Below are 497153 nucleotides of genomic sequence, written 5' to 3'. Positions count from 1 at the left end.
AGCAAGGAGCACCATCTGTGGAGGCACAGGCACAGTTCAATGACTTTTGGTGCCATTTAAACATTTTGGGTAACAACTTCCTTAATCCTATGCCTCTGATTTAAATGGGGTTGCTAAGAATTAAGGCCAAAGCTGAAACAGGATGACACCCAGGTTAGCTTAATCCTGTGAAAGATTGTGCACAAATATAAGCAAAATGCTTTTGGAAAAAGTGTAGTTCCACCAAATAAAGTGGGAATCCTTTCCCATGATTTCCTCTCAAACATTTATGCCACAAAACAGTACTTTTAGATTAAAGATATTCATATGACAGTTTTGCTAATGGATCAAAAAAAGGATCCTAAAGTTAAATTGGATTTAGAGACTATTTTTTTTTGTCTTTTAATGACCCCGTAATCCCTTGTGGGATGGAGTCAAGGCAACTGAATGGAGCTGAGTGTTTACTGGCTGGAGGCCCTTCCTGTCGCCAATGTGGAGTTTGCAGCAGATGCAGAGGTGGTATTCAGCAGGTTCTGACCAGTTCTGGAGAACCAGTAGCAGAAATTTTGAGTAGTTCGGAGAACCGGCAAATCCCACCTCTGACTGGAGATTTTATAGTATCCTTCCCCTGCCATGCCCATCAAGCCACACCCACAGAACCGGTAGTAAAAAAATTTGAATCCCACCACTGAGCAGATGTATTCTCATTTTGCCCAGAGAAACAAATATCTGCCTTTACCTAGGATTGCACCCACAGCCTCCTGATTGTGAGGCAAGAGCTCCATCTCTAGGCCACTGTCCCATTCTCTTAGACACTAAATATTTCTGTTAATAATAAATCGGTAGCAAAGCAAAGGAAAAGTTATCTCATGATGTATTTTGATAGTAAGAATAACACATGGTAAGCACTCAAAGACCTTTCATATACCAGAATTCAGAGTACAGTAAACCTGACAGGAAAAATGATTGTAGAAAAAACATGGACCACAAAGTTATAAAAACAGTAGCTTTTGAAGCCTACAAGTTGTTTCTGTAATGATAAGTTATCTAAGAGATTGTTATGTAGCTCTGTAGTATTTTAGAAATAACACACACAACAAACTTATATAAAGAGAATTTAACACTACTTTTTATTCAAATGTTCTACTAAACTACCTAGTTTAGTATTTGTCTATTGATGCTCATTAGATGGTGCTTTTTGGAAGTTTTGTAAAAATATGGTCATAATCTCTATATTTGTACCTTTGGCCTAGAAATTCTAGGCTAGGTCAACTGTAAAGCTGATTACAGTTTAAAATTTAAAAAGTAAAAGTATCTCTTATTTTGCAGGTACAGCTCCAAACTCTCCAATCAGTATGCCAGAATCCCCTCTTTCCTCTTCCATCTCAGGATCTTGGAATGATGAGTGTACTATCTGCTATGAGAATATGGTGGACACTGTGATTTACTCCTGTGGACATATGTGCCTGTGTTATACATGTGGGCTAAAACTCAAGAAGATGGCTAATGCCTGTTGTCCTATCTGTAGACGTGCCATCAAGGACATAATCAAAACCTATCGCAGCACTTAAAATCTCATGGCAGAAGGATAGGAACTAGGAAGAGGATCTCTATAACACTTAACCAGGACAAGGAAGGTGGGAGGAAGTGGTTCCCTTCTTTAAATATGTAGCTAATTTTGAATGTGGATAACTGTGGGCACAGCCTCCTCCCACCTGAAATTTGAGGACTAAGAATGTCTTCTTTCCTTGGCATCTAACAAAGCGTCCCTGTGAACATTTAATATGTGTAGGCAGCAGGAAAGGCTGGTTTTCATGTCTACTTTCCTTGGCTCTCCATTGCTTTTTCCGTCTCCTTTCTTCCTAGTTGAATGTTACAAGGATCAAAGGAGAAAATGATGTGAAATAAGCAGATTTTCATGTTACGTTAAGTGAGCTAAATGAATACAAGAGTAGAATAAGGACAAATCAATTCACTACTAGAACTACATTGATGGGCAAGAATCACATAGGATTTCTCCCTAGTTTTCCTAATCTCATCAGTGGCTGTCATAGTCTACAAATAATTATAATGCAGCACATGCTGCTACTAAGGAAAACTATGCTTGGATTGGTTTATCTATGCTGTGCTGTGCACAGAGGGCCAAAAGCTGACTTTGATTCTACTTTCTGTAGCAGTCCTCTTCTACTTTTTCAAGGCAGCAGCTATTCATATCTCAGAAGCATGATATCAATTCCTTCTTTAATCACTTTCCTCTTTTACTGTTATTTCCAAAGTTCATTACACTAGAAAATGGTGCTTTGGGAAAATGATGGCATATGATGTCAAAGCCATAAGAATGAAAGTTGGCAAAGATTTATTTTTAACTTGTTGTTGGGACATTCATTATCTATCCCAGGTTTGAAAGGAAAGAAAATAACCAGTTGTATAATCTTTTGCCAAAATGAATGTGTGTTACGGAGATGGATTTATATTGTGTGAAGGAAAAGAAATCAGGACCAAAATGAGTTTTATTTATTTATTATTTGCCTCTTTGATTTAATGAAGGATTCATATGAGAAGAACATGTGAAGAACATGTTAATTTTACTTACTCATAGAACCATATGTATCTTTGGCATAATTGAATTCTTGGAATTTTTTCTGTCTCTGGTCACAAGTAATCATGTCATATTTTATATTTCATTTTCAATAGTCCATTGTTTTCTTGTTTTTAGCTGTTCCACTTAAAAAATCTTAAATCAGAAATTGCATTTCACAATTAATATATTCCAAGTGAGCTAACTATGTTTGAGATGGTTGAATGAAAAACAACAATCTCGTACCCTAGCTCACAATTTCAGTTCCTCAATATGGACAATCCAGGTTTAGAGAATGAATAGTTAAATTAAAATAGAAACCTAAGAAAAAAATGATTGACATGCCATTTTTCATCCAGTCCAAATAATAGTGTTTGTGCTGAACACTTCTAGTACATATTTTACAGTACAGACATTTTGCTGTACTGTGTGGTTGACCTCTTTTATAATTAAGGTGATGCTTCAGACCACCTCACTCCATTTTATATGACAAATTGGACTTCAGGATTCAAGAAGCTGCATTCGCTGCACATTTGATATCTCAATAATTAGAGATACTGCCATTTGGTTGTTTTTCATCTACTATGATTGTGGAGGACTACCCAAATCCTCAATTAGTTTTGTCTATCTTTGGGCTTCTTCAAATTACAATAGCCATGTGGTATTTAGCAGAAATTCTCGACTCGTACTATGTTAGTCCTATACCCCACTGTATGAAATTAATGCAAGTGCTGGACAGTTGTTACAAAAATCACCTTGAATGGTTACAAGTATTCAATTACTTAATATTGTAGTCTGGGAACCAGTAAGGATCTTGTAAATATCAATACCAATTAGAGCTAGATAATTGGTGCCCTACAGATGTTTTAGATTTTGATTTTCACCAATTCTACCAAGAATGGCCCAAAACAAGCAGCTGTAGCAACTGCAGCCCCAAATATCTGGAGGAGATCAGCTTGCATCTTTGGCCATCCTTATAAAGGGAACTAATGTACAACCAAATAAGTTTCATGCTACAGTTCAAATACTGTGTAGATTGAAAACTGGTTCAATGAGGTGAGAAATGTGCCACCCCAGATATTACCAAAGCACAATTACTAGCAGCCTTTGGCCAGCATGACTTATGGTATTGGGTGATGGAAGTTCTTAGTAGCTTGTTCAGGGTTCTAGGTTCTTCTCTCCTATGTTGCCATGCAAAAAACTTGTTGCTAGACTAGTTGCAATTCTAAAATGGAATAATTAGTTGTAAAGTGTTTGCTTGTTCTAGGAAATTCTGAAAGGATTGTGTGCCAGTTTTTTTTAAAAAAATAATCTCAGAAAGCACTAGATTATTTAATGTCAAGTGGACATTAAATTTATATCATTCATCTCAGGAACTCCACCTTGCTGTGATATTACAAAGTCATTTGAACCAGGAGTTTTTGTTCCAGTGATCTGAGTAATACAGCTGACAATATTGCTTTCAATGAAAAGGTCTAAATAAAGAATTCTAAGTTTAGATTGGAATCCACTTGAATTTGACAGTGTTTCTGCTGAAAGCAGTGAGACTTAGTTCTATATTAATATTTTTAGGACTAGATTATATGTTTCCTGCAAAATTCATAAAGAAACCAACATCTTATGTATATTTGTACAATCCTACAAATACAAAATAATGTTTGAGTTGATGATTAGGTAATGAAATTTTTTTAAAAGACATAATCCATTTTCTGAGCTAGAGTTAAAAATGGCATAAGATTTCATGCAGAGCAAATTTGAACTAATGAAATTTCTTTAAAGGAACATGCTACATTACCACTCACAATATTTTCAGTTATGTTAATGGAGAAAGCAGATCTTCAGACTTTTACCTGAAAAAGGCAGCAAAAAGGATTTTCTGGGCATCAATATTTATAGATTTTTGGATATAATTGTGGATTTGAGAAATAAGGCAACAAAGCAGCAAAGGCCAATCCAGGTAACATTTGGAGATTATACATAATGTCCATTTCATAGGTAAAACTCTTTTTTTGCCACAAAGATATTTAGGCTAGCATGTTAACAACTTGTAACATTATTTACTTTTCTCTTTTTTATGGAATGCTGTTTTGATAGCGTATGTTTGGAGAAACTTAACTATAGGCTTTGTGCTTAGCAATTACTTAATATATTATGTATAGAGTACTGGTACTGTGCATGGGGAAATATTGGCTTCATTAAAAATGCTAGGAATTTACTAATTAGGACTGTACAGCATTTTTGATTCAAAGTGGGAAAGGATACTTAGAAGCACATTTAGGAAGTCAAATATCATGTGTGACCAAATCTTTAAAATAGCTGGATTTCACATTTGCAATCCAATTTATTTTGTCCTTCATTTGTTTGAATTACATTGATTTCTTTCTCCATCGAGTCTAATAGAATATTAAAGTAGTATTCTGACTCTTATAATGGTCATGGATATTAATTAAGTTATGAATATATGAGAGAGACCTCCCAGAATTAGGTCAAAATAATGGTCTTTGCTTTACATATTACAGTAATTTTTTTAAAAATGCACAAGCGCAGCCTGAATGACATCAAAATTAAAAATGCATCTTTGCACACTAACAATTTCTCTGCATTCTTTCTCATCATGTTATTTGATATTTCTATAAATTATGCACTACATTATTCCTCCAACCCTTTTCTAAGTGCAAAAGTAATGCTTATCAAACTAAGCAGTTCAAAAAAGTTTAATAATTTTTTTTTATTGGTGCACTTTCATTCATTCAAATTCCTATTTCTTCGTATCACAGACATGAATGAATGGGGCATGTAGATAAGGTGGGTTTTTTTTATATCTCTAAACGCCAAACAGCTAAATACATATTTTTTTCTGTAGCACAGAGTAACTTTAACCCTTAATTCAAAATTGTGCATGTGTAAGTAAAGTCTCTTTTGAGTTCATGTTGTCCCCTGGTGTCTTCATCAATCTTGCATACAGATTATTTTGGTTACAGTGTGGAAGTGGTTTTCCACTGCTGTCTTTCTAGATTTTTTTAAAAATAGTCTAGTTTACATCCTAATGCTATCTATTAACTTAGTATATAAGTTTCTGAGCCCAGAAAAGATTGGTCAGATGCTGCCATCAGTAAGAATAACATACTTTTCAAACTGTTTGGTTGCAAACAGTAACCAAAAATCAGAAAGAATTAATCATGTAAAGTTTTTGCCTTATAATAAAATGTGTTAGTCTTAACAGATGTATCAAACTCTTTAATGATTTTTGCCCACTATTGCTTGTCTCTTTTTTAGAAAGTGGAATGTTAGTAACATAGGACTATCCAAATAATTTGACACCAAGGGAAAGAAAACTTGATTTAATTAATTTTGTTCTCTCAGTTCCCAAGACCTGCACTTGTCTACTAAGCTGCTTTTACTCCACCTTCCCTTCTTCAGCCGCATCATTTTTGCACATGCAAACCAAAATATATATTTTCATGGGAGAAAACTAGCTCAGGATGGTAACTTGGGAGTGAACAGAAAGAAGTACTAGAATTAAGGGACTCTTCTATCACTATTATAAGGGTAGAAGTTTATATACTGATGACCAAAGTTGGAACAGGCTAAGAGGAGCCAAAAAGGAAGATGAAGCAAAGGCTTTTCGTGCAGGAGAGGAGCATTACTCGAGAATAGAAGTAAGCTCGGAGTTTGATTTCTTTTTCTCTGTGTCCCTATGTAAAATCTAAAATAATTCCTTTGATTCAATGTCATTTGCAAGAACATTTCAACTTTTAAATGCTTTATTTATTTGTATGTATGCGTTTTCAAGACAGATATAGAAATCTGTTCTATTCAGTGTGACAACTGCATAGCTTTAAATAAAGTTGATTTAGATAATCTGTGGAATTGCAGATGTGGGCTGCTTGTGGTGTACAAGGTAAGTAAGTGTGATGGGATGAGTCTATGAGCACAGAGAGCTCTATGTAATCAGTTATCTGGTCATAGGTACAGGTTTTTGCCTGCATGGGTATCACATCACACAATTTCAAGGAGCTGAAAATTATCCCTACTGTCTAGTCACTTCCTGATTCCATGCACCTGTATTTGCATTTTTTTTCTGAAAGGCCCATGAAGTATTGAACTAAAAACTGGTTGCTATGTCTATTGGCCACACACTTTCAGAAAAATAAGAAGGCACACAGAGTAAATTGTGAAGCGCTGGTGGGGTCTATGCTGCTTGGAGCCCTTGAATTGCCATTCATTGGATAAGGATTTTCAGGTGACAGTACAATACAGAGGCTTTTTAAAAAAATGAAACTCCCATTTTCAATTAATTTACTTCCAAGGCATAAAGATTTATTTTTATTGTAACTATTACATTTTTGGACGTTTTGCTTTTTAACAAGATAATGCTTCTAGTAGAACAACATATTTGTGGCAGCATTTTGATTATTTTCTACATATCTAAATTTCATCGACTAACACTTTTATTATCACTCTGACAAATTAGTGCAGGTATTTTAACCTGCACTGAGTTGTCTGATGTACGGATTGTACTGATTTGCAGGTATGGTTTGGTAGAAATTGATATGATATTGATAAATAGTATCTATACATGAGGAAGTCTGTGTATAGATGTCTAGGGTAAAGTTTCATTTTTATTTGTTTTATAAATGTATTTCCTTTCAGAACTAATCCTAGCTAAGTTGCTTTGAGGATCTGAACATCCTCTGGTTTGTGGCCTTCTGGAGCAAAACTAAGATATCCCACTGATATTCCCTTCCTCTATTATATAATGTAAGACAGCATGTTTTGAGCTCCTAGATGGTTTTCCAGCCATGCATGAACAAGATTAGCATTTCCTTTAACAAAGTTGCTGCAACATGCAGTTAGACAACATGCTGTTAAGAATATCTCAGTATTGCTCTTCTCTAATACCTCATGTCCAAGACCCTGTTGACTTATCTGATTGTGCACTTTATTTGAGATTACAATCAGTTGTGAGTTTTTGATATCCTCCCCATGCTTATCTGGTTTCTTTAAAATTCCTGCCACATATTTTTGCTTCATGCATAAAACCTACAGAACAGACAAGAAATAACAATGCAAACATTAATGTTGAATCACTACCATCTAGTGGTTACTTTAATGATTGGCACGTGATATTCAGAATTACTGATAAAAATGTTTGAAAATGAAGGGACAAACTATTACATGTAGAATATGTGGCATTTATCTTGATTTTTTTCTCAAAGAAAAACATATGGAAGGAAATGATAAACTGTTGGTTCGTTTCTCCTAAAGGGATTCCCACTAAAACCTATATTGTCCCTTCTCTTTCCATAATATGCTAGTTTACTTCAAACATATCCAGTATTACAAGTTTGGAGTAGTAGCTTGCACATTTTAAAAAATTATTACTGTTACATTTTTATACCGCAAATCATCAGAACTGCATGGCAGATTGCAATTAAACCAATTTAACCTAATTGAAAAAAATGGCTTTTGGGTGAAATCTGATGCATGATATGCAGTAGGTAATTTACTCTTAAATAATTGGGAATTACATTTGTGCTATTAAAATTTTCATGTGTTAACTATCACTTACTGAACAAAGAAAATCTTTGTTGTTGCATATTTGTAACGCATAAATAGGCTAGGTGAGAACTACAGAACGTTTCCATGAATAAAAATTTTTAGGCAGATAGTTGATCTTCAAGATGCTACAACACTCTGAATTGAATCAGGCATTTAAATTAGTCATGTGTACATTATTTTTAGTGGATTTACCTAAGCATGACTAAACCTGGATGTACAATTTTATTTATTTGTTAAATTGTTTTTGTTTTGATAAAGATGTACTTTCGTGGACTAAGATTGCAGTATGCATCATCTGAAGTGAAGATTGCATCCAAAAAACCCTATGACATAAAAAATCTATATGAATATTTAAGATGCCAGGAGAAAGCTGATTTCCCACCATATGTGATCAGAAGTGAACTGACTTTTCTCATACTTCACCAATGACTGACAATGTTAAAACTTTATTTTGGAAAATGTTTTGGGTTGTTGACAATGTATATATAAAGAACACATCTGCTTTCATTGGTATACATACCTTTTTGGTGGGATCTTAGACAATCCTTTTTAGTGAAAATACTTTACTCTTCATATGTCAGTATATAAATAATTGGCAGCACCAGAGGTGGTATTCATCAGGTTCTGACCAGTTCTGGAGAACCGGTAGTGGAAATTTTAAGTAGCATGGAGAACCGGCAAATACCACCTCTGACTGGAGATTTTACAGCATTCTTCCCCTGCTAAACCCATCAAGCCACGGCCACAGAAGCAGTAGTATAAAAATGTTTTGAATCCCATCACTGGGCAGCACCATACAATGCATGCTTCAAAAATTAATTTGAAGCCATGTAAGCATATTCATTCATTGAATTCTATGGTATTCATTAAAGCAGTCTTATTTTTTTTTAATAAAAATGCCAGTAATGTATTTATTAAAAGCAATACAACTTTTACAGAAGTACTACTGATTTTTATTTTAAACTGAAAAAATGAAGGACTGCTTTAAACAATAATTCTCAGAATTTTGAAATGTGTACAGCCAATGAGCCACACTATACACAAAAATGTCTTATATTTTACTGTTCTACAGTACCAAGTTTGTTCAAATAGATCAGGAATTAATTTGAGCCTGTGGATATTCTTGTTTCTAGTCGACCTCAATAGCATCCTGGGAGAGGCAGGTATAGCTAGAGATTAGCCATTAATCCTAACCCTAACGTGTGAAATGTAGGGAATAAATGTTTCACCCAGAGTGCCACAATCCTGTATTAAATTTCATGGGATTTAATATAATTACTTGAATTTTTCAAAACCAACATTGATCCCTAAACTTTAAAATGTACCCTTAGATACATCACACCTTGCAGATACAGGTGGTCATAATTTTATTTCTGCCTTTGGTGAGGGATAACTTAAAACCTTCGGAAACATACAAATTACACCTGCAAAGAAAAATAAGTTTCCCCAAATCTTCAGATATGCTAGAAAAAATACCACGTTCGTCAGAGTTAGATGAATCATTAAAAGCGAAAAGGTAGCTTCCTATATTCCTACCATTGCCTCATGTATTTAATGCCACTAAGAAAATAAAGAATTCTGAATTATTTTTAAAAATGTTGCTTTTGAAGATTTCTAAAAATTCTTTCCATGCACACTGCCTTCTTCAAGATTCCCCATGTCATGATAATCCCACACAAAAGTTGTACCTGCTATGAATGACTTATGTAATATAGGGGAAATATTTTCAAGTCAAGCTTGATTCTTGGGGGCTTCATGAACTCAATAATGTGTTTTGGGGAACAGATGAAAAATGATTCTTCTAGGAGGATTTTTAAAAATGTTTTATTCCCTCAAGTAATGCCTTTAAATACTCCCTGGTATTTGAATCTCAAATGAAAGTTTTCACTAGTACTAACCTTGTTTAGCTTCTGAGCCCAAAAGTTATCTAGGTGTCACTTGAAGCATTTAAAAAAAGTTTTGTGAATTAACAATTTTAGGTGATGTTGATAATTCATTAAGAAATCACTTGATGTTAAAGTGAAGATATTAAGAAATTTTTGTAACAAGTTTATAGTTTTTTTAATGCTAGAAGAAATGAGTTGACTAATAACCGGAACAGAGCTGAAAGAATAAAAACTTTAACCCTTCTGACACAGGAAACAATGTAAATAATTGGAAATAATAAAAATACAGTTTGCAATCATTTGAAGGATATGCTTTATTCCTCCCTTTTTTTTTAGAAAAAAAAAGTATGGCCAGTTAAAACACACAGTAATGTTTAAATTGCAAATAACTTTTATGGGTTTCAAAGAATCTTTTTCCAAGGGTAAAATCTTTTTTAGTTGAACAGGACATTATGTCTTTTATTTTAAAAACAAATATACACACAGGTAAAAGTCAACAACAAAAAACATAAATATCAAAATTAAAGTTCATATTAGCACCACCTTTGGTCCAAGCAATGAGTAAACTGGGAGATCACTGTGAGGTATAGTTAGTTATCAAGTTTTGCCTTGTGAGACATTTAATATTGTACTGTGGTTTTACATTGCAAGAACCTGGGAATAAAACAAGAGAGGCTGCAGACTAGATTCTCTTGGCAGTGCCTTTAAATGATTAAATGTATGAATGTAAAAGCTGCAGTGTAAGCACTGCATATGATCTGAGGGCTGGATAGTAAACGATGCTGGCTGCAGTTCAGTTTATCTTTAGCTGCGTATGACCTGGTTAAGATATAGCAAGGGATCTTGAATGCACATCTCTAACTTTACCTATTTCTCAAGTACCTCTAAGGGCTTTCCTGGATTCTTGTCCAGCTGGCACCTTACTGTTTTTTTAAAAAAAGTTGCATGTATGTAGTGTTTTTATTGTACAGAAGCTTGCATAACACAAATTTTATCCAGCTCAGATACCCTGATGGGCACAAGACTACATTTCATGCTTTGCAACATCATTTCCACAATTACTCTACCATGACATTCCTGCAAATTCCAATGGAACACCCTGAAAAGATGAAACATAAATCATTAAAAGATAGAAAGTTGGGCCAAACATGTTCCCAAATGCCTAGTTTTCAATGACTAAAACTGACAAATCAACCCAACTGCCAAACAATATCAATGCCAGGTGTCTACTAGAAAAAAAATTCTTTACATATTTCAATAATAATCAAGTATCTAGATGCCAATGAATATTGCAGCACAAAACTGTAAAAAGATGCAATGTTTTTGGTTGAAACTGCACTCCTATCCAAATTCCATCTTTGGAAATTAAAGACTGACACTGTTCTTAGAAAGGAGCATTTGACCTTTAGGTATGATTAATCTATATTCAAACTGACTAATACAATTTAATCTTACACCTTTAATGCCAATTAGCAGTCTAAATATAGACATTATCTTTTGCTTCCAGTTTGTTTTATATAGGTTAATATAATAAATTTATGGTTGACCAACACCTTTGTACAGAATTAATGACTAGTTTGCACTCATATAAATTGTTCCCCCAAATGGCTCTTACCAATGTGACCAACAGTTTTGTAGAAAAAAGAATAATATGTAAGGATCTAATATTCTTCATCTTAACAATCTATTTTCTTCCACTTTTGAAAACAATGAATACCTTTGGGCTCTTTTTTTCTTGTTCACAAGTGCACTCCAATTAGATTCCATTCTGGTTCCTTCCTTAATGCAAACAACTCAAAACACCTCAGCCTTCACTATAAACCAATATCTATTCTAACCTCAAGAAATGATCTTTCTTAGGAAATTAAACAAACAACATTAAACACATCCTCCACCATCCATCTCGATCACACAGCTCAAGGACCAGCCATACATCCTTCATCATCTCCTTGTCAACGTACTCTTCCCAAACTTCTATTAATTACATTCTCTTTATTCTAGCTAACAACAATCACAATAAGCCCATTAGAAATATAGCACAGGTTTGTATTAATTCATTGGAAGTCATATGCTGAACCATATGACAGAAAAATTCCAATGATTTACTTCATGCTAAAAAACAGCTTCAGTTCATTTTAGTATTTTATATTAAAGAGAATAAAATTTGTTTTCTTCAAGCTTTTAGATCCTTACATATCTTACTATTCTCTTAATTTTAGAACTTTTTAAACAAGTAAGATGGTAATTGTTTTGCACATTTTGGCTTTATACAATTGAATATATAACTGCAGTTTTGAAAAGCAAGTTTTAAAATGCTACGAAATGTGAGGGCAACAGCTGGCTTTATCTTTCATTTTTAATTATTCACTTCTTTTGAACAATGCAATGTCCCTTAGTCTAAACACTAAGGTTATGATCATGCCATTTTCAAATCATTTCATTTTTTCCTCCAAACGTAAAAGACATTATTTCTTCCAATTATAGGCATTCATTAACTAGTGTATCACGCCACAATATAGAAATATCACATTTGACAATACAGTTAGTCCTCAATTTACAACTATTCATTTATTGATCAAAGTTACAATGGCACTGAAAAGTGACATGAGCTTTTTCACTTAGGACTGTTGTAGCATCCCTTTAGTCATGTGATTAAAATTTAAATGATTGGCAGTTGGCAGGTATTCATGACATCTGCAGTATGCCAGGGTCACGTGTTCACCTTTTGACAAGCAAAGGCAACAGGGAAGCCAGAGGGACTTAATTACCATTACTAACTTAACAACTGCAGTGTTTCACTTAACAACTGTGGCAAGAAACGTTGTAAATAGGGTCAAAACTCACTTAACAAATGTCTCATGTAACAATGGAAATTTTGGGTGCAATTGTAGTCATAAGTTGAGGAGTACCTGTATGGGGAAAAATAGCCTAACATACAGAAGTATCACACAAATACAGATGTAAGGAACTCATGAAATCAAACATTTGGAGGCGGAGAAAATGATGTATATATGTATATTAACTCATTTTTGGATCTATTTTTTCTTTATTCCAATCAGCCTTTCTTCAGTCACAATCCAGTTATTTCTGACCATTAAAGAAAACTACATCTATCCTCCAATTTGGTGTCATAATAAACAGGTGTCTCAACACAGGGCAGTAGTGGCTGTTGTGTTGGATGTGGAACATTTAGAAAAACACCCTCAACAGTGTGAAACTTTCTGTTCATTTTTTTCCTGAAACAGTGCACTCTACAAACAACTTAAACACTTCATGGGGCTAGCCAATCTAACAAATTTAAAGGCACAGATGAATTTCCTCTGTCCCTGCTAGGCCTAAATGATTTTATAACCTTGAAAACAGTCAAATCTTTCTGCCCCCAAAGCGAGGATCTGAATTCAGTGAAACACTGAACTGACATTTTAACTTAACACAATTTATACAAGCCCCTCGCAAAAACTGAGGGTTCTCTTATCTGGTGTCCTAAAAACCAAGTGGAGACTGAGGAATATCAATTAAAGGAACTGGACAAATTCATAGACTTCCAAGGATACTTGAAAAAGTCACTTGATTCCTAAGTCCTTGATTTAGAATTTACAATTAACTAAATAGATGAACGACATACCAGCAGTAATCTTACAAGTCTAGAAGGCAATTTTGGAACCTGATAAGTTTTTCATGTACTTTCCACTAATCTGTACACATTTGCAAAAAACATAAAGACTATTTCTCCATAATCCTCCTGAAAAAATATTTACAAAACTTATGCTCCACCAATTTGTACCTGTTAAAGATTTAAGATTATGTAAAGTACCCCTGATTTAGCCATAAAATATATGGCTGGTTTTTCTGATTTTGACAATTTAGCATCAAACTATGGTTGATATTAAAGGTATTGTTAAAGTCACAAATTTTCTTTGCATGTGCAGACTCTGTATTTTATCAGACTAAAAAATACGACCCTTAACAAGAATATTCTAAAAGCAAATCTGACTGGAGTCCGTTGCACTCAAGTAATCAATGAGAATATAAAAACAAGAAAATAAGTGGTGTTCCTGTTAGCAAGACACTGATAGCATGAAGAAAGGCATCCTTGCTATCACTTCCCTAATTTAGAAAAGCAATTCTAGAGAGGTTATTTTGTTAAGCTATGTATTCCTATGTTAAAATAAGATGTCCAGTACTGGCTAAATTGTAAGACTATTTTCTGCTTATTCATATTCCATTAAAAAGCTTGTGTTGTTTTATAGACATGTATTTAAGAAAAGCATGTTTTATTAAAAATTTCAATAAAATTATTTATATATTAAAAATGATTTTTAAATGGGAAAAGGACTTTCTTTGGAGAGAAAAAAAAATCACTGAGTAGTGAAATTCAGACTTGAGTTTGATTTTCTAATTTCAAGAAGTATATATATGTCCCAGTTTCTGAAAACTACCGCTTCTAGAAAGGTTGACTTATATATGCATATTTGACATTTCACTCAGTTCAGTGTGATGTATTAGGTAAATGGTTAAGATAATTTCCATGAAGTCAAGTAAGTGTCAAGCATCTGAACATAAGCATTTTACTTTACAATAAAGTCATAAATACTTTTATCCAGACACTTTATTTATATGCTACTTTAGTGATGATGAGTTAATAAAGTTTTGAATCTTTTCTTTTAAGAAAGGAGAGATCAAACCACAACTTCACAGAAGTTTCCGTTGTTAAACAGTCTAATTCTGGAACAGACTGAGTATTAAGATACCATTCAATACAGACTATTTCAAGCATTTACTTCTTGTGTTTCCTGCAGACTTAAAGAGTAAGGGCCCTTTGTCAACATGCTTTCAGTGTGACAACTTCTGTTCTAGCCTCCAGGATCTATTTCATGCTTCTATAGCAGGGGTCTTCAAACTTGATAGCTTTAAGACTTGTGGACTTCAACTCCCAGAATTCCTCTCCAGTCATGTTAGCTCAGGGATTCTGGGAATTGAAGTCCACAAGTCTTAAACTTGCCAAGTTTGAAGACCCTTGTTCTATAGCATGATAAATTCAGTCTATCTATATGTATAAATAAATACATATCAATTTAGTCTGACATCAATGCAAATCAAGATAAAAATTTGGAACTTCTGCTTAGGTTAAAGAGTGCACATGGCTACAAAAAAAGATGGAACATGAACATTGCGAAGAAAAGGGACAGCTGAGTAGCCAGTGAACTATCAAGATGTCATACTATTTGAATGTGATAAACTTCTACTGCCAATATCAAAGTTACACAGCCGTTTCCACCCCAAAACTTTTCTTCCTCCACTTCCTGCTTACTTCTGCTGTTATTCAGCTTTCCTCAATCCTAATGTTTTTTTTTCCCCCTTAAGAGTGCATGATAAAAAAATGACAGAAGTTTAAAATCACACTGTGCATCCACTTCAAATCCTGAATGAGGGACCTGTTTTTGCCCTTTCAATATTGCACTGATCCTCTATTTGGATACTATACTGAGAATGCAAATATTGATAAAATATAACAATAATTAAGAAATATATACGGAACAAATTACTCAAGATGATCTAAACTTAAATATTACTATAGCTATAGTAATGCTAGTAAATGCTAATAATAATGAAATAATTTCCCTTCCACTTTTTGATAAATGACAAAAAGCAGTAACAATTTTGTTTATAATTGGAGAGAAGCAATAAGCATAACTTTAAATTAAAATAAGCTATTCTAATATTCAAAAGTAGTTCTGAAAAGCACAATTCTATAATGCCATCGTCAAAATGTTCAGTGTTGCTTCTGAAAGGAAGACTTTGGAACCAGTTCATTGGAACAAAAGTAGTTGCTACCGCAGTATAAATGCATGTGCAGTTGTTAATTTGTTTCAACTTCTATCAATGGGACACAAATCTGTTAAAAAAAATTAAAGAACCTATTTTTTCAGAAAAGTAGATTTCAGTAGGGGCCTAAATAGCTAAAGCACCATTGTTCAAATATGGCAACTTTAAGAAGTGTGAATTTCAATTCCCAGAATTCCCCAGTCAGTGCTGACTAGGAAATTTTGGGAGTTAAAATCTACGCAAATGTTAAAGTTGTCAATTTTCTAAAACACTGCTCTAGAAAGTCAAAGAATTGTGAAACTAATTCAGTGAACCCAAGGAATATTTAGACTGATTTTTCTCAGTCTAAACCTCTGTTCCCTTGCTGAATAAATGGATTCAGAAATATAGAACCATTTCAAATTTGTAAAAAAACCTGTGGTTTATTACCACATTATTACAAGTCTAATTTATATTACTTGGGTATTAAAATATATGTACTTAAAAAGGAATAAGCTTTAAACTTAACTTACTAAAATGTAGAAATTAAGAAAAAAAAGCAAGAGTATTTTTTTCAGGCATTATATAAATCCGCAATAACAAATTCAGAAGTGCTCATTATTATTAAAGTTGCAGTATACAGCAGAAAAAAAGTTTTGTTTGGGTTTTGTCAAAATATCAACCTGCATTTTGAATTGTTCTTGTTAAAAACCAAGGCAATTTAAAGAACCCAGAAATGATCAGAATCCACTCTTCTCTAAGAGTGCAAACTTTGGCTTAATATTCAGTTAGACTCCAGAATATTTAAAAATTGAGATCTAGATCATTTTGAAAGTACTATATAATGGTTTTTTTAAAAAAAAATCAGGCTTATGATCAAAATAATTTTAGAATTAGCAGATATTTTGATGGGGAAAGCTACAGCCTCATGACCAGGATTTCAGTGTATTTCTTTGTGCATTGGCTTAGCACTGACATTTGAATTATCCAATCCCTAAAAATATACCTAATATTTACAAGGGCAAGTTATAGATTACATGTGAGAAACAGTGAAACTGACTAAATTAAGAAGGTGCTTGATAGTGCCCTTTATTTATCCTTCTCCCTGTATTTGAACCTATACTTCCATATACTATAAAATCAGCTACAATTTCCCTTACATAAAGCTTCTAGAAATGTGACACATACATATATTTAAAATAACAAATGATAAATTGGTTTAGCCCAGAAAACTACCTATCCAACTATATTTATGTAATTTTTTATATTATTGGGGCAGTTTTATAGGACAAATCAAGGCTCACATTTGTAATGCATAAAATGCAAATTGATAAGCAAATTGATTTATTGTCTGATAACTGTTCTAATTGTAAAGAAACCAGTCCTTACATGTGCCAATTCAATACTGCTGATGTATAAAAAAATGCAGCTATGACAGAGAACAGTATGGAAAGCTATTCTCCTTACTAAAAATATGGGCAATTCATATTTACATGAATTTTCTCTTAAGAATTTGCAGAACTTAATTTTTTCTTAAAAATTTCATTTTAGTCTCAAAATGAACTCAGTGACTTTTTTGGCCCGAAAAACAGCACTAAGCACCAAGAAATGTAATTAATAGAAAAGTAATAAAATTTATTTTTAAAAAACCCTGCAGATGCAACAACAGGACTGGCTGAAGGCTGGGTAGTACTAAAGAGAAAGGGATAAATCACTAATGCCAAATGTGGCTGGGATAACCCTTTTAGGAAATCTGTAAAAAATATTTTCAAAATCTCTTGATCCTTTTTGTATCAATTCTGTACACATAACTCCCCAGTGCTGAGATAATCAAGAACCAATTTGGAATATTACAAACCAATTTGCTTCTATACAGCAAGGAATACTGATCCCTTCTTGGGCAAAAATTGGACTCTGGCTACCTGAATCTCCTGTATTTGAAAAGTCTTGATGGCTCAGTGCAGGATTTTTGGGAGCTGCACTTTTAGCTTTCCCAAGAGATGATGGCATCTTTGGAGCAAAACTGTATAGTACAAATTTTAAATAATCATAAATTATTTTAATAAATAGATGTTCTTAAAATGACAATTTATACTGCATCTTTAAATAATGCACTTGATTTTCCTGCATTTTGGTTTAAAATGGTTAAAGTGCATTAATTCAAAAATAATGAACCACTTCATCATCATTATTGTTTTTTTTAAATCATAAACATTAATACGTGTTGCTAAATCACTAATATTAGTACTGCAATCTAGCAGATTACTTGATGATTTTGCTCTATTTAATACTGTCCAGCAGAAGAAAATAATACTATTTTAAAATCAAGCAGCTTTGGAAGTCTCTTAAATTGCTGCTCACTTTATAACAAAACATACATTTGAGGAAACACGTGAGATGTAAAACCTCATAGAAAGGAGCTTTGGGCAAAACTACACCATTTTCAAATGCACTGTGGTGTAGAAACCTGTTTTCTCCTAATGAATTTATTATTATTGATCTTACAGAGACCTGTTAGGTTTCCTCTTCATCTCCAGGCCTCTTCTTCCATGCTATTTCACTGTAGAAGCATGGAGAGTAGCAGTGATGATGCACTGTTAAAGATCAACTTGAAAGGCATCAATCACACAACGCGTGGAAATCAATCCCTCAAGTTATTTTTATAATGTAATGTATGTAACACACCACAAAAAAATAAAAGAGGCAAGAATCAAGTGATAATTATGTAATTTTCAGAAAGCTAACACATTTCAAAATATACTTAATTTTTAATTGTTCAGAAAAAAATGAGTTGGACCTTATTAAAAATCTTCCAATTCTTTCATCTTCTAGTGATAGAATGTAAGACAGTGGCTGGAGAATTATTTATCATTTTCTCCCTAAAACCCCCCAGTCTTTTCTTCATTTTCCATATAAAATATTGGGCTTCAAAATGGTGATAAATCTGTTGTCTGATTTCCATATTGTTTAAATAAAGGCCTTCTGGTGTGTTGTTGCTGTTGTTTACCAATTACAAAGTTCACTGAAAGGCTATAAATGAAAATGCATCAAAATATAAACACACTCTGAACCGAAAGCCTTTGCACAAACCCCAGTGGTTTTAATGTTTATGCTTCCCCACCAAATCTCATTTTTAAAAAAAGCATCTGAAATCATAAATAAAAAGGCAAAAGAGGATACATGAGTACAGAATTCCTGCTTTGTAACATTCCCAGTCTAATGGTGCTCTGTTCAATCACTCTTTGACAATATCGATAGGTACAAAACTAATCTCCAACTGAGAAGAACAAAATAATTTGTATTGTTGTTCTTTAAAAAAGACTTGTTCAGAAGTCTGGTGTTTACTAATAAAAATCTCTCCTTTCTTCTCATATATAAACTAAAGCAAAGTATGCCGTTGGTAACATCCATGGCTTTTGCTCATTTCCATTCTGACTTTGATAACATAGATGCTTCTCTGCCAGGTAAGGATCGGCATTGGCCGGACATGAAACGAAGAGAAACTTGATGAACCATCAACATTCAGATGTGCACACAAAGCACCTCTTTTGATACTCTTTTTATTGCAACATGAAACTAATTCTGGGTGGCCTGCGTTCTTCTCAGTGAAGTACTCAAAGAAGAAAATAAATAATTTTTCACAAACATACAGCCTGCTGGATTGGGAAACTGCCTCCTTACATGAAGTGATTTTCATGCTCTTGCCTGTTCATACTCATTGGTGATATAAATGTTGAAAACATGCCAAACCCTTCCCTTCATAACAAAAGAAGCCAGACAATGGCCCGTGGTGTGGAAGCAAATTTTGTTGGTTGTTTTCAGTGTGGCATGCATAGTCAGCTCAACTCAGCTCTGCCATTTTTATTTTTCTCTTTATGATGGTAATGCTAATTGCCATGATCTGTTCAGGAAAGTTCTATTGATTTGAACTGTCCTCTTTCACATAATGGACATGGTGAAGAGTCACACACAGACCCCGCAGAATTGGTTCTGACCGTAGTACAGTGAGAGGAGAAGCATCACCTGCAGGGTTTCTCTGATGGATCCTCCTCCCTCTCCTCCCTCCAGGACTACAAGAGCAGGGAGTCCTGCAGGGCTTGAGATAAAGAGCAGCACAGCAAGACCAATGTCCTGGTGAAAGCAGGGTATGTGCAACCCAATGCAACTCTGCCACGGCTGAAAGGTAGAGCCTGAGAAGATGAGAAGAAGCAGATGTTTGAGAAAGGCGTTCCCCTCCCTTAGAAAGCTAGCCTAGCCAAGCCAAGCCATAACAGGCCATAACCCAACAAAAAGAGAAGCAGGTTGCATTACAGGTCTTCCTCTTTTCATCCTTGGATTTAGATGAAACTTGATTAATTCTTAGTTGATATCTGAAACTCTGAATAACTTGAGTTGTCTGGCAAGTACTCTCAAAATAATTGCAGTACATAGTATTCAGAAGGCCACAAAAGGAAAATATTAAAGTTGAAACTAATGTGCAGAAGAGATTGTGTGCAACTCATAGTTTTAGCGTGTTTACAAACATTAGGGAACCACATAAAACTGGATTACACTTCAAAGTCCACCTATAACTTTTTAAAAAATACCTCTCCCCATTTCTGACCCAGCTGACAAGTAAGGGATACGAGAAAAGAAAAAACTAAGGTACTGGAGGAAGCAGAACAATAAGTGATTCAAATTCAGTACCAGAAATGGAAGGAAAAAAAAAACGTTTCAGATCTTCAATCTAGAGACCAGAATGCAATAGTTGAGTGATGGTTTCTTGAAAATTTTTTCCACTTGCTCTTTTTCCCATACATCTTGGGTGAAGTGGGGATCAACCAAATACCATTTATGGCCACATCTCATGGGAGAAATGTTTAAGCAGAGTTTTTTATAAAACATGTTTGGATTTGGCATCAAACTCCCAATCAATCCCAAGTAAACCCATAATTCCAAACTAGAATGTAAAAGGCACACATTTGTTTCTGAGTATTAAAATCAGGAGATAGGATAATGTACCCTGATGCACATCTTTGTGGGGAGGAAAAAGAAAATAAAAGGGCAATAATTCCAGCTGTATTTTCTTGATGCTTGCAGAATTAGAGTATTCCTTCAAAACTTCCTAAAAGATGGCAGACTTTCTGGGCCACAAGCAAAACTGAATTGTCCTGTGTATGTACAATAGTGTAAAGGAAATAGATCTTTCTATCTTTTTCCTTCTTCCAAATGTACACCATAGGGTAGTATAAATTAGTGAATTTAAATACATTGCAATACTATTTCTTTTTTTCCAAATAATTTGAGGGCACCCAGCCTTTAAATGGTTTCCCACTGTCCATGATCTGGCAGTACCACCAGCCATTTGGGTTTTTTTCCAATACCTCCATGCAGACACCTTCTTGAAACCCAGCAGTTTCTTCATCTCCCTCATAATCTGCAATGGAGATATAAATATCCTTAAGGTTATTATGAATGAACTGGGATTTTTCAATGGGCTTGGGCCTGACAGTGGACACTGGAATTCCATTACGATCAGTTGGTATGTAGGAGGCATTATCTGACCCTTCAGAACCCAATCGACCATCATGTTTTACTTTAGACTCATTCATTTGGGATTGGGCAGCACTGAAAGATGAATTACGACGTACGGCCCTCAAATGATCTGTGGCAGAAAGAGACTCATTCCTACGAAGGGAACAAGGCAGATTATTATCCTTGGGTGGTGGAGAAACAAACACTGACTGTGGTCTCACTGCTAGCTGTCTAACTCCATTTCGCAATTTAACAGGTCCGGATGTTTTGGAGAAGCCACCAGGTGGCTTATTAGGAATAGGGGGTGTTCTTTTGTTCTGGTTGATAGTATTCAGTGCCTGGACCTTCTTCTCTATTTTCTCCAAGCTATTGGATTTGCTTTCATTTCTTCTGTTTCTTGCCTGTGATATGTTGGATGTGGGATCTCCTCCACTGGAGGTGTTTTCTTGTTGCTGGTTATCAAAAGGTATCAGATAATGAGAAGGAGCCCACCCTTCTATTTCTCCGTATTTCAAATACCACCATCCACTTGACTGCTTTTCCAATACTTCCACTTCTATTCCAGCAGGGAAACTAATTTCAGAATCTTGAACTTTTTGATAAGAATCACTGGTTATATACAGACATTTTGAGGGATTGCTTTCATTCTCTGTTTTGGCTAGCTGGCTGGCGTAAAATAAGGTATGGGAAGGAGATGTAATGAATTCTGCAGAATTTCTTCTGAAAGACTCCTCTGAGTTTCCAGACATTGTCTGAGGTGGACTTTCAGACTCCTCACTTCTTGAACCTTTAAGTCCACCTCTGAGTTGCCTAGTTGGTCTCAGATGATTACGTAAAGTACTGATGTTCATAATTTCTTGACTCTGCGAATCTGCTTTGTTCAGAAATGGTTTTGGCCTCACCATTGGTTTTGCTCTGCTAGACATGAGCTCTCCAGTATCCCTTTTTGTGCTTGATTTGGGTATACTACTTAGGCCAGCATCTGAGGCTGATCTTGGCTTTGTCTCCTCGTTGTGACTGTAATGAGACTTCCCAAAGTTTGTTTGAATACTTTTAGGTTTCAGAAGGGAGGATTTAGGAGAAAGTGAACGTGGAGAATTTCTTTGGATCAAAGATAGTGAGGAAGTTCTAGAATCAGAATCTCCACTAGATTCCTTGCTTGACAGTGCATCTTCTATGTAAGATCTAAAGCCTTCATTTTCATAGATTGTTTCCTCTTCATGAGTCACATCATCAGAAGACTCTCCAACTTGAAATTTTGCTCTTTGGAGAGATGATCCAGGGGAAGGTTTTGGAAGGTGGAAAGAGCTTCTCTCTGAGTTACCATCTTCTCCCTGGCTCAGTTCAGATTCTGAGTCATGACCAAAGGCAGGCACATCATATTCTGGTTCCTCATATCTCTGCTTGTATGGGGAATCTTGGCCATCTCCTGTAGCTGTGGTACTAGCAGCTGTTACTTCTTCAGAATCTTTTACTTTATTAGGAGGAGCAGGAGGAGGAACTTTGGGCCTGGTCAGAGTACTTGTTCGCCTATTTAAATTAGGTTTCTTCCTTTTATCAATATATGATGCTGGAGCCCAGCCTTCTTTTTCTCCGATCTGGACATACCACCAGCCCCCAGAATTCTTGTCAATAACCTAGAGAAGGATTAAATCATAAATTAATTATGGATGGAAAACACTAATACATTTTTAAATCCAAGCTTCTCTTTGATTTTTGCTCACTATATGACAACTATCCATCATTGACTCATTTCCTATTTTAATCTTACCTCTGCCTTTTGTCCTCCATGAAAGCTTATTCCATCAGCTATACAAGACTGGAATTCTGCAATAGTGTAATATTCAACTTCCACTGATGGTGGCTCAGGAGGCTTAGGTAGTTGAAAGCCCTGTGGCAATAAATAGTGACATAGAGATTAATTAAACATGCCAAAGAACAAGGGAAGAGGACATCTAAAATCAAATTATTAGAAATCTAATAATGGATATAAATTGTGGCTGCTGAAACTCCCTAAGCAAGAAAATCAAACTGATATCAGTAGTGGCATATCCAATCAAAACCAGAATTGGACCACTCACTGTGGCCAACTCACCCCGGCTGACTCACCCTGGCTGCTCTCTGCAGCCAACTCACTGTGGGACAACTTGCCATGGGACAATTCAATGTGGGATAACTCAAAGGACAAGTAGAATTGCAGCTCACTCCAGCCTTTGGAACCTCTAACCTGAGAAGGTTCAAACCTAAAGCTAGACAAGGCACACTGCAAATTAACTTGTCACACTCTTAAGTTATTCTGCGTTGAATCATCTCGTGGCAAGATGTCCCGTGGCAAGTTGGCCAGGGTGTCCTAGACCCATCTAAAAGTCCTATTGGTCAAAATTAGAAATATTGGTAGTTGTATAGCAAACACCGAAAAACACTGTACTGAGAAAGGCTATCTTAAATTCTCTTAACTCTGATATGTACTAAATTGCCATACTTTTGAATAAAGAACACACAGTAGAATCTCCACAAAATTTATGGCTATGAAGCTGGAGCTTCACTTTAGCACTTTGGCTGAAAGATTCAAAATAAGGTTGACTAATACTCTAATAATACTCTTATGTATTTCACCTCATATAAAAACATTAGCAACACCTTAGTGATAAAACTTTATAGAGATCTACCTAACTACCATTATGAATGAATTCAGTCATCCAGATGATAATACTTTCTCTTACGATTTAAAAAAACCTTAACCTAGTGTTTCCCTAATTGCTCAGTGGAGAAACCAAGGGCTGGTTTCCTGTACTTAAGCTCTAAATATTAGGCAACATGTAATACTAAATATTTAGTGATTTAAATATAAAAACAAAATCACTACTTACCAAACTAGATTCTCTTCTTGGAGGAGGTTTCATACGCAGATTTGGAGAACCTTCACAAAAAAGGAATATTTCCAATTATTGTCAGTAAAATTGTAAGTAAGAGTAAAAAGTGATTTACTAAGATGTTTATTAACTCTAAGTTCAGAGGGTTTTTTTTCCAATCAAAAATATTCTAATAGCCACAGTATTTAAAAAACCTGAGCAGATGAAAAGAATCTGCTCTACAGGACATTCCAGAACAGACCATAATAATATATTTCTTGTACTGTTTTACTTGGATTTCTAGACCTGAAGAAACAGCTTTTTCAACAATTCTAATATTCTTACATGTTCCAGTAATTACAGGCAATTCTCATATTTAAGCTTGAATCAGCATGTCAGTATTATTATTTCAAACTTGTAAAGCAAATATGGTTTCACCATTTTAAGTTATCAAACTAATTCTTATATTTTGCATCAAGGAAAATTTCAAAAAATAAATCTGTATGCAACATATTACTTTAACTTAAGAGGCTTATTATAAGAGAGGAATAATCATGATCAGGTTCTCTAACAAGAAGGGAATTACTACCAGATATACTACCAGACGCAAAGAACCTTTCCATATGCTACTGGGGATGACAAAGATGGGTACAAAAATGTATAAAAATGTAGGTAGTCTTCAATTTACGACCACAATTGAACCAAAATTGCAGTTGCTAAGCAATGCCATTAAGAGAGTTATCATGTAACCAGGCTAAATTTTATGATCATTTTTACCATTGCTGTGGAAAAATTGCATGGCTTAACACAACTATTAAGTGAATCTGGCTTTCCTAATTGCTTATTGGAAGCTAGTAGAGAAGACTGCCAGTCATAATCACATGTCTGCAAGACACTGCAACCATCAAAATTGAAAGCTGGTTGCCAAATGCCTGTATTGTGATCATCTGACCATGGGACAGTTTTAACTTTGAGGATGGGTCAAACCCACTTTTCCTGAGACAGTCATATCTTTGAACTATCATTAAATGATCGTAATTCTGTACCTCAGGATTCAGATCTGTGGACCAATGTACAGACTGTTCCAAAAAGACAAAACACCATATCTAAAATCAAATGAATAATGCCTTGTATCTATCTGGACTGAAGTTTGATTAAGTAGTCTCCATTCCATACATATAAAAAGAAAAATGTTTATTAATATAGTGATTACACCATACTTTATAGTTGTGCATGATCTTATGAGCTCCATGCAGCTGTAGAATAATGTCTCAGGTCAAAATTTAACTTGTGTATCAAATACTGTAAAGTAATGGGTCACTAGTCTCCAAATATCATTTTCCAGAACATGGTTATCAAAACAGAAGCAGAATGACTCAAATGCAATGATTGCTGCTAAACTACCAGAAGTACACAAGCCCAGAAATATGATTGATTGCCAAAATCTGCTAATAGTTTTTAATAAATTAAAATGCTGGTATACTACTTCTCTTTGGACAAACAATTGAAAACCATAAACTCGACTGAAATGGCTACAATAATTTCAATTATTTACTTACTAATTACATTTATATAGCCACCTAGGTCACCCAAGGCAACTCTGGGCAGCACACAACAATAGATAAAAATAATATTAAAATAGCAAATATAAATATAAAATACCATAATAATAAATATCCTAAAAATGAAAAAATATACAGTCCTTTCAACATACAAATAATCCCAAGACTACTAATATGGATTTCAGCTCTGTTTCAAGTTGTTTCCAATACTGTAGGTTTGGGAGGGTTTAGGATTGGGTGGAGATAAAATCATATGGATTGTTTCTGATTTCAGTGTGTGTGTGTGTGTATACGCGTGTGCATGCACCCACATACTTACATATGTGCAGATTATTCCTCACTGTGGAAAGATGTGCAAAAATCAATAGTCCTGGCAGATGAAAAAGTTGCAGCTTTTTTACTGTAGACTTACAGATTACTCTTTTTAGACAAGTTTTATATGGAATGGTGCTACCTATTACGTCCATTGTGTCCATTTATTCAAGGATTAGATTCATGGATTGACTATATGACAAATCTATGTGCTTTGTGCTTATATATATCTTACACAGAAACAGGCTAGGAAACTGGATATTAAGAAGCAGTATTCTGGCTGATCAGAAGGGGCTATTATGAGCCTTTTCAAGAAACAATAATTACTCTTATACACCCAAACCCTTCAGTCTATCATAGATCTTGGAGGTAATAGATGTAGGATGAATACTGAGGTAGACTGTAGGATGGCAACCTACAGTCCACAGTCTAGGCAGTTTCTTAGCAATATATCACTTTAGCCTGAAATAACTAGTATTTGTGTGTATGTGTATTTGTGTGTGTGGTTTTTTTTCATTTGTGCATGGGTGGGTGTATCTGTAGAAGAAAGAGAGCAAAAGCATGAGTAACTAGCAATTTTAAAGCTACTCTCAAATTCAAGTGTACACAGTTCTAGGGACAAAAAAAACAATGGGCAAAAACTAATGGCTGTTTAAGCATAGAATGAACAACTAATGGCTATTTAATTCATGTAGCAGCATAGGCAAACCAGTTTAGGAAGGTAATCAATAGTTCTATCACACACTATTGCCAGTCACAGCGTGTAGTTTATTACTGTCTTATCTGAATGTTAAGAACTCTAGAATTTGGACTGTAGCTACAGAATGTTCCAAGGAATGATAAAAGAGAACATTATTGAAGAGCTATAGGATTAAAGCTACAATCTTGCACTAATTTAGCAGAGAATTAAACAGGCCTTCTTCTGAGTAACTGCACATTCATATGCAGAACAATATGCATATCTCAGCTTCATATAAACTTGGGATGCAGATTCCCATATAAGGTATATGTAATCTTACACATGCCAAAAAATAATTGCATGCAAAGGACCAGTATTGCCCAAACTAACTCATTTTTGTGTAAATGTTTATAAGATTTTAAACTCATGAAGAAATGAAATGAAAAGAACTAAATTAAATTTGAAAAAATTTAACAGCTGAGAAATATCAAAATGGACAGATGTGTTCAAGAAGCAGCAAAATGTTTAAATTGTAAGCCCTCTAACTTCTCAATTTACAGTCCCATTTCATCTGTGTTTCTAAGTCAAGAGCTTTGGGAGTGGGAAAGCTAGAAGATCATTGTGGTCTTACTTATCTGAGCTCTTTGTGGGGCAATCCGTGCTATGGCAGGAGATCCCTGCACCTGCTTTGAAATCTGCTTGTCTTGGGTCATCATGAAATTGCCATTGGAGTCATTGCATAAGATGGGCAAGCTTATTTCTTTCTTGGCAATATGTGATTCCGTCGTTTCAATTTCTGACTGAGTTTCTTTGTCACTGGAAGATTTCTTGTTCAGCAAATTGCTGATCTCCATGATGTTTCCTATAATTTCCACTGGTCCTGTAAGATTCTTTTTCCGAGAGGGAAGCTCATCTTTTGCTTTCCTCAGATATGATGCTGGGGCCCAGCCTTCTTTGTCTAAATATCTGAAAATACCAAAAATGATTGCAGTTTAGCTGCTTACACCATTATTACATGATGTGGTGCAGAAACTAAATTAGCATTAATTCATATAGCCATGCACTATAAAGCAGTCTGCTGCTCCTTCCATGTCAGCTCAGGAAATGGCTGTGCAAGTACTCTTCTGGTGGTCCTGTAGGCAACAGAATTCTTGTTAGGATTAAAGCACTCTAGCTGTGACAAAATCAAAGAGAAAGATCCAACCTAGAAACCCAAAACTTCAAAGTGCTATATCTTCCTTGTCTGCACAATTTAAAAACCTCCAAGTCTACATGATGGATGGTAGAGCAATGGCATGCAGTTACTCCCCCAAAGCAGCTTTCTTGATATCTTTCCAATAAATGGCATTGAACACAATCCACCTCTTTTTTATTAAACATGTGATCTTATTGGACAAATTAGTCATTAGTTTTCATAGCTCGCTTTTATGGAAAACTTCTGGTATATGTTAATGCAACAATTATTAGCCAATTTTCTGAAAAAGTATAGAAAAGAAAAAAAATGAGAGAAAAGAGGATTTTCTTGTTCTGAAAGTAGAATACCATCAAGACTGCAATAAGGTAGAGCAGCAAAAGGGGAATAATTAGGTTTCTATCCAAAAATCCACTGATGTTTTAATGCTCTTTGAGGGTAGAACTCAATATTTGAACTATAATACTAAAGGAAAAGGCAAATGGTCAAAATCGCCTCTGTTTGAGAATTTTCTTTCCCTTTTAAAACATCTGCTTTCCAGCTCCAGAACACTGGAATTATTCCAGAGGGAAACCAGGAAGGGAGTGGAAGGGGGAGAAAAATGAAAATCAGCATTTTGTATTTATATTTAAGGAGGAGAAGGTTAAGAGTTTAAGGTGGAACTTGCTACACCATTATTTGTACTGGTTCCTCCTGTGACACCTAACTCACCATTATAAAAAACTTTCTTACAAGTACTGTTTATAGCAATTACCTACGTAGTTGGCACAAATTCTCCTACGGATCATCAGTTTTCAAAACTACTTAGGATGCCACAATGTATGTCCTTTTCTGTGTTGTTTTTATCCCTAGCAACATTTCATGTAATCTTTTATGAATCTTTGTAATTATGTTTAATGGATGAAGGAAAGCACAGCAGAGGATTGGAAGGAATACAGAGCCACAAGAAAAGAGAACTAAGAATGCAAGAACTTCAGTATTTCTGACTCTACCTGATATAAGAAATGTATAATGAATACAATGAAATATTCATATCCTTTGTATTTACATTTGGGTATATCTGGCATTTGTTTTGGTACTACTTTTAGAAGGCATCACATTTATAATCTAAATAGAAAACTGCTATCCTTGATTAACCTACAAAAAAAATCTAATTAATTCGATTATGACACTAGAGGAAGAAGAGAATAGGAATAATTTAAAGAATTAGTTCTCATTACTGAGCACTAACAAAAAGCACATTCCTCTCAGCTGTTCACAAAGTTTATTATATTTGGGTAGCAATGGAGTCTGAGCTGCTGGTCATATCCATTGCCCTGGGGCAAACCTCTTTAATTGGCTAACATTATGCAAAGGAAAGAGGTTGGATTAAGAAGACCCTATGGAGATCTAATTTCTACATAAATTAATTCTAGATAGGCTTTTCCTATCCTATTATTATAGTCCAAGACACAAAGTATACATCTTCAAGTCTCGAATAATATGAGCAGTTTCAACAAACCTTTCAAGTTTTGACAGCCAGGACCAATAACAGGTTAACTTAAATCTCAGAAATTGTGTGTGAATAAAAAAATATTTTTGTTATATTAGTAAAGTGGACTTTAAGCCATAGCAGAGGCAACAAACTTTGGCAGAGTGCTATTTGGGGAATGGCTTATTTAGACTTTCTCCACCTTCCACCCTCAATTTAGTGATTATATAAACATAACAATCTCTGTTGGAAAAAAGTCTGAATGTAAAATTACCAACATGATACCATTTCATTTCATCATGGGAGTTTTTAATAAAATAGAATAGCAGCAAAAATATTGGTGTTATCTTTTTCTTTATCTTCTTTGTAAGAACAATATCCTCCTTTAATAACAGTTTCCCGTAAAAGCAAGCTCTGTCTTCCACCCTTCAACCACCATACACACACACACACACACACACACAAACACACAAATACACACAGACACAGACACACACAAACACACAGAGGTACCTTGATACTTGATTGCTTTAAAAGTTGTAAAATTTCTTTACTAAAAAAATGGACAGGGCAAGCTAGAAATTTAATTCATTTTGTGCATATAGGATATAGCGTTGCAGCTATATTAGTAGCTAAGAGAGCAGGATACAAAATGACATTCTCAAGGTTGGTATAATAAAAAGACAAACATGGCTTATTTTTAGACTGCAATGTGAGCAGAGTGGATGAAAATTCTAATTATAATATAGAAGTTCCTATAGTGTAGTCATCTTAAGTGAAAATGCTGAATACTTTGAAGCTCTGTTTGGTTTAAGATAAAATAAAATTTGCTAGTTCAAAATCAATCTTTAAAAACAAAAAGGGAATTTCAAAAGTAAAATCAGGGAGAGTTGATGACATTGTTTTTCCTCCTGCAAATGCTGTGCACTCTGCTCCTGCACCCTTGGCTTTGGATTAAAGTCCAGAGAATGATTTAAAGAGAGAAGAATGCAGAGCTGACACAAGGCCAACCATTCTCTGCTCACAGTGTTAAGAGTCTACTCCCACTCTATCTGCTTTCCTTTATTATTGATGGAAAAGTTAGTACTGAAGATGTTAGTGTCACTATATTTATAGAATATATAGATCTCAGTATGTTTCCGTTATTCAAACCATAGGTGTTGTAAGATAGTCAAGCTACAAAAGCAAATGACAAACTGTGAAACGTATCTATTTTATATACAAAGTAAAATGAACAGAAAATAATCCACAGAACCCGGGGTGGTGGTGAAATGGGTCACCTTGAAGAAAGTTCTGCAATAAAGGCAACCCTTTACTACAGGTCTACTTAAAGTCAGGTATTCAGGCTTCTTAATCAAGCACATTCTTTTTTCCATTTGAATTATAGTGATTTTACTTAATAGTTGAACTGCAAGGCTGCAATCTTTATCATTCTTTGGGAAAAGACCCAGCTAAATTCTGTAGGATACTTCAAAGAAAGGAAAGAAGCAAAAGTATTAGGATCAGTTTGAAACCTGGCTGTTATGGTTAACAATTTTATATTTTTGAGTGTTTTTGATCTTTATTGCATTACCCAGAAAAAGTGTATTGTGCTGAGCACAGCAAACGCCTACGTGGCATTTAATGTATCTAGAACTATGTCATTAAAAATAAGCCCTGGGTTTCTGCATGGAACTAATCATTTAAAGCTACCAGAAGGGAAGTGTTTGAATTACAGCCAAGATTACCTCTTCCTTGCAAAAATTCAACACATATGCTAGCAGATCATGCTGCTCTTTAAAAATCTTCTGTTATAGCTGAGTGAAAATTACATACATGTATACACACAAACAAGAGCGCTAAAAGCTTCCCATAGTTTAAAATATTATATTACAAACCTATGGAACACTGCTTTAATTGAAAAAACTAGGAAAATCCATAGAAAATTTTCTTGGAAAACCCACTTAACCACCCACCCTTCTTAAATGCAAGAACAGCTATACTTGGTTTTAATTTGTAAGACAGAAGTCTTCTATTCTCTCCCTAGTGGAAGAAATCTACAAACTGTAAATCTTATTTTACATACATTATCCAATCAGTTTAACTGGTTTTCATAACATTATTAGCATTTCTATATATTTGAAACATTTTTGGATCCTATCTTTGATAGAAATATATAGGATTTTGTTGGAAGCAAAAGGCTTGCACATGCCAAAATGATATTACCTTATGTACCACCATCCTTCCAGGTTCTTTTGAATGACGTCCACAGTGACTCCCTTGTCGAAACTAATTTCATCCTTCCCCTGGCTGGTATATGACTGAATTGTGACATATTTCTCTTCTAGCAAAGAGAGAGAAGACAACATCAGTTAAGATCAAACAGCTGTTTTCTCTTCTCTCATTGTGATTTCAAATTATTTTGCAGGCAATTAAAATCCTTGAGCATTGCAGAGGTGGAGTCTTGCTTGTGAGATCATACACCTATTAATTATCATACTGTAAGCATGCCTGTGTCAGCACCATCACCACCGCCCAGCTCTTTCCATGCCAACAAATGAGACAGGGTGTCTAGAGAAGGGGCTCCCCTGCATTATACATATGGTATTAACAAAAATCAAACAAGCTGCCAAAGAAGCAAAGCAGTACTGAAGGAACCTTCTCCAGCTGGCTCCATTTAGCACACACATGATTATAGTAACCCTGCATTACTGGAATCTGTACAGTGAAGCTGGAGCATGACCAAAACCTCTTCAACCCCGAGGAACAGACGGAACTATCCTTTTCACACTCCGACAAACAATATCACATTTCAGGACAAAGCAGCCACAGTTGGCTTTTGTTGATTAGATCATATTCTGCTTTCCAGGTCATCTCTACTCATAAAAGAAGAGCAAGTGTATCTTTTTAGCCTTTTTTAAAAATAAAAATTGCTAATTCATTGTTAACCACCTGGATTACTCACTGCAGATAAACACTTGCACCATCAGGAAAACTCATCCCACACTTTAACCAGGTTCACAGGACCACTAATCCTTTTAAGCCAGCACTGATTATATAGAGGGAAGGATTTTACATCGATAATAAGTTGTGGGACTGAATTTGAACCTTCCATACAGAAGGCATGTACATTGTCTACCTCTGAGGTATAGTCCTGTTAACCCAGGAATCAATATTGTCTGGTATTTCTCACAGGCCCTGATTTTTAAAAAAGTAAGACATGATCCTGTGAATCCAGAAACACTCCTTCTGATATTGTTTCTGGATTATCAGGACAATTTCTGTCCATACTTTAATACTTAAAGTGCAAGATCCTTATTTATTATTTGTATACCCTGTTTTCTTCCCAAGGAACTTGAGAATAGCTACATAATATATTTTCCCAATTCTATTGTTCTTATAAGAATTGAGAGAAGAAGAATAAGCCAAGGCTATAGATAACCTGACTGTCTTTACAAATAAGATTTGAGGCAGAACTCTTTCACCTTAACTGGAGATGCACTTAGTTGGTCTGGCAGAAGTGGTTGTCCTTCCCTATTCCATAAACAGCTTTCAAGAGATGCTGCACAAATAGTGGAAAGGAGCAGAGGTGGTATTTAGCAGGTTCTGACCAGTTCTGGAGAACTGGTAGCAGAAATTTTGAGTAGTTTGGAGAACCAGCAAATACCACCTCTGACTGGAAATTTTACAGTATTCTTCCCATGCCATGCACACCAAGCCATGCCCACAGAACTGGTAGTAAAAAAAATGTGAATCCCACCACTGGAAGGGATTCTACTGTATATGATTATTTTTCTCCTAAGACCTCAAAGAGACACATTTGGAGGTCTCCTTTCTTAACAACAATTCTATAAGGAAAGTTGGCTAATCAGCCCAAAGTCACCTAGCCTGTTTTATGACTAAGTAAGGATTTGAACATAGGCATTATTTCTTAGAAATAACTATATCTTGCATTTAAAACTATGTTAGGAGGTAGACCAAGTGACTCAAATCTCTTATCAGAAGAAGCATAAATTGTGAAAATTGTATACTGGTTTGCTGTTGCCTATTTCTAGAACATGTGTCCTAAAAGAAGTTATAGAAACAAAATATCCCCACATTAATGTAAGTAATGCATCTGGATATGGTTGAACATTGTCAATAAGGAAAAGTGTAATTGCAGTAGACAAAAGAAGATTTCTTATGTAAAGTATTTTTAAAGAAATGAGGGATATTGTTCCAGAGGAAAATAAAGAATTTTAATAGTAGATAGTATGATCTCAACTGGATTATTTGGAACTGCAGACATTTGCACACAACAAATTAAATAGGAGAATCACCCCAAGGGAAAGGGGTTTGCTATTAGAGCCAATAAAGGCGGATAAAAGCGATCTCATAAAAAAGATCATAAATGGAAGGGATGGGGAAGATTATGAATATCTGGAGTAGATTAGTCTCAGTTGTCTTAAGATTGAAGGATGGTGTGTAGGACATAATTAGATATAGTGTAGTTTGCCAGGAGTCATGAGATTCCGGCCAATTCACATAACTTAAGGGTTTATTGTGGATGCTTAATCCACCAATACTGCTATAAGGATTTCTCATTTTCAGCCATGGAATTGAAACTGGGTTAACTTCTTTTGTAACTTGCACATCAGCAAATCTGGACTATAGTCAGTAGAATTGGTTGAGCCTAGGTGCTTGGCATAGTTTGAAGAGTCTTGATATTCTTATTGACCAGCTGTGAGGTGTTAAATATTGCTAATAAGAGGACAGGAGATAACAGCAATGCAGGCAGATTACTCTTGCTTTACAGACACTTTTAACATGTTGTTTTCAGCATAGCTTGTGAATCAGCTATTTTCTGTTGCTGGTTAAAAACAAGGAAAACTTGAAAGCCTATGTGAACAGAATCAGTGTTAATTCTTTCCTTTCTGACAATGCTGGCAATGCATTTTAATGAACGGACAACCACGACCCATTAGAATGGCCACTTTTGATTTTATATTACAACGAAGGAACTATAGTTACAAGTCAGGGGTAGGATTCTCCTGGCTCTGAACTGGTTTACTCCAATGAGCATATGAGTCCACCCACCCGCCCCTATTCTTTCCTGTGCTTATGTCTTTTTGTTAGAGCACAGCTGATTTGCGCAGCAGTGCAGTTTGACACGCCTCAGCTGTTATCTTCAGCCACAATTGAAGGTAAGTATTAGCTTTTTAAAATGTGGTGCATGTGCGCAGAGCATGCATTTGGCGCTCACTTGCTCATTTGCTCACCGAACCGGTTGTTACACTGGTTGAATCACACCCCTGTTACAAATAGCAAAATAGATAGCATAGCTCTGCCTTTTCAAAATATGTACTGTAAACCTCTCATAAACCTTATAAACCTCTGGCTTTATAAAATTTAGTAAACACATAGGTCTTTCTCATATTTTATTTATTGAATTTAGAAATTACCCATCTCCCTCACAGAGATGGTATACAAATAAACATAAAATCTATATGTAAATATTATGATAAAATAGTTAAAAACAACAAAACATAAAATAAAAAGGCAAAGCAGGGTTTCAGGGCACTATCATCTCTAGATATATTTGGTATCATGATTGACCATACTAACTGGAGATGAAGAAGTGTTATATTCTAATATAATTCAGAAGATTCCACTATAGGGGAAACCTGATAGATATTTCAAATGCAGCCATGTGTTATAAAGATCATTCCTGTACTAGATCATTCCTCATGACACTAGTGCCCATAGTGGAGTAGTATCAATCTGATTTTCAGAAGCAAATGAGTTTATGCAACAAATATAATGATCATATAACTTATATATGTTCCATCCTCTTCAAATGAACTACTGGCATTAGGGCATTAATACTTCATACAGAGTAAACTGTTTTTCATTATACATCTTTTGGTGGAAAAAGGAAAGAAAAATTAATTCAAAACCACTCTTCATGCACAGCCGATTTTGAAAAGTGTGATATAAAACATAAGCACTGTTGATGAATAATGAGGTGTCAGCTTATCTGTCAAGTGCTCATTTAAATAAAAATATAGTTTCCAACAAAGGATTCAGCAGCATTTTAGAGGAGCTACTACAGCTGTTTTAAAGTTCAGAGTAAACCAGTTAAATATTACAATGTTTTATGTGACTTGTGTATAATAACATTTTGCCTGCTTTCTAAGCCTCAGTACTTAAGCATAAGGAATCGTCTGATTTTGTAGAGGATATAGGAGTATATACATCATCTGTCTACTCTATGTTGACAGGGAAAGATTTGAAGAAAAGCTTCTATGCTATTCAGCTAAATGGGATACAGTCAGGGATGGGATCCGACTGGTATAACTACCGGTTCTGTCACTCTGTGTCGCATGCACAAGTCGCGCGAGTCGTGCGAGTGCAATTTACGACTTGCTGAGCTGCCCAGACAGCTGAGCAGCACTGCGTGCAAGCGTGCAGCAGTTGGAAAAGCCCTTGTTTCCTGCTTTTTCAACTGCAGCTGTGTCACGCAAAGCAGCTGCGGTTGGAAAAAGCAGGAAATAAGGCTCAGGTAAGAGCTCGGGTGGGCAAGTGGGCCAAAACAGCAGCAGATATAGAACTGGTTCTATGTCTGCTGCTCTTCAGAACTACCAGTTCTACAGAGGTGGACAGAACCGGTAGAATCCCACCTTTGGATACAGTGCTATATTAAGTATTCTACCAAACTTCTATTTTTGTAATACACTATCACACTGAGAAGAGCTGAGTGATCTGTGGTCTCTAGACTCAACCTGTGTATCTCCAGATTCTCATATTGTCTGATTATTAGCCTTGGAGATATGGACTTGGAATGTAAGATTTTGAGGGTTAATAAATTTCCCAACTTCTCTTGTCTTGTGCCTAATGGTGCATGTCAAAACTGCAATATTAAAAAAGAGGGAGATGCCAGGACCAAAGAGAATAATTTTATATAAGTCTTAGCAGAAATATTGGAGTGGCCATTTACACCCTTAAATCCAATGTTCTGCTCATAGCAAGACTCCCAAATCAAAGCTTTCCAGCTGTATTGTCTCCACTTAAGCATGTCAGCTTTCCAGCCCATTGTCTCTCACTGTGGTTAGTTCCATTGTTCATCTACTGTTAAATGTTTGTTCCCTCTAAAAAACATAATCTACCTTTCTGTAACTTAAATCCATATTTATATGTATTGAACTTTTGGACTAGAAAGCAAAAAGGTTCTGATTCCATGTGACATCCTTTCTACATCTGAATAGTCCTTCCATATTCTTCAATTATCCTCCAGCTGAAATGTATCTTGCACTTTCAATGTCTCTTCCCAAGGCATAGTTTCTAGACATCCAACAGGGCTCTTTTCTGGATCTGTTCCAATTTCTCGACATCTGGTGGATAAAGTCTCTCTGGTTTGCTCTGAGCTGGACTCTATCTAGTCAACTGTATGCAGATGATTCCTACAGAGATGACTGAAATGAATTTTGGGATGAGTTCAAGCCTTTCAGTCTCAAGGAAGTATATAGAGTTTTTGGAGTTGCAAGTACAACCACTTGGATATTAGATATATTTTTATCAATCAAAAACTACTATATATACACAGTAAGTTTTATGATAAATACACCCACAGTTGAAATAAATCATATTGCTACAAATAGCTGACTAAGAGCAAACCTTGTTTTAGAAGAAGATTCAGATAGTTCAAATAAGGTTTGGGCTTGAAATCAAATATGCAACTGCTAAACAGCTGAAATTTGCCCATCAACAAGTCTGGTTTCCAAAGATTCATTTTCTCTGGAAAAAAGCCATTCAAAATTGAATGTGAATTCTGAAACATTTTCTTTGTTTATTTAAGAAAAGGAAAAGCAAGGCAGAAAAAGACTAAAAGATAAGAGGATGAAATGCTTATAAACTGGTGTAAAATATTAAATTTCTATAGATATTAGAGCTTCATTTATGCTATGGTTATGGTGGCTATGGTGTTTTATTTTTAAGCATTCTAATCTGGAACAGGAAGCTATCATTAAAGTTTCTGTTTGCAAAATGATTTTGCAGCAAAATTCTATAACATTTCCCAAATTACATCTATTTGATTTCTTGCTGTGATGGAAAAGAAAAGCCCACAAACACACATATAAATGAGATTTAGGCACTGAATTTTGATTATTGGTCTCCTTGTAAAACCTCAAAGCAAGTTGGGATAATCCTACCTCAAGGCTAATCATGAAAAATTATAATATCAAATATATGGAAGTTTGCATTATGGGAAAAAGCAACAAAATATCATTCAGAAGAATGACTGCTTTATTATTCAAAAGAACTAACCAAAGAAGTTTAAGCAATTCTGAATATGACAATGCTTAATTTAGTATGTTTACTTTTTTTCCAAATAAAACTAAAGCCAACAATATGGTCTTCATTGTTCTTAGTTAAGTGATCTACTTCTGAGAGATTGTGTGTATGTGTATAAAATGCTTTTATGAATAATTATTCATCTCTTATTTTAAGACAATTTATATTTAAAGGAACGATGCTTTTAGCTTCTCCCAAGTAGTACTTTTTTCACTTATTTTCAGACATAATTCCTTTTTTGTGTCTAACTTGCTTGTTTTGCTTCCTTGCCTGTTTCAGACTATATTAACTATGTACTGTACAGACAGGGAGCTTGCTAGGATCCTCATTAGCTTCTGTGAATTCTCGAACTGAATTATCTGAAATATAAGATTTGCTAAAAACATGGAGATCCAAATAAATTGCTGAAAATCTAAGAAATGTTACTTTCTTTCTTCAAACAAACGTTGGATAAGGTTCCTCACTTCTCTCACTCACTTTTTAAGGTAAGTGAACATCATGTTGATACGCATATTACACTTCTATAATACAGTATTTAGCCTCTTTTAGATTTTCTGAATTTTTGCATATCTTTGCCACTAATACTAGGTCCCTTTATCACAGTCAAGTTCTTACCAGGCTTCTCATAGGAGCCTGTCATACCCTGCTCACAATAACATTTTGAACTTCTGTGCTTAATTATAGATACTAAACAGTGTAGAAAAGATTACAAAACAATTTCTAACACTTGGTTTTTTTTTTCACCCATTCACAAATCCTGAAATGGAGAAGGGGTATGACAATAGCGAGTGTCCTTAAAAATGACCATCATATCAAATTTGCTCAAATAGCACAGCATGACATCTCAAAGAAGACAAGAATATAACTTGCTTTGGCCTCCCATCAGAAAAACACTGGCTCAGAATAGAAAAATAGTGAAGTGGAAGCAGAAGCTCATTAAGAAAAACTGATGCTCACTTCAAATTTGCCCACAAGTAATTTTCTTCCTATACCACAAACAAACTAACCAAGAAATAAATCTACGCTACAGATTGGATATAAACGTTCAGCAAATCTAGCCATTTCATCTACTCTGATACTTCCTGTTTAAAAAAAGTAATGCTGGATATTGAAGAGCTGACACAAGGAAAAGTATCCACTTGTTTAATTTGTGATGCTGTATCAGTAATGGAACATCACTATAGGATCTGAGAATGTCTGGAAAGGTTGGAAGAAAAGGCATGCACTCTAGAGAAGATCATCTAATTAAGGTTCCTAAGCAAAATGCAATAGTTCAAGTTCTGTTTTTCAAACCACAAAATAATTCTCCTTAAACACATTTTCCTCTCAGTCAGCAGACCTTTCACTCTAGTTATTCTTCTTTCTTTAAATCAGCTCATTTAGGCCAAGTTTCTGTATCTAAGAATTGTTCTTCAATAATGACCTAATAGCAATGTTTTAGAACATTTATGGCCAGAACAGATATTCCTCTAATGCAGGGGTGTCAAACTCGTGTCATCACAAACTCGTATCATCACAGCGTCATCAGGTGATGTATCATGACTTTTCCTCCTTTGCTAAACCAGGCGTGGGTGTGGCCACTGCATGACCCATCTGGCCCATGGGCCATGAGTTTGACAGCCCTGCTCAAATGGCATCTTTGTGGGGATGTGTCCTTTTAACAAACACATGTCTTCAAATGGCATTCAATCAGGCTTCAAATACATGCAGTAACTATCATGTCTCTTTCTTAAATGACTGTGGCACAACCAGGGACAACAAATTTAATGATTGTAAAACTTTAGGGATTTTTTTAAACATAAGTCATAATCTTTTCTCAAAAAAAAGCAAAAGCATTATATGAGAGAAGTTTATTACTGTATTGTTCTAACCATTGCTGATAAATTATAAAAATATAAATTTCATACAATATGTTTACATGTAATGCTAAACATAGAAAGCTGATTTGATTTGTACTGATTCAGTTATTTAGAAACATTTTGGAGTCTAAGATTATTTGATGCAAAAGAGTTTAATCACATAGCATGCAAAAGCTGATTCCAAAGTTTATGTTCAAGACTTTATAGGTTATTTAAGAGACAATCTAAATACCTTTTAAAAATGTTTTTGACATTCTCTTATTCAACTTTTTCAGGCACTTAAATCTGCCTACTGTCTTACAGGCAAATACAACTTACCCAAATACCAGCACTTCAGAAATTCACCTTCAACAATATTTTTAATTTATTAAGTAAATTTTATATGTTTATTAAATCAATTTAAATATCAGACAATATGGAACTATTAGGGGAAATATTCAATAATGTTTGGGAACTCATGAGAAGAAAAAAATTGCTTTTCTTCTCTACCAGAAAAAGGAGAATTAATAAAAAATAAATCAGTTCTTGATGAACCTAGGGCATTGTTGAGATATAATGTTAAATTGTCACAGACTTTGTTTTTACAGTGTGACACATAGTTTGTTATATACTGTGACTTTTTTCTGTTTTGTAATAGGTTCACGTGTTACAATAAGCCATTCTGTGGAGTATATGTGAACTACATTTTGTAGTTCACATATACTCACTTTACAATGTTGCTTTCCCTCTCTTCTCTGGAAAGTTTTTAAAAAGTTAATATAAGCTATTAACTGAGGATTTGGAAACATTTTCTTTTTAATCCAAATGCCAAATGTGGTAGTTAACTCATTTTTAAAAACAATTTCAAAGTGAATTCTAGCTTCGTACAAATTTCAGTTCCAAATGGGGAAGAAGAAACTGACTTCCCCAATCAAATTTGTTTCAGTAATTTATCAAAGACAGGACTTTTCCTTATGAGTAACAGCAATGCTTCTAGTAACAAAAACTGAACTGGAAGAAGTAACTCTTGATGTCTTAGAATATCCCTAGGGAAGCAAGGAAGGTCAAGGAGGCTACAGATCACAGGAAAGATGATTCCTGTTCAGTAAAAGACTGATCATTCATTTTATAATTGTAAAATTGCCATTTTATAATTGTAATTGTAAAATACCTCTTGAGAACATTTCCAAAATGTACATTTAGAAGAAGTCTTAGTGTAATTTTTAACCAAATTTTTAAAAAGTAGAAAAAAGGTAAGTATATCTTTCTGCATGAAGCTAGAATAAACATACCTTTGAATAAATACAGAAAAAGATTCTCAATGATCCCAGGTTTCACTACCGACTAGACTACCAGAACAACTGTTTGTAAAACACAAGTGTCTCTAATATCTTTAATCGACTCCTATGTTGAAATGTTATCAGCAGATAACATTACAATACCCTCTATCTTCACTGCAAACAGACTTCTTTCTGCTGCAGGAAAACAAGGCCCTATCAAAGCTTACGCAGCTGCCAGCCATTCTTAGCAGCATCAGATAGCAAGAGAAGCAGCAGCAACCAAGCATGTGCATCTTTCAAGGGACCACATCCCAGAAAAATGTTCACCTCGACTCTGCTGCCTGTTGACCATCCCTCCCAGTGTCCATCGCCGATCCAAGCGTCTCAGGTGAGCCTTGCGTCTCTTAGAAACTATTTTGGAAAAATGGATGAAAACATAAAACAAGGAAAGGAATATAAAATGTGATGGATGGAGAACACAAACTGAACAAAAAACAATGATCATTGCATAGCTTCACCCTGCATTAACAAGAATGTGATGTGATAAATAATGTAATGAGATTACTTTACAACATGCCATTAAGCAAGGACCTCACATGACCATAGCGTTTGACTTCCTGCTGGCTTCCTCATTGACTTTGTTTGTGGGAAGTCCAGAAGAGAATGTCACAAACTGCAATAATGTGACCCTGGAATGTTGCAACAACTATCTTGTTGTAACTACCATTGTTAGTAGCTGAATGAAAGATTGCTGAATGAATGGTCATTACATGAGAACCTCCTGTAATTCTAAGAGGCTGAACATTTTTGGATCTCTTGGAAGCAAATCAGCTTTAAAACAATGAATATCCAAACCGGTTCTTTATTTAGGTTTGAAACATTTTGAAAAATATTTTTTTAAACCTAGTAAATTGGAAGTTAGGTCCTGGAAACAGGCGACATCATGGGGGTGTGAGCAGGATGAGGAAGGAACACCCCTGATCTATTCCCAAGACAGATAACTAAATTATGTTAGGTAATTATGAAAGAATAGTGTAAATAATCTGAAGAAGACCTGAACCAAGCCAAAGTTTGGAAGAGTTAGCATACACAATTTCTATCTTGAGACCAGCTTTCTGATTCTTTAAAAATGACATTTAGAGAGATCCAAGGCAATTATATGTGCTATCAGATATGACAATATCATCTGTTCAATATGCAGAGACTCACTTGTGTATAAAAAGAAAGAATTCTTTGTGACAGTGTAATTGTTAAAATAGCTGAACACAGAGGACATTTCATTGTTGCTTTTTTTCCAGGAAGCAACATGTTTCTTGCATTCATAACTGAATATTTTGAACTTCAATGTACAAAGAGAAAGAAATAAATCTACCAGTTTTAGTCTTGAGTAAAAAAAAATTAAAGAATTCCTGTGAGGAAAAATATGTAACCTGCATTAACAGCTCCAGCTAAATTTGATTATGTTTATTACTTTATTTTTAATTATTTTTTTTTATCCAATTATGTTCCTCCTCCTATTTTTCCCACAACAGCAACCTGTGAGGTGGGCTGAGTTGAGATTGATAGGCCCAAACTCACCCAGATGGCTTCCATGGCAAGGTAGGACTTGAACTCACTGTCTCCCACTTTATAGCTTGGTGCCTTAACACTGGACCAAACTGGCTCTTTGTAGATTACCCATCTACAACTGATTCCTGAATTTCCTAGTCTACTAATCAAACATCATTTTGCCATACTATTGTCTACCATCCAGCATCCTCTAATACCACTATGTCGGCTGAATCTTTCTACTTGCATAGATTTTTTCTTCAACTGGCCAAAGACCATTGTGCTCTGCTCTCCAAAAGACAAATGCTGATGAATTACAGAAAACTTGCTTTCTGCACTCCACAACATTTTCACTTCCATTTAAACATAGCTGGCTTGAAATTGGAGTATGAAGTATGGACTATTAGCTACCTATACTCCATTATTTTGCTGTAGTAATATATTTTGTTTTTTGTTTTTTATCTCTAGGCATTGTTAAGTGGAATATAATCAGACTGTTACTGTACTGGGATCATTATTAAAACTTAATGACAAGTGTCCTCTGTGCCCAGTTATTCAGGATTTAAATGATGAACAACTTATATAGGAATGCAATAATGAGAATAATATATGCTAAAATGGAGCAAATACATGGGAATAAGTGGATTCAGTTAGCACCATCCAAAGGAGGTTAGCTAAGAGCACTTTTTGGAGAATGGGTATTTGCCAGATCAGACAAAAATGCATGTGATATAGAACAAAAGTACAATAACCTTTACATGGCAATATCTGCATATGATTAAGCATCTATTTCATTTTAAAAATATTTTAAAATTGAGAATTTTAAAGACATTACACATAGACTCCCCCAACTATGAGAAATTAAAGAGAAAATTGGAATAAGAAGTTACTGTATCCTCTCTTGCCAATTAATAGGCATATATTACCAATATACATCACTGTTATAATTATTCCAGCTAACTGCTAGAAGTTTTGCATTATTATCATACAGAATATTTATGTTGAATACTTTTATTACACTTTCTAATTTTTCTGTATAATTGAAAAAAAGAATATTTCTTATATTCCTTATGGATTCCATTCTTATAATCAAGAAGCTCTGGATCACAGGAATAATTTTTTACACTTCCTTGGTTCTCCATTTTTTCATCTGCACTATATTTGAATATAGAAAAGTGCCTGTAAATGCATCAGGTTTTCTTACCTTCTCCTCTTTTGGACATGTTAATTTCAGAATCATCTCTAATTCCACTTTGGGATTCCAAATAAGTTGCAGGGACCCAGCCTTGCTCTTCTGAAGTACTTACAAACCACCAACCTGTAAGGATACAGCAAAAGTGTTGTTATAGACAAGCAAGTGCTTAGAAACCGTCATGGGCTAAAACTAATAATAGAGGAAAATATAGAAGCCAAATAGCTGTCATAGAGCCTGCTGCAAACTATTTTTGTGTATTCACTTTTAGGGATTTACAGAGATATTTTTTTAAAAAAAGGTGGGTGGTGTTTGTTCCTCTCCAGAAGTATTGCTGGAAGCCTTCCTGAGATTCCTTGCTGGCATCACTTGAGACTTTCAAGAAGAGATTGGACTGCCATTTGTCAGAAATGGTGTAGGGCCTCCCGCTTGGACTAGATGACAAACAAGGTCCAACTCTGATTATCTGTTATCTGTTATCATATGAAGGGTTGGAGAAATTGTGTTTGAGACAAACTGTTAATCTGGAATTCAAATATTTAATAGACATATGAGGAGGAGAAGGGAATCTGGAAAGTGACAGCTTGCCTTTAGTATGTGACAAATTTATAATTGAATATTTTCTATAGCTCACATGCTGCAGCTGAGAAGGAGAGAGAATAAGTTGCCAGGAATGAATATAGCAGAATCCATACGCATTTTTCAATATTAAGCTGCTATATGCATGTTGAGAAATCAGTTTAGCCCAAATTAATTGTATCTGTGAATGTTTAAATACTGTTGAAGTGCTTGAAAGTTCAAATACATAGGTTCAAGTACATAAGGAAGGCTGAGCACCAAGGAATTGAGGCCTTTGAACTATGGTGCTGGAGAAGACCCCTGTGAGTCCCTTGGACTGTAAGGTGATCAAAACTGTCAGTCCTAGAGGAGATCAACTCTGCCTGCTCTTTAGAAGGTCAGATCCTGAAAATGAAACTCAAATACTTTGGCCACCTAATGAGAAGGAAGGACTCACTGGAGAAGAGCCTAATGCTGGGAAAGATTGAAGGCAAAAGAAGAACGGGACAGTAGAGAATGAGGTGGCTGGATGGAGTCACTGAAGTAGTCAGTGTGAGCTTAAATGGACTTCAGGGGATGGTTGAAGACAGGAAGGCCTGGAGGAATGTTGTCCATGGGGTCGTGATGGGTCAGACAGGACTTTGCGACTAACAACAACACATAAATAAAATGGAGATGAAGGTACTCTATACTATTTACTAAGTGTTATTTTGATATTCTGTATTTCATGGAATTCAGAACTACCAGGAGACTGTGAATTCTAGTCCCATCTTATTTCATGGAATTCTAACCCCATCTTATTTCATGGAATTCAGAACTACCAGGAGACTGAATTCTAGTCCCATCTTAGGCACAGTATCAGCTGGGTGACTTTGGGCTCATCACAATCTCTCAACCTTAGGAAAAAGGCAATGGCATTTCTGAAAATCTTGCAAAGAAAACTGCAGGGACTAGTCCAGTCAGTTGCTAGGAGTCAAGACTGATTCAAGACATATATGCACACACACATATACACCAGAGGTGGTATTCAGCAGGTTCTGACCAGTTCTGGAGAACCAGTAGTGGAAATTTTGAGTAGTTTGGAGGACCGGCAAATACCACCTCTGACTGGAGATTTTACAGTATCCTTCCCCTGCCACGCCCACAGAACCAATAGTAAAAATATTGAATCCCATCACTGACACACACATAAAACAAATTTTGTGGAATTAGATATTTTTCCATTCCTAAAAGTAGATGCTTATTCTCTAAAATGAACTAATATTTATCTAGGAAACTGATTTCCACTTTAGCTGACTAAAATCCATTCAAATACAATTTATAATCCTTCTTACACTCCAGTGTTAAAAGCAGTTTTTAACTTTTGGCAGATTCTTTCTGCTTCATTCACCATTAAATATAAAGAAAAGTAGTATTGAGAAGTAAAATATATCATTTGATTACTTTGTTTTATATATATATATATATATATATATATATATATATATATATATATATATATATATATATATATATATTTTATATTTGTTGTTGGTTGTTTTCTCACGCGTAAGATTCAAAGTATCTAGGCAGCGTTTCGATGAAGTCTCATTCATCATCATCAGGCCTCTGTCTTTGGCTCTTGCTTTTCAGAGTGATGTGAGGTTGCAGCTGCTTTTTCTTTCTAACTGTCAGTGGGGTGGGATTTGAATGGGTGGGGGCTTGGCTGTGTTCAAATCCCACCCCACTGACAGTTAGAAAGAAAAAGCAGCTGCAACCTCACATCACTCTGAAAAGCAAGAGCCAAAGACAGAGGCCTGATGATGATGAATGAGACTTCATCGAAACGTTGCCTAGATACTTTGAATCTTACGCGGGAGAAAACCCGAACAACCAAAGATCCACATACAAATACCCATGAGAACCTCAGAAAACAAATATATATATATATATATATATATATATATATATATATATATATATATATATATATATATATATATATATAGAGATCAGTAATTTGTGAACTGGGAATTGGACAGTATTTGCTGTTACAGTTATTCAATTGAGAGATGAGGAATAATATGGACCTTCTCTTTTAAAATTCCCTCCTTTCACAAACACATTTCCCAATGCTAGCTCTTTATGATTATGGGCCAAGACCATCCAATTTCAAATTAAGTCTTAGAAATGAATGCAAAGATCTATTATTTATTATCTGATTTATCTTCCACCTTTTCATCTAGGAATAGAAACAATTTGCCCATAAATGAAGAGAAGCAGTTGGGACATAGTTGGAAAACAAGGCCTGGATAATTGTGAGAAATACTTCATGTATCTTCTTTCATTGTATGTAGTGGTCCCTATAATAAATACATGGTGTGAGGAGGAGAAAAAGTTGGTTCTGCAGATAAACAGCAATTCTTATTCAAAAACAGTTGGATATAGTCAGAAGCAAACAATTATTTAACTTAATAATTTCGCCTGTAGATTCACTACCTGACTGATTTTGGCACTACCGTGCTTTAGCATTCCTTCACTATGAAACTCAGAGAATAGTTTCCAGCTGGTATAAATAAAACGCAGAGCATAAGAGTGCATGCCTTTAAATTTATAATAATCTGCTACATCTGTCTGATTATCAGCATTTTTAATCCACTTTTTCTGCTTGCAACACATTTGAGTTTGGATTGTTCTGGCTCTACGCTGTATTCTATGCCCCACTGCTACACTGAGTGACTCTACCTTCACTCCCACTTATCAGCTCCATTCCTTTTTTTCCCCCAGTTAGACAGATCCTACGGTTTTCCATTCTATTTCTAAGGCTTTCCATTTCTTTCCTCTCCCTAGAGATCAGCAGAATAAACTTTTTGTTAAGACAAAGAGAACTATTTGTATAAAGTGTCATCAATAAATGTTGGAGTAACATCAAGACTCTCTGCCACTGCAGGTAAGGAAGTTGAAATCTTTGTTGAAATCGCAGGAGTAACAAAAAAACAGACTGTGGTCTCTTAAATCTAAGAGAGGCCTTGCACTCTGAGATTGTCTACCTTCAACCATTTTGAAAAGAACTGGATATATGAAATCTATCTTGGAGTTTAGCCAGAATGATTTCTGAAACTATTTCTAATGTCCCTGGCTGTTATAAAAACACTGAAATAATGCATGTAGATATCTTTGTGTCCCCCTGCCTCTTCATTATTTTTCCATTGTTGCCATACTTTTTAAAATCATAAGCATTGTTATATTGATTTTTATTATTAAATTCAATTTCACACTTCTCAATTGTTCAAAAAGAATAAAAACATACACTACATATTATACCATAACCACTTCCCCAAGAAGCAAAGTTTTCCAAAACTTAATCTGTTTTTCTCAGTTGTAGAATTTAAATTTAATTAAATTGTTACACAATAGGGAAGAGATTCTGTCAATATGATATTCACCCATGGTAGCTGTCTATACAAAATAACACTAAAAAGATAATTGACATAGCTACTTCATTTCAAAACAGTTTCACATAGTTTGCTGCTCAAAATGAGGATTTTTTTAGTGATACAAAAGGACAAGAGGTACAGTGAGTTGAACATACATTTGTAATTATAACACAGAAATAAATAGACCAGAAGCTGATGTACATCTGATCCTAATTAGACGGAAATGGTCCTATGAATTATTCTTCATAAGCAAATGTTGGATGAGTGAAGTCTGTGCTATAGTTAGCAACTGAAAACCCATAAACTTTAAGTCTTTCATTTTATTCCACATTTTGGTTTTTTATATATTTATCAAATGCACCAAACAAATAAAGCTAAAAGCCAGTTTCAACTCATATCAAAACCATACTGATTTTCAGGAAAGCAGAGCACTCTTGGGAGACAAAATATTTCTGACCTATAGGAAAAATCCTTTCCTTTCCACCCTATTGTAAGAGTACTTTGGAAGTCCAGAGGAAAGGAAAGGGAAAGAATTAGTAATCTTCATGATTTAGAACTCAGTAACAAAGTCAGTCTCTAAAGATATGCAATTACACTGGGATTACATTCATATATAGCAGCAAGCTCTGTGCAATCTTGCTTTACTCCAACAGCTTTTTCTATTGTGAGGATGCCCTTTGAATTTCTGCTTCCTGATATGACAATTGGATTGTGGGTCTTGGACTCACTCAGCCACACAACTGCAGATACAAACTTGCTAACAGACATATCAGTATTACTAAAATTTTCCTCATCCAAATTAGAATGATGTCAAGAAATAATCATGAGGCTGATTAAAAGAAAGCATAATTGGGATTTGGAATAAACCTTAGGATGAATTCTCTTAGAACTTCATCAAGTGGTTGGCCATAGAAATCAAGGCAGAAAGATCTAATTTACATTAGTACAAGGAGAACATCTAGACACGCTTTTTAAAAGCAGCACATAATTAAAAGGATTAATGCTAAAGTGGGGAACTTGATGGGTCTATGTCCAAACAGAGTATTATTAGCATTTACAACTTCAGGAAGTATATTGAAGTCAGATTTCTTATCAAATAAACTCAAAAGAATTACTTTTAAAAATAATCAATTAAATATTCATATACTACAAAATACAAGATGCTTTTTTTAAAAATACAGAACTAATGTCTGGGATATGTTGAGAAGCACTTGTGTGTGTGCAACCGATTAAAGACAAAACCAGTTGAAGCTAAACTCAAAACCAAATGCTGAACAGAGGGACAAATAATCTGAAATTTATGGTGATAATTTTATAAACCACTCAACATAAGTAAATTGATGGGAACCAAATTAATCTTATACATTTAACAGAGCACAAAAATCCAGCCTAAATGGATACATACTGCAAACATCTGCCTTGAAGGTTGACTTCCAATTGCCCCAATAAATACACAAGTAGCCATCACATTTTCTTTGTTCAAAAGAAAGGCACTGTTATTGAAGCTGTGAAATGCTATTCATCATTTTTAACACTTTGAAATGAACTGCTTGCAACTGAAAACTTTTGAGATCAGATTTAGCTTTCTTGATAATGCTGAAATCTAACTCCAGCAGTACTAATATCTATATCACCTCAAAATCTTCTACAAGTTATACGTGCATCTCTGTTCTGAAGCTTTTTCCTCTTTCATAGTTATGTGAGATCTATGGCCTTGCATCCCTTACTAAAAGCCATAGTTCTTCCCACCAATGGCATGATGGCTAAGGCTGCTATGAATTGTAGTTCTGCAAGACTTTAATACTTTTATTTTTCCTATCCCCGAACTACTGAAGAACAATTAGGGGCATACATAAAAAGAAGTGTTGTTTAAATTACAGCTTCCCATACGCATGTTCTTATGTACCACAAATTCTTATTGCCTATGCCCTGATTGGAACCATATGCCACAATTAGCTACATACCACACAGTAGTTATGCTTGGACCATTTTGCTTGTCTACAACACTGCATCTCCCTCAGAGAAAACTTTCTCAATAAATAAACATCAGGTGAACTGCCTGGTCCTTCCATCTTTCCCAAATTGTGTAGCCATTTAAGCAAAATTCTCTATCTATGAAGCAAGGATTTAATTTGTCAGAAACCAAAATATTTTGTAGGCTAACTGTTCTTTTTCTCTCATTCTTTCTCCACCCTTTACATCTGCATGCAGGACCTGAGGGAAAAAAACCCAGCTGCAGGGGATTCTATAAACTTTTTTCTGCATAGGTGAAATTAATTATGGAGCTCATTCCTGCTTTTCTGCTGATGAACAGCCACTGAAGATAAATATCATCAATTAGGTTAAGTACATATCTCTGCCATCAGTTCTATTTTCTTCTTTTAATTACAGAATTAGACAATTTAAAATTATAATGAAGGTCCGCATTCCAAATCCACACACATTCAAAATCAAATGGCTTCACTCTTGGCTTCACAAATTGCTTACCTAGTCTAGCAGCCTTCTACAGCTATTCAGCCAGATCGTCACTAGATTATACAAGAGTTTGGTGGGGAAAACATTCTTCTTAAAGAACAATGACAGACAATCAGTTCTTAAAAATAAATCAATTTGTTGAGCCTTGTCCAAGAGAAAGTTCTTCTACTCCAAGTTCACCCTTCTTTCCCTTTTCCTTTCTGATGCAAGGGACACATTTTTCATTTTGGATGCATTCAGGAAACACACAAAATTTCAAACAACAGTAATTTCACATAATGGATCTATTTACATTTCAGAGTAATTCTTTTTGTCCGTCATTCAAAGAAAGTTTAATACTTGTCCAAAATTTAAGGGCTGACTAGAGAACATGTTATCTTTTTTAGAGGAAGGTTTAAACTGTTTCTTACATTTTGGGCAATAGATCAATAATCAAATCTAGCATATCTAACAATTGGTCTTTTGGGGGATTTATGCCAGTCATTCTGTTATGTGTGCTTTAGGTCAAATACCTGTTACAAATGTTTCCATACTTCTATCAGTAATTGCTAAAACTTACTATAATAGTAATTGCTCTATTCCCTATACCGTGTTTCTCATAAAATAAGGCTGGGCCTTATTTTTTTTGAGCTCCCAAAAATGGCTCGGCCATCTTTTTGGGGGTGACTTAATTCTCTCCCTTGCATCCTTGCCTAGAGCGCCCTGTGGGCAGCCATACCTCGCCACCAGCCACTCCTAACAGGCAATCATGGTGGAGTGCGGAGAGCTCCCTACTCCTCCCAAGCACCTTTGCTGCAGACCCGAGACCTTTGGCGCCCGCTGCTGCTGCTTCTTCCACCACCGTTACTTTCCCTTTTACCCATGCTGCCGCATTTGGATCTGCCGCTTCTGCGTTTGGAGCTGCCACTGCATTTGGAGCAGTGGTGGCGGTGCTCCAAATGTGGTGGCAGCCCCAAACATGGAAGCGGCAGCTCCAAACACAGCGGCGGCATGGGTAGATGGGAAAGCAACAGCAGTGGAGGAAGCAGCAGCGGCAGGCGCTGAAGGTCTTGGTTCTGCAGCAAAGGTGCTTGGCGGGAGTAGGGAGCTCTCCGTGCTGCGCCCTGATTGCCCATTAGGAGCAGCTGGTGGCGAGGCATGGCTGCCCGCGGTGCGTTCCTAACAGCAAGTCCCTCCCCCCATTCCCCCCCATTTTGCATGTTTTAAAATAGGCCTAAATTTGGGGGGAGGGGCTTAATTTCATTTTATGCCTAGAAAACATGCTGGGTCTTCCTATTGGGGGGTATATTGTTGGAGAAACACAGTAGTTTAGAAAGAGAATAAGAGAAATGAAATAGAACAATATTGTAAGAATTTGGTATAGACTGTTATTTCTAAATATTACTAGTTATGTGTTTATTAACATATTTGCTCTCCTCCGCTTTTAACTTTTATATTTCAAAACAACACTGCACAAATAGTGTTCAGATATCTGAACTTTTTTGAAGTATCTACTTGCATTTTATCGTAACACACATGGTGGATGATTCAGAAACTGCACCCTTGAAAAAATAACATTACACTGCACCTGAATGTTAAGTTCACATCAGAATTAACCCATTTTAAGCCGTTAGTTCTCTTGCATGAGGAAAACATGCATGTTATGAAAACAAAGTTATTAATGTAAGATACTCAATCATTTATTTCTAGCTAAGTAATTTTGGCAAATGGTCAGAACAGCTGCAAAGTGTATCACATTGCTGCTTTCTTTTTCTGAACAAAGTTTAATTCTCTGTAGCTATCAAATCAACACACTTAAGACAGCAAAACTTTATACAGTACATATAGCTGAGAGATAGAAAAAAGGATCAGTTGCTATTGTAACTATTAAATCCCACCTTTCTTCTAAAAGTAAAGGCTATGTACACTGTACAGCTAATTTCTTCCCAAAACAATAGTCCTGTTGGACAGCATCAGCTAAGAAAATACAAACTTTCATGGCTGAGAGAAACTGGCTCTTTCCAGTCCTTTTCTAACATCTTAACAGTGGTGGAATTCAAAATGTTTTTACTACCAGTTCTGTGGCGTGGCTTGGTGGGTGTGGCTAGGTGAGCATGGCCACGTGACTGGGTGGATGTGGCTTTTTTTGGAGCCACTCCCCACCCATTTTGGGGCCTTCTGGGCCTCAGAGGAGCCTCTGGGGGTTTTTTGCTCCCAGAAGGCTCCTCTGGGGCTCAGGAAGAAAAAAAACAGCGCATGGGAGGGCATGCAGAACCCCTTCACGCTCTGTTTTGGGACCTTCCTGGCCTCCGAAGAGCTCTAGGGAGGTGTTTTTGCTCCCAGAAGGCTCTGGGGCTAAGGAAAGCAAAAAATGGAGGGGGGGGCCCTGAGCCGCTCCCTCCATTTTTGCCTTCCTGGAACTCAGCAAGGGGAATCCCAGCACAGCTAATTGTATGAACAGCTGATTGTCAGGAGGGAAAAAAAGAAAGAAATACCTTAAGGGGCAAGCGTTAGGCCGGGTGAACGACCATTGGACGGGTGAGGCAAGGGAGCCAGCAGCAACCAGGTGACTGCATCACGGCATGGCCAGCCAGAACTAACTACCGGTTCGTCGACCCATGCCAAATCCTTGCTATCGGTTTGCCATATCCGGTGCGAACTGGCTGAATACCACCATTGATCCTGTAGCATAATATCTCACTCTTCTATTGACAATATTGAAAACAATAGGCAACATAACATAAAATGCAACTACTGAAAAAAAAAACCTAACATTAATTCTAAATGAAATAAAATATAGGAAAGGAACACTTAGCAACCACAATATAATTCTAAACAGTAATAAAATACGTGGCATGGTATAACAGAAAAATAAACTTAGTCTAAATATCTATAAGGTAGCAAAATAGGAGTTTTTTTCAGAACAATGTCACATGAGCATTTAAATGGATTTCATTTGGGAGGATGTCCAGAATTACAAAATGGCTTGCAACGGAATTAAGAGCAATCCTCCAATATGGATATTTAATCTCAAGACCACTATATATAAGCAGCCTTCCAGGTTTCAGGCTATTGTGACACATATATACAACAACCATCACTCTACCTTGTCATTTTGACAACTATGTTTTTCAGTTCTGGCAAATGTCTCTCTTTTCCTCTGAGTGGTTTGGCACAAATTGAAGCGCTTTGAATCAGAAAATATGAAGGCAGTGAAGACATCATTGAACTAGTATCACACATTACCAACTTGAAAATGTTTGGCCTCTATGTTTTAAACCAGGGACATCAAACTCACGTTGTCATGGCATTATCACGTGACATATCGTGAATTTTTCCACCTTTGCTAAACCAGGTGTGGGCATGGCCAACACGGGAAGCACCTGGGACAATGATGACCAACAGCTCTTCAATTGTTCTTTGGGAACTTTCTGTTCTCTTGAAGGAAAGAACTACATGCCTTAAACAGGACATAAGTCTTGTGAATTTAAGTATCTCATTGCCAGCCTTTGAGGCAGATCAGACAACAATGCTAATACAACTTTTATTTATTTATTTATTTTATTTATTTGATTTGATTTGTAAACGCTTACAAGATAATAGGTATAAGTATATACATAGTTATGAATACATGAAATGGATACATATAAAAAAAATAAAAAGAAACAATAGGACAAGGACAGTAGGCACATTGGTGCGCTTATGCACTCTCCCTACAGACCTCTTAGGAAAGGGGTGAGGTCAATAGTAAACAGTCTAAGGTTAAAGTTTTTGGGGTTTGGGGAAGAAACCACAGAGTCAGACAGAGTATTCCAGACACTGTTGCTGAAGTCGTATTTCCTGCAATCAAGTTTGGTGTGGTTAACCTTGAGTTTGTAGCTGTTGTCTCTTGTATTGTTATGGTTGAAGCTGAAGTATTCATTGACAGATAGGACATTACAATGTATGACTTTATATACTATACTTAGATCGGATTGAAGGCGGCATAGTTCAAGGTTTTCTAGGTCTAGAATTTTGAGTCTGGTGGCATAAGGTATTCTGCAATGAGTGGAGAACTCTTCTTGTGAAATATTTCTGAATTTTCTCAACTGTGTTAATATCAGATACGTAATGTGGGTTCCAGACTGATGAGCTGTGTTCGAGTATTGGTCTAGCAAATGTTTTGTGTGCTCTAGTTAGTAGTGTGATATTACCAGAGAAAAAGCTATGTAGGATTAGGTTAACAACTCTTAATGACTTTTTGGCTATGTAGTTACAGTGCGCTCTAGCACTTGGATCATTAGAGATGAATACTCCAAGGTCCTTGACAGAGTATGGATCATCAACAAGGTCTTAACTATTCAGCTTGTATTTTATTTTCTGATTTTTTTTGCCAATATGTAAGACAGAGCATTTATTTGTTGATATTTGAAGTTGCCACTTGTTTGACCATTCTGATACATAGTTGAGGTCTTTTTGAAGGGTAGCAGTATTGTCTGTGATGTTGAATAGCTTTACATCATCAGCGAAGAGAACACAGTTGCTCTTAATATGACCACAGAGGTAATTTATGTAGAGTATGAAGAGAATTGGTCCTAGAACACTGCTTTGGGGGACACCACTGTTGACAGGTACAGAATTTGATAGGACGCTCCCAATTTTGACCATTTGTTGTCTGTTTGACAGGAATGCTTCTATCCAGTTATGCAGGTGTCCAGAGATACCATAAGATTTTAGTTTTAGGAGTAGTTTGTCATGTACCACTGAATCAAAGGCTTTACAGAAGTCTATGTAGATTGCATCCATTGCTTTGCCCTGATCGAGTTGTGTAGTTGTAATAGTATAGTAACAGTATATTGCAATAATATAGTAACAGAATCTTACAGGACTGAATGCATCTCCCCGTCCCTTTATCCTAATAAGAACTAGAGACTGTCATGTCTAAAATTCTTTCTCAAATTATATTGCTGCCTCAAGTTCAGGTTTTATTTACTTGACTATTGCCTTAGTGGTGATTCTTCCTCCTATTTCTTAAGATTATTCCTACTGTCTATTATTCACTTGACATAAAAGAGGTATGCTAGTTGATCAGCAAAATAAAATAAACATGTAACAACTTTCCTACCAATTGCTTTGGTCTTTGATATTGAATAAATGAGGATAATGTGTACCCTTTTTGTAAAGCATCTTGGGATAGCTCTATTACTGACATAACTATCGTACTAACTTGGTAGGATAAGTCATTGATGGTGATAGTGGTAGTTGTGAAAAATAGATATAGCAGAAACTCTGTCAGGGTTCTGACTGATGCCCTAATTAAATCATGTGGATAACTTACTTACTCATGGAACTTGGACAACTCATACCCTTAGTAGATTTATCTATGTGTGAAGCAGAAAAAATAACATTATTTGATGTTTTTTAAAAGTATTTTCTACCTTGCACAGACATTCACAAAGCATTCTAATCTTAACAGATCACAAAAAGAAATGCTAATTTGTCAGACAGGATGATCACTCCAATGTCAAAAGGCAGGAAATTAAAGATACCATCATATAGTAAAAGGAATAAAAGGAAGTCAGAAGTGGAAAGGGAGCTATGTACTGGCTTTAGTCATGAAGCAAACATCTTCAGTCCTGACAAATCATGGGCCATTCATTAGTCAAGCATGCTTTTGTGGGTGAGCAAAATGCCTTTAGGCTTCTTCCATGTACAATTGTATGAGACCAGATTTATTTGCAAGAAATGGCTTCCTTAAATAGGCAGTTCAAAGCTATTTTCCCTCCAATGACATTTTCAGTTATGCTTTCTGTTCTTCCTGGAGATTTTTCCATGCAACCAAATTCAAATGGGAGTGCATTTTTCAGTTGGTGTTATATTGATTTTTGCTGCATCCAAAATGAGGAGGTTATAAAAAAACAAATCTATTTGAATTATTCACAAATCAGGCAACGATACCAAAGATTAGCTTTTTGATTACATTTTAGTTGTTTCATAACATATTTACATGTTTAAATAAAAAAATGTTTCTATCTTTAGCCTTATGAAGTAGGAATGAAAGCATGCAGAAAATTTTACAGTCATAGAGCAGAAACAGTTTATTTTGCTCAGATGGCAGTTTCTGTTCCTTCCTTTCTGTTCTGTTCCTGCAATTCTAAAACTGTCATTCTCATAAAACTATTTCTTAATTTGGACATAGTACTATCTAACAGTCCACTTAATAGAGGCATATCTATAACAACACAAATATTATTCTATTTCAAAGGCAACCACATTATTAGGGGGTTCCACTATTTAACATGACCAAGGAACATTGAGAAACCAGGCATGTTCAACAATCTGTCCTGGGTCTTTTTGTCCATATTTATTACCATTCCAAAATTGCTTTAAATTCAGATGTTTACCTGTCTACTCACTTCACTATGTAAACAGTTTTGCAAAAAGTTCAGATTCAGCCAGGGAGTGTTCATGTACTTGAATGTACTTTGCAGCCAACACCTACCAGAAAAAAATGTAACAATAGCTCCATGTGCCATCTCACCAACACTGTAGCAGAAAATTCCTTTGTTTCTGCTGATCAAAACTACAGGCAAAACTTCATATACTTGGGATTAATTTTGAGAGAACTAGTGAACTGATACATGAAAGATAAAACTACCCCCCCCCCAAAAAAATGTTATTAGTAGTGCCTGCTTAACCAGTGCTAGATTTGGTTCACAAAGTTATTAAGTTGTTGGTTGATATCCTACTTTTGTTTCTAAAGTGAGGCTTTAATCTTAGTAATTTAGGATTAATTTAGTACCTTCATATCTTAATAACCTAAGATAAAAATTCTAAAAAACTGGCAAGTTATGTCACTTGGAGATTTTTGTCAATACAGTAAAAATGAATGAAAATCAAACTTAATTATAAAATCTGCAAAAACATAGTAAGCAATTAATACTTTACAGCCCCAAAGAATCCAAATGTACAGTTCAAACAGTTCACATATATTTAATACTAGATCCATATGACAACCCCATAAGTAGTGCCACATGTTTTCTACAAGCAAAACTCCATTATGAGCCAGTTTGCTAATTTCTTTAGCAATCATACTAAAACACAATTTACTCTATGGGCAAGTTATCAGGAAACCTGCAGAGTCCCATCAGCATTATTTTACACAGTTGCATCCAACCCCTTCTCTCAACACTGAAATAGCAGAAAGAAGAGCAGAATACAGCCTACCAAACTGCCGACACCACTTCTTGAAGCAGCCAGGAGCTCCTTGAACATCCCCCATTCACACACCTCTGCCTCACCTCTATTTTTGGCCAGCAAGCTCAGAGAAGAAGATGGAAGCAGTATCTTACAAAGCTAAACCTGCTCTCTCCCTCCCTCCCTCTCTCTCGTTTGCTTTCAATTTTTCTTTCAGGATTGGCTCCTTAAGTTTATTCAAACAACTTCTCTGGTTTTGAAGCCACGCCTCGAGTAACGGAAACAACAGTCAACCATTTGGAAATGTTTCTTATAAATGAGAAACCCACAGAGAAGTCAGCACATCTTGCAAACTGCCAATTAACCAAGAAAGCTGCATTGCACAGAGAAATAAACTGGACGATCAGAGATAGCCACTCCCAAAAGCAAGACAGTAATCTGAATCCACATTTGCTTCCAAGAATGTCCTATTTTTCTAGCCTGATGATTATAGCTGGTAAAACACACAACTAAAACACACCATTATAGAGCATCTACAAATATATAGAGGATAAGGATACAAAAATGCTTAAATAAGAATGCAAATCTTATTTAAAAAAATAGTTTTATGTTATGCAAATCTCTTTTCAAACAACTAAAAATTCTGATCCTGAGCTGGTTGTTCATATATGCGGCACTGGTAATACAACATAGGATTCTCTTTTTGGAAATGTTTTTATATCCTAGACTACAACTACATTCACTTATTTTCATAATTCTACTACAGATTCATGGTTTTACCTTTTCAGATATTTACTGTCCTTTTAATGCTATCTTACATGAACTGAAAGTAGCTAGATCTTGGATATAGTCATAGTGATTAATCCTACCCTTTTATTTATCCATCCATCTCTGCAACATCTATCAGTATTATCAAAGCTCACTTTCTCCAACCTGACAACCTTTCAGATGCCTTGAAACTAGAGAATTCAGTTCTACCAGAGAAGCAGAAGCAGCTGCCAGGATGGTGAACTCAGAAAAAAAAAGGGCTCCAAACATTTACAGGACAAGTCACAAGAAGCACTAGAAAGGGGGAGGGCTCATATGTTACACCAGTTACCCTCTTGAAATGAGTTGGGGTCAGAGGTGATATTCAGCAAGTTCTGACCAGTTCTGGAGCGGAAATTTTGAGTAGTTCAGAGAACCGGCAAATCCCACCTCTGACTTGCCCCACTCCCATCTATTCTCTGCCTCCAAAGTCCCAGCTGATCAGCTGGATCTTCTTTTGTTGCCCTGCACAGGAGAATGGAGCAGGAAAGCAGGTTAGTGGGGTGGGGAGGGAATGGGATTTTGCAGTAACCTTCCCCTGTTTAACACTGTTTAAGTTCTCAGGGAAAATCAAGCCCTTTAAATAGGAATTGTGCAATTAATTAGAAAGACCAAAACTGAGTTTGCCTACATTCCAGAGATATGGGTGCCAGGAACTGATAGGAACTGAATTAGAATAGAACAGAATAGAATAGAATAATACAACAGAACAGAATAAAGCTTTATTGTCACTTTAAATGTACATTAACCAGCACACATTAAAATGAACTTTAGTTGCATTCAGTTCTCAAAAGATAACCATCATGCATGTACACACATATATGACACATACATATTGAATGTATACATATACATGGAGAGAAAAACAAAGAATCCTGCAAATTTACAAGATGGAAAGCATAAGGAACAAAACTGTTAGATTTAAATTAGACTCTTAAGCCTCTATTTTGCAGCCCTCAGAACTCCACTGACATATTATTGCTGAAACTATGCCAGTTTATAGTAAGGAATGAAATACATGCTCAAAGAAGTAAAAATAGCTGTGTACATTTATTATCATGCTGATACAACAAGGAACGATACACTCAAGAATTAGTAGCAGATAAATGAATATAAATGAACACAAATGTAAATGACACTAAGTGTATAAGAAATAGGGGATGCAGAAAAAATGAGTTAGGGTTGAGTCACAAAACAAATAAATGAAGAATGTCTGAACTTGTTGAGGAGGGAAACATGCAGAAAGTTGGAGTTGGGTAGAAATAATGACAACCCCAGAAAGACAAAGGCGAAGCATTGTTTGCAAGGATTGAATTGTATGTAAGGTATTGTGAATGGTGTTCAATTTAAATTAGATATAGTTTAATTTAGCTGTACTTTGTATCCCCTCATTTTATCTCTTTAATGTATTTTGCTTATGAGTGTTTATTGTTTTCTACACTTTGGATAAAGTTGTTTACTCCTAAAAGGAATAATAAGATGCATGCATGTATGGTTCAGTTCCATATGGTCGGGACTTTAAAGAGGAGCCAGGAAAAAAGAAAAAAGTTTTATACAAGTTGTTTAAATCTGACTTAGGGGCACATAGTGTCTATGTGGCAATTCATAGTAAATAGAAAATAAGTGATCTTATGCATCTCCAGAACATTCAAAACACAAGACAAGATAATTGTTGGTCTATGGTCTGAAGTACGGATGAATCAACAATGGGGTATTTGATCCAATTTTAATTTTTGGTTCTTGCTGCCAGATTTGCCTGCATTTTCTCCTCAAGTACACCTCTGTCTGCCAGTGCTTATTTGTTCCCCAACTCAGCTTTCAAATAGTCTGAGACCAAGCCAATAAAGTGTAATTGTTTTTGCAGATTATGTGTTTTGAAGTTAACTCTGCAGATACTGAAAAGAAAAGTAGAAAGGGGCTCTTTTTCCTGAGAAGATAGCTGCAAAATACAATTCAACATTTTAAGGGATGGATCTTAAAGGATCCATCTTAAAGGATGAATTAATACAATCAACTGGTAAATTGGTTGTCAGTCAAAAAGACTAATAAGTGGAGGATGGACAAGAAGTCCTTTCCCCAACCATAAGCAGAAATAACTCCATTGATATTTTTTTTAAAAAGAACTAGTTTTAGGAAGATCATATTTATATGTTTGAGATCATCTCATTTTCTTCTCCTTCAACAAGGTCATTGTACTGAAATTTTATTTGTGAAAATAATCTCATGCAAAATCCCTAGCATCCATCTTTTCATATGCACTTTTATCTTACATATGCAGAATGAATCACATTTATGTTATTTTCTAATTGCTTAATTAACATAAAGTACTCTAGTAGAAATATGATTTTTCTTGCATGCTGACATATGCATAGCTGACATCTTGTCTTAAGCAAGACTTCTTCTCTATGTGTGTCCTGAGGGATGAGATAAACTATACCAGATATTACTAATATTTTTGCAAGAATAGTTCTGCCTTGGCCTTCTCCAAAGCGGGAAGCTACTGCAATATGGTCCTGCTCTCAAAAGCAACTCTTCCCAAAACTGGATGACAAAACAAGGGTATGGCTTGAATTAGAATCATAGTGAATTGTCTGGTTACCACAACTGAACAGCAAGCTATTTAAAAATTGAAAAATTAATATTATAGTTTTAAGCTATGTTTCTTTGTGATTTTTTTTCTGCCAAATTTTTTAAAATCCCCCTTCTTCTGTTTTCAATATTATTGTGACCTGATCCTGACTGCTCAGTGTTATAGGTCCTTCCATTAAAGGTCCTTCTTCCATTATATTAAAATCAACAAGATAGAAAAATGAAGTGCGATCTTGGCTGAAGAAAAACAAATTAAATGAACCAAAAGCCATGTAAAGTGACGCCTGCACAGCAAACTAAGAACATTCAGCTCGTTGTACAAGAATTTGAAATTAGCAAAAGGAGAATAATTAAAGCTACAAGCTCACATATCAAAAATTCAAAATGCAGAGGGAGAGATTTGAAGTGGCCTCTATTCTCCAGAAAATAAAATTAGAGGTTCTTCCAGTGTTTATGCTCATTCCATGGACAGTAGAAGAACATACATTTCCACTGTATAGGCTTATAGCAAATGTACACAATCTCTGATGTCTATGTAAGGGCCATAAATCATACACCATTCACTTTGGAAGAAAATATGTCTAGAAGAAATGGCTTATGAAAAAATACTACAGGGTATAATGAATCACTCTTTAGTAATTTAATTACAGAACTCACCAGTCTGTAATAGTGACCCTTTTGAAACACAGACAAAAAGAATTGATGTCACAGTCTGAACTATTGTGCTGGGCTCTGATTTAGTCTACCATGAAGATTCATTCTGGTCATAATAGCAAGTTGAGAATCCCACAGATAATGTGAAGTGGATGCTTAATACTGCATTTTTCAAACTGAACAAAAGAGATAGAATGTACTGTAACTTTAAGGAAAAATGAAATCAGTTGGGCTTCTTTTCTAATCTTGGATGTCTTTCCCTTTAATATTATTTTGTCACAATGGTTTCCTGCTGCCAAGACACACTCCAGTTTTAAGCAGGAGTAACTCTATCCAAGCCAAAACAAATGCAGAGCTCAGATGATACTTATTCCAAAAGATTAGGTTGACTAAAAAAAATACACGTAGTGCTCTTGGGAAAACACACTTTTCCTCTTTCTGTTTATCAATATTTGCTGGTCATCTATCTACCCAAACTATCTCCTAAATCAGGGAGTATTTTATTTTACTTAGGAGATTTATTTACTAAATTTAAATGTTGCTCACTTCCACAATAGTATGACTGTGGGAGATGAGTCATCATGAACCAAATCAGGGGTCTTCAAATTTGACAGCTGTAAGACTTGTGGACTTCAACTCCCAGAATTCCTCCTCCAGTCTTGTTAGCTCAGGAATTCTGGGAGTTGAAGTCCACAAGTCTTAAGCTTGCCAAGTGTGAAGACCCTTGAACCAAATACTGGCAAGAATGCAGAGAAGATAAGCTGAGACAAAGAAAGGAAAGTTACTCTTAGGCTTTGTTGTCTACACTCCAGAAAGATACATGTATGCAAAAAGAAGGAACACTGAACCACTTAATTATGGAACTGTTAAAAACATGCTAAGTCAATCAGAATCTCCTGATGGTGGAGATGTTTAATTTGTCTGAGAAATAACCATCTTATTTCCCTACTAAACATATAGGAAAAAAATAACAACATGTTTTTGGTACCTGACTTATACTATCAAGTCAAGATTTTTTCCCATTCTGCAGTTCATTCCAATCTGCATGTATTCCAAAATCTTTTGGTTAGAAGGCAGCATAGAGTTCATTTTGAGTGAACTTATTGCCATTATTTGTATATTCATTTGCACTTCTTGGCTGGATTCCCAGGCTGAATTAAAACATGGTTATAAACTACAATGAATTGGCTTTACAAAGAACATTATGTGAAAAACAGAGACATCACATTATAACTTAGTCTGATATGTCTAACGGATTATGCCTGAGGTAACTTGAAGGCTTCTTATCAAATCTATTTCTTTCCAAAAATATTATACCTTTCAATAAAGTTTTCTTTAAAGTTAACAAATATATCAGCTAAGAGAACCACCCCTTTCAAAATAGATTTGCAAAAGTGCAAGTGCCAACCATCTCTTTGAAGGATTTCCCAAATAGTTGTATTTAAAAAATTGATTATTTTGCAGCAATGTACTTATTTGCATTTAAGGAACAAAATAGATGCTGTAAGTTCTCAGAGCACTCTTTTCATCCATTAAAAGGCCTCAACCTCCCTCCCAAAATTTTTGCAATATGCCATTCACAATATACCCATTCCTTCATCCAGATTGGTTTATTAACTGATGGAATGGTAAGCCACCGCAATTAGCCATTCTAGGATATGAGATATTCATATTTTGCCAGTACATAAGATTCATAATTTTTGCTACCCTGGGCCAGCACTGCTCACTGTATGCAGTCCCATAAATGAAAAGATAAAAGATTCCTTAGCAAACCCATCCTTTTGGAGTCAGTCAATTCAGAATTCTACTTAGGATTTTAGTTAATACACTTTTTTCTAGCTTCATTTTCTTTCCTCAGGTGATAGTTCCTGTAACCAATATGCAAGAGAAAGCCTCAAACTAAATGTATACTAGAGAATTTAATTTCTTTTAAGCTTTTACACGTCATCCATCATTATGTTTTTCCCTCCTCTGATGACTCTCAGGCTTATAGCAAGACTGGATATTGCTCCAGTCTTGAAATACAAGAAAATGAAAGGAGGGAAGGCAGGAATTTAGTGGTAGTATAAACATGTATAATACTACCCTAATCCACAGAGTGCTAGACTATTCTTGAAAATTGCTGATGTTCTCTAAAAATAAAGATACTGGATAACATATGGAGGAAACTTTCGACTTTTTACAGAACTCTCAACTTGGCATATTGATGTATTTAGAATGAGGTACAGAAAAGAATCAGACTTCTGCTCAAACAAGATAGACAATGTTGGTTGCATGAGGGTTCACCAGTTTGAGAAAGAAGGCTAAAATGAGCAACAACAATACTATCAGTTCAGTGATAATATGTACAACTATCTTTACTGAAGAGGTAGATGTCTTTCCAAACTGTAAAACTACTTGGCAAAAGAGAGAAAGTCAGACTACACAAACGAATGAGCAATCCCCTTTCCAGAAGTCTTGGTCCTCTTTCTAGGAGCCTTTCTCATGAGGCAATTCTGTTTTCTAGAACTCCTTAATCTCCTTCTATTGTGAAACCACATTCCTTCCATAGTCTAAGGACTGCAACATTGAAAGGCAGTTTAGCAGCCCATGAAAATCAAAGCTATACAGCTAAATGTGTAAGGATTTCCAGTTTCCCCATTTTCTAATCCAGGTCTCACAGCAAAAAATTCATACAGAAATATAAGAAAATGCCCCCTAGTGGAAGTATTTTAGAAATATAATCTAAGTAGATAACATTTCGCATCTTTTTTTAAAAAAAGGAATTCTGTATGGAAAAAGACTATTATGTTATTGTTACCATAATAATTTATTACCTAAAAACTAAGGTAGGAAGAGGCATAAAACATTTCTAGCCTTTGCAGTGTTTTCATATGCTTATTAATCAGCCAGTTCCATGATGTGTTTGTATTTTTATCCATTAAAAAATAGTATCCAAACCCATGATTTTTCATAAATACTTCTAGACATACTTTTATTTCAAAACATGCATTTCAAAATGTAGGCTCAAAGTTAATTTTTGGGTGCAACTTGTTTAATTTTCTGAAAATAAGAGTAATATTTCAAGATTCAGAGAAATGCAAAAAGGTAACAGTATGCATATTCATGCCACACATTGGCAAATGAAGTTAATTTGCTTTAAAATGAAAAAAAATGGAGACAGATCTTTGAACATAATTACCTGCAACATAGCTTTTTATCCGTGAGTGACTTCAGAAAATCTTCTTATTTAGAATTAAAATTTAAAAGCCCTTTGAAATCTGTTAACTGATGCACATCTTTAAACCACATCCATGGTCATCAATTTAAATTCAACCAATAGTTCTCTCAAATACATGACATTTGAAAAGCCTTAGTAATATTAAAAGTATCCATACCTTCTTATTTCTGAGTCAGTGCAAGACAATACTTCATTCATGAACAAAGTTCTGCCACCAATAATTTCCTAAGGAGATCCAGTTAATCCCAAAGGAATTGCTCTGAATAAGTATGGAAAATGATGATTTTAAGTTTCATGGCAAATTCTCCCAGCATATGTAGGTTGCGAATTACGAAGACTGTTATCATGTCAAATGTAATTCTCCTGATATGGCTTCCCTGCAATTGCTTTTCAATTTTTTAAAAATGATTGGATATGTTAATTGGAACAGAATAAGTGGTATGAGAAAGATAGTAATTTCTCTGCTGGCACAGTGCCAATACAAAACTATGAAAAGATGCTCTAATATGCAGGATTTTAGCTAAGATAGATTAAAAATAGTGATGGAAAACAAACTTAATGATCTTCTATGAGTATAAATATTCATGACCAGATGGATTACATCTATCTAAGACAATAAATAATTTTTGCTGATATTCTAGCAGAATTTATATCCATTATCTCCTAGAAAGTATTTAAAAGAAGACATGACAGAGAAAAAAAGATAAAATTTATAATTGCAACCAACCAGCAGCAAAAAAATGAATGTTTTGTCAATTATCCACAGGCCTCCTAGGCACTGAAAATTGGTTAAGTAACTGATGATCAGAGGAAGTGAATATTGTGCCATGATTCAGACTGGGAAAGAGGAACCAGGAAACTAAAGACAAGTCAGTCTGACATTGTCCCTGGAAAAACACTCAAGCAGCTTCTACAATGACAGATGCATGTAAACCTCATGAAAATAATAATCCCTAGAAGTAACCATAGATTTCTCAGGTGCAACACTTCTCAATCTATTATTTCTTTCTTTCTTTTCTTTTTGAACAGATAATAATACCTCATTAGAATGTGAGAAAAATATAGACATAATTATATACACTTTCAGCAAAGAATCACCATGAGACATGACATTCTGACAGCAAGCTAGTTAAGTCTGACATATTTATCAGGTGGCTGTGCAGCTGCTTGAAAACTACTCCAAAGTGTAATTCTCACCTAACTGGAGTGAGATAAGACATAAGAACTAAGCTTTGATTACAGGCCTGGTTTTGGTCAATATTTTTATTAAATAAGATAAAGAAGTTGAAGGAATACTTATCACAACTAAAGACACACAACTGGGTGCGATAAATATACTTTAGAACAGGATCCCTAAACTCTTTAGTTCAGTGACCCCTTCATGAAGCTTCAAATTATTCATCAACCCACAGACATTTATAATATAAATACTATTTCATAAATACTAACTTAACTAATACTATAATAATAATAATTTAAAACAAACTGTCCCATTGTTCCTTGGACGTCGATACTGACCATTTTGGAGAACCTTACTTTAGAAGATAGAAACAACATTCAGAATCACTACCATAGATTACAGAAACTAAGTCGTCAATCCTGAAGCTGGTCTGGTCGAAGCCATCTTGGAGCTCCAGTGTTGCTACACTGGAGCAAGGAATAGGAAGAGGGGATTAGAGATAGCTGGGGTTGTATAGTCAAAATAAAATTCTTTCTCTTGGGAACCAAGGATGTTGTCGCACCTGGTCCGGAGAAAGGAGGAGTGATGTCACTAGACTGATTGTTTTGGGTTGAGAGAAAAACTTGTACTTTTAATTAGGTGGAAAACTGCGGGACTTTTCAGAATCATTTTTCACCACATATGTGCCAATATAATATTTCCAATAAAGTTATTGAAGAATCTACTTGCTTGAAATGGATTTATTACTTGGAACCCTGACATAAGTAATACAATAATATATATTATACATAAATTAAAAGTAATTCAAAAGAAATGAAATACATAGTATAGTATGGAATATTGGTTTAATAATAGGAATTTGGGATTTTAATTGAACACAGTCTGAATACAAATCAACAACATTCTAACAGGTGCTAAAAAACAAATGTACATTTTTGGATGAATCAACATAATTTCCAAATTATATACTGGTAGATTTCAACTACATATTGCATTGGTCAAACCCGCTACAGTTCTGGACACCACATTCTAAAAGAAATTCTAAAAAACTGAAGTAGTTGAAGAAGCTGTGAGTTTTAATCTCACTTTAGGCATGAAGACAGCTGGGTGACTTTAGGCCACTCATTCTCTCTCAGCTGTAGGAAAAAGGCAATGACAAACCACTTCTGAAACCTTTCCAAGAAAACTGCATGGATTAGCTCAGGGAATTCCCAGGAGTCAACAATGACTAGAAAGCACAGGCACACATGCATAGACATACAAAGTTATATAGGAAGACAGATTGCAGCTGAATGTAAAAAAAAAAAGTATTTAGGTAAAAGCAAAGCAACAATTAAATCTATTACCAAGATGGAAATGAATTTCTGGATTTATCACTGGATCTATCAAAGCTATAGGAGCAATAATTTCTGAACTGACATAAAACCTTATCATTTTAGTTCCTGTTCTGGTACTGCCTCAAACCAATATCTTGAATCATATGGTAAAAATAAAAACAAATAAACCAACTTCTAAAAAGGTTCTCTTCTGTTTGTATTCACTCCTAGGAATAGGTTAAAAACAGGCATCTTATTGTTTGGATTAAAAGCTGAACACCACCTTATGTACACTTTACTTCCCTTAATTTAAGATTTAATTCACTTGAAGATGTCACCTTTTTGAAAAACTGTCATTGCTCAATTTATTTATCTTGTACAGCATGAGAGATACTTCAGCGAATAAATTAAAGACAGTTGCTAAATTTATGAGATAGCTAATACTGTACCACTTTCCCAATCCTTGTTATTAGTATGTAACATCCAACAACATTGTAGTATTCTGTCAATTATACATACAGGCTCGTTTCACTACTAAAAGATGGGCAAGTAAGATTATCATCAAATGGAACAGTTCTAATGCTATAGGCACAATGAATTTCCTAGATTGGTTCTGGAGATATCATAGCCCATCCTTGATACCATAGACCAGGGGTCTTCAAACTTGACAGCTTTAAGACTTGCAGACTTCAACTCCCAGAATTCGTCCTCCAGTCATGTTAGCTCAGGAATTCTGGGAGTTGAAGTCCACATGTCTTAAACTTGCCAAGTTTGTAGACCCTTGCAACAGACCCTTCTGATCTTAATGCTGAAGAGTGACTTTTTTGTTTTTGAAAGACTATTTACTCCATCTCCCCATTTTCACGGGTTTATATAGCATGAAAAAAATTAGGACTATGCAATTATTTGAAAGAGCATGTGAAGACAACTGAAAGAAGCTTTTGAAGCAGTGCCATGAGGCTTAGCAAATGACATGATTGGATCTAACAGTTGAAAAAGAGATGTTTTGAATAGGTTTCTCTTTGTTGTCAAACACTAATTCTTCAATGGCCAATTTGTCTCATATATAAATTTGTCTCAATTTGTCTCATATATAATGGCATAATTCAGGACTTGATTATTCAATAATGGCAGGAATAGGAAATATTCCCTACTGAAGTGGGAATGGGGTCAATCTCACTTCAAGAGACAGGATGTTCCATAGGATAGAGGCAATGGCAGAGAAGGTTCACTCTCTGGATCTAGCCACTCAATATTTTCAGCTGGCAAGATCCTTCAAATTCTTTTCTGCCAGATTGGGTGGGATGGGTCAATGTAATTGGCATGAGATGGTTGCTCAACTAACCTCTTGCTTTGCTTCTGGTGCATATGTGAAACAATACACCCAAAATGCAAAATATGCACACATTTTACGCAGTCTTTTAAAAACCAAGCTATCTGAAATAAAATTGCAATAGAATTAACCTGGGTTTACAAGTGATAAATTCATACAACCCTATTTGTCTATTCTCTTCCAGACCAATGAATAATTTTTACTACTGCAGCTGACTTTAATCTCCTGGCTTCAATCAAACTTGGTTTGCTAGTCAGAAAGTAATCTTTACAGCTCTTTTTTTTCACATACTTATCAAGACTACAGTTAGACCAAAAGGCCTTGTTCAACCAAGTTCCTGAACTGTACTCAGGTAAGAACCACATCCAACACTTTTTTTCTGAAGAAGCACAGGCTTGGAATGGCCACTCCATAAAAGCCAGTTTGACTTCATATCATTCATGTTGAGAAATGCAAAAATCCAATTTCTAATCTACAAAGTTACTTATTTCTAGCATGAGCCAAGATTAAAAACATAGAATTCAGTAACTGAGACATTCGAAAAGTTTGTTACAATAGAACAGATTTATTCCCTTTGGAAACTGGGGGAGAGGTGGTTTCTGAAGACATTGCAGCTTTAGCCATGTGTAGGAAATCTTTGCTGGAGAAGCTATGTCTGAAAAGGAGGCAGTCAAGGCACTGGGCTCAAAAGGAAAAAAAAAGTTGGTGCAGGGAACCAGAAGAGAAAGTAAGTGGGCGAATGAACGCTTGCTGAGGCTTCCCAGAGCTACGCAGTTCTAAGGCTGATTGCCTCCCTTGCAAGGCCAGATACAGGGAAGTCAAAAGGACAGAGATGCAGGTGCGGGAGTAGTAAGGTGTAAGAAATTGAAGTGCCCCTGAGGTCTTAAGAGTGGGCATGCTGCCAAGTGTCTGAATTTTAATCACAGGATTGCAGAGGTGTAACAAAGATCATAATTTTGGACACACATTGTAAGTCTATTGCTGAATGGTCGAACAGTCATAAGTTACCATAAGTTACAGGGTTACCTGTAGTCACTAAACAAAGATTACCTATTTATAGCATAACTGAGATATCAGAATCATATTATTTTTGAGATGAAAATGAAACCTCAAAAGTGTACTATTCTAGGGTTCACTGTCAGTTGCAAAAGAGCTTCTCCTTCTAATTCATGAAGGGGAAAAAATTCTAAGGAGTTCAACGGAGATGGATAGGTGTTTCATGGGATGAAAGCCCCTTCTGTCAATTTTGCAGAGGGGAATGTGTACAGATTTGGCCTTAAATTCTTCACTACAGAGATGAGCTCGGGGCCCAACAGTTCAAAGCAACTAGAAAAAGGTTTTTAAAAGTTGTAAAGGAGCAATATAATTTGATCACACCTTAATATGCCAGAAATGATAGAACCAAAAATATAAATCTATGGAATGATTCGAATAAGAACCAAATTGTTATTCCAGTTCTGGGGCTGTGAATATTGCTCTCTTTTCCTCACTAATCCCCTCCCCTTATAAAGCCAAAACACTTTTCTGACTTATAATTTATATCTTCCCAAACAAAGGCAAACTTGGCTCTCAGTTGGAAAAGAGATTATAGGTTCACTAAATAATCTCACATGTATTTGTGCTTTTTTAAAGATTAGTTTGATATTTAAAAATAATCTAAGATCCTAGCCACTTTGAACATATTATATCAATTTATACAGCATTAAACCACTCATCCACCATATTCTCCTGTATTGAACAGGATAAATCCCACCCCAAAAGAGCAAAGAAAAAAATAAACCTGACCTGTTAATTTAAATGGGCAGGCATATCATAGTACACAAAGATCAAATTTTGAGACCACACACACAAACACACTCCCTTTAGAAGGTAAGACGATTCAGAACTGTCTGTGTTCTGAAGTCTGTGCAGACTTCTACCCCATTTATTAAATGACTTGAAGATACATCCTAAACACAGCAAATCTTTTCCTGTTCTGTTTGTCATATATCCTATGTACCAGCTTTAGTTTTGGGAAACTACTTCCTCCATTGTGTCTCCACTGCAAATTCTGCCCAAGGGAATGGAACAAGGGGGAGAAGAGAGAAAGATAGAATGAATAATTCTGGTTGCAATCATAACCACTCTTAAAATTATTGCAACTTCTACGCATATTAAAGCTTTACTGAAACTTCTTATTTGCTGTGCAGCTCAGGGGATAATAAAATCAACTTTCCATGCTTTATTATTCTTGTCCTCATCTGACATAAAAATCATCATCAGTTTTTTGTTTGATATTTTCAGAGCAATTTGTCAAAAAGAAATTATGCTGAAAAGTCATTAATCATTTCCTGTGATTAAACAGAAGGATTGAAAATGAATTGATATATGTTTAACCCACACCAAAAACTTTTAGATAATTTTAAAAGTGTTCTTTGGAAAAAAAACATAAACATGCATGCACACACAGTTTTATGATGTAACAAGAGCTTGTTGAAACAATAGCTTTTTTTGTAGCTGTACACCCTAGAAATCAAAACCATAAGGTAATTACCAAAGGGAATGGGAATCCTTTGTAATATCCCTCAGATCTTTCCGGTTATTGCTCTCTCAACAAGACTGCTGAGCTAGTGACCTATTTGGCAGATATAGAAACCCAAGCATTATAACATTGGAGTACTCTAATATAGAAAGCAGATTTTTCCTGGGGAGGTTTCAAGGTCCCTAAGCTGGCAATAGCTCTATAAACAGAGGGGAAAATGTGTAAAGGGGCCTGATGGGGAGGAGGGGAAAAGGTCCAGCATATATTTTTTTTCCCCTTTTGAATTGCCAACCTGAGTAGTTAGGGAATTTTACTTCTCCGTGGGAAGTAGGAAGAATGAGCCAAAAAGCTTGACAATTGGAAAGGGCCAGGACTGAAAATGAAGGCAGAAATTAAAACCAAGTAATGAAGTTTCCAGTTAGCCCTTTCCAACTCAAATCTGGAAGGTAAAGAGGAAAAATGATAATGAGCTGCCACATTATATAGAAAAGGTTTCAAGTTCTACACAAAACTGATCTTGAATTGCATCTGTCTTTCTTTAAATGAGAGTCAAACCTTTGTTTGTTTTGGAGATAGACAAAGATATGGAGATAGATAAAATTTTCTGTTTATGGAAATAAATTTAAAAAGATGTGAATCATAGTTATGTAGAATTGATCCAGGAATCTTTCTTAGTCCTACTTAGAAATGCTAGAATTGAATAGAAATTTTTGCATGTACAGCATATGCCAATATTTTTGTTAGATTGTAGGCAGTTCAAAAATACAATTACATTTTGCTTTCAGAGTGCACAACACTGCTAATTTGCCAATCCTAATAATGATTGTATGGACAAAGTGCTCCCAGCCCTCAATTTCATAATAGCTTACCATGTTTTATTTTAATTCATTCCAATTCATTCTCAATGCTACATGAAGAGGCTGGATTAATACTCCATTATTTAAAACTGATAATTTTAATGAATATATTGTATATTGCTTACATTTATATAATGTCTTGTATTTTTTTCCAGGAAGGAAACTACAAATTTTCATAACTAGAAATTCATACGAAGACAAGGAGTAATGTGTCCTGTTTATCATACTAAACTGAAAGGGTCAGGTAGCTAAATCACATTTACTTTATGATCATGATTGCAGTGATAGAAAGCAGGAGATTTAATATGTTATTTGCAAAAAGGACAATTTCAAATGCCTAAGCTGATATATATTAATTTGATGAGACATTTAGTCACAGTCTAAAGCTGTTATCCAAATGCATCGGTATATAAATAGCATAAAACAAAATTCCAGTATATCTTTTCATGAATATGCTTAAAGAGACAAGATCACCAATTGTATTGAACTTATTGTATTGAATAAGTACCCAGCATTGCAAAATAGAGACATTATTAGCAATTAATTGGCAGGGCAAAATACCTGCCTGTTTATGTTCAGAAAGATTGATCAAATCCGTTCTGTCCATGTTTGAAATAAGATTTTCTCTTGAACCAGTTCTAGATAAAAAGAATTGATGAAATATAGTGTTATGTTAATATATATAATACATTTCTCTCTATATAAAAAGCTTTAACCTCCTTGCACTTAAAAAATCATTTTTGGTCATAGGAATTCTCTTCCCGCTGACAGTTATATAATGCCTTTTAAGTACTGTACTTTAGTACGTTAAATACTGACCAAAATAAATTCCCTACTACTTAGCTGGCATTGAGATAAGGTGGGACTCTGGTCTAGAATCATGGGCCTCAATAACTTATATGTTTTCATCTTATTGAATCTCTGTCATGTGCATATTTCAACATCCTTCCATGTTCTTCTGAATTCCACTAAGAATCAGAAACATCACAACATTGCAGTATGAGACATTTAAATATGGTCTATCTTGCTTAAATTTTGACTTTACAATGTGATAACACAGGATTATGGTCCAGGTAAGATACACAGAGTAGAATTTCAAGATTCTGAGATTTATCTTTGTTTAGAGGGGGTTAGCAAAACCAGAAGTGCTACTGCACAGAGAGCAATAAAGTGTGAACAAGTATTTTAACTCCACAGAACCATGAAGACATAAAGCTTCATGTAAATGCACACTCCTTAGAATGGATGCAATGATAATGATTATTGAATTCTACCACATATACCCCCCCAATAAAAGAGAATATGAATATAGAACACTCCTCCCCATAGGAAGATTACATGAAAGAAATCTTATATGCAGCCTTCTCTAATGCTGTAGCTTATCTATCAGCTAGAGTTTCTACCAATTGTAGAAATCCTGCTGTAATTTATATATATATATATATATATATATATATATATATATATATATATATATATATATATATATACATATATATATATGAAGGGTGCCCATAGACATGTGTATACCCACAAAGACAATAGGCCAGAGGCCACAGTTCAAAAAAAGGGCAAAGCTAGAACAAAAGGAATAGAAATGTTTAGCCTCTCCCCTCCCCTTATGTTTACAGAAAGGATGGATTCAGAAAAGATTTTGTGCTGGGCTGCAAGCCCAAGAATTCATTGGATGTGTTCAAGCAGAGGCCAAAGAGCCATCTGTCTCAGATGCTTGAATCTGGATTCTTTCACTAAACAGGGGTTTGGACCAGGGGTGGGATTCTACCAGTTCATACCTATTTGCTAGAACTGGTTGTTAACATTCTAAGCAGTTCGGAGAACTGGTTGTTAGAAGAAATTACTGGCCTAATCCTGTAAGGAAGGCAGGAAGGAAACATTCTGGTGTTGCTTACAGAAACTGCCTCTCCATTAACCCTTATTACATTCTTGGCAGGACTAGACTTGCGGTCTCAGGATCTTCTCTGGAGTTTTTTTCCCCTCCTTTGCTGGAATTTTGCTTGTGTGGAGTGACCATTCAAAGTTACAATGGCACTTAAAAAAGTGACTTATGACCATTTTTCACACTTACGACTGTTGCAGCATCCCCATAGTCATGAGAGGCCTGGCGAGAAGATGCGTGCCTCAATGTGAGTGATATTGAGTTGGCCACACCCAGCCAATAACATGACCACCAAGCCATGTCCACCCAGTCACATGACCACCAAGCCATGCCCACCACCTAAGCCATGCCCACAGAACCAGTTGTTAAAAATTTTGAATCCCACCCCTGGTTTGGACTCAATGGTCCCTTCCAATTCTATAATTCTAGTCTGCATTATATGGTAAATATGATGAGAATTTCTCTTTACTACATTTTAAATAATGTATAGATTATTTTACATTCAATGAAATCACAATTAATCCTGTCAGGCAGCAGGCTGGTTTTCATGTATCCCTCATTCTTCTCTTGTTATAAAGGAGTAATGTCTATAATGCAGCACCTCTCCATATATGAGTCCTCAGGGACTGAGAACTCAGATTTTCCAAAGCCCTTATTTGTATAGAGTACCTTTACAGATAAGAAGTTCTCCTCAGGAATACTTTGGTTCTATATCTGGAGGAAAATGAGATGACAGTAGGACTAGCATGTTTAAGACTTAGGAGAAAACTTATATCTCATTTAGATAAATGCGGCATATTGTTTTAAAATAATATCACAAAATAAGTTAATTCCAAGGGATCAAATATTCAACAATATTCCCCCAGTAGTAATACCTAGCATTGGCTGTAGGAATTAGCAAGCCAACAAGGAAGGAAATCTATGCAAAATTAGTACAGTTTTATTTTAGTGCAGTGATATGGCACAGAAATATCAACAGATTGGTATTAAAATATTATTTTTTGTACCGTAATATCATTTATTTGTTTAGGGTAGACAATGTAAGACATTAAACATGATATAGCAAGTATGGCAATCTTTTCTAGTGTAGGAAGCAAACTTATGGTTGCAGAACCCTTGAACATAGGTTGGGAAGATCAGAACATTTCTATTCCTGTTAATTCCTCATGCAATGGGTGATAAATTTCAATATTTCTTTTCCTTCAGAGACCACAAGACTTTTATGCTGCTTTTTAGCTATAATAAATTATTATTTTCCTATACTCCAACTAAGCACTGAGGGAAGTGCAGATGTTTTTTAGAACTTGTTTAGAACTCAATGGCACTGGATAATCCACTCAAGATTTGAAAGTGAAAAGACAAGTCAGATGGATGTTGAAAAAATTATTCCTTCCTAGTCCCTGTGTCTATCTGTATGTCTGTGTGTATCTATGTGTGTCTATTTCTCTCTCTCTCTCTCTCTCTCTCCCTATCTCTCTCTCTCCCCCATCTCTCTCTCTCTCTCTCCCTCTCTCTCTGTGTGTGTGAGAGAAAGAGAGACAGAGAGAGAGATATTCTCAATGTAAAAATGTCTCTTTCACACACACACACACACACACACACAGTATTTCAAGTGGTTATTTATAACATATAAGCACCTAAAATCAATTGTATGACTTATGAATTAGTTTTCACAACTAATTTCATCTTAAAGAACAATCCTTTAGGATCATACTGTAATTTATAACCAATATATGATCTGCTATCTTTATACAATTGTATTAAATCATTAATCTTATATTCACGCTCTCACACCCATTATTGACTAATTTTACCATTAAATAATTGATAAAACATTAACAAAGTACATGCTTAGAGATTTACATTCTTCCATCTATGCAGTATATTTTGTTGGTCAAAGATGGGTGAAAAAAAATAAAACTACTGATATGAAATAAAAATAATATCTCCTTGAGGTTAAGCTCATCTTCTAATACCTTTGGGCATGTCAGACAGTTTTCTTGGCAACAGCACAGACTACTTTGCCAGTGAAACCACTGATATTATTGCTAGCCTTTAAGATTTTTTTCTGTCATACTAAGATAGTCAGATAGTCACTTTTTAATAGCTTATCAAGTTGCATGGCTGCACAAAGGACAAGGAATGAATAAGTGATGCATGGCAGCTCATGATGCTCTTAAGTTACAATACACAGTCTGTTTTCAATTAAATAACCCCTTTTCTACTTCTTAACACAGAAGAATACCTACAGAAAAATTGTTTACTGAAATATTTGGTAATGCATCAGTCACTGTAATGTGGTTTAAGACATAACTGAAATCATCTTTATGGTATTATGACATCCATCTCTCTCCCTCTCAATATGACAGAGAAAGAATACCATGGACAGAAATGAAAGAGTTAATTTGTACTGTCTATTCCTAATGTGCATGTAAAGAGTCTTTAAAAAGCAAGTGCTTTGGAACAATATCAGCAGGGGTGGGATTCTACTGGGTTCAGCTCAGTTCGGGCGAACCCGTAGCTCTGAGGATCATCTGGGAGAAAACCAGTTTGTCTTGCTCTGACAATCAGCTGTTGGGACCACCTGTTGCCTGGGCTCTAGGCTGTGCTTTATATCCTGTTTTTCAAGCTCAGCTGATTGGCACAGCGGATTACCACATGTCAGCTGTTTAACACACAGGGATTGCTGGAGGTCAGTAGCAAATGTTCTGTGTGTGCACGAAGCGTGTGCAAACCAAACCGGTTGTTACACCGGTTGAATCACATCCCTGAATATAAGACATCTTTACACATTGATCTATTGGAACCTTCCCCATCTAATTTCAGCAGGAAAGATGTGAGATGATATTTAGCAAATGGTTCCAAATGAAATGTATCCTATTGGAATCCCTGCTGCCAGAAAAAAAAAAGCAATCAAAAGAGAAAACACTGAGGTGGCCTAAATCTTTCCAAAAGTTAAGTCTGAAATATCAACATTCTAACTAAATAGATTTTAACTAACTTGAACAATGAGGTAGAAAAATCACCAATGATTATATATTGAAAGTTAGAGATTTCAGCTAGGTCAAGAGTTTATTACATAGTTTGTTACATCAATCACAATTTTACAAATATGACATAAGAAAAGCTTAGGCATATTAGTACTTCAGTTTAAAGTTTTTGTAATCACTGTATATTCACAAGATGTTAGATATGCATAAGACAAAGTATATACAATAAAACTGATACAATTCTGATTTGAGGAGTCAGCAGTATTTATCATCAACTAATTTACAGGAATAGATGCTCCTGGCAGAATAAATGAGATATTAAAGAATAGTTATGGAGACCCATGACAAGAGGATCATTGGAAAGGAAGTCTATTTTTACAATAGTAAATATTTTTAAAAGGAGACAGCTCATATTAAATAAGCATAGGTCAATTTAACAAGGTGCTATAAGCCTAAGAAACAGTGAAACAAATAGAGACAGAGTTCTATTTGGTCTTGGCATGTCTACTTGTTAAACATATGTAGCCTGAATAAATAAATAAATACAATATCAGTAGATCTAACAATAAACATGCAAATATATATTAATTTAATTAATACTTCAGTAGGAGCCAGTTTGATGTAGTGGTTAAGGCATCAGGCTAGAAAATAGAAGACAAAAAATTCCAGTACTACTTTAGGAACAAAGCCAACTGGGTGATCTTGAGCCAGTCACTCTTTCTGCCCTAAGAAGCAAGCAATGGGCAAACCACTTCTGAAATCTGGCCAAGAAGGCTACACAGACATGTGCAGGCGGTCACTAGGAGCCAACAATGACTCAAAGGCATACACAAAAAGAATGAATAGGCATAATGTAAAAAATTATCATAAACCATTCTAAAATTGGGGTGGGGTGGAGGTGAGGGAGGAATGAAAAAATTGAAAGCTACAGTCCTCTTATCATCTCTACCCTCTCCTCTCCTTTCATGCAAAAACCTCTCAAAAGCTGATTAACCTACTTTGGATTTAATAAATTTATTTGCTCTTTTTGCAGTACATTTTAAGGAAAACAATGACTTGGCTACTGAAAAAAACTACCAATCCAAATGCGCTTTAACCCCATCAAGAGAAAATCTCAGTTGGAGATTTTCTTTTTTTAAATTTAAATATTTATTTATTTATTAAACATTTATTTGACATACATTTAAAACAAACAAAACACACACACACACACACACACACACACACACAATATATATATATATATATATATATATATATATATATATATATATATATATATATATATATATATATAATTCAGCTTTGTTCGGGTATTTTCCCACGTCATTGTAGTTGTGCTTTTAAAGTTGTAGCAACGTTTCAGCAGAATCTCATCTGCCATCATCAGGCTTCTGTATAGTGTTCATCAGATGAACTACAATGATGTGGGAAAATACCCGAACAAAGCTGAATGCCATACATGTAAGTACCCGCGAAAACTTAAGAAAATCTATCTATCTATCTATCTATCTATCTATCTATCTATCTATCTATCTATCTATCTATTTTCTTAAGTTTTCACGGGTACTTACATGTATGACATTCGGCTTTGCTCAGGTATTTTCCCACGTCATAGTAGCTGTGCTTTTAAAGTTGTACTTTAAAGAAGCCTGATGATGGCAGATGAGATTCTGCTGAAACGTCGCTACAACTTTAAAAGCACAGCTATGACATGGGAAAATACCCGAGCAAAGCGAATATATATATATATATATATATATATATATATATATATATATATATATACACACACACACACACACACACACACACACACATACATACACACACACACACATACATACACCCCCACCCCCACATTTTACAGCATATATTGAGCAATGGTTAATTTTTTTTTCTTTATCTTTATCATTGACGTGATCTGCCTTGTTACAATAACTCCTTCATTCTTTTAATGTTTGAATTTCTCTATATAGTTTATAATTAAATGCACGTCTTCTGTCATTTCCATAATTTATCCAAATATCAAATATTACCTTTTCCTTAACCAATCATACCAAATGTTCCATATTTCATAATAGTCACTATCTTGTTTATTTTTTAATAATTTGGTTATCCATCTCAGCACATTCATGTATTTTTTAAATTACCATATCCTCTGAAGGAATGAAAGACAATTTCCAGTTTTGTGCATAGGTTATTCTGGCCACAGTTTTGATGTGAAAAATTAAATATTGATATTTTTTCTCCATGTTTAAATCTATCATACTTAGCAGAAATGTTTCGGGTTCAAGTTTTAAATTTTGTTTTGTTATATTTAAAATCCGATTTCTAATATTTCTCCAAAACTTCTGAGCACATGGGCAAGTCCACCACATGTGAAAATATGTTCCTTGTATGTAGTTACATTTCCAACTGTTGGGTGGTAGGTTGGGGAACATCTTAGCCAGTCTCGCAGGAGGTAGGTGCCATGAACCATTTTATATAGGTTTTCTTTATACGAGACTGACATGGTTAATTTGTAATTTGTTTACCAGATGTGTTCCCACTTATCTAATTCAATACTATGACATATGTTTTTAGCCCAAATTATCATAGATTCTGTGACTGTTTCTTCTTTTAATTTGTAATCCAAAAGATATTTATATGTTTTACTAATTGTCTGAAACAGGAACAACAGTTTTGGCAAAATATTCATTTTTACTGTCGAAATATGTCCCAATAATGATAACTGCGGTTTGGCCGAATTATCTAAATCTTTAACTATTTGCATTATTAACTTATCATAGTTATCTTTTTTAATTGACGAACATCTAGCAGTCAACCAGATCCCTAAGAAACGAGCCGTATACTACTAAGAGAAATAGAAGAATATGGAAAGGTGGCAGGGTTAAAAATTAACAAAGAAAAAACAAGTGTTAACAAAAAACTGTACAAAGGAACAGAAGGAAGAACTAGCAAATAAATTAGGTATGCAGGTGGTAAATAAAGTAAAATACTCAGTTGGAGATTTTCTGAAGAAACCATTCAGAGCCCACCCACCAAGATTTTGTTAGCATTTCTATTATAAATTATTTCATAACTTGATAATTCTGGTGTAGATCCATGTAGATTTGGCAAAGTCACTGATTTCTCTCCATCTTTTTCTTTAAAAGTTTCAATTGTATATAATAAAAAGGCTGCAAAGTAGGGAAAACTGTTCTAAAAACATTTAAGAATTAAAAAGGAGCTTTTCAAATGATATTCAATATACAAAGCTCTCCACTCATTTGTCTCTGCAACTATCCCCCAGATGTAATTTTTGAGAAACCATATTGCCTTGAATAGAGAGGAGACAACAGTTCAGTAAACTGACACTTCCCTTGTCTTAACAGCAGACCCTCTTTTTCCCAATTGCAACCAGGATTGTTTTTCAGCTTTTTCTCAAGGAAATAGAAACAACTTCAGTTTAATCTCAAGAATGGAATGAAATGAAAAATAGGAGCAGAAACAGACTAGCCCAGACAGAGAACAGAGTTCAATCTTTCATGTAATTGGAAAGAAGTCTTATTTCAAAAACTAAAGCAAATCTCATCCTCAAGATATTTCTCATCTTGCCTCCTTAATCTTTTATTTTATTAATCTTTTATTAACCTCTTACATCTTTTATTTTGTAAATCTGAGGGCAAGACCCTATTGTTTAGGGATGGGGATGTAGACACAATAGGAGTTTCTTTGATTTTAGAGTGAAGTACAAAAGTTTTGAATTAAAAAGTATGCATAAGACTCCAAAGCAGAATCACACTATATGTCAAATGTGGCTATACACCTCTTAGATGTATATTATCAACTCTAAAGAAGCAACAACAAAAACAACAATGAATAACTTCAAACTTATTTTCTTTGTCTTTTAAGCAAAAGTACAGAACTAGTATGTACTCTTCGCAAAAAATGTTTCACAAAAGATACAGCAAATTATAAAAGATGCAACAGAAGTACTTAAATAACTGTTCGATGATGTTTAATTTCTTTTAGTCTGTGGCAAGATCATATGAGAATGCTGTAAATGCAGAAAAAAAATCTACACCCATTTTTTATCTCCCATAAGGAACTTACAAGTAATCATATATGTTTCAGCAACAGTAGTAGTACATCTATTGATTTATGGGAAATCACATAAGAAATTACACTGCTTTCAAAAGCCAGGCATGTGTATATACCACTAGAATTTAGGTAGCAAATTTCCAAGAAACAAACAATAAAAAATGGTATGTAAGCCTTTGTTTGGTTTAATACAGTATACCAAAAATGTTCAATTATTGCTCCCAAACCAAAGGAAAACAAAATTCCAACTCTATACTCTTCAATGACATTATTTCATCTTCCAAATTATTTTTAAAAGTGTGATTCTGAACTGCTAGGGTTCAAAACTCGGGTTGTGTTATTTCGAATTCTGGACCTCCCAATTCTTGTTATGTCTGAAGGTAAATAATCAATACAGGAAGGCAGAAGAGAAAAAGACAAGGAAGTTTCTGAAAATGCCCAGTTGGCTGCCAGATGTCCACTCTAATGGAATGCCTGTTGTTTTCCTGGCTATATTCATCTGCTCTTCATCATGAGTCCTTCCATGAATATCACATTATTCTCCTTCAATTTACTGTCCCACCCACTCAGCTGGCTCCCTGTCCTTCAATTGGTACCTAAATTATATACATGTAAAGAATTTCTATGTTTTCTCTTGCTTCTCTTTTTATATTTTTGTTTTTTTTTAATTATGACCAACCTTATCTCACTTTCACTTAAGCCTTTTTGACATGCTTTTCTCAGTGAATGGACTAGTGTTGATTTATCAATCTTAAATTCTTCTGTATCTTCTCACTACCTTTGAGCCACAAATCATAAATCTATTAGTTAAGAACTTATAAACTTCCTAGTCCTTTGATTCACAAGTAGTAATTGGAGCCATGGTTTTTTTCTGAAAATAGCTCCCCAAAATAATTAATTTAAATAATTATTTATTTCTATTTCAAAGCATTCCATATTCTTGACAAGAATTCCAGCTGAGAAATATTCTATGGGAATCTATCATTCCATGATATACTCCTGAACAAGGGGCACCTCAGAAGCCATAGTCCTATTTCTTTTCTTACTCCTGAAAGCTACGTATTCAGCTGACAGTCTCATTTAGCCTTTTCACAGTAATCCGATGAAAGAAAAAGTATAAGGCTATCCAATGTGTCTGCATTTACATCACATCATCCAATGAAAAGTATAGAAATAAGGGGTTCATGAACTTTTTGTCCATAATAAAGGATTCTCAAAGGATGATATAGAATATTTGGATCAGTGAAAATGCAATTTACCAGACATTCTATAACCACTTCAGTTTTTGTACTACTTCCATAAATAATAGAATTATTGGCATTCATGAACAGTTTATTTAAGTCTTTTGAGTATGTAGTTTTCTCAAGTGGCTAAGATTACGTTTCTTCATATGAAACTTAAGCTGAACCCACAAAATATAGGACAGCACCTTCAATCAAACTATGGTATAAATATATTCCAATTTAGAAAGATAATTGTAGAAGATTCTAAATTGTCTCATATAATGATCCAATCCCTTGGGGTTGTAAAAGCCACATGGAAAACTAAACACATGCCTACCCCCAAATCTATATATATATGGGTCTTATCTATTTTGAACTTTGATCAGATAGCATTATTCATCACAGAGTAGAAGGATGTGCTCTAATCAGACCTGTCTCTTGTTAAAATGATTCAATTTGAATTGTACTTAACATTAAAGATCAGTCTTCCCCAACTTGATGCTCTCCAGATGTTTGACCTGCAACTCCTATCACTGCTAAACAATATATCAAGTTGCTTTTTCAATTCATTCCGACATAAAATAATTATTTAATGAAGATAAATGCTCTTTGCTAATTAGTATACAGATTGTATTACTTTACTATGAATTATATTAAGAACATCACAATAAACAGCTCCTAAAAAGTATTTTAGATCTTTCATGTCACATAATCTATAACACTCCCCCCCCCCCAGCTCTGTGATTGACAAAGGTGGAGTTACCATGCAAAATTTTCACCCCTAGAGTGAATTGTTTTAAAGTAGTTCATACAATATATCTTTGAAAACAGTGGGAAGAAATAGAAATGGTGACATTTTCTCCAATAGAGCAACTATATAATACTAATAAATACTAATGGATTCTCTTCTTCCCCACATCCCCAAAGTTTTCCATTAAAGTACATCAAGTAATTAATGAAAAGCTGAGGAGAGGTTCTAAGAATAGAAAATCTGGCCGTAGCCCAAATCAAATGGTGCAGGAGAGAGAAATCTACATACAATGCAGAAAAATTCACAAGACTGATGAGACAATGGATAAGAGAGATGGTTAAGAAAGAGAAATAGGTATTTTCCAAAAAATAGCATCTTACCACTTTCATTCTTCTCTATTACATCCACCACTTCGCCGGCCTGCAGGCTGATCTCCGAGTTCTCCTGTTTCTCATAGTTAGATACCACCACATATTGCTCCAGGATCATAGGTTCAGAGCTAGCGTCAGCACCTGGAGAAGGGAAAAAGCAAGCTGTGAGCCAGCTTCCAGCCATGACTCCTTGAGAGTCACCTCTGTCCATCTGACTCAGGATAGGCTGACTTGTCACCAAGGCCAAGCCAATCAGAACAGAACTTTGGCTCACAGCGTATCCCCAAATGGCTGGCCATAAAGGAGTAGTTTCCTCTGGCCCACAGCTCAATAGAACAGAGGAACATTGGAGAGTGACTGAGGGAGGCACTAAAAACAAAGCAAAGCAAAACAAAAACCCACGCTCAAGTGTTTAACACAACAGCATAATGCAGACATTAAAATGCAGGATGGAGTTTGAAAATAAACCTCTTTCCAACATGGTTCCACACCATACTCATTCCCATTCAGAGAGAAAAATCCATCCCAATCACAGCCACCTTAAAAGGACAGAAAAAAAGGAAAGCCAGGGCTGCTCCGATAAAATGGGGTAAAAAAACAGAACAGTCTAGTCCGCAATTTCTTCCCCTTATAGACTGAGCTCCCGGTTGCTTTTTACGGAGGCTTGAGACAGGCAAAAGAGGGTTGTGGACGCCAATCATATTTGCCTCTCACTGCAGCCCTTAAATAGAAAACACATGAGCAATGTTGAAAAAGGGAGGAGGGAATGGAGGAAGGGAAGAGGGGAGGGTGCAATGGTCTGTTTACTTGAAACAGAAGAGTTATAGCACAGAATCCTGCTTACACAGCCCCTCTCCTGCTCCACTGTTCACCTTTTTCTAAACACAACTCAAAAGAAGTGTCCCTTTAAAGTAAACTGCACAGAAAATCTCTTGCTACAACTCTAGCATTGCAAAGTGCTGGCAAAACCTGCTCCCTTATTTTTCCACCACCTCCTCCCTACGTCTCCTTCTCTTTAATTCATTATTTTATTATGCATCATTTTTGCTACATTTTCCACAAGTTGATTATATGAAACAGAAATAATAAACATATTCTGCTACTATGGACAGTTTTTTTTTTTAAAAAAAATTGCTTTCCACAGCAAGTTGCAGCAGAAACATGCATGCCCTTTGCTCATCAGTCACTCAGAACATAAACAAGGGCTTAGCCCGCCCACTTATGAACACCCACAGGAAAATCGACTCTTATACACTGCCCTTTGGCGCCTGCAAGGAAGAAATATGTGCTACAAAAGCATTTTTTTAAAACCAGTAAGTTTTTCCCCCCTTTTGAACTCTTACCCCACTTCACAGCATACGGCATACTTAGGAATAAGCATACTTAGGAACAAAAGACTGAAAAACCCAAAAGAAGCCAAGAATTTATTTTTTAAAAAAAACTTGAAATACTTAAAGTTTGAGAGATGTTGACTAACATATTCTATGAATCTAATTGTGCATATCACCCTACCTACCCACCCAGTCCTACAGCACAATGGCATCCTTTTGTCCTTGTGTATTCTTGCCTACATATTCAAAGCCATGCTTCTGTATTTCATTTCCCCCCCCCCCACTTTCAAGCGTGGTACAGATGACCATATTTATATTACAGGTAGTCCTCAAATTACAACAGTTTATTTAGTGACCGTTTAACATCTGCAATTATTTCATTTAACAACTGTAGTGAGAAAGGTTGTAAAATGGGGCAAACCTCACTTAACAAAGATCTCACTTAGCAGCATAAATTTTGGGCTCAATTGTGGTCATATGTTGGGGACCACCTGCATTCATCTAAGGTAGCATTCCAACATGCAAGCAGATCCTGTTTTATAATCAATATTCCTGCATTTAGAGCTTGGTGTTGTTGTTTTTTAATTTTTATTTAAAGTATCACAACAGTAAAAGTGAAATCAGTGCTTTAATTATCTTATAAAACCTGTATTTTGAATGCTTCAGAGTTCTTTCAATGCCGAAACACAGAGAGTATAAAGTATGTGACATGGATTTTTCAAGTATTTATGGGTAGGGAATTATCCTACCCATAATTTTATCCCATCCATGAGATACTAACTAGAAATCTATCATCATTCCCATGAAGCACTCTATCCCTGATTACAAAGGGACATTAAAAGGCTCTTGAGGAAAAATAACCTGTCATTTGATGCCCTAGCTAGCAGATGCATTTTCTTCCAATTAAAAAATCCTTGGGGTGGAATTGTAGTGAAAAAAGAAACATATGCACAATGCCAGACAGCCACTTAGGAAGAATCTATTATAGGACATACATTAGAAAAACCTTGACACTCAGTGTTTATTACTGTACTGCAAACAGCTCTAATCTAAAACCATTCAAGCAAACTATAACAGTACTGTACTGGCCAGTAATGCTTCCCTTTCACAACTTTCACAGCCCAAGGTAGCCACAAGCATGCAACATACAAACACAGATTCTCCATAACACCCAAATGTCAACTCTCTTCTATACCTTCTATGCCTAATAATGTCATCAACAACCTCAAGGATATTTCAACATCATTCTATGTAAATGGGTTTACCTGTTATTAGGATGTCTCTTATCAACATTAGCTCATGAACAACCATTTAAAAAAAATGGGCAGGATTGCTTTGATTAAGATGAATATTCTGCCAAAATTTCTATATTTATTCCAGACAATTCCAATCAAACTAAATAAAAATTTTTTTATGGAACTAAACAAGATAACATTGAATTTCATTTGGCAGGGGAAAAAAGCTAGGATTAACGTAAAAGCCCTACAAGATTTGAAAAGCAGAGGAGGGTTAGCCTTTCCAAACTGGGAAATATACCATACGGCAGCCACCTTACTATGGATAAAGGATTGGGTAAACCTAACCAACAAAAGAACACTAGTATTAGAAGGCCACGATATGCAGAAAGGATGGCATGCCTTTCTGTGGGAATCAGGAAACCCAGGCAATCATATTTCCATAGGCATCTTATTAGGGACGCTTTATTAACTAATTGGAAAAAAGTACGTAAAAAACTTTATCTAAAAATACCGATTTGGCTGTCTCCAATGGAAGCGATAGTACACCCTAATAATTTGGATATAACCAAAATGATTAAGTATGAAAATTTATTAGACCTACAAGGAAAGTTAAAAACACGACAAGAATTACAAGAACGAGGATTTATAATTGATCAGTGGGTGTACCTTCAAATTCATAGTAAATACAAACAAGACATTAAAGAATTTGGAATCTACAATAAATTACAGACTCTAGACAAAATTCTATTAGGACCAAGTAAAAAAATATATCTAAATTTTACAAATATTTATTAGAAACAGAACTGGAACAAGAAATTGTCAAGGGAAATATGATTGCGTGGAGCAGAAATGTGGGTCGGAGCATTACCCTAGCAGAATGGGAAAAGGTCTGGAACAGGAACATTAAGATCACGAAATCAGCAGCTTATAAAGAAAACTTATATAAAATGTTTTATAGATGGCACCTGCCTCCTTCGAGATTGGCCAAGATGCACCCCAACACGAGCCCCAAGTGTTGGAAATGTCAAAACACAGAAGGTACCTTCTTCCACATGTGGTGGTCATGCAAGGAAACCCAGAAGTATTGGCAAAAATTAGGCACTGGCTAGAGGAAATAACCATGGAACAGATTGAGTACAAACCGGAGTCCTTCCTTCTAGGAATTTTTGATAAACGAATATCCAAAAAATCAAAGTATATTACAATCCATATCTTAACCGCGCCAGACTGGCATTTGCCCAGTGCTGGAAACTACCTTCCATCCCCACTGAACTTATGGTCATTCAGAAAATTTTACAATGTGCAGAAATGGACAATCTAACCCAAGCATTAAAAAATAAAGAATCTTCAATTTATTCTAGCAATTGGAATCCTTTGTATATTTGGCTTAATCAAAGATAGTTCACCGCTAAGAAGACTAAGGCCGACGATAGCTTTGAAGAAGAAAAGACCTTACTGACAGTCACAAAATATGGTTTTATTATAATTGTCTTTCCTACCTTTGTTTTCCCCACTTTTCCCCCTTCTCTTCCCTTTCCCTCTTTCCTCTCTCAAACTTTCCTTTCTTTCCCTCTTGGCTTACGCCAAGACTGGTGCGTCTCTTTGTTGTATATAATTTATAGCTGTGTTGTTGTCTTTTTTTAAAAAAAGTAAAATTAATAAAGTTTATTTAAAAAAAAAAATGGCTGGCTTCACCTATTGTTTTAATCACATTACTTAAACATGATACATTGAATTGATATAAACATGATAAACACAATAAACCTGAGGCAATGCTTGGATTCAAATAATACTCTAAATCAAAGCACACCCTTATAATGGCATAGTATACATATACTGTATTGAGAGCCACATTAAGGCATCAGTCTAAAACTAGGAAATTATGAATTCTGATCCTGTTCTTTGGCACAAGACAGCTGGGCGACTTTGAGCCAGTCACTTTTCCTGGGCCAAGGAAGCAGGTAATGGCAAATCACTTCCCCAAAAAACATTACCAAGGGAATTGCAGGAACTAGTCCAAGTAATTGCCAAGAGCTAGGTTAAAGACTCAAGTATGCTATAGTCATAATAGATACTGTATATAATTTTTGAAAACTCCAGTAAGACTTTTTAAACAATTGTGAGAATATCTAAGAAATTATATGGAGGTTTTTTTGACTGCATTACATATTCTGTTAAAAAACAGTATGGAATAGAACATGCACACAAAGGGAAGCAGAACTATATGATCAATCCCAAAAATATGAATATTGCAAATGTACAACATAGTCAAGGAGAAGTAGAAATAGCTTTGACAGAACCTGTGACTAGGAACAAAGTAGAGTAATCCATATATTATGACCATATGTTCCAAATATAACTAAATATTGATACATACTTAAATTTATCTATACTAAATATCATCTTTCTTAGCCAGGAAGATGAAAGACACAGGTTTATCTTAAAAAAATGCAAATTATTTTACTATACTATTTTTTTTCAAGGGTAAAAATAATTTATCTTCAAAATAAAAGGTATTCAGAAGTATTTGGAATAATAGCGACATTAAATTGTGATTTAATTATTACAAAATAAAAGGCTTCCTACCATCATTAATTACACCAATGAAATTAAAAAATCCCTTTCAGTAATCTTAAAGAGGAGAATAGCTATCTTTTCAGCCAGTGTTCCCTAAGTCATATTATGTTCACTCTTTTAAGAGATTATATTTATGAAATGGAAAGGTTTTTAAAACATAAGTTGCTCCACACACTCATTCAAACATCCTAAACACTCATCTATTTGAGTTCTTTCTTACACTTAGGGACAGATCATCAGGAAACATTGTGACTCCAAAATTCTCCCATTACATTAATGGTGAAAGGAGGGAGGTTATTTATTTAATTTTTTTTTGCCCTACTCATTAGCCTAAAAACACTTCCAGAGTAGCCTACAAAAATAAGTTGTTTTCTGCTCTCAGAACTGTAATATTAAAGAAGGGCAATAATGATAATGGTAACTTTGGAAGCAGTAGCTATATTAATGGAAAAACTAAAAGATTGTGTGCTGTTATCCGGTTTTAAAATTAATAATCAAAAAGTGAAGATGTTAACAATATGAAAATGAGAATTTATATAAAAATGGTTTTAAGATTGTGAAAAAAGTGAACTATGTATGTATTACCATGAGTCTTTAATTGTACATTGTATGATAATAATTATGTTAAGACATGAAATGAAACCAGGAAGGAATGTTAATATAGGAGAAATTACAACTGATGTTGTTGGGGAGAATTTCTGTGAAAAAGTCACTTTTGCCAAGAATGATGTTTTTAAATGATATCTATTATGACAACTGGGGTATCTTTTAAGCAATGGCAGAAAGTTATATCCAATATACAGTATATGGCAAGGAGGGAAAATCCAAGAGTTACATATAAAATACTTAAGTTGCAAAGGAACGGAAATTGGCAACACTTGATTTGAAACAGCATTTTGCAGCCTGCTACTCAGTCTAAATAAAAGAGTGGGTTTTGCTGATAAATAAGAGAATTTTAGAATTAGAATAAAATGGATCTGCGATTCAGATGGCATGGTTTTCTATGTTACAAGCAAAGTTAAGTAAGGTGCATGAAGATTTTCAGAATCATAATATTAGAAATGCTATATTGAGACTATGGAATAAAGGTATAAGATATAAAGCCAGATTTACCTGAAAATACCTGTATGTGTCTTGGAGCAAGAAATATTTTATAGGAAGGAAACAGTAAGTAAAGAAAAATGGTTAACTTTTCAGAAGTTGTTAGAATGGAAAAATGGGTAATATAAGATGAAATCAAAAAAGAATTGCTTGCAGCGGGATTTAGTTTTTGAACTTATTGTAATATACAATACAAATAAAAATAAAATTCAGAAGGACAGGAGAAAGAAGTATAAGAAAGGAAAATTAAAAAAGCAGTAACTCCTATTTTCAATGCAATAAAATATAAGATACAGTTACAATCTCAACTGTTTGCTTTACATTTCTGATATATACAAACCATTTCTATAACAACAAAGTTAATCTAATATCAAACCTAAGATCAAATATTCATTTGTGTGTTGTGTGTGTTTCAAGCATAAAGTCCAAAAGCAGTTTCCAAGAAGAAACAAAATGGAAAAGTTAGTTCTTCTCTCTAATTAAAATATATAGCGTTGCCATTTCCATCACTTTTTCCATCAATTTTTCCAAATTCTGAAATCTATTAATGTGGTCTGGGGGATTTACTTTCCAATGGTTTGGGCATAGTTAAGACAAAAAAAAAAAAAGATACTGTAAATAATAGGATATTTGGAATTGAAAAGCAGAAGACAGAATGTGACTACATACAAACATGTAATTGCTAAAATGTATAAACTTTTATTGAAATTTGAAATGGAAGAACAAATGAAAGAATGTAATAAAATGGGATTAGACACAATATACTGACAAAACAGTGTGAAAATGTGTGGTTGAAAGGACTGAAATTTACTTTAGAACTTAAAAGAGAATCCAGTGTTTATGATGTTTGGATGATTTGTACAAAGTGATGTACCACGGGTTTAGGATTTCAGAGAAATTGTCTAGAATGAATAAAGTACTTCAAATTTATGCTGGAAATGTGCATAACATAAATGGTTCATTTTATCATGCCTAATATACTTGTAAAAAGCCAGAAATTTCTGAGTTCAAATACATATAACGATACATAGAATTTTATAGATCAACATTCAGCTGAAATCAGAAATTTTCTTGTTGGGATTAATGGACAGTCAATTAGAAAAAAGCCATAGAAGATAATTGTTGATGTAATTCCCTGTTAGGAAAATGAGTGCACACAGGGAGACATAGTGAGAGTGATGTTGAATAACACACAACCAGCACACAGATACACTGAATAGTAAAATGTAGGTTTTACTTCCAGTAAATACATAACTTCCATTCGGATTCTGCTTGGTACATTCTTAAAATACACACTATATTCTTAAAAAAAAAAGATTATAAATATACATAGTTAAAACGACACATTCCATTCCAATTCAATTCTATCATTAATGTTAATATTCATTAAAATCTTAACTTCTTTAATATTACTTTTCAATTAAATATCATACTTCTATGGGAACAGTTATAAGCTTTCCATAATTAATTCCCCCCCTCCTCTTCACTTATATTTTATAGAACATTAACTAATTAAAGTGTTCCTGTCCCTTCCTAATTCAATTCTCTCATTTATTTTATTTCATTTATTTTATTAACAAACATTTCACTAGATTACAGTAACTATTTTATCCCTCATTTTAATCATACATTGTTTCCAATTTTCTAAAATTATTTCTATTACTAATATAACAACACAATCTTATGTACCTTTACAGAATCCCTTTTTCAGTTAAATTTTTTCCTTATCCATAGCTTCCTGCCAAGCAACCTGATCCTTAGCAGGACACAGTTTCAGGTCATTATAGTTACCAGGAACTGTATTCACTTGGCATACAACACTAGCCTGATATCTATCGGGTGGTCATGTTACTCGGGTTGAACGTCTAGGTAATACAGGGCTTACTGGTGGATTCTCCTGTTCCACCTGCTTCTGTTCTTCTACCTCCTCCTGTGCTTGTTCTCCTACTTCCTCCTGTGCCTGTTCTTCCTCTTTAATGGCTACTGATGGTTTAATTATTTCATCTTTAGGGACTACTTGGGTGTCAATTACAACATCATTGTTGTATTCCTGTTCCAGTTTATTCCACCCAACGTGCTCAAGAAATTTAGCGCTAGCGCTACAGTAAATGTTAGCTGTACCTTGATCCCAAAATCTAAATGATCTATGGTTGGCCTCGTAACTATGAAAAATAATCTCCTAGCTCCATGTTGCCCTTTCAGTCTTACTTGTGAGGGAATATGCACCCATGCTGGAGTTCCAAATGTATGTAGATAACTTAAATTTGGTTTTCTGCCATGCCACCGAGTGAATGGCAATTCTCCAGTTGTTGTATTCACTACATTGTTCAACACATGGTTGCTACACATTATGGCTTCACCCCACAGTGATTCAGGCAAACCTGAATTAGATAACATAGTGTGAGCCATGGCTTGTAATGTTTGCCCTTTTCATTCTACAAATGAGTTATGTTGTGGCCTGTAAGGTGCAGAACGTTTATGCTCGACACCAGCCAATTTTAACATAGTTTGGAATCTATTGTTAATAAACTCAGTCCCATTATCGGTAACTAAAGTAATTACCCTATGTTTCATTTTTCTCTCTGCAAACCTTAGCCAATTAAAGAAATGTTGGAATGTTTCTGTTTTGTTTTTCATTAGATAGCAGAAACTGTACCGTAAAGATCCATTATACTCAAAACATAGCAGGCACCTCCCAAACTGGGTTTCTTAGGACCAATTATGTCAGCAAACACAACCTCTAAAGGTTTTTTGGTCTTAAACCCATTCAGTCTGTTTGCTGGAGTAACCTTGCTTTTTTCCTGACTACAGGCATTACAATTTAAATACTTGCTACATGGTTTTAATTTTACTCCCTCTGACAATTCAACAGTTTGTTTGAGCATTTTGAAATTAATGTCCCCCAGACATCTATGCAGTAAATGTATACATTCGTCATGTGACTTAACATTATTATAAACCGAGTTAGCCATCTGCAACTGGTCATCATGTATCACATATAAATCATTCTCTAAAGTAGCAGTAACACTTTTACCCTCTTTCTCTATTATACAGTTATCTTCCCTAAAGGTTACTACATAATCAATATTAACTAAAGCCTTTACTGATAACAAATTAAATTTCAGTTTAGGTACATATAACATCTAGCCCTTCTGCATATTGATATCCACCAATCTTATTTCTGTTTTCCATGGCCTCGTTTATGAGCAGAACTCTAAGCTGCAACAAATGCTTCAATGGAGACTTCAAGTTGGTAACAGCAATGCCTCAAATCCATGGTTAAATATTAATAGCTATCTATTACGGCTGTTTCGAGCATCAGAAAGAATTGCACATAAAGTATATCAGCCCAAATGAAGAACCTTGCTTGAAAGCAACTACATACTTTGTAAGTCTTATGCAGCTGCCTTTGATTGTCTGTTCATGTGCATGCACATACATGCTTCCTACTGGGATTACCAGCAAAGCAAAGAAACTGTTCGTGCATTTACATATAGAGACTTTCTAAAGCACCCTTCAAGTGTCCTAAAGACATGGCTGTTTTAATGCTTCAAAGACAGCTTTCTCACTTGCACTTCCACATGACCAAAGTGCCTCTTTTGCATTTTTTGCACAGCTCTGGTTTTGCAGATATTCTGTGGTCATGCAACATCTGATCTGCCTTCTGTACATATCTTCAAATAAAATCTAGTCATGGCCACAATTTGCTAGAATACCAGCCACTACCAGACCGATTTTTTACAGTATGTTTGCTAATCTTAAAAAATAATCCAGACAAGACAAAGTTGAGACAAAGGAAAGGGTGAAGTCAGACTTCTTTCCCCAACCACCTCAATTTTGTGGAAAATTGGCTCAAGCTCTACAGAATTTAATCAACTGCATTGCAAGTTTTTTTTAAAGCAACAGCATTCCACATACAGATTTGTGAAACCATTTGGAAGTTATCCAAGAAACTGCCAGCAAAGTTCTCCAGCAATCGAAAAGCACCTAAGTACTTTGCCATTTGATCCATTTCAACTGGCTATAACAATTGTAGATTTTTTAGCTTCTTTAGAGCTTGATTATTTGAGAGAAGGAAAGTCAAAAGACATTTCTATGAAGCATAAGTTTGGCTTACAGAAGTTAAAAAGAATAAAACAATTAGACCAGGTGTTCCCTCTTCAGTTCAATCCAGAGCAAAATTATGCAGTTTGGCAGCTACACAACTCTTCAATCATTTTTACAGAGTCCACAAATATTGGTCCATTTGTTTAATCCTAGGTTTAGTTATTTATTCTTCTCTACAATTGCTTCACTATTTAGCAAACTGCAGACAAAGAGATATAACGCAAAAGTACAGAGGATATATACAAAGGAACAGTATTTGCTAATCAATATTTCCACACACCCCCATACATTAGTATTACAGGAAAAAACATGAATAGAGCCAGAATTCCAGTTTAAAAGCCAAAAATCGCCTTTCATAAGCTGCACCTCACTTCTACCCATGCTTAGAGTAACTAAACTGAGTCAGGAATTAAAATGGTACAAAGGGAGTCAAAGGGAAAGACAGACTGGTTATGCAGGTTGCAGGGGAAACAGATTATGAGTACCTTTTCAATTAACAATTGCAATATTAAACCCATTGTTATTTTTAAAAAGATTATATCAGATGGTTCCGATTTTTGCTACCATAGACAAATAGAGTCTTCCTCTTGCAAAGTTTAGCTTAATGTAAGGCAATCAAATAGCCAAGCTCCTTTCTGAAAGCAGCTGAAAGTGAGCTTTTCTGAAGGGCATCTGGCCCATCACATTTTAGTATCTTGGGGGTGGTTTATGGATTCCTGATTGCTGGTGTTTCTTACGTTTTACAAGTGTATATTGTATGTTTTAATTTTGCCCTAAACTTGAATAATTTATTACTTCATATCTGTGAACTGTTGGAAGTCCTTTGAGATTATGTAATAAATAATAAAATCAGCTAGCACTGATGAAGTTACCTAGTTTGTAATGAAATATCTGCAAGAAAACAACAAAGCTCAGGGAACATCAAGGAGTCCAAAATAAAATAAATAAGGAATAATTTTGAATAATGCAGAAGAAAGTAAGAAATTCTTCAATGCATACATAATACAAGTCTTAACTTCCCAAGTAACGTATATCTACATACATTATTTGTATACAGTATTACAAAAATATAAATCTGCCATATTTTAGAATGTAATCTGGTGGTTGTGGGGAGGAATCAAGATTATACTATTTGGACAATACGGATATACTCAATGTCTCTATGTTAAATAAACACACTCAATTTTGTATGGACCAATTTAGGTCTTATTGTTCACCAAATTAATTCAATGTGTGCTACAAACCTACATATCAGAAAGTGGGGAGAATGTAAGATGAAAAAAATGGCATAAAGAACCAATTATGATCTATCAACATTAAAAACAGAAGAAGAATAAAGCTGATGTATTTTTCCTGGAAAATAATTTCTCCCATATTTCAAAAATGTATTATAAAGGAGTTTTTGTGGAGAAATATTTCAGTGGATTTTGCTGAAGATTCAACTGCTTAAAGTTGTCCCAAACATCTAGCCAGCTAAAATTGAGCAGGACCAAAAAATAATTTTAGTTAAACTTCTGCACATTTGAGAAGAAGAATATCAGTACCTTAGTCTGTGAATTTCTGACTTAAGTTGTATAGATGTCTCCCCATCAATACATAGAGAAAAGGTGGGTTACAAATTAGGTGTGTTTTAAAAGTGGAAACAAAGTGTAAGAATAAAGGGATAATCTTCCCAATACCGGGAAGTAAGAAATAGAATCCTTTCAAGGTCTGTTTTGGAATTGGTGTTTTTTGACTCATTTATAAATTGCATTGATTTAAGGATCAGCAGTGAGTTAGCCAAGTTTATAAAGAGCAGAATGCTAAAAATCAAAAATGATTGTGAAGAGTTCCAGAAGCATCTGCTTTGGCTAGGTGAATGGTTATTTAAAACAGGTGCAGAGTGCAGAGGGCACTCTGCAGTTCTTGGCACCCCTAAAATGGCCATATTACACCATTGATCCACAAGCTGCACTGGCTGCTGGTTGGCTTCTGGTTGCAATTCAATGTATTGGTTATTACCTTTAAAGCCTTGCATTGCATAGGTTGCCAGAATCCTGACAGAACTGTGTCATACTGCTTTCCCCACCTGTGCCGGCAGAGCAGATATGCTGCGGGCCCCATCAGTCAAGGAATTCCAGCTGGCAGGATCCAGGAGAAGGGCCTTTTCTTCTGTAGGGGCCTGAAGACCTGACTCTGCCAGACAACTTGGGCCCCAATGGGGAACCATCACATTGGAGGTGGTTGATGAATTAAGAGGCAATCCCTGCCCCCATGTACACTCTTTCCCCCATCTTTTAACTATAATTCTATTCTTGATTGTAATTTACAAATATTTATATTTTATAATTTTAATGCTTTTAATGCTATAAGCCACTCATAGTCACTTTGAAATAAGACACATGGCAAATAAATTTAGTAAGTAAATAAAAAGGCAAATACAGATTTATTTAAATAAATGTGAAATGATGCACATTGAAGTAAACCACTCAACTTCATTTATATACTGATTATATTTGGCTCTCTATAACTAATAAGTAAAATGTTCCTTGGATCATATGGATAAGACAATGAAGATGTCTTTTTTATTAAAACTTTTAAACAAGAAGATAAAAACTTATTGCTCTTCAATAAAAACAACAGACAAATGGCCAGATGTTTGAGACAACTAAGCAGTTGAATCTTCAGTAAAACAATTCTTTTTAAGGAATAGCCAGGATTGCATGGAACAGTTTTATGATGCAAAGATCAACCCCTGGCCTAGTCAGTGTCAAATATACTCCCAATAGTTACAGAAGTGGTTACAAAAGTTGGTTGTTGGTTGGGGAAGGAGTAAGTACAGAAGAATCAGAAGGAGAATTAAGCAGAAAGTGAATCTAGGAAGGACAGACAAAACCTGCAAGGCCATAAAAAAGTCTGCTTATTAGCAGTTTTATAAGTGAAATTGTCTGGTTTGATAATGTAAGCATTTTTATTTATAGCCATCCACATTTGTGTACAAATAAACAACTACAGAAATGGAAATAAACAAATATGTCTTTTTATAATAAATTTCTCAATTATGTACTTTGCTGAAGACTAATGTATATCATATGTATGTGAAAGGAAGACTACTTTACTTTTAGAAGCCCCTGGAAAAGTAAGATAAAAAATATGTGGAAGGCTAAACTTCTCTATCTTATCAATCTAGTGTTGCCTATACTAGTCAGAGATTTCCTCCAGCAGCTTTTGAGGAGAAGTGTCTTTGTATATGCATGTGGGTGCACGTAGGTGGATATGCCAGAAACAACACACCAAAAACAATAGGACCAAGGCAAAATATTACTAGTACTAGTAGAATTAAAAACTAGTGATTTACTTTTAACTCTATATCAGCCTCTATATAACCTATAGCAACCATTCTCTGTCTCAACTGCACGTAAAGCACTTTCAGAATGAGATATATTCTCCTCCCTTCTACACCTCAAAGCAGCAAAACATGAGGGGAATAAAGAAGAATAGTGGTAGGGTGAGGGTAAGGTAGCTGCAATGAGAAGGGAAAGGAAGTGTATAGCAGGGCAAAATTGCATGAAAATGAGATAGGCACAATGTAACTCAATAGTGGTAGAAAGTAAAGAAAAACAAACCCTTTTTCTTCTTTTCATATAATGGGACAAATGTAGCAAGTAGACAACCCGTTCCAGGAACATTTTAATCTTCAAAGACATCAACATATTTCAGCAGAGAGATTGTCATTTGTACCTCCAATCATTCGTATATTTTCCACAACATGAAAATCTTTTCATTCTCTGTTCAGTTGAATATTTAGGAGAAATGAGAGGTGGGGTCAAGGGAGAGGGAGACAAGTGTTGAGCAACAATCAGAGAGAAAGCATACAGGATGTAAGAGGAATAATTGGGAAATAATAGATGGTAGCTAAGCTATTAACTAGTCTGTTCATTAATTTAAGGAGGAAAAGTCCAGTGAGGGGAGGAAAAACTCTTTATATGCAAGAAGTTTCTGTATACAAGTAGTTTCTGTGTTTCGCAAGCCCCAATTTATATAAACTCAAATTTACATTTTCATAGGGTGCAAAAATGTGACTGCCATTTGCAGATGGACATGATTTGATACATGGAAGAATGTGTACGAATTCCTGCAACAGAATTCTTGTTACCTGGGACTGCCTGTATTTGATACTAAGAAACACTGGATAGGGTTGGGAAAATGAGCAAGTCCTAGCACAGCCTAAACTGAAATATTAAGCAATAACAATTTTACAAGAAGAAAATGAATCATTTGATAATATTATAAATAACATTGGAGTCAACATAGCAGATCACTTTGTTCCTGACTAAAGAACATTATTAGAATTTGTTCAACATATTCCAGTTACTACATCTTGATTCAGAGAAGTAGTCTTCCAAATTATAAATTATTTATTTCATTTCCCTCCCCCCTAATTTTCAGCTGTGTATTTTGCAAAATTATACAACTTTATTTTATTTGTGTGATCTAGAGATACAAGTGGCATTCAGCCATGCAAGGCTGAGCAATAAGAGTTCTGTAGTTGCTTTAGAGTTGGTGAAACAATTTGCCTGGAATAATCTCTAGAGATAGACTCAATAATTAACACTAGTATTACTAAACTTTGCACAGACAATGGAAGAGTTCTTGTCCTTTTATGATTGTAAAACAGGGGTCCCCAAACGTGACCACTTTAAGACTTGTGGACTTCAATTCCCAGAATTCTCCAACCAGCCATAGCTCAAGTCTTGTCCTCAAGTCTTAAAGTCACTAAGTTTGGAGACCTCTGTTGTAAAGGAATGGAACTAAGCACTGGCTGGAAAAACAAGCTCTTTCTCTTGCCAGTGCAAATTGTTCTCTTCCCCAATTCTCCTATACTTCTAAAACTGTAGCGACTTGTCCAGGAAATTGCCAGGAGTCAACAATGACTTGAAGATGTGTATGTGCACAAACAGGGTCTTAATTTCCCTTACAATGAAGAATTCTAGCATTTGTCTCCTCTTCTCCATGTTTCTGCTATTTTCATTTTGTCTACTAAGTCTTCCCTATTAGTTACAATCAAGTCAAGGGTAGCTGATTCTGTGTGCCTTCTTTACTATCTGAAGAAAATTTTGAAGTCAAGTCATGTGATTTCTTAAAAGTACCATGCTTGGCAGAATTGCCTCCTAACATATATTGCAATAATTCATAGCTCCAATTACAACCATTTTATATATTTTTAAAAGATCTGCTATTTTCTTTTCTTTTTTAAATTAGCTACATGTTCCTTTGGCTATGTGATTGGCAGTGGACAGTTTCCAGCAAATGTTTCACAAGAAGGTGTATTTAAAAACAACACAGTACAATTATTGGTTTTCACAGTCACCTTTATATAAAAGAGAGGTTATTATGATAATAATTTTCCATGTCTATAACAAAGATTAAACAGGAAAAACAAATATCTGTTTCTTCTGCTGTATGTTTAGTGAATTTAAGAAATCCCCACTTTTAGTTTTAAAGGCAGACTACAAGTAACCCTCGACTTACAACACAATTGAGCCCAAAATATCTGTTGCTAAGCAAGACAGTTGTTCAGTGAGTTTTGCCCCATTTTACAACTCTTCTTGCCATAGTTGTAAAATGACTTGCAGTTGTTAAGTAAGTAACACAGGTGTTAAGTGAATTTGGTTCCCCATTGACTGTGCTTGTCAGAAGGGTCCAAAAAGTGATCATACAACCCAGGGACACTGCAACTATCATAAATACATGTGACTTGCGAAGCATCCAAATTTTGATCATGTGACCATAGGGTACTACAATGGTTGTATGTGTGAAAATGGTCATAAGTCAGTTTTTTTCAGTGTTGTAACTTCAAATGGTCACTATAAGAATGGTTGTAAGTCAAGGACTATCTGTAGTATTTTCCTTATTATGATTGTAACTACTGTTAGGCAAACACAGCTAATGATGATTATTAAATGTAATGCCTACATATAATCTTGCTAGAATGTACCTACAACCATCACTTAATTTTCTTTTGCGTCGTTGTAACATTCCCAGAAAGAGCAAACACAATTTTACACACAAAAATAATGCAATACCTGCTATAGCCTTCTTTGGAGAATCAGATAGGCTTGACATCCAAACTTCAGAGCCAAGAAAAGAAGCAGCAGAGAAACAAGAAAAGCAAAAGAGGGATTAGAGATAGAGAGAAGCTGTTTTGTAACCATGCAAATAAAGAATAGTTTTAATTCTACATTTATTTGAACACATACAGAGAAATTGTCTGCATTAAACTCCCAGGAGGCAAACAATAAAATACATTGCTAAAGGAGAACATCAGATGATACAAAGGTGTTCTCATGGTAGTTTTGCAAACAACAGATGTGTTTATTTTGTATAAGCCTTAGATATTTCTCTTAGTCAGAAGGTTTGCCTTACAACAATGAAATCATTCACATTTGTGGCAATACCTTGAAACCGTTCAGACTGCCATTTTTATAAAGTAAAGCCTGGGTGTTTTACCACAAGGCCAGACATTTATTCTGTTTTACAACAAGAACAGACACTAATCCATGAGTTTAGTGAATCATTTCAACCCACTTCATCGTAAACTAATGCTAGAGCTGTCAATTTATACAGCAGTTCTGAAAGAATTGAGTGATTTTATTTTGAGATAATTGGAAATATCAAGATTTTATTTCTATTTATTTAACAAAGAATCACCTGACAATGAGATGGGTGGCATAGGCTCTCAGAACCACAAAGTCTAAAAAAAAAAAAAATCATTTTTGCAACTTTACTAACAAAACTTGATATATATGACTTTCCACTTCAATTTATTGATGAAATCTAGCTATCATACAGTAGATAAAATGCTGAAAAATCTATATAGCTATAAGTACACAATTTATAATCTACATATGGTCCATAAGGACATCTTGATGTGGCTCTTAAAGGACCTCATCAAATCTCTGCCTAGTCTCCATGCCAGCTTTTTTGGGTGGTGGAATAGCAGTACAAATAGAAAAGTAATAATGCAACTTTTAACTATTATGTTAGCATGTATGGTTTGAAAATTGAGCTGTGAAGAAATCACATATAACTTCTACAGACATTTCCAGAGTCTTCAAAGCATAAATCACTTGTAGTAACATGATTCAAACTAATGCCACACAGGGCCTTTCTGGCAAGTGCAAAGCAGGACTCAAGTAGGAATCATGAACTCCATTAGAAGGATTCCCTTTCAGTGCTTCATTTCTGGTGGAACAGAAATATCACAATCCTGTTTTTCAGAATTTCCATCTTCCAAGCAACCAAAAACCTTACTAAAAGGACTGAACATTTCCCCAAGTACATGTTTTTTTTAAAAAAACCTTTGAACTTCTTTGGTTAAGAATTATAGAACTGAAACATTCTGTCTAGAGTAGTGATGGCAACACTATGACACATGTGTCAAATGTCACATGCCACATTTTTGATGACACAGCAGTGTTTATAAATGTCTGACAATTATTCTCAAAATAATGTTCCATTCTTGTGTGTGGTGGGTTTTTTTTTTTTTTTTTTTTTTGAGGCTGTGGTGACCACGCAAAAATGGGATATACTCTCCCACAGCCTCTGGACCATCTGCAAACCACATGAGAGTACCAGGCTTTCTGGAGGCCTCCTGAGCCTCCAAAAATTACATGAGAATGGGAAGGGCCTTCATGAGGTTTTCAAAGGCTGCAGAAGCTGAGGAAAGGCATTCTCTGAAGCAACTTCAAGAACAAAGGCCTCACCAGACTTAGAGTAGTCCCAGTAGGTCATCAGGGCCAGCCAATAGATAAGCCACTGTCTGAAGATAAGAAGCAGGTGGCAGGTCCTTCAGAGCACTGGGCTGTGATGCCAAGGCTCATACCTTGGGGAATAGTGTGAGGGGGCCTTTTTGAGTGGCAGAAGTGGTGCTAGGGCTGCAGTGTGGCCTAGATGCAAGGTGGTTGTTGTTTGGCTTTTGTGTGTGTGTTGGCGGGGTGGGGGGAGCATGGTAGCATTTTCTGAATACAGTCCCTAATACAGAAGAATGTATCTTTTTTCAGTCCAAGAATCATACTTGGTCTTTGATTGCAGATCAGAGGCCACATTTCCAAAATTGTAAAAGACCAGAATAAGATTAAATCTAATTAAATTTATAATTTATTTACGCTAAAATACAATTACATACAATTATACGATATACTTTCTATGTGTTAGATCATTTTCCCCTTCTGTCTCCTTAAAAATTAGAAAGAAATTTTTGGAAGTTTCTGAAAACCACACTTAAAACTTGAGTGCTGCATGTAATCTTATGTTCATAGGTTGCAAACATTTTTGTTATAAGGTGTTCTTGGTTTAATTTGCACTCCTCAAATAAAGTATAACCTAAAGGAATCTAATCAGGTGCTTCATCATTCAATATGTTCTCTTTGATCTTGTCCTGAGTAGGAGTTAGTATTGCTTCTACAACCATGTCTTAACAGCCATTTAAGAAATTATCTATCATCCATCCATCCTTTCTTCCATCCATCTCCTTCATAGACGGGTTATTATAAGGTGAAATAATGCACTTTTTTCTTGGAAATTACTGGTTTGCTCACAAAATTGAGTATTTAGTTAAAAGACAAATTTTTGAACAGACATCTATTCCACTGGAAAGCTTTGACCATACTCTTAGATGTACAAAGCTAGACTTGGAAGGAATTCATGAAGAGCAGTTAAAACACTAAACCCAACAGCACATTCTGTGTTGTGCTTTTGGGATTTGTCTGGATAAAGAGAAACTGGGGTGACAATATAATGAAATAAAGCCACAAAATAATTGCAAGGGGGGGGGGTGGAATTCAGTACTCTCCACCTACCCCTAACAGAGTTTGTATTACCTCTGCCAAAACAATAATGAAAAAACCAAAAAACTGGCACTGATGAAAAATATCTGAAATAAGAAAATGCCTAAGGCTTTGGCTATATTGGAACCATATGCTCTTGCAGTGGCACAACATGTAGTTTTTAAAATAGTATGCAACTGACCTACTTCAGACAGAGAATTTAGAGAAGAAGAAAAGGAAACTTTTAACCTTGAACTGCATTTTGCAAGAACAGCTGAAGTGTAAACAAGTTTTTCACACAATTGCCATTTAATCAGATTGCCCTGAATGCTAACTAGTTGTAAATTTTTAAATGAAGCATCTTTCTCCTTTTGCATATGCTCCATCAATAGTAACTGAAGCAAAACAATACAAACAGCTCCCAACACAAGACATTAGGAACTGAGAAGTGAGTATCTGGCAGAATACATTGTAGATTTCCAGTGAAAAGATACATTTGCTTCTGGTAAATTTAGCAGCCCATCTCCCCTCCCCAAACTCATCTGATAGCACTACCAGAAACAAGAGTTAAAAAAATAAGAGTGCTTCTGAAGAGGGAAGACAGCTCGTACATTTCAGCTTGAAGCATCTGTTTAACATTACTTCAAAGGATTTCGTTTTTTAAAAATAGCATGACAATCATACATATTCTAATTGTTCTGAATCCCTAAAACAGAGATGGGCACCCTGCAGGTAGCACTCTGCTTATTTCATTGGAATAGAAAGAACCCAGGAGGAGAAGTGGAAGAATAGTTTCAGAACTTGCTAAAAGTAATTTGTTATTTTCTTAGCAGCCTGCTGGTCAGAAAAGGAAGAGAATACAGAGAGCTACAAGGAAGGAAAGGACGAGAAAGAATGATGAAATATGATCTGCAATGATACAAATTCTGTGATCCATGGCTTTGCAACACAATTGCGAAAAAAACTGAGTTTCTGCTGTAATATCATGAGATGTTGAATCACTTTCATGTCATTTATTTTTTTTATTTTGCCTTTATTATAGTTTATAATAATTCAAAGTAGTGAACATACTTAATACTTCTTTTTTCTCCTATTTTCCCAACAATCTTGTGAGATAACTTGGGCAGAGTGACTGACCCAAAATCCCCCAACCAGCTTTCATGCCTAAAGTAGGATAAGAATTCACAGCTTCTTGATTTCTAGACAAGCACCTTAACCACTAGACCAAACTGGTCTAGTTTTGCAGTTTATACTGTGAACAGTTTATATAGTGTTATTTAATAATGGATGATCATGAAAAGAATGAAATGAAAATGAAGCCACCATTCAACAATTAGCCCAAAAGGGACTTGACTTCTTTACTTAGGTTCTAATCTGGATTTAAAAAAACACACACACACACACACACACAGAGAGAGAGAGAGAGAGAGAGAGAGAGAGAGAGAGAGAGAGAGAGAGAGAGAGAGAGAGTTTGAAAATATTTGCATTTTGTATTTATGTGACTGAATGGTACTTCAGAACTGAACATATGAACTGCAAAATGGGGAGAGGGAAACAAGAAAAAATATCTCAGGAATGTCTCATTTTTCTTTTTCCAGAAGTACCATCTTTCCAGACTGTAATTTAAGAGAAGGGTTGCACACTCTTCGCATAAATAAGGTATATTCTGCATTATTAAAATTGCTTTTCAGGCATATCATTCCTTCATGGTAAACAGAGCCTCCTAGGAAATTAAGGTTGAAAATTACCACAGATATGTTTTTGTAAAACATAATATATTTGCCCCTAATCCTCCAGAGGAGGGGAAGGGGACCCACCTGATCTTATTTAAGACACCAGGCATCTATAGGATTATTTTGTTTTGTCTGGGGGAGGCTAGTCTAGATCTGGGGAAGGCTGGTTTAGGGAGCCAAGACAGACTACAACCCCCAGCTACCTACCCCCCTACCTACCCCTCTTCATATGGCTGCTATATTAAGACAACACACATTCAAATTTCAAGGAGCTGTAACACCACTATTTTAAAGGTCTAAGTGCTACAGCTGTATGCTGCAGAGTCTGGATAACTTCACTGCCATCAATAACATTTACAACTATGCAGGCTAGAAGGAAAATGCAGGAACTTTGGCAAGAATTAAATGTCTGCTAAGGGGGAGGGGGTGGAGGCAGGAGAGACGTTGGCTTATAACCAGACAGTATCACTTAGCTGATTGGAGTCTTTGCAAATATACCTTACTAATATATAGATTGCTAAGATACCACATTCTTGGCTGGGCCAACAAAATCCAGCTTCTTAGGCTGTTATTTAATAAAGTATGCATGTGCTTATTTCTGTTCTGGCAGCTGCACTGGTCAATCTGATCATGTGCAGCATTTTGCTTCCCAAATTTCCACTAGCTGAAGGACAGTTTTCCCCTAATTTAAACTAGTCCAATTCCCTTTTAGAGTGTAGTTAAGAAGCGTCTGTTCTCACAGAGGGGCCATCCTTGTATTTCTACAAAAATAATCTTCCAAGCACATCTTGTCTGAGAGGTAAGCTGGTATAAGAACCATCTGACAAATCCCATCATTCCAGTTTACCAATTGGAAGTGACATTTATAAAGGCCCCTGAAAAATCTCTCTTTAAAACAAAAACAAAAAACACCCTAAGAGTTGGCCATGACTTCTGGAATAGTAATTTGCCTCCTTAGGATCTCAAAGTCTTTTCTTTTTTTGAGGAAATGAAAGATTATCAATGCATTTGATTTATTAAAATGTTAATCAAGCACAGGACGGAACCAATGAATATTGCGAACTACGTCAATTCACCTATTGAAGTTATTCTTCTACATATTCACTCCACAGCCAATTAGGACTGGTGAGGGATCCAAACAAAGGTTTTGCAATGTCGTTCTTCTTAAGAAATTGGACCCTAACACTTTAATTGAGACCAGATTTCAAAGAGGAGAGTTTATACATTTTTTAGTGAGGACAGATGAAATACAGTTTTGCAAGCACCCTCTCCTTTGTTCCAATTGTATATCCTACCTTTTTAAAGGCCTACAAGAAAATTGCATCAATCATTATTCAGAAAGTCTCCTGGGGACTCCATATTTAGGCAACATTAATATTTATTATTGCATTTCAGAGTTAACACGCTCCTCCTTGGAATAAGATGAAGCATCCTGTCTTGAAGCTATTATTAAACTGCCTGCAAACTATGGAGCATTTGTCTAAACTTAACTAGTGAAGTTGGAAGCTCCTTGGCAAAGAAAAACTTTAGCAGGATTTGAACAGTTCACAACAGTACTGTGAAGAGTTAGTTGGCATTAGCGGAATTGCCAGTAAGGTCTGAACCTTGCAAAAATCATATCATGCACTGACAGTTCATAAAAATAAATTAAGATTTTCAAATGATGCAAGCCAGATTTAAGAAAAATCACACAGAAAGGAAAATATTTCAGAAGAGAAGACTTCCAAAAAGAATTTCAGCTGTCAGATCTTTGCAGAAAGCACATACCTTCTTCCAATCCACCCCAATCCTGCCTTCCAGCATGCTGCACTGCAGTCATTTCAAATGAAGCTGAGATTTCTCAGAGAAGTGCACAAAGCAAAAAGATCACTTTTGTTTAATTTCTTCTAATTTGTTCTGGTGTTTTACTCTACTGTTGACTGCAGTGGTTTCAATTTACATGGCTGCTCTTCACTTTATCTGGAAACAAAAAAACCCCACTATATTCTAGGAAGCAACAACTGAAGCAGCCACACAATGCAAGGTATGAGTACAGGTTCAAAGTATTAGTCCTAAATGAGTCCCTCTGATTAATCATATCACCCAGGAGGCTCCTAACCTATATAGTACAGATAATCCTTGATTTATGACCAGTCGATCATTCAAAGTTACAATGGACTTTCCCAAGGTGGCTAATGACCTGGATTCAAAGTTCTGAGGGTTGCTCCCCCACTCCCCGCCATGTTATTATATTTTAGGCACTCACAACTATCCCATATATGGTCATTTTCAGTATACCATGATCATGTGACTATATTTTTGTCTGAAACCAACATTTACTTCTGGTTTCCAGCAAAAAATGCTCAATGCAGACCAAGAGTTCACCTAACAACTGTCATGTTCACTTAATGTCTGTTGCATAAAAACATAATAAAATTGGTCTTGGTCATGTGGAGACCTGCTTAATAACCAGCATGATTTATGATGCAAATTCTGGATTCAATTATGGTTGTAAGTCAAGGACTACCTGTAGGGTTGTCAGTGCTTCAAAAATGGTTCAGAAGAAATGCTTCAGAACTTTCAGCAGCTAATTCACTTCTCCGGCTTTCATTAAAACAATCCAATTTTTTTCCAGGCTTTCATATTGGCCTGAAAAAAAACATATGCCTACTTTATGAATTGAATTATATTTTATGAATTGATTCCTTGAAGCAGCAGCAATATTTTTCAGGACCTTTGGTAGCCTGAAATGTGACAGGCTGCTTTAATATTTCACAGAGATGCTACATTCAGAAGTCTAAAGTATTTCTTCTGAACATTTGAAGTATTATAGTTAGACAGCATTTTTCCAATTTACAGACCAGTTTAGAGTTCATAAACAGTCATTCTCACTTGTGAACAGAAGCTTTCTGAAAAACTCTTAACCTATAAAAGTAACCTACTCCATCCCTCCCTCCCTCCCTCCATGTATATAAAATACATATTTGATATGTATCCTCCTCCTGATCCAGTTTAAGCTTTTGCTTTCTTGAAGGAACTATATGTGAAGGATGTTTTCAGTTGGATCCTTTTTTCACATCCCATCCCCTTACTGTTCAAAACAAACACAGGTGTACCAGTTTATGTATATGTAAATGAGGAAGAGAAATTCCAGCTGTTTTACTGCCTACACCAGGGGTGTCAAACTGGTGGCACTTGGGCCAGATGTGTCATGTGCAGGCCACGTATACCCCAGCTCCACGAAGGAAAAAAATGTTGCAAAACATCACGTGATGCCAACATAACACCGTAGGTTTGACACTTGTGGCCTAAACCAGTGGTCGCCAACTGGTGGGCCGTGGTCCACAAGTGGGCTGTGAAAAATTTTGGGTGGGCCGCAGAGAAATGTCCCCAATGCACCCCCCAAAGTAATTAATCCAGGTGGGAACACAAGGCTGCACCTCCCAAATGGCCTGCCCCCCCGCTGGCCCCCACCCTTTGGCCGAGCACAAACATGCAAAAAGCAGCACAGCCCTCACTGGCCAGGATGAGGTAACAGTGCTGTTGCAGCAAGAGGGGGCTGGCAGCACAGGCGGACTGAAGTGGCAATGGAGATGGCTGGAAGGTGTAGGAGCACCGCGCTATTTGCATTTGCACGGCACTCCCACACCCTCCAGCTTGCCTCTCCTGGCCTGGGCTCTTCCTCAATGGCCACGGGCTTTAGGGATGGCCCAGAACAGGAAAAGTACTGGCTGGTGGTGATGGGAGGGGGCAGAGTAAGCAAGTCTGTGCTCACTATCCAGTTCAGAGGTCCGGAATGGGGTGGCGGGGATGTCAATTTTCTCATCCCTGTTGGCGGTCTGTTCTGCTGCCCACCCCACGGCCCCAGCCATCGCTGTCAGGGAAAGCACAGGAAAAGCAAGCAGAAACTTAGCTCTCACTGGGGTGAAAGAGCTGAGGTCAAGGAAGGCACAGACAAGAGAAGACGGAAGCTGCCATCTTTGAAAAGTGCCACTTTCTGTTGCCTATGCCTTCTGATCTCCGCTCTTTTGCCCAAGCGAGAGCTATGTTTCTGATCTCTTTCTTTTCCTGGGGGGGAAGGCAGCAGAGATGTCAGGGCTGCTCTCCCCCCTCAGCAAGCCAGGCCTGGAGAAACGTGAAGAATTGCGGGCGAGCCCCGGAGAAATGCGTGTTGGAAATGACAACACATGTTTTCAGCACTCACTCCTCTGTCCTGAAGTAGGATTGAGTGGGGGGAAGGGAGGAGAGGGAAGGGGAGGAGGGAAGGAGAAGCCTGGCTGGCTTTCCTTTGGCATGGGGCTGGGGGAGACCAAATGCCCAGACCAAAAAAGCACCAAGGAAGACAGGCTCTTAATAACCAAACAGGCAAGAGCTCCAGCTTTTTGGGGTTCAATACCCCCCTTCAGCCTCCACATAGAGAGGGACCCTTCTCTGCTTGGAAGCAGCGGGAGCTTAGCCTCAGGGAGTCCTTTTCTTATGTGGAGGCCAAAGGGGAGGGGTGCTAACTGGTTATTAGAAGCCCATCTTCCTTGGTGCTTCCAGCCTGGTTCTCCTTCCCTCCCCCAACTCTAGGCAGCCACATCTGGCTTGGGGAGGTATGAGATGACAGGAGACCAGATTGGGGGGGGGTCTGCTTTTCTTCCGTTTGAGGGGGAGCTGGTTCCTCCTCGTCTTCCCAGCCTCCAGGCCCCATGTGGCTTCTTTTGACTCCCCAAAGCATTAAATCCTCTTTCTCCCCCAAGGATGAGAGAGGCCCCTCCTTTCCCTTTGCTCTGTCCCATAGTTATGATTAAGCATTTATGATTTTGTTATAATTAAATAAGCATTTTATATATATATATATATATATATATATATATATATATATATATATATATATATATATATATATATATATATATATATGGATCTTTGGTTGTTCGGGTTTTCTCCCGCGTAAGATTCAAGTATATAGGCAACGTTTGATGAAGTCTCATTCATCATCTTCAGGCTTTTGTCTCCCGCTCTGTGCTTCTCAGAGTAATGGAGATTGCAGCTGCTTCCTCCTTTTAACTGCCAGTGGGGTGGGACTTGATTGGGTGGGGGCTTGGCTGTGTTCTGATTGGGTGGGGGTGTGTTCTCATTGGTAGGGGTTTGGCTGTGTACTGATTGGTTGGGGGTTAGCCGTGTTCTGATTGGTTGGAGGCGTGTTCTGTTCAGGTGGGGGCTTGGTTGTGCTCAGGTTAGTCTTAGTTGCTGGGGATTTGAGCTGGAGAGTTGTGATCTTGCTGTTTGGCTTCTAGTTCGTGGTCCTGCTGCATCTTCATAGTGGGTGTCGGTTTGCTTCATGTATGGCTCAGAGGGGTTTGAAGTGGGTAGTGATGCAGCTGCAGTGCAGTTTCTGGTCCATGGTCGTTTCTCATTTTCTGAATGGGTGGGAGTCTGTTTTCTACATGGAAATGTGGTGGTGGCATCTTGTGTGGCTCTCATGGGTGTGGGTCCGGTGTCCTTTTTCATGTTAGGTACTCGTCTGTTCATGAGGGCGGGTTTCCAAATGGCTGGAAGGCGGGAGGTGTCATCTCGTTTGTTCATGCTGTGTGGGCGTTTTTCTATCTCTATGGCTTCTCTGATTATTCTGCTGTTGAAGTGTTCGGTTTTGGCGATAGTTCTGGTATTTTTAAAATCAATTTCATGTCCTGTGGCTTTGAGGTGTTGGACCAGGGAAGAGGTCGTTTCTTCTTTTTGATTGAGTTCTTATGTTCTTCAATGCGTGCACTTATTCTTCTGTTAGTTTGTCCAATGTATGTGGTAGGGCAGGCAGTGCAGGGGATTTCGTATACTCCTTGGTTTTCTAATTCGATTTTGTCTTTGGGGTTTCTTAGGATGGTGGATATTTTTCTGTTTGTGCAGAATGCTGTTTTGATGTTGTGTTTTTGGAGGATCTTGCTAATTTTGTCTGTAGTGCCTTTTATATATGGGAGGAGGGCTTTGCCGTTTTCTTGTTCTCTGTCTTGGATTTTGGTTGGGGTTTCTTTTTGGATTAGGTGGGTAATCTTCTTTCTTTGGAATCCATTGGCTGTAAGTACGTTGGTGAGAGTGTGTAGTTCGGTTTTTGGTGTTGTTCATCGGCTAAGCATTTTGTTCTGGAGATGAGTGTCTTGGCTACGGAATTGATCTGTGCTGGGTGGTGGTGTGAGAGTGCATGTAGATAGCGGTTAGTATGTGTTTTCTTCTGGTAGATGGTGTGTCCTAGGGAGCCATTGGATCTTTTGTATACCAAGACATCTAGGAAGGAAGTTGATTGTTGGCTTCTGTTTCCATGGTGAATTGTATTTTGGGGTGTAGGCTGTTGAGGTATGTGAGGAAGTTGTTCAGTTTTTCTTTCCCGTGTGGCCAGATTATGAAGGTGTCATCTACGTATCTGAGCCAGAGTTTGGGTTTGTGGTCGTATTTTTCTAGAGCTTGTGTTTCAAAGTGTTCCATGTAGAGGTTTGCGATGACAGGTGAGAGGGTGATCCCATGGGTGCTCCTTCTATTTGTTTGTATTTTTGTCCATTGTAGGTGAAGTAAGTATTGGATAGGCAGTGGTTGGTTAGATCTAGGATGTGCTTGGGGGTTGTATTTGTTTTGGATGGCTGTCAAGGCTTCTTTTATTGGCACTTGGGTGAAGAGGGATATGACATCGAAGCTTACTAGTAGGTCGCTAGGTTGTAAGTTTTGTTTCTTTATGATCTCGATGAACTGGAATGAGTTTCTTACGTGTGAGTTGATGGATTCTGCATAGGGTTGTAGTTGTTTGGCGAGAAATTTGGCCAGGTTTTGTAGAGGTGAGCCTATGGAGCTGACTATTGGTCTGAGTGGGGTTCCTTCTTTGTGTATTTTGGGAGACCATAAAGCTTGGGGCATCTGGATGATTTTTCTCTGGGTATGATTCCTTGCTGGATTTCTTCACTGATGGGGAGGCTTTTATTTTGGATTTGGTAGTTTTTCTAGGTAGGTGGTGGGGTCTGTCTTTAGGGGTTTGTATGTGGGGTCTTGGAGTAGGTTGGTTAACTTGGTTTGGTAGTCAGATGTGTTCATTACCACTGTCGCGTTGCCCTTGTCTGCTGGTAGGATTATTATGCTGGTGTCTTCTTTCAGGTTAAGTAGTGCAGTTTGTTCTTCTTTGGATAAGTTGCTTTTGGGTGGTTTGGTAGTGCAGAGGATGTTGGTGATTTCGAGTCTGATTTTGTTAGCATCATCAGGGTTGGTTTTGGTCAGGCTGGTTTCAACTCCGCATATGATGGTTTCTGTGGGGATGTGTTTGGGAGCGACAGCAAAGTTGAATCCTTTTGAAAGGATCTTGGTTTCAGCTTCAGTGAGGATCTTGTCTGAGATGTTGTGCACTGTTTGTTTCATGTGTGGCTGTGAGGGGGGAGGAGTTGGTATATATGTGTGTGTGTGTGTGTGTGTGTGTTTTCTGAGGTTCTCGCGGGTATTAGTATGTGGATCTTTGGTTATTCGGGTTTTCTCCCGCGTAAGATTGGAAGTATCTAGGCAACGTTTCGATGAAGTCTCATTCATCATCTTCAGGCTTCTGTCTTTGGCTCTGTGCTTCTCAGAGTGATGTTGATATATATATATCTCATCATATATATATCACATCATTTTATATATATATATATATATATATATATATATATATATATATATGTATGTATGTATATGTATATATATATATATATATATATATATATGTATATATATAATTATTTTTAAATATTAAAATTATATTTAATATAAAAGTAACATTTTTATATTAAATATACTATCTTTTTTTTAAAAAAAAATCATATTAGTGGTCCTTGGGATTTAAAAATATGAGTTTGGTGGTCCCTGAGGTCCAAAAGGCTGGTGACCCTGACCTAGACCAAAGCAGAAGCAGGTAACTTTTTGTTGGCAAGGACCACATTTAACCTTTTTTTTTGTCCAAATTTTTGTACATATGTGTGCAAATACGGTTTCAAATGACATGGTGGCAGCCATATGTGGATCAAACTACTAATATTATTTTCCTGTTATGTATGTGCATCCATCCATTTCCTTCAATAGAGGAAAGGAAAGATGAAAGATATAAAAACAGTATTAAAAAAGCATTGCTCAATAGCAGAATAAATTTTTAAAAGATGAAATGAATCTCAAGGAGGCAGATCAAGACTCAAGTATACTGAGACTAGATTTTATAGATTAGACTCCATGAAATTCCTAGTCTCCTGCAGATGATATGCCACTACAAAGAAAAAAGCCTATGAAACTTTTACAATACAGATAAGAAAAATAAAGAATTAGGCAATTTTGAGCATATTCTCTTCTCAATGTGAATTTCAATGTAGCTATACACTGAAAGATATATATTCTGTTGTACATGCAAACATCTCCTTTCATCACTATAATCCAAAAATTACATGGCTGCTTCGAGTTTGTTGGGAAAAATGAATTCACAACCTTTGCTACTAGCACACCATTACATAATACCATAACGTCTAGTAGGGTGAGGGAAGCAGAGATGATGCATTAATATAACATCATGTGAAAATATTACTTAAAACTCTATTAATCAAGTTCCTACTGCTGGATCATCCATGAAAACTCCCAATAGCTTTACCTATCCTGGTGATCTCCAACTGAGTCCTATTGGCGAGAACCATTGAAAATGGAGGGAAAAAAAGATAATGTACAATGTGTGATCTCAGATGTTTTACAAGAAGTAGATCTGCATTAGAATCTCTGAATTGTTTCACTTAGGGTTTCTTTAGCAAGGAAGGAACATAGAAAAGAATCATTAACTAGTTTGAGACATCAGTCTATAATTCTAAGGTTTTTGTTTAAATCTTAAATTGAATTTGGACAAAATAGATAATTTATAGCTAACTCTCATTTTTTTTGTTTCTGGAAAGATAAGAGACTAAGCTACCAAAAGTAGGTTGCTGTGGCTTTTAAATGTCATCAGTATTTCTAAAAGTATTTCAGATTTTTCCATCTTCTAATGATATCTTTGGCTCTGTTAGACCACCATTTGTTTTTTTCTAAAATAAAACTCAATGTCTTTTTTAAAGTGTTGGCTAGCCATACATTGCAAATTGTAGGAAAACCAACCACACCAACCATTGTTGGCTATGGTCTGTTGTGCCACCTGTTTATTTTTGCCACCGATATACAAGTTGCTGTCCCATTGTTACTGCCAGATTGTAATATAACACATTTTATGGCTTAACCATAGCTTATTGGATAAATCATAATTTGTTATGCATATATATACCATACTAAACCATAAAATCCAATCTACAAGCCCTCACAATCATACAACTCATTAAGCTTTAAAAGCATGGTATGATCCCTCATGGAAAAAAGAACTTAGATGGATTTTGTTTTTATAGAAAGGTAGGTAATTCTCATTATGTGATCATTTTATACTGCACTGAATTTTAAGTATGGCACAGAAAGTTTTGGGATTAAATAAAGAAGCAACTCGGGTCTGTATTTGCCATGAAGAGGTTCTTCTCACTGTGTCCTGAATAAATCACTTTGTGACATGCATTTCAGGGTTAAATACTGTTTTTGGTTCTTGCATAAGCATCTATATGACTGCTTCAAGATTTCTAGGAAAAGAAAAAATCCAATTTCAACAGTTAGGTTTATACCACATGGTAAACTACAAATAGTGTGATTTGAGCCACATTTGAACTTAGCTTCTATGATTCATGCTTGATATAGGCTAATCAAACTCAGAGAACTAGATTACTTGAACCACAATTGAATTAATCCTGAAAGCTATAAGAACACATCAGATAAAGTGATTTACTGCCCTTTCATATTCAAATGATATACTTAATTGGATCAGAAGGATGCATGTTTTGCTCTTGAGATGTAAATCTAATCAAGTTGGCTAAAAAAGAACACTCCCTGGAGTCTTAAAGACTAAGACAATGCTTCCTCAATCATATGATACAAACTATTTTTCAGGATTACATTATCTGCCTCTTTCTGAGGCAAAGTGATAGAGTGGCTCCCAAATGGGCCTTCTGTAAATATTTCTCTACTATGCCCATTTCTTTCCCTATGGCATAAGAGGGACAATTAAAAAATAAGCTCCAACATTATTTATCAGCTTATGATTATATTTCTGATTTATTTATTTACTCCACTTTGGGGAAAGCCAATTTCATAGCTTCCTTGAGGTTGAGAGAACTCGGAAAACAATAATTTCCCACTGACAAAGCCATCCATAGTTATATCTTGTTGATCACTGCACAAGGAAAAGTCAAATGAATTCTGGGGAATGAATAACTGGGTTGTCTCAACATAAGTATGAGTTATATGAGGTGTATATAAATTATAACAAGCCATGCCCCCAAAATATAAGCAAGCATTTATATCTAAGCTCCAGTTTGGATTTTGTCTCTACTTATGAGTGCACTCAATATAACTCAAAATCAAATTACATTATTATTCTGATACATGTGTGAATGCAGTCTATGGGAGAAATCTATTAGTACACATTTCTCTATGGTTGAATTTCTAAATTAAGCTGCATCTGCGATTTGCTGTCTGCCATGTAGCTATTTAAAAAGAAAATTCCAAAGCAGAATTTACTTCACACATAATCTTGGCAGAGGCATCAGGAATAACTATATTTGCAAATGGACTATACATATTATTCAGAAAGAAATCCCAATAATTCAGTATGGCCTCCTCAGAAACAAGTTTTGTATGGTGACTCCCTATAAGAAGGTTAGATTCCCTATAAGGATGTAACAGCAATACTCAACTGCTTAGCTATGTCTTCTCATCCTTTTTACAACTGCATAGCTATTTCTCCCAATCGTATTGGTTCTCTAAAGTATGTAAAGACATATGAAGCATTCTTGGTTTCTCCACGGATCCCTTAAACAAATCAAGTTCAATCTTTAAATTGGAGTAGGATCAATCAATCTAATCAACATATTTCAAGTGTCACAATAGAATAACTAATAATTATTATGGTTATCATTATAAGAAGACAAACATTTAGGGGGTGTGGTGGTTCTGGTTTGTTTGCCAAAAATTATTTAGCTGCATATTATTAATTAACCTCTGCAGTGCTTTAGTACCTACTTCAAAACTCAATTGTGTCAGGATATTTTGGCCCAGTTCTGTTCAGAAAAGAAGAATACCTGATAGTAGCACGTGAACTTGTTTCATTCAGTTAATAAATCCACAGCAAACTATTTCAATTTGTAGGGTTGGGCCAGGATATATGAGCTTTGGGAGAGAAGATTAGATTATCTTGCTTTCAAACAAGAGTCTAGTGTAAGCAAATTTACAACATGCAAAGTCAAATATCAAACAATTCTTTGATGAATTAGCTGAAGTATAATATGCTTTATACAATACAATATCAGTTCAATAAGTTGGAAATAGGGAGATTTATATATGGAACAGGAAACATCTATTTAACTACAAATTTTAGTAACTCCTTTCCCCAATGCAGCAAGTCCATTTCAAACAGCATTTTTTTTTGAAAAAACAGCTTGATTATATCCCACTTCCCATTCAAAAACAAATAATTTATGTGTAAAATAAAATAGGCTCTCCTACCTGATTTCCTTTTTGAGGATCCATAATCCCTGAAAAAAAGGCAACAACAGATAGACATGGTTAGATTCTGGAGCATAGGGAGGAAAAAGGTGAGATCCCAGGCTCCTATCGGCTTATTCAGAGATACATTGTGGTATCCTGTTTTAAATTGGAGCTGGGGACCATAAGGCATTGACACACTTAAACAGCCGCGATATAGTTTCCTAGATCAGCAGCAGCAGCTGCTGGCGCTCTTGCAGCAATTGAGTATAAGAAAGCCCATGTGATCTATCTATCAGAGAGACCAGACCATCCAGGCAAAGGAAGGGGGAGAGAGAGGATATAAATTCTTTCTTCTCTTTAAATCAAGCTGTTCTAAAATTCTGGTAGAGCTGTTGCCGATTCTTAACTCCTTATTGTTCTCCTCTGACTCAGAGACACAAGCCTGCTGGCTATTCTCTGTGAAGTTCCTACATTTTGCTTTAGGCAGAATTTTGTGATGCTCAGGGTCTTTGGTTTCAAAAGCTGTTTGCCATCTGCATTGCCAGCAGCTCCTTCTAGTTATCTCGCCTAACACTTGCCTGTATAAAGAGAAAAAAACCTCTCTGGCTTCTTTCACATAAGAACAAATACTGGGGATGATTTTCTTTCCTCATTGGCAAAATGAATGCTAGAGCAAGCCAGTTGTTTTGACAAGGCGCCTTTTAGGAAAGAAATCACGCTTATCAGGATATCACATGCTGCAGAACAGCATGGCTACTCCTTAAGAAGAATCTCTTGTATTTCTAGTAGAGCAAATTACTTTTTTAAATAGCACAATCCCATGTCTGATTCTTTCAGTAAAAGTTGCTAGTTTTTGTGTAACCATGACAAGAGATTCAGGGGTACAATTTTTAACATTTTAAGTTTTTAAAAATTAATGCATATCTTTATCAAGGGCTTCTACAAAGTCCTTTTCCACAAGATATAAATATGGCCTTTAAAAATGTTTGCTAGTGTTTCTTTTTTGTCCCTGCCAGTTATTGGCTTTTCAGATGGATCTAGGTATATTTTTCAACACTGAATTAAATATGTGTAAATGACTCACAGCCTCTGAAAACAATGTGAACTTGATATGAATGTTAATGTTAGTAATAATATTTGAAAATTAATTATTCCATTCCAGTAAGTGTGATGGTTTTATTCACCATATTACAAAAAGTAATGTGGAATGAGAAAAAATGTGAGCTATAGTTAAATTAAAGCCATCCAAATATAATCCTGTATTAATATATTCAGTTTAAAGTTCCATTGGGTTTAAGTAGGCTTATGCATAAGCAATACAATCTGAAACAGAGTAACCTCCATTTTTAAATGCAATGCTATACATTCTTACATATTGAGTGTCATTTATATATATTGACATTTAATTTTAGGTAAAGCAAAGGAGTTGTGGGGAAGCAGTGTTTGGAATACAGTATTGTAGGCTGCTTCTCTGCAGTTTGATCCTAACCAGCTCAAGATTGACTCGCTTTCCATCCTTCTGAGGTCAGTAAAATGAGGACCCAGATTGTTGGGGGGAAATATGACATTTTAAATCGCTTACAGAGTGCTGTAAAGCACTATGGAGTGGTATATAAGTGCTATTGCTATTTATATATTTATATATTTTATTGGAGGAAATGAGAATGCTTTTTCTCTTTGCCTATATACTAGTAAAATTCTTTTTTTTTGTAATATTTAACTTGCGAAACTAAAAGTTGTTGGACAACAATATTTGTTCCAAGGTACCTCAAATGAGCTAACTTACAGAATGCATCCAAAATATGAGACTGAAATTTTGCAAATTTGTGCAGTGCTGCCACCAGTTCAGTATACTGATGCTGTCCTAGCTTTCCAGAGGCCAGATACACTGGCCCCTACTATGGCCACTATATATCAGGTAGACCTGTCCTGACTCTTTTGGTCCCATCACTGGCTGCCAGAGAATGGTTAGTTGTGGTCAAGCTGGCAGGAAGTTGGAAGTTGCTCCCATTCCCATTGCTTTTTTGCCCATTCTATTTCTGTTTATGTAAGGAAATATCTCTGAAATATGTTACGGATTGTCTAGTTTTTATTAACATTCAGATTCATTAAGACTACAATTGTAGAAGTCCATATGATCTATAATATCTCTACAAGCTGGAAAGGAGAATCAATGTATAACACAAACTATAGCTGTTTCTATTCAAAGCTCATGACTCATCTGTATGAAACAGCTGTAGAAGATGATTATGAAGATTATTCAAAGAAAGGTATAGGTGAGCAATGTTAAATGTAATGGCTTATAGATTATTTCTATTTATGATTTTTTATTCTATTTATTTATGTTTATGATTAACTGACTCCCAGATGTAAAATGATATATAAGCAATTCATAGATGGAGGAGATAACATTTAACATGTAGTGTGTGAAGTGACTTGTATGTGAACCGTGTATTTTCATTGCACTGGAGCCTTAATGAGATATTATTCAGGCAGGCCAGGAGGGTACCATGCTTTAGGGTTATATACATATCCTTCTCCTAATGAAAAGTTTTCGTTCTGCACTTTCTGAAATAAACAGAGAGGACCTCAAAATATGCTGTCTGCTTCATGTGTTCCTTTTGCTCCAGGCAAGGAATTTGGAGCTCTTGGGCCTAATATACCATACAATGGGAACCATTCTGAATCTAAGGAAAAACTCAACTCAGATTGTGAAGGGACATATTGAAGAGGGTCCACAATGCAGCAATTTAGATCAGGAAATGAATAGAATATTTCTTCCTTCAATTTCATTGGTTTGCCTTGGAAAACAAAGGAATAGATCAGAAGTATACACTGCAGCAGGCTCTAGTCTACACAGTCAGCTGTATTCATCTACTCTGGTATATAACCATGTTTCTACAAATATATATATAAACAAGAGCCAAATAACCTTTTGCTTAAAACTCCCAACCAAAATGCCTAACATCAGTGGCCTAATAAATAGTCTGGATGTTGCAGTGCGTGAACTTCAGCCATATGTTATGCGGTACCTTACTGTTCATAAACAGGCATTTGTTTCCATGTGCACTAGAAGAAAGATGCCCTAATGGGAAAGTGCATCTTCTGAATGCAAAAGGTTTAATCCCTAGTGTTTACACATAGAGATAATAGCAATCTTAAGTCCATGCATGTATGTATGTCTCCCACTATGCTGCCCCAGGACTCTTACTCAAAGCAGAGAAATAGAACTTAGTAGTTAGGAGCAATATACAAGGGATAAACAAATAAATAAAGCAATAGTACTTGCCAAACAACTAGGTTTTCACTGTCTACAAATAAATTCAACAGGTTATAATTGGATTTAGATCTGTGTAAGTATAATAGAATCTGGTCTTATGAATATTTACTTAGAAATAAGCTCTACTCTGTTCAGAACTAATTTGTATCAGATGGTAGCATATCCTCTGAATCTAATTTTTGTTCCATGTGAAAAGTTTTCAGTCATTGTTTAATTATGAAAAGTGTTAAATAGGTGAAACAATTAAAATACACAAAAGGAAAGGAACATAGTCCTCAACTTACAGCCATTTGTTTAGTGCCCAGGTGAAGTTACAACAGCATTAATAAAAGTGAATACAACCAGTCCTCAAGCCTACAACCATTTCACATTCCTATGGTCACATGATCAAAATTTAGATGCTTGGCACAAGCTTGTATTTAGGGTGGTTGCAGTGCCCAGGGTCACGTAACTGCCATTTGCATCCTTTATAGTCATCTTCTGGCAAGCAAAGACAATGGGAGAAGCAGGATCTGTTCAGCTCACTACCCAGTTCACTTAGCGATTGCAGTGATTTGCTTAACAAGTATGGCAAAAAGGGCCATAAAATTGGGCCCAACTCACTTAATCACTTTGTTTAACAAGTGAAATTCAGGTGTTAATTACAAGAGTAAATCAAGAACTACCTGTAATACAGAGAATACAAAATGGATCACAACCAAAATTCCATATGAGTAAAAGTGAGAAACTATTTTGTTATGGAGGGGGAAAAGGATGCTGACACACACAAGATACTTCAATGAAAGCTGACTGGGGAATTCTGAGAGTTGAAGTCCACAAATCTTAAAGTTGCCAAGGTTGGAAATCCCTGCTGTAAAATATATCTGAGGCTACACATTTATGCTGATTTCTTTTTCATCTTTGGAACTGTATTACTTTTCTACTTGAGGGCTTTACTGGTTTTTTTACATTAGACTATTGTATATGATACCTTATATACACACTTCACACACACACACACACACACACACACACACACACACACGGCTCCATGTCTCTTGGAGAAAGCAAGGACTAGGAAGAAGCAAAACAGAAGGCTTTGGAAGACCATGATGATCAATTAAAAGCATATGACTTCCTCCTGAAAAGGTCATCCAACATTGGGATATGCAACATTGATGTTTACTGCCAGCTTTTTCTTGGAAAGATGAAGCAACAAAATGCAGCAGAAGAAAAAGACAATCTTAATTAAGAATTGTATCTTCCATCTGGTTTAGTTTTGCTTTGTTTATCCTCTTGGTTTGTACTTTTTACATGCAAAGAGAAATTGATTTTTTATTAATCTCATGAAAGACAGTTCCTAAAGAAAAATCTATTTTGCAAAGACATTTTTGTAATTATGGCTTTCGTAAGAGTGTGCATACATGTGCTTACTCTGATGCCTCCTATGGCTTTTCTTGAACATAGTTTTCATTGAATGTAAATAATCACCCCCCCAAAAGACAAAAGCATAATCCTACACTGTTTTCTTGATTTTTATTGTTTGAAATATAATTGTGAACAATATAATATTTATGTATAATAAAAAAGGTTTGCTAAATTTAAACTTTAAATGAATGTTTCTAATATAAATGGGTTTTCATAACTGTTAGAAATATCTACTGACAAATTTAAACTTCTGAGAAAGTAATTCCTGAAATAGTTGCTAGCTCCTGACTCATTAAATAAATACATGTGGTTAATTTCAGCCTGGATTAACTGTTATGGAAAATAAACTTATGCTTACTTCCCCAATAGAAGGAGGGCACCATGGAGTTATTTTTTTCACCTAGCTATCATGCTCTTAACTAATTCACAGTTGACTTTATTTGAATTTATCTGCCATGTTTGACATTGATCTGCTTTGTTAAAAAGTGTTTTCTTTGGCATAGTGAATGATTAAAACTTTAAAAATTGGTTTGAAAGGGTCATTATGATAGGCATCACATTTATTTCCCTTCTCATGGCAGAGACCTTTGCTTCCATTGAGGGGCTTGTACTTAGGGCAGGGGTGTCAAACTCGCAGCCTGCGGATTGGATGCGTCATGTGCTGGTCATGCCCACCCTAAGTTTAGCAAAGGGAAAAAAGTCGCGATACATCATGTGACAACAACATGACATCACGAGCTTGACATCCCCAACATAGGGTATCATTTAGCCCTAATCCAGCTCTGGGTAATTGGCATATAACACTAAAATCTACTGATTTATGTGTTCACCCCCAAACCTTTAATAAAAACCAAACAAGTCATTTATTGCTAGTTGTGCCATATGAACTAAAGTTTAAAGTATTTTCATTACTTTTCAAAATGTTTTTGTGATTCAAAGTATGTAGTTTTACACCACCCACAGAAATACTGTTTCTAACAACATCTGACTAGTATTATAAGTATTCAATTAGACAATATTAATTAATTAATTAATATTAATATTAATGTTCCTCTTGTTCATCATTTGAAAGTAGTTTTTAATTTATCAGGCTTCCTGGTTCTGCAAGACAAACAGCCCATTTTTAACTGAAATGACACCATGTTTTGTTTCTAACACACACACACGCACATACACATGCACACACAATATATGAGAATCAGAATTACTGCCACTATCGGATACCTCATTGGATGTTGGTAAACAATCAGCAAGGTTTGCAGTCTTCATTATTCTTCTCACATATCTATATACTGTGGGTATTTACTTTTCTATGCATCAAAAATACATTTAGGCCAACTCTTTCATCATGACACATGACAAAGGGCTGGAGCTTATACTATAGCACAGCTTTCATCTTTTGCCCCATGACACATACAGATCCACCTCTGATCAAGATTTTTGTGCTCTTATCATTTTTGTAAAAACCAACAAACCCTGTTGATATAATTTACATAATTAAAAATGTTGATTAAGAATAATAAAAATAAAATCCCCAAAGATTGGACATTACTATAACATACATTTTTGCATCGCAGGTTTTGTGTCCATTTACTGCAATATTCTTTCTCAATCTGCTTTCTTCAATTCAATCACCAATAAAAACTTAGCAAAAGAATTGTTGTTCTTGGGTTCTTTTAGACCAAAGACATGAACAGTCTGTAGGCTTCAGGTTAATGAAAAAACATGTTTCCAGAAAATAATATAAACAATAATATATTTCTAGATGTAAAGCAACCAGAATTTCTCCATATATGTTCTCAATTGGAATTATGATTAATATCAATTATGTTTTGGAAAAAAAGCCAGGATAAGAAGTCAGTAGTTTCTTTATTGATCTACTGACTGAAGTCATCCTTTGAATGCGATACGCACTTTAAAACTGAAGCAGATTCTTCCAATTGCCTCACAGCTACAGAACAGAGAAGGAAGAAGTGCAGAAGTTTAAAATTCACCATTACTTATTCTTATAGTATAAGACCTGGTATCCTTTCTTTTTTCTTTTTACTTCTGTTTAGGGCTACGTTTCCTTAGACGGACTGATTTGTTCTTAAATTCTTCTGATTCTTCCATTCTTCTGATTCTTCCATTCTTCTGATTCCCATGCAGCAAAGGGCAAGTAGACATCTCTGCCTAGAGACCCAAACTCTTGCAGAAGATAAGGTTGGCGTACTGAAACAATGTCCTACTCTTTTCTGTGGCAATCCAGAGTTATTATCTAAGTTAAGAGTCACTTTCATGCATCCATAACAGCACTGGGAGTAAAGAAACATTTGTTAGCACTGGTTCCTTTGCTTATTTCTCCTCATCACTTATTGTAAAAGGTCTGTGCTGTTAGCTCTAGATAAAATATTAGAAAATATTCTTTAGTGTTAGAATGCTTTGGTTAAATCATACCAACAAAAATTGCATCCAGGAATGTTTCAGATGTTTTTATGTGGCTCGTGGCTCATCATAAATCACCATAATATAAGAGTACATACACTAGATCATCAATTGAGAGAATAATACACCACACACAAAATGAATAGACCTACATACTGCTAAAAAATCCCACCTAGGGACAAACAATAAGGCAGATAACTATAATAAAAATGACCAACATAAGACTTTGCAAAAAAAAAAAAAGAACAGCCCCATGAAAAATGAAAAACCCCCCACAAAGATGGACTTATTAAGTTAGGACTAATTGACAGATGGAAAAAAACGAGAAGTGAAATTACCTATTGTTAAGTTCTAACAAAATTTAAGACTAACAAATAACAAGAACAATATATGGGATTTAGGATTTATCTAGAACAATAAAGATCTCTTGGAATTATTTAAAAAAATCCAGAAGTTAAACAAAGTACAAACAACTGGTGTTTTGAAACAAACTAATTAAGTTATATGATAATACATATCCTTCCTCAGCTCTGTAATTGCAGAAGTTCCAGTAACATTTTCTGCAATTAGAAGTCATTCAGCTTCTCTCCTTTTATTGTCCATTTCCCAGAAAATGAAAACAGTGGCTTTACCAGACACAGTGGTTGGCTCAAACACTGTACTAGTCTATGGTTTACTTAATTGCAATATTTTAAGTAAGCCCCAATGAATGAATTTGTGTATTATTACTGTAAATAATCCATCATCCATATTTTACATATCTGGACTGTAAAAAAGCTAGACTATCATTAGAGGCACATCAAACTAAACCCCCTTCTTACATCTATTGGTTACCTGCATTTCTGCAGATCAAAAAAGGCAGACTTAAGAGCAGACTATAAGACATTGATCAAAAGTAAACAAACTTCCAGATAGTATTGGATTCCATCTGTATCCTCAGTGTCATCAATAATCAAGAATGACAGAAATAGTAGCTCAAGATCATATCTTATTACAGATACTGTGTATATCCCTTTTCAAGATCAATCCATCTACTAAATGGACCAGGATTGCAATTTCCAGAATTCCCAACTACAATGCCAACCCATTCAGAAGATGCCAAGTGGAGAAAGACTTTATAGGCTCTATATTGATCCAAAGAAAATGGCTCTTAGGAGCAACTAAAATATGTAAAGAATACCAATTAAATTTCTGGAGTTTTTGTTTTTAATATCCCTGAGCAAGGGCCAATATCCCCCCATGTAAATGTTTGAGACACATAAATTACCACCATCCCGAGCTGGATCTTGACTTCCCTTGTGTATTTTAGTTCAGCATTTCAGGCTCCAAGCTGTCTTCTGGATAGTGATTTAGAATGGAAAAGCTTTTATCTAATTGTAAGACAGGATTTTTGCCAGACACCACTAATGGATGAGACACACAGCAAAGCCGGCTGCCTGGTCATTGCTCTATTTTCTCCCGTTTTGTAAAACGGAGGAGTAAGACTATTCTCTGCACAGCTTTGCTGACTTTGCTTTTCACCACATGGTAAATGACCCTCACGTAATGATCTTAGTGGTTTGGGATTTGACATAATTATGTATGATAAGAAGCACATACTTGCATATAAATTGTTACTGAGTGTGCATCAGGTTCTTTTCTGCAGCAAACTCTGAGGTGAAACAAATAGATTAGAGTCCAGCTGCTCTAATTGCATCTAAACAATAAAACAAAGATTGTCCACCAAATAGGTAAGGATTAAGCCTCATCTTTGTTCAATGTGCCTTGAGGACAATTCAGGGTTTTTCACACTTACAGTTTATTAAAGCAGTTCTTGTTTCTATCAGCTTGTAGTATAAATGTCAAAGGCAATCTGTGTAAAAATGAAATCTCCAGATAGACACAAAGATACCAGGAGAGAGAGTTCTTTTTTCATTCTTATTCACAACATAATCATTTGCAAGGCTCATTAAATGCTATTTATTCTGAGTGTGGAAAGTTTAGGATTTGATTTTGAAAGGGTATTTTGAAGTGCACTAGAAGATGAATGCAGCATAAGTCAGAGGCTTACTTAAACCAGACATGTTAAGGATTATGCAACTGTTTAGAAAAACAAGTATTTGTGCTCTCTGCATATTTTTAAACAACTTTTTGCAGTCAAATTGAAAGAATTGCATGGTCTTCCTTTCCACATTTTACAGGACTGTTTAAAAATGTGCAATTCCTACAACAAATGGCCATATCAGACCAAGGATCCATCCCTTTTAAAGTGAGGGAGGCATAAAGACATTTTTCCTAAGTGCAAATAATCTTTTTTTCAACAGTGCAGACTGAATAGATCACTTAATCAACCAGGAAGTGGGCTTTTTCTGAATCATTTCTTATTTCACAGACAGGCTTAACAGACTGTAACTCGCTGAAGTTTTAGTTCTTGAAGAAGTAAAAAATAATAATTATGATTGCCCATGTGACTGCAATGGAGGATGAAACAAAAAAGATGCAGATGAGAGAAATGCCAATTTTTGTGATGTTTCTTGAGGACCTTTTTTTGAAAGTGGGAAGAGAAAGATATTCCTTCGGGAAAGTAGTTCTGCAACATGCTTGTCTGGGGGAGTTAATTTATTTCCACTTAATTAGGGCTGCTTTTGGATAAAACTAAATCTTCTGCATTAGTTGTTTTAGTTAATTAAGTACCACACAATAATTCCTTCTATCCTAATTACATGTGTTTTGCAAACAGGGCCAATGCATGGCTAACACTGGTTTTAAGACTAAGACTAAGGCTCCATGGTCTTAATCCAAGTCAGGAGTTAAATTATTGATGGTTCTTGCACTGTTACCATTTCGTGTATGCCTGTCATGGCCCTGGTGGAGACTGACTCTGAGGAAGAGGAGGAACAGCCAACAGGGAGTGGGAGTGTGGCTCCAGAGGTGGTGGAGGAGGCTGGGGAAGGGCAGAGGCCAGCTGAGCAATCAGAAGAGGATCCAGGCCCATCCCCTATCCATCCTAGGGCACGCAGAGAGGAGAGGATCAGGGAAAAGTGAGGTCTACTCAGGAGGAGATTACCATGATCCTCTTCGTGGCTTGCAGCTGGGAGCTATGTATAGTATATAAGTTTGTAACTGCATAGTCGGAATTGCTGGAGTCAAAGTTTAGTGTTTCCTTTGAAAGAGATTTATCTTTGTTGGCGTTCTTCCCATGGACTCTCCCCGTTATCTTCCTGGAATGGCTTGCTTCGGAACTCTCGTCAATGAGGTTTGTTTTGGTTTCCTTTTGCCTCATTATTTACTTTTGTGACTTTAAACTGTGCCTAATAAAACAGTGAAGTTAAGTTGAAGGCATTACCGGACTTTAATGTATGTTTTGGGTTTTGGATTATTTTGAGAGACTACGGGTCATCACAATGCCCAAGAATACAGGTAGAGTCAGTTTGGTCTAAGCATGGTTAGGGCACCATGCTAAAAAGCAGGAAATCATGAGTTCTAATCTCTCTCAGCCCGACTCACCTCACAGAGTTGTTGTTAGGGGGAAATCAGAAAGAGGAAACATGTTGGGATATGTTTTCAGCCTTGAGTTATTTGTAGAATCAATAAAGGTAGGATATAAAGAAATTAAATTAGATAAATTAATTAAATAAATAGCATCAAGACTAAACTTCGGGGGCTGCATCCAATCCAGTAGTGATTTTTTTGAGTATTGCTATCAGGAAGGATACCTATCAGTGGTAGGATTCAAAAAGTTTTACTACTGTTTCTGTGGGCATGGCTTGGTGGGGATGGCAGGGGAAGGATACTGTAAAATCTCCAGTCAGAGGCAGTATTTTCCAGTTCTCCTAACTACTCAAAATTTCCACTACCAGTTCTCCAGAACTGGTCAGAATCTGCTGAATACCACTTCTGATACCTATACTTTATCAATGGAGCTCTTTTATTATCTTCTAAACAAAATAGCCCCTTGGTCTGACACAATTTATATCTAGGGCAGCTCCTGAGTTTGAACAAACTATCTTATACATCTATTCATTGTGTTGTCTAATGTCTGATTCTGTTGCTCTTTGTTGTTGTATGGCATGACATTTCCCCACCAGCCACCATCTGTCTTACTACCTATGCAAGCTTGTCGAGGAGGTTAACTGAGAAGGAACAGATTGAATCTGCTGTGCTTTGTTATCCTCGGCCTGTAAAACTAATATAATGCCATATTCTATGTCTACAGGGGTTGATTAGTATAAGGATATGTATCGGGATGGACTCATATTGGAAATAGCTGCATTTGGTTCTCATATACCAAAATACAAATGGAGAACTAAAAACTCAAACGTGCCAATAGTGTGGTGTGATTTTATACAGTGGGTCCATGTTGATTCTATGCTTCCATGCTGTCTGGTCTTCAAGAATTCAAAAACTGGTAAATGCCTGTTAGAATATAGACTAGCTGGAGGCTTGTGTTATGGGAGAAATATTGTTTTTCATATGGCTCTTCTCTTGCGTTTCTTATTCTTCCCTGAGATGGAATGAACTGAAATGTTTTAGTGGCATATTTTCCAGACTCCATTCAAGGAAGTAACAATAGCTTGCTTTGTGAATAACTGGAGGCTGGGAGATAATATATTGCAAAGGGCAGCAGTAAATAAGACAAAAATCTCTTTTTATGATAAAAACTGAAGGTGCAGGATGTAAAGGAAATCAAAAGTTTTGTTCACAGCTTACTTTTGCACATGTATCTACTGAGATAACCCGAGGCAAGAAAATATCTCTAAAATTTGAACAATGAGGTAAAATTTATGTGCTGTGTGAACAAAAGATGACAGGAAGATGCAGGATGATTTTGTTTAAAAGTGTGTGTGATATTAGATTCTTGAGACAATAGAATAAATTATTCAAACCTGTAGAAATTGCAGGTATCCAAGCAGAGGGTAGAGATTTCTTTCCTCAACAAGGTTTGGAACTAAACTAGAATATTTACAAATCATTTAGTTTAGTTCCAAACCTTGTTGAAGAACGAAATCAAGTTCCATATCTAAAAAAACCCTTCAATTGCCCTTTCAGAGACAGTTGCATGAAATACATATCTTGAATAAATTTGATTCTTTCTCCTAGTCATAATTATTCAAATTTAACACAACTGTAAATTAAATTATTCTGTCTAATATTAATGAAAAAGTATGCACTGCATCTTCTATTCTGCAAAGTTCGTTTAACCAGGATATCATATCCAATTATTGATGGTTTCAAATTCTAGACTGCTCCAAGATGATCTGGCATATTTAAGCATAAGGAAGTTGCCACTTGAGATTAAGTATGTGCTGGTAAAAGGTGGAAGTATATAATTCCAAAACCAAAGTGTTAAAAGTGTTCACATAAGGCTACTCAAGACAGATATGAAATGTTCTGGAAATCAGAAAAGCTTTGATCTTTGCTAGTTCACAAGAGAAACCATAAAAGGAAATTGATGAACACTGTAATTCTGAATTGCCACAAGTCTCAGATTGTTCAGACCAAAAATTATTCCCACAAAAGATGAACTGCAGCCAGCGTCAATGAGTCAACTGCTAAGGCATTTGCCGTCTAAGGTAATCACCAAGTACTCTGATGCCCTCTGCTGGAACGCCTTGAGCCATGATGGTCAACAACTAGTTTATATCTTTCATGCTTGGGCCTGATATTGTGTTGCTGAAAGAATCCTTTGTGGCTTCAGTAAGGGACATAAGAAATATATAATGTATCAGCAAGAATAATGGATTAAAAGCAAAACCACAAAAGCAATCAAGGCATTTCAATGAGCTGCTTGTAAATCAATGAATGGGGGATGCTTCCACAATAAATTCTGGGCTTTTACCCTCTTCTCCTTCCCATTTAGTAGGGCAGGCCATAGCAGTTGAATATGCCAATGCAAAAACAGACTTGAATTTTAAATTTGCAAATGAACAGGGAAACAGAAATATCCCTTTAAAAGCCTCCATTTAACAAAAAAAAAACCTAGTCTTTGTTTTGGGTAAATTCAGTCAAGTCAGGTGAGGAAAAAATGCAGAATAGGTTTTAGTCAAGAGAGAACAAACCCTACCTTGTATTCCCCTCTCAAACAATTCCCTTCCTTCCTTTTTTTTATCAACACAGAATGTATGCCTCAATTAGACAAAATCATCTTTGATCATCTGATTGCCCGCTTTTGGAACACTAAAAAATTATTTTCTGAGATGAGAAATGTAATTCCACAATACCCTGTTTGAGATGCAGTGACTAGATTTGTCTAGAGAATCCAAAAATGTGCAAATGTTTATAATCAATATAATCTTAAACATCATCTGATTTATAGAACTATAAAAATATAGTTTTTGATATCACTTATACTTCATGAGCTCTCATTAATAGTAGTAGTCTGTAAACTAATTGAATGCAAATTTCCAAAAATTTTAAGACCATCTTTCTAAGAAAGTTGATTTGCGTTTTTTTTTTCATTCTCTCTGTGATGAATGAAATCAATGTTCCATTAAATATTCCTTATGTTTGTGGGTGGGTGCTTTCCTGATAGTGGAACGACTATCACAAACCACCTCCTACCACCCAGCTCTTAGCTAACATTTCATTCAGTTCTGCTGGGAAACAAACAGACCTGGAATGCAGTTTTGTTGGCATACTATTCTCCTAGGATTTACTTTCAAGCAATACTACAAGCATTCAGTTCACAGGTCTCACTAGAATTTTGCTTTCAAAAAATTTGCTCTGTGATCCTGATATTGTACTATGGTAAACAAAAGGCTGTTTCAAAATAAGCTTTTTCTGCAGTCTATTGGGAGCAGTATTATGCAAACCAGACAAATATGCATGTGGACCAATCAATACATACATGAGGATATTGTGTCCAGAGAAGGAAGAAACATATATGTTTCTCTGGCCATGAAGCAAGCAAGGAAGAAAAGCTATTTTTTAAATACTATAAAATCTTTACCTTGTGACTGACCAGTTTCAAAAAAAGAAAGAGTAAATAATGACTTGCTGGTATTCTCTGCATCTAATGGCTACCTTGGACTGAGTAATGACTAACAGATGGTGCTCCCATGTTCCAAATTAATAAGCATACAAAGAGCACAATGTTGAAATTATTGGGGATCTGCAGATGATGAAGATAATAGAGGAATTGTGGGTGCATTGAAAATAATTTGCAAATGGAAAGTCTCATAGTATAATTTTAGGATGACAGACTCAGTCAACTCTCATTTTGAGCATAGTAGTTTGTAATTTTTGGGATTAGAGCAACAGTATTTAGAAACTGCATGGGATTACACAGAAAAGTCAAAAATTAATTAAGTGTCATCAATGATTGTTAATACTAAGTGACATGTTCAAATTTTGCTTGGGGGAAAAGCTGGGTAATGTCAAGATATAAAGAGGTCAGATAAAATGGCTCAAATGTTATTCCACTGGGCCAAGGAAAAAAATAGGTAAATGAGCAGAAGAAACATAAATCTGCAGCAACCTATACATTTTCATCTGTCTGTCTGTCTGTCTATCTATCTATCTATCTATCTATCTATCTATCTATCTATCTATCTATCCATCCATCCATCTCAGTTACCTATAATAAAGTAACTGGTAAAAAGCAACAAAACTAAAATGGTTATTAACAAATATTGAAAACATTTTAAAAATTATAAAACAGTTAAATAGGAATAATAAATGGAGGGATGTTAATAGTAATAGAGCCATCACATTAGTTCACCTATCTCCTGAGATCCCCACATCTGTTGGCATAACTATGGCTTGAGAGAGCTTTGGAATCTACGAATGATGAGGCAATCCTCTCCAGAAGTGCAAGTGGGAAGGAAATTCCGCAGGATGGGGGCCACAGCAGAAAAGGCCTGCCACTTAGGATCTGCTAAATGTCAGTCCCTAGACAACGGAACTCATAACACACCCATTCTGTGAGATCTGGTAGGACAGGGAGAATAAATTGGGGAAAGGCTATCCCATAAATAACCCAATCCCATGTCATGTAGGCCTTTAAAGGTCAATACCAGCATCTTCAATCATACCTGGTGTATATAATATATCCAAATTAATTTTAGTAGTTCTCCTCAGTTGCAATAGAGTAAGGGTATCAAACTTAAGTCCCGAGGGCCACATCCAGCCTGAGGGGTGCTTAGATCTGGCCCATGTGTCTGCCCTGGAAACAACAAAGGAACACCCACAGTGCCTCTGCCAGTGAAAACAGATCATGAGGGTTGTGCGTGGCTCCCTTGAGCTCCCTTTTCACTGGCCGAGGGTTGTAGGAGGTCCGCCCAGCCAAAAACGGAGCTTATGAAGGCTGTACGTGGCCCCCAAGCTCCCTTTTTGCTGGCGGAGGACTGTAGGAGGCCCTCCCAGTCAAAAACAAAGCTCATGAGGGCTGTGGGTAGCCCCCCTGAGATCAGTTTTCACTAACAGAGAGTTGCAGGAGGCCATTGCAGCCAAAAATGGAGTTCAGGAGCTCAATTTCTCTGGCAGAGTGCTCTGGCCATCACAGGCGCCCCTGACCCAAATGACACCATGCTGGCCATGCCCACCCAGTCCCCAAGGTCAAACACAACTCTGATGCGGCCCTCAATGAAACCAAGTTTGATACCCCTACAATAGAGGAATCGAAGTTCAAGAACAGAACCAATTTGATGGACCCAGATGATATAGGGTCATTTGGTTTATACAGTATACGTATTTTTAATTTTTTTACTCAGTTTATCATTATCCAATTCCACAAAATAAAAATGTGGAATTCCTATTCTCTAGTTCATGAAGGAAGACAAGTTTAATTTACTAGAGACATAGAAAGATGTGATTCCATCTACCTGAGGTGAAAAATACAAGCTGCCCAATCAAATCTGGTTCTTAAATCCTTTTTTCTGCATTTCTACTTATTTCAAGATATAAATATTTCTCTATCAGCAGATTTTGATTTTTTAAAATTATGGATAAAAATGAGTTGACAACAAGAACTTGTGCCTATTAATGTGTTACTGAGGCATAACTTCCAGTCTGTCTTACCATTGCTGCCTTTACTTCCTAATAAAATTAAGAATTGTAGTTCAGCAATTTCTGAATTATAACTCCCAAATAACAGTTATCTATCTCTACCCATCTTATTCTTGCATTTTGTCTGTCAGCCTGAAATTCTTTTAAATGAGCAAATGAGAAGGAATTCACATGGTGAACAGAAGGAGTCACAAAAAAGGTGAAACAGTGTATTTGTTTTATATATTTTTCTCTAATGATTGAACAAAGTTCTTTTCAGAACAATTGCTAATTTTGTGGGTAAAAACAAGGAGTTAAGAGTATGTGATACATCATTTTACCACACGATGGAGGTAGAGACCCAAAAGAATCTTAGATATTTAAAGGAAGTCTAGTTTCTTAAACCATTAAGGGAGATTCATATTGCCCGGTATCCAGGGGTGGGATTCTACCAGTTCACACCCTATTCGCTAGAACTGGTTAACATTCTAAGCAGTTCGGAGAACTGGTTGTTAAAAGAAATTACTGACCTATCCTGTGTGGAAGGCAAGAAGGAAACATTCTGGTGTTGCTTACAGAAACTGCCTCTCCATTAACCCTTATTCTTGGCAGGACTAGACTTCCTGTCTCAGGAACTTCTCTGGGTTTTTTTTTTCCTTCCTTTGTTGGTACTTTGCTTGTGTGGAGTGACTATTCAAAGTTACAATGGCACTGAAAAAAGTGACTTATGACCATTTTTCACACTTACAACTGTTGCAGCATCCCCACAGTCATGAGAGGCCAGGTGAGGAGATGCGTGCCTCAATGTGAGTGATATTGAGTTGGCCACACCCAGCCAATAACATGACCACCAAGCCATGTCCACCCAGTCACATGACCACCAAACCACGCTCACCACCTAAGCACCACCTCAGACCAACAGACCAAACACTGTATTTATTGGCAATAAGAGGAGATTAAAAGTAGAACAATGGTTAATTAAATGCAACTGTCATCAGAAATTCTGCTGTTTTTCATTTGTTTCTCTTTAATTTTGCAGTGACCCCTTATAATAGAAAAGATAATTATAACTGCTTTTATTTCCATCTTTCCTTGCTTTTCCTTTCATCTGCTAAAATCCTGGATCTACTTTTACCCTCAAATTTCTTTATAGTCTAAAATGTTGTTCCCACAGCAAATGTGTGAATGGTGGGCCTTTTACTTGTTAATAAACAGATTCTCATTTTCTCTTATTCCCTACGAATATATTTCTCAAAAGTCCATAATTCATTATCATCGATGTATGGTTCCAGCTGCCTGATTTACTACCAGTTTTGCAACCAAAATTCATTCCAATGATCCTAATCTTGTTTTAAGTCAAAGTGTATTATAATGTATTAATCATAATTACTTGTAGGCGCTGTAGTTTTGAGAGATATGACACATCAGGTATCAATTTACTTTGGTAGTTAGTTAGGATTGTGTTATGGCATGAATAATTCAGGGAAAAACCGGGTTCAGAACAGGTGGTTGGTTAGAATTACGTCTGACAAATATAAGAATCTGTTAGCTCAGCATCAGAACCTGTTTGAATGCCAGTATCCTGTAACATCTGAAATAATATAGAACAAAGGTGAACTTCTGGACATTGTGGAATTCAGTTCTCACACAACTGAGTAACCAAATGATACTTATTATACTGCCAATGAATTCTTTTCCATTAGGAAACAGAATGTTTTCTTTCTCCAGATTATTGACATTAGGTTCTGAAAAATGGGAATCAACAATCATCTGTTCTTACGGAAGAAATTATAGATATTTTCATTGCACAAAATATACACTGATTAACACTAATAGTGCCTTTTGTTTTAATCATGAAGTATTATGAAGGTGATACAAAATAATTTTCTGGTTTATTTGTATCACTAGGTTATAAAATGTCAGTATCCATAGTAACAAGCAATACAAAGCTATACAACAAGAAAATGAACAAAAAATTGATTCCAGGTAATGTTTGTTTAGTAACTGTCTCATTTAGCAATTCACAGTTATGACAATGATAAAAAACACTATAAAACCAATCCTTGCATTGAACGACTTTATCGGATCTGTAAAACAAAAAAAAGTTGAAGTAAAATCATAAGCACAGTTGCAATTTCACCTAGCAACTGCCTTGCTTAATGACCAAAATACCACCCCAACTTAGGTTGCTAAATGAGAACTACTTGTAATAAAGAAATAATTACGATAAAAATAGCATTTTTCCAATGTTTTCTGGAAATAAAGGTTTTATATGCTTCTTGGAAAGAACCACTCCATTACAGGTATGTGGCTCATGTAAGATCTGATTGAACTGGAAAATTAATATCTGTAAATTCAAATGCATTTGGAGACACTTAGTTTGATTCAACAATTCAAACTGTCTTAACAATTCAGTTTGAAAAAAAATGATTAAATGATTTGATTGAATCATCTTCAAACTGAATCCTTGCACACCTCTTTTTAAGATAATTCAAAAACAGAAAGGTAGACAATGCTTTTTGTAGTGCCTTTGAATACCATGATAGGAATGGCCATACAATAAATAAATACAAAACTATAAAACAAGAGAAATATGGTTAATAAACAAGTGATTTTTCCTCCTGAAGACTACTGATCCACCACTTTTCACTTTCATTAATCTTCACCAAATTTTTTGATCTTCAGAGTAGATAGATGGATATAACTTGTATTATATTTCAGGAGGTAATTAATATTGTCACAACATTTTTCCTATCCTATTTCTAATACTATTTTCTGCATTCATAAGCCATCTCAATAAGAGGAATATCCGGACCAGTTCTTGCTATTTTAGATGCAATTAGTCTTGTCAACTGTTACAAGAAAATAATCATAATTGCTCATCAAGAACAATTCAACATTATAACACCCATGCTACCAGTCTGAGCTTGCCTGTCTCTTGCACAATTTCTGCAGGAATTTCTCCTATGTATAATTTCTGAAGGACTTTCCACTGTGCATCACCAGTTCTCATGAACGAGTTGCTAGGCAAAAGGAAGTAGCATGTCATCACAGGCTTACAAGCAGAGTGGTTGCACTTTGAATGTTTCATTAGTGACTCAATGACACTTGAGAACTGAACTTGAAACAATGGGGAGATAACGAAGTTTGCCACATTACAAGGTTTTCCAATTTGCTAATCATATACTTAACATACTTGAAAAAGAAACCATAATTTCTCCATAATGCATATTACCATTTATAGCTCTCAAAGCTTTCAGTACAGTGTATTCTATACACTTGTGGGTCCAGAGCTTCTGAGACATAGCATTAAACAAACATTATTCAATTTAAGCTAGTTAGAATCTGAGCAAAGCTGTGGGATGGAGATATGCAGCTTGATATAATTGTACTACTAAAAACAAACAAACTTCAAAAATGACTTCCAAACCACTGGAAGTTGTATTCTATTCTGCCTTGATCAGATCCCATCGACAGCATCTCTATAGTGGAATCAATTATCTAGAGAAGTGATAGGCTTCATTTAACTGGATGTTTTCAACTAAAAGCTAGTGACCAATCAGACTGGAATGCTTTAATTTGAATTCATGTACTGAGAAGGGGATTGGATTCAGTGGTCTAAACACCTTTCTCCGGTTCTGATTCTATCATTTTCAATTCTATAATTCTTTCAACTAGTTGAAGTGAAGGAAATATATTTCTAGAATTCTCTTCCATGCCAACATTCATGCATACATGCATACATATTTGTCTATGTATATTTGTGAGATCTGTCTGGTGATAAGCAAAACATTCCTTCTAATAAGTTGTAAAGGAAGGTCGTTTTTTAAAATAGCAGTTTTATAGCAAAATCTTTCTGTTTCTTCATTATACCAGATCAGCACTGATAAAATGTTATTCCCATGCTGATAGAGATTATTACATAGTTCCATTGCTGGGCTTCTTTTACTTGCAACATTCTTACAATGTTATAAATAACATTTTATTTAAAACTCTGCAAGTATCATGCTTGGAAAATAATAATAAAAATGCTTGGCTTAGAGGGCTGCATGACAGCCCAGAACCCTGCATAGATGGCATTGTGCAAGATATTATGTCAGCAACTCTTAAGGGTACTGCATGGCAATATGCCAAATGGGAGTGGTATGCCAAGGTATTTGCATTCAATGTTTTTTCCTAATTGGGTTGAATAACCCAGGAAGAGATTGGTGATGGATATACCATATAGGGCTTTTTTTCCAAAAGAAAAACAAGCACAACACTGTGTAAGCTCACCCATCTCAGAATCAAGAGGCAAAATGCAAATAAGAATCTTGATGGTACATTTTAGAAATCTGCATTGCATTAAAACAGGCTGGTAGAAGACCTTTTGAAATGGATGGGTGTACTACAAGCAGTAAGAGGAAACTGGCATCCGGAATTGCTCATAAGATGTTCCCTTTGTAAATGACAAGAATGTACTCAGAAACAACTTAGTCATGTCATTTTTGCCAGAAAAATATGGAAGTCGTAGAAGCCATAAAAGAAGCCACGAGAAAGAATAAGCAAACCACAGGTTTTTTTTTACTTTTTCTCTTGAGGTATAATTAACAACCAAAAGGTCACAACTTGGCAAGAAGATTAAATGTAGGCAAGAGAGATCTGAAATTTCAATGGCAGGATGACAAAGTTTATAAAATAATTACCATCAAATGAATCATATTCAATCACTCCTCCCTTTAGTGAAAGGACGTACAAAGGAGTTTCTGTTTTTCAGACTTAATGTATGGGTATTAAATGAATGCTCAGATGATCCAAATGTTATTTTCTTTGTTGCTTGTAAGTTTGGCTTTGTTAAACTTGTTGCAACAAAAACTAAGCTGACAGGCTCTCTTTCCTTCTTATGACTGTATGTTTTTGCTATACAATCAGCAACATTTTCCATTTAAATTTCATTTTGCTCAACAAACTCATATTTCATTTAATTTTAAAAAATCTAATTTTCATGATTATATATAAAACCTTGAAATGTCAACCTTTCTAAGTGTCCTCCATATGTTAGAATACAATTTCATGGCTGGGAAAAATGGGAAATCAACACATCCAGAGTGTAAAAAGAGGGCTTGTGGTTGCTGGTCATATAAGAAACCAAACAAATCTAAATTAGCATTATTTACAGAATTTCTTTTCCTGAGCTTAACACACCATGCTTTCTTATTACTCTCCCTCAAATCTTATCAAAATTAGCTAATCTTAAAAGATATTAATCCTAGAAAGAAGCCAAATTACCCTCTCCCAAAAGACAAAGGTAAATTGGGATAATAAGGATTATCTGCAGGGTTAAAAATAGCCCCTGCCATAAAGGTTTTCTCATCAGCCAGGCTCATAATGGTAGTCATTCTATAAATGACAAACCACTCCCCATGCTGTGCATGAGAGCATTCAGGACATACTCTCAAACTTACAAATGCACACAGCAATTCTTATTTTTTTCTGAAACATTAGTAAAATCTATATATCAAGTATCAGGCGTGAATCCCAACATTAACAATAAAACAAAATATTTTTTTTCATATTAAATACAAGAATGAAGATTAAAAACAAACTAAAGCTGCATTGCCCTTATTAAATGGTGGAATGAGTAACTACAGCATCACTCAACATGATTTTCAAAAATTTATACATCACCTTTATTATTTGAAAAGACATTTAACAAAATAATAGGTTATACAAACAGACACTAAAATTACTTATTTACATACGGTTATTTATTCACTGAAATTTGTTTGTTTAGGTTAGACCCTAACATGCCCTGGAGAATCTTCCCAATATTTTGCAAACATTCCTGGTGACTTAAATCCTAAAGTCTACACCACAAGCTCTCATTCTATTATGAGACACCAAATTGTATTGACTTGGTTTTTCCTCATGGGATGAGAAAGAAGTGATTTCTTGTAAACTGTTACCTCAGCTTCCTGATTCTTTTCCTTGAAAAGAAAAAAATTTAATGATTCACAATACTGATTTTGCCATTACAGGGATTTGAATCAGATGATACATATTGCATTTCCCCCTTAGGAAGATATACTATCATAAGGTTACATATGTCTTCAGGTACATGGCATACATGAGTTCATGTTATTTAGAACTGAAATTATAACCACACTTGGATTTTTAATGTAGGAAAATTTACTCTGGTAGCTAAGCAACTATTTTTTTTCACTTTCTTGTGAGTCTATGATGTAGTATCCTTAATATGTTTCTAGGTAAGCAGAACTCATATTTAATGGAAATGTATTACTAATTCAGTGGAAATGGCACCAAAGAACTATGCCTACTTTTGAGGCTTGGCTTAGGATACTACCTGGATATCAAGCTACTTTCTGTTCCTTATTTAAATATGCTTGGATTGATATTTTAAATGTATATTGTTGTTGAGAATGATTTAAAAATTCTGAAACTATTCTGTAGGTCAATTATACTTAATGTGTTAGATAAGAGGAAAAAAATAAGGATGGAGTATATCAAAAATATGTGGCAACTAAGTCTACTTATTCTTCAAAAGGAGAAATGAACAGTTTTATATTACTTTTCAAAATACTTTGTGTGATATGTAAATGTAAAACATATTTATAACTCATTTGGTCATAAAATAATTTTACCAGCCTCTCTCAAATATACTACTGTATTTACTACAACCCATTGATAAAATGTGTTGAGCACTGTTCTCAAAAGAAACGGTTGTTGTCTTTGCTAAATGAGTAACTGCCAAATTAGAAGAGTGTCAAACTTTTGGCAATATCTAAATGAGTTACAGGAAAACTTAAAATTAACTATATGCTTCAGTTTTTGCTATTTAGGAAATAAGACTTAACTCCCATACAAACGTCTCTGTTAATAAGTGATAACTGCTTAGTGGCACCTCTGAGTATATATATATGGAACTGTGTTAATGAGTTCTATTAAGCACCACTATTTCTTTAAAGAAGTATAGTCTAGGATTCCTTGTCAGTTCTTTGATTCAATCATAAGCTTTATCTAAGTAGCAGAAATTGAACATTCAGTACAAATTTACTATTTCGAAATATAACAATTAAAGTTTCAAGATCATATCAAAAGATTTTATATTAAGGGCAAAAGAGAGCCCGGCACATATCTTACTTTGTTTCATTATTACATAAGATTGTCTGTCTGTCTATCTGATCTATCTATCTATCTATCTATCTATCTATCTATCTATCTAATCTATATCAACATATGTCAGTAGATTTACTTACATGAGAATTAAGGCATGTAGTTCTCCTTAAAAGAATAGATGGAAAATACTCAGCTGTTTAACTTATCTATACAAAGCGTCTTTGTATTTGTTTAAAGTGGGAATTGGGGCGTGCATCTCAGCACACAGAAAACAATGCATTTTTACATGCAATGTCTCTTACTCCCACTGGTACTTGGAATGAGAGACAAGACTGGAATAAAATATCATCTGCAACCAGTGACAACAGCTGAAAAAAAGTAGGAGCTTTGATCTATCAGGAATCATGAAGGGTATCTATCATCATAGAAGGGTATCTCAGATAGTAAACACAATAAAATTGACATATCAGAAAATTTAAAATGACGGTAAGGAATATAAAATTATTTGATGCAAAATGAAAAACTGCTAGCTGCAAATAGGGGTTACTCTAAATCTCTATCTTCTTTGTGCCAAACCACTACGTTCAGGGAGTTACATTTTTTACATGAATGGCATTGAAGGATATAATATTCCCCACTAGATGTCAGAAGTGGTACAGTCCAAAATTAACATTTAATCCTTTAGAAGCAGTAGAATCAACCTTACAGTAATAAAAACTGCAGAGTTTGCTTTTTAGTCTGATTATGTATGGAATAGATGTTAAGAGTCATCCATGGTTTTTTTTTTTTTTTTAAATTGTGATCAGATACAGTCAGGTGTCTTTCTTTTATGTCACTATTAATTGCCTGTGTGTGCTCACTCGAATGTGGCTACAACACTGTCATTAACAACTTCAAGTAATGCCAATGTAGAACTGATTTAAAAATGGAAAGGAGGGGGGAGCAGGAATGATATTATACTGTATATTTTGCAGTCTAGCTTTGAAGGACAACTCCCATCTGATATCAAAAATAGTTTCTACCAATCTAAAAAAAAACACCAAGTAAGTTTTGGTTTGGGCACGATAGAAGAGTTGTCCACATACTATTTAAGGAAAGTCTTGTAAACTTTTTTTGGCTGATAGAGATACTGTGCTTTTCTTTCTGAAGTCACATACTATGCTGGCCATGCGTAGAAATTTGAATTTTTTTTATAAAGGCATGGCATACCACTAGTCAGAAAAAAAGGCTAGATACAAACATAATGGAAGCTTATAACTTAAAAATAAATGATTTAGTGCTACACCAAGTTATTGTATCATCTGACACAATGTCTTAATACTTCTTTCTCTCTTGGACAGATTTTTTTTTAAATTTATTCTAACAATAACTTTTGCATTTATTTATTCTTCCACCTTTATGACAAGGCTAATGCTGTAGAAACTTGCTGGAAAAATAAAAAATAATGCTTGTATCTACATAATTTTATATATGAACAACACCTCATTTCTACTATATCATAATATTAACAGATTTCAAATTGGAATTTATTCCCAAGGAATCTTGTCTATCAAGATTAAATTGGAATTGTCTCCAATTTGTTCTTCTCTGTTCTACTTTCCCCTGTTGCTGAAAAAATGTTAATGGTCCATTTGCTCTCTGTATTAGATCTATCATGTTCTAAAGGATCAAAGGAAAGACTATTGGACTGACTTTGTCCATCTCTCCCCTTCCCTTCCTCTTCTATAGAAGTGAAATTTGATACAGAATATGTTTTCTGAACACTGTAAATAATTCTTGTTCCCTACAAGTAAATATTTTATTTTTAAAAAATTCTAGTGTCATGTATAGAGGAAATCGTTTTGTTTCTTCCTTTACTAGATTCAACCTATATAGAAAAATCATATTCTAAATTTGCTATATTTGTCTTTCTTGCTAGGCCTTTTGGCCAGAAGATGCCAAACAAAAAATAAACAGGCTGAACAAATCTAGCAGTGTTTGCAGAATGAGCTGGTAGTTGTTCATTTACAGGAAGAAATTCATAAATCACTATCTTAGATAAACTAGAAATTGGTGGTAGATAAGAAAAAAACCATGGGCAAAGAGGAATCTTTTCCTCAATAGCTTTAACATTTATGAAGAACACATGAACTAGACAAAAATTAAGCTTTTTAGGCTTTATCTGTACATAAGTATGTACATTCAATGTTATTTTCTGCTGTATAAAACTGCTAAGGAAAAAAAGGAGAGATAATAAAAATTATTTTAGAAGTCAAAGAAATTGTAACTATATTGTTAATATATTATTTCATATTTTCATCATTAATATTATAAGACAACAGTCAGTTAGCCTTCGGTTATGACCACATATGGGACCAGAGTTTACATTATAAGCTGTTGCAATCATAAGTCAAGTTTATCATGACTTTGTAACAGTTTTTATAGCAGTTGTTAAGTCAATCATGTAATTATTAATCAAATCAAGTTTTCCCAATGGGCTTTTTTGCTGTAAATCAGCAAAAAATGTCATAAACCATGATTGTAATGACCATGAGATGCTGCTACCTGTTAGAAATGCAAGCCAGTTGCCAAATTCCCAAATTACGATCATATGATGGTAGAGGTGGTCTGATAGTCATAAGTGTAAGTACAAGTCATAAGTCACTTTTTCCCTAAGATTGAGTGTTGTAACTTTTGACCATCATAAAATGAATGGTTATAAGTCAAGTACTACCTATAGTAGTATATAATAGAGAGAGCAAATTGGTCTAGTGGTTAAGGCACCAGGCTAGATGAAAGTCAGCTGGGTGACCTTGGGCAGTCACTCTCTGTCAGCCCAACTCACTTTACAGGGTTGTTGTTGTAAAGGAGGAAAATGTGTTGGATATGTTCGCCACCTTGAGCTATTGTAAAAATAATAAAGACAGGATATAAATACATTAAATATAGTTCATGCACTTTCTTTCAAATTGCGTTCATATCGTGCCTGCTTTTATTTTTCTGTGTTGCCTAGAAACAAAGCACATCTTGTTTTCTGACAAATTAAGAAGTAACTCTCTGGGAGAATCCATCAAAGGAAACATAATGCTTTAGAGTAAATTGGGATTAATTTCCTTTGAAACTTTCAACTGAAAGGCCCAGCTCTTGACTCAATATATTTGCAAAGTCTCACCTTTTCTTACCATCATCATCATCAATAGGTTTGCAATCAGACTGAAATTTTGAAAAGGACCAGGCATCTCATGTAAATTGGGCCTACAAAAGGTGTTAATTTTCATACATCAGGCTAACACCACAGTTCTCAAACCTCTCTTTCCTTGTTGCTATTTAGAAATGGGCTGGAAGCCAAATCTGGGCTGCTAAAATTGTTTTCCTATTTAAAGTGTTCATTTGTATTAATAACCCTTTAATGTCTAAATGCAGGCTCTGTTGGAGTTGTACTTCCATGTCATGTCATTGGGAGTTGTTTTGGATTTAATTCCTCTGCCCACAAATCCATATGGACATCATTAAACACATATACTACAGCATTAAACCTCTGCCCCACAAAGACCTTTACAAAAATAGTAATTCCCAACCCCCTTTCGGGGTCATGGGAAAATGAAAAAGGCAAGGAAGAGAAGTTAACTGTATATTGCCTTAATTCACAGAAGCAAGTCTAATACGCTTTCATTTTTCAACTTCAATACATTTTGAGCTATAACATGCCAAATTTGAAAATGCATCTAAACCAAATCATATCACATTTCCCATATTGCCAAAAATAGAAGGAAAATGACTTGCATGTGAGCTAATTTAATGTATTGGAATGCAGATTATTGGAATCATACCACTAATATGTTTTATGTGACAGCTCAATAATAAATTTATTATACATAATATTTTCTTTGTGTGTTGAAACATGAGTTGATCAATCTTAGGGGTGCTGAGGGCAAGCTACTAGGGAAAGGAGAGACATAATAGTTGGTAGTCCTTGGTAACAACAGTAATTGGGACCAGGATTTGTAACATGAAGTGATGCTTTCATAAAGTCTGGTGTCATATGATCATGTCACTTAGCAATAGCAGTACTAGCAATCCACAGTTACCATCATTAAGGAAAGACTGTGTGCGTGTCACTAAGTGAGGACCTCACATGATAGCAATTTCTGACTTTTTGGCAACTTCCCCATTGATTTTGCTTGTGTGGGAAAAGCTGGCAGGGAAGATTGCAAATTATGATCATGTAACTGCAGGATTCGGCAATAGTCAAAAATCATTAGCACCTGCATCATAACAATATGCCTGTAGGGACAGTGGACCAGCTGGGATTTTGAGAACTGGTTGTAACTACTACTTGTTCAGTGCCATTGTAAGTTTATTTATAGTTATTAAATGAATAGTTGTTAAATGGAGACCACTGAACTGCTAGTGTTTACTTTGTGTGTGGAGAGATAGATAGATAGATGGAGATTCAAAAGTAAAGTCTATAAGCATTTTTTGAAAAATAGCTGGGGGCAGGACAGAAAAATATTTTCTCATAGAACATAGTTCATATATATCCAAATTTAGCTTGAATGTCTCATGAGGAAGAGAATACACATTTGTTCTAACATGAGATTAGCATGCATTGGATATTCCTTCTGTTTTTATTTACTTTCCCATATAAGATTACTTTTGCAAGCTGATGTTGTAATTTGAAGATAATCAAATGATTACTGTCCTGAAATTAGAGGAAACATATTGAAATAGACTAGGTTTATTCCATAAGATTAGAGCAATATTTAAAAAAATATATTTCTTTTTCCTAACCCCGAAACACCAAAGCACAATCTTACAGAAAAGTCTTTATATTTTGCAAGAATCCTAGCCTACTATCCAATCACTCATAGATATTTCGATCTGGAAGAGGCAAGCACTTCCCCCATTAAACTGTCCTCCTAAAGAGTGAAAATAATCTTTTAATCTCTGTTTCCCACTGAGCTACTTTTTTCCACTGCTGGCTCTCACTCCATGTGGATTCAAACTTTTTGTTTTGGTTGTTGCATCTCAGAATAGGGCCCACTGGGATTTGGAGGGTAATAAATTCAAATACATAAGAATAAATAAGTAAACCTTTGTGGCATCACAATTTTATTTATTCATATTACATATTTCTAAACTGCCCATCTCCCTCAAAGATAATGCAATTTTTGTATATTGTATATATAAACAAATATATTAAACTTTGTATTTAAAGTTAAGTTTTCATACAAAATCCCCAATTTTAAAAAGGCACAAAATTCAGTCCGTGTTCCTCTCATGATGTCTCTTTGTAGCTTATTATGGCCAAAACTGTATCTGTAAAAAAGTTGTTTGCCTTAATCTAACTCCTCTATTAATTTAAGGCTCAGGGTTTTGCAAAGCTACTGATACTTCCTAAAATGGCAACAACACACTTATTTCCCCTGTTTTTTTTCCATGATGTTTTTAACATCCTAGTCTAGACTACAACCCTGCATATCTCAGAGATCACCATCAAAGTACTAACCAGCCAAGACTAACTCTACTTGGCGTTTTAGATTAGAAAGATCTTATAACTTCGGTATATCTCCCTTTCTCAGTAAATTATTCTAACATTAAGAAAAAAACCCTCTCCATTACCGATTTAAAAGATCAGTAAGAAAAATTATAAGAACAAGAACACCAAGGAAGATTATTTCCTTGGACTTCATTTCAGAATCTACTTTTCAGTTTTCACGACTCTTCTGAAAACAAATTGCAAGTACTTCATTATCATCACAGCCTGAAAACAGGGACTCCGTTTATTTTTTTAAAAGGTTTAAGAACAACTTTGTTTTTATGCTTCTGGTTGTGTATAAAGAAGGCTTCAGGAGTAGAATTCAGCTGTGCTATAATACTCTCTCCACTCAGCAGTCCAGAATAACAGATTGATGGTAAGCCTTGCATACATTTAAAAGGGTGCATATGCATGTGTTTATAGTCAACATTCATACTCAAGTGTTGACTTAAACTTCAGTCACTTACAACACAATATTTACTTTATTAACCAACATTTTATTATGCTATAAGTAGTTGGGGGGAAAATTGGAGAATGTTTGCCATGCATTTCCTCTATGCATACGCAATGTTTCAAATCTGCATTAATATATACAAGAATTTAGTGTACTGTTAAGGGCATTATTGTAAAAGACAAATCATGTACAGTTGAAGTTGTAAAATTGTAATGTTTTCCACAAGTACAGCAAGAAAAATGTACAACTCTCCATCTCTTCCTTACATCTTTTAACTGAATAAATGGGTGGAAGAGGAAAGTAAAGGCAATACCATTTTCTAGAAAACTCAGTATCATCATTTGCTGAATACTGAAAACTTTTATCCCAGAACTATAATTGCCATCAATTATTGGAAAGAAAGAACAGCTTGTCAGCTCTTATGGTTGCAATTTATAGATGCCAGAGAAAGACACAATAGGAAAAAAAAATGCTTTAAACAAAAGTAGGAATCCTGAAGTAGTTATTTGACAATGGAACAAGAACAAATAAATGCAAGAATTCTGTATAGCCTACCAACTATTTTGAATAGATGTAGTGTAGCCTAAGTCAAATTTCTACAAGATATTAACTTCCAATTAACATATTTTATAGAATTAATACAATGACACAGGCTCACACTACCTGACCCCAAAACTAGTCAATCACTTTTTAGTTATGCACTAACATATACAGTATTTGATAAGCACATCAAATGAGAACTCACTCACAACAAAAGGAGTCTCTTTTCTTAACCATTTTGTTAACACAACAGTGCTGTCTCTTGCAAAGATGGGTTTTAAGATCTTTTAAACTACTTTCCAATATATTGTTCTTTCCTCCACAATATATGAGTTCTTCTCTGTCCCAGTAATACAAAAATTATTTGTTTTGGATTCTAACTTTAAGCCTATAATTTACTTTCAAAGATCAGAAAACTAGTAAGTAGTTTCCACTGGAAGGTTGATGATTTTTCAGACTGTAATTAAAAGCAAATGCGATTGGTCATATATAATATCCTGTGGTTTGCCACATTGCTTTGAAGCTGACCTTACAGGAAGGTTGTTGAAGCCTTTAAGAGTGTGATACATATTGTACCTCGGCTTCATTAGTGTAGGCTTAGAACTTCAATGTCATTATATAATTACAACTGAAAATAAATCAGAAGGGCTTGAACCTTGGCACTCTGATTTCAGAGTAGTATCTATGGAACAAATGTAGTTTAGTTGGAAATGCAATCTTGAAATGTTATCTATATTGAAACAGACCACATGAGTTCATCACAGATTCCACAAAACCTCTTATTGAGCACTTCTTAAGATTTCCAAATATTTTACATGAAACAATAGCTACCCTTCCCATGCTCACCCTATTCTTTGGTAACTTGAATGCCTCACTGATCCATCTGCCTCTTGACCTTCCTCCTCCTTCTTAACTTCTATTGGGCTTGACTGCTTCCCTCACTGTCATGGCCATTCTTTCAATCATCAGCTGTCTGAGAACAGTTCCTTCTCTTATATGATCACACTTCTAATGCAATTCCTCTGGTAGCTGATCCTTTGTTCTTAAAGGAAGGTCTCAGGTTATCTCTGAAATTTCAATTAAATTAGAAGCCTTGATAATTCAATAAGCTGCCTGTCGTTTTGAGTCAAAACATGAGGTTATTTGATCTGCTGTTGTGTATTTCTGAAGACAGAGGGCATCAAAGCCATCAGTGCAGACAGCTGAAAGACAGATGGTATAGCAGTGATTTTATCAAGCATTCAGTGCAGACCAAAAAGTAGCTATCCACCATTTGTTTATATAGTTGAGCTTATATAGTGCTCTTTAAAAGAGCCTTCACCAATCAACAGACTTCAAGATGTGGTGAGATCACAGACCCCAAACTATCAAGCCAGCATAGCCAATAACCATACTGTCTGGGGATTTCTGACTGATTTACACAGAACCAAACTATTATTTGAAACAGTGTGTGTGTGGGGGGGGGGGTGTTTCAGAAATCCTGCCCTCCATTACAGATGGAAGCTGGTAGGTGACATTGGGCTAGTGGTAGTTGAAAGCAAGTTGAAAAACATCCATGAGCCAATCATGTTAGATCAGCAAAAGAGATTATAATCATAACCTTCAGAGAAGAAGCCTTTCTCTTGGAAAAGTCTAATAGAAACCTCGGTTAATTAATTGTATGAGTTTAAATAATTCATTATTAACCCAACAGTTTTGCTTACATATGATTAATACAAACTTTTATTCAAATTACCACGTAATTTCAGGTTAATTACCAGTTGCTTAGCAACCCCTCAAAGTTACGATGGACTTCCCCAGAACTAGTGATAGCACATTTTTGATGTTCCGATGGCCACATCCCCTTCCCTATGGGATTGTATTTTAGATGCTTGGAAAATATTAGAAATAATTATGCCCAAGCAACCAGGGTTAAAGAGTTTGTTCATTGCAATTTGAACAAAAAAGCTATCATAAATATTACTGTATTTTGCTATATTTATTCATTAATTTATTAATTCTGCATAGTGAATTAAAATAGAAAATATGCATTTTCTATTTTAAGGAGGATATAATGTTCAAGAATTGAGAACATTTTATCTTAGTTGTCTCAATCTTATTAGCCTTCCACTGTTTCTTTGAGTGTTGGGGCATGGATGCTAGACTAGCTTGTCCCACAAGATGGAACATATATTGATATGTCCCAACTGGTCATTAGATGTACAGGTAGTGCTCTATTTATAACCACAGTTGAGCCCAACATTTCCATTACTAAGCAAGGCAGTTGTTAAATGAATTGTACCACCATTTTATGATCTTCTTTCCACAGCTATGAAGCAAATTACTGCAGTTGCCAAGTGAATCATGCAGTCGTTAAGCAAATCTGCTTCCCCCATTAAGTTTGGTTGTCAGAAGCAAGCTGGGAAGCTTACAAATGGTGATCACATGGCGCCAGGGCAGTGCAACTCTCAGAAATACATGCCAGTTGCCAAGTGCCCAAATTTTGGTCATGTGACCTTGGGGATTCCGCATTGGTTATTAAGTGTAAAAATCATCACAAGTCATTTTTTTCAGTGGTGTGGTAACTTCAAACGGACATTAAACAAACGGTTGCAAGTCAAGGACTACCTGTATTGCAAATCTCTTTTTTGTTCTATGCATTATAAATGAATAAATACAATCTTGACATTCACTACTTTACATGATTATTAGGCAAGTACCAAGCCAAGGATCCCCCAGAAATAGTTGGAATGGGGTTCACTACATTGAGAAGTTACAAAATTGAAGATGTTTAAGAAATTTCTGTGCATTATTTATTTTCTGCAAACTAGATAATATGTTATTTTTTTGTAAAATCTTTCAGAATTCCCAGCAAGAGCAGTTTTTAAACTGCTGACAGCCTGAAGTGTGTACATCTAACTACTATATGCAATATAGGGATCAGAACCTCTGCTCTGTCTGTACTGTCCTTGTGACTCTTTTTGCTTTCTGTTTCCAAAATAATAGTTTTTCGGAAATTACTTGTGACACGGATCATAATCAAAGTCTTGCATACCATCTCTGAGCACTAATCCATCCAGGAAAATAGATGGTAATTAAAAGTTTATTGTTAACTGGCAAGATTTCCCTCAGGATATAATAAATGATTCTGCAAATCACTAAAGCGAAAAAAGTTACTTTGGCCTGTGATGAATCAGAGGGCACATTTCTTGGAGTTTTCTTCTTGCACAATGAACACACATCTATTCCTCATTTATATTTGTCAAATTACAAACCCATGTCCCTGTGATGTGAAGGGATAAATTAAAATTAGGTGCTCTTCCATCTTTTGAATGTGATAAAATGTGTTCATCTTTAGCTTCGTTCCTTCTTTACATAGAACAGACATCAACAGATGCTTACTCTTTAGGAGGATTTAGGTCTTCTGGTCGGCTCTCAAAAAACTGGAAGACTTCATCACACTGTGAGATGTGAGGTGGAAGCTTTACCAGCGCCTGTTAAAAAAAGAGAGAAATTGAACATATAAGCAGCCTAAGAATAAAAAGATGAGAAACACTGGGAATACTTTAACTGACACCTGTGGGTAAACTGAACAGAACTTCCCCAAAGCTTTAATAAACACATTTTAATAATTTAAAAATTGATTTTTTAAAATTAGCTATATTAATTTTATAATTCTTTTGGTTGAGCTGCTTTATTTAAACAAACAGAAATACCAGAAAGTATTTTTAAATTTTGAGCTTATTAACATAGTTACCAAGCTAATTTAGTACTGTCACTGCTGCTCATAATAAACTTTCTGATACTTTCAGAAACATCATTTAATGGTGGGCACTTCCATTCTATTATCCTAATCAGAAAAAACATTGGCAGGACATTTTGGGAATCACAGAGTTGCTCCATTTGTGGTGCAACTGAGAGAAAGGACTGAGAAACTGTGATTTTCCCAAGGTCACCAAGCTGGCTTTATGCAGAAAATGAGACTAGAACTTTATTTGAACTTTATTTGTATTCCACTCATTCTTGAAAGGTGCAGAGAAGTTGCTCACAGCATATTTTGACTACTTCAGCACAACATACAGTAGCTTGACAAAATGGGGAATGTTCTACAAAGCCAAGTATGTAAGGCGGAAGAAATACATACAATCATAGCCTATTCCCAATTTTTCATGCAAGAATCTGAAAATGGGTCATCAAAATAAAACATCTACTTCAACCATTAAATAGAGCTAATTCAAGAAGAAAATATACCATAATATTTCCTAGAGGCTTTTTTGATGGTATCCAACAAATTTCCTCTACAAATGAAACATCTTATATTCTTATATTAATAGGTAATCTAATATGCTATCCCAAGCCGTTAATGGACTTTGCTACAAAGAAAGGTGTTGATGCAAATTGCAACCAAAATGTAATTTTTTTATTTCATGCACAGAAGAGGAAATGAACACACGATACTCATGTTTCAATGAAAAGGTCAATGAAATGCCAAAGAGTAGCTGAAAGAAAAGGGCAGCCTTGTCCCTTGCCATTTTATAAAAGGTTAGATGATCCCTCTAGGTCTTAAGTAGACAGAAGGGAATATGGAGGCCTCTAAACCTTTTGAAAAATTAATCAAAATCACAGAAATTCAAGGAGTAAACATTTCTATTGATCTATGGTAATTAAACAGACTAATGGAAATATAAAATAGGCTGCAGGATCACTTGTGACTTAAAGATTGCAGATTGCCACAGTTGAGTTACATACTACATATTCTAAATAAAGCTAATATTGGTAATAACTTTAAAGAAAGACTACAGGTCCTGTTATGTAAATGTCAACTTTGAAGTCAGAAAGAAATGGAAGATTATCCCACCTTGATTCTGTTTTTACTGAAAAGTTGGCAAAGGGAAATTCTGATTGGTTTAAAAGTTTCTGCTTTCTTCCAGGATGGTTTTTAAAACTTTCTAATCCAGCCAATAACCCTGGAATTCCAAACCATTCCTCCTTTCAAATACCTCTGTGTACCAATACCCACATTAGTTTCCAAGATCGGCCAAGGTTGGCTAGATCCTACTAACTGCCAAGAATTCCTTTTAATTTTCTCAAGAAAGAAAAAAACAGAAAGGAATCTTGTCAATTAAATATTCAAAAGACAAATAATGTGTTGTAAAGACATTGATCCACTGGTAGCGTGATAGAGTTGTGGGTATTGTTTGTGGGTAAGTTTGTATGGAAGTCAGTTGCATTCATGATTCATAGTCCATTCATTTCAAAAGACAAATTTAACTCATATATTTGCCAAATATACATGATAAATAAAATGATTTATAAAAAATAAAAACATAATGATTTGAATGATAATGCTGTGATGTTAAATGCAGGATGTTAAAGTTTCATCAGTATGTTTTGGTTAGACTGAAATCTAACTGGACAAAAATTCTGGAGGATTTAGAAATGGTTGTGATCCTTATTAGTCAGCCCAGCCCAGCCCAGCCCAGCCCAGCCCAGCCCAGCCCAGCCCAGCCCAGCCCAGCCCAGCCCATAATTATTCCCAAATATGCAACTGAAGTGAATGAATAAAGAGACTGTAAAAGGGTAAAACACCAGCTAGCCTTTACAATTGTTCCTTATGTCATAACTTAATGTAGTAAATTACACTTTCCAAGAAAATACCAAATGCTTATTCAACTAGTACTACCAGATAAGTTTCCTTTTTGAACTTTAATATATATAGCTGTATTGCCAAGTATACATAAAAATATTTATTTAGATATATGCATTCCTTAATATTCATGCTAATTATTCAACTTGCCACATAAGGAGTATCACCAACTTCAATCTGAGAAACTTTGCACCCTCAGATGAGTAACCAGAAGTCAAGAATAGCTTCTGGACAAGCCACAAAATGCACTTAACAAGTAATACATCACAAATAGTTTGTTTTCTCATATGATAAAAGTATGTATTACATATGGTCACTTTTACAAGTACTTTCAGATTTAACAGTTACATTCAGAAATGCAACCTCCTGTATTCCGTAATTATTTTGAAGAGTGTATTTTTCAGAATTTTAGTTGAGAGTTTATTCTAAGATGCTATTTTGGTTTAAATGATGACATTGATAATAATTTTGAGAAAGAGCTTCATAAACAAACCAGTGATATAAAACATATCTACTCCCATTATCTGATTCCAAAAATCACTTATGGAAGATAGCTGTGAAATAATTTTTCAGGCAAGCATATATAAGGGACCTAGTATAAGCCTCTGAGACCTTGCTGGAAGCATAGATGGTTGACTCAGTTCTGTGAGATTCTCTAGCTTTGATGACACTAGAAAGTTAAAGGACCTCAGAGAAATCTCTCTCATAAACCTATATATGTGATATTTTAACAAAATAGTGCTTGATCTTAATTTATTATTTGTTTCATTGGTCTCCATTTTTTAAATTAATTCTCAAAATCTTTATGTCACTACAGTATGGGACATCATGACTGCTAGGGCACAGAATGTTCCCAAGGTCTTGGGAAGGCACTTAAGACCTTATTTATTTATTTATTTGACAGGTCATTTGAAGGATTCTGGTGGAAGGTAGGTAGATAAGATATTGTTTCATTTTTTGTTACTTTATTTGGTTTGGTTTTGACTATATGTCATCCTGAGATTTAGAGAATAAGCAATATATTAAAATGTGTATAAATAAATATTTTCTGTGTTCTGCACAGAGGTGGATTTATAAGCTTACAGATGCAGATAGATAACTCAACAAGACGTCCATAACAAAGTACATTTATTGGTTCATCGGGTATCTTCATAACTCACATTTGTGATGAAGTTCTTCTTTAATGACCAAACCTTTGTATATCTGCCTTGTAGTAAAAGATGGTTATCTCCTAACCCATCTCGTAGCAATAGAAAGCAGCTCCCATGTGTTAGGGAGTTCAGGCAAAAGTGAGGGAAACTTCCCCCAACCAATCAAGGGACAATTTAGTGACCAATCAGGATAACAGATGTGGTCATGGGATATGGACTACATTTCCCAGGATACCTTAACTACATTTACCATGATGCATTCCCTTAAGGGGACAGCTCCTAATTCCTAAGTAGCTATCCAATTCCCATAGACTGGCTGGGACAGCACAAAATAAATGCTATGCATTTTTCACTGCGTTTTAAGAGGAATTGTCACTTACCCTGCAGTATTCATCAATTGGCTTTAATCTCTTCACAGCTACATCTCGAATGTGACTTCTTCGGAATAGGATTTTCCCTGGTGACAAAGAAGATGCAAAGATTAAATATGTATCTTGCCAAAAATTGTTTATATCACAATTATTTTGATTCACATATAGATAGAAATATTCGATGTATTCTATTTTTCATCTATGTAGCCATAAATGGGTTTTGCTAAATTTACTTATTCTGAAATTTTTAGAAAAGGAAAAGTGCACAATTATTCATGTTTATTTCTGTAGTTGTTTTAAGAAATATGGTGTTCAAACATAACTTTCACTTCCTTGTGTATTATTTACACACATTTTGAACTAAAAATTGCAATGCAATATCCAGAATGTGAATCAAAAGGATAATTAGTACTAATTGATCAATACACAAAAGTTTTGAGTACTTTAAGTAATATTTTGTATAAAAGTACATGGAAATAAATAAACAAACAAACAAACAAAAAATTCTCCCTAATTCATTTACCAGTTCATTATTTCCTTCCACTATACTCCATTTTGTATCTTCTAACAAAAGCTATGTTTCTTTTCACAAAAATATCATACATACATACTCCAGAAATGGACAGCAATCTATAAAAGCTTGTTTAAAAAGCAAACACATTTCTCTGACATCCTTTAAAGAAGGTATCCAAGTTACCCTTAGCTTGCCATGTTTTTCAAATCAACACAAATCCATTGCAAATTGATGGACATTTCTTTTAAATTCACTGAGAATATTAGCCTAAGGGGGTTAAATGTATTAAATCGGTATTGACAGATGCATATTTCTTTCCATAGTAATTCAGTAATACTCCAAATTCAGCTATATTCTGAATTCAGCCATATGCTGAAGAAGACAAAGATACAATATTAAAGAAGCTAAATTATTAATGGTAACTAATAAATGTATAACTACAATCTATCTAAGGCATTGCTGATTGAGAAGATAGTTAGAGCTAAGATAGAGCTATGGACATAATCTAATGGTGTCATTTTTATTGTCCTCCACTTGTCAGTTATGATTTGTTATCCCATTTATATTAAACTGTTGCTCAGAGTTCAGAATTCTGTACATAAAGTTGTCAATCTGATCACCACCATCACTATTTGAAAAATTCTCCATTTGGCTGCTGCAGTTTATAGTTAGTTCAGTCCTCCTCTTTAGAGGAGAAAGTAGAAATATTACAGCACACATTGTGGATGTAGAAAAGTAGGTTAATAAGATCTTATGTAGGGTTTACCCCAGTCAGACAAAAAGAGAAGAATAAGAAAGAAGGGATAAAGGACTAAAATATGTGGGTTAGCAATAACAGTAGGAAAGATAAACAATTAAGTTCTGGACTTAGTATTTTGAATTATACATCATGCATGCATACAACAATTCTGCAAACCTTATTAAGCTTTAAATATAATGTATACAACCAATATGATTCATTCAAACAACATCTTAGTTTATGTGCATAAATGATTGGATTTGCATTCAATTATTTCAAGAATAGCAAGACCAAAGCTACTGTTTACAGATTTCTAGAAAACCAGGAAAATAATATATTTATACACGTTACCAAAAATAATTACAATGAAGTATGTTGGTCTAGCTAGAAAAGAAAAAGAGTTCATCTGGCCGATCTCAAATTGGCTTTCTTTTAAGCCTTCATTAGAGCCATATGATCTACTTCAGCATTCAAAAGTAAAGGTTTTGTTCCTAGCTTTAGAATAGCAAGTACGAAATGATGAATACATGGAACCATAAAAGGTCTTCCCCTTTTAAAGAAAAACCTTTCTCCCTTATCTATAGTTATTCTTACTATGTTCTGAAGAAATATAAATATATAATTGTTACTGCAGGAGGACAAGCTTCTCATCAGATTCTTTGCAAGAATCTAAAAGACAATGAACAGTCAATTTGCTGTTACATATAATAAAATTTGCAAAGCATCAATGTTAGCTGATTGTTCGAAGCAAGGTGGCATTGCACAGAAAGTGTACTTGTAACTAAACAGAAAGTTCATCCCTCTCAATAATCAACAGAGTGCAATAATATATAATTAGTGCCCATTCTGATTTCCTAAGTTTCTTAGAAGTGCCCATCACTTTATTGCAACATCACTCTGATCTCTCTCTGAAGACAAATAAAGCAGAAACTTGACAGATAAAAAGTCAACATATAATATTAGTGAATAGTGGCAGAATCATGTCTTTAAGTCAAGAAATCCCTGCTGTCATATATTTGGCAAGGCCTTATCTGACCGTTTGAAATGTTAAAATCATACATTGACTGAATGATGAAGCAGATTACTGAGCATTTACAGACTAAAATACCAGACAGCAATCAAATGTCATCCAGAATTTAAAACAAGAATATACTAGAAGAAATATATTTTAAGCTCTACAATTACCTTCATATTCTGTATTTTACTCAGCTGTAAACTGCTACCTAACTTAAAAGTCATCAGTGCATCAAAGAATATTCCTATTTAGTGATAATGTGATTCTTACAATATGTCATCCATAAAAAACATTGCAAGATCTTAAATGTGAGCAATGACTCCAAAAGGCTTACAGAGCTGCTCAATCTTTTTACTTAAGTCTTTTTACCATAGAGAGCACTTAAGTCTTTTTACCATAGAGAGCACAATTAAATAGAAGGACATATGTTTGGAACTGTGCATTTCATGAGGAAAATGAGAAAATGCTGTTCCATTTTTTAAATTCATGCTGGCCTCTCAGTAGCATTCTCGTGTAAGCCAGCAAGCCTGCTCTTACTGTTTTAATGAAGAAGGTCTCAAATTCAATTCTGTCCACAACAAAGCCCTGTTTGAGTCTGTGCAGAACTGAAAAAAGTTAAAATAGGCATTGCAGATGAACTAAGCAGACTTACAACAGTTCATTTAGTAATCGTTCAAAGTTACAATGGCAGTGAAAAAGTGACTTATGTCTTATTTTTCATACTTACTGTATGATTGTGGCAGCATCCCCAAGCATCCACAGTTATGTTACAATTCAGATGCTTGACATCTGAGTCACATTTATGATGGGTTGCAGTGTCCTGGAGTCAAGTGATACCCTTTTGTGACTTTCTCACCAGCCAAGACAATAGGGAAACCAGATTCACTTAATAACCGTGTTACTAATTTAAGAATTGCAGTGATTCACTTAACAAATGTGTTGAGGAAAGTCATAAAATGAGGCAAAGTCACTTAACAAATTTCTTACTTAGCAACATAAATTTTGGACTCAACTGTGGTCATAAGTTGAGGACTACCTGTAGTTGGAAAAGGTGCTTTTGATTTTTTGCCATCATAGATGAACACATCTTACTGGGTCTTCAAGAATAACTAAAGACTCTTTTGATATAAGGCAAAAGAAGTATAACTTGGATGTCAGATTTGTATTCATTGACACTTTAGCTTATAATAGTTATAACCTGCAGTTATAACCTGTTATAACTACAAATGTTCATATCAGAAGAAACATGATCATGCCACAATGAACAATCACATTGTCCAACCAAAGCAAAAGTATTTAGACCAGGGATGTCAAACTCAAGGCCTGTGTGCTTAAATCTGGCCCATGGTGCTGGCCTGGAAATAGCAAAAGACTGGCCCATGGTGTCTCTGGCAGCCAAACTGGGGTGCAGGGGGCCATGTGTGCCCCCCATACCCTGTTTTTTGCTTGGATGGTCTCCTGGATTACTTTGCTGGCTAAAACGGTACTGTAGGAAGCCATCCAGGCCAAAAATGGGAGGTGGGGGCTATGCATGCCCTCCTGCACCCCATTTTGGCTGGCAGGGTGCTTCAGGAAGCATCTGTCCTGTCTCCCCATCCCAGCCAGCCCAGAGAGAAGTACAATGCTGATCCAGCCCTCAAAGAAATCCAGTTTGACACCCCTGATTTAGACATTTACTCAGGGATTGCTTTTCCGCCTACTACTTCACTGCCTCTTATACAGAAATCTGTCCTACCAAAAATGTATTCCTTGTCATCTTTGCTCTCAGTTTTGTGATTTTTTTAAAAAAAAACTTTACAAGAAGGTAAGCATTAGGTAAAATGAATACTGATAAACCTAGGAGGAAAAGATGTAAATTGACAAATGTGGTTTTGGATCTTGAGTAATTGCATATGAATCTACAATTGTGAAAGAAGCCAAACTGATTAGGCTGCTTCAAAAACACTGGCCCAAACAAGCTGAGCCTTCTTTCTAAGCACAGGAAAAAGAAGCAACAACTCCTGAAATACTGCTTGCCTTTGTTCCTAGGTGCTGCTGTGCTATGCAGAGCTGGCTATCATTTATAACATTCTGACACCAGGAATCTTACTTGGCCCTCAAAGGGTGGTAGACTTATGGCTCCAATTCCCACCTGATGCTGGATAGATGCCATCATCTTTTACAAGCACATGGTCTAAAGACACTGAAAGATTCTTGAGCTCCTACACCATACTTGCACCTGAATGTCACATGGACTATACAGACTGGAACTACTTTCTGAAATCTTCATCTTCTAAATAGGTAGAGACTTGTCCTAAGAAGCAGGATTTGACCCCATGCAATACGAGGCAAATATTTCAAATAAATCCATGATTTTAGCATAGTGCTAATTAGTGCGTACGTTCAAAGCTGATTGTTTTCTCTCTAGCATCAAGCTCAATCAAAGATGGTGATTCATTTTTTTAGCTTTAATTTTTGAATGGATGAAAGGGAATGGTGCAGACAGGAAATGGCAGGCCGCACAGAATCCCTGTGTTTTTTATTTTGCTTCTCAGGAGAACTTTATAGCTGGAACTTTTAGTGATGGTCAGTATCTTGTTTCCAACATTTTAGGTCAATCTGTTCAATTCACATAAAGTAGACGAGCAAATGTCATTGTATGAGAACTATTCTCAAACTAATATCCCTGTCTTTTTTAAACTTTAGGATAATTAATCCTATTTGCTTCATGCCATTTTACCTTGTGCTGCTATTTTTACCTACATATAATACATTTTGCACATCATCCAAAGGTTTTATGAGCTTGGAATTGAGTTCTGGCTGTACTGAAATACTTCTGTTAATTCCTAAGCAAGGTATAACTCGCATAGAAAAGATTTGATAGAGAGTTCGGGGTAGCAAAATAGTAAAAATCCTTCAAGAAAAACCCTGGAAATCCACATTTAGTTACATTAAGAGTGGAAATATACCGGGCAAGAGTTCTACTTTATGCCAACATAATTTATATTGAGTAAAATCATCTAACAAGACTTCATCAAATCAAAAACAACAGATTCCAAGACTTGATCCCAACAAAAAGCACTAATCTTTATCAAAATCAAAATCTCTGCTATAACACTATTGACTCCAATAGTATGTTTTAAGGTCTAGGCAGGCAAAAGTATTTAAGTAATATTGGCTAATTTTGAAAAGTTAAGCAGAGTCAGACCAAATTTGTATTTGAGGACTGTTTTAGGCAAGAACAACATGGATGAAACAATCAATAGACCTAACTTACTCCAGCAAATTAATAGATAACAATGGAACAATGGAACTGCCAACTATTATTCTTATTTGTAATATTGTGGAAGTGAGTTACCTTACTATTACTGTCTTTTCATCCCTAAACAAATGAGTACTATGTATGTACCATTGGCAAGTGCCTGTGTCTGTGTTTTCAGAGCTATTGTATATCTATCTCTAAATACATCATTTCTGAACTTCTTTTTTCAGAATAAAGTCTAGTGAAGGATTGTAAAGAACTTCTATATGACTGCTGAGTCCACAAACCAACCAGATATTTTAGAAACCACAACCTGAGTTTTGGATCAGGGAAACTTGTCTTACTTATTAGCTTACAAATTTCATATCTTGAGAACTAAAATAATATGTAGAATTCCATATACATTATAGATATGAAAGTGTTTGCACACTAAAAATTAATAGAAAATATTTCTTTTTAAAAAAAGAAGGCATTAATGGACGACGAGGCTCTATTTTCCATTCAGAATAGCTATGATTTCACAAGATTGCTACCCAAAAATACATCAAGCTCAATACCTCGGACAAAACAAGATCATATTTGTGTCAGTCATACAGAACAAAGTAAAAGAAGAAAAGCTGTTAATAAAATTATCTTCCTGCTGCTATTTCAGGAGGCACAGATGGGCTGTAATGGGATATCTTTTACTATGATATACATGTACATGTGTCCCAGGCACTTTTCAAAAAGGAATAGTGATCGCATCCTGCCCATTTAGACAAAATCCCCATATAGCTTTTCTGAGAAACAGTTTTGTACATTTGACAAGCATCTACCTTATCACCCTCATTTTCCATGTGAGAACAACTTTAACACTCTTACATGAAGCAATAATTACTTTTTTCTTCCATCTTGCTATTTTATTTTATCACTTAGGCTAAATCACATAGAAATTCTTAAAATTAAGATCCAAAGGACTGGATGAGATTTAGTCCATGTAAACTTTCATCAGAACAATCTGTTGGGTGGTCCCAGTTCTTTGCTATTCAAACAATAAATGTTGCAAATTTAGAGGCAAAACTTCAAAATTTCTTTGAAGTTGTTTAACTGTTTAATTGTAACATAGTAATGATACTTAAGGATGGGCGTGATGGCTCAGTAGTTAAAGAGGCTGAGCTTGTCAGTCGGAAATCCGAAGTCCAGGTTGAAGACCTAAGTGTTGCACTATGTTACTATTACTTGCCCTAGCTCCTGTCCACCAACTAGCATTTTAAAGCATGCAAATGCACGTAGATAACTAGGTACTACTTCATTGGAAAGGTAACAGTGCTCCCTATGGCTTGGCATATAGTCATGCTGGACACATGACATGGAAGACTTTTCCGACAATCTGGCTCCCTTGGCTAAAAACAAATATGAACACCATTCCCTATGGTCAGATATGATTGGACAGGGGATATCTTTACTTTACATTTAATGACACTTACGGAGGAATCAACAACTGGGGGGAACACAAGATTTGGGAGTGTGTTGAGAGTGTGGAACATAAATGAGGCTGAATCATTAGAGTTATTTTTTTTCCAGGCAAGCATTTGGTTCTTTTTCAAATGTTCTGCCAAATATGTTTTCGTAAATTACTTTCCTGTCCCAGATTTAGATTTCTTTTATCTGACCGTTGTCTTGGTTGCAACACTTACTTCTGTTCCTCAGGGTTATTTGTTCTACCTATTACTTGTGCCTCTTCTATTTGGGAACATAACATTTAAATTAACAAGGTAATTGGAGCAAACACAGGTGGTCCTTGACTTAGGACTACAATGAGGACCGTAACTTCCATCGCTGAACGGGGTATGTATTAAGTATTAAATGTATTAAATTACACCCAATTTTTAATGACTTTTGCAGTGGTCATTAAGTGAATCACTGTGATGAATCACAAGATTGTTAAGCAAATCTGACATCTCCATGGCTTTTGTTTGTTGGAAGCCAGCTAGGAATGTTTCAAATGATGATCACATGACCCTGGGACATTGCAACTGACATTGACACTGCATTTATATGCATCCCTATCCAAACATCCAAATTTTGATTATATGGCTCTCAGGACATTACAATCATTGCAAATGAGAGGACTAGTTGCAAACCACCTTTTTTAGTGCCTTTGTAACTTCAAACAATCACTAAAAAATGGTTGCAAGTCAGGGATTACCATCACTGTACCATCACTGAAACTTGGAGGGATGACCCATATGACTGGAATATAATGATGGGAGGACACAACATATTTGGACAACAGTTCATCAGAAAAGGAGATGTTATCACTTTAGACATAAAAAAGACATAGGTTTGCAGAGACATTCACCAACTGGAACATGCAAATCCTTTTGAGAGCATCTGAGTAAAAATAAAAGGATACACAAACAAAAGTGATATCATCACTAGAGCTTATTATAGATTGCCTGGCAAATGATGAAGCCTTTCTGTGGCCTCTAAAGAGGCACATGAGTGACAAAGGGAGAATTCAATTACCCTAACATCTGCTAGGTCTCAAACTCTGCCAAGTGTCAAAAGCCCAACAAATTCCTGTTTTCTCTTGCCGACAATTTCATTTGTCAGGGGATGGAAAAAGGAGCAAGATCATGTGCTATCTTCAACATAATCCTAATCAACAGAGAGAAACTGTTTGAAGAAGTGAAGGTGACTGGAACTTCAGGAGAAATTGACCATATTATGTTAAGAATTTATTACAAAAAGGTCAAGATACTAGATTTCAGAACAGCTGACTTTGGTGAACTCAAACAAAAACCAAATTGAATTCAATGCATTGAAATCCTGAAGATGAAATGGCTCTGGAAAGGATGGAAATAAAATACTCAAAGTGCACTCATATACAATTCCCGTTCTGAGAAAAAATAGAAAAATAGGAGATACCTAAAAGAGCAGCTTAGATGTGTACAGAGCTCTTTGCAATGCTGAAAAAAAATGGAACATACATAGGAAGTGAAAGGAGTAGGGCATTATCAGAAAAGGGTATAAGGTAGTCATGATAAAACTACTAAAAACATAATCAGAAAGGTTAAAAAGGAGAATGAGGTAAAGGTTGTGATTTTTTTTAAAAAAGAGGTGAACTGACAATGGATGATGGCAAGAAAGCAGAATGTCTTAACTTGTATTTTGTATGTTCCTGAAGGAAAATGAAGTCTCAGCTGGCTTTTGTACTGTCAGTAATGGAAGAAAGAAGCTGCACCCCAGGCTACAACAGAATAGCAAATTTAAATGAATTCGATTCTCCATTACCCTTCAGTCCCAGGGTACTGAAAGAAATAGCAAGGTTACTGCAAAACTGCGAACATAATCTTTAATCCTGGAGATTTGGCAAGGTTCCCAAAGACCAGAAAACATACACTCTTATCTTTTTTAAAAAATGAAGGCAGAAGACCTAGAAAATTACAAAACGATCACTCTGCCATTTATGCTGGCATAGTTCTTGAAAATATGATTAAAGAGTATATTTGTGAGCACATGGACAGGAAAGCAATAATTAAAAACAGCCAGCATGAGTTTGTTACAAACAGGGCCTGCCAGACTACATTGGTTTCCTTTTTTTGAAAATGTTACTGGTTTAACAAATGAGGAAATATCATGGAAACAGAATACCTTGACTTCAGCAAAGCAATCAGAATTTAACTTTCTCAAGACGACTTCACTAATAGCACAGTAAAATATAGGGCGGAAGATTTAACTGTTATATAGATTCATAACTGGATGAATGACCATACCCAGAGAATATTCATAAATAGTTCACATCAGTTTAGAAAGTAATGTCAAGCAGACAGTCACATGGTTCTGACCTGGCCCCTGAACTGTTCAATATATTTCATTAGTGACCTAGCTAAAAAGACTGAGGAGACAATTATCAGATTTGCACATAATACGAAACAAAGGAATGCCTAACATTTTAGAAGAGAAATAAATTCTAGAGACAGCTTTTTGAGTTCAATAGGGAGAAATATAAAATCCTCTTATCTGGGAAGAAAAAAAAATGAAAGGGATAAGTATATGATGGGGTAAACTGGTAGTTTTCTTGGTAGTACCATATATTAAAAGAATATATGCATTTTAGAAAATGACAATAAACATGAGCCAAAAATATGATGCAGATGCTAAAAAGGAAAGTGCTATTTTGAGATACAGTTACAGAAGCATAGGTTTCAGATCACAAAATTGTCTCAATCTACCCTGTCTTTCAAGCTTGTATGTCCATCTATATTGGGGGACTAAATGATGGAAATCTTTAGATATCTAAAGGTTGTCAAAATTATGCCCTTGCCTCTTGTCCCAGAAGGCATGACCAGAATCAATACACCGAAATTATAAGAAGTGGATTGCAGTCTTTCTTAGCAGGAATTTCTTCAAAGTAAGAGCTGTCAACCAGAAAAATAGACTTCCTGGAGAAGTAGTATATTCTTCAGTGGAAGACTTTGCTGCCAAATCTCAGTGGCAGAATCCTAGAACCACACCAAATGGTTTAGCAAAATAGTTAACAGAAGAGGCAACCGTCTTTCCCGACCCAGCTGCTCCAAAAGATTATAAATCTTGGTAGCTGCAGAAATCTTTTATTTAGGCTGAATTGTCACTATTTATATATTAAAAGTTATTTTTTAAAAGCTTATCCACATATTATATACTATCCACAATGCCAGGAATGTACTATTTAAGATAGTATGCATAATAGTCAAGTTTAAATTAAAACTAGTCTTCTGGCCCTTCCTTTTGCAATCAGTAGCCTGGTCTGATGAGCAATGAGCTATAATAGAGGAATCCAGGGTCTTTCATAATCAAAACCCTGAATCATTCTTTCTTGTGGACTGTTTGACTTATTTTATACAAGAGCAACATCTCAACCAAGCCATCCAGGCAGGATCTAAGAAATGTGGAACAATTTGACAGTTGGTAACTAGGTTCAAGAATTTCTGTGAGATCATGATTTGTTGAACAAGCTATATATATGTTATGGTTCGTATGTAAGATTAAGCCATAAAATTGTTCTCAAGTTATAATGATTAAGCCAAATCATATCAGACTTTTCTTTTATAACAGTCAACTGTATATTCATCCAAGAAGAAGACTGGAAATTGGGTGAGGTATCTCTCTGAATCATAATAGGCTGCTTATGCTTAATATTGCACCACTCGGCTATTTTGAAAGGAGACTATAGACAATAAAGCCTTTTGAAGAAGGTTATTTTCTTGGGTCAGCAGGACTTTTTCTACCGTCTGAAACAAAAACAAATAATTAAAATGTCTGGCCTCTCCAATGAGATACCAATATATAGAGGATGTAAAATGGAAGCACGAATAATGTTATACATACTGTAACTTTAAAGGAGGTTTCTCAGATATTTGGGGAATTTTCAGCCCAAAACTTGGGAATTCTGAATGATTCAGTTTCAACATATTAAAAAGGCATTAGCTTGAAGAAGTTTTTTTAAATTAACAGTGCTCCATTTCTGTAGGCTTGCAATCTATGAATAAAAAGTTCTGTGATATATATCAGAGGTCTCCAACCTTGGCAACTTTAAGACTTGTGTACTTCAACTCCCAGAATTCCTCAGCCAGCTTTGCTGAATTCTGGGGGTTGAAGTCCACAAGTCTTAAAGTTGCTAAGGTTGGAGACCCCTGATATATATGAAAATCAGTAACTTTCATCTTGACTGGACTCCTCCCTCCCCCTTATTTTTGACCCATGTGAACCTTTGTTCTGATAAGACAGCTTGTTTGATGACACTGAGCTCTACTGACCTAGTGCCCACCTGGAGCCAAATGTCTAAGAAACTAAAATATCTAGAATTATATATGCACTAATTTGTTATAGAATTGGGAGGCGTATGTAAAGCTGTTATATACCAAATGGCCATTGCAATAACTGAGGGTGGGTTTCACAGTACAATGTTACTCCTACCTCATCGTTTTGAGAAAAAAGTCTAAAATATACATTGGTTTAATTCTGAAAGTAGCACAACATCATGAAACATGCAAAAAAATAAAAATAAATGAATAAAAACTTCAGCAGATTACAAATAAAAATAAGATTTGGAGAGAAAAGCCTTGGTGATACATCAAGAGTCTAGCACTCATATTTCAATTTTTCTAAATTAAGAACTACTATCTATGTAGGTCTATATGTATCTATGGAGATTCTCACTCAGATTCTCAGATATTACTTATGTAGTGATATAATTGTACTATAATTTCTATTGTTATTACTACTACCATTTTTAATCGTTTCATATATATTTGTTTAATAGTTTTGATACGTATACCAAGGCAAGTTCAGTTGTGAAAAAGTAAATTTTGCAGCAAGCATCTTGCTTTAATTTATTCTTTTTCTAACAAGTCTAAGATCCAGATCTAGTTTCCTTGGCAGTCATGCTTCCAAAAAGTTCCACTGCACCAAAACCATGTGATCGTAAGGAACAGCAGAGAGTTGGAAGCACTCTGAGGCACGGATAAAATAACTTTTATTGCTGCAGACTCTTACAGCATTTTTCAAGACACAGTTCATAGAAGTACTGCTTATCATGACTAAGATCTTGGAAAGTACATTAAAGGGAAAGCATATGTATCTTTATTCATGAATGAATCCCATTAATAGAGTGCATGTATCGCAATCTGAGTATTCACTCAAATTTCAAATCTCCACATTTGGAGTACACAGAATACTGAGAGTAAGGCCTTTCTCTCTTTAAAACATTCTACTAGCAAGAAAGCTTCATGAAAGGACCAGTGACTGACAGTAGCTAAATCCTAGAAATCGGGAGAAGATGACACTATTGAAAAGTAAATATTTATGTAGCCAAGACTTTCTTTTTCTTAAAATGTTCTTCACTTAAAATGTCACATATCACTTTTTTTTTGTAATGGGCAAAAAATAAATTTCCGACCTATTAACATAACTTTGTTCCCAGAAAACACCCTTTCTCTTTCTTGCCTGTTTTTAAAGACGAGGCAGGCTTAAGATGTTGTTAGAGATGTTACTCTGCATAAATGGCTGACAATTTATACCACAATAACCTGCTAGAAATATTGCTGGGTAAAACTTTATAGAATTAGGTCCAGATGAAATCATACATATGGGCCATTTTAGGAGCCCTTTGAATCCTAAATATGTATTTCTCTTTTGGAAGTACCAATCTGTGTAATATTTATATGGGGGAGACTAAAGACAATGTCACTTATAAACAAGTAATTGCCAAAGCTGACTTAGGGAAAAGCTATGGAAATACTATTACAATGGAAAAGTCCTCCATAAGATATGAGCAAAAGAAAAAAAGTTGTAATCTGCAACTTTTTCTTAACAACAGAACCCAACTAATTCCCACTGTTGTTGTGCATTAAGCAGTTGAAATGAAATGGCTGTAACAACAGATGATCTTGTACAAATCTCACATTATTACATATAATACATTATTCAATTCTACACATATGTGTTAAATCTAGGTTCTGTCATTTCAAAGTATATGCACTGAAATAAGAGAACTGACTAAGTTGTTAAATTTCTGGGTTCTGGTTAAAAAAAAAAATCCCACAAATTTCTGCAACCCTGAATATCTGTCTCCACTGAACAAAACACCACCATGCAAGTAAGTACCAATATATTGCTTCATGCTGTTAAAAATGTGTATTGCTTGAGCAAATCCTCAAATGTTGTTGTTAGAGAAGGGAAATCCCTTAATTAGCTTCCACTCAATTGTAGAGTGTCCTTGGTAAAAACATTTGTCTTTTACTTATCTTGATGGTGTTTCTACAGTTTCTTCAAACCTTTAAAATGGGCTTAATACTTAAAAATTACTAAGCAGTTAGTAGGGCTCTATCACCCTTAGAACAGACTCTTAAAAGTCTGCTTATAAAAATTGTCAATATTCAAACATCTTGGGGAGTCTAACATATTCTTTCACTACGCTATATCTATATGTGTTATTTCCATTAGAAGTTACTTTTTCAAAGGTTATGTCTACATGGAGTTAAGAATTCTTGTGTGGTTTTGTTATCATTAAAAATAATTAGACAACTGATGGTGTAATATAGATAAATTTACAAATATATCCCCTGAACTACAATTTGCAAGAAACAATTCAATCATGATTACATGTGAAGATTTGACTTTTTTAGAATAATATTTTTAACAAAAGGGCCAGTTCATTGAGAGGTTGCCTAAAGAAAGTAAGACTCCTTTACAATTCATGTAGCTTTTAAAGATTATTATTTTGTATATATTTAAAGAGTCTACATCTGTGAAAGTTTCACTCCTCCATGATCCCATAATCCTGCCCTGCTAGTTTATAAACATGAAGATTTCTATTAACCTAGTACATTTAAAGAAACCACATAAGGATCCGAACTGGAGGATGAATGGATACAAAAAATTGTTTAGTGCAGGACAGAGGGAACTAACATTATAGTTAACATTGTGGAAATATTCCGCTTGATTTTACCCAATGACTCAACAGCTAAGTTGCTTCATTGTCTACTCTACATGAATTACTTCTTCAGTTTTATAATAGCCCTCTTTGAAAAAAGTTCTGGAAAGTTGGAGAATGACCACATTATTTAATTTTATATGTACAAACCTAGAGAGACCTCCACAAATGTAGCTTTATCTTCTTTTATTGTCAACTTCCTGTGTTACCATTTGCTAAAAATAACCTAATGAAAACTGGAATCAGTGATCAGATAATAATTTTAAAATAGTGATTTTTTTTTCTTTATATGCTGATCTCTACCTATGATCACTTAAAGTTTTATATCTATTTTTAAAGAACAAAGTCACAAATCACTAAAAGATATACATCAAGTGGAGATCCAATTGTATGCTAACGGAAGAGAACAAGGACTAACTTAAGCTATTAACAATAAATAACACAGCTCTAAATCATTTAACTATTCAAAGGCAAACTCCAAAGCCTTATATTTGTCCCAAGCACTGAAATAGCAAATTATGTTTCCAGATTACTCATTCACTAATTTCCTATTGTAATAAGTGACTTTCTAAAGATTCTTCAGCATAAAAAACAATTCTGGTCAGAATTAAGGTAGTAAAATAGCCTTCTTGCCCTTATCAGCAGATTGCCTTTATGAAGTATAAAATATTAATCTAATTACTAATTCTCTTGTTATAATAATTTCATTATGTCATGAAGCTATTGAGAAATTCAGTATCATGCATTTCATCTGTTCCATTATATCATTTAATGGAATTGTTTAACCATCATTTATATAATAAGACTGTTTTTTTGCACCTTTCCCAGAATTTGGCATGAACCAATTCTGTCCAATTATAGTTCATACTCTTTAAAAACTTTACGTGTTAAAAAAACGTACCTAAGTCAATGATAAAAGTCATTAGAACAAGAAATATACAAATATAATAGAAAGAATTGTAACAAACCAGTTTATGAACATGGCTTCCTATTCTAGATGAACAACCTTAATTAACATAATAAGAGCTGGCAGTTTAGCTGTACCTGACGTGTCATAGGACGCCTTCCCTCATTTTTCTACATGCTGAAAGAAAGAGCAATGCTGTTGGCAGCAAAACAAATCTTCCCACAATCTCAGTAGTTAAATTTAGCTCTTTTGAAGAATCCATCTTATCTTCATTAGATTACATTGCCTGTGACAAGAGCTTGCAATATTAACACCTAGAAAGCCTTAGCACTTAAAATGAGAACAAATATTTCTGTCTCTTCTGTTATTCAGGTTGGAAGAAACTGAGCAGTTTGGATTTCTTTCATTCCATACCTTTGCCTAAACTAAAGGTGGGGAACTATGGCCCATTTATGACTTGTGGACTTATATTCTTGAACATGGCTGCATCAGCAATACTGGGATTTGAAATCCCCAAGTCATAAAAGGGCCATAAGTTCCCCACCCCTGATTGAAACTATCTCTTTCCTGAATCATGAGCCTCAAGACTACATAATACAATAGAATCACAAACATCTTTTTTCCTGTGACATTTCAACAATAAACTAGTCTTCTAACTGTACAAAAGCCAAGTTCTAAAAATACCTTTGGACAGAGAAAGTTCTACCCAGCTATTCCTCTCTCATTTTACGTTCAGACATTTTGATATCACAAAAGTGTAGCCCTTTTCTTCTAATATAGTATGCATTTTCTATATCCTTTGAGCTGACAGAAAATCGGTTCCTACTGCATTATATAGAATATATTTTACCTTTTCTGTAAGGATTGTTTTAAACATGGACAAAAGACAGCTTTATCACAGCAGCTAAAATGGAACAGCTGATCTTTAAAACAAAACAGTTTCCTTATAAACTAAGGCATCGCATTATAGTGATGAGACACTATTGGAACATCCAAAGGACCAGTTGGATGCAGGGGCAGATAATTGTGGATAAAATCTATCTATTGACATCAACACATAATCAATATTTAAACAACATTTTTGTTGCAGAAGAATAATGAATTTTCTATACTGGAATTTCAAAATACTTTATTCAGGAGACAAACTGACAGAAATCTTATGAAATTCTCTGAACAGAGCTATAAAATTAAAGATATTTTTTGCTAGCAGCTTTCTGGAAAGCCTTTCATGTAAGGTCTAAAATTAGATCCTTGAAGATGCTTTTCCTCCCAATCAATTTTGATTACTACCTCTGATGCTTTACAAAGTGAGTCACTTCCCATTTGTCCTTGAAGAAGACCAAATACCTTCCCCAACTCCAAATAACACAATTTTGGCACAAATGGACCTCATTAGCAATAAGAAAGTGTTGCACAGAATATCTGAAAGGAATATGGCATATCTATGCATGTACAATATGTGGAACTACTTTTGGTTTTGGTATGCGCCAAAAATGCAGCAATCAAAATATTGATGGGTCCTGAACAAGCACGAAGTATTCCAATGCTGAAGCAATCCTACTTCATATTAGCATATAATTAGCATAAATAATTAGCATATAATTGGCAGATAGTTCTGCTTAAGCTAGAGTTACTTAGCAAGTGGCCTCTTCCTTTTTGTGATTACTAAAAATATTTAGCATATGATCACTAAGACACCTTTTGCTCTAGCACAACTTTCATATTGCTGTTTGCTCATTATTAAAAGAGGGTCTTTTCCATGACATTATTTCTACAGATTTTTGCAAGATGCCAATTGCAGTGTATTTTAAACATTTGATATGCATTAGGTCTATTTAACCTTCCAAATCAGTCCAGACCTCAAATCAAATCAAATCAGTTCCAGATCAGTCAAAACCACTCAACAAATCATACTGGCAAATATCTTCAGATTGGAAGATATTTGGATCTAATTCAAGACTCCTCTTATTTCAAACAGGAATATTTTTATATAAATGTTGAATATTAATCTGATGACAACACACTTCGTTTTTTTTTTTCATTTTATATATTTAAATACTAAGATATTAACCTTATAAGATTTATAAGTTTAACATTTTTCTTCTTGTATTCCATTTTGAAATTCTCTTGATAAGGGAAGCATTATAATAGCCCATAGATAAAAACAGAATATTTGAATAAATAATCCATGAAATATAAAATACATGTTGGAACTATGTATTAATAACTGAGCCAAGATAACCAAAACTGTCTAAAGTTAGTATATGATTTTAATCTTAATAACAAACAGAACAGCAAAGCTTGGCGCTATCTTCGGCACTATCCTATTTTAGGACTGCCAGATTGTAAAATTTGCCAATATAACATTAAGAGCAGAAATATCTATATTCCTCTCATAGCCTGTCAGTGTGTAATGAAGATTAGCACCTTGAACTCAGGATTGCTGACATGTATAAACTTGTATAGGCTTGTAATCTGAAAGATTATTGGGTTAATGTAGAAAGAAGGCTGGAAGCAGAGAAACTGGTTGATCCCCTACCTACATGATTTTCAACCCTTCTTTTACAGACCATGGTAGCAACCTGAGGGGACAAAATGGAAAGTGCAAGTCATGGACAGAGCAGTACTCTACCAATCCAATGAGACAAACTTTGTACCTACGAATGCACAATAAATGGTTTCCCACTATGTCTGGAAACGCAGAAATTATATTTAATACTTTAGAGGTTGACCTGAAATGGTCTGTTTTAGAAATGTTGAATCTTTTATAAAGTTTGAAATAATTGAAAACTTTGTTTCCTTAAAATATTAATTATGCAGTGGAGGAAAAGAAATGCTCTGGCTATGCTGCAGTACTTATTAAAAGAATTTAATAACTCCCCATTCGGTTCTATCAGCAAGGGATGAGCTGATATGAAACCTGCAAAACAGCTCAATCCAAACTCAGGAGAAAAGGTAGCATTCAAATAACTATTTACACCATCTAGATAATATTGCCAAGCAAACAACACTTGAAAAGCTCCTTGGGTAACTAAAGACTGCCCATGTGTCTTGCCTGAGTCGCTCTATTCCCCCCATTTTTTTAAAAAAAAAAAGTATATATAATGCATATCCACCTGAGATGCAGTTCATTGGCTGGAAGTTTGTTTTTCCTGTGAATGAGAGACGAAGAAAATCCAGGCACGTCTTGAAGAAGGAAAAAAGATTCTTTGCAGTTATTCAGGTTCTTGCAGACTTGTTTAAACTAGGGCAGTTCCCAGCGTCATAAGCAGTCCTCGCCTATTGCTGTTGCCAGTTGCAGGAATTTGGGTGGAGCACAGACAAACTGAGGCAAACATATAGGTATGGGGGGAAATGTTTCTGAGTAATTAATGTTTCCATGAAATCTGGAGATCATCCAGAATTATGATTTAACCACTGCCAGCTTAAGGCATTTCATTTCATTTGGAAAATCTGATGGTATAGTGCAAGGAAATATGGAATACAGGTTATTGGGTTTATCATAGCTCTGTCCTGTTTACTCCTGATCAGATTCCTCTCTGCTTATTCTTACTATACTCACAATGTAATTTAGGAAGATTTAAAGGTTGTTTCATCTTCCCTCTCAAATTCTCACCTTTCAAATATATTTCCATTATTCTCCTAAATTCTAGAAATATTCTCACTCAATTCACAGTGATATTGTTCACTTGACTTTTCTTTATTTACATGTTTACTAATAGCTAAAAATTAGAATAGTACAATTATTTACACCTGGGATGTCAAACTCACGTTGTCACGGCGGTGCCACGTGACATATCACGACTTTTCCCCGCTTTGCTAAACCAGGCATGAGTGTGGTCAGCACATGACACATCTGGCCCGCAGGCCATGAGTTTGACAGCCCTGATATACAACTGACCATATACTAGTTAGTGAGAGCCACATGAGATAAAAGAGGGTAATATCTTACATTAAGACCTGGGATTTTTTTGAGCTTAGGGAACCTTAGGAAGGCCACAGAATGCTCCATAGCATGAGCTCTACACCTATGGAATATACCCATGCCTATCCTGGCTCCTTCGGATAACTGGGCAGGAGATTTATATGGCTATATACAGAAGGGAGTTCATGCCTCTCTGAGGGAAAGTGTGATATCACTTGTTTAGAAAGAGGAAGTTTTATATTTTTCTTGAAAAATCCATCTCTCTGTACAAATCCAATACCTTAGACTATGGTATCTTTCTAGACCATCTACAGGGGTGGGATTGTACCAGTTCACACCTATTCGCTAGAACCAGTTGTTAACATTCTAAGCAGTTCGGAGAACTGGTTGTTAGAAGAAATTATTGGCTTAATCCTGTAAGGAAGGCAGAAAGGAAACATTCTGGTGTTGCTTACAGAAACTGCCTCTCCATTAACCCTTATTACATTCTTGGCAGGACTAGACTTCCGGCCTCAGGAACTTCTCTGGAGATGTTTTTCCCCTCCTTTGCTGGTTCTTTGCTTGTGTGGAGTGACCATTCAAAGTTACAATGGCACTGACAAAAGTGACTTATGACCATTTTTCACACTTACGACTGTTGCAGCATCCCTACAGTCATGAGAGGCCAGGCAAGGAGATGCATGTCTCAATATGAGTGATATTGAGTTCACCACACCCAGCCAATAACATGACCACCAAGCCATGTCCACCCAGTCACATGACCACCAAGCCATGTCCACAACCTGAGCCACGCCCACAGAACAGGTTGTTAAAAATTTGAATCCCACTCCTGACCATCTACAATGGTTGAAGGTGGAAAGCAAAAGCTGAATGGATGATTCCAGCTGCTATGCCTTGGGAGGAATCACTGAGTCTATGATTGTTCCAATGTAGAATGCAGGAGGGTTCAGTCATATTCTCCTTGTGTCCACAGGTGGCACAGTGGTTATTCAATACTTCAGGCTAACTCACTGCTCACCCCAGGACATCGATTCTGAGCGGCTCGAGGTTGACTCAACCTTCCATCCTTCCTAGGTCTGTAAAATTAGAAGTAAAAGTTCGTGGAGGCAATATGCTGACTCTGTAAAACGGTTTAGAGAGAACTATAAAGCACTGTGAAGTGGTATATAAGTCTAAGTGCTATTGCTATACTTGGTGATCCATTGGCTTGGGGTGAGGTCTAATCAGTATGCTGATGCTACTGAATTATACAACACTACACCAGGTCTAACTGAAGATGTTATTAAAGTTGTGGAACAGTGGCTACCATAAATGGGATGGGAAAAAGAAGTTCAGATTGAATAGTGAAAAGATATGGTACTGGTCAACAGTAAACAATTTGGTCTTCTAGAAAATTCAGTTCTAATCGCTTCTTAAGAAAGAACTGTAATCTGCATGAAAAAATAAGCCAGAAATTTGGAGACTATCCTGGTTTCATGTTTCCTGATTGAACTACAAGTGGAGGCTCTGGGGAGAGAATTTTTGTCCAGTCTGACATACCAGTTAAGGTCCAACCTGAGCCTGGAAGCTCTGATGAAGGTAACTAAACCCAGCATAGCCACACAACTGGACTGTTACCATATAATCTATATGAGAGTTCCTCAAGAAGACACAGCAAAAGCTAAAACTAATTTAAATGCAACATATACGCATTGGGAGATCCAACATTTGCAGAGTTATTCCTACCCTGAAGTCACTGCACTGATTAGGATTGGGTTTCTCAGCCCTAATTCAGAGTGCCAGTTATTAATTACAAAACCTTTTATAATGTGGCACCAGAATATATCATAAGTCTCTCTTACTAACATGACTGTGCCTGTGCTGCTTGAACCTACATAGAGTCTTCTTAAGATTCCTTCCCCTCAAGGAGACCTCTCAGTCATGGTCCCCAAATAAGGTAACAAGCTCCTGTGCAGGTACATTTTGTATGGATACAAAAGGCATTTTGTTACAACAGACTTGGCCTTTTAAGACTGTACGTGACTATGTTACACAAATTATGTAGCATATTAATGCTTTTTATACTTCCCAGAGTTGTTAGATTGGGGTGGCATATAACTGCTTATAAGAAATAAATAAATAAGTAACCAATCAACGTTAATATAACTTTCTCCATGCATAGGTATCAAATTTTTAATTTTTTAAAACTTCATGTTTAAATTGCAATTGATTTAAAATTCAATGGCTTTAAAATTCCATGGAAACATTGAGTATTCAGAAACAATACCCTGAAATTTTCCGCTCATTTTTTTATAGGCTACTGTGTTGAACACTTCTAGCATTCAGCACCATAATTATAAGTCTTATCGCTGAAGAAGGAAAAGAACCAAGTCATAGTACAGTTTTGCCTGCTGGAAAATTTCCATGGGATCTTTGTGACACACACACAAAAAGCTAATGACTATTACGGAAATGAAAATCGAGATTAAAGAAACTGAAGAAAAAGAGTAGGAAACAATGAAAATATTTAATTTGGTACATAGAGCCATGAACTGTGGTAGACAGCTTTATAAATAGAATATACAGAAGTATTTATTCCTAAATCATCAGGTAGCTGTTTTATTGGAGATCTAGAATAATTACAGAAATAATATTTAGCCATTGATTTTAACCAAGAACAGTGACTGCACAAATCATAACACTATGTGCTGTAATCTATCATAACTCTGTTTTTCACATTGAAAAACAGTTTGCAATTGTTTGTGGAAGACTTATAATTATAGAGGACTGGCTGTCTACCTTCTGGCTTATTGTATGAGAGCTATTACTAGTCCAATAATATTTTAAATATTTCAAGCAATTCATCACTCTCACTTTGTGGTAATTTGATCTCATATGATGTTGGGTGCATCTATGACAATCAATTGTATATGTAACTTAGCACTGGGATGAAGCTGAATTTCTCAAGCAACTTCTGCAGACTAGAAACTGAACTTTAAAAAATAAAAAAAATATTGTTTATTTATTTATACAACTTACACAATAAGTCAGAATGCTTCAGTATTCCATCTTAGCAAACTTGAGTAAATTTATCATTTCCATTTAACTCCTGTTAGTTCCAGTATTAAGGCAAACTAGAAAGGCTATCTTCCAGGATTTTTTTGGTCATATATTCATAACTGGATTACAGGATGGTTCCTCTTGTAAACATTCAGAGTCATAAGTCAAAAGATAAAAGATAAAAGATGGGTTGTTTATAATAACACTGCTGTATTTGTAATGACAAACAAACCACAGACAGAAAGTTTGTTTAGCAACTTCCACCCAAAGGATAAGTCAAGAATGAACAATGTTGGCATCCCCTGACCTACTTGTTTGATCACAATGCCTTTCAAGTGTTTGTTGCAGGGAATGCTGGTGTGTATATGCACACAGCAATTCTATTTGCCATAAAGAAGGCACAGAAAATGGGTAAGTATACCTGTGTGCCCTCTAGGCCCAGGCAGAACCTGATTTTCTATAGAGATTTTGAACTACAAGCTACAGCCCACAAAATAAGATTTTTCTTAGACTGAGTTGCTTACCAAAGGTCAACAGACTAGGAAGGAAAAGGGGAGGATATTGTAGATTTATAGAATGTGTGCATAGTGGGGAAGGTCAAAAGACTTTTGTGGACTCTCAGACTTCCTTTCCACTAAACAACAACCAGTTTGTACAAAGAACATGTGTGTTATCAATAGGTTATCCAGTGGGCTTTGAATTGTATTCATCTTCTTTAAACTATCCATTTGGTCTGGGGATTGGTGTTTGTTTTAAAATCCAAACTGCTTGAGGAAGCTGACTTGTATTGAGAGACCTGTGATTCATCTATCCCAATGTTAAAACAGGTTATATTCATAATCTCAGCACCAATTGACTAATTTTGTAAAATACAAAGAATCATAAACAAACTGCACTAGGTTTGGAAACTTAGCTAGCCACAAACTAATCACATTTCATTCAATCTGTTGTATATACCCAGCCACTAAATAGAAGCAACCCTCCAAGTTTCTAACTGGAACCTTTCCTAGTTTTCCATGGAGATGCTGAAAGTTGAAATTGGAACTTCCGACATGCAAAGCAGATGTTCAATACTAAGATAACAATCTGTGAAGGGCAGAAGTGCTTGCCAAGTAAACAGCTTCAGATAAGAAGAAATGGGTAACTCAACTGAAGCCAGTCAAGATGATAAGAGTAAACATATTGTCAAAATAAGCATTAATTAATGGTTATTGAAGATATACTAGAATGCAGCAGTAATAATTGGTAGAAGATATGTAGATGTAAACCTATTGGGGAACTAGAAGTGGTAAGAATGGGAATTCCAGAAGAGCAACATGTGTTTTTCAACATTTGCCCAGGAAAGTTGCTGCCTCTGGTTTTTTTTAAAGGGTAATTGTACCCATTAATATTAGCATTGACTTAGGACTTTACTTCTTACGCAGCATAAATACTGGATTGCACTTAAGCTCTTTGTCTAGAAACTACTAGTTATTCCTGCTTTTCCTGAAGACAACGTAGTTTGAGAGAAGCTTTCATGAGCCTTTGTGTTTCTACATGCTTTTTTCATTCTCTCTCCAACCCCTCTGGTATAACTTGTTCTTACCTTTGAGTTAAAATAAAAAGTTAATCTTTTAATGAGTTTCAAATCCACATGCATTCATGACAGTGAGTCAAAATAAGTCATACTGCATCCATCATAAGTTGTCATATGCTCTCAATTGTTATGTGTACCAGTAGTTAATGATAAATTCTTGGAATTAATAAAACTCTGGGGACAATCATGTAGACACAAGATGAAGCCACTCTTAATGAAGCAACCTGCATTAACATATTCTTCTTTACTCAGTAAATTAAGAAATAAATAAAGGAAATTAATATTATTGTTGCTGTTGGCTTGAACCACTGAAACCCTCAAGTACACATCAGCTTCCTTTGTGCAAAGGATATATGCATGTTAAATCACAACAATGCAGAAATAATAAAATGATGAGGGAGGGCCAAAAAACCCTACACTCTTATCAGTTGCATCCTTTAGTTTTAATGCTTCAGTAGTCACTTCCAAATTGGAAAATTTTTATACCTGCAAACTACTTATTCAATCTTGTTTGCCAGCACAATTTTCTATGGATCATTTCAGAGTCTTATCCTCAGAAGTACTAAATGGGAGGCATAATGGGATGCCATTCATTAAGTGATATTGTGCTTCATCACATACATTTATCCAGTGTCATTTATATGCTGATTTACATGCAGACATACCTTTAATCCCTCTAACAAAAAAACAAGTCTGGTTTTTTTTGAGAGACAGCTGGTTAATTTCTCATTTACTAATTGAATCCCACCAGTATCAACAGAGTTGCTAAGTTTCTATCTACAGCAATTTTGATAAAAAGACAAAATTGAGTGCTGACATTAAGTTTTCTTCCTTCTTATATTTTATATACCTTTACTTTATTTAATTTCAACTTTATTTAATTTTTTATATTGTTCCATTGTATCTTGTCCAATTTTTTATTTTTCCCATTTTTTAAAATCTTCACTTTGGGATTTTATATAACCAATGCACTGCTTTGTTCCATCTAGTCATTATTTCTGTATTTTCACCCTGATGACCACTGATCACAAATAAATTTGATTTGATTTAGTTTAGTTTTAATGTGTGTGGGGGATTTAGCCACTGGGAGACATTTCCAATTACTTTGATATCTGCTTAGAATCAGTTGAACTCTTGCATGGATTCTATCCCACAATGGCAATGGTAATTCCAGAAAACCTGCCAATATGAATTCACATTACTGACCCAGATGCTTTCCAGGTCATTCTCTCTCCAGTTCAGCGTTGTTTTAGACAAGACTGTCCAGTTAAAGTGCAATTTCAATCATTATCAGTTGCCATACAGTCTCCCAGTGATGTAAGTTGGGAGACCTGCAGCATCTAGAAAGCAAAAGTTGGTAGCTACCTCCTTTATTCTATAATTATATCTATAATTATCTATAAACAATAATTATAATGTGTCTTGTTATTTCTCTCTGACACGACATGTTTTTGGAATTGGCATGATTGTTCCAAACTTGTAGAATTACTAGACTGATACCCATGCTTTGCTATAAAACTATGTGGTCGGGCGTAGTTTATGGGGAGGAAAATAAAGGGAAATCTGCCTCTGTCTACCAGCATCAATCGGTATTCATCTGGCTAGTATCCTGTCAGTGTGTGAGAAAGTTGAGGGCTGTTTGGAAAGTGAAACAGTAGTTGCTCTTTGAGCAAGAAGGAGACAGCAAGGAGCCTGGGCAAGGCTTAGCTCAACTGTTCTGTACTAAAGCTGCTTGGTGCTGTGGAATTAAAACTGAAACTCCTCTCCTCTGCTTGTGTTTTGCATTTGGAAAAGGTTTCTTTTCAGGTGGGGAAGGGCTCTCCTTAGCATCAGAGCATGTTAATAATATATGAAATAATAATGCTCTAATGGTCATTTTGAAAAATCCTTTCTCAGTGTGCACCTTAGAAGCCAAGAGGAACATATGTGCCATATTTCAAGTTTGTAGGCTTTATGGTTCGGGAGATTTTGTGATGATGCAGAATTGGTATTTCACTTTTAGATAGATAGATAGATAGATAGATAGATAGATAGATAGATAGATAGATAGATAGATAGATAGATATAGATATAGATATAGATATAGATATACACTATTTTAAATACAGAGTATAGATTTAAATACTTTTCCATTTTAAAATATTACTTTGAATATCTTGAACAGTGCATTTGAGGTATACTTTTTTGCTGAGGTATACTTTTTACTTTTTGAACTAATCACCATAATCTCAAAATGTTTGTCCTAAATACTAACTACATTAAATCCTGTAAATGGGTTGTAAACATACTTTTCTTTTTGCCCACTAAATCAGCCCCAAACCAAGCTTAAAAAATCACTCTCCCAACTGAACAAAAGATATTGTAGATCTGGTTTTATATTCTTCTCTATATTCCAATTTATACAGCAACTTAGGAATTGGCATTGTATCAAACAAACTGCCTAAAATTTAACCTCTACCTGAAGCAGAATTTTCCATTTTTTTCTGGAGATTTTAATGCTATCTGTCTATCAGAATACTTAAATAATAACTAAGATGTTACCTGGAAGAAATGGAATGATTCTCTGTTTGGGGTCTTTTTGGCCTCCTTCCACAGGAAATTTATCCAAAAGTTGCATCTGCAAAAGAAATATTTACTATGAACTATAATTTACCATACATTTTTCACAAACCCAACTTCAGCATTGCCTCTTTCTTGATTATAACACATTTAGAGAATCAGCTAAAAACAAGAATATTTTTTAATGTAACTCATGAAGAGAATCCATGTTACCAGAATCAAGGTGAATTACATCAGAGTTGGCATAGAATTAAAGTCTGGCATTCCAACATTCCTATATTGGACATCTTCTACTTTGTAGAATAACAATCCAGCTTGGTTCACCCACAATTTAAGACAGACCACCTACCTAGTAAAAATTAAGGCCTCAGAATCACCAGAGAATTTCAATGAAGCATTAAATACAGTTGTTGGCAGACTCCCTTATCCCGCACACAAGACAGTGCTTTTCCATGTATCTTGAGAGACATATATGAAGCAGAAAAGTTTCTTAGGGATCTGGAAATACTGACTCAATGGAATTGCTGAACTTTGTTGGAACAAAATGTGTTCTCATAAAGTTGAAGGTTGTATCACCCGTTCTGAAAGACTCTCCCTTTCCTGCTGACCACACACTTTCTGCATGCTTAACTCAGTGTGTGGTCATAGTAAATGACATACAACACATTCAATATATAGAGAACATTTGGCCAACTTTTAGTCACAGGATAGAGAAATGTTTAATCTATATATGTATTATAAGTTCAGCACACCCCCAAAATAAGCAAAAAGAAAAAGAAAATCCTCTCAAATGAAATTTTCAGTGACTTGCTTTTTTACTGAAGCATCATAATACACTTAATACTGAAACAACTAAATTACTAGAAATGTAGTGCAGAATTCCTTGACCTTTTTGGCTTTGTGGACCAGCTGGGGGAGGGGATGATTCTGTGTGTGCACAGCTGCATTTGTATGAGTGGCTCCACTTGCACCAGTATGTGTGCACATGCTCACCCACTGCATGTGCGAGTGGGGATGTGCATGCATACATACCATGCACACCACTTTTGTGGCCTGGTTCAGAAAGACTCAAGGCCTGATGGGGGAAGTGGCCCCGGGAGATGTGGATGTGGCCTCAGGGGCTGTGAACCCCTGATCTCGTGCATACATGTATGATCACATTGATGTACATAAGAATAGATTTTAAACTGTGGATATATAAGAAATCCCAGGTGGTAAAATCTGGAAATTGAAATGAGCTTAGATGCTATGGCCATATCCATATGAGGATTCTGAAGCAGTTTTTCTGAATTCTTCTTCATTCCCGAAATGCAGAAGTGTTTATTATCATTTCAGCTATGGTGTACTTGAGTTACAAGGTTTTAGTGAGATGTGGAAAGGTGGGAGTGAGCTGTAAAACTCAACAACAAAATTAATCTGCATTACAGCCTCTACATGTAGAGTGAGGAAAGACTAACCCCTTGACCTAATGTGTTCATTTTCAAAACGGTTAGCCTATGCCCATACACCAATCAAAGCATGAAGGAGGAAGACATGATTAGAGGGGCTGTACTATGTATCAGTACATTATAAGCTCCATGGCACAGTGGTTAGAGTGCTGTATTGCAGGCCACTTCTGCTGATTATTGGCTGCCTGCAATTTGGCAGTTCAAATCCCACCAGGCTCAAGTTTGACTCAGCCTTCTGAGGTGGGTAAAATGAAGATGCAGACTCTGTAAAACCACTTAGAGAGGGCTGTAAAGCACTATAAAGAGGTATAAGTCTTAAGTGCTATTGCCCCATCTTATGCCTTGGTAGCCAAAGTATTATTGATTACATAACAATAATGTAACCATTGGTCCAGGTTCATAGCATAATGCTAGGTAGCCCATAGCAAGATTTGATTACAAACATTTCAATTTATAGCATAGTTGAATGATATATTAAACTAAACTCACACTGAGTGTAGAAAACATGTTTAACCTCTATGGTAACACAATATATTGAATCATAAATTAAATGTGCTAGATTCACATAACATGCTAAACCACAAAAAACTAATTAAGGTTAAAAGTAACTGAGCATAGCAAGTTGTGTGAACACAGCTGATAGTTCTTTCTGATCTAGTTAGAAGCACTATATGAATCTAGCCATCTAGCCCATGGCATAGTATATCAATTGAATTAAATTATAGCCTCTCCCAGCAGTCCAACTAATGGCCGATAATCTGACTTGAAACAATCTGACTTTCTTAACCAAAACTGCAAAATTTCCACATATATGTACTAATTGAAGTGACTTCAAATACATTCCAGTAATAAAAAGATTTATCCTCTCACTCTTGTTCGTATAATCTAGCTGGCTAGAAAAAGTTAGTTTAGCTCCAAAGAAGTACAGAGATATTTGAGCTAAAACTAACTCCCTTAACTTCAGTAGCAACCAGTCTTAACTCTTCACATAACATTTAGTCTTCCTTCTTGACCTACACATATTATGTATACAACCAATAACTGAAGGTTTGGTTCTGACAAAACTAAAAATAGTCAGTACCTTGGAGAGCTCAGTGCAGGAAGCCACAAGCTTAGATCTTTCATTAGTGGAATTGTTGTCTAGGCCTTGTCTTGGACAATTGAGGGCTTAAGAAGGCTTAGCCCCACCATGCTTATTGCTGTCTTTAGACTTAAGTCCCTTCTGAAATCTCAATTTCCTGCAAGACTGAGAAATTACAGAAGCTGTAGAGATAATCTTCTGAGGCTAAGTTATCACTTAATTGGAGGGTGTCTTTATTTTTAAACCCTAGACCAGAAAGGCTAAAAAGGGATGGGTCATAGCTTCCTTTGTGCTAATGTAACTTGAAATTAATCATTGCTGAACTCCTGACCACAGGGATATAACATAATGTTTGTTTTCTTTTGATGGATGGAAAATCTTCATGGTTCTGTATTTTTATGCTTTGGTTCCTATAGACCAGGGGTCTCCAGACTTAGCAACTTTAAGACTTGTGGACTTCGACTCCAAGAATTTTCCAGCCAGCATAGCCAGAAGTCCACAAGTCTTAAAGTTGCCAAGTTTGGAGACCCCTGCTACAGACAGAAAAGACTGTCTCAGATCAATCAGTCCTAACATTACTTTAGTTCAAAAGAGAATGAAAGTATACCTTCAGCCCTGTGTTTTGCTGTCACTGCATTTTCAGCCAGGAAGATTGATTGGCAAGAACTGACACAGACACATTTCTAGCATGATTCTTAGAAGTACGCTTGTTTGGCTGACACAAGCTTTTTCTACCATATCAAAGTGGTTATATGGCATTTAAATAAGCTCTGTTTATCCATAGCATAAATAACAGAGACAGAAAACTAAAGCTGTAGAATCCAGAAATCTTCCATTAGCACAATAAATATGACTAATATGGAAGATTGACTCTAGAACCAGCAATTATTTATGTGTATTAACAGTACTGTTGTGGCTTGTACACCACAAACTGTGTAGGTGTATGGCATCACCAAACAATCAGCCAGAACTACTAACCATCTATAATCACTTAAAGGATACAGCAATCTTGCAAGTTCATATAGATACCAGCAAAGTTTTATGTTTGATATTCAAATAATTTTTGTTATGGCAAATACATAACTGATATACAGTAGATCCACAGTAGCTATGTCCAATCCGCCAATCTAGTCTATGCCCTTAGTGGATGATTCAGTGTATCATGCAAATCCAGAAATCTGGATACAGTACATATCCAGAGTACACATGTGACACATACAAATGAAGCCTAATTTTCCTCTGAAGGGAAAAAGGGAAGAAGAACTATACCTCTTTTTCTGAAACAATAATGTCAGATCCCCCAAAGGGCCTTCTGTAATTCTGTGTATTAAGGAAAAACTGTTCTAATGTTACAATAGTTGAGTCTTAATTTATTCAGATGTTAATCTCCCTGACTTTAAGGATATTTAAGTAAACTACGCACAAGACTGCAGTTTTAAACCAAGATAGAAAAGGAAGAGAAGGAAATTGGAAACAGGATGTCTGCCTTTTCCAAAAACAAAATCAGTTAGGAAAGCATGACACTGAAGGTGGGTATATTGCTACAGAAAAGTTTAATGAATTGGATTGAAACCTCAAATATTTTCAGCCTATCTTGCTTTATTAGATGTGGAAGGACAAATTATAACAAGATAAACACAGTTGATAAAACACACCAATTTATTTTCAGCCAAATGCAGGAAACAGTTGTTAAATCCTCTCTCATCATCCTAAAAGCAGGACTACTATTCTGATAGCAATGAATAAACTATTTGCTCTTTAAACTTTTTTTTAACCTTACAAGATGATTAGCCGTTTTCCCCACTAATAGGCCAACTCTATAAGCCCACCCATCTTCAACAGAATTTAAAATCAAATAATCATCTTCAGCTATCAAATTAGCCTACATTTAGGTAATCTACAAACAAATAATCTATAAAATAACAAATAAACAAAACTACAATCAACCAAACGTCTGGTTCAGTATTCCTCAAATCTCCTGCAATTGTGGATCATTAAACTTTGAAAAATGCAGATAGTAGCTCCCTCTACACTTTCATCTTTAAAAGCAAAGTAGTTCACATTAAAAAAAATCTTATTGCATTTCTGCTTATTTTTCCATCGGCTCCATTTCTAAATGCCTTGTTAGGTTTTTATTTTCCACTGAATTATTTTGCATATACTCCACATCAGCAGCAATCTTTAGCACAAATCTGCAGGTCAAGAATTGATTTCTAATAGAAATACCTGAGTATTAAAGACTTAGGAATAAATAAGAATTCAATGAACTTCATATTGTACTTACTGATACTTTTGGGATTGCTGATGTGAAATCCATTTAGAATAGCACATGCAGCTTAAGTTGATAACTGCACCCAATGTCTTTTCATTATTGTATTACCATTTTCTGAACATACTGTATATTCATGTTGCTACTATGTTATTACATATATACTCAGTGAGCCAGTTTTCAACCATTGATCTAACTTTGCAAACTGAGTGACTGCCCAGGTCTACAGGGAGGCAGAACTGAGGTCATGAACAGACGTTTACCATGCGACTGGAATGTGGTGAGTAATACACAGGCTGACATGGCAAACAGGCTGATGGACATGACAAGGTTGTAACAAAGCATCTAATGGACTATTAACAAGCTGCAGACCCTTTCTCAGAATCAGTAATCTAGTGAAAGACAGTCTTCCAATTAATCTAGCCTAGGGGTCTGAAACCTTAAACAGTCAAAGAGCCGTTTGGACCCGTTTCCCACAGAAAAAAAATCACTGGGAGCCAATAATTTAACAACCGGTGTGACTGGGTAGGCATGGCCAACTTAATGTCACTCACTCCCACCCAGTCATCTCCTGCTCTGGAATATGGAGCAAGTCTCCATCCCCCGCCATCACCCTTACCTTCTTAGGCCAGGTGAGGAGTGATGGGGGGAGGGAGGGGCAGCCAGTGGTGAGATCAGCCGACAGGGAGCCACAGCCGAGGACTGAAAGAGCCGCATGTGACTCCAGAGCTGCAGGTTGCAGACCCTGACCTAGCCTATCAAACTTTCCAAAGCAGTTTGGGGATTTTGTTGACTGACTGATTCATGTGGAGGAGATTCGGATCATGTGGCCTTTCAGATGATGCTAAACCTCAGTTCTCTATTTCCCACCCAAGACTGCCCAAAGTGAAACATACTGAAAGCTTATCATTAAATCCCTATTTCAATATGGTGACCATAATCAGACCTTTTGTAATATCTCTCTTCTTTTAAAAGATCATTGAGCTTTATGGGAAGCAATAAGTCCTATATGACTAAGAAAAAACACATGGAACCATTACTAACCACAGAATTTTCACAGCACGCTGTCATTAACCAAGCAATTATATTTTATGTTAACTTGTTGCCAATCTTCACACTTGTGCTTGGCATAAATCACTGATCTGATACTTATTCCTTAGTTCAACTTTTTAGATTAACTTGGCAGTGAATTCATATATTACAATCAACAGTGAAGTTTCACACACAACAATTAACTGTCTATTGTAATTCAGTGTGTCAAAGATTACATATATCCTCAATAATTGAAACTCTAGGGTTCTTCACCCTTCTAATTAAATAATGCTTGCAGGTTGCTTAGTAGACTTTGATAATTGCTGTGTATTTACAGAATAAACCTGAAACAGCTGGTCCCCTGCCTTGCTAATGTCACCCCTTTCACAAGTTGTATACACTCAGCCAACAGGTTAAACTAAAAGTGAATGGCTTCCTTGAGCATAAGCCTCACTGAGAGTTACTAAAATCTCAACAATTCAACCAGCTGATTTTTTTAAAAAAAAGTATAAATAAACCTTTTATTATATCGGTGAAATTTTGGAGCTATTAAATACTGTATTATCAAACCATTAAAATAGTATTGTAAAGGCAAACATTCATGAAAACATTGTGTATATGAAAAAGAAAGACAATGCAAGTTTTCTGGCAGGTATTGAAATACAGGGCTGTTTATTCTATACTTTAATCTTTCTCTGATGTGAAATGGCAAGATAAGAAGCAGAGGGAATCTTTAAAAAGTCTCCTTGGACTGGAGCCCTGGAAATTAGCACTGATGCAGAAAGCCAAATATGACAGGAAAAGGAAATGGTTTGTTAGACTTTGATTGAGTTTGGAGGCCACATAAACTTTCTCCAGGATGATCTGTGGCCAAAATGATCCTTCAGGTCTTCCAATTATGCACCCACTGACTCGGTAATTGCTGCTGACATCCTCTTCTTTTTCTTTCTATCTTTCCCAACATTATATACTTGCTCAGAGAGCTAGACATTTGCAGAATGTGTCCAAAGTATGGTAACTTGAACCTGGTCATTTGTGCCTTGTGCAAAGAGAACAATAATTCCCCATCTTTATCTGGAATTCAAAAATGACTCCAGAAAACTATGTTTATCCTTGGTTATTAATACCTTTGGAAGCTACTAAAGAGCCACCAGAATGAAATGCTGACTTTCCATTCCATATAGAGGCAGATTATTAGGTCAGTTTGGGGCGCACATACACTGATGTTCTCATGTTATCTCATAGGAAGCCTCCTATTAAGAAAAATAATTTGATCCCTCACAGAGACTGCTCAATCATTTCATGTGGGTAGTTTTCATTATATGAGGAACCAGTTGTGGGCAATGACTCATCACCACAAAGAACAAGCTTCACAATAGGCAAGTACTGTTAAGAAAGGCTAATAGAAACCAACTTTATTTGCATAGCAATCTCCTGTAACAGAACGTCATAATACCTCTCTATCATTTATCTAAACATGCTTTTATACAATTAATCTGTTTTTTAAATGGTCACAATAAATCATAAACTGACCACATGAGCTGAGTACATAAAATACACAAAACTAAAATGTGATTGAATAACTTGCACTTGAGTGTGTCATGCAAATATCTGTCAAGCAATGCAATTTAAGTAGCTTTCACAGATTTGTGAAATGGTATGAAGCAGCCCAGAGACAGATGGATCCTCCTTCCTCCTTTAATGTCCTCCTTCCTCATACACTTTTTCATTTATGATTGGGCACTTGGTGCTAACTATATTTTGCAGCAACATTAAAATTCTGCTCAAGACAGATTAGAATAGCCAAAAATACTTCAATGAAGTCTGGCCACATTTGAAAAAAATATATCTGATTCATACACTAAAGATAGTATTTTCTATTTGGCCTAGTATGCCAAGTAAATCCAGCAATTATTGTATGGCACCCCACCCCCACGCTACTACAAATTATGATTTGACTTGTTATGTGAAAATAATTTTGGCTTATTCAACAAATCACAACTAACAATGGCTTAGAACAATGCATCACCCAGATTTGTAATTTGCTAATTTAAATGCTATAACAGTTGCCCAGTTAGTTGTTAAATCTATGTTTAATAGATTATTTACTGTTTAAATAATTTTTAAATCTTCTAATGGTAGCTAAAGCTGTTCCATGGGATACTGAAATCAGTTTCCATCTCTGTCTTTCCAGCTACCTGTTACCATTTGAATTCTTTTGTACTGAGAAACAAAACACTGTTCTATCAGGTTAAACAGATTTTTTCAGTCACATTTGGCTAACAGAACAACAAAATGCAACTATCCATCCATCACATGATGCCCCTGCTTCTCCTAAGAATTTTTTATTGATTGTTCCAGTAAAGTACAACTCAGTTCCTGCAATCCTACTGGCCAAACACTGTAAAAGTACCTGGGATGTCAGCCCCAAAAATAACAAAACTGTAAAATTACAGATAGCAGTACTGTAGTTTTGCCAAGTCCTCTGGGCACCTGTGGATTGTGGGAATATGATTCTTGTGGCTTAACACAACTATGACCTGAGAGAGATTTTATGGCAGATCAGGAAAATAATATCTATTTTATTTTATTAAAAGAAAGAAATCTCAAAGAAGAGTACAAGAAAAGCAGATTTTGAAGATCCAACTCAGTACCCTAAAGAAAATTGTGTAGCTTCCTTCACAAACATTGCACAACAAATGGAAACTCAATCTAGGAATCATATTTGATATATTTAACATCTCTATCCTCCAAGCCTTCATTTGTGCTAATTAAAGAAAACAACAGCTGTTCCGAAGAGTAAAACTAGCTTGGCAGTCCTGGATCAAATGGAATGATTAACAGCTCAAATTTCTTTTTGGAATATTGTGGCTTCTAAGAGACCTGGTTCAAGCAAACAAGGCAGTTGTGAAATTGTGGGAGGAGAAAAGGTTTCAGCAGCAGCTTTGTCAGAAAAGGGAATTTCCAGAGATTTGTAAAGATCTTTTATTCACCTTCATCTCTTCCATGGAATGTTGCTCATTTTATTCATACTGTACTGTACATTTCTCATGGGGAGATCTAATTTGGTGGTTTTCAGCATGATTACATGATCCAGACATGCAACAATATAGAATGTGAAAGCAGAGGTATTTATAGGTACACCATGTTACACTTTTGCTCCAGGAGCTACGCTGATTCAGCTTCTGATAGGCAGGGCCATGGAGTGGCCTCTCGCCTATAGTTGTGGGGTTGCCTCTCTCCAATAGTTTCTATTGGTACCATCAGGCCATGTGATCTAACCGTGGTGGTGCAGTGGTTAGAATGCAGTATTGCAGGCTACTTCAGCTCACTGCCAGGAGTTCGACCCTCACCTGTCAAGGTTGATTCAGCCATCTGTCCTTCAGAAGTTGGTAAAATGAGGACCCAGATTGTTGGGGGAAATATGCTGACTCTGTAAACCGCTTAGAGAATGCTGTAAAGCGCTATGAAATGGTATATAAGTCTAAGTGCTATTGATCTAGAAGGGCCTAACAAGTGGGCATTTTCTAATGAAGTGACTGGCTTCTGAAATACCATAGTCTCTCATATCTGCTGGCATTTTTGAAAGCCTTAAAAACATACTTTTTTCTGAGTCGTGTGGCGCTATTTCATGTTTGTTGTTCTCATGTGTCACTATATATATATGTTTACTGTATTGTTTGCACTGGATGTTAACTTTGGTTAATCCAAAATTGCAGCTGCAGTTCTCAAAGTTAGAACCAACTGAAACAAGTTTGACTTTCAAAATACATAACTATAGGAGTATGAATGTTTCAGTATTGTTAAAAAGTGAAGAAAAACAGACTCAGGCTACTGAGTCTATTCGTCATATAGTGGTATATATTGAAAGAGCCATGAGATGGATAGAAATGTGCAACTTAAGTTGGGAACAAATTCATCCCATGCTCCTTTATTTGACATTTATAGCTTGTTCAGGCTACATAAATCAAATCATTTTATATTCTTCAATGTATATTAAAATGATCACCTGTTTTATCCTAAACACACCTTTGATTTTACACTTTCTGTAGAATACATTTGAAACTAGTTGGAGGTTCAGTGGCTTGGATGCACTGTAAAAAATTGTGTAAACTATAGCTGATGTTTTAGCATATTGAATTAAACCTACCAAGTGTGGTTTGTTCCATTACTCATGGCTAAAATAACAATTTATCAGTCATAATTTGACTGATAAATATTGCATTATTCCAAGATTCCAATTAGCCTTTTCTTTCTGATCTTTTTTCATAGCAAAGCTAGCACCAAAACTTAGGGTGATTTCTTCCTCTGTATATCCTTCTAAGGAATCTTACTTCACCCTTTTCTTGTTGAGTTTCACATTCTGCTCTGTTCTTTAATCAGAGCTACATCAAGAAAGAGTGAATCTTGAAGTGCCATATGTCAAAGAAACTCTTAATTAGAGTTGAAGGAGATACTAAGTGAAAAAGGCTAGATCATTGATCAGTTCCCTAATGGGAAACCTATGAGATCATTGCACGCTTCCTGCGTTTCCTTACAGCTTCTTCACACCTACTTGGTTATTCAAATACACCAAAGAAATAGCAGATATAGCAGTTTACTCATAATGTACGTCTTAAGTGAGTTTTCAGCCTGACGTTTTGGTTTGACCCACAAATAAAGGTCAATGTTAACAAATATGGCCCAGAATTATTAAATGAAGATATTCTGTATCATATGAAAGGCTTGTAAATTAATTAGAGCTAAAATTTAAATTTCAAAGCATGCCATGTTATAAAACTGTTTCTTCTGAAATGCAGGAATCTGGTATTTTACAGTTCCTTGACCAAGGAGCTTACAAACTAATTGTAAGAGAGCAGTGGAATAGGAGGAAGAAAATGCAGAGTGTTGAGAAATAGTGAATTATTTTTTGCACCACAATGAACATGAATTATAAATAAATTATGATGGGATTGATAAATTATTGCTCTATCTTTTGGATCATGGCTTATATAAACTCCAGTGTTGGAGGAGTAATAGCAGTTTTGACCAAAAACAAGATTGTCAGACTGTCCTTCCTTGACAAGCTGCATGGAAAAGATCGCATTTGAAGAATAATTTGTATTAGCCAAGGAAGTTAGGTGAAATGTTATTCCTAAATAATCAGAAACACTTTAAATACCGTAAATATATCACTGTATGGTTAAATACATCACTGGAGGCTTTTAAGAACAGACTGGTCAGTCACTTGTCTGGAATAGATTTGGTATAGGTTGAACTAGAAGACTCCAAGGTTCTTCCAATATGTTATTCTGTTAATTTCAAGGCAAATTTTGGTACAACACTGATTGACTCATATGGGTCTACCACTTCTGACTTGCTCCTGAATATATAAATGTATTGAAAAATATTTCCTTTGATCTACATTAAATCGGAAGTCATGATTTATATAAAAAATTAACGGTTCATAAGCCAAAATTAAACTGATCATTATTGCTTGGTATGCAACTTAGACTGATGTTCTTCCTTTAAAATATTATGGACATGTGACCATGACATAGTTGTAGAAACTCTGGTGATAAGGCAAGCTTGTGATGATGACAGACCAAGAAATGAGAAAATATATCTATGCAGGTATTTGAAAAAAAATTGCAGCTGCTACTCCCTTATTCTATTTTTCTCCTTTGAGCTGACTACATCCACAGTTTGGGTTATAAATTTCAAAGATCTTGGCATTTTTGATGCTGTAGTCCTACCCCCACAACTGACAATAAGCTCACTCCAAACTGAACTCTGAACACAAAGTTAAATGTAGAGAATACAATGTAATGTGGTACCTTGATTTAGAACTATACAATCTTACCAAACTACTAGATTTGAAGAAGAAAAAAAGAATGGTGCATGTTTCTACCTTTACCAATCCCATCCCATATTCCCCAAATCTCTCATTTTTCGGAAATCTCCAAAAATGGTGGCATTCTCCACTGCTGAAACTTTCCCTCTGTTTCAGAATAGGTTCACACACATTCATATGATAACCACAGTCAATAATCCAAAACTGGATTAGCAAACACTGTAAACCTGGCCAGTTATGTAGCTGATTCTGAACTTGGTTTCTTATGTAGACTTAAAATAGATTACAGCTGTCCATCTGAACATTGCTGCTGTCACCACCAGATACACATTTCAAGAAAAGCACCGAATGCATATCTTAACCCAGGAGTAGGGAAACTTGGCTCTTCTATCATTTATGGACTCCCAGAATTCCTGAGTGAGCCATAAAAGGTTCCCTATCCCTGGCCTACTGGTTTTTCAGTTGTGGGGGAAATCAATTTTTGACTTGACTGGGACTGTTTAATATACAAATGTAGGACATATTCTTTATATTCTTTAGTAAAAAGAGTAAAAACTTCATTAGGATCTAGAATCCTCTTTTGTTTTGTTTTTGCTACTATACAGTACAATGTACAGTACAAGCTGCACAATGTTGCTCCAAACAGCTAAATGGATAGTATATAAATATAATAAATGAAATAAAAAATAAAGTTTGTTTTGATTTCTAGCAAGGTAAATATTTCCTTTCTGTGGTTCATAAAACAAACACTGAAGAACACCTAGACCACAAAGCCTCAGTCCAAATACCCCAGAAATTTTGACTGAGAACTATTTATCTTGAGATGTTAAATTAAACAGTAGTTCAGACTTCCACTCTGGAAGAAAGAACATAAACTCTCTCCTCTATCTCAGACAGAACGAATTTGGGTCCCAGACTCACCTTTGCTCTTCGGAACAGTCTCTTTCCCTTTATCATTCTTGTAATAAGATTTATAAGCCGTTTTCAACAGTTAAAATTGCATGGAAAATGCTTCTTTTAGCTTTGCTCCTTTTTCTCGCTCTTGTAAGAGTACACGCATACACACACACAAACACATGCACACAGAAACTCAACCAAAATTTTCTTCTTGTTTACCTTCAAATACTTTTTATTACATCACACTGAAAGAAACCCAAAGGCAGTAACTCTACAGGTAACACTGGTTTGCCTAACACACCCCTAACAACAAAGAAAACAGGAGTTGGGTGTAAGTTCCATTAAAAAAAACTAACTGCTAGAAGGTGGGAGGAGAATCCAAAACATAACAACTCACAGCCTCAAACTTTTGGAAAGCTTCATGTACACAGTGTAGGAATAAAGTCTGAATTAGGTAGCTTTCTAATATTGGGAAACAAATGTACTAACCCTATTAACGTGGAATAGGTATTTGATACAAATGCTAAACTGTGAATATTTTGTAGGTTGGTGCCCTCCAAATGTAACAAACTACATCTTTTACGTGGATAATAAGAACTGAAGGTCTAGATCAGTGTTTCTCAAGCTGATCTGAACAGCAGATCAATAATTTATAATAATTCATTTCTAATGAAACAGAATTTTTCCAGTCCTGCAAAAACAGTTTAAGCAGGGATCATGTGACAAAAAGACAGACACAAACAGGATTTGAGTTCCAAAACTCTGGTCAACCACTAGATGGAGTAGCAATTTTGGGCATTTTTGCAATCCTGCTATGCTAGTCCTAGCAACACAAACAGACCGTGGATCTGTCATATTACTTTCAAGATTATTAAAATATTTTATTTCTGAATCACAGAAAGGCTTTTGCTGGTCACTATATCGCTGATTATTTTCCTTTTTCCTTTACCAAAGCCATGATTACTTTTAGTAGTTTGTTTTGTTTTAAGCAACTGACAAAATGGAATTGAGAGTGAGGGTTTTAATATCTCCTTTGGGCTTTGTACTTGGACTTCCTGTTCCTGTGCAAGAACATTGGCTGTTGTCAGACTCCCATGGAGCCATGTAGGGGTTATGTAAGGGTCATAGCTGGCTCTTTAGGCAAAGAACAAATCCTAGGTGTTTGTCTGAGCTACGTTTGATTGAAGTTTGGGGTGATGCAATGAAGGGGCTTGTGTCCTGAAAGGGTGTTGGGCAATTCCTATTGTGACAATGGCTTTTTCCTGTGTTGGATCTTGAGTGATGGTTGCTTCTAATCCTACCATTCTGCCTTTGTTTCAAAATATCCTGTCTTGAATGGATTACTAAATCTTCATTTCTAAAAGCTTTCCTCAAACTAACTCCTGCTGGGGCTATTAAGGAAAGTGGGAGTTGCTTTCTGCCTCTTAAAAAGACCCATGTTTTTCCAGTTCTGATTTAGGGAAATATAATATTCTGCCTTTTAAATATTTCCCAAAATATTTCATTCTTCTAGGAGAGTAGTGAGTGCTAACATTCTACAGTTTCTTTTGTTTCTCTGTAGGAGGTAAGAAGAGAAGTTCAATTAAAATGGAATGTTAAATTAACTTTAACAATGACAATATTGCTGGGTTTAAAAAACTGGGCAGGTTAGACTTCATTTGAAGTTATAAACAGCAGTTTTCAATTCTTCTCCTAGGTGTGGCCAGATATTTGCTTCCTGATCCACCTACTTCATTTTTAAAGTATCAATTAATAAGAAGTATTGGTGACCCCATTTTTACTGAGACCAGAAATCCTGAGAAGAAAAGGGTTACTATAATTATCTTTCTGTTTGACCCTGAAGAAATGGTTGTCTTATCAGCCCTAGAGGGAAGCTTCCATTAGCATTAATAGAACTTCCTTCAGGGATCAATAATTGAAGAGGGGAGCACTTTCATCAGGACTGCCAACAGATAATGTGGTTAGGATATATACTCTCTCTTCTATCAAATGAAAAAAGAGTTTTAGCTCTATGACTGTGTGTGGAACATAAATGCAGTAGCATATGCAGCAGCATATGCAGCAGGTAACCTCAAAACTTCAATTTCAAAATATATAGCATAATTTCAACTCACAAAAACATTCAGGCACTCCATTCCTATTTACAAACACCAGAAAATAATAGAGAACTAAATACCTCCTGGAAGAAATACAGCTTCCATCCACTTTCTACAGCAAAGCAATACTTGAATAGGGGCAGGATTGTAGGCAAAAAGTTCATGGAGGTGCAAAAGAAATGGTAATTTGCAGGTTCCCTTTGAGGGGCAATTTCCAAATAGCATTTATATTAAAAAATATAAATACTTCATAATCTTGTGCTTGATATTTCTGAAAGCAAAGAGCTTCTTTTTGCATAAGCCAAAGAATGTGAGCACAAGAGGTACTTCTCATCTTGTTCTTTGCACCCTTTTACAAAAGTGAATGGCTGCATTCACTGTACAAAAATTGAATTGTGTTTTTGGGCTGTGGGCGTCGACTCCATGCTATTTTCTGGCAGCATAAATAACAGATCACAAAGAAGTTAGCAGAGCAAAAAGGTGCATGATTTAGATTTGGAGGAGGTGTTTTCACTTTTGCTACTTCATGAAGGAGTTAATACATCATCATAATTCTTTGGTTGGCACCATCATTCTGCAGTTGCTAACTGCATGAATTAATTTCCCATCTGATGTCATTAGCCTCTGGGCCTCTTTCAAAATACTTAAGAGTATGTTCACTGATTAGACTTTGAAAGAGAGTGCATGAAAGTCTACAAGTACAAATGTAACAAGGGAATTGGGGATTCATGTCATACTTCTGGAAAGAAAGAGCTTATTAATAGGATTGATAAAAATCTATGTCCAGCAGATGGATCTCTTTGGGAAAGGCATAAAGGTACCACATCACATAGCCTTGGGCATTTCTCCAAAAAGTAAAATGGTCTCAAAATTCAATTTATATTCCACTTGGTACTATGCCATTTGGCTCACTGGTTTTGTCCCATCTGCTACGAAGGAGTGCATGTGTATATGTATGTAATGTATATGTACATCTTGTACTATGCATAATAACAACTTTTGAAAACATATATGCAGATATATTTAGTATTTCAAAATCCTTGCAAACTCTTGCTTTCTCTGATAAGAATTGGTTGCACCTTACCACAAGAATTCAGAAGATATCTGTATAATATTGAAGACTTTTTACAGAATCATCATGTCTGGAAATTCTCAGTTTACCTCAGGGCTAAAAATACTGTTTCATTAATAAATGAACACTTGTGAAAGAAGCCTCAGATGGCAATATCCTGATCTGATCTAAAGATGAAACATGAGCCAGGAGCCATTTCCCCAGTGACCTTCACATATTTTTTTTCTTTGAACTGAATCTCAGACTGGAAAATTAATCTCCAAACTAGCTTTTCTCACTAACTTTTATTTGAATTTGATATATTTGATTTAACATGTTACAGAAGACCCAAACATGTATCATAAAATTGCTTAACCCTGCATCTACAAGTGGAAAGAGTGGTGGGAACAAGGTGAACAAATGAAAAATGTGCATTCTTATATAGTTACAAAGCGCATGTTTTACATGTGTCAGATGTTGAGATGCATGTAGGGGATTTGCACTATCTACATACTACACACAGGAATGCACACATATTCTATTCTGTCTACCTATGGAGATTCTCAATCATCCGGATCATGGTTATTCCAAGATGCTTTTCCAAAAGAATAACGGGATTTTCTTGCTATTTTTTCCTTGAAAAGATTTTGCTTGTCATACAATACACTTTTTAGTTCTGAAGCTTCTTTATTTCTTCAGAATTCGTATATATAATGTTGTCGACATCTGTATTCACATAGTATTCTAAACCACAAGCAACTATTTACAAACCACAGCATCTGAGTTTAAATATAGTTCCAAACCATATTATGGTTTATTTGATTTTGAAACAATGTCCAAATTCAGGGCAACTCTAAGTTATGGAATGAATGCAGCCCAGTTTGTACATATGCTTGCATTAAAAAAAACACTATTTTTTCCATGTACTTGAACAGTAGAAGTAAACTGAATCTCTGTCAGCTTATTTTCAGAGTCAATCAAAAACCTTCATGGAGCTGCCTTTATGCAGTAGAAGCCTCAAGCATGTCCCGTGCTTGAATGATTCATGGATCTCCAAGCTTTCTCCTATTTCTTTCTGCCAAAGACCTATGTTAAATAGGCATTGGCTTACCTGAACAGTTTCTCAGCATGCCTTGGGATAATCCACACACATGGGTTGAATCTGCCTTTCTGCTAGAGACTGAGTCATCAATCTTTGCCATGCCTCTTCCTGTAGGGGCAGGAAGTCCCCTAGTCCCAGTCATGACGAAGGCACAGCCATTTGATGATCTTCCTGTGGCACTGGCTTTGCCTCCCATCTGTACACATTGTTGCCAAGGTGGGAGTGGATTATCCCAAGGCATGCTGAGAAACTGCGTTCAGGTAAGCCAATGCATATTCTTCAGCATGCCTTTGGGATAATCCACACATATGGGACATACCAAAGCTGGCAGTCCCTAAGGGCAAGAAGAAGTCTAGTTCTGTGTACTCCTGCTGTATGCCCTTGCTGTAGCACTCTTTTGCCCAAGGCCACCTCTGCTGAGGCGAATGTGTCCAGTCTGTAGTGCTTTATGAATGGAGATGGGGAGGACCATGTAGCCACCCTGCAGATGTCCTCAAGTGAGGCTTGCATCGCCCAGGCAGCTATGGTAGATGCACTTCTGGTCGAGTAAACAGTTACCCGTCTGGGTGTTGGAAGAGCCTGGTCTCATAGGCCTTGGCTATACAAGCCCAACGGCCTATAGTTGAAAAAGAGACTTTAGTGGCCATTGAAGATGGCTGAAATGAGATGAACAGGGCTTCAGTTTTACTATACGTTGATATACGTTTGATGTACCTGCGAAGAGCCCTCTGAACGTGCAATTTGTGCCACCTGTGCTCTCTGTCATGTGAAGGGGTAGGGCAAAAGTTGGGAAGAACGATTCCTGAGCCCTGTGGAAATGAGAGTTTACCTTTGAGATGAAGGAGGGGTCAAGAAGCAGGGCAACCCTGTTGTCATGGAAGATGCAGAGGTCTTACCTGGTGGAAAGAGCTGCCAATTCTGATATGCGCCTGGCTGATGTAATGGCCTCTAAGAAGGCGACTTTGAGTGTTAGAAAGTGTAGGCTTACTGATTGAAGAGGTTCAAATGGTTCCTGAGTAAGGGCTTGTAGCACTGTAGACAGGTTCCAAGAAGGGTATCTGTGGACTGTTGGCAGTCTAAGATTGACAGCTCTTTTGAGGAAGGAGTGGACGACCGGATGATATACGAAGGAATTCCTCTTCCTGTAATGCAACATGGTGGACAGGGCTGCTACCTGCCTGAGTAGCGTACTAGGAGAGAACCCTTTGTCAAGTCCTGTTTGTAGAAAGTCCAGGATCTGTGGCACTGAGGCCACATGTTTTTTTTAGGGGGGGGGGTTGTGTATGTCAATTGCTTACAAGATAATAGGTATAAGTAAAAACATAGTTATGAATACATGGATAAATATAAGAAAAATAAAAAGATATAAAAGAAACAATAGGACAGGGATGGTAGGCACGTTGGTGCACTTATGCACGCCCCCTACAGACTTCTTAGGAAAGGGGTGAGGTCAATAGTAGACAGTCTAAGGTTAAAGTTGGATCCGTGCCCTTCTTGGTGCACCACTGATGGAACGCTTTCCATGTGGCGTTGTATATTCTGTTCATGGAAGGCTTCCTGGAGGCTTGGATTCTTTTGATGACATTTCTAGAAAAGTTATCCCTCCTCAGGATCCTCCTCTCAAGTGCCAGGCAGTCAATTGGAGCCACTGAGGTTCTGGGTGTTCCAAGACCCTCTGGCTGAGAGATATCCTGTCCTGAGAAATCCTCCATCAGCGGGCTACTGACAAGTTCACTAGATCCACATACCATGACCGACATCCGACCAGAGTCAGACACTGACATTGGATGTGCTAGTGCCTGCTCTCTGAAATTGTAGGAGGAACCATTGGAGAGGCCAGGTGTGCAATCAGGCCAAGGTACTATGGCTATGCATGAGATAAATTTTCCCAGAAGCTGGGAAAGCAAAGCCAGGGGAGCTGCTCGCTTCGCTGTGACCTGGGTGATCAAGGACCTGATGTTGTCCTGACATTCCTGGGACAAATATACCTCGCATAGATTTGTGTCTATCACTGCGCCCAGATGAAGGAGGCGGGTGGAGGGTGTTAGCTGGCTTTTTTGGAAATTGATTGAAAATCTGTGGTCCTGTAGGACCTGGACTGTGTAAGTCAGGTCTGATTTGGCTTGTAGGCTGGAACTGGACTGCATAAGGATGTCATCCACATAGCACTGAACTCGCACCAGGATTGTTCTGAGTGTGCAGCCAGTGCTGCCATCACTTTTGTGAAGATCCTGGGGGCTGATGACAGTCTGAATGGCAGGGCCTTGTACTGATAATGGTCCCCTGTGTAATACAACCCGAGAAACCTCTGATGGGAGGGATAGATGGGAATGTGGAGGTAAGCCTCCATCAGATCAATGGACATTAAGAGATCACACACACCCCGATGCCTTCCAAGATTGACTGCAGAGATTGCACCTTGAATCTCTTGTATTCTAAATGAGCATTGAGATCCAGGATCCCTCTCCACCCCCTATCCCCCACAAGGACTTGGGAACTACAAATAGAATTGACTAAAACCCATGCTCCCTCTGGTCCCCTGGTACCAGCTCGATGGCCTGGATGTCCAGCAAATGCTGGACCACTGTGTCTATGAGCTTTCTCCTTAAGTGGTTCTTGGAGGTTGGGCAATAGGTAAAGGTCCTTGGAAGAGTGGACAGAAAATCTAGGGTGAGAGCAAATCGCACTGTTTCCAGGACCCAGGAATTGGAAGTGATGGTCTCCCATTGGTCTGCAAATAGGGCCAGTCAGCCACCGATGGGGGAAAGGGTCCAGTAGTCATTTGATTGATGGTAGGGACAACCTCCTGTGCCACAAAAGGGCCATCTAGATTGAAACTGTTGTTTGTTTCTATTTTGAAATCCTGATCTGTCTGTGGGTCGATCTGATCTGGGTTGGCAAGACCCTTGGAATTGTGAGAATTTCTGGCCTGAGTCTGAGGAATGAAATGGCTGTCTACAGGTGTAGGGAGAAGCTCTCCTATCAGCCCTCCTGGTAAGTGAGGAGAACACCTTTGTCTTGTCCTTATTCTCGACTACAAAGGGATTTAAGTCCTCTCCAAATAGGGAAGAACCCATATATGGAGCAGAGGCCACTTTCCATTTGGTTCTAGCATCTGCTTGCCACTGTCATAGCCACAGCAGGTGCTGAGAAGTGATGTTGGAGGCCAGGGCCCTGGAGGAGACTCGGGCTGCATGCAGGGAGGAGTCAGCCGCTAATTCAACAGCTACCACCAATTTGTTGACACCCTGATGCATTCTGATTTCCTCAGGGAGAATCCTAGTCTGTAATTGGTGGAGCCAGAAAAGGGATATCCTAGTGAAAAAGGAGGTAGCCATAGCTGCTTTAACTGCCCAGGCATTGGCCTGGTGTGTCCTGCAGAAATTTTATTCTGCCTTTTTTGTCCTCTAACTTAAAGGCTTCTGCTATGTCACCAGACATTGCAGAGGGAAAGACCAAGGATGCCAAAGGTTCATCCAGAGGGGGAAGTTGTAGTGACTCGGAGAGGAGAGGGCCCATATTGAAAAATTTTTTTATCATTACCCCCCAGAATGGGGAAGGATCCTGGTTGCACCCATCGCCTCTGAACTATGTCTAAAAAATAACTTGGGACAAGAAATCTCCTGTTGGAGAATTATAGGTTCTGAAAAAAAACAACAGCTGTTAGGTTCCTGAGTGTCTGATGAAGCAGTTGCGATAGTGGGCAGAGGATCAATTTGGGCAGTGGTCCTAGCCTTGTGGAGGAGGGATTTAAACAGCCCTGGCCTAAACATACCTGTAAACAGGGGTGGATCAGGTGATAGGTCCTCATCTTCTGAGAACCCCTGTTCTCCCTGAACTTCCTTCTCCATCCCAGATGCCCTACTTCTGATAGAGAGGGCTGGAGAAGGAACCTAGAGCCTAGAGGAACCCATGGAGGCCTGGTATTGCACTGGCTGCAATGGCTGAGGATCAGATCTAAGGGAAGAAGAATGGCTCCTCCCCCTCAGGAAGGAAGCTACCCCATGAGAAATGGCCTGAACAAAAAGGGCCTTAAGATCCTCTGATAATTCTGGGGCCACTCTATCTGCTGAGCACCTCCCTGCTGCAGTTGGTGTAAATGTAGCCTCAGGTGATCCAGTCCTGTCTCTGATCTGCAATTCTGCAAGAGGAGGAAGCATGCAATCAAAAGGAAATCTCTGAGTTTGGATTTCTTCAGCAGGAGGGATAAATTCTTGCTCCCTATCTAACTCTGGTGACCAAGCTCCAGAAGCTGCAAGCAAGTCCTGTGCTAATGGCTGCTGAGGGAAGAGACTAATAGGCCTTGGCTGGGGGAAGGGGGAATATCTCTCCTGGTCACCTTGCTTCTGAGCTCTGAACAACTGCTTTTCCAATGCCCTTTGCCTTCTTTCTCCTGTTCTTGTGGGTTTTCTGAAATAAAGAGCCTTTGCCTTTATTTTGTTAGCAGCCTCCCTACTTGCAGATCTGGCTTTCCTGGGACTCTGCTTGGATCGTTTAGCACTTGTGGGTTCCATGCTGCCTTGGTCAGCCATGCTGCTATTGACCAGATTGTTGGGAGGAGAGCTCTTTCAATCCTCCAATCCTGCTGCTCCAAAGGGAATTCAAGGCCTGGAAGCCTTCCCTGGGGTGTGGCTGTGGCAGATCTACCTGTCTCCTGGAACTGCACAACTCGCCACATGGCCAAAATGGCGTCTGCCATCCCAAAAATCAGCTGGAGATCATAAAAGCGAAAGCGGCTGCTCTGGTGTGGTTAACTGGTCCCAGTTAAGCCTGGGAGTGAAACAACATGCTGGGGCAATCACAGCTTCAGCACCCTCCCCCTGAGGCGGGGGGGTTGATTTGGGGCTTCCCCTTGACTGCCTAGGTTGTTAGGCCTTCAATTGGTAATTCAGGGGGCCATGAAAAAATGGCACAGGCAGGATTTCCAATTGCTGCCTGTTTATGATGTTTTGGATGCTTTAGGAGCTTTTTGCAAACCTTTGGGAGAATCCACACTTTAAACTGCTGCTTTCCACTGAAATTGTTGGAACCAACCTTTGCCATGTCTCTATAGGGTCTGAGTCATGACTGGGGCTATGGGGCTTCCTGCCCCGACAGGAAGAGGTGTGGCAAAGATTGAGGACTCAGTCTCTGGGCAGAAAGGCAGATTCAAACCATATCTGGATTATCCCAAAGGCATGCTGAAGAACTAAAGCTGTCTTATCTCACAAAATGAACAGTATTATCTAATCACAGGATGCACTACAACCTTCTCTGCACGTCTAAGAGAAGTTACTTTTTGTGTGCTGCTGGTTCCTTTCTCACTTGTAATCTGAATAATAGTTTTTATTTCAGGACTCTATATAATTCCCCACAATTTAGGGACCAGAAGTAACAAAAGCCCTCATAATCTATCTACTAAATACTGTGTCAATTACTAATGATAGCACCAGCTTTGGAAATTGGCCACTTTCCAGAAGCCTTCCTGAACTGCAAGGTGCTTTTGGTTCCCTAGAATCCTCAAAATTGGGTATTTGGAGGTCAGCTCTTCTACAAAAGGAGTGGCCTCACGGAGAGGGCTTGTATTCTCCAGACAACGGGTTATCCAAGCTGACACTGGAGTATCTAAATCGAAAAAATTCAAACACACCTTCTGCAATATAACAAAAATGTAATACCTGAATTTGGAATTTGATTTTGTATTTCAAAAAACAAACAAAACAAGATCTGTACGCCACACATGAGGCATTGGTTGTTAGACATCTCAAAGCTGATGGCATCAGACTTCTACTGCAGCAAGGCACTGCTGTCAACAGATATCACCTGTCCTACTATGCTTGTTCTGCTGGCCCTCTGAATACTTCAGCGATTCTTGGTTTGCTACAGCAGGAAAGATGCAATATGGCTTTCCATCATCAGCACCTGGTCAATCAATAGCAATAACACTTAAGACTTATATACTACTTCACAGTGCTATTACAGCCCTCTCTAAGCAGTTTACAGAGTCAGCATATTGCCCCAACAATCTGGGTCCTCATTTTACCAACCTCAGCAGAATGGAAGGTTGAGTCAATATTAAGCCTTGTGAGATTTGAACTGCCAAATTGCAGGCAGCCGGCAGTCAGCAGAAGTAGTCTGCAGTACTGCATTCTAACCACCTCTAACCACCAGTGCCACCTCGGCTCTTATCTGGAGGAAAGACTCTTCAGAATTCAAGTATTATTTCATGGTCACAGCAGGTCAGAATCGTAGTAATAATCAGCTAGAGAAATGCATTTGTTTGATGATGGCAACAAGCAATTGTCTTGTCTGTGAATGGGAAATACAATCCATCATCTTGCTTGATATACTGCCTTAGGATTTCAACCTCATGGGAAGCCAGGCTGTCTCTTTGCTCAGTGCACATAAATCTGACCTGAAGATATTTCAGTTCCTTTTTTCTAGAAGGTGTGCTTTGCAAGACTATGGTAGCTCCATGATTTTCTTTCTCTTTAGGCAGCCTCACTGACTGCAATAGGTTTCCATTCTAAAGAAATGTACCTAAGACCAAGCAGTCCATCATTCAAGCAAAGAGCAAGATAAACCTCAGAGTTTTGTGAGAGAAAATCTAAAATCACCTGGGACTAGGCCAGAACGTGCTTTTTGTATGATTTGCAAACTTAAGCTTAAAAACTTGCAAAAACCAGCACTCATGATGTTACCTAGTTTGGGTAATGAAACATCTGCAAGAAAACAGCCAAGCTTAGAGAGCACCAAGGATCTCTCATTTCAAATTTAAGTTCATAATCTCCTAATACAGTTGGAGTAAAACAGATTGGTATTCTATGTATGTTCAGTTTCGAGCAGTACTTGCAGGATCATAGTTGCTGGGGTGTCAAACTCACGGTGTCATGTTGCAGTCACGTGACATATCATGTTTTTCCCCTTCTCAGAGCTGGGGTAAGCATTGCCTACATATGATGCATCTGGCCCATGGGCTGCCAGTTTGACACCCTTGACTTAGGCCAACTGAAAACATTTTCTTTCCTTACTGCAAACCTGTCCAAAATACTTATCCAGTTACTATTCTGCTTTCAAAAGAAGCTCTCCCTAAAATAAAGCAAGGCTTGAATTTGTGACATCCGTGAAAAATAACATTTCCTACCTAAATAATGCTATATTACAGAGTCAAGCAATCTGTTCATTTCCAGATTTTTGGGACTACAACCCATGATCTCTTGGCACAGGGAACACTGGTTGCAGATGTACTGAGAGGAATGAATGCCCAAACATCTAGAAGGTATTGGGCTGCAATGGAGCATATGAATTATCTCATGCTCATTACTATCATTATATTTGACTCCATGCTGTTGCTGAAATCAACTGTAGAAGTTGAAATTGAAGGGAGGCTTGAACTAAGGAATCCTGTTCATCTGCTTAACTGCTTCATCACTGACCATCCTGCCAAGATGGCTATTCTTAGAAGGAGGTACATAAACAGAACAAAGAATTGTTTGGTGAGTTGGAAGAACTTGAGAGATACTCTTTCACATGGCAAGAAATCATTGGCTTCCCCCAATGAGGGCTGGTTCTCACATGGCAGGCAATTTCCTCCTAAAAACCACATCCCTGGTTGTGTTACAAAGCTTCTCCCAAAACAGAAACTGAAAGCTAAGCATATATTACAAGGGGGATGCTGGACTATACTAGAAATTAGGAATGAGAACCATTTATCCTAAATAACAAGGATGGTAATAATATGTTCGGTGAATGGGACACTAATCTAGAGTACTGTCACAGTATTGAGGGGAGACAGCATAGAAAATCAACCATCAAATAGTTGACAAGCTATTCTTCCACTCAGACATCTATTTGCCCATTCTTTCTCTCTAATTTTTTTTTAATTCCTCACTTTCAGCTAATGAATATAGGGCCAGGGTGGGTAGTACTCTTCTTCCCACATCTGCAATAAAGTACGGATAAAGTAGCAACTAATGACAGCTAGTACTATCCTCCCAATAAAAAAAAAGTGGAGATAATCAGCAGAGCATCAGCAACCTAGCATATATCCCTAACTCAATCATAATCATCCTGTTTCTGATGGTCAATGTAGAGTATGCCATGCTAATGCCATACTCCAGATTCTTCTTTATCCACAATTGGTACAGTATAGCAGCATATTTGGCAACTATATTACTGAGTTTCTTTGCCTGAATGTTGTTTTTGTGTACTGTAATAAAATATTTTATGCTACTTTCATCTGAATTCATTATTTGAATTTACCATCTATGCTGCTTTGAGATCATACCCTTTTTTAGATGAGGGTAAGATATAAGTTTATATTCCATATCATGTTTATATAGTTCAAGGCTTTGAGCATATTATGCAACCAAACACGATCAGTTTCAAAAGTTAAAATATAGTGGAAGCATGCCTCATAAATATGATCTTGCCCAGGGTGAGTCCTGAGAGAATACATTTGTGCAAAAATTAGATTTACACTACTAACAAGCTGATCATCTTTCATCAGAATGATACTCTTTTCAATAAAGTTGTGTTCCACTATATAGTTTTGCTAGGGGAATGCTATTTTAGGGATATGTAGATTATGGACTGTTATTTTAAACTATACTTCAATTAGAGGGTGGAATTTAAAAAGAAGAAAGAGCAGGAGAAGAAGGCATTACATAACAAAGTTTAGCAAACACTGAGGTTGTGGTGGTGTCTCAAACTGACTTGTTTAGAAAGAACAGCATTTCAGCTAGCAATTACAGATTTTATGGCAATTTATCTTTTTCTTTAGTAAGAGCTTAAGTGCTCTGTAGCGCAGTGTTATATTAATAATCAAGGCTATTTTAGGATTAACAGGCAATGTTTCATATTCATTTTCCAAAAGACCTACAGCATTTCAATGTTCTGTTTTTCCTAGTATTATAGGCAGCTTAGTGCAAGACAGCTATTTTGCATCTTTTTGGATATTTCATAGAAATCAAAAGGTCATTCATTGCTAACTGAAACATAAAAACTGAGCATGCAAAATACACTTGTCCACATCCAGGTGTCCATATAACATATTTTGATATGTTACAATGTCAGCACAGCATAGTATGTAGCATGGCCAGGTTTAAATTTCCTGTCTATTTGAAATTCCTGGAACTGCAGGTTAGATAAGAGGCCCTTGATTTTGTGGGTAAGCAACCCTTGCCTAATAGCCATTATAATAGTTAGACATGCTGTTCCAGAATAAGTCCATGATCTGCTATTATCAAAAAGTTCTATAGAAAATAAACATTTAACATGGCCAGGCACTAATAATATTTATTTTTCCCATTCTAAGAGTATAAATAAAGATAATGAATGTCCAAGATACAGCAAAAAAAATTATCATGGAATGTACCAAAGTTATTGGCTTCATTCATTCATTGCCCCAGGCTATACTAAGGTTTATGTCATTTTGGTTTAGCATGTCATACAATTTATGGTCTAATGTTATAAACCAGCTACTGTGGATTATTCAAAAAATCAAGATAACAATAAACAATGGCTTAGCATACAATGATAGCCTTGGTCCTTTATAGAAATGAATACCAGTGATGGCATTCATAACACCAATGCTGGATAGGAATTGTTAAAGATATATATTGTATATCTATATGTATATCAGATACTATAATATAAACTAATAGCTCAGTCTTATTCATTCTTAAAATTTTGAAACCAGCAATGAAGCATGTGAGATTTTAAGAAAAATATTCATTATATTTTATCTGTTCCTTTTTCCAAAGAGCCACAGACAGCATATTTATTTATGTTATGCTTAAAAATTAGAGTATTTTGTCACAGAGCCTGAGTTCGCTCAGTTCCACAGTTAAGTGGCTATTGCTGGTTCAAAGGTCCCTATCTTTGGGTCGCAATGGGCATAATTAATTTTGAAAACATTCTGTGGGCTACCACGCATATTGTAGCCAATCATAAAACAGTTCACAAATCCAAGCAGTTGACATATTCTCTGCCATGCCTTCTTACTCATGCTACACAGCAAAACACATCATTTTTCTCATCTAAGGATGCATTTGAAGATCATGTGGATCTGATAAACATGTTTTAAATTGAAGCATGTTAATTTTCTTTAAAAAAGATAAAAAGCTGGAATGTGGACTTCTACCAACAGCAAGTTCGTGTGGATCATAACTGTTCAGATTGGAACTCACAATAAATTTATAACAGCAGATTATGTTTGTTCAAGTGAAATGTATCTGCATTCATTTTTCAATAGGTGGAGAGTCACTCCATTAGTTTGTTTCACTTTACTCCCAAAGGAAATAAGTCAATGTCATTTAATTGGTTAATTAAGGTCAGGAAAACCATATGCCAAGTCACTGAAGCAAAAGCAGCAACTAAGCTGATTTCCAACATTTTCTTCCTTAATTGCTATTTGATCCTTTCCTACTGGGTCCCCCATACCATCCCTTCAGGCTATCTGAAATTGACCAGAAAGTGGCCTCAGTACTCATGGAATAGGACAGAGCCAATCCAGAATAGGAAACAATAATCCAGATGGCTGCCATAAAAGAGATATGTGGGAACCTGCATCTTCAATGATGGCACAAGCATCAAAAATATTCAGTACTGCTTGAAGATGAAAAATTATCATTGAGCCAAATCTAACAAAAAACTACTTCCTACACTGCTCTGATTTATGCTAAATTCTTAAAGCTGGCTGAATAGCTAATGAACTTACTGACACCTGATTTCCTTCAAGTGATCTTCCTTAATTGTTTGTGGCAGGATTGTGGAAAGCTGATCCAGTAGATTACTGTTCTATATCAAAGGAGTTATTTTTATGCTCGTTAATTTTGACTTAATCATATTCTAAATTCTCTACTTAGTGCCCTGATTCACAAGTTAGTATTAAGCCATATTCATCTGATTCATATAACACAATTGGTAGAGTTCACACAGAATACTGAGACATATGGTTTACAAAATATCTTGGATGGGCTCATGAAAATATAATATAAACTATGGATTGTGTTTTACATGGTTTAAACTTATTTTTTAATATGGTTATTTAAGTGCAATGTGCAACTTTGGAAACCATGATCTAGCACAGTGTGTTTTATGTGTGGAGAATGGTAGAGTTCACACTATACTCAGAGTAAAAAGCAAAATGCAGTGACGCCAGCATTCAAATGGGTCATTCATTGGTGGACCTTTGAATCTATCACAATCAAAGTTACTAGAAAACATAAAACTATAGAGGTGAGCAAGGGGGAAATTATGGAACATGTATCACGGTGTCAATAGGCAAACCTTAAACCTATAAGCTTGCATCTGTCTAATGATCCTTATTGGGGGCTAGGGGGTTACTGTTACTTTATTAATATATAGCCAGAGGCTCAAAAAGAATGGGAATTTTATTATGACCACTCACCACTTTTTCATCATTGTGACAAGCTGAAGGCACCCAGTTAGTAAATAACATTATTCTAAATGAAAGCTGGCAAACCTTTTAGGGCAAGGACTGAAAGACATTTTTAAGGATGTCTATTAGAGTAGGAAGGGTTAAATCACCCCATAATTGGGAAAGCTGTTTTGAGGAAATCTCTTTAACAGCACTGTAATATGCTTTAACTACACTACAATATGCCCTTTTTAGCTTTATAATACAGTTTTTATATATTTCCCATCTCAGAATGACAGGAAACCCTTCTATTAATTTTCAGCAGTTACCGTGAAGAGCTCTAAGAGCTATAAAAATGAAACTTCTGTTACATAAGACAGAAATAAATTTGACCTAAGAATATTAATGTCATAGAGTGATTGGACCCAACGATAGTTGTCCACTCATGGAAAGAGCTCTTGTAAGAGTCAAAGGCTCCTTTCATGAGTGAAGGACTCTTCTGGACTTAATTTTCAATCTACAATAATACAATTTTTAAAAACATGGAATATATTTACATATATTTGTAACATTGATCTGCAAAAATAGTCATAAAAACAAATTAATCAAGTTAAGTAATCAAAAAAGATACAGAAAACACAATACAAATGAATTAGGAAGATTCTAGTTTTACAAACTGGAAATAAATAAAGAGCATTACATCATAGGAATGTTAAGACAGGAAATGATGGAACAGATAGGAAGGAAATAAATTAACATGGACTTGGAATGAGATAGACAGTGCACTTTTTCTTCATGATATGATAATATAGAGCTGAATCAGCCCTTCTTCATGACATATCATTGCACAGTTACTAGGAAGATAGATATAAGTGATGAATGCTCCTTAGAGAATGTTATTAAGTGTGTCTTAAAATCAAAGAACTCCCTGCGGAATAAGTCTTTGAAAGTTAAACGCAGATAGCAATATAACTATATACCACTTCACAGTGTTTTACAGCTCTCTCTAAGAGGTTTACGGAGTCAGCATATTTTCCCCAACAATCTGGGTCCTCATTTTATTATCTTGGAAGGGTAGAAAGGCTGAGTCAACCTTGAGCTGGTGAGACACGAACTGCCCAAATGCTGGCAGTTGGCAGTCAACAGAAGTAGCCTGCAATACTGCATTCTAACCACTGTGCCATGGTGGTTTCTCTTCCAATATGTTTAATGCTATTCTTTTCTTTGATTTTAATGCTATTCCTCAATCTTTACAAAATAAGATCACATAGTGTGTCTTGCCCTTTACAGGAAATCCATAGATCAAAGCAACCAGTTACTACTGTACTGAATTTTTAGGGACATCTTAATCTGCTGAATTCTTGTATAATTTTTTTCATGTGCTGTTGGAAGCCACTTTGGAACAAAAAAATAAAATGTTTTCAATAAACACATGCAAATGAGCCTACACCAAACATGAATACTGCTTATTAAACCATTCAACTTGTTTGGGTTGGTGTCCTTCAGTTCAATGTACAAAACGATGACATTTACAATATGTAATAACAAAAGGATTAAAATAAAAAGTTATTGAGGATGGTGAGAACATTCTTGATATGTTTTCAAGAAGGAATGGGAGAAAGATACATATTATTCAGTAAATGTTTTCCACTGTTGCTAGGTCGCCCCTCCCTTTCTGCTTATCAATGGGACCTTTCAAGGCTCCTTCTCCCAATTGGAGACATCATTTCCTGTACAACACACTAACCCTATTGATAAGTTTAGTCGATGGGAACTTTTCAAACCTAACAGGAAAGTCTAGGAGACTTGAAGGAACACAGACAAGGCTGGGGGGTGGGGACAACTGCTGTTTTATAAAAAGAAAGTACTTGAAAGTGAAGGGCATAATTATTTTTTAAAAAGTGTTATCAGATGAAGATGAACCGAGCCTTCTTCGTATCTACTTCAACTTAGGAATGCTAACAGAAGGAAATATAATGGAAGACTTGTCTTCTCAAGCTTAATAGAAATCTTAATAAGGCTTCATGAGTTGGGATCATAAAACCGAAAAAAATGATATACATTTGTGAAAAATGCCAAATGTCTCTATGTAAAAGTAAAAAAGAATTATTAGAGTTGTTCAGCTCTTTGGACAGCTGTTTCCAAATGAACTTTCTAAAGGGACTGTGAAAGAAGATGTCCCAATACTTTTTTATTTTAATCCTTTTGTTATTACATATTGTGGGACTGAGTCCATATTAATTCCTTTTTTCAAGCTCAATATGATGAATGCAACCAATATTCTGCTGATATGTCTTTGGTACTTCCACCCAATTACAGAAGCAATTGCAAACTGCAGTGGTCTAAATTCCAAGCAAGCAACATGCCTTTGCCATGTTTATCTGATAGAGATCAAAGTTTCCTCAAATCTGTAATCTAACCAACTACTGCATGTATTACCAGTGCTCCATTGATTCTTTCTCATGAGTCACATCTTAGTTATTTCCTGTTTCCACAGTGACTCAATTAAGATGTATCACTAGTGATTTCACTAATAGTAATCAACTTTTTAATTTAACTTCTAGATATTCATGGTGGATGTTAAGATAACCTTATATCTGCTCAGAGGGATTTTCCGTGTCAGTCATTCTACCTCTCCCCTTCATGAGGAAATAAACTCTGCAAAGCTGGACATGGCATGGCATGGCATTCCTAGATAAAATGGCTCTTGAGAGAAAACACTTTTCCAATAGCCATTTTAAGGTATAATTGCACACATGAATAGAAGAAACTAGTACAAAATTAGTAAGACAGAAAAAGATGATACGTTCAAGCGTGCCTGTAGAATACACAGTGAAATAGACAGGCAAAGTTTTTAATTCAGGTGTTGACACTGAAACCAGGGAGCAGAATTTTCATCTATGTCCCCAGCCAGTTTTTTCTCATTCCATCCCTATTAGCCCCCATTATTTTCTGTCCAATTACTCTATAGATGAGAGTATGAGAGAGACCAAAAATATTGAAATAACCAATGTTACTGCCTTAAATGATCTGATCACTACAAACATGGCATTATATTCTGGGAGAAGGCCCTTTCAGTTGTGAAGCTTAGGCTGCTGTTCCCACTGACCATCTGCTCTCATCCCCCTCCCAATCAACTACTTAGTAAAATTTAGATAAATATACTCAATGCTGCTCTAAAGCTGATGAATTCTGATTATATTGGATTCAGAAATGGCTTCTCACTGAACATGAATACATACAGGTCAAAAAAAGGAAGACCTCAAGGAAGTCAGTGGGAGAGATAAAAGATAACCAATACCTAATATCAGCAGAATCACAAACAAAAGGAAGTTAAATTTAAGAGGGAAAGTGTTAGGGTCTCATGAGACATATTCTTTCCACAATGAAGGAAGAGGATGCACAGTTTCCCACAAGGAAGACTATAGAACAATGTAGTTATGCAAGTCTTTTCTCCATGAGAACCAAAGCAACTTCTCTGAAACAGTATTTTCAAGTATTCTGGAAGCAATTTCAGTAGCAATGCAAAATCTGCAGTGATCTGTGATAGTATTAGATTCAAATCATTATTAACAGCTCTGAAAGAGGCCATGCCAATTCTCCACAAAGAAAAAGCAAAATTTATTCATTACCTGCAAGTCAAAGAATTTGCTATACCTCCGGAAGATTGTCTGGCAAGTTGCGTCTGACCATGTCACTTTGATTATATATACCTAGAATTACAAAACAAACAAAAAGAAAGATATAATACATTTATTGTATCATAATTATTTTTATTTCTATGTGGCCCTTGTATCATAACATAAACACTATACTATAGTTCAGTAAGCAAGATCAAAACTGCAGTACTATGAGCTTCTCTAATTCCAATCAAATGACTGTTTTATTCCCATACTTTGTAATTCAAAATCCTGAAATAATTTAATTATCCAGTATCATTTCATCTGATCTGCAAAATGGGGAGCATGTTTCCTGTTAAATGTACTTTGAGGCCAGAGATCTCTTCTGAAATAAACTGTGTTTAGCATTACACATAGCACACCTTCCAAAACTACTGAAATTAAAAATTGGTGATATTTTAAGTGAATGATATACATTAATAGCATAAAATAGTTAGCAAAATTTTTGGTTACAAAATTGTCTGAATTGACTTTTAGATGAATGGTTGTACTCATTTTTTTCTATGATTTTTGATGGATGGAACTCATGATATCTTTGGCAGTTTTAATTCTTTGATGTAGGAGCAGAAGATCATGGCTATTTCATTTTTTGGTCTTCAATGTGATCTGGGATTTGATCCTCTGTTTAGCTGATCTTATATTAAAATCAAAAAATTCCATGTAGCTTCTTATTCTTCTTCCATATTTTATTTCAGGTGGCACCAGAAATAGGCAGCTATCTAAAAACAATTTTTAAATAGTCATGGACAGGAAATCTAACTATGGATTTTGATAATACTGTGGTTAATCAAGGCATCAATGCTGCAGGCCATAGGTTTATACCAGTGGTTCCCAAACTCTTCCAGTCCACCCACACTTGGTGCTACAAACTCATCTTTGATGCCCCCGACCCAGGGGTGGGATTCAAATTTCTGTGGGTGTGGCCTAATTTTAGGGTGTGGCTTGCTGATCATGTGACTGGGTGGGCATGGCTTGTTGGTCATGTGACTGAGTGGGCATGGCTAGGTGATTGGCAAACCAAATACAAGTGGTCCTCACTTAATGGCCAGTTGTTTAGCAAGTCTTCTAATTTATGACTGGCTTCCCCAGAGCTACTTGACCTGTTTTTGGAGTTTTGACAGCCATGCACGCACATACACACACTCTCCCTTCTAACCCTGCTGGAGCAGGTCATTGGACTAGAATCGGCAAAGCATCTCTGATTAGATTCTAGTAGTGAATAAAATCTAATCAGAGATGCTTTGCCGATTCTTGTTGATTTGATTTATTTGTATCTCTTTATTTTATGTTGCTGAATTGCATTGACATGTGTGTCCCTTTTTGTGTACAACCCAGAAACTTTTGTGATTCTTTGCAGCAAAAATTATCGACCTCTGGCTTTGCTCTACTTTTCAAACATGCCGCCACTGCCGCGTTCTAGGTGCCAGCCCCACAGGTCCACCCCATTGAGCCCACTGCATTGGAGGGACCTGCCCAAGCAAGTCAAGTCAATGGGGTGAGCCTGAGAGAGGGAAAGAGAGAGAGAGAGAGAGAGAAGAGAGAGAGAGAAAGACAGAAGGAAGAAAAGAAAGAGAAAAGGGAAAGAAAGAAAAAAGGACAACGAAAGAGGTGGGGGATGAAAGGAAGGGACAGAAAGAAAAAGAAATAAAGGAGGGAGGAAGGGAGGAGAAAGATAATGAAATATCTATTCTAGTTCCATCACCTGCTCCAGCAGGGTTAGAAGGGAGTGTGTGTGTGTGTGTTCTCCTTGTAATTTACCAGTACATTTTGGTTTTGCCTTCTTCAGAATAGGCACTGTAATACATTGGGGAAAAGTAATTTTTAGGGTGGAGATCTGGTCCAATGGATCCTGTTTAAAGCCTCAACAAAATGTGAGAGCTTGCTTGTAGTCTTGACCATGTTTCATCCACAAAACCTTTAATAGAAGCCAAAGATGTTTCAATGTGCTGGCAAAGATGTTTCAATGTGGAAAAGGGCCTTAGTCTAAACTCGGTCTTATTTCAATCTGATGCATCAGCTCTCTCTCTCTCTCTTTCTCTCTCTCTCTCCCTCCCTCCCTCCCAGACTGGCTTTGCTCTACTGTCCCGATGTGCCTGCTTCGAACATGGATGGATGGATGGATGGATAGATGGATGGATGGATGGAGAGAGAGAAACAAAGAGAGACAGGTAGGTAGGTAGATAGATTGGTAGGTAGGTAGGCAGGTAGGCAGCCAGACCTTTTGGATGAATGTATGGATAGGTAGGTAGGTAGGTAGATAGATTGGTAGATAAGTAGGTAGGTAGATAGATCTATATTGGTAGATAGGTAGGTAGCGTAAAGATGGGCGGGCAGGTAGGTAGGTAGGCAGGAAGGCAGGCAGACAGGCAGACCTTTTGGATGGGTGGATAGATAGATAGATAGATAGATAGATAGATAGATAGATAGATAGATAGATAGATAGATAGATAGATAGATAGATCGATCTATATTGGTAGATAGATAGGTAGGTAGGTAGGTAGGCAGAAAGACAGGCAGGCAGGTAGGTAGGTAGGTAGGCAGGAAGGCAGACCTTTTGTATGTATGTATGTATGTATGTACGGATGGACAGACAGACAGACAGACAGAAAGAATGTGACAGTAGCAGCACTTTGGGAAAGTAGAGCAAAGCCAGAGTGGGAATTGAAGTCCACACAAGTTGCCAAGATTGAGAAACACGGGCTGAATATATCAACCCAGCCATTCTGGTTAGGGTTTAGCATGCTGTTTGATTCCGGCTTGGTCAATAAACCATGGCTACGATCTTCCTGCTCCTTAATGCAGCTGCCCCTCTGCCCCTTCTCCAGCCCCCTGACCCAGTTCTTTCGTTGGCATCCAATTTTGCAATGCCAACCTCCCTGGGACAGCTGACTTGACCCTCTTTGCTTTGACCCAAGGTCCACTTCCATCAGACCAAGCAAGGGGAGGTGCTCAGAGACTCCCAACTTCGGGGAAGTGCTCCGCCCATCTTTACACTCCACCCGGGAGGAGGAAGGTGTGCGGAAGCAGGTGGAGGGAACGGCAGAGGTGGAGGGAATGATCGCTTGGAAACTAAGCAAGCAAGCCAACGCAGGGCTTGTTCTGAAGGACCGGGCTGCAGAGGGAGGCTAGGTTCTAGGTCCGCCTGGCCACATAGAGCCAAACCGAACTGAGCCATGTGCCTTGAAGCTGCACCCACCCACATCCTGCGTGCAAGCCCGGCTGGCTGGAGAGGTGGAGGCCATGTGGGTGCTGTGCGCTCCCTTGTTCTCCTCCGAGGAATGGGGCCCTAATGATGGACCACCCACCCCTTCCACTGCATGCCTTGGGAGGGTTTTGCTTTTGGGCCTTCTGGCACGCGTCCGCCACTTCCACTGGAGACGGCAGCCTGCAAGCTAAGGTGCCCACTTTCCACCATCTCCCACCTCTCTCCCCCAGGCTTGGCAAAGCTCGTCGTGTGCAAGTTCCACATTCGAGGCGCCGGCTACGGAGCGATGAAACAGTCAATGGGCTGCGTGGCCAGCAGTCAGTAAGCCTGCGGGGGCGGCATCTCGAACGCCCCCCTGCCACCTCTTAGTGCCCCCTTGCCAGCCCCCTTGCCTCTTAGCGCCCCCCTAAGGCATCCCACCGCCCCCCAGGGGGCGGTACCACCCACTTTGGGAACCACTAGTTTATACCATAGCAGCACAGCTAAATCTCTGGCTTTTGTAATGCCAAAGTTTGTTTTTGTTATTGCATTATCCATCATTCCAGAGGAAGTCTGAAACTGTTTTTGACAAGTACCTATTTAACCTCAATACCAGTTTTTCTTGCCATTGTTGTTGCTGCTCTAAAGTTCAGAAGCCATCATTTCATAGTTGATCTGAACATGATTTAGCATGAATTGATGGAACCATGAAATGACTTTGAAGATTGGGCAAAGTAACACAGTCAAGGGAATGATCAGAAAAAGGTAACTTAGCCCATAGCAGCAATATGGGAGGGGCAAGAGCGTTAGAAGAGACCTTCTCTAGTTCCTTGGGCTGCAAGTTAATGAATGAGGGGGGTCTATTATTTGGTTGGGTAGTTGGTGGTAGTTTGTTAGTTCAGATTGCAAGTTCAAGATTGCAAGTTCAAGTCCAGTTTCAACTTATTTGCTCAATTTGTATGTAAGACCCATGCTTACACATAGTTAATCTAGTTTATTTCTTACTAAATGTTGGAATACTTCCCACAACCTCCATATATAACAGTTCAATAGTGATTTTTGTTTTTGTTGTTTTTGATTAAAAAGGCTTTTGAACAATATTTTGAATTATACATGTTATACAGCTAGTCAACGAGAAGCAGTGGAATTCATAATCAGCATGTTAACTGCTAAATATTTTTTTAGAAGTAGCTTTCAAACCATAAGTGATATAGCAAGCCCAGTAAAACATCTGATTAACAGATGATGATAAATTTCTTTTTCTTTCTATAAAAGGCACACAAGTAAATAAATTGTGCTGTAACAGGTCACAAACATCCACTTAACGAGCTGCTAAGTAAGAGTTCATCATCAAAATAATTATTTTCTCTGGAAAACATCCAGCTATCCTTGACACTAATCCAGAGAGTCACATGACATCATGTCCTGGTGTCAATCCTTGCTCTTCTAAAGAGGATATGTGCATCAGAAGGGAAGCACTGCATTAGCAAAGGTCAAAAGTTCCTCTGTTGGAAGATCAAATGCCACTTCCTCCATCAGCAGACCCTCAAATAATCAAAACTAGCAAACTGAAATCATTAGCTCACCCTATTTAGAAACCTTGTCCTTTCTTATTGTAAGACAGCCTTTCATACTACACATTGTGAGCCTTGAGTTAGATACCTATTCTGAGATTGTTCTATGACTAAGTTGCTTTTTAATCTATTGTTAATACTTCTCCAAATGATCTTGTAGGAGGGCCTTTTGTGGATTGGAACCTCAAATTCCAATACAAGAGAAACAGTCAGGTAAAGTAAAGGTGTCAGGACAATAGTCATCAGCATTTAACTAGATCCCTCTTTACTTCCTACATTTATTTATAGAGGATAGTTACTATAAAGATATTTTTTAGCTTTCTTCTGACAGATCACCTTCTTCTGATCACCTGCGATCTTACCCTTTGGAGGCAATGGTGTTCAAATCATGCACCAATGAACTTTAGTAATGTCTTTCACTTACACAACCTACATCATTATGTGCCTATTTTAATTATTTATGGCCATCTAGTGTACATTACACTATATGAACAGCCAATACATATTCTCATGGTATGACTTTCTCTTACTTGATAGTATATGTCAAAATATGTTTAAGATTACCTTGCTTTCCTAAATCAGCCTTCCACAATCTGGATGCCCTACAGATGTATGGTCTTTAATTTCCAGAATTTTCAGCAATAGCCCAAAAGTGCTTAAGACAGAGAAGAAGCTCTAGACCAGGGGTGTCAAACTCACATCATCATGGTGTCATCATGTGACGTATCATGTCCCCTTTGCTAAACTGTGCATGGGTATAGCCAGCACATGACGCATCCGGCCTGCAGGCTGTGAGTTTGACAGCCCTGCTCTAGACTGTCCTTTCATAATAACTTTGGTTTCTTTTCTGAGCCTGTCTTAAAACTCTGGGAAGCCTTATGGTAAAATCTTGTGCAATTTATATGACTATGAACATCTTCCAGCACTGACTCTTAACCTTGCAACTGAAGTCCAAATACAGTGCCTTGCAAGGGGACCCAGGGCCTGGGAAAGACAAAAGCATATAGTCCCAAAGCTCTTTGGCCACTGTTGAACAATACTGAGTCTCTAGGGATTTCCTTGTGCTAGGCAAGTGGAAATTCTTCAAAGGGTATCTTACTGAAAAGGAGTGTCCCCTGCCCTTTCTGAGAAAAAATAAAGTTCATGTAATTTCCAAGACCCCTTGAGGCAGAAACCTCAAAACTACTACTTGTCTTTAACTCTGGACTGTTTACTAAGGGGAAATATAACTAGTATGCATCCAATTGTTCTTGCCTTCAGTGTTAATTATTTCAGTCTTTCTTGGCCATAAAAGACAGAAGCAGCAAATCACTAGGTAAGCCTTTGATCAACCCCCCCCCCGCCACAACTGTAATAAACCTAGTTTACAAACTAGTGTTAAACACACTAGTTTGGCAGATAGAGTTGAAGAGTAATAATGCACATATATTTCAAACTTCTATAACTGTCTGACTCCTTTCCGGAAATTCTTGATATAAACAAATATAAGTTATGAGTGAAATTTCAGCACAAATGTTTCCAAGTATTACATTTTCTATAGGATTGTACAAAGCACATTTTGAATAATCTGTCTGTAAAAACATTAATATCCTTCTTTGATTTTTTTTTCTCTGACCAAAAAAAGGAATGAGAAGAGTAAATAGATTGATTGCTTTTGTATATAATTAGCATGGCATTAACCGCTAGAGGATAAAATGAAACTAAGGATTTGTTATGTTGGCAGCGAGTTGAAGCACTGGGAAACATGTTAACCCTTTGTGGGGTCTTTCTGCATGTGAGGCAAGTCATCATAAAGGGAAAAGTATAAGGTCTCAAATGATTCAGCAAATGACACGTTCTATTGAAAAAAAACTATTCCCCCGAACAGAATTATGACTTAAATATAGACTGGGAACACATCATTGGATACAATATCATGCAAATTTACAATTAAGGAACCATTCTGCCATTGCTTTAAAAAGAGACTTGATTACTGACACACAGAACCTTTTCCAAATCCTCCATCTCGTTAGTGATAGATTACAACGCACATATCCCCAATTTATTGGCTATAAATAATGGACATGACATCTAAGCTATAGATTATGATAGCTGAAAACCAAACATGCTAAAGGCAACAGTTTGAGGAAGGATGATGCATTAACAGAGAACTGTATTTCCTCCTGCCTTTTCCCTCATCTTTGATGAATTATTGCTGACTGTCTGAAAATGTTCCTGTCAAAGAAACTGACATTATTGTAACTGACTACTTCTGCCATGTAGACATTAGTTTGCTATGCTACAAAAATAAAATAAATAAATATTGAATATATAGCTCAGAAAATGTAGTTTAATAAGATTCAGTCCATAACTGTATTCATTCTCATCAGCTTGAAGATGTGTGGGCTTCCCTGGCTGGTGGACTGTGGGAGTTAACCTCCACATAGCTTCAAACTGTGGAGGTTGAGAAACACTGAACTAAGAGATAAAAATAAAAGTCTTTAGAGCGTTCCACATAACGACTCACAGAAGCTGATTTGTGTAGATCTGTTGGTATCAGTTCAGTCATGTTCATAACAAACTTCTCTTTTCAACAAGAATATGTGGTAATCATTTCCACCCCTCTGTGATCTGAGTGGTGAGGCAATCCATATGAATGAATGGTCCTCATAAGATGAATTGCCACATTGACGACTTCAAATTACCACATGTCAACCATATGAGACCAACTGACTTGAGCAAACATTAGCTTGTCTTTCTGATTACTCAAGCCAAAGGATGTTTCCCCCTCACAATAGTTCAACTAAATTACTATCATGCTAATAGCAAACAAAGGGACACACAGTATGAACTCTGGAATAAACACTTATTTTCATTAAGTGACAGAGATATTATGTAGTTGGTAGAAAACCTTTCTACAGGGACTGCAGCATTTGTCACCTAGAAAAGTCCATTTCATAAACTTGTTATACAGGTAGTCCTTAACTTAAAACCACAATTGAGACCAAAATTGTTGTTGCTAAGTGAGACATTTGTTAAGTTAATTTTGCCCCATTTTATGACTTTCCTTGCCACAGTTATTAAGTGAATCACTGCAGTTGTTAAGTTAGTGACATGGTGTTAAGTGAATCTGCCTTCCCCATTGGCTTTGCTTGTCAGAAGTTCGCAAAAGGAGTTCACGTGATCCTGGGACATGGTCAGTAGTCAAGTATCTGAATTTTCATCATGTGACAATGGAGATGCTACAACAGTCATAAGTGGGAAAAAGTCATAACTCACTTTTTTTTAGTGATGTAATTTAAATGAACAGTTGTAAGTCGAGGACAACTGTAATTGTTTCTGGCCTTTCTGAGGTAAAAAATAGAGGAATACTATACCATCAATTTTAAAATAGGCTTAATTTCAAAACAAAGATCTCAACTGAGTAAAAATAAACCAAAGAAAAGTAGAAAACTATAGTCCTTCCATACCCCCAGTCTGCATAATCATTATCTTCACTATAATCCTAGTCACAAACAGGCTGCCCTTCTCAGGCAAGTAGAAATATGCAACCTGGCCCCACCTTAAAGCTTCAGATGCAGCTTCCACAACCTTTGTGTATATCTGAACTGTTATTTTCAGCGTGGCAGAAGATGGACATTATTAAATAAATAAGTGCTAGCTTTGTTCTGTTTTTACCACTTCTTTACCCTGTCTCCATTCTTTTGTAGCAAGAGGCCAGATTCATCAAAATTGAAGTCATGTCCTTGGCCTAAAAATACTTGCATCCTTGAGGCAGAGCAAGAGCTAAGATTTCTCTTCCTTAAGTCAAATTATCCCCATTGATGCTGTTCTGTAATGCAATAGGTCACTGGGGGTTCGTTTTATGCATTCAGACATGCCAGAGAGTTAATCCATGGGGATAATTTTCAGAGTATTTTTTAACAAAGTTAAAAGACTGCAGTTGCTTCTACAGCAGTAGAGTGAGATTGCAAGGACATTTCTACATAATAATTTATAACTACAGAATTCATTTATGCTGTGGACTTGCTAAAGTCCATCTAGGACCATTTGTTTTAAATGCTGTAAATCTGTATTCATTGGCTATCGTTAAGCCAAAGAAACTATAAATCAGAATTCGTCTTAGTGAAGCTGTTGTTGCATTTTCTTCAAGTACAGTATTTTAAATTTGTTCAGATGAAGTGAGTTATGAAACAGGAAAAATGTTCATTTTTCACTGTATTATGAACAAACTTCATTCTGTATATTCTGTCATTATAGACAGAAACTTTCTTAATTGAAGCTGAAGTTCATGAAAAAAACCTACAGATTGTATTTGACCGCAATAGTGAAATCCAATTGACCATTTACACTTCTAAAACACTTCAGTTAAGTATGCTTTTAAAAACCTAACACTCTACAACTATCATCACAGGTTTTAAGGTCAATGAAACCAAAACTTTAAGCTGACCCAGACTTCCCTAGATGTCTACCTTCAGGATGCAGTAAGCATTAACTCATAATTCCCAGCCATCATAGCTTATTACCTATGAATTCTAAACTGCTCCACCCTCATTTTAAGGAACTTCTCAAAATTCAGCTGCTCACAAATAAGGTGAAATCACTGGTGTTTCATCTTCAAGGACAGGTATGAGCAAAACAGTAACACTGTTTTCTCTTTTACCATCTCCTTAATAAGGCAATAATACTTCAGGCCAGCAGGGTTTTTCCAGATTTTATTTCTAAAATCCACAATAAATTATTTAATTTTTTTACAACATATAAGTCTCTGCATGCATTTTCTCCAAGTTATATAGCTATTAACATAAATTGCTTAAGCATCATTTTTATGCAAATCACATTGTTTTCATTCTTTGATGTACAACTTTCCCTGATAATTCTTTAAAAGCCAAATTCCTAAGCATTCACCACTATTTGATAGTGAAGAATAAATGTATATAATATTGCACTACACGTGTGCCTCAGTATCACATTTCATGAACAAACCAAAAGCAGAAACAGAAAGGATGCACTTATTGCTTTTACTATCACAAATCAATCTAACTTATGTTATTGCCTAACTGTGAAAATGCCAGGAAACTGTCCAAATAAAGCAACCAAAGAAGATACTAGCAGGGTGACTCCATGATTTGAAGTACAACTCATCTGGAGAGCACTAAGTTAGGGAAGGCTGCCATTAAGCAATCTCAACATGCTTCTAAAATGTCTTTAATCACTATGGCTAATGGATTTGAGAGGACTCTAATTGAAGCATCCCAATTCAGAATATACTTTAATTACGATTGCCAAACAGGCTTTAAATGAATCTGTGAAATGTCTTGTAGTAACCTAATGGAAGGTAGAAATTACAATGCAAATAATTTGCTCAAGTACTACTTCCACTATAAGATTTCAACATGTAGAGTTTATAATTCATTAGAATTCTGCTATAAAAAGGCAGTTGACCTATATAGCATGCAGATAAATTAGCTTATTCATTCCAGATCTTTATTACTATAACCTTCTCTCTTGCTGTTCTTCCTCTTCCATTCATGATCTTTCTGGCAAGCTCATTGGTGATAAAACATTGTGGATGTCTGAGCTAATAATGCAATCCTATGTATGCTTACTTGGGGATATATTGCAACATATCCAGCATCACTTATTTTCATGTAAAGGTGTAGGACTTAGACTGAAATTTTTAGTGTGGTGTCTCATCCACATTTACCAGTCACAACTGAATCTGGTAGAGAATACTCAATGGGTGCTTTGAGCTACCTGCTTCCCTATTTGAAACAGTTTTGTAAGCATATAGTGTACCTGTGCAGGCCTTGTAGCACTGATTACATTAGTTGTTTTCTAAGTTCCTGATCTATACAAACCATGTGTGCCTAGATATGGACTTATCAATTACCTATCTACATAGCAGACATTTTAGCTAAGTTTTCCAATAAAATAGGGTAATCAAGTTTGGATTAATATTAAATAATTAAAATAATTGAATGCTAGGTTTACATACAATACATGACAATATCTCTTGCAGATGTATCAGTGTATTCTGAGAATCTCAGAATCCAATGCCAATTTATTTGGTGAAAGCATCATATTTTCCAACAGCATCATCTCAATTATTAATTTTGGATTTCTTACTTGCAGGGAACAGTTTAAGAAGTCAACTTGTTTGGTGAAATAGTCCTGTGTATTGGGATATATCTCAGATAATTATTATTTATTATATAATTAGTTCATGTAAGACTACTTTCTTCTTTAGATTGATGAGCTCTGTTAGGTATCTAAATGGAGTGACTTCCTGCTACTTCTGCTACTCTTGGGAAAATTCAATAACATGTTCAATCATAGAATTCTTCTAAAACACTTACAAGGCCCAGAGCTGTGGGCATTTTTTGCACTCCTTCCTGAGCAGGCAAGTGAGTGTAGGGGAGAGGCCATTCTGATAGATTCTCCTTTGTAGAGTGCCAGGGATTTACTTCTTTCCCCCACTACATCCCATTTCATCTACATGAAACTCTGGGAAAGGGCTGTCAAACTCCCAGTCCATGGCCTGGATGTGTCACGTGCTGACCAAACCCATACCCAGTTTAGGCAAAGGGGGATAAAGTCCCGATACATCACGTGGCGCTGTCATGATGATGTGAGTTTGACACCCCGGCTCTGGGAGAAGCATCCATTGGTTTAAAGAAGAAAGAGAGGGAGGGAGGTCTACAATGGGCAGAAGAAGGGAGTCTTTCAGAGAATCCTGTCAGCCCCTATAACGTTTTTTAGTGAGAAACCCATAATGACCTTCTAAGGAACCCATACTTCTCTGCAAAGTAATATGCAATTGTCACTAAACATGAAACATGAGTTTTGCTTGGTGAGGTATTTTGCCAGCAATTTAATACTACAATTATTTTCCTTCCCATAAGCTGTAAAAACACAAGAGATCTGTAAAAAAACAACAACAACAACAACCACACACGCACACATTCAAAACAAAACCCAAGCCTCCACTCTGCAAGCACAGATACCAATGCACCAACTTCTAAAATCCCTGAATCAAGTGCATTTAGTACTTCATAGAATGATTTTTTTTTCTTAGCTGAAACAAGCAATTCCAAAATTCAGCACCTAAATTTATTGACTCATATCCAAACAAGGAAATCCCTAGTGTGACTACTTGGAAGAACTCCTTAGGGTTCAACATTTGGAAGGCATGTTTACTCCAGAAAAAAATCTTTGTCATGTTCCATGAACATTCTTCTGTTTACTCTTCTGACTAAACATGTAGAGCAATGATGTAAACATTGAATCCCAGGCTGAAAGTCTTGTGTATGGACAGCTACCAAGGACTTTCAAAAAAACTTGTTACCAAGTTTTGCAAAAGCAAAACCTTTTAAAACCAGGCTTATATTCCCTGGAAGGAGGGGTCCTTACGTTGCATCCTTACTCCTGAGTCGCCTGTGCTGCTCCAGCTGTTCTCTTCTACGAATCATCCTGCACGCACGTGCACTTGGCACAGGCTCCTTGGGAACCTCCTTGTCACTGCTTCCAGCTCCCACAATCCCTGAAGGTAGCAGTCCACTCCCTGATGGTCCTGGCCCCGCATCAGAGTCATTGCTCTCTTCAGCCATCTTCAGTGCTGCCAGCAAACCACAACAGACTGTTAACTTTGTTGCTTGTATCCTTATGATTTATATTGACTATTTCCTAGTATGATTTGATTGTTTATTGTACCCTACCAAGACAAATTCCTTGTGTGTCCAATCACACTTGGACAATAGATAATTCTATTCCATTCCATTCCATTCTATCAACAAGATTTAAAAGGGCTCAGTTACAGAATGCACCCAAAATACAACATACCTGTGAGACTGAAGTTTGGCAAAATTGTGCCCACTTCAGTGCTGCTGTGTTGCCACACCCGCATGATTGACATTCCCAGTGTTCTCTGCAACCTTTCTTCAAGAAAACCAGCAAGAAGTTGGAAGTCACTCCTCCTGCTGCTGCCATTTTGCCAACCAGTAGTCATTCTGTTCAACTATTTAGTAAGGAAACATTTCTGAAACAATGACTCAATGAGTCATGAGTTGTCTAGTTAAAATTAAATTAGACTTAAATCAGTTTTTTCTGGATCTACTTGATATTTTCTAGAGTATGGTCCCTAAATGTCAGTCAACACCTAAAGATGCCCTTGACCTTTACAAGATTGTATATCCCTAATATCTTTGATTGTATTTCTGTTATTTGACTTATATAGCCTACCTTACAAAACATAAGGAAAGAAGTTATCTACAGGCAACACAATCATTAAAGGAGTTGTGGGTTTACAAACAGCATTCCCACTGTTGATATCATCTGAAAATACAGCTGGAACAAAAATATATATGTTCCACTCTTTGCTCTATCAAAACAAAATTGTTTTATTTATTTCCCCCTTACTTGCTTTTACTTTTCCCACCAAGAGGAAACATGGGCGAAGAGAGTTGTGATGTTTTATCAGTATTGTTTGAGTTTGGCTTGCAAAATCTAAACACTTCAAATGGAATATTTATTTTAAAAAAAAATTAAAAATAATTCCTGCTTAATAGGAAATAGTATTTTATTAAGGGGTAAATCAAGTTCACAGATGAAAAAGGTAATGGTGTCAGGAACTCTTGGAAACATAAAATTATTTGATTTGAAGTTTGGCTAAAAATAAGATAGTATTTTCCTAAAACAGAATATAGCTGGCATATAACATATAAATGCAATCTTATATAGAATACCTCTTCTCCCATTTATCTAAATTCCTGAAGATTTTCTTCGAACAAATAGCATTTCTGTCCTTTCTTTTATCATTTTTTTACATTTGTTTTCTTATCTTATTGTAACATTTAAGGTTAAAAGTACCATTCTTTTATCCTTTTAAGATTACTTAGAGATAAGAGAGCCTTGTAACTAAGTGACAATAACAGAGAGTAGCAGAGAATAAATATTTTTTAATATATTTCTCCAGGTCATTACAAATTGTTCATGCACATGCATTATGCTTTTAAAACAACCTTAGTCTTAGGGGTTTATCTTAAAAATGTAACATATGTTATGACCTTAAAATATAAAAAATATATTACTCTAGAACAGTCAACTTGCTCACTGCAGTATATCTGTATTGAACCATACAGGGGTGGGATGCTACCAGTTCGGCCAGTTCTATAAGAACCTGTAGCTGCAAAGAGCAGCTGACACCAAACCGGTTCGTTGTTTGGCTCACCCGCCTGTCTGGGCTCTAGGCTGTCCTTTATTCCCCGCTTTTCCCTCCTCAGCTGCTTTGTGCAGCACAGCTGAGGTTGAAAAAGCAGGAAACAAGAGGATTTTTGAACACTGCACACCTGAGCGCAGCGCTTGTCAGCTGTCCAAGTGGCACAGCTGATTATTTCTTGCAAACACTACACACATGAATGTCCACAGTTTGGAGAACCGGCAAATTGCTCCACTAGCTGGCCCACCCCTCCCCGTCCACTCACTCCTTACCTGCCATGCAAGCCTTTCAACTTGCCTGGTTTGGTAAGTTACTATTTTTCCTTTTCCCCCCCCGACAATCAGCTGTTCTGCTCTGCCAGGAGATTTAGATTAGCTAGAAAGCAGGAAATCCTTGGATTTATTGCTTTCTAACTAATCTAAAAACAGAGCCGAACCTTCCTTAGGACTGAAGTTTTTCAGTGCAGACTCAGGTAACCAATTTCAGAAATATAGATCTCTAAGTGAATCTGTGATTCTGTGAGCAATTCAATCTACCTGCCTGCTTTGCCTGTTTTTGGGTAAAAGTTGTTCTTTTTAAATAAAACATTCAATATTTACATACATGGTATGTTGTCAGTTAATTTTGTGAGTTTGCTTGATAGCAAATTTTATGTGACAGACTCAGGTAGCCGATTGCAGATAGATAGATCTCTAAGTGATTCTGTGAGCAAATCAATCTGCCTGCCTGATTTGCCTGCTTTTAGGTAAAAGTTGCTCTTTTTTATAAAAAAATCAATATTTTGGTAAATATTTTTAGTATTTACATACAAGCCATTTTCACCCAGTCACATGACCACCAAGCCATGCCCAGTCAGCAAACCACATCCACCCAGTCACATGACCACCAAGCCATACCCACAAATTAGGCCACACCCACAGAACTGGTTGTTAAGAATTCCAGCCCTGGAACCATACAATCTTGCACCTTAAATTACTTGTACAAATTCAATTTAAAGAAAAACCCCGCTTAGTCACTGGTTTATAAAAAATGAATGCATATCTTAGTGATAGCAAAAGACTTCTTCAATCTATTTTATTTATCTATTCAGCACTTTATCCCTTGTCACTAGAAGTATTATTTTGTAATAGGAATTTAACTTCAGAATATTTTCCAGAAGGCAGAGGCTTTGGCCACAGATAAATTTAGCTTTAGCTAATAGGACTTCTGAAATGACAATAGAACTTGAGTTTATGCCTAGAAATCAAGACAAATCAAGACAAACCAGATAAGCCTTACTATTATAAGGTAGATTGAAGCAGTTATCAACAAATAGTGACAATCCCACCTAACTCTCTTAGTATTTATGCACTTTTAAAGCAGTTCTAACCTGCACAGGTTTCATTTTGATTCCACTTTATAATCCTTCACAAACCAGTTTGAATCTATCTTTGACTTCTTCACTTTTCTGAGCTTCAAAATGCAAAAGCAGGCCATCAGCCAATTAGTTCTCTTTCGAGCTGTTCAAAAATGAATCCAAAACAATTCTAGCTTATAAACTACTACAGTTCCTGCAGTAACAAAAAAACAAACAGTAGCCCACATGCAAATGAAAATAACCAACAATCCAGCATTCTATATGGAAGTTACCCTGCTGTGAAGACATCATTTTAAATACAAGACTCTACTAATTGTGGTATTGGAAGGTGGAATTCTCGTAGTCAGGTGATTTTCGCAATCTCTCTAAGCATGGGGGTGATTGCAGTGTCCACGTGTAATCCATGTGGAGGGAAGTGTTGAGTAAGAACTTAATTCAGGAAAGAATGGGGAACTAGGGCAAGGTAAGTTTTCCCTTGCTCATCTTCTCCTTAAGCTTGTAGAATCTAGCAAATTGGGTTATTTTTAATAGTGTAAGTAAAGCAGAGATTAGTAACCTTCTTTGTAGGAACTAGAGACCAGGCAGGCACCATGATTTCCAGATGATCTGTGGTTCCACCTGTACCAAGGTGACTGGTGAAGCCATCACCAAACTGCTTGTCTATGGAGGCTGTGAGCAAGCAAGAATATATAACTTTTTGGTTGGATGATTTTGAGTTATTCAACTTACAACAGTTCATTTAGTAACCATTCAAAGTTACATAAGCACTGAAAAAAGTGACGTATGACTATTTTTCATAGTTATGGCTGTTGCTCCATCTTCTTGGTCAAATCTGTCAAAATTCAGATGCTTGGCAACTGACTTATATTTAGGATGGATGCAATGTCCCAGGACCATCTTTTTCAACCTTCTGACATGCAAAGTAATAGGGAAGCCAGATTCACTTAACAACTATGTCATTTATCAACAGAAGTTTTGGTCATAGGTTGAAGACTACCTGTATCCATCTTTATCTGAGAATATATCTCATTCAGTTCAGTTGGATCATGGTACCACCCCATTACCTCCATCCAGCAAGAAAATCATATATAGTACTGAATGTAGGATATAAGGAACGAGCCTGTTCTTTCTTCCTGATACAATGATAGTAAAAACAGTAGCTGGTTCTGCCTGGGAGCGTTACCTAATGCTTCATATCTTCTGTTACACTATTAAGTAGATATAATGGTAATCCATTAACCTAGCATTTTGGTTTTTCTAAAACTTGATGCTCTACCACGCTACTGTCTACCAATCGTCTGATGTGAATTTAAAATATAAAGTAATAAGCATTTCTTTGCAGAATACAGAAAGCATATGATTGTTTACTTTTTGCAAGATAAGAACATTTTGGAATCAAAGTAATGTAATAGAACATTTTAGCTGCCTACTGCCAGATGTAAACATTAAAATGAAACAAAATTATAATGTGCCAAGTTATTTTTTCTTGACAGTTTCCTTCTAGAGTGATTGAAGAAATATTATGATGAAATTAAGATGCTCCTTGGCAGTGAAGAACATTTAATTATCTTGATCACAAACTCAAGCTTTGTTTTGTCATTAATAGGTAGATATAATTTCCCTATTTGCTACCTTGTTTTCTTCTGTTTTTATTCTTGCGCTACAAAACTGAAATTATCTGTATGTGGGTTGGCTATTTTAAACAGAAATTTTTCTAAATATGTCACTTTTAGAGAAAAACTTCTAATAAAAATTAAACACTAATAGCAACTTTATTATCATACTTCTTAGATTAAATCACAAGCACTTATAATGCACATTTATAACAAGATCATTCTAAAAGAACTGTGTACACATACCCACACGTATGCTGAATTCTGTGCAAGGTGTCATAGGATGATATTTCATTTTCAGCTTAATGATTTTAGAACTTTCCCAGGAAGCTTTGTTGGGCCTTTCCAGTTGTATAAATAAAGAAAACAGTAATTTGGGAGCAGTGTTTAGCAAAAGATGCCTGGGAACACAAACTGATGATCTCACGCAAGTGGACTTCCAGCGACAAGAGTAAAAACATGTTGGTTTTTAAGCCAAGCTGTTAGTAAATATAATACATGATACTTTGACAAGCTAGGATATTTCAACAATTATCAGAAGTGTCTCTGTGAAAAAAAAAAAATCATCCACAATTTTTGCAAGCAAGCCAAGAGATTATGCATTATTATTGCTGACCAGTTCTAGTCAAAGACTTTCCAGGAGTTTGAAGTCATCAGCAAGCCTACAAAGACATCAATTGCAATTCTTTCCCATGTCAGTTCTTCACTTGGTACTGGCATGATCTTTGAAGAGTTATGCTTACCGCATAAACAGAACTCATCCCATGTGAACTTCGTGGAGTCTGCAAAACTTCTATGAAGCTGCATATAGATGTCAAATGCACATGCAGACCAATTGTATCTAGAACTTCACCGCGTGGTTTCAACTAAACACATTTCCAGAGAGAATAATAGTAAATGGAGAAGTTATAGAAGTGTTTCATTCTGTTTGCCATTTTATTGCATAGTAGGTTTTAATGTGCCATGTTATTTTATATTAATTATTTTGGGGGGAGTTACTGTGCTTTGTATATTATGATCTATAAATAAATATAGGTATACAATGGGCTATAAATTGATCCTCCCTAATCTAGACATTCTGTCAGATTGTGTAATGCCACTTTTTTCTTTCTTTCAGTCGTGTCCCATTCTTGAAGAATGCCTGGATAAATCCCTGTAGTTTTATTGGCAAAGTTTCTCAGAAGTGGTTTGCCATTGCCTCCTTTGGGCTGAGAAAACTTTCCTATAACAAACTGGCTCTTGTCACCTACTGCTTTGCTAAAACTGAGCCCTTTGGAACCTAGGATCTGGGATGAAAAAGTGACAAGAGATAAAGTGCTGAATAGATAAATAAAATAGATTGAAGAAGAAGCCTTTTGCTACCACTAAGATATGCATTCATTTTTTTCTTTAAATTGAATTTGTACAAGTAATTTAAGGGGCAGGATTGCATGGTTCAATACAGATATACTGCAGTGACCAAGCTGACTGTTCTAGAGTAATAGAGTTAAGTGGGACTGTCACCATCTGTCGATAACTGCCTCAATCTACCTTATAATAGTAAGGCTTACCCGGTAAATTTCTAGGCATAAACTCAAGTTCTATTGTCATTTCAGAAGTCCTATTAGCTAAAGCTCAATTTATCTGTGGGTAAGGCCACAGCCTTCTGGAAAATATTCTGAATGTTAAGTTCCTATTACAAAATAATACTTCTAGTCATACAACAGCACATATGACCATTCAGAACCTTAGTGAACAGGCACTGTATCTCAAGTTTCTTTTCCACAAATATATTTGGCCTATAAAAAGAAGCACATGGCACAAAAAAAAAAAAAGACCATGCTGCTATTCTTGCCTTTTTACAAACCCTTAAGGAAAACAAACAAAGCTGAGAATACTCATATTATATATTCTACATAATATGTAGACTATTATGTTTATCAGATTTAGCTTGATTAGTTTCTGTACTCAATACCAAGTGCCTTTCTCGTGAGGCTGTAGAAGAGGGGGCAAAAACCAAAATGATTACAGAGACACACTATCTAGAGAGAAAGATCATAGTCTGAGGCCCGTCTAGGACTTTATCTTTGTTGTGAATAGAACAAGAATTAACATGACTGACTGATTTTATTCAGTACCAAATAAACTCAGAGCTGTTTAGGGCTCCAAGTAAGTTTGTCAGGGCCAACTAGATGGATCACCAAATTAGGGTGCTTGCCTGATCCACTTCAGCATCTCAAGTAAACAGGATAACTAAATTAGGATGTCTGACAAACTTTGCAGCTCAATTGGTTCCTAGTTTGAAAGAGATGCTATAACCAATTTAATTGATGAGGCTGAAATCCTGTTAAGTTCTAAAGAGCAGAAACATGTGCAAAGGCAAACTCCAAGCTGTACAAAGCTTGTTAAAAGTAGAAGCTATTGTGGTCTTTGTTGTCTACAGCTGAACACAGACAAAACTCCAGAATCATTGGATTATAAAGTGCCTACTCCAGTCTTTTATTTGCTTATATTGAGTCCTTATGTCTGTGGTATTAACTTCTAGATTCTTCAGCTATAGGTAAAGCATTACTGAAAGGAGAGCTTGGCCATTTAAATTTGCTCTTATACCTGGATTAAACCATGTATTAACTGTATTTTAACAGAATAAGTCTGATCCAGAAAGGCAGAACTTATATTGAAAAAGAAAATTACCTAATCCTGAAATCTTTTGCTTGTGGGATCAGTGGGTAGCATTTGTTTGTTTGTCCATATTGTTTTCCATTCTTTGAATGGTCAAGGACCATTATTTGTTTTAGTAATTAAAAAAAAATAGTAATTAATAATTTAAAAAATACTAGGAAAGCACCTCACAACACCCTGTTTGCCCGTGCTTCTTACATTGCTTTCTGTATTTTTCTCTCATAGTATGAGTTTGGAATTTTTGTCAATTATTTTTCAATCAGTCGTGTGTGTGTGTGTGTGTGTGTGTGTGTATGTGTGTGTGTGTGTGTGTCAATAGATGTAGATGTTTGTTTATAAAATGTATTGGCCGCCCATCTTACCACAGGGCAACTCTGGGTGGCTTACAATCATAAAACGTAGTTAGGAATCTAAATATCTAAATTACTTATTTATATCTTATATCTTTTCTATTTTAATCAATACTCAATGGTTCTTGATCTATAATAACTACAACTTTGTCATAATTTCTATAATGATTACATACTCCTCACATGGCAACAGTAATTTTTCTTGTTTCCACTTTTCTCTATATCTGCAATTACAGGTAGGCTTCAACAGTAAGAGAACAGGCAGAAGATGCTAAGTCTGATCAATATGTTTCACACAGAAACAATCCACAGGAGAATAAGGAAAAGCCCTATGCCTATTTGCAGGAACAATAGTTGCTAACAAATGACAGTGTCAAATAAAACAAAGCCACAGACTATAAGCCAACCTCCTCTATTTACAAAGACAAATTACCTTCGGTACCTGAGGGTGAAACCAAGTCGGTAGCTCAGCTCAGACACATCAAAGCACTTGATGACCTTTATATTAGCACAATATTGCAAACTGCTTTCCAGAACACAGTCCTGTTTTCCTAAGTATGAGCAGTTTCCTTTCTCATGGACACATGGTTGTGAAGAGGAAGCAACAAAAACATGGCTATTCACCAAAATCCAACCTATATGCTGTCTAAGAGCAGCTGTTTCCACCAAAGACAACTGATACAGTTAAGTACCAAGGATCATTATTGAACTGTATTTCACAAATATCTATAGAAAATGTAATTAAAAGTAGCATAGAAGAATCCTAGATTCCAGGAATTTGTTACATAATGTTCCTCTGTTAGTTCTATTAGAAAGTTAGTCTGAAAGAGAAAAGGAAATATTACTTTCAGAAAACAAAGAGCAGCATAGCTGAGTAACTTAGTAAATAAATAAACACTTTAAGACATTGCAGATTTTTTTAAGTCCTTTGCTAATGCAATCAATGGTCCTAAATTTAACATGCTCTCCATATGAAACTGAAGGCATACAGACTAGAATTTTTGCAGAAAATGAAGTACTCACATGCATTATTATGTATTAGGAAAGTAAATAAACCAAGAATTATTTAACAGAAAGATGGAAAAAATGGAATATCATGGCCTAAGAATATATTTAACATATAGAAATAATCAAGTACAGGATTTAAGAAATAAATCCCTTTATTCCACATTTCTAAATGTGGAATGTGTTCTAAATTTCCACATTTCTTATATCCTTATGCTAGATCCATATATACATGCCATCTGAGTAAGCATTTCAGCTTAAGATCCACCTTGTTCTTTAGTGAACAACCTTTTTTCCTATAGCCTCCATCTTTCATTTCTCCTTTCAATTTGGTTTCATATTCTTAAAATATGTTTAAGCAAACTTATTCCCAGCCCAATAAAATGCTTGAATAAACAAAAATATCCACAGAAACACACACATTTTGAAAGCCTATGAAGATCCCATGGACACAGCAGCTGCTCACATTTCAGCCACTATCAAAGATGTGCTTTTTATTTTGTGCTGTCGATGATTAAAATTGAACATATTTTACCATTTGGAAAATATTCCTTCCATTTGTAGAAGTGGGGGCAACTCTGGTAAGGCTAATTTTTGTCAGTTTTTGTACTACCAGTTGTGTTGTTCTGGAATGAACTGACTCCTGTGGAGCAGATTTAACTAGATATGGTAATTATAGGTATTACAAGATAGGCTGTGTGGTGCTTCTAATTTATGTTCTAGAATGGGGGTGTCAAACTCACGGCCTAGGGGTTGGATCTAACCCACAGGCTGCTTAGACCTGGTCCGCGGGGCCACCTAGGAAACTGTGAAGGACTAGCCGGTAGTGCCTCTGCCAGCAAAAATGGAGCTTGGGAGGACCATGTGCGGTGATTCTTTTCGCTGGTAGAGGGCTGCAGGAGGCTGTCACAGTGGAAAATGGAGCCCAGGGGATGTGTGGGGTCCCCCAAGCTCTGTTTTTGCTAGCAGAGTGTAAGCAAAACAAACTACTAGTGAAAGTGGATCCCCCAAGCCCCATCCAGGCCACCACAGGGGCCCTGACATGAGTGATGTCGAGCTGGCCATACCCACCATGGCCACGCCTACTCCCCCCTAAATCAAACACAACCCTGATGTGGCCATCAATGAAATCGAGGTTGACACCCTGATCTAGGAAACCATGCAGCTGCTTCTTGAAGATGCTACATTCCCCACCCCACAGCACCTTTTATGAATTGAATCTAAAGTACTTCACTGCCTTACTATAAGTTTTCCTTGTGTGAGAGCACTCAATAAATGGAACTCTTTTTACATACATCTTTGGATGAAATCTGATTACGTATTCTTCTTGCATATGGAAAAAAAAACATGTCCCAACAAAATCTCAAAGATTTGAGCAAAGAATTCAGGCAAGTAAAGGAGAGGCACAAGATAAATATCTACAAATGAAATTACACATATGTAGACTTTCTTAAATTTGATGACATCTAAATTTCCTGGTACATGATAAGATTTTAGGTGGATCTTCATGATTCACATTCACAAATATTTAAGCATGTTGTTCCCTGTATGTTCCCTAATATCTATGATAAAGTAGGAGATAAGAATGAGCAATTATATACTTAAAGTGACCTTTGTGCATCATTCACCTTGAATAGGAATACCATAGAAGAGCTAAGGGGTTTCTCCCCACCCCCCAAAGCTAACATAAATAACAAAAAGCTTTCCACACTGGAACAGAGATACTCAAAAAGACCAAACAAAGCACATGAAAAAGCCTGAAGCAACCATTATAACAGCAGCTGGATTCACTAAACCGGCACTAATGTAGAAAAATGAAGAAAAGGCATACTTCCATGTACATTTGGTCCATATATGAATTTTGAACATTTTGTTTAATATATGTATATATTTTAAGAGCATCTGTAATGAATACAGTCTGCCAAAATCAATCTGATATATCAAGCAATATGGTAGACATTTGAGAAATCAAAGAACATTCTCTGGGCATTTTGAATGGAAAGAATAGAAACTGAACCTCGAATTGAATTATAGCACCATTAATCATTTTATGTTGAACTATATCTCAACTCAACAGGTTCTAAGATTTCTACTGTTTGACTGCATTTCTATAATCAGAAGTCTAATTATATACATATCCATGAAATCAAGATAATATTGTTACCAAGAATGGATTTTTTCAACTTTCTACATGAGAAAACATACAAAGATTGTTAGAGGTTTGCATTCAATCCGCCTTTGAAACTAACAGCATTAAATGGCAAAATCTAGCAAAGGGATTGTCATGAAATTAAAAGAAAGCATATCTATTTAATTCACTTGTGTCTTAATGACAGAGATGCTTGTTTACTTTACAAAGGTAAAATACTGGCTAAGGACACAAGGATCTCAACTTTCAAAACACAATACTTTTTAAAAAATGCTAAATGTACAAAGCAAAATTAAGTTACTCAGCCATAACACCTGCAACAGAAATGGCCACTGTAATAGTTAATACTTAATGCCATTACTTAAGACTAATTCTCACTGCAACTTCAGACCTTTCCAGATGTGCCTCAATTTGAAAAGTATTGTGGTCACCATCAATTAAATATAAAAAACCATATACTGTCTATGATTCAGAATAAATCTAGTTTGCAGAGGAATAATTTGTTGCAGAAAAAACAACAAAAGCCTTGAGCACCTTAAATTTCAGCCCATTATTTCAGCAGTGTATCTGAAATATTGATTTCCAAACCAGGCTAAGGCTGGTACCCAACACCACAGACTGTGGATTTCTTTTTTATTGGCATGCACCATCATCCTATGTTTTCCATTCTAACTCTGAAATTTCATTAGGATTTATCTGGTTTTTACCTAGGGTAGGTTGGATGTGTTGGCTCTGCCATTCATGGGGTCATTTTATAAACTTCCTGCTATAGCAGCTATGGCTAACCTTTTCAGCACTGAGTGCCCAAAGCATGTGCATGTGCGCATCCCCAAAATACAATACGCATGTGTCCCCCACGGATGCTCCCTGGCCCCCATGCATGCATGGCAGAGACCCAAAGACCAGCTGGCTGGCAGGAGGCATGCATGTGCATACATGGCTGAGCTGGGGCAGCGGCTCGCATGGCCACAGAGAAGGCTCTATGTGCCACCTCTGGCAGGCGTGCCATAGGTTCGCCATCACGGAGCTATGGGGACTGCACTCCATGCAGTCCCTGAGCCACATTCTCTTCTCTTGGTCTTTTTACAGGGCATCTTGGATCATCCATCCATCCTCTATTAAAGGTATAACCTGTAAAAAAAACAATGCTTATTTGTTGTTTCTTTATCTGACAAGGACTCCAACACGTTTTTCTGGGTTGCCCAATTCTGTGCCTCTTATTTGTTCTCTATGCTCCACTTACACTAAAGATTATTGCTAATCTTGGTGATCACCATGGTCACTATATTTGTATTATATCAACATTATGGCTGTCTTGTTTTTCTTATTTTTTACTTTCTTTTAAGTTAAGTTTAAATTATATCTATAATTTAAGTTTGTTTCTATGTACCGGTAGTGTTTTTTGGCTAAAGGTCATAGTAAGTGTTTGTTGTTGTTATGCATTATGACATAAGCTTTACTATCATTTTCATCAGCTGTGTGAAACACTGTGATCTGCAAGTCAGTGTAAGAACACTGAAAATTAGCAAGGAATTGGAAAGACGGATAAGTGGGAAGGAAATACTCAAAGTGGAGTCAGTGATGGTTATACAATGGCAAATGATAAAACAGCCATTGATGATGGCTAAATTAATGAATAACAGAACTTGCTTTTTTATCTAATAAAATTTGCAACGCTAATCTAAATATCCTTCTTATACAATTTTATGCATGTTATTCCAAACTTAACTGAAGGCCATAAAATGCTAATGTTACCCCTTAATTGGCCTGATTTTTTCCACCCCAGCCAATATATTAAGCCCACAATATTTAAAATGCTTTGATCAGCATCATCTACAACCGCACAAATCCCAGAATTTTGGAAGTTACAATTCCAATGCTATCTTAGACAAAACCCAACTATAAAAGAACGAAAATATTTGAAATATTTAACCTGCAGAACACAACAGCCTTGTGATCTCTATCATTCATTTCTGTGGATGACTTGCATTTTGCTTTGTATATACAGAATATGTGATTATTTCTATTACTGGGAATAATAGAAATAATCACATGTTCTGCATAAGCTTTTTGGAAGTATGGCTTTTTGATGCCCATTATACACGTCTAATTTAAATGGAAATGGAAAAATATAAACATATGATCAGTTAGCTATTTATTACCTATGACTCCCCAATAAAACATCTATACATTGGGTAGCATGTTATTGAATTACAGGATTTGAGGGGGAGAGTAAGAGAAGGGAGAACTGTTTTCATGCACAGCTTATGAATTTGCACGAAGGGTCTGGCTTGTTCACCATGTAAATCACTGAATGACTCTTCATTTAATCCAGAATCTTTTTTTTTTAATGGTCTTACATTTCAACAGTGTCCTTAACTTCAGCAGCTGAAAACCCATGAGAACAGTCACACTTTGCAATATAAGTGAGTTTCAACCTAGGAGCACCATGCACATGTCCTGGCTTGCACTCAAGCTAGCTCAGCTAAAGTGGATATAAGTGTCAAGCATCATCATTACTTAGACCCCAATAGAAAGACCAGCGATGTGATTTACTAATTGCAGGCTGACAGAAAAACTAGGATACTCACTTTGGAAAATTACAGAAATTATACTTCTTAATTTATGTCAGGCAACATGCTTTTTTGATGGCTGCTTTGTGAGGCTGAAGTAAGTGTCCAAGCAAACGTACATTGAATTCCAGAAGAATAAAGTTACAAAAAATGTTTCACAAATAGAGAACAAAGACAACCTAAGAGCATTGTACTAAATGCACAATAAGGTTACAGCTATGAAGTTGGGTGAAATAATTTGGTATAAAAAGTGCCAGATGAGCTTCATGTGATGCCATAGGAACAGCAATTAATGGTCCTGCCACAGGGCTACACTCTTAGGATTGATAGTGGCCCCGCCAATAATAAAAGTCATGGATGCAAAAAAACATTTCAACAATTCCTACTGGTGATTCTCAACCGTGGCAACTTTAAAATGTGTGGACTTCAACTCCAAGAACACCCCAGCCAGCTTGCTGCCTGGGGAATTCAGGGAATCAATGCCCACACATCTTGAAGTTGCCAAGGTTGAGCAATGTGTCCTACACCAACCAGTCATGCCCTGTCCTACTGTAGGAAAGGATTTCCTACAGCTTCCAATTCCCATTTTAAATGATGCCACAAGAGGGCTCATTTTACACTTATACCCATTTGGCATGCTTTTTGGATCCAATTGGAAAAGCTTTACCCCCACCTGTTCCATAGGTTTCTGATATTCAGTTCTCAGGTTCTCCCACCCCATGAAACATTCTAGAAATGTTCTAGACTAGACAGATGATTGCACTGTTAGTGACAACTGCCCCTCCCCCAAAAGTCCTTTTGCTGTCCTCTTTTGCTGCCCTACCAAAGGTACTGCTAAGACAAGTTTGCAAAGGGGAAGGAACACATACCAAGTGAACCCTCTCCCACCTGCCTTCCTTCTCAAATTCTGTCTGGCTCACTGTAGTAATAAAGCCAATAGCCAAATCAGTAAAAGGGATTTTTCTCCTTGTCGGGACCAGCAGCGCTTTGTACTAATAGGCACCAAGGCCTCACTGCAAGCATTATTCACCCTGTACTCACATAGTGCTTGGAAGGATTTCGCCTTTTTTCCACGTCCACCACATTAGCATCCAGTACAGTGTAGGACAGCATCTTCGTCCCCAGGAAACGCAAACACAGTCCAGATGTATCCTTGTATTCTGATGACTGCGCTTATTCTTTGGCTCCTCAGCAATCGAGGAGGATTTCCGAGGAAAACAGAGCCTCCTCTGCCCTCAGCCTGGCTTTCTTTCCCTTGCCTGTACAAAACGGACAGACGAAACACCTCCGACTGAGCTTTTTCCGAATACTTATTTTTCCCTTTTAAAAAAAAGAAATCACGCGGGAAACGACCAAAACACGGCCGTACTCCAGCGCGTCCCGCAGGCGCAGACACACTTCAAACTCTTCTCCCTCCTATGCAGGGAAATCTGAATTGTCTTCAGTTACTTCCAATATTTCATCCTGGCGGAAAAAAACTCTTCTCCTTCGGACCGCATTGGAGCGGACGGGCAGCGGGGAGGAGCTCAGCTCTGGGAAAGGATCAAGTTCTGCACACCCTTTACACAGATCTCGCGCGCTGCGTGTGTGTGTGTGTGTGTATTGTGTGTGTGCGTGTCCGCTCCTCCTTTTCTCCCCCACTGCCTGCCTGCCTGCCTTCCTACCTATCTCTTTCCCCTCCCCTTGCTCCCTCCCGCCCTACACCGGAGTGAGTCGCCGCCGTGCAGTTATCCTCGGCCCCAGCCCCTTGTCTGACAGCGGCTGATCTTTGACAACGCTTCCCGCTGCTGCCCCGACTGCTCCTGCAGCGGCCTGGGGGGTGCGGGGGGTGGGGGTCGGGGTCGGAAAGGGAGGAAACGTGCAGGCCGGCAGAAGATACGGCGGGGCTGGTTTGGATGGGGAGACGAGCGAGTGCGCTGCTCCCTTCCCCAGCTCTCCTCCGGATTCCCGCTGCTGTCGTCTTCGCAGCGAGGCGAGGGGCTGTGGGGAAGGGCTGGCTGAGCAGGAGGGCCGGCTGTTTGCCGACAGGAAAGGAGGAGGAGGAGGAGGCAGGAGAGCGGAACGGGGGAGGGGGCGATCACCTCTCCACGCCCCAAACCAGAGGGAAGCTGAGACGGGCGGCGGCCACTTAAGAGCGGCTGGTCGGCCGGCAAAGATTTGGCATGGGCAGGGGGAAAGAGGAAAGAAGCTGGCGTTTCAGGCGCTCGCTTCTTCTTCTCGCACCCCTCTCACCCCCGGTCCCTCCCTCAAGCTGCCTGGCGACAAGAGAAAAAGTGAGGCGGCAGCTGTGTGGCAGAAAAAGAGAGCGAACCAGGATCGCTTTATGCAATTTAAACCCACCTCATGAGAATGATGTTGCCGGTAGTTACAGGTATTTTTGATGACAGAGGCTGCTGCTCATGCAGTGCAGACCAGGGATCATTTGGAGTGCAGACCAGGTCTTCCACTCCAAATGATCCCATGAAGCAGAAACCAGAGTTGGTTGCTGAGAAGGGTGGTTATAGAAATCAATCAAATAAATAAAGGTCCGAATACATACCCAAAAGATTTACCCACGACGTGAGAGAATTCAAGAGCCACAAGCTAGTGGGTGCCAAAAAGTTGGGTATCTTCCAATGATCATAAGCATATTTGGGTGAGATGAGAAATCTAGCCCTGCAGATATTATTGAATTAAAATGCCCAACATCCCATAAACTAGCTGGGGCTGGAGGGAGTTGAAGTTCAGCAATTTCTGATGGACTAATGGCTTTCCAGCCCCATGTAAATCTACTTGGTGGGCTGCAGCATAAGGCCAAAGTTACTTGTAGGAGATTCTGTAAAATCAGCAGTGAAAAGACTTAGTTCAACTGGCAGCCTTTTTATCAGTTTGCATCAGAAAATGTTACATCCAGAATATTAAAAGATAGATCATGCCTTGCTAAACTGCTATTCAGCATACCCACATTCATAACTCAGAAATATTAGTACTCTACTTAAACATATATACATACATACAAGTGTGTATATTATATAGATTGATTCTTATAACAATTGGAACTGGAATTTCAGTCACTAAATGATGCAGTTATTAAGTCATCACATGACCAAACCCAATTTTATGATCATGTTTATTGCAGTTAAGTGACTTTGCTTGTCAGAAGATTGCAAAAGGGAATCACTTGACCCTGGGACACTGCAACGGTCATAAATATGAGTCAGTTGCCAAGCATCTGAATTTTGATCATGAGGGTGCTGCAATTGTCATAAGTGTGAAAAACTGTCATAAGTCATTTTTTCAGTGTCTTTAGAACTTCAAATGGTCACTAAATGAATGCTGTAAGTTGAGGACTATCTATATATCATCTGCATAGTTTTTCCCCTGTGGGGGATAAGCTATTGTATAATCTGCCTCAAAGAAAGTCTTCTGGGCTTCAAGATATATTTGCTATGATGCTATAGAAATCTGGTCCTTCTTAGAGGAAAAAAATCAATAAAGAAAACTATATAAAAAAATAAAATCATAAACCATTAGTTTATACCCCTCACCATCTTATTTCAACAAACAGGAACTTAAAACCAACAAAACCTTTTTATTTGGCTTTTAATAAAATTAAAAATTAGCGTTAAGCTATCCCCTCCTTTGCACCTGTCACGGTGATTGGGTTTTATAGCTGAGTGAAATATAGGTGGGGAAAGCCAGATATTTACATCAAATTAAAATGAAATGAATTAAACTCTAGGTTCTGAAGGAATTTGCAAAATTGTTTTACTATTTTACTGAGGAAGAGAAAATGATACATTGTATATGAAAGTATCCATAGGGAAGAATATATTGATTTAACCCAGCTCTATTGCAAGTTGCAAAGTTTGCAAATTGAGAATTTAATCAGGAAATGGTTGAAAATAATAAGAACAGCCTCCACTGTGTTATGATAACATGATACCCACCGTGAGATGGGTAAATTTAATAAATAAATAAATATCATTAATTTTTGCAAAAAAAGAAAAGGATATGCTCAAATAAAAAACAGGTACAATGTAAAGGGTTGTAATATTTCTCTAATAAGACATATCTTTCTATTGTACAGCTTATATGTTATATTAAAGGTTAAAATAATTTTGAAGTGATTTATCTTGATCAGATTTTTTTTACATCTCATAAACCTGGAATTTTCAGAGGTATATACTTTTTATATTCACTATATCTACATATATAAAACACGAATTCAAAAACCAGACTAGAAAATTTTTTTTTAATGTGGTTTAGTAGAAAGATGTATCCTAAATATAATATTAAGGCTCTTCACTGTGTGCTTTTACAAAAGAAAATTTTAAAAATACTAACCAGATTTTTTAAATATAGGAACTAAAATTTCAAGAAGCATATCTCTCTCAATCATGAAGTACATACAGCTCTTATTTTGAACATAACTCATCTTAAATTTAAACATGTATTTAAATAATTAAACATTTAAATACATAAACTTCATTACAAAATATAAGTTTCACTATATATAAAGAAACTCCTGTATTAGTTTTCCAAGTTTGTTTCAACAGCACCACACTGTGGCAATATACATATTTGCAGGTTAGGTTACTTTTGTTTCTGTTAGATAATTACCAACTCATAATACAGATTACCATTACATTCCATGAGAATCCAATTTCTATGGAAGAAAAGTGCACGATGTTGCGCTTTTGTCATCAAGTCTCAGCCGGTCCCTGAGTATTGAAGATTTGCCTTAAGATTTGCCGTTACATGATAATAAAATGGATCCACATCTTTAGATTCCAGAATAACAGAAATGTTTTTTTTCCTTACTAAATTTTTTTTATGAACAACTGATACTGTATTACAAAAGAAAGGGAAACTAAACTTACCCTTTATCAGCTACAGTAGATATTAAATAAGAAAATACTTGTTAATTTAAAAGTTAAATATTAAAATTTTAAGAAAACTATCTGAACCTTTATTTAGGAAATATGTCTTCTATACAGCTTCCATCAAGACAGCAGACTTGAAGGTTTTTTTTTCACTTTGGATTTATGGACTTGATTATCATACATTGTAAGAAGTCCAGTGGCTTTTAGAAGACATACAAAGGGCTTTTGGTGCCAAAATCATATTTGTGGATAAAACAAGTTACTCTCAACTGATGGCATCACTTGGAACACAACTCTTACTTACTGAAAACCTGATGAAAGGATGTGTTAAAATCTGGTCATTTTAGGAACCTATCTTTGCTTCCCCCCCTCTCCTCCCCCCCTTGCAGGAAGAGGTTATCCTTCCCTAAAGGACACTGACTAAAATAGTTCCATAATTACATTGCAATATTGCTCCTGGATAAATTATTTTAGCTACAATCTTTACACTGGCATCCTTAAATAATTCAGTTAGTGAAAACATGGCTGAATTTGTGTGACATATGGACCCACAAGCCATTTTTTTTTTTTTACAATACTCTGTTGAGCAAAGTAGCAAGTCTGGTTAATAATGTGAACCTAGTAAATAACATGAACCTAGAAAACTTAATTAAATTAGCTATGATTTATTTAACTAAGGATGAGTAATGTGCAAACATGCTAGCATTGAGAGAGAACAATGGAACAGAATTTGAATTCTGCTTATTTAGGTAAGAAATGGGAAAGAGGGTACTGATGCTTTACCACCCATACTATCACAAAGCAGGTCTTAATAGTGACTCAAATCCTTGTTTGATTGAGTTTGTCCCCCGTTGAATTCCAAAAACACTCTAGATGTCTCTTCTCTCATTTCAACTCCTTTAACTCTTCTGTGAACTACAGGGACTAATGGGCTCCACAAAAAGGGGAGTGCTTGCATAATAGCTGCAATGCCTCAACCACCCTCTTATGCCAAGTGGCAACTGAAACTTCAGATGGACTGTGCAGCAAACCAATGGGAATATCCCAGTCCCTCTGAAACCAATCTGGGTCCATCAATTGCTGGTATGAACCAATCTAATGGGTCAACTCTCTTGAGATAAAAGAGCATTTTCAACCAAATTCATTGTTGCAAAATAAAATAATACCACGATTGACTCTAGCTCTTTTAGGAATCATTTTTTTCATTCTCTATATTGTGGTGGAAACAACAAAAATCTGGTTCTAATCGAGCCCAAACTTATTTATTTAATTTTGAACTTTACAGACAGAAGAGGCAATAAGTATGTGCCTATTGACATTAATATCCTTAGATTTGCCTCTTCAAATAAGTAAGAACTAATAAAGAAATCCAATCAACATTTTTAAAATACTATCTGAATGCCTCAGACTGTTCCAATTCTTTCTTGTAATTGGAATCTGGACTGTTTCTATTGGGGTTCATATGAAATTGTGACCTTAGAGTTTGGGATAAATTGATAGTTCTTTCATCATTTTAATTCTGCTGGATGTTTTTCAATTTGTATGGAAAAAAGGATCCTAGATTTTAAATAGCATAGCTTCTCAATTTAATATTTCTCAATTTCAATAAGCTTTGAGGGAGCTATAACACAGAACTGAAACAAGGAATCTCTGATATTCTTCACAGTGTCCAAAACACTGCATCTTGCTAAATGAGGAATTATATCCACAAACTGTTCAATAAATATCTTGGCTATGTCAAGTTTTTCCTCTATCTATTATTTTTTTTATTTTGTTTGACTTACATCATTTTCAGTTTTTTTGTATTGCCATTTTTGGATTTTTACTTTTGTGTTTTTGGTCTCTGGCAGAAAGTTGCTCTTCCCTGTACATGCTTTCTGTTGGGTTTTTTTTTAACTATGTTCTTTTTAATTCTATCCCACCACAAGGGGGCAGTTGCAGCATACTTTTACATGACTGCTTGGTATTTTTTTTGCTCTTAGACAAAGTAGAAATGCGTCAGACAATGATATTTACTAAAAATACCACAAAATAAAATGATTTGTATTCTGCATCACCTTCTAAATTAGAAAAATAGCTCAGCAGGTACATAGTAAAATCTGTGATGTTATAGATCACTGAATAATAAAGTTTGGCTCCAGGCTTCCATTCCCTTAGATTAAAAGACTGTATAGTATTCTTCCATGGTCGTGACAACTTCACTGTTGATCTCCAACCAATCAAGGAGACAATGGACAACAGCTTCAGTGATATAAGGATTATAGTTTTGCTGAATACAACTGAGTATGTGACGAAGATGGCACCCTTTTTCAGCATCTGCAAATAGAAAGTAAGCATGGGATTACAAATGGTGGACTGTTTTCCTTCTTTCTTAAAGAATATAATTCTTACGTAGTGTTCCTGGTGCAGTTGCAGAACCCATCATTTGGTTAGGAAGCTGGCACCAAAGGTCTGGCACTTTCACACTTCCCTTTTAGTACTAACAGTGAGGAATAAATGAGTAACATAAGAACATCATGTCCTGGTTCTCATATTTGTTATTTTCAAACACAAAAGTCCATTTTTTAAACAAAGAAGTGAATAATCAGGAATAATTGCATTCCACTTAGGATATTTTCTCTCTAATAAGAGGAAAAAAATGGATGACGGTAGCAAGAGGGAAGCATGCTGTTTGGAAAAAAATACAAATGGTTGGTGTTCATTCATCACATAACTGGTACTATTTCTTAGCTTTTAGGTGTAGTGCATTATAAGATGGGTGGGAAATATTTGCATCTTGGTGTAAGGGCTTTTGTAACTTTTTTTCAGGGAAAAGAAATAATCTGATATTCTTGTGGCTTAGGATATCTATCGGGAATTCCGATAGATAGGAGCCACAAGACAAAACTTATTCTTTTTGTATTTTTTTAAAACAGCACAAGCAGCATTGCAAAAATGTGTGTGTTTCTTCAACAAATATAATAAACGTCATAAGATAAGCATTCCATTGTGATCGGTAGAGGTATCTATTTAGCAGTATCTATGACTCACTGATGAGGAAAGACAATATGTGTCATTCTTATCCACCTTGTTTTGATTCTACTCGTCTGTCCTAAAAGAAAATGCAATTCTCACATATTCCTAATTTTGTTCTTTAGTACGTTTCTTTTGTACCTTGATCTATTAAGGCATTAAAGCTTTCTTAAATTAGCTCAAACTTTAACATTTCAGATTGCCAAATACATAATAAAGATTTTTCAGTTTCGTGCTTTCCTATCTTCAAAGACACTTACACTCCTAGAAATGCACAATGGATAAATGTACTTAGATCAATACAGAATGCGAAGAATCAGCTGGGAAGACTAAAAAAGACAGTAAAAAGAAATGAGTACGGGCAATTTACCTCAGACAAATATTTTAATACAGAAACCAAGAAGTGTCTAAAATTATAAGAAAATATATAAAGAAGGAGCTTGCAGATAATTCCACTTTTTATATTGTGTGAATTATACAAATAAGAAATACACTTTTGTTTAAGTTAAGACTTAAGTTAAGACAGTTAAGATAGTGAGAACTACTTACATTTTGGTCTCTTACAATCAGCTCTGATAACTTCAAGAGTTACTTTGTGCAATTCTGTATCCTGTTCAGTAACCTAAAATGTAAGGATAAATTGTTAAATGAAAGGTTGGGTTTACAATTAGAGACTGTTACATTCTCATCTCAAAAGAATGTAATAATGGGGAAGAAATTTTCATGTAATCTTCATGCAGTGATATTTCATCTTTCAGATCTCCCATTCAAAATCAACCCCTCTTTAGATACTATAGCCAGCTTCATACATTCATACATACCAGAAATACTTAACAATAGATTCAAATTTAAATAATCATTTACAAATTACAATCATGAGATTCTTATATCAGGAAGGAAGGAAGGAAGGAAGGAAGGAAGGAAGGAAGGAAGGAAGGAAGGATGGAAGGAAGGTAGATTTCAATGCTCACTGCTAACTTCCCACAAGGAAACTCAATGGGCAAGCTGACAGACAGTTGAAAGTCACTCCCTCTCTCACTGATTTTTTGCCCATCCATGTTCATTTTGTTTTTTTCTTTAGGTAAGGAAATATTTCTGAAACAATGAGTCAAAGACACAGGTGTCTAGTGCTATGCTAAAATATGGCGATATAAACTCAGCATATAACAATACGACTCAGCTCCAAGATTTCTACTTATTGTTACTAAATATGTACTCAGCTCCAATTTCTTCTTGAAAGAGAAAATGATTTTTTTCTTTCCACGTTTTTAATGAACGTACCCAATCTGCAACTCCCAAAGTTACATGTGAAATTAAATCTGCTGGTATCCATCTAATCACTCTACTCATTTCAGATAATCTAAAACAGTACTTTCAAACTGTGCTATTCATTTTCCAGTAGCATTAGCTTGTCACCAGTATATTCCACATAACTGAATGTAAATATAGTGGGATGCAAGGAAAACTATACAGCCTTCAATACTTACATGATACATATTTTGGGAAGTGTTTGATTTTTGAAAAAGAACACCATTTTTCTGCAATAACTTTATTGCTTCCATGAATGACTTTCTAATCAGTCTGGAGCAAGGACCAGCTTTGGAATCTGTCTGATGGGGAAACAGTAAAAAGTAGATAACAATTGCGTAAGAAGGTACAGAGGCAAGTTATATGCTTGTTTAGGCTGTTTATTTAATTTCTTAGAGAAATAAAGAGTGAGAAGATCTTACCCCTAAATAGTAGCAAAGTCTTGATCCTTAAGATTAAATAGACTGCAGCTAGCAGTATTTCAGAAATCAGAAGTTTGCTGCCTAAGCAATTTACCTAAGGAGATGCTGATGAATTATTAATGTAATAGAAACAATAAGTCAATGAATGAACTAAAAGGTTTACCAGTGGAAAGAAAAGAGCTTCCTAATTATTCCCTTTGGGATAACTGAAAATAATATAACTGAAGTCAGGCTGTAATTAAAGTCATCATATAAACTGGCATAAGACTCAGTTTAGACAGCTCCTTTAACAGAGGTGTAAATCATGAAATACTTTGCAGTGATAGAAGAAGTACAAAAGAAATGGGTAGCAGCTTAGGAAAAACAACAAAGAAACATCTTAGAAAACCTGACTTCTGTGGTTTTCTTAACTTTATGTTTCCCTCTTAAAGAAGTAATGCAATGTAGTCGAGCCAAGCCACACTCCTTTCTTTTCATTATTTTTATTCTCTGAAAGACACAGGACAGCATTGTAATGATATGTCAGTGAAGTGGCAGAGTTAAAATGTTCTGTTCTGATTTGGTTTTACTAAAAATAGAAGCTTAGAACAGCATACATATTCCTCTTTAGTTCATCACAATCATTCCATAAGATAATTTAGGACTAGCTCAAGGTCAGTTTCTTATCTTCATAGCTGGCAAGGACTTTAAAATGCTATCTTCAAATTCTAAATCCAATACTCATCCACAGAAACTGCTGTGTTGTTCCACTACATTGCAAGCTCTACCAGTTTGGGGTGTGTGCAATATTGCAATACACGGAAAAAAAGGATGGGCTTTTGACTCTGAAATGTTCCTGGCATCAGTCTGATCTCCTACAGATACTCCTGCTAAAACTCTTGCCTACTGTACAATATTACCCTGATCTAACCAGAGTTTTAACCACAGGAGTGGCTGAAAGAATACAAAAGAAGTATCAGGAAGTAATTAGAGAACATATAGAAGATAGATTAGAAAACTCAAAAAGGAAAACATTAATTCTGTTGAACTCTGGATGTGTAATCAAAAGTAAAAACCTATATACTTTGTTCTAAATAATATTTGATTAGTTATTAGGAGGAATGAAATATTTCTATAATTCTTATATGCTTCTTGTATCCAATAATCATACTGGAATCTGTTCTTATCTGTGTTTTGTTACAAGAACATTGACTTATTTGTTCAGCAAATCTGTTCCATCTGAAGTTGTGATGGCATTTGAACAAATAATGCTTAAGATTCATCCTCTTGAGTTTCAGCTGCCACACCATGCCACAGAATCCCCATGATCACATAATTTTGATCTTGGCAACTGGTTTGCACTTATGACTAATTACAGTGACTCATGATCACATGATTGCCATTTGCAACCTTCTCTACCAACTTCTCCGCTGTTGCTGAGGTAAGTCACCCAAATCTGCACAATCTCTTCCTGTGCCTGTGCTTGCACTGCATCAACCACTCAAGCACCTTCCCTGGCCTGTGCTGTACCTCTTCTGCACTCTTTCCAACTTGTATCACAACTCTGTGCATCCCTTCATGCCCTCCCATACCCTCACCTTCCTTCCCACACTCCCATGAACCCCTCATGCTTCTTTTCCCACTCAGCCACAGCCACTTGCCTGCCTGCTAGCTTGAGACTTACAACTTTCCATTGGCTTCCTCACTGACTTTGGTTATGACTTTGGTTAAGCCGCCTCACCTAACGACCACGAAATTCAGTTAATAACAGCAACTGGGACTGCAAGGATTGCAGTTTATGGATGCATCACTTAATGACAGAAATTCCAGTTGCAACTGCTGTTATAAATTAATGATTATTTGCACACTACATTTTTGATAGCCTGTACTATTAACACTGAAATATCTGAAGACTGACTATACTGAAGTTGTTTGCAATATGTACAATTTCTATTTGTTGTCCAAACATAAGATTGCTCAGAGGTAGATTTGAAATGAGAGATATGCAGTGTTAACCTTTAAAATTCATCTGAGGAATAAAGAAAAAACAATCTAGTCAATTTCCTATCAGTAATCAAATTCTTTAAATATGTTAAACAAATATTAGTATTCTGTAGCCTTCCTAAACAATTTGCGATAATCTAGCTATTCTCATAGTAAGGAAGTTTTTCTTAACCTATTCTGAAATTTGCTTTCCTGTAATTACTTCCTCATCTATAGTACTAATCTAATGTATATTTGTTCAATTAAATATTTTAAGATTGCTGTCAGACCAAATTTTTCATTCAGTCACCTTTCCATGAGGATAAAGTGACATAATTCACTCTTACCCCCCCCCCCCCAACTTTATTAGTATCTTCCAAATGCTGTGAAGGTTTTTTTAAACAAAGTTAATTAAAGTCACAATATTCCAACTATATAATGACAGGAAACGGATTGAAAATTGACAAAAAATAATTGACAAATAATCAAATGCTGTTTCGTGATGACTATGTATGTTGCAATGCATTACTGCATAAATAGCTTTGGGTAAATTATCTGAATATAGGCTGATAAACCATAATACTTTGATTAAAATAGTTGTTTATGAATCCTTTATGTTAAAGTTGGATGCTATTGGAATATATGGTAACGGTCAGAGGAAATCTGTTCCTTTTTTCTGTTCCTCCTCATGTTATTGGATTAATTGAGATTAGATTATATAATTATGCTCTTGCTATTTTCCAGCTGATGGAGTACAAGAAATAAACACATAACAAGAAAAGGATTAATTGAGCTGTAATATGGAGTGTTTCTATATGTTGTGTTTAAAATTAAAAAGACAATTTTATTCAAAATATTGGAACCTTATCCAAGGACTAACAGAGAAAAATAGAATTGAATTCTAAGGACGGAAGATTAAAGGTGAGGAAGACATTCTGTCTCCACAGGAACTGAGCTTGCAATTCTGAATGAAGATGGAAGCAGAAAGCATGAGAAATTCAATATGCACTATGAAAGGTCAATTCCTTTATACTTTTAATGTTTGACTGTGGTGCTTTTAGAAGATAAATCTATAATTTGAGTTTTAAATGCCTTTACTCTACAGCTGAAAAACTCAAAGCCAGTAAACAGTATGCCTTAAAAGAAAATTCAAGACAACAAAAGAGTACGGATTTAGAAAGTGTGGAAAAAAGTGAGAATTTTTAAATTCAACCAGAATTTATTATAATGGCAGCTGACTAGCTGCGAGGTTTCCGGTGGCAGGACAGGGCGAACGGAGGTGAAGAAGACTGTTGCGGTCTTTGAACACCTTTCCTGGCGCCAGGAGCGATCCCCCAGGGATACACGAATTTCAATGACAAACATTTATTTTATAAAAACAAATGGTTGTCCGGAAGCAGCCACTAGGAAAGAGTTCACAGAAGCTTTTGTAAATGAGAGGTACAGTTTTATTATGGTTTTAATTGAATGATCATTTTTGATGGTTGACATTAAAAAATATACAAAAATTCTCTAAAGAAAAGAAAAACTTGCCTAAACATTTTTTATTCTCTTGAAAGAAAATTGTAAGATATAAATTAAACCCACTGATATCTTGCTAAAACAATACAAAAGGATTTTAAATGTTTGTTCAATCCAAATTTTCAAATGATACAAATATGCATAATATTACATAGATTAACTTATGCAAATCTCTACCATGGTTATATGGCTCATGGACTTATTTTCTGCATATTACAACCTTTTTATAAGCAAATTCCTATTTAACCAGAAGTGCAATGTAAAACAGAAACATTATGCTATTGAAAATCATCAGTCCAACTCTCAAACAAGCATTTACTTTATGAACAATTCTGATTTCAATTAGAGGTTAGTGGCTTGGAGCCTCCCAAATCCCTCATCCCTAAGGACAATAAGGTCCTTTCCAAAGAAGTTAAAATGCCCAGGAAGAATAAATGTAATGTGAGGCAGATGTCAGAACGCTCTGACAGAACATTATACACTGAATATCCCATGTCTGTAAGCAATTGGACCTTAATTAACCTGCCCTTAAGTTCAGAAATATTTGGTCCTGTTATTCAAGTAACCTGTAAAAGGCATTACTTGTAAAAAAAAAACATAAAATTCTAAAATACTCCTTAATATAATTAACAGTGAGTTAAAGCTAAATGTTGAAATCCAACATATAATGTTGCATTGTAGTTTGGTCTATATATTTAATAGTTTTTATCAAAAGACACTTAAAAATCATGCACAATATCAGTTTTTTCATCCAGGTCCTGATTATTAAAATCTCATTAAAGTAAGTGCCTAGATTAAAACACTGGGTTTAAGGATGACCCACAGCTAAGAATGGAGCATACTGTAGCAGAATTTAAATACACAGTGATTCAAGTTAAATACATAATGCTTCAAATTCATTTGACAATAGTACTCAATGATACTGTCCCAGCTTATATACAAATTCTATTTCTGAACAGTCTTTGGAAATGGAACTCATTCTTAAACCGGGTACATCTTATATATATTTTTTTAAAAATAGTTTTTAATCGTCATAACTCAGGCTTGTTGAGGTAATTCCCCGTTAGGAGAATGAGCGCACACAGGGAGACGTAGTGAGAGTAATGTTGAATAACACACACATAGCACACAGCTCAACTGTATAGTAAAATGTCAGTTTTACTTCCAGTAAACGGTTAAGCAAAGTCTAACAAACAGTCCAAGTCATACACGGTTATAGCAGTCAGTTTTCAGTCCAGGAATAATCCAATAACAAAGTCCAGTATTAAAAACAGTTCAGTAAAAGACTCACATCAAATCCAAGAATAATGACGATCAGCAACAGTCAATAGGTATTGGTATTGTTTATTTAATTGAATAGTCATAAGACCTTATCAATAACATAACGTAAATATATAACAAGACAAAATGCAGATAAGTTAGATATATAAGAATACAGTAATAAAGTATGTGGAAAACCAGGGAGTCAGAAATTGGATAATAGATCACCCTTGCATGATACACCAATTTGTTCAATATATTGTGTTCTTAGGACCACTGCCTTGATTATAAACTTAGCAGTCCTACAAATGATGTGTATATTAGAGGCCTGGAGGAAATATGACAATTTGTGGTTTGATTCCCAGTGGGCTGTTCTTTCCAGTAGAAATGATAAATATTTAAGCTTAATGGGGGCATATACGTGGCAGTTGAACAAGATGTGGGAAATATCTTCAATGGCAGATGAACCACATAAGCAGGTTCTCTCGTGGTATGGTACATGGTGGAAGCACCCATGTCTAGACATGGAATCCAGTAACTCAAATCTGGCTCTGGTATAGGCTCTTCTCTAACTGTGGCATACCAATTGAAAGGTATTTTTCAGGTTGGAAGATGTTTTATTCTTAGCCAACTGTCCTATAGATCTGTTTTTGCTACCGTGTTTCTCCAACAATACGGCCTCCACCAATAGGAAGGCCCAGCATGATTTCTAGGCATAAGGTGAAATTAAGCCCCACCCCCAAAATTTAGGCCTATTTAAACCATGCTTTTCCCCACCATTTCTCACATCGTTCGTTAGAACTATACGAGGTGAAGAGAAATGGGCAGAGGAAGGGCGGTGGGATGGAGAGAAAACTTGCCTTTAGGAGTGCCCTGCAGGTAGCCTAGGCTAGAATAGCCCGATAGCTGATAGAAGCTCCCTGAAGGCAGAGTCCCCAGCCACTTCAGGGATTGGCGTGGCTACCCGTGTCCCCTCGCCTTTAGGCAGTCTCTTTCGGGCAATGGAAGCTCCCCAAGTGCAGTCACCAGCCACTTCTATTGGCCGGTAGAAGCGGCCTCGGGGCGAGCGTGCACACACACACTCCCCTCGCCGCGAGGCCGCTTCTTTCGTCAGACAAAAGCTCCCTTGAAGGCAGAGTCCCAAGCCACTTTGGGGTGAGGCGGGGCTGCCCGTGTCCCCTCACCTTTAGGCAGTCTTTTTCGGGCGATGGAAGCGGAAGCAGAAGTGTTCTTATCAGTCCCCAATAAGTGTCTTAAAAAGCGGGCCTGTGTTTTTTCAAGTGGGAAAGCTTTATTTAAACCCCACAGTTCTGTACCATATGTCAGCATTGGAACTATTTTTGCCCTAAATACTTTCAACATAGGGGTCGAAGTGCCTGGGTAATTATAGTTAAATAATTTATATAATCAGCAAAAGACTTACATCAAATCCAAGAATAACGACTCTCAGCAACAGTCAATAAGGAAATGCAGGAACGGCAACACTCTCAGAAACCAGGTTTCTGGCTCCATCTTATGGCCGTTTGAGGAACCACACCCAATTACAATTTTAGAATTCCCTTAAAGAGACAGTATTAAAAGGTCTACCCTGGCTTTATATTTCCAACCCAACTGTTAGGTGACTTACATTCCTAAGACCTAAAACAAGGAGTATACAAATTATTAGACTGGCACACCATTAATAGATGTGAATTTTATTTTTTTAAATATGCAAGACTTAGTTCATTCTTAATTAATTAATTCTCATAAGTGAAAAACTTCTTACAAATTAACTTTACTCACTTGTTCAGCAGTGGTACCAAGTTCACCTCTTTTGGCCAATGTTACCAAATCTTCAATGGTTTCTAATTCCTGCATATAGAAGCTCTGAATTTTGTTCCTCAATAGAAAATCCCTTATTTTTTTACTCAGATTCATGACAGAACCCAGTTCATCTAATGCACCATGATTACTATTAATAGAGAACAAAATTAAAAAAGCTTCAACATGACCAAAATAAAACATGTCTAAAACTAATAATGAATCTATAGAAAGTTGTCCAGAACTGCTGAACATTTTGTAGCCTTAATACATTCTCCATAGGTAAAAATGCATGCATTGATTTAAAAACATAATACATGTTTCAAATTACATATATAGCCAATCCTTATTTAATGATTATTCCAGCTTTTTACAAATGCAATAACAAAAATAAACTGTAGAAAATAATTTTCTCACCAATATGCATGCTTAGGACCAAATTGCTGTGCTTGACATTACACACTGGAGTTAAGAGTAACCCTGTTGTTGCTGCACAAGACAACTTTATCTAAATGGAAATCGTAGCATCCGGTATCTTCACAGCATCTGTCAATCATGTGGCTTGCTTTGTAACCATATTGCTTACCACCATTTCACTGGAACGGATTACAATGACTAAATGAGGACTGCATATAATTTTGGAACTGGATGGCATGATTATTACCAGTATCAGTTGTGATGTTGGCACACATGATAAGAGAGTACACTAAGGATATCTCTGCTTAAAATGTGGCTGACACATTCGATTACTGCCAGCTACTATAATATTTTGGCCTCTTTTTCTGTTTTCTCCAATATGACCTGGATGATCGGAAATTATGAGAGTTGCACAATATATTTGGAAAGAACTAGAGTTGGTTGGGATCTATCCTGGAGTATCTGAAGCTCAAGAATTGGGCTTGAAAATAAGAATATAAATGGCATGAGGAATGATGTCCATTTATTTTGCTCAATTTGGTGACCATCTTGAAAGCCCACTGATAATCAAGGGTTTAATACTTGTTTTTAATTTGCCAAAGTTTTCATTACAGATTTAAGATGATTTTGCTGAATGCATCTAAGAATTATTTAATACTATATGTACTCTGGATTCATCAATTATATCTCTTCCTTATTTTCTCCTCTATTTATTCATTCCTCATTGTTCTTTCTGTTTCCATACAATGCTTCCTATAAAATAGCCTGTTTCATTGTCTGTAACTGGGATTCACATTTCCATGAGTTAACAAATCAAAACTGGGCTATCAATATATATAGCTTTCACTGACCATTGTGTTTCTTCTGGGAACTGGAATATCTTATCATAAATATCCCTATATAAACGAGGAAGTTCTAGCATTCTGGAAATTTGAGTTTCATACATAGGATCATCAACTTTATCTGAAAAGATATGAGAAATGTAAAGGTGTTGAAATTGTTAATTCTTAATAGTGCAAAAATATTATTTACTACATTTCATATATAAAATAAGTCAAAATTTATCAATATAAGAGGTACTACATACCAGAAAAAAACAATCTTTTCTGACAAATGTTCAGATTACAACTTGCAACTTTAAAATAAACATGCATACTACTACAAAGTAATTACTCACAATACACAGAAGCCTTGATTTCCCGTTGTTGCCTGTAAATTCGAATGCAACCACGGACTCTGATTAGATCACCAATTTCCAGAATTGTTTTTTTTCGAATTGCTATTTGGAGATTTCTTATCAAATCAGTTAGATTCATACCACTTAAAGTACTTGGCTGAGATTCCAAATCTGAAGAGAAATATATACATCTCATAACAATGTTCACTGAGCACGATAAAATTAAAGACTCTTTTCAAGTACTACAATTATGCAGGTCATGCTTCCACAGGGATGTATTTTTTCTGACTTAAAAACTGCCATTATCCTGTTTAGGAAAGCTCCTTAAGCAGCATCATGATGAAAAAAACAAAACAGGGACAGATAAAGCTATAAATTTCTCAATTTTCTTTTCTTTTTTCTTTCTGTGACATGTGTTTTTAGACTTATTACTGACATTTGTGCTACCTCAAACATTATCAATTTGTAGTAGTATACATACCTGACACCCGAATACCAGATTAAAACAACACAATTATTATAACAATAAAAACAATAGCATAAAGTACTATAATACCTATACTAAATTTATACATCAAAGCACATATAACACTTAACCAAGCAAATATTCCATTATGAGAGGAAAAAATCTACAATATCCCATATCTCAAGGGCTACTACAATAATCAAATTTTCATGAGTAAGATATGAAAAGGCCAAACAGGTAAAGGTTAATGTCTCAATACAACCTTGGCTGCAGCATATACTGAATATCCTGAAAGAGGAAAACTACAGCAAATATTACCTGACATTTTTTTCTTTTCTGTTAAAGCATTTTTCCAGCAGGTACAGCTTATTACACCAGTGCCATCATCCACTGGAAAAGAATAGTGATAATTTAGGTCATTTTGGTAGAAGTTTTTTCTTTTGATCCCACGAAGATGGAAGCCTTATATTTTAACCAATGATATTAGGGTTTAAAACTCTACCAGCTTCCTCTCATCCAATTCTCTTAGTTCTAAAGGTTACTATTTCCTGTTATAATAATAGGAATTAATATAGAAAGTCTCTTTCTAGTCATAATAAATAATGATTCTGTCTTCTTGCAGTTCTTATCTGGGATTGATAGGAACATTTGTAAAATGATGTAGTAAAGAAGAATATCAAAGCAGATTAAAAAGTATTTGAGGTAAGATGAGCACATCTGTTTGTAGAGTAATATATGTCATTAATGCTAGTCTCCTCATAAGCTGAGGAGCATACTGAAGAACAGTTGAGAAAAGTGTTAATCTTGCTCTTAAACCTTTCTAGTAGTTCAGCAGTCCTTAGTTTGAAAGACTGCTTCTATCATGCATGGCTTTCTATTTCTGATCCTTTCAATGTTAAGTCTGAAAATTTTACAAACCCCATCCTTCTGTTAATTATAGAGGTGCATTATTACGTTAGGCCTGTAAGTATCATTGTGATTCCTGAGAATAGTTAAAAGCTAGGCAATGACTTAGCTCCTTTTCATTTTCCTATGCATTTTAACATTTACCAGTAATTATACATTATTTAGAAATGAATCACACCTTGTAAAAAAACTTTTGATAAAATTATTATAAAGTTAAGATAAATGTATAGATTTTCATTAGAAAAGTAAAAAAAAAGAACTTCCTATTTCTTTCTCTTGCTGTTTCTATGCACAAACAGGAGAGTTTCATGAATCATTTGGGCTTGACTGCTGATGCAACACTTGGTATTCAGCTCACCAGCTGCACAACCTCATTTTTAAGCTGAAAGGGAAGTTGCAACTTATTTTGGGCAACTCAGCCTGACTGTGGCTATGGAAACAGGGAGGGACACATTGGTACACAATCTGAGAAATGAACTAAAAATAATCTGATCATGTAGAGAAACACAGGAGAAATTGGAAACAGGTAAATATTCCCAAGAAAATACTTATTTTTGCTAAGTTCTGTTTGGGTAGCAATAAGAAGTTGGTTACAAAATGAAAAATGGAAGGTTTACAATGAGAGTGAAAAAAGGGTAATCAGAAAGAGAAAACTATGCACAATAGAGTCACATTTCACACTCAGGGCTTCTGAACTACTAGAAACATTCAAGGCAAGAGTAATACTTGTGTTCCTTGCAATATGTTTGGATATGCGTGAATTCTTGGCATAAGGCAAGTGCTATAATTTTGTATTTAATTTAGGTATACAATACTTATACCTTCTTATTCATTCCCAGAAGGAAATGCTAGCAGAAAATTACTCCATTCCTACGCCATACTTCAAAGGTGAAAAACAGCACTTGCTTTAAACCAAGAATTTGGGTCTATCAAAACTGAATGTGAGGAGTGCCTAGGTGGGGAATATGTTTGCCTTTTGATTCATAAGTTCAAAGTTTCTGCCTTTAGCGACTACCTGAAATCAATGGCTTTGGTCACAAAAACAACTAGGTTGAAGTATTATGAGTATATAAGTAGGCAGGTCAATTTTTTTATTTTTGTCCTCCATCTCTTAGAGGCAAATCTAAAAGATGTCAGAAAAAAGTTCTTAAGGAGATGTGAATTGATGGACTGAAGGTTATTCCAAATGTCAATTATCACACTCATATGTGCCATTGAACACAAAGGGACTTGATTCTGAGTATATGTGTATAGGCTTTCACTGTTAATGCAGGCAGTACTTTGAGTAATATTAACCAGGTGCAAGAAGATAACCTTGATGGAAATATGCAGGATCTGTTACTTGGGAGAAGAGCTGGAAGCATTTTTTTTTAATTATAAAGAAGATAATATTCAGAAGCAACTTAGGCAGATCTCCCTAAATTATTGAACTATGAGGAGGAGGAGAAAAGGGTACAGAACTATTAGACTATATTAATCAATGTTAATATAAATAATTTTAACTTTCCTATAGAGGTGATTTCCAGTCTGGTCTACCTAGAGCAGAGGTGTCAAACTCAAGGCCCAGCAACCAGATCCGGCCTGCGGGATGCTTAGATCTGGCCCATGGGGCTTCCCTGGAAACAGTGAAGGACTCGCCCACATTGCCTCTGCCAGAAAAAATACAGCTCGGCCATGCACGGCCCTCCCAAGCTCCATTTTCGGCTGTGATGGCTTCCTGCAACTCTCTGTCAGTGAAAACAAAACTCATTTTTCACTGGGAGAGCACTCAGGCCACCAGATGCCTCTGACATGAGTGACATCGAGCTGACCACACCCACCCTGGCCATGCCCACCTTCTTCTGAGGTCAAATACACCCTGATGCGGCCCTCAGTGAAATTGAGTTTGACACCCCTGACCAAGAGAGACAATATTTTTCTCTAGAAATATTGATTCTACGGAAGTCTAAATTAATATTCAGAATAGTAATACTATTAAAAATGGAAATAAAACTAAAAAACAAAAATCTTGGATTATCATTTACCTCCACAAATATAAAAGGAATCTTTTTCTTTTATTAGAACCACCGTACCAAAAATATCCACTTGTCTTATTGGATGTCTGTTGTAAAAGAATATACCTTAGGAAAGAAACAAAAAAATGCAAAGGGTAAAGTCCTAGATTTAGGCCTTTAAAAACATTGTGTCATAATCCCAAATATTACTAACATTTTTTATTCTTAGTCAACTAATGTTAATTTTACTAACAATTTCACATATCCTGATAAAAAAATCCAAAAGTTATGACCATTGATATAAAACAATTGATCAAAGTAGAGTATTACAATATTTTGATACATTAGTTTCAGATTAAAATGTTCAAATTTGAATATGATATACATGGAATATTTAATTCAAATGTTTTAAATTTTATTTTGTATTAAAGACAATGAAATTTGATTAAAGTTTGATAAAAAAAAACACAGATTCACAATTTATAGGGTATAGACAACTTGCTATCATAAATCTGTACCCTACCCCAATTTATTTGTGTACTATAATTTATACATATAAAATTATCCCTTAAATTTTCCTCAGCAATAGCCATTTTCCACATGAAATATTATTTTTGAGTAGCAGCTCACAATATATATTGTTGATAGCTGCAGGGAGAGTAAAAAAAGACAAGTTGGTGGCAGAGGCAATGTAACTGAAACCTCATTCTTCTATACAGGGATGCAATTCATATATGACATCCTCACTCCCTTTTCCATATGGCACTGATAGAGACTAATGTGGAACTCACTTAAATGGCAGTCATTTAATATTCTACAAACTTTCCTTCCTGCCATTTAAAAAAAAATCGTTCTGATCTGGATGTCAAACTGATAACTATAAAATGCCACATACAGTTATATGGTACTACAATTGAAAACATTCTATTTTCATAGCATGATTTATTATTCTATTTGTGTAGATGAGGAAGATCCTGAAGTTTGTATGAAAAGTATCCAATGATTATTTTTAATCATGGTGGAAAATAGGAAATCAGATAAGCATGTTATTGGCAAAAAGATTGAGCCATTCCTAATACATTTTTAAATTTTATTTTTTCCCAATGTTTAAGATATTAAAGATCATATACAAAAAGACAAAAAAACTGTTATACTGTAGTTTTTTCTTGGTTGTATAGTAACTATACAAGTCTATATTATAGATTGTGTAGTTATATCAATCATACAGGAATAAAACAATGACTTCATTTAATTAAAAACAATCCCCTTACCTCCATAAACATCAAGTTTTTAGTGCTAGAAAAATCATATCATAACATATGTTGCACAATTAATCAATACTTCGGAAAGACTTACATCCAAAAATCAATGGAGGAGAGCACGTTCAAGAAATAGATAAGAAGATTTAGAAACACAAAGATTAGAACAGAATCAAATGCACACTTTTACTGATTAAAAACTGTTAATTCAAAATATTTAAAATAATCCATTGGTGCTTTCTGATAATAATTACAGATGCCTTAAATATTTTGTACAGTTATAAATGTATGAGATTCAAGTTATTCCTTCATTATGTTCCAAATAAATGAAAAGATTCTAGTTTGAGGTCTCTGAAAGTAATGCAACATTGGAACGAAAAGGAAGAGATTTAAGCACATCAAAGGAAGTGCCAAAGAAATAGAGAGAATTTGTAGTCAAGCTGATACACAACATAATAATACTTGATTTTTCAGTATAACAAGTTATATATAAAGTTATAAAGTTATATAAAGTTATATAAAGTTATAAAGTTCATAGCAATTTCACTACTTACCTGGAACCTGTTTAGACTCTTTTATTTCTAATATGTCTTTAATGTATAGTCTTGCATAGGATGAAAAGATTGGATTCAAACCCCACAAAAGTGATGGGACCTCATCTTCTGATTCAATAGCTGCAGCACACATTCCAAAATAATTTAGCTCCAAGAACATTAACCAATCATTGATTAAAGTTGATATGAAATGAGTCTGGTGGGAGCAAAGAACATGTCTTATAAACATCTCATATGCAACATACCGTATATACTCGAGTATAAGCCGACCCGAATCTAAGCCGAGGCACCTAATTTTACCACAAAAAACTGGGAAAACTTATTGACTCGAGTATAAGCCTAGGGTGGGAAATGCAGCAGCTACTGGTAAATTTCAAAAATAAAAATAGATACCTCTATGAAAAATAGATATTTCTATGAAATATAACTAAAAAGGAATGTTGCTTTCATTAGTGTCAAGACGGCATGAATTAACATGGCATACTCAATTGCAAGTTAACTTCATTCACTCTTGGCATTAAAAAATGCTACCAGGAGGGAATTATTATCTAATTAAAACTTTCACTAGGACAGTTGAGAATAAGTTTGATGTTCACAGTTTCCTCTTTGAAAGAGACCAGTAAATAGGGAACAAGAAGATGAAGAAAAAGAGGTGTGTTTTTTCACACTTTTCACACTGCAGTGAACAAAAATGGCATCATAGGAACAGGCTTATTCTCAGTCCAAAGTTTTGTTTCTGATTTCTTCCCTGATTTAAGGGAAATTTGGGAAACGATCTCACTATCATGAAAGGTTTAATTGATTCACTAACCCAAAAGAAGATGATGATGATGACAGTGGGAGGCAGGAGTCACTTGTGCGATCCGCCGCTGCCGCTTTGCACCTTGCAAATGCAAAATCCTGGGGGTGGATCGCGTGTGCTGGAAAGGGCTTGACTATATTCCGGGGGGAGAGAGAGAGAGAGAGAGAGAGAGAGAAAGAGAGAGAGAGAGAGAGAGATCATAAGAACGGCTCTTGCTTTTTTCTTGCAAGGGAGAGAGTGACTCCTGCCTCCCACTGCCATCTTCTTTTGGGTTAGTGAATCAATTAATTTGGGAAACAATCTCACTATCATGAAAGTCAGTGTTCTCTGCCCGTGGGGCGTTTGGAAGAAAACACCCCACGGCATATCCATGCACGTGTAAGGGGAATCAGAAATCCCCGCATTCAATGCCTAGCACGGCAGAAGAGAAAACGCAGCTGTGAGCAAATACTGGGAAAACCTGACTGATCAGAAGGAAGGAGGCAAAAGGAGGGGTGGTGGTGGACGGAGGTCCCACTGGTATTTGTGAAACACTCGGAATTACATATGTTATAGGGAAACAAAGTTAAATCATGGGTGGGATTCAAATTTTTAATAACTAGTTCTGTGGCCTGGCTTAGGTAGTGGGTGTGGCTTAGTGGTCAAGTGACTGGGTGGACATGGCTTGGTGGTCATGTTATTGGTGAGTGTGGTGAACTCAATATCACTCACATTGAGGCATGCATCTCCTCGCCTGGCCTCTCATGACTGTGGGGATGCTGCAGCAGTCGTAAGTGTGAAAAATGGGCATAGGTCACTTTTTTCAGTGCCATTGTAACTTTGAATGGTCACTCCACACAAGCAAAGTACCAGCAAAGGAGGGGGAAAAAAACTCCAGAGAAGTTCCTGAGATAGGAAGTCTAGTCCTGCCAAGAAGGGTTTATAAGGGTTAATGGAGAGGCAGTTTCTGTAAGCAACACCAGAATGTTTCCTTCCTGCTTTCCTTACAGGATTAGGCCGGTAATTTCTTCTAACAACCAGTTCTCTGAACTGCTTAGAATGTTAACAATTGGTTCTAGCGAATAGGTACGAACTGGTAGAATCCCACCCAAGTTAAATCCATCAGCTACTAAAATTCTATTGCTTTAGAATATATGTAAAAAGACAGCTATTTGAGAATTTGGGCTGTTCCCATTTTGATTTATCTTGTTTATTGTTATTTCAATAGAGGGAGAGCAGCTATTTTTACTTGTTCCGTTAATTGATATTTTGACTTTAGTGTCTCTAGTTGTTTTTGGGAGGTTTGCATATTATAAAAATTTTAAAATATTGTATGATATTTAAAATATCTACTAGTATTAGTAGTCTTTTACTGAAGTCATTTGCATGAGTATGCAAGTTCATACTTTTGTATTGATGAATGGAAAGTTTAATATCAGTAATAATAAGGATCATGAAATTGGTGGTATAAATGAAAGATGGAATGTAATATATAATTTAGTGGATTCCTTAAATTATTCAGAGAAAATTACAGCTCTACAGTATTTGGATTTTTGAAATTAAAATTGGTAATGCCTTATCACTATTATAATACTGGCAATTTTTATTAAGAAAAAATTCCCATCAAGAAGGAGAATGATTCCCAGGTCAGACACAGCAGACAGATGAAAAATAGAGGCTTCTATGTACAGGAATTTAACAAGGTTAAGACAAGTTAAAATTGAAAATAAAATATTTAAAATATGCTTATGAAATCAGAGTAAGTTATAAAAGGAAGTCTACTTAAAAAGATGGACAATTATTTAATTATCTCTTAGTCTGAAACTTGTAAATAATATTTTTCAAGACGAGATTAGAAACTAGCAGCTGCAAGAGTAAGTAGTAAGAGACTTTAGCTCGGGAATAAACATGTAGCAGTCAAAAATATGCATTTAAAAACACCTCTAAAAAAAAACAAAAATCACCAGTTCAAAAATAAAAATGAAATAATTTCAATTATAACACATGGATTTAATCAATTTATTAGTGAAAAGTGGGAAGCTATACACCATGTACAACAAAAACAGAAATAGCAATGGAACTACTCTGAATTTGCAAAACAGGTGGTAAGAGTAATCTAGCATTTTTGCTTTAAAACCAAGAATGGAAGAAACAACCCTAATTATTCTCCCAGAATAAGTAGATTTGGACATTCTTTTCTATCAACATAAGCCTTTATATAATCAAAGTATTGTTACAATGTTTCATGCCTTTTGAAACTACTGTATTTACATTTACTCCAGTAAAACTCTTTTGAGGTCAGCAGACACTTGCTTTTGAATCAATATCCAGGCACAAAGCTTTTTGCTCTTTAAAAAGTATAGTCTAATTGTCTATGGAGATTCTCAGTCATCCAGGTCATGGTTGTCCCAAAGGTTTTTTCAAGAGGCCACTGGACTTTCTGTGTTTTTGGGGAAACGTTTCGCTTCTCATCCAAGAAGCTTCTTCAACTCTGATGAAGCTTCTTGGATCAGAAGTGAAACGTCTTCAAGTTTGTCTCTTGAAAAAGCACCTTTGGGATATACAGTCTAATGTTAATTCTTCCACATGACCATTGCAGTTTCATCAATCTGAGATAAAAGATTTTATTCACGACTAGCGCCAAATAGTAAAAATAGTAAAAACTTTACAAATAGTAAAAATAGGGAACACTATATCAAACCCTCCAATCAACAGTGGTGTCCTCCAAGGCAGCGTGCTAGGACCCACACTCTTTATACTCTATATAAATGATCTTTGCGATCACCTTATAAGCAACTGCATCCTCTTTGCGGATGATGTAAAACTATTCAACACCACCGACAATGCTACTGTTCTTCAAAGTGACCTTGATTATGTGTCTGAATGGTCAAACATTTGGCAACTCCAAATCTCGACCAACAAATGCTCTGTCCTACACATTGGTAAAAAAAAACCAGTACACCGAATACAAACTAGGCGGCTATGACCTCATTGATGACCCTCACTCTGTCAAGGACCTCGGAGTACTCATATCAAATGATCTAAGCGCTAGCGCTCACTGTAACAGCATTACCAAAAAGACATTAAGAGTTGCAAATCTAATCTTACAAAGCTTCTCCTCCAGAAATATTGAATTGCTAACTAGGGCATACAAAACCCTTGCTAGACCAATACTTGAATACAGCTCATCTGTCTGGAATGGGCGTTGGTAGAAGTTACCCTGAACACCCTTTCTATTATTGTTGTGAGAGAGCCCAGGATGGGTTGACTCCTTCCTATGCTGTCATTTAGCTGAGTCTATACTAAGATATAAAAGCCAGACCCCGGAAGTTACCCCAGCTTTGGCGAAGATACTTGATAGACTGAAAGGTGTCTCTGAAAGCACAAATGAATACAGAAATATGACTTCCCCTCTCCGGGCGAATCAAGGGAGGGGCTGGGCTCTCTCGCAGCATAGATAGAAAGGGCGTTCAGGGTAACTTCTACTAATGCACATTCTTCACCATGCTGCATCAAGAGCCCAGGATGGGACATACCAAAGCTTGCATGTCCACGGGCGGGTCCTTTTCCGGCTCATCACACCGACTGTTGAACCACTTGTTGAAGCACCCATCTGCCGAAGGCTGAAGTTGCTGAGGCAAAGGCATCCAGACGGTAGTATCTGATGAAAGGAGACGGAGATGTCCACGTGGCCGTACGACAGATCGCCTCCAAGGGTGCTTGGGTTGCCCAGGCAGCCGAAATGGCCGCATTTCTGGTAGAGTGCACCATCAGACCTCGAGGAACCGGAAGGGCCGCAGCTTTGTAGGCCTGCTCAATGTAAGATCTGACCCACCTGCTACTAGTAGGAGAAGAGGCTTTGTGCCCCAAGTGAGAAGGGAAAAGGAAACAAAATGGCTTCAGACTTCCTGAAGGAGGAAGTGCGCTCCTACATCTAGCGAGAGCCACTGCTGCTCTAAGTCATGGTGCGGGAGGGGGCAGAAGCCAGGCAATCTAATGTCCTGGGACCTGTGGAACAGGTGTTAATCTTTGGAAAAAATGAGGGGTCCAGACTGAGGACAACCCTATCATCGTGAAAGGAACAAAGGTCCTGTCTGATGGAAAGAGCAGCAAGCTCGGATACCCGCCTGGCTGAAGTGATGGAAATGGGGAACACTACCTTCAGAGTCAGGAAACAGAGAGACAATGTTCTAAGGGATTCAAAGGGGGGCTTCGTAAGGGCATTAAGGACCTCATGAAGATCCCAGGAAGGATACCTGTGAACCACTGGGGTTGCAGGTTGGAAGTCCCCTTTCAAAAAAAACTTCCTGACTGAAGGGTGATGGGATAAGGAAGTGAACCCCATGAAAGAACCAAGGAGAGGGCCTCAACCTGCCTGCATAAGGAGTTGGGGGCCAAACCTTTCTACAAATCATGCTGAAGGAATCTAAGAACCTCTGCCAACTGGGCTGAAGCAGGAGAGAGACCCTCCCTAAGGAACCCTCGGGAAGGGCCTTCCAGGTGGCATCATAGATGCGCCTTGTAGAAGGTTTGCGAGATGCCAGGATAGTGATGATGACCCTTTCAGGAAGATCAGCCACCCCTAGCCGCTGCCGCCCAAGTGCCACATGGTCAGTTTAAGCCACAGGGGCTCCGGGTGGATCAGAATCTCCTGATGAAGGGAGGTTAGATGGGCTGGGATCCTCCAAGGAGAAGCCCCCGATAGGTTGACCAGGTCCGCAAACCAGGGCATCCTTGGCCAATAGGATGTCAGGCGGAGAAGCTCCGCTCATTCCTCCAACATCTTCCGAATTACTGTCAGAATGGTGGGAAGCAGGGAAAAGGCATTGAGGAGACTTTTGTGCCATCTGCACCAAAGAGCATTGGTCCCCTTAGCTCCCAGGCAAGGAAACCTGGTGAAGAATCTGGTGACCTGGGCAATTTGAGGAGTGGAGAAGAGATCCACCTCCGGTGTTCCAAATCTGAGGGAAAGGTCCCTGAATAGAGACGGAGGAATGGACCATTCTGCCTGTTGACTAGGCTCCTGCTGAGCCAGTCGGCCTGGGAGTTGTCGATCCCAGACATGTGGTCCACCAAGATTGACAACTGGTGTTTCTCTACCCATAACACCAATCATAGCGCCTCTCCCATGAGGGCTCTGGACCTCGTCCCCCCTTGCCGGTTGACATGAGCTATGGCGGCCATGTTGTCCATAAGGACTAGAACATGAGAGCCGGTCACTGAGTGCCTGAAATGCTTGAGAGGTAGAAAAATGGCTCTGAGCTTTAGCCAATTTATGAGAAGGGCCAGCTCTGACCTGGACCAAGGTCCTGAGCTATCTGGCCCTGCATATGGGACCCCCAATCCAGGAGGCTGGCATCGGTGGTTATTACTAGCCTGTCTAGGACCCTGAAAGGGAGTCCCTTCTAGATTAACGGGGAATGCCACCAATTGAGAGATCTCCGGATTTGTGGCGGGAGCAGGACCTTGATGGATGAGAGGCTGGTTCCTGTTCATTGGTAGGGAAGCAGGAACCACTGGAGTGGACAGGAGTGGAAAAATTCATGGCTCTGGAGATATGACAGGGTAATTTGCAGATCCCGATGGGCTGCATGGATGGAGGAGGACAGAATCAAAATGTTATCCCAGTAGCATTGGATCCTCACTGGAACAGAACGCAGAGATGGCATCAATGCCGCCAGAGCCTTCGTGAAGACCCTGGAAGCTGATGAGAGACCGAAGGGAAGTGCTCAATACTGGTAATGGGTATTCTGATAACAGAAACGGAGAAACTGGCGATGATGAGGCCAAAAGAGGATGTGGAGGAAGGCTCCATGAGATCAGTGGAAGAGAGGAGATCGCCCTCCCGAACACTCTCTAAAATAGAATGCAGAGTTTGCATTTTAATTTGTCTGTATTTCACAAATTGGTTGAGAATTTTTAGATGCAGGATGGTTCGCCACCCCCCGACGCTTTGGGAACGATGAAAAGGCAAGAGTAAAGCCCACGTCCCTGTTGAGAGGGGGGAACAGGTTGAATAGCTCGGATTTCAAAGTGTTGAATGGCCTGTTTCATGAGGTCTTGCCTTGAAATGTCCTGAGAGACAGGCCAGCTCAAAAATAATAATTTCTTTTTCTTTTCCCCCCATTTGGGGGTGACATTAGGAAGTCCAATTGTAACCCTGACCTAATAGTGCAGAACATGCAGGCATCTGTCGTTGACTCCTCCCATTTGGAGGCAAAGAAAGCTAGGCGGCCTCCAATGGGTGGGGAGAACGAGGGATTACTTAGAGCGATGGCAAGAACAACCCCCACCCTCCCAAAAGGGCTCTTTACCAGTATAAGGAGCTGGGCGATAGTTGGCTCTCTCCCCAGAGGAAGAGAGAATCTTACGTTTATCTCTGGTTTCAATGCAATAAGGTTCCAGAGCATCGCCAAAAAGCTTATCGCCCGCGAATGGAACTGAAGCCAGCTTCCATTTACGACGTGACTCTGCCTGCCAATTTCTGAACCATAACAGTCTTCTTGCTGCTACTGAAGATGCCATGGCCCTAGATGCAAATTTGGCAGAATTGAGAGTGGCATCTGCAATGAATTCCCCCACTGCGATAATCTTATTAAGGTCTTGGTGAGACCGAAGGTCAGATGTAGGCAATCTAATCTGGAGTTGGTGCAGCCACCATATGAATGTTCTCGTGAAAAAAGGATGCTGCTGTTGAAGACTGAACAGCCCATGCAGCGCCGGAATGTCAACAGAAGGCACTGCCAGGGCATTGTCCAGGGCTGCGCTGACGTTATAGAAATGCTTATCCAGAGAAGATGGGCGAGGACCTGCCAAAGGAGAGGCGCACTGTTCCTTGACCATGACCAGGAGCAAAGTGGGAGAAGGCAAAACCCTTGCATGCACTACAGGCTTGGAGAAGAGTGCGTCTCCCTGGCTAGAGGGATTTCCTTGTGGCCGGGAGCCACTTCCTCTGGCGACAGCTTGGCAGTGACCAAGGCCCTGCTGAGTAATGGCCTGAAGAGAGAAGGACTGAAGACCAATGCAGAGGATGTCTGCTCTGGGCAAGAGTCCTCTTCCTCTGAAAGATTTTGGTCAAAGGTCTCACTCTAAATCAGGGTGATGAGGCAGGGAACTTATAGATTGAGAAGGGAGAAGGGCCTGAGCCCTTTCCAGAGGTCAAATAATTTGCTTGAAACCTTCAGCCAATCCCTGCCTAATGGCCAATGAGACAACATCTTGGATATTCCCTGGTCTATGCTAAAAGGTAGGCCGAAGGCCCGCTGCTGTGGGAGTGAAGGTGGCTTCAGGCCTAGATTGAGAAGAGGTTCGAGGCCTGGAGGGAAGGGGAGGAGCATAGGGCCCAGAAGCCTGTTGGAAATAAGGCCCAGATCTGCTTGGATCCTGAGGATCATATTGTACTGCCAAAGCCTCAGGAGACCAGGATGGAGGATGGAAAGGTTTAAGATAACTTCTCCTCCCCTAGGAGGGCTTGGCTGGGGCCCACGGGTATCACCTGAAACCTGCTGTAATTGCCCTCCCTTCTGTTGAATAGTTCTGTTGAACTGCCTCTCTAGGGCTGCATGTCTGCGCTTTTTCTGCCCTCAACTCAGCCTGAGTTGCCTTCTTAGGGGCTAGAGCCTTAGCTCTGATTTTAGCAGTCACCTCCCTCTGGACCGATTGGGTGTGTTGCCTACGGATTTTTCTCTTAGTGGCTTAAGAGACTGCTCCACTGGGGGGAGCTCTGCCTGACCCTTATCTTGCTCCATTGTAGAATAAAAGGCTCTTGCGATGGAAACAAACTGTTGTAAATTTTTCTATTAGGCCCCTTAGGGTATAAATGGCCCCCGGGCTTACAATATGGCCACTCACCTCATGGTGGAAGGCTTCAATCCAAGATGGCCAGTGACTATGGGAAACAGGCTCCGAGATTGAAGAATCGCTCCTTAGGCTATAAAGAGCCCCAAGCGAAGTCAGCAAAGGAAAGTGCAGCCTCTGGCCACACAATCAGCTGGCTGACGCTGTTATCGGTTTGCTGATCGCTTTTTAGACCGCTCAAACCGCAGGTGTGGGGGAGGTCTACAGACGCTGCCCAACTTGCCTGAGCAGTGCTCTGGCAAGGCTGCTCCCAATGTTGCAGGAGAGAGCCCTGCTCTCCTGGAAGAACAGCTGTCCAGATCCTGGAAGCTGATGAAGCAAGGAAAAAAGGTACTGAAGATCGCTGGTGAGTGCTAACTAACAAAATGCTTTCAGAGACACAGCTACTGACTGAAAGGAGCTGAGTCAAAAGCTGGGGTAACTTCCAGGGTCTGGCTTTTATATCTTAGTACAGACTCAGCTAAATGACATCATAGGAAGGAGTCAACCCATCCTGGGCTCTCGATGCAGTATGGAGGAGAATCCACACTGTATATCAGACATTAATACAATCGAGCAAGTCCAGAAGTAGAAGAGTACTACACTCCTCTGCTCGCAACAGAATACCCTATGCCACCAGGCTTGCAATTTTGGGCTTGGACAATCTTGAACTACACCACCTACTGTTGGACTTAAGCATAGTACACAAAATTATCTGCTACAATGTCCTACCAGTCAATGACTACTTCAGCTTCAACCGCAAAATATAAGAGCACACAACAGCTACAAGCTCAATGTTAACCGCTTCAGCAACAGAGTGGTCAAAACCTGGAATGCAGGACCTGACTCTGTTGTTACATCCTCATACCCCCACTCCTTTAACCTCAAACTATCCACTATTGACCTCACCCCATTCCTAAGAGGTCTGTAAGGGGCGTGCATAAGTGCACCATCATGCCTACCATCCCTGTCCTATTGTCCCCATTTATTCGTACCTATTTCCTGTATTCTTACTCATGTTTATACTTATACCTATTATCTTGTAAGCGCTTGAGAAATAAAATAAAATAAAATAAAAAATAAATAATTCGGATATGGTACACATGGCACGCTTTTTCAGGTAAACATTGGCAAGTTTTAAAATGCATTTCCTCTGGAACCGATTTTAATGTTTTAAATCCCGTTTCCGTAACAGGAAACATCGTTCCCTGTTATCTTAGGTGGCTCCAGACTGGCTGAGGGCTAAACTGCAGATCTCCCCTCAAAGTTGTCAAGCACTCATCCAAGCATTCTCTGTTTAATGAAAGTGGTCGTCGGAAGAGTACATTAAGACTCAGATGCCCAGCCCAGCACACCAGTTGGGTGTGTTTAAACATTGTTTCCTGCTTTCCTCGTTTTGTCGTGTTACAGAGGAAGTGACTTAATTAAACTGGGGGGAACGGGACACCCGCTTTCAGTAGTCGCGAAATCATACTAGGGCCTCCTCGCGCTTCCACTCATATTCCCCCTCCCGCCCTCCTCTGACCTCAATTCTAAACCCGGTCTGCCTTACCCGCCAGAGAGACCGGTGGCGCTGTCATTGGTTTGTTCATAGAGGCGGCACGGTGTCAGACAGGACGAGCGAGCGCAGAGAAACCGGAAGGGATTTCGTCCTTTTGCTTTCTGTCGTACCTTTTGTTCGTTGTAATATCCGGTGGTTAGAACCGAAGGAGGGAATTATGGAGAAAGGATAAAAGGCTTGGGGAGAAAAGACGCCTGCGAGGGAAACGGATTGCTAGAGCGCCTGCGTAGCTCGGTAAGGGAGAGGGAGAGAAGGCGGCGCAGGCGCGTGGGGCGTGGGCTGGAAGAGTCTCCCGGGTGGGGGGTTGCGTTGCGTGTGGGCGCGCGCGCGGTGGCGGTTGAGAGAACAAGAGCAAAGGAGGGAGGGGGGCAAAGGAAGCGAGACCACCGAGCTTCTTTCCTGTGTGCTCCGCCCCCTTGTCTGAGGGAGCTGTGGAGGGGGGGAGGCGCAGGAAGTAAGAACGCTTAAGGCGGCGGGCGTCATCCTCCCCATCACCTTCTGAGGTGAGGGAGACGAGAATCCGTTTTGGCTGGTGAGTTTCTCATTCCTATCTTTCGCTCCCCCCCCCTCTTTTGTTGGAAAAGACCAGCAGCTGCCACCATTGAGGGTCGCTGCTTTTTCTGGAAAAACTCTTTTCGCTCCCAACCTATTTTTCTGCCATCTTTCTCCAACGAAAAAAAAAAGGGGGGGGGGGGTAAACGGGGAAGGAGAGTGGAGGAGGCTTTTTCATATAAGTGCTTTTCGATAGGGAATAACTTCATTTTTAATAAATATACTGTTTGGTGGGCGGCGGAGAAGAAATTTTAAAAATGGTTGAGGAATATGTTATTATGCCACTTAATTTTTTTGTCCCTTCCCTCTCTCCCAATAGACAAAATACTCTTGAAGGCAAGCCTGTCCTGTCTAGAGTAGGAAAGAAGATGCGTGTTTTTCGTTCTCATGGATTGCTGAAGTTTTCAACTACCAGAGGAAAGGAGAGTTGCATTTGACGCGATGTTAGCAGTCTGAGCTGTTGAATAAGGAGGGGCAGGACTTGAATACAGCTGCCTGCTTTTTTTGCACACATGTTCGCCATTTAATATTGGATCCTTCATCGAATCAAGTGGGCATTTTTGAGAGGGTCATTCCTCAACTTTCAGCCTGTTGTACGACCAACACATCTTTGGGGAATAGTGTCTGTGGAGCCTGTTCATATGCATTGAGTGATTAGATAAACTTAGTGCGAATTATATGATTATTAGGTTGCTAAATCTACAGTGATAAACTTGTGGGAAACTGTATGTGACCACATGTGGCTGGCAGCTACTTACTCTGGTTGATGTTGGATTGTGTATCAAATCGAAAATCTAGACTGCAAATTGTCCCTCTGCTCCTTTCTTAGCATCGTTGCTGACGCATAGCACAGTGGTCATAATTTTGTACTGTTTTTCTTTTAGACCATAACAGTGGACAAAATAACTGGTTTTTTTCCTGAAGCGTTTAAAAATAGTTTTTGAACTAAAAAGGGCAAATATGTCCTTCTTTAACTTCCGTAAGATCTTCAAGTTGGGAGGTGAAAAGAAAAAGAAACAGTATGAGCATGTCAAGAGAGATTTGAATCCAGAGGATTTTTGGGAAATTATAGGAGAATTGGGTGATGGTGCTTTTGGCAAAGTATTTAAGGTAAGTAATGCTTCTGATTTGATGCTGTTTTAGTAAATTGTATTTTTCTAGGCCCTGTTCCATATGAATTTAACACCATAAAAATTCATAATCCATAGAATAATGAGTGTCAGGCTAGCATGATGTAGTAAAAATGATGGATGTAAGTAGCTATCTAAATTAGTGATAAGTCCATTTTTAATTACTGCTTAGAATAAAACAAAAGTTCTTGGAACATAGACCCATTCTAAAAACATTATGACTTCAATAATTATTTGTTTTTGGAATCTTATAATGCTGTTTTATAGAGGGTGGTGAACATATCTTAATGTAGGAATGCTTTTAAATAATTATATGATAATAACTTAATATTGTTCCTTTCCTTCAAGGTGTGGGAAATGAAGTATATTCAGAATAGACTAATTAATGGTATGAGAAGGGCTTTCCTCATATGTTTCCTGGATAATCCTAAAATGTTAGATTCATAATTGTGTCATTGATATGAACAGAGATTAGCTTTTACACATCAAATACTTGAATTCCATGAATGGGCTACTTTCAGTGTTATAAATTGGTATTTATATGCATGCATTCTGCATCTCATTAAACTTTTCATGTTTCCATAAACATAACCCAGCAGTTTCACACTACCAATCATTTGATTTGGTGATTAATTGCCAGTTAATGATACTAAGCTATTTTATTTTCTTCCATTAATATCAGTAAGAAGCTAGTAATTTACTTACTAACTAGCTGACTTAATTAGTGACTAAATTTCAAATGGCCCATTTATGCTATGACTAGTATATATATATTTTTAAACGTTACTAAGCTTTTTCTACAATAAATAATTTTTTAAAAATTATTAAAGGAGAATAATGTTAAACTGTCAGTTTTTTAAAATAAATGCGAAACATTTTCCATTGTTTGGATTTAATTGTCAACATTTTAAAATAGGCAACTTTTTAACAGAACAATATTCATTTAATGTAAGGAAATATTTCAGTCTACTCCCTGCAGGCTTCTCAGCCCATTGGAAAACTGAGGGACTCCTTTTCTTGGTGAAAGGGACTGAAGATGCAATGGGGGTGGGGTAATGGACCATTGACATTGTTGATTGAGTTAATGTAGCTTAGAGCCCAACCCATATTCTTCAAAAAGAGTCTCTTAAGCTGGCTGGCATGGCTAGATGATGTGTTTCAAATAATCTACTTTTAATAATTAAATATATATGATAGCTTTGTGATTTCATTTTTATGCTGGTGATTTTCTTTCTACTTCAGTCTTATTTGGACAGCAGTTTGTGCATGTCAGTCATAAAGCTGCTCACTGTCAATGTCTAATCTTAGATTTGAATTACAAATGGAGATTTTGAATTACAGTGACTATAACTTTGTGCACTAACAATATTTATAGCTTTGTGATTCAATCCAATGAATTCAATTGTTGCTTTTGTTTTTAATTCCACAAATCAAGGAGGCATGGTAGGCAAGTTGATTCTTGTATCTTATATTAGTCACTTATATTCCATGCACATATTGAATAATCTGAGGTCTGCTTTTCATATTTGAATATATTCTGTGTGTCAGCTCACACATACATGTTGGTTCCACCCATTCTTTTATGAAGCAGTCATCTTTTTCAAGGTATAAATTAAATCTTATCTACCTCAAACATTTATTTAAAAAGGAGGAAGCAGTATGTATACTTTGTATCTTTACCTTTTGCTTCAATGGACTTCTCTTCGAAGGACTTTTTGTTTCCTTCCAGTTCAGTTTTATACTAAATACATTCCCAGGCAAGATTTTAAGGGCAGTTCCTTGACTATGAGAATGCATCTTTTGGAAATTGTGATATTCTGCAATATTGATAGAATAATTGAATTTTTTTTCTTAATATGTTTAATTGAGGACATATAGTATTTATGCCAATATTTCCTTCAGTATGGAATGATATAAAATTTAATATAATAAACTGAAAGGAATTGCATGAAACAGTTCCCTCATTCTCCTTCATTATGTACCCTTGCCCATTGCTAACTATCCATAAAAGTTGCTCTGTAGTTCTGGTAAGATCCCTTTAGGACAAGAAAGGAGTGAAGTCAAGTTGCAATTCTAAAGCCCATTTAATAATAACATGGAAGCTGTTCCAAAATAGTTCAAAGTGGATTGACTAACTGAACAAAAGTTGCAGCAGTAGTAAACTAAATTAAACAAAAATGTTTGTTTATATCAAAATGATTACAAATTAAATATATTACACTAAAATTCTTTTTATTTAGAGAAGATTCTGCTTTGATTTTTTCTCTATGATAATAACCTGTTGAAATCATGGAAATTGCTGATCATAGACAGTAAATAAAAATTGTTTGATTTAGTATAATGTATCTGTTTTTGTTTACAGCTTTATAGTTAGCCTTGTCATTTTATTCTTACAACTCTTACAGCTGTATTTTAGTACTGTATACTGTATTTTGTCTTTTTCTTAGCTAAAGTATTTGATTTTTATAACATGCACACATAAAATCTTTTTGTTATGATAAAAAACCATTGCACATACAAAAGTTAAACTAAAATTGCAGCAGAATGAACTTTTATAAATAGAACAATATTTCTGTTGTGAGATTGTTTTGTAATAGTTTATTAGAATAAGAAATATTGTTCTTGATCATATTACAAAGTTTGTATGATAAATGTTTGCTATGGACTTACAAAATCTTCATTTTTTTTTCTTCATAACTAACAAATTTGAATCACTTTAGTTTTATTTGTCAGCTAGCATTTAAGAATAAACAAGAACACTTACAATGGCCACTGACTGTGATAGATGATACAAAGCAGATAAGTTGCATCTGACAAAGGGAGTTGTAACACATGAAAGAATATACTGCAATAAATATGCTGATCTTTAAGGAGATGCATATTGTTTGCAGATAAAGGATATTCTATCTGAATTAGTAGGTATTCTAACTTTTTGAGTTGCATGTGCTAATATGGGCTATGTGTAGAAACATATGGGCTATATGTAGAAATTTGAAGGTTGCATGATATTATGGCCAAAAATATTTTTAATTTTCTTGATGACAGAGAAATGTTATTGAATTTATTTTTGTGTGTTTATCGTGGTTCTGCTCTGTAGAGCTGAAAAGAAACATACTATATCTTTACATTGGCAATGGAGGGAATAATGACTGGAAGCTTGCATCTCTTAACTTTCATAAAAATAAATGGTAAGCAAGAGACCAATCTAATCCCATCTAACAGACAAAGGAAGAGAAACTTTGACAGTGGGTTGGTTATACTTCCATTCCTGAAGGAACAAAGATTTTTTTTTCTTGAACACTTGGCTGTATCTCATAGATTTTTGACTCTTAATAGTGAGAATAATTTGTAATTTAACCTATCATGGATTATTTTATAGAAATGTTCTGTTTTTACACAATGGCAATATACAGCCTTTTATATCTGTTGACTATGCTGCTAACATAGAAGAAACACATGAAACATAGAATTGTTGTTGAAGCACATCCAGTACAACTGGATGTTGTAAAATATCTATAGAGACCTAAAAGTAGTGGCTCTGCTGCTTGGATATACGAAGTATGTTATTGCATATGCAAATGAGACAGCCATGCAAGAGAGTTAAATAACATTAAAAGAAATGGTCACTATGAAAGAATTTGTTTCCAGGACAGAAAAATGTGACACTTATTAACCCAACAAAATTTCTGCTTCACATAAAACTCAAGACTGATTAAAAAAAATTGTGAACATGATGAACAAGGAAAGGGCAGTTTTATGTTGTTTGAATAGAATAGAATTCTTTATTGGCCAAATGGGATTGGACACACAAGGAATTTTTCTTTGGTGCATAAGCTCTCAGTGTACATAAAGAAAAAATAAAATACATTCATCAAGAACCATAAGATACAACACAGTGATAGTCATAGGTTACTAATAAGCAATCATCTCATACTAGAGTCATAGGTTACTAATAAGCAATCAAATCATACTAGGAAACATAATAAAGATACAAGCAACACAATTATAGTCATAAGTTGGAAGAGATAGGTAATAGGATGAAAATAATAGTAATACAGTCTTACTAAATAGTTTGACGGTGTTATGGGAATTAGTTGTTTAGCAGAGTGATAGCATTCGGGGGAAAACTGTCACGTCTAGTTCTGTGTACGGTGCCCTATAGCATCGTTTTTAATTAAGAAGAACTAACATCTGTTGGAACAGATGTTTCCAAGAAAAACTAATGCCAAGATTGAGGAAGGCATTTTTGTTGGTCCACAGATCAGATGTGACATACTATTTGAAGATCTGTTAGTGGAGACAGAGAAAATCACCTGGAAAGCACTCAAGAATGTTCTTGATAATTTTCCTGGCAACTACAGAGCACCAAACTACATTCAGCTGGTTGACAAATTTCTTACAGCATACAAGACCATAATGTGTAACATGTCACTAAAGATTCAGTTTTTGTGTTCACACTTGGGACTTCTTTTCCAAAAATCTAGGTATGTTAGTGATGAACATGGATTCACCAGAACATTACCATAGTTGTCAGGCATGAAAGACCAGGCCCACACCTGAAGGTTCAATTTAACTGATTTATTGCTGAAAGTCTAGGCACAGAAATCTTCTCAACTAAGGATCAACATTTGATTAGTGTTAAAATTCAATAAGAGTCAACAGAAGTCAAGGGCGTTTAGTTAATTCATTTCTGCCCCAGCTGATTCTAGGCTGATTCCTCTTTTCACTTCTCCCCTGGCTCTGCTAGTCCTTCTACACAGTGGAAAAAATGGCATCAGGGCAACTGGAATCCATCAGATAAACAGATAATCAGAGTTGGAAGGGACCTTGTAGGTCATCTCCTGCCCAAGCAGGAGACCCTACACCATTTCTGACAAATGGCAGTCCAATCTCTTCTTGAAAGTCTCAGGTGATGGCGCTCCCACAACTTCCGAGGGCAAGCTGTTCCATTGGTTGATTGTTCTCACTGTCCGAAAGTTTCTCCTTATTTCCAGGTTAAATCTCTCCTTGTTCAGTTTCCATCCATTATTCCTTGTCTGGCCTACAGGTGCTTTGGACAATAGCTAACCCCTTCCTCCCTGTGGTAGCCCCTCAAATATTGGAAGACCGTTATCACGTCTCCTCTGGTCCTTCTTCACTAGACTAGCCAAGCCCAGTTCCTGCAACCATTCATTGTATGTTTTAGCCTCCAGTCCCTAATCATCCTGGTTGCTCTTCTCTGCACTTTTTTTTTATAATATGGTGAACAAAACCAGATGCAGTACTCTAGATGTGGTCTTACTAAGGCTTTATAGAGCTGGATGCAGTACTCTAGGTGTAGTCTTACTAAGGCTTTATGGAGTGGTATGAGTACTTCCCTTGATCTTGATTGTATCCCTCTGTTAATAGAACTTAAGATTGCATTAGTTTTTTGGGCTGCTGCTGCACACTGCTGGCTCATATTTAGCTGGTTGTCCACTAAGACTCCAAGATCCCTCTCACAGTTACTGCTATTGAGCCTGGTTTCACCCAGTCTATATGTGTACCTTTGGTTTTTCTGTCAGTGCTGACTGACTATTGTTGGGTACTGCAGCAAAATATATCAGACTGAGCAGCAAAAAATTGTTGGCCCCGTTGAACTCATTCATGTCAGAAACATTATACAATTAAATACATTATAGTCATTAAAAGTTAATACATTTTTCAAGATTCCTAGATTATACAGTTGTTCTGAAATCATATTTGTGTTCAGTTTGAAGGGGCCTATCACCAAAAACTTTCAGGAAGCAAATCTTTTGGAAAAATTTATTACCCAGTGATCCTGTGATTTCCTTAGAATCAAATGTTTAGGAGCAGTAATACATTCTAAAAGTATATAGGAGCTCAGGAAGCAAAACTTTTGGGGGAAAAATCTGTTATAATTTATTCTTAGTTTCTTGAATTTCATTCATTTGAAAAAGAATGAATATATAATGAATTGGAAAAAAAATAACAACATTGGAAGAAAAGCTTTGAAAGAGCCTGGATAGACAGACAGATAAGCTTTCCAAATCTCTTGGAAAGGGTATTTCATAAAGCATGATAGCATTTTCAAACCCTCTGATCCTCTGGAAGGTTGAGTCAATTGTTTCAAAAGCAGTCCTTCATATCTGTAGATGGAATGATAAATTTATCCTGAGACTTTGCACATTGTGAGTTGCTGTTTTTCAGTCTAAAGCAGGAGGGATTGTTTAACACTTAAGAAAAGAATGCCTTTTTGCACATTGTGAAACACACTTTAGAATGATTGGCAGCATAACATTTTGCAGGTTACATATCCTGTCAAAATGACTTGCAAATATTAGTCATTATTAAATATTATAAGGTGCCCAAATAGTAACCCTATTCCTTTCCTGTTTAATATCTACATACAACTACTGGTGTGGTTATTGTCATCTTGGGATTAGCACCATCAATACATTGATGATGCTCAATTGTACACTTCAGCCCTGGGAGTACTTATAGACTTCAGTTCCCAGTTGATGAGTAGGTGACATTCATGGCCATGAAAGCCCTTGCACAATTTAAATCTAATATATCAGTTGTGCTCCTCCTGGAACACAGGCCTAATTTCCTTGTTGAACTATTCCAGTGTGCTTTAAATGGACCTGCCATTGAACACCAATTTAGAATCTGCTGTTCCAGAACACACAAGTGCCGGGAGTTTTGGATGCAAACTGATAAATTATAGTTTTTTACTAGAATACCTTTGCTTTGTGGGATGCAAGGCTTTCAGGTTTAATTTAAGGTATTGTTTAACATATATGAAGCTCTATATGCTATTGGTCCAGGTTACTGAGGAACTGTCAATCTCTTATATTTAACTGCTCCACCACATCTGACATGATGGGCTTATTCCTAGTCTCTTCTTTGAAACTGCCATCTAATGCAAACCAAGAAGCATGCCTTATCTGTCACAGCACCTTTCGTCTTATATGGAACATTCCCCAGAGGTCCAGATCGTCCTGACTATATAAGCCATTTGGAAAACTTTGAAGACTTAACTTTTGCCTCTGGCTTTGGGACCAGGCTGTCAATGGAAGCCCCACCTGTAGGATTTGATTGGATAATAGTTTTTTAGGGATATCAGCTTTGTTATGTTTGCTACTACTTGTTTTTATGTTTTGCATTGTGAACCATCCAGAATGAGTTTAAGCAGTGTGGCTATATAAATGAGAGGGAGCCTTGAAAAACAAGAACATAGGAACTTATTTGGGAATCTTTCCAGAGAGCAGTTAGTAATGGTCCTATGAACTGGAACTGATAATTATCCAGCTAGAGCAAACTTTTAAAATGGTTTTTCTTGTGAGATTACAAACCTCAAAGTAAAAAATGTTTTCATTTTTTATTAATGTACACAAGCTACTCTAGGAAACTCTTTCTGAATAATATGTTGAAAAGAAGAGGTAAGGTTTTTAAAGCTGTATATAAAATTATGCAGGCACTTAGACTTCCATGCACACTGATAATTCTTAATTACATAGGTTATAGCTCTCCAATAATTGATGAATGAATTAAGGGATAATGCCTTTTAATCTACTGTGTCTCTTCTTTTATTGCCCTATTAAATCATATTAAGTATGTGTAATATTTTAGGAACAAAGTTGTGGATTGGTGCCATGAACTTCTAAAATTATTTTGAAAATCCCTATAGTCTAAAGTTGATTCTAGATTAGCAAAAAAAAAATGGCTTTTTGCAGTGCTGCTTCTTTTTCCTCTGTGAATAGTTTTAATCTGTTGCAGCCTGATGGGTCCTAATTTAAGGGGTACCACAGTCCTTGTCCCCTCCTGTTTTTTAACATCTGATTTAAATTACCAAGGGAGGTCATCCAGCAATTCAGGATTATGGTCTCATCAGTATGCTGATTATGCCCAACTATCTCACTAGCATGCTGTTGATGTTCTATCCCAAAGCCTGGTGACTATGATGGTCTGAAGGGAGAGAATTGGCTCAGATTGAAACTAAACAAGATATGGTTTTGTTTGTACATGGGTTTCTATTTTGGTGGCATTGTTATTTCTTGCTGTTACAATGATTTTAGATGGAGCTACTTTTAAAGATTACGTAGTAATTTCAGTTAGTTAGAATATGGAGACCAATATCTGCTGGTTCTTGTTATTGGGAGCATATTACAAGTATAAGGCAAGCTTTGTACAAGATGTAGTTCAGTTCCTAGTACAATTTAAAGTTCTGGCCTTCTTCAAGTAAATTAGTCCCAGACTGTTAGATCATATTCTGTAGTGTGGTCTTCACGTTGTTCCAGATTTTTGGAATATCATAGTAGACAATCTACAAGTTATTGTTTCTCCATAGCAGTGCCAACACTATAGAATGGGCTGTCCATTGAGATGAGACTGATCTCCCCCTGGTAGCTTTTAGGAAATTGTTAAAAGTTAAAAAATTGTTAATATAGCCATTCATTAACATTCATCTCCATCTCTTGTAATTATATTTCTCTCCAACTTTAGTTTTGCTTTTGCAATTTATACTGTATGTTTTAATTATTTAATTTTATTTTTACTGTGACATTGTAACAGTTGAGTCCAGTGAAACTGTATGGTGGAAAAATCAAATAACCAGTTTAAGTATTAAGTTTTAAGTCTTTTTTAGAAATAGTATAAAGAATGATAGAATTAAAGATTGCTATGTTTAGTGGGTAAGCAAAATATTTTGGAAGAATAAAGAGACATAAGATTATTGAAAATTGAGGGATAGTTATATAAGCTTGTTATGATAAAATTGCAAAATGTGGCTCAGATAATTAAAAATTCAGCTAATGCAAACATACATTTTGGGAATTCTATCTCCTTTACTATTTATCCTGACATAGGAGTGCATTTACTATATACCACCAAATATGTGCCTTTCCTCAAGGGAGGGAAGAATAATAAATATACACAATAATATATAATAATATATTATTGAATAATATATCATTGTTATTACTGATAGTTCTGAGAAAGAACATTGTTGGGTGATAGTTTTCTATACATGCATTCATGTGTGTAGAGAGGGGGGAGGAGTAATGTTTAAAATTATTTTTATTCAAGTTGTTGGACACAGTTTTTTTTGTGAGGAATCTGTTTTATGCAGTCAGCAGTGAGTGACTGCATGCAGATAATATATATATAGCATTGTAATATTAAGAGTTATATGAAACTTGTCAGAGTTCTTTCAATTAAAGGTAAAATACTACAAGAATATTTTTGAGAACATAGATTTATTGTAGCAATAAGGCCATTGCAAAAGAATCCTGTAACAACTATATGTGAATTCTGTTTATACAGTGATGCAATCAATATTCAGATTTTCTGAACTTCTTTCTCCTGAAGTAATAGAAGTAATTTTCTTTTGGATACAAAATACAGTTTCCATCTGTTGTTTATGTAATACTGGCTTGATATAGCATTCAGGTTTTTTACTTTTGACTATATGATAATTACCATATCCATGCATATAAATTAATTAATAAATAATTATTAACTAGTTATCCTGAATCAGCAAAGCAAAGTGACTTTATCGTATTATGTAAAACATTTTGAAGTATGCTACAAAAGCTTAATAAGCATTAGAGCTCTCCTAAGTATAAGAGCCTGACCTGAATATAGTACATAGTCTTGAATTATCAGAAATCTTTAGCAAAGTGGAAATGCATAGAAACCATTGCATAGTGGTAAATCACATGCTTTTTACATGCATAGAATTCCTATGTAGACTTAGTTTTCATGTGCTTTGTGTTTTCTACATTTTGGTTTCCCAATTAATGGAAATGGAAATAAGCCTTACCATTGATATTTGGAAGAAATAGGCAGATTATATTACTATCTAGACCAGGGGTGTCAAACTCAAGGCCCATGGACCAGATCCAGCCTGCAGGGTACTTAAATCGGGTCCACGGGACCAGCCTGGAAATAATAAAGGACTGGCCCACAGGACTGGCAGCCAAAACAGGGTGCAGGAGGGTCACACGTGGCTCCTGTACCTCTTTTCCGCCTTGGATGGCCAGCAGCACTCTGCTGACCAAAATGGGGCTTGGGGCCATGCAAAGCCCTCTGCGCCCCATTTTTGGCCTGGACAGCCTCCTGCAACACTCTGCCGGCCAAATTGGGGTGTGGGGAGGGTCACAAGCAGTCCCACCCACAGCCCGTTTTGGCCAACAGGATGTTGCAGGAGGCGTCTGTCCTGTCTCCCCCCCGGCCAGCCCACGGAGAAGTACAGTGCTGATCCAGCCCTCAGAGAAATCCAGTTTGACATCCCTGATCTAGACAACACAGATGTGCTGTGCTTTCTGCCTTAGCTAAGACTTTTCAATAAGATGGTGTCAGCTTGAAGGCTTTGCAGAAAAAGAAAAGGTTGCATTGAATAAATTAAAGAAGAAAGTGCTAATAATACCTTCTAGGTGATCCAGTATATTCTAGTATGTATTTAGAAAATATCCAGAACATGGAGGAACACTTGGATAAAATGCCCTCAGTATAAATGACTAAAACAACCAACCAGTTCTGCTTTAATGTTTTCTGCAGGCTCAAAACAAAGAAACAAAAGTCCTTGCTGCTGCAAAGGTCATTGATACTAAATCCGAAGAAGAACTTGAAGACTACATGGTTGAAATTGATATTTTAGCATCATGTGATCATCCTAATATTGTGAAATTGCTAGATGCTTTTTATTATGAAAATAATCTTTGGGTAAGTGTTTGCTTTTGTTCACAACTATGCTTTAATGGAGAAAAGGTACAATCTTGACATTGGCTCCATGCAATCTGCACTTTTTAAAAAATACATTTTTAGAGACAGATTTGCAATTCACTGCATCTATTGGAAATTATTAACATTTTAAATATTTCAAAATAATGTAAACTCTGCTGGCTGAGTTTATTGTTATCTATGCATAAGTACAAAGAAAATTACTGTCTTCAATGTCATATTTAGGCTAGAGTGCCCAGGCTGTGGCAGCCAAAGTAGAGAGATAAAATTCAATCACTCTTTCATATTTTGTTGTGAACTTAGCTGTCATGCTGCAATTGGATATGTGAAAAATATGAAAAAAAGGGAACACAATGTCAAACACCATTTTTAATAGCTTGAATAATACCTATCCCATTGCCATGTGAATGATTGAGTTTTCACATAACTATAACTTAGGATTTTCTTGATGATTTGTTGAATAAATTACAATGACCTGTTTATATATAACATTAAATCTTAATGAGCACAATCATACCTTTTGTCGTGGACAGCAATTAACAATGTTATGGCATAGCACTGTATATGCATTGGTGATTTTATTCTCCCTTTTCTCTTGAGAAAAATTGGATCATAATTTCTCTCTCCCTTTCCACTTAGAAAGAGGAAGAAAGATTAATGCCATGTTGCCATGAATTGCATTTGCCATTCATGTTTCCAAAGAACAGGATTTGCTTAATTAGTCTGAAAGACACTAAACTAGGGAGAAAGAAGAAAACAAAGCATAACTGATAGCTGATTATTAAGGCAAGTCAGATTTGCTGACCTCATACTCTGTTCTATTCATTCGTTATGTTCTGGCTTAATTTCATGTAATAAAAGAAATACAGAGGCCAGGCTGCATGACTCTTTTCTATTTAATTCTCAATAGAACAAATTTGGTGAAATAAGCTCTTAAAGAATGTAGGCATGAATACAGGTTGTCATCATATTCAAAATTCACACCACATATCATCCAAATGAATACATTATGTTTAATTTATTCTAAGACATATAAAGATTATGTCTCAATGTTTGATTTTTGAATTACAGAGGATTTGGATCTTTTAATGAAATTAACCAAATTTATTAATTTCCCCAGAGTTTAATGGAATTGCAACATTATGGATAATAGAAACCTATCATGTCTCATTAAGTGTGTCAAATCATTGAAAAAAATAGAAAAAGAAACTAATAAAACTTCAGAAGTAAAGATGTACAAAACATTTTGATTCAGAATCTCTGAAAGCAATTTTGAGGTTTGACGATAGCCATTCTGTCCTCATGGAAAGTATTCTGGTGTTGATCCTACCATATTGGAGGTGTTCCAGACTTAGGGCAAGCTGTTTTGAATTAAGAAATGAATAATTTGGAGCAGACAATACCAGTAAGGTCAGAACACTTTCTAGGAAGACAGGAACAACCTCTTCAAGCTTGAAGCAAGTCTTTCCAAGTAAAAGTGGGCATTTTAAAATGTTTCACATTCAATTTGTTTTGCACGCTTCTAACCAGAAATTTAATGTAGGTGGTTGAGCTTAATCCCTGTTCTTCAACAAGCCAATTTGAAAAGTAAACATCTATATTACTTTCTCTAAATATTTAGATCCTCATTGAGTTCTGTGCTGGTGGTGCAGTTGATGCAGTAATGTTGGGTAAGTACAACAAATTCAAAATGTTGGAAAAATAGATAATTTCATTGGTAGCTTCTGTTATTTTAAAACTATGAACACATTAATGCCTAACACTTTTGTACAATTTACAGAAATAGAAAATAAATGAGCGAACATTATTAGACTATGATTTTAAGAAATAATTTTAATTTTAAAACCTATGTGTAATGCTAGTAGGAAAGATCTTGGGAAGTTGAAGAGATGCTGCCTAATGAACAGATAAGACACAACAGAGTCTGCACTGGTTAGTGGACAGGACAAGAGGTCCAGAAGGAACCCTCCCTAATTTCTCAGGCTGTAAAGGAGATGGTGGTATTTGCAAATTTGCAAGATTTTGTTAATGTAGCTTTACAATAATATAAAATTGACTTATCTGATCCTGCTTGGTCTACCTGGTAAAGCTTGGAACTATGTCATTTAATGTTGAAATCTATATAATTTAATGTTGAAATCTATATAACACTTCTTCCCCAACCCCTGCATATTTTACTTTAATTATCAAGATTTTTGGCAAAAGATATTTAAATGCAAGAGTATGCTTTCCTTGCAGAACTGGAAAGACCGCTGACGGAGCCACAGATCAGAGTAGTTTGCAGGCAGACTCTTGAGGCACTGCATTATCTGCATGAAAACAAGATCATTCACCGAGATTTGAAAGCTGGCAACATTCTTTTCACTTTGGATGGAGATATTAAACTAGGTGAGTATTCTATTTCTTAAAGTAGAAGACAGTTACATTGTTTTAATACTAGTGTAGTATCAGTAATAGTTTCTCAATAAATATAGATAGCTATTTCTAAGTATAGGACCTTAATTAGAACTGCTTTAGCTGATTTCAGTTTCAAAGAAAACTGTTTTTTCACCATTGCATGAAGTACCTTAATACAGATAATGCCAATAGAAGAGTCTATATGTAGCTCAGGCTTGAACTGTAGAGTCCTTGGTGTTTTCTGAACATAGTTATTTATTTGCAGACATTTTATTACCCAACTAGATAATATCTTCAATGAGGTTTTCTCTCTGTTTTTATGCAACAAGTTGCCCTGCCAGTGTTGGTGGAGGTGTTGTTTTCCCATTAATAGTTCCTTGACTAGGATATTGTTTAATTTCTGATTGTTCAAGTACCATTTAAATCCTGAAATTGTCATCTTAATGGAAATTGCTTTCCTGCCATACATGCATATGAAATTCTATCAAAAAACCATGGTCAAATGTATCATATTCATACTTGCTTTTTATTGTAATGTCTTGCAGTTATACAGACTTGATGATTTGCTTTTATGCTTTGATAGCATTGCTCTTTAGAGGCAGCTTTAGTGTGGGAGATTGAGGCTAAAATATTGTCCAATAAACTATATTTATTAGATCTTTTAGCATTAATTTCTCTCCCCTTTCCTTTCTTTGTTCCTCTTTTACTTATTTAATATCTTTTAATTAGTATTTTAATGTACATTTAATATTGTTCCTCTGTGTGTGTATGTATATAAAGACAGCAATAAAAGTTGATCTATTTACCATAAGACTTTTGACAAGTTTCACTGAATCTCACTTTAAATCAACATAAAGGATATACATGTCATTTGTCTCTTCTTTTTTTAAAAAAATTGTCATATTTGTTTAAATGTTAAATGCATGAAGTAATTGTTCCAAGTATACATCTTGGAGCAAAATGAGAAAGTTAAAATGGAATCAGGAGACAGTTAAGAATGAAATGATGTTTTTTCATTTGGAAATGTAGGAAACAAAGCAGATCACTTTGAAACACAAATGCAAATTCCTATGTGATTCTAAATCAATATTTTTCATTTGTTGAAGCGGATTTTGGAGTATCAGCTAAAAATACACGCACAATCCAGAGGCGAGATTCTTTCATTGGCACTCCATATTGGTAAGCCATTTTATAGCCTTTTGAGGATAACCTTTATACATATAACATTGTACGTGCTGTGGCCCACCAGCAGAGCTGGCGGCAGACTCAGGTGATGAGGAGGTTGGGAAGAACTTGGGCCAATTCTGGAGCCTGGGGAAGGCTCTGATGGATGCTCAGCGTCAAACACAGAGATAGAGCCAGGGGCTGTCTGGCATTTCCCAGCCACTGGAGAGCATCTTCCTTTAGAGTCAGATGAATGAGACGGAGGAACAGCTGGGGCCTGTTGCTGTATGTGTAGAACAAATAGGAGAGGGGAACAATGGAGGACAATGAGTGGGCTCTGGAAGCAAAACAAACATGGAAGCTGAATGGCCCCTCCCTGGCTGGGGAGTAAATAAGAGGAAAAGGGAAGGGTGGTTATAGCAGACTACCATTCGCATTTCTAGAAAGTTTGCTTCTTGTGTGTTTCCTGGGACAAATACTGCCTTGCCAGAACTGAGGTTTCTCTATTTCTTTGACTTAATTTGCAGCCTTCTGACTGGGAGCTCACAGCCTTGCATTTATCTTAAGGAGCTGATAAGGACGAGTGTTTCAGTTAACTCCTTGCAGCAGTCTTTCTGTTCTGTGAAGGCTGGGTCAGAACAGTATGCTTTTAGAGCTATATAAAATAAGAAAAATGACAACATTCTTCAAGTAACAACAATATAAACAATATTGATCTTACATTCCTTAGTTTGTGAGTTAGGTCTTGGCTCAGGCCTTATTTATTGCTAACAATGTGGGGTTTTCTTTTCTTACTCTAGGATGGCTCCTGAAGTGGTCATGTGTGAGACATCTAAAGACAGACCTTATGATTATAAAGCTGATGTTTGGTCTTTAGGTGTCACTTTAATAGAAATGGCTGAAATAGAACCACCTCATCATGAATTAAATCCAATGCGTGTTCTGCTGAAAATAGCGAAGTCGGAACCACCTTCGTTGGCACAACCATCAAAATGGTTATTTTATTCTATTTGTTATCAGTATTAGAATAAACTGACAAAAAGAAGTACTTGCTCCAAAGTTGACAATAATTTTTATATTGTAATATTAATATTACTGTAATAAATGAAAACTGCCTGTTATATATGAATGGAAATATTGTCAATTATTTGAATTTTATTTTGACCATTATTTATAATTAACTTTTAATTACCAATTTTACCTTTATAACTTACCAATTTAATTGCTTTTATGTAGGTCTGCTGATTTTAAGGATTTCTTAAAGAAATGTTTGGAAAAGAATGTAGATGCCAGATGGAACATTACTGAACTTTTGCAGGTATGAAGAATGAAATACTTTACTGTTTGGACTTCATTTTCAAATCATATAGAATTTAGAAACTACAATTGAAGACATACCGTAAATATGCTAACATGAGACATGTATAATGTTTAATGTTGTAAAAGCATCCACCAGGGAAATACAAATCTGAAACACTGGTAATTTATACTCTACTCCTGCAGCTAAATGATAAAAACAATTTAGAAGATATACTCAAATGTACAAATGGCACTTTCCTTTAAAATTTAATTAAATGTCCATTTGGAGAAAAACAAGATAGGACCAGACAAACCTTTCTCCCGTAGTGGTATGGAAAATGACAGAATTGTATTCATTTTTAAGCTGAGCTGAAATTAACATAGGTTAAACTAGGAGGGATTTGTTTATTAATTTTGGAATCTGTTTATGTCTTTGATTTCACTACCATGTTCCAAAAGGGTGATGTTTCATATTTACAAGGATAATTTGTAAATTAGAGTTGCAGAAATTTCTGGGCTTAACAGCCTTAAAATCGTTGAATTTAGAAGAAATGGTTTGAGAAAATAAATTCAAATGCAGGATTTCTAATGCTAATCAAGTAGTGTTGGATGTTGTTTAAGAAACTAGAATGTATAGAGGTCTCATTCATAATTGTGAAATTGAATTAGCCTATGACTTTCTTTCTTCCCAAATTCATTATTTAAGATAAAATATATCCATAAATGAAACCACTTTCATTTGAGAACAATTATCCAGAAAATTAATTTTGGTTTGTGCTTGCAATATATGTAATTTTCTTAAGCATAAATAAATAAATAGAAATGCATTTAGGCTTCCAAATATAAGAAAGTACTAAAGAATAGAAAGGTTTTTTTTTTTAAAAAATAATTTTATACAAGAAGTGTTCAATAGAAAAATGAGTTGTAAGCCTTTTAGTAGAAACCTATATTTTTACTTGTCTTGTCTCAAAATTTTAATTTAAAGCCTTTTAATTTTTATTAAATTCTGTATGCCTTTTTTCTAGCATCCATTTGTTACTGTAACTTCCAATAAACCAATCAGAGAGCTGATTGCAGAAGCAAAGGCTGAAGTCACTGAAGAAGTAGAGGATGGAAAAGATGAAGATGAAGAGGAGGAATCCGAAAATTCTCTAGTGAGAAATTTAAAATGTGTACATTAAAAAGAAACTTTGCGCTGCAAGCCTAGTTTATAAATTGTTACTTTTTGTTAATGCACATTTTTATTACAGTGTTAAATGTCATATAAACTGATTTGCTCTCCCAATTAATATCTAAAATAATTTTCCAGCTTTCTAGTATACATTTTAAGTAACAATTAAGTAGTTTAAATAGCAAACTGGACCTAGACCAATTGATAATATACCATCATTTGTCAAACAGTAAATTTCTATTAACAAGTAAACTTGCATATTAAAGTAGATTATATTATTTACATAATATAAATATAACTATATATAGCTTGTTTGATTTGTCCTATGTTGTTTTGAGTATTCTGTGTTTCTCCAAAGCATAAGAATTTTTAAGATTTCATTAGCAATAAAATGGCAGGTACAAGTTCCATTCCTATTGCAGGTAATCAGAGGTAGCTGAATGTATGTCAGTTAAACAGTTACCCAGTGGTATGATAGATAGCCAATACATTTAATAAATAAAATAAAACAACAGATTTTAGATCTATGTAAACTTGTACCTATGGGTTCTAAGTTGCATTTCCTTTAAGGAAGGTTGCCAAATACAGAAGTGTAAAGTGTGCTTATTTATTTATTTATTTATCAAATTTTATATAGCCACCCATCTCATTGAAGGCAGATGCTGTAATGCAGAAGTTTTTAGCTTGCACATATAAAGGCAATATCGTTTTGTCAGGTACAGATTCCTAGATTCAAAGAAAATTTGAATGACAAAAGGTGCACATTGGGAAGAAGCCTATCCAGAGATGTTGTTCTACTATAAATTCTATAATTTACTGTTATTATAAGTTCTACATATTCTTAACTTCAGCAATATAGTGAATAAAATTGAAGTAATTACATGTACAACTAAAAATGATTTCAATATCCATTTTAGCAGTTACCTGCAAATAAGCGAGCCTCATCTGACCTCAGTATTGCCAGCTCGGAAGAGGATAAGCTTTCACAGAATGCATCTATGCTGGAATCTGTTTCGGAGAGACTAGAGCGTTCATCCATGGAAGAGACAAGTAGTAATACAATTGAAAAAGAAAAGACAAGTATGGAGCTTGGCAGAAATGAAGATGAAGTATTCACAAAAATCATAAGTGATGCCAAGCAGAGTCATACTGAAAAAGGAGAGAATGAATTGGCATTACAGCATGAAGTTGAAGAAGCCAAAAAGAGCGAAAATGCTGATCAAAATGTCATAGTGAATAAAGACACGATAGCACAGAAAGAAGAAAAGGAAATCAATACAGTGTTATCTATAATAAATGTCAAGCCTGATCTAAAAACAGAAAAAGAAAATGCTTTGTCAAACGAATCATCAGGTGAGAACAGAAATAAAATTAGTCTCGAAATTGAAGCCAGCTGTGCAGAAATTAGAGAAACAATTTCTAAGGAGATTGATATGCAAGAAGAAAAACAAAGTTTCATCCAGGAAAACAAAGCGGTAGAGGAAATATCAACAGAAAAAAGTAAAGCAATTAAGGAATTACAAGGAAATGAAAAATGTGAAGGTGATGTTCTGAAAGAAATTGAAAACCAGAAATATGAAACAAATGCAAATACGGAAATGACAGATATAGAAGAATTATCTGATAAACAGCAGAAACCAATGAAAGAAGAGATCAGTAGTGCTCAAGAGGGAGATATTGCTACCAAGGTTCAGATCACAGATTCAATTAAAGTGATTGAAAGCGGCCAACAGCCAACAAAGTGTACTTCTGAGGATGCTCAGGGACAAATTACTTCTGAACCAACATTTATTCAGAATGATACAGATATTGATCAGCAACAGAGAGTGGGAGATTATGATGATTCTAACCAGAGAAACACCTCAAAGGAAACTGAGGTCAACATTTCAACAACAAAAATGGAGGTCATGAAACAGAAACCAGGATCGGATGATGCTATACATGCTGAAAAACAAAAGACAACTGAAGAAATCAATACAAAAGATGAGGTTTATGTTACACAACCTGGTGATAAATTAGAGATCAAAGCTGAAGAAAACCACAAGAATAATTTATCTATTAAAAATCATCTTGAAGATAGTACAGTAAAACAACCTTTGAGACATGAGGCATCTCCAGTACCAAGTATTAATGTTAGCTGTGTAGAAAATGAGACAGAAGACAAATCAAAGAATCAGAATAATATTGAACATACACAATGTCTTGATCCTGAAACTGCTAAAGAAAATGATACAGATTCAGGCACTGGTTCTACAGCTGATAATAGCAGCATTGATTTAAATTTGTCAATTTCCAACTTCCTCACTAAAAACAAAGAGAGTGGATCAATATCTTTACAAGTAAGTTGTAATTTAAAATTAAGCCCGTTATGAATTTGAATGGATGCAAATTATAGACTCTTCTCTATTTACCATAATTAATTACAAATTTCCATATCACTGTGTCCTTAGAATGTTGCGAGTTCTCTTTCCCTGCATAGACATGCTTCTAATTATATATACATACACACACACACACACACACACATATATATGTGTGTGTGTGTGTTTGTGTAAATGTCTTTTAGTTCAAATGTTTGTGTGGTACTTTTTATATAGATGACTTCTGAATATGGAAAGAATGACTGTACTACAAAAATCCAAAGGCTACAGTTCCAATCATATTTAGTTTAGATTATTATTGGACATTTTATTATGCAATCTGTATATAATGTCTCTTCTGTGGTATTCGGTTTTTAATTTCTCCTATAAAATGGAGATCCGATTATCAACATACATAGATGTCTCTGTAGTCTTCTCTTTCGGAATCATCGGTATTAAGGAAACTGCAGAACCTTGAGTGAGAAATAGCAAACAAAGTAAACTAAAAGCAATAGATAAGAGAACAGATACAACTGAATCTAGATATGCTTTTATCGTACCTACTTCCTCATACCCTTCCACCCTTGTAAACATCTTTCTTTCTGCTGCGTTTATATGCCAATTTATACTGTGCCTTTTCTTTTTTTAAAGTTCTTGGCTCTGTCTTTTTGAAGATTTTAGCAAGTCCATCCAATCACAACTTGGTTTCCCTTTCTTTTCAGCTTGTTCATTCTTCCTTCATATGTTTAATTTGCAGTTTCAATCTCATTCATTATTTCTCTGTGATCATTAGAAGATTCACCTAATAACTGATATAATTAGCTAATAGTAGATATTTATAAGAGTTGATACTGATATTTTACTGTACACAGTAATTATTTATGAAATTATTGCCATCTTATTCATATATTCAAAATTATAAAGACAGGAAATATCTAGTTGAAGAAATGAATTTCCTTATAGGGAATACATTAAAACAGATTTTATTTACTCTTGATTATAAAAAAATAGCTTGACACCATATTTTAAAGAGATCAAGAAATAATGCATCATTTTTTATGTAGGAAACCAAAAGACATAAGAAGACTTTAAAGAAAACTCGGAAATTCATTATTGATGGTGTAGAAGTAAGTGTGACTACTTCAAAAATAGTCACTGACAGTGATTCTAAAAGTGAAGAACTTCGGTATCTTCGGTGAGTTTTAAAATATCCATTTCAAATGAGAAAGAATCTTTATAATATATGTTCACATATGGACTCACAAACACAGAAATATGCACACACACGTATACTGTGGACTGTATTAGACTATAAGAAACAGTTTGCATTATCTCAATGCAGTAGTTCAATTCCATTCTTCAGTTATTAGTCATATTACTTCAGAATTCTAACTTCACTTTGGATACTGATGACTCTAAAATTACTTCCCTCTTCCTTAATGCCAGTCGTCAAGAATTACGGGAGCTGCGCCTTCTCCAAAAAGAAGAACAACGAGCTCAGCAGCAACTCAGTAATAAGCTATTACAACAACGAGAACAGATGTTTAGGCGCTTTGAACAGGAAATGACAGTAAGATTCCAGTTTCCTGCTGCTATTATATTTTTGGGCAAGCTCAACATTTTCTTTTTAGTGATGAAGTAGTAGATTATGACATTCCACTAAAGTAAAAAATTAGCTATGCCTCCTTTTAAAGGGTAGGAAAGAAAAAGGTGAAAAGGAATGGAAAAGGAGATAGCTATAATGAAAGGAATAAAATTCAAGTGGGCCTTGTGATAAAGTCATTTTGAAAATAAGTACAGGGTTTGTACTTTTAAACATAAAGAACTTATATCCAATATCTGTTCATACAGTGTTACTGCTAAACAGAGCCTTATTTTTTATGAAGAAGTGGTTCTTAAATGAAAGTAGGGGCATAATAATGTGCACGATGCTGCACTCCATCTGATACAAGCCACAGGAAAAGTGCTGATAATAGAGAAGATAATATCAGTGTTATAAAAACTGGGGTAAATGTAGCAAGATACATTTCTTCAGTAATATAAAAACTAGAATTTTTATCTTAAAAATAAATTTAGAAGAAGTACGTAACTTATGACTAAACAAGGACTGCTGTCGTAAATATTTTAGCTCTATGGTTTTAAAATGGAGGGGGGATAAAACCATTTCAGAATTGCTTGACCTTAATAAAGAAATGTATGCTTTTGCATTTCATATTCCCCATCTCACTGAATAAGAGAATTATTTCTGCTGATTCAGTTCTAAATGGTTTCAGCCAAATCTAGAAGCAATTTTTATTAGAATAACTATTTTCTTGAATTTAAGTACTTCAATTTACTTATACAAATGAGTTAAGGCAGAGAAAAAAATGCCTTGTTAACAGATGGTGTTCTCTCCCCTTCCACTTTTGCTTAGTAAACATTTTACAAACTTTAATAAAGGATTCAAGCAGTTATCAGAGATTACTATTTTTCATAAGATTCTTCTGGTTTATCTTAATACTGCTCTCAGAAGAGTATATTAGAATGCATTTGTTCTGTCTTTCTTTCTAAACATCTAAAATAATTGCAAGAAACTGTATTCTCATTCTATGTGACATCCCCATTCTTATCTTTGTGCCTGATGTGAGAGTCAACAGTATTTGGGAAGTGGTGGGGTGTTGGACTTGGAGCATTTGTGACACATAAAAATTCCAAGCTGAGCCGTCGCCTGATTCCACCCTACCCCCCACTCCCCACCCGGTTCTGTTTCTCCTATATATAGATCTTCATTATATATGCTTTCACATCTGTAAATTTTTTCACTCAGGTAATCAGTGAAAATAATGCTATTATTTTTTTAGAGCAAGAAGCGGCAGTATGATCAGGAAATTGAAAACCTAGAAAAACAGCAAAAGCAAACAATAGAACGCTTGGAACAGGAACATACAAATCGTTTACGTGATGAAGCTAAGCGCATCAAAGCAGAACAAGAAAAAGAATTATCCAAGTTTCAAAATATGCTGAAAAACAAAAAGAAAGAGGTAAAGCCTTTAAATAATTTAGAAAATACAGCAAATATTTTTGGCCTTAGTAATGTTTACATTTTCATTCCATATGTTATAATTGTGCATACACACTCAATGCACACTTAGGGTCTGCAACACCTTATTTTCAGTAATAAATTATGATGGGCTTCACTATGTATTTGTAGTAGCTAAAAGTATTATTTAGTAAAGACCTTTGATGGAATGTTTGTGTGTGTTATTCAGAATAATTGCTAGAACAGTTTGCAGAGAGATTTGCACATGTGCTTTTATGAATATTGCACGTGGCTAATTATTAAGATTTTTTTCAATTGATGCTTTGTAAGTAAAAGTCATGGAGAATACATCAGAAGTCATGAAATAACATACATCACAACAAAAATTTTAAAATTGTGTGCATGTGTAAGCAGAAGGATGATATTTATATCAGAAGAAGCAAAGATAAAATGCTGTAGAATACTATTTTTTTCTCTCAGATTACCCTACATGCAATATAGCACAGTTTTACATTTCAATATAGTTGTGGTAGAAAAACTGCAGAATTGATATCTCTGAATGAAATAGAAAAGGGATTGTTCTGCAGTATGTTACTAAGATAATTTTTAAAATTGAAATAGTGGTTACATTTACCATTTTGATTTTATTTGGACCTAATCCAGTTTAAATATAAGAAATTATTGGGCTCAAGCAACTTAAAACTCAGTATTTGAATATATTGTTCCTTTGTTAAAGGGAGGCCAAAATTATGCAAAATATAAGGAATTGTATCTCAGATCTTTTCTGAATTTTTGTTAATTAACTCATTAATATTTCACTTTTTTATTACCATTTTTGACAAAACACTTCTTGCCTCCAAAATCTCCCCAGCCTGATGATTACTAGGCTATTATAATATTACTTGCAGAAAATAATACCATATAATCACAACAGAAATTTCTTGAACCTCAGTTTTGATATATTTTGTTTATAATTTGTTTAGTGCCATTCTTATGCTAACTGTTTGATATTATTACAATACTATTACATCTAGTTGTCATATTTAAAAACTGTATAATAACTTCTTTCTTTTGCTAAATTTCTTGCACTTGGGAGTCTCTAGTGGTGATTGGATCTCAAAGGGGAAAGCTGATTAAAGTTTTAATACACTCATAGAAACAGAAATAGCATGTGGTGATTTGGGCTTTATTTCCTATGGATGCTTTAAGTTTTAAAAATAGTAATTTAATCTTGGATAACTAGACAGTCCATCCATCAGAAGTATTTTAATTTGATTTCTATACTGAATAAAGGATTGGACTTGATGGCCTACCTGGCCTTTTTAGCTCCAGTATAAAATTGAATGTTTGATTTATTTTCCCAATGATATGTGAAACATCACTTTTGAGATGATGGTGGCTTTTCATACAAGTTGTTCTTTTAACAACTATTATCTGTACTTTTATATGACAAGTGCAAAGGTAGCTGCTCTTGTGTTGTTGTTTTATTCCATATGTTTTATTGTTTGGAAAAACAAAATCCTTTCTACTGTCATTTCAAAAATCTTTCTATTTTAATTACTGTCTACTGCATAAAAATAGATTATGGAAGCAGTTTATTAGTACTTGGATGCAAACAGAGATTAGTTGTTAAGCTGCTATTGGCATGTGCACTTTTTTCTGGAATGCAATCAATAAATACTTCTTGCATGTACACTCCTTCCTCCATTTTCTCTTAAGCTAACTCTTCTGGCTTTGCATGCATTTGTAACATATTCTGAATGCTTATTGCTCCTCTTCATTCACCATAAATGCTTGCTGTGGAGAAAAAGGGTTATTTTTCCACCACATTCTGCATGCTTGTGCACTGTAGGTTTTTAATGAAGTGGAGAAAGCACCAAAAGAGCTGAGAAAAGAGCTCATGAAACGCAAGAAAGAGGAGCTTACTCAAACCCAGCATGCTCAGGTAACCATAGCAGCTTCCTGCTTCTAAATCCCCCAAAACAGCTTTGTTTGCATTGCTTTAATAGTTTGATAATGGTTGGGCATTTTTTTTCCTCCGAAGAAATCTATTCATTGGTAGGGGTTTGTTTCCCAGAACTGCAGTTAAAAGTGTATTAGATTTTAATGTTAAAATATCAATGTAAAATGATTCTATTTTAAGAAATATTTAGTTATTTATAGACCAGCATCCAAAGTAATTAAAGTTCAGTTTATGTTGTATATTAAAATGTCTGTCATATACTTCACATCTGCTTTAACTGAAGCTTTTGGTATCAAAAATAATGGAAAGGTAATTATTATGATTTTGCTTACATTTTTTAAAATTAATCACTGAAATCTATAATGCCAGACAGTGACCCTGCTGTTAATTAGGTGCATATTTATGAACAAGATAATCAAAGCTTTCTTCCAAATATATTACTGTAGATGGTATATTTTGATATTTTTGAAACAAAATTTGCATTGAGATTGCTGTATTTGTAGTCCAACTTTTAATGTTAAGTGGTAATTATTGATTGCTAATATCAACATTAACTTTTCATGTTAAAGAATACTTCTGATACAACAATATGCAGTTAGTGTGTAGCTGGCTTGCATACACATATAGGACCATGGTAGCTTGGGATGTACTGGTTCCAGTGAGAGAATTCCTGAACCCTCTTTCTATAAACCTGGTGCATTATCTCAAAACTCCTGGAGGCAGCTGATTATATTATGTTACCAAACCCTTCTGCCGTTGATCGGTCAGCAAGCAGGTAAAGGGTAATCTCTTCAGTTATTTGATCTCTCAAGGAAGCACCTGCAAAGACTAGTTCCTTGTTGCAGATTGAGCACTGCTAACCCATGAAATTATTATTATATACAGCAAGGTTGAGTATTGAAAATAAAGCAGGACAGGAATGAACAGTTCCTTTCTAAAGACCAAGGTTCCAGCTCATTGCTGGAAACACAAGCAAATACCTCAGAACAAATTCACAGATGGATGGAAGAAATCTGAATAATTGCAAGTCTGCAACCTAAAAGACAATCTCCACTGCAGCTACCTACATACATCCTAGTGTGAAGTCCACATCCACTAGATTCTAGCATGGCTTTTGTTGGCTGCACGCATTGTCTGGTTGGATAGATCACCAGATGTTCTTTTAATCCTTTAATCTGGAACTCTCAAAGTTGATTTTCTCTATATTCATTACATAGGCCGATATGATGTTTAACTTTATATTTTATTATATATGGCACTTATAGAGAAAATTAAACTTCCCAGTAGGATAATATTAATGATTTCTTAAACTTATATGTGCCCCAATTCTCCATGATTCTAGGTGGCTCATAAAAAAAACACAGAAATTAAAATAAAATCAATACATGATATGAAAGAACAATAAAAGATAGCAAATGCAACAAAGTGAAGAATCTCCTCTAAAAGATTGAAGAGTATGAAGACTTGGTGAACAGCTGGGTCTTCACTCTTCTAAACAACATGAGTTGAGGGGATGATAAACATAAAAAGCACTCAAGTATTTAGAGCAAGATAGAAAAAGATATTGCTGAAGTCTGTCTTAGACATCAGCTGAATTACTGAATCTTCCCATCCCAGCCATTGAGCAGAATCTTGCTTTTAATAGGCATTCATTTTTTGTAGCAGTGTATCATACCTTTTTCCAAACTTCTGCATAGATGGTGTATTTGGCAAGTTGTCATTTTTGTGTGACTGTCTTGTAATTGCAGTCCTTAAATCATTGGGAAAAAGATAATTCCTTTTAACATAGCAAGTGAAGTTATGAGGTGTGAATGACAATGGGTTACAGAGTATTAGGTATAGGAAAATAAATAGTTTGAATTTAAATAGATTGTTTTTTTCCTCAGCTGAGATTGGTACCTGCATATATAAATGCTCATTTGAGATAATAAGTAGTGCTTATAACAGTACTTCTGAAGTAGTGTATTATAAATAAAGATGAATTATTGTTACAATAGTGCCTGTTAAAGAGGTGGTTGCTGAAGTTGTAAGTTCTTTGGTTGTTTTGCTTTTGTTTAGTGTTGAAATGCTTTGTTTGTGGTTATTTTCACATGGGAAGTACATTGTATTCTGCTCCACAGGCCATTGCTCAGGTTATGATTCAGTCATTTCAGTTGTCCTCATCTGCTCTCTTCAATGCAGTTATACAGGATGTAAGTCCATATACTCCTCCCATAAAAAGCATAGACCCCTGTCGTGTTGGCTTTCTTTTTTCTCTTACATACATGTGCTGTTAAATTATTTTTATTTAAATTACTATACAAAACATTAATGTGCACAAAGAAATTAATAGAACAAATTAGACCAATTTTCAGCACATGTGTAAAACTAAGCTATTATTGTTTCCTCTGTGTGCTGTGAAACTTGGCTGTTCTTCAAAGTGCTTGTAGATACAATTTGACAGTGCATTTTCCTTCTTTACCTAACAACAGTTCTCCTATGTTTTTATTATCGGACAGAGAAATACCCCTTTTCCCTCCTTAAATAGTGACAAACTTTTAAGCACCTTCTTTTTTGTAGCTTCTCCACCCTTCCTATCAGGTAGTAGTTAGAGCTTTAAGAAGGACTTGTATCTTATCTGTATACTTTGCTTTGCAATGCAAAATTTTGATATTTTATTATATCATTTTATTACTGACCTTTAAAACCGTTCTGTACCTAATTATAGGCAATCTCTCTTTTAATATTAGAGAGTTGCATTTATACAGTCATTATTGATCTTCTATAAATAACAAAGAGGTAATCATAAAGTTCTTTTTTAACCATGTACCTGCTGATTATTCATTCGCAGTAGATAATGATTATACTTTGATGACATTTACATATTCAAATGTTTTTCTTAAATGCTTTTAAATTGTTATGGAGAAGTCAAACAAGAGAACTGTAAGGGAAAAGAAGTAGCCTTTTTGTGTTAAATAATTTCAGTTTCAATTTTCAGTTTGCATTCAGGTTCTACATCTCTTTACTTTCCATTATTCAATGGCACTGTGTTGCCAATTGTGTTTATTGATCCAGAATAAGATTTTTTTAATATGTAGGAACATTTTTAGGTTAGAAGCTACATGAAACACAAGGATAATAATTTTATATGAAAGTATGGGTGGAAACCTGTTCTATTCCGAGGTCTGTTTCTTAACCATGTCTAGTCATGGGTGGAATAGCTTTGTGGAATAGCATTTCACAGGAATGGCATAACTTTTCTGCAGCAGTCTGAGAAATGATGTTTGTCTGCGAGAATCCCCTATATATTTTCATACATATTTTGTGAGGATGAGGTCCAATAAATAAAAATGATTTTTTTTAAAAAATGTAAAATGTTAATTTTTTTAGTGTTTATATAAAAATGAAGCCAAAATTTCACAAATAATGTTAGTTGTTAAAGTACTAATGTGGATGGTTGTTGAAGAAAGCTAACCAGATTGAGGAAGTATAATTTAAAAGCCTCTTCAGATATAGTGTTTTTCTATGACAACAATGAGAATCACCCAGAGTTGCATTCTAGTTTTCTTTAAAGTGCCACTGGCACTAGTCAATAATGCAATGGAAGCTCTGCAAACTCATTCTAATGTTTCTATAACTGATGTGTTCTATAATTTGGTTTGTGAGCTGGGAGATTTTTAACTTTCATATTGTTAGCTCTGAGAGGAGCGAAACATGATTTTCCAATATGACTGGCAAATACTATAGCAATACTTTCAGGGGAAAGGAAATTTCTAAGTTTCCACAGCACATTTCATATCTTACATTAAAAATATTGTGATTACATTTTTTGAATATTTGCAATGTAAATGAAGTATTGATGTGCAAATACTTTTAAATTTTAATTTGTTTGCATTCTGTTGGTCTATTAGTAACTTAAGGTTTATATTTTGACAGATTATCTTTGTTGTTTCTAGACTTAGATTATTTTTTATAATATCTGAACCATCTTTAAAATGCTATATCATTTCACAAAGTGTTTTCAAAATACTGAGTTCGGATACATTTCTGAATCAAAAATATAAAGTTATGTGCTAGTTCTAAGTATATTTGGAGATCTAATGAGCTGTACATTATCTCACAAATTATATATGTTTATAAGCCACTATATAGATCTGTGATGACCTGTAGTCTCTCAAAATAACCCAAAACCCAAAACATATATTAAAGTCCGGTAAGGCCTTCAACTTAACTTCACTGTTTTATTAGGCACAGTTTAAAGTCACAAAAGTAAATAATGAGGCAAACAGAAAACCAAAACAAACCGCATTGATGAGAGTTTTGAAGCAAGCCAAGATAACTAATCATAAACTCCAGGAAAATAACTGAGAAATGTCCATGGGAAGAATGCCAGCAAAGATAAACCTCTTTCAAGGTAAACACTAATTGACTCCAGCAATTCTAACTATGTAGTTGAAAACTTATATACATAGGTCCCACCTGCAAGCCACGAGGAGGATCATGGTAATCTCCTCTTGAGTAGATCTCGCTTTTCCCTGATCCTCTCCTCCCTACATGACCTAGGATGAATAGGGGATGGGCCTGGATCCTCTTCTGCCTGCTTAGCCAGCCTCTGCCCTTCCCCAGCTTCCTCCACCACTGCTGGAGCACACTCCCACTGCCTGTTGGCTGTTCCTCCTCTTCCTCAGAGTCAGACTCCACCAGGGGCATGACACTTTCCCTCCCACAGGGCCCCCTCCCCTGGGACCAGACGTTGAGGAAACCGAGCGTGAAAGTCCTGGACCAAATGAGAAGCATGAACATCAGTGGCATCGACCCAGGTGAAGTCCTCTGGTCCATAACCTTTCCATGCCACCAAATACTGAAATCGGCCCCACAACTGGCGTGAATCTCACATGCTATCCACTTCATACTCCACCTCTCCCAGAGGTGCTACTGGGGCCGGCTGTGATGGACCCGCTCTATGCAGACTGTCGGGCGAGGGAGGGGCTAACAGGGAACGATGAAGAACAGAATGGATATGCATGGTCCGTGGCAGGGAGAGACAATAAGCCACAGGATTGATCACCGCCTCGACTGGAAAAGGTCCCAAGTAATGGTGATCGAGCTTTTTCAATGGTCGCGTCATTGGTAAATATCGAGTGGAGAGCCAAACCCGATCGCCGACCACTAAAGGTGGAACATCGCAACAATGTTGGTCTGCAAACCGTTTATAGTCTTCCTTGGCTCTCTCTAGTTGATCGCGGACCATGTGGTGCACGGCTTTTAACTCCTTCAAAAACGTATCCACTGACGGAACTGGGGAATCTGACAGGGCTAAAGGGAAAAGTTGTGGCTGAAACCCATAGTTAGCAAAGAAAGGGGACACATGGGTGGATGCATGTTGAGCATTGTTACAAGCAAATTCTGCCAGCAGCAGCACTTCCACCCAATTGTCTTGTTGAGTATTGCTGAAACAGCGGAGGTATTGCTCCAAAATAGCATTCATCTCTCTGTCCCCCCATCAGTTTCGGGGTGATGAGCAGACGACAGACATGTCTGAACCTGAAGTTTCGTGAGTAGGGTCTGCCAGAAGCGTGCCGTAAATTGTACCCCCCCGATCTGATACCATGCGGTCTGGTAACCCATGCAACCGTAAAACATGGGAGATAAACAATTGAGCCGTTATCTTGGCCGATGGAAGACCTGCACATGGAATAAAGTGGGCCATTTTAGTCAACATATCCACCACCACCAAAATGGTTGTGGCACTATTCGATGGTGGTAACTCAACGATGAAATCCAAAGAAACTGCTCCCCACGGTCGTTCTGGCGTGGGCAAGGGCTGCAAAAGACCAGGGGGTACACCAGGAGTATACTTGGCTTGGTGACAGATCCCACAGGATGCCACCTACCCTGACACATCATGTTTAAGTCTCGGCAACCAAAATGTTCTAGAGATGAGATGCAGTGTTTTGAACACCCCAAAGTGTCCTGCCGCTGGACTATCGTGACATTGACGTAGGATAAGGCCACAAAGAGGACCTCCAGGCACATAAATGCGATCACGGAACCGCAACAGGTCCCCAAGGTACACCCAAGGAGTCTCTTGTCTCCCATTTTCATCCAATTCTCGACGTCGAGCTGCTACAAATGGGTCCTGCCGCTGCACCTCCTGAATCCTCACTCGAAGGTCCACAGGTTCCTTGGCCGCAAACTGCTCCAACAGAATCACCATCTGGGGCAACATTTTATCCTCCCTTCAGCTATACTCAGGCTTCTGAGATAGGGCATCGGCTCGTTGATTCTTTCCACTTGGAACATAGGTCACCTGGAAATCGAATCAAGCAAAGAATAAGGACTATCTTACCTGACGCTGGTTCAATGTCCGAGCTGTACGTAGGTGTTCCAAATTGCGATGATCCATCCGAACCTCGATTTGGTGACGAGCCCCCTCCAGGTGGTGCCACCATGTCTCAAAAGCGACCTTAATCGCCAATAGCTCCTTATCCCAAATTGTATAGTTGCGCTCTGGAGCTGACAACTTCCAGGAATAATAAGCGCATGGGAAAAAAGTGCCTGCGGGAGCATAGGCCTGGAGGAGCACCGCACCAACAGCCACATCGGAAGCATCTGTTTCCACCACAAATGGCTGGCCTTGATCAGGGTGTTTGAGGATAGGCTCAGAAGCAAAGGTGACTTTCAACGCTTTGAAAGCTGCCTGCTTCTCAGCACCCCAATGGAACTTCCCACCTTGAGCAAATTGGAAAGGGGAGCAGTCAATGCAGCAAAATGGGGAATAAATGTGCGGTAGTAGTTCATAAACCCCAACAGTTGTTGCACATCCATAACTCGCTGTGGGAGGTTCCCACTCCTGCAACGATTGTATTTTTTCTGGGTCCATTTCCACCCCAGCAAGTGAAATACGATGTCCCAAGAAGTCAATCGTGGTTTGTGCAAACTGACATTTCTCATGTTTAGCAAACAGGTGGTTATCATGCAAATGTTGCAACACCAGCCGCACATGCTGCCAATGTTCCTGCAGGGAGTAAATCAAAATGTCATCTAAATAAATGACCATGAACTGATCCAACAAATCATGGAAAACATCGTGCATGAAATACATGAACACAGCTGGGGCATTGGTTAATCCAAAAGGCATCACAGTATAATCAAAATGCCCGTACCTCATCCGGAAAGCTGTTTTCCACTTGTCCCCTGCACGAATGCGAACCAGATTGTAGGCCCCATGCAAGTCCAACTTCATAAAGATCTTAGCTTGATGAAACCTCTCAATCAGTTCAGGGATGAGGTGAAGTGGGTACCGATTCCTCACTGTGATTGCATTCAATTTGCAGTAATCACAACACAAACGTAGCTCCCCTGATTTCTTTTTCACAAAAAGCACTGGTGCAGCCAATGGGGAGTTAGAAGGTCGGATAAACCCTTTCCGGAGGTTCTTGTCAATAAAATCCCGCAACGCGGCCAACTCCGGTTCTAACAGGGAATATATCCAACCCACCAGCAATTTTGCATCGGGCAACAAGTCAATTGGACAGTCATATGCCCGATGTGGAGGCAACTGATCTGACTCCTTCTCCCCAAACACATCAGCAAAGTCCACCAACTCCGCAGGTAGATCCAGGCCCACGGGTGCAGCCACATTCCCTGCACAGGAGAGCAAGCAATGGTTGGCACACTTCCTATCAAGCAACTGCACAGCTCCAGACAACCAGACAATCTGTGGATCGTGGGCCTGTAACCACTCCAAACCCAGCACCACCAGAAAATGAGGCACTGCTGCAGTGTAAAACACGGTTTCCTGCCCAATACGCATGCAAAGGGGTTTGGTTGCAACAACTACAGGTGCCGAACAAAGGGGCCGACCATCTATCATCTCCACCATTACTGGTGGGGATACCTGTTGCTGAGGAATGAACCACTGCTTGACAAAATGAGCATCCATGAAATTGGCTGTGGCCCCTGAGTCGTCCAAAGCTGGAATCTCCACCGCTCCCACACCAGGCATGAACACACTTGCTGGCAGCACAAGATGCTTCACCAATAGAGACTGTGGTGGAGATGTTAAAGGTGGCAAGGATGGCAAGGGTGGTGAAGATGGTGGGCCTATGGACTTTACACCCCAACCTGCAGACCCCCGTAGGCCGAGCGATGCTCGTTTCCCGCCACCGCAGGTGTCGCTGCTGTGGATGTCTTAACAGGACACTTGGCCGCAAAATGGCTTCAATTACCACAATAGAGGCATAAACCATCACAACGACGTCTATTCTTTTCTACTTGAGTCAGGCGAGGGTAGCCAGCCCCCAACTGCATGGGTTCCTTCAAAGGCACTTCCACCAAGGGTGCCATCTTGCTGGAAACAGATACGGTCTCTGTCCGTCGTCGCACCCGTCTCTGCTGAAGTCTAGCGTCGATACGAAGACACAAATGCATGAGCTCCTGAAGGGTGTGAGGGCATTCAGTGCGTGCCAACTCATCCAGGAGCTCCGACGACAAACGCTCCTGGAACTGGTCTAATAGCGCTGCCTCATTCCATTGTACATCCTGAGCAACCACCAAAAAACAAGCAATATAATCCATGAGTGAGCCATGCCCCTGCTTCAACTCTCTCAAACGTTTGTTTGCTGTTTGGCTTCGAACAGGGTCCTCAAACCTGAAACTGACGGCAAAACTCGGTGTAATTGTCCAACACCTGGTTGGGCTGGGTCAGCAGAGGTGTCGCCCAACGTGCTGCAGAGCCTGACAACAAACTAACCCAACCCCCCACCTTATCCTGGTCAGTGGGAAGGTCCTCAGGCTGAAGGCTCATGTAAAGCTGGCACTGCCTCCAAAATGCTGGAAATTGGGCCAGCGAACCATCAAATTTATCTGGCACTGCCACTGGGCATTTTCAGTGTGGCCGCGCAGTTTGCATTTGTGCCACCTGTGCAGTCAAAAGAACCACTTGCTGGGTTAACTGGGCAATTTGTGCTCTGAGCTGATCCATAGTCACCCCACAAAAAGCAAAAATAAGTTGAAGGGGTGGTTGGAGTCAAAGTGTGATGACCCGTAGTCTCTCAAAATAACCCAAAACCCAAAACATATATTAAAGTCCGGTAAGGCCTTCAACTTAACTTCACTGTTTTATTAGGCACAGTTTAAAGTCACAAAAGTAAATAATGAGGCAAACAGAAAACCAAACAAACAGCATTGATGAGAGTTCTGAAGCACACCGAGATAACTAATCATAAACTCCAGGAAAATAACTGAGAAAAGTCCATGGGAAGAACGCCAGCAAAGATAAATCTCTTTCAATGTAAACACTAATTGACTCCAGCAATTCTAACTATGTAGTTGAAAACTTATATACATAGGTCCCACCTGCAAGCCACGAGGAGGATCATGGTAATCTCCTCTTGAGTAGATCTCGCTTTCCCCTGATCCTCTCCTCCCTGCATGACCTAGGATGGATAGGGGATGGGCCTGGATCCTCTTCTGCCTGCTTAGCCGGCCTCTGCCCTTCCCCAGCCTCCTCTACCACCTCTGGAGCCACACTCCCACTCCCTGTTGGCTGTTCCTCCTCTTCCTCAGAGTCAGACTCCACCAGGGGCATGACAGATCAGGGGTATCAAACCCAATCAAATCACGGGCTGTATCATGACATATCGGGCCATATTGGGATATATTGGGATGTTTTTTACCTTTGCGGAGCCGGGATAGACATGGCCTGTGCAGGCTGTATTCGGCCTGCAAGCCACCAGTTTGACAAGCCTAATTAGATATTTTAAATAGGTTAAAATCCTGAGGATTTTTTAAAGTTTGTTTTTCATATGAATTGCATTCATATGAAGTACAACTCTACTTTTGTTTTAAAGTACATTTCTTTTTATGAAAACTTCTTAAACGATTCCAGTTCTTCAATTACTATTAAATACTGTGTATTACAATGCCACAGCACTATATTTCTAGGGATTAACTACTTGCTAATATTATTAATGGAGGCCAAATTGCACTTAGAGAAAACAATGTAAGTCTAATAAACTTCTTATACAGGCACTTGAACAATTCTGTTCTCTTCAGAGTAATAAAGTTGCTACTTTCTTAGCTTCTTCTGCAGTGACTCACAAAAATAACCCGAAGATTTTCAGGGCATCTGAAGACTTTCAGGACAAAAGGCTGAATTGATCTCAATAAACCTTTTGTGGAGAAAGATTCATTTTTAGTTCACCCCAATTTTTATTGGTTATATCTTCTGTCATCTACCACACCAATTAAAAATTAGTTTAACTGGTAACTATGAGAGCTATAAATATTTGTATAGCATTTTAATTATAGTGTTATATGCAAAACCTGAAGGTCTCTAGTTCATTGTCATATTTTCGGTTTGTGTTTTTCTTTAGCCCTATGACAGCATGAAGCAATTTGCTTGTAAAACCTACAAATAAATCAGATAAATTACTGATTTGGAGAGGAAAAATTAAATTTTAGAAGTAATTAAGTGTGCGTGTCCGTGTCCCAGTCTGTCCGTCCGTCCGTGCGTCCGTCCATCCATTGGATTGGGTGTTGCAGCTTTAGTATATGAAGGAAGGTTCTGAAAACTGAGGATAGTTGAAATATTGAACTGTAGCTTGTAGCATTCAGCACACCTTCTATAAAATATTAATTAACCTTTAGATAAAATGATGAGTCTGAATCCGAGATGCTCCCATTCATAGCCACATTGTTTATGAAACTTAGATGGCCTTTTGGGGATTGTTTATATCTTTCTCTGCTAGTGTATCTCCTTACAAAATGCTTTTGAGACTTCAGTGCTACTTGGAACTACTGTGGGATGCAAATCAACATTTCTATGAACTCTGTGTAATTAGTGAGTTTGGACTCATTTTTAACAGGAGCAAGAGTTTGTTCAGAAACAACAACAAGAACTGGATGCATCATTAAAAAAAATAATTCAGCAGCAGAAAGTAGAGCTGGCAACCATTGAACGAGATTGTCTTAACAACAAGCAGCAGCTCATGAGAGGTATTTGTTCTTTTTTCTCATAGTTGAACTGAGCCTTTATGAGTTCACAGTTGGATTAGCAGTTCCATCCATTTGTATGGCTGAAAAGTGAACCCCATGGAGTGATATTCGAAATTACTGTCCATTTGATACAAGTGGGAAACCAGGAGAGACCGTAACTAAACTTTAAATAAAGTTCATTCCAATGAAAGTCTTCATTCCAAAACAGTAAAATATAATATACAAAATCCTCTTTCAAGGCCATTTCTTATATGCCAAATCTATAGGTGTGTCAGTTCAAGTCTTTGTCAGAAAATATGTTAGAAATAATTCCTTCTTAACTTAATACAGTACTTTAGTTGGGATTTTCTTTAATTAAATCACTGAATGAAATAGAAAAGTTGCAGAAGACCCGTTTTGGAGTGCCTTTTCTCAGCAGTCTTCAGAATCCATTTTTTCCATTCTAGCCAGGGAAGCTGCAATATGGGAACTTGAAGAGCGACATTTGCAGGAAAAACATCAGCTGCTGAAACAGCAGCTGAAGGATCAGTACTTCATGCAGAGACACCAGCTGCTTAAACGGCATGAAAAAGTTAGTGTAATTTTAATTTTTTGATTTTTTTTTAACCTAATTTTCAGGGAAGTGCCTTTACTATTTTGCTGGCATTCCTTTTAATAATATTTATCTGTTTTTAAGGAAACGGAGCAAATGCAGAGATATAACCAACGACTGATTGAAGAGTTGAAAAACAAACATACTCAGGAAAAAGCTCGATTGCCCAAAATCCAGCGTAGTGAAGCCAAAACAAGAATGGCCATGTTTAAGAAAAGCCTCAGAATTAACTCTTCAAGCACTCCAGATCAAGATCGTGAAAAGATCAAGCAAGTAAGAAGCAATAATATTAATTTAAATTTAAACTATCTTTGGGAGTGAGAGTAGAAGTTCTGTGAAACTGATAAGCTTTTCCAGAGTTCAAAAGTATTACATTTAATTTAATAGCAATGTCTATGAAACTCTTTGACTCTTTTGACAAGTTTGAATGAATTTGGAACAGTTAACTATTGAAGATTTAGAATGTTATAGGTTTGATAGTTTATGAAAATTGCAAGATACTATAACATGTACCCAAATTATCAGAAATTGTTTTGTAAATAGCATGTAACAGGTGCATGTTATTATACTGTATTATGTACCATGTGTATGTGGTTAAATATAAAAGTAAGTGTTATTTTAATTTAAATTCTATTTTTGTACAAGTTTGCTGTTCAAGAAGAAAAGAGGCAAAAAAATGAAAGATTGGCTCAACTTCAGAAACATGAAAATCAAATGCGAGATCTTCAATTGCAGTGTGAAGCTAACATTAGAGAATTGCACCAGCTACAGGTCAATAAAATAAAATGTTTATTGATTCACAATACAGAAGTATACTATCATATATTGTGTATGGGATGATATTTAAATATTATATATCCATAGTGTCATTTATGTTATTTGTTTACGTGGAACTCTTCTATTTGAAAAGGGCTTTTGCAATACTCATATAACAGTTAAATTGGGAATAAATGTGTTTTCTTAGGCAATAATTCTGTGCCACTTTTTTTCCAAAGAAATGTGAAAGTAGTCAATAAAACATAGTATTAAGCAGTATCTAAAAACTCAATCTGAATGTCACCTCTCATGAACTGATATTACTACAATAGTGTTTTGGATTATTTTTAATAGAATGCGAAAATCGGGTAACTCTACTTTTTATTATATTTCGATTTAAAATAGTGACAACTGATTTTCCAATGCCTTAATTCTCATCCGTGGTCTGAATGGCAGTAACATCCAGATTATGTCTAATTTTAAAAATTAAGTCAGCGTATACTTGTAACCAAATGGCTATACCATCTGGTTTGATTTACTAAATGATTTCCCATTTTCAGAATGAGAAATGCCATCTACTGGTTGAACACGAGACTCAAAAATTAAAAGAGTTGGATGAAGAACATAGCCAAGAGCTTAAAGAATGGAGAGAGAAACTAAGACCAAGGAAGAAGGTAAAACTTCAAATTGGGAAATACATAAATCTAAACACAATGTTGTATCTTGAAGAGAAGTATTTAGAATAGAATAACAGAGTTGGAAGGGAGCTTGGGTGTCTTCTAATCCAAACCCCTGCTAGGCAGGAAACCCTATGCCATTTCAAATAAACAATCTGTTTTTCTATATAATGATCCAGAGTGTTTTGATATTTTGATTCTGATTCTTACTGGAAAAAGTATACATTTTTATAGTTACATACTAGTGCAAATGTTGAAATAGTACATTATCAGACAGACAGACAGACAGATAGATATAAAGATAGATACCCTAGAAGCTACAGTGAAAAAGCAAATTAAAAATATTTTCTACTGAATATTAACAGTGAACAGTATGACAAAATTAGAATAATTAGGTACATTTATGTAAAAATTCTGCATTTCTTACATAAAACTTATCTTTGTTACACAAATGTAAAGTGTCACACATCATGGAAAGCCCATACAAAGCCCTTGTTAGCAACCCATTTTTTAAGTAGAGAGGTTGCCAGAGGTCTCTTTTATATAATGTCAGAACTTAAGTCCTTTAACAAATTCAGTTGCTCATCAATATTTGATGGTTTTGGTTTGTATGTGGTTATCAGCAGTTCAGACTCCTTCCTTTAGGAATGGTTTGTATAAGTTGCTATGATCATAATTTTTTACCTTTTTATTTTAGTGGTAATTGAACTACAGATTCAGATTAGAATCTTGAGAAAAATAGGGAAAGACTTTGGAAGGGAACTGGGGAGGGTAAGATAGCTTTGCAGATTATGTCTAAATAGGTATTTAAATAATGAAATATTTTAGAGAATATTATGATATTTTGTGTAAATAATAAAACATACATACTTGTGTGTCAAGAAAATCACTAGTGCTTTTTTTCCCCACTTAACTCCTTGATTTAATAAACTGTTGCGTTATTTCAAGATAGTTTTATACAATGCTTCTATAAATCTAGAAAAATCCTAAAGTTATTTGTTTCTCTATGTTTAATCACTAGACATTAGAAGAGGAATTTGCCCGGAAACTTCAAGAACAAGAAGTTTTCTTTAAAATGTCTGGAGAATCTGAATGCCTTAATCCTTCAACTCAAAGCCGGATTTCTAAATTCTACCCAATTCCTAGCCTGCATTCCACAGGATCATAACAGTTGAACCTCTATGAGGTGGCTTTCAGTGTGCTGTTGACATTGACAATTTACCATATTCTGTTTCTGTATGTATACATATACACAACACATACTCTGTCAAACTTCATCCGCTTTCAGCAGAGACAATCAAGAATGTCCGAATATTCCTTCTTTTGCTTTCTTTTGTTTAATTGAAATTAGAAGCACAGAAAGTGATCTCAAAACAGAATATGGTATAATGTGTTTCAGAAATATATGCCTGTTTGAAAACTGATCTAAAAACTATATATTCAATATATTTGCACTGGGAAGAAAGCCTAACCATTGAATGATCATCTGCAGTGTCCCAAGAATTAAATACAGATAATTCTTAGACAAAGTCACTACTGCTAATCCAACCAAATCTTGTTTATGAGGCAACAGCTCTCCAGCCTCATTTTATTCAGTGCCTGAAACAATTAAACATACTACTCTTTTATAAAAGGTTTGTGATTATCACATAGTAAGCTGTTGATAGTGTTTGCTGTTACAGTGACAGTGTTCGTCAAATCCTTAAGGTGAGCATTCCTGCTCAACTGTAAAATGTACAGTTTGTAGTCTCACCCCTCTTCTTTTCAATTTTCTATTTGGCTAGTAATATTCTACAAAATGCATTGAAATTGTAGGATTTATATCTTTTTAAAAGAGGGGAAAAATTAATTTTCATTCCTTCCTTCCCTCAAAGCTCTAAATGACCACATGTAGAATAGGGTTAGATGTTCAGAGCAGCATTATCAGATTTTAATACTGCAAAGTCTTTGACTGCCCTAGTCCTTACAAATTAATGTTTTGATTTCCAGATATGAGTGATCATTTTGTAAAATTTCAGTTTGTACATTGAGCGAAGGATTTAAGTTAAGTACCAAGACAGTTCAATCTGCTACTTCATTTGCTAAGAAGTAAGTAAATGGTTTATTTCTAAAATTCATAGCGCCACTGTAATTTATTTTCTGTTGGGGATGGGAAATATTTCTATCAGCGGGAGATTTATCTGCATTCAGTAAGGCAAGCTTTTCAGAACTGAACCATATCAAAAACTATTGCTTTTGATATGCCAAAATTAAGTTTGTAACATAAACGTCCTCTATAGTCTAATCCTTTAATGGGTAATTTTGGATTGTCATCCAAACATTTTCATATTTTGCTATCATTCATTAAAGGCAAAATTGGTTACCTTTTATACAAAGGAAAGATTTTAAAAAAATACAAACTGCCTTTAAGAAATGTGATCAATACTTTGGCTACTGAATTCAGATGTTGAGTTTGATTTTATTCAGTTGTTCAATTGCTTCAGTATAATAAGTATAGGTTGAAGGTGCATATTTTCAGTTAAATTCTGTTCATCAGAAATAATAGCTAGCCTTAATATCTGATATCTTATTTTATAAATATGTAATGTGCACCAGTTTGTAAATTCCTTTATATGTTATTAGAGTGTTATGTTTTCTGTATTGCATCCTAATTTTTTTTCAGAACTGCATAGATGAAAAAACATCCATCAACTGTTACTATTTTTAAAACTTCACCTTGTGAAACAACTAGTACTGACTGTAACATTAAATTTTCTGTTTAATCAACATATAAGTCTGCTTAAAAACCTAAAATCCATTGACTCCTTCAAGGAATGTTGTATTTCTGTATTCATTTTCCCTATTTGGGTTTATTTTTTTCAATCATTTCAGTCATACATCCGCTTTCTGGAGATAAAACAAACAAGCAACCTGAGTTTGTTCAGAATCAAATAATTGGACAGCATGATTAAAACAGAATTCTGAAATGTACAAATGGAGGCATTTTTTGCTAATCTGAATGGTTTTCCTTTTGTTGTGTGGTGTTTTGTGGAAGTTTCTTAAATACCATCTATATGTTGAACTAGATAATCCACATTTGGATTATATTAATACTGCTGGTATTTTCCCACATTAACGGTTATCTGTGGTGGGACTTTCTTAGGAGATTTATTTCAATATAGTTACCATTTCATGATATAAATTGGGTTTGAGGTCCATTGACCCCTATTATAGTCTTCAGTTAGTATTTCAGATCTTCATTGCCACATGTTTCTTTGACATCATGACAAGAAATATGGATTGGATATCAACTTGGATCCATAGTTTCCTATTCTGATTTGAAAAGTTTTCTGTTTTTCAGTCACAGTGCTGTTATTCTATTGGCACATAATATCAAATTGGCTAAATGATCTAATCAGTGGAAGATGGTTCTTAAGAACAACTCACTAATACCTCAAGAAATATGATAGTTGTTTGACATAATAAAAAGCCTAAAAATTGTTGCCTATGATTCAGTTCTTTCATCTCAACTTCCCTATATATTCCCATTCAGTCATTACTCTGCCCTAAGTTTTGTGAACTCCTTGTGGTAAGGCTAATGCATGATATATAAAAGCCTGTAAAATTAACACAATTTTAGAAATTGAATTAAAGGGCATCAAAGATACTTTTAATAATAAAGAATTCTTTCAGAAAGAAACATCAAGTGCCATATGTCATTATGAATATATTTACATAAAGAAATACTTAGCAAGATATATTCTAATGTGTTCTCATTTTGTTGTATGCTGCCTCGTTGGTTTAAGACAAGTGGTTACATCAGTTGGAGGTAATAACTTGATATTCTGTCTATCAGTAATCATAATTATGTCAGTATATCCCCTTATTCATAAGATAACATGAGATGTTATGGCTGGTACTCTTATATAATAGCTGAAGAATAAATATGCAGAACCCCATTGAAAAGTATAGGTTTGATACAATAGAAAAATGTCATATTCTTCATAGGCCTGTAGCTTTGGTATATCAATCTTTGAGCAAAAAAGAGTTTCTAACACAAAATAGACAAACGATGTGGGTATGTTACTACAAGTGTACTTTTAATTACATCATTAGTTTCATAAATTGATAAAGCATTGATGCTTCCTGTTGAGATTAGTATTGTCAAAGCAACATTTTAAAAAATCATTTTTTAAAACTAATTTCTGTTTTATTGTGCCAAAAGAATAAAATTGAGTTAGCCAGATACTGAAGCTTAACATCATACAGAATAAGCCACCTTTCAATTCAAATCTTGATTTTATTTATATTGTAACTAGTGGAATATATTCATGAATATATTTATTTATATTGTAACTAGTGGAACATATTAATGAATATAGTTCATGAACAGAGGTAATTTGGTGTATTCATGAAGGCATCGGGTTAGAAACTGGGAGTTCTAGTCCTGTTTTAGACACAAATCCAGCCAGGTGACCTTGGGCCAGTCACTCTCAGACCTAAGAAGGAGACTGTGCCAAATATCTTTTGAAAAACCTGATAAGAAAACTGCAGGGATTAATACAGGAAGTTGACAGAATTCAACACTGACTCAAAGACACACACATACATTAGTATTCAGTGTTGAATACAGGTTTGAATTCAATAGGGTGATAATCAGCTGTGATAAATATAAAAATCTGTCTGCATAGAAAAGAATCAGATAGGAGACACTTGAAATACTGGCTTGGGAGCAGGTCTTGGGAGAAGAATCAAGAAGTAGTAATGGACCTGTCACCTGCAATTGAATATGAGTAAGCAGTATAACAAAGTGCTAAAATGCTTATCCTATCTTGGACTGAATATACAGAAGGATTTCATCCAGGTCATAAAGACTAATTGTTCCATTGTATATTATACTAGTCAGTTCATATTTAGAATATTATCCCATTTGTGGGCATCTTACTCTAGGAGAGATGAGAGCAGCTAGAACAAAATTGCTACTAGGGTACTAGGAATTGTCTGATTGGGTCAATTAGGAAGAATTTCTCATCAATAAAATCCACTAATAGTAGAACAATCTGCCAATAACAGCAAGAAGTTATGCTGACTTGGAGTTGGCTAGCCACGTATTAGGGGAATTAATCAGATTCTGGCATTGTGTAAAGGGGTGGTGTGGATGTCATAGTGAAATCCCTCCCTGTTCATAGTTTCTGTGTCTCAATGATGAGTTGTCAGTTTTGCCTAAGAATGATAGAATACCTCTCAGTTCAATCATAGGTATAGGGAGAAAAACCTCGTATGTGCCACTATGCATTCCCAGGGAACAAGTTGGAGTAGAAGTACCATACGTAATAAACTATACAGTTATTAAGTTCTTGCTGTGTTTTTGCTTGTTACATATTCTAAGGATGCTGTCCAATCATGAGACCTCAGAGGCAACTAGCTTTTTCTTTTTGATGTTTGAACAATAATCAGATACTCTGTTCTTTTGATCATTTCTTTTCAGTTAGCCCTTTCTAAAGATAGCGATAAGGAAAATCATAAAGAAGCCTCACCATGAGGTTTTGATGCTCAGAGATGTATCAAAAAAAAGTATAACCAGCACTTGAGTTGGTCTAAGAATACATTTTCTATTGCTGCCCTCTAAAGCTGCTAGATGATCCTCAGAAGACATTGCTACTCCATACCCAGATGATAATGATTTAAAAAATAGTAATTTTAATGATTTACACATGTAAAAGATAAATATGAAATTATATAGAGTGATTTTTTATTAAAAAAAGTAATAAAGTGCAAGTAGAAAAAAGATTAAAGAAGTAAATCTTGATCTTTATAACAGCTAAACATTATCTCTCTTCCCTCTTTAAAATTATAAAATGGTTCTTTCCCCCCATATTCAACCCTTTTTGATCAGCAAATCCATAAATCATCAGTTCGGATAATAATGATTTCCAATATTGTGACAGTGAATATCTCAGCTTCAAACTCTACTGAAAAATGTTTGTTCCTGATCAATTAGTACTAATTAATTGTTTACTCAGGTAGATATAGCTGGTTAATTGTGGAATACATTAATTAAATGTCAATTAGATCAGTTAAAATGTAAATTAAAGTCAATCCAATTTTGTTCCCTTTTGTGATTGTACCCTACTGGATTTTGAGAGAAAACACACTACAGAATCTTAAAGTAACTTTATTTTTTAAAAAAACCTTTCATTTACAAATGACAATTGAATTAAATGGACACCGCTACTATGGCAAAATGCTCAATGGATTCTCATTTCAAAATCAAACAACTCCCGCACCTGGATTTTAGTTATTCATATTATGCTGAACAAAAACCAGTACTTCAATTAAAAAAGAAGTTGGAATTCATTTCCCATGATAATAAGTTCAGAAAAATATTTAATACACTTAAAAGATTTGTGCTTAAGTGTAGGCTAGTTTCAGAAATGGGCAGCCTGCTAATCCAAATGTTAACTGCAAATATGGTTTGCCGGTTGTCAAGGCAAACTGCTAAATATGGCCTCCAGTCCTTTTTAAAAGGAGAAATGCCTGGTTTGAGGCAAAAAAAAAAAAAGATAAATCACAGTTCTTGATTTCATCTTGTGTGTTTTGTTGGATAAATAAATTCATCTTTGCCCAATCTAATGCCTTCCAAATATACTAAATTTTCATTCATGCAGCTTCAAGAATTGGAGATTGGTCATCGTATGTAGAGAACTGGAGATTAGTCACTTGACTACTTGCAATCTATAAACTGGCAATCTAGCATTGGTGTTAATAATCTACGTCTATATCCTTTCGTTACCAACCACAAAATGATTATTAAGAGTTGGCAATGACTTGATGTCACATAAGCAATAGAACATCAGGGTTAGTTCATGTAGCAAATAAGAGAAAATGGAGGATGAACTATAACTATTCATAGTATCAAAATGTCAGCTATCATTTCAGGATTTAAAGTATAAAAGATTACAGTGTGAGTCAAATAACTTGGAAAGATATGTGTATGTATGTGTGTGCACATGCTTCTAGATAGATTGAGATGATAGAGAAAGAGGGACAAGCAGACAGTATATCATCATTTGCTTATAGGCTTAGGAAAGCTTGATTTCATTTCTATAATACTGCAATACATTACATTTTCATTTTGCAAACATTTATCAAGACATGCACAGAATTGCATAGTACTGTACCATTTATTGAACGTGCATAATTATGTCTGATTTAACTGTTGATACCAATTTTTGCAAATACTGCTACAATGCATTTGATGGGATCAGAGAATTTAGACATTACAAAATAACATTGTCAAGTTGACAGATATGAAGCCATATGAAAATAAATTTTATTGATATGTTTATTTCCTTTACCTATTTTGTGCATATAATTCTATGATGAAATTAATTGGGGTTGTATATGCTTATTGAAAAAGCTTGAAAGGTGTTCATTGGAAAGGTAGAAGTATTTTTAAGTAAGATTACTCCATTTTGAAGAACATGTACTAAACTCAATATGAAATAGTACTACCGTAGTTACTATTACAAGAGCCAGTTTGATGTTGTGGTTAAAGGTACCAGACTGGAAATCGAGAAACTAGATTACTCATTCTCAGCCATAGGGAGAAGGCAATAGAATGTTGCCAAGAAAACTGCTAGGACATATCCATGTAGTTTCCAGGAGTCCTGACTGACTTGAAAGCACCAAAACAAGTCAATAGTTAGCTTACAAACTTTCCTCCTAACTACATCAGAACAACACATTAATTTTAGTAAAAACCAAAGGCTAGAGTATAAACAAGATCTAATGGGAAAGCTTGATATTAAAAGGGCATTTCATGTTATAAAAATCCATAGCAAACTTTTTGTATCAGTTCTAACAAAAATGCTTAAATATCAATAATTCCAAGATTCTTCACAGTGCAATTAACAGGGTTTGAAAGAATGGATAAATATATAAAGTATAATTTATGTTGTATATATCATGCTGGAAATATTTTGATTTTAGCCCCTGTCTTAAATGCAGCACTGTTAGATACATCTCCTGCTAGATAAAGTACACAACTTTAATAATTTCATTCATTTTCAAAATGAAAATTATTTTTTAAAAAATGTTTCAAAAATTATATGAAAATGTTCTAGTATTTATCTGAAGGAATTCAGATGTTTCTGGATAGTAAGATGAATTGGGCAGGCTCTGCAGATATTAAATCCTCATATTTCAATGAAAGATCTTCTAATTAACAGAATTATAACAAGTGATTAATTACAAACCTATGAAAGCCATCCAGAATCTAGACATAAGAGAACATGTTAGCAAAATAATTCCCCAAATACCAAGTCTTTGTCGTAGATTGATGTTTCTTTAGTGAAAGTCAATAGCCATTGGTGTTGCATCTCTTTTGGCATTAAAAAAAAACCCAACAATTTTGGGGATAAACTGTGCCCTAATTTGTGTTCTTAGTTTAGGCTCTTGTACTTTGTCTTCTCCTTCGACCACTATACATTGATTCACCTGATGGAGACAGAAGGAGCAAAAGAATTAATTTATAAAAATCCAAAGTGGAGTTATTGTCAGGGGTGGGATACAAATATTTTTACTACTAGTTCTGTGGCTGTGACTGGGTGGGCATGGCTTTTTTTTTTTTTTGTGCAGCACCCACCCCCCTGCTCCATTATGTTTTTGGCCTCCTAGGCCTCGGAAGCCTCCAAGGGGGATGTTTTTGCTCCCAGGAGGCTTCCCTGAGGCCCAGGAAGGCAAAAAACAGAGAGCGGGGGGGCAGCTCAGCAACCCCTTGTGCGCCCCTTTGTGCCTCCTGGGCCTCAGGGAAGCCTCCTGAGGGAAGCAGTAAGACAGCAAGCGGGATCCCGGCACAACTGATTGTTGGAACAGCTGATCGTTGGGAGAGGGAAAGCTGGTTTTTTTACTACCGGTTTGGCCAAACAGGAGCACTTTTTACGACCGGTTCACTCAAACCAGGCCGAACCAGTAGAATCCCACCACTGGTTATTGTCCTGCCATGTAAAAGTGACTCTGCTATTAACCACAATGGTGAAAAGAGGAAACATGATATCATGTCAAATACCCCACCCATGTAAATTTCCATCCTAACAGACCCAAGAATGTAAATCATGAGGTTTGGGTTGTGATGTCATATGTTTTGTCATCACATTTGCCACCCCCTCCTTACAAATGCTTATGCTAATCTGATTTTCCCTACTATTTGAATTTAATATATGCAGGGGATTTATAGTATCATAGTTATTGCCTATATTGTAGATCTCTGAAAGTTATGAAAGGAATTTCTCACACAAAGTTAACAGTTCAGAGATTATAAATCACAGTTATGATTAAAACTTTTTGATCATGGATTTACATTGTGCTTCTCTATTTACAGATTATACCTTTTTCACCTTTTGGCCCTCTTGGTCCTTGGGGGCCTGGTGGGCCCATTGATCCAGTATCACCTAAAAGAATAACAGAGAAAAAAATCAAATAACATAATCAATCCAGGGACCTAAACTGGGACATTTGACACAAGTTTAAAAATACCTTTGTTAAACCATTTAACAAATTCAAAGGTGAACCGATCATAGGTCTTCCAATTCCTTGTTCCAAGACAACTCCCAGCCATTTTCTTACAAAGGTATCAAGAAAACTGGGAAATGTTTCACATGCTTCCCTTTATGCCTCCAAACTTTTCAGCAGTTTTCAATTATGCAAATGATAAATTACTTTATGCATGAGATTGTCAGCATTTCCTTATTAATAATACTTGCCTAACTATGAACAGCCAGAATGAACCAATTTTTAGTGTTAGTAAGTGACATTTAAACAAAATTAAATACAGGAGAAAATGCTTTCATATTTGTATGGAACAGGGGTGTTAAACCCACGGGCCAGATGCATGCGTGCAGGCCACGACCACCCAGCTCTGCAAAAGCAAAAAACATCACACTATGTCACGTGACATCACATGACACAATCGAGTTTGATACTTGTGGTGTAGAAGTTGCTTTATTTTTGATGTATGTGGTTTTCGTTTCATATTTTTAGTATAAGAAAGAGAACATAAGTGAAGGCCTTTATGGTCATACTGGGAGTATCTGCAAATTCAACTGAGTTTAATATGCATGCTAAACTGAAATAAATGTTACAATTTTCTCTAAGGGTTAGGGTTAGGGTCAAAAGTCAATGTGTGCCAACAGAATTGAGGTCCAAAAGGCCTTCTAAGGAACAAACACAAAGTACTGACACTCTCAGGGAAACTCTTAGGTTTACAGAAGAAAAAAACACCCTTATTTTTTTTAATCCATAGGCTTCCCTCATCAATCCTAATGACAGCAGAGCATGCTGAGCAGACTATGAAGCACATATGGAAAACAAAAACCAGCAAAAGTTGAAGGATCATATAGAGTGAAACATCTAGAAAAACATATGATTAAGTGGGTTTAAATCCTGAATAGGAACATTCCAGTTACAAAGCATTTTGTTCTAGATCTCCATTTACAGTTAAAAGCAAAATATAGTCTTTCAGAAAAATTCCTTTCAATATGGTAAAAAAAGAAAAGATTACATGTCAAACTAGATGAGTCATTTATCCAACTCTTTTGGATTGCTTCCAGACAGTAAGTCCTAGCGGTATCGATTAAAAAAACAGATTGTCAGTCTAACCTGATTTTCCAACCTGTCAGTTTATTGGAATGGTGCAGCATCATTGCACATGAAAGTCAACCTTGTTTCTTAGAGATTGCTATTGAGGCATCTAAATTACCTTTAGGTCCTGGGTATCCCATCGGTCCTTGTGGTCCAGGTGGGCCTGGAATGGTTCCATGAGCTGTAGGAAAAAAAAAATCAAAACCAGCATTTCTATATATACTGCTTATAAATGTAAAATAAGTGCTATTTATGCAAGTATTTCAGAAACAAATGAACTAGTTTTATTATGAGTTAAGTGCCATTAGCCCTTTCAGGCAAGGATCTTTGATATACCGAATCAAAATAAGCTATTCAAGTTTTCTTTGATACTGTTTCATATATTGTTTTTAAAAGGGCCCAGAGATCAAATTTATAACAAACTTTTACTTCTACCATCACAGTTATGCTACTCTAGGTATATGGATATTGATATAGATAAAAGAAACAGAAATAGGAAATGGTATATAAAGTAAGATCATTAGTTACCTTTGAAGAAATCCATGAGGTCTGCTGTGATGTTGCCATAGGATGCAAACACTTTGCTAATACCAGGGGGCCCAGGAGGTCCAGGTGGGCCTTGTGTATGATAAGTGAAAATGTCTTGAAGAAGGCCTCGGCCTGGAAAATAAATTTGTTTTTTCAATTATTATTATTATTCATTAATTTGTATGCTGCCCATTCATGTACGTCCAGGTTGCTGATAAAAAATATATACCATAGAATTTTAAACCACAGTAAGGCAGAATGGAAAAAAAACTTTAAAATGCTAAAACAGCTTGAGGATAGAAACAAACGTTAAACGTTGAAGACCTAACATTCAGGATGGGCTATACAGATGTAGATAATTCTGCAGAAGATTTGGGCCCAAGATACAAAAGGCTTGTACACTAAAGTGAATTGGACCAGGGAATAAAAATGGCAATGAATGAGGCTGTTTTAATAGAGGGATCCTTGAAATACCACTTAACCAACTGTGCTGATTCACACCCAAATTTGTAACACATCTAGTCTTGTAAAGAAAGATAAAATTAATGAAAGAATTGCATTCATCTCTTGGTCATAATTTTAAGTGCTATTATAAGAGGCTGCACTAAAGTCTCACAGAAAACACACATAGGTGAGTTAAAATTTACCAAAACATTCAATGTGAGGTTGAATCATTGCTCCACATGCATGAACGATAAGAGCTGCAGTGGCGCAGTGGTTAGAGTGCAGTACTGCAGGCTACTTCTGCTGACTGCCGGCTGACTGCAATTTGGCAGATCGAATCTCATCAGGCTCAAAGTTGACTCAGACTTCCATCCTTCCAAGGTGGGCAAAATGAGAACGCAGATTGTTGGGGGAAATATGTTGACTCTGTAAACCGCTTAGAGAGGGCTTAAAAGCATAAGAGCTATTGCTATGACTGATTGATTGATACACACACACACAGAGACACACACACAAACAAACAAAATGTAAAGTCTTAATGCAAGGCTTGGGTTGCCAAAATTGAGTTTCCAAAACAATTGTAAGAAGTACATAGATTACATAAATTGTTGCTGTTATAAACCTAGAGCCAATAATTTAGAATTCTGGTCCTTTGACAGTATCCATAAAAGTGAAACAATCTATTCCAATTTTTGAAATTCTGTAATGCTTTTTGTTTTTGTTTTGTTTTCTGAAAACTTGATAATTAACTCAAGCATTATCTTAGAACTAGGCTAAGGATCCACATGCATAACTGCAATTCTTTCACAAATTACTTACAGTTTTGGAAATGATAATAGACATAAAAAATTCTGCAACATTCTCCCACAAAGTCCACAATTTAGATCCTACACAATAAATTTTGCCCTACCCTACTACTATATTAAGATTTAAAATCTATGCCTGTTTAATTGTAAGAAACAATATTTTCTTCCACTGTTGGACTTGGTCAATGTTAGGTCTTGGTTTTAATTTCTTGAGGCACTTATTGCTATATTCTCAATATTTTAGCCTTTTGTAGGCTCTATTGAAAAACAATTTATTGTGTGCTGACTCTTGAAAAAAACTTGTTTTTCTAATCTAATCACCCAAATCTGCCCTCCTTTGCAGAATTATTTTTAACCGAGGTTAAGCAAATAATTAGGACAGGGTTCCCAAACCCCCAGGCCACAGCCTATTTGGAACAGGGCCATTCAAGTGGCACACTGTGTGCATATGCATGTGCACTGGCCTGCCACTTGTGCAAGTGGAGCTGCGTATGCGCACCAACCCACTGCTCATATGGCCCGGTTCCCCTCTCCCTCCCCCAGCCAGGCCACCAAGCCATATAGGTTGAGGACCACTGACTTAGGGAATTAAGTATGGGCAAGTACAGTACTGAAAACAATCTTAGGCGTAGTTGTGAGCATATACTTCTATGGGCTACTGATCCTGCTTTATACCTTCATTGCATTGGTTTTACTGCCATTCAGAAATGGAATATGTGCTGAGCATTTTCCAAAAATGCTTTCTATGAAATCAGAGATGGATAACATTTGAAGGGGATGAGTAGCCACAATTAAGCATCCCAATGAAGAAAGCCATTTGGTGTTTCTGTGACATCATTTGCAAGGAGTATGGCCAAATATTTCCAGTCCTATTTTAGGTGTGTCAGGCCTCCCAAATGTAAACTAGTCCTGTTCCCATCTTTAAAAATCATATCTGAAAGGCCAAAATCATGTTGCTAAAATCCAGCTGTTCAACACCAACCATTTATATAGTATAAACTCTGAGTGCTGGGGAATTGCTAAAGGAGTGCTGAGGGGTGGGAGCTCCATACAGCCATAGGCTACTGATCCTGAATTAAATATTCAGGGTGGCATGGATTTTTTTAAGGCCAATATTTAGTGCAGCAATAACAGGCCTATGAGCCGCATTGATTTGCAGCCCCAGTTCATACCTTCAGGTGCGAGTATTTTTAGCAGACCCCCTGCTGGACAAAATGGTTAACTAATCTGCAAGGTTCAACACACACACACACGCACACACACACACACACTTTAATCCTCCAAACTTTACAAAAGGACAACAAAAAATGAAAATTTTGGGATCACTATGCTATTTCTGAGTCCACAGCCAAAAACATTGCCTATCAATAATTCAATGAGCTTTAGTTATTAATCTTTATTATGTTTAAAACTAATCTATTTCCCCAAGATTGGCACAGATGAAATATGAATATACAGTGTACTTACTCTGTATGTTTTCAGAGACTCTGAATGCCAATTCATTGTAATCCAGTGACCCATCATAGGATCTCATATAAGATCCTTTTGCACCTATTAAACTCATTTGTGATCCTTCTCTTCCAATTGTTCCAGCATAGGATTCCTCTTCACGTAATCCATCATTGCTTCTGAATAAATTGCTGCTTGATCCTCCTGCGGCTAATGATGCATCATACGACAAGCCAGAACTTGCAGACCTGCCATATGTTCCTTCTGAATTTACAGAGCTTCTATAATTTTCAGCCCTAAAGCTGCCATCTTCTCTTGGTCCAGGTGGTCCTGGAGGTCCTGGTGGTCCTCTGATGAAGCTACGTACATCATCACCTACAGATCATATGGTGCATATTAGGACTACTTCAATTAACATAGATTCTGTTGGTCTATATGGTTTTGCAGAATTGAAAAGAGAAGCTGGACATATAACAACAATAATAAAAATCTACAGCGGTAGCAGGAGATTAGAAGTGAAATAATCTACTGTATGCAATAGATTGCTTATTCTGTAGTGATGGAAAATTGTACTGAGATATTCTGAATTGTCCACAAAACATCTGGAAAATCCTAGATAATTGGGTAACTTCAGATGAATAAGGCATCCTTTCTCCTAACCTCTTTGTGGCTCTTCTAAACAATACTAGATTGGGGGGGCAGGGGGGGGGCTTCCATATCTTGGAGGGAACCTCTTTCCAGAAGGCAGTTGCTGCTATAGAGAAGGCCTGCTTCCAGGGTCCTAACAGATGATATTGGAGCGCAACAGTCCCTGCAAGATTGAAGGTGTTATGAGAAACAGGCAGTCCCTCAAGTAATCACGCCCTATACCAGGCAATATTTATAATCTCTGCTGAGAAGACCATGAATCTGAGACTAAAGTGGAATTATTGTTCATTTTCTCTATCAGAGCAGTACATACCATTTGTATTGGAATGATGTTGAAAATTAAAATCAAGAAGAAAGGATACCTCTATCATCAAGATCAAGAACCATTATGGCTGTTTAAAGTGTTGATACTTCAACAGTTCAAAACATAAAACTACTTTTTGTGTGTTCTTTTTTTCCTTCATTACTCTAGAAATACTCTCAAGGACTTCTCAGATGAAAATAGTAGAGGATTCTTATTCTTATTGTATGAGACAGCTGAAAAACCATTCCATATGGTGAAATTAACAATATTTTCTACCTCTGGTCATGCAGAATATATGTCCCTTTGTATGTATGTATGAATTTACATTGCTGTACAATTGCATTGATGTTAAAATGTACTTTTTTATCTTAAAAGATAACATATGAGCCATGGTGGCGCAATGATTAGAGTGCAGTACTGGAGGCTATTTCTGCTGACTGCCAGCTGACTGCAATTTGGCAGTTCAAATCTCACAAGGTTGACTCAGCCTTTCATTCTTCCAAGGTGGGTAAAATGAGGACCCAAATTGTTGGGGGCAATATGCTGACCCTGTAAACTGCTTAGAGCGGGCTGTAAAGCACTATAAAGCGGTATATAAGTCTAAGTGCTATTGCTATATAAATAAGGACATGAATAAATATTAATTAAATCCATGTTTTAAACAACTTGATTAAACACAGAGTAATCCAAGTTTCTTAGTTTTCTTTGAAAAATAAACTCCAGGGCATCTGCAATTAATTTTTGAACCTTATGTTCTTCAGTATGTTAATTTGACATTTTATGTGCATTGGTTATTCCTTTAATGTTCTCTTGAAGGTCACAAAGATAAAGTTTTAATAACTAAATTTAGGATCAATGCAATTGCCACATAAGAACGTGATTTGAAACCCAAAGAATTCTGAGTTCAGTCAGATCATAAATCAGGATGAAGTCCATATCTTGAATTTTCAAGTGGAGCAAATAAAACTATAGAAGGAGTATATGTTTACTTGTAAGGTATTGGATCAATTCACTCCTGAACTGGTCAGTCCAAACTCCATCCTCAAGAGAGATAAGGCCAGTTCCTGAAAATCCAGGTGGTCCTGGGGGACCTCGGGGGCCTGGGGGCCCAGGGGGTCCAGCACCCAGGGAATATCCCATACCTTGAAGAGAAAAGAATAAACCATTTAATTTAAAAAGAATCATCTTATTTTTCACAAGAGTTAGGATGAAGTTTATTTAAGACTAACAATTAAAGCTTTAAATTTAGCTCCATTTTGTGTTTCTGCTTCTCTTTCCCATGTTATGTTATGTACTCTAAAACTACAGTCATAAAGACACTTTCTCTAAAGTAAATTCCACTGGACTCTGTGGAATTTATTATATACAGTGGTACCTCAATACTCTTTGTTAATTGGTTCTGGGAGGCATGATGAGTACCAAACAAATTTTCCCATAAGTAATAATGTGAATAAATTTAATGTGTTCCCAAACCAAAGACAACACACATTTTAAGGCAATATGTAAAATGATAGGGTGGTATATCATTACATCAGAAAACTAAAAATTAATAAAAATATTTAGATTAAATAAAACAAAAACTTCACTTTACCTGTAATGATGAGGAAAAAAAAGCACAAAAAGACACAAAATGGGCACAGAAGCAAAGATAAGGGCAAGAGCTATTGTGTGGCTAACACATCACCCTTTGTTTCATCCGGAAAAGGTAGCAAATCATGAGGCAACCAACATGGACAAGCTTTAGCTTGTGTGTTCAGTATCAAACAAATGACAAGCACCGGGACAATATGTTCGTGTTAAAATAGTTGAGTATCCAATGAGTTTCAAAGCAACTGAATACTGAGATACCATAGTACTATGACATCAATCATATTCTGGATTATGCCCTACTGAACTCAATGAATTTACTTCTGAGTAGGCAAATATACCACGTTCTTTCAAACTTATTGCCTTAATTTTAATCAGATATTAGACAGGGATTTCTTCACAATAATGTTATCAGAAAGTAATTTTCTTATAAATATTTGCTAAAATGGTATTGAGAACAATTTTGATGTAGTGGGTAAGGCACTGGAAGACAGTGAGTTCTAGACATGAAACAGCTCATGATCTTGGGCCAGTCATTCTTTCTGAGTTCCAGGAAGTAGGCAATGGCAAACTACTTCTGAAATAGTGCCTAGAAAATTGGAGGGACTAGTCCAGACAGTTTCTAGGTGTCAAAAACTGACTTTTGAAAGCACATACACAAAAGGCATTATTGTTTTCTTACACAGTATCACAGCATTTTCAATACTAATTTCATTGTTTTAAATTATCTTAAGTTTTGGAGGTGGTAAGAAAGATCAAGGTGGTTCTACTAGTTCCATCTAAGCACAATTTCTAGAAAAATAAATAAATTATCACTTGAAATAATGATAACATGAAATATTATTGTACATCAGGACAGTCATAAATATTCTTAGAAAGGTAGATCTGCTGTCTTCAGATTTTCCTCTTCAGAAGCCTTATATCATATCATCTAAATCCAGCATTTTTCAAATTTGATAACTTTTAAGATGGGTAGACTTCAGCTTCCAGAATCCTCTCAGCAAATTTTAATTCTTTCTCTTTTAATTCTTTTGCATCAGAGGTACTGATCTGACGGACCACAATAAACCTGAGAATTCAAAAACTTTTATTTCAGGAACACTAGTTCAACTTCTAGAATTCCCCAACTAGCATGCTGAAAATTTTCTGGCTGGGGAATTCTAGACGTGGAAGTCCACACATCTTAAAGTTGCTAATTTGAAAAACACTGATCTAGCCAACCAAACACAGTCTGTATCAACTTTTCTTACTTTGCAGATATGTGGAGATGTCCTCCGCAGTAAGGGTAGAAACAGAGCTTCCCGATCTTCCTGGGGGACCTGGAGGTCCAGGTGGCCCCACAATGCCTCTGAACTCTGAATCTGAAATTACAAAAGAAACAAGTAAATAATATTAGCACCAGATTTACTGCTTTTCCTGCCTTCTTCTCCAGCCCACATATAAGCACACCACTTCATACTCATTTACATATCCATCAGGGCAAAATCATTGTTGCCTATAGATAAAAATACCCCTCTACTCTCCCATTCAATTATCTGACTATAAGGTAAAGGCTAGGCAAACTTTTGCTGCTTTTTTTTTTTTTAAGGGGAATGGTCAATAATAATGATGCAAAATGAATGAAGTTATCTCATACATAAATGGTACTTTATAGTTAGAGATTATTTTAACACTTATACTATAGTAGTCATGTTTCTGACTCCAAATTATAGGACTCTGCTGCCAATTTGGACAACTTTGCCAACAAAATTAAGTGGAGGTCTTCATTTAAGGAAGTGAGGATAGAACAGAAGAATCTACTACATCATGGTGAATATTTCAGGATCTCACATTCAGGACCTGGTGCTGAGGTTATGAAACTTGTAAGAATGTATACCATACTGGAAATATTCACCAGCATAGTTCATTCACATATGTCCCTGTGCTGTTCCCATTTTCCACTGTCAAATGAAAAATAGACTTAAATACTCCAGATTCTCTGGCAATGTGTTATATACTGTATCTATGAGATAGAGCTGAATTTTCTGTTGCCTGCTTCAGTTACAGTAACAGAAATCTAGATCTTTGAACTGCAGAGAAACAATCTAAGATGGCAAATTCAAGGTGGACTTGTAGTTATTGCAAGGAAATCAAGAAAGGAAACCTTAATATGTAGATCCTTCAGTTGTTCAACTATGAGGATGATTTTTAGGACGGTGTGATAGGATGACAAGGCTCACCTTGAAGCAAAGTTAAGATATCACCATAAGATGTTCCTGGCAGACCAGGAGGACCAGGTGGTCCAGGAAGTCCAATAGTAGTTCCAGAACCTAAAACATTAATGAAAGCTGAACTATGAAATTATGTAAGAAAACTGAAAGGAGACATGATATATTTTTCCTCAGAAAATATATGCTAATGTTCATATTGATTTAATCAATTAAAAATGTTTGACTAAAAAAGCTTTCACATCAGCCTTTCATGATCCTGAAAGTAAACTAAAGTTTAGAAGTAAATGAAAATCTCAAATCCTCTAACAATTTCCTACTACCATACCTTTTCTATTTTTGTAGGAATTGGGTCTAATGAAAAGAAGGACTAGGTATGACATGATAGCAATGTTCCAATATTTGAGGGGCTGCCACAAAGTAGAAGGGATAACCCTGTTTTCCAAAGCATCAGAAGGCAAGATAAGAAACAATGGGTGGAAATTAATCAAAGACAGAAGCAACCTAGAATTAAGCAGAAATTTCCTAAGAGTGAGAATAATTAACCAGTGGAATGGCTTGCTTTTAGAAGTTGTGGGTGCTCCATCAATAGAAGCTTTTAAGAAAAGACTGGACACCCACTTGTCTGGAATGGTATAGGGTTGAGCAAGGGGTTGGACTAGAAAACTTCCAAAGCCCCTTTCAACTTTGTTGTTCCGTTTTTCTGTATCATCTTTAAAACCTGCTTTGACTACTTTGACTGTTTTGAGAGTTAGGAGCAATTGCCTTGAAGGATACTTAGAAATTTGCCTCTATTTTGCCATACCTGAGTGTAATTTCCCTTTAAAAAAACCTTTATATTATTTTTTAAAATGTAGTTAATTATATATGATTAAAAACTGCTTTAATTCTTATAGTCTTTGATAACTTTTTGTCAAATTCCTATCCAAGATTTGTCTCAAGGTTACAATCATCATTTCAGTTTTTTTGCTTCCAAGAATATATTCTGTATACTGAAGATGCAGATCTAACCAAAATAATTGATTGAATGCATTCATACATAACAAGGCGTATGGAGGAGGAGAAAGGTATTTGTGAACAGATTGAAAAATAACTGTCTCATGTTCTTAATTCCTGAAAAAAATTCAAATGATAAATGTGTCCCTTTTCCCAGAACAGTTCTGCAAATTAAATTTATCCACAACAAGTGTGCGGTGTGGTGCAAACTGAAAATACTTTATGCATTTTCTACAATTCTTCTTCTAAGCAGTAAATTATGAGAGATCCTTAAAATATATGAATATATTTTCAGACTAATTACATCTGTGTCTCATCCAAACATAATGGCTTTTATATTCCCGCATCCCTGTCAAATACTGTATATGGGAAACATGGAATATGCATGAATACATTTTGATCACCGTGTAGTTTGATATTGCAAACTAACTCAAAATGGTTTCCACAATGTTGGCTACACCAGGACAATTTCATTGTAGTGAGAGAAACTGATACCATAACAGGTACAGGGTAGTAACAATTGGTTGAGATATTACATTCCTACAGAGTATCTGGCAATCAACTTTTCTAATGGGGTTACAATGAACATTCCATTTATCTTTCATGGTGCATTCAATTTATCTTTCATAGTTTATCATTGAGAAAATTACTTATGCAATGGAATCACTATGCCTACTTATAGTTTGTTATAAAAGAAGACATTACTTGTCATGTAGCTGATAACACGTCTTGTCAACTCATCATAGTCCAACGACAAAGCTAAACTATCCCCTCCCAGTCCAGGTAGCCCAGGGGGACCTGGGGGACCTCGAGGTCCAGTAAGATATGATCGAATGTCCTCTCCTAAAAAATGGATTAAAAAAAAACAGAATGTTTATTTTTCTGAGTTTTTCCCAAACCAGCAATATTTCTGGGTAGCTTTCTGGCCATTTTTAACACACTTTATATTTTTTCAACTTCTATAAATGTTTTCTCCACTGATTCTAGTTTTATTAGTTAGGACTAATTAGTTATACATAAGGTAGCTTGATGTACTTCAGCATGAAACAAAGGAATGTGAAACGTGATGTTCCTTTAAACTTAATAAATACAGTATGTTTAATTTTGTTTCTCATATATCCAACACTTGTGTGTTTTTCTTGCTCTCTGCCTTGAAAATTTGGAGAATACTCTAACTTTTACTTCTTTACTGAATTTTGCGGAACCAAATAAAAGTTATTTGTGTGAGCTCAACATCAATTTGGAGATTATTTCATAATGCAATGATTAATACCAGAGGGTTTAAAAGGAGACATAAGTACTTATTTAAAATAAAGCATAGCATGGATAACATGAATAAAAAACGGTTTCCCTCTTTCACAGAATTTGTGGTCATCTATTGAAAATAAATACAAAGAAATTCAGGACCAATAGAAACTATACTGTAGCTAACAAAAATTAACAAGTGCTATTTGCACAGTATAGTTTTTGTCATATAGTTTTGAAATAGTTAATCTATAGTAATGGAATTTATTGCCAGTAATTGTAATGCAGCAACACAGGATAGTTTTAAAACAAAAATGGTTCATGAAGAATTAGGGTATCAAAACTACTGCTAATATAAGCTATTTATTGCCTCCTCAGTCAAAGGCAACATGCTTTAAATCCTGATTGATGAGAAACAAAAGAGGAAGAGGGAAATCTCTCTCTCCAGCCTTGTGGGCTTCCCCAATGCATCCACTTGGGTATTTGTGACACAGAATGGCCCAATCCAGCAATGTCTTCTTATGCTTTTAGAACCATTCATTTAATCTCTAATTATGCCTGTCTACAATAGATGTAACTTATGATACTGGCACCAAATAATTCAAAGACAGTTTCTTCTGAATATAGCATTTCCCCCTATTTCTTTAAAATGTATGGAAATAGAAGCAAATGAGCCTTAGAGCATTTACTTACTCTGCAGCATGGCAAGAAGACTTTCATAAGACAGTGTTGAGGACAGTGAAGAGAAGGAAGATGAGGAACTGGAAGCTAGAGAAAGAAAAATGTTCAAAACCAGGAACTGTAAATTCACAAAAAAACTAAAACACAGTACAATTATTTTCAACATATAATAAAGAACGCAGATGATGATGAGAAAACAGGTCCTAAAATATCTGATAGAAGTGCATCAGTCTGGTAACATAATCTATTCAACACATTAAAATTACTTTCTATTCCTGATAAACTTCCATTGTGTAAAAAGGACACTGTTGGCATTCAACTAAAAGCACTGTGAAGGAGCAAGCCACCCAACTTCAGTGTGGTAGCAATGCCCAAATAATTTGTATATCTCAAACGGATCAGTTCTGCATTTTCAAGTGTAAATATGAAGAATAACTAAAGAAATGGAAATTCAATATAAAAAAGGGCCTTACTGGATAGGTAGCTCATAACACGACGGGCCAATTCACCATAGTCCAAAGATTCGCCATCAATGGTGATTCCTGGAGGTCCTGGAGGACCAGGTGGGCCTTGTGGTCCAATCAGGTAACGACCAATACTATCACCTAATAAGAAAATTTTTAAAAAACCAAAGTTAAATCACTACAGAGATGGATTAGTGCTATGATCTCCAGGTTCTCTTGGAAATATCTCAGTATAATCTAGGGAAATTATAAAGATAATTTTTCTCAGCATTCTTATATAATTAGCTGCTACCTCAGATTCAAGAAATACCTGACTAGAGCATTTAGGAATCCAGATTCTCAGTTCCTAAAATGTTTTCATTCATGGTTTATGTGGCATATAAGTGCAGCTCATCTTTCCTCACCATGATGCCCTTTATTGTTAAACCCACCCAACTCTGACTACTAGCCATGCCAAATGGATGTCTGCAGACATCTATAAGATACCAAAATAAGAGGAAGACCAATTTATATTTTTCTTACTTACTTGTGAAGAATCATATATCAAGACCAACTAAGTGAATGGATTGTTATCCCTATTGTGCAATGCATCTTGTGGAAAAAGTTTCTGTACGTTAAGTTATACATATCTCATAGTGAAATCTTGGCGGCTGAGGTATAATCTAATTGGTAATTAGGAAGGGAAACATGATAAAATATACTTTAAAACAAAAACTTGGAAACAATTTTTTCTTGGTTATTTCTCTCTTCTTTGTCAAAAGAAAACTGAGAACTTACATGTATAACTTGTAAATTGTGAAAAGCAAATGGGCTAATCCATGCTTTGAATTAAATGAAGTGGTAATAAATGAGGTAAAATTCTTTACAGCAACTCTCAGACTTCAGAGATTAAGTCATATTTTAAAAATGTTATTCTCCCCTCCCCATTTAAATTTTCCTTGTAAAGAGAAAATGTAAACAAGAAAGGGTGGAGCTATTCATATCCTACTCTATCTTTGGCAAATAGGATGTCTAGTTCCCCCCACCCTTTGAAATATAGAGGAGTGGACCATGTTAGATCTAATCTCATCTCACCCTCGTTTTCAAACATCACAGTACATAATATGGCCACCTCTGATATCATACATGTCATATGCAATTTCTATGGGTCTTTTTTTTCCCAGGCACTATCTGCCCACTGTACACAATCTAGCCAGGAGAAAGTACCCAGGGTTAAAGACATGCAGGAGATTGGGAGCCAGGGAATGATATTCTCAGGTTTGATCTTCACACTTTAGAACAGCCTGAGGTTGTAAACTACCACTTTTTTATCCTTTAGGAAAGTGGTCAAATTGCCTTTGAACTCAAGGTGTTCAATGTGGGAGGTTATCTCTGAAGAGGTCATCCAATTTTATGGATGCTTTAGGTAGAGTAGGGTAGATTGTCAACTGCCGGCCATAGGATGTATAGCCTTCTGGAAAGCCATGTAAAACCAAAGTCTGTACTTACTCTGTAGGTACTCAGCAACATACTGTTGGATCTCTTGCATTGAGCTAATTCCAATTCCTGGAGCTCCAGGAGGGCCGGGGGGACCTGGAAGACCCTGAGAGATTCTGGATCCAGCTGTAGAAAAAAGTTACTTTACTTATAATACCTTTTGATGTTCTCCTTACTGGATTTCTCTTAAACTTCCTATTCCCTCCAATGCCCATCTTTTAATTCATATTTCTGTACTTTCATTATTTTTATTGTTTCATTGTTATACTATTGGTATATTTACATTTTTATACTTTTACATCTCTTGTTTTAAGGTGTCCAGAGTAGTCCTATGGTGCAATAGGCAGCAAATAAATTTAATAATAAATAATAAAATAAATAAATCCCTTCCTCCCTCCCCTATTAAAGTGCTCATGGAAATACAGAGACAAAAAGAAAACAGTGAAAAGATTTGGCTATGTCGGAATGCCAATGGAGAGCATCAGCCCTTCTCCTGGTTAATCTGAATCTGGTCAATTACATGAAGAAATATAAGTCTGATTTGCAATGTTTATTTGAGGAAAGGACACAGTCTTTCTTCCACCTGTGCCAGTAAGAACATGTTCATGAATTTGAATATCTAATTCTACTGCTTATTTAGCTCATTTCTGGGCAAGAGTTTTCTATACAGCAAGCTGTCGTTTCTGAGCTTCTGAAAAGCTACACTGGACTGAGTCTTTCAATTGTATTACAGCTATTGTGCTTAAAATAACCCCATCTCTATTTTCAAGGGATGATGTTTAGATAAATTAAGAATATGACTTAATCAGGGCAGGTCACTTGCAGGATAGCATTTCCTGGTACTGATGTAGGGAGCTGTTATTCACCTACAAAGTTCTCCAGGAAATTACAGTAAACTCCAATTATATTTACTTTTTCAGAATCTCTTATCATTGTATGCAAATATGTTTATTCTAAATAAAATAGGGTTCTTACCTCCTCCAGGGATTCCAGGGGCTCCAGGTACACCTGCATCGCCTAAAAAAAATAATGGGAAGAACAAAATGACCCATTATGAAACTCCAAAAGGTGACCCTTCGTTTATATAACACTATTACTGTTTAGCAGAATAGAACAATCTTTGTTGCCTTACTGAGGAAAAACAGGAGCCAAATGAGATTCTCAAATGAGATTCTCAAATTATTTGCATCATTTTAAGCACTGTTTTTTTAAAACTTCACAGTCAACTTCAAATGATTATGCCCGCCCAGTACCAGAAGTGCCAGACTTGGAATTCAAGACTTTGACAAGGTGGTCTGTGGGGAGAACTGCCTCTCTTTACACAAACCTTTGTCTCCTTTAGGTCCAGGTGGTCCAGGTGGTCCAGGACGTCCAGGTGGTCCTTGGACAGCAATGCCAGTACCTGCTAAAAAGATGGGAAAGAATCAGAGAGACTTGAAGGGAAACTGGGACTAGGGAGGAAAATTTAGTTTAGTTTAGTATAGTTTATTGTCATTGCACCTCGTACAATGAAATTAAATACTATCTTCAGTATACATTATGACAATGAAAATAAACACAAACAAACTTCCTTCACATTCTATACAATTGAATTGAAAACTCCTGATATTGCATTATTGCACTATACAGTAGAATTCAATAGAGCTACTGCCCTAGGATAGTTGCTGTTTTTCAGCCTGTTTGTCCTTGTTTTTAGTTCCAAAAAAAGGGTTCCCAGGATAAGATGGATTTTTAAGAATGTTTTGAACTTTCTTAAGGTAGCGGGAGCTATAAAGCTCTTCCAAAGAAGGGAGAGAGCACCCAATGATCCTCTGGGCAATGACGTTAACCCTCTGGAGTGCTGTCGTATCTGCCACTGTGCAATTGGCAAACCATACAAAGGCGTAGTAAATTAAGATACTCTCTATGATGCAGCGGTAGAAGGTCACCAGCAATTCTTCATTTAGTTGTTGCTTCCTGAGAAGTCTCAGTTAGTATAATCTCATGCCGGGCCCTTTTGACCAATGCATCAAAAGGGCCCAGATCAGGTCCTCTTTTTTGATTATACCCAGAAACTTAAAACTGGCCATTTGCTCCTTTCGGTCTTCATTGATAAGCAAGGCATATAGATCATTGTATCATTACGTTGTACACCTTAAATGTTTTAGGTAAAGCCCGCATTTGGAAAGATGTACCTCCAACCCAGGTATGCCCCTACAGGTGACGGAACAGGCTTGTTTCTTTATTGACTATGCACCAAAATCTGCCAACACAGATTTGCCGATAAATATCTTAGATTACCTGACCTCATGTTTATTTTTAAATCAGTCCTATTAAGTCAAAGTGACTCATTGTTATTCTGAGCACAGTAGCCATGTAAAGGATTACATTATAAAATTCTGATAAGGAAGGAACATAATTTAGACTCACCTTGAACAGAGGCTCCTGGGAGACCTGGCTGACCTTGTTCACCTATGAGAAAATTGAACAATCATGTAAATGGACAATGAATATATTACTGCCTTTTCATGCCACCCAATGAACAAACCCCTTGTTTTTATTACCTTTGAATCCTCGTGGGCCAGGCAACCCTGCAAATGAAAAGCTCTATTAGACTAGCAATGCTTATGCCAGGGGTGTCAAACTCAAGGCCTATGGGCCCACCCTGGAAACAGTGAGGGATTGCCTCTGCCAGCAAAAAAAAGGCTCCAGAGCTCCATTTCTTGAGGACTTCCCAAGCTCTGTTTTCACTGGCAAAGGGTTGCAGAAGGCTGTCACAGTTGGAAACGGAGCTCTGAAGGCCATTTTTGCTGGAAGAGCACTTGAGCCACCAGAGGTGCCCCTGACATGAGTGACATTGAGCAGGCCATGCCCACTGTGGCCACACTCACCCCAGCCCCCTAAAGGTCAAGCAAAACCCTGATGTTGCTCTTAAGGAAATCAAGTTTGACACCCCTGACTTATGCAGAGGACACTCTCACAGAAACTCCTCATCAATTTCAGTTTCCATTCTCTTTGTTGGTATGGATGCTGCTAAAGGCAGGATAGTTTACAGAGCAGACATATTTTCTGATGCCTGTATTTATGCATGAAGATTCAGTCACTTTGTACTAATGATTCCTGCCAAATGGCAGAACATTAAATCTAGATAAGAAACTGGTTCTACCAGCCTATCAAACAGTAGTAGTAAATTGAATAGCTGTCAATAACCTGAGAAGAAACATGTCTGAGGGAAAGGAAGGGATAACATTTTTGCTAACAGGGGAAAACTGAATTATTTTATAGGGTGCAGCCTCAGTGCAAGCTATAACATATCCTCAGAAAAACTTCTGAAGTTTAACATCTAGATGTATGCTGCAGTGTGAAACAAATCACAAAAATGTATTTAAAGAATATTGAGAAGGGCTGGTCCTGTTAAATTGGACATGAGATGTGCACTTAGATTCAAGGGAGCATCTGCTATCTGTCAACTTCGAAACGGTTCAGGCCTGCCGCAGCCATCTTTCTGTTTCTCAGATTGCCACCCAGTATGGGAGGGGGGAAGTCTGAAATGTCAGACCAGACAACAACTGATCATCCCATGGGAACCAAAGTCATCTCAAGAGGTGCTGGCCAGAGACTGAGAGGAGTTGCCAAGGAGATGCCAGGACACCTAGTTGGACAATCTGACCTGTGACCATGAGGGAGGAAATTATCTTTTCTTTAATTATACTGAAACCATGGGAAATATTTAGAGCTGGTTTTTAGTTTCATTTGTGCCAAAATGATGTATTCAATAAAACAGTTCTTTGAGAAAGGTGAAAGTCGTACTGAATTGGTTGGGTTCATTACTCGAAACTTGACATTATCATTGTAATTTTTCCTTCCTTCCTTCCTTCCTTCCTTCCTTCCTTCCTTCCTTCCTTCCTTCCTTCCTTCCTTCCTTCCTTCCTTCCTTCCTTCCTCCCTCCCTCCCTCCCTCCCTCCCTTCCCTCCCTCCCTCTATCCATCCATCCATCCATCCATCCATCCATTCGTGCATGCACCCATCCATCCATGATCCATCCATTCAGTTTTACATTGGTCTCATGTTTTTCAGGCTAAAACTCAGCTCTACTTTACTGTAGCTTTAGCAACTTTGCAGCACCAGATTTCGCAGTCTAATCATTTTCTATACTCAAGAAGCAGGTTTCAAATTACTCGCCTTGATCTCCTCTTGGACCTGGAGGACCAGGGGGTCCTGGTGGGCCAGCAAAGAAAGTTTCTGTAGTAAAAAAAATCATTATGATATTCAGCAACAACCAACACACATTAATAGATACAGGTAGAGAATCCTGGCCTTTCTTTATTGGTCAGAAGATTCTCTTGTTAATGTAAAGCTTGTCTTACTTTTGTCGAAGCACTTATAATAGTTGCTCCAGGGTTGTAGCAATTATATTTGGTATAGGATGGGAACAGAAACTTCAAAATCAAATGAAAATAGCTACCTGATGTGGGAACAAAAGAACCTGGTCTCCCAGGTGGGCCTGGTATGCCTTCTCCTAAGTAACAGAAATATTTGAATATATTAGTGCTAATTACTACATACATCTCTATGAAAGACCATTCAAGTTATTTTGATAGGAAGCACAATAGAGATATGACTGTTTACAGCAGCTCAAGACCCATTTAAGCACACCTGGCTCTGTGGTTTGGGGGTTCATATTATACTTCCTTCATTAATTTTTGATCACAGACTTCATTAATCGATTCCAATGCAACTGGAGCTTTCTTTGCTTATGACATATTATGGATTGATTGGAATTTGTCTTTGAAGTTAGAATAGTTGTTGAAAACATTATGAATGTGTTGATTCTGTGGAAAAAAATTTTTTTACCTGGTGGGCCACGGGGTCCTGGTGGGCCCTCAATAGAGGCACCTGTTAAATGGAGGAAAAAAATCCAATCACCTTGGATTCAGATAAAACAGTAACACAGTTATGCCTTGGCTTCTGCAAAGATATTTTGAGATTATAGCAACTCAACTATCACTTCTACCAAACAGAATTTTACACACACATACAGAGAGAGAGAGAGACAGAGAGACAGAGACAGAGAGGGGGAAATCAATCCTACAATAAATTATAAATATTAAGGAATAAAGTTTAAGACAACTAGAAAACTTCCAGCTTTGGGTTTTTTCTCTCTCAGAAATAGCAACTGAATTTCTCTCTAAGATATTAGTGACCGATGCTTTCATTAGAGGACTTAAAGTATGCTTCATCTTACAATTCTTCTTTATTTTTAAACATGAATATAAAGAAAGAATATACCTGGGGGTCCTGGTGGACCTGGGGGTCCTGGAGGCCCTGGAGGACCTCTATGTGTTGGCAACGCTAGACAAAAAGAGGTAAGTAGAATTATTATTTTTCAGTGTACAAATTAAATATTAGATATGTTTTAGAGGTGAAAATACATTAAAAAAAGAATCAAAGAAATTTCCCCAATCCAGTGGCCATCAGATATACTGGCCTACTGCCACAGCTGTGATCTTTTTATTCTTCCTGAGCAGTAGGCACATTCAGTGAAGTACCAATAATAACAGTACAAATTGAGTTTCAGTCATTTATAGTGCAGTATGGAGATTTGGGGGACACAGCACTTGAATGAGACCAGAAGTGCCTCCACCACATTTTCTTTGTCAAAATGGTACTATAGTAGTCGGATGGTACCATTTATCTTGGTCAGGAAGGCAATATGAGTCTCTACAGAACCTGTGGAGGTGGGCAAAGGAAGGACGTACTTTGTTCTCCAAGGTTTATAACCATGATTACAGTTTCCTAATTGCCAGGTAATATGAACAATGGGCATATTGGTTTAATTTACTTTATTGCCATTGCATCTCGTACAATGAAATTAAATGCCATCTTCAGTGTACATTATAACTATAAAATAAAACACAAACACATATCCTTTGCATTCTATACAATTGAATTGAAAACCCCTGATATTGCATTAATATTGCACCATACAGTAGAATTCAATATAGTTACTGCCCTGGGATAGATGCTGTTTTTCAGCCTGTTTGTCCTTGTTTTTATTATCCTGTACCATCTGCCAGATGGTAATAGTTCAAAAAAAGGGTGCCCAGGACAAGATAGATCTTTAAGAATGTTTTGAACTTTCTTAAGGCAACGGCAGCTATAAAGCTCTTCCAAAGAGGGGAGAGGGCAACCAATGATCCTCTGGGCAACCCTCTGGAGTGCTGTCCTATCTGCCACTATGCAATTGGCAGACCATGCACAGGTGCAGTTAAGATACTCTCTATGGTGCAGAGGTAAAGGTCACCAGCAGTTTTTCATTCAGCTATTGTTTTCTGAGAAGTCTCAGGTAGTATAATCTCTGCTGGGTCCTTTTGACCAGGGCTGCAATGTGGGCACCACAGGTCAAGTCCTCTTTTATGGTAACACCCAGAAACTTAAAACTGGCTACTTGCTCCATTCAGTCTCCATTGATAAGCAAGGGCTGGATGAGTGGCTGAAGAAAATAAGAATTGTAGTTGAACTAATCAAGTTGGATAAGCTGAATTAAGAGCATCTCAGGGAAAGCATATTCTCTTTGATCCTGAGACATTTGTTCTTCAGAATCTGCAGACTTTCATCTCAGCCAGAAGTAATACATATATGAAAATACTGTCAGTTCACCCAGTTCATCTATACTGTGCACTAAACTGATATACAATACTTCCAATCATTAAATCATAAATAAATTGCTTTGTCAAGTGTTTTGGTTTCTAATCTAAGCAGTTGATCATGAGGAATAGAAAAAAATAGGGAAGAGAATACCAGATTCTTAATGATTACAGAATCTGGGGAATCATAGTTAACATCCTAATGGCATAATCCATCTCTTTGCTATTCTCAATACTGTTAGAACATTTGTGTCTATCAGGAAAAGACTGTTCTACCTCCCAGCGGAGCAAGTGCAGGATTAGCGGTTTCAACCAAGGTGGTTTCTCCTGGAATGCCTCTCTCACCACGAGGACCTGCATCAGAACATAAAAAAATACCATATTTCTTAATTATCGGAGCATGTGTTTGCAAGGTCTTAGCAGGGTAAAGCATTCCTCACAAGTGTAATTTGCATTTGGCAAGCTTCCACCTTATCATCTGAGCTCAGGGGGATTCTCAAGGTTCCTGAGAATCATTTCAGAAAAGTATAGGTGATTTACATGTTCTGTGTGGAAATGGCATTATTTAATATCCCACGTTAAAGTTTTTTTTTTTTAAATTACAATAGTTTCATTTCTAAAATACTTTTAGGATCCTTTTAAGAATAACTCAAGGCAGTTTATAGCAAATTTAAAAAATATAATAAAAGAAACTATTAAAATTTCAGAAGAGGCAGAAATGCAGCAGAATTTCAAGAGAAACAATCTTTTTGCTGTTGAAGCTTCTGTTGGCTCAGCAAGCCCGCAAGAAAGGTCTTCACAAAATGAGGAATGGGAGGAGAGGAAGAGAAAAATCTACCAGAGGATGATTATGTTTCTCCAAACTGAGACCATAGGCTCAGAGGACTTGTCCTCTTGTATCTCTAATTATGTTTCGTACTATGGTGACATATGATGGAGATACTCTCCAACTGATCTTAATGAGTGGCATTCTCTGCTAACATAAACTAATAGTAATGATAGGAAAAAGTGCCAGCAAATGCAGCAACAGCAATAAGAATATTGTAGATCAGATGTGTCCAATTCTATGGGTTGCATGTAGCCTCATAAGATCATAAACTTTTAATATTATTATGTGATTTGTGTGCATTAACTATATTGCATATCTTATATGAGGCCCAAGATAATTTTTCTTTGCTCCATGATGCTCAGGCTGGCTAAAAGTTGACACCCATGCTGTAGTCAGCAAAATAGGGACTCAGATTTTTCTGACTCTGTAAACCGCTTAGAGAGTGCTGTAGAGCACTGTGAAACGGTATGTAGGTCTAAGTGCTATTGCTAGATGTTTAAAGTGTGACACAAAAAATCCTTTCAGAGCAGTAGTGATTCACTCTATAGTGCAGATAAGATTATTTCAAGCAGTAAAAGGACAAGGCTGAAATCATAATGAAAGAACCAAAAAGCATAAAATATAAGGAAATATTAGCCACATAGATCAGTCTAAAAAGAAAGAGCACCACAATGAGAGTACCTTGGCAGAAAAGAAAGGAAGCAATGTTGGATTTTCAAAAATGTAATTAATACCTTGAGCTCCAGGAAGACCAGCTGGGCCAACAGGACCTGAATTAAGAAACAAAATTGAACCACTGTTCTTACAAATGAAGCAACTGTATCTCATCTTCAAGAAGGAAAATCAAGTAGCCTATTAAATAATGGTTGTGTCTGGAAGACACAATTAATTTTTTACAGTTTTCAATTTTACATGCCATGCTGTCACAATACAATAATCTGTGCTTTCTCTCATTTCTTTCTATTAAAACAGTACTTGTTTCTAGCAAGTGATGAAAAAGGAAGATGTCTGAATGAAAAGGTTCCACTGCGGCAATTCCAGGTTTAAAGAAGACGATGTGAAGAAATGTTTTGTTTATATCTCTTCCATAAAGGGAGAAAAATTGGACTTTTTACTGCAAAGGCAGAGGTGGGCTGTTGGGGGTTCACATGGGTTCGGAAGAGCCCCTAGCTAAGATTCTGTGCAGTTTGGAGAACCCCCAAATCCCACTCCTGGCTGGCCCCATCCACCCCACCCAGGAGTCCCCACGTGGTTCGTTTTGGATGCAGGTAAGTGCAGGATGCATGGGGAGGTTCGGAAAGGATGAAAAACAGGCCTCCCAGAAGTTCGGGAAGGCCAGAAATGGGCCAGTTTCCAGCTTCCGGAGAGCCTCCAGAGCCCAGGGAGGCCATTTTCACCTTCCCAGAAACTCGAGCAAAGCCTCTGGAGCCCGGGGAGGGCAAAAAAACCCAAACCCTGCCATGGTGCTGGAGGCTGACTAGGCCATGCCCACCATGGCCACACCCACCCAGCAACCAGGCAGAGACCCTTTGCTAAATTTTTTGAAGCCCACCCCTGGGTAAAGAAATTAGTTTCACACAAATAACTATAGAACCTTTGACATTATCATTTGTAAAAATGGAATGGACTGATTTTTAATCACTTAAAGCTTCAATGTACCTATACCATTTCCAAAGCATCTGGAAATGGCTCCTCCTCTAGTAATGTATTAATCACTCCCTGGACCCACCTGCTAGTAACTGTGCTGGAGGCTTTCACCATCCAGGAGGGACAAGGATCTATCTGACCCTGTGGTGGCGCTGACAGCATTGAGGACCCTGTCCATTTAATCCGACCCAGCAGAGTCAAACTTTATTATTAATCACAATTTTTCAACACCGGTGTACTGATCCAGCAGAAATAAACAAGAGAAACTAGTCAATAATGAATGGAGATACCCACCTGGGACACCAGCTGGACCAGGAGGTCCAACAGCCCCTGGCGGACCAGGTGGGCCAGGAAGTGCAACAGTTGCTCCACCATCTGAAACAATTTAAAAAATTACACATAATTTCATGCAGAAATATTACCATGGAAGAAGAAAGCTATTGAGCAGAAATGAGTGTTCCTTCTGCAGCATTACCTGAACTGGTGACCTGGCCTGGTGCTCCAGGTTCACCTATAGAAACAAGAAAAGATATTACATGAACTTTAAATAACAAATTGTTGAACTGCGGAATATACGTTTGTTTAAAATATTATTATAACACTGTGATTGGGGAGAGAAATAGGGCATTAATGCAATCTGTTTCTCTTGAGGATGAATGAATCTTTACATTTTATATATGGTCATTTTCTCACTTCCCCATGTTCAGTTTCTGTATCAGTTTAATAAAAATCACCTCCAAATATTTACACCTTTGTGTATATTTTTGCAAGTGATTTCCTTTTTTAAAAAACATATTAGGATTTTATGCACAGATATATTTATGCACACATTTTTAGAATAGAGAAATACACCAAAGAAATCAATGTCTTTTTCCAACATCCTCCTTCATAGACTCAATCTTAGACTGTGCTTTACTATAAAAATGTGGTAGAAAACTAGAAAAACTCCTCTGCTAGAATACCTAATTACTCAATGGTCTTTTGGGGTGATTCTTTATATCAGGCCATGCAATATGTGGCCAAGGCTACCTGCACAAACCCTAAAGGTTAGGGAGAAAGTCCAACCCCCCCACCATCAATTTTTAAAGGAAGCATTTTAAATACCCAGAGAATAAATGTGCTAACTATATTTGGTTCAGTTGATTCAATTGTCTTTCCCTTAATTTGAAAGTAAATTAAATGGAACCCAGTGTTTCTTTTGATCCTCCTCATTTTTGGACTGTAGGACTTTATAGTCTTATTTTAGGAAAAAAAGGAGTCAGACACAAGCTCTTGATGATCAGGAATTTACAGGGGGGTCTCAGCTATTTTGCAGCCCAGTAATGTAGCTGTATGTGCCTCTGGAGTACAGGGAAGAAGTTATGCTATTGCTCTGGCATACCATGGTAATCTGCCCTGTCCTGATGATGCAAGAAAAGACATAGCTAATTGTCTTGCCCCTATCGGAGTCTGAATCCAAGGAGGAAGATGACAGGGAGTGGGAGTGTGGCTCCGTTGGCTGTGGAAAAAACTGGGGAAGGGCAAAGTCTGCCTGGGCAGAGCAGGGAAGAGGTAAAACAAGGGAGAGGGAATTCAGAGGAAGAACCAGGCCCACCCCTCTTCATCCTAGGGCATGCAGGGAGGAATGGAGAGGAGAGCAATGTGAGTTATGTGGCTTATGGGGGAGTAAAGGGCCCTGATTCCCTTCATTAGACACACCTGGGAAGAGAGTTTAAAAGCGATGCAAGCTGAGAGTGGCGGCTGCTGGGAACAAATGTGAGTTTATCTTGTGTTGACTGTGGTTATCTGAGTTCCTGGAATCCCCCCAACCAGGTTGATTTACTTGCCGTTACTTCACGTTTGGCCAGATTAATTACCTTATCTTGCCTTGATTGGACTTTAATTAAAGTTTTTCTTGACAACATTTTGGACTTGAATCTCTGCAGCCACAGGCTGTTCCTGGGAGAGTTTTTCTCCAGACCAGAAGGTAACCAGGACATTGGGGGCAAAGTTGGAGCTAATAAAGGAACTCCTACTTATTATTTGACTCTATTGCCTTTGTGCCACACTCCGGATCATCAAGCTAATGTTGAAACACTTACCTTTAGGTCCAGGTCGGCCTGGAGTTCCTGTCAGACCTGTGGAATGACCATATGGAATGAATAATATTCTATACCATTGTTTAATTGGTACACTGTAGCATTTCCATGTTAAGAAGACTCTGCTTCTTTGCTTTTTGTTTGTATCTTTAAGATCCCCTTGGGCCTCCAATATGGATGAATATAGCCTGTTTTTTATTAGTTTGGAATTCATCACTTGGTAGCAAAAAAATATGCCATGCAATTACTTTCTTTTCAAATTATGTAGTAAACCCAGCATATCCATGTCCATTCATTCTAGCAATTTCCAGAATCAGGAGATAGACATGAAAGCATTATTTCATGTTGTTTCTTCATCCGCTATGTTGAGCATGACTAATTCACATACTATGCATCCATTGGAAGCAAATGTTTCCTTTCTATGAATAGCTCTGCAGCACTAAATGTGGCTTATATCTAAGCAAACAGATATAAAATTGGAGTGCAAAATTCCATTGCTATCATCTCAGAAATTACTTTGAAGAAAAAGCCATTTCTGTTCCAGTTTAAATAAATTAATAATCTGTTCAAATTAAAAAAAAGAACTATCCCACTTCTCATTACATTATTGCTCTCCAGCATTAACCTGAGTTCATAAAGAAATATTATGTTATGGATTATATGTGTGATTTAATCAATAAACTGTAATTAAACAAATTATGATTTGGTTCAATTTGATTCAGTGAAGGAATTATGTTGATTGTTTGTTACTTCCCCATCAAGACCAACATTTTAATCTACATATTTATTCATTAAGCAGTTGTTTCCTTCCCGGTACCTTACCTGGTGGGCCTTGTGGTCCTGTGAGACCTAAGGAAACAGTGGCATTGTATGAAGTTCACAGGAAGGCAAATTAGTAGATACAGAAATAATAATCAAACAACTTTGACTGCGAAAGTTTAAATTTAACAACATAAATCTTTGTTGAAGGAGTGAATTCTTTTCTACTTGATTCAGTGGCATCTTTTACCTCCCTTCCAATATCAAGACAATCCTTTTCAGCATTTATAAGATATGGTCTCCCAGAAACTCTGGAGACTGGACTTTCCATTGGCTAGGCTTAATCAGTGTCTAAACCTGAAGAAACTCCTTGGGAAGAAGAAGTCCACAAATCCATCCTTCTCTTTTTGGAAACTTATCAACTCCAAACAATCATGAATTTTCCTATCTTCTCAATCCTTTCATTCCCCTTTCATTAATTTGTTTTGCACTTTGATCCTCTCTATATGACTGAAACATGTCTATGTACCTCTTTGGTACTTTATATTCAATCTACATTAATTCACCCATTTATTTTTGATCCTATCTCTTTTTACTTTATCATATATTCTTCTTGAGTAATGCATTGCTACTGCATTTTTTTTGTTTCTTGTGACACCCAATTCTCAATTAGATAACAGCAAAAAAAAAATCCGCTTTGGACGGATATTTACTATTTGTAACAGATCACATATTGCATACTTAAATGTTTCTCACTGTCATCTCTTGCACCTCTTCAATCAGTGGCCTTCCCAATCACAAAAAAACAATTGAAAGTGTTTTGTTCTTGTTATTCTTGTTATGATTCCTTTTAAAAAATGGAACTACAATGGCAATCCTCCAGTCCTCAGGCATGGACCCAGGCTTCATACACACGTTAAGAACTCACACAGCTGTTCCATAAGCAAATCACAACCATATTTTAACCAGTTTTTTTTTCCATTTTCAAAATTTATATTGCCCAGAATCATTTGTTTGTATTGATAATACAAATTGAATAAATAAATATATACAATTTTTAACATTCTCACAATGTTTGCCCAAACCTTAATCTGACTTTTACTCTAGAACATTTCACAGGCAGAGAGCTATAACCTCCAGATATAAAAATACATTTCCTTTGCTGCAAATATTTTGGATTCATTTTGTATTACCTGGCTGCCCAGGATCTCCAGCAGGCCCCGGTGGTCCTCGTGGACCTGGACTACCCATAAGTCCTTGTTCCCCTACAAGAAGGGGAACAAGATATAAAATTAGTTTTCTTCTTGAAATATATGACCATTCATAAAAATAGAACTGATTGCAAGTAAAGACTACTCTAACATAAACTTAGATTATATATATAATTTTCCGACTTGTGTTGTACTATTACCATAGGTTGCAGGTGGGGTTTGGAAGTGGAGGTAGGACCAATTTCAAAAGCCGATACAAAAATTTATGCCACCAGATAAAGACTGAATGCACCAATTATCACATTAAACAAGAGGAAAACCTATGCACCAATTCCATTTGCGCTTTTTACAATTTTGTAAACCACAAACTAAAAGACTCAAGGTCCATCCCACCCCTGATAGGACCTAATGGTAAAGACTGCAACGACAACACCATTAAAGCCAACATCTTTAACACATTCTTTGGCTCAGTATTTGTAAACAGCAATGGATCATACCCAGTATTTCCTAGCCGAACCACAGACAACTACAATGATCTAATACATATTGATTTTACAGAAGACAATGTTGAAAAAGCACTACGCAATCTAAAACCATCTCTATCTATTGGACCGGATGGAATATGTGCCTACTTCTTAAAAAAGCTATCCATTGCCATAGCCAAACCTCTAAGCATAATCTTTGAAAAATCTTTCAGGACCAGCTCCTTGCCTAACCTATGGTCACAAGCCACGGTCATCCCCATGTTCAAAAAGGGAGACCCCAGCCTAGTTGAAAATTACAGACCAATCTTCTTATGCTGCGTCACCTGTAAAGTCATAGAATCAATTATTAACCAATCCATTATCCTCCACTTAGACACAAACAACCTACTCTCTAATAAACAATTTGGTTTCAGGAAAAAACTATCCTGTAATCTGCAACTCTTACACTGCAAAAATATATGGACTACACAGCTCAATCAGGGCAAAGCAATAGAAGCAATCTACATAGACTTCTATAAAGCCTTTGATTCAGTGGTACACGACAAACTACTATTAAAACTAAAATCTTATGGTATCTCTGGACAACTGCATAACTGGATAGAAGCATTCCTGTCAAATAGACAACAAATGGTCAAAATTAGGAGTGTCCTGTCAAATTCTGTACAGGTCAATATTGGTGTCCGCCAAGGCAGTGTTCTAGGACCAACTCTCTTCATACTCTACATAAATGACCTCTGTGATCATATTAAGAGCAACTGCGTTCTTTTCGCTGATGATGTAAAGCTGTTCAATACCACAGACAATACTGCTACCCTTCAAAAAGACCTTGACTATGTATCAGAATAGTCAAACAAATAGCAACTTCAAATCTCAACAAATAAATGCTCTGTCTTACATATTGGCAAAAAAAAATCAGAAAATAAAATACAAGCTGAATAGTCAAGATCTTGTTGATGATCCAAGCTCTGTAAAGGACCTTGGAATACTCATCTCTAATGGTGTAAGTGCTAGAGCCCACTGTAACTACATAGCCAAAAAGGCATTAAGAGTTGTTAACCTAATCCTGCGTAGCTTTTTCTCTGGTTATATCATACTACTAACTAGAGCACACAAAATATTTGCTAGACCAATACTCGAACACAGCTCATCAGTCTGGAACCCACATTACGTATCTGATATTAGCACAGTTGAGAAAGTCCAGAAATATTTCACAAGAAGAGTTCTCCACTCCTCTATTCGTTGTAGAATACCTTATGCCACCAGACTTGAAATTCTAGACCTAGAAAACCTTGAATTACGCCATCTTCAGTCTGATCTAAGTATGGTATATAAAATCATACATTGCAATGTCCTACCTGTCAATGAATACTTCAACCATAACAACACAAGAGCACACAACAGCTACAAACTCAAGGTTAACCGCACCAAACTTGATTGCAGGAAATATGACTTCAGCAACTGAGTGGTCAATGTCTGGAATACTCTACCTGACTCTGTAGTTTCTTCCCCAAACCCCAAAAACTTTAACCTTAGACTGTCTACTATTGACCTCACCCCTTTCCTAAGAGGTCTGTAGGGGGCGTGCATAAGCGCACCAACGTGCCTACCGTTCCTGTCCTGTTTCTTTTATTTTTCTTATATGTACCCATTTCATGTATTCATAACTATGTATATACTTATACCTATTATCTTGTAAGCAATTGACAAATCAAATCAAATCAAATCAATCAATCAATCAATCAATAAATAAATAAATAAAATGACAAAAAGGGAGATACTTAAAGTATGTATACTCCCCAGGATAATTAAATGATAGCTTTGATTTGAAACATTTGATGCTTTGACATGCAGTGAATATGTAAAAGATGGCAAGTAAAGCTACTAAAATTGAGCCTAGGCTTACAATGTTCTTTCCTTTTGTAAGTGGAAATATAATAGTTATTTACCTCTGGGACCTTGATGTCCATCTGGGCCTGGTGGACCTATAGAAATATAAAGGCATTTCAGATGCTGCTAAAATAGTCACTGGGTTCAATATGTTTGATTAATTAATTTTTGCATATTTGCATATATTGTACATACACATTATATACCACTGGCACACCTGAATTGCAAAGAACATTTATACAGAACTCTATTTTTAAATTCATTCCTGCTTTCTTTTAATGAGTCTTACATTTTTCTTATCAAAGTACCTTTAATTCTAGGATGTAGTTTTCAAGAGTCTAAGCCTATGCAATTAAATTGAAATAGATTTTCTAGAAGTGTCATTATGGAATATTGCCTCTCACCCGCTGATCCTTTAGATCCTGGTTCACCTATTGGCCCAGGCAGTCCTCTGGATCCTGGTTCACCTGGAAATCAAACACACACACCTCAAATGGAGCAACCTTTAGTCTTTCAGAATTACGTTCAGCTTTGATTCAGGCCTTTGAGTGATGTACTTGGTACATAATGTACACAGAGTGGTAAACATATGCAGATATGCATTTTCCTCCACACACATTTGTGACCGCATTCTTCACACTCCTATTTATATACCATTATAAGCATTTCCTTTTCCTTCTAAAGTTGCACGCACAGCCATTTTTAGCCCTCTCACTGGAAGCAGCAGATAATCTGTTGCATTTCATCAAGTGAGTGGAGCGGCTGAAAACCAACAATCTTCATACAAATCCTTTGATAAATCAGAATATTTATCTCTGGATAAATATAAATATTCATGTGGCAGTTTTAAAATATTTGATAATGTTATATATACCTGTAAGACCACGGGGTCCTCTCTCTCCTGGATCACCTAAAACACACATGGAAATAAAATGAAATTAAATTAATCTGTGTTATAATCCCCATCATGGTAAAGAATGAAAAAAAAATCTGATACATTCCGATGGGTGGAGGGAAATAAATAAAGAGAATTATAACAGAATACAGAATAGTAGAGTTGGGAGAGAATTGGAGGTCTTCTATAGTCCAACTTCCTGCTCAAGCAGATGTCACTATCATTTCAAACAAATGGTTGTCTAATCTCTTCTTAAAACCTCCTGTAATGGAGCACCACAAATTCTGAAGGCAAGGCAAGTCATTCCACTGGTTAATTATTCTCACTGTCAGTTCTCCTTAGTTCTAGGTTGCTTTTCTCTTTGATTAATTTCCATCTATTATTTCTTGCCTTGCCTTCTAGTGCTTTGGAAAATAGGTAGAACCACCCTGTCCCCACTCTTCTTTGTGGCAGCTGTTCAGACACTGGAACATTGATATCATGTTATCCCTAGTCCTTTACTTTTCATTAGACTAGACATACCCAATTCCTGCAACTGTTCTTCATATGTTTTAGCCTCCAGCCCCTAGTCATCTTTGTTACTGTTGTCTTCACTATTTCCAGAATCTCAACTTCTTTTTTATATCATGGCAACCAAAACTGGATGCATTTTTCCAAGTGTGGTCTTACTGAGGCATTATAAAGTGGTATTAACACTTCACATGATCTCGATTCTATTCCTGTATTAATGCAGCCTAGGACTGCATTGGCTTTTTTGACAGCTGGAGCACACTGCTGGCTCATATCTCAAGAATTATCCCACTATCACTCCAAGATCCTATTTCCAGGATCCAAGTGTCACTATTCTATAACTGTGCATTTGTTTTTTCTTGTGTAGTTGTAGAACCATACTTTTCTCACTATGAATTTCATTTTGTTACAATTAGATGTAAAAGCACAGCTACCTTTGGGTCCAGCTACTCCCATGGCTCCCTTTTCACCTAAACAATAGAGACAAAAAAGATTTAAAGCAGAACAATACTGACAGGAACATTCCTCAGCTATAGTGGGATGAAGAGAAGAATAAAGAAAGCCTACTGTTGGGTCAATTGGGCATTCCTTTTAATTGATAGATTATACATACAGGTAGTCCTCAATTTACAACCATTTGTTCAGTGATTGTTTGAAATTATAATAGCACTGAAAATCTATGACCAGTTTTCACATTTACAACGGTTGCAGCATCCCCATGGTCACATTATCGAAATTCAGACACTTGGCAACTGGCGTGCATTTATGACTGTTGCAGTGTCCTGGGGTCATGTGACTTTTTGCAATTTTCTGACAAGCAAAATCAATGGGGAAACCAGATTCACCTAACAACCATGTTACTAACTTAACAATTGCAGTGATTCACCTTAAAGCCTATGGCAAGAAAGGTTGTAAAATGGGGCAAAACTCACTTAGTCTTGCTTAGCAAAGGGAAGTTTGGGCTCAATTGTGGTCATTAGTCAAGGACTAATTGTAGTCCAAACCTTATTATTATAATAAAATATTTTGGATGTACAGAATCCTTAGAATATACAAAATACATTTATTACACAAGTTAATAAAGATTAGACTATGCCTAATCTATAAACTAGAAGGGATTGATAAACTTAATTTATCCAAACTGCAGTGGAAAGAGATATGTTAGAGCTTTTTAATTGGTCTCTTGCTTTTTCTTAATACTTTTATGCCAATTAATAATTATAAGGACTTTTTTGTATATTTAAACATTTGTGTTTTCTTGCTTGTTTCCATATGCCTCTGCCTTTTGTAATGTGCATTTTATACTCTAAATCTATATACATATAAGCAAAATACCACTCACACATCATCACAAAATCTCCAGAACCATAAAACCTACAAACTTTAAATTTGGCACGTATGTTCCTCATGGCTTTTGTTGCTCACTAACAAAGGATTTTTCAAAATAACTATCAGAGCATTAATATTTCCTATATTATTATTAACACGCTCTGATGCTAAGGAGTTCTATTCCCCCTCTCCACCTGAAAAGAAATCTGTTCCAAATGCAAAACACAAGCAGAGGAGAGGAGTTTCAGTTTTGAGCTAGTCTATAATATGAAAAGTCTTTTTTTTACTGATATAATCCATTTTGGAACTAAAGAGCAAAATAATGGACTCAGACATATACACAGATTTACATAATGTTAGGCATTATCTTTTTTAAAATTGCTCCATGCATGTATATAGTACAACTCAAATTCTTAAAGAAAAATTATTTTTATCCATCAAAAGCCTTATATTCTTAATTTCATATTGAGTTATCACATCAATGCCCAATGCCTCCTTCAGATGATGTTTCAAGAAAAGGCATGTATGTTCTGATGTCATTATGCAAATGATGCAAATTAACACTATATGTCATTTGTGTCCAAACTGACACCATTTACCTGTTGACAACAGGATCCTAATGACATTTTTATGGCTTCCTCTCCATGACTCTGTTCAATACTATGCAAAACATGCCCAACACATTGTGGTAGTATATGTTTTTGGATTCCAGTCCTCAAACAGACATGTATGTTTTTTGAGTTGTACCTTTAGCACCTGGGATACCTGCTTCACCTCTAAATCCTTGAATTCCTGAAAGACCAAGAGAAAGAACAAGAATAATTAGGAAGGTTAGGCAAGAGATAACTGAGAACATTTTTGAAGACCAGGAAATATGTAACATGGAGTTTTCAATTTTATTTTATTCAGATTTAACTACTTATAAGCCAACTAGATGATGCCTAGTTGATTTGCTGCATTTTATAATGTGCATCAAGAAGGCAGCAATACGCTCAGATTGAAAAAATATATTTTACCAGGAATGTTCTCGGCTATTGTATTTAATGTGTGGAAAAATCAATGGAGAAGAAACCTAAGTTGACATTAGATATACTTGGAATAAAATGTTTCACCTGGTAGTGATAATGATAGTATTCAAATTAATATTCTGCTCCAAGACTCTCAGTCCTAAAAAGACACTACATCGAATAGGCTGAGCATATCCAATTACACTCCTCTATGATATCTTAATAGGAAGAGGCTCAGCATACCTGGATCTGATAATACACTGGATGGGAAATTTAAACTGAGTTTAAACTGAGGGGAAAAATTGTATCATAAGAGAAAAAGATGGATACATAAGAAGAAAGTAGGCTAGAAAGAGAGGAAAGGGTGACTCTGATTCTGGTGCAAAGTTCTAATTATTGCTAACATGCAGCATTCAACATGTTGAAGTGGAAAGAATGTGGTCTTTGAAGGAAACATTTCCTAATTCTTACCTGTTTTATTTTTACTAGTTTTTTGCATCATATTTATGCTTACCTTTAGGACCTATAGAACCTGGGACACCTGGTGGACCTTGGACACCTGGTTCCCCAGCAGAACCTGCATAATAAATGCATTAGGTTACTTGGTGAAGTTTGCTTTCTTTGAATCCCGTAGCATAAAAATCCACAATTGTTATTTATAGCAATAATACATTGTTCATATACAATGAACTGAATTCATATGCAGTATTGGGAAGATGCTTCTCTTCTCCATTCCCTAAAAGGAATATTGTTTCCTTTCAGGAATGTTTATAGGGCACAGTTATAACAAACACTCAGGGGGCGCCTCTTAAAAGTGGTCATTTACAGGAACCCAATGGGCAAAAACAGCTTCTGAGTCTTCTTTTTCAATTCTGCCTTACAATTCCTTAATTCTCAATGCAGGGACACATTTGAAAGTAACAAGAGCACTGTGGACAGATGAGGCATTGTTTGCCTGTTACAAAACAAAGTACCAGATGGCTTTCTTTTATTGTATCACATTACTCATTAGAAATGACGAAGGGTTGGTTGGTATCCCATTACTTAGTATCTGACTAGAATACAGTTTTCATTTCCAGCCCTGCTTGTATTTCTGATTAATGAATATATAAAGAACAATAGTGAATATAATATTTTAAAAAGCCTCTCAGTCTCATCTCTTTTGGCCGAGAGATTCAGCCCTTGTGATTTTTATATCTTTTTGACAGATGACATGATTTTTATAGCCTTTGTGGTAAAAGCAATGACTCCAGCTTTTTATTTTGTTTTGGTGAATGCTAAAATTAAGGATGGATTAGTGTCATATCAAAGCCAATCTCATTGTACACATGTTGTACTCTGACAATAAAGGTTGATTGATATGATATGCGACAAAGAATTGAATTGGAATCATAGTCCTAGAAAAACCAATCTGGAATTCCTGTGAATATAAGTAAGAGTCAGCAAGCAGTTGCTCAAAAGTAATTTGGCTGCAATAAATCTTCTCTCACTGCACACATAGATATGCAGTAGGTGTCTAAGAAAGCCTGCAGCCAGAGGTTCAAAAATCTCGGACTTTTGGTAATATCCAAGACAACTGGAAATCCCATTGCTTTCTCATTTACGTCCTCACCTCATTTCCAAGTAATGCAAGTTTGTAATGTTTGTAATGCAGAGGGAGGAATCTATCTTTTTGATCAAGTGCTGATAGTCATTTAAATCTCCTCTTATGGTTTCTCTCTGTCTAAATCTGTCAGCAGAAACAGAGGGGCATTCTTAGTAAACTTAAAATGGTGGGCACCTGCAGTGCTTGCTACTTGCTTGCTACAGACAGCCATGGTGGCAGTTTGATTTTCACCAGCTCAAAGTTGACTCAGCCTTCCATTCTTCCAAGGTAGCTTAAATGAGGACCCAGATTGTTGGGGAAAATATTCTGACTCTGGAAACTGCTTAGAGAGGGCTGTAAAAGCACTGTGAAACAGTATATAAATCATGGTGCTATTATATATTTCCCTTAAGATAAGGGGAAAGCATGGAAAAAATAAGTAGAGCCACAGCTACTGTTGTGGTTAGCTGGAAGCAGGTGCGGATGACTGAGGAGAGCAAGGACTCAGATGAGGGGCATGGACTAGTGCCTTCAGAGATTGTGGGGGCTGGCAGCAGTGATGAGGAGGTTCCCGAGGAGCCTGTGCTAAGTGCGCTTGAGTACAGGATTGCTCGGAGGAAAGAGCAGTTACAATAGCATGGGTGACTCAGGAGTAAGGCTGCAAGGTAATGGCCCCTCCTTCAAAAAGATAAAAGCCAGCTTTGAAACTAACCTTCTTTGCAGAAGGCAAAGACAGTTTGAAACCCCAGCCTTATGGACATTCCAGTATCCTGAGTTTGTATTTGAAGATTCTTATTTTGCAAATTATTTCTTGTCTGTTATCTTTTGGCAAGTCTTGCACAGTTTGGCAAGGCTTGTGCTTATCACAACTAATTATTTTGTAAAAGCATTACAAGGTTTCCGTTCTTTTTGAATTGTGTTTGATTTGTTGGAAAAGGGCTTGTTAGAACAGCTACCCATACAAAGGAAGGGTTTCACCAATGAATACAATAGTATTGCTGGGGCTTTGGAACTATAGTTGAGCCTCTCCAAGAAGAAGGATTAAATATTTCTCAAAATCTTTTGCAATGCAGAACAGATATCTCAACAGGCATCGTGGACGGCTAGAGTGAAAGTATTTCTGAAGACAGAATGCATGAAAGTCATAGATATAATATGTTCACAATCTTGGAAATTCTTCCAAATAATACTTTCTAAGTTATTTGACGAAGAAGGAAAAAAATCTTACCTTTGTCACCTTTCTCTCCAAATCCAGGGGAACCAGGTTCCCCACGGAGGCCTGGAGGCCCATCTCGCCCTCTTGGCCCTATGGGGCCTTCCAGGCCAGTTTCACCTGTAAAGAATCAATTATTCAGTATATAGGTCCATCACAGTTTATGTTTTATCCAATATTTCTTTTCCTGGACTATAATTGTTATTACAGAAAATTATATATATTGTAATGACAAAATGGACCCCGTATAAGGTCCAAAATAAATAAATATTTTGCTTACCCATGCTGCCTTTTAGTCCCCTTGGTCCTTCTGGCCCAGGGTGACCTATTAAGCCAAGAACACATTAGACAGAAAATACATGTTCACAAAATGATCTGTGTCATTATTTATGCTCAGCTACAAAGAATTGTAGGAAAAAACATAAATTACTTATATCTCATTTAAGTTAATTTTAAATTAAAATTCAATTTAAACTTTACCTTAAAATTTTGATTTTTGGCATAATAATCAAATGAATCACAAAAGGAATAATCCTTTGAATGACTCTGTCATTAGCTTAAAAATGATTTTTAAATTCTTGTAATTGATGTTGGACTAAAGCCCTAATTTCTTATAAAGCACAACTATTCCTAACATTGGCACTACTATTTTAAGACAATCACAATTTTCTATATTTCATTTCTGACCTTTGAAATCCATATTATCTATAGAAATTTTAAAAGAACATTTTAAAGTTACATTTTTAAAATAGATTGCATTAATTTCAGTGCAGGAAAAAGCACTTTTCCAATCTGGTAATTTGCTGTTGCATGTGGATTCCAGCAGCTATGAAAGCTTGATTTCAGGATGTTATGACTATGGAAATAAAAAGTGTCCTGTAAGATCAAAATGTGACTTTTTAATAATTCAAATGCCATTTTTTTATATAAAGGGAACTCAGGGATAACTGATCAGTTAGCTACTTTTCTCTTTAAATCAAGAATGAAGTATTGAATTCTTGGGTAATGTGAACATAGCAACACCACTGACACTGACATTCACAGTACTTACTGGTGCAGCTCAAGAAGTTGGGCTACAAGAAATTGGGCTATTGTTTCTAAGTTCCACCTACCTGGTGGGCCAGGAAGTCCTGGGATTCCTATGGAAACAAACAAACAAAAAGTGATGAATAAGTAACATAATTTGCCAATAGCAATTTTCTGGTCTTTTGAGTTCCACATTATGTCAGTAACACTTACCTAGTGCAGAAGGCAAAGGAGATTTGAATGCCTTCACACACAATAGAAATGATAAACTTGGATTAACTCTGTGTCTGCACTATTCAACAAAGACCTAGTTTCAAGGCTCTTAACAAATCAAAATCCCGTTTGTAGCAAATAAAATAAACAATGCTTTTCCTGGAATGTTCCTGTTTAACCATCTTGACTTCTAAAAATAATGTAAATGTCTTTTTTCTAGATTTTTCAAGGTACACCATTAAACTCTTCACATAAAATCAGCACTGTTTGACCTGACAGGAGCTGTACTCAACTTTTCTTTTTTACCAACTATTATTTAGTATCAATTGTTGAATAAGTCATGTTTAGATTGCTGATTTTTAAGAATATGTGGCTAGCAATTCCTGATAGCCATTGATGGTCTACTGTGGATACATATAAATACAGTACATATCTGCTGAATGAAAAGTTATGCCTATATTGTTTTCACAGGGCAAAGCTACTGGAAAATTTAGAATTTACCTTTTGGTCCTTGGATCCCAATATCCCCTAGGGAAGAATATGGGAGAAAAAATATTAAATATAAATAAATATTGTAGAGGGATTATATTCAGACTTCCCTTATTTTGTTTACCTTTCTCTAATTCCTACTATACTTAGAATATATTTGAGAAAGACAGAAATATTGTTGGCTGTATATCAATTAGCCTCAGGTGGTTTATTTTTTGAGACATTGCTCCATATATTTCATAGAAAAAACACAAATTCTAAGGATTCACTTAATTTTAAATAAAATGCATTCCCAAACTACAAATTCAAATGGGTCTAACTATTAGTGCTTTCTCCTAGAGAAACACAAAGTATGTATCTTCCCATAGACTCATGGTAATTTTTTTAATGCTAAAAACAGAACTAAAAGCCCCCTTTCAATCATATTGAATACAAATGAACAATAAAGGATATTCTTATTCAAATATTGAAACAAATCTAGCAAATTTCTACCTTTTGGTCCTGGTTCTCCTCGGAACTGACCTACATAGGAATATGGAATGACAGTCAGATGCTAGTACAAAGGATGCAAAACTATTTCTGATTTATTACTGATATGGTAAGATAAGTGAATGGAATATGTGTGGCTTAGAAAGTATGTTGTATAAAATCTTCTTAGAAGGCATTGCTAGCCCTCTAACATTGTGTATTACTCACTTAATATGGCACTATCCACCATGATTTTCTCCAAAATGTTTAAGAAAACATTCTTAAAATGGCATAAGCTAATATGGCACCTTGAAAGGAAGCAGGCTACAGAAATACAAGATGCAAGTTCTTTCAAGTACCTGTGTTAAACTAGGATGGACTAATCAACACTAGTGCTTGGTAGCTGACCAATGATCTGGTTGATGAACCCATTAAAAAAGACCCTGCTGACTTTTTACAAAGTACTGAAGACCTAGATGTGCTCCAGTACATGGGGGGCAGGAACTTAAATGATCCATGAAATAAGATATTATTCTGTTGTTTATTGTTTATTGTTTGTTCTTAACTATTGCAGAAATGTTTTGTTGATATTGTTTTTTGAATTGGTTTTAATGTGTTAACCACTCAGAGATGTATCTGTGAGATGTACAATCATATAAATTGATCTAATTTTAAAAAGTGGCCATGGAATCTGGATTCTGTTCCTCTTCATTTTGAAAGAGGCTTGAAGGCTAGAAGAACAAAAAAATATATCAAGAACTGGATGGATAGAAATAGTCCTACATGAAACCAGCAGAACCAATTGGAGCCACAGGGCTACCTGCTCTATTAGTTACCTGCTCCATTTAGATGTCTATGGAGATTCTCAGTTATCCAGGTAATGTTGTCCCAAGGTGCTTTTTCATTAGTATCAACAATGCCTGCATATGCAGCATTTGGAAGCGGGACAAGATGGAAAAGTGGAGTACCTAAAACCATCCTCAGATTGCCTTGGCTATGGACAGGGAGTGGGATGCTGACACTGCAAACAGTGGATCATTCTTGTAGCAGGCTATGGAGGTTGTGTGGAACTGGAATTGGAAGGACTAAACAAAAACATTGGATTGGAACAGCAAAGATATGGTACCTCTAAATATTATAAGGCCCCCAGATATCAGAGCTCCTTTCAAAGGGATACAAAATTGCAATGTAACAGTGTGCTTAGGAAGATAGGCCTCAAAACTTATGTAATCCAAATTGGTGCAGCTGTTCTCATCATATAATTCTTAGAAAAGATAACTAACAGCTGAAGAATTAAATAAATTCTCTGGCAAATACATCATTTTATGTCCTAACCAATATGATTTTTGTATGTTTCTCACCTTGTTTCATTTCCATACTTATTAACGATCTCAGATAATTCCGCTGATCATGTTCATTCATATTGCTGAATGTGCCTCCCTCGCTGACTAACTTTTCTGAATAACTGCCAATTCCTTGCCGGTAGTCAATTGGTGATTCAAGGCTGTCCACTCGGGATTTCAACTTCCGTACTTCCTCCGCTGAAATTTTAAAGTAAAATAAAGAATTAAGTTGTCCTTATACCTATAGTTTCATGCATGCTTTTCAAGAAGTAATTATTGCACAGAAAATAACTGTGAATTGAAAGAAAATTCAAGGCACTACTTTTAGTGATCCTCTTTTAAAAATGGAAACAATTATTTTTGTTCAAAATCTAGTTCACACATTACACAAAATTATAATGAGTTTGCTTTGCTCTGGTTTTGGATTAGCATCCTGTATAAATGGATTAGCATGCTGTATACAGTACAATCATGGATCTTATCTTATGTGAAACCCAGGCCATTATAGGAAGTTTAACAAAATATGATTAAAATAAATTCTGACTTAATATTAAATACCCTTATTTTCTAGGATCAATCATTTGAAGAGATCTTGAACTTTTTGCTTGTCCCATTCAATGATAATATCTTACCCAAAGCAATAAGTCCAAAAAGGAGACCAAGAAGAAGCAGCCAGGCCAGCAGCAACCCAAGAAGCCACATCCACCACTTGCAGCATGAGCTACAGGGGCACCAGGCTGGACAACCCCCGGCCCCTCCACATCCATTATCACCTCTGCCTTCTGTAGAGAAGGATAATAAAAAACAAGTTAGTCCCTGGAAAGTGAGATTACAAACATTAAGTTATTTTTGAGTCTTATTCAGAATTCTAAACTCAATATTACAATAATTAGTGTTAAATAAGTATTCACTTCATAGTTAAAGAACCTGCACTGAGAACCAATCTTCAGTTTTTGAGAAATATTGGGCTTTAATTGATACAAACAGCAAATACATACACACACACACACACACACACACACACACACACAAATATATATGCAAGTACATATACAGAGATATACCATACATAGAACTGTGTTATTGATTTTAGTTTCTAAAAACTCTATAAAGAAATATTTGTAGCATGAAGTAACATTTCATTATTGATGCAGCTATGGCACATATTACACTCTTAAAGATGTATTCTTTTTCTTTTAATTTTGACAACAGTTTAACTATGAAACATATTTTGAGCTTCAGACACAGGTATCAAAATGACAAATGTCCTACTGTGTCACAACTGTTCAACACAACCAGTTCCAGTCAGAAAATCTCTGGGAAAGATTATGATTGTACAATTATAATCCCCCAAAGAACAGAATATTCCTAAAAGTCATTTATTTTATTATTAAATTTAGTTGGCACAGAATAAAGTAAATGTGCTTTGCATTTTCTAAACCCTGCATATGTGGTGTAAAGGGTCACATTAAAAAAGTATGTTAGCATTTGGCTATAGAAAAAATACGCCCCCACACACATACTGAATAGCCTCAAATTTTAAATAAATATTTTTCCATAAAAATATATGAATCTATTATTAACTGTCAATTAACTATTAACTGCACTACATTAATCAAGAACTAATGGATGTGGGTGTTCACCTGCAACAGTGGTTTTGTCTTTTGTGGAAACAGATTTAAGGCCACCTGTAACAAAAAGAACGTAAAGGTAATATTCTTCCTGCACAGAGCTATGTTATTTGTTATAAATAGAGTTTAATCCACAGTAGTAATTCAGTGGTCAGAGAACGGGGACATGATTTTGAAGAATTAATGTAAGCCATATTGAAATTATAAATTAAGATTTGTTTTTCCAAACCCTAAAATAACGGAGTAGAAATACTGCACAGATAGGAAACAAATTTCATTCAATAGTTTGGCAAGGGAATGATTTACTCTGAAGCATTTTTCTCACCTAAAAAGGAGAAATATTTGCTATATCCTAATAGTTTCATATGCATGATATTTTTCTGTTTAATGTTTAGGACAATAGATGAATGAATGCAGAGGACCCCTTTTTTTCTATATCAAACAGTTGACCAGGAATTCTTGGTGCATATCTGGTAATAGTTAAGTGTAGTTCTGGTGAATTGTATGGACAAATGCTCACCAGCTTGACTTCTCCCTGTTGATGATCCATAGCTTTTCCAAGGATCAGTGACCTCTTTGAAGTTGCTCATCTGCTTTATTGTTCTCTTTCCCTTCTTCTATTATCTTCAACTTTGTCAAGAATAATTGTTTTTTCTAGTTCATTATCCATTTGCATCACATGACCAAAGTATACTAGTTTTTGTGTCCCAATTATCACTTCAAGGAAATACTTGGTTCCTTTTTATCAGTTAATACCAATTGATTGTTTTTATACTTCATGTTAACCCTAGCAAATATCTCCAAATTCATAATTCCGTGGTGTCTATTTTGCTTCTCACTCTTTCTCTTTGTCCAGCTCTCACAGTTTTGTCACTAGAATAATCATTGTTTGAATTAGCCTGATCATCATTATCATACTATATTTGTGTGAGCTGTATTTTTATTCTTCTCTTAATTAGTCAAATCAAGTCAGAGAATTAATGACGTACCATTTGTTTCTGATTTCAGATAGGAATCTCCAGCGTAAGAAGAAATAGCCTGTTTGTCTTTTTTTAAAGTGTCTTCTGCATAATAACCTGTAGTGGGCCCAAATAAATCATATTTAGAGTAATTATGAAATGGCTTAATACCAGTTTATCTCCAAATTTAAAAAAACAACACGCAAAAAATATCCTCTAAGTCTTATTGATTTTTGTAACCAAGAATTTTTAGAATGTTTGTGGAGGATGAGAGCCTTAACCTTGTGTAAGTGTACAGTATTTGTTAAACCCTTTCCAAACCTTGATGAACTCCCCAAATTAATCTAATATTTTACTTAAGGATCAAATCCCCTCCCCCCAGAACCTATTCTAAACCTCCTTATAAAAAGGATATAAAAAATTGAGCCCTGTGGAACATCATAAACCTTGTCCAGCAGGATAGAAGATTATAGTCAAATAAAGGTTGAAAAAGATATCCACCCCTGGCTTGGAATGTGGTGTGAGTTAGAGCCTTAATGAGTTATTTTCATTAATATCACCATGGCATTGAAATATTAATCCAGTACTGATTAAACAAGGTCATCAATTCTTATGACTTTAGGGAGTAAATGTGGTATGATGGGGGAATCTAAAAAGTAATGAGATAGCAACTACAGAACTTAATGCAGCAGCTATTATATATCATATATATGCATAGTTGTTAGAGTGGTATAGTAATATCAGATATTAGCCTGAAGGTTTATTCCCACAAACACTTCAGTAAACAATAACCCCAGATTTTTTTTTAAGTCATTGGAGCTTTCAGCCCATGAGAAACCAGTCACATTGAAATTCAGGCTCAATAGATTAAATTTCCTGTGAGTTGTTTGGGATTGTGATCCACTTCCTCCCTTTCTCCAGTCATATCCCAGCCAGTATCCTTTAACAAACATTCAAGACAGTCTGTCTGGAAGATTGCCATTTCCTTGTTCATTCACCCGCCTAAGTAAGTTTGATGTTTCTTTTCCTCTAAGAATATTTTTTGCTCATCGGCCAGAAAAAAAGGCAACTGCCAGTCAAAATCATCTCATTTGAACAATATAAAATGTAGTCAATTTTTTTTTGTTCTCTTTAAATCTATTAAGCTACAATAATTTACCTCACTATATAGGTATACCAAAAGAGGATTCGATGGGGACTTGAGTTAAAGACACTGAGCTTGTCAGCTAAAAAGCCAGCTGCTCAGGTTCAACTCCCGAGTGCCTTGTGATGGAGTGAGCTCCTGTTACTTGCCCCAGCTCCTGTCTACCTAGCAGTGTGAAAACATTCAAATGTGAATACATAAATAGGTACCACTTCAGTGGGAAAGTAACACTATCCTGGGCCTTGGCATATAGTCGTGCCACATGACCACAGAAGTCTTTGGACAATGCTGGTTCTTCGACTAAGAAATAGAAATAAGCATCACCCCCTAGAATCAAACATAACTGTACAGGGGAAAACTTTACCTTTATAAGTATACCAAAAATAGTATTTGCTTTTATGTTTTTATAATTATACTTTGCGGCTTACTAACTTTCTCCTCTGTCTTCTTGTTTTTATCCTTTAATGAACATTTATTTTTAATTGAAGTGACATGCATTTCTTTATAGCCAGGAGTGGGATTCAAATTTCTTAACAACCAGTTCTGTGGGCATGGCCTAATTTGTGGGTGTGACTTGGTGATCATGTGACTGGCTGGGCGTGGCTTGCTGACTGGCATGGCTAGGTGGTCATGTGATGTGGTGGGTATGGCCAGGTGGTATATGACTGGGGTGGGGGTAGCTAGGTGGCCATGTTACTGGCAACCAAACATAAGTGGTCCTTGCTTAATGGCCAATTGCTTAGCAAGTGTTCTAATTTATGACTGACCTCCCCAGAGCTACTTGACCTGTTTTTGGTGTTTTGACAGCCATACATACACACACACACACACACACACACACACACACTTATGACCAGTTACAACATCCCACACAGTCTTGTGACTGAGGTTTTCTATGTTTTTTGCCAGTTTCCAACAATTCCTCCTGGTTTCTGGTTAAAAATGCCTATTGGGGAAAATGGACTTGTTTAACAACCAGTGTTTGCTTAATGACCACAAGGTTCATTTACGATCATGGTGTTTGCCTAACCCAGGGATTTGCAACCTTAAATACTCAAAGAGCCATTTTTCTATTTTCTTTTAAAAAGGTATCTCTGTCTCTTTCTTTCTTTCTTTCTTTCTTTCTTTCTTTCTTTCTTTCTTTCTTTCTTTCTTTCTTTCTTTCTTTCTTTCTCCCTCTCTCTTTCTCATCTCTCTCTCTATCTCTATCTCTTTCTCCCTCTCTGTTTTTCATTTCTCTTTCTCATCTATAACTGCTAAGATTTGAAGCTGTATTTTTATAATCCTATTTCTTTGAAGTTTTATGTATCCAATACTTTGTTCCTTTCCGCTATGTATTCAAAATGGGCAATGATTTGTGTGTGTGTGTGTGTGTGTGTGTGTAGCATGTGTATATGGGTGTTATGTATGTGTATGGATATGTATATATATTTCACTTTTAATGTGTGCCAGTGTACTTATAGTAAAAAAATAACAATAAAAGTTATCTTATCCTATCTTCTTTCCTTCCTCCTTTCCTTCCCAACCCCATTTTGTGTTGGTTTCCCAGCCAAGTACTTACAGGTCTGATCCTGTTTAGCTTTCTAAAATCAGCCTACTGAAATAAATACCAAACTAAACTGCCCAATAATTTACCTACAATCACTATTTTGCACCTGATTTCAATGTAAACAGCCAATCTGTAGTATTACAAAATTTTGCTAGGCATCTGCTGCATGTTATTCTCTCTTCCTTGATAATCTAGTCAAGAGGTCCCCAAACTTGGCAACTTTAAGACTGGTGGACTTCAACTCCCAGAATTCTACAGCCAGCTATGTCCATAAGTCTTAAAGTTGTCAAGTTTGGAGACCCCTGACATAGATCAACATGTACATGAAGTACATACAAAACACTTCTACACCATACAAATGGGTTACAAAGACAAAATGATGAAAAATGGGACGCACTGATTACAGCATAAGACAAAAAAAGTCATATATAATTATTGGGTAGGGGATGATAGCAAAAAAGTAACATAAACCACTCATGGTTAGAACTTGTTTGCTTGAGTCCCAGCACTTTAGGATTGTGCAGTCCATTGGCAGCCGTGCAAAGCCATCCAGTCCCTTAGAATTATCCATTCACTCTAGACACACATACACACACGCCCCTTATCCTTGCATGAAAGCATCGAGCTCCAAGGGAAGTTCACCTTTCGTGCCCCAGGTAAACTGAAAGCCCTGCAGGGGGTGGGGGATACAGCAGCAGAGAGGTGGTGATGGAGATTCCAGCGGCGTAGGGGCTTCTGGGATCATTTCCTACCCCCCCTGCCATCCATGCGACTGCACACGTGGTGCATCAGGACTTCCAGGCTCTTCTCCCCCCCCCCCATAGCCACTGTCAGCTGTCCTGGAGTTGATTAAGGGGCGCCTTGCTGACATGAGGCTGGGGAGGCCGGGGAGAGAACGTTCTCTTCTCTTCTCTCCTCTCACTGGCAAGCATGGCCCCAGCCCTGCGGCAGCTTTTCCATGGCCAGCAGGGGCAGGAGAACGCTCTCTCCTCTCCCTGGCAAGCACAGCTCTAGCCCCGTGGCGGCTTTTCCATGGCCAGCAGGGGCAGGAAAACGCTCTCTCCTCTCCCTGGCAAGCACAGCCCCAGCCCAGGCAAGCCCGGGCATGGGGCGGGGTGTTTGGAGACAGTGCAGCAGCCTAGGCTGGCCCGGGTTGGGTATTGACTGGACCGGGGCTTGCTTGTAGGCTTACTCACCCAGGGAGATCAGGGCTGCGGTGGAAAGCAGGCAACAATGGCAGGCAAAGGCAGGTTAGCAATGGCGGGCAAGATGAGGAATAACTGGGCGGGGTGGGGAATGGGCAGGCAGGAAGGGGCAGGGCCAACCATTGGCACGATTTACCGGTTCTCCAAACTGCTCAGACTCATAACATCCGGTTCTATAGAACCGGTCCGAACCGGTAGAAACCCACCCCTGTTTATAGTGTTACAAGAATATGTTCTCTAATATGTAGAGATATCTCAGAAACACTGACTGGAAAAAGAATGGTTGCTATTGTTTGTGATTCAGTGTATCATGCAAAAACAAAAAAAATACTTACTTCACATCAGAAGGAATTGTGTCATTTTCCCTGACATTGCGAGATGATATAAAACCAGATTGGAGGGAAACAGATCCTATATAAGTAGTGTACCTTCTGAACTGATATCAAATCAAAATGTGGCCCCAAGAATGGGAAGAAAACTGACCTCCACTGAGCCCAGTGCCCGATGCACTAAAAACTTTTCCGCTGTCCTTGGACATGATCAACAGTTCCATCTCTTTCTTGGGAGTTACATTATCTTTTTCTATGAGCAGAAATTTGCAATCTTTGCGTAAGATGTCATCACTCTGAGAGTTTGTGGTTGTGGCAGCTAAATGTCAGAAAAGACAGGAGAAAACAATCATATATATATTGGACAATATATAACAATCATATAAATATATAGATAAAGTAGGATATTATCCTACTTTGGTGAAACTGCTTTCAAAAACAGATTGATAATTATGTGCCATCAACTTGGTGTTGACTCTAAGTGACCACATAGATTTTCTCCAGAATATTGAAGATTATTCTGCACTTTTTATTTATTAATTTAAAATATCCACTTGGATATAGACTATAATTACTCTGGGTCTAATAATATCTTAGTAGTGTAATTGCAGGTAACACTTGGCTCACTTTTTTTGTGATCCTTGCATGGCAAGCAGGACATACACCAAAACTGTAACATATAACCCAAGGAAACTAAAAATCCCACAAAATATTTCCCACAAAGCCCAGACAAAAGACAAGGATCTATCCATATTCATAATCTTGTTCCCAAATATTATGGCCTTGGTGCAAGTCAAGAGGATGGACAGCATATAATTGCCCGTCTCTTTATTAAAGGCACAGGAATACAGTTGAAAAAACAGCAGAAAAGGAGATGGAAACCCAAATTTAAACGTGAAAAAAGAAAAGTAAAGCATATGTATAGCTATGCATTGTGCATATTGCAAATTTCAGAAACATAATTCTAAATATCTATGCAGATATGATATGGCGTTCATTAAGGAAATCTTTTATCAATAACTGTGATAAGGCAGTGAAAGCAGCAGCAGAATGTCAAAGGTTAGATACATCTTCTGTAGTAAACATATTAAAAGTATTACTACTAAAAGTAGTTAAACTATTGCAAATCTTGGTTCTTTGCATAAGAGATCCCTTAATATGAGAGATATCTCTGTAATGCAGCTGAAAAACCTAACAGAACAGAAACTAGCTCTCTGCTTGATTTATGCAGCAAGAGAGCATAGAAAGCTTCTCTGAACACTGTCTAACAGAGTGTATAGACTTGCCATGAGGCGGTATGGTATCAATCAAAGAAAAACTGCTGCAAAATAAAGTAACCTTTTCAATGTTTGCTTTTATTTCCTTTTTCTAAAGGCAGCAGCTTCCTCTAGTGGACATCCGATTTACAATATCTCCTGGTAAGTTTACGGTGTTTGCAACATAAGCCTTGCTGAGTCAGACCAAAGCCTTTGCTAATCTGCATTTTGTTTCTCATGTTGGCCTAACAGATTCACTGGAAAGAGGTGAAGACATACCTTTTCTTCTATTGTTCCCCTCCCTCTCCAAGTATTCGCTGACAAGCTACCCAAGCTCTGGTAGAATGTTGAATCTTTATGACTAAAAGATTTTGATCAACTAATCCTCCAGGCCCACTTTCAAGCCACCCAATTACATGGCTGTCCCCATGTCTTGTGGAGTGATTTCACTATATATGAATTTCTTCATTAAGCAGGTGGTTTTAAACAAAAGTAGGGCTAACACAGCACTGTGATTTATTATAATGATAGCACTAAGTTTTCACATCACATCAAGGAAAAAAAAAGCCCTTGTTTATAGATCTCTGTGGCTAGACTTACTCAAATTATAAATCAAATTGAAACATTGTCCATTATTTTAAGATTTAACATTTAATATAAACCAATATAAAGCACAGATAGCTTAAGAAATGTGCAGTGCTATCAGAAGATATATTTTCGAGTAGGTATCACATTTGGGCTTTTCTAGATGCTACATTAGCTAAACCATATAAAGTCTTCTCCCCAAGATTACTGTTTAGGAGGAATTGGAACCTTCCTAAGGGAAAAATGCTATTATGATGTTATTGCTTTTTGCAAAATTTGTTAATTTCACGTACTGGTTTGTACAGTACCTACAATACAGTGAAGCAGAAACCAGATACATTCCTTATACTTTCTTCAAGGCTCCCTTTCTACAGATTAAGCACAGACCATCCCCAATTTTGAGCAAAATCCTGCCTTTCCCACCATGCCTTGTTGGCCATAGCAGCAAACCTAACCCAGCCCTGTTTCATATTTGAATGAAGTCTTGTCTGAAACAGCAACTTTTCTATTATCAGTAAGTCTGAAGATTTAAACATACAGAGAAAAAATGTTTTTTAAAAAAATAGGTATACATTTGATTAAAACCCACAGGTACCAGCACAGCACAGAAAAATTGAAAATCCATCCAGGGAAAGTCTATGAAGATTCTCAATCATCCAGGCCCCAAAGGTGCTTTTCCAAAAGTCAACTGGACTTTCTTAGGTTTCTTTTTCTTTGAAAATGTTTCTCTTCTCATTCAAGAAGCTTCTTCAGTTCTTTTTCAGTTCAGAACCAAAGAACCCTTTTGAATGAGAAGCGAAACAGCAAAATAAACCAGAAACATCCAATTGCCTTTTTTGGACATCCAGGAAAAGGAGACAGGCAGCAAGCGCTGCTTTGCTGGATAGCAGGCAGGCAGTAGGCACAAATCCTTATCCCCATTATGTACTCCAGAGCAAGGGAGTACATTCTGGGAGTTGAAGTCCATCAGTCTTAAAGTGGCCAAGGCTGGAGACCCCTGCTCCAGAGATACCACAAAAAGGGCCATTGCTCAGTCTCCTTTCCTGTTCCATGTGAAAGGGAGGAAGACTCACCAGTTGTAGATGATGTGGACACACCTGTACTAGTCACACCAGTGCTTTGCACTGCATTTTTCTTTGTTCCATATGCTGCTGAAAAAGAAAAGAAAAAGAGTGAGCGATAAAGACAAAATTATAGATTTCCAGAAGCCCAAGGAAAAGATCTTAATCATGTAGGTATTTCCCCAGCTTTTGGGACACTAAAATCATAGGAGAGAACAGCATCTTTAAAAAAGTTGAAGTAGTGACTATTAATGGTTATGAATAGCTACCTCTATTCAGCAAAAAAGAACTGGTGGTTGTGGCACTTTAAAGAGTTAAAGTGCTAACAATTATTATTTAAGATCTTTGGTGTCTTAAAAATTAAAACTTTCAGTACAGCAAAAATACATTTTCAAATGTATAAAATGTTACATTAAGTTACAATAATAACATTATGTACCATTATGTATAACAGTACATACATCATGTGTTGCACATCATAACATTATGTACTATTCACTGTACATGTACATAGCAAAATGGAGAGAAGTGAAACACGGAAATTACAGAAAAAAATATTATTATGCTTGTAACTTTTCTCCTGACATCAGTGCTTATAATATCAATTTCCATTTCCCACCAGCTTTGATCTCAATGGCCATCACAGTTTGAAAATAGACAGACTTCTTGTCCTAAACCAGATCTTAGTTTACTCAAGAGTGAAAATGCTTTGTCTTATTACCAATAACCCACTGAGAATCATTTTGAATATATTTGCACTTCATTGCCATTTTCCCTTTAATCTTAGGCACCTATTGGCCCCTGGCAAATGAGAATGATATGCCATACATTTAACACAGTGAGCTCTAATTCTTAGTGCATGCCACAGTCAAACTTGTTCTTTTTTAATGGACCACAGTGGTCTTTGTCATCAGGACGTTCACAACAAACTGAGATGATGTCAAAATTGCAACAGAATGATGATATGTAGGGTGATATTATCTCATTCTTTTACCAGGAAGCATTGCAACTTTTATGTCAAGTAGTCAACAATGATACTTAAAAGATATTATGGTAGGTTGATATAACATAAATGTTTGTGCCTGGGATGTATATATTTGTATTGCTGCAGGGCTGGGATAGAGGATCTTACAGTAAATGATTTAATATTTCTGATATACCCATGTCTCTTTTGTTTACCACTGAAAATTCAGTGTGGGGTGATTAAAATGATGGTTTAACACTGAATTTCAGTGCTGTGGTTTATGAAGGCTTTGAAGGCCACAAATGTAGCCCATTTATCCACTACATTTGAAGGTTTCACACAGAAGATTGCCCCAGTCAAAACTAAAAGGATTTAATCTTTTGCTTTAATATACAGAATATATTATTTATGTCTGATCTATATCCCCATACCCAACTATTCTTTATCCAGTTATAAGTGATCTACTGAGATTAGTAGATATGTAAGCTGGCAAAACAGTAGATTTATTTGAGCTACATTATGGAGATCTACATGAGCTACAGTATTTTGAAATGAGCAAAAGGAAATAATTTTTCAATATAGTTCTATTGTTTCTAAGGCAAATGAATGTTAGCAAAAATGCTTTGAATTTCAGATGTTTTCAACAAGTGTTGTTACCTGTGGAAGGTGTGGTTGTAGTACTGGTGACCCCAAGTGTATTTGGAGCCAGGTTGTTTTGAACACCATATACTGCAAAAAAAAAAATTGAGGGTCATATAAAAGCATATTTAACATTTATTTAAAATGCATTTAAAATTTATATATAGCCATAGTGAGTAACTTTTTGTATGGATGGTCTGAAATTAATCATCTACAACTATGGAATTATAGCTGGTTAACAGACCTGCTTACATATATTTCCTTTTTTTGTCTCGTGTTGGAACCAACTTTTATCATAAGGAAATATCCTGGCAATTATCTTTGAAATTTAACATTAAAGGTGGAAAGAAACGGCTTTCTTAGTGCTATGCCAACATTTCTGGTAGTGATAATTTGTACAATCATTGGAGTAAGATTAATGGAGAAGATATATTAGTTATTTAACAGATTACCTTTATTTTTATTTATATTTTTATTATGGTTTTTAATAGGTTATTAAATTTATAAATATATGTACCAAATATGAGCATCTGTGTTTACTGAGGCATTGATTTAAAGTATAAACAGGGAAAAATTTTCTGGCTATGCCTTTTCTCTTGTGCCATTAACACAGAACATATGATTAGAGATCCATTAGAATGTTCTTTTTCCTGAAAGGAGAAAACAAACCTGTGGAAGAATTGCTAAGACCACCATTCAGAGTGGATGAAGTTGGGGCCAAGTTGTTTGGAACTCCAAACACTGCAAGAGAAAGTAACAGAAATAAAAACTGTTGAAAATGTAGACATGAGTCCACCACAACCCAAAGTTCTGGAACTGGGGGTTGAATAGCTACAAGAAAAAGTGCCTGTGTCACATCTCAAATGTGTGACCCAGTCATTTTTTTCTTGTAGCTATTCAACCACCAGTACTGAAACTTTGGGTTGTGGTGGACTCATGTCTACATTTTCAATCCTCAGATGTATTGAGTCTCTTTTTAAAAAGACACATCCCCTAAAGAAGGCATGGAAAACATTTGATAAGAAGATTCTCATCAGGTCTATCTTTTCCAGGTCCTTTTTAAAAAAATCACAGCCCTTTTTACACACACATCTCCAGTCAGCCTTCCTTACTTTCAAAAGTCCTGAAAGCTCTATTTTGATTAAAATAATGAGCAGCTAATTAATCAAAGTTTTCAAACAGCACCCATGAAATTCAAGATAGACTCTCATTATACCATTCTGATAGTTTGTTAAATTGAAGGGACTTGGAATTCACCCACTCTGCTGATTCTTACCAGATGAGAAGAAATTATTAGAGACAGCTGATCAAGTAAAAACTGGCCCTATACTATGAAAGACTTTACAGGATCTTTAATTTCACCCAAAAGTCAACTGGCAGCTTGTGGAATAATGGTGTCACATTATGATTCATGCCACCACATTCTGGACAAGCTCTGGTTTTTGAGTTGCCTTCAAAACAACCCCATGTGGACATATTGCAGTAGTCCATTTGTTAGGTGATTAGGGTATAAGTAAGCATCAAGAGGACCTCCCTACTGAATAGTAGAACAGATAAATGCATGAATCAATATGTCTATGGAGATTCTTAGTGATCCAAAAGGTGCTTTTCCAAAAAGCAACTGGACTTTGTTTTTTCTTGAAGATGTTTCACTTCCCATCCAAGAAGCTTCTTCAGTTCTGACTGCAGAAGTCGGAACTTCAGTCAGAACTGAAGAAGCTTCATGGATGAGTAGCAAATCTTCTTCAAGAAAAAACAAAATCCAGTTGCCTTTTGAAAAAGCACCTTTGGGAATGAATCAATATGAAATCCCTTTTAGCCACAGTTGCTCTCTGTTCCTTGAGCAGGAGTTGTGAATGCCAAAAGATTCCAGATTGCATGCCAGTCTTGAGTAGAGATGTACAATCCTATCCTAGTCTAGTAATGAAAGGTCACTAGGATAATGGAGGGAAATACCTACAAACACTTGGTCTTGCTAAAATTGAGTTTGAATGTTTTCTAAAAACTAAAACAGGGCATCAATGGCATCATTTAGTAGTTCACATTGCAGACACTTTTATAAATGAATGTATACCTGATCCAGTAGAATGGGCTGCAGTGTTGATCAAAGATGAACTTTGGGTCATGTTGTTATGGTAGCCACCAAGAGATGACCCTGCAGGCAGGGTGGAGGACCACATGTATGATGGGAGGGCAGCATTCAAGATTGTTGTGTCGTAAGTCCCTGACACTGGAGGAAAATCAAAGAACATTATCCCAAATTGGATTTTAATACTATATAATTATATACAATATATAATGAGGGTTTTTAATGTTCCTTTCATATAAACCTTATAAGAGAACTTGTAAAATTCTGGTATCTAAATTTTGTAAATATTCTAGTCTCATGTAAGTAAAGTTGAGCTTTGATGAATGAGGAGAAAGATTATTGATCCTTTTGAACTTTGCTATTGAAAAAAACAGGTGCGTCATAGGAAAAAAAATCAAGAGATGCTCACTCAAGATACACATAACCAGGCTTGTATTATCATATTTTGGACACATTATGTAAAGTCCTAGCTCTCTGGAGTAATCAATAATGCTTGGAAAAGTGGAAGAGAAAAAGATGGCCAGGAGCAAGGTAGATGAAGTAAATGAAAAAGGAGGATTTTCCTTATTATGCAAAGTTTTGCCAAACATTGAATCATAACTTCTAAAATGTGAATAATCGAAATAGATATCTAGTATGCATGGTATTATTGCTTAAAACATAAAAATATACTTTGCAAAATATAAAATACAAAATATTTTATTAATATTTTATATTTTGACTTGTCTATTTTGTCCACTTTGAGGAATATGAATACACAGACACCACACACACCTCTTCCGGAACTTCCAGGAGGCCCATTTTTTGCCCTCCCCAGCCTCCAGAGGCTTTCCTAGAGCCTCCGGGAGATCAAAAATGGCCTCCCCGGGCTCTTCCAGAATGTCTGGGAGACTCGTTTGTCCCCCTCCCCAAGCCTCAGTGTAGGCCCTGTACTTACCTGGAATCCAAAATGGGCCATGTGGGGGCTCCTGGGAGGGGTGGGGCAGGACAGAACCAGCCTGTCATCGGAACTACTGGTTCATCAAACCAGATACAAAATTAACATCCGGTTCACCCAAACTGGCCCAAACCAGCTGAGTCCCACCCCTGGGTAAAACTAGAAGGCTTCCAACATCCCATCCAATCTTATCATTCTATTATTCCTCAATGATCTCAAGAATATATTTGTAGCCCCTTCCTTATTGTTTTAATAGAAACCAGTAGCTTCCCCAACAATTCAAGCTTCTCAATGGACTTTTAGTTCATCGGATTCAGCACAAGTACCTGATTGGGAGCTTTCTGTCACCATTTTGGTTTCAACAACAGCTTTCTTTGGAATAGGGAGTGTGCCTGAATGGGAACGAGTAGGGCTAGCACTCGCCGATCGACTTCCCCGTAAGAGTCGCTTGACATCATCCAGTTCTGTCCCTAAAAGAGAAAAAAAGATACCGGGAACTTAACCACATAAATTGTCTTCAGATATAAACTGTATCTGAAAGTACAATGAATTGCTTAATTAAATCAACTAATTTCCATACTAAGTATGAGGTTTTATATTTTGGTCAATAGATGGATCTGAAACCAAGGGTAGTGGCTTTGGTGGATATCTGAATTTGAACATTAAGTGAGAAGGAACTTGATTCTGTGTTAACTGCCTTTTTCAATACTTGTATTCTTTTCTTATCATGATCATGCCATATATAATTCAGTAGCCACTATAATTATTCTTGCTATCTATTTCTATTCCCCATTTCTGGGCAACTGGTTACTTTGATGATTAAAAGTATTATATGACATACCCACAGAGAATTGTAGTTGAAGAAAATGATTACTGGTGACAATTGTGAATTGTTTACCAAAGATGCAACAACCTTTGTTCATATTAGGAACATAGACTTACACCTGGTTGATGGAGAAGCACTCTGCAACCTCACTCGGATTTCACTCTCTGTGCAAGACAAAGGGAAACAAAAGGCTCATTTTAGAGTAGATGTGTTGGTTATCTGATCTCCTAAAGCTGCTGTGTTCATTGTTGAATCTATAGATGAACATGATCTACTTCATTATATTTAGTTATATCTGATTTCTTCCTTTTTAATTTTCTTTTGCTACTTGTCTATTACTTGTAATTGTTAGTTCCAATACTGATAAGGATTCAGAAGTCAGTTTTATCAACATGCATCTTCCAGTTCTTTTATCAATGAACAGATCTGTCAGTTCAGAGAAAGGAAGTAACAAAGAAAGCAAAGAGCACTCTGCTTTTTTATTGATTAGATATTAGAAATAGTTCAGTTGCTGAAATTCCTTATCTCCAGTCATTTTTTTCCTTACTATATCTTCTGAAAGAGTTGCTGGAAAAAATGTGTTTGGAATTACTTTCAGTTTTAGACAGAGGCCAAGAGTCTGATGATAATATTGAAGTGTGGGACCACATGATTATGTTGTATAATTATTTAAAGGACATTGAACTTAAAGCATCATAAGGGAAGTATATAGAGGCAAAATAATCAAAAGCAAAAAGAAATATTGGGATAATAAACACTGTACAGTTAAACTAGAGAGGAAAAACTGAACATACTGAACATTTCCTATAGATAAGCAAACCCAGCCATTTCAGTTTATTTCAATTTTCTTTTTTCTTTTTCTTATAAGTGTTATTTAAAATTTTGAAAAAAGTAAAAAAAAACTAATACAGAAACAAGTAAATAAATAAGAAAAAAGAAAAAAGACAAAAGTGCAAAAGAAGATAAAAGGACAATAAAAAGAAAAGCAAATACAAAAACATTTATAGTTGAAAAAAAGCTTACTTTTTTCTATTATTTAATTTTTTCTAATAACCTAAACTTACACACACACACACACACACACACACACACAGAGAGAGAGAGAGAGAGAGAGAGAGAGAGAAAGAGATGTTGTCTTTTCTTTAATCAAGAATTAATCAATTGAGCTACCTCTGAAAATACTATCATCTTCACTATGTTGTGGTTAATGTTAAATCTTTCTGCTTTTGAGCATTTGATAATCATGCTACAGTTATCATATATAAAAACAAATTCCATAACTTCTTTTAGAGGTTGTTATCCCAAAAGAAAAGTCTCTGGTTTCAATTGTACTGTTGACATGTACATTAGTTTTTTAAAAATTCTGAATTATTTATTTACCACATCCAAACTTTTTAAAAGCTTTTTTGCACATCCACCATGCATGTCAAAATGTCCCTTCATATTAATAATTCCAGTGTAAATTCAAAATATATAAATTCTAGACAATTTTTCTTTGACAAATACCAACAGAGTTTCTTTGATTTTTTTGAACAGCAACTTGCAATTCCAAATCTATCTTTTTCAAATGGAATAAATATTTAAGGATAGTTGGGGACAAGGTAAAGGGTCTGTGGCCCGGCAAATCATTTTATATATATAGGAGCTCTTACCTCGGGTTTGGCTTCGTCCCCTGGTAGCAGAAGAACCTATAAAAGAAAAAAATCACTCTTTGAAATTTGATTTAAAAAAAAAGAGAGTAGCTCTCTAAAAGCTAACAGCAATATTGCTCAATTTATATTAAATCGATATGCAAAATAATCAATATACATGAATCAGTTTAGATTCTCAGTGAAGGTGTTCAGCATCTTGCCTTTAAAAAAAACAATACCAGCTAACATATCCCTATTTAATTTAAAATAGGGCTACTTCTAAGCATTATTTTATTGAGTTACAAAGTAATATAGGATTGCTGATACATTTGGACTTTTTCTCCATTTGTTATTAATAGCTTGTATGTTTGTCTTTGTGGCTGAATATATATTGTACAATAAATTGGTGTTCGGATTCCTTCAACTTTAGGAAAGAAAACAACTTGCCATGAATGTAGTGAATAAGCAAGAATTTCATAAATTATTTTTTCTAAATAAAAACTATAAAAAGGTGTATATATTCATTCATTTGCTGCCTGAAATGGAATTTAGAAGTATAGCTCAATAGCATTTATTGAGCAATTAGTGCAAAGGTTTCTATCATTAGAACAGAAAAGAAGAAATGTAGGCAAATCTGTATCACTTTCATAATTCATTTCAGTATCTATATTGATACTAAGGTCATTCTCAAAAATGGAAAATGTACCAAAATCTTTGCGCGGAAATTCTGGTGAAGAATTTGCACTGGAGCTTCCTGAAAAAGAAAAGTTTAAATTAAAAGAAATTTGAAAACATTATTATGTAGTTTACTCCACATAGTAAATTTCCATCCTATTACAATATGTAATAAAGCTTTACTTTAAAACTTATACTGTGCCTGAAGAACACATGCAGAAGTTTTATGAATTAGCCTGCAACAGAAGTGATTGTACTGCTTCAATGAAACAGAGATGAATTAATATCATCATTGGAATACTATACTAAAAAAACCACATCTTAATGAAAATGCCTGCAAAGATCATGAATGGAATTGTTCTACTGAACAACAGATCAATCCAAAATTTACTGAAAAGAGCAAGCCATACAGTATCTGGTTCCTAAGAAAAGTTGGGATTATCAGTTAAAATTGTCCTAACTCTGGTTTCTTTGACATTCTTTAAAATCATTTAACCCTGCTTCTTTTTATGATACCTTCATATGCTGGATGGTGGGTAGCATAAGTTTTTCGTTCAAAAGTGGAGCCAGGTGATTTGGTAAGAGTGGAAGAAGGAGAGGTGGCTTGCTTGTAGGAGGAAGAGGAGGTATTCATTCTAGCACTCCCACCTAGAGATGAAACAAAACCTCCTCAGATTCACATTTGGTGGATGAATTGTGTGGGAAATGATGTCTTTTCATCATTTAACTGCCATCTTGTTTGCCTTCTCTAGATAGCCACAATGACATGAATTTGATCTCTCTAATTCTAAAAAGATCATCCTACAATCAAAATACCCCTGGAAAGTGACTAGCTTGTGAAATACAAATGACTTAAAAGTTGTTCAGTAGACACTGTTGGCTGACTTCTGTGTTATATATAGCAAACAAAATATATAGCAAAAGGCATTGATAAAACACTTAAACTTTACTTTCAAATAATTTTTGACAAATAAAAATGTAATTTTTTCTTAAACTCCTTTAATTCCAGTGAATTCCTTCAGGGGAAAATCAATTTATATGTGAGCTGTCTGATGTACAGTGTAATAAAGATGTATGGTTCACTGGATGTCTGAGGTAACAGATACTGGCTGTTACATGCTATCTATATAGCAATATAGTGTATAACATTATATAGCAGATAATATATATTAACACACATACTTTTACTTTGATATATAGTATATATGACTGTTGAATAAGACTTTTAACATATTCCTCAAAAGGACTAAGTAGCATCTGTGTCAGCTTTGGAAACCTTATTCAACGCTGCCACACAGCTTGAGAAAGTGGGAAGGGGTGATTTCAACTGAATAGCTCTAAGTAGACAAAATATAATTCTTTTGTTAGTTCAAGGTCATGGAGTGTGGCACAGAAACAAAAAGGAACTTAATTTGGGATTGGTTCATGTGATGTGATGATGAAGGAAAAGGAGCTTGGGACATTGTGGAAAGTTCTGGGGAATTTAGTTCCGAGATTCCATAGATGTGCCAATGCTATTCTAATAAAGGTACTTTTGAGATGACGTTTGTCTCAGAGTTACTGATTGGAATGAAGGTTTGCTGGAATGCTGACAGTCCGCTTATTTTTAACAATGTCCTAATATCAGTTTTTCCTGAGGTCACTCTTATTACCAATCATCTTATTCCAAATTTGTTTATTTATTAATTTTATCAAAATCAAATAACAGTTAAAAAACATATGAAGCAAACACAGTAGCCAGGGATAAAAACAAATATATCAGTGAAACATGGTACAACATACAATAGGACCACACAAATATATCTTCCCCCACCCCCAGCCTGGGAACATTCTATAACTTTATACTTTAAATACTATCAGAAGTCTCTATGGGTTCATCTAAAACACTGTTTCTTAAAGTATGGTCCAAGGCCCTGAGGTGTCCCCAAGATCCTTTTAAGGGTTTGTAAAATCAAAATGATTTGCCAGAAATTAAAGATATTTAAAAATTTAAAACAATGTCACTCTTATCATTATTTCTTTGTTAAAAATATGTGTTTTTGTGAAAACTACTGTATTTTATTTATGTTAACATTTAATGGGTTTAATTTTTATATAATAAGTAAATATTTTATGAATGTGCCAATTTTAATTTTGAATATGGCAAATATTGATAAATACAGCCCATACAAATAAAAGCTCCTTTGGAGTCCTCCATAATTTGTATAAGCATGAAGGTATTCCTAGAGCAAAAAGTTTAAGAAAGACTGATCTAAAATTAGTAAGGAGTTTCAGAAGCATTTTAGCTCAATAATTTTGTTAGATCTTCTCACATTCTAACCTTTAAAATGCTATTTTTTAAAAAAGAAGGGAACTGTGGCTACTTTGCAGGAAAATAATTAACACATTTTAATCATTGTTCCAGCTTCCCAATGTTTATATACTTGAATAATTATTGGGGTTCCTTACTAGTGGAAACTTCAATTTTGTTTCCAATTTCTAACAGCTTCAAAACAGACACTTTGATATTTATCAGCTAACTATGCAAATTTAATGAATAACAGGAATACACTATTTCAGCCTAAGGATTAGAGATATAATTAAACACAAGGCATACATGGAATAATTTATTTAATATGTGGCTTGTCAAAATCCTTAAATATCTTTAGATTTTTGTCAGATCTCCTTACCAAACAATAACTTAGATCTATGAAGATAAGAACAATGCGTAAGTAATAGGAAACTGCAGCTGGTGTAAAATACAACAGTAACCCTGCCAGGGTAGAATGAATGAAATACATTGTGTTAGTTGCTAGAAGATTCCCTGGCAAAATGTCATTACTTTTAGAGCCCTAAATCCATCAGGTAATGCCTTGCCAGAACTAAACTGCTTATTCATTCTAGTAATAGAGAGGGCCTGTTCAAATTGCCTCATTGCAAAGGAGATTATATGTGGGTGAGATGGTCAGCAGGCCTTCTCTGTAATAGCTACTACCCTGGGGATGCTCTCTTTCTAAAAGCATATGCAGCCCTCCACTTTGCTATAGATCCAGAAGGAGGTTAAAACTGATTATTTCAATGAACATTTGGGATAGTTGACTCACTGTAGATCGATCTCTTATTAATGAATGGTCGCATTTCCTATGAAAATAAACCTCATCATCTCAATTAAGAAATGCCACCCAATATCTATAAGTTGTATCTTTATACTTTTATGATAATCACTCTTTAGTAAAGAATCAAAAGAGTGTATCATTTTTCCCACTTCTGACATTTTCTAGCAGTCAGCATCTCTGCTAACCCATCCATTATTTGGTCTTTCCATTCCCATGTATGACTTTCACTTTCAAATTCTTATTTGCTCTCATATTGAAAACCACTTACTGGCTGTGGTATAACTGCTGCCATGGCCATATGTCCTCCTTTCCATGCTGCTCCCTCCACTATAAGCTGTTGATTTATGTCCACTGCTACCAGCTCCTTCTGTCAGAGAAAACACAACAGTTTGTGAGTCAGAAAAGGCAAGAGATTCAGCACTGAAACAGATGCACCAAAGACATGTAGTAATTTAGGTTCTCAATATTTGATCATTATTAGTAATTCAAAATGAAATTAATTTAAAAAGGCATTAATTAATTAATTAAAATATTCAACCACACAGTGTTTGGCAATATTCTATCTTGAAAAAGTCTTGGAGCATTAATTCTACATTTTGTAACGTTTTCACACAAAAATTACGAGTGATGCTATTCTGGCACTACTAATGCAATTCCTGCACTATAAATAACTTTTGTGTGAAAACATTGCAGAATTGTAGAATTAATTTATAGATTTTTTTATCAATGAGTTTTTTATCTATATATGTATTGAACTAATTTATATAATCATCTGTATTGATAATCAGAATAGTTTAAAGTAATATATTATTTTATCCCTATGTTTCTCCAAAAATAAGGTTAAGGCTTTCAACTTTCATCTCAACAACCTTATGAAGTAAAATAGGAAAGAATTTTGTGGCAACATAGACAATGACTTAAGACATTCTTATCTTTAGATGGTACTTTAGTTATTGCAATGCAAATAGTAGAGGCAAAAATGCTGGATGTAAACTAGTTATTCTGGTCAATATTGCATCCATTCAGGTCTTTTCAATTTGGTAACATATGGAGAAGTTTCAAAATCTAAGGTAACTAGCACTCTTGTTTGTTGGAGAATATGGATGAAGGTTGTAGAAAAGTCATAGGAGAAATCTACCCTATCAGTGTCCCTTTGGACAAAATAATTTATGAAAACATAAAATTTTCTTCTAAATATTCATTGACCTATATTAGTTCCAGAAAACTGACACATATTTTATGTAAATATTACAAAATCACACACACACACACACACACACACACACACAGGGTTAAGACAACCCATAACCCAACTTGATAGTTTTTTTTCCTGTTCCTCAGGCAGCATTTCAAACAATGAACTCAAGAACCAATCTTTCTTTCCTAGTTTTGTATTGGTGAGTTTTGGGGAATCAGTTATTTGAGGGACTTGTGAAAAAAGTTCCACAGAGTAAAAATAAGGTGCAGGGATGTAAGCAAGGCCAATGCAAACGTTTTTACTGCAATTACTTACTTGGAGGGAGAGACGTCAATCTGGTGGTAACTGTTTCCGTAATAACTGAAAAGAAATTTAAAAAGAAAAAAAATAAAATAAAAACTTACAGGGCATAAGGTGCCAGAAACCTAGGCTACCAATTCTGCTGTGATAACTAGTATCATCAATGAACAGAGCTTCTTTTTCAAAATTGTCAGACTGAAATGAGGAGAATAAACGTACTGCTTTCAAAATGATTTTGAATATTTGTGACTGATTCCACAAATAACATTTTGGTACTTTAGAGAAAAGCTGAAAACTCTTCTTTATAAGAACCTTAACAAATCATAACAAAACATAACAAAATGATAAATGTTTAAAGTTACCAAACTCCGATATATTAAACAAGCAAACTGGTGAGATTTCTTTCAATGACTTACTCCACTCTAGGTAGTTCCTTTAGCTAGCTGGAGGGGGCAGGAAAGGGCAATAGATATACTGTACTTCTAAAGAACAAGGTTATTGACATACAACTTTTATATTTTCTAGGAATACCTATTGAATGCAAAGGAGTCCTGAGAAAAATGCTGATGCTAAATATTAGCACTTTGTTTTGAAGCAACTTTAGAATCATCTTTTTTTTTTAAAAAAAGATAACAGGTCATGGAACCTAAAAGATATTTGAGGACACGGTGATGTCTATATGCTCCATACTATCTCTACTGTAATATTTTGAACAGCCTAGTGTCAGAGATATGTTTGGGCTACAACTCCCAGAATTCTCAACCAGAAAGCTTGGTGTAATTAAGTACAACATATGCATGGTAATATATACAGATTGATGGAGGAAAGTGAATGTATGCTTTTACCCAAGATTGAAAGTGGGAGATAATGTAAGGGTCCTGATATTTCTAAAAAATACTTACGTCTCTCTGTAACTTCAGTTCCATCCCGCTTGTTTTTCTTTGTTATGGAATCCATATCATTGCTACTCACATGTGAAGAAGGAAAGTAAAAATTAACACATATTCAACAGTCGAGTTGCAAGTACAAGCAAAGCCTCTTTGTGCTAAGTCAAGGAAATGCAATTCACATGTTTTCATAATTACTAACCACTTCATAGGGACTTTTAAAATCAGAACACATGATGGATCATGAAATAAGATACAACTTTGAAATGTTTTTTGGGGGGAAGGGAGTTAATATATTTCCTATTAAACATTCATTATAAATGTTCCTTTCTATTAAAACACTTCGCAATAGCTTTCTTAAGATAACCTGTCCAGAAAGCTTGCATTTTCAAACTCCTAAACTGGTAATTATTCTAGTGAAGTTTCAAGGCCAGGATTTTTGGAGACAGTTAGCAAGACTGGCTGCATTCAAAACAACCATAATCTGTAAAAGGTGCAAAAGATTTTGCTACAGTCCAGTGTATTCCCAAGTTTGGCTATGTTCAGATGTGTGGACTTCAACTCAGAAATCTCAGCAGTGATCAAATTACTGAGGAATTCTGGAAACTAAAGTCCATACAGCCAGAAGTTGTTAAGTTTGGCAAATGCTGCAGCAGGGCCATCCAGTGATAATTTATGAATATGTAGCCAACTTTTATTCACAGCATAGTAAATTCATAGCATGAAAAAAAATTTGAATTAATTTTTGTATAATGCATGAAAAACAGATTGGTTAATCATGATATAAGGCGATCAAAACCCCATGACTAACAATCTGTAAGATTGATCACAACTAATTTGCTATTACGAAAGAGAGAAATGTTTAACAAATTACTTTTTAAGCTCAGAAACAGAAGAGACTGGTGGGTGAGACACAGTTAATCATCACTTCAGGAGTTCTGGGGGGCTTTTATGTACTTACTTTAAGATGAATTCTATGTCTTTGTAGGGTTTTTGTTCCTTTCTTACATCTCAAGAGGCTCCTAAAACAAATCCCACCAGATCATCTAAATCCTTAATCCATTCACAGATCATGCTAGCTAATGGCTTGGCTTTTGTTTCTCCAAATAAAAGTTGCCTGAAGCACCTAGGCAAGCCCACACCTTCTTCATCTTTGAGTCATATTCAAACTCATACTATGAGTTCACCCCAGACAAGCACTGACAGTGAAGGAAGATGCTTGAAAGATGCACATGAAATGGTAAAACCCTGGAGGCAAACCTAGTTCAGTCGCTGGGGACATTGTGAGCTTTCAACTACATCCCTACCACATTATTGTTGATTGTCTTTTTAAGCCTCTTCTTCATAAGCCTTTCCTCGCTTTGATTGGGTTTCAGGACTCTATTGAACAGTGGTTAGAGCTGCTTGCCTCAACTTGGTCTCTAACAATATTTATATAATAACATGTATAACTTCCAGTCAAGTTCCAGAGAGCAACAAGTTGAGGAGGAAGCAATCACATTTCTTGATATATGCATATACTACCCTTGATCTTAGTCAAAAGGCTAAGAACCTTTTCTTAGGAGTTTTACAGTGTAAATTCTGCTTAACACATTAAACATTCAGATTCTAGGCTATTCACATATAAAGAACTCATCTAAGGAGCCTCACAAGACAAATGTGAGTAATAAGGATCATAAACCTATGATTTCCTGGGCTCTTTTGAAAAGGGATTGAAATATGTTAGAATCAGATCTTAACTCTAAAATAAAGATAAACTAAGGATCATTATTCTCCAGTTTATCTGAAAATGATGTTCTCTGCTCTAAAAAAGGTAAATATATATCTACTAATTATTGTTTTTTTGGTCATGGGAAAAATAATAGTCTCTTCTAAATAATATATAATGAACTGTATTTTGGCTGTCAGTTAACCCTCTTATTACTCATTGGTGTAAAGGTATTATTTATTTATGTATCATATTTGCATAGCTGCCCATCTGACATGAAAGTGACTTTGGGCATGGTGCAGACTGGAAGAACTCAGTCCTTTCTGCTTTTGATGCATTTAGTTAAAAGGAGCATAAATTTAAGAATATTTAGGGTCTTGCTTCTCCTGGGGAGCAGAAGATATTACAATCCTTAGAAACTGGATTCTGAGTACAGCTATCCAGATAGAATAAACTCTAGCTTTTAAGACATAAATTAGTACTTATCTTGGGATGATAATTTTTTTGCAAAACAACTTCAAGTCCACTAGGCAGGGCCCCAGTCTTTCAAATACAACAAGGCTTATATCCAATCCTTTAAATATGACCATCTACTTAAATGTATCAGGATTAATATTAAAATAGCTGTATTCCATGTATCACTATGTAGGAAATTAACATTTGTGTGAGATTAAGTTATAATACAAACAATAGACCAGGAGGCCAAATGCATTCTGTTGATATGTACACAGTGTTGGTTTAATGTACAAAATGTATACTTTTATGTTAAACCTAACATATACAACTAATCTATTTATCTGTGCCGAATAATATAAGTAACAATGCTTAACAATCTTACAAATGTTCATTTTAGCCCGTGATTTCTTACAGCCCACCTTTTCCAGCAACAAGGCTATATTGCCAAAAATTTTCCCCAACTTTTACCTTTAAGGACTGGGGTTTGTGTTCCTTTCACCCTGGGTTTAATGTCCTTTTATTTTACACTTGATCCTAAATACTCTTCCACTCCCCAGTTCTTAAACTTCAGTAAGTCCTGCTGAAATTTTAAATTAGCACTGTATTTTTTTCCTTTAAATGAGCTGCATCTGTGGCTCTCAGTCAGTACCCTGTTGCTTAGTCTCATCTAGAGAACAATCACACCAACTAATAAAGTGTATGGAAAGAAAGAACTCTCTGCTTTATCAGTTCCATAATAGATAATGCTCTCTTATTTTCTCTTTGGTCATAACCGATGCATTGATTTAAAATTCATAGAATATCCCATTGCTCAACATATCTGTTAAATCAGCCTCTCTTTTCCTGGCACCCCCTAGATGGGTTGGGAAACTAATTTCCTGAATTCCAAGCCAAAAGCACATGATCTCTCATGGATTCTGGAGACGGTAGTCCCAAAACATCTGCTGGGAGCCAGATTGCGAGAGGCTGGTTGTCGTACCACTTTAAATCCTTTTTTTTGTTTTGTGTTCTGTTTTCGCCAACAGAAAATTTTAACTTCTTTCAGCAAAAGCTTTTTGTACTTATCAGAATATATATAACCTATACTATTTTCATATTTTTGATGAAAAAAAGATCTAGTAGAGGAAGGTGCATGATGAAGGTCACATGTCTTGAGGACAAGGATGCTACAAAGAATACTTTGTTTATATCTTTTAAAGAGAATCCTAATTTTAATTATGCTAAGAGTTCACTACTTCAAGACTGGCTTTCCACATACACAAAGAAAGAATACATTGCTCCAGGGTAGTGAAAATAATGAAACTTGTTTACACTCTTTGGAAAAGGTAACACGTAATCTCTTCACTGCAAAAGAATTTTGAGTGTTTGTAGAGATACAGACAAGTACAGTATGTACAGAAACGGAATACATATCCATAATACACAGAACCAGTGTGATATAAGTACATATCATAAATTTATAAATATAAATATGAAGAAGTACTGTCATATTTCCTTCCTTGAAATGCATCTCACAGTCTTTTTTCCCACCTGCATATTAACTAGACACCTCTAATTATGGCTAAAATTTGCCCTTCAAAAAGCAAATCAGCCCAACATATACTCATTCCTCTGCATTAATACCTGTTAGACATTTTGATTTTCAGTGTCAGTCCCTGTTAGTTGTTGAAATCTTATTCCAAAGAATCAGAGGGTAGTAGAAAGTGGATCCTTTCTGACTGATTCTTTGCTTGTATTGCATACCTGAATTCTCCTGGTAATTGCTACTGTTTGCTTCGTACCCAGTATTCCAGATGTTCCACAAGACCACAAGTGTAACAGCACTGCTTCAGTGGTAAGTTGTTTCTGAGTGATCCTCAAAGAATGCTGAATTGGTCTTGTATTTAATCTATTTTCCCCACCCTTCCAATGGGTAGGCTCTGTTTCCCAAAACGTTTCTCTTAAACAAGTCCTGACAATGGTGTATCATAGTTTCCTGCTTTACTCCACCCTATAAATTACCTAAAACAGCAGGCGAGAAAGAAGGCAAAAAAAAAAACCTGCCTCCAGGAATCAAATTTAACTACAGGGAAGAAGAACAGCAACTTAAATTCAAAAAGATCAGCCATTTCAAATGTAAGGAGAGTTCTGTTGGATAGGACCAAAGGTCTCTTTGCTTCAGCACCATTTTTATTGGGGTGACATCAGTTAACATATGAATGCAGAATCAGTTGAATCTTGAAACATTGAGAATGGGTAAGAAGGTTTCATAGAGATAGTGACCTGTGAAACATCAAAGAAATAAACAGAATGGTAGCGAATTGAAGGAGTGAATGGTGAAATGGATGGAAACATTTAACTTCATAGCCTTTATAAATGCATGTTTGTGCCTGGTAATTTAGTTGAACTTTTTGGGTGCTAAAAAGAAATCTCATACTTTTAGACATATGCACATAATACAAAAGAGAATATTTTTACACTGGACTTCTCCGTTGCCACACGTCTGAAAGATTGTTCCACATCACTCCCATTATCAGCATGCCATTATCAGCAGAAGTGAGGAATTTACATTATGCTAGAAGTATCATACAGGCAATAAATTATTTGTGTTACATATAATGAGCTATTAGTAAAGAAGAAGCTGTATCAGATGATACAAAGCCCTGGACAAATTCTCAAGATTATTAAAATTGTTTTCATACAACTCAACAGCATTATTATATTCCTTTCTTATGGAATCCTTATATAGAAAGCTAAGAATTACAAGATTGTTGAAGACTATCATCTAAAACAAGGGCTGGACTGAAGTCAGGTTTTGGGGATTGACCTTTTTTTAATTGCACTCCATGGCCATCAACCAGAAAGATAGAAGATGTATACCCCTAGAATGAGTAAATTTTGACATCGAGAATCTCTTTAGAGAATCAGAATTGATTGGTTCCCATTTTACATGCAAAAATCCACATTTAATGCCTTGTCTTCTTCATTTAAACCCTATAAATTGAGCTAAAGCAGTTTTGTCTTAAACATCAGTGGTAGCTTTAACAGGAGCAAACTGGACAATTGTTCAGGATCCCACATTTCAGTATCTGTTCAATTTGGTACAATTTTAGTAAATAAAATAAGAGACTTATGGTGAAAGGTGTTCTGGACTCTTTCCTTATACAAAAGGCAGCCATCTGTGCCAATATATTTCTATGATTGCATTTCACAAAATCTATTTTTAATAGATAAAGCCTCTATCATTTTACTAAATTACCATCATGCCATTAACTTATCAATTTATCGATACTAGATTAAAATATATAAAGACAAAAACAGGTTTTCATCATGAAAAAATACAAATAGTAATGGGGACATGGTGGTGCAGTGGCGTCATGATGCTGGAAATGCTGGCCTAAAATGATCTGTGCTCCGGTGGTTTGAGCCCAGCTCCGTGAGACAGGGTGAGCTCCCACCCACTTGCTCCTGCCCACCCCTCAGTCCAAAAGCATGCAATATTGCAAGTAGATAAATGGGTATAATTTTCATGGGAATAATCTGGTTGCATTTGTGTGTGTGGAGAGCAGAAATCAATGCTGGACTTGGCTGGATGAAAGGCTACACAATATGAGGTGAGACAAGGCGAGACTGGCAAAGGAGCCCAGAAGAGCCAGCAACCCAAGCACTGTTACTCAACTAGTGTAAGCTAGTTTGCCCCATGTGCATCAAAGATAGTCATGCAAGCACCAAACAGATGAATTAGCAATTTACACTGTCAGGACTACATTGTATCTAACATTTCCTTGACATTGTTTGCCATATGCTAAATAAACAAACAATACAATTTAATTTTTTGTTATTTGCTTTCCTTTATGAATCATGATAATAGTAATTTTAGGGAACATGGGTTGAGGTGGGTTAAAATCAGATTTCTTAGAGGTGTTAAACTGCCATGGATGATTCCACAAAGACACTCTTATCCAATCCCCACCCCCCACCCCCCCACCCCCCCAAAAATTAAGATGAATGCAATGATTTCAAATAATGATCTTAGTACTGGAAGTCTAAAGATATAAAATAAGATCTAGATTAATTTTTGTATCTATTACATATCTAAGCCAAACAATATCTGATTGACAGTATAAGTTGCAGAGCGAAGGTATTTCAACATACAAGACATGTATCAATCATTTTATTTCATACTTGTCTGGATGTACATAGAGTCAAAAGGTTTGTTTTTAAAAAATGTAGGTATCTGTGTGGACTTTAGTGTTAGAAGCAGGACATATAAGTGAAACAAATATTAGAAATCACTAAAATTGCAGTTTTTATATCACTACTATTTTCTATTACTATTTTTTTCCTTCTCTTTAATAATAATCAGAAGTTATGGGTAGCAACTATGGAGAAATTATTCTCATGTGCTGTAAAATGTGAGTCAAAAGCCAGCAATCCATGGGCCACAGCTGGCAATTATACAAATCAGTGTTTCTTAATTATAGCAATTTAAAGATCTATGGACTTCAGTTCCCAGTTATCTCCTAGCCAGCACAATCAACCTCAAGGCCACCAGGTACCACACACAAAAGGTTTGCTGTTTTTTGGGAAGGGCAGAAAGAAGAAACAAATGTCTGAACCATGACTACTATAAAAAACACAAAGGACCTCACATTAGCAATTGCCAATCAACTATTTTGCTGACTGGATTATTGTTTGTGATAAAAATTCTCATCCGGCTGAATTACAACAAAATCTATTTATTCCAGAGTTAAAATATTAGTTCTCTAATGTGGGTTTAACAGATATTCTTAGTTCAGAATTATCAATGGTAAATATTGCAAAAGAAAAGGATTTATTTATTTAAACTGCACCTCTCTGTACTTTGTGAAGATTGGTGAGTAAGAAACCGGATAGGTGTTTCTTGACAATTGCTTAGTATGCTATTTTATGAATCACTCTGCCTACAGTATTTCATTTTAAACTTCAAGTTGTACCCCCACCCCCACCCCTGGGGAAGAAGCACCTTAAATGGAAAAATAAAATATTGTTGGTGTGATGATTCAGGGCTCAAAGAAATGGTAGCACCCATCTTTTAGAACCCATCTTTTGGCAGAGTTTATAGAAAGGTACGTATTCTAGAAACCAGTGGTTCCCAACCTTTGGAGCTTGGCAGCCTGGCTGTGTGGGGGGAGAGGGGAACCAGGCCATGAAAACAGTGGACTGGCACTCATGTGCATGCATGCAGCTCCATTTGCACAAGAGATGGGCTGACATGCATACACATGTACTCTAGCCTGCCGCTTGTGTGAGTGGAGCTTTGCATTTGGTGCTTGCCAGCCTGCTGCTTGCGCAAGTGGAGCTGCATGCATGCATTCCTGTCAGCCCGCCTCTCATATAGCCTGGTTTCCCCAACCAGGGAGAAACTCATGCACTCACAAACTGGGTTGCAGTTATGTACTTATTGTAATATATATCAATTTAGTTTTTCATGTATGTATATTAATTCACTTTGATTTTTTTTATTTCCCCCCAGTTTTTCTATGTAACACCACTATTTGTTGTTACCTCACCCACTATGGCACACAACCTGCTTGCCTATTCTCCATAACATCTGCCTGGGTGATTCAGTTCTGCTAGATCAGTGCGGTCCAGGTATCTTCAATTAAACAATGTCATTTCTTAAGGCCCCAGAAGTGTGCCTTCTCTGTAGCAGCACCTGCCCTTTGGAATGAGATTGCCTCAACTCCCGAGATCTGGACGGCCCCTACTCCGCTCTTATTTAGAAGAGCAGTGAAGGGATTTTTTTTATTGATTTTATTGTAATTTCTTTCTGGCTTAATAAAACTTATTATTACATATATTGTTTTATATTCTGACTTATTATTTTTTGCCATTGATACATTATGGTAATAAAATAAAAATGTTTAAATGCATTCAGATTTGCCTACAAAAAAGAAATAAAGCAGCTGTTCTCTTTCCTTCCTTAGGCTATCAATTCTATTTTGCAACTGTTTTCATCAATATAAAATTCTTTTTGTGGGACAAACTTATGTGCCACAATTACGTAGCGATATCCCATAAGACTATATTTAAAAGAAAAAAAAGCTTTTCCAGCCACTCACTTCACTCATGAAAACTATCCTTTCCATCTTTATTGGCCCCTGAACTTCAGGGGAAGAGTTTGGAAAACAAAATGCTGAGGGAAAGATTTCAGTTTTCCTGACCTCAAACTGTAGCCTGCACCAAAAATCAAGTCCAGCACACTTATTTTAATGTAAACAAAACAACAACAAAACATAAGACCAATTGCACAGTACTAAATATAACTCATTTATTAAACTCCTACATCAAGGGTGTCAAACTCAAGGCCATTGGGCCGCATCCAGCCAGTGGGATGCTTAGATCTGGCCCACGGGGCCACTCTGGAAACAAGCTCTGTTTTTGCTGGCAGAGGGTTGCAGGAGGCAGCCAGAAATGGAGCCTGTTTTTGCTGGCAGAGCACTTGGGCTGCTACCGCTGTGGTAGTATTCGACCGGTTTTGCCTGGTTCTGGAGAGCCGGTAGGAGCGATGAGCAGAGGAAACCAAACCAGTTCTCTCTGCTGCTCTGTTGGCTCTGCTGTTGGGCCCACCCCCCCTGCCCAGACTCCCATACTCACCTTTACCCACTGAATTTGAAGCACAGCTGCTTTGTGCAACACAGAAGAGTGCTGCATGGCAGCTGCTGAAGCAACCGGGTTCATGCAGGCTTACAGGAGGTGAGTTAGAACACCTCTGTGCCTGCGCAAAGTGCGTGATTGGCACGTGCATGCACGCAAAGTGCACCCACCAAGCCACGCCCACTGAACCGGTGGCAACAATATTTGAATCCCACCACTGCGCTACAGGGACCCCCAACACAAGTGACATCAAGCTGGCCATACCCACCCTGGCCACACCCACCCCGCCCCCCTGAGGTCAAACACAACCCTGATGTGACCCACAATTAAATCAAGTTTGACACCCCTATCATAAAACAAATATAGCCCCAAGATGCAGTGAAAGTACCTTGTAAATTTTCATCTAAATGTTGATACAAAATACCGGTATGTAAAAGGATTCCTTCTCTACTCTTTGCCACTTTTGAAAGACATTGTGATTCTCCCCTGCAAAATAGGTGGATCATATCATCCAATATGTAGCTTCTGTTTTGACCTTTATACCCTTCAGTGCACTGATTTTTGGTAGCCTGCAGGCTGGATTCATCCCTCAGACAATTATGCTTGACTTCCATCCAAGTACACTTATTAAGAGTACCATGGACTGCAAGAAGAAAGCATCACTCACTCCTAAGCTAATTAAAGGCTCACTGAAACTTTGAGGTGAGGATCAGCAAGAAGAACCTTACTTATTGCAGACATGTGATGCAAATGATGGACTAAAAGAAATAATTATGCAAGGTTTAAGGGAGAAAATGATAGCTAGATAGAAATTCCATGTTTTTGAAAGAGCTTTCAATTAGTAAAAACAGGTAAAATTGCAAGCATTTATCCATACGGAAGTTGAACCAGATTCAGTGGCATTCACTAACCCATTCAAGTGACTTAAAATAACCCATTTGGTTCTCTGTTTCTTAGTACATACTGTTTCTTAGATTCATTTTGAAAGAGCGAACATGATTTAGATGCTGAATTATGATACAAAACTGCAGGAGACACATGTAGAACACTATATCGGTTCTGTCTTTCCTTTCATGAATCTTTTTCGATAAGAGAAGAAATTGTTGCAAAAGAAAAATAGTCTCATCTGAATTCTGCATAATTTTTTTTTGAACAAGGAAGGGTGAATACAATGAAATAGGTAATTTCATCTGGAAATGTTCTTCTCCCCCCAGACTCTTGAGGTTATGGTTTTGGCGTTTGCTAAGTTAAGGAAGGCTGCTTCTGTGTGACCTCCCACTACCTGAACGTGCGTGAATTGCACATGTGAAAGTCTTGTTGCTACATGATGCTGTACAGAGAAGTTAACTGCCTTAGGAGGGGGCTGCCATTGTAGGGTACATGACTGATACATGAAGAAGGGTGCGGCCTCTGAGAAGAGACAAGCTGAACATGCCTGTTCAAGCTGCGATTTCTTACAATGACTCTGGTGGGGGATACAGATAATACAGACCACACATCTGCTTGGATACCTGAAAATGCACTCCAATACCTCACTATGCAATGTCTGTATCCAATTATACATAGACCCTCCCCTCATGCAATATGGACTTAGAACAGACAACATAACTGGTTTGCTGACGCACTGGGCTGATTTATAGCAGTTGAAAAAAGAAAATTCAGTGATGGCTAGAACTGAATCCAACGGCATATTTTCCTGTTCTCAAAGATTACCATAAAGCAAAATTTTACAACTTTACAACTTCAGGTAGTCCTTGACTTACAACAGTTCACTTAGTGGCCGTTCAAAGTTACAACAGCACTGAAAACAGTGACATGACTATTTTTTTCATGCTTATGACCATTGCAGCATTCCCATGGTCACATGATTTGCATTTGGATACTTGACAACTGACTCATATTTATGACAATTGCAGCATTCCAGGGTCATATTTTGTGACCTTCTGACAAGCAAAGTCAATGGGGAAACCAGATTCACTTAATAACCATCCGTGTTACTAATTTAACAATGATTCAGTGATTCACTTAACAAATATGGCAAAAAAGTTGTAAAATGGGGCAAAACTCACTTAACAAATTTCTCACTTAGCAGCACAAATTTTGGGCTCAATTGTGGTCATAAGTTGAGGACTACCTGTATGCAACAGCACCTCATGATGTATGACTGATACAAAGGATACAGGTCTGATTTATAACCTGACAGATTTATGCAAAATCTAAAAATCTCACCTTAAGCAAACTATAGCCGTTGATAACATGATTGGAATTCTTTATTCATCTGTTGAGTCAGAAAAGTATTGAATTCCCAGCCTTCTTTAACATCACATGGAACAAAATGTGCACTGGATGATGAACAAGATTCTTTGTAACCCAGGCATGTATTTTGCTATACAAAATCTAAATGGAATCTAGCATCATTAAAAAAAGCAATTCCCTTCAAAGTTCATATATTCCAGTTTATGTGATAGCAGAAAATGTTCAGACTTATCTAAACAACTTAATATTTTAATTAATATTGGTTCATATAAATGTTAGTAGCTCCCACTTACCTATATAACTGTCTCGACTGAATGTCAAGGCTGATTATACTACAGAAAAAAAATTATAGTCATTTAAGTTATTATTTATAAAACTATTTTGAACACTAAAGGAAAATTCTAAACACAAATTATATTTTTGAATACCAAATTACTATTCAGTAGTTTAAAGCTAATAGGTTAATGTTTGGCTGCTAATGCACAGTTAGAACTAGACGTCTTTGAAGAAATTACATGCAGAAGGTTGGAAGAGTCAGGGATTTAGATTTCCTCAATTTCATTATGTACCAGGGCTGACTAACATCATTTTGTTGGGTGATTATTTTGTTTTAAGGGGCTTGCAATTTTCCTGCTGGCTCTTGCCTGCTACTGTTACATCTGTTTTTCCTGGGGCATAGAACTTTTTTCTGCCAAGTATAGACTTGCAAAACTGGCAATCCTTTATCAAAAGGTACATTCCAGAGGCATAAAATATTACCAACAAATTCACATGGGGAGGAATCTACAAATGCCATTTAACACAAGATGGGACATGAAATGAAAATGCCAACACACTCCTCTTATTGTGCCTGCCTCTCTCATGTCAATAGAATGTTTTGTCTCATACAATACAGTCATAAACATGCCTATTCAAGGACAATTATATGGTTTATTCTCAATCCCACAGCCTTCCTTGATCTGGCACCCACCATAAGTGTAAGATTTCAACTTTAGCATTCCATAGCGGTAGACTGATTGCTGATTATTTTGGGAGTTGAACATTACATAGTAGGAAGACTTGTATATTGATAAGACATATATTTACTATTTCTACAAAAGAAATAACAGCGCCCAAATGTACTCTTGCACAAGAGAAACAAAGTGATATTTATTCAAAATGTTAAACTTACAATCTGTATTATCCAAAGTTACTATAGTCAGGGTTCATTGCAATTCCGTAATTTGACAGAATCCATAAAAACCTTTATTGAACATATTCTGATCATATACCAATTAAAATGATCTAATACGATATGATTATACATATGCACTACATTGTCCAGCAATAGAAAATTTAGGTACTGCCATTCAAATTCTTATATCTGATGTTCAGTTTGCATGTTAACAGAAAAATATATCCTCTCCTTCCCTGATATCTGATGAACTGTCAGTGATCTTCTTTTAAAAAAATCTAAGTAAGGGGTGCCAACCCTTACTTAAATTTTTGGAAGAAGATCACTGAAAATGACATGAGATGTAGCAATTTGAACTGCCTAAACTCTAGCATGGCCATTACACTTACCTTTCATGAGAAAAAAAGGGAAGAATGGATTTAGATAATTAAAAACTATTTTCTAGTGGGAATATGTATGCAATTTATTGTCCTACCTGAAGCTTCTTGCTGCTCAAATTTTACAGACAATTAAAAGAAGCTGCTAACCATGAAAATAAGTGAAAATAAGAAAGATTAACCCAAGAAACTTCTTCAGAGCTTCTTCAAAACAGATCTGATGGAAGTTTCTTGGATGAAAAGCAAAACATCTTAAAAAAAAATCAGAAAATCCTGTTGCCTCTCGAAAAAGTACCTTAGGGACAACCATGACCTGGATAACTGAGAATCTCCATAGATAACAAAGACTAACATAATTATTTCCCCTTTATGTCAAATCAACATTAATTAACAGATTTCTGGAGTAGGAAGGAAATAGGGACTTCAGATTGCACAGTCTCACGGGACTATTATTTTTAATAATAAAACAACAGCAAACTTCACACTAACAATTTCAGCCACTGGCTTCAATGGTCACTAATTACTCTTATGTTAAGAAACTTAATATATTCCATCACCTAAAACCTGGAATTCCATTCAATTGCAGGACTCAGGGCTGCCAAATTTCATTCTGGGACAGCTGAATTGCATGATGTTTGGTTTCAATTATTGCTTTGACTTGGAATCTGGCAATATTACAACCTTTTAAAACTTGTACCTGTAGATACAAGACAGTGTTTTTCTAGAGAAGGGCAAGTTGTGCCAAGTTCTAGCACAGCTTACTGAAATTACCAGCAAGCAGGGTATTTTCTCTCCTTTTGACTTTGCAGGAGCTTCCTTAACATCACAAAGCAAAACAACTCTTACTCTTTGGAACATTACATGTGGAGAAGGATCAAATTCCTAACAGCCTCTAGTTGTGGTCTGTTATACTGAAAGCAAAACCAGGCTAATAGTAGCTCAATTAAAGGGCTGTGAGCCATAATTTCTTTTTTTAAAAACAAATTTTATTGATTTTCAAAAACAAGCACAAACAAAACATAAAACATAAAACATCTTTTTTGAAAGCAGCTTGATCCCGGGTTACATCTCTTCATACAGACACAAATTCAAATTCATGCTCATTTTATATACCATTCCATATCTTATTGCCATTCTGCATTTTCTATATAGCTTCTCCGCTCTTTTAACTTTCTTAGTTTTATTTTATTTATCTCATCTCAGTTCAAATCATTATACTTATATTCTTTGTCTGTCCTGTTTCCAGCTATCTATTATCTTTTCTCATTAAACAAAATTTCTCCTGTAATCACTGATTGGAGTATGACGCTTTTATCTCTTTCTCCTAAATTTATAACACTTTAGTATAATACATAACTTCCATTTGGATTCTGCTTAGTACATTCTAAAGTTACACACTATATTTTAAAAAGAGAAAAAAATTATAAATATATAATATAATTAAAACAACAATCCATACCCATTCAAATCTATCATTAATATTAATATTCATTTAAATCTTAAACATTTTACACATTACTTTTCAAATAAGCATCATACTTCTATGGGAACACTTATAAACTTTCCATAATTATTTTCCCCCTACTTCACTTGTACTTTAAAACACTGTGTCATTAAAATGTTCCCATTCCTTCTTAATTCAATTCTCTCATTTATTTCATTTCCTTTCTTTTGTTCACAAAAGTTTCACTGAATTACACTGAATATTTCCCACTTTTTAATCACATGTTGTTTCCATTTTTCTAACATTATTTCTAATACAAATATAACAATACAATCTTATGTACCTTTGCAGAATCACTTTTTCAGTTAAGATTTTACCCATTATCTCTAAATAAGTCCTGTTTCTTTACATCTTGCTCCACACCTTTGAAGTTTCTCTTCCCTTCCTTCCTCCCTTGCTTCTTCTCTCTGCCCTTTTTACCCCCTTGTCTCTCCACCTCCATTTCCCTCTTCTGTATTCCCCCTTTCTGTTGCTTTCTAACATTATATCCACTTTTCACCTTATTTTTCCCTTTTTTGGTTGTTTTTTTAGATCTTAAAGTCTCCATTTTCTTTCCCTCCTTTCCCCTTTCTTCCCCAAGTAAAGTTACTTGTTCATTAAAGATGGCTTCTTCTTTGTCCCAATCCTCTTGTTGCACAGTTCGTTCTTGTAGTTTCTTGTAGGTACAGATCGCCATTTCTAAGAATTGAAAAAGAGAGCTAAGAGAGTCCTTCCCTTCTTGTTCCTCTTCTTTGTATTTTTTAAATTCCATTTTCAGTTCATCCACAAGTGATGCCACTGTAAAAAATTTTTTTCAAACAACCACCCAAGTGTTTTTAGTCATTCAAATATAATTTCCAAAAAGTTCCCAAGTCCCCAAGCAATCCAGATACAAACAAGCTGTTTCTTTTGACACTTTCTTCTTTTTTCACTTTCTCTTCCTGGGGTTACTGTTTAGTTACAAAATTCCAGTTAAAATGTATCTTTTAGAAGTCTTGTTAGGATTTAAACAGGTTCTTTTAAATTCTAGGCAGTCTCCTCCTTCCGAATCCTACTCTTATTCTTTTCCTCTCCCTTCCCACTTACAGCAGGAAAAAAAGTTTTTTTTTAGTGTTCAGAAATCCTTATTATCCTCTTGACATTTAATTATCCAGTTTAATTACCTATTGATGCCAAAGCGGGTTTTTCCAATTTCTCATTCATGTCTGTTCGCTGTCAATGTTAGGAAGGAGAATGAAAAAAAACTTTCCCTTTTCACTTTCATTCGCTGCTTCCGAATCTTCCTTGGGAACGATGTATCTTTTTTAAAAATTTAAATTCTAGGATACTTTGGTTGTTGCTTCTTATCCCGGTCAGCCAAAACTTTCACTTCTTAACTTCCTCCTGCACTTTCTTTTCCGGCTGAGTGCTTCTTTGAGGCAGCCATTTCTGACTGCTGCTCTTATCGCCTTCAGAAAAGGGAGTTTAGCCAGCTGAGGAGAGGTGCAGCTCCCCTCGACCCTGCCAGGTCTCCCCTATCTTCACCACCTCTACGGGGTGGCTTAGCCCCGAAGCCGGCTGGCTCGGGGCACTCCAGCGGCGAGCGCAGGCAGAAACCGTGCACGATCGCGGATTCCTGCCTGCCGCCGAAGCGCTGCAAACCGGAGCCATAATTTCTTATATCAGGATATCAATCTTATATCTTCTAAGATAAACAGTTTTGCAAACACACACACACACACACACACACACAAACACACACACACATATATATTCTTAAGTTTTCGCGGGTACTTACATGCATGGTATTCAGCTTTGTTCGGGTATTTTCCCATGTCATTATAGTTGTGCTTTTAGAGTTGTAGCAACGTTTTGTCTGAATCTCATCTGCCATCATCAGGCTTCTGTAATATGTTCATCTGATGAACACAATACAGAAGCCTGATGATGGCAGATGAGATTCTGCCGAAACGTTGCTACAACTTTAAAAGCACAACCACAATGACGGAAAATACCCAAACAAAGCTGAATACCACACACACACACACACACACACACACACACACACACACACATATAGGGATGTAGAAGGACTAATTTTAGATGGTAAATATTGCATTTATCCAAATGAAAGACTATTTTGAATTTAAAACAGCCACTCATTTGGAAGAAATTATGCCAAGCAAAAGGACTATAACACGAAAGTTCTATATGCTTTTGAGCTCTTTTGCCATCTATCTGAGGACTGCCAATATCCATTGAATTCAGTCCTGGAAATTTCTCTTCCAGTAAATATTTCTGTTTTATAGATTTACAATGCATATTATCCTTATATAGATACCTACATGATATAGATATGCATACATGCACACTAAGCAGAGGTGGTATTCACCAGTTCAAAGTTCTGGAGAACCAGTAGCAGAAATTTTGAGAACTGGTAAATACCTCTGGTTGGCCCTGTCCCCATCTATTCTCTGCCTCCTTAGTCCCAACTGATCAGAGTCCCAGCTGATCAGCTGGGTCTTCTTTTGTTGCCCTGCATAGGAGAATGAAGCTGGAAAACAGGTTAGTGGGGTGGGGAGGGAATGGGGATTTTGCAGTATATCCTTCCCCTGGAGTGAGGTGAAAATGGGGATTTTATATCCTTCCCCTGCCTTCCCACCAATCTATGACACAATCCATGCCCACAGAACCAGTAGTAATTTTTTTTTAATACAACCACTGTCACTAAGGCTACAAAAAGAAGCGCAAGGGGGGAGGGAACAAGAACTTCAAATGTTATTTGAATAAATAATTATCTTTTAAACTTAACTGCCTGTAAAATAAGGCATTCAATTTGTAATATGTATGCTTGCATAAACTTCTCTCAAGACAAAACTTTAGTGGACATACACTGAGCTCAGAAAACATATATCCAAACATGCATATTTTGTAATAAGTCCCAATGCATTCCACAGTTCCTGTTTCCAAGTAAATATGCACTGGTTGCAGGGGTGGGATTCAACCGGTGTTACTGCCAGTTCGGTGACTATGTTTTGCAGGTGCCTGTAAAAAAACACATCAGCTGTGAGCTGCGCGCTGGTGCGCAGTGTTTGAAAAGCCTCTTTTTTCCTGGTTTTTCAACCTCAGCTGTGCCACGCAAATGAGGTGACTTTATTCAGTTCGAGCGCACCTAGAATCCTAAAGCAGAGGTCTCCAACCTTGGCAACTTTAAGACTTGTGGACTTCAACTCCCAGAATTCCTCAGCCAGCTTTCCTGGAATTCTGGGAGTTGAAGTCCACAAGTCTTAAAGTTGCCAAGGTTGGAGATCCCTGTTCTAAAGAGTTGCATTAAACCAACCAAGTTTTTCAAACTTTGCAGCTTTAAAGTGTATTGAACTTCAAGTTCCAAAATGCTGGCTGCGGAATTCTGGGGGTCCACGCAGCTTAATAATGGCCGAGTTTGAAAAACGCTGCGTGTTAAACCCAACGCGGTGTAGGAGACGTCAAGCCCGCCCTCTCCCCTTTCACCGCCAGTGTCCCGTCTGAATTCCTCGGTTCCTCTTTGATTCGCTCCTCCCGCCCCTCTTTCCCCGCCGCGCAGCTGAGACCGTGACGCAACAGGCCGCGCAGAGAGGTTACGTCTTGCCGGGTGCGTTTTAACACGCTTCCGCTTGAGCGGGTATCTCAAAACATGTCTGTGTGCGTGTACGAATGGCCAGGTTTTGGACTGTGTTTTGTTTCTGAGGTAATTTAGTGCGAGGCGAAGTGATTGCGCTGTTAAAGAAGATGGGGCGGAGCCAGCGTCCTTTTCAGTTCCTCTGAAGATACATTTCTTTTCCTCCCCAGACCGAAAGGTACTTGGAGTGATAGCTCAATGCTCAGAAAGGTGGGAAGGATAAGAGACCTGTAAAGCTAATAGGGAAAAGCCGTCCTGGGAAAGGCAGGTCACATCCTCTCCCATCTCCTCATGGGCTTACTAGTTCTCGGCTCCCATGCAGCTATTATAGGAGACATTAACAAGGGCAGATGTTGTCAACTACATGCTCAAGTAAAATAGGTGACTATTTCAGCTCACATTTCGGTTTCACTACTTGAATCCTGCAGAATCAGTGGTGTATTAACCATTAAGCAGACTAAGCACGTGCTTAGGGCATCAGTCCCAAAGAGGGCACCACAAAAACTTTTATGTAGCCTACGTTTGGCTTTGTTTGTACAGTATGTACAAAGGAGGGGGGCACCAAGATTTGTCAGTGCTTAGGGCACCAGTGAGCCTTAATCCTCCACTGTGCAGAATAGATAATTCTGCTTCAACAGAAGCTTAGTTAAAATTTGTGAAAGAAGCTTTATCGTTAAGAGTATAGTCTTTCACATGCAAATTGCAAATTTTGTGTGTGTGTATACACACATACATACCCAAGGAGATTTGTCTAGGAGTATTAAAGACTTGTGGCTTTAGCTATTCTAGCAACAAATGTACAAGTTGCTAGCTTATGATTTAGATTGTTCGTGAGATCAATTAACCAGGATTCCTACTTCAGTACTGTAAGACTCCAGAATTCAAGCAATATTGAATAAGATGATTTTAAACCGATAAATGGAAATTGCTATCTTAACCTTGAAGTATTCTATCTATCTTTCAAGCAGGTTAGTCAATTCTCAAAATGGGGACCCCTATATTGAACAAACCTAGATCGTTATCCTGCACTCCAGAGAATTGTGAGAATTCTGTTCAAAGCAGCAGCTTAGGGAAACAGGTAATAAATATACCAAGAAATGTATTTAATATGTTTATATGTTTATGTGATTAAAAAGCAGTTCTTAATTACTTTTATATTAGTTAATGAGTACAACTCTACGAGAACGGTTGAAGAAAACAAGAAGATCTTTTCATTCAAATTTTATTGTTGCCAAACAACTTAAAATAGATGATGAAAACAATAGTAATCCAAAGGAGAAAACTTTATCTAAGGAAGAACCATGTTCTGTATCACATGCTGAGGATAAGTGCTTGGAAAAAGTTCCTGATGAAACTATATGTTCAAAGAGTTCTGCAGAAGACAGATCACTCTCTGAATACAATGGATATAATAACTCTACACACAATTCTTCAGAAATTAATTTGTTGGGCAGAGACTGTAAACAATGGGAGCTGTTGGAGAAAAAGATGACACTAATGAAGCAACTTCAGGAAAAAGAAGACATTCTTCGAAGACTTAAATTGGTCAAACTATATAGAACAAAGGTAAGTAAAGTAAATATTAAAACTTCAGAAAGTTTAAAATAAATTTAAATATATTAAAAACAAATCACGTTGATAAGGTTGTTTTTCAACACTTTTGTAATGCTATTGTATTCCCAAATACTAACCAATCTTAGCATGTCATCAAGCCAATTTCTGTTCCAGTTCATTCTTGCATAATATACTTGCTTCCATCTATTCTAGAGCTAAATAAGTCTTTAACTGTAATGGAAATTGACCATTTCCTTCATAAGATACTATTTCTTGCAAATATGTAGAGTGCTCTCTATTTTTAATTTAAAGCTGAAAAGATTTATTTTTATGTAATAATTCTTATGATTATATTATCTTATGATTCTTGATGAACGTATTTTATTTTTTCTTTATGTACACTGAGAGTATATGCACCAAAGACAAATTCATTGTATGTCCAATCACACTTGGCCATTAAACAGTTCTATCTATTCTGTTCTATATAAATTATACTTGTACTCAATGTCTTTGACCCATTCTTGTCTGTTTGCATACATTAAAATTATGATCTTTCTTTGCAGAAGTCATAGCCATTGTTTAAACTCTGCTAATATTTATGTACTTATACAAATAAATTTATAATTCTACACTTAAGTAAGTTAAGATATATTGTAGGCAACAAAATTTCATTTTAAAATATGCTAATTAGTGTACATTCAAAGTTTGTCTAATAAGATTTTTAAAATAGTTTTGGTATATGATATTTTGTTCTTTCAAGTGGAAAATACATTACAAACAAGGGGCAGAGAGAAAATCCTGATATTTATACTTCTAATTCTGTGAATTTCTGTACTCTATTGCAGGGGTTTCTAACCCCTGGGCTGTGGCCCACTACCAGGCCATGGCCTATTCAGAATTGGGTCGTGCGAGTGACTGGCTGGAGCACATGAATGCGCACATGCAGCTCGACTTGCACAAGTGGTAGGCTGGCGGGCACTCACGTATGTGCATGCCAATCTGCCACTCCCACTAGTTGTGCTTAGCGTATGTGCGCCAGCCCACCACTTCCACAAGGCCCACACAGCCTAGTTCCCCTCTCACCCTGCAGCCAGGCCAAGCCACAAAGGTTGGGAACAGCTGCTCTATTGGAACCTTTGTCTAGGTTATCCATTTCAGCTATTTCAACACATTACTCCAGAAGTATTGCTTTTTTCTATTTCCCTACAGAATAACCCAGAAGAGTTACAGTTTCTGATATCAAAATGGAGAAAGGGTTCCCAAGCAATTCTATATGAGCTGCAATCAGCCTTATCTACTGATAACAAGAAATTAAGTCTGACTCAACTGATTGACAATTTTGGATTAGATGACAAACTCTTACATTATATCCGAACAGATGAAGATTTTACAGATCCATAAACATTAGTGTTTTATTTCAGTCTTAAAAATATATAAAAAAATGACTATTTTCAAGAATTGAATTTAAGTTCTGAACTGTATGACTAGATTATTATAAGGACCTGCTACTTTCGTTTTTAGTCCACCCTCTGTATTTGAATCCTGATCATCTACCCCTCCGTATTTAATACATTAAACTCCAAGAGTCTGCTGTTATGCCCCTTCTCATTTGTTCTTAACTCAGTCTCTCTTCAAATTGCAATCTTTCAGTCAATTTCTTTTGCCAAGTTGCTTTAGGACAATTCTCCATTCACAAGGATATATTTTTGTTTCTTTATGAGTTTTTAATTCCACTGCGCATCTTTTGGTTTTGTAAAAGTGGAATATCTAAATATACCAGTTTTAGTATGACAAGAGTAATCTGTTACAATACAAACTGGTAAATTTATTTAAATGCATTGTGAATATAAATATGTTGAAGTGATCAAAATGAATTATGACACAATATTTATAAAGCTATCTTAATGTAATAAAGAATAAAGTTGAAAGAGAAAAAAACTACCTTGCCTAAGACTGTTTATTGCTAAAATTGTTGCACATCAAAGAAAGCTGGGAATGTTCTCATTCTCAATCTTTCCACTTCAGCTTGAAGGATGGCCAACTCCTGGGCTTGTGCTTTTGCAAGATCTACCAGCTGCTGTCGTTGTACAATGTCCTCATAATGCTCCTTAGCAATGTTTTGGTTCAGTAGTTCTGAGTCTGGATTTTAAACAAAAATATTCAGAATAAAATCAATGAACTGATCACCATTTTCCCCCATCTTCTTTCAAATTTACTAATGCCAGTAGGACTATGGTAACTATCCTCTTGCTGTTATGAGCTGTACATCATTATATGATTGATGAAACAAATTACTTCATCCCAAACAGCTTTTATTTTTATTTATTAGATTCATCTGCTGCCCATCAGTATTACTGAAAGGTTCACTGAACAAAGTGATCCAGTTGCTAGTGGTAGAAGATCAGTCACCATCTCAAAACTATTGAAAGAAACTAAAATAACAAAATGGAATTAATAGAATTGTCAGAATATACTGCAATGCTTAACAATGTTATGGAAGTTGGTAATTGACCTAGGAAAAATTACCCACTTTGATAATATCTAGATTATTTTCGGGGGAAACTGATTTTTCATAAAGAGGACATAATGTGAGCTCACTAGCTGTGTGGTCCATTTTTATTTTTTTTGAGTGATATCCTTGCATATGACTTACCAGTAGCCTCATAAATGTGCCGCCTTTCTGATACAACAACAAGCATTTCTTGTAATTTCTTGCTGAACTTCTGGTTTGCTACATCTTTTAAGTGTATTTGTTTCTCTAATTCTTTAATTACTTTTTCTTTTTGTTCTATATTTTTCTTGTGAACCTGGTAATTAAAAACAGAATTATTAAAAAGGGATCTTTAGAATGTATTAAGTGAAAAGTTGCTAAAACAAATTTTATTTCTTCCTCTATCTGAATAAAATACAGCATCAGTTAATCTTCTGTAAAGGATTATAATGTTAGCTTTTAATATTGTATAATGAGTTCAAAGTTTAAAAATGTAGCCAGTAACTAAAACTATTAATAGAAAGTGAGGGATCCCAATGACTATAGAACTTACTAGTTTGATAAGTTGCTTCCCCCTCAGTGAGAAGTTGAAGTAATTGTATTACTAAAAAAAAAAGCACTCAACCATATAAAAGATTTGGATCCAAAGCAGGCAAAGGTACTTTTGATCTGGTAGGAGTGCTTTCTGTTTCTACTGGCTTCTCTTTAAAACGACAGTGGCTTTTTCTGAGCTTCTATGGTAGCTATACAGGCTCAAAAAAAATAGGAGGAATTGTTTTTGCTTTCCTGCATCTATCTCTGCAGGCCCAGGAAAAGGTACATATTCTTTAAGGTGTAGATGACAGGTATGAGAAAATGCCTACAACATGTTTGGAACACTCTTGCCTACTTTGTGTCTGAACACTGCATATTTTTTATGCTTTATAATTCTGGTATGAATGTTAACAAAAAAGATGTACAGAGTTTGATCATAATTCTTGTTAGGGGATTAATTAGCTATTTAAAGTATTATACTACAGTTCAGGCCATGTGCTTGAGGTCATATATGACTAACAGAAGATACTTAAGCTTCATCAATATATAATATTTTTTTCAAATTATTTATATATTATCTACTTTAAATAGTTCAGGTTGTTAGTGATCTTTCTACCATTCAGTTCTAACTCATTCTGATATGCTGTCAACCTAAGTTGCTTGCAAACAACTTTTTATTCCTTCTGTTCTATCCCCTTTCCAAAATGGTATTATATTTAGTCTGTAAAAATTGATTCATTGTGGAAATACTTAAGAACTGAAGCAATATTTTTTTCAGTTATATTTTAGACTTCATAAACGTTCAATAATTCAAGATAATCATTAAATTGAGACCACTGATTTAAGATCTATAGTACACTCTTAAATGCTTTGAGGAAAAATGATATTAAGGTAGAAATAAAAAGCAAATAAAACAAAGAACTGTATAAACTATTCTTCAATGTTGTCTCTTGATGCATTATAAATAAAAACAACAGCTAGAATGAGAAGATTAACTGATGCTGTATTTTATTCAGATAGAGGAAGAAAAATCACAGTTCGTTTATATGATAACTGAAGATAAGCTGAGGCAGAATTGAACAGTATATATTGAAATAAATCCTACTGACTGAAACTCCCAAAATAATCCCATCTAGTAGCTGGGTGGTGGACATTTGCGTGCAAACAAGTTTGCAAATAAAATTGTTCTAGTAAGAGTTAATCCTTTTCATGTAGCAAGCTTAGTAAATAATGAGAAAAAAGAGTTGGGAGGTCACTCTAGAAAAAGAAAATTTTTAGGTAACAAATTTGAACTGTAGTCTGAAGGTTACAGATGTGGTAATATTTCCAAAAGCAGAAGCAGAAGTGATTGGAAATATTTCATAGCATTAGCAAGAACTCAAAATTGTCTTCCTTTAGCCAGTATAAATATAAGGACATCTCTAAGTCTAAGGCAAATATATTGAGTGGGTAGCATATTCCACATTTTTTTATTAAAGTTTATTCCATAAGGAAACTTACCTTGTCTAGAAAGTTAAATGTTCCTTCCATTACTGATACTTCATGATTCATCCGCTTATCATAGTTTAAGACTGATAAGAACTATGGAATTAAAAACAAAAGATCAAGCTAATATAGCTGATGCTTCCTGATGTTAATACCTAGATTTGCAATATTAACATAGCAAAAGTAAACTTTCAAAGGAAGATTGTTCTGCTTTCCAGTAACAAATCTTAAGTAAATTCACATTTATCTCCAAAGGCTTTTATTATACTAGCAGGCTATAGCCGTGATGGTGAACCTATGGCACGCGTGCCGGAAGAACCAACTCTGCTGGTTGCTCCAGATTAGGTCCCCTGCACATGTGTGTGCACCTCCTGCTAGCCAGCTGATTGTTGGGTATCTGCCATCCATGCGTAGGGGATGGGGTGCGTATGGGAGACACGCATGCATGTGCAGAGATTGGAGCGTGCACGGGGGTCACGCGCATGCACAGGGGGCATGGGGGCATGGGTTGTGTGCACATGCGCAGGGGCATGGGGTTGCACACACATTACATTATGGGTGCAGGCACACATGTGTGCACGCACGCTCATGCACGCACTTTCAGCACATGACGAAAAGGTGAGCCATCACTGGACTATAGTATCCAGTCTCAGATATAATGCATATACAGTTGAACTTAAGATTTTATTTTATGAATGTTAAATATTTGTTTGATCTGTTTGCCATGTAAGTCATAAAAATAAATAAAACCTAATTTACCAAATGAGTAAAAAACATACTTTTTTAATTTATTGAATAAAGTGATACAAAGCTACATATTTGTATGTGCAAAGATATTTGAACCTTTGCTTTCACCAAGTAGCATAACTTCTTCGGCAACAGCAACTGCTACCATTTCTGATAACTTGATTAGGCTTACACATAAACTTGAGGGAATTTTGGCTGCCATCTATTCTTTGCCTCCCAAGTCCCAGCTGATTGGCTGGGTCTTCTTTTGTTGTCCTGCACAGGAGAACGGAGCTGGAAAGCAGGTTAGTGGGGTGAGGAGCGAATGGGATTTTGTAGTAACCTTTCTGGAGTGGGGTGGGAATGGAGATTTACAATATCCTTCCCCTGGAGTGGGGAGGGAATGGAGATTTTACAGTATCCTTCCCCCAGACTGGGGTGGGAATGGATATTTACAGTATCCTTTCCCCAGAGTGGGGAGGGAATGGAGATTTACAGTATCCTTTCCCCTGGAGTTGGGAGGGAATGGAGATTTTATTGTATCCTTCCCCCAGAGTGGGGAGGAAATGGTAATATACAGTATCCTTCCCCCGGAGTGGGTGGGAATGGAGATTTTACAGTATCCTTCCCCCGGAGTATGGAGGGAATGGACATTTTACAGTATCCTTCCCCCGGAGTATGGAGGGAATGGAGATTTTACAGTATCCTTCCCCTGCCATGCCCACCAAGCCACACCACACCTACTAAGCCACGCCCACAGAACCGCTAGTAAAAAAAAATTGAATCCCCCCCCGTGGTTCAGACTGATATTTTCCTGTAGAATTTGTTGGTATAATTCAGAATTCCATTAATGATGTCAAGCCATTCTGGTTTAGCAGTTCCTTCCCCCGGACTGGGATGGGAATGGAGATTTACAGTATCCACCATCATATTTCACAGATGGATAAGGCCCTCCCACTGGAAGGCATTGTTTGTCTTTTGTGAAATATAAAACTTTTCATCTAAGCCAAATGTTCTGTTTTGGTCTCAACTGCCCACTGAACATCCTTCTAATAATCTCCTGGCTTATCCACATGTTTTTTTTTACAAACTGTAGTCAGACACACCTCTATATACTTGTGTTATGAAGAGCAGACTTAATCAAAATATCCAGAATTCTATTCAGACCTCCCCACTTATATCTGATTGTATTCTTATTGACGGAAACACCTGTAATGTACGGATGAACTTTGCGAATGAGGGAAAGAGATATTGCCTGTCAGGATTCCAGCAATCGCCCTAATTAAATCATGATTCTTGAACCAAACTTCAACCAACTTCAAAGGATTTATTGGAGGTGACATACTGGCACTGCCCTGTATGAAGTCAACTCTGGCATACATAATTTACAGTCACCTGTGACCCTGTTTCCCTCCTCCCCCCGGGTGTCTTATAAATCAGATTCTTCAATTAAGCATATTCATGGGCTGGGTGTCCTAATTCATGTTCTCCAATTAAATATAGTAATAGACAAAAGCTTTGGTTTAGTTACAATCTTTTAAAGATAAGTGTTGGAATGTACTTTAGGTTTCAAACTGCTGCACTGCTCTTCCAGATTTCCTTCCTCCTCCCCCTTCTATGGCAACTATTAAAACAGGCATAGGAATGTTTTATGAGTTCACGTTGCCTAGGATACAATCAGAAAAGGGAGACAGGAGCACTCAGTGGCCTAATAGTAGAGAAGGAGACTTAGGAAGGACTTGCACTAATGGATCAAAAGCGGCAGCAGTTTGTATATCCAAAGAAATTTTAGGACATGTGGAGAAAATAGATTTTGGGTGATATTTATGCAGAAATATTGAACATTTAAAAGGTTCATCAACTTTAAGTGCTACTATAATGTAGAATAAAATATAGAGAGGTCTCATGCAGATATTCATGAGATAGAACTTATATACTTCTTAGTGCTTTACAGCACTCTCTATGATATGCACATTCTAATACAGTTACATATTTTTATTTCATCATGATCAATATTTGAAAATACAAACTTACAATTTGATGGTCTTTTGTAACATTTAGCCTTTGTATATCTCGAGCCTTTTGATTCAGATCTTGTACTTGCATCTGCATTTTTCTATGTTCCCATTCCAGCTGAAATATCCCTTTACGAAAATCTTTACTTTCCACCATACTGGCAATCTTTTTTTCTCCCTGAGCCTTGAAAAAAAGAAATATTTCTTCACACAACATATTGTTTTAAAACTGCATCCTGATAACAGGTAGATGAGATTTTGTAAAACTGAAGGGAAAATGGCAAAGTTAACTCTTCAAATGAACAACATTTGTGCGCTAATTGAATATGATGGATTTAAAAGCAAAGACAGCCACAGTGAATAAGAAAGGAAAAATGAGGTTATATGCTCACTGGTATTTAGGTTAAGTATTAGGAGAAATGATTATACTGGTTGGGATTTGTAATATGTGATAAGAGAATTAAAATAAAGTCTAGCATGTCACTTAAAAAACTAGATCTGTATTTAATTAGAAGTTGTAAATGCAAAGAAAATAACTTTTCATATAAGTCATCTGCAGAGACTTTATCTTTTCAAAGAGAGGTTGTTACCCAGATCATGCTGTTCAGCTCTTCAATAATAGTCCTGTTGATCAGAATAGCATCTGTGTAATCTGGTATTAAGTTGGTGCCATCTAGTTCCACTTGCCCTTGTTTAAAGAGGAACTGGACCATCAAATCTAATTGAAATCTCATTTTCTGCTCTCGAAGCCTAGAATTATATAACATTTAAAAAAATAATATAACTTATTTTAACATTTTACCATGATCAGAAAAAAACCCATCTAGACTATACTAGGTACTGATTTATCTAACTATATAGGTAATTAGAGGTTATGTCCATTCAGCAACAGTTCAAAGTTATGATGATACTGAAAAAGTTATCTTATAATCAGTCCTCACATTTATAACTGTCACAGTGTTCTTATTATCAAATTACCAAAATTCAGGCATTTGGTGACTGGCTGCATTTATGATCATTACACCTTTCCATGATCATGTCCTCCTGCCTTGCATGAACTCTCCCCCTCCACCCACTTATCTCACCCCCATCTCTGCCCTTTTCCACAACACAGCCAAGAAAGAGCCTGCTGTATTCTGCTGTCTACCTGCTGTGGCCCTTCTGCCACCCCAACTGACTTTTGTTTCTTCTTTGCCGTACCTCCCCTCTGCAGGACTTGGTGAAACTGGCTGGCCTCAAGCGCCAAGGTTCAGGGGCTCTGTTGGCTCTGGCTTCACTTCCTTCTCTAGCTTCTCCTCCATGGGCACTGGCCTGCCTCACTTCAGCAGTGTGTTATCTTGAGACAGCCACTGTCAGCAAGTCCAGAGGAGGGCAAATGAGGTGAAAAAAGACAACAAATATCAGTTGGAGACGGTGGGGTGGTGAGGAGAAGTAGAGGGATCATATCTGAGCCACTGTGTGGGGTAGTGGTGGAGAGCCCCATGAGGTTTTCACTGCAAAGGTATGCTCATTGGCACCTGTGCATGGTGGAGCCTGTGCTGCTACTGGCCATGCTAGCACTTGGCTTTACCTACATAGTTCTTTGTGGTTGCATGGGTATGAGGAATGACCATGGCAATGACACTTAAACTGGGGGGCTAGAGTGTTTTTCCCAACAACAGTGGTTCCAGGCAGCAGGAGCATGTGCACATTGCATTGGTCCCATCTTCTTCCTTGCTGCCTTCCTTTTTGCTACCACTACCTATGTTGCTTGCAAGGCAGGGGGCCATGCCTCCTCCTGCTCCCAGAATCACAGAGAAGACTGCACCTGAAGAGGGAGTTGTCTTAATTCAGCAGTCTTCTGGGCTTCTTGCTTGAGAAACTCAAAGACAGTAGAGAAAAGCCAGGAGAGGGAAAATGGTTGGTTTCAAAACTGATACCATATTTGCATCCAGCCCAACAATAGGCCTTTTCCATCCTGTGCCTGCCAGGAATGTGGGGAAGAGAATGGAAGAGAATTGGTTCTTTTACTAGCCTGCCTGGTGATTCATCTAAAGACAGTTCTTCCACTAAAATGCTTTCTGGCCTGCTGGGTGGTGACAGCAGTCTTTTCATCTCAGTCATGCTGTGCAGTGCAACTCAACAGGCAAAGATGGGGAGAGATAGGCAAGCAGGAGGAGTTAAAGCAGAGACAGTTCACATGGGCAGAAGAAGTGTGAGATCCTCATCTAATGACCATATATTTCCCACTTAATTGACCACAACTTGGACTGCTACAAATGCTATTGCACAGTCATGTGATGCTTCACTTAATGACCAAGTTCCAGTCCCAATTAGCATCATAACTCAAGGACTATCTGCATTGGGGAAAAAAAATGGAATTTTTAATTTGATGGGTTCTGCATTGGTAAGTAAGAATGACCCATAGATGCCTCCTTTTTCAGAGAGCAACTCTTCCATTGTCTGCAATAATATTGAATAAAGGACAAGATTAACACTTATGTTTTCTTAGACTTTTACTCCAATAACAAAAAGGCCTTTTACACTTTGGGTACTATAGTATAGGTTTATTTAGTTAATATTACTATTCTTATTTTTATTTATTTATTTGATTTGTCAATTGCTTACAAGATAATAGGTATAAGTATATACATAGTTATGAATACATGAAATGGGTACATATAAGAAAAATAAAAGAAACAATAGGACAGGGACGGTAGGCACGTTGGTGCACTTATGCACGCCCCCTACAGACCTCTTAGGAAAGGGGTGAGGTCAATAGTAGACAGTCTAAGGTTAAAGTGTTTGGGGTTTGGGGAAGAAACCACAGAGTCAGGTAGAGTATTCCAGACATTGACCAATCTGTTGCTGAAGTCGTATATCCTGCAATCAAGTTTGGTGCAGTTAACCTTGAGTTTGTATCTATTGTTTGCTCCTGTATTGTTATGGTTGAAGCTGAAGTATTCATTGACAGGTAGGACATTGTATATATGATTTTATATATCATACTTAGATCAGACTGAAGACGGCGTAGTTCTAGGTTTTCTAGGTCTAGAATTTTGATTGTGGTAGCATAAGGTATTCTGCAATGAGTAGAGGAGTGGAGAACTCTTCTTGTGAAATATTTCTGGACTTTCTCAACTGTGTTAATGTCAGATACGTAATGTGGGTTCCAGACTGATGAGCTGTATTCAAGTATTGATCTAGCAAATGTTTTGTGTGCTCTAGTTAGTAGTGTGATATTACCAGAGGAAAAGCTACGTAGGATTAGGTTAACAACTCTTAATGCCTTTTTGGCTATGTAGTTACAGTGGGCTCTAGCACTTACATCATTAGAGATGAGTATTCCAAGGTCCTTTACAGAGCTTGGATCATCAACAAGATCTTGACTATTCAGCTTGTATTTTATTTTCTGATTTTTGGGAGAGTCTCAAGTGAGAGGACAGGAGATCGGAGGTGAAGAAGTCTGGTGCAGGCTTCGAACACCTTTTCTGGCGTCAGGAGCGATCCCCCAGGGATACATGAACCCCGGAGAGGTTCGTGTCAACGTGGAGATCCTCGAGCTGCAGAGGGGGGAAGGCAACTCCCCAACAGTGAAGAGGGAAACTCCCGAGCTCGGCGCTAAAGAGTAAGCTGTCATTTTATGGCGGCTTCCAATCCGGTCTGCCACTTGAGTGAATAAGCAAAGCAGTGACAGCCTGCGAGATCCAATAACAGGAACAGAGAAACGGTTTATATCTTGGATTCTTTGAAGTCTGAAGGGAGTAGAATGACAGAAGAATGATAGCATAAATTCTTCTCTCCTGGTTGTGATAAGCACCTCTTGGAAGTCCAGCGGAGAGCGGCCAGAAAAGCAATTGGGGAAGCTTTGGGGAAAGAGAGAGATTGCTAAAACCTGGAGATTGGAGATCCGGATCTGGTCTGAGCACAACATGACTATTACATCTACTTAATATTGGGGAGAAGATAAATTGAGCATTATATTGGACTTTGGAAGATTTGTATGTGGATTTAAAAGTTGGAAAGCAAAGAAAGAAGCAGCAGCAAGAGGAAGAAGCCAGAGGCGAACAGAACGCTGGGATAGACGGTTTTGGGACTGCAGATTAGTCAGCACTTTTCACCATTTGCTGATTGGAAGGCTGAAAAGAAACCTCTAGCTAAGATGGAACTTTAGCTCACCCAATTTGCTCTCTTTATTACGTGGTACTACTTAAGTTTACTAAGTTGGCACTATTTTCTCTTTAAGATGACTTCCTTGTGGTTGTTTGTTTGTTGATTTTCTGAAGCTGTGGTAATCTCTCTTCTACCCCTTCTCTTATTATCTTGCCCCTTGCCTCCCTATTGTATCTCCTAAACACTTTACATAATTTTACTTACTGGGGGGAAGAGGAGGATACACTATTATCAAAGAGTTAAGAGTTTACTGTTGTAAGTATTAATAGTAAAAAAGGGATAAACTTTGTTGATATAATCTATTTATAAATTATTTAGACTACTTACGACATTTAAGATCAATTCCTTAAAGTGTTAATTGATGTACTATTGTTGATCAATTTTCTTATTACATTGACTAGAATATTGTTGCAGATCTCTATTTATGATATAGGGGAAAGACTGTGGAGTGAGATATAAAATTGAAATACGTGAATAGTCTTTCAAGTACAGAACCCAAATACTGAATGGTGATTTGGGATAATATATTTAATATTGTGCATCAACAAAAACAAATACTTAGAGAGATGACATCCACAACAACTATGGCCTTAAAAACAGGAAAGAAGGCTATCCCGACCCTATCGACTACGTTGACAGCCACCCCACCAACATCTCAAAAAACTACCGAGGAGTCTTTAATAGGGGAAAAGCAGCCCAATGTCCCCAATATTAATATACAAACTTCCATATTAGCCTTGCAGGAAGCTATATCTAAAATGCAAGAAATGATGATTAATAATCACAAGGAAACTAGAGCAGATATAAGTGAATTGAAAGATGAGATGGGGAAAATGAAGGCTGAAATGAAAGCGGATATAGCGAAGGTGGAGGGTAAGATAGGGTCTCTACAGCAGGCCATGGAGAGAAACGAAGTGAAAATAAAAGATATAGAGAGTAGAACAACACGCATGGAGTCTAACTTTGAAAGGATGGATGAGGAATTTAAAAATGTACTTAGAGAAACGGAAGACTCTCTGATCCACCTCGAGATGGACAAAGCAATGGCGTATTTAAGATTCCAGAATGTGGCGGAAGCCAAAAATGAAGAATTGGAACATTTGATGGCAGAAATATTGGCTGAATGGCTAGGAAAGGAAAAAGATGATCTAATTAAAGAGTTTGATGAGGTATATAGGGTTAGCACAAGCTACGCCAGGCGTAACAACTGTCCAAGAGAAATTCATATCCGCTTCTCTAGGAGATGTCTGAGGGATTTAATTTTGAAAATGTCTAGGGAGGAAACAATATCATATAAGGGCAGAGAAATTAGGATTTTAAAACAAATTCCAAAAAGAGTGAGGATGATAAGACAAGATTATAAATTTTTAGCTAATGATTTAAATAAAGAAGGAATCCATTTTAAATGGTTAATCCCGGAAGGGATGTTAATTACATGGAAAGAGAGGAAAATCAAAATAGAATCGATAGAACAGGCCCAAGTTTTTCATCAACAGCTCACAGATAAGAATAGTCAACCCACTAAAGAAGAACCTAAAACAAGACCACAGGAGGTCCGATATTATCACAGAACCCAAAAGGAACGACTTTCTCCAATTTCAAGAAGTGATAATCCACAACATGGGAGAGAAGAGCAAATCCCACAACAACAACAACAAGAGAACCGAATCATTACTAGGCAAAAATCTAAGCAGAAGTAGATAAATGGTGGAGGGGAAGAAGTTGCTCTCCATCAATATAAACGGATTAAATTCATTATTAAAAAGAAAAAGGATATTCTCAAAACTTATTCAACATAACGCAGATATAATATGTCTTCAAGAGACACATATTTCAAGAATGACGAAAGATATCTAATTTGTCCAAAATTAGGTAAACTTTTACAGCACCGCCGACCAACACAAGAAAAAAGGAATTGCAATTTATGTAAAACAAGATGTAAAGGCAGAACTAATCTGGTCGGATCCCGAAGGAAGAACTCTGGTTATACAAGTTTGGATAAACCACATCACGTTTTTACTTGTAGCAATCTATGCCCCAAATGATGACCAGGGGAAATTTTTTAAACACCTTCACCAAAAAATAGTAGGCTTTGAAAAAAGAAACATTTGCTTGATTGGCGATTTTAACTCCATTGCAGACTACCAGAAAGACCATAGTAATATGGGGAAAAACAAGAAGGGGAAAAGGGAACTCTCTGCAGCATGTAAGGAAATGTTGAGAGAGTTAAATTTAAAAGATCTATGGAGGGAACGGAATCTTGAAGGAAAACAATTTACATATTATTCTAACCCACATAAGACTTGGACCAGAATAGATATGGCTTGGATGGATTTGGACTTGGCTAATGAAATAAAAGAAATCAAAATTCTACCGAATGAATGGGCTGATCATAACCCAATATTTTCTGATTTTTTCTGCCAATATGTAAGACAGAGCATTTATTTGTTGAGATTTGAAGTTGCCATTTGTTTGACCATTCTGATACATAGTCAAGATCTGCTACTACATTATTATGGTCTACTGTAGTATATATTGTTATGAGATAATATATTCGAGTACAATAATAATGTATGCTTTTATAATATAAAAGAAAAAAACATACTTACAAATTGATCTCAGCAAAGACATGGTCAATGTCTTTCCGTAGCTGTTCATCATCTTCAATTCTTTTTTGAAGGAAAGTTTGCATCTCTGCTAGTGTCAGTGCCTTTTGCTTCACCTTTGCAAAATGGAAAATAACATTTAGGAATTTAAGATGAATACTACTTTCAAATGACATTAAATTGTTTTTTTTACATCATTCACACAAACACACACACACGTGCGTGTGTGTCTGTGTGTGTATTGAGTCCCATGAAAATAACAAACCTTGTAAAATAAAAAAACTAGAAAGGATTTAAAAAGCAGCCAACTTCCTGTGCATGACTGGGACACTGTATGTTTCTCATTAGCTCAGTTCTGAGAGAATTATTTGTTTGTATAAAATATAAAGGTCAAATTCAAATTTGATTTTAAATAATGGAACCTTATACATACTTGTTGTTCACTTTCTACTTTCGCTCGCCGAGCTACACAAAAGCGTTCCCAGTTAATGACGTCAAGCCCCTCAGGTCTGTTTTCGGGATTGTCCATTTCATCAATTGCTTTCATTAAATGGGCGAGAGCATCCTGATACATTTTGGCAGAGCCTGGCCGTTCCCCATACGGATTTGCAGTATCAGTTTGTACTTTCATCTTCAAAGCCCTTCCATTATTAAACATAAACAGACAAAGAAAAAATTAATGTCTCCTGTGACATCTTACATATAAACAGAAAAACTTGTAAATCATTAGCTTCATTTTGTCTTTTTTTTTTAAAAAAAAATCTCTATAGTGTTTGTGTATTATTTACTAGCATTTTTTAAAAACTATTTATTTGTATTTAATTTCTGATGATGTTACTGATGATGGGCACTGATGATGCTATCTAATTTGGGTAATGAAACATCTTCAAGAAAACAAGCAAGCTCAGAGAGCACTAAGAACTCCTCAGGTCAACCCTCAGCTACAAATATTCTCCTTTATTATTTAATTTCTATATTTAGACCAGTATGAAGGTTTGTAGTCTTCCTTAATTTAAATAAAGATTACTTGGCTCTGTGCTACTGTCATTTAGACAGTATATTATAGATGTTCTTTGTTGACCATGTGTTATTTTGCTCTGAGGTTATGTAGCATCTTGAGTTTTGCTCTGTGGTTGTATAATATTCCATTTATTTAAAAAGAATCTTTTAAAAGAAAAATGAATGTGGCAGGCTGAAAGAGAGACTTTTATGATAACACTAGTAATCATGGCTGCCACATCTCATTTAACAGTGATTGCTTCATTGGTGTTTTTAAACATTCTTGTCATGTAAATAACCTTAAAACTGAAAAAAGAATTAATTCAATAAGCTTCAATGATTTTCAGTTTTTTTCAGATACTATCTATACCAACTTCAAGTTTTGCTTTGGAAAGCAATGGTTCTTCTAGACTATTATTGTATAAGGTTGTTCACACTTTCTAGAAAATGATTGAACCAATAACATTTTTTTTTTACCTTGGTCGACGTTTATAAAGTTTGAATAGTTGATCAATATGATGAGTTTGAAGATCTGAAAATTCCTTTCTAAAGCCACGTTCCATAACCTATTGGTCAGGGGAAAAACACGAATATCATCACTTGTTAATTATCTAGCTTAGTCTAATCCATTAATCAAATTCAATAAGCTTCAATAATTCAATAACCTTACATACCACAGCTTCAGATGAAAAGCTGTGTGACTCTAGACCAGTGTTTCTCAACTTTGGCAGCTTGGAGATAAATGGCTACAGAATTCTGGAAGTTGAAATCCATAAATCTTCAATTTGCCAAGGTTGAAAAACACTGCTCTAGAGTTTAAACACTTACTTTGTCTTCAGCAATTAATATGTCATAAGCTTCTCTAAAAGCATCCACTTCTGCTTTAGCTGTCTTTACTGCTTCACTGGATATTACCTAGCAAAATAAACAAAGGTGGAGACGATTGCCTGTCATTAAAACATGTTAAATAATGTTAGCACAATTGGATGGGTGATTACATACCGGAAATCTGCCTCCCCCCCACCCCCCCAGCTTCACTGAGTTCAGCATTCCCTGGCCTCATTCAGAAATGTAAGATATTTTCTTAATCACATGAATAACTACAAATCAGCAAAACATATTTTATCTTAACAGTATGTGAAACAGTGTATGTAAACCTTTGTGAAATGTAAGGGATATTTATAAAAAAATATTGATATTTTCAAGAAGATGAGGGAATTTTACAGGAAAATTATTTGTTGAATGGGCCACTGATTTTAAAAGGGAAGGTATCATGAGAAGTAAATATTTTGTCAATGCCTCTCCCTCCCACCAAACACACGCCTCAATGTTCTTGCCTTTTCCTTCCTTTTTTTATTAAGATGGTGATGGAGTGCAGCTTCTCTTGAGGTCAGCTCTTCATCCAAAAGCAGTGAGAAGATGAGGTTAGTTATTTTGAGTTCTTCCTAGTAAAAGGTTTGAAAAGGGAACAAATAGTTAGACTGCTGCTTATATAGAAGCAAGGATGATAAATATTATTCAAGTTCACCTGGTATATAACCATTTCACAGTGGACTTTTTTGTCAAAGAGCCTGTTCAGGATTTCATCAAATCCTTGAGTACTTTCTTGAATCGAACCCTGAAGCTTTCTCAGTTCAGTTTCTAGAATCTGTGGAAAGAAAAGGTGCAGTGTCTTTATGTGACAATATTAATGGCAGATAAGAATAATACATAAGAAATGCTTGGCACCTTTTCAATCCTAATAATGTCTTTTTACAATTTTCCTATAGAGGTTTGTTTGCAAGAATCAGAAGGAAATACGGAAATTGAAAGACCCAAAAGAATTACAGATGTGAAGTTTATGAACCAGAATGACTGATCATGACTGATGATCAGCTTCTATTTCTCACCATTCTATAATCAGAGAAAGCTGAAAAGGTCCTGAGCAAACAAAGAGGAGAATTGGAATCTAACTTGCTGCCAATTTACCTATTTATCTAGCAGCTCATTTTCACTACCAGTTAAAGAGTTAATGAAACATATTTTGAGAAAGAAGTTTTCCAGTGGCTTTAATTTCTTTGAGAATTTCCTTGTAAACTCTCCTGTTTTCTCTTCCAGTATCTGGCAAAACTTTATATAAATTATATAAAAATAAAGCCAGTATATAAAGCCAATTTGATCTAGTGGTTCAGTCACCAGGCTAGACAGTGGGAGGCTGTGAGTTCAAGTCCCACCTCAACCATGAAAGTTAGCTGGGTGACTTTGGGCTAGTTACTCTCTCTTAGCCCAACTTGCCTCACAGTGTTGTAGGGAAAATAGGAGAAGAAAGGTGTGTTAAAGATGTTCCTGAGTTATTTGTAAAAATAATAAATGCAGAACAGAAATAAAAATAAACAAATATACCCAATAGTTGCAGTTTGATTTAAAAATAATAGTTTATTATTTGATAAAAGAAATTGAGTCGGCATATCATACTAAACTGAACTGATAGATGTCAAATGATGTTTTATAAATGTGTTTTGTTAATTTCATGATATTAAGAAAATCTTAGAGAAAAGCTACCCTTAGTTTCTTGGTCCTTCAAGTTGAATGGAAATTTAATTTGTTAAGAGAATTGGTCTACTAGTTTATTGTGAATTGTACATTATACAAGAATAGCATTTAGAAAATAATAACAGTAAACAACTAAGGTGGGATGTTGCTGACATCTCTTTCTGTCTATGGCAGAAAAAATTAAATTGAATACAGGAAAACTGGAGTGATCTTTGTCTTATGAAGGAAAATGAAGGCTGCCTCATTCATGCTTAGACAAATTACTCATTCCTATTTATTTAAAATTTTGAATATAAAACATGGTTATTTTTAAATCTGACAATGGACTATTTGGAAAAGAGGTTACATTGGTCACATTTGACTATGTTTGATTTAAAGTAGTCAGGTGGGCTTTCCTAATAAAAATGTTCTACTCTTTAATGAAAGAGAAAGTTAATCTTTTGTATCTACCGTATTTATCGGCGTATAACACGCACTTTTTCCCCCTGAAAATAGGGGGCAAATGATGTATGCGTGTTATACGCCGATGTCCAGGGAGCGGAATCCTCTTTAAGGGATCCCGTTCCCAATAGTGCCTAGCGGCGGCGCAGCGTCGTGACGTGATGTCAGCGCTGCGCCTGCCGCATATTATCACAGCCGCATTTTTTTCCTGAAATTTCCCTCTTAAAATGAAGATGCGTGTTATACGCCTGTGCGTGTTATACGCCGATAAATACGGTATTTACCTTTCGATGTTTTTCTCTTTCTTCATTCAGTTCTTTAACCTTCTTTTCATATTCCTTATATATTTTTTTCTCTTCTTCATTCCAAAGGGCTTCTTCTTTTGATACAAATGGAGGTGGTGGAATTTCCTGAGTATATTGAAGAAAGCATTTCAGAAACAACAGCGGACATTGGATATGTGCAAAAACTAAAAGATTTAATGAAGTTCCAGAAGGTATTGTCTAATGATACTTAACAATGCACTCAACTCTTATGTAACATGAGAATAACATGCTTACCAGTCCCTCTGTGGTATCTCTTGAATCCTATGGAAAGCCGATTTTTAACAGTTGAACTTGTTTAAAATCACTTTGAAAATAAATGTTGGAAACCTTCTAAAATTTTGGATAGTTTGCATTTTGAACAAACCCCCAATTCATTGGATTGACAGGGCCATGGAATCAGAGTGTAAAATCTCTCATATATATATACTTTGTGATACAATTGGTTCCAATTATACTTTGGAAGTACATTGATGCGTGTCTGCCCTTATGATTCTGACAATACTTAAAGGGCAAGTTAGACAGCTGCTTCTTCTGAGGAAGCAAATAATGATGCACATGTGCTCTGTTCTTCAGGATTGTTACAAGTTCAACACAGGATATTTCTGATATATCTGCTGCTAGCACATTCCTATGAATAGCATGTGGCAATTGCAGCTTTTGAAATTCTATGGATGATTTAGGAATAGTGATTATGGTGGTGGTAGACATGTGCCCCCATTCCTTTGTCTCCCAGAATTGCATCAGTTGATTATAGTTCTTAAAATGTTGTAGTTTATATGATTACCCTCTCCTTTGGAGTTCCTACCACTGTGCAGTTAGCCCAAATTTCTACAGCATCAGGGGAAAAAAATCACCAAATCAAAGAATTAATTTATAATTTGGACTATGTAGGCATTGAGGTAAGGTTAAGATATGCACAGCTGTATTTTTCTCAAGGTACCTGAAGGAGATACAATAGGTGTCCATACTGCTTTAACTGTTAGTCTGGAAGGAGTGAATTGCACTTATTTCCTAAACTATTGGGAATAGTTTCCTCAGTTCTGTGAGTTCTGTGTTTTATGACCTAAACTCTTTATAATTCATAATCTCGGCTGAATTTTTTATTTTTTATTCATTTATTTTATTGCATTATTTTTATTATTTTGTATTTAAGAATATACTTATATATGTGGGCACCTGAGATGACATGCTTGTTAATTTAACATTTATTGCCTGGTTTAATAACTGTTGCCTGCATACTGAAATTCTTATTTTTACTTCTGTGTGTGCAAACTTAGAAATCTTTCCCTCATTCTTTGTCTTTCACCTGCATTTCTCTGTAAGTCTTCTATTATTTTCCTCCTTGCCTGCCTATTGTCCCACCTAAATCTTTCAGTTACATCTCTTTGGATCAGAGATAATCTTTTGGGACACATGCTGATTATGAATGTACATTATATTAGTTAGTAATCACATTAAATCACATTAAATCTTATAATTTAATGGAGCTCACCATCTTCAAAATATCTTCTTTTTTTATTTCAAGGACTCCATTCATCATGTCCATAAGGCCACGTTCTCTTGCATTGTCACCCTGAAGAATGGCATAATAAAAGATCAGATAAAAAGTAGATAAAGGATCAAGTTAGAAAAACTGTGGAAAATAAGCCTCTGTGTCATCAGGCTACCTGAGCAGCAAGTCGTCTTTTATATTCAATCCGAGCCATGATTTTGTTTTTTGCCTTCTGCACTGGGGTTAAGTACTTTTCTACTTTGATCTGTGGGAACAAAAGATGAGGTCCAGCTTCATCTATGAGCAAGTAATTCACATTATTCCTAACAAGCTCCCCAGCTACACTTTCCTTTAAATTTTTTACTTCATAACAAACATGGATTCTTTTAAGCTGTAAGTACCCTAGAAGATTTAAATACTGGAATTCTACAATGAGAGAGCATATTTAAGAGCGTAGAATAAGTTAATTGTGTTATCCTGGTTTAAAGACTACATGAAGTACCACTATTATATATTAGTATTATAATTAGAAAGAAAAGTTTGATGCTATCTTAATAATTTAAGTTTTTAATAAATAAATTACTTAATAACAGTTTTTATCTGAGCCACATAAATGCATACCATGCGTAATGTTTTTAAAAGCAAGATAGAACATATTAAAAAGCATAACAAAACCAGCTGTGAGAGCTGAAAAGCTTCTTGGATGAGAAGTAAAATATCTTCAAAGAAAAACAAGAAAGTCCAGTTGCCTCTTGAAAAAGCAACTTTGGGACAACCATGACTTGGATGACTGAGAATCTCCATAGACATTTAACACTGCTGTATACATTTATTCTGTATATCAAGTGAGAAGCATTGGGAATCTCAAAAACCTGACCTCTGATTCTTGAACCACCAGTGCTCGCTCTGGTTTCTCATTATCCATAAGAGTTGGCACCCAGATTTCTTCTTTAATATCAAGCTGGTTCAAGATCTGTGATATTCTTATGTTCTTCTCTTTCACACGTGCAATTTCCAGCTCTTTCATTCGTGCAACTGAATCAAACTCCTTATTGAAAGAACTTTTCATATTATAGATGATGTCCTGAAATATCAATGATATCATGGCAGTAATACAAGCAAATAGCATATAGTAATATTGCATGTGAAATAATTGAGTTTCTTAAGTGACCTCAAATAGTTTAAAACGGCTTGCAGTTCTGACCACTGGTTTCTAAAGATTCTACATTGGTTTCATTGCTAAAACTTTCTCTCCTGAAACATGACATGGACATCCAAACCTAGCATCACATGAATTCCAAAACATCTAACTATGGTTTGCGTAAAACCAATAACCTGGAGTTGCTCAATTATGCTTGCTATAAGATATAGAATACTTCACAAGAGCAATCCTGCTTATGAATGGTGGAAGAAATAAACAGATATGACAAACTTACCCTTAGCAATATAATTTGACTTATTTTCTCCTCTCTAGTGTGCAGTTCCAGCTGGTTATATAAAAGAGATGTGTTCCCACCATACATTGAACTCAGACTCCCAACCAGAGCATCTATTTTTTCTTCTTCTTCTTCTGTCTTCTCCGCTTCCTCTTTAAGGGCTGAAGGTTCGGTATCAAATTCCACAATCTTCTTTCGAAGCTGGGTAAATATATATATTGCAGAATCATTATTAATACTATAAACAATAGTAAATTTTGTAGAAAACATTTCTCTGAAATAGAAGTCGTATTTCAAGACCCAGAAGCCAAAACAATGCAATACTGTAAGTTTAGTAAATAGGATAGCAGCAAGCTCAGGCAAACTGTCAGAGAGAACCAATAAGAGCAGCAACAGAAAAGGATATGGAATAAAAACGTTATGTGAAAGATTACTAACCTTCTTGTTCTTTTAAATCTTATGGCATTTCAGCTATCAAATCTTATATCTTTCATTTTATGCAGCATTAATTTAATATTCACGGAAGCAGGGAGGCCTACGTCTTTTCACTGGGATTCTACATGTCCTAGAATCCATACATACTACGTTGTTTGTTTTTAGTTTATATGATTTTTTACCATTATATCATGGATTTTTATGTGTAATATATATTTAACTTATATATTTATCTTTTGAGGCTGTTTTCTGTTGTGTGAATAATGAGTGAACATGAGTTAAAAGCTATGGAAAGTTTTATGAACTAGGCTCTAGAATGAATAACCTACCTGAACCATTTCAGCATGGGAATAGTTAAGAGAAATACTGGAATATAAGAATGATCAGACAATGTAAACATGGCGATGAAAATTATTTTTCATTCTTAGGGAAAAAAGAAGATTCTACCTTCATATCTATTGATTCAATCTTCTTTAAATACAAAACTCTTTCCAACATTTGCTTTTCTTCTGGACTCCGTTCTTTCATTGGATAATTCTGAACCTCACAAGAAGAATGGAAGGTCTTTGGAAAGAAAAAAAATTGCAAGTATAATTCATGCTGTTTCCAAATACAATGTTTAATAAAGTTCTAAATTATAAATGCTTCATGTTGTACTTTTAGAGGAGTATTATTGTACTATTAACATCATGATTCTTTTCTTTTTAAAGCCATCTTCTACTAAACAGTAGGATGTTCTCCCATTTGAATTACTTTCATGATGCTGTTCATAATTGGGTAGTAGTTTTGGATGTATTATAGGTGATTGGTTAACAACAGTATTTGGGACTAAACATTCCATCAGTTATAAAGTACATCATCACGTGAATATGATGATTTACAATAACAATTCCAGTAGTTCCATTGCGATCATTAGGCAAATCTTGCATGATCATTAGATGCAATGTCATGTGATCACCATTTGCTGACTTTCCATTCACTTTGCTGTTTGGATTGCCAATAGTGATCACATGGCTGTGAGATGCTGCAATTGTAATTGTAAGTCCATTGCTAAGTACACAAATTATGATCACATGACCATGGGGCTCCGCAAAGGTTGAGGAACAGCAGAAAGTCCCCTTATTTAGCACTGCTAAACCAAGGACTACCTGCAGTGTTTCCTACATTTAATTAAGCATTGCTTGACTTTTAGTTACAGTAGAATACAAGTGAGAAAGGAAAAAAAAATACCTTAATTGAACGTCCTTTAACCAACATGGTATCCCAACACTCTTTTTTGATTATATCACGTAAATAGCAATTGGCCAGATTTTCCATCTCTATATCCTTCCTCACCTTTATCATAAAACAGAAAACAAATGAGGATCCAAAATCCATTTGGTTTATATGTCACTCATGTTAAACCTGCACTCATGTAAGTCATGCAATATATAATATTAATCAAAATATTATGTATCACAAAAATCTTAGAAAGCACCCACAGATTTAAACATTTGTCGCTTGGATTATGTTGATAGACTAAACATCAATTTGGAAACTCTGTAAATAAAATAAAGAAAAGCTCTATTCATTAATGTCAGTGACACTTAGATGTGTAAATCTTTAAGTGTTACTTGTGCAATGAAGCAAAAATTGTATAATTTTGACTTGTAAGGACAACTTTCCTTTCTTAGGTTCTACAGCTGTAGATGAAAATATAAAAATGAAGGCAGAAATAAGTAAGTTCCTTAGGATAACCCCATTCCAACTTCTGATTTGTTTATTTATTTGAATGGTGAAGTTATTTGATCTTTATAAATATGTAAATCTAGCTCTAATGAATAATATATACTGTATAATTCTGGTTGACTATCAGCATTCTAGAATTCCTCTTATTCTCTATACAAAGGATTTTTTTTTTGTTCAGGACAAATAAAAGTAAATTGAATACCAACAAGTTCACCATACCCTTTCCACTTCTGAAGCACTGTGTATTTGCTGTTTCTCTTGTTCTTCTACATCCAGATTGAATTCCTGTTGGTCCAGTTTCTCAATTTTAGGTGCAACTGAATTTTCAAGCATCATTTCTTGAATCTATTTTTGTAATGATATAGAAATTAATAGTGAGGAAAGTATGTATATGGAGAATTTATGACTATCCTGATATACTGTATGTTTGAAGTATAACTTACAAGCATGTAAGTTTTAATAATAATAATAATAATAATAACAACAACAACAACAACTAGTCATGCAACGTTTGATGTGAGTGGAAATGCAACACCACTGGACATCATCAAGAAGAGACAAGGAGTCTCCAAAAGTTGAAAGACTATTGTTATCCCATAATGTATATCGTTATCCCATATCATTATCCCTGCCAGTACAACCTTTCAGCAATTACACTAAGCACATCTTTAAACACAAGAATAATACAGGTCCATTTCATATCAGGAAAGTAATGGAAATTCTGAATCCATAAATATATATGATAATCATTTGATAGTATAAATACAAAGAAATAATTTGCACTGTGAATTAAAACTAGCGTAATCATTGCCAAGAACAAGGGACTCTAGCATGAAGATTACAAGTTTAGATTCACAGAACCAATCTAAACAATAAGCAGTTATTTCACACAACAGCAGGTGGATTTACAAACTAATCATTTTCAATAGCCTCAAAATAACTATCTTGATTCACTTTGAAGGACTATAATAGTTCTTTTGCAAATTATTATCTAATTCCCAATAAGTAGGAAATTAAATGTACATCTGAAAATAAGCACCTGATCATAGAAAAATCTCATGACATTTTGCAATTTTAAAAGATATCAAATGATTTGTTTTCCTGAAAAAAGGCACCAGATCATCATATTTGATTGTATGGTGATTAGAAGGGCTGTTTTCTCTGCAAATATTACTAGGTGCAAGTGAATTTTTGATATAGTTATTATGGTAGATATGGTTAGTGTGCTGTTTTACTATCTTACATTAAGTATCACATAAAAATGACAATGTTTAGTTAGAACACTTTTCTAAATATTACATTTTTAGAATTATAATATTATAAAATTGTGTGGTTTAGGCCACTGAGTCCAAAACACTGCTCAGTACAGGAATTCAAAGTAAAGCATCTCCAACAGAGTGAACTGAGTAATTAGTTGTTGCTAGTCTGCTCTCAACAGTTGTCCTTCATATACAGTTGCAGTGGTACAGATGTTTGCCAACTAAACATGAAAGATTTCAAGAGGCATAGAAAAGATCCCTATTATCTTTTCAGGTAAATAATTTGGCTATTTACATTCAACCTACATCCTTGTGGAATCCTATTACATGAATCCTAAGCAAGTTATTACCACTGATGATATTAACTAGTTTGGTACTGAAACATCTGCGAGAAAACAAGCAAGCTTAAACTGCACCAAAGATCCCTCATAAGCAAGTTACAGCTATATGGCAACGTGAAAACAAAGGATTTTAAGACTGTATAAAAGCCACAGTCAAATAAACCATCTTATGAAAGTAAGCATGAAAGATATAAAAGTAATATCCTTACAGCACTTCTGGAAGCAGGCTGGTGATTTATTAATGCGTACCTTTTTGCGAAGCACTTTAATTCCGTTTTTTAGTTCTTTTTTCTTTTCAGCAAAATGGTCAGTTTCATCCTTGATTGCCTGAAATGTCACAAGGGACAGTTGAATGGAAACTGTGCAATTTTTTGACATACAAAGCAAAACAAGGTAGACCAGCATTAAAATGTGAAAACTATATTTTGTAAAGTTGAAAAACAAATCCAACCACTATCCCCTGCTAGCTCTTTTTCCCATATTAAGATTAAGTAATACAAAATCTGAGAAAAATAGCAGATCAAGTCACTTCTAATCCATTAATCCATAAAAGTTCAAGCTTTAATTAAATCTCCATATTTCATGTAGAATTCTGTGCTATTTCTAGTTTGGACTGAAAAAATTCAAAGGAATAACTGAACTACTTACTCAGACAAAGATCTAGTTTACACATCCAGTATCTCATCCAACCATGCATTCTTAGGGAAGGAATTAGCAATGAACTAAGATCCACTGTCTGCTTCATTTTCCTAGTTCTTCTAAAATGTCTATATCTCAGGTAGACCTCGACTTACAATAATTTATTTAGTGACCATTCAAAGTTACAACAGCACTGAAAAATATAATTTTTCATACTTGCAACCATTGCAGCATCCCCATGATCATGTGGTCAAAATTTAGATGCTGGCAAATTTATGATGGATAGCAGTGTTCTGGGGTCATGTGATCATCTTTTGCAACCTTCTGACAAGCAAAGTCAATGGGAAGATAGATTCACTTAATAACTGTGTTACTAGCTTAATGATATTGTTATAATTACTGTTATAGTTACTGTTAAGCTGCAGTGATATAACAACTGTGGCAAGAAAGGTCATACAGTAGGGTAAAATTCACCTAATAACTGTCTTGCTTAGCAACAAACATTTTGGGCTGAACTGTGGTTGTAAGTTGAGGACTACCTATATGGAAAGGGACTACATTGGGGATTATAGAATATTCCTACGCTCTGCTTTTTCTTAATTCTGACTTTTTCAACATACCATGGCTAAACCAATCATGGCATCCTATAGTAAACAAATGTATTGCTTAGGTAGAACTGAGCATGTGTCCTACATTCCTTGGTTTTATTCATAGTTAATTTCATCAACTTTAATCAAGTCACAATAAACAAAGAGACAAACAGCCATCTGTCCATTTTAGAACTTACTGCAATACTTCAGTATTATATTATATTATAAAAGTACCTTCTCTGCTTTCTGATCTACCCATGAAATCTCCTCAGATTTTGCTTGTGTAAGTAAATAGTATTCATCTTCATCGGTCACGTCAATGCTTACTTTTCTATGTAACTTGGATGAAAAAAGCTCATTTACAATATAGTTAAATAACATAATGTATTCTGTCTTTAGTTGAATAGATAGATATATAATCTATATTTCAACTATAGTATCAGATTCTTGCTATATACTTAATTTCAGGGTGGGAAGTAGAAATTAAATTAATCTAAATGAATTATTTTACTGAACAATTATTACAGAATTAAGCATGCTTTCAAATTAACGGTTTGCCTGATTTTATACATTTTTGCCATTCATTATATTCTATTACTTGAAAAGGGATTGTGTATTATATCAAGTATTATATCTACCAAAAGGCATTAAAACAGTACTGGTGTTCATATTTAGAAAGCAAATGTGTGTGCATGTATGTATAGTGAAGTATTTTCCTCCCTTTCCTTTCCACCTTTTTGAAAATCCTAGATGCAGAGACACACACTTTTGCATATCTTCTTGGATCTGAAAAGGAAATAGATGGCAGGCTTTGTAGATAGCCTGTGTGACCTTCTTTCTATATCTCCATTTTGCTGGGAAACAAAAGCCTGGATTCTCTGCTTCTATTCAATAAACATTATGTTACAAAAATCCTCCTTCCTTCCATATTTGGCGCTAAATAAGTATAAAGATCATCCAATACAGGGCTTCTGAACGAGTTGAAAATGAATTTATCAGTTGTTTCCTTTCATATTCTAAAAAGATAAATATTAACCACTTATCTATACATTTTCCTATACCCCTTATAGCAGAAGTATTCACAGATGAGGGTTAAAGTCACTAAATTGTCCATGGCTGAACAATTGAAGCTTTCTTTTTTTTTAAGGTCAATAGAAGACAATTTTCGAAGCTCAGAGTTAAATTGTTGAATTTTGACGTTCTCTGAATTTGATTGTTTTCTTCAGATGTTGATATTACCAGGCTAGGTAACATCATTGGAGTGGGGGTGGGGGTGCCCTGATTATGTTATCCAGCCCAATAATGAAACATGTGCAAGAAAATAACCAAGTTCAGAAACCACCATGATCCCATTTTTTTAAAAGTAGTGAGGTTTTTGATGGTGTAAGGACAGGCATCTTGATTTTTAAGATTCCCTGTGAATGACCACACATCACTGGTCTACAAGGCTAGTTATATTATCAATGAAATGAAAAAGAAAAATAACTTTCAACCACAAAGATTTAATAGCAAATAATTAACCTAATTCTATCTCCCATTTTTATCTTCTCAATATTTATTCTATTGCTTATATTTGCTATATATTTAAATAGTGTAAGACCTGTGAAGAACTAGTCTCAAATGATATGCTATATGTGGGTTTTGATGCTATTGCCCATTCTTCCATAATTTTTATAAATGAGTTTTCGCTGAAAATATAATCATTAAGTTTGAAAAGAAGTTGCGTCCCAAAGTCAACTGCATCCTTCATTTTGCGTTCCCCAATTTTCCTAGAAGAATTAAAGAAAAAAAAGTCAAAAAAGAAAATATGGCTAAGATCGTTAAGCAATCCTTAACAGATGGATCAAGTATAATTTATAAAATAATCTTATGCATCCTTAAAAAGAACTACATTTATTAGTGGGGGACAAGAATATAACAGATTCCCCAGTTTGGCAAATTTTCCAATGTTCAACAGGTTTACTGCAGATTTTTATTGTAATATTTAAAGCTTGCAGTCTTCAGCAAGCACTGAATATACTGTTATTATCATAAAAATTAAAATAAAATTATCATAAAAGTGATTTAAACTTCCTTCCTTGCCTGAAGAACTTCATCCTGTATCTATATACCTTCACAAGAATTTCAGGTAACATAGAATATCTTATTCTCAGGGTAGATGACTTCCCTTGAATACAAATGTACAATTTTTCTGGTTTATTCACAAATCATTTCTAAACAATTTCATCAATAATTGTAGAATTACAGCCCTACTTTGCAGAGTAGATGCAAAACAGAAGTAGAGAGGGACAGTTTTCCCCTAAATGTTTTAGTATATACCTGATGTATTTTGAATAAATGCATAGTTATTTCTACAGAAAATAGTAAGATAGTATTTGGTTTTAATCAAATTAAAAAATCTCTTAAATGGGTTGGGGGCTAAATAATTCTATCAGATAGTTTAATGCAAATCAAAATATATAAAAGCAAATAGCCATGTTTTTAAAAAGCAGCAGTCTGCTGAAAATCTGAATATTTTATATCATCCTTTTATTTGTCAATATGTACATACTTCCATTTTAGACAAACAAGAGCTCCATCCTGGGTTCCGGTGACAAGTATATTTTGGCTATCCAATGAGAATGCCAATGATGTAATTCCTCGTCCATTATATGAATGGCTGTATTCACAAGTCAGAATATCCTTAAAGAAAGATATTTAAGAAAAAAAAATGTTTTATCTACTTGCTAAGGAATTTATTGTGAGGAAAGACTGGAAAGAGGTAATGAAAACTTTTGCAGGTTGCATATAGTTTAATTATGTGGAAAGACTAAAAATGCTTTGGTAGCATTGGCCTGAGTTGAAGCATTGGCAAATGTTGTAGTTGTGAAATATATTTCAACTATGTTTACATTTATTTACTAATTCTAACAAATAAATATCAAATATGGTCAGATTTCAAAAAAAGAAAATCCCATGGTTTACAGATAAAGATCACTACTGAGAGACACAGATAAGTTAGTGATAAATGAACTTTGAACTATATAAAACTCTTAATCTTTTGATCCTATCCTGTACAAAGGAAACACTTCCTATTAAGAAATTTTGAAATTATTCTTTCAAACAACTGATTAAAATAACTGATAAAACCATACACTAAAGCACTGTATAAAATATACAAAATAAGCAATGAAAATAATAATCAAAAAGTTTAAGTACTGGAGCAGCAGCAGTCCATAAAAGGCATTTGAGAGTAAAGATGTCTTTGCCTGGTACTGAAAAGGCAGCAAGTATATCTTTAGTGGGAAGACATTCCAATTTGGCGAGCTCTCAGGCAGAATCAATCCTTCTGCCAACTCCTAATTTCTATAGTAGTTCAGTTGCATGTTTCAGTCCCAGTAGAACAGGTAAATTGAAACCATCAGTGTGCAAGTATTTAAGGTACATATTTACTGTTTGTAAATATGTACCTTAAACACCAAAGAAATTCTTTTGATGACTCAGAGGAACAAAGATCAAATCAAAACTAAATTCTGACAATTACCAGAGTTAAGGCATTATGGATAAATAATAGCCCACTCTCTGCAGCTGAAGCTAGCCATTTATCATGAGGTGACAAACACAGGAATGCTTGTCCAAACTGTTTGCTTGGTATCTTCTTCTCTGACATGATTGGTTGATCTTTTGATGTCACCTGTAAAGCAAAACAGCAATACCATATAACTGGAATATTGAAGGTATCACAGGAATATTGAGGGTAGCTCCTGTCAAATTAAGGAATATCAAAGGTAGCTCTTGTCAAATTAAGAAAACGAATACAGTATAACCAAACACATAGCAGATTGGATATTATTTTGCCTCCTGTAAGTACCAGGTTATCACATTATGTAGAGTGCTGTTAGTTTCTCTGTTGATAATGTCCATTGATATAATGCTCCCATTCTCCTTCGATAAACCTAGAATAGAGTTGGAAGGGACCTTGGAGGTCTTCTAGTCCAGCCCCCTGCTCAAGTAGGAGAACCTATAGTATTTCAGATAAGTGACTGCCTAGTCTTTTCTTAAAAACCTCCAGTGATGGAGTGCCCATGATTTCTGAAGGCAAGCTGTTCCCCTGGTTAATTGTCCTGTTAGGAAGTTTCTCTTTCTTTTTTCATATCTCACTTGAAATTCCATCCACAGAAATATTCTTTAGTTCCTCGCAGTCCCAGCTTTTCTGGCCTGATACTAATTCAATTCTTGTTCAATTCTATCTCGTTTGATATTTCTCTCAGTTTTTATTCAGCCTTTTATTTCACATACAGCTCTGAGCTACATAAAGCAGTGGCAGTAATCCTAGTCTGATGAGCTGCCTTAAATTCAAAGAGACCTTTTCTCCTTAAATGCCTTCTACAAGCATAGCAGTTTCTCGCTGCACAAAACAAACATTCCCAGAATCTGTCCATTTTTAAAGGACAAAGTTGGGAAATGAAATAAAGGCTAATCTATACAGCAGCATTTTAAGATCTAAAAATTCAATCTGGAGTAAAATGAGATTTTTAATAATATTGTAAATAAATACAGTGTATTGAATAAATTTAATTCTTTTCAGAAAATAAACAGCCCAGGGGCCAAATTAAATGACTTATTAAGTGTGTTATCATTTTTTTTTATCTCTTTGAACTTTTGTATTTAATCAACCATCTCAACTTATGCATAGGCATGCCTGGGATCAAGAGATGTTTGAATAATTGTTTCCCCAAAACCACTTTCCTTTAAATATGCTATTTTACATCCTAACAGGAAATACCTGTTATGGGGAGAGTGGGGATATAATTTTTATCGGGAAATTGGAGAAGATAGATTTAAACTTTCTCCCTTTTGTTCTACAGTTCTGGTTTGGACTATGAAATCCAGAAGTGCAATTTCTAAGAAAAAAAATTAAAGGAATTGCATACATTTGCATAAATTTATATTTTGCTTAATTTGAGCCATAATTAAAGTTTATTTGTGCAAGGAGGACATACTTTTCCAGTAAGATGGTATCTACAAATGTAGGAAGCCTGGCTCGTATAGGCAAGTACTGTTTCATCCTTCCGCTTGACCAGAGAAAGTAGTGGGAACTCTAATTCGTACATATGTTTCTGAATGATACTGTCTTTCAACAGCCCTCTTTCTGTGATACACATTTCATTGTCTGCAGATTTAAAAAAGATAAAAAGGAGAAATGTTTTTTGTGTAATATTTTTTCTCTTAGAGAATATTAGTTAAGAAAAAAAAACAGATTTAATTGGGTCTCCCAAAGTATGTAATTACAGCCTGGATCTCTGGATTATTTGTATTTAGCTTTTGTACCTGGCATTTTGAATGAACAGTATGAAAAAAATTCCACAAGTATATATTGGAAGTTTCAAAATCAAGTTTTCACAAGACTGGGGGGGGAGCACAACACTTAAACCATTTCATACATAGATACATATGAAGAGTATTCCAATATTAAATGCACACATTACTGTATTTTTCACACTATAAGATGCACTCCCCCCCCCGAAAGTGGGTGGAAATGTCTGTGCGAATGTTGCCAAAGCCCCGCCTACCCACCAATGATAGGTGGTGGCAGCAATGCCCACTACCTGGAACAGGCTGAAAATGGGGCGCGTGGAGGCCAAAAATGGGATGCACAGAGGCTGAAAATGAGGTGGTGGAGGCATCTATAGGCAGTTGTAGTGATGGGCAGCGATGGCAGCAATGAGTGGCGGAGATCCCCGCAGTCTGGACAAGCTGACCGGCAGTATTCCAGGAGGCAGATCCAACTGCCAATCAACTGTTCATGCAAAATCAGGCTGTGCTGAAGCTGACCAGGCTGTTTGCTGCAAGGAGGCAAATTTCTGAGAGGCAGAAGCAGATTTTTTTTTTTTTTTCTCCCCAAAAGCTAGGTGCGTCTTATGATCTGGAGCGTGTTAGAGTGCAAAAAATATGGTAATTTTAAAAAATTGGCAAACAGAAGTGACTTGCAAATCACAGCTGTAAAAAAGAGTTATTATACCTTCGCATGAAGTTGATAGTGCTTTTACTACCAGAATATTAATATTTGATCAAATATTATTATTGGGCTGATACACATTTTAAATCATTATCTAGGGCAAGGGTCTGCAACCTGTGGTTCTGGAGCCACATATGGCTCTTTGGGCCCTCTACTGCGGCTCCCTGTCGGCTGATCCCACCACTGCCTGGCCCCCCCTCCCCATTACTCCTCGCCTGGCCTGAGAAGGTAAGGGTGATGGCAGGGGGTAGAGACTTGCTCCATATTCCAGTGCAGGGGGTGACTGAGTGGGAGTGAGTGATGTCGAATTGGCCACGCCCACCCAGTCATACTGGTTGTTAAATTATTGGCTCCCAATGTTTTCTTTTCTGTGGGAAACAGGTACAAATGGCTCTTTGAGTGTTTAAGGTTGCAGACCCTTGATCTAGGGTGATAATCTAGGAAAACAGCCAGTTTGGTATCGTAATTAAGGCATCAAGATAGAAACTTGCTATGAGTTCTGATCCAGAGTTAGGCATGAAGCTAGGCCAGTCACTCTCTCTCAGCTTTAGGAACAGTGGTGGGATTCAAATGTTTTTACTACTGGTTCTGTGGGTGAGGCTTTGTGGGCGTGGCAGGGGAAGGATAATGTAAAATCTCCAGTCAGAGGTGGTATTTGCCAGTACTCCGAACTACTCAAAATGTCTGCTACCGGTTCTCCAGAACTGGTCAGAACCTGCTGAATACCACCTCTGTTTAGGAAGTAGGCAATGGCAAAGCACTTCTGAGAATCTTGCCAAAAAAATTGCAGGGACTGTTACCAGGAATCGATACTGTTGGGTATATGGATACACCAACCAGGTTTGGGTTGAATAAATATGTAAACCTAGGATTAAGTGTCTATGTAGCTTTAAGCACAAGAAACTGCAATGTCATTGTGGGTGCGGTTGCAGGCAGTAATAAAGGTAGGAAGGGAAACGTAATAGACCCGGCTTCTGGATGCACCTGGTTCTGTTCCTGGTCTGCTGCCTGCTGGAACGTCTATCTGCTTACTTTTGATGGCTACTGTGCCAGATACCATTTCAACTGAACACAAAGACTGTTTGCTTGGTGAGCTGAGGATTCAGCGTTGTCTTTGAGAGAAAGGTATCGGAAGGAGAAGATATTACAAGCAGATAAGAACATTGTATTTACTGTTAATGGACTTGATAACTGGATTGATATACTGGATTACTGACATATGGACTGAATGACACTTCTTAATCTCTGTGTGAATTAAATAACTATTTTAAAACCACAAACAGTGTTTTTGTCTCCAGTGTGTGTATATTCTTGGGCCCAGCCTCTCTCTCATTTGCCTGCCTGGCTTGACTGCTGCTGCACACTCTGCTAGGGGGTTTATCCCCAAACACTAACATTGGTTATGGGCCCAGCAGAGTGCGCACAGTCTAACTAACCAGGATATAGCAGTGAGAGCTGGTGTGAGTTGCACATTACTGTAAATATAAACTGTTTGTTAAATAGTTATTTTTCTCAAGAGAAATGGCACAAGTAAATTTGCCAAGTCTGTCCATGATATCCAGACTAGATGGAACAAACTATGTTTCATGGTCAATGAAATGTAGTTTACTTCTACGAAGAGAAGGTTTGTGGGACATAATTACAAACCCACCAGATGTATCTAACTTAAATCCTAATAATGAAGAGGATTATAAAAAGATACAGAATTATGAAAGAAAGAATGAGCAGGCTTTGTGCATCATAGGACTGACTCTCTCAGACCAGCAACTGATACATATCCGTGGAGTAGAAAATGCTGCAGACTGCTGGGATAATCTCAAAAGGATTTATGTTCGAGACAGTGTAGGAGCTCATATCAATCTTACACGGAAGTTGTTTAGAACACATCTTGAGAAAAATGGAGACATGTTAACTCATTTAAACTGTATGAAAAGCATTTTTCAAGAATTACAAGAAAAAGAGCTTATTTTTAATGAGTTGCAACAAGTATACATCATACTGTCTTCTTTGGATCGAAGCTATGATGATTTTGTGACTGCATTAGAGGTGTTGCCAAAAGACAGTTTATCAGTAACTGAGATTACCGGCAGGCTATTAGAAGAAGCCAGGAGAAGGTTTGAACGTGACCAGCTGAGGGAAGATAAGAATAAGGAAGAGAAATTATCTTCAAAGCTTGAAGGAAACCAGCTGTGTAAAGTAAAGCACCCGGAAGAAGAGAATTTATCTTCGACGGCATACACAATTAAAAAGTGTTTTAATTGTGGAGGCAGAGGACATTTGGCAAGATTCTGCAGGAAAGGAAAAAGCCAGAATGTAAAGAAGCCAAAGAAATCCTTTGAACTGGCCATGTTTGGCAATTGTGATATGAAGAATGATTTATGGGTGGTGGACAGTGGTGCATCCCACTGCATCACGAGAGATAAGACAAAGTTTATAAAAATGTCTACAAGTACTCAACGTATATCACTCGCCAATGGTTGGCACCTCAAGGCCAAGGGTGAAGGTATTGCTTATTGTCCATGTTTAAACCAGAATATAAAAATGTTGTATGTACCACAGTTAAAGATGAACTTACTTTCTGTAAGAGTATTAGATAAACTAGGATATGTGGTTACATTTAAGAATAATAAGTGCATACTGGAAAGAGATGGCAAAAAGGTAACTGCAGCTTTAAATGGAGCATTACATGTCTTGCATGACAGTAAGAAAGGGGAGGCACAGACTGTATTTAATAATGACAAGCCTCATGATGAATGTATCCATTTATTGCATAGACGTTTGGGGCATGTAAATTTTAAAATGCTAAAACACACAGTGGAGTTATCTGAAGGAATAAGGTTAAAGCCCTGTGATAAGTATTTGCGTTGTAATGTCTGTTGTGAAGATAAGAGTAAAATAATGCCTGCAAATAGGCTAAATGGTTTCAAAACTACAGAACCTTTAGAAGTAGTATTTGCAGACATTATAGGTCCAAAGAAACCCAGTATGGGGGTGCTCGATATATACTGAGCATTATGGACCATTACTCTAGATATGGGTTTTGCTACTTAATGAAAAGCAAAACTGAAACATATCAACACTTCTTCAAATGGTTAAAGTTTGCTGAAAGAAAAACCAAACGGCAACTGATAACCTTGGTGACAGATAATGGTACGGAATTTGTTAATAGCAAATTCCAGAGTAGATTAAAGGCAGCTGGAATAGCTCATAAGACATCTGCACCATACAGACCACAACACAATGCATTTGTTGAAAGGCGAGGCCAAACATTGCAGGCTATGACCCGTACTATGTTAACTGATTCTGGGTTACCTGATTCTTTGTGGGGGGAGGCCACAATGTGTGCTAATCATTTATTAAATAATGTGGTTAACTCAACCACTGGTGAAATACCATTCACCATGTGGCATGGCAGGAAGCCTGATTTGAGTTACCTGCACACATTTGGTGCACCAGCATGGGTGCATATCCCTACACAACTCAGGCGTAAAGGGCAACATAGAGCTAAACAATTTTTCTTCGTTGGTTATCAAGCTAACCATAGGGCATATAGGTTTTGGGAGAAAGGCACATCTAAGGTGTTATGTAGTGCCAATGCCCAATTTCTAGAGCACGTAGGATGGGATAAGTTAGAGCAGGATAGCAATAACGAAGTGATTATTGAATCATACAGAAATCCCATTAAGTATCCCTGTAACTTTAAAAATAATGTAAAGGAAGAAGTACAGGAAGAAGCACAGCCCCTAGAGGAAGAAATAGCTGAGGATGAGGAACAGGTAGTAACTCAACCAAGCCCAGTAATTCCCAGAAGGACTACACGTATTTCTAGACCGCCTGATAGATACCAGGCTAATACAGTGTGCCAGGAAAATAGAATCCCAAATACTGTGGATGAGATTAAAAGATATCCTTCTAAAGAGAAAGAAAATTGGTATGCAGCAATTAATAAAGAATTGAAGTCTCTGAAGGATATGCAAGTGTATGAAAACGTGAGATTACCTAGTAATGAAAAACCCATTGGCTGCAGATGGATTTTTAAAATAAAAACAGATAAAGATGGAAACACAATCCATAAGGCAAGGTTAGTAGCCCAAGGCTTTAGACAAAGTGCAAAAGACTATGATGAAGTATTTGCACCTAGTCTGAAAGCAGCAACTTTAAGGGCAGCATTAGTGTGGGCAGCAAGCAAGCAATATATAGTTAACCATTTAGATGTGGAAACTGCTTACTTGCATGCTCCACTAAGACATACTGTTTATATGAAAAGGCCTAATGGATTTAAAGAAGACAATAATAATGATAATGATTGTTGGTTATTAAAGAAGAGCCTTTATGGTCTTAAACAATCGGGCTATGAATGGAACCAGTATATTGTGAAGGAACTGACCAATATAGGGTTTAAAGCTGGTTTAGCCGACCCATGTCTATTTAAGAGAGAAAAGAATGGGAAGATATCATTATTATTGTTGTTTACTGATGATATTGCTCTGATGACGAAGACTAATGATGAAGCAAATGAAATAATAACATCATTAGCCAAGAAGGTAAAAATCAAGCAATTAGGGGAGATAAAGAGATATCTAGGTTTGAATATACTGAGAACACAGAAAGGTTTTAGGATATCTCAGGAAGATAAGATATCTAAATTGCTAATAGATTATAAGATGGAACTTTGTAAGCCTGCAAAGACTCCAATGAGTCAGGATATTTGCAAAATGGATACACAAAGTCCCAAATGTGATAAGGAACTGTATCAATCTTTGATTGGTAGCTTATCATATATTAGCAATTGGTCAAGGCCAGATATTGCTTTTAGTATTAATCAGCTGGCACGACACAATAATGACCCGCTTCAATGTCACTGGATAGCATTGAAAAGAATCCTAAGATATCTTAAAGGAACATTACACCATGCACTGTATTTAGAACCAAAAGGTGATCTCATTTTGAGTGCTTATGCAGATGCTAGTTTTGCAGCAGAAAGAGATACTAGAAAGTCGACTTCAGGAACAGCCATAATGCTGGGTAAGACATTAATAGGCTGGAAGTCTATAAGGCAACAGCATATAAGTTTGTCTACTATGGAGGCAGAATTCTCCTGTTTATCTTTATTGTGTACTGAGTTGATTATGTACAAACAAATGTTGAAGGATATGGGTATAACTGTAAATTACCCTATAGTAGTACATGAAGATAATCAGGCAGCAATTCAAATGGCCACTAATATTGCAGTTAAAACGAGAAGTAAACATACAGATTTGAGGTATCTTAATGTAAGACAATCTGTACAGAGTAAATTGATACAGCTGGAGTACTGCATGTCGGAGGACAATGTAGCTGATCATTTTACTAAAGCCCAAGGTGCTATTAAGCATCTAGAGAGTTGTGAAAAATATGGGTTTAGAATGTAAAGGCATTACATATTTATGTCACCCAAAAGGGGAGAATGTTGGGTATATGGATACACCAACCAGGTTTGGGTTTAATAAATATGTAAACCTAGGATTAAGTGTCTATGTAGCTTTAAGCACAAGAAACTGCAATGTCATTGTGGGTGCGGTTGCAGGCAGTAATAAAGGTAGGAAGGGAAACGTAATAGACCCGGCTTCTGGATGCACCTGGTTCTGTTCCTGGTCTGCTGCCTGCTGGAACGTCTATCTGCTTACTTTTGATGGCTACTGTGCCAGATACCATTTCAACTGAACACAAAGACTGTTTGCTTGGTGAGCTGAGGATTCAGCGTTGTCTTTGAGAGAAAGGTATCGGAAGGAGAAGATATTACAAGCAGATAAGAACATTGTATTTACTGTTAATGGACTTGATAACTGGATTGATATACTGGATTACTGACATATGGACTGAATGACACTTCTTAATCTCTGTGTGAATTAAATAACTATTTTAAAACCACAAACAGTGTTTTTGTCTCCAGTGTGTGTATATTCTTGGGCCCAGCCTCTCTCTCATTTGCCTGCCTGGCTTGACTGCTGCTGCACACTCTGCTAGGGGTTTATCCCCAAACACTAACATTGGTTATGGGCCCAGCAGAGTGCGCACAGTCTAACTAACCAGGATATAGCAGTGAGAGCTGGTGTGAGTTGCACATTACTGTAAATATAAACTGTTTGTTAAATAGTTATTTTTCTCAAGAGAAATGGCACAAGTAAATTTGCCAAGTCTGTCCATGATATCCAGACTAGATGGAACAAACTATGTTTCATGGTCAATGAAATGTAGTTTACTTCTACGAAGAGAAGGTTTGTGGGACATAATTACAAACCCACCAGATGTATCTAACTTAAATCCTAATAATGAAGAGGATTATAAAAAGATACAGAATTATGAAAGAAAGAATGAGCAGGCTTTGTGCATCATAGGACTGACTCTCTCAGACCAGCAACTGATACATATCCGTGGAGTAGAAAATGCTGCAGACTGCTGGGATAATCTCAAAAGGATTTATGTTCGAGACAGTGTAGGAGCTCATATCAATCTTACACGGAAGCTGTTTAGAACACATCTTGAGAAAAATGGAGACATGTTAACTCATTTAAACTGTATGAAAAGCATTTTTCAAGAATTACAAGAAAAAGAGCTTATTTTTAATGAGTTGCAACAAGTATACATCATACTGTCTTCTTTGGATCGAAGCTATGATGATTTTGTGACTGCATTAGAGGTGTTGCCAAAAGACAGTTTATCAGTAACTGAGATTACCGGCAGGCTATTAGAAGAAGCCAGGAGAAGGTTTGAACGTGACCAGCTGAGGGAAGATAAGAATAAGGAAGAGAAATTATCTTCAAAGCTTGAAGGAAACCAGCTGTGTAAAGTAAAGCACCCGGAAGAAGAGAATTTATCTTCGACGGCATACACAATTAAAAAGTGTTTTAATTGTGGAGGCAGAGGACATTTGGCAAGATTCTGCAGGAAAGGAAAAAGCCAGAATGTAAAGAAGCCAAAGAAATCCTTTGAACTGGCCATGTTTGGCAATTGTGATATGAAGAATGATTTATGGGTGGTGGACAGTGGTGCATCCCACTGCATCACGAGAGATAAGACAAAGTTTATAAAAATGTCTACAAGTACTCAACGTATATCACTCGCCAATGGTTGGCACCTCAAGGCCAAGGGTGAAGGTATTGCTTATTGTCCATGTTTAAACCAGAATATAAAAATGTTGTATGTACCACAGTTAAAGATGAACTTACTTTCTGTAAGAGTATTAGATAAACTAGGATATGTGGTTACATTTAAGAATAATAAGTGCATACTGGAAAGAGATGGCAAAAAGGTAACTGCAGCTTTAAATGGAGCATTATATGTCTTGCATGACAGTAAGAAAGGGGAGGCACAGACTGTATTTAATAATGACAAGCCTCATGATGAATGTATCCATTTATTGCATAGACGTTTGGGGCATGTAAATTTTAAAATGCTAAAACACACAGTGGAGTTATCTGAAGGAATAAGGTTAAAGCCCTGTGATAAGTATTTGCGTTGTAATGTCTGTTGTGAAGATAAGAGTAAAATAATGCCTGCAAATAGGCTAAATGGTTTCAAAACTACAGAACCTTTAGAAGTAGTATTTGCAGACATTATAGGTCCAAAGAAACCCAGTATGGGGGGTGCTCGATATATACTGAGCATTATGGACCATTACTCTAGATATGGGTTTTGCTACTTAATGAAAAGCAAAACTGAAACATATCAACACTTCTTCAAATGGTTAAAGTTTGCTGAAAGAAAAACCAAACGGCAACTGATAACCTTGGTGACAGATAATGGTACGGAATTTGTTAATAGCAAATTCCAGAGTAGATTAAAGGCAGCTGGAATAGCTCATAAGACATCTGCACCATACAGACCACAACACAATGCATTTGTTGAAAGGCGAGGCCAAACATTGCAGGCTATGACCCGTACTATGTTAACTGATTCTGGGTTACCTGATTCTTTGTGGGGGAGGCCACAATGTGTGCTAATCATTTATTAAATAATGTGGTTAACTCAACCACTGGTGAAATACCATTCACCATGTGGCATGGCAGGAAGCCTGATTTGAGTTACCTGCACACATTTGGTGCACCAGCATGGGTGCATATCCCTACACAACTCAGGCGTAAAGGGCAACATAGAGCTAAACAATTTTTCTTCGTTGGTTATCAAGCTAACCATAGGGCATATAGGTTTTGGGAGAAAGGCACATCTAAGGTGTTATGTAGTGCCAATGCCCAATTTCTAGAGCACGTAGGATGGGATAAGTTAGAGCAGGATAGCAATAACGAAGTGATTATTGAATCATACAGAAATCCCATTAAGTATCCCTGTAACTTTAAAAATAATGTAAAGGAAGAAGTACAGGAAGAAGCACAGCCCCTAGAGGAAGAAATAGCTGAGGATGAGGAACAGGTAGTAACTCAACCAAGCCCAGTAATTCCCAGAAGGACTACACGTATTTCTAGACCGCCTGATAGATACCAGGCTAATACAGTGTGCCAGGAAAATAGAATCCCAAATACTGTGGATGAGATTAAAAGATATCCTTCTAAAGAGAAAGAAAATTGGTATGCAGCAATTAATAAAGAATTGAAGTCTCTGAAGGATATGCAAGTGTATGAAAACGTGAGATTACCTAGTAATGAAAAACCCATTGGCTGCAGATGGATTTTTAAAATAAAAACAGATAAAGATGGAAACACAATCCATAAGGCAAGGTTAGTAGCCCAAGGCTTTAGACAAAGTGCAAAAGACTATGATGAAGTATTTGCACCTAGTCTGAAAGCAGCAACTTTAAGGGCAGCATTAGTGTGGGCAGCAAGCAAGCAATATATAGTTAACCATTTAGATGTGGAAACTGCTTACTTGCATGCTCCACTAAGACATACTGTTTATATGAAAAGGCCTAATGGATTTAAAGAAGACAATAATAATGATAATGATTGTTGGTTATTAAAGAAGAGCCTTTATGGTCTTAAACAATCGGCTATGAATGGAACCAGTATATTGTGAAGGAACTGACCAATATAGGGTTTAAAGCTGGTTTAGCCGACCCATGTCTATTTAAGAGAGAAAAGAATGGGAAGATATCATTATTATTGTTGTTTACTGATGATATTGCTCTGATGACGAAGACTAATGATGAAGCAAATGAAATAATAACATCATTAGCCAAGAAGGTAAAAATCAAGCAATTAGGGAGATAAAGAGATATCTAGGTTTGAATATACTGAGAACACAGAAAGGTTTTAGGATATCTCAGGAAGATAAGATATCTAAATTGCTAATAGATTATAAGATGGAACTTTGTAAGCCTGCAAAGACTCCAATGAGTCAGGATATTTGCAAAATGGATACACAAAGTCCCAAATGTGATAAGGAACTGTATCAATCTTTGATTGGTAGCTTATCATATATTAGCAATTGGTCAAGGCCAGATATTGCTTTTAGTATTAATCAGCTGGCACGACACAATAATGACCCGCTTCAATGTCACTGGATAGCATTGAAAAGAATCCTAAGATATCTTAAAGGAACATTACACCATGCACTGTATTTAGAACCAAAAGGTGATCTCATTTTGAGTGCTTATGCAGATGCTAGTTTTGCAGCAGAAAGAGATACTAGAAAGTCGACTTCAGGAACAGCCATAATGCTGGGTAAGACATTAATAGGCTGGAAGTCTATAAGGCAACAGCATATAAGTTTGTCCACTTCTTAATCTCTGTGTGAATTAAATAACTATTTTAAAACCACAAACAGTGTTTTTGTCTCCAGTGTGTGTATATTCTTGGGCCCAGCCTCTCTCTCATTTGCCTGCCTGGCTTGACTGCTGCTGCACACTCTGCTAGGGGGTTTATCCCCAAACACTAACAGATACTAACTCAAAGGCTAAATCAATCAGTAGCGCTAGCAAACTCGCCCCGCTAAGAGTTGCTAAAATCCTGATCCTCTTTTCTTCTTTGCTGAGCAGAGCAACAGCCTTTTTCTGTTTACTTTCTCTTCTTTCTCCTTGCTTGGAATCTTGTTTGTTCTTTTGCTTCCTTGCTTACAAGCATACAGTCATTCTATTCCTTGCCTGGCAGAGAGAATCTTGCAGTGGAGAGCCAGACTTTGCCCTCCTCCTTGGTTGCTTTTCCTTTCTTTCCTCAGGCAGCTCCAGCTCTGTGGCCTATTGGCCTGTTTTCAAAAAATAGTTTTGAACCTCTAAAAATATTTAATATATGATATCTTCTTTGTTTGTTTATACTTCATATTTCTAAACCACCCATCTCCCTCAAAGAGGGGCTTTGGGTGGTATATAATTGATCAATAAAACAACATATGAAAATTAACACTAACATTAAGTTAGCATTTTTAAAATAATATAGAACAATGACATTATAAACATGTTAAGGACGTAAGGATCTATTCACACTTTGAAGTTAGCGTATATCATTTTAAAATGGTGACTGCATTTTGAAATATCAGAACTCAGCACTAGATTGGTTCTTACCTGAAATAATATTTAGAGGAAGTGTAAATATCTCCACTCTTCCCCTTTTGAGCTCCGTTGGAGAAAGAAGTGCAATCACTTCAGTTAACTTATTTTCATCATTATACTGTAAAGTTATGTCCACAATCTCACCAGACAACACTACAGTAAAAAAAGAAGACAACATTCAAACCACATGTAACATCAAAGTAAATTATCACTTTTTTTGCCTATAATAGTTTACAAATCCTTGAAAAGACAAATTGGATACTATTTATATCTTGTCTTATTTTATCACTGAGCACTAAATAATGAATATGGGACTTATGCAGTGTCCTATCTAGCCAATGAATAGGCCCAAAACGTATTGATTTCCCAAAAAATAATACACATAATATGCCTTAGAACACGTGGGCCACCAATCTAACCCAGGGGTGTCAAACTCAAGGCCAGGGGCTCAGATCCAGTCCATGGGGTGCTTAGATGTGGCCCACGGTGCTGCCCTGGAAACAATGAAGGACCAGCTGGCAAGAACTGGCTGCTAGCGAAAACGGGTTAGCAAGCTCTGTTTTCAGCTGCGATGGCTTCTTGCAACCCACTGCCAGTGAAAACAGAGCTCAGGAGGGCCACCCACCCAAGCTCCATTTTCGCTGACAGAGAGTTGCAGGAGGCAGTCATAGTTGAAAATGGAGCTTGGCAGCCTGTTTTCTCTGGCAGAGTACTCAGGCCACCACAGACGCCCTGACATGAGTGGCATCGAACTGGACATGCCACTCCCATTCTGCCCCCCTGAGGTGAAACACAACCTGATGTGGCCCTCAATAAAATTGAGCTTGACACCCCTGAGTTAGCCTATAATTCTTGAAAACTGTCATTGTGGTTTCATCCTTAATCCTTTTGACTTTTCATCATCACATCATGATAGCAAGATAACATGGGAAAAGTCATCTTAGCCCATATTTCCCACAAAGACTACCTCCCCACCAGCTTTTGAGATAGGCTGACGGGATAGTGACTGTAATATGAAATGCATTACAGATATTTTCTAACCTTGAATCACTGCATCCACTTTTACTAAGCATTATACTAATTTTTTTTTATAAATTGCTTATTTAAATATACAGGTAGTGAGTGCTATAATTCACAGTTACAGTATTAATGAAAAAGTAACTTTGGGACCCATGGCCACATTTATGACCTTCACTTAGTCATGTTAGTTTGCATTGTCCTGAGCTTGATCCATTTTTTTTCCTCCATCCCCCTCTTCCTGAGCTGTTTTTCCCCACAGGGCAGCAAGTCTCTTAAAATCATGCTGATTATAAATTAACAGATTCAGCTCTGTGACCTAGCTGTCACAGAAATTGAGAAAATGGTAATCAGCTTCACACTAAAGGTTTTTTTCTTTGTCTCCTAAGTAACCTGCTATGCAAATAGCTGGTACTAGTGCATTCTTTCAATGTGTATTTCCCATTGTATATATGCTTAATCTCTTGTAATCCTTTCCTCTCCAATGAATGTAAATGCAAACACTAATCCTTTTCTTGCTATATTGATCAGAAATGATCAAATTATAAGCTTCTCCTTTAAAATGTTTCTCATTTATAAGAACCTACTTTCTTGCTTATAGTGGATTTGTTGCATTTATTCATGCTATTGCACCTATTCATACTATAATACAGACATTTCTCCTTTTTTAAAAAAAAAATCAAATGTTCAGGATTTTGCCAAAAACCTACAGATTCAATAGACTGTTATAAAAAGAAATATTATGAAGGTCCCATAATATTGTCATTGATTTAAGAAAACTGATAATTCCGAAATAAAATATTTGGGGTTTGACAACTAACATTTATTCTATGAAAAATTACTGTCCACACTTGCATATACAAAGAAGAAATAAGACATCCATAAATTTCTGTATATTACCTACATATCCCAGTACTTTAAACGATGTTGATGGGAGAGCATTTAAAATAAAAACATTTCCGTCTGTAGAAGCTGCTATGAGAAATCGACCAGTTTGTTCATACCTTAGTGGGGGGAAAGAGCAAATAAGATGATGGCAATTGATCAGCAACTAGGATAATGGCATCCCAGTAATTTGAAAGGAATTATAGTATGTATATTTTGAACTTGGCCAAGAACAAACTTTAGAAAATAAAATCAATTTAGCATTAGTAAGCGCATGCACCAGCCTAATCCAACATGATGTCTTTCAGGTGTACTGTAGTAGGCCATCCTAGAAATTGTGGTTCTAATAGATAGGTCTGATAGGTTTCAATGGGAGACTTTAACTACCCTGCTATCAACTGGGAGACAAACTTTGCAGCAAGTGGGCATTCCAGCTCACATAACACTTCTATGGTTATGTGGTTGTGATTTGGATGTTTGGCAATTAGCTCTCACTTTTGATGGCTGCAGCATCCCATGGTCATGTGATTGCCACTTGAACCTTCCCTTCTGGATTCCCACAAACAAAGCCAATAAGGAAGCCATTGCAAATTATTGCATTAACTTGCTCCTATTTTTTGGTTCCAAGGTCCCTTGCTATGGAGTATGAGATCTCAGTAATCTGTAGCATCTCTCTCTGCCCACCTGTACTTCATAGCACAGGCCTACCTGCAGCACCCTGTTTCACATAGTTGCCACTGGCCTGCTCACACTCTTTAGTACCTACATGTGATGGCCATTAACCTATGGCCCCTATGATCCATCACCCTATGCATCCCATTTTTAGTGCTTTTTTATTTTTAAAATAAACATCAACATCAATACATGAACAGTGTGGTATCTAGGTATCATTCATTTTGGGACAAGTGGCAATAATAATATTAATAATATTTTGTTACATTAGCAAAACTTATGTAATCCTAGTATTAACATACATGTCTGTTTTAAAGTAGTTAATTAATATTTCAATGTTCCATTTTAATGGCAATTGCAATGTTATTTGAGCTTACATAGTGATGCCATCTTTCAGCCTCTAATATTCCCCCTATTTCTTATTTATACCTCTATTCTGGCTTCTAGTCAAGCCACCACTTCTAATTCTAGAGCAAATATACATGTTTATATTAAATATAGTAATTCTTTATTTAATTATTCAATGTTTCAATGCGCCATTCTAGTGCCAATCACCATATTGTTTAAACATACTTAATAATACCATTTTTCAACCTCTAATCTTTCCATCTAGCTATTACGTTATATAAGAGTATGTATTCTTATTTATACCTCTATTCTAGTTTTTAATCAGGCCATCATTATATTAGAGAAAAAGAACAGAAAAAATATTTCCTTTCTATCCATCATCTCTTGTTCATTTTAATATTTCAATTCTTATTCATTTTTTAGCTTGCCTCCCATACTCCTCTCTTGGATCCTTGTCTCTATCTACATCTGTATCTTCACTGTTCAGTCTAGATTTCTCCATCTCTATCCTCCTATGATGCCAGGCTTCCAGAGTATCTACCCAAGCCCCTATCTCCCTTTCAGAAGTATCTTCCTCCTTGTCTGATTCCATTTTTAAATCTCTTAAAATATTTTCCCCTTGGTTTATTTCATCTGTCATTATTATCTTTATTATCTTTTCCTCCATTTTTTCTGTTGTCTCCTATCTTTCTTGGAATTTTTGGACTTCATTATCAGTTGCAGGATATTTTCTATTTTCCCATTTATGTCATGCAATAGGTTCTTTATTTCCCTGTAATTCTTTGTCATAGAATCCTGAATGCTTTGGAACATCAACGCCATTTCTTTTGAAATTTTACTTATTTCCACCTGATGGAGCATCTTGTCTTATTTTAGTAAGTCCCACTTTTACTCAATAGTCTAAAAACAATATATTCAAGCCTAATGCTGTTCCTCAGAAAGTACAATGCTCATAGTGCTTTATATTCCAAGATTATTCTATCAGTTTCATTTAAATAGTCCAGGAAGCTTTCCAAAAATCAGAAGTCACTTTACTTAAGGGTTTTCCTTATTCCCACAGTTGAATCTCCAGTAATCATAAAGTAGATAATTTAGAACAGTAGGTATCACCATAGTCCTCCAGATGAATATTGTTTATTTCTCTTATCAGCAACTTTCCCAGGCTTATAGGGGTATGGTATATTTTCAATTCATCAGTAGGTGGCACCCTCATCTTAGGTTTCAGCATTGTTTCAAATGTAACAAGTTATTTAATCCAATTTTAATTTAATTTATAGAAGCAAAGTCAATTATTCAAGTAGATAGTTCCAGCATTCTAAAATGCCTTTTCAAGACAATGCCTACCCAGTTTGAAAGTCCTATTTTCTATGTTTTAAAGTCTTTAGCTTTTTCCCCTTAGTTCCTTTCTTTCGAGTCTAGTATTTTTCTCTGTATAATTGTTCGCCGCTTTAGCAAACAGTTCTAAGAGTCTCTTTTCCTGGATTTACTTCTTTTTTTTTCCTTTTAAAGTTAGGGTCTAAATAAAAAAGGAATCTTCTCACCCAGTTCCAATCACTGTTCATCTAGACTGCTCCTGCACTTTCTTTGTTGCCTCGGCAGTCCCAGCTTCACGGCAGCCATGATGGCTGCCTCTTCTCATCGTGGATGAGTCAGGAGGAAGAGTTGCTTCTCTCCGTGACCTGCAGGGTGCCCCTCTTTACTTCACCACCCCATAGGGTGGTTTTAGCTCCTTTCAAAGCCCTCCAATGGGGAGAACATCGAGCATGAGTGTGAAGACTCGCTCCTCACATCCGATCTCACCATGATGTCAGCCAGAAGTCCCCTTATGCACCCCATTTATCCACTTCCGGCTTAATGACCCTCATAATCCTGGGACAATTATGACAGTAACTGAGGATGTTAAGATTTCCATCAGTAAGCAATGTGGTCATGTGACATTGCACTTTATTATTGTTTCGCTTAGCAGTAGCAATCCTAGTACCTATTGCAGTTGTAACCTAAAGATAATATATAGCAGGGGTGTCAAACTCACGTTGTCACAGTGACATCATGTCACATATCAGGACTTTTTTCCCCTTCACTAAATCAGACATGGGCATGGCCAGTGCATGACACATCTGGCTTGTGGGCTGCGAGTTTGACAGTCCTGAACTATAGCATCTGGCAATGAAGGAGAGTAAAAAGAACCATAAGGACATCAGAAAAGGGGCAAATCAGAAAGTCAGAGCAGAATTAGAATGAATAAGGCCAAATGTATCACAGCAAGAAAACTGATGGGGATATTTTAAAAGGGAGAGGGAGGCCTATATGGTCCCCCCCATCTTTGTAAATGGAGTTCTATGTATCAATATACATTCTTTTCTCTTTCTCAGTAACCATCTGTATGAGAGACAGATTAAAAGAGGGATATCAGAGGGTTATGGGATTTGTATGCTGTAGTTGACTCCTCTCTGGAATTCTACCACAGCTTTGTAATCACATCCTTGGGAAAATTATGTATTTCTGAACTTTCGATCGTTTCTTCCTTGTAAGATGGGTGAGTGTTAATTGACCATATTCATCCCTGTGGCTATTTTGTAAATAGATGTGATCTATATTGCAATAGTAACATTTTATCATGATGCAACCCAACATACATTCAAAATGTTAAAGGTACCACATGGCTGAAAATGTTGAGAATCTTGCATGTAGTTTGGATCAGACCACCTTCTTTGCTATACTCATTTTACATACTTACCGCAAAAACTTCACAGTCATGTTCTCAGAAAGAAGAATTCGATGAATTACTCTAGGAGTTTCAACATTAGTAAGATCTACAAAAAAGACACGGCCTGTTGGAGTTCCTACTGCAGCACTGTGAGAGGAGAGGCTACAAGCCATCGCAGTAACCTTGGAAATGAACAAATGATAATGAATTTTTTCATGTGGATCCTTTGGGAAAAGATATGTTATTTTCTCTTTCATGAATTTTTATTAGACCAGTCTCAGTTTAGGGGGCAATTAATTTTCCCAAGGGGCTACACAAGAATCTGGGACTGTTGTGGAAGGCTGCCACTACCTTGCTGGTGCTATTGTCCTGTCCCCTGTTGCCATCACCACAGAAGGCTGCACAGGGACAGACAAAAGGTCAGATGTGGCCTGCAGACCATAAAATGCCCAGGTCTACTTAGGGAAAGCCTGTTACCAAACCAAACAATACCAAACCCAATCTGTTTTGATGATGTGAAAAAAGCATTTCATACAAAATAATAATTTATACATAGTTTACATTCTCAGCACAAATAATTCAAAACAATTTGCTATTTATTAATGTGAACAATTAAACAACTGAAACAATATAATTGTTTTCTGTAGGAATAAGACATTATTTAAAAAATATTTCAGAGATTTAAAGAAGGAAAATAATATTTGGGATATTTTAATATATATTTGGTTAATTGTATTGATGACAGTGTTAATATAGTAAGTTAGACCCAATACATTAAAACTCAAATGCCATTTGTACATACCACTGTATGTAAACACAGTGTGCTGATAAAAGCACCATTATCCAGCTGCCAAACTTGTATCTCTCCTGATTTTGCTACAGACTACAGAAAGGAGGAATAAAAATGTGAGAAAATTAGGAAACAAAAGAAAGTTTCTATGTATATATTTTATTAATTTATTTGGAAAAGACTTACTAATCCCTTTGCATTATATTTATTTATTTCATTTTTATTTGTAAAATTGTAAAATTTATTGGCTGCCCATTTTTTCCACAGGGTAACTTTAGGCAGCTTACCATAAATAATTAAAACACAACACACACACACACACACACACCACACACACACTAAGTTCTTATGGATCAAATCAAAGTATAATGCACCAAAATAATTTTAAAAAGGATAAACATGCAACAGATATACAATGTCTTAAATTAACATGCAGCATAGAAGCAGATTATTTTATACCCTAGCAGTTAATATTAAGTCAGTAGGTGATTTGGTACACATGGGCAATTTGTGTATTTTATTTACATTGTATAAAATTATTTCACTAGTAAGTGTGGTGATAGCCCTCACAGTATCCATTAAAAAGTGTGCTTTACATTATCTCCTCACAGTACACCCATTAAGAAAAATCTACCAAGCTGACCTCAATTACTACATCATGCTGATATCTATTCTTCACCCATTTTCTCCTCTGGTAAGTAGGGCCAAACTTTTCAGCCACTAGTTAAGGGCTTAAGGTGCAAAAAGAACAATAGAAGTCGCTTGGATGTTTTTTCTTATAAACACCTTTTTTCTATTTTTAAATTTAATTTTTTTATTTTTCTTAATCATTAATTAAATTTCATCTTTTGAATTCTCACTTTAACCTTCATTTTAGTATAAAACTTAAGCAACAGAAAAAATGTTAATTAAAGAAAACTAGTTTTTTTAACTTAATAAATATGAAATGACTGAAAAAGGGGGTAAAAATTAACTCTAACTTGTCTTAAGAATTCCTTTGGAAAAATTATATTGTCCTTTCCTACCTTTATAGTGTGTTTCCTCACATACTGCATGCACTTGAGTAAGTTTATGAATTTGTGTATGTTTGTTATCCTTCCTTTGGGTGAGATTTTTCTAAAGGATTTTTTTTTATTTTGATACTATCTAATGGCTTTATAAGCTTGAAGTTCCTTTGCTATTCTATTTTAATATACAATATTATGGATATTATTTTCCTTCTACAATAGCTGAACTGAACAAGACTAGCTTGCATCTTTTTATAATCCATATGCACTGAAAAAACAAGTCACTGATCTGTTTGCTTAGAACTATAACGTGCCTTATTTAAATAAGCAGATTGTTTGGGAAAATGAGTAGAATAAAAAATTAAGCAACTAATACAAACATATAATTTCAAGCCTCATTTAGATACTGCCATGGGGGGAGTATTCATTAAATGATATTGCAAAATGACACTAAAAATTCTGAAAAAAAAATGGTTTCCCTTTTCTGCCAATTAATACAAATAAAATGTTCTTACCACACAGTGTGTGTTGCCTGGCACAATAAAATCAGCTGCTAAGAACTGGCTCATACTTGCATCCAGTAATGCAATAACATCTTCATTTGAATTTGGATTAAATATATAAAGTGATCCCTATTAATTAGAAATGATCCATGATGAAAAGATCAGAGAAAGCATTCATACATATTCTTAATTATTTTAGGAAAATATACATATCTTATTTTGCCACTTGTGACTGAACTCAGGATGAAGGCATACATCACATTACATTAATTTTCTGGCATATTGTATAGGTGTCTGAAAACTGTCACTACTTCCTTTCGGCAAAACCTTTCTGTAAAACTATAAAATACTAAGTTATTGAGAATGTCTTTAGAAACTTTCTCTGAATAGCTCATTATGTGAAAAATGGTTATTATTAGTGGAAGCAATTGCTTCAATACCATCTCTTTTATTGAATGTCCTCCCCCAAAGGGTTATCTCAACCCAAATTTTTACCATTTTAGGTAATTTTAATGTTTTGCATTAAAATCCAATAGAATGAAAAAAATATTTATTCTATTGCTCAAAAAAACACTTCCAAAATGGATCCAAAATGATCCAAATAAGACTTATGAGACAAACCTATTCTGAACTTGATTTTTTTGAGCATTGTACAAGTGTGAAACATCTCCCTTACAGTGGCTAGGAAAATCTATACTCTAATGTGTACTTTTATATATAATGTGTACTTTTATATATATGTTAAAAACTAATCTGGAGGTATCTATATAACAGAATGGTCTAAAAATATTGAAAAGTACAGATCCATCCAGTCTAATCCTGAGTGGATGTCAGAAATAGAATGCCCAAGCAGTTGTTTCACTGGGAAATTTGGAAGGGTTTTCAACTTTTTAAGCATTAATATTGTTTCACATAGAATAACTACTTGTAAAATGTTTAATCTGAAACAGACAAAAAGCCTTTCACTACAAGATAATAATATAAGAAAACAAACGGTACAACAACATTGAGTGAAATAATTCAATTAAAACTGTTATTCTTTCAGTCCTTAATTTTACTAGAGCCTCATCTCATTAGTAACAAATCAGCCTGATCTTGGGTTATTTGCTTCTGATCTAAATAGATCAATCCCTCATTTGATAGCAATCACTTGTATTCACTGAAAGAATCATCACATTAAATTATGTTAGGCTTGATTTTGTCATATGAAAAAAATTCTAATAAATACATATTTAACTGGGAATCTCATATATAAGAAGTTTGCCAAAGTACCTTTTCTGTTTCTACAAGCAGGTAAATGTAATCAGGGGAGAAGAAAAGAGTTGTTATTGGCTCTTCAATTTCAAAGCAATCTTCTGCTTGAAAGCTTGTGCTCTTGATTTTATAAAGGCGAACAAAACCATCCTAGGGAAAAAATATACACATACACCATAAGCTTCACATTTCATACCAACTTTCCCAACCCCCTCACTCCCAAAAAACCACCATGCACAGCAGTGTGTTATTTGAAAACTATTTTGTATGAATATCAGAGAATATTTGAAACCAAAGTATATTGACCTTGGAAATCCCTAAGTGAATCTCTCATCTCTCTTTTATATTCAAAAGTGTATGGATGAAAACGAACATGTGGAATTAGGTTATAATTATGGGAAAGGTTATGAGATTTAAAGTCTTCCTTCATTTTCTTGATTTAAATTATTCCTCCCAATACCCAAGATTAGAAAATCCATATAGGTGAACATTAATTTAGGGGTAATTTATACATGAAACATCTCTTAAAGTAATAATTGATATTTGCTTTGCACAATTATAAATTCAGTACAATTTATTTCTCACGCTATACTTATTTTGTAAAAAACAAAATTCATTGGATATCCAAATATATGCAGTTTATTATTTATATATCTATTTGGATATATGGATATCCATATTAAAAATTATAAGTATGGACAACTAGCATCTTTACTTTAATAAGCTTCTATGCCACATTTTGTGAAAATAGTCATATTACTTCATTTTAATTTGTTGCTCATTTTAACATCTAGAAACTGGATATAACCCTTGTAAAAATAACTCCATTCCCTATTTTTAGTGGCTTATTACATCACAATTTATTACATCACAATTTATCTCACATTCATGCATGGAACTTTCATAGTTGTTAAAATGCTCTTCACAATTAATATATATGATAAGCTTGTCTATATTTGGTTACTTTTTACACAGAACTTCATTTTCTATATATATGATTGCTTTTCTTTTATGTGACAACCATCTAAAATTCAGTATCCTGATAATTTCTTTTTTCATTGCAAACTTTTAGTAATTCCTAGCTCCTAAAAAGCAATGAAACCTGAGTTAACTAGTTGATGTGCAGAAAATGCCTGTTGCAATGTCTGAATAATGCCTGCAACCTAGTGTAAAATGGTGATCAAGTAACTCTAAAGCTCCAATCATGGGTTCAGCAGTAATTCTTCTTCTGACTTCTCGATTACCTGATTTGATCTGCCAGAAAAGTCTCAAATGTGGTTTGACTAAATTAGAACCTCCCATATAGACAAGGAGAGAAAAATATACATAAAGTTGATTGATGCCATAATTTCAAAGACTTTCAAGAAGTGAGGTTTTTTAGCTCCTGTTTTTCCAAATTAACAGATACTTGGTGCAGCACTTAATAAACTTGAAACTAGACAACCAATTATTTCAAGTCTGGGAAAAGCTGGTTTCTGTCTTTCCAATGTCTATCCTTTGGCAACTGAGATATAAATCTGATTCCTTCAATAGGATCTCCTTCAAGAACTTAACAAGCCAATCTTTCTTAGTCTCAGCCTCTTATTGGTGACAATAACTATTTTGCAGACATATGGTAATATAAAAAATACATGTGAAGTCTGTTCCCTAAAACATTTATAAAAAATTTAATTACTATTACTACTATAGCAGAAGTCAAACTCTTTACGGAATTCCCATATGGATATGGGGCTTCAAGGATTGTATTGCAAGAACCCAGCTGTCTTCCTCCTTGTGCTGGTTTTGCTCCGATGTACCTGGAACTGGGCACTCAATCAGTCGAATGTATGGCGTGCATTAACACCTTTAAATGGTGGTTTGGGGTGCTCTTTCTGGCAGTTCCTGGTAGCTACCTCTCCCTGGCATTTGCTGACTCTCATATTTCTCGTTGGGAGTGGGAGCTGATGAAGAAATTACACCTGCTAAGTTTTACGGGGGATGCCCTGGGAGATTATGGCCTTAAGGACGCCCAATTTAGGGTAGTCCAATGGCTTGTGGACATTGACTTGCAATATCTATGAGCCAGAGCTAACAAAACTTGCTCCCCTCTGATCTTCAGCCAATTTAATAATTACGGACTGAGGATGGCTTCCTATTTTGACACTCTAACCATTCCCAAGTATAGAAGAGCTTTCTCCCTAGCTTGCTTTAATGTCTTGCCCTCAGCACTACTGAATGGACAATTTAAGAGGCTCCTGATTAACGAGAAGCTATGCCCCTGTGACAGAGCTGAGGTTGAAACTGTGGAGCATGTCCTTTTACATTGCCTTATGTATAACGCAGGCAGATCTAAGTTACTGTCTCTCCTTGAAACAGACCCTTCTAGACCCAATGTTAGTAATTTGTTCTTATATTGTCATGGGGATGGCTCCTCATACACCACTTCTCAGGTTTCCTTTTTTTTTTTTTAAGAGCTGTAACCAACAGAGGAGAATGCTGTAATTCCCCTTAGTCAAGTTTTTGCTGGCCAATTGTTCATGACTAATTTTCCCATGCTCTTCTTTTGTTGTACTTGTGTTTTGGTCTGTGACCGCAAATAAAGTATTATTATTAATGTCATTATTATAGCAGAAGCTAGGTAAATATTGGAATGGTAATAGATCTTCTGGACATCTTTACATATTTATTGTTCCTAAAACTTGCAGAAGGGGGTGATAGAGATACATGTGTACTGAAAATGCATATTTAATCAATTTGCATGTTTAGATAGTCCACATAATTCATTGGTTACTAACTCAACATTTGTGTTCTCAAAAATATTTTTAAAAGAAAGTTGTCATTTCTGATTCTTCATTTACAGCTACTTGTTCGCTTGTTCTTGAACATTTCCTGTATCACATCATATACTAAAAGGCTATGAGAATATATAATATATTCTTTTGTGGTACAAATAATATAATCCTGAAAGTATAAACATAATTTTCACATATCCTGAGCAGTTCCTAATTAGCAATTAGAAGAAAAAGTCTTCATAGTTTTTAATGTTTATAACATTGCTGTTTCTCTTTACATATTCCTTTATTTCTAGGATTATGGGATGGGTTATGAAAAACAGCTGGGAAGTGAAACATTATAGGACTTGACAGAACAGTGCCTTACAGTTCCAGCTGCATACAGTCCATCCTTATGAAGCGCCATAGAAAGTAGGACCACATTTTGAGATTCCTTCCTTGGCTCACCTATAGAAAGTATTACTAAAACATGAACTATTTAACATATACATTGTACGTACATACATACATACATACATACATACAATTTGGTTAATGATAATTTAAAATCACAGTGCGAAAAATTACAACAAGAGGCATAAGATAAAAACTGTGAAGTATGCAAACATTTAGCAGACAAAAGATGGCCAAAGCTGAATAATTTTTTTCATTGGTGACAAACAAGATCTCAAGTTGGAAAAGCTAAAGTTTTTTTTCCCCACAGCAAAAGATGTAAACTTTTTATAACGAGATTACGGGTAATAACAGCCAAAAAACAGAAAAGGCCACTGTTCACTTTATGTCACTTGAGGGATCCTTGAGCTGACTGGTTTGAAATATATGAGAAAAACTAATAAAAAATTAAAATGGAAAGAGTCTGTTTTTGGGGATTTCCAAACAAAACAAAACGAAGTAACTGTTTCTTTACACCAGTCTTCTGGTTTATTTTATCTCCCTTAATATCTTAAGTTATACAGCAATTAAGTTTGGTAATATACAGATTGCATAGATTATTTAACTTCATTACCTCCATTAATCAAGTACAGATTTTACTAAATAATAGAAGAATGTTTTCCGAACAGACTAGTTGATGTCATTGAACCAGGCATAACTACACTGCTTTCTAATAGCTTTGCTTCAATAGCTGTGAAGTAAATGTGCTTGTGATTGTTCAGTTAGAATGCTAACATTAGCTTCTTTTTGTTCCATTCCATGTGAGTGTCTACAACAGAGAACCTCCTGATTATCCAGACTTCATATGGAGAGCCTCTGTGGATAGAAATGCTTCAGTGTGGAATAGAAAAGGGGGAAATCTACTGTAGCATGGTTATATCCCAATAGCTTCACTATGTATTCGTCCTTTCAGAACTTGAATTTCACTGTTTGTCTCTTCTATGTTTCCTTGTTTTAAATCAAAGGTCTCCAACCTTGGCAATTTTAAGACTTGTGGACTTCAACTCCCAGTGTTCCTCAGCCAGAAAAGCTGGCTAAGGAACATGGGAGTTGAAGTCCACAAGTGTTAAAGTTGCCAGGGTTGGAGACCTCTGTTTTAAATGATATTTAGTGAATGTACACTTAGTGAATGTAATTCCATCCTTCCTATTCACAATTAATTAATTTGGGAAGGGAGAACCTCTTTTAGTTTTGGATAACGAATGTTATTAAAAGGCACAAGCTTTTAGAAGCTGCATGCAAATTACATGTGTGATAGGTTACAAATACCTTATCAGTTAATACTGCAATTGTTCAAAACATTGGGTTTGTTGAGAGATTTTGAGATACCAAGAGCACTTAGATTTATATACCGCTTCACAATTTATTTTTATTTTATTTTATTTATTTATTTGATTTGTCAATCACTTACAAGATAATAGGTATAAGTATAAACATAGTTATGAATACATGAAATGGGTACATATAAGAAAAATAAAAGAAACAATAGGACAGGGACAGTTGGCACGTTGGTGCGCTTATGCACGCCCCCTACAGACCTCTTAGGAAGGGGGTGAGGTCAATAGTAGACAGTCTAAGGTTAAAGTTTTTGGGGTTTGGGAAGAAACCACAGAGTCAGGTAGAGTATTCCAGACACTGACCACTCTGTTGCTGAAGTCGTATTTCCTGCAATCAAGTTTGATGTGGCTAACCTTGAGTTTGTATCTATTGTGTGCTCTTGTGTTGTTATGGTTGAAGCTGAAGTATTCATTGACAGGTAACTCATTGCAATGTATGATTTTATATACCACACTTAGATCAGACCGAAGACGGCATAATTCAAGGTTTTCTAGGTCTAGAATTTCAAGTCTGGTGGCATAAGGTATTCTACAACGAATACAGGAGTGGAGAACTCTTCTTGTGAAATATTTCTGGACTTTCTCAACTGTGCTAAATAAACTAGAAGACATTCTCTCTAGAGCCAAAGCTCAGATAAATAGGGATTAACACCAGGCAAAAAATCAAGCAGAAAATAAGAAACTATTAAGAAATTTCTAATCAAAGAACCAAGGAATCAAGGAAAGAAAAGAAAACCCCCACCAAAATTGACCAGGTAAGTCACTGTATAAAAACAGGAAACAAAGAACACACTTACTTGGACTGACACATGCTACCAAGGGCAATAAAAAGTCTTCAGGCAATAACCAATCCCAGAGAACACCAAGGATTCCACAGTTCTCAGAACTGGAGAGATTATTGATGCAGACATTTACAATCCCTCATTTCTATATGTACTTTTGAACATTCATTTCCCATTTAATGAAGCGGGGGTGTCAAACTCGGTTTCATTGAGGGCTGCATCAGGGTTGTGTTTGACCTCGGGGGCCAGGGTGGTCATGACCAGCTTGATGTCACTTGTGTCAGAGGCACCTGTGGTGGCCCAAGCACTCTGCCAGCTAAAATAAGCTCCCAAGCTCCGTCTTCAACTGCCACGGCCTCCTGCAACCCTTTGCCAGTGAAAATGGAGCTCAGGAGCTCACGGCACTCCCAAGTTCCGTTTTTACTGGCAGAAGCATTGCAGGTCAGTTCTTCACTGTTTCCAGGGTGGCTCTGCGGGCCAGATCTAAGTACCCTGCAGGCCAGATCCAGCCCCCAGGCCTTGAGTTTGACACCCCTGTAATAAAGTATATTAGGATACATACCCAAAGTAGCAAATATTTTCTGTAAAGGCATTTAGTATTAAAAAAAATAAATACCTTCCATTTTCCTAGAACTGTGTGACATTGAGCGAAAAGTTGTCCGTTTTTGTGCTGGAAAGGAAGTGACTATATGTATCAATTGCAGCTTACATAACTCATTTGCAAGTACATTAGAATCAATTACCATTAAATCAGGAAAAATACACTTTCATTATTTGTATTAATAAAGTGAATTAATGTACATAGTACAAATCTACAACAGGGCTCTATGGACCCTGCTCACAAACAAGATTTGTCTACAATTTCAGACTGATTACAGCTTGGTACTGAGTCTTTTCTATTATATATTTTCTGCATCTAACATCTTTAGTTTTGTTTGTTTTTAAATCCCAATGAATCAGAAAAAAAATGTTTCTCACCAATAGCATCTGGAGAAAGTTTTTGAGTGAGAAGACCAGCCCTATATGTGTCTGCACCTATTTTCAGGAAATAACCTTCTTCACAGCCCAAGTACAGCTCAGAATCTGGAGTCCAGCAATGGACAGTTGGGTGAACACAAGGTTGAATATCATCTTTAGGCTATCATTACGAAGGCAGAAGAAGTTTCAGTTACAAAAGAATTAAGAATGTACAAATCACAAACTACATACAGAAACAAGATATAATTTTACAATGTAATTGTATTCAAATATTGCATATATAATACACATGTTTTTATCAGGATTATTCATCCTACATATAAATTACTACATGCACTTTAGACAGTATATTCTCACATACCCTTAAGTTAGACTTAATGTCCTAGAATTGCAGACCTGAAGGGAAGCCATTTTTTATTCCAGAAACTTCTTATTGAGAGCTTTAATGAACATCTGACATTTGAAAGAGAAACAGTAGCTGAATGTGTGATCGGTACCTTATTCACTATTCCCAATGCTTGAGGGGCAATTTTTTAAATAAATCTGACTAACAATTATTATGCAAAAATGATGATACTTGATTGGAAACCTAATGAATGGTCGCTCTCTGTTACTTCCCATTAATCTCCATTGCTAATCTTGTGCTTTGAGCTGATAGGATGAAGATTATGAGGATAGTACAAAGAAGTACTGCAGGACATATTGTTAGCATTCCTTCAAGCCTTTTAACAACTTTACATTCTATTTATTTTAAAAAATATTGTTGATGATTATATCATAGTCTTACTTTTAATTTCTGTTTTCCTTGCTATTCCCCTCATATGACTTGATTATTTAGAAAACAATTACTCTGTGTCAATTTAGCTATGAAAACAGAAATCCATATAAACAAAACAAAGAGATATATTAGCAAGAGGGGAGTTTAGCTATTACAGGTAGTCCTTGAATTACAACAGTTCATTTAGTGACTGTTCAAAGTTATAATGGCATTGAAGAAAGTAACGTATGACCATTTTCACACTTGCAATGAAATTTCATTTTAATGTATGCTGATTAATGTACATTCAAAGTGACAATCAAGTTATTCTAAGTATAAGTCATGATCATGTTATCGAAATTCAGATGCTTGGCAACTGCTTCATACTTATGACCATTGCTGTATTCCAAGGTCATGTGACCAGGTAAAATCAAGGGGAAGCCAGATTCACTTAACAATCGTGTTACTAACTTATAAACTGCAGTGATTCACTTAACAACTGTGGCAAGAAAAGTCATAAAATGGGGCAAAATTCACATAACAAATGTCTCACTTAAGAACAGAAAATTTGGCCTCAATTGTGGTTGTAAGTCAAGGACTACCTGTATTAAGGCTTAGTCCGCAGACTTAATTAAATCATTTGCTTAACGTGAGTTATTGATGGGTTCGTCCATTATTGTATCCTAGGTGTCTGGGTTCATCCAAGATCCTGAAGGTAATGACTTTCTCAAGTTGAATCAGACTCCTGTCTACTTGATAGACAAGCGTATATAGTTTTGTTGAATATAATGTAGGTTTCTAATTGACTTCTTTTAGGATAATTTTTTCAATCTCTCAATAAAGAGCTCAGTTCTGGTATTTCCTGACAATTCTCATCTAAATATTATTCAGATTCAATAAGCTTTATAAAAGCTCAGACCAAAATACTAAGTTACAACATAACTTTAATAGGTTATTAGAATAAATGACTCAACATTCTGTGCTTGGATATAGAATAGAATAGAATGGAGTTGGAAGGGACCTTGGAGGTCTTCTAGTCCAACCCCCTGCCTAGGCAGGAAACCCTATACCACTTCAGACAAATGGTTGTCCAACATCTTTAAAAATCTTCCAATGTTGGAAGTATTTGCTACATATTATTTATTTAGCTTGTTTTTATGAACCATCCGTCTCACAAATGAGACTCACAAATGAACAGTTGAGAAGGTTAAAAAAATACATTTCACAACTAAAACCCCAAAACCCTCATGAAAACACTTATTTCCTCTTAAAGTACTGTGTTTTCAGAACACTGTGAATTACATTACTATGCTCTAGACTAAGATGTTAAAAACCACAGAAAGCCATCACAAATCAGTTCTGTAATACAGCCAAGAAAATGTCATAAATATATTCAGTCAGTCAGTCTTTACTATACTGTCACATCAGTACAAGAAACACATTAATAAATTGTCTATAACCACCAACAATTATCCAGTTTAAGAAACCCCCCCAAAAGAAAGAAACCAGTAAATAATAACTCTTTATCAGAGTGGATTCTATAAGGTGGCTTTATCTGGACTCATAAGTAAAGTCAAGGAAAAGTAATCTAAATCTAAGGTGTAAATTTGATAATACCCAATATTAATATAATACCTAAAATTACATAAAATACACATATATAGCAGGAGCTTGAGCTATAAAGATACAAACAGACATGCCCTCACAAAAATACCCTTTTATTTTAACACATTTTAATTTTAATTTTTAAAAATTAAAATTAAATAAAAATTAAATTTATTTCTTTAAATTTAATTTTAAAAAATTAAATAAAAAATCTAATTTTGAATTTTTTTGGATAAATATATGTCATAGTATGTTAATCTCTATGGTTATTAACTAAGAAGCAGTGATTTCTGATTATAGGAAGTATAAAACTAACCTTAAATGTTTCAGCCTCATCTCCTACCAAGCCAGCAATGGCTGAATTGGGTAGCACAGGACCAAAATAAGGATCACTGACACTGGGATGGCAAAAGAAGCTATTTTCCTCATCTGTTAAGGATCCATCTTCAGCAGGAAGTTTGACAGGCCTGAAACCATATGGAAAATAACTTGGAATAATGATTCTTTAAATATAAATTAAAAATACGAACATTTGTTTTCAGTATAACATAATCACCTTATTTATAAAGCATATTTTATAATATGTGAAGTATGAGAAAATATTTACACTGTGTAATCTATAATAAAAGATCTATATATCAAACTGTATATTCCACTATGAGACATTGACTAGACAGTTGCTCTCCACAAACTACAGAACCTAGTCAAAGAGCTTATTCTACTTTTTCTAGCATATCATTTTGTTTCTAACATAAAAATCATAATCATACTTACTTTGAAATCAAGATGTGCTCTTGGTTATTTCTTTCAATAGTCCAAAGGGTCACAGAGGCTCCATTAAATAAACATAACTGATGCCAATTCATAGGATTAAAACTCATTGCAGTTATTTCTATCTCAGGTTGTGACTTACTACATAATACAAGTTTGTTCTGCCAATCCCTAATTACAAATGAAAGAAAGTAATTTTTTATTTGTTGTATATACGAAGTATTCTGTCAATATATATTTTATCTCCAAAAATCCAGAAGCTATTCTAATGGTCAAAACAACAAAACAATAAATAAATAAAACAAAAAAGCAAAACTGTAATCAGACTGCATTTTGCAATATAATATTAGTAGACAACAATTAAAAAATAAAAAAAAAATAAAGCAAAGCCTCAATCCCTGCTGCAGAGAACTTTAGGTCCCTTTGAAAAATTTATCAGGCAAGTGTAGAATAAATAATCTCAGCCAATTTATTCAGACCTATGAGAGGAAAATCAGTCAGTTGTAAACAGTCTTTCATTAACTGTTGTTTTGTACAATGTGTCCAGGCTGGTGCCACATGATACACTAAAACACTGACCATGATTTGGGGGAAAACACCACAAATCTAGTTAGTTTATTATTATTTAGATTTAAATGTTTTCCTTGCAATTAGGCAACCATGACAAAAGTTTGCCATGTCTAAGTTTGAAAACAATCACTTTCATAAAATATGCTACATTTTAAGCTTTAAACATAATGTTTCTACTTTTCCTTGCCTCTTCTTTCATTTGGGAGTCAATAAACTAAGCAGGAATTTACTACAGACAAAAAGGTTATTTTGAACCTGAATTCCGACTTTTTCTCTTTAACAGATTTAGAACCAGAAACCATCTTTAGACAATGGTTTGTAAGAATTTAGATTTCAACATAATCCAAACTTTTCTGCATGCTGTCTTGGTAAATTTCTGGTTAGTGTAATCACTTCACTTGCAAAAAAGCCAAGCAGAATTATATGCATATGAGTACAGATAGAAAGATAGAGAATTTTGATCCATAATTTGTGTGAATGCAATTCTGACCCACTTGTCCCTATTAAAATATGCAACCAACACTTACCATATGGAAAGGCAAAACTCAGGTAGTGACGAATAACTGGCCAGATAGGGACCTGTGTGACTGAATGCAAGCAAGGAATAGTCTAGGCTGGCTTGCCCTAAAAGTTAAAAGTAGCACAGACTTTAAAGCTTATTAAAACAGGTTTATTTAATATTTTAATATAGTTTTTTTTTAAATTTAAGATAGATTTTAAAAAATGCCAGTCCATAATACATGCTATAGTGTGTTATTCCAATCTCATATTATTGTTACTCTATTCCTGCTTTCCCCTCCCATCACATTGTGGTACAGTGCAAACTCAATTTCAATGAGGGGTGTCAAACTCTATTTCAATGAGAACCACATCAGGGTTGTGTTTGACCTCGGGGAGCCGGATGGGCATGGCCGAGGTGCTGTGGCTGGGGTGAGCATGGCCAGCTTGACAACACTCGTGTCAGAGAGCACCCTGTGGTAGCCTGGGTGGGGCTGGGACGATCCTCCTGCAGCCCTCTGCCAGCAAAAATGGATCCCAGGAGAGCCGCATGTGGCCCTCCCAAGTTCCTTTTTTGGTGGCAGAGACATTGCAGGCCAGTCCTTCGCTATTTCCAGAGCAGCCATGCAGGTGAAATGTAAGCACCCTGCAGGGCCTTGAGTTTGATACCCCTGCTACAGTGTGATGATATATGAATAATCTCTGAATTAAACTCATTAAAACTGCTTTGGCGCCATGTAACATGCTTTTTTTAAGCCATCAAAAATTTAAACCACCTGATCATGATCAAATCAGAATTTTAGGAGGGTCTTAAAAGGCAGCCCCATGTACCATATAGAGTTTCCCCAACCTTATTTCCAAATCATATACAAACAGTACTTAAATTTAATCCTCAGTTTTCAGCAGCTATTACTAGTTTTTCATCTCACTTGCCATTCTGCTCTGTCTTTTCATACATCATACATTATTCTTTGACATATTTTATGATTATCATAGGGAGTGCCACCCAACCCCAACACTCACGCTTTACTTTCAGTCGCTTTATTATGTCTATGGTGTCCTTTGGTTTTTGTGGTAAATTACAGGAGTGGTTTAATATTACCTTCTCCTGCATAGCATCAAATGTTTTTGCTTTTGTCACTGAAAGGGGTCATCTACCTTCAGCATCTTTCTATATCAGTACCACCTGATATAAATGCTTGCTTACTACCTGATATAAATGCCCGCTTGCTGGGCAGCTGCAAATGATCTTTACACCTCAGGCAATCCTACATGTATTATTGGCATACTGTTAGGAATGTAAGTCACCTAACAGCTATTTGGGTTGAAAATATATAAACCAGGATAAACATTTTAAAACTGTATCTTTAAGAAAATGCAAAACTGTAATTGGGTATGGTTTCTCAAATGGCCATAAGATGGAGCCAGAAACCTGGGTTGTCTTAGTCTTAGTCTCAGAAGAGAGTATGTCTCAGTAAGTCTTTTTTTTTTTCCCCCTTCTGTTGGAGAGTATTGCAGTTCTTTCTAATTGACTGCTATTCTTGGATTTGATCTAAGTCTGTTACTGAACTGTTTTTGACACTGGACTTTGTTATTGGATTATCCCTGGATTGAAAACTGACTGATTTAACCGTGAATGACTTTGGACTGTCTATTTTGAACTTGGCTTAAACTTTCTGGAAGTAAAACCTACATTTACTGTACAGTGTATCTGTGTGCTGTGTGTGTATTATTCAAACACTTCTCTCAAATATGTCTCCCTGTATGCGCTCATTCTCCTAACGGGGAATTACCTCAACACATACATGCCTACATTCTTCACTCATCCCTCCCAGGAATATTCTGCTGTCATGATGAGGCAGCAGAGCATGACATGCATGGAATTTAATAAAGGACATAGAAATATGAATGTTGGCCTTTTATTTAACTGAATGCTGCCATAAATGTATGGAATAATGCTGTATATAAAAGTATCCTCACCTTTTAATTTTGCTATTTTCTTTAGTCCTGGGAAATTGTAGACATAGATTCTAGGATTCAACTGCCGATCAGAAAAAGCAACAATATTCTGGCTTGCATTCAGTGCAAAGGCTCCAATATTTCCATAGTGACATTGCAAGAATGATCTCTCTCGTGTTTCAATGTCAATAAAGATAATGTAATTGCCACAAGGATAAGAAACAGTCCTGTTGTTGATAAATCCAACTTTCCTATTGGTGAATCCTTGTACCCACCTTGGGGGGAAAATACATTTTAAGTGAAATATCTTTAATTATAGATGACTATTCTCATATATTAAATAAAGTGCTTCCTAGTGGGGGTTTGTGCTCTCAAGTCAGTTTTGGTTTATCATGACTACATGGGTTAGTCCCTGTGGTTTTCCTGGCAAGATTTTTCAAAAGAGGTTTGCCACTGTTTTCTTCCCACCTGGGTTTGTGCCTAGGAGAGGACAAAAAGTGAGTCTTCTGGTTTCTAACCTGGTGCTTTAACCAATAAATCAAAGTGCCTCTTTTTGACAGGCAGGTAGTAACTATATAAATTATCAAGCTGCTATTCCACACTGTGAGAAGTATGACAAGATATAACAACTCAGGATATGAAAACTCCTAGTTGAGGAAATTTGAAACCATCTTTCCACCTTTGTAAGTTGTGCCAAGGCACAACATTATCCTTACTCTCATCAGATCTGCTTCATACATTGCCTTTCTTCTTTAAAAGTCTCATCTCTGCACTTTTGAAAATGTCATCAACATGTTTTTATTTAATCCCCATGCGTTCTCTTCAGCTTCACCATTTGCAGCAATATCAAACCATTTATTTCTTTTTCACCTGTCTTTTCCTTGACAACTCATTTATTTCAATCCCATTCTTCAATATAACACTAGGATTCCAATAGAAACTTCTAAAGTACTCTTTCCAACAAACCCCCAGGACTGTCTCCAAGGTTGTCGGCATGAAAACACACACACACAAACTGGGCTCCCTTAAGAAAAAAAAAAGAAGCAGTGCACAGCTGGTAATCTTGTTTTATGTGGAATCCTTGAAAAGCACACTAAAAAGCCCGGCGATCCTTATCTTAACAAAATCCAAATTTATCTGTTTGCGAGGCAAAAAGCTTTCACAAAAGGCTGTTTTTATAGCCTTTATTCCCGGATAAACTTTAGGGAAGGGAGGGAATAAAAAGAAAAGTATTTTGGGAAAGCACATCTCGGAAACACCAGAAAGCCTCCCGTCCCTCTCCTTTCCCTTCGTACTTGGGTTCCAGCTCGGCTTTGTGCATCGTGGATCCCGGGCGACGGCCGCCCCCTTTCACAGGGTCCATGGCGCCCACCACCTTGAGATCTTCGCTTAGCAGAAGCTTTTCGCTGCCGTTTACATTCGTATCCGAGCAACCGCGCGCTGCTCTTCTGCGATTGGCTAAAGCTAATAGATTCTTCCTCCTCCTTTTGCCGTTGCAGCCCGCATCTTCCAAGTGAGTTATAAAGGGAAATGAGAAGGTCCTTTAAAAATATCTGTGAGGAATGTCTTCTACCTTAACTACAACTGTCCGGCCTGCCTTCACATGCAACTTCTTTCCATCGCTTTTATTTTTTTTTAAATAAGGGAACGCTAAGTGTTAAAATAAGGGAAAGTTTCGCTGCCGGCTGCAGTAGCCTATCTGAAAAAGAATAAAAGGAGTGAATGATGTTTGTTTGTTTTTATTTATTTTTCGCAACAGTTAGCTTTTATTTATTTATTGATTTGATTTGATTTGTCAATCGCTTACAAGATAATAGGTATAAGTATATACATAGTTATGAATACATGAAATGGGTACATATAAGAAAAATAAACAATAGGACAGGGACGGCAGGCACGTTGGTGCGCTTTTGCACGCCCCCTACAGACCTCTTAGGAAAGGGGTGAGGTAAATAGTAGACAGTCTAAGGTTAAAGTTTTTGGGGTTTGAGGAAGAAACTACAGAGTCAGGTAGAGTATTCCAGACATTGACCACTTTTCAGACTCTCGAAAAATAGAGCAGCATTATAAGCTGTAGCAATAATTAAATAAAATGAATAAATGAAAACATTTAAAAGAACTCATTTTAACAAGCTTTCGTGAATAATTGGCCACTTCAACAGAACTTGAGATTGAATGATGATTTATTGAATAAACTGAACATAATTAGGTTTACACATAAGTCATAAATCATGATTTATAAATTAATAGCTGCAGTCACACACCATACTGTTCCAAAATTAGACAAGCCACTTTATGGCTTTATTTGAACCTTTAAGCTGCATTATTGTTTTTCAGGTAAAGGTGATATTAGCATTTTAGGCATTCATGTCCCCATTTGAAGTTAGGAGACCATGTTTTCTTTTTAAGCAAAGTCATTTCCTTCTTTTCATAAGTGAGAAGCTTTTTCAGCAAACACTAACACAAATCAATAGGAAGCATATTCTAGTCCTTGAGTCCATCTCCCCTAGAGGGGGCTCTGTCTTTTCTCATGACTAATCAATGTCTTTTCTTTTTGCATCTTTTTGATGCATCACAAATATCAATTTATGTATAATTCTGTATAATTCTTATAAAAAGACTTGACTCCTCCCCCTTAAGAACTGCTTTTGCTTTCCCCTTGGTGACTTGTGTTATACAGAGGGGAACCACTTTGCAAAGGTTAGTGTTTTCTCATCCATATCCAGAGAATGTTTCCATGCAAATATTTTTTAACATGTCCCCAGTGTATTATAAAGTGACTCTTCATGTGTCTCACATTTCCAACATAAATTTGAAGTACTTTTTATACATTATTGATAATTTTCCTGCTATCATATACCAACACTAATTTATTTTGTAAAAGTTCTTATAAGTTATAATGTAAATTTTAGTCCTTTCAATCACCTCTTTTCCCATTGATCCGTCCCAGTGGTGGGATTCAAATTTTTTTACTGCAGGTTCTGTGAGCTTGGCTTGGTGGGCATGGCAGGGGAAGGATACTGTAAAATCTCCAATCAGAGGTGGTATCTGCAGGTTCTCCAAAATACTTAAAATTTCCGCTACTGGTTCTCCAGAACTGGTCAGAACCTGCTGAATACCACCTCTGGTTCATCCGTATATTATAACCAACATTTTGGTACTATTTAAACTTGTTCTTTCATTTCAAAACTTATGCATTTTGGTAACCGTATGTTACCAAAGTGAAGCCAGATTCACCTAACAACCATGTTATAACTTAACAACTTCAGTGATTCATTTAACAACTGTGGCGAGAAAAGTCACAAAATGGGGCAAAAATCACTTAACTAATGTTTCACAACAGAAATGTTGGGCTCAATTATGGTTGTAAATCAAAGACTATCTGTAATCAGTCATAGAGGTACAGAATTAGTCAATCTAGGAAGATTTCTAGCAAGTTTTTTAGAGCATTTTTTGTAGGAACATCAACCTGTAATTCTAAGTTTTGCAGTCCCAAAAGGCCTGCTGGATACCTGTTTGGGAAAAACCTGGTCATATTTGAACCTGGAAAATCCGCATATTCAATATGTTTTCTTTCATTGTTAATATTTTCTAAAACTGGGATTTTGTTGCAAGTTTAAATTGTTAAAAGTGCTGATAATTTTAGTTACTATTAGTGGAAATAATGCAAACATTTGTTTGATGAAACTTATTTTGAAACTCTTTTGTGGCAATAATGTGTATTACTCTAAAAATTCAGTGATCTACAATTTAGAACCAACCAAGTTGGAGTTCCTTTGTAAATCAAGAATAAGGGGAAAACATATTTCAAAACTGCTGAGAAACAAACAAAAGCTTTGGAATTAAGGAACCTGAAATCACTATCTATCCAGGGATGGGATTCAAATTTTTTAACAACTGGTTCTGTGGGTGTGGCTTAGTTGGTGGGTGTGGCTTGGTGGTCATGTGACTGGGTGGACGTGTCTTGCTGGTCATGTTATTGGCTGGGCATGGCCAACTCAATATCACTCACATTGAGGCCTGCATCTCCTCGCCTGGCCTCTCATGACTGTGGGGATGCTGCAACAGTCATAAGTGTGAAAAATGATCATGTCACTTTTTTCAGTGCCATTGTAAGTTTGAATGGTCCCTCCACACAAGCAAAGTACCAGCAAAGGAGGGGAAAAAAACTCCAGAGACGTTCCTGAGACAGGAAGTCTAGTCCTGCCAAGAATGTAATAAGGGTTAACGGAGAGGCAGTTTCTGTAAGCAACACCAGAATGTTTTCTTCCTGCCTTCCTTACAGGCTTAGGCCAGTAATTTCTTCTAACAACCGGTTCTCCAAACTGCTTAAAATGTTAATAACCAGTTCTAGTGAATAGATGTGAACTGGTAGAATCCCATCCCTGTATCTTATCTAATATTTTCGAAAACTGGGATTTAAAACTGCTTGTAAGTTTACTTTGTTAAAGTGCTAACAATCGTAATTGCTATTAGTGAGAGCAAAGCAAACATCTTTTTGATGACAAACTTATTTCAAAACTCTGTGTGGCAATATTGTGCAATACTGTGAAAATTCACTGATCTATAATTTAGAACAAAGTTTGAATTCCTTTGTAAACCAGTAATAAAAGGAAAACATTTCAAAATTACGGAGAAATGACACTTTGGAATAGATATCTAGCTAGTTATATAGATCAGGGCTGTCAAACAGATCCGAGTAGTGGGATGCTTGGATCTGGCCCATGGAGCCACCCTGGAAACAGTGAAGGACTGGCCCATGGTGCCCCTGCCAGCAAAAAATTATTTATTTTTTATTTATTTTTATTTATTTTTATCAATTGCTTACAAGATAATAGGTATACATAAAAACATAGTTATGAATACATGGATACATGTGAGAAAAATTAAAAAATAAAAGAAACAATAGGACAGGGACGGTAGGCACGTTGGTGCGCTTATGCACGCCCCCTACAGACCTCTTAAGAAATGGGTGAGGTCAATAGTAGACAGTCTAAGGTTAAAGTGTTTGGGGTTTGGGGAAGAAACCACAGAGTCAGGTAGAGTATTCCAGACATTGACCACTCTGTTACTGAAGTTGTATTTCCTGCAATCAAGTTTGGTGCGATTAACTTTGAGTTTGTATCTATTATTTGCTCTTGTGTTGTTATGGTTGAAGCTGAAGTATTCATTGACAGGTAGGACATTGCAATATATAATATTATATACTATATTTAAATCAGAGTGAAGGCGGCATAGTTCTAGGTTTTCTAGGTCTAGAATTTCAAGTCTGGTGGTATAAGGTATTCTGCAACAAGTAGAGGAGTGGAGAACTCTTCTTGTGAAATATTTCTGGACTTTCTCAACTGTGTTAATATCAGATACGTAATGTGGGTTCCAGACTGATGAGCTGTATTCAAGTATTGGTCTAGCAAATGTTTTGTATTCTCTAGTTATTAGTGTAATGTTACCAGAGAAAAAGCTACGTAAAATTACGTTAACAACTCCTAATGCCTTTTTGGCTATGTAGTTACAGTGGGTTCTATCACTTGGATCATTAGGGATGAGTACTCCAAGATCCTTGAAAGAGTTTGGATCATCAGCAAGGTCTTGACTATTCAGCCTGTATTTTATTTTCTGATTTCTTTTGCCAATATGTAGGAAAGAGCATTTACTTGTTGAGATTTGAAGTTGCCATTTGTTTGACCATTCTGATATATAGTTAAGGTCTTTTTGAAGGGTAGCAGTATTGTCTATGGTGTTGAATAGCTTTACATCATCAGCGAAGAGAATGTAGTTGCTCTTGATATGATCACTTTATGTAGAGTATGAAAAGAGTTGATCCTAGAACACTGCCTTGGGGGACACCACTGTTGACAGTTACAGAATTTGATAGGACGCTCTCAATTTTGACCCATTTATTGTCTGTTTGACAGGAATGCTTCTATCCAGTTATGCAGGTGTCCAGAGATACCGTAAATTTTAGTTTTAGGAGTAGTTTGTCATGTACCACTGAATAAAAGGCTTTACAGAAGTCTATGTAGATTGCTTCTATTGCTTTGTCCTGATCAAGTTGTGTAGTCCATATGTTTTTGCAGTGTAAGAGTTGCAGATTACAGGATAGTTTTTTCCTGACACCAAATTGTTTATTGGAGAGTAGTTGTTTGTTTCTAAGTGGAGGATGATGGATTGGTTAATAATAGATTCCATGAGTTTACAGGTGACGCAGCATAAAGAGATTGGTCTGTAATTTTCAGGCTGGGGTCTCCCTAGGCTGGGGTCTCCCTTTTTGAAGATGGGGATGACCGTGGCTTGGGACCATAGTTTTGGCAAGGAGCTGGTCCTGAAAATGAAAATGGAGCTTGGGGAGGTCGCACACAGCTCACCTGGGCTCCATTTTCAGATGTGACAGTCTCCTGCAGCCCTTTGCCAGCGAAAACAGAGGTCAAGGAGGCCGAGCTCCATTTTCGCTGGCAGAGTTGCAGCAGGCTTTTGGGGTCAAAAATGGAGCCTCAATGAGTGACCTCAAGCTGGCCATGCCCACCCTGGCCACACCCATTCCTGCCCCCCACCAAAGTCAAACACAACCCTGATGTGGCCCTCAATAAAATTGAGTTTGACACCCCTGATCTAGATATTGGGGATTATGTTGAGTTATTTTCTACTGCTGAAAGAGAACTTTCTACAGTCATTTTCAATGCAGTGAAGGAACAAGTGGTGTTTTCTGAAAAAAACATTTCTCTATCTAGTAATAAAACTTTTGTGTCCGTAATCTTTAACTATGGGCTAAATTACAGAATATGTTCAAAATCTGGGACCCATGACCCCATGGAATTGAAATTTGGCATATTTTATTTTAAAATATCACCATAAAATTATCATAAAGCATTTTTGACAGAATACAAATGTCATAAAAATTGCTGATGTTTGGCTGAGCTATACAGTTAAACAAGGACTACTGTTCAAGGCAGATACATGTCTAAATATCTTCCTGAACTTGTAAGAACTTTTCTAGTACGTTAGGAGCTCTGCCATTGTTGAAGGCATTAAGGAATCTGGTAAGGTAGTATCTTTGAAGCAATGGCCCAACAGGTTGTCTACTTCTTTTATTAACTTTCCTTTAGATATATCCTCATTGCTACATTTTTATAGACTTATTATATATATTTAAAATATATTGTGCATATGAGGAATATCAATTACAACCAGCATTTTACAGATATAAAATATAACTTAGGGGGATTTATTTTCCATTTCTGCTTATGATTTTAAGTCTGCACAACCAATAAGCATTGTTTTAAATTTAAATTATTTGCAAGAGACAAAAGTTTTACTGATTTATTTACACAAATATTAATGTAACACCACAATCCAGAGATTCTAGGTATTTTACTAAAATTCAAAAACGCCCAATCCCAACAACAGCATAAATAATAAAAATACACTACAATATACAATATATGCTGAGGGTATTTGCATCTTTGTATTGGCTGCATTAGCTACCTTTGCGTGTCATCCAGGCAAGCTGTCTGATTTACACATTAAGTTGAATCATCGGACTTAGCATAAGTTCTGTTTATACGACACGACCTATAATATTACTGAGCCTGATAGGGAACGTTTTGAATTCTCTTTTAAGTAAATGACACGCAATTGCCTAAATGCAAACAAAGCGAAAACAAACACGAACAGATGACTTGGAATAGAATCCATTTGCCGTCCTGTTAATTCTTGTATTTGATATTCAAACGTAGTAAATGGAATTTGTATTCTTCCTAACTCTACTTAAATGCATTAGACCCTTACAGTTAAATGCAGCTGTGTCCGAGAATTTGCTACGCCTGACGCATTTACCGCGATAGAAGGACATCTATTCCTTCTGCCATGCGAGTCATTTGCTTTCATGTCAATCAACCTGCGTGGAAGTCTCTTAAGCAGCCAGCGGAGGAGGAAGATGTTACTCACTAACGAAGAGGGAGGAGCCAAACTGCGTTGAGGGGCCGGTGGAAAGAAAAGGCGGAGTCTTAAGGGAAAAATCGGATGTGTGTGTCTGGTTCCGTTTTCTCTCTGGTGGCTCGAAGCAAGATGTCTGGGGAATTCGCCAGAAGCTTGGGAAAAGGTGAGAAAGCACCCTGATCCAAGGAGGAGCACCTTCATTTTCTAATCCAACTGGCTTAAGGCAACCCTCCTTTCTAGGGCTGCGGGAGTTATAGAATCATTCATTGGGTGAAGGCTGTTCCGTGACCTTCCCTAAGGCGGTTGGGTGTCGGCCTGGGCTGGTTTTCACCCACGCCGTTTTTCAACAGCTGGAAGACGACATGCAGTGGAGTTTCGGGGCGGGGGATATCATGGCGTTAAGGTTGTTAATCCATGTTCCCTGGTCTTGTGTGGCCAGCAGCTATGAATGGATTTCACTATTATTAGGATTAAAAATACTGCATATCTAAAATTGTGCAGCCAAAATGTGTACACAAATAAGTGTACATTTCTAATACGACTTTTGGTGGAATGTATGCCTTGCCCTAGTACATTTACTGTTTGTATATTTGTTTATTTAGAAAATTTATATTGCCACCTATTCACACATGGAAACTCAAGGCAGCTTACATGAATATAAAAATGCCATATATAAACATTAAAACTAATAGAAGAAAGTAATTAATAAATTAATATAAAAGGCCTCCAGTCCCCTCACCGACAACAACATAGCACACAAGCCACTTAATGGGCTCCATCCCACTCTTAATGTTAGACATTAAACTCGAGCACATAAAATTGCTTATAATTTGGTCAATAAGGATTACTCTAACAAAATAATGGTTTGTAATCTTGGTACTCATTCCTTTCTATTACAATCAAATGTAGATATTTGTATTTATAAAACCCATGAAGCTGGGGTAGTTTTAATCTTGGTTTATTGAATTAACTTTATTGGGATTTTTGCAACAGGCTGAACCATAAACACACTGGGTAAAAAGCAGTACAACACAGAGTCATAAACACACTACGCAAGCTTAATATATTGTATGAAGACAGGCTGTGTAAGATAAATTGTTGGAATGAGTAACAGTATTGAAAAGGTACAGTAAGACAATAGATCATGCTTGTTTTTAAGGTTTTATTTTCTATCTTTTTTCTCTTTTTGTATATTATACACCTTAATGCCCTGTTTTAATTGTTGCCTTCCAGTTGGAGGCTTTGTGTTATCTGAAGCAAAACAACCAGGTTCTGTAACAGCTTTGTTCCATATACTATCAACCTTGCTAACAATGAATCTCTTTTCTGTTATGTATTCAAAATGTTCTGTGATTAATATGTTTTGTGTCATTTTTGTGTAACTTGGCATCTTTGTTGTTGCTGCTGTTATATTGTTACCCTTGGGATGGTGACATTGTTTGTTGGTGTTGCTCCTTTCGAGGGGGGGGCGACGTTTTAATATGTGTCATTGTATATATAGGTATATGACAATAAAGGTTATCTTATTTTTTGATGGCTTATTATTTGTCTTATAGAATCTAGTTTTTGTTTAATTCTGACTGGATTTGAACTTGTTTTTCAGGAAACGTGCCCCCAGGGCCAGTGCCTGAAGGAACCATCCGTCTGTACAGTATGCGTTACTGTCCTTTTGCACAGAGAACACGACTTATCCTGAAAGCCAAAGGAATCAAGTACAAACAGATACATATCTCCTATATTCACTAGGGCTTAATGTAAAAATAATAAATTCTTTTTTTAGTGGAAAATTAGCAGATACAGGTAGTTGATACATATTTGGGCTTATAGCCTTCAGAGACTTGTTACTTTTCTTTGTTTAACATCATAGAACATTTTCAATTTCAGATTTGTTCCTTGGTTCAATAGGAGATTCTGTTGCAGAAGGGTTTCATCTGAGAACTAGTTTAGAAATATAATTGGGAAACTGATGGATTCCTAAAGGGAAGGGAATGGTTGTTTTCTTTTATCTTGGTATTTCTATTGCTCTGATTATATAATACGTTTTCTTGATCATTTGCAGGATTTCTTGTCTTGTGATGATTGTAGGTCATCTCGCATGAGTAGATTATTGGTCTTAGAATATAATGAGGTATTTCAGGCATAATTTGCCTGAGTTACATACCTTTTGATTTCAAAACAACTTGAAGGAATGTGGCATTTAGTTATTTTTTTAAGTGTCCCTCAGTCTTTTTAAATAGTGAATGAGCATGTGCATATTGTCCAATTTGTAATAATGGTAAACTGCTTTTGTATTTTTTTTCTTTATTTTTAATGGATAGGTGATTTCTTATCCTAAAGCTAATGAAGACTATTCTTGTTGAACCTCTGAGATCATCCAAAAGATGAAACTTGCTTAACCATTAAATATATGGTGATTATACTTTAGAGAAAGGTTAGCGTGAAATAATTCAAGTGAGTGCTATTCTCCTAGCCACGCCATACAATTCAATAGGATGGACATAATCTGAATCTTGTTCCAAAACTTTGTTGAAAAAAAGGAACATGGTATCAGGCTGCAAATGCAAGCCACAGACACTAACTACTTTGGTTGTCCTGTTTGAGTGTGATAGAAACAGCCTTATGTAGAGGAGACACACAAATAGATCCCTAAAATCAGAATCTAAAAGTCTTCTAGTTTCCAAGAGTTAATTTTATCATGTTGTATTTTTCAAACAGCATGTAGCAGGAATTACTTCTCATAACTTTTATTTTTATCTTCCCCATCTTATTTTTACAAATAATTCAAGGTGGTGAATGTATCCATTCATCCTCTTATATTCCCCACTACAACCTCATTTTTGCATAGCTGAAAGAATTAACCTGGTGATTTCATCTCATTTTACTTAGCCATGAAATTGTTAATATCAATTTGAAAAACAAACCAGAGTGGTTTTTTGAGAAGAGCCCATTTGGAATGGTACCCGTGCTAGAAACAAGCAAGGGGCAGCTGATCTATGAATCACCAATCACTTGTGAATATTTGGATGAAGCTTACCCTGAAAAGAAGTTGTACCCTGCGGACCCTTATGAAAAAGCTTATCAGAAAATGCTCTTGGAATTCTTCTCCAAGGTATTACTAAAGCATAGCAAGAAATTCATTTTAGTGTGGAAGATGACAATAAAACTGGTAGATTGCTATTTTGATATTGCGTTGATAAGTCTTCTTGAAAATCTCAAAGGTGCTTTTCAAAAGGAAACTGGACTATGCTGTTTCTTGAAGAAGATGTTTCACTTCTCATCCAAAAAGCTTCTTCAGTTCTGGCTGGATGGTTGGGCAGGGAGGGGAAAGGATTATATTCCTTTGCAGTCATCTGATCATTAGCGCTCTCTCTCTCTCTCTCTCTCAGAGCCCTTGAGACCACATGGGGGCTTATCTGTTCCCCCAAGGTCACCTGAATCAGAATGCAATTGGATGTAGAATCTTCTTGAAACTGCAGAAAGGACTGTGTTGTACGCAGGAGATAGGTGGTGGTGTATTCCTCCCCCTCTTGTTGAGAAATGCTGTTCAATTAATTCAGTCAGAACTGAAAAAACTTCTTGGATGAGAAGCAATGCATCTTTCTCAAGGAAAATAGTTATCTTTTGAAAAAAAAACGCCTTTGACACAACTGAATTGGTAGTTACAATTAGTCCTAGAAGTTCTCTCTCTTCCAGCAACCTGTGGTCACTTGATCACACTCTTGACAGCTTGGCAACTGGGTCTTGCCTACAGCAGTTGTAGGACCCACACTCATGTGATCACTATTTGCAACCTTCCCTGCTGGGATTCTAGATGCAAAATCAATATGGAAGCCAGCAGGATAGGCCCCAAGTTGCTTGGGAAAGTCTCCTTCACTTGTTCATTCTCCCAGACTCTTAAGCTCATGTCCAGCCTCTCAGCCACTCGCACATCCTCCCTGGCCCCTCACACACTCTTGGGCACCTGCCCTCCAACAGGGGGCAAGAGGTACCTCTGTCACATTTGGATTGTATCTCCTTCACCACACATGTAGCGTTGTGAAAACTCTCTTCAACCTTGTACAACCTCTCCTACCTGGCCACAGCCACTTTAGGTCCCGCTGTGCTCACAAGGTGCCTCCCTCTCCATTCACACAGCCTTACACATCCTCTTCCACCCTGCCAATCTGCCACTTAGGAATGCTTGTGCATCCTCTCATCCAGCAGCAGCCATCCTAAGCCCACTGTGTTTGTGGCATGCCTCCCCTCCATTTGTGCACTCTCAAGCGTTATCTCCCACCAAACAACAACTATCCCAAGCCCTGATTCCCATGGGCTGTGCTTTCTTGGCCTGCTCCCTCTCCCATCTGGCAGCACCCACTTGCCTGCCAGCCAGCCTGCTTGCAAGCTACTTGGTACCAGCAACTTCCTGCCAGCTTTCCTGCTCAACTTGGTTGTTGGAAGACAGCAGTAGTGAGGAGATTGTTAGCCTAACAATTCACAATTCTTGTTTAACAGCAGAGGTGCTGACACTAAGCAATATGACACTTTGCCACATTGCTTAGAAATGGAAATTCTGGTCCTAATTGCTGTTAGAAATAAAAATGGGGATCATATATGTTACAAGGACAATTTATTCTTTGTTGATGGTATCATCACTATATTCCAATCATATTTTTTTTCAATGAAAATTTACTTAGCTACCTCCAATAAGCTACAAGTATGTTCTGGCTATTAGGAATGGTGAAGATGCATCAGCACCGAAGAGTGAATACCAGGAGAAGCTTCTTAAGCTTGAAGAGGTAAACCGTTTATTATCGTACTTCTTTAAGAGAAAAAAGCAATGAAATGTCATAATGAATTATAGCACTCTTCCAGATTAGAATCTTGTTAAATGTGGTGGCATTGAGATTTATGAATTGTAGGCAGAATAGTTCTTGGAGAACATGAGACTTGGAAAAGAATGAAGTAGAGAATTCCCTGCATTCTTTGAAAGTTGATTATATTATATATGCTAGGTTAGCTTCTGTTCCATCAGCTATAGCCATTTTAAGGAAAAAGATGTTTTTTATTGTATGATATACTGATCCTAATAGTATGTTGCTTAGGGGTACACTGAACTGTTACATCTAGTTTAAATAACTTCATTCAATTTATATGAAATTGCTTGAATCTGTCCCCTAGGGGGAGCCATTCTCATACAGTACTTGAGTAGATGTGGGTTTTTTTGTGACACCATTGCAGGCAAGTTACTCTTTACAGAGGAGTTGCATGGCACAAGTCTTAACAACTCTGTGCTCCTTAAGTTTCTTGCATCTTTTAAAGATTTATCTAACTTATGAAAAATTTATTATTTTGAGAAAAATCAAACCAGCATAAACTCAGCAGATGTGCTTTTTTTTTACCACTTCTTCCACAGAAAGGGAGGAGAGGGGCTTATAGATTCAGGAGGATGTAGAAAGGAAAGAGAACTGAAAAGAATCCACAAAGTAGCAGCACTTGGAAGCAGGCTGCAGCTGTCTGTCAATCATTGACCCAAGTTTCAACAATCTGGACTTATTATTCTCTTCCTGAAATCCCAGCAAATCCATGCATGGCTTCTGCAAAGATGAAAAGTTCATGCCACTCTCAGTGACTCATTGTTTCTCTTGTCATTACTTTTTAGGACTCTTAACAGTTTCTTCTTTGAACTTATTGGACAGATTCTGGTTAACATTCTTTCTGGTATTCCTAACTTTAGCTAGGAAAGTTGGCAAACGAACGGTGTTCTATAGGAGAGGTGCATGTATGTACCTGTATGTATTTCATCAAGATAAAATTTGTGTGAAGATCAGTGTTTTTGTTTTAGCTCCAAGATGAATGTAAAATTCTACTGAGCACAAAAGTTTATATCCCCTCATTTCTATCTAATCCGTTCTTACAAAGCATCTGGTAGAAATTATATCTGTACAAAGTATTAAGAAAATACCTCAAGCATACCCTAAACAGATAATTGACTACGCCCTAGATCAGGGATGTCAAACTGGTGGCCCAAGGGCCTGATGTGTCATGCACAGGCCATGCCCAGCTACGCAAGATGATAGGATACCTGGAGAGATGTGAATTTATACCATCCACCATCAACAGGTAGTTTAGGGAAGGCATTGCTCTGGAATACTCAGCCAGCGAGAAACCTCCCTATTCATCACACTCCATCGAATTAAGGATTCAGCCACAATAACAGTTGTAACAGTAGGACACCTATTAACATCTGGTGGTACTACCTGTATTTAATTTGTATGACATTTTCAAGTTTAGCTGTGCAGATCTAGCCTTTAATTGAACAATGATGGAGTCTTTTTAAATTTGATGGTCCCTTTCCTGGGAACTCTCTTTTTAATGACTGGAATGGTTGTTGAGTTTACCATAAAGTACTTTTCTAGTCATTAAAAGATAGAACTGATAATGTCACCTTTTTGAAAGGAGGCTACATAAAAGATTTCAAGCAATCAAAGGTCATGTTACTAATCAGTATATCTATTAGAATACTGGTGAATTATTCAGAAAAAAGGAGTTGAACCACATTCAGCTGACCTGCATTCAATTAGTCAGAAGTTTTCTCCACATGACAGGAAAACATTTTAAACCTATGCTTTTTCATTAGAATAGTTGGAGATAATCCCTTCCATCTTTCAGCGACTAGAATAATGCTTCAGAGTAAGCCAGATTGTCATTTTGATACCCCACAAACCATGATTAAAATACATTTAACCGTGGTGATGTGATCTGCAGATCAAATTTCTGAAGAGAGCAAACAAAAAAGCAATACATTTACTCTCTGTATAGGAAAATGTGCACTTCTAAAGCTATTTCTTCTGCTAGCTCTCTTTATTAATCAGCTCCTTTGTTTTTTCCCTATCCCTCCCTCTTAACAAAAACTTACAAATTAGAATTAAGCCTTACTGGTCCATTAATATAAACTCTAACATGTTCTTGCAGAGACTTGCTCATGAAGAAATACAATCTCATTAATGAAATATGTTTGTAGTAGGGGTATATAAAACATTTTGTTTCAAATCAGTCTGAGTGCAAGACTTGGAAACATTTCTTGAAACATTTTTCAAAATGAGTTATTTCTGACATTTTAGAAGCTTTGGGGATTTGTTGAACTTGAAGCAAAGCTGATCTGAACTTGAAACACTTCCAAAGTACTTGAATTGATCAGAGTTTGAGTTTTATGAAGATCCATGGTTGAAGCTGTTTATATGAAAATGTCTTTGTGCTCCTAAGTTGTAAGATTGTTTCAGGTGGTTGTTTCTGCTTTTGGAAAAGACAGGCAAATACTACAGGCAAACAATTTCTGCATGGATCCATTTTTACTGCCCATCTTCTGTTTCATTCCCCCTCACTTTTATAGCAGTTACTTCTATTTTAAGTCACTTCTAAGATTTTTCCATCATACTTTTCTTCTTTAAAATCTGATTTTACAGTATTCTTATTGCAACATTCCCATATGTTTACTTTTAGCTCTAATAGCTTAATTTCACATAATAGATTTTGAATTTTGGAGAAGGAAAGGTTTTGGCACTAACACTTCTGTGTCTCTTGTGCATTTCTTAAATTTTGGATTTAATGTTTTGTCAGAGCGTTTGTAGCGTGACTACTATTATGAGACAACACAGCAAAGAGAGACTCAGACATTAAACAGTGGTTTATATACAAGACATATACAGAAATATACATGGTAGGCAAATGCCTGACAAGCAATCCACCTTCTTAACTGCATGGAAAACCAATGGAGATAGGACACAAGGAGAGAGGATACACCCTATAATGGCTGCCGTATACCACCTCTTAAAGTGGTAAAACTGCTGTAGACCCATTCTTTGTCTTAAAATGACAATACCCATGCTGATTCATCCTTATTGCATCAGCCTTACATTGCATCAGCCTTAGAGCTGGTTAGCTGTTAAATCTCAATAACTTAACATGTTTCTTGTACCAACCAGGGTTAATATAATTGGGCAGTATGGAAATAATTTAAATAAATACATCAAAGTATAGATCTAGAATAAGAATTGCAGTGAACCATCTTTATAATTTTTCTCACCTTTCTATATTTCGTTTCTATAATTATGGTGACAGGCCTTGCATTTTATTTACAAATGTCACATCTTCCTATATCTTAGATGCTTGCAAACCACAAAACTAAGTTCTTTGGTGGAGATTCAGTATCCATGATTGATTATCTAATCTGGCCATGGTTTGAACGGATGGAGGCCTTTCAATTAACTGAGTAAGTGCTTTGAACCTTTTACAGTTTTTGCTCTTAAATCTTGTGCATGGTTACTTTTGCAGATTACTGTTACGTTTTATTTCAAATTTACATGTAAGTGATGTCATTAGGAGGCAAATGAAAATAGGAGAATCATCTTTTTTTCTGATTTGACTTATGTCCATTAATCTTCTAACTTTGCTGCCTAAGGCAAGGAGATGAAATACATTTATTCTGAACCAGAATTTATTAGCAATTCAGTTCTGCTCAGTTTAGACTGTCATTATTTTTCTTCTAGTAGCAGATGCCCATGCTTGTCCTTTGAATTGGGTGTGATATCTCTTGACATTCTGCTTTTCTAATTTAGCAAATCAGAAATTAATAGCTTTGGAACAAACAAGAATATCGAGGGTCTATGTAGATTCTCAGTCATCCAGAACAGTCTTCCCTCAAGAGCGAGGGAGGAATAAGACACCACCTGTCTATCTATAGACAATCTCCTGTCTATAACACAGTCCTTCAGTAGTTCCAAGAAGATGCCATAACCATTTGTACTCTGATTCAGGTGACCCGTGAGGACACAGTTAAAATCCTAAGTGGCCTCAATGTCTCTCAAGAGAGATGCTAACAACCAGATGACTGCAAAAATTAGAATCACCCCCCCATTGTCCTATCAGAACCTATCCTTCCATCCCCCCACCATCCAGTCACAACTGATGAAGCTTTTTGGATGAGAAGCAAAACATTATCTTCTTTCTCAAGGAAAAAAACCCAGTCCAGTTGTCTTTTAAAAAAGCACAAATATTGAGAGAGTTTCAATCAAGAGTCCTCTATTCCTCTTAATTCACAAGTGGAAGTAGAAAGCTTTGGCTGGAGTATTTTAACACTGTATTTACTTCCTACCATATGGTAATTGTCAGCAATATTTATTCAAATGCTTCTTTGAAAGTTGGGAAGTTAATCATATACAAGTAGATCTTAACATAGAACAGTTTATGTAATGATGGTTCAAAATTACAATGGCACTGAAAAAAGTGATCTATGACCATTTCACATTTACGACTATAGCAGCATGGTCATGTGATCAAAATTTGGATGCTTGGCAATTAGTCCATATTTGATGGTTGCAGTGTAGCAGAGTCAGGTGATCAAACTTTTGCAACCTTTTGACAAGCAAAGTCAATGGGGAAGCCAGATTCACTTAACCATATTACTAACTTAACACCTGGAGTGATTCACTCAACAACTGGGGCAAGAAAGGTCATAAAATGGGGCAAATTCACTTAACAAATGTCTCACTTAAATTTTGGGCTCAATTGTAATTCAAGGACTACCTGTATGCTGAAAAAATTGAATGATAGAACTTGGGAGTAATGAAGTAATGAAATCATTCATCTGATCTAAACTGCGGCTACCTGGCTATATCTGTAGCACTTTCCTTTAAGGAGGTCAAGCCCAACTCAAGTTGAATACCATATTTCTTTCTACATACATTTAAAAATTGTCTTGAGTCATCTAATTTAATATATTCTCCATACCATTTAATGATGACAGGGCTTCAGACAAAGTTCTTTCTCAGTTTTATTTGGATATTGAACCTGGATCCTTTCTATACTAATGACCCAGGAATGCCACTGAACACTATCTTAATGGTAACGTGACCAGAGATAATTGCCTCAAAGTTTTACTGTTACCTCAAATCTTTATCTGTTCTTTTCCAGATGCTTGGACCATACACCAGGGTTAAAATGCTGGGTTGATCTGATGAAGCTAGATCCAGCTGTTCAGGCCACAATAACTGATCCTCAAATCTACAAGGGCTACCTTGAACTGTATTTCAACAATAGTGTTGAGGCCTGTGATTATGGGCTCTGAAAATTGGGAAGCTTTTTCAGTGGATGACCAAGAATATTGACAACTATTGCTTCAGCATGTCATCTGATATCTGAAATGCTTTAGTTTTGTTGTGTTTTGTGTTGTGTTATTCAATGAGTTGGATCATTGGACTAAAATGATAATTACCTGCAATATATGTTTCCCTTTGAAAATGAAAATGGCCATCATTGACCAGGAAGAAAATATTTTTTTTACCCTTATCCTTCTGCCAATCTAAATGACAATGTTGACTTTTTTGCATTGTTTATCAGTTTAGAATAGACATCAATTTTACTTTGTCTCTGTTTGGAAATTGATTTTTGCCTTTCCGGAATAAAAAATACTTCACATGCATAGGTTTCCTTTTATTTGCAGCAGCAAGTAAAGATATATAGCAGGGTTTGGGATTATGTATTTTATTACCAAGATATAGCCGTTCCAATTTGTATTCTCTTACGTGGGCAACTGGATAGTAAATTTGAGCAAGCTGGCATGAGTAGAAAACTATTGTCCCTAGGGCAAATGGCTTCTGGTCTGAGAAGTTAGTTTGGTTTTCTGTACTATCTTTCAGCTTGGCAGAGAGATGAACTATGATTAGCTTTGAGAGCATTTAAAAATGTAATTCTCGCACTGTACAAAATATGTTTTCAGTTTTAGGTTTTGCATGAAGAACCACCATATCTGAATATAATGTTGCTAACACAAACTACAGGTACTCCTCACTTAACAAGTTTTTCTTTAGCAACTGTTTGAAGCTATAGCACACAGAAAAAAAGTAACTTGTAATCAGTCTTCACCCTGCAGTTGTTCCAGCGTTGTCACCATGATGTGATCATGATTTGAATTCTTGGCAACTGTTGTACATTTATGATGGGAACAATATCCTCAGTTGCCATTTGTGATCTTCCCAGACACTTTCAGCAAGCAATATCACTATATTAGTCTAGTATATATAGATGAAATCAGATTAGGGAAGACAACTATACAGGAGAGATTTGACTTTGTTGGCTGGCACTTAAATTGAGATTAGTATGATAAAAGCACACATTTATTTGTATTTATCTCAGGACACAACTTTCCATTTTAGGCTTGAACTTATCTTTGTTAGTCTCAACCATAAATTTATTGTTCCATATTTAAGTCTTGGCTTTAAATCTAAATAAAATTGAAGTATTAGATAGTGTCTATTTAGTTCAGCTGTTAGGGTTTGAGTAATCATACTTGACCAAATAAAGTATTCAGTTCAAATTGAGGGTAGGAATCTGTTGTAATCCACTCCTCCATCTGGTTCCTGACTATGTTTGAATTTGCTAAGAGCCCTGTTTCTTGGCTTTATTGTTGATTGGCCAAGTCATGTGTAATGTATGGGTATATATAAACGAATTCTTTTTTCACCTTTATGGATAGTATATATCTTTCTCAATCTCAGGTTCTCTACCATACGCCTGGGAGTTTGAACGTTTTGTAATATCTTAGCTGTTCCTAGCACTTTATTTTACTTATTTGTATCCCGTCTTTATTATTTTCACAAATAATTCAACCCAACACACCACCTTCCTAATTGCCCCACAACAGTAACCTTGTGTGGTGAGTTGGCTGAGAGAGAGTGACTGACCTGGCTTTCATGACTAAGGCAGAACTCATGATCTTCCACTTTCCATTTCTGGTGCCTTAAACACTAAGACCAAACTGACTCTTTTGGACAGAAAGCTCTGATGTTCTTCTTAGGATCTATTGGAGCCATTTAGGAGTCAGAGCCCTGAGTGCTCCTATCACCACTGGGACTACTTTGGCCTTTACTTTCTGCATCTTTTCCAGTTCTCCTTCAGGCTCTGGCATTTCTCCAGTTTCTCATACTCCTTTTCTAGCAATTTTTCTAGACCACTTTTTGTAGTAAGATGGTGTTTGCCAACCTGTAATTCCAGGTTTTAAAGTCCCAACAGGCTGCTGAATGATCTGGAAATTCCATACAATCTACATGTTTTTTTTATTGTTAATATTTTCTAAAATTGGGATTTAAAACTGGTTGCAAGTTTAAATTAAGTGCTGACAATTTTAATCGCTATTAGTGGAAGTAGGGCAAACATATTTTTGATGATAAACATTTCAAAACTGCAATACTGTGAAAATCCACTGGTTTACAATTTAGAACTAAGTTTGAATTCCTTTGCAAACCAGCAATAAGAGGAAAACATTTCAAAATTGCTGAGAGACGAACCACAGCTTTGTAATAGCTATTTATCTAGATCAGGGGTGTCAAACTAGTGGCCCACGGTGCAGATGCATCATGCGCTGGTCACACCCATGCGTGGTTTCAGCAAACGGGAAAAGAATTGCAATGTCGCATGATGACATTGTGACGATCCGAGTTTGACACCCCTGATCTAGATAAATAGATATTGGGCATCAGGTTGTTTTCTATTGTTGAAAGAACTTTCTACAATAATTTTCAACATAGTGAAAAAAAGTGATGTTTCTAAAAAAAGCATTCATCTACTAATAAAACACGTCTGTAACCTTTAACTAGGTATAACAGTGCATTGTAGGCCAATACATTTTCAATCAAAGTACTTCAAATGGGGTAAATTACAGAATGTGTTCAAAATCTGAAATCCATGATTCCCATGGAATTGAAAATTGGCTATTTTTGGCTATTGGCTATTACAATAAAAATTATTGTAAAGCATTTTCTGACATGATACAAAATGTCATAAAGCATTTCCTGTTGTGAACTGCTGATGTTTGGCTGTGCTATACAGTTCAACAAGGACTACCATTCAAGGCAGATTCATCTCTGAATATCTTCCTGAATTTTTAACAACTTTTTCAGTACATTAGGAGTTCTGCCATTGTTGAAGGCTTTGAGGAATCCGTAAGGTAGTATATCTCTGGGACAATGACCCAACAGGTTTGTCTACTACTTTTATAATCTTCCCCTCAGTTGTCTTATTGCTGTATTTGCTATATAGTTTTAAAATATACTGTGTCTTGACTTTAAAGTAAAATTGGAGTGTTAGATAATGTCATAAATGTATTGTTCCATATTGGCTCTTGGCTTTAAATCAAAATTAAATTGAAGTATTAGATAGTGTCTATCTAGTTCAGGTATTAGTATTTGTCTAATCAAACTTGATCAAACAAAGTATTCTATTTAAGTTGAGAGTAGGAATCTGTTGTAATCCACTCCTCCATCTGGTTCAGGAAATTTTGATTTTGGTTCAGAAATTTCGCATTCTTGTTTCCTTACCTGGTGCTGGTTTGTAGCAGCATGAGTTCTCTCCAAGGTTTGAAAAGCAGATTAACCTAGCTATGGTAAGTACAGTCGCATCAAACATGAATGCCCACATAAATGAGATGTACATCTACACGGTAAAAGGTTGAACACATTTTTCTGGAAATTTGTGTGTGCTTACTAATGCACAATTACAGGCTCAAAATAACAAAACCATTAACAAGTCAGACATAGAAACTTTTGTGTATTTTCATTTGTTATTTAGAAAATGTCCTTTGGCAAAAGTAGCAGTTAAATATTAAAAGAAACTATTCTTGTTTCTGGGATTTCTTCCTTACAGAATTTATCTTATTCTGAAATATCTTTGGTTTCTTTGCACATGCTGCATGTTTCAGATTTTTAATTATGTTCAAGCTGGAGATTGTGAAGGCCATGGCAAAATCTTTATCCTTCAGTCATGTAAATATTGCATAATTTTGGCTTCAGATCAATACCTCACTAAAATATTCGCTTATTTTTCAGCTTGGCTTTGGGACATTTATTTGAATCCATGTTTGCTCCCATTTGCACATCATTGCCAATGGCATGGTTGCCACAGAAGCCCCCAAAAGATAAGGCTGCCTGAATGCTTAACAGTTGGGACGGTATTCTTCAAATGCTTCACTATTTTTTTCTTCCAAATACACCTTGTGCAGCTGTGAATGATGAGTTTAATTAGTTTAAAGAACGTCTAATGTTTAAAGCATTTGACATTTACTTAGATTTTCTTTTATGTATATAGACAATGACTTTTGTGCAATGATTGGAGAAAAGATTTCCTTTTGACACATGCAGATTGTGGTTACATAAGCAATACTGTACAACATTGCAGACTACTTCTACAGTACCAGTTAAATTTACAATGATTTATGAGTTCTGGAACCTTACTAAAGGGAGGTTGTAGCAAAAAAAATTCTTGATATTTGATATGTCTTCCACAATTCCATGTAATTTTAATTTCTTAATGTTTCACACAGCTGCAAATGCTACCTGGAAAAGTCAAAGATGTTTCAGAATAGATTTTTCCCACTTTGTAAGAGAATTATCTTCATTTTCAAATGCCTAGACAGAAGAGCTGCCCTTGTTTTTTGAAAGTAGAAAAATCAATACAACCTGAAAAGTTTTATTATTTTTTTTCATTTGTGAAATTGTCTTGAATGGGTAATTTAAGTCTAATGAATCAATCACATTCTGAAGGCTTAATGACTTTACGCCAAGACAAGAAAAAAAATCAACAGACTAAACATTTGCACTTGCTATATTGTTTTATTTTAAACTTATAAAGAATCCCATGTAAATTGCAAGTTATAAATTCTAATTTGCTGAATGGATTGTTTACCTTGTAATATGTAGACTGTATCAATTCCTGTTTACTTAGGGATTTACTTAAACATGACTTGGCATGTAAATCTATATCAGAGCTTGTCACAAAATCACCTTTATTTGGTTCCACGCCATGCTATGGAATGGAGCTAAAGTATGGAATCTTTTTCTTACACGCAAAATTCTTTAATATTTAATGCATTTCTTTGTATCAGGCCCTGGCTGGTAGTAAAAAAAAGCTGTAGATCCTGCAAGTCTTAGGTTTGCCCATCTCAATATAGACAAATCTGAGTTAAACGGAATTTTGTATAGATTTAAAGCCATTTTTAATCTCTTATTAAAACTAGTCGTGTTTGCATTGCTGTGGAAGTAACTATGAAGTAGCAAGAACTAAGTCAGTAATAGAGATACATTTAAATGGAGTCTAAAAGGATAAAGTCAAAATCAATTCATTGAACCCACATCAAGTGGAAAACATTTTGGGACTACTTTGTGTGACTGTTCAGACATGTTTTATGAGCTTTTGTTTCAGCCTGCAATGTGGGAAGTTTGCCAGGGGGAAGAGAAGGTGTGGTGCTGGGAACACAGCAAAAGAAAACTTTTTGTTAGGTATACTTTTATTATATGGCCTGTTGATGGTTAAAAATATGGCAACTTAAGAAAGCAAAGCTACTTTAAACAGATCATTGCTCTGCCTTGCTAAGATTCTTGCCATTCAGGCAGGAGTTTTAATAATTGGATATGCTAAGAACTGAATCTGGAACTTTCAGTATGCACCTTCTACTCTATGTACTTTCTAAGGTCTCTGTGTGCACTATCAAATCTGCATGTGTGGTATAAAAAAAATCAAATACACGTAAAACCTAAGTTCAAAATAATATGTTTAGACACCATAAAACCATGAGATTTCAAATTGCAGTTTGTGAGGAGCCATGCACAAGCTCACAAGCCCTTGGCTTAAGTAAAGCAGGATGGGTCACTCAGTGCTGCTGTGGCACAGAAGAGCAGGAGCTCCTGGAGGAGGCTCCTAAGATGACAGGCAGCCATCTAGATCATGCCCATTTGGATGTTCACCAGGTATGACTCCAGAACCTCCGGACAAGATTACCCTATCCTCCTTCTCAAAAAAAGATCTGATACATGTTGAGCTTAGAATAGCACAAGATCCATGATTGTTGTTAAATTTATTAAAAATGTAGTTTTTAAATTCATAGGTTTAGAATATATCAAGAAAAGGAAAGAATGTGAGGGGAAAACATAAAGGAGACACTATAAAGAATGTTTGTGTAATACTTAATCTTTTTTGTTGAAATGTTTACAAAACATTTTACTTATTAAATGTGTATAGTACCTGACTCTAGACAACTGTAGTTGGCTAACAAGTAAAATAATCACTTTTAAAAAATGCAAGCAAAAATAGATAAATATAGCAAAAAAACAGAATTAAACTGGTACAGAAAAGAATCCAAGAGAACTTCCCTACAGGCCTGAGAGAACAACCCAGACTTGAAGCCCCCTCAAAACATTAGTAAGCTGGAGCTATCTGCATCTTGGAGGGAACCTTATTCTAGAGGGCAGGTGCAGCTACAGAGAAGGGGCACCTTTGGGGTTCCGTTAAATGGTATTATTTAAGTGAAGGAACCCATATCAATCCTGTCATATTGAATCAACCAGACAGGAGAGAGACGTGGTCTCTCAACTATCTCTGCCATGTCATGCATGGTAACAACCAGTACGTTTAATTGCATCCAGAAACTGGCAACCAACACAGCTCATGAAGCAAAGATGTTACATGGGCATACTGAGGCATATCCATTGCCATCCACCTTGTTGCATTCTGGATCAGTGAATGCAACAATGCATTATAATGTTCAGTTATCAGTGACTAGCTAATTTATAATCCATAAAATATATGCATAGAGCCAGTTGGGTATAGTTATTACAGTGTTAGGCTATATAGAATAGAATATTTTATTGGCCAAGTGTGATTGGACACACAATGAATTTGTCTTGGTGTAAATACTCTCAGTATACATAGAGAAAAGATACATTAGTTAAGAATCAAGAATCATAACGTACAACACTTAATGATAGTCATAGGGTACAATCAACAATCAAATCATACTAGGAAACAGTCAATATAAGTTGTAAAGATACAAGTGACAAAGTTACAGTCCTACAGTCACAAGTGGGATGGGTGATAAGGAGTGATGAGAAGATTAACAGTAATAGTAGTGCACACTTTGTAAATAGTTGAACAGTGTTGAGGGAATTATTTGTTTAGCAGAGTGATGGCTTTCGGGAAAAAACTGTTCTTGTGTCTAGTTGTTCTGGTGTGCAGTGCTCTATAGCATTATTTTGAGGGAAGGAGTTGAAACAGTTTATGTCCAGGATGTGAAGGGTCTGTAAATATTTTCACAGCACTTTTTTGACTCGTGCAGTATACAGGTCCTCAATTGAAGGCAAGTTGGTAGTACTTGTTTTTTCTGCAGTCCTAATTATCCTCTGAAGTCTGTGTCTGTCCTGTTGGGTTGCTGAACTGAACCAGTTATAGAGGTGCAGATGATGGACTCAATAATTCCTTTGTAGAACTGTATCAGCAATTCCTTGGGCAGTTTGAGCTTTCTGAGTTGGTGCAGAACAATCTTTGTTGTGCTTTTTTGATGACGTTTTTGATGTTAGGTGTACATTTTAAGTCATGTGATATAGTAGAACCTAGAAATTTAAAGGTCTCTACTGTTGATACTGTGTTGTCTACTACTGTAAGAGGTGGTAGTATGGGAGGGTTTTTTCTAAAGTCTACCATTTCTACGGTTTTGAGTGTGTTCAGTTCCAGATTGTACCACGAGGCAAGTTGTATAACCTCCTGTCTGTATGCAGATTCATCGTTGTGTCGAATGAGACCAGTCACTGTTGTGTCATCAGCAAACTTCAGTATTTTAACAGAATATTATATTCTAGTCTTGCTTTAGGTGGATCCCTCTCTCTCAGCCGCTTCTCAAAATGTTGCCAAGGAAACTTCAGGTGGCAGTTGCTAGCAGGGATAAATAATTTTAAGGCCCAACTTTCTATAATCTATAAATATGTGAATATTTTAACATGCTATTATGGGTATTTGCAACTTACTCAGATATTTATATTGTATTGATATTTATATAATTTGTATTCAGTTTGGGAAAAGCTGCACAAAGATTCTCCCCTCCCCCGTCTACACAGCATATTAGAAATTAGAGGGAACATTGGTTTTACTATTCAGTTGTTTTTTCTAAGGAACGTGGTGGCTTCGTGGCTAAGATGCTGAAATTGTCGATCTGGTTGGCAGTTCAGTGGTTCAAATCCCTAGCACTGCGTAATGGAGTGAGCTCCCGTTACTTGTCCCAGCTTTTGCCAACCTAGCAGTTCGAAAGCACATAAAAAATGCAAGTAGAATAACAGAAACCACTTTGGTGGGAAGGTAACAGGCCCCATGCGCCTTCGACATTTTGTCATGCTGGCCACATGACCACAGATACATCTTCAGACAATGCTGGCTCTTTGGCTTAGAAATGTAGAGGAGCACCACCCCTAGAGCTGGAAACAACTGGAACGCAACATGGGGGAACCTTTACCTTACTGTTTATTTTTGTTTTAGACTTATTGTATGTGTTTAGAATGACATGAAAAAGGAATACTCATTATCTTTAAAGAGAGCCAGTGTATGCACAATTTCTTGAACCACTTTTCTATTTTTTTCTATGAATTCAGCTTTGCTTTCTAATAGTATAACCTTTGAAATAGACAAATTAAAATTAAAGGAAGTTTTTAAAATTGTATTTCCTACTAAAACTTTAATAAAGATTTTCACAGATGTTCAATGATACCCTGAAGGAACTTGTAGATTTTTACAACATATTTTGTTTCCCCTGAGACTTGTTACAAGACTGTGACAAAATTAGAAATAGTGCTGACAGGAAAAGATGACAGGTATTTTCCACTTCCACCATGTAATTAAAATAACCGGAGTCACAGAGGGCTGTTTAATAGACTTATTAAGTGGAGCCTGTATTTTACAAGGAAAGCAGTTATATAGTATATTGACATTAGAAGAAACATTTTTAAGTGCAGAAATTGCCTGCAAAAAAGAATGCTATCAGAAAATGAACATTCTGATACCATAGATGGCACGAAGGATTTTTCAGTCTGTTTAGCAAAGCTGTTTTCCAGTCATATTTAAAAATATAGACACTAAGTTTTCAAGTTTTTCACATTCTTGGGATTTGCACGATAGAATTTCCTTTAAAAAATATGTTCTATGTCCAAACCCTCTTTTATCAATAGTTAAAGTGAGACACTTGCCTGACTGCTTTGCTCAACAATCACAATCCTGACACTCCCAAGTTTTGTTTGTTGAGCTGTTAAAACTAATTTAACACATTTACCAGTGACAGATGTTCATTATTCCTGAAAACCCACTACAGCATTTTAGTAAAAATTTATATCAGTCATAATGACATCATACAAATAATATAAACTTGTTTAATGAAGTAATGCAAATAGCAATAGTGTTTTGACCCATCAAGGTCGTTCAAGCAAAGATTCATTGTATTCCAAGAGTGCATGAAAAGTTTATATAGCAGCATTATTTAGTCCTATTTAAACTGTTAAATCAGATCAGGAATAATTTGACTATTTCTGTTAGTAAAGAGAAACACTGAATGGAAGGTGGACTTTCTAAATATTTGATAATGAATATGCAAATACAGAATTGCCCTGTCCATGTAGTTGCTATAGAATTAGGTCTGAAGAGATAATTTAAGCTATTGAGTCTGATCTTCTCCACAGTGCAGGAATGATTCATGTCACTGTAAAACTACAGTACATTCAGAATTATGTGTAGGTACAGCTAAAAACCACTAGTTTTTAAAAACCACTAGTTTAAGATTTGTTTGTGTTATATCAGAATGTAATCAACAGCTTTATGTATTTTCTATAGCTTCTGGAAATCACTAACGGCCACAAAAAGTATTAATAAAATACATATAATGGAGGAGGGTAGGTGCTGTAGTGATGAAGGTGCTGGTTTAGAAACCAGATGATGAGTTTCAGGCCTGAAGTAGGTGTCTGAGTGACCTTGGGCTAGTTGATGTCTCTCAGCTCAACTAACCTAATAGGGTTGTTGCTGAAGGAAAAATAGGAGGCAGGAAGATAAATCATGTTCACCACTTTTAGTTTTACACACATACACACACACACAATAGCTGATATAAAGGTGAGTGAGTTTTGCCTACAGTATTTCTAATTCAATCTTATGTAGATTTTGGTATTTAAACAATCTTCACTTCAGAGTATTCATTGAGGTTTGCTGTACAAAAATAGTAATTTGTCCATTATTATAGAAAACTTTTTTTTCCTCTGAAAATTAGTAATTTCCATTGGAACAGAGAGTGGCAAAGCAAGGCTCTTATCTAAGAAATAGAAGGGATTTTGCAGTCCAGAAAGCAAAGAGCTAATCCGATCTTTCAAGTGAATGGGCTCTATTAAAAGTCTTTGGCTGATAATTATCCTGGCAAAGCTCAAAAGTAAGACATTTTTTGTTCCTCTTTCAGTTACAAGATCACAACCTGTTGCTAGAATTTCCGGTTCTGAGAAAACAAATGCCTAGTTTATACACGACACTATAACATTAACTACATGGCTCCAAATGATTTTGGCCAATTTTTAAATGCAACTATATCTGGATATTATTTATTTGCTTTTGTTTTTTCAAACTGTATTTTTGAGGAAAATTAATCATAGAAAACATTTGAGAGAGTATTTGGATGAAGATTCAGTCATGGAAAAAGTAATATTTGATGAAATGTAGGTTGGTTACCCAAGAGCCTGGTTTTATGGTATTAGATTTGGGGATTATTCTTCTGCGTTATGGAGGTGAATCATTTCAGTGAAGATGAGCAAAGTTGGACCTGCTGAAGAGTTTCTCACTGCAAGTATGTCAAGCCTATTTAAGTTGAGATCCCTTAGAAGTAAGCTGTTTCAAATTTAGTAGGATCTGTTTCTAAAGGTGTAATTTGGAATTTCACTGTCAAATGCATAAAGTTATATGGAACCAGGTTTTGCCACATATATCTAAACTAAATTAAAATTACATTTTAAAAATCCTGGTAGTAGAATTTTATATCAATTGGAAGGGAACAAGACTGAAGATCTATTACTTAATTGTACATCATCCTTCTCTCATTAAATATGTTAGACCTTATAAAGAAGGCACTCTTTTTCAGTCTGGCCACGGTACTTTGCCACAGCAGCAATAATAAAACACTTAACACAGATACCATTATATTCCTAAAACTGTAATATAATAAATTAAAAATATTTTTCCTTGCTTAAACTCATTACAACGAAGAAATACACAGTGGTAAAAATGTTGAAGGTTGCATAAATATCAGCCAAGATCATTGGAAAGGAAATGAGAATGGTATTTGTTGTACAGATATCTGTAAATTCTACATGTCTTCTCCCATGGGGAGATTTACATATATGGTAGCTGTCAAAGGAGCTGTCACAGAAGATCTTTATTTAGTGGAATTGCCCGTCCATTTTGAACATGCATGGAATATTCATTAATTAAAGCTGATGTATTCTTAAGCATCTCGTGGAACATGTCCATAGCTTTTCTATAAGTGCTTCGCTGCAGTACAAAGGGCCGGAAAAGGTTCAGTGGTTCTGCCTTTTGAAACTCCACTGGAACACCCAGTTCCTGTGGCAGATTTCTATTTCCAATGAAAAAGTGGTAAAGCCTTTTTTCTTGCAAGCTTTTCTCCAAAAAGTTGAGTACATCTTGCAGCCTGGCCTCCAGACAGTCAGAAGTCCATGCTGAACTAGGATGGATTTGTAGCAAATGCAGCATTACTGTTTTGAAATGATAGTTTGTCAGGCTACTCGGTTCTGTCAGACTGCACTGCTTTCCATGAAGGAAAGACAAAATCTGGAGGCAACTGAGGTGGCAAGGATTAGCAGGCAAAGTTTTGGAAATAAACTGGATATATCTCTTCTCATACACAGTAAAGGTAAGAAACCAGTGAGTGTTGGTAGTGAAACTCGGTGCCAAGCTGTTGAATGGAAAGTGAGAGATAAAATATACATCAGAATCTGCGTATTGTACCACAGGCCTGAGATTGAATGTGATGCTTTTTCCAGACCTGAACTTGATTTTCAGGGCACCTGGAGTATCCAGGTGATTGAAAATAAGACTGAATTCATACTTGTGTGCAATTTTATTCCATCCCTTGGTAAGTGCCATCTGGAACCATGTCATAACTTGGTCAGAATCAAGATACTGAGTATCTTTGAAGCAAAGGAGATCTTCCATATGGTTACTCTGTCTAGTTTGGCTCACTTTGCTGTGAAGTAGACAAAGTAAATCTTCCCCCAATTTAGTTTTATCACAGATACAACTTGATGAGCTCTCATCTGACCGGATGATCTTTATCATGCCATAACTTCCTTTGTCTGGTAGAACAGACTCTCCTGAACACCAAGTCTCAAATTGGAAACAATACGGCTCTGGGGGATTAAAGGGGACAATGAAATCACAAGTGAAAGGCTTGTTTGTTCTCCAATTTTCATACATGCTCCCAACTCCTATAGACTCTTCCACTTCCATGTCAGTATCTCGGTTACACACGCTTCTCAAAGCTTCTAATAAGTCATCTGCAAAGCCTTCCACAAGCTCTCGGTTCCTAGCAATATCATTTGTTACATTCTGGAGACATCTTTCATAAAAACTATCCAATGTAACTTTGTCTGGTAGAATAAAACCCTTGAATGTTCTTCCCAGGACATTAATTTCATCATCTTCTTTGGTATAATCTTGCCAGTTCCCTTCCTGGTAATCCTGTCTCCAGAATTCAATTAGAAGAAAGACTATCATGGACAAAGCAGTCCAGAAATTCCAAGAAAGTGAATCATGGTCATACTGTTTTTCTGGTTCAGTCTTCTCTGAAGAATCCACTGAAACTTCCTGTGCTGCTAATTCCTGCTCCAGTTTCAGCTGCTCTAGCCTCAGATTTTCCTCACGCTCTTTCATCTTTTCAATGATTTCTTCTGTGTTTTCAAAAACAGTAACATTTTCCTTTGGGAAGAGAAGTGGATGGTTGATAATAGCTGTTATTACCACCAAGCACACCCGGAAGAATCCGGCCGGCATAATAAAATCTTACCTATGAGAGAAACAGAGAAAGAGTTAGCTTTGCTAATAACGGAACATAGATATGAAGAAGTATATTACTGGCATTGCTGAAATAACTGTCTAATACTTTTCTTATTTTCTCTCTAGTTCTGAAAATGTCCATGATTTTAGACATAGGAAGCAATGATCTTTATATCACATATAAATGTTAATATATTTCAGGAATTTATTTAAAGAGAATTGTACTACTATGAGAAAGGGAGACAGAAAAATATGAATTTCAAGCCAGAGTTGGATGTTAATTATAAACCCACAAGGGTAAAGGAAACAAATGTCAATATTCATTTTGTTAATGCTCCATTTAATATTGTTACAATGATGAAATGTATGAAGATTGTTCCCATTGGTGTCAAGAAACAATTTATTTTATAGCTAATGAGATACAAAAATACAACTCCTATGAAATATCAGAAGAAACAAAACAAAAACCCTTAACTGATTTTATATATGTATCTCCTAAGGTTTTATTAGTTCTTATGGTTTTGCATGTTGATCTCTCATCTAAACATCGTTAAAAGGCTAACAACCTGTGTACATTCTAAAATAAATGGAAAAAAGAGAGCTTTGTTAAATAGAAAATTGTCTTACCTCTCCTAGTATAATACACAGTATTTACAAAGATAATAGCCTTAAACCCACCATTTATTCCCCCTTTGTATTCATAATTGTTTTGTTTTTAAATTTTCATTGAGCCAAACATTCTTCACAATGAGGAAAATGCTAACTTACATAAGCATTCAATTACTCACACACACATGTGAACTGATTCATACTTTTGATTTTTCATACAGCACTACCTATAGAAACTATCTTAGATCATTTACATAAGCAAGTTAAAATGGATGTTGTGGTATTATGCAACCAATGCTCTTTATACATGAAACAGTTCTGGCTAATAAATCATAGTGGTTTTAATACATCTGTCTCTAAAGAAGCATGGGCTAGCTACAGTTCCAATCAGACAGCAATTATGAAATCTGGATCTAAGTGAGTAGCCATGCTAACTATGAAGTAAGTCATGGCAGCCAGGTATCTGACAACTCTTTCAGGCAAGAACATCTCCTGAAATTGATGTGCCGGTCATTAATAAGATCTTTGACTTAATTAAAAATGCTGGTTATCATACTTACAAGCTATTTAGAATGCAGCACTGAACTGAAATAGTTCAGGCAAGGCCATGTCAAAATCAATTCTGCCCATCTTGCTCCATTCATTTAGGTAAGGCCTGTTTAGGTGCCCCTACAAATGAAGTTTATGGAGTATGGGCCAGGTGGCCTTCTCCTTGGTGGCCTCATTTTATTAAAGACTCTCCTGCTAAAGGAAAGGACAGCTCCTACTCTATACAGGTAGTCATTAAGATTATGATTACTCGTTCAGTGACTGTTCAAATGTTTATGACAGCACTAAATGAAGGGGACTTGTGATTGGTTTGTAAAATTGCAGCCTTTGCGATTTACGTGGACTTTGCAATGTCCATGTAGTAACATGATCACTATTCAGGCGCTTGACAACTGGCTTGGAATAACAATGGCTGCAGTGTCCCATGGGCACATGATTGTCATCTGCTACACAAAGAAAGTCAGTGGGAAGTCGACAGGTCACAAGTCGCTCCCATCACTTTTTCGCTTTCTTATGCTTCTTAGTGCCTGGCCATGGCATCTGCCCTGCTCTGTAGCATCTGCTTGCAATAGTTGCATTCCTGGGACAACAACCCATCTATCTGTTCATGTTATGTAGCACCTGCCTGTAAACCCCACCAGCCTGTATGTGGCGCTAACCCAAGGATCTTCAAACTTGACAGGTTTAAGACTTGTGTTCTTCAACTCCCAGAATTCCTGGGTTACCATGACTGGAGGAGGAATTCTGGGAGTTGAAGTCCACAAGTCTTAAACTTGCCAAGTTTGAAGACCCCTGCTCTAACCTATAGAACTCACCTGCTTGCCTGGGGTTCCTGCCTTTTCCCACATTGCTGTCACATCACAGTACTTCCTGGATTGCTGTTGCTGTGCAATGTGGCCTTGTGACATCTCATGCTTTACAGACACATCACATAGTGATGGAAATTCCAGTCCTAATTGCTATCATAACCCATTGCGGAGTTATAGTTCATGTTTAAAATTTTTTTCAAGGATGGCTCCACAAACACATGAATAAGTGGTCTGAATTATCTAAATCAGTAGTTAAATTATTAGTTATTAAATTTATATTCTGCCCATCTTGCAGTTTGAGGAGACTCTGAGAAACTTACCATGTAATAAATACAGATTAAAAACAATTATAAATATAAAAACAGATTAAAATTAGAAAAGATTAGAACAAAGTAAAAAACCAGGGGCAAGGAACAGAGCAATGGTGGTATCTTCTTGTGTTACTGCACCAACTACCTCTTGCCAACAGTGGAACAATGTATCCTTGTGCCAAAACTATCTTCCCCAAAGCCAAAACAGAGAGAAGAGTTCTAACTTCCTCCTCAAGGGAAATTATCACTATTTTGGAGTTGTGTGCAAATAAGAACAATTAATAATCTTCTTTGCATGACACAATATAGTGCAATTCAGTAATTATTAGGCCTGATTGAATTAGGCCTGGAAAAACCATTATGATTTCGGTCACTGTTTCTCAGCTTAAAGTATTTCACAGGCTAATGTTCTGGGGATAAAATGGAGATACCCCCCCCCCCCAACTAGGTGTCCTCCACAACTTGGAAACAGATAGGAGGTAAATAAGCAAAAAAAAAAAAAAAATCAACATCAAACCTATACAAAGATTTAGAAATTTTTCCACCAAATCAGTCTGAAATCATGAATTTATTAAAGCCTAGCACAGTTCTTGTTGTGGTTAGCTGGCAGCAGGTGCGGACGGCTAAGGAGAGCGAGGACATAGATGAAGGGCCAGGACCATTTCCTGCTGCCTTCAGAGATTGAGGGGCTGGCAGCAGTGATGAGTTGGTTCCCAAAGAGCCTTTGCCAAATGCGTGTGCACACAGAATTGCTTGCAGGAAAGAGCAGCTACAACAGCACGGGCAACCCGGGA

General features: G+C 36.3%; 9 protein-coding genes across 36 annotated transcripts in view; 4 read left to right on the top strand and 5 right to left on the bottom strand.

The window, feature by feature from the left end:
- Positions 1-4813, top strand: part of NEURL1 (neuralized E3 ubiquitin protein ligase 1) — a 130751-nt gene extending 125938 nt beyond the window's left edge. Inside the window, exon 6 of the mRNA XM_087932644.1 lies at positions 1309-4813. Coding sequence (XP_087788770.1) covers positions 1309-1550 — 242 coding nt within the window. The 3' untranslated portion in view covers positions 1551-4813. The remainder of the gene's footprint in view (positions 1-1308) is intronic.
- Positions 4814-10294: 5481 nt separating this feature from the next.
- Positions 10295-237688, bottom strand: SH3PXD2A (SH3 and PX domains 2A). 11 transcript variants are annotated; one of them, XM_026704719.2, is made up of 16 exons: positions 237030-237335; positions 236788-236970; positions 210037-210117; positions 178216-178291; positions 152270-152346; positions 148494-148585; positions 115428-115456; positions 99379-99423; positions 82969-83100; positions 43573-43686; positions 41148-41231; positions 31598-31715; positions 27361-27695; positions 24195-24244; positions 23096-23215; positions 10295-22961 (listed from the first exon to the last, which is right to left on the bottom strand). In XM_026704719.2, the coding sequence occupies exons 2-16, from the start codon at positions 236857-236859 to the stop codon at positions 21069-21071; spliced, it is 3318 nt and encodes a 1105-aa protein (XP_026560504.1). In that variant the 5' UTR covers positions 236860-236970; positions 237030-237335; the 3' UTR covers positions 10295-21068. The 11 variants fall into 11 exon arrangements, with proteins under 11 accessions (XP_026560504.1, XP_026560505.1, XP_087788921.1 ...); XM_026704720.2 differs by lacking the exon at positions 99379-99423 and having other exon boundaries at positions 236788-237688; XM_087932795.1 differs by lacking the exons at positions 178216-178291; positions 210037-210117; positions 236788-236970; positions 237030-237335 and adding an exon at positions 170251-170329.
- Positions 237689-239773: 2085 nt separating this feature from the next.
- Positions 239774-269114, bottom strand: STN1 (STN1 subunit of CST complex). 3 transcript variants are annotated; one of them, XM_087932793.1, is made up of 10 exons: positions 268958-269114; positions 258670-258865; positions 256887-256982; positions 254275-254346; positions 253491-253661; positions 253165-253276; positions 251879-252047; positions 245111-245233; positions 244173-244245; positions 239774-242927 (listed from the first exon to the last, which is right to left on the bottom strand). In XM_087932793.1, the coding sequence occupies exons 2-10, from the start codon at positions 258827-258829 to the stop codon at positions 242770-242772; spliced, it is 1134 nt and encodes a 377-aa protein (XP_087788919.1). In that variant the 5' UTR covers positions 258830-258865; positions 268958-269114; the 3' UTR covers positions 239774-242769. The 3 variants fall into 3 exon arrangements, with proteins under 3 accessions (XP_087788919.1, XP_026560514.1, XP_026560513.1); XM_026704729.2 differs by having other exon boundaries at positions 268839-268977; XM_026704728.2 differs by lacking the exon at positions 268958-269114 and adding an exon at positions 268812-268950.
- On the top strand, positions 268948-311369 carry SLK (STE20 like kinase). Of its 6 annotated transcripts, none has more exons than XM_026704717.2 (20): positions 268948-269081; positions 269719-270509; positions 281072-281236; positions 282876-282924; positions 283493-283642; positions 284758-284830; positions 285616-285810; positions 286052-286133; positions 287140-287268; positions 288206-289624; positions 290710-290840; positions 291092-291215; positions 292486-292665; positions 294517-294609; positions 305478-305607; positions 306054-306178; positions 306284-306472; positions 306845-306970; positions 307516-307629; positions 308654-311369. In XM_026704717.2, the coding sequence occupies exons 2-20, from the start codon at positions 270360-270362 to the stop codon at positions 308798-308800; spliced, it is 3771 nt and encodes a 1256-aa protein (XP_026560502.1). In that variant the 5' UTR covers positions 268948-269081; positions 269719-270359; the 3' UTR covers positions 308801-311369. The 6 variants fall into 6 exon arrangements, with proteins under 6 accessions (XP_026560502.1, XP_026560500.1, XP_087788918.1 ...); XM_026704715.2 differs by having other exon boundaries at positions 288203-289624; XM_087932790.1 differs by lacking the exon at positions 268948-269081 and adding an exon at positions 269104-269379.
- Positions 311370-313770: 2401 nt separating this feature from the next.
- On the bottom strand, positions 313771-383771 carry COL17A1 (collagen type XVII alpha 1 chain). Of its 6 annotated transcripts, none has more exons than XM_087932783.1 (56): positions 383556-383771; positions 379664-379725; positions 378777-378821; positions 377532-377630; positions 374685-374816; positions 374200-374247; positions 373515-373550; positions 371979-372026; positions 371363-371506; positions 370085-370240; positions 368680-368751; positions 368029-368100; positions 366420-366494; positions 363660-363824; positions 359309-359395; positions 358332-358376; positions 357321-357470; positions 356707-356886; positions 355370-355399; positions 354890-354916; positions 354262-354288; positions 353430-353474; positions 353165-353269; positions 350866-350928; positions 350092-350136; positions 348450-348485; positions 347485-347520; positions 347015-347077; positions 346670-346705; positions 344221-344292; positions 343091-343117; positions 342272-342307; positions 340666-340701; positions 340485-340565; positions 339278-339313; positions 337991-338068; positions 336357-336419; positions 335922-335963; positions 335533-335586; positions 335250-335309; positions 333631-333657; positions 333497-333538; positions 332415-332492; positions 332063-332104; positions 331100-331213; positions 329621-329752; positions 329160-329234; positions 327927-328064; positions 326238-326327; positions 325269-325379; positions 323421-323573; positions 321498-321854; positions 318781-318912; positions 318371-318433; positions 317001-317063; positions 313771-316110 (listed from the first exon to the last, which is right to left on the bottom strand). In XM_087932783.1, exons 2-56 carry the CDS (start codon positions 379716-379718, stop codon positions 316061-316063), a joined length of 4374 nt encoding a protein of 1457 aa, XP_087788909.1. In that variant the 5' UTR covers positions 379719-379725; positions 383556-383771; the 3' UTR covers positions 313771-316060. The 6 variants fall into 6 exon arrangements, with proteins under 6 accessions (XP_087788909.1, XP_087788908.1, XP_087788910.1 ...); XM_087932782.1 differs by having other exon boundaries at positions 366420-366497; positions 383556-383694; XM_087932784.1 differs by having other exon boundaries at positions 332415-332489; positions 366420-366497; positions 383556-383694.
- A 13457-nt stretch (positions 383772-397228) lies between these two features.
- Positions 397229-400849, top strand: SFR1 (SWI5 dependent homologous recombination repair protein 1). 6 transcript variants are annotated; one of them, XM_087932780.1, is made up of 4 exons: positions 397229-397330; positions 398323-398435; positions 398519-398923; positions 400121-400849. In XM_087932780.1, exons 2-4 carry the CDS (start codon positions 398343-398345, stop codon positions 400310-400312), a joined length of 690 nt encoding a protein of 229 aa, XP_087788906.1. In that variant the 5' UTR covers positions 397229-397330; positions 398323-398342; the 3' UTR covers positions 400313-400849. The 6 variants fall into 6 exon arrangements, with proteins under 6 accessions (XP_087788906.1, XP_026560521.1, XP_026560515.1 ...); XM_026704736.2 differs by having other exon boundaries at positions 397263-397330; positions 398326-398435; XM_026704730.2 differs by having other exon boundaries at positions 397270-397535.
- CFAP43 (cilia and flagella associated protein 43) lies at positions 398564-464708 on the bottom strand. Its single transcript, XM_087932779.1, has 40 exons — positions 464555-464708; positions 463281-463534; positions 461330-461426; positions 460236-460403; positions 459778-459928; positions 457100-457259; positions 456738-456791; positions 453938-454017; positions 450818-450949; positions 449558-449674; positions 448048-448128; positions 447276-447427; positions 443534-443637; positions 441629-441769; positions 430121-430290; positions 428662-428811; positions 427690-427820; positions 426739-426907; positions 425373-425477; positions 424159-424236; positions 422529-422654; positions 421812-421916; positions 421029-421145; positions 420147-420347; positions 419588-419794; positions 418886-418975; positions 418711-418791; positions 417177-417302; positions 415448-415567; positions 415257-415364; positions 414748-414834; positions 414397-414485; positions 413354-413561; positions 412924-413036; positions 406753-406912; positions 406182-406346; positions 403437-403517; positions 401565-401718; positions 400854-401050; positions 398564-398830 (listed from the first exon to the last, which is right to left on the bottom strand). Exons 1-39 carry the CDS (start codon positions 464620-464622, stop codon positions 400875-400877), a joined length of 5076 nt encoding a protein of 1691 aa, XP_087788905.1. The 5' UTR covers positions 464623-464708; the 3' UTR covers positions 398564-398830; positions 400854-400874.
- A 6498-nt stretch (positions 464709-471206) lies between these two features.
- GSTO1 (glutathione S-transferase omega 1) lies at positions 471207-481653 on the top strand. Its single transcript, XM_026704739.2, has 6 exons — positions 471207-471357; positions 472798-472906; positions 474081-474303; positions 475871-475972; positions 479339-479445; positions 481146-481653. Exons 1-6 carry the CDS (start codon positions 471279-471281, stop codon positions 481297-481299), a joined length of 774 nt encoding a protein of 257 aa, XP_026560524.2. The 5' UTR covers positions 471207-471278; the 3' UTR covers positions 481300-481653.
- Positions 481654-489687: 8034 nt separating this feature from the next.
- Positions 489688-497153, bottom strand: part of ITPRIP (inositol 1,4,5-trisphosphate receptor interacting protein) — a 24388-nt gene continuing 16922 nt past the window's right edge. Inside the window, exon 2 of the mRNA XM_026704740.2 lies at positions 489688-494091. Coding sequence (XP_026560525.1) covers positions 492432-494078 — 1647 coding nt within the window. The 5' untranslated portion in view covers positions 494079-494091 and the 3' untranslated portion in view covers positions 489688-492431. The remainder of the gene's footprint in view (positions 494092-497153) is intronic.

This window comes from Pseudonaja textilis, chromosome 4 (genome assembly GCF_049901715.1).
Source record: "Pseudonaja textilis isolate UNSWEBS1 chromosome 4, rPseTex1.2, whole genome shotgun sequence".
Classification (NCBI taxonomy): Eukaryota; Metazoa; Chordata; class Lepidosauria; order Squamata; family Elapidae; genus Pseudonaja; species Pseudonaja textilis.
This window is presented reverse-complemented; position numbering and strand designations above follow the sequence as displayed.

Coding starts and splice junctions, on each gene's coding strand:
- SH3PXD2A (XM_026704719.2), bottom strand. CDS start 236,859: ATGCTGTCCTACACTGTACTGGATGCTAATGTGGTGGACGTGGAAAAA. Junction 115,457..148,493: donor GACCTAAATCCTCCTAAAGA/GTAAGCATCTGT, acceptor CCTTTTTTTCAG/GGATTATGGATCCTCAAAAA. Junction 24,245..27,360: donor CCCACAAAGAGCTCAGATAA/GTAAGACCACAA, acceptor TTTTTTGTGAAG/GTTCTCCAAATCTGCGTATG.
- COL17A1 (XM_087932782.1), bottom strand. CDS start 379,718: ATGGATTCCATAACAAAGAAAAACAAGCGGGATGGAACTGAAGTTACA. Junction 339,314..340,484: donor TGGTCCAGCTGGTGTCCCAG/GTGGGTATCTCC, acceptor TTCTTAATTCAG/GTCCTGTTGGCCCAGCTGGT. Junction 335,964..336,356: donor AGGTCCACCAGGACCCCCAG/GTATATTCTTTC, acceptor TCCATTTAACAG/GTGCCTCTATTGAGGGCCCA.
- SFR1 (XM_087932780.1), top strand. CDS start 398,343: ATGGGGACCCCTATATTGAACAAACCTAGATCGTTATCCTGCACTCCA. Junction 398,436..398,518: donor GCAGCAGCTTAGGGAAACAG/GTAATAAATATA, acceptor CTTTTATATTAG/TTAATGAGTACAACTCTACG. Junction 398,924..400,120: donor TCAAACTATATAGAACAAAG/GTAAGTAAAGTA, acceptor ATTTCCCTACAG/AATAACCCAGAAGAGTTACA.
- STN1 (XM_087932793.1), bottom strand. CDS start 258,829: ATGTTCTTGGAGCTAAATTATTTTGGAATGTGTGCTGCAGCTATTGAA. Junction 252,048..253,164: donor TTCCCAGAAGAAACACAATG/GTCAGTGAAAGC, acceptor CTCTATTAATAG/TAATCATGGTGCATTAGATG. Junction 245,234..251,878: donor TTGGTACCACTGCTGAACAA/GTGAGTAAAGTT, acceptor TTTCCCCATCAG/ACAGATTCCAAAGCTGGTCC.
- SLK (XM_026704715.2), top strand. CDS start 270,360: ATGTCCTTCTTTAACTTCCGTAAGATCTTCAAGTTGGGAGGTGAAAAG. Junction 282,925..283,492: donor AGTTGATGCAGTAATGTTGG/GTAAGTACAACA, acceptor CTTTCCTTGCAG/AACTGGAAAGACCGCTGACG. Junction 284,831..285,615: donor TTCATTGGCACTCCATATTG/GTAAGCCATTTT, acceptor TTCTTACTCTAG/GATGGCTCCTGAAGTGGTCA.
- CFAP43 (XM_087932779.1), bottom strand. CDS start 464,622: ATGGACCCTGTGAAAGGGGGCGGCCGTCGCCCGGGATCCACGATGCAC. Junction 424,237..425,372: donor TAGATCAGAAAGCAGAGAAG/GTACTTTTATAA, acceptor GTGACATTTCAG/GCAATCAAGGATGAAACTGA. Junction 419,795..420,146: donor GTCAAATTATATTGCTAAGG/GTAAGTTTGTCA, acceptor TTGATATTTCAG/GACATCATCTATAATATGAA.
- GSTO1 (XM_026704739.2), top strand. CDS start 471,279: ATGTGTGTGTCTGGTTCCGTTTTCTCTCTGGTGGCTCGAAGCAAGATG. Junction 471,358..472,797: donor CGCCAGAAGCTTGGGAAAAG/GTGAGAAAGCAC, acceptor CTTGTTTTTCAG/GAAACGTGCCCCCAGGGCCA. Junction 475,973..479,338: donor AGCTTCTTAAGCTTGAAGAG/GTAAACCGTTTA, acceptor CCTATATCTTAG/ATGCTTGCAAACCACAAAAC.